Source organism: Podarcis erhardii, assembly GCF_964252035.2.
Source record: "Podarcis erhardii genome assembly, chromosome: 12".
NCBI lineage: Eukaryota > Metazoa > Chordata > Lepidosauria > Squamata > Lacertidae > Podarcis > Podarcis erhardii.
In genome coordinates this window covers 41,256,432-41,828,013 of record NC_138513.1, presented here as the reverse complement: position 1 = coordinate 41,828,013, position 571,582 = coordinate 41,256,432, and the positions used below count along the sequence as shown (strand labels likewise).

At 42.8% G+C, this 571,582-nt stretch overlaps 4 protein-coding genes and 4 long non-coding RNA genes across 28 annotated transcripts; 6 read left to right on the top strand and 2 right to left on the bottom strand.

Moving 5' to 3' along the window:
• Nucleotides 1–15,490: 15,490 nt before the first annotated feature.
• Nucleotides 15,491–18,668, top strand: LOC309325776. 2 transcript variants are annotated; one of them, XR_014149991.1, is made up of 3 exons: nt 15,491–16,401; nt 17,775–17,935; nt 18,511–18,668. It is a non-coding gene; the product is annotated as an uncharacterized lncRNA (long non-coding RNA). The 2 variants fall into 2 exon arrangements; XR_014149992.1 differs by having other exon boundaries at nt 15,492–16,401; nt 18,514–18,668.
• Nucleotides 18,669–44,689: 26,021 nt separating this feature from the next.
• Nucleotides 44,690–200,601, top strand: MYRIP (myosin VIIA and Rab interacting protein). Of its 7 annotated transcripts, none has more exons than XM_081882012.1 (18): nt 44,690–45,113; nt 66,615–66,765; nt 115,135–115,356; nt 150,864–151,000; nt 156,952–157,035; nt 157,811–157,908; nt 159,018–159,098; nt 161,559–161,711; nt 174,234–174,411; nt 176,941–177,587; nt 181,162–181,395; nt 183,475–183,537; nt 191,071–191,265; nt 192,995–193,156; nt 193,777–193,881; nt 194,212–194,272; nt 197,373–197,494; nt 198,878–200,601. In XM_081882012.1, the coding sequence occupies exons 2-18, from the start codon at nt 66,656–66,658 to the stop codon at nt 198,908–198,910; spliced, it is 2,685 nt and encodes an 894-aa protein (XP_081738138.1). In that variant the 5' UTR covers nt 44,690–45,113; nt 66,615–66,655; the 3' UTR covers nt 198,911–200,601. The 7 variants fall into 7 exon arrangements, with proteins under 7 accessions (XP_081738138.1, XP_081738143.1, XP_081738137.1 ...); XM_081882011.1 differs by lacking the exon at nt 44,690–45,113 and adding an exon at nt 48,905–49,075; XM_081882015.1 differs by lacking the exon at nt 44,690–45,113 and adding an exon at nt 48,973–48,993.
• Nucleotides 200,602–226,720: 26,119 nt separating this feature from the next.
• EIF1B (eukaryotic translation initiation factor 1B) lies at nt 226,721–233,245 on the top strand. The gene is made up of 4 exons (XM_081834921.1): nt 226,721–226,983; nt 230,871–231,034; nt 231,930–232,031; nt 232,872–233,245. The coding sequence occupies exons 1-4, from the start codon at nt 226,953–226,955 to the stop codon at nt 232,914–232,916; spliced, it is 342 nt and encodes a 113-aa protein (XP_081691047.1). The 5' UTR covers nt 226,721–226,952; the 3' UTR covers nt 232,917–233,245.
• Nucleotides 233,246–238,228: 4,983 nt separating this feature from the next.
• On the top strand, nt 238,229–262,916 carry LOC309325766. Of its 2 annotated transcripts, none has more exons than XR_014149977.1 (4): nt 238,229–238,346; nt 247,615–247,761; nt 253,854–253,930; nt 262,667–262,916. It is a non-coding gene; the product is annotated as an uncharacterized lncRNA (long non-coding RNA). The 2 variants fall into 2 exon arrangements; XR_014149978.1 differs by lacking the exon at nt 262,667–262,916 and adding an exon at nt 255,618–255,716.
• A 2,248-nt stretch (nt 262,917–265,164) lies between these two features.
• On the top strand, nt 265,165–527,786 carry LOC309325847. Its single transcript, XR_014150069.1, has 2 exons — nt 265,165–265,256; nt 527,589–527,786. It is a non-coding gene; the product is annotated as an uncharacterized lncRNA (long non-coding RNA).
• LOC309325761 lies at nt 375,276–377,462 on the bottom strand. 2 transcript variants are annotated; one of them, XR_014149971.1, is made up of 4 exons: nt 377,364–377,462; nt 376,819–377,285; nt 375,812–376,175; nt 375,276–375,452 (listed from the first exon to the last, which is right to left on the bottom strand). It is a non-coding gene; the product is annotated as an uncharacterized lncRNA (long non-coding RNA). The 2 variants fall into 2 exon arrangements; XR_014149972.1 differs by having other exon boundaries at nt 375,292–375,452; nt 376,819–376,937; nt 377,364–377,454.
• On the top strand, nt 393,069–404,694 carry CCK (cholecystokinin). Of its 2 annotated transcripts, none has more exons than XM_081834017.1 (3): nt 393,069–393,269; nt 399,236–399,484; nt 403,754–404,694. In XM_081834017.1, the coding sequence occupies exons 2-3, from the start codon at nt 399,238–399,240 to the stop codon at nt 403,882–403,884; spliced, it is 378 nt and encodes a 125-aa protein (XP_081690143.1). In that variant the 5' UTR covers nt 393,069–393,269; nt 399,236–399,237; the 3' UTR covers nt 403,885–404,694. The 2 variants fall into 2 exon arrangements, with proteins under 2 accessions (XP_081690143.1, XP_081690142.1); XM_081834016.1 differs by lacking the exon at nt 393,069–393,269 and adding an exon at nt 397,092–397,325.
• Nucleotides 421,199–565,452, bottom strand: TRAK1 (trafficking kinesin protein 1). Of its 11 annotated transcripts, XM_081881995.1 has the most exons (18): nt 565,277–565,452; nt 517,594–517,880; nt 506,902–507,096; nt 467,604–467,684; nt 465,401–465,513; nt 458,780–458,880; nt 457,168–457,276; nt 455,253–455,331; nt 454,663–454,793; nt 454,441–454,515; nt 452,701–452,838; nt 450,530–450,606; nt 448,250–448,486; nt 446,939–447,255; nt 439,491–439,706; nt 432,263–432,365; nt 429,754–429,841; nt 424,024–424,158 (listed from the first exon to the last, which is right to left on the bottom strand). In XM_081881995.1, the coding sequence occupies exons 4-17, from the start codon at nt 467,656–467,658 to the stop codon at nt 429,769–429,771; spliced, it is 1,824 nt and encodes a 607-aa protein (XP_081738121.1). In that variant the 5' UTR covers nt 467,659–467,684; nt 506,902–507,096; nt 517,594–517,880; nt 565,277–565,452; the 3' UTR covers nt 424,024–424,158; nt 429,754–429,768. The 11 variants fall into 11 exon arrangements, with proteins under 11 accessions (XP_081738123.1, XP_081738129.1, XP_081738124.1 ...); XM_081881997.1 differs by lacking the exon at nt 429,754–429,841 and having other exon boundaries at nt 421,199–424,158; nt 439,377–439,706; XM_081882003.1 differs by lacking the exon at nt 429,754–429,841 and having other exon boundaries at nt 421,199–424,158.
• Nucleotides 565,453–571,582: the final 6,130 nt, after the last annotated feature.

Sequence of the window (571,582 nt, the reverse complement as noted above, 5' to 3'; positions counted from 1 at the left end):
CTATTGTCCTTTGTTCTTTTTCTCTTTGCTGTCTGATGCTAGAGAGAGAGAGGGAGCCATGTTGCAGTGCTCCGTGTGTGTTTATATGTAAATAAAGTAGATTAGCCAAAATGCTGAGTTCTGTCACGCGAACTGCGCAGACTCCACAGATCCCTAAGTGTGCCGGTGTCTGTTGGCATCGGTTGCTGTGATGTTCGGGCTGAAGAAAGCTTTTGAAGCTCCAGAACAATTGACCGGGAGGGAGAGAACATGCCAGTTGGGCATGTGTCTCTGCCAGGGTCCTACTCAAGTGTAGGCTGAGCTCCTGACAGCTTCGCTCCCCCCCCCATCCATGGTTATTTGGGGGCACTGGGCGGATATTTGCACCCCGGCACCGCATCTGCCAAAGACGGCCCTGCACAGCTGCCTTGGGTAGTCTGCATCTGGGTGGGGTACCATTTTTGTCACCTTGGGCATCAACGTGTCATGGGCTGGCCCTGCTTCTCACTCAATATTGTTTTCAATCTCTTTTTCAAATAAAAGCCATTGGGGTGTTGGGGTAAGAATCTCCTTTGAATCATAATCCAGTGGAACTGCGATAAAGTTCAGAGAATTACAAGTATCTTTAGTTTTATCGCTGAGGATCAAATAAGTTATATCTCTGGGTATACAGAGAGAAATGAGAGCTCAATTTCAAACTCAAAAGATATTAAATCATATTGAGAAGGAAAAATATATATAAAAAGAAAAGATAATTTATTTGAGCAGAGACATTCTTTTTCCTTCAAATATGCCCTAGTGTAAAAGCTCTTTTTTTGAAGTAATTTAAAGTTAAAATTAGCAGTGACACACACCTTTGTCTTTAATCAGTGTTAAAACCTCAAAAATAAAAAGACAGCCAGATAGACAGGGGAAATAATTGTGTAACTGGAGAAAGACCCATTATCTGAAGTAATAATATGGTATTGGGATTTGACAAAGTTTGCATGACTTTAGGTAGGAATGATGTAAAAGTATTGCTGCTTTGCAGTCTGCCTGAATGATGGACATCTGGAGGGCTAATGGGCTGGAGGTTTTCCCTCCCATTCAAAAGGAGCAAGTAAATGTAAAAGTAAAGGACCCCTAGATGGTAAAGTCCAGTCAAAGGCGAGTGTGGAGTTGTGGCACTCATCTCACTTTCAGGCTAAGGGAGCCGGCGTTTGTCCGCAGACAGCTTTCCAGGTCATGTAGCCAGCATGACTAAACCTCTTCCGGCGCAACGGGACACCGTGACGGAATATACACATAGAGCACATGGAAACGCTGTTTACCTTCCTGCCACAGTGGTACCTATTTATCTACTTCCACTGGTGTTCTTTCGAACTGCTAGGTTGGCAGGAGCTGGGACAGAGCAATGGGATGCAGGTGGCGCTGTGGTCTCAAAAGGAGTGAACTCAAAAGGAACACAGTGATCAAGGAATCACAAATGCCTCAGGGTGTAATCCTGCACTCATCACCCACCAGCTGAGGGATGGAATCCCTCTCTCAGTGCCAGAAGAACATCAGGTACACTGCCACCATAACAGGTACACAGGTGGAACTAAGCGGTGGCCATTGTGGCACAGAGCTCCTCTCTGACAGCAACATCACTGCCGCTGTCAGGAGAGTAGTGGAATGGCAGGGCTCTACCACACTGGCTGCCTCATTCACACTATCAGAATGGCTGGAAAGGGGTGGACTTATGTCTGGGGCTTGGGCCACACAAGGAAGGAAAACACACTGTAACTCCTTCAAACAATGGCCAGACCCTAGTCAGTGGAGCAATTTCATTCAAGCTTCAGAACTGAGATTCGTTCAACCTTCAAATTCATTCAAGCTTTAGTGAAAGCATTTCCCTCCTCTTGACTTCTGTTTGTGTCTGTCCTTCTTCCTGCTTGCCTCAGCCGTGTAAAAAGGTAAAGGGACCCCTGACCATTAGGTCCAGTCGTGGCTGACTCTGGAGTTGCAGCGCTCATCTCGCTTTATTGGCCGAGGGAGCCGGCGTACAGCTTCCGGGTCTTGTGGCCAGCATGACTAAGCCGCTTCTGGTGAACCAGAGCAGCGCACAGAAATGCCGTTTACCTTCCCACCGGAGCGGTACCTATTTATCTACTTGCACTTTGATGTGCTTTCGAACTGCAAGGTTGGCAGGAGCAGGGACCGAGCAACGGGAGCTCACCCCGTCGCGGGGATTCGAACCGCCAACCTTCTGATCGGCAAGTCCTAGGCTCTGTGGTTTAACCCACAGTGCCACCCGCATCCCTCCTCAGCTGTGCATGACCCCTCAAAAAACTTTCCTAGTTTAGGATATACCCTGGGATTCAAATCAGGGACTTTTAGTCTAGCATGTAATATATAAGCTGCCCCTCCAGGCAAATGCTCCTTGTTTGCGGTTCATGTGCTTCTGGTGCCTAGGACTGGATTTTTGCAGTTGAAGGATGTTGCTTTGCTACATTCACAGCGGTGCAGCCCTGGAGCCCAAGGCATCTCTCCAAGCCAGTCTTCAGCCAGCCTGCCCAAGATGGATCTCTCCTTATTCTCCCCCCAAACCTATAACAGTTCTTTTACCCTCACTAATGATATCACCACCAGCCAGGGAAGGCCTGGTCCCTATAGACCACCTTCTAGATGTTAAGGATAATGGTTTAATTTCCTGAAATGGGAAAGTATGCTTATGCATGGGTTTTTCCTTTGGTAGTAGCTCTCTCATGTGATTGGCTGACTGTGAGTCACATGAGAAAGGCATTCCATTTTGTTGTGACTGTTATTCAAGCAACTGTCGTTTTTAACTACTTTCTGCTCATATGTGTGTGAGGGTGAGAGAGTGATTGAGAGAGAGAGAGAATGGCTACTGAGAGAGGTTTCTCTGGATGCCGCTGAGGCAGTGTGTGTTGGTGTGGTCAGTTTGGGGTGAAGCAGAGGGAGGAAGATCCCTAAATGTTAATAGGGAGAAACCTGTGCTCTCTATAACAAACAAAGTGAATAAGCATGAGATTGTAGATACCCTATGTTCTTCTCAGTTATGTTTTTATGAAAGTAAAGTTGTTTTGAATATAAAGAGTCTGGACACTGCATATCATCAAAATTTATTTTTTTTATATGTACACGACAATGGAAGCACCTCCAGCTAGTACCTTCTGTGTCAACTAGTCACTAGAACCTGCAAAGAGACAGTTAACAGACTTGCCTTGAGCTATTAACTTAGTAAAGAGACTGTGTTGACCACTTTAGCAGTCTCTTTTCATACAAAACCTGTATAAAAACACAGAGGCGTCACACCTGGGGAAAGCTAGCCTTTGGTCTAATGTTCATAGGTGCTGACTGACAATCTGAAGACTGCAAAACCGAGGACCCTTGGATTTTTCTGGTTGGACTCTATGTGCATACAGTTGTTGGTTATGAACGGACCTCCAGAATGAATTAAGTTTGTAACCAGAGGTACCACTGTATTCAGAAGCATCCGGGAAGAATCCGGGACCAGGAGAAAGAGACAGTGGAAGATGATTGGGAGAAATTTAAAGACTATCTTAACAAATACTGTAAAATTAATGAAGGCTAGAATGACATGGGTTTAAAAATTAGTGGTTCTCAGCGGTGTTTATTAAGGAAAAGGAAAAGAAAGATAAAAAACTATGGGAAATAAGGGAGAGGATTTGCTGAGTGGATATTGAAATTATAATACAGAAGGGGGAGGTATGAGGAGGTCGGGGAAATAAGGTTTAAGGGGGGGGGAAAGGATTGAAATTATACTTGTTTTTGTTTGTGTATGTGTGTATGTAATGTTGTTTGTGTTTATGTGTATTATTGGAAACTTTAATAAATATCATTTTAAAAAAATGTATTCAGAAGCATACTTCCTCCCACCATAGAGCAGAGTATAGCCATTGTAGCTAGTAGCCCCTGCTAGCCTTAACTTCCATAAATATGTGTTATATTCTTATAAAGCCATCACTTTAAGTTGCTGGTCATCATTGCCTTTTGTGGGAATGGATTCCATAGTTTAACTATGCACTCGGTGATGAAGAATTTTTTTCACACGGTGTTTGGCCCACACAAATTCCATTTACAAACTATGTAGGCAAAAATGCAAGTCTGTCTTTTATTTTTTGTTTAACAAGATGTCTGTACTGCTGAGTCTGTTCACTGAAGTCTCATTTTGATATAAAAGAATATCTACTAACCTCTCTTTGTAATGTTCTAATTAAGCCAAAGACCTTCATATTGATTGCTGATGGCAGATGAGAATGATTCGCCCCGTGTAGATTGATTTAACTGGATGGCGCTATTTTGAAACGTTTATTATTTAACTAACCACAGGCTCTGAAACCACTGGTTCAAATAATTAAATCAAATCCAACATAACAAAGACGATCTAGAGGGAGAATCATATGTTCCATTTATCCCAGTGGACAGATGGCAAGCCGTTCTTCTGTACTGATCCAATTTCTGTTCCTGAGCTCTTAAATACATTTAACCTTTTCTTATAAGCTCCTGGATTCCAGAATTAGCATTCAGAACTCAGCAGCTGCCACAATGGCTCCTCGCTAACCAGAAGCAGAATAAAATAAAAAAATTCCTTCCAGTAGCACCTTAAAGACCAACTAAGTTAGTTCTAGGTATGAGCTTTCGTGTGCATGCACACTTCTTCAGATGCATGCACACGAAAGTTCATACCTAGAACTAACTTAGTTGGTCTTTAAGGTGCTACTGGAAGGAATTTTTTAATTTTGTTTTGACTATGGCAGACCAACACGGCTACCTATCTGTAACCAGAAGCAGAATGTTTAGACTTGATCTTATAGCTAAAACAAAAATGTGCTTAATTTGTATTTACCCTTTACAGTTGACAGTCCATTGTTGTCTGTTTTTTGCATTCAGCTTCCCACTGTCATGGAACAGGGGTTCAAAATTGTTGGGTCTCAGTGCTTGGAGGATGCTCATCTACAAATGCCTAAAATGGACTCTTGTTCCAGGATAAATACTCAACCTTCTCCAACATTTCATGTATTTTAACTTGCAATATACATGGACAAACTGTTGAGGACCTTCTGGGTAAAGCAGCTTAATGAATAATGGACAAGTGGAACTCATAACAGGACAGTTTAGTGTGAAAATTTCATGCTCAGGATTTCAGACAGCCTTGAGTCTTGCTGGAAATGTCAGGGACTGGGCAAAGGAGGGATGATAGAGACCACCTCCCCACCCGGACCCTTCCAGGGAGGAGGAAGAGGAAGACAGTATAGATGTACAACAGGCGGTTAAGGGAGGTGGCAGCTCAGAGGCAGTTAAGGGGAAAAGTTGGGCAATCATGGGAGAGCCAGAGCAACACCTGGCTGACACGTTGTCATTCGAAAACATTCCAGACCCTCCATCTCCCAGAACCTGGCGAGCCTTGAAAGTAGGAGAGTAAAGAGCTCAAAGACAGAGGGCACATAGCAGCACCCATAGAAGTGACGGATGAGCTACAATGTGGAAAAGTGAAAAAGTTCCCTCAAGACAAGAGCGGGTCCAAAAAATTGATTGATTATGCTGAATTAGATAGCCTATCCGAAAAACTAAAGAACGAACCAAGGAAAGAATTCATTTCAAAATGGGAAATATTTAAAATATATTTGAAAATCAACAATAATGACTTAATATCCATAGCAGTATTTGAATAATTCCAGCAATATCGTTCACTAGTTATACGATTTAACAAATTTTGTAGTGATTTGAGATGAAAGTAATAACATGTATTGGCAGCAAAGAATGGTAATGTGATTTATGGGGTAGATGGGAAGTCGGGTTTAAAAAGAAGAGACCATTACAGTTTACGGATTATGAAATTCATATTAATTCTCTGTGTAACTGATGATATTCTCACTATGGTTTATTTTGTCCTTTTTGTTATGTGTTGAGCAATTTTAAAAAAAAGAAGAAAGGGGAGCAAAGAGCTCAAAGACAGAGGGCATGTAGCAGCACCCGTAGAGGAGATGAGGAGGAGGAGGAGGAGGAGGAATGAGGAAGTGGGAGATTCACTCGGGACAACGGTATTATCCAAGAGGCTGGGTTCTCTGTAAAAATTGAAATAAAAAAGGATGGTAATAAACTTTTCCTTGCCTTCATACTTTCCTGGGCAACCAGCCAGGAGCCACTGACAACATCCTGGCAGGAAAGAGCATTGGACAAGATGGAAGCCACAACTGGAAAAAAAAAAAAGACAAACCTTTGCCTGAGTTGCTCTAGGCAAGCTCCTTCAGTGGGATGTGAGAGACCAGCGTGATAGGAAATGGTGACAAGTTTTGCTTCATTTGGCCTTCCTTGCTCCATAGCTGGGAAGAAAGGAACATCCTCTTGCCCCCCCCCCCCCGACCTCTCCCCCTCCTGCCCTCCCTCTATGCAATAGCTGAAGAGTGGGCTGTAATAGACTTGGGTTCTTAGCTATCTAGCTGCTTTATTTCCAAATTAAAATAAAATGTAGCTCTCTGGAACAATCAGCACGCCATCTCTTTCGGTCAATGAGTCCTTAAGCTGTTATTTTCCCTTTGGTTAAGCAGATCAAAAGCTCCTTTGCTAAGTGGAATTAAGTGATATACAAGCCTGCAATATTCAGTGCTTTTTTAAAAAATTGACAGGATTACTCAGTTCCTTAAATCAGAAGTGGGGAAAAAATTTGATATCAAAGGCTGTGTTTCTGCGGGTGAAAGTGTTCAAGGATCACATGGGGGCGGGCAGTGCTGGCAGTGGCTGAGGCCAAAGCTAGCCCTCCTCCCTCGCTCTCAATTCATATATATTTGTAAAATCTAGCCCCCTCTCTGTGCTTGATAGGCCTTGCTGTACCTGCACATTTTTTATACTTATTTTGTAAACTGCAATTAAAAGGGCGTTTAGCAACTTGTGTGTTAAGTTGTGGGTTGACATAGCCGACGACCAGCAATTTCTCCAAATAGCTCTTTATTTCGTAAGCTGGAATAGAACTGACTGCAAACAGCTCAGCCGGCCTGCTTTTATAGGCAGCCGGCTGTCAACATTGTAACAACAACAGCCCAGAGTTCCCGCCTAAAATAACTGACGCGGACCTGAGGGAAAACTATCTACAGACCTGAGTGAAAACTATATACAGTATCCCCCTGCTGGCCCAGGGTGAAACTTCACTACATAACATTGTGTGTCTTTCTGTGGGAGTTCCCTGGGAATTTTGTCCTACCATGTTGGTTTGTACCCTTGGCCAGCACAGGACATTTAGCAAGTGATAGGTGGCAGTAAATTGCTTTGACTTCCTTATTAGTGGATTAGGTGAGAAATTGTTGGAGAAGGGGAAAGGAAGGTAAGGAGGGAGGGGAAGGAGTCTTCCTCTTTGTCTTCCTCTGCCCCCCTCCCCAATTAATTCCTTGGGGTTGAAATGTAAAAGATACTATGGAAAGAGCAGGCATTATTTGTGAGCCTATCTCCACCTGAATAATAAAATAAAATTCAGAATATATTGTCTTTACTGGTTTTTAATGCCATGTTAGAATGATTTTATGATGCTTGCATTGGCTTTGTGTGCATAGTTGCATTGATTTTATTGTTTTGATTTCTTTGTTTATATTTGATTTAAAAAATAAAACCACACAGCTGTGTACCACCCAGATGGCATGGTTAATGGGTGGACTATGAATGTCAAGTAAACAATGTTGTTGTTGTTGCTGAAATAAATGCATCTCCCTGTTATTATCAAAGAGATCTCCCCTTCGCATCTTTGAACTTTTCTCTCTCTCTCTCTCTCTCTCTCTCTCTCTCTCTCTTTCTCTCTCCCTCTTTCCTTCCAAGTCTGAGAGAAAAGTCAGTAAAGGTCACACATATAAAAATGTGACATTTATAAAATCAGACAAGTTGAAAAGGGATTTGCCATTTAAGCAAAGCCCAATTAGTATTGCCCCCTAGTCTGTGAGAGTTTATGGGCCTCATCGGAGCAGACAGAAAATAACTGAGCTTCCCTTTGACAGAAAACTTAACTATCATGTGCTCAGAGCTTTTAACAAATGGGGTGCCCACAGCCTACTGTGCCATTGCTTCTATATGCAACCTGTGGCCATTTAGCAGTTCCATTGTGCATGCACAACTCCACAGAACTTCCTTTTTCTGCTGTGGAGGCAAAGGAAGTCTTCTGATTTGAATGAGAACTAAACAACACAATACCAAGTACTGTAGCCCTACTGTCAAGGTATATTTTGTGTTCACATTCGCTCTTTGTACTATGTCCTTCGGAAAGGAAATAAAGAAAGGTTTGTTTTTAAAAAGTATTCTGCCTCATAGATGAAAAGCAGAAATCCCTGTTTGCCTCAAGCTGTGTTCAGTATGTTTAAGAGAGGCACTGGAATAACTTTACTTCCATTGACCTTTCTCCAGGCTGCGCACATGGTCAGGTGTGTGTTTTAGTGGTTCAGAGTGCTGGGCCAGGACAGAGGGGAAGCCCAGTTTTAAATCCCCACTCAGCCAAGAGACTTAACAGGTGCATTTGAGCCAGACAGTTGGGTTTTTTTAGACTAACCTACCTCACAGGGTTGTTGTGGAGATGAATTTTTTTTGGCGGGGGGTGGGTGGAGCATGATGTGTCTCACGTTGTTTCCTCGTTGGGGGGAAAAGTGGGGCGTCAGTGAAGCAAGTAAGAAGATGCATCCTTGCAAGTGGAAGAATATATTTTTTCCCAGCTGGAAGAAAAGGGTAGCAGTTTTTGGAAACCTGCCTTTGCCCAAACGCAACGTTTTCCTTCCCTCCAGAGAGAACAGACAAAAGGCGGCTTGCGAGCCTTTTTGAAATCAAAGGCAGGGATAAGTCTGTGATTCAGCTCGGTGTTTGGGGAAATGGGGAAAGGCGCATGGCTGACATTGGCAGCTGTCATATTGTTTGGAGATTGGGAAGAAGTGTGGCATATTTTCAGAACTGGCAGTGGCTAAAGCCACAAGCTGCCTGCGAAGAAGAGCTCTGGGGAGCCAGTCTCCGCAGCACACGAGCGCTCCAGACATTACTGCACTTTCTGCTGATTAGCTTGCCCTTGCTTGTTCTCTTACACGAATGCTGTGCCGGCACATTATCCCATTTGACAGTTCAGAGGAAGGCTGGGGGTCTGCGGCTGGGGAAGATTTATGCTTCTGGTAGCATCTAGGAACAGAGCACTTCATTAAATATTTACCAAATTGTCTGCTTCTGCACCTCGGTTTAAAATCCAAGGTCCTGCCTTGACATTGGGATGTTCTCTTGTGGAAGGTTGTTTTTCCTTTTCAGTTGTTCCCCATGGGGGTCCTACACTACGGTTTAGCAAGCATAAAACGACTCTTGCAGCTTTCTCCCATGTCTGCAGGTACACTCATAAAATCTTATTAGGAAGGTGTCAAACAGTGATGGCGGGACAGCTCAGTTGGTAGAGCATGCGACTCCTAATCTCAGGGTCATTGGGGCAAAAGATTCCTGCATTGCAGGGGGTTGGACTAGATGGCCCTTGTGGCCCCTTCCAACTCTATTATTCTATAATTATTCTTGCCCAGAAGAACTAAGCTGGATGTGATGGTGGTGGAGGAGGGTCTGTCCTGATGACATAGAAAGTGAGTTGTGGACAAAAGGGACTGTTTGAGAGAAAGGGTGTAAAGCTAGCTGGTCTCTTCCACTTTCCCCAGCTGTGCTTCATTGCTTCAAGCTACGGCCTCCCTCATTCCCAGTATTAGAAATGGGTTGGGTAAACCTTGTTTGAAGCAATATAGAATAAAGAAAGAGGATGCAGTCACTCCTCTTCCCTGCTCATTCTATTACAGCCAAACCCTGGTTCCCGAACGCCTCCGTTTTGGAATGTTTCAGCTCCTGAACACCGAAAACCCGGAAGTGACTGCTCTGGTTTTTGAACAATTTTCGGAAGCCGAACAGTCTTCCGGAACATATTAAGTTTGAAAACGCAGGTTCCACTGTACATGTAAAAACTTGACCCCTGCCCTACATTTTATGGTTTTTAAATGGTGAAGGTGTGTGAATATGTAACATGGCTGCCTTCTTGCATTTTGTTTGGCACAGACTCCACATGAATTACCAACCTTCGTATTATACTTAATACCTATGACAGTCATTTGATAAACAAAGAGAATCTTCTTCTTCTTCCAATTAATGTACAGTAGTTGGACTGTTTCTCTGGGTTCCTGACACAGTTGCCCCATCTGCTGAGCCACTGAACAGCCTTCTCAGCGAAGTCTTCTCAGTCAGCCATGGACTGACTCTGCCCACCCAGGTTAGCCATTGGCTTCTCCTAGTTAGGTAGAGGTATACCTGGACTTCATGTTCCAATGGAGCCTTGCTTGAGCAAAAACATCTTCCTTTTTACTGCTGAGTTCTGTATTCTTAGTTGTCTTTGGTCCACAGACTCCTGGCTAGCTCCTCAATCATGCCTCCTGCTTTGGTCTTTCGTCCTGACTGCAAGAATGCTTCTCAGCCCCTTACACATCAGACTCCTGCCAATGGCTGAGCCATTGGAAGATACCACCAGCTTATGGATCAAGGGTGGTATTCATCTACGACCATAATCTGAGACCCTTCGTCATGTTCCTCTTCCATGAAAGGTCTGGAGGGTGGCAACATGAGAATGGGCCTTTTCTGTGGTGGCTCCCTACCTGTGGAATGCTCTCCCCAGAGAGGCTCACCTGGCCCCTTCATTACATATCTTAGGCGCCAAGCAAAAAACATTCTTCTTCTCCCAGGCCTTTGGCTAATTAAACAATCTATGGTCTTTTAAACTGTGGGAGGGATGGTTATTATTTGTTTCTATGGCATTTATTTTTGTGTCTCTATATTGTAAACCACCCTGTGATCCTTAGGTGAAGAGAAGTATAGAAATAATAATTCAACAAAGTTTTACTTAGAGTAAGGTAAAGGGACCCCTGACCATTAGGTCCAGTCGTGGCCGACTCTGGGTTTCCGAGCTTCCGGGTCATGTGGCCAACATGACTAAGCCGCTTCTGGCGAACAGACCTATGCAAATCAAGAAAGAGGATATCATTAGGGCCATTAATTTCAATGAGTCTTCTCTGAGTAAAACTCAGTTGAATACCACCCCCTGTATTTACACTTGAGCCATGATCTTGCAAAAACTCTCGACAGACTTGCTTTTGACACCTGCCCACTTCACAGTTTGCAACTATTAAAGGTAGAAGGTAGAATATTTTGCATACCCCCCACCTCCACTCCGACAGTTTCCAGCTGAATGGAACAAGTTTGTTTTTGCATCATTAATGGACGTGTTTGGAAGGAAGAAGAGTGAGATGGTCCCATGTTGTCCCTCACTTAAGGCGAGGCAACTTAAGTGTGACAGATTGTTTGATGGGCGATGCACATTGATCACGAGGCGGTGCGCCCTAGCAGCAAATTGACAGCATGCGCAAATTCATTACTGGGAACCTTGCCAAAATGTCATTAGAAATGTTGGTCCAGGAAATTAAAGTTGATATACTGTGATGATGGGTGCAAAAATGAGCCAAAGTGTGGAAAACAAGCATTTAGGTTGCAAGATCTGAAGAGCCTAGTTATCCTGGAGGGTTATTGATTATTAAGTGTCAAGAACTGACATACCTAAATTGTGTCTGACGGTGGACTGTTTCATCTTATAGATGTGTGCATAGATTTGGCACCTGGGGACCAAAGATAGGCAAACCATTTGCAAGAAGGGCCTCATTTTCTCAGATGTGAAGATATCGCAACACACCCAAACACTAAGAGAGCTTTCACAGCTTAGTTGACTGGAGAGAAAATAGCAGAGCAAAGAAAACCTTCTCAGACCCAGAACTTGAAATCACTTGAAATCATGGGATGAACAGAAGTGTGGAAGGGCTCTTAGTTTATCTCCATACGATCCTGGTTTGCAGCAGTTCGGGGTTTTTGCTCTTGCTCCACTTTAGTTTGCTGTGGCTTCAGAAAGCTTCAGGTTGTTTTCATTTCATATCGTATCGTATTAAGGAGAAATAGGAATGCCTGTTCCGGTACAATTGTCTGCAATTACCCCTCTGCCCTTAGGGTTATTGCTTTGAATGCTTGTCTTGGTTAATGGAAGGGGGTGAGAATCTTCAAATTTGAAGACTATGAATAATTATGCTGCCCACAGAAGCCCTTCTGAATAAAATGGATGTGGCAGAATTTGGCTGATTTCATCTAGAACATTAATGTAGTCTCAACTTTTCCTCTTTCTTTCATTTTTTTTAAAAGCAAATCAGGTTAGCAATGTTGACTGGACTCCTGCTGCACTTCTTACATCATATAAATCAATTGAATTTACTTGTGAGTAGGCATACACAGCCTTGCACTGTTATAAATCTTTTTTTTATGAATGCTTGTTACTTAGTGTCACCAAAGCCATATTTATACTTTTGGGAATTATTTGACCTCCTGTCCCAGGTTATGAGCAGGGGGCAATGACAGAAGGGGTGTGTGTTTGTGTGTGTGTAAAGTTCAAGTAGAAGCACTGTGTTCTTTTCCTTCTACAGTGGTACCTCGGGTTAAGTACTTAATTCGTTCCGGAAGTCCGTACTTAACCTGAAACAGTTCTTAACCTGAAGCACCACTTTAGCTAATGGGGCCTCCTGCTGCTGCTGTGCTGCCAGAGCACGATTTCTGTTCTCAACCTGAAGCAAAGTTCTTAACCTGAAGCACTATTTCTGGGTTAGCGGAGTATGTAACCTGAAGTGTATGTACCTGAAGCATATGTAACCTGAGGTACCACTGTAGAAGTAAACTAGTGCTTATAACGCTTGATCCATCTGCACAGTAAGGAACTGTTCAGAGATATAGAAAGATACACAAAGCAGGAAAGATAGATGCTTTTCAGACTGATATGAAAGTAGCATAGCCCTTGTGGAAATAGCCACCAAGTACAACAGAGTCTTCAAAATCATCAACAGGAGAAAGAGGCTTGTGAAAGAGCAATTGATTAACTGCTCAAACATTTTTGGAGTCATCTCTTCTCACTGCTGCCCCAAGGCCCAAATTTATTGATTTTCTATGTTATTCTTGACTTTCTATATTCTCTGTCAGCCGTTCCTTGAAACCAGTTGTCAGGTCTGCCTCTAGATCCCAGCTCACAGAGGACCAACGCCCGGTGGATATAATATACAAAAGTCTTTATTGAAGTTTAGTTTCCATTTCTTTTTTTTTTTATTAATTTTTTAGAAAAGTTTTTCTTTTACAAAATTAAATAACACATACTTTCCAATATAATACATAAATTCTTTTAGACTTCCCCCAGCTCCCTCCACAATCCTCATAATTTTAAAATTAAATTCACATTTCCTTTATAATTGTATTGCTAGTTAGTAAATCTTTACAGCTCTTTCCCCTCTTACAACACCCTTTCTCCTCACAAAGCCTCTTTAAAACCGACTAGCGTTGTCTGTTCATCACATATATTTTCCAGATAAATCGTAAACTTTCTCCAGTCCTGTATGAACTTGTGATCCTTTTGGTATCTGATTTTTCCTGTCAGTTTATCTAATTCAACAAAGTCCATCAATTTCCGTCTCCATTCTTCCAATGTTGGTAAATCTTCTTGTTTCCATTTTTGAGCCATTAAAATTCTTGCCGCAGTCACTGCATATTGAAAAAGTTTATAATCACTTCTATTGATCTCGCTTCCTATAATTCCTAACAAAAAGGCTTCTGGTTTCTTCACAAACGTATATTTAAACATCTTTTTCAACTCATTATATATCATTTCCCAGAAGCCTTTTACTTTCTTACACTCCCACCACATATGGTAAAACGACCCTTCCTTCTCCTTACATTTCCAACATTTATTACATGTCTTATACATTTTTGCAAGTTTAACGGGAGTGATATACCATCTATATACCATTTTCATGATATTTTCCTTTATCGTCATACATGCAGTGAATTTCATATTTTCCTTCCATACCTTCTCCCAATCTGTCAGCTGTATATTATAACCAAAATCCTTGGCCCAATGTATCATAACCGATTTAACTTCTTCGTCTTTTGTTTGCCATTCCAATAGCATTTTATACATTTTTGACAAAACCTTATAATCATTATTTATTATCTCTTTCTGAAATCTAGACTCTCCTTCAATATATTTCCTCTCTTTACAATCCTTTTTAAACATTTCATTTGTTTGGAAGTAGTGCAACCAATCATATACATATTTTTTAACTTGTTCATATGTTTAGTTTCCATTTCAAAGCTCTGGGCGCGCAGACCCACGTCTCGACGCTAGACTGGCTAAGTCCCCTCTGACTCACTGCTCCTCCCACACCAGTTTAAGATCCTAGCCCGGCTCCACCTCCTACGCTGTTCTTTCCTTCGCTGGGTCCTTCTGCCCTCTGGGGTTTCCTCCTTCCTGGACTCCTCTGACACTGACCCCCCTTGGTCTTCCCCTTCCTTCCGGCGGGCTTTAGGACCTGGCTCCCTACCCGGGCTCCCTGCTGTGCCGCTCGCCTGTACATTTGAACTTGGCGCGCGCGCCCAGCCGGTAGCCTTCCTCCTGACCGTTTCCCCGCTTCCTGATGTGGGCGTGACCAAACATGACTCCTCTCCTCCCGCTGGTGGTGAGAGCACTGGTCCCGATTCCTGGGACTCCCCCTCCCCACTGCGCTCTGGTGGGGAAGCTGGTCCTGATTTCCAACTGCTGCTCAGGGACTCCCCGCTGGCCCCTTCCTCCTGGGGCTTCCCCCCTGGAACCCCCCTCGCTCTGGCCATCGGCGCTCCCTTCTGTGAGTCCTCCGATTCGCTGGAGAGGCTTGTGGAATAACTCTTTCCACTGTCACTGCCTGCGCCCCCCTCGGACTCCTCCTCCTCACTCTCCATTTGCTCCCCCTCCTGTGTCTCTCCTTCTGAACCCCTGACACCAGTCATAGCTTCCTTCTATGGTGTGCATTTCTTTTAAAAAGGTATGTCAGCCTTACTCAACCTGCCCCTCCTCCCATATTTTGGACTACAACTCCCATCAGTCTAGTCAGCATGGTCACTGGTGAGGGAGGCTGGGAATTGTAGTCAAAATATCCAGAGGGCACCAGGCTGGGAAGGCTAGGCTATATAATTTCATGTAGAGACAAGCAAGCTTTCTCAATAAAAAAGTGAGAGGTTTTTTTTTGTTGTTTTTTTAAATTGCTTTGTTAAGGTCCTGTGCCACAATCCATCAGAAAGTTTTTCCGAACAAGCCCCATTGAAATGATTGGTAGTTGTGTAAGAACATGGTGTTATTATTCAGTGGAGACTGCTCTGGATAACGTACCGTTTGCTTCTAGATGTGGAAGAGCCTTGGCCAAGCCACATTGTCTCATAGTTGAGGATTTCAATCTTTTCAAATTCCTAGATGAAACAACCTGATACTGGACCAATCTGTAGACTGGAACTTAGCTATCCCCCTGGTTTCGCACATCTCTCAATGTTTTTGGCAGTATAAGCATATCAAAGCATGCATTTAAACATTGCTTTTGAGAGAAATATAATACATTTTGAGAGGTGTGATTTTTTAAAAAAATAAAAATAAAAATACACCTATTAATGTGGAGAAAGAATGAGCAAAAATTTGTGAAGCTGTAAAGGATCACCGAAAGATAGATTTCCCTCAATTAACCTTGTGCTCAGTGTGGGCAGTATTTGATCTGCAACATAGGCATATGTTGCAGGCAATCACAATACAGATAGTAAATGAACTTGCAAATTGAAAGTATTTTATAAAGGATAAATAGAAGAAGCACCACTTTCACTTTATTCATTTAACGCATTGATGTCATTTGGAAGAATCTGGTTTTTCAAGACTGGTGATGTTTCATTATTGCTGTTTTTTCCTCCATCCCTCCCACCCTCACCCCAGTCCTCTGCTACTTCATATTAAATTGGTAGATTTATTGGCTCTGGGGAAGGACTGCTGTTCCAGTAACTCTGAATAACAGACTGATTCCCTCCCCACAGCCGCCTCTTCTCCCTTCTCCCCCTACACAAATGTACCCTGCATTGGGAAGAGGAAGGTTATGGGCAGTATTCACCATGAAGTTGTTACAGTCAGTGTCACACTTTCAACACCAACTACAACAAATGAGGTGCCTGTACTGCGTATCCTTGAGTACCCCCTGAAAAAAAGAGAACTGGTTATGATGAGCCTATCGGAAGCAATGCTACACTGCAGTCTCTGAAGATGCTTCTGCACTTTGGCTTCTGAATCCAAGCTCCCCAATACAACTGTGCATGGAGTTAGAGCCAGGAGATTTATACTTCAAGACAAAACGTGAAACAAAAACTCAGCATCAGCAAACTGTTGTGAGCCAGGCAGCAGCTATACCCCCACAGGGGTCTCTTGAAGAGAAACAATTTTCCATCTAAGCTACTGAAGAGCAAAGGCGAAAGGAAGCAAACAATTGGTTGAAGTTCTGGTGTCCAGCAGGGATTGCGATGTGAGCCGTAAGCTGACAAAAGTTGAAAGTATTTATTTTATTTTAATCATACCAATGGGCGATGTTCAACAGTATCATTTTATTTTATTTTACTACCAGTTCAAGAGATACTATAGTCAACATTTTTAAAAAATCTTACTGAAACCATTTTGAAGTCCATCTTCTGGGTATGTGCTGAATATACTCTGAATGGTGAATAATCATTTCTGCACCACGGAGCTCTAAATTCTGTGGAAATGGTACTGCAGGGATCACCAGACCACTTGCCTGTGCATGAGTGTGCACACTTTGTTTTTCAATTAAATTTGGTCCTCCTGAATTTGCATGATTTTACACAGGGTCCTTCCATACCCAGCCCACCCTCAAATACCATGAAATTAATGCTTGCTTTGGAAGACACAGTTAAAATTGTAAATCTGGTGCTTGCTAGCTCCACAAAAATATTGATCTAAGACATGGATCATCATGCAACTTCATGATTTGTACAGAAAATGACAACAAAACCACCAATATATCACAGAATGCACCTGATGTTTCGAAGGCATCCCTTGTGAAAATTATGAAGATCCATAAGGCTCTGTGTCTCAAATCTACGTTTTTGTATCACAACACCACTAGAAAGTGCCAGATCAATGATTTTTTACAGTTCAGTCAATGGAGACATATGTTATGTGTATTTTGATTGGGGGCAGGAGGAAACCTGTGAAAAAATACACAATTTCAAGAAGTACCATTTTACTGGAGCAATGTGCATGCACTTATCTCTCTTTCTTGCACATCATTCTCCACCTCTCCCCCTGACACCCACAGCTGTCCTTTGTCCACTGTCTTGTTCTCTATCTCTGCCCCCCAGTCTCCCAGATCACTCCTTTAAACTTCCGGTCTTCTCAGTTGCTCTGTTCAGCTATGCAGGTGCTTATCACAGCTTTGAAAAGCATACAGGGCTGCATACAGAGAAGGCACCATTTTTCCAACTTCCCCATTCAGCTCCCCTTTTCAAGAGAAGAAGAAGAAGGGTTTGGATTTGATATCCCGCTTTATCACTACAGAAGGAGTCTCAAAGCAGCTAACATTCTCCTTTCCCTTCCTCCCCCACAACAAACACTCTGTGAGGTGAGTGGGGCTGAGAGACTTTAAAGAAGTGTGACTAGCCCAAGGTCATCCAGCAGCTGCATGTGGAGGAGCAGAGTCGCAAATCTGGTTCACCAGATTACGAGTCTACTGCTCTTAACCACCCTCACTACTTCATGACAACGTAGACAGTAAATGAAAAGCTCCAGAGGCTTTTCAAGTGAAGTACTCAAGGACATTACAGCAACCACAGGCACCACTTGACAATCCCATATGTGATGTTTGCTTGGTTTGGTTTTTCTTTTCTAGCTTTAATGCCTGGCTTTTGCTGAAATAGAACAATTGCGCCATGATTGATATAGCAAGGAAGTTGTCCTGTCTTCTCCTGGATTGGAGTCCCAGTGGAGCCCAACTTGAAGCCAGGATACTCATTGGAGGTGTACCATCTGAAAGAGCAGGGAGAGGACAAGGCATGTCCAGTAGTGTAGTTGAATCTGGTGGTAACATCAAACCCATTCATTCGTTCTAGGTAGCTGCTGTCCTATGCAGGGCAGGGCAAAAGATAGCTTGTTCAGGACCCTGGAGAGCTCCCTAGGGCTAGTGTTGCCTTAGCAGCATGCTGGAGCCGTTTTATAGCTGGCTGGTCATATACTTGGGGGTCCACCCCCTGCAAGGAGCTGTCTGTTCATTTAAAAGGTCTGTTCTGCTCTGCAGCACTGGCTCCTAAGCAAGGAGGTAATGATGGGTGCATTGGAAGGCTATCCTCTAAAACAGAGGGGTGTGATTAGACCACATTTTTTGGCTTGGATGGTTTGAGAGAGGGGAGGGTTGATGACTCCACAGGTGGTGCCTCCTCTAACTCTGAGGATGCCTTTTAGCCTGATGGAGGATCACGACCAGAAAACATTCCAGAAGTGAGTAATGGTGACAGTCCAGTGCAATGGCAACAAGGCCATTAGATGAAAAGGGGCAGGGAGCTGTGCAGGGCGACCTTGATTACTCCTATTTCTTACTCCAGTGCATTCTTAATTTTCTGTGTTCTCAGCAGGCACATTCCAGCAAACTACCAAAGTACACCGATGCCAGAAACTAAAAGGAAGAGTCATGATTTTTCACCAGAATCTATACTGCATAGCGTAAAAACAGAGGACATCCAGTCACAAGTGGATTTTAACCCATTTAATTAAATGGGTAAAAACAGAAGCCAGATTCACGTGTCCTTCATTTCCTTGCTATTGTCAGCATGTACCCTTAACCCAAGCTATCTACAATTTGGATTTGTTTATTTGCCACAGGAATCTCTGGCTTCTTTTGGAGCTAGCCATCTTTAACCTTGTCTTTATTTTAAGGTATCCCTGCCCGTACGGGCCAGTCGTGTCCGACTCTAGGGTTGTGCGCCCATCTCACTTAAGAGGCCAGGGGCCAGCGCTGTCTGGAGACACTTCCGGGTCACGTGGCCAGCGTGACAAAGCTGCTCTGGCGAGCCAGCGCAGCACACGGAAACGCCGTTTACCTTCCCACTATAAAGCGGTACCTATTTATCTACTTGCACTTAAGGGTGCTTTCGAACTGCTAGGTGGGCAGGAGCTGGGACCGAAGATGGGAGCTCACCCCGCCGCGGGGATTTGAATCGCCGACCATACGATCGGCAAGTCCTAGGCACTGAGGTTTTAGCCACAGCGCCACCCGCCTCCTAACTGCCATCTGTATCCATGAGCTATGTAGGTGCAGAAATGGCAAGGCTCTGTTGAACTAGGACTCAAGCAAGGGTAGCCACGTGGTGCCCTCCAGATGTTGTTGAACTACGACTCCCATCTCCCCAACTGTTGACCAGGCTGACAAGGATTGATGGGACCTGGGAGTCCAACAACATCAGGAGGATACCATGCATTGGTGGACTCCAGTATTTTGTGCTTTGTCAAACTATATAAGGGGCTGGTTGGTCCTTGATGCATGGTGGCTGGGCACTGATGAGTGGGCACCAGGAGAAGTGGGGTTGGAGACTGACTTGGAAGAAGGGAACAGTGAAGTAGGGGAACCTATAACAGCCAAGAGACGAGAGTCAGAGGCTAAAGAAGCTGCAGGATTGGAAGGTGTCAGGCTTGGAGAATTCTCACCTTCCCCCTTAGCATCATGGTGCTGGAGGAGACTCTTGAGAGTCCCATGGACTGCAAGAAGATCAAACCTCTCCATTCTGAAGGAAATCAGCCCTGAGTGCTCACTGGAAGGACAGATCGTGAAGCTAAGGCTCCAGTACTTTGGCCACCTCATGAGAAGAGAAGACTCCCTGGAGAAGACCCTGATGTTGGGAAAGATGGAGGGCACAAGGAGAAGGGGGCGACAGAGGACGAGATGGTTGGATAGTGTTTTCGAGGTTACCAGCATGAGTCTGACCAAACTGTGGGAGGCAGTGGAGGACAGGAGTGCCTGGCGTTCTCTGGTCCATGGGGTCACGAAGAGTCGGACACGACTAAACGACTAAACAACAACAACAACAACCCTTAGCATCAAGGATCAAGGAAGAAACAAGAAAGTTCGTATTTATGGTTTTATTCAGTTCCTGTGTTGCAAGACAAAGAATCCATTCCTAACTCCACAGTGACATTGCTCACTCTGAGCTCCTCCCCTCCTTTCCCCAGCAATTGTCCTTGCCTCGGGAATCAATTGTCAATGCCCTTTGCTCTTGAATTCTAGTTGAGTGGGATGGTGGTGCTTCTATGCTTTCTTTGCTTTCCAAGGAGGTCTCTGCTGGCAGTTCTCCCCCTTCTTCTCCTAACAGCTCATAACTTGGCAGCTCTGCTTTCTGCTGTATTTCAATCCTGTTTCTCTCTTCTCCTGAAACTACTGGGGAAGGGGGGGCGATTCCCCCCATCCCCTCCTCCTCTGAGGGAAGCAGAGGAGAGGGAGGGGGCGTTCCCCAGCCCTGACAGAGGGTGAATAATAGGTGGAGAAAGGAGAGAGAGGTCAGGCGGGTGTAGAGTCATGGGTTTCCACCACTCCTCCTCCTGTCCTCACATCTCCTGGGACCAGGCAAGGATTGAAGTGGAAGGAGCAGGATCAGGTCATGCACAGACAAAGTCTTAGACTGTTTGCACGCAGCTTGGCTTGGGAAATTACATAAGCTGAGGTCAGAGCTTTATTGCAGCAACTGCCTCATCTGGTGCACACCTAGGAGTAGCTAAGAGACTTTGGTCTGGTGGAGAGGCCTTTCCCTAACTTTTAGGTTTACTTTTGACAATAAAGAATCAATTCCTCACTCTGGACATTCCGTGCCTGACAGTCCAGTGAAAAACCACCGGAGAATTCCTGTAACTCTGGTACCCTCGGCCTGGATAAGAAATAAACCTTGAACAAAGATGATGTTCCTGAAAGAAGACTACTGCTTCCATTAGTAAGCAGGGACAACAGCAGAGCTTAGCTCTAATGGAGATAAACTGTTGTTGTTGTTGTTTGTGCTTGACCTTTATTACTCCGTACAGCAACTCTTTATACAATAAGTGCATTTATTACTAGAAGAATGCAAACAGTTAGGACTGGATTTATGATTTGGTCTCTTCACACCATGTGGCTAACTTAGTTAAAACCTTGTACAATGGCAGTATATTGAAATGGGATAATGTGGACATGGTTACGGTAGCAAAGACGTCCTTGCGATTTTCTAATGAATTACTGTAGCATGTGATTTGGAAATCCTGCTAAGAATGTGTTCTTGGCAGCATTTGGTGAAACTTGTTTCGTTTCAGTTATAAATTACAATTTTTAACAGAAAAGGTTTTGTATTGGGTAGAGGGGATGATTTTTCATTCCATGAAGAGGTTAGTAGAGGGTGAAAGCGATCCTGAGACCTATGCTTTATCATATTTAATGCAGTCTTAAGGAAAACATTTTCTGAATAAGAGAATGTGAATATATTTCATTTAATTTCCTTTAATAGTAAAAAAAAATTGACGTCTTTGTTCCTATGCATTAATTATAGTTGAGGTTATATGTAAGAATACTGTTAGGATTCAATTTCTGTTATCAACTGTTTTCTTAAAACCTTTTTCTATTCCTCTACCCCTAGATTACCCAGATCTTTATGAAATGCTTATTTTGATTGTACATCTGTAAATTAGTGTTTTAAATACTTCAATCAACAGCTCTTGATAAAGAGAGTCGTTGCAGTGTATATAAATCCCAACACATGAAACTGACAGTACAATAATCTGTATCAAATATTCAGCAATCAAATAATTTCCTCATTAAATGAATATATGGACCTGTATGGCCTTTAAAAATCAAACAACCCCCCCAACCTGAAAAAACCCAAATAAGTCACTAATAGCAGATCCCCCAGCCTCAAAATTGTAGTAAATGAATGATTTATGACACTTTGCTAAAGTGGCATTTTTGGTAGGTAGGTCTCTGCTAATTTTTATTTAATTTGGCTTAGTAAAGGCCACTTACAACTTTGCAGTCTTTGTATAATATATTGTCCTATCTTGATCTGTGCTACACTTAGACAGATGGATCATAGTTCCTCTTGTCTTTGTCATTGTCCAAGTCCAGACTTCTACCACCACATCTTTCAGATCTTTCTCTCGCTCTCTCTCTGTGTTTCAGTGTGGTCCATCAGTTTTCACAAACATCATCTCTTTCTGTCTACCTATTATTCTTCAATATCACATGGCTGTCACTTTGAAGTCCCTCAAGGATAAAAATGCCATAGCTGTCACTACACAGAAAAATGCTGTCGTAATCTTGGTGTAGTGGAATGGCTAAAAACGAGGTGGCTGTGCACCTTGCTTTACAGAACAGAGTCCTCTATTTTGAAGGCATCTACTGTTTGAAGAGCTGTGCTGTCCAAGACTGGTACAAAAATAGCAAGGGCCTTGGAAGCTGCCCAACTCCAGTTAGCACCTAGACAGCCAGACTGAGCAGTCGCACAAATCACCTAGTCATTAGATAATGGTTTTGCGTGATCTTAGCAAAAGACCAAGAAGCGGCACAAATTCTCAAGGAAATTGGCATCGTTATTGGCCGTTTACCACTCCTAGGCTGCAAATTGTATATTCATTCTGTTTTCCCAGGAGTTAAGGCTGACTACCCTTTAAAGCCTTAGGTGATTTCCCTTTTAGTTGCAGCCAGACTGGTTGCAACACAGGGATGTTTCTGTTATTAATGTGGACTGTTGGTGTAACCCACCCCCCCAAACCCCCAAACTTTCTCAGAAAAATTAACCCATCATTTTCAGGTTTCAAAGGGAACTGCTAAAGCCAGGGGTCATCAACCTTTTTCAGCCGTGGGCCGGTCCACCATCCCTCAGACCATGTGGTGGGCCAGACTATATATGGGGGGGGGGGGATGAACGAAATCCTGTGCCCCACAAATATAATAAAAGCACACATTCTACCCATGTAAAAACACCAAGCAGGTCCCACAAATAACCCAGAGATGCATTTTAAATAAAAGGACACATTTTACTCATGTAAAAATACACTGATTCCTGGACTGGCTGTGGGCCGATTGAGAAGGTGATTGGGCTGGATCCGGCCCCTGGGCCTTAGGTTGCCTACCCCTGTGCTAAACCAATGGACTTTGCTGCCACTTGGAGGGCTTTTGTGATGCATGTGAACAAACACAGGAAGCTACTTATCCCTTTTTTAAAAAAAATATAAATCTTTATTAGTTTAAAATACAGTCATACAATAAAGTATAACAAAATTAAGCACAAAAAAGAAAAAGAGAGGGGGGAAAGGGATTCGTCACCTCAAAAAGGTCGGAAAAAGGTTTAAAAGTGACAAAAAAGAAAAAAAAGACAATTAAAAGAACCACATATTTATACAACATCATGTTATACTTACCTTTACTGTATGATTGTATTTTAAACTAATAAAGATTTATATTTAAAAATGAAAAAGGAAGCTACTTATCCCATTGAAGTATCTTTATTTGGCAATGCCTATGAAATACAACACTGTTTGACTGATTGGTCCAAATCTTGCCGCCTTCACCCCAGTCTGTTTAATAAGACAACATTCGTCCTCTTCATTTATTGCCTCCTTCTCTGTGTTGTACTAACCTTGGCTTTTCCAAAAAGCCATTCCAGTGACAGTTTTGTATTGCGTTTCTTTTTAAATTATAATTTCCAAATTACCAAAATTCCAAGTTATGCAATTTTTTTGCAAATCTGCACCCTTGTCTATCCTCTTCCATGGTGGTGCATTTCTTTTTCTTTTTCTTTTTGGTGATGACTAAGTGTCCTCCCTAGCTAAGAGTATGAAGTAGTATGAGCCAAAAGATCCCTGCTTTAAAACCTCCCAAATGTGGAAAAAATTCACAAGAAACAAAATCACTTTGGGCGCTTTTTGTTTCTTAATCCTGTGCCTTTTTTGTGTCATGGCTGATTTTGCTAGAAATAGTCTACCTGCCTCTAGTTTTTGTCTGAGTTCTCTCAATTCCATTCGACCTATATTAAGTAGTGTACTAATAATTCTGCCCATGTATACTATTATTGTGAGGATGTTTTTTTCTGGGGGGCGGCGGCGTAGATTATATGTCTGCATTTCTTCTATTTCCTGGGCCCAACAAGGATTCAATTGCTGGAAAAGCCAGACAAGTTTCTTGGTGGTGGCCCCCTAAGTATAGGTTATTAAAGTAACGAAGTGGCTGTATGGCAGAGAACAAATGGGAAGGCCCTGTGCCCTCAACTGTCTGGTAGAAAGACAAAAACCAGAGCTGAGGTGTGTGAGCTAGAAGCTAGAGGCTAGAAGCAGGATGGGCAGCTGAGAGACAGAGCCATGCCTGATTTCTGCTGGAATTCAAGGGTGTGGCTCTGGGAGAAACACAACCTTCTTGGGGTGTTAATGCTGTAAGCCCCTCTATCATAGACTCAGATTGTGTATACAGTTAGGGGGGGGAGTATTTGATTCCCTGCTAAATTTGCCCCTTTGCCCTCTGACGAAGAAATGAGCAGTCCATAATTTTAATGGTAGGTTTGCTGCAGCTGTGAGAGACAGAATAATAACAGGAAAACACCCAGAAGACAAATGTCAGAGATTGATGTGCATTATAATCAGTGAAAGAAGTATTTGATCCCTTTGCAAAAGATGACTTAGTTACGGTGACAAAACCCTTGTTGGCAATTACAGAGATCAGACGTTTCTTGTAGGTGGCCACCAGGTTTGCACACATCTCAGGGGGTTTTTTTTGTCCCACTCCTCTTTGCAGATCCTCTCCAAGTCAGTAAGATTTTGAGGCTGATGTGTAGCTCCTCAAACCTTCAGCTCCCTCCACAGATTTTCAATGGGATTAAGGTCTGGAGACTGGCTAAGCCACTCCAGGACCTTAATGCGCTTCTTCTTGAGCCACTCCTTTGTTGCCTTGGCCGTGTGTTTTGGGTCATTGTCATGCTGGAATACCCATCCTCGACCCATTTTCAATGCCCTGGCTGAGGGAAGGAGGTGCTCACCCAAAATTTGACGATACATGGTCCCATCCATCGTCCCTTCAATGCGATGAAGGTGTCCTATCCCCTTAGCAGAAAAACACCCCCAAAGCATAATATGTCCCCCTCCATGTTTGATCGTGGGGATGGTGCTCTTGGGGTCGTAGGCAGGATTCCTCCTCCTCTAAACACAGCAAGTTGAGCTGATGCCAAAGAGCTCAATTTTGGTCTCATCTGACCACAACACTTTCACCCTGTTCTCTTCTGGGTCATTCAGATGTGCATTGGCAAACTGCAGACCGGCATGTACATGTGCTCTCTTGAGCAAGGGGACCTTGCGGGCTCTGCAAGATCTCTGTCCTTCACGGCGTGGTATGTTTGTTGTGACGTGGGGTTTGTGATTTCAGCTCTCTTGACATAATATGCTGGAGACAGTTCTCTAGTAACACTTCTTTATTTAAGCAACAAGACTGAGACTTGAGGAGGGGAGAGCTACATTTATAGGGACAGGGAACTAGCTAGAAAGGATACATTTTGGAGGGAACAATATCAGGCAATCACAGTCCTGCCTTTTGGAGGCAACCAATAAGACAGAGGATCCAAATACAGCAGCTTAAATGAACCAATAGTAGCTGTACCCTCTGGAACCAAAAGACAGTTACTTTACCCTAATGCAAATACAGACAATAATAATACAGATATAAAATCCTTTGACTCAATAAACAACAATGTTACCAACTGTTTTCATGGTGGTTATGGTCCCATCTGCCCTGAGATCATTGACAAGTCCCCCCCCCCCCGTGTAATTCTGGGCTGCTTCGTAACCGTTCTCGTGATCATTGCAACTCCACAAGATGAGATCTTGCATGGAGCCCCAGACCGAGGGAGGTTGACAGTTATTTTGTGTTTCTTCCATTTGAAAATTATTGCACCAGCTGTTGTCACCTTCTCACCAAGCTGCTTGGCAATAGTCTTGTAGCCCAGTCCAGCCTTGTGCCGGTCTACAATCTTGTCCCTGACATCCTTGGACAGCTCTGTGGTCTTGGTCATGGTGGCTACTTTGGAATCTGCTGGATTGATTGTTTCTGTCGACAGGTGTCTTTTGTACAGGTACTGTAACAAGCTGGGATTAGAGGTAAGACCTCTCCCTTACAGCAGGTGCTTTTAATCTCAGCTTGTTATATACAGTGAAGATACCAGGTAGCCTGACATCTGGCTGGTTGGTCAAATACTTGCCCCCTTCATGGTATGTGTGTAAATAAAGCATAGATTTGTATTTATTTTATTTATCTGCTGTCCCTCATGCTGAGGAAAGCAAACTTTTGGTAAGCACCCAGAACCCCTGGAATCTCATACTGCTGGGAGATTGGCGTGGCATGGAACAATATTGATAGTATATACATAACTCAATGCAAATATTAACATAGAATATACTGTACAGTTTTGCAAAACTAGGACAATCCTTGGAGAATTCGAGTTCCTTAAAATGACAAGATTATTTTTTGCATTTGTCAGCAAATGCGATTCTTCATCAAGATAATGCTATTATTGAGTAGGAGGGTTTATTATTGTTATTATTACAGCGCAGTTGGTTAAACTGATTATACAAATGTGAAAAGGGAATTGGAGTGGTTTGTGGCATAAGCTCGCAGGGACAGGCAAAATGAATTCGCAAGTGTTTGCATAGTGCCTAGTACAATGGAGGACTGATTCTAATTAAAGCCTTTGGGAGTTGCTCCAGTAGACATTTCCAACAATATTGCCAGAAAACCTGAAGGCATCTCTCTCTCTCTCTCTCTCTCTCTCTCTCTCTCTCAACATGCTCTGTTATCTGAGCACTATTAAAAGATAAGCAAGAGCGAGAAGTCTTGCTGTGGAACAGTCACAACTGCTGCTGTTTCACCTGGAAGTTTTTCTCTCCACAGAAGCAAATAGATTTGATGAAGGATTTACTACTTGAGTGATTGTCTAGTGAAATCTAATGCTACCGAAAAAACACAGTGCAATTGCTTCCTTTTTGGTAACAAGCCATCAGATGCTTTCAAAAACCCTTTTAAGGGGGAGAATAGAAAAAATGACCTATTTGTGAATCGGTTGTATTTGTTACATGCACTTTCCTACCTCTCTCTTTAGTCTGAATTATGTTTGAGTGGCTTGCATCAGGCTAAAAACCCAATAAAAAACGATTAATATCTGCTTTTTTCATTTTATAAGCTCACTGCAGTGACTTTGCAATTGGTAGAATATATGTGCGTGTGTGTGTGTTTGCTTTCCCCCCTTAGCTTTGTTTTCAATTTAATAACGTTTCATTTCCACTAAGTTAGAAATGTAACAACTAAATATTTGTATCTTATCTATTTCTCTTCTCACAATTAATTTAAATTGGTAAGCTCTTCAAGCAAACATAACTTTTTCATAAGCTTACAGAGTTGAAGAAGAATCATTTGGTTTATCTGTTCTACTTTTCTGTTGCTTAAAGCTACACTGATTGCTATGAATGGCTTCCTTTCCCTCTAAATGTTGTCTATTTCCTGTGTTGTTGTTCTTTATTAAATTTCTATTGCACCTTTAATTTCAAGGACTGCTGGGTGGCCAAAAACAAAGAAAAGGAAAAACAAAACAAAAACATTTTAAAAATAGCTTCTGCAGCTAAAAAATTAAAGGTAGCCATCAAATGCCTAGGTCAGAGGTTATCAAACTTTTTGAGTCCATGGCTCCCTTGACCAACTACAGTGGTACCTCAGGTGAAGAACTTAATTCATTCTGGAGGTCCGTTCTTAACCTGAAACTGTTCTTTTTTAATTTTTAATTTATTAAAATAATTCAACATTAATACATACTTATTACGAATATACAAACATACATTTCATACAATCCTTAAAGATATTTATACATACCCACACTCAATCCCACACATACTTCCTTTTCCCACCACCATCCCTCACCCCTCACCCCACCCTTGTGTTAGACTTCCAATCTACTCAATTGCAATTTCTTTCCACTTCTATTACTTTCTTTCACACCCGTTTAAACCAACTTTCTACTTCTTTTTCTGTTACACATTGTTATCCATCTTATTTAGTACTTCAGTATTTATAACGGAACCTATTTATTTGAATAGGAGTTCTAATTTTTCAATATGATTTTGCAAATACGTTCTCAACCTGAAACTGTTCTTAACCTGAGGTACCACTTTAGCTAATGGGGCCTCCCACTGCCACCACGTGATTTCTGTTCTCATCCTGAAGCAAAGTTCTTAAACCGAGGTACTGTTTCTGGGTTAGCAGAGTCTGTAACCTGAAGCGTCTGTAACCTGAAGCGTATGTAACCCGAGGTATATGCTTTCTGCGGCAGCCCTGTGGGGCTCAGGAGTCCAGTTAGGCCATCCCTTGCCAGAGCTGCTGCTCCTGCCCCAAAGAGATGTGCCTCCTCATGTTGCCCCACAGGGGTCTGGGAAGCACCCCCTGGCCAGCCCCAGAGGCACCATTGCCTGGGGAGCTCATAGCCAGGACTGCTGCAACAAACAGCTGTGCAAGCCTTTGGGAGGCAGAGACGCGAGAGGGCATCAGAGGAGCGAGGGGAGGAAAAGGGGACAGAGGCCAGTGTTGCCCACAGCACCCCTGGCCATCATTCAAGGCACCCCAGGGTGTCACGGCACACTGCTTGAAAACCACTGGCCTATGTGCCAGTTACAGATAGGTAGCCGTGTTGGTCTGCCATAGTCAAAACAAAAAATTCCTTCCAGTAGCACCTTAAAGACCAACTAAGTTAGTTCTAGGTATGAGCTTTCGTGTGCATCTGGTATCTGAAGAAGTGTGCATTCACACGAAAGCTCATACCTAGAACTAACTTAGTTGGTCTTTAAGGTGCTACTGGAAGGAATTTTTTGTTTTGACTGGCCTATGTGAATAGGGATGTTTTAAAATTCAGTCTGAATGTTAATAATGAGACAGACAGAAGCACTTTACCTTCTTGTTTCCTTAAAAATGCAACCCTATACATGTGCAAGATGATTAATGCTTAGAATTCAATGGGATTTATTGCCAGGTAATGATGTATGTCTACTCTCTATACTCTCTACGCAGGAATGCATCCCTCTAAATTCAGTGCGGTTTACTTCCAGGTAAGAGGGGCTAGAATTGCAGCCTAATTTCTTCGCTACATTAGGTTAGAATGCTGCAGAAACTTACCTGGGAGTACACCCAGTTGAACTTAATGGACATTACTTCTGAGTAGACACAGATAGGATTGTACTGTTAGCTCCCCCCCTCCTTTTAGTTAAGGTCATTACTTCACATGTCTTCTGTTCATTTTAATATTTGTTCACAGAAATAATTTTCGCAATATTGGCAATTCATTTAAACATTTGCTGAGTGTGCACATACCCCATTTGTAACACAGACGTCTGCTTTCTAATAAGCAACACAAGACATAATTGATGTTTGTCATGATTACTGAGCAAAGCTATATGAACATTGCAACCAAATTGCAAAGTCTTATGTTCATTCTCCAGTGAAAATAAAATATGATTGTAGAGCATGTGCTTGAACCATGAAATTAACAAGTTGTTTTTAATTGACCTGCCACGTCTGCAAGCAAATAATCTGTTTACTAATCTGGCTTTTTAACTCTCATTTTGTTTGGTTCTTACAGATTAAAATGCACCACACATAGGTATTTATTTCAATAATGGCTTTTATAGAGTTGATATATGCACGGTGTTTTACACGGTTTTTGAAAACACTCTGCAAAAAGTAAAGATAGCCAACTTGCCCATAATGAAAATTCCAAAATCCCCACTAGGGCCAACCAAAATATCACAAAATAATGTGCATGTTTTCATGTTCTCCAGAACTCTTCCCTCGGGTGGAATAAAATTTTTGGCTTGTGGTGACAAGGCCGTGAGCTCATCCACACTTACATTTTGCCCCCCTCTTTCCAGACAGAGGCCCGTTCTTTAATGCTCCATGTCCCAAGTGTGTTTGGCTGGTTGTTTTCCCCCAAGCTTTCCTCGTGAAAATCTGCTCTTTAAAGCAGAATCAGAGTAAACATCTATTTGGGTTTTCTGTTGATTGACATTTGCTCCAATTGAGCTTTAAAGTGTGGGTTTTTGCGGGGAAAGCTCTGGAGCAAAGAAATAAAGAAATAAAGTTGGGTGTGCTCAGACACAGAGCTTTAAATTGGTTTATGCTTGGAAAGAGCAGAGGAAAAGTAAGTGTGGATAAGCCCCATTAGTATGCATCTGGTAAGAGCCTTAAGGCAAAGGTGACAGCAGACATTCAAATGAGGCTCTTAGGTGCTGTGCATAGACCCTCCAAATGTCTCTATTTTCCAGGGACAGTCCCAGACTTACAGAAGCTGTCCAGTTTCTGATTTGATCACAGAATGTCCTGCTTTTCCTTAGGATGTCCCTATTTTCATCAGATAAATGTTGAAAGGTATGGAGTTATGTGACCCCCAAGGACATAAGTAACTATGCAACCTTTAAAATACATCTGAAGGCAGCCCTGTATAGGGAAGTTTTACTTAATGTTTAATGTTTTATTAGGTTTTTCAATGTTTTGAGGCAACCCAGTCAGATAGATGGGGTATAAATAATAAAATCATCCTCATCTTCCTCCTCCTCCTCATTGAATAGGATGTCCCTATTTTCATCAGATAAATGTTGGAGGTAAATATAAGATAAATATCTGTTGGAGATAAATATCTGTGTTGTGTACAGATATCTGGTTGCACCAAGGACTACATAGGGAGGAACAAACATAACAAATGGCTATTTCTACGTCTTCTTTATTTAGCAAACGATGGAACCTATGAATGGCCTATTTCTCTTTGAGGTGTCCTTAGGACTATCTCCATCTGAACTACTAAAATTGGATTTAATTTCTGCCAAGAGAATTATAACTCACAAATTAGAGGAGTTGGATTTACAATTTAATATTGCGACAGGTGGTGGCACCTGTTCGCCGTTAAACCTTGGCTTAACACCGCCAACGAAACTTCCATCTTATTTAACTACCTTATCTGTGGTGATGCACAGGTATGCCTTTATAAAGGCTAGATTCAATGTTTTCCCATCAAATGTGTTGGGTAACAGACTCTCCAACGGACAGATCTCACTCCTCTGTGACTGTAAAAGTGGACCTATAGAATCGTTATATCATATAATCTTCTGTTGTCCATTACATTCGTCTTCACGGTCCAAGTTTCTGGCCCCATATTTATCGAGAATTGCTGACAGACCTCAGGAAGCCCAAATAATATACTTATTAAACGACGAAGACACAAGTAGATCCCTTGCAGTCGCTAGATACCTGATTAATGTCTTATTTCAAAAGAGGAGAAATGGATCACTGTATGACTCTGACAGCTTAGCTAAACTTAAGAACCATCAATAAGTGCCAGAACTAAGACACATATACCCCCAAATCTGAGGGATTTGAATTGCGGTTTACATAGAGGGAGCTTATTGTGTATAGTGTTTACTTAATTGAAGTAAAATTGGTTTTATATGGGTGTTTTAACTTGGAACTGTTTAAATTGTATTGTTTATGGATAAATTTTGATGTATTGTTTTAGCTATGGGCCAATAGCCGTAATAAATCAAACTAACTAACTCTTTGAGGTGGTAGATCTGTGTCTTGGCCACTTCTGATTGCAGGTGTGAAGTGATGCTGCCCAGATATATCTTTACTGCCTCTCTGAGAAATAAACCTATACAAATAAGATCCAATGTATATACTGAATCCACATAGACTCAAATAATTACTGAATGGCAGCGGCATGTTTCAAAATGTGGATTTTGTGATGGCATTTTTGTCTACATGTTCTAGCACAGGATAAGGCCAAAAAGGTAAAGGTAAAGGACCCCTGACAGTTAAGTCCAATCGCGAGCGACTCTGGGGTTGTGGCGCTCATCTCGCTTTACTGGCCGACAGTTTTTCCGGGTCATGTGGCCAGCATGACTGAGCTGCTTCTGGCGAAACCAGAGCAGTGCATGGAAATGCCATTTACCTTCCCGCCAGAGCAGTAGCTATTTATCTACTGGTATTTGCACTTTGACATGCTTTCGAACTGCTAGGTTGGCAGGAGCAGGGACCAAGCAACAACTCACTGAAATGGAAACTTTATGCCAGAAAACTGTAATGGGACTCAGACTGGAGTAATTCTTATCTACGTGTGGGATGCGATTTGTCATTCAGCAGCATCCTAGTACATCATTTAAAGATTCTGTAGACTCCCAGCGGATGTTTCAATGCTTTTCTTTATTTTGCTTTGCTTTGTTTTCATCATTTGCTTTGCTTCTCCCTTCCTTGTATTGAATGTGTTGCGTTGAATGACTGAAAATAGTTGCATGGTGAATACGAGTGATTGGATTTTGTATCAACATCTTTTAGTATATCTTGTATATAATAAAAATCATAATTTATTATTTATACCCCGCCCATCTGGCTGGGTTTCCCCAGCCACTCTAGGCAGCTTCCAACCGAATATTAAAAACAATACAGCATCAGACATTAAAAACTTCCCTAAACAGGGCCGCCTTCAGATGTCTTCTAAAAGTAAAATAGTTGTTTATTGCCTTGACATCTGCTGGGAGGGCGTTCCACAGGGCAGGCGCCACTACCGAGAAGACCTTCTGCCTGGTTCCCTGTAACCTCACTTCACGCAGTGAAGGAACCGCCAGAAGGCCCTTGGCGCTAGACCCCAGTGTCTGGGCTTGATGATGGGGGTGGAGACGCTCCTTCAGGTATACAGGACCGAGGCCGTTTAGGGCTTTAAAGGTCAGCACCAACACTTTGAAGTGTGCTCGGAAACGTACTGTATGTCCACATTATGCATTACACCAACTAGACATTCAATATAGCTGGTACCTTTGCAAGTGCATATTTAAGAACAACAACAACATATTATGTTATTATGTTATTATTTTGTTTTATTGTTTTATTTAGTTTCCCCAGCCACTCTGGGTGGCTTCCAGTGCAAATAAAAACATAATAACACGTCAAACATCAAAAACTCCCCAATACAGGGCAAGCTTCAGATGTCTTCTGAAGGTTGTATAGTTTTCTATTTCCTTGACATCTGAATGGTGTTCCACTGCCGAGAAGGCCCTCTTGCCTGGTTCCCTGTAACTGCAACTGCATTTGAAATCCTGAAAATTATACTAGGAATGAGACGTAGCACAATAGCATGTATCACTTTGTTCTATTTATGATTTCTTTGAGTGTCAAATAGTTCCCCCCAAAATCCTTTTTGATAGTCTCTGTCAGCCAGGTTCAATGGAAATGTGTTAAGATTCTTTTTATATATAATATTTATTGGTGTTTCAAAAAGTTACAAGAATAAAAAAGAAAGAAAAAGAAAAACAGAAAATACAAAATACAGAAAAAATAAAAAACAATTAAAAACAAATCCATCTTTCCATATCTTATCTATCATTTGCTTGTTTCCTTGACCTCCTCACACCTCCCTTTTTTGTATTCTAGTTCATTAGTTGTTTCAGCAAATCCTTTCCTTCTTTGTTTTTATCTTACTAATTTATCTTAATATATTGTAACTTTACATTCTGACCTGTTAACAATCCATTTTTACTTAATCCTTTATAACAATACTGCTAAAACCACATAGCTTCATTCAAGCATCCTTCTAACATTCCTTAATTTTACAATGTTTCTGTAGATAGACTTTAAATTTCTTCCAGTCTTCTTCTACCGACTCTTCTCCCTGGTCTCGGATTCTGCCAGTCATTTCCGCCAGTTCCATATAGTCCATCACCTTCATCTGCCATTCTTCCCGGGTGGGTAGATCTTGTGTCTTCAGGAAATGTATTAAGATTCTTCAGGCTTGGCTACTAATCGCAGGCAGTGTTGTCCTGGACAATCTCTTATTTTGAACTTTGACTTAGCATCTTTGACTGAGCATCTTGAGACTCTGTTCTATACTTAACACTTTGCTAAGCCAGAGCAGCTCTCTGAACATTGGTATGGATGGATCAATTATATTGCATCTTTTATACCTTAGCAGTGAAACAGAACAATGTTTATACCCCAGGCATGAGCAGAAAGCCCTTGTGTGATGCAGCTCTTTCAGATTTGCAATAATAATATGGCTGTATAGAGTTAGCTCTACTGCCCTTTATCCCTAATATCGTTCAGTTCTTATGAGATGTTTAATAGGTTCAAAAACTTATTTCTTCCTGAGCAAGAAGAACTAGCTAGAAGTACAAGTTCTTTTGATGGCTCTCTGGGAAAGAAACCCCACCCACCGCTTTCAAACAAATTTGAGGATTTTTAAAAAAACAAATGTTGTTCTAATAGAGGCAAATAATTGATTTTTATACTTTGCCTGCGTTGCAGGTTTTCCAGATTCATTTCCTACCGGGCCACGTTTTGTGTGAACAATGCTGCAATTGAGTATGACTAACCTTTTCCCTACGAAAATGAGAAAAACGAGATGTTTTACATTTTTGAAACAGGGCTACTAATGCATGAAAAATGCCTCCAGAGATTTTTCACAGAGACAATTTAAGAACAATTGTCTGTGTAGGTAAGGTGTTAGCATCCTGTATATGTAACTTCCATTATTCAAATTTATAAGAGGAAAGTTTGCTGTATAGCTTTGTGAATACCAGCTTGATGATACCAACTTGTTCAGGGGGGTAATATTCAAAGCAGACTGTAAAGAACACCAGAAGTCTTTCTTTGACCTAGGTGGACAGGTCTGTTGATGAGCATTGCCCAAATAGCTAAATGGAACCACCAGATTCAAAGGCAGTATATCTCAGAATATCATTTGCCAGCCACCGTGTAAAACAGGATGGTTTACAGATAGACTCTTGAATCTGATTCAGCAGGGCTCTTACGTTTTCAGGCCAACACGAAAAGGAAGTTACCCTTTTGCAGCAGATTCTGGCTAACGGTTGCATGCTTCGAATTTTGCATGACTCGGTGATAGCTGAAATTACTAACCACACCACAATTTCATTATCAGAGCATGGTGTTCTCAGCATATACATTACGGGAACTTTTGGCAATCTTTCCGAAAAGACTAATCACAATTTCCAATTACTGAATGATGTTTATCCACATGCGTACCAATATTATCGCCAGGAAAAAACCTGAGTAAGCTTTTGTTTGGGCCATGGAAGCTGGGTAATTAAGGCATTGGAAATTGTGCTTGTGTTTGGTCCTGGAACAAATGAGGATGACATCTCAATATAGTACTTTAAAAGCAAAATGCCTGCAGATGAGGATTAAGGAGTTAAGGGGGGGGGGAACCTACAAGGAAAAAATGATTATTGGCAAGGAATATGGAGGAAGAGAGTGAACTGGCATTGTGTAAAAGCTCTATAGTGTGCCAGGCATAGGAGGAAGCAAAGGAGATTAGGTGGAGTCATTTAAGAGAACAGAACCTAACAAAGAGATTAAGAGAGCAGCTTGTGACAAAAAGACAAAACTTTTAGATGAATGGTTGTCCCTTTGTACATTTAGTCAGGGATGCCCAGGATTTGGTTCATGGTGTGTTTTTTAATCACTTGGGACAGTTCTGTTAAATTCAATAAATATGAAAACTTGTCCAGAAAGTCTAACACAGTCATGATTTTTTTGAGGGGGCTCCATGTGTTTTAAGTGTGTACAGAACCTTAAACTACTATGATAGAAGCAGATTAATGTTTGCTTTGATTCAGCAGTAAATAATGGGTTTTCATGGGGAAAGCGCTGGGCAAAAACAACAACACTCCAACAGGTTCTAGCTGAGCTGTGCTGCGTTTGGTACTTCCAGGTTTGCTCTTCTGGTTTGCCCTCTTCTTCTGATTTCTGTTTGGTCTTCACCCACTCCAGACTTCAGCTCAGAGCACAGCCATGGCGAAAAGGTACAAACAAGCTGAAGAACAAACAAGGAAATGAGGAAAGGCAAAAAGCTTCTTGTAAATGGTGGAAGCTTTACCAAAATGAAAAAAAATATAAGAGGAGCACAACTCTGTAAAAAGCACAATAATTATAGGATTATATTGCTTAAAACAAACAGTGCACATTTCTTCAAATGCATTCGAATCAAGAAACTGGCCAGAGAGGCAATTCTAGTGCTAGATGACAAACCTGAGAAATAATGACTGGAAAATGATAGTGAATCTGCAGAAAAGCTAAATTAATTCCTTGCATCTGTCATCGCTGAAAGGGCCGCTGGAAAGACTATCATGATGGGCCAAGCAATTTTGTACTCCAGTTATGTTGGGTCTGAAGATGCACTACCACTGCTTGAGTGGAAAGGATGCCATATGCGATACACAGGCGGGAGGAGAGAGGAAACAAGTTGTTTGGGAAATCCGAAAATGGAAGAAAAACACTTACAATTGCCAACTGTGGTAGAGGTGATGATGATGCCGACCTATCACACACAGAAGGAACTAATCTGTGGAGATTGAGCTGGAGGCATGTCTGTCAGGTTGCAATGCTCCCTCAATGCAAGAGACAAAGAGAACCAGGCAGAGGCAGCAGCCACCATCAAGAGAACTCTATAATCTGTTTTGTCGAAGCCCCTAGGCGTTGGCTCCTATGTTTGGAAGAATCAGGGCACAGGGTAAGAAGTTAGAAAGGTGTCTTGAATTTTGTATTCTCTGTTCAGAATTTGGAGAGTTCTCCAGACCATTATTCTCACTGTGGTTTGAATAAAAACTGAATAATTTCCATGCACTGCTGTCTTCTTTTGGCCTGGAGAACCAGTTTGAACTAGCCACCCCCACCCCCCGTAAGGTAACAATACCACGCAGGTGGCACTGTGATCTAAACCACTGTGCCACTTATGCAAACCAGCCTGGCTGGCCGAGCGAAGAGCAAATCTGTTAATATGACAAAAGGGGTTGGTGGGCCATCAGAGAGGGATCCTTTGGCCTGGGGAGACAGATGGTGTCAGGGTAACTGGGTGTGAGGTGCCACAAAAAGGAGTCTATTAGCAAGGTGTTATGGGGAGAAGAAATACTAGAATCCATCTTGGGCAGGTTGGCTGCAGGCTGGCTGGGAGAGATGCCTTGAACTCTAGGGCTGCACTGCTGTGGCTTACAAGCCCCTCTTGAAAGGACCATGCTGTAAGATCTGGACTCCCTCCGTGAAGGCTGAAGGTGTAAATAGGTGAAAAAACCACATTTCTTAAAGCTATTACAATCTCTGTCGTGTCTCAGTTCTCCAAAGGAACACAGACCCTAGGTGAGTGCCTGGAACACTCTGGGGTCTTACTATCGCTTGGCAGAGAGTGGGGGTGGCACCCAGCTTTTGCAACAATACGCTCCTGGCACTGGCATGGAAGATTCGTGACAAAAGCAAAGGCCACAACTGGAGGAAGTAGATGAAGATCACAGTTACCAAGCAGAAGCAGCATTGCCAATGTTAAGAATCCTGCTCCCTAGGCTGGGAAGCCCAGAGGTGAAATGAGTATGCACTCTCTTCCTCAGCTTTTCAGAGGTGTCATTCTTACGTCTCTTGTGGAAACCCAGAACAAACACCTTCCTCCCCACTTTTGTATAACAGGCTTGACAGCCTTGGTCCTTGGCTGCAGTCCAAGAGCAATTTCCTTGTTTAAAACCACCTACTTGTACAGCAAGTGTTTTTCTTTGCTCTCTTTCAGTTCCTTTTTCATTTCTTGATCCCTGGGTGGGTGGCCTGCCTGGCTTGTTGTCCACACCTTCTGCAACTTGTGGAAGGCTTGTGCAGACGCGCAGCCCAAAGTTCAGGATGAAACTGTAGTCAAAGAGAAAAGGCAGAACCAAGAAGCATGCAAGAGGCAAAGCAAGTTGCAGAGTCAAGAAATGGCCTAACTGCAAAGGGAGTTACCAAGAACAACACCTCTGTCTAGGGAGCTTTACACCTTGTGAGGATTGGACTTCACACAATGGTGGCACCAGGTCCTGGAGGGGACAAGCAACTGAGGAGGGTGTTGGCTTTTGTGCCCAAATTGCGGACTTCCTGGAAGTTTTTGGGCTTTCCATCGTCTGCACCCTACTGTAGGCAGGATGCTGGATTCATCCTTGGCCTGATTCTGCATGGTGTCAGGAAGATGAATGCTACTGAAGAATCACATCCATCTATCCATCATGTGATTTACCATCCTAGTCCACATAGTGACCAGAAGCAGCTATTTACAGAAAAACTGAATTAAGTGGAAATTTGACTCTAGGCCTCAAGTGCATAATAAGTCTGTAAATAGCGTCTGTATTTTTAGGACTGCACATTAAATATTTTAAGCCCTTTAAATATTTATAGGCACGGCTGTTGTATTACTATGCGCCTAGTGATGCAGCAAATTAGTTTTGACCTTTGTTGTTTACAACACAGTGATGCCGATTGGTATTACCATTTGTTACAAACCTGTTTTAGAAATACACATAATAGCACTCCTTGGGTGATCAAAGATCAGGCTGAAGAACTCCCACTCCCAATGGTTGATCATATATCATGAGCGAACAATATTGCTAATGTTCACATTTCAAGAGGAATCTGCAGGTCACCACATGGACAAACGGGGGAAGAATTGTGAGGATGCTAAGTCCACTGGGAGGCAATTTATTTTGATAAGATAGGTCCAGTTAGGCCAAAGTAGAGGAAAGTTATGGGATTTATCATATACTTGAAATGAGGTCAAGAAGAAGAAGAATGGTCTTTCCTGCCTAATGAAACAAGAAGCAGTGCATTTTAGAATTAGGTTGAAATTTTGGATAAACTTTAATGGCTTTGAGTTGGATCCTAACTTTCCTTCCCTGAATGGCAATTCGTATTCATGGAACATGACCGTTCCACGTCATACTTACAGGCTCTGAAGCATCCTGTGCCATTAATAATCTTTAAGGAATAGTGTAAGGTTTAGTGGCTCCAGGTTGTAGTTTCAGAAAGCAAAATGCTAATAGGTACATAATCCTAGCAGCCACCTTGTCAGCTTATAGGGAGTGGCCCATTAGGCTCTCCTAGGCCTCTGCTACTGTCATGGAACAAAATACATTGCTCACCAGGCATAATAATAATAATAATAATAATTTATTTATACCCCGCCCATCTGACTGGCTTTCCCCAGCTACACTGGGCGGCTTCCAACCGAATATTAAAAACAATACAGCATCAAACTTACCTAATTCTACTGCTGCTCTTCCAACAGTCACCTCTATGACTGACTGAGGGCAGGAAAGAGAGAGCACATATCATTCTGATGGACATTTTGCTAGTTTTTAATAAAGCCGGTCTGATGGCAGTTGCTATTTGGGAAATATAGCCAATATTGAGGAATGAAAATAGAATGCTTCAGGTTGAAGATAGCATGCTTTCTTCATAAATCAATATCTTGGGTTCTTTTGCAATTACTACAATGAAGCTCCAGAGAATACTGTTCATTTTATCACTATGAGAGAGTTATGGCTGGACTGTTTGTTACAGCAAATGAAACATAAGTATAGGTCATAACATATGATCGGTCCAAATGCCATGGAAAACATGTAGCTGTGAGATTTTAAAATAGAACCTTCAACATCTTTAACCTCTTGGCTAGGATTTTCTTTTTTAGAGATATTTGTGGCTGACAGATGCAACCCCCCCCCCCAGTCTGAGGGATTTTCATGGATATTTGACCGATTTCCACCAGGACACTGCTGCAGACTGCAGTATTCCAGATATGTCTGGGAAATTCTGGACATACGCCAACCCAATTTTTTCCTTGGTCTTTCATTTCTCTTTTTATATCTAGTATTCATGGCACAATTTTCCAGTAGATTATTCAACATTTAAAATGTGGATCTTGAAATACACTACAGTATGCTTTCGCTTTAAAGAAAAATGGTTGTAAACCATGGGACCTTTGTAACTCCATCACACAGTGATGTTTTCCTCATCAGATGTTTCTGAAAAATGGTCAGATTATGAAGTGGACAATTCATGACAAATTTAGTAACAATAGGACAGATCTTCTTGATTTCATGATGAATAGAATTTTTACCACTGGCCAGAAGTTGCAACAAATAAGAAAGCCTATCAAGATTTTCTTTTTTCTAGGTCTTCTGCTGAGAAATATTACAGAACGTCCTGTCCTAAGGAGATATGTTCTCCTCCTGATTCTGTCCTTTTCCTTCTGTCAAGCACTTGACTTTCTCATAAATCTGCCAGGTGCTTTGTCTTGTTTCTGTTCTCCCTGCTTGCTCGCAATGCAAAGTACGGTAAACATAATAAAGGAGAAGAGAGCTTTGAGATATTAGGGCAGGAGTGCATACCTCAGTTGTAACTCCAGCTTGCTGTGCAAAGCATTCAGATGCAAGAGCTCCACAGCACAAAAGATGGATCTTCGCCTTCTGCTTGTAACCTAATTAGGTACTATCTGTCCAGCGAGGACTCATTATCCAAAGACACAACAGAGCTTTCAATCAGCTGAAGAAAGAAAATGGAAACTTGGGCTTTTAACTGCTTCCATGAACTTACTGAGTAGCTCAGTTGGTAGAGCATGAGACTTCTTAATCTCTGGGTTGTGGGTTTGAGCCCCACATTGGGCAAAATATTCCTGCATTGCAGGGGGTTGGACTAGATGACCCCCAGGGTCCCTTTGAACTCTACAATTCTATGATTCTAAATTTAAAGACATCTGCATATGAACGCACACAACATGAAGGAGCCTTTCTTAGGATCCTGAAGGAACTGAATTGTAACTGTTGGCATTCTATTTGTGTATCGTAACTTGATTAAATTTGATATGGTCCACTAAGGAGCCAGATAAAGCTGTTTGGAGGCCTAGAGGCAATCTGTGAGCTACTGTTCCTGACAACTGCTCAACTGAAATTTGAAACAGCAAACAAACAACACATCTTCAGACTAACCCGGCTACCAGCAATTATACTTTTATGTCCGAGACTTGCCACTTGAGCAGATGCGAATGCAGAAGGATGACCTACATAAAAAAAAAAAAAAACAACCCCAGGAATACTGCAATCTCCACAAAATATTTTCCCCACAGCAGGCTCTCAAGTTTGGCTAGAATCTACAACACAGCATAATGGTAAATCTAGCCTGCAGAAGAAGGGTGTTGAAGGTTGTCTTCCACTTTACAGTGATAGCAAGAAAGCCAGTGTGAGTCTAATGCACACAGAATGAAACTTAGGAATTACATTCCTATATACGCTTCCCTAGGAATACATCCTACTGAACTCAGCGGGGCAAACTTCTAGGTTAAGTGTGTATAGGACTGTATTCGAAACGATGTCCTATGAGGAGCAGTTGAAAGAGCTGGATGTGTTTAGCCTGGAGAACGAAAGAACGAAAGAATAAGGGAAGACATGATAATGCTCTAAAAATATTTGAAAGCTGTCATGCAGAAGATGGAACAGACTTGTTCTTTGTTTTTTTTCCAGAATTTTTCAATTTTTCAAAATTGTTTTTTTATTGCTAAGAACTCCCCCTTAGCTCGCATTAACTGTACAATAAACATCACCATATCCATCTTAATGTACACATACAAATGAATATGTGCCATTCAAATGTCTGAATAGGTATCTAAACAAAATCAATGTTTATAAACGTATGTTCTAATGTAGCAAGGGCATTGTCTTCATTGCACAATAGAGGGTGAACATTTATGCTTCCAGACTCAAAGTGTCTTAGCAACCATTAAGGCTCATAAAGTCCCTTTTTGTTGCCCTGTTTTTAATTGTCATATGACAGGGATATAATTCAAAAGTACATGGACAGCCTCAAATATCAAGGTTTTTGCCTATACAAAATTAATATGGACAACAAAAGGCGATATCACTGGAAAACCCACATCATGTGCCTCAATGAGCCACTTCCAGCATTACATCTCCAGAATCTATCTAAATTAAACAATGCCATCATAAAGAGATGTGGAATCCAGTACACCCAAAGCAACAATTTTTGCTCAATTTGCTAAATTTTAAATCTAGAAAAAAGTTTCATATGGATCCTTCAACCACTTCCCATTTTTTAAGGTTGATTAGTACATTCTAACTCCCTGTTCCACTCTTCCCTAAGGTGATCTGCTTCCCATAAACCTTTAGAAACAATAGTGATGGATTTAGTTTTCTGCAGGGATACAGTTATTCCAGCAATTCAGGGAACGCTGAAGCTCTCAGCTAAACCTCCTGCTGTAGTTGCAAGATTCCCGCACTGAACAGGGAGCTGGACTAGCTCCAGGGATCATCCCAACTCTAAAAGTATTAAATTATAATAAATACTTTAGAGTATTTGGTAGCCCACCCTTCAGCCAAAAATGTTCCAAGTGTGGTGGCCTACATATAGTTAGAACAAGATAGTCCCTGCCCGCAGGCTTACAATCTAAAAAACCACAACACACGAGGAAAATGGGACAGGGAGAGAAGGGGAGTGGAATTAAACTCAAGAACCAATTATTAAAAGTGATTCTACAGGATTTTTTAAAAGGAGTTTTATTATAATAATAAAAAGGGGATGGGGAAACACAATACAATGTGAAGAGAAAAAACTGGGGAAACCCTAGAGAGAATAGCATGTGATCCCCACACTTATGATTCTGTGATTGTACTGTTAATCTGAGAGCTAAGTATTCAAGACCCACTTCTACTACAGATTCATTTAAAAATAATAATAATAATTTCTATAAACATTTTACAAACTTTAAAACATCCAGTGACTTCCCCTCTTCTCTTTCCATGGTTCACTTTGCAATTCTTACATCCCTGCATATTTTACAATAACCACTCCAATCAGTTTTCCGCTATTACATCCATCAAAAATTATTTACTCTGTTGAATTTATCTTAATGCTTCCAGCATTTTCAGCCGTACAGTTATTTTCCATATATTCAATAAAGATTTTCCAATCTTCTTTAAATGTACATTCTTCTTGCTCTCTGATTCTGTATGTTAAATCTGCAAGTTGTGGCATAGTCTGTCAACTTAAGTTGCCAGTTCTCATTAGCTGGGACCTCACTCACTTTCCAAATTCTACAGATTCATTTTACAGTTTAGGCAACTGCTTTCTTCCTCGCTCTCTCTTCCCTCCATATTTTGGTATGAAAGCTACACAAAAGCAATGATGTGCTTTATAAACAAATCATAAGCAGTCCATCCAGCCATTGGCCCCTGGCAAAATATAGTGCCAGACTCTCCTATTTTTGGCCGCTGCAGTTTCATCTTCCTTGTCTTCAGCTGAGAATAAAACAAACTTTACAGCACACGATCCATGCCCTTCTTTTTAGCAATCCACAATTCGATTCTAAGCCTTTCAAGAATAAATGTTGCAGGCGCCACCTTCCCCTTTGCAAAGTGTCTCTTTTGCCAACTCTGGTGCTAGCAGTCGGCCCCTAGCCAGCTCCGCTGAATACTAACTTCTCCACAGTCTGCAGTATATTTCGCAAACACTGAAGGTTGAAGATGCAGAAATGATGCTTCCGGAATGATAACATAAGCCCTTTGAGTTCTAAAATACAAAAATCGACCACCACTTCCCACCTTTTCCTGCGTGGAACACACTGGTTTTACTAATGCTATTACTATATGGCATTTGTTTTGGCGTTTTAAAAAATACCTGTTCTTCATGCTGCACTTGAGCTGTGGGGAAAATAATAAACAATGCAATAAACTGACAAGCCACCTCTTCCCATGCATCATCTCAGAAAGGGAAAGATCCAGTGGCAGAGGCCTAGGCAGAGCCTTTGCCAAGGAAACCCTTTTCCTAGCAGAACGGGCAAAAATAACAGCAAACTCAAGAGAAACTAAGGGTGAGGTGCATTTTTCGGACTACTTAAATAAATATTAAGGCATGACAAACTCACACGCAGTATTTGAGCTACAAGAAACAGAAGTAATTAGATTATAATATTGGGGTTATGATTTACTAGGTAGAATAAGATAGGGTGTGGCAGAAGGGGAGAAACGACGACCCCATGGAAAACGGGGAGGCAAGTCGACAAAAATAAGAGAAAAGTCGAAATTGTGCTTGGATCGTGTATGTTAAAAAGGTAGAAATAATTGGCTTTAGCAGACTTGATTAAGTATAAAGTATAAATATAAATTTGAATTCTAAATTTTAAAGTTTATGGTTTGGAAAGTAAAGATAAAGTTAAAGATAATATTTTTAAATTGAGATAGATTGTTAAGATAAATTATCATTGACAAATATGGGAAGAATTTGCTGAAATAATGATTAAACTGAAATACAAAAAGGGAGGTATGAGGAGGTCTAAGACACAAGATAATGAAATGAAGTAATTTTGAATTTATATACTTTTTTCTCTTTGTTTATTTTGTTGATGTTTTTAAATGTTTTTGTATTTTTGAAAATTTGAATAAATATCATTTAAAATAAATAAATAAATAAAAAGGTAGAAACTTAATAAAATATAATTGGAAAGCTTTTCCCTGAACCCCCATGGGAGCTGTGTGCTCCCTGCGGTCCTCCAGTGCACTTTGCCCATGCTCAAGAGCCCTCTCCTCTATGCTATAGACATTCCAAGACTTTTTTTGGGGGGGGAGGGGGGTGTCCGCCTTGTGCTTTAACTTAAAAGCCCCTCCCTGGCTGCTGATTTCTCCTGAGGGGCAGCAGCCGCCTCCCTTCCCGCCGCTCCTTTGACGAAACTCCACCCCCCCCGCCCCAACTGCTGCAACGTGGGCGCGCGCGCCACGGCCGGGCATTCGCAGCGGGAAGCGGTGTGCGCGCGCGCGCGCGCCTTCCACCCCACCCCAACGGCGAGGCGAGAGCAGTTCGTTGGCGAGATCCGGAAAGCGCGAGCGCGGCGCGCGCTCCCTTAACCGCCCGCCTCAGCCTCTCCTCCTCCTCCTCCTCCTCCCCCCTCAGGAGCCGCCGCTTCCCTCTGATTGGCCGCCTGGCGTCCCGGCCAGGTGTCGGCGGCGGCGGGAGGCAGCGCAGCCGCCCGGAGAGGGCAACGAGGGCGGGAACGGCTCGGCCGCTGTCGCCGCCGTTACGACCCGACGCTTTGGCTCCGCCGCGGCCGCCCCGTCCGCTTTCTCTGAGGAGAAGGAGGAGCCCCTGTCGGGAGAGCGAGCCGGCGAAGGTGGAGAGCCGTCCCTCTCCCGCGACAGCCGCCGAGGAAGCAGCAGCAGCAGCGCCGCCGCTCTCTTTCTCGACGGACCGGTCTCCTCATGGGACGCCCGCCTCGCGCCCGGCAGACTCGCGCCTCATAGCTGGCCGACGCCGCCTCTGCGGGGCCGGGATATCGGGGAGCCGCAGCTGCCCAGCCTGAAGGTGGGCTTCCTTCCTTCCTTCCTTCTCCTTCTGGGCGCGAAAAAGAACCGGCGCCTCAAGGTGTCCCGCACCCTGACGACCTATGCAGGCGGGGCGGGGCGGGGTGGGGGGGGGGAGACGCGGTTTGAAGGACTTGTGGACCCGCCTTCGGCTCTGGGCAGTGGCGTAGCGTGGGTTGTCAGCACCCGGGGCAAGGCAAGTAATTTGCGCCCCCTAACCCGTGGATTTGCACCCCCTAACCCGTGAATTTGCGCCCCCTAACCCGTGAATTTGCGCCCCCTAACCTGTGAATTTGCGCCCCCTAACCTGTGAATTTGCGCCCCCTAACCTGTGAATTTGCGCCCCCTAACCCGTGAATTTGCGCCCCCTAACCCGTGAATTTGCGCCCCCTAACCCGTGAATTTGCACCCCTAACCCGTGAATTTGCACCCTAACCCGTGGATTTGCGCCCCCTAACCTGTGGATTTGCGCCCCCTAACCTGTGATTTTGCGCCCCCTAACCTGTGAATTTGCGCCCCCTAACCTGTGGATTTGCGCCCCCTAACCCGTGGATTTGCACCCCTAACCCGTGGATTTGCGCCCCCTAACCCGTGGATTTGCGCCCCCTAACCCGTGGATTTGCGCCCCCTAACCCTAACCCCTAGATGTTGTGCCCAGTGCGGCCGGCCCCCCCCCTGCACCCCCCACACTACGCCACTGGCTCTGGGGAATGTCATTTTTTGGGGGGGGGGTCCTGCCTGAGATGGGGGTGGGGGTCGGTAGGTGGGTGGGCAGAATCGAGGGGGGAAGTTGCCCTCCAGCTTCCATTTTGGTGCATCTCTCTCTCTCTGGCGTTCTGCGAGGACTGATAATTGTCCACCTCTTCTTTTTTTTGCTGGTTTCCTTTATCGCAGTGCCTGCTGCTGCAGCAGGGGAAGGGAGAATGTGTCTGGTGCTGCTGCTCTGGAGGCGATTGCTCGCTTGGACACACGCTGCTAATATATATGCCCACAATTTCCCAGCTGGGTCATGCGGGGAAGGCAGATCCCGGCTGACTTTGACGTTAGGAGAGCGCCAGGGTGGCTTAGAGGGAAAACAGGGCTGGGATTCCTTGGGATATATATATACTGTATTTTTTGCACCATAACACTCACTTTTTTCCTCCTAGAAAGTAAGGGGAAATGTCTGTGCGTGTTATGGAGCGAATGCCTGTGGGTGGCGGGGGGATCTGCTGCAGTCGTGAGCAGAGGATCCATGGTTCCCCTTCCTTCCCTCCTCCGTGGTTACAAAGCATGGATCCACATGGATCCTCAGGATTTTTGCATTGGGCTACTCCAAACTCACTGTCAGATCACATGTCTGTGGCCACAGCATGAACCACAAAAATCATACATCCACTGTTTTGTTTAGAATTTTTTTTTTCTTGTTTTCCTCCTCTAAAAACTACGTGCGTGTTATGGTCTGGTGCGTGTTATAGAGCGAAAAATACGGTATTCTTGAAGATCAGCTCTCTCTCTCTCTCTCCCTCCCTTGGCTGCCGGAGGTTGGGCTCCAGTGTGGCGTTTGTGCTGCCCCTTAACTGCCTTTGCAGGTAATTCCAACGCTAGGGGCCGAATGGCACACAACTGGCTTGGCATGAAGTGAAGAGACCGTGTTAAGGGAAAGGGGGCAGGCAGAGGAAGATGGAGCAAGCAGGGAGGATGAACGAAATGGGAAAGGCTGCTATTGCTTTAAATGATGTGAAGCCCCAAGATATGCATGTTTAGTGGGAAGTAAGTCCCATAGAGATCAACAGGGATTGCTCTCTAGGCTTGTACCCTTCAGCTGATCCCTCTCTGCTAGCCTAGAAGTCAATATGTTGGTACATTGCTTTGAATAAGTTATTGTGTTACTAGCTATTGTACGCGGGTTTGGGGTTTGTTTGAAAAATAATTTATGATGGCCTTTCTTCTATGCTGCTGAATCAACCAAAGGTGTCTGTGTATATGGGTGTGTATTACTTGCTCTGTGCCAAAGATAAACTTCTCTTGAGGGCGTAGTAAAAGTTGGTTTTATGTCTGTGTTTGACGTCACTAAAAAGGTGAATTTGCAACAGTCTGGAAATCACAGTTCCATCATACCTGAAATCATCTTTTTAAAAAAATATATATGAAAAAAGCCCCAAGCAGTGTCAACTGCTTGAAACCATTGTCCCTTTCTGCTCATTTCATTTATTTACATTAAAACACTAATCAGATTTATTTAGTTTGGATTGGTGGCCAGCTGCTCAAATAACTTGGCAGATTTATTAAAACATCATTATCTGATCACAAATAATTGCTCCTATTATTTCTTATTAGAAAGCAACACAATGTTTTGCTCTGCAGTAACTTCCAATAGATTTTGGAAACCGTAGTGCACAATATTATACACGCAATATTGTGACTGCATTATTTCTGCTAGTATATACAGCAGCACCTTTCAAAATCACAGGAAAGAGCATGTGTTACTATAACATTAACGTGAGGACAGCACATTGCAGTTATGCAAGAAAATGCCATCTGGTCAAAGTTAACTTGTCTTAAGCAAATTAGTTAAAATGATCAGTGCCGTTGTGCTGAGCTGTATTTTTAAATTAATGTAACCAAATTGGAACAAAAAATGAAGCAAAATGCTTTAAAATGTGGCTGTGCTGTTAAGTATATCCTAGGGAATACAACCATGCCTAAGGGAATTATATTGATGAAAATGCTGCATGTGCATTAAAAAGCTTACATATATTCCTTTTCCAAATTGGCTGTTGGAGCCAATAACTCTTGATTTCTACAGAAATAGGGGTGTAAGGCCAAAGCTGAGCCCCTTTAAGTCCATTAATTATGGGAGAGATTTCAGCATGTGCTTATCTTTAACTTAATTGCAAGGCTTAAAGATGCATAACCTGTCTTGTGTTGCTTTCCATCCTTACTCTTCCTTTGAAAATGCTCTTCCAGATATTGGGAAGAAATTTTGGTTTTTGCACCCAGGAAGATACCTGCTTCTATTAACTGCCAGGAAGTGACTTGTCTAATTATTCCATACTAGGGCCACAGTTCTGTCCATGAGTTCTGCCTGTTGAGGGGCTACAGGGTTTGTCAGGAACTGGTGGAATGAGGGAGATGCCATCACTGTGGTGGCTACACTGACACAACACTACAAATACGCTGGTAGAATGCCTAAAATGAACAGTGTCATGGGAGGGTTGGGGTGGCACAGATTTAGGCTGTAGCGCATGTCATTCTTTCACAGTGTCTCCCTTTGCCACAAGTAGGGGAACCATCTTACAACCAACTCTATGCATATCATGAGGCACAACCATTGACCAGCACTAGTGGCCAGGATACTTCCTACTCCTCCTTCTGCTCCCTGTAGGCAGGCTACTGTGCCCTGGCAAGCTCCATGGTAGTTATACAACACATGAAGGCATTTTTGATGTGGAGCTGGTGTCATACAGGACGCTACACCTCCCACCCTGCAAAGCACCTACTGGAGTGACTGGTTGGCAACCCCAGATGTGTGTCATTTCCTTTCGGGGTCTCCTTCATCCCAGAAGATATTCAATAAAATATTTCACACTGCTATATGCTTTGTTTTGCTGCTGTTTCTGGGACTTGGCTCCAGCTGACCCGATTGGGATGAAACTCCCGAGATAAGGCTGACTTTTCAGGATCCACAAGTGGGATGAGAGCTAATGCCAGGGTACATGAGGCAGTCATCTGACATGGTGTGGTGAGGGTAGAACAATGAGGTGTGATGTCATAATAAAGCACCGGTTGGCTCATGTAGGGAGCAGCCTACAGACCCGGTGGTGCCCTTCCTGATTGGTTTAAGTGGAAAGGTGTACAGTCCCACCTTTCCTAGTGTGGGGGCTGTATACTTCCTGAATGTAAGATCTGAGTTGCTCCACCTGGCAAGGGCTTCTGCAGTCTGGTGCTCCTGGTATAGATGACTTGGTGTGCAGATTGTGGGTAAGAGAAGAGGCAAATGCCCTGTGATGTATCTGTTTCCTGTGGCTGAGTGGTAGGGAACTGCCCTGTGTCGTTTACAGTGTGAGTTTGAGGCAGAGGGCCCTCTCAGTAGTGGCGCCCACTCTGTAAAATGCCCTCCAATCAGATGTCAAGGAAATAAACAATTATTGACTTTTAGAAGACATCTGAAGGCAACCCTGTATTGGGAAATTTTTAATGTCTAATGTTTTACTTTTTTTTATGTGCTGTAAGCCGCCCAGAGTGGCTGGGGAAACCCAGCCAGATGGGCGGGGTAAAAATTATTATTATTATTATTATTATTATTATTATTATTATTAGGAGTTTCCTGACAGTTGCCCCTCTCATGGTTTCTGCTGATGTTATTGTCAGGCTTGCTAAAAGTGAGTGGTGCCAAACTCTCACCTCCTGCTTCCTAACTTTGTCCCCTGTATACATTGCCACTGGAGGTTGTTGCTGTCACTTTCAGTCTCTGCCACTACCCTGTATTATGAATCCTGATCCTTCCCTTCCACTTTTTGAACCCTTGCCTTAGGCAGGGTTTTGGTATGCACTGCAAATATCCTGCTCCAAGGCTGGGGGGGAGGGCTGTGCTGTGTGAGCTGTCCTGGTGCATTGTGATGTAAAACAGCAGTTGTGAGCAGTATATGGGGATTTGAGTCCCTACCTGGAGAGGTGTTTGGGGACCAGCAGTAATGTGTTCCTGGCTCTGTCACTGCAGCTGTGCATGACTGCTGCTTAGGATTGCCCTGTAAGTGCTGTTGTCTATGTTATGCTTATGACCTTGGTATCAACATTTCTTGATAATTGAATAGGAACATATAATTATAACAGAGAAGAATTATGGAACACACACATTTTCCATTAAAAACAATTTAGAGTCCAAGAGTAGTTTTTGCTGTTATTGTATTGGGCTTTAGCAAACAGGGTCATTGACCCCTTCTAGGTTGCATGCGTAGAAGTACCTGAAATAATTAGATTTATAGAGGATTGTTACTGATGGTGAGCACATCTAAACATTAAGGAAATGTTTGGGGAGTTTTGTAGCCCTCTTCATATTTTTACTAGAAAGCAACTTCTATTGCATTAAAGTAGGCCTTGCTCCCAGGTAAATGTGCATAGGATTGCAATTTAGCAGAATACAGCATTAAACCTTGACCACCTTAGTATACCTAAAATGCTTTTTAAGGCAACAGTCTGGAGTTCTTGATACAGTGGCTTATGCTTCTTGCTGGGTTTCTCAGTTATATGGACAAAGCCATCCACTAGAACATCGCAGAAAGAAGATAAAGAAACAAAGCACTTCCCCCTTACTCGTAACCCATTGGCAAACTATTATTATTATTTTTACAAATGAGATTTGACTTTGACTTGCATTGACAATAACATGTTGAAAGATCCTGCTTTTGTACACACACAGCTAGGGAAGCAGTTTCCACACAGTAACAATATCTGAACAAATAAGGATGTTTAAGAAGGCTATGGGATTTGCAGTAGATGAAAAAGGACAGAACAGGCATTCATTACTGATGCTGAAGAAAAGTGTTATGCGCTCAATATATTTTCGTTCAAATAAATCATCATAGGGAAAACCTTGACTTCGAAAAGCACAATTGATGTATAAGTAAAATATAATCACAATCACATGAGTATGTATGCTGGTTATTCAAAGTTTGTAAACTACAAGTGTATTTTTTTCTGATGACTGGAAGAAAGAGAACGTTAGGGATCAAAATACAGAATTGGAGAATCAAAGGTATACAGATTACACTTAAATTAGGTAGCTAATAGAAATCAAATATATTTGTTATGTACTCTTGTTAATCAAATATATCATCTGCTTCTATTGACCAATATGGGATATTTTCTTACTATATTTGGGTATTCTCGGACCCAATTGTCATTGTCATTCAGAAGATTTATGAATAAATAATAGATGTCCATTTCTTTTATGTTTAATGTTACAGCAAGTTAAATTTGGCATTCCCCCCATTACACCATTCATTAAAATGGTCTGAAATAATCAATGGAATATTCAAAACAAAACAAATTCCTTCCAGTAGCACCTTAAAGACCAACTAAGTCAGTTCTTGGTATGAGCTTTCGTGTGCATGCACACTTCTTCAGATACACTGAAACAGAAGTTTCCAGACCCTTCTATATAGTGAGAAGGTGGGGAGGGGTATTACTCAGAAGGGTGGTGGGAATGGGTGATTGGCAGATAGCTGTGATGAGCCTGTTGACGACTCTTAACGACTGCAATAGGTCTTACAGGAAAAAGCAAGGGGTGAAAAGGTGAAAAATGGCTTTGTCATGTATAATGAGATAAGAATCCAAGGTCTTTGTTCAGACCAGGTTTCTCCATGGTTTTGAGTTTGGTGATAAGTTGTAATTCAGCAGCTTCTCTTTCCAGTCTATTTCTGAAATTCCTTTGTAGTAAAACAGCTACTTTGAGATCTTGTATAGAATGTCCTGGGAGATTGAAATGTTCTCCTACTGGTTTCTCTGTCTTGTGATTCCTGATGTCCGATGGAATGGAATGGAATATTATACAAGATAAGAAATTAATTTGAATTTTAAAGGTTTTTTTTCCATTCAAGCTGTATCAATGGAAATTCTGTTTAACAAGCAGAAGCAGCAGTGATTGAAACTTCTCAATGTGTTTTGAGTTTTTGTGTTTGTGTAAAGGTCAACTGTTAATGAAGTATATCTCATGCTACGAGTACCTGCAAACAAGAACTGCTTAGCATATTAGCAACTGTCATTCTAAATGCTGGTTTCAGGCACTCTTCGCCTGTCTTCCTTTCTTGGTGACTTCATCAAAAGCTTGTTAATTGTTCTGACAGCCCCCCTTTCCTATTTAATGTGTGTGCTGCTGTTGGGTGTGTTTTTTGCAGATTTATTTAGTGGTCTTTTGGCTGACTGTTTGCTTTACTATATTCAGGAATGGGAAATCATTGCTTTTTATTTACCTTGTAAAGTGAGCCTGCTCCTAAGCATTTGTGCTGGGTTAGCTGCAAGTGACTCTGATGTAACTTCACTGCAGTTCTGGGATAATATGATTTTTATTATGCATACTGTCAGGGGTTCAGGGAGAGAGGCGCAGATGAGGGAGGAGACAGAGAGCGAGGGGGAAGGATTCCAGGGTGACGAGGAAGAGGACGACAATGACCCAAGATTGTCCATGAGTCCGTCCAGTGAATCGGAGGACTCCCAAAAGGGAGCCCCTCTGGTCAAGCCAAGGGGAGCTAGAGGGGGAAGCAGTCAGGAGCAGGGAAACGAAGGGGGAACCCCCAGTGGGAGTTGGGGATCGGGACCGGCTGCTCCGCCGGAACGGAGTGAAGGGGGTGGAGTGACCAGTGTGTCAGAAGGAGCAGAACAGGAAGCAGAGAGGGGAAGGAGATCAGGGCAAGACGTCCTGCCGGAAGGGGAGGAAAGTAGTATCGAGAGCAGTGTAACTGTCGAAGGGAAGGTCAGGAGCAACGTACGCGCGCCAAGTTCAAAATGGGAGGCGCGCGGAAGTGAAGAGAGTCCTGGGGAGGAGCCTGGTCCCAAAGCCCGAAGGAGGGGGGAGGAGGCGCCAGAGGATTCAGCTTCTGGGGAGTCCCGAAGGGAGAGAACACAGGGGGGCAGAAAGACCCTGCGGAAAAGGAAAGAGAGGAAAAGGTGGACCAGTACAAGCCTCTTAAACTGGTGTAGAGGCGGGACTGACTCAGAGGGGACTTCAGCGGTCTAAGCGTAACAGACGTAGAGTCACGGAGCTCGGATGTGAAGCTAAGAATGTTCTTCAATAAAAGCTTTTGTACATAAGCCGGACTGGACTTTGGTCTCTTGTGAGCTGGGACCACGGGTGACTCTGACACATACACATTCCAAAGACACAAGCACCGATGCAGACAGTCTTTGGTTGGCATGTGAGAAATAAAAGTCAACATTATGAAGAAAGTTTGCCTACACTTTAAAGAGCCATGGCACACTCTTTTGATTTTGGGACATTCTGCTAATGTTAGCAACATAATAGTAATCTATTTGGCGTCACATCTATATTTGATGACAGCACGTTTTATGCCTTACTCTTTACTTGCTATTCTTTAAAAATAATGTTTGCAAACTTGATTAGCAAAAGCATTTTCTTTACTCAATTAGTTCTGCACATGCATTTCCAAGAAATTACAGTTTTAGTGCAACAAAGCAATTGTTCTGCAAGCATCCAGGACCTAGATTCTAGTTGGAGATAGGCTTTTTTATATTGAATTGAGAATTAGATATTCTAGAAGAGTCAGAGGAAAAGCTTTGTGATTTTGACGAAGGGTAAAAGCCATAGAAAAGTTGGTCTTTTACAGTTATCATAACTGATGTGGACAACTTCATGATACCAAAACATTATATTATTATGAAGAATATCCAGTTACAGTACTAAAGTGTGTATATGTGTTACACACACACACACACACACACACACTCTATATATAAATCTGTGATTTATTAATAAAACAGACTCTCTGAATTATTTCAAAGATATTGCTGGAGTTAAGTCCTACAGAACAGTATCTCAAAGGTCCAACTGCTTTAGCTGCAAGGTGGCATTAAATTAATTGATACTGGTAATCCAACAATTCAATAATTTTAAACCTATGTAACCTATTGGACTTGTTATTGGATTTTTTTGGGCAGGGCAATAGCGGTCGCTTTGCTTTAAGGCCATACCTGGCCAGAATCTGGGATTTGACATTCAACAGCTGTGAACATTTAAGTGATGTCTCCCAATGGCAGCTAATGGTTTGAAGTTTGCAAAGTAGTCCTACATCAAGAACTTAAAAAAAAAAAATAAAAAAAAATGGAGAAGGGGATATGTGGCTTACCTTCCCCCACACCCCAGCTAAGGGTGATGTAATCTATGTCTGTGTGTGAAAAGAAGAAATATATAAACTGCAGTTTTGAGACATGGAGTAAGAGACTAGGAGAGCTATAAGAGAGGGCTGAGCTCAGGCTGTGTAAACGTTTTAGGGTGCTTGCTGCCTTCCTCTGCATACCTGTTGTGGGTCAGTGGTGTTTGCTGTTGGAGTGTTTAAACTGCATGCTTTGCCATCTCAAATTGTTTATTTTAAATAATCTTAAAATATTACAATATGCCATAAGCCTCCAATTGCCTCATTTCAAAAGAAACCACATTCCACTAATATTGTTCCACCTGGAGAAATGGGGTGAGCATATCGATATATTTCCTTTATGACACCTGAACTTTTAATTTATTTATTTAGAAATATACAATTCTTGATTGTAAAAAACAACAACAACCCAAAGTGGTTTACAGTAGTATGGCAATTTGTCAGAGCTAGCAAAACAATACTGGTATGTGTCTCATGATCAAACGAGTGATTCAATATATTTTACTGCCCTGTGTTAGTTCCTTGAAAGCTTTTAAAAATGGATATAGCTTATTACCAAGGCAAGAGGCCAACTTTACCTTAATGTGTTTCCATAAAGAAATACACAAATAAGTTTGCCAGCTTTCCAGTGATGAAGCACAGCTGATTCAGTGGAAGCCAGTTTGGCACTAAATTAAAATAAGCTTGTAGTTGTTTCCTGCAATTAACTCTTAGTAATAAAATGATTTAGAGAAATCGGTGCAAAGAATTATGGCTATTGATGATGCTTCACTTGTAGGCCAGAAGGTCAGGGAGGGAGTGTTTTCTGGGTATATGATTTAAGTTTTGCTTTTAAACAAACAAACACAAACAAACAATCATTTTATGGGATACCAGGGCCTGCAAGGCCCCCCCCCCCCCGGCAAGGCAAAAGATTCAAAATGCTTCTTGAACTTGAGAAGTTTATGCAGAAGTATATGTCAAATTCATTTTGGCATCTTGTCTTTTTTAGGTCTGAGGCAGCATGCTTTGAATGAATAACAATTTATTTGCCTCTGAAGAATGTGGCACACCAAATCACACAAGCACATATTTTCTAATAAATTTATTTATTTTTGAGCATCATTTTGAGGTTTTTGGATTTTTGCTTGTAGTCCTTTTGGTGCTGCCCCTTCCTATTCCTACCACAAGCAAAGATCAGGTGATGAGTGGGTTGGGCTTGCATGCATGCTCTTTGGGCATGATCTCAAGTTGTTGCCATATTTTATTTTTGGAAGACACTCTTTCTCTAGATAAGATTAGGTAAATACCCTAGTCTGCTGTTGGGTAAGGTTTGGGTCAGGGATGCCAACTGGAATATTGAGGGAGGGATGTAAGCCCCACCCCAGATAATTGATCTCAAGACACAGTGCACGCACACCATTTGAATGGCAGTGCCCATCAACTTTGGGGAGGCCCCGGCCCCCTCATATAATTTATGGGGGGGGTGCGTGAAGCCCCCCCAAGCTCCTAAGTGTTGGCGCCTATGGACCAGGTAGTGAAGTAATAACCAATAGTAATCGTGGCTCCAAAATTAGGCAGATCTCTCTCCCGCAACCCCAAACTGTGAATGTCTTCCTTTTACAGTAAGGAAAATTGGTTTATTTCTTAGTTGCACTAGCAATTGAAATTTATTGCCTTATTTGCGTGCACTATCATGTTTAGCTGCTTTGGGATGCTGTTTCGAGGCTGCAGCTAGCAGAGCTGTCAGGAGGGAACAGATTATACTGTGTTCTATTGTTTGTGTATATTTTACAGAGTTTTGCTATATGCCACTCTGATTTACATGGGGGGGGAGTGAGAAATAATTTTACACATTAAAAATTGTGATATAGCTTAGGCCATGACTATATTCTTCAGTCATCTGGACCACTTGCCCTGCAGCTAGCTTCCCTAGCGTAGCTTTTCTCACCCTGTGCTGTTCTGTATCCTGGACTGCTGCATTTGATCAGATTGGATGGGTCTAGTGAATGGATAGCCTTGCTGTACTTGCAGGTAGCTAAGATAGATGGATTTCTGGAACTCTTTCAGCCCTAGGATGATTATTAGGTAGTGTTGGTAGTGTTTGTATTTTTGGCCTTTTTCCTTCTGCATTTTGGTTGCTACTTTCTCCTTCCCCTCATGCATCTTTATGTGCCAGTCCTGAACTGGAAGTGAGGGACTGGAGCCAATCTAATTTGCCATTGGTCCTTCACACTTTTGTATGAAAAGAAAAGAAAATGAGAGAAAGAAAGGAAAGAGGAAAAAGAAGCCTACAAAAGCCTGTACTTTCCTTAGCTGCTTCTGGCTGAGCACTCCTACATATAAATTCTGCTCATTTGCTATTGCAGACCTTGGCTACCTCCCAAGGTAACCTTTTCACCATAAAGCTACTCTGCATTGATCTCAGCTTATAAAAATTCTTGTTCCAGCCTGGTTGGTTCTTGACCATGCCTCTCTCTGTGCTGTCCTCACAGACCTCATTTGAATCTAACTCTTGATTGACTGTCGACTTCTCCTGAACAGTTAGCAGATCATGCTAGAACACTGTCTTGTTCAACCCCCTGCTAAATTAAAGCATGTTTTCTTTTAGACAGTTAAGTGAGAGAATGGATGGGATTGAGACTAATGTTGTGTTACTGCCAGCCTGGTGTTTGTTGCACATGCAGGCACTGCGATATTGAGCACCACTGTACACCCCACATTCCAAGTGGCATTGTTGCAGTCAATTTCAGGGCCAGCTCTAATATGCAAATCATGAAGAAATATTACCTTTGAATATCTGCGGAGGGATTCACTACTACTTGGAATTTGTTCTTTCCATGTGGGACTTTAAAATGGCCTTTCAAGTCCAGACTACTTCTCTACTCTGGGAACTGATTCCTTAGTACTAAACCATAGACCCACCTTCCATTTGTTGGCAAAAGAACTATCTTTAGTATTTGGGGAACTTCTGGAGCAAAGGCAAACACAACAATAAATGTATTAAATTGCTTCAGCAGAATAACTATTTTTAAAAAAGAATAAAAGATGTGAACCAGAGGAGCTAAAATAGTTTATTATGGACTCAGCTATACAGCTGCAAATAGAACATTTTAAATGTGCTGCACAGTGCAATATACAAATGTGACACTAGATGATGACAGTGAGCTATGCAAAATTCAATGTCTTTTTCCAAACACTTTTTAAAAAGCATTTTCATAGCGTTTTTTATATGTGTGTAGATTCCACCTATGTCTCAGATTTTATTATTCTTTGAAAATTTCAGCAACAAGAGTAATATTTAGTCTTCATTTGGCACTCTCTCAAGTGCTCAAAGCTTATAACAGCTGGTAAGCAATCTTTTTACTGCAGGCAGAAGGTGAAGCTGAGAGACAGCAACTTGTCCAAAGCTGCCCAGGGGTTTATAGCTGAAAACAGTATTATAAGAATAATTTATTATTGGGATATGCAGACAAGGGACTTCTGAGGGCATAGCTGCTGCTGCTCTTAGCTGCTGCATAGCATCACCTGTCTCTAATCCCTATTTTAAAAGAGACAAATCTGCGCTTATACTTAGGCTGCTGTCCTGTACACATTTACTTGGGCTAAGTATCAGTAAACCAGTGAGGTTTTGCTGCATAAGATCAGGTCACGATTCTTCACACAGTTGCCATCATGTGAGTCCTGTTAATGTAAACGGAGAATACAGATGGGTAATGAATAGTAAATGCCATTATTTAACAGGTGAGATGTAAACCAAGACACCCTATAATTAGCCATCAGGATAAATTTTGTTGACAGGGCTTGATCTACTGTCTCTTTTAAGAACGATTTTTTGCCTGTTCCTATGGCACCTGAAATACTGTGTTAGAAATATAAAGATGATTTCCCCAAAACCATGAGCAGTCCCAATAAAAATACAACCTGAAATGTGTTTTCTCCTTAGAAAGAAGCTCTGAAACAATTTTGAGAGTCTCTTTGTTCTGCTGATGTTAATTCTTCTGTGATTCCCCATACCTGAACAAAAGCATGCACCCTCCTGAGTTCCTCTAGAGATAAGTCAGAATAAATCCAGATTCCAAACTGGTTTGAGGACATGCTCAAAAGGACAAAGAAACATTGCTTAAACTAAGCAGGTCTAAGTCTGGTAAAGGCAAGCTATGAATGTCATGGTTCAACAAATAAAACTTGCTTGTGTTGACTCCACTTCCATGCCCATGGCCGACTCTTTGCTTGTGGTGAATGGGATGGCTGATTTATCATTGCCAAAAGCAGAAAGTGAAGTTTTGCAAGCTAACTCCAGGTTTCTGTGGTTTATGAACTGGATAACTGGTTTCCCTTGAGAAGGCAAATGCCATGAAAGCAGTTGTCATGTGTAAGGAACTTGTCTGAAATTGACACCGGTTCTAAACTGGTGGTTTTCCAGCATATCTTGAAATGCCAGTTCCATGCTGATTGGTTTGCTAAACAGCCTTTACTGTAGAACTCCTATTTGCTGCACGAGATCCTGGGCTGCACGTTAAGGTCAGGTAGGATCCTGCTGGTCTTACTAGTTCTCTGTTTGAGCTATGATTTAACCCTAGAACCCACCCATCCCTCTCCTGTGTCTCTAAACTGCTGGAGAAGGTCAGCAAAGTTGGAAAAAATGTGAAGTTTCAATCCAGGTTAATTCTCTGGGTCCAACTTTACATCAGGGATTTAAAGGGAAGGTACAAATAGTTTTTGATAGCGTCGGCATAATTTTGGAGGAATTCAAAATGCAACTGCTTTTGCAAGTTAAAAAAAGATCTTTGTGCAAATAATAGGTTTTTAGAACAGTTGTTTGATAACGTCCAACTGTTATAAAAAAAGTAGTATGGTATGGTTAGCTGATCTCTATAATAAAGAAAATGATGTTGTGTTGATAAGGAACAATATGATATTTGTTGCTCTCTTTCACAGGCAGTTCTCAGTGAAAGCGCTGTCTCGTGTTTATTTCATGTGACCATTTCAACAGGCAGTGTTTCATTCATGTGGCTGCTTAGTTAGATGCTGCACATTTTTTCTGTCTTGACTGCTAACACTATCAGCTTGTTTTCTTGGATAATTATACTCTTTTGAAAGTTCAGGTCTTAAGGAAAGAATTACGACATTTTCCTGAATTTTGCGTGCCACATTTTGCTGATAAAATAATGTGAAGCTATTTACCCAATAATTTTATTCATAGCACTTTCCTTAGGCTGCACATAAAGGTATGCAATCTTTGTAATAATAAAACTAAATGTTGCTTGCTTCTAGCCTCTAAAACAATCCCTGAAATTTGATCAATTGCTAAAATTACTTAGAACTGTTCCTGCCAATCCAGTGGTAGTAAATCTAAACAAAGAGTGGCATACATTTGGGGGGATGGGGAAGCAACAACTAGCATGGATTTCTCAGGACCATCAGTGCTTTTGTCACATAGTTCATATATCACCAGCAGTTACTTTGCTCGATTGTTTAGAATGAACAGAAATCGTTATCACCAAAGCTCCCACCCTATGTGAATTGCAGGTGTTGGATGCATCCAGTTGGATTCAATTTAGTACACATCGAATCAATGAATGTCAATTAAAAAAAAATACATATGAATGTGTATAAATATTTTGGGGCACTGAGCAGGTGCTCCAAGGATTGCCAACTCCCCCTGTGATTGTCAACTGTTTTTGCATTGTGGACATTATATCATTAGGTTCTGGGTTCCAATTCTAGTACAGTGGTACCTCGGGTTAAGAACTTTGCTTCAGGATGAGAACAGAAATTGCGCGCTGGCGGCACGGCGGCAGCAAGAGGCCCCATTAGCTAAAGTGGTACCTCAGGTTAAGAACAGTTTCAGGTTAAGAACGGACCTCTGGAACGAATTAAGTTCTTAACCCGAGGTACCACTGTACTGTGAAGCTCTAATTCAACCCTTCATAGATGTAAGGAACAATTACTTGGTATTTCTTAAAGGGCTTATTCATTTAAGGGCTGAACAGGAATGAGAGGAAGTGTGGGTGGCCTCATGGTCAACCTGGCAAGAGCTGATAACAGTACTTCCTTTACAAGATGTCTTAATCTTATTGAAAATACGTTGACTTCCTTCAATTATAAATTTGCTTAGACTGAAATTCAGTAGCAACTGTACTCATCATATTTATGGGGTGTTGCCTTAGCTCCAGTAGCTCAGACTTCTGTTCTGTGTCATAGCCATTAATGGCAATCCTGATGATCTGACTTTCCCCAAGTCCATGTATTGATCATCAACTCTTTACTGGCCAAATACTGCACCAGCAGCAGGTTGTTTTGGTAAAGCTTAATGACTATTTGCAGTTGCAAAGTTGTTCCGTGCTGTTCAGAAACCCCTGAGTCAATTACCTGTTTTTAATGTGTCTCTTCCAGTAAATTTGCCATTGCAAAACCTGGGAAACATTCTGCAGAATTAAGTCACAATGGTTTTGAAGCAGAATTAATACCTGTAAACTGTTTTGACATATTGGAATCAAAGGCTAGAAAAGTACATACACCTGTTGTTTTCTGCAAAACTACACTACATTTTATTATGTTGGCAGATCATGATCTTCTGCAGTGTTCCCCAACCTGATGCTCTCCAGATATTTTGGCCTGAGTCTGAAACATCTGGAGGGCACCAGATAGGGGAAGTCTTGCCTTGTGGGTGGAGTCCAATGTGAGTTATTCAAGTGCAGTAGCAATAGTAAAGTGGCAGTATTAAGGTAGGAACTGCCTGTTTTCTGTGTGATGCCATAATGGGCGTATTGGGACAAGTGATTTTTAACTTGGTCAGAAGTGATTCAGAGCTAAGGGTGAGCAGAGAAGATAGTCAGATTTGCAAATGACACTAAATCATTCAGGATAGTAAAAACTAAAAGGGATTGCAGAAAGCTCCAAAAGAATCTCTCTTGCCTGGGTGAATGAGCATTAACATTTACTTCAATGTAAGTATGTGCAAAGTCAGGGCATTCCACCCCCCCCAGCTGGAACTCGCTGGCACTCTGTTCTGGCACCTCTCAGGTGGGTGCCATTGCCATTATAAGAGAACAAGGGAGGTATTCATGGTGAGTTCTGGCACCTCTTTTTCTAGAAAAATAGCACTGTTAAAGTGATGCTTATTGGGGCAAACAATCACATATAGGATGATGAGGGCTGAACTAGTGGCTGACTGACCAGGAAATGGATCTTGTAGTCATAGTGGATCTCAATGAAAACAATAACCCAGTGTGCTGCAGCTGTGAAAAAGATAGATTCTTTTGGGGTTCAGAAATAAAACTGCCAGTAGCATAATGCCTTATGGTGCGGTCATACTTGGAATGCCATGTACAGTTCTGATTAGATTACTGCACCCCAATGAGAATATTGTGGAGCTGGAAAAGGTGCAGAAAAGGGCATGTCTAGATTAACGTTCTGGAGAGTGTTCCTTTAGAGCTTCACTTCAGGAACTGGAGTTGTAGGAGCAAAGCAGCCAGATTAAAAGATTTCAAGAGAATTTAAGGGGCAAAGCAGTTACCCAGATTCCATTTCCTTCAGTTACTGGCAGTTAGCAGTGTTTTATAATATTTGAGTTTATCTGCAAACAAACAATTATTTTACAAATAAATAGGTAGAGTGTAGGTGGTGGAGGCACAGCTTGGAAGAGCAGGCAGCTGAATCCAGTGTCTCACATCAGATCTCCAGAGAGAGGCAGCTCCCTATTAAAATCTTACTGTCCTCCAAATGCTGAGGTCCTGCTTCTGGGCTCCCAATAGGCATTTTGTTGGTCACTGTGAGAACAGGAAGCTGAATTAGGCATGCCTTTGTTCTGATCCAACTGGGCTCTTCGTATGTTTCCTTTTCAGTCTTTCCTCCCAAGCCATAATTGCCCTTAATTATTATTGACTCTTCCAGTGGCAGAGTTACCAAGGTACATATTTTGTTAGGGAAGCTACGCAGACCCTCCCAAGTGTCCCTATTTTCCAGGGACAGTCCTTAATTTAAAGAAGCTGTCCCAGTTTCTGATTTGATCCTTTTTCTTAGGACGTCCCTATTTTCATTGGAGGCGTAATGTGACACCACCCCCTCGAGCCAAGGAGATAAGTAACTATACAACCTTTAGAAGACATCCGAAGGCAGCCTTGTATGTTGTTGTTGTTTAGTCGTGTCCGACTCTTTGTGACCCCATGGACCAGAGCATGCCAGGCACTTCTGTCTTCCACTGCCTCCCGCAGTTTGGTCAAACTCATGCTGGTAGCTTCAAGAACACTGTCCAACCATCTCATCCTCTGTCGTCCCCTTCTCCAGTGCCCTCCATCTTTCCCAACATCAGGGTCTTTTCCAGGGAGTCTTCTCTTCTCATGAGGTGGCCAAAGTATTGGAGCCTCAGCTTCAGGATCTGTCCTTCCAGTGAGCACTCAGGGCTGATTTCCTTCAGAATGGCTAGGTTTGATCTTCTTGCAGTCAGTCCATGGGATTCTCAAGAGTCTCCTCCAGCACCATAATTCAAAAGCATCAATTCTTCGGTGATCAGCCTTCTTTATGGTCCAGCTCTCACTTCCATACATCACTACTGGGAAAACCATATACTTCCTGTATAGGGAAGTTTTTTAATGTTTAATGTTTTATTATATTTTTATATATGTTGGAAGCTGCTCAGTGTGGCTGGGGAAACTCAGTCAGATGGGTGGGGTATAAATACAGTACTACTACTACTACTACTACTACTACTACTGGAGTACAGGGTCAGATTTAAGGTGCTGCTTTTGACCTTTAAAGCCCTTCACGGCCTAGGACCCTCGTACCTATGGGACCGCCTCTCCCGGTATGCCCCACGGAGAGCCTCAAGGTCCATAAATAGCAACACCCTAGTGGTCCCAGGCCCTAAGGAAGTTAGATTGGCTTCAACCAGAGCCAGGGCCTTTTCAACTCTGGCTCCGGTCTGGTGGAACGCTCTGCCTCATGAGACCAGGGCCCTGCAGGATCTGATTTCTTTCCGCAGGGCCTGTAAGACAGAGTTGTTCCGCCTGGCCTTTGGCTTGGAGCCAATTTGATTCCCTCCCCCACCCTCTCTCTCTCTCTTTTTTTCTTTTCTTTTCCTTCTCCTCCTGCGACAAGGCTACATTTTAATATTTTAATGTTCCATTATTTTAATGTTGTATTTTATTTTTGTTTTTAAGTGGTAATCATTCTTCTTGTTTTTATTATTGTTTGTAAGCCGCTCTGAGCCCGGCCTTGGCTGGGGAGGGCGGGGTATAAATAAAAAATTATTATTCTTATTCTTATTATTACTGTTAAATAGGGTATGTGATACCACTGTGGTAGTTTTTGTTATGTGAATGGTGCCACAGACCCTCTGGGTGGGTTAAACAGACCCCCAATTGGGAACCACTGTCCTAGCCTATTAGCCATTTACCTCACATGATCAGCTCTGCATCTCATTATCTTCTGACCCATAAGCAACTGCATCAGTCCTGGTCTGGCCCTGCAAACATGAGCCGAAGCTGAATAATGTTCATGGAACTTAAATGATGATGGCTGGCAGAACTGTTGACCTAGGTGGACCAGATTATCTGGTCACTCCCATTTTCACCAGCTATAGTTAGTGTTTGCTTGATGTGTCTGTTCTTTTGTTTTCATGCTTTTTTGTGTGTAGATCTGATTCACAACAGTGGAGCACTGTATTGCCAGTAATATTGAAATCCACCCCCCCCCCCGCTAATTTCACTCATGGTGCCTTCTTCTGTTGGCTATGTACATAAATTAATAGCCAGTACTGTGGGGAAAATAAAAATGGGAACTGGGAATTTGGTTTGGTTTTTCCCCCAGAGTAATTAAACAACTCATGCTCATTTCCATTTGTGTGTGTCTGTGTGTGTGTATGTGTGTGTGTGCATTTTTACTGGAGTTGTGTGTGTTGTTCATTAGTTCTAGCTTTATGGACAGGCTTATTATTGGATTGCCTTGAGGATCAAAGGCCAAGGCAGCACTACTCAAAGTGCTTGAGCAGTCTCAGTTTCTTGTTCAGAATTAAGTAGCTTTGATTACTTCTGTCCTCCAAATCTTGCATGTAATAACTTGCATTTGGCATCTAGAATCTGATTGTAAGGAAATTTCAAAGCCACTTTCCAAATGTAGCATTTCCTGTTTACTAACAGTAAACTCATTCTTCGAGTGTGGATCTCTTCATAGTTGAAACAGGTCCGTCCACCTGCAAGGCGGAGGTCTCAGTAGGCTTGGAGGAACCCCCAAATTGTGCGTTTGTTACACTTTAAAACTGCCCTTCATCTCAAAGGATTCAAGGTGGCATACAAATATTTAATAAAATACAACATGCATAAGTATTTAAATCACATGTCCATAACTAAATAATAATTTCCAACAAAATATACAAGGTTTGCAGCTGGGTGGTTTTTTTTTAAAGGATCCCCCCCCCCCAACACAAAAATGAAGACTGAGCATGCTTAGTGAGTACAGAATGCTGATTGAGTTGGGCGGTAGTACAGCTCCTAGAAAGGAATACTATGATCACCAATAGTCAGCATGGATTTCTGAAAAATAAGTCATGTCAGACTAACCTGATCTCGTTTTTTGACAGAATTACAAGCCTGGTAGATGAAGGGAATGCAGTGGATGTAGCCTACCTTGATTTCAGCAAGGCATTTGACAAGGTGCCCCATGATATTCTTGTAAAGAAGCTGGTAAAATGCGGACTTGACTATGCTACCACTCAGTGGATTTGTAACTGGCTGACTGACCGAACCCAAAGGGTGCTCATCAATGGTTCCTCTTCATCCTGGAGAAGAGTGACTAGTGGGGTGCCACAGGGTTCTGTCTTGGGCCCGGTCTTATTCAACATCTTTATCAACGACTTGGATGATGGACTCAAGGGCATCCTGATCAAATTTGCAGATGACACCAAACTGGGAGGGGTGGCTAACACCCCAGAGGACAGGATCACACTCAAAATGACCTTGACAGATTAGAGAACTGGGCCAAAACAAACAAGATGAATTTTAACAGGTAGAAATGTAAAGTATTGCACTTGGGCAAAAAAAATGAGAGGCACAAATACAAGATGGGTGACACCTGGCTTGAGAGCAGTACATGTGAAAAGGATCTAGGAGTCTTGGTTGACCATAAACTTGACATGAGCCAGCAGTGCGATGCGGCAGCTAAAAAAGCCAATGCAATTCTGGGCTGCATCAATAGGAGTATTGCATCTAGATCAAGGGAAGTAATAGTGCCACTGTATTCTGCTCTGGTCAGACCTCACCTGGAGTACTGTGTCCAGTTCTGGGCACCACAGTTCAAGAAGGACACGGACAAACTAGAACGTGTCCAGAGGAGGGCAACCAAAATGGTCAAAGGCCTGGAAACAATGCCTTATGAAGAACGGCTAAGGGAGCTGGGCATGTTTAGCCTGGAGAAGAGGAGGTTAAGGGGTGATATGATAGCCATGTTCAAATATATAAAAGGATGTCACATAGAGGAGGGAGAAAGGTTGTTTTCTGCTGCTCCAGAGAAGCAGACACGGAGCAATGGTTCCAAACTACAAGAAAGAAGATTCCACCTAAACATTAGGAAGAACTTCCTGACAGTAAGAGCTGTTTGACAGTGGAATTTGCTGCCAAGGAGTGTGGTGGAGTCTCCTTCTTTGGAGGTCTTTAAGCAGAGGCTTGACAACCATATGTCAGGAGTGCTCTGATGGTGTTTCCTGCTTGGCAGGGGGTTGGACTCGATGGCCCTTGTGGTCTCTTCCAACTCTATGATTCTATGATTCTATAACAGAATATCTTGGGAAATGGTTTTCTATAATCCTGAACATAATCCTAACATACTAGTTTTTTATGTGAAGGTTTTTTGTTTTTGTTTTAGAGGGAGAGAGGAGCATTAGACATTTTGAAGTGTAACATTTCAGAAACAGATTCAGCAGGGCAGTTCTAGACTGTGCCAGAACTCGGTTTCACAGTTAAAGTGGATTGGGAGCTTTTGCACAGCAAACCCTTTAGGCGAAAAGATTGGACTTTTTAGGATAAGCAAAATGGCAGGAAAATGCACTGGAAAGTGTCGGATAACACTCAATGCAATGCCATCTAAGCTTTCCGCAAAAAAATCAAGATGAATGCTCAATAAACAGGTTGTGTGGAAGGGACCTTGGTGAGAACAAAAGAGGTTTTAAAAATATTGTCTTTGCCATACATTTTGCTCCCCACCCCCCATGCTGACACACACCTCAAACTACTTTTTGCTCTTGGTATGAAAAAGGACAGTTATCTGTACCTTTTTACCCCACACCATGGGGAGAAAAGCAGCTTGAAGGGGCAAGAAAACAAAACTGCAGAGAAAGAGATGAGCATCTGTCTGCCATTGCCATGCAAACATCTCTAAATTGCAGCTCCCTGAAACTGCTTTGAGGTAAATTTTGTTTTGTTGATCAATCTGGTGAATATTTTCCCTGAGCTGGAAGTTGACATGCAGTTTGACTCGTAAGAACTGTAGGCCTGAGATGTACATTGATTCTACATATATAAAAAAGATTCACCCTCTTGTGAATTATACCAGTTTTTAAAATGAGTATTCTTTTTTAATTTTTAGGAGCTCAGCTGGAGACCTGCAGTGAGTTTTTAGTTTTTACATTCTTTATTTTGTTTCCTTTTGTGGTTTAGGTTCCTTTCATTAATTGATTGCACTGAAGATAGAACTAACCATGGGGAGGAAGCTAGACTTGTCTGGCTTGACTGATGATGAAGCGGAGCATGTCTTGCAGGTGGTCCAGCGAGATTTCACCCTCCGCAAGAAAGAAGAAGATAGACTGAGGTAAGACCCGTGAAAGTGGAACATGTAAGCATTTAGATAAGAAAACTGTTGAGTGGTATACATTTTGCACCATCTGTAATCTGAATTCATTATATTTTGATGTGATTGAATTAAGAATCCAAAACTTCTGTTTTACAAAACTTAAGCAAATTTTTTAGTGGCAGGCGAGAATTCTACCACTGAACCACCAATGCAGTTTTTTAGTGGAAAGTGAGACTGACTTGGGGCACCTTGCTCTAGTTGGGGGAGGGAGGAGGGCAAGGTACTTGCTAGAGAAATCCCTCTGTAACTTGTTTGCATAATGTCTCATTAAGAGTATGGAGGTATATACTTGCTTGAGGACTGGCAGAGTCCGGGACCAAGGAGAAGAGTCGGTGGAAGAAGATTGGAAAAAAATTAAAGTTTATCTTCAAAAATATTGCAAAATTAAGGATTGTTAGAAAGATGTTGGGAAAAGAAAATTATGTGGTTTTAGTAGAAATGATATAAAGGATTAAGTAAAAATGAGTTGGTGAAAGAAAGAATGTAAAATTATAGTATATTAAGACAAATTATTAAGATAAAAATAAGGTTGGAAGGATTTGCTGAAATAACAAATTGAATTAGAATACAAAAATGGGAGGTGTGAGGAGGTCAAGGAAATAAGTGAATGTAAGCAAGTGATGTACAGGTTTGACTTGTTTTTTATCTTTTTTCTTCTGTTTTCTGGTTTTTGATTATTTTTTTTATATGTATTGTTTTTTCGTTTTTTCTTTGATTGTTGTTATTTTCTCTTTTTTTCTGTAATCTTTAAAATCTTAATAAAAATTTATTTTTTAAATATATATATATACTTGCTTGAGATGTGGCCAAGGCTGTGCATTCTGGTCAAGGTGTGGAAGATATTTGGTTGGCACCTGATACTTAGATTGGGCTATTCTGGAGTCCTCTGATTCCTTGTAATAGTACCGTGCTCATTGCCAGAGGCGGCGCTGTACCTCGTCATCCTGAGGACTATCAGACCCTGGTTCATTTGCTGAAGCCCCTGGTGACTGCACCTCTGGGCCATTTTCACCCTGGTCTTGCAGCTCAAGAGTGCCGGAGCATCCCAGGGGGGCGGCACACCGATGTCAGCCCCCCTCAGGGATGACACCCAGGGCGGATTGCACCCCCATTCCTCTGCCAGTGCTTATTGCTCAGAGCTGAGACAAAGGGCAAGAGTTCCAGAGAACCGAGGTTACAAATGCCCTGGCCTGTTATAACTATTTTGCTTCAGATAGTTATTTAAGCATAAAGTAATAAGTGAAATGATAGCCAATGAAGAAAAATAAGGCAGGAAACCATAAGTTAAGCGATCTTCTCTATTAGTGGCTGTTAATACTCCTCATTCACTGTAGATTTCTACCAACCACCTAGCCTACCATTCATGTTAACTGAAAATTAAATTATAGTTACTTACTCAGAATTCATCATTTTTTTGTCCAGATGTGGAAGTCCACCTGAGAGATGAGAGCACTAAAACCATACCACCTTAATCTAAAACTCATTAATTGCCATGCCATTGCTACATACTTTCAATTTATGCAAGACTATTGCAACACTATCCATCTCCGTGTTAGAGATTGGCAATGAGCAACATTTCATATATTTCATTTGGTTGGTGGTTTAGAGCTGTGTTGAAAGAGCAAAACGTACTGTTGCCGTAACTGAAATTCCTTTGGTTCTTTTCTGCCAGTAGCACATGAAAATGTAGCTAATAACTCGGTTGAACTCTGTGGTAGGGCAATATTTCTAAAGCTTGTTTCTGAAATATGTTGTAAGGTCAGCTTTGGAGTGTTTTGATGAGCTGTCAACAGATTTGGAATATATTAAAACATGTGTTATGTTAATTAATGCAACATTTGAGTTTGGAACTTTAGATGTCACCGATGACATGAATTACTCCCACATGCCTCCTATATAATACTAGTTTATATTCAACCTACAGTAAGAAGCTGAAAGTGTTTCCTTTAAGCACTCCTGCTAGAGAAGGGGTGGGAATATTCCCATGGCTCTGTGTTTACCAAGTGACTCATTTCTGTGTCCATACATAAGATGCTTAATAGACAGAGGTGAGCTTAAAGAGGCTAGGAAAAAATGGACCTGGAACTGTTGTTTTGTACTTCCATTTGATGATAACCTGAAACAACAAGTTAGAATGATGGGCACCTTAACAACTTCACATTGGATGGCAGGATGTGGCAGCTGCTGATTACAATTGAGAGCAATTGTAGTTTTCATCATAACTCAGTGCCTAATCGTATGCCAAAGGATAAGTGATGCACCTAGAAACAAGTCTGACATTATTTCATAGCAGTTCTGGCCCCACTTTTCATCACAACAGTAGTTCTTGGTTCTGGTTCTCACTGAATGGTGAGCTTGCGTCTGGCTTCTCCCACTTCAGACTGGGAAGGGGGAGCTCTCACAACTGAATTATAAAAAAAAAGTATGCTAGAAAATCGGCAAGCCAGGAAGAAGCATTCTTTGATTACAATTGAAAAATTTGAATAGGGTTTTCCAAGGTTGGCCTCTAGAGGTTATCAGATGAATCTGTTGGCGCTTTGAAGTTTATGGTAAGACTATTTCATTGCTGTTGTTTACTGCAATATAAAATATAAATATTGCAATACTGTTGTTCTCCATCTTGAATACTGTATCAGATGTCCATTAAATATTTCTGGAATTTCGATTTTATTTCCACTATGCTCAGCAGAATTCCAGGTATACTGTGGAAAGTTGATTTGTATTGATCATTCAGATTATAGAATCAAAGATAATTGTAGAGTTGTAAGAGACCCTGGGGGTCATCTAGTCCAACCCTCTCCCATGCAGGAATCCTACCCACTGCCATTTCTGGGTGGGCTCAAACCAGCAACCTTCTGGTTACCAGCTAGATGCACTGACCCACTGTGCCATCTGCTCCTGTATAGTATCTACATTATAATCTTATATCTGTGTTCCTGGTTCTTGAGAAAGGTGGGTTCCTGACTACAGGGGAAAATAGTTGAAAAACAGGAAAAAAGGTAAAGAACAGAAAAGGGGTGAATTGGAAGCAGGCAGTAGGTAGCGGGAGACTATTCTATTATTTCACTTATTGGAACATTGTGCATTCAGTACCAGTATAGTATTCTGTCAGAAGAAACAACAAAAAATCCCATAAAGGCTGAATCAAAACCACATGTTTCTACATGCCCAGAACATCAGGTTGTGTAAACTAATACAATGTTTGCACAAAACATTTTGAAGTTTGTTCTAAGATCTCTTGAGTTAACCTAGTTTAAGTTTGTAGGTCAACACCCTATCCGCTAGACAAATTAATAATTATTGCTTAGCTCACAGGATGTGGCATACTATGAGATAATGAGTAGCTGGAATGTAAAATCAATATTTAATTATGGATATCTTGTGTATTCAGAAGCTGGGCCTGATAGCCTTATAGGAGGAGTATTATTCACTTTCCTAGGCCAGTAACACAAATGAGATTATGTAAGATAAGTTTTCTTGACTTACGCATTGGAGACCTTTGATATAACATTTTGGAAATAGGATTCCGGGCCAGATGGACCAGGTTCCACTAAAGTCCCTATTCCATTTATTTCAATGGGACTTGTTTCCGAAAAACAAGGGAAGAATCATGCCTTGGATTGTAACCCCTCTCTCTAACATATGGATTTATTTCTGTGTTTTATGAAGGTCAGGGGTATTGTTTGGAGGAGTTTGCTGAGTGCGGTTGTTGCCTTTGTTCTTTTGTATCTTTATTTTAGATTTTGTTGTGATTTATGTGGAAATTTTTCGGTTTGGTTTATATACATATATATGTTTAATTTATTGCTTATGACCACTTTTGTTACGTTGTAGTGATGTATTTTTTCATGTTGCAAGCCGCCTTGCGTGTGCTTTGAACTGTGGAAAGGCAGCATACAAATAAGATTATGTATTCACATGCATCCTTTAAATAAATAAAATAAATGTTATGCATTAGAGGGCTACAAAGACTCTCCTCCCTGCAAGAGAGGGGAGTGGTTGTGGGCGGGAGCCCGAGCTCCACCCCTAGCAGGGGGCGTTAGCCCCCTGCCTTCACCTCACCTGGCTGGCGCCCACGCCCCTCAGCGGGCATCCAACCAGGTGCCTGAGGGGGGCGTGTTCAGCAGCCTTTTGCTGCGGCGGCAGCCTTCGCCCGGCCTCATTCTTCGTCCTCTCACCACGAGTCACCCACCCTCCACTCCCTTTTAGTTAGGGCTTGGTCACTGGCCTTGCTATGGACCTTAGGTTGGTCGCCCTGGTTGTCCAGGGGGCCTGGTAGGAGTTTTTCCATTTGGCATTAGGCCTTTTTGGTTTTTTCGCCTACCTCGTAGCAATCGTCACAACTTTTTGTGGTATTGGTGGGTAGGTTAGGCATTGGAATAATGTGTTGTGCTGTGTCGAAGAGCTAGGTGTGGCCATCGCCTATGCCTTCAATTTTTAGGGGTATTCCGTTAAAGGAATCTGGCGGTCGTGTATTCTGTCCGATGCCTGCTTGGCGGGAGGCCATGGCACGACCCTCGGTGACATTAGGGGTGAGCCTATAGTTGGATCGGCATCAACTGGCTCCACCTACTGGTGAATAAACCCACTTGTTCAAATCCAATGCCTAAGCCAATACCTTTTCACTGCTGTAATCAATAAAGTTGTGGCCTTTCCTTGCCCATTAACCTTATATCACGTGTCCGTGTGTATTCTTTCCACATTGCGGGGGTCGGGTCCTCGAACCACAACCAAAGGTTCGCATTGCCTTCTTTACCATCACAATTTTTTTTGCCTCCTCAGGCTTCTTCCTTCTGGTGGCCTTTCCCCAACTAATCATCCTGCCATAGCTCTCCCTTGGCTTTCTGCCTTTTAAGGCACAGGCCGCCTCCTCTCATAAACTGGGTTGCAATTTTTTTGTTGCCTACAAGATGTTCCAGATCAGGAAGGGTCAAACCAGATTAGCACAGGACTTAAATATTTTAAGGAAATGTAGGGCTGCATCAAGGGATTGTTTCTGTTTATTATGCACTTTGTGTTCCCATTTAGCATTTTTATGTTGTGAACCTCCCTGTGATCTTTGGATTAAGGGCAATATACAAATTTAATAAATAAGGAGACTGGAAGACGTGGCACCACAACCTTGTATTACATTTGTTTCTGGTGACTGATGAGAGCCGTCACCTTCCTAGTTTCTATAGCAATAAAGAGCTAATCTCAAAGAGGAAGGAAAACCTTTACGAACAAAAATTATGGAAATTCTCATTAATGCTTTTACAGAGCTTTTATTAACATCGCAATCTCTAGGCAGATCCGCATAGGGCAGCTGCAGCTAGGTCTAATTTTGTTTGGATGCTTGTTCTAGTCTATAGTGCTCAATAGCAGGTCTGAACGGAAAGGCTCCAGCAATGGTGCTCTGATTTTTGGAGCTCCAAATCCCACTATATCCTGTATTGATGCTTTACTTTTCCACTCTGGCAAACGCTCTTAGCAGGCCAAATTTGTGTCTTTGACACGATGCAGCTACATTTCCTTATGTACTGATGCCTATGCTAACTGGGGTCCACGGACCAGGTATCCAAACAGAAACACTCATCAAATCTGTAAACGAACTTCTGAATTGTTTACATTCTTTATCTTACGAAGAAGCAGAATTATTGAAGACCTATAGCAATCAGCTATATGACATACACTTTTCAGTGAGACAAGCTCCCAAAATTTAAAATGCTGTTTTCCCTTTTTAACTTCCCTCCGAGAATCCTCAGTGTAAAATGTTAAGTATTAGACACATTATTATTGACCCATTTTCTCTGAACCTCCCCTCCTACTGGGGATGCATGACAAGGAGGATCTTATGCAACAAAAATGTGTTCAGCCCATTTTTCACTCCTATACATTATTGATTGTTGTATAATAAAAAATGGACGTTCCACAAAACAGGATGAATATTTGAAGAAAACCAACAACCCAGCATAGTAGAAGACAGCACATCATCATCATCATCATCATCATATTTATTTTTAAAATACATTTTTTATTTCATGAGCTGGGCTGCTGGAACAAGGAAGGTGGAGAGGAGGAAAAACCAGGAGGGAGGATACTATAGGCTTGGCCCTTGAATAAACTGAGCTAGCAAGTGTTCAGAGGCAACCTGATCCTCTGTTCTAAGTGTAAGATGGAAGAACAGATTATGGGGTACTATCATCTATCTATCTATCTATCTATCTATCTATCTATCTATCTATCTGTCTGTCTGTCTGTCTGTCTGTCTGTCTATCATCTATCCTGTCTTGCACATGGCTTAAAGGCCCAGCGCCCTTTTCTCTTTAAATATGTTAAGCACTGATTGCATCTCTATTGTCAGAAAACAGCTACATTTTTAAAACATCCCCTCTGCTTTGCTTCTTACAATGGTTTACATCTGATTTTCGTATCCTCTTTCCTTCCAGAAAATTTTCCACAAATGGCTCGCGCCCCCGCGTTTTTTTGGTCTGTGTAATCTTCCTTCATCTTCCATGCTCTAATTTAGTTAGATACTTGTGCCAAGGATCACCAGAGTTCGAACCATGAGTCCATTTTCAAAAGCAGGATGGAATCCTGGGATGTATCACATAGTAGTGGGTACCTCTGGATATTTGTCTGGTTGAATTCAATAGGACTTACATGTGGGTCAATATGGTTAGGATTGTGCTGTGGGGCCATGAAGGGAGACAAATGGTATGCACAATGAACAAGAGCATATTTTCCATTTCTCTTCCACAGAGTCTATCAGAAATTGTAATCCTTTGTCTGACATCACAATCAAGTGTCCCTTTCTGATAAATGAAGAACTTGGTCTTCTTAATGCAGTTACTTTTGTTGGGGGAGCATTCTGCACATGCTTATAATGATTCTATTATTTATTTCTGTTTAAGAATTATTTTCCATAGATGCACTAATTGACCTTAGGCTAGCCGCTGATTGTAATGCCACAGTGCCCCCCCCCCCAGTTTTAAAATGGGACATATATCCTCAGAATGCATAAACTGGTTCACACATGATGTTATTCCAAACCATGGCTTAGTGGAAATGCATGAGTGTGAGGATTCCAAGGAAGGAGATTGTGGTTTGTGGCATGTGGTTTGCCTCACTCCAGACAAACCATGGATTGCAAACCCCCAACCAAACCTTGCTTACGGCTTGTACTCGCAGCTACAGTTGTGCTGGTAGAGATTCTTTGGGCTGTTTACTTTCGTAGAGGTTAAGTTCAGTAAAGCTTAAGTTGTGTAGAACTGATATTTCTCCTTTTCTGCAACAAGTTCCAGTATGAAAGATACATGAAACAGGTTTGAGACAATAGCTGCACCTAGATTTCTTTATACAAACTAAAAAAATTATTGTACTGCTGTTTCCTAAGATCCCATGATCAAAGAATTCCAGGGTGTTTCAGCTTCCATGATTTCTCTTTCCTGATCATAGATAATACCACTGCTGTTTATCCTGGGGTGAAATGAAATGAGTCAGGAATTTCTAATCTTGCCAAATAAGGTTGCTTCCCATCTCCTGTGAAAAGTACTTTATGTAAGATGTCTGAAACTGAGAAATAAGATCTCTAAGAGACCCTGCATATTCTGAGAAGAGAAGCTACGAAAACTGCCAATGGTGAACATATACAACTTCTGTGTGAACTTGATAATTTCATGAATGTTGTGCTTGGCTGCAATGACCTTTGCCCCATGTTTTAAATGCCTAGTTTTCAGTCTGCAAAGCGTTCTTGATCCGTTATAATTAGTTGTTTTCCCCCAAATCTTTCTTAAATCATAATACCCAAAGCATGAGATATTACTTAGTATAAGACCTAAAGAAACCAAGTGAATGAGTAGTTAGAACTAGAATGTTTTTGATTCCAAGAAAACAAAAATATTTCAGTCACTGTCTCTTGAGCCAAATATTATTACATTGCCCTCATATAAACAAACCTACCATTTTGCTCTTTCCTCTTCTGTAATTTTAAATTAGATTAAGCAACATTAGATGAAGAACAACACATTTTGCATGTGTGAAATTAATTTATTTTTGAGTTAGTGCTGTTAATCAGAATGTTATAAAACACTTAACAGAATAAAGCATTAAATTCTCTCTTCATTGACCATGTCTGGATATTGGTATCTCAGCTTAATATTTACATCCACCTCACTTGGGCAAATCAGTATTTCTCAGCCTATCCTAATTCACAGGGCTCTTATGAGGCAAAATCTGAAAATCATGGAAGAAGGGTAGGAATGGGATAACTTTCAAAGGAGTCTTGAGCAGCTGCTTCAGTACATAATGGGACAATATCTCCCCCACCCCACCCCAATTTCCTTCACCCATTGCTGAGCAGAATAGAGCAGAAATATTATCACTGCACAACAGCAAGTTGCAATGGGGGAGATTTATTTTTGTTTGTGAGAATGTCTCCCAAGTGATGAATTAAGTTAGCGGAGTCCCAAGGGGAATGTGTGATTGTCACAGACAGCAGCAGACTCATCAGAACGATGCTGTCAAGCCCCCTGGGTAATTTTAATGCAAGAGTTTGGCGAGATTTCGATCTGTGGACTGTGACTATTGGGAAGAAGAAGAAGAGTTTGGATTTGATATCCTGCTTTATCACTACCCGAAGGAGTCTCAAAGTGGCTAACATTGTCCTTTCCCTTTCTCCCCCACAACAAACACTTTGTGAGGTGAGTGGGGCTGAGAGACCTCAAAGAAGTGTGACTAGCCCAAGGTCACCCAGCAGCTGCATGTGGAGGAGCAGAGACACGAACCCGGTTCACCAGATTACAAGTCTACCACTCTTAAACACTAGACCACACTGGCTCTCAGGGAAAGAAGCAACTGGCAACAGCAACCAGAACGGAATCATACTATATATGCAGTGCACAACCTTGTTATTACCAACACACTCTTTCGACAAAATAAATAAATTAAAAATATAATGGAGGCACCCTCAGATGAACCACTGGCACCTCTTAAAGGTACAGGTAAAGGGACCCCTGACCATTAGGTCCAATCGCGGACGACTCTGGGGTTGCGGCGCTCATCTCGCTTTATTGGCCAAGGGAGCCAGTGTACAGCTTCCGGGTCATGTTGCCAGCATGGCGAACCAGAGCAGCACACGGAAACACCGTTTACCTTCCTGCTGGAGTGGTACCTATTTATCTACTTGCACTTCAACATGCTTTCGAACTGCTAGGCACCTCTTAGACTATGTAATTGTCCTAGCTGAAGATCGCCGTGATGTGCTCCTTACCAGAGCTATGACGAGTGCCAATGACTGCTGAACAGATCACCGATTAATATGTTCCACGATGGCTGTCAAGATTATACCTAAACACACGCTTCAAGGAAGGAAACCAAGGCACAAAATCAACACTCAAGCCCTTCAAGATCCTATTAAGCAGGATTGCTTCCAAACAACTCTTAAGGACCATCTGCTTTCGGAGTTCTCTGATAACATCAAGGAACACTGGACCAAGTTAAAAACATCCATTATTGTAGCCTGTGAATAAACTATTGGGTACCAAACCAAGAAACACCAGGACTGGTTTGATGAGAATGATAGTGAGATTGAACACATTATTGACAAGAAAAGGAAGGCCTTTCAGATCTGGCAAAGAGATAGAAACTGCACCACTAAGAAAAAAATGTATGCCAATGCCAAGGATAAGCTTAAAAGAAGAACCAGATAACTAAAAAATACCTAGTGGATAAAAAAGCTCGAGAGATCCAGCACTTAGCCAACACTCATGATGCAAATAACTTATTTAAAGTCACAAAGACCATCTATGGGCCAATAAATCATGGCATACGCGCCCCCAATGCCTAAACAGATGGTACCACACTTCTGAAACATAAAGAAGCTATTGCATTGTGCTGGAAAGAACATTACCAGCATCTCCTTAAGCACAACTCCCCCGTAGCTGCTGAGGTCCTCTCATAAATTCTGCAAAAACAAATTAGAAATGAGCTTGCAGTACCTCCAAATCCGGGACAGTTGTGTACAGGAACTTACAAGAACAAGCAATAAGAACATATAAGTAAAGAAGAAATGTATTATTATTGGAATTAGCCTCATAGGTTATACACCGTACATATGAATTGTATATGTTGTACATACTGGGCTAGACCTTTACGATAGGAAATAACCAGTAAAATTTTCACAGTTATTATTATTCAGCCTGTTGCGCTTTGTGTATGGTGTACTGAAAGAAGCATAGATCACCAGTGTCGAAGCAATGATTTTTCAACATCAACTTTGTTGGACTGGTCATGTTATTCAGATACCTGATTATCGTCTTCCAAAGCAATTAATCTATTCCAACCTTAAAAATGGAAAGTGTAATGCTGGTGGTCAACAAAAGAGGTTTAAAGACTCTCTCAAGGCTAAAAAAATGTAGTATAAACACTGACAGTTGGGAAACACTGGCCTGCAAGTGCTCCAGTTGGAGAACAGGCTTTACCAAAGGTGTCATGGGCTTTGAAGATGCTCGAACTGAGAACAAAAGGGAGAAACATGCTAAGAGGAAGGCATGTTTGGCAAACACCATGATCAACTCCTGTCCGGAAACCTATGTTCCCACTGTAGAAGGATGTGTGGATCCAGAATTGGCCTCCACGGTCACCTACAGACACACTGTTAAGACTGTGTTCATGGAAGACAAGCTTACTTGGCTACAAGTGATCGCCAAAGAAGAAGAAATCTTGAGAAGCAGCTTGAGGTTCTCTTAAAATCCCTGTTCTTTCCTTGCTTCAAACAAAACCAAATGTTTTCATCTCCTTTTGTTTTCAGAGGCCAAAGAAAATGATGAAAGCAGGATGAGTGGAGGCAAGGACAAGTGCAGGGCAGAGAAGGCAGTGCATTAATATGTGAAATAGGGCAGAAGAAATAAAAGAATAGAACTGTGGATGGCCCCTGAAAAGAAAAGGGAACAGCTGGACTATGACAGAAAGAAGGGATGGGGAAAACCAAGGGCAGTAAGGAATGCTGGTGATGTACAGATATAATTCTGGCCAGAAGCAGGTGCACTTATAACTTGAAATACATAGATATGGCACGACACCCTACACAGCACCTCCTGATTCAGATATAGCTGTGCGTCATTAACTTACTGATTATACCATGCCCCAAATCCCAGTGATTTCGTATAGCTGTAGGAAACAGAATGGACTTTTATAGGACCCCACAGTTCAAAAGCCATGGGATTGAGGAACAGCCCCCTAGTGCTGCTTTCTGGCAATGACCCTGTAGGTAGGAGCAGAGCATTATCTCCCTCCCACCCCAGAGTCCTTCCAGAAGGGCACTATGGCCAGTGCTTAGTGCAGTCAGATATAATTTCCACCTTGGGCCCTTCACCTTTGGCCTATATTTACCTGGACTGGCACTCTGAAACTTGCTTCTCCCGGCTGCACATCACTCCCTGGCTCCCATTCTCTGACTCCAGATTGGAGCCAAGCACAGCTTCATTGGCCTGGAAGATCTGGGCCTGTTAGCATAAATATTTTATCTGTTTATTCCAAGTCATTTGGCAAGACTGCAGCATTCAATTCCTAATATCAGCTGTTTAAAATTGTTTAATGGCAATCAGCAAAACACGCACATGCTGCTCTTCCAGGGGACAGGAGAAGGAAACAACTGTGCACAATTCTGTTTTATTTAGTTCTGTTCATAAACGAATGCAACTATTGGCCCGATCCAGCAGACTCTTATGTACTTTTCCATTGCCCTCTGAAGTGAGGCGCCTTCTGCACTCATTTGCCCCCACCTGTGTGATTTTGCACGAGTAGAAAGCCTGAGGTTGGGGTTTTAAAAATCGCTTACTTAACCTAATGTGTAATATGTATCAAGGACATCTGGCAAGACCCCTTTCCGTCTGTGTTACGTGAAAAGCTTTCAGCTTGAAATTCCAGAAGCAACCCATGTACCCCTTCCTACCTGTAGCACATCTGCTTCACCATTAAGCTATATCTTATTTGTAAAATAAGTCCAGGAACTCCTGGTATCCCTGAAACGTTTGAATGTTCTATGAGTCGGCTGGTTCCAGTACCCTGCGGTTTTTCCATGGTGTCTTCAGTGTTTCAAATAGTGGACAATATAAGTATAGGTATAAAGAAACCCTGTTCAGATCATTGGCATTATTTCGCTTTTCCCATACTTTTATGCAATAGAGGCGCTGTGGTCTAAACCACTGAGCCTAGGGCTTGCCAATCGGAATGTCGGTGTTTCGAATCCCCACGATGGGGTGAGCTCCTGTTCGGTCCCCTCCTGTTCGGTCCCCACTCCTGTTCGGTCCCCACTTCTCCCAACCTAGCAGTTTGAAAGCACGTCAAAGTGCAAGTAGATAAATAGGTACCGCTCCGTCAGGAAGGTAGACGGCGTTTCCGTGCGCTGCTCTGGTTCGCCAGAAGCGGCTTAGTCTTGCTGGCCACATGACCTGGAAGCTGTACGCCGGCTCCCTCGGCCTATAAAGGGAGATGAGCGCGCAACCCCAGAGTCGTCTGCAACTGAACCTAATGGTCAGGTGTACCTTTACCTTTACCTTTGGTTGTCCTTTTCAGTGTTTCCCTCTCAATTTATCTTTGTTTAGAACTATATTTTTCTTGGGCTGAAAGCATTAATCAGATTAATTTCTAGATTAATCGAACCAGTTTATATCAGATCAAAAATGTTGCTTTTAATTGGATTTTTAATTGGATTTAATGAGCATTGTTTCCCCATGGATGGATGTGTAGCAATGATGGAATTACTATAAATTATCTGTGACAGACACTCCTCCTCACCCCATGGTTAAACCAATTTGAACACCCCTTGGAAAGGGATTTGCATCCCCCCCCCATTTATTTTCAGGGTACAACCCCTGCCCCCCTACAACACTGCCTAGCTGTTTTAATGATACTTTTTATTGCTGTTTTAAAAGTTAGCGTCTGGTTATATAGCTCCATTTCTCACAGTCGGAGAGCAGATGTACCCTTTAAAAAGAAACAGGCTGAACATGTCAAGGTGATACCCACAGTGCAGCTATTGATCTACTGAAAAACTACACTCACATTTGTGCTGGCACAATATATTGTGAGCAGGAGTGAGAAGTGGGAAATTGATTTGCATTTTACTAAGTGATGTCATCAAGGCTCTTTGTTTGCAGGTCCTATGTTCTTTAACTAGGCAGATTGGCCTTCTTTAGTGCCTCCTATTAAATCTTAAAGTTTTGGAGGCATTTCCTCTGGAATCGCCCTCGGTATTTATAGCTTATCTGGAACTGAAATTAAACTTCTTGGGATATGACAGTATGGTATTGTTTGTCCCAGACGATAACCTCCTAAGATTCCAAGGTAAAGTTAACATTTCCATGGACAACTTCTATCCTCTAGTAGTAAATTAGGAAATGAGTACAAATGTACATTTTTATTTACCTGCAAGTGAAAAACAGTACTCTGACAAATTCAGTATGCATTATACAGATAGTGGGCATTTTAAAAATAGTTTGACAAGTGTCAAGCTGTCTGTTGGGATTAGGATCTGCTCCCCTCCCGCTTTGATGCAAGCTAGGAACATATTTTTTAAAATAAAGAAATAAACCCAACGGTTTTGGCGTCAGTCCCATGTTGCAAAGAAAACAAAGAGTAGACTGCATTTGATTCCTATATTCAATGAAGTTATAAACTGTTTTATATAGAGAGGCTCATCTTGTAAATTCCAGTTCTTTTCTCTGTCTTGAAGTTTAAATATTTTGTAATTTAAACAAACATAAAGAGAATTACTTGGCTGATGCTCATTGAACCTCAACAACCTCAAAATTCCTGTTAATTTTTAATCTCATTTTCTTTTAGGACAGTAACATTGTTGCCTGCTGTTGATGGTGGTACTTCTGGGTCTTTTGTTGTCGCTTGGGGCTCAGGGGTCTCAGTAGCGTGGAGTGCCTTCCATCAGCTTCCTTCCTTCCTTCCTTCCTTCCTTCTTTCCTTCCTTCCTTCCTTCCTCTAGCTTCTGTTGTCTGTGCTCTGGTAACCTCTAAGTTGGATTACTGCAATGCATTATACACAGGACTGCCTCTAAAGATGGTTCAGAAACTTCAGCTGGTGCAGAAATCAGTGGCCAGGTTGTTCATCAGGGCACGAAAGTTCAAGCATATTACACCGACCCAGGTCCGACTGCACTGCCTACAATTAGTTTCCGGGCCCAATTCAAAGTGCTGGTTTTGACCCATGAAGCCTTAAATAGCTCAGGACCGAAATGCCTCTCTCCATATGAACCTACCCGAATCCTGAAATCATCATCTGAGGCCTTTATTCATGTGCTTCTTTGTACTTTTGTCCTTCCGGGCTATGGTGCTTTTATGCTTTACATTTTTTATTCCTTATTTTACTTCTTTTTGTCACGTTTGCACTTTTTAACAAAATCAGTAAAATATTAAATGTTAAATATATGTTATCAGATATTATACTGGTTGATCTCCCATAATTCTTCTCTAGCTAGCTCACCTCCCTGAGCACCTCCGTAGGATCTTGGCCAAGTCCTGATTGGCACTGCTTTAAGTTGCCTCATTGAATATTTGCTTTGACTTTCTTAGAAGCCTGCTGTCACAATCAGCTGTTGCAACCTGTTTTTAAAGTTTTTGTATCTTTAACATACATAGATTTCAGCCGTGTCTTACGAACTTGACGCAAACAAAGCAAAACGAAACACCGGAGTGACATGCCCACAAACTGATTTTTTTTCAAGTAATGAAGTTCTTGCCCTGTTTTCAGTTCATAAATTCTTTTGTGACTTGGCAACACGTTCTGTCTGTGCCCAAAGGATTTCCTCTTTCCTGACTTGCAGCTCTAAAAGAAAAAGGGCCCTTCCATTGTTTTGTATTTGTTTGTTCTAAAACGTAGTAACCAGGCAAAAAAGCTTGCAAGAGTACATATACAGAACACGGATATAATTCAATGTGTGTGTATGTGTATGCTGTGGCGGATAGGCTGGGGGTGTCCAAATTATGGACCTGATCAAGTCTCCTTTCATCTGCCTTTCTCCCCTCTTGCAGCTTTCAATTCTCCTTTTTTTTTTTTTTTGTAGTTGCCTCAGGGATTTGAGATAGCCCTGGCCCCTTCTCCCTGTATCACTTTTGTCATTGGGAGATCAGTGCCATGGGTATTATTAGAGGACGTCCCAGAGTGACCATGGTCTTTTGCTCAGGCGCTTGTTCTTTTGCCTCTTCCCCATTGTATTTTTTGCAGGGTGGCTGGGCACACTATAATGCATAGTGCTGGTATCCCAAGTGGACTCTACACACATATTAAAAAATGCTGTGAAAATGCTTTATTTTAAAACGTTTTGAAAAAATACATTGACTTTTGCATAGCTCACTTTCGCCCTCTAATGTCACATTTGTATATTGCACTTTACAACACATGTAAAACATTTTATTTGTATCTGAGTCCCCAGTCACCCAGCATCTTAATTTGCTTTCCATTTTCAACACAGATAGTGCTGACTTGTGGTTGCTGGATATTGTGTGAGGATATCATTGACTGGTGACGGGAGTGATGCATGCAGTTGCTGGGTGAGGAAGATGGGTGAGAGAGATGGGGGTTACATTAGATGGTGGAGCAAGGCTTGTTTTAGTGTACATAAGCAGCATCTCTTGCCAAAAGATTATGGGTGGGGTGGAGGGACCAATCCACATATCCCGAACATCCTCTTGGCAAACCATAGCCCAGAATAAGTCTTAACAGTAAGAGCCAGCACTTGTTTTTCTCCTCTGAAAGTTGACCTAAATATGCATCATGATATATCAGTGCAGCACATGCAAATTTATGCCGTTGCCCTGTGCCCTAGTCCTTTAAGTACATACCTTTGGCCCTGGTGAGTGCCTTATGAGAATACGTGACAAGTGAGCCATTCTTTTCCATTAGTAATAACAGATATTTTCTAGTAAATAATCAAGCTGATTTAGCTATTGTACTAGTACAGAACCTGCAGTCTTCTAGATGATGTTGGACTACACCTCCTATCATTCCTGTATGGGGGTGATGGGAGTTGGAGTCCAACAACATCTGGAAGGCCACAATTTCCTCCTGGGGAAGGGCAAAAGGCAGGCAGGAGGGTCTTCCCCCAGAAACTCACTTCTGTTGTGCTAGCTTCAGCATTGGGGGTGGGGAGAAACAGAAGAAATTGTTTTTGTCTATATGAAAATGGAAATCTGAACCCAAGGTAGCGTTTTCCCTCTTCCCAAGCAGGTCTCTATTGCTACATTCACTTTTATTTCATCTCTCCTATGGCTTGATGTGCAGCTGAAACTGGTTCAACAGCTCCGTTGACAAAGCGAGCCAGGAAGTACAGTCGATTTGTCTGAGTGCGCTGTTTTTGCCAAACTGACAGAAGTGAATAAAAATCATATTTGTCATTAAGTTAGTAGCTATGAGTCTGAGTACACGTTCACATGGAGCTAAGCTACTATATAGGATTCTTCTTACAGACGCCCGATTTTTTTAACTGAAAAAGTGGTGCTTCCTGGATGTGTGACATCCTAATATATATTATTCATAAGGACTATATTGGTTTTCTTAAAAGATAATTGTCTTTAGACAGGAAAGTAAGACTCCTCCATTTATCACAGAAGCGTTTTAAGGATTTTGGAACCATCCTTCTTACTATAGACATGAATAAAATACTGTTGGTGGCATGACCTCTCAGTTGCTTCAATTATATATTTTCCCCTCTTTTGTGGCACATCATACTCTTGTATCCTGTCGTATGAAAAATGTATTTTGTATTGCAGAGACATAACTACATAAAAGTTCAAGGACAGCAGCCAAACTCAGGATAAAAAGGAGCAGATTAATTACTGTGGTGTGTGTTTGCAATGGCAACAGGTCTCAAAGTCAGATACAAAGTGATTTCGCCACTCTGGAGCCATTACTTGTAATGTCCATAAGCTGTTGTCAGGAACGCCATAAAGTGATGTGGAGCCTCTGCAGTATGTGGTGCTATATATTAAGATCCATGTGTAGAGTTCACAATACAGATTTTATTTGTAGTGGTCCTCTTGTGGAGGCCATTTTCTGTACAGGGGTCCATAGTGTTGAGTCAGTTCTTAGCCACCTCATTCTATCTTTAAAACTGCTTAGGTTAACAGTGGGTGCCTCCAGTCTGTATATATTTTGTGGAAGGGATTCAAGCACAGACTGTAAATTTAGGCTTGCTGGAATTGAAGTGGATTAAAGCACTAAGCTGCCCTAGCACAATGAATCCGCTTTTAAAAAGAAACAGACCTATTGTGTTTTGGAAAGTGCATTTAAAAACATGCTATGAACAAATGATTAATGAGAAGACATATACACCTCACCAGTAAGGCAGGATGAATGCTTATTATTGTATAACCACCCCACAAAAGAAATCAGAGCAGATGCTCAGTAAAGACAAGACATAGTCTAACCTCCATGTAAGCTTTGTGCAAGCAAATCAGGATGAATGCTCAATATAAACAGGACATCTGGAGAAGGCGGTGTTTTTCTCTTTGCTTTCCGATAGACATTCTTTTTCTCATTACCAAGTAGCTGGGTACCACAATTATGTGCCATCACATTCCACTGACATTATCTCTTAATTAACCTTGCTAGATCTTATTAATGAGTCTTATTTAATATCAAAAATTGGGGATGTATGCAAGGGTTGTTTTTCTTTTGCCAGTAATAGGTAAGGTCCCTTGACACTTAATTCAATCTCCTTTAATTAAAGTATTGATTTAGTTGTTTGAATTCTTTAAGGCACTTTGCAACCTTTAGATGACATTGAGCTGCATTTCTAATGAGTTTTATAAGAGAGCTGCTTGATAGTTTAACAATTCATCACACCATAGATGTACAGCCGTTGCCAGCTTGATTTAAAGCCCTGTTGGGATATATTCACACAATCAAAAGCTGAATCCTGTGCATAACTGAAGGTGCATGGCTTACCAGAAGCTGAATTGGCTAAGACCAAGAAGGTTTTTCCAGTATCTACCACCATAATCATTCTGTCCTCCCCTCCCAATAGATGCTTCATAACTGCACAAGGGTAAATTCGCAGTCTTCCTCTGAAAACAAAAAAATACTTCATATTTTGCAAGCGTTCTCAGAGAAGGTTCAGGAAAAGCCAGCAAAGTATGAGGAGAGTTGGGAAAATATAAAAGGTATGATATCCCCATGCTGTTAATTCTCAAATTCTTGTGATGATTTGCCTATCTAGTGAATCATTTTTCACGGTTATTAATGATTTCATCAACTTTATCTAATGTGTTTTAACAGAATGCATAACAATAACAATAACAATAATTTATTTATACCCCGCCCATCTAGCTGGGTTTCCCCAGCCACTCTGGGCAGCTCCCAACCAAGTATTAAAAACACAATACAGCATTAAACATTAAAAACTTCCCTAAACAGGGCTGCCTTCAGATGTATCTTGCAAAAGGAGTATCTTGCAATTTCTGGAGATTACATATCATAGTTTCTATAAAGATTATATACACTTCCTGAACTGAAGGGCAGAAATAAAATATTTGCTTAATTCAAATGGCGCTTGTTACAATAATTAATGGATTGTCTAATATTTAAACAGGTGGCCGACTTGTTTTACTTCTTTCTTGCATTCATTTTGACGAGCCTATCCTTTGAATTGTCAGAAGAGGACTGCCTAGCATGCTTATGTTTTGCTGAGAGCATGATAAGATATTATGTATGTATTGCCCTCTAATAGATCTCAGGTTATGCTTTACAACACTCCCCTCCCCCACCACATCTCTGGGTTTCTCCTTCTTTCCAGAGATTCACGTTTTCGGTATCGTACAGCCATCGTATGGGATTATATCTAAAAGACTTATGAGGTTGAAATCCTCTACACACTTTCCTGGAAGTAAGTTGTATTGAAGTCAGCAGGACTTACTTCTGAGTAGGCATGCCTAGGAAAGATGCTGCACTTATTCCCTTTGGCTACAATCCATGCACACAGGATGATAATAATAATAATAATAATAATAATAATAATAATAATAATAATAATAATAATAATAATTTATTATTTGTACCCCGCCCATCTGACTGGGTTTCCCACAGGATAGAAAACTGTGCACCCAGTAGAGGAACCATATGCACTTTGGCTTGCCGCCTTCTTTTTAAAAAACCTTTCTATGGAGTCACATAAATGCAAGGCAGCAAGTCGTAACCTTTCTGATTATTTTGAAGATGTTTAAAATATCTGGTATGGTCTTCTTCTTTGGCGATCACTTGTGGCCAAGTAAGATTGTCTTCCATGAACACGGTATCTGGTATGGTAGACTCTATTCAAGTATTTAGAAGGCCAAATGGAAATTCCCATAGAAAAGGTCATCAGAGAGGGGTGGGAGAAGAGACTTGGCAATTCTGAGTTGAACACATTTCCCACAGGAACAAAATGGCATGACAAAACCTGTGAGATTTCTTGCACATTCACGGTTCGTTTCTTGGGCATTTAATATGTTTACAGAACTGATCAGAAACAAAGCAGATGCTTTCTGGCTTCTCACAAAGAAGGCAACATATGACTATTTCCACACCTCTCAGTAACTGAATTTGAGATTGCAGTCATTATTAGTAATGGAAAACCCTACTAAAAGGGACATCAAGGAATGTTTGATGCAGGCTTTCTTACCATCACATTTTGTTAGCTCAAATGTAATTAAAAAGTAAAATTACTTAGAAATCCAGTTTTTCCGGTGATGATCCCCCCCACTTGACTTTTCTCTTAACTTAATTATAAACAGAATATGTTCCTAATATTATTAATTTATGGTGCTGTTCTTAATTTACAAAGTATCCAAAGTAGTGTAAATAAAACTGTGGAGAAATAATTAGCTTAGCATGTCCAAATCAGGGCTCATGGTTAAGCCCACCATGAACTGTAACCAAGAACAAACCAAGGGAAGAAATAGCTTAACCATGATTCAATGAGCTCTGGATCAAACAACTTAGCTCAGCATGGCATGGAAGCAGAAAGGACCAAGAAGAAGCAAAGCAACTGTAGGCTTGTCTCTGGGAGCTACATACTGTATGTCTTCACACAAAGCCAGGGTTTGACTTAGTGTGACATGCACACCAGGCCAATGGCTGATATACCTCCTTTATTAAATTCAGGTGTTAGCAATATCACTGATTTGTTTGTAAGGGTTATGTACATCTCTCTGGAGAGCTCCTAGGCTAGATGTTCTTTCCCACCTTTTGTATCTCGTCCCAAACATTTCAACAGTACTAACTCCCACAGTATTGAATGGGGCTTTCTTCCAGATAAATGTTTTTGGGATTTCAGCCTTACATTGTAAGAATTACATTGATTATTAGCTTTTATTTTAAACTGTGCCTTGGGCACTTTGCAAAAAAAGGCAAAATATAGATGTAGTAAGTAAACAAATGACAACAACATCAAATAAACATCCTGCTTTTCTTTTATTGTATATTCAGTTTTCATGTCAACCCCTTATATGTAAGAGATCACATTATGCTGCGGTCAAGCTACCGTAATTTCTTACTACTTCCTGAAATATGATATTAAGTAAAAGTGTTATATAGCAAGTCTGAATTGCTTCTGGCTAGTAGAGAATTCTGAGGAACATTCTGAATTCTCTTTCATAGTGAGTTCTCATTATCATCATATAAGCCCCAACTTCCTGTTTTCAGTAAAAAAACCCAACATGGTTTTTTTTCCTCTCTCTTCTGCTATTGTACCCTAAGAAAGTAACTGGTTTAGTAGCCATTCCATCTTGCCTGCAAACCTAGGGGTTTGTAATTCTGCGAGGCAGGATAGGAATAGTTGAAGGAATTTGTGACACCAGTGCCAAACTATAGTTTATCCAATTATTTGGGGGAAAGCATCATGGTTAAATGGTTATAAAAAGTACAGGATTATGGCAAAGATGCATGCTGTAATGGTGACATCTGCCAAACCTTGTATAGTCAATTCTGGTTTCAAATATTTTAATTTTTTCTTGTTGCTAAAGTCCACTTCAGACTTTTCATGGTGGCCCAGTTATATGAATAGATGCACAATGGGAAGGTAAACTTGGCAATGGCTCCCTGGACTTGGTCTCCTTTTCTTCACACTTTTTATGTTTCAGACACTACAGTACTTATGCTGCCATGTAAAGGGGGGGAAACCATTTTTCAAAAAATAAAATTGATAAACTGTATCTAAAAATCTGGTTATCATGAAAAATAGGGCTGCTTTTAGCTTTATATATCTAGGAATGCTTTCATTTTCTATGCTAGTAACCTGCCTTTTCTTTTTACAGTTGTTCTTTTTGTCTCTAGGCTGTATTTCACCTTCTGACATTTTCGAACCCTTTGACCTTCTTTTGAATGTGTTTTCTTGGCTTACTTCTTTTTGAAAACAACTTGTGATTACTATTCCCACCCCCACCCCCAATGCACTTCCTTCCTGCATTTCTAATACTGCATTGAAAACTGCAAATGGGAACTTAGGCCGTGCAGATAGCCATAACAACAGTTAGGCAGAATACACCATGAATGAGATTTAGAGTGGTTGGAGCCTATTGATGATTGTGGTGTCAAATGGTTGTGTGAATCTGACAGCATGTGTCACTGTAAACATTTAGTGCACTGACATCTAATATTGTACAACCTGATAGTTAACCTAGGAGTTGGGAACCTCTAGTCAACAGGGCCCATTCATTTGGCCCATCAGACCATTTTGAGGCAACCAAACCCACCTGCCCTACACCTGACATCATAAAAGGATTAGCATGAACCTGTTGTGAGAGAAGGTTACTGTGGGGGGTCTGAATGAAATGCTGGCTGGAGTGAGAGTAAGTGTCAGGCAGAAAGGAACAGAAAATGATGTGGGGGGAGGAGAATAGAGATATATTATACAGCCCCACTTGTAACCTTATTGATAAGGTGAGTTGGCTGAATAAAATTCTGCCATAATAATGAAAATTTCTAAGCAGTAGTAGGTTTTATAGGTTAAAACCTATTTTTTAGAAAAGCAGTGAAAAAAGCTAATTCTATTCTAGGCTTTATCGGCAGAAGTATAGTGTCTAGATCAAGGGAAGTAATAGTACCAATCTATACTGCCTTAGACAGACCACACTTGGAATACTGTGTCCAATTCTGGGTGCCACAATTTAAGAAGGATGCTGACAAGCTGGAACGTGCAGAGGGGGGCAACCAGGATGATCAAAGGTCTGGAAACCAAGGCTTATGAGGAATGCTTGAAGGAGCTGGGTATGTTTAGCTTGGAAAAGAGGAGACTGAGAGGAGACATGATAGCCATCTTCAAGTATCTTAAGGGCAGTCACATAGAGGGGGAGAGCATGCTTGTTTTCTCCTGCTCTGGAGGGTAGGACTCGAACCAATGGCTTCAAGTTGCAAGAGCTGTTCAGCAGTGGAACAGATTCCCGCGAGAGGTCTCTCCTTCCTTGGAGGTGTTTAAACAGAGTTTGGTTTTGGTTGGTCATCTGTCATGTATGCTTTAGCTGAGATTCCTATATTGCAGGGGGCTGGACTAGATGTCTTCCATCTCTAAGATTCTGTGATTCTATGATTCTATATAGCTGGGAAATGGCTCAGTGAATTGACTTGAAACTTGGTGGTGTAGAAGGTTTGAGAATGGTTCATGCTAAATGAGGGTAGAAAGGATTAAACAGATTACTTCAGGGACATTAAATGTTTTGACTGGAGGCTGGCATATTGACAAGGTATTGTGCATTTTTCTCCCCAAGTTTTTACTGTGGTGGTTTTTCTGGAAAGATTTTTCCATTTGTACTGCGTGTTTTGAGAAATGGGCTGTTGTTCTAGGTTAAGTGGAATGTCTAGTGTGTGCTTTTGCCCATGGGTTCTAAAACATGTTTATAGTCTTTATTTAAAATGCATTTTATTACCAATGTTAGCCAATGGACTAGACCTTCAGATGTTTTGAACTTCAAGTTCCATCAGCCATGAGTAGCTTGGCTGGGCTGATTGGGGCAGATGGAAGTTGCAGTCCAGAATAGCTCCTCAGAAAAAGGACCTCATTTGTATTCCGTTTCCATCAGTGGTACTATTTAAGTAGACAAATAAAAAACCTTCCTGCTCTCCCGGCACTCTTTAAGACCACCCAAGAAAAATACCCTGTGCATACAATTTGCTGGAGCCATGTGGCAAGAACATATAAAGAGATGTTCTTATTGGCTCTACAGAGTTTGTAGACTCACAAAAATGGAAGGCAAAAGATTCCTGCATTGCAGGGGGTTGGACTGGATAACACTTGTGCTCCCTTCCAACTCTGCAATTCTGTGATTCTATTTGTCCCTCAAAACACTGGAAAAATCACTGGGAAGTCTGCATAGACTTCAGCTGGCCTTGGTGAGTTGGTCTGAGTTGGGATTTAATGTGGTATTTTGATACTTCGTAGAGTCAAGTTGTTACAAATTTATTTTTGCAGCTCTAGTTCTTTAAATGCTGTAACCTTCACTGAGCCTTTTGTATGCTTATGAACAGTGTTCTAGTATATTTTTAGTGTTCAGTGCACCAGCACAGCTTTACGCCTATCCCTAGTTGCAAAGTAATGGAGAGCAAATACAGCTGGGAACATTTACATGCTATTAAGTTGATGTGCGATCAATTATGCTCTGGTGGTTATAAGTTCGATGCGTTCCTGTTTTATGATCACAAGACGCTGACAGCTATTGAGTATGCCTATGGATATTAATGCTTTTATGTATTATACTGTAGATTCTAAAAATACCAGTGTATGCTAAATTGAACCTAATTTAGAATCCTAGGTAGACGAAGAGATTCATTAGCCTGCTGCACGCTACCCCAATCTCTGAGCAGTGTGAGATTCCAGGAGTTTCTGGTGCTTTGTCCTTCTAACTGACTGCGAACTGGAGGAGGGGCATCACCTATTTGCTGTCTCACACAGAGCCCATTTCTTGGGTTTCCCTTAATGGCCCATTGCCCAGGCTTTCACCTCAACACAGGAAAATTCTATTTTAACCCTTGATGGAACCAGGAATTAGAAGGATCTTACACACAACTTACTTCCCCCCTCTCCCCCACCATAACAAGCCACACTAAGGATCATCAGCTGCTGCTGTTGCCTGTATTTTGTGAAATTGAGCATTAATAGGCATTTATAGAAATACTTGTTCATTAAGAATTAACGTCCTCTGGTTGCATAAATGCCCTCTTTGTCTTATTTATTACATATTTTATTTACTGAAACAATTTCTATTCTGCTTAACTACAATTGTCTCAAAGCAGTTTACGAAGATGCAATACGGAAAGTAAAAATGAGTTAAACCTATGAAATCAAACTTCAATTAAATGCCTGTTGGAATAAAAAAAAGTTTTCAATAGGCAGCAGAAATTCAGTAGGGAGATGACCTATATGAATTCAACTGGAAGGGGAGCGCCATAAAATTGGGCCCACAATATTAAATACACAACTCCTGGTAGATATGAGCTATGTATCCAAGCCATGGAGGACCACTAACAGTGACTCCTCCAAAGTCCAGTGTTCAGGCACAGATGCAAGAGATTAGGTGGTCCTTGGGGTATCATAGACACAAATTGTTAAGGGCCTTGTAAATGAATACAAAAACCTTGAATCTAACCCAGCAGTGTGTGGGCAGCCAGTTCAAGCTTTCGGTTATGTAGTGGTGGTGATCTGTCCCTATCAACAGTCTGTTCACTGCATTTTGCACCAGCAGAAACCCCCAGACTAGGCTCAAGAGTAGTCCCACACATTGCAGTAATCAGGTCTTGAGGTTACCAATGCATGGATCACCAGGACCAGACTTTCTTTAGCCACTGAGTCTACCCGAGCTTCCAGTGACAAAGTTGGATGCAGGAGCACATCCAAACTCTAAAGCTGTTCTTTCAGAGGGAGTGCAAACCCATCCAGAACAGGCAACTTATCTGTTCTCCCAGTGCATGTGAACCACCAACTCACAGTGCCTCTGCATTCCCAGGATTTGAGCCTGCATCTAGTTCACCACTGCACCCAGACCATGCATAGTCTTTTCATGCATAGCCTCCCCTGACTCAGATGTTATGGAGAAGTTGAGCTGTGTGTCATCAGTGTATTGATGACACTTTGCCTCAGAACTCATAATGACCAAACCCTGTGGCTTCATTTAGATGTTGAACAGTGTTAGGGGCAAGGTTGTACCTTGTGGGTACCCTGTACTTTCAAACCCAACAGAGCTGAAACATAGTCTCCCAAGGATACTCTCTTTCGATACAGCCCTCTAGGTAGGAGCAGAACCACTGTGAAACAGTGTCCCCCAATGTCCATCCCACAGATGAAGTTCAGCAGGATACAGTGGATATTGTGGATGGATCCAGAAGCCGCAGCAAAGTCTCACTTTTCCTGCTGTTGATACAGGTCATACATTGGGGCAGCTAAGACTGATTCAGTCCCAAAACTGTATTGGAACCCAAATCGAAATGGTGTCAAGTAATCTATATCCTCCAAGAATGTTGTGTGCTACCTAAAGGCACCTTTGAGCTGGTTTAGGTGTTATGATAAATCATTGTTTGTTGTGCTTGGAACAAGCCACAGTGTGGATCTCCAGTGTGACTCCGAGTAAGAGTTGGGAAGCATTTTTCTTCCATCTTTGATTAAATGCAGCTTATTGTTTATCCTGAATCCAGCCACCTGTGGCTTATTTGAAGTTGGCTTCTTTCAACAAATGTTAATTAAGATTAACCACAACTTTGTGTTAATGTCAGAACTAAATTGTGGTTAATCTAAAGTTGAAGTGGATGCCAGTGTGGTGTAGTGGTTAGGAGTGGTAGACTCGTAATCTGGTGAACCGGGTTTGCGTCCCCGCTCCTCCGCATGGAGCTGCTGGGTGACCTTGGGCTAGTCACACTTCTTTGAAGTCTCTCAGCCTCACTCACCTCACAGAGTGTTTGTTGTGGGGGAGGAAGGGAAAGGAGAATGTTAGCCGCTTTGAGACTCCTTTGGGTAGTGACAAAGCGAGATATCAAATCCAAACTACTACTACTCCTCCTCCTCTTCTTCTTCTTCTTCTTCTTCTCAGAAGAGGAAGCAAGGGCCAGGAGGCTGCACAAAGGCTTGTTGCAGCTTATTCCCACCATGATAAGCCATGGTTTAGTCCAGGGGTCTGCAACCTTTAAGACAAAAAGAGCCACTTGGACCCGTTTCCGAAGAAAAAAAACTGGGAGCCGCAAAACTCGTCATTATAAAAATAACTTTTTTGTCACTTTTTTATTATTTCTTTGTTTGACCCCTCAGAATTACTCCTCATAGAAATAAACGTTAAATTAACAAGTTACCTTTTTGTGTGTGTGTGTTCTTCACTCCCCTTCAAAACAGTGACCAGTGTACATGCCCCCTTTCAATGCAGTGACCAGCGTACATGCCCCTTACAATGTAGCAGGCGCGCAGGAAGGTGACGTCGGGACGGTGCATGACTAACGCATGCACCGCCCCCATGCGATGTCACAGCCAGTACAGCGCCCGCCGCAGTGGGGAGTGTCGGGGTGCACAATGCGCTTCCTCCCCTTTCTAGTATCCACCCCGGAGCCGCGGCAAAGGTGTAAAAGAGCCACATGCGGCTCCAGAACCGCGGGTTGCTGACCCCTGGCTTAGTGTGACAGATGGAGCTCACTGCTTAGTAAGTCTTATTTGGATTGCAGCCTAAATCATTTTGACTGGGAGTTGCCATTCCCTTGTAGTGGTTATACTGGGAAAGGCTTGCAAATTCCAAATCATGAGATCCATCCAGTTTGGCTTACTCAGGAAAATTCTGACTCTGCAGATTGATTCCCCCCTCCCAAAATAACAGGCCTTTTGTGTATATTGTACTGCACTTTGATATGAATCCACCCAATCAAGAGTCACAAATTTATATTAGACATGGTTTTTCTAGGCAGCCACTTACCATCACTTTCATCTTTATAAATAATGTTGGGGAAAACATAAAAAACATAGTAAGTTTAAAATTTGTGGGGGGGGGCGAAGGACTCTTAAACCTGATTCTGATCGTGTGTCTTCCTTTAGTTTTCAAACTATAATTGCTTGCAATATCATAAATAATGAATGGTGCATTTAGTACTTTTAGTATACATACAATGCTGCCCTCTGGTGGGTGTCGTTTTGGACATTTCTTTCAAGTGGTATTGCCATACATCGGGCTATTGCCTTTTCAAGTCTTGCTTACGTACTGGATATCAGCATCAAGCGTCCAGCTGTAAATATGATTCGTGCTAGCCTGAATTCTGATCTCATGGTGTCGTGGTCTTCCATAGAGCATGGAGAGTGAGTTGCTTTATGACTCTTTCTTAATATACCTAGCTAATAATACAAAAAAGTAGCTGTCGCCCTTTATTATACTAGATTTGTCATCTCATTTGAAAAATCTGTGTAATATGTTAATCCAACTATAGGAAAATAGCTCAATGCCAGTTTTTCATTTCACCTTTCTTTAAAGAAATGCCATAGCAGAGATTGTCTCCCTAAATGTCTTTCTCATCCTCTCAGTCTCCTTTGGCTCGTTCACGCAAAAATGAAAGCTGACAGTAGAACATTGTAGCTACTTTACCTGTATCAGTCCCTTTTATCTCTTTTCTGCACAGGTACTGCAGCTTCCCCGTAGCGTGGGAAAGCATGCATGGAACAAGAAAGCCACGCTCTTGTATTTTATGAAGCTGCAGGGTCTTCCTGCATCATTTGGTTGAGGGAGGAAATATAGATAGACTCAAGACGAATTTTCATATAAGTGGGTGGAAATTATGTTGGGGTGTTAGCACATGCACACCTCCCTGTCTACCTGTGTGTGTGTGTGTGTGTGTGTGTGTGTGTGTGCCTGCCTATTTACACAGGCATTCCCCTGATCTGTTGACCCGAGTCTCCTTTTTTAGTCACCATTTTAATCAGATAGTGTTATCACATATTTCAGTCATGGATGTTTATATTTTAATATTTAAATGAGATTGTTTTATTGCATATTTTAATTATGGTGTATTAAAAACACACACGGTGTTGTGCAGTTTTTGTATGTTGTGCAAACCACTTAGATGCCAGCTGCACATTAAGCAGTATATAAATGAATGAATAATATATTTTTTTCTGTGTGTGTGTGTGTGTGTGTGTGTGTGTTTGTCTGTGCATGCATACCTATGAATGCAAACTTTAGCCACAGTCATCACTGGCATGTGGCCCCCAGAGAGTTGGCCAGCAGCAAATGAGGCCCTTAGGACAAAAAAGTGGCTCAGCCACCTGCCTTATCCAGTAGCTGCTGCAAAGTGCATAAGAAATTTCTCACGAGCAAGGACTGCCTTACAGCTTCACTTCAGTGTCAGTTAGATATATCCCTCTGCAGAGGTGAAGCTGCAGTGGAAGTAAATAGGAAAGCCTTGGTCCCTTGTTTGGGTTGAACTTTCTAACTAAATTGTCTGGTGCACCCACAAACTATTTAATGCATGCCACAGCCAGGCCAGTGTAAGAATTAAGGAGGGCACACAAACATTTTCTCCACTATGTACTTTTTGAACAGTGTCCTTAGAGTGGATATTCATTTTCAATAAGGCCACACACCTTATCATTATTGGCCCAGAAGGCAGAAACAAAAACCTGTACCTATCTGAGGCTGACGGAGGAGTTTAGCAGCATCCAGACTGCTGTAGCTTTTTCCATTCCACTTATGCAGAATAATGGCAGCTATAAGGATTGGTGAGGTAATAGCTTTGACCCATTTTGAACACTGCTGCTGTGTCCATCTGCATTGGGAGAGGAGGAGGGTTGGATGCACAGAGACAAAAATATGTCATTAGAGGGCTAATTTACTACTGTTCTCTTTGTGTGCAACTGTTGCTACTGATCTGCGGCTTCTCTGAGTGAGACTTAATCGGATACAACCCAGTAAAGTTCTAAAAACAAAGCCATTTCTACATAATGTCTAAAGGCAACGTATAAGATGCAATAAAAACAGTTAAAAGATGGTGCAGGAAATAAGAGCAGATAAATTTAAAAGCAATATCATGGCAGAGATCTATTCATTCAGCTGAAAAACCTTGTCAGAAGAAAAACATGTTCAGTTGTTTCCAGAAAATGTAGATCAGGTATCCCCAACCTGTGGCCCTCCAGATGTTTTGGCCTACAACTCCCATGATCCCTAGCTAACAGGACCAGTGATTAGGGATGATGGGAATTGTAGTCCAAAACATCTGAAGGGCTGAAGGTTGGGGATGCCTGATGTAGATCATGGGTGCCTGTCGTGTCTTAGCAGGAATGCTCTTTCAGTTATTCCTAATATGACTGAGTTGCACCTCAAGGGTTGTGGGTTCAAGCCCCACATTGGGCACAAGATTCCTGCATCTTTTGGTTGGACTAAATGATCCCTGTGGTCCTTTCCAGCTCTACAACTCTATGATTCTGTAAACCTTGTAATGAGCCCATTGACAAAAAGAGGTTTCATGTGGTTTTCTATTGGAGGTGTCTGTTTTGCGGAAATCATGTCTGACATCTTGTGCTGACCTTTCCAGAGTTGTCAACTGTTTTTGTAGAAACTCACTACAAGCTGACTTAATGGTTAATACACTTTGTTTCTGGAGCCTGCGAGGGCAGTGACAAATGTCTCCAGCCAGGGCTCCCCTGTGAGTCACCTCTCCAGGAGCTGCCCTCCTGGGTGATAGCTTTTTCCCAAAGGGGCCATGCGACAGATATTTAGTTGATAATGCATATGTTTTATTATCTTAGTTGATAATGCATATGTTTCATTATCTGGGAGGCTTCTCATGCTGCTATGTATTGGGTGTATATCTATGTATCTATCTACAGTGGTACCTCAGTACTTAATTCGTTCCGGAGGTCCGTTCTTAACCTGAAACTGTTCTTAACCTGAAGCAGCACTTTAGCTAATGGGGCCTCCAGCTGCTGCCGCGCCACCGGAGCACGATTTCTGTTCTCATCCTGAAGCAAAGTTCTTAACCTGAAGCACTATTTCTGGGTTAGCGGAGTCTGTAACCTGAAGCGTATGTAACCTGAAGCATATGTAACCCTAAGTACCACTGTATATCTATTTATATCTCTATCTCTATCTCTATCTCTATCTCTATCTCTATCTCTATATCTATATATATCAGTGTTTCCCAACCTTTGTTTGGCCATGCCCCGCCTAAGCATCTCTAAAATCCTGATGCCCCCCCCGACATATAATTCTTAGTATTCAAAAAGTGAACTCCTATTCACTTGGAGGAAGCCTAAAAGGCCAATAACTTGGTCTAACTCATTCTTGAATTGCCTCCCTTAAAAATCAAATTGCCCCCTGTGGGGTGTGTGCCCCACGTTGGGAACCACGAATCTATATAGATATATCACAAATATACTTAGGGCATGCTATTGGGAATGGTGAATATCTGTAAAGATACTTATTTTTCTCTTTGAAATGTATGAATAGTGGTCAATACACTGGTCAACAACAAATTTGTTGTCTGCGTTTTTTCAGTTGATTTAGGACGAATCTGATGCGCTGAATCCCAAAATCACATTGGTTTTGCTCAGTCAGGTCAAGTTTTTGAGCTATGGCCACATGTCATTTTTTACGTTTTTGTTCACATGTACGCTTGTGTGGAGCATTTTAGAAGAAGTTGGTGGGGGTAAAATGTCATGTCAAATAATTGTTTTGATTGGAAATGATTATTTTAATGACAAGAAGTATTCAGGTCCGATGGTTCTGGGTGATTATGTTGAAAAGGGGTCAGTTTGAAGTCATAAAACCTCGAAATCTTCCATAAATTGGTGCGGCAAAGCATAAAGTTGGGGGATCAAAACTAAGTTAATGGGGCAGCCGCCCCATGAAGAATTGTCAAAGGACTCTGCCAAACTGTTGGCATCCAGATTGAAGGAAAAAAACCTCCTCTCTGACAGTGCTCGCATCAGCTTCTTCCACAACAGGCATCAAGAGTACCTCCGTTTTTTTCTCAGAAGAGAAGGACTTGGTGTACTGTGCAGATATTGCGCAGCTTCTGCTCAAGCTTGGAGTGCCACAGTACGAACCCAAAGATTGGAGACTGTTCATTGACAGCAGCAAGTGATCACTGAAATGTGTTCTGCTACACAACGGCAACCAGTTTGCCTCTATACCCCTGGCTCACTCGAGTACACTGAAGGAGAACTATGAAACGGTGAAGTATGTGCTGGAGAAAATTGGTTATGATCAGCATAAGTGGTTTATTTGTGTTGACCTGAAGATGGTGAACTTTTTGTTGGGACAACAGTCTGGCTTCACCAAGTACCCATGTTTTCTGTGCATGTGGAATAGTAGGGACCGTGCTCAGCATTGCACGAAGAAGGGCTGGCCTGTGTGGGAGGAATTGGTGCCTTGCAGAGAAAGGAACGTCATCAACGACCCTCTGGTGGACAGAGACAGAATACTCTTCCCACCAGCTGCACATCAAGCTTGGCTTAATCAAGCAGTTCACCAAGGCTCTGGACAAGGATGGTGACTGCTTCACTTACTTGTGCCAGGCTTTTCCAGGATTGACCATGGAGAAGTTGAAAGCTGGCATCTTTGACGGTTCTCAGATCCGTCAGCTCATCAGAAATCCAGAGTTCGGAAAGTCAATGAACGAAGTGGAACTGGAAGCGTGGAAGGCATTTGTTCTGGTAATGAAGAACTTTCTTGGCAACAATAAGGCCAGAAACTGCGCAGAACTTGTCAACAACATGCTGACTGCTTTCAGAAACCTGGGCTGTGACATGAGCGTCAAGATGCCCTACCTATTTTCACATATGGACCGGTTTCCTGAGAACCTGGGTTCAATGAGTGATGAGCAGGGGGAGAGATTCCATCAGGAGATGAAAGAGATGGAGACCAGGTATCAGGGTCGCTGGGACGCAGTCATGATGGCTGACTACTGTTGGACTCTGAAGAGAGACCTCCCTGCCGCTGAGCATTCCAGGAGTTCCAAGAAATGGAAGTTCAAGCCCTGAAGTTTGAAAAATGGTGAAGCAACATGCAATTTACGTGTACTTACTTTATCAATGCCCACCATTCAGTTTACAGTAATCGATGTTTCTATCAGGTAATCAATATATATTGTTGGAAAAACATTTTTTTCTCTTAAAAACATATTTAGGATGATATGTGTTGACAAAAATCAGCTGATAATGCCACAAAAATGTAATCGATTTTGTCACAAGATCTGATTTTTAAAAATCAACATAGCACAAAAACCTGACCTATGGAGAGAAACGGATGCCATTTCCTGATTCAGCAGTGCAAAAATACCCTAAATCAGTTGTAGAAATCTAGACAACATTCAAAAAGTAAAAAATTGTTGCCCAGTGTACCATCCTACTTAAATACTTTAAACAGGGGTTGGCAAGGTTTATCTTGCCTGGGCCAGTTCAGTCCAGCGGAGATCCTTTTGTGGGCCGGAGCGCGTGGCCACGATTTCCTGCATCTGCACGATTTCCAGTGTCTGAGCATGAACAGACGCGATTTCCGGCACCGCGGGAGCGATTCCTCACGTCACGCTGTGCCAGTTTAGTGCAGCGCGCAGGGACTCGCAGAGCGGGTGGCTTGGTACAGGGGCGGCTTGTGGGCCAGTTAAATGACCCCCGTGGGCTGCTTGTGGCCCATGGGTCTTAGGTTGCCTACTCCTGCTTTAAAGGAATATACCACAAGTTTTGTACATCCCCTTTTCTCAGCTGATATGTTGTGGTACAGATACTCTGGTATCTGTAAGTTTGGAAGATGACCCAGAAGAGTATTCAGAAAGGTTTTATTATGATTAATATCAATAATGTCACTTTGAAATGATAGTTTTTATTAAAATAGAGGAAATTCTGCCCAAGCATTCATTATTTTCACTATTTGGTCTGTATGAGATGCAGCTGATTATTTATAATGTGCATCAATAATGTGGCTGGTTCATTTTCAGTAGTATTGATATCACTTGACACTTGTAGAACAATTTCCTGACTGGATTAATGAATCATAAATTAGAGTCTGCTTAATAATTTGGATTCTATGAAATTAGAACACAGGTTTTTTAAAGCAGCTATTGGGGACAATGTTGGGAGCAGGTTAGAAGATTGAAGCAATGGTTATTTATTTACTGTGTTTGATGAAAAAGCAACAACCCCCTTTTGTAATTTTCTACATCAGATCCAGCTATTTAGTTATGATTGCAAATATTTTTAATTTTGTCATTTGAACCAGTGTTTAAAGGGCTCTAGCTTTCTAAATGTTGAAAATTGGAAGATTGAGTACTGCACATCTTGAGCTCAACCCACCACCAGTTACGAAATGAAATAAAAAATAAGCTACAGTTTAATGCTGCGTTAATCCACTCTAATTCATAAATCTTTCTCCCACCAAACAGATGATTGGTAGCATGAATTAGTTTTCCCTCTTGAAATGGGAGAAGCAAGCGGAGCTCCGCAAACATAGCAGTGGGGCATGGATATAGCCTTTGATTGTGCTTGGAAATCTAACTAGCAGCACAGGAGAGGGAAGAAATGTCTGGACTGTGTCAAGCAGAGGCAAAAGCAGACTTCCAAGAATGTAGCAGTGAGCACACTTTCTGCTGCTATGCTTGCAGATTGCTATTGTGTTCATAGATCTGCCCTCTTTCCAACTGAATGGGAACGCAGAGGAGTGCAGCTCCAGGGCGTTTTTCAGAGCAGGAGCAATCCCATCTTCTGTAACTACGAAACTGGGCCTGAATTTTCTGTTTTCTTCCTCCCTTCCTTTTCTTTTTGTGTCCCGTCTTTCAGAGTGTAAGCCTGATGGCTGTCTTATCCATGACCTTTATAAACCTCTTCAGGAGTCTTTTTTTTAAGTTCAAGAGCAGGATAAAAATGTGTTACATAAATAAAATAAAACTATTTGCCTTAGCACCAGGTTAATGGACAGAGCCTCCTGCCTCTCACAACTCAGTGAGGAGATCCTGAGGCTTTCAAGTTTGGTTGTGACGGATTAGCAAGGAGGAAGCCAGAGAATGGGGAAATAGTCTGGCAAAGGGTACAGAGTTTTTCTTTTCTTTGACCGGGTTCCTACTTCATACTGGTAACACTTCTTTACAAGAAATATATTTTGTTAAATGTCAAGTTGAACCTACGTGGTCTGAAGTAAGCATCACTAAGTAAGCACAACTGGAACTCACCCATAGCCAACTGTGCATAGAATCTCAGTCATGCTGCTCTTAATAAATTAGGCATGTACCATTGTGTACAGTATATGCACTGCCGGCACTTTTTATTCTCCTGCTAGAAGCTGTCCTGATGAGCACCAAACTTCAAATTTCCCCTCAGCTCCATTGCTTGCTTCTCACTGTTCAGCAGATAATAGGAAAGAAGAAAGGGGATACCTGATTTGCCCTCCATTGTGGGTGGGCAGAGCATGGAAGGAACCCATTAATGCAGCAGTAAACACCCAGCCTGTAAGGCACTTGCCAATTTCCAGATCAGTGTCCTCTTCATATGCAACCCTAGCCAGTGGAAGATTTCTCCAATCCCATGCAGCCAGAGTTCTGCACACTCGCTCAGGTTGTGAGATTATGGGAAGAGCTGAGAAATTGCTGCTTCAAAGAATATGTGAATAAGCTGTGTGACGTTGTGAAGACATAATATGCTGTCTAGGGCTTTGAATAGCAGTTTACGTCTATCACCGTACATGTACCTTGGAAAGCTGAGCAGTGAAAAAGTGTGATAATAAAAGGCTAAGTACTTTGGTACAGCACAGGTCTCAATTCTACTTTGGTTGCACAGAACATTTTCTAAAAGCAGTTGCATAATCTGATGAAGTTTCTTTGCTAAATTAATAGAAGATAGATAATTCTTGTAGATTACTCCTTTGCAACATTATTTCTGAGAGGTCTCTAAGTAACCTTGACAGAGTTAAGCACAGAATTAAAATGGAGCGGAAGAAGAACTATAGAAAGGTATGACTTGGAATGAAAATTCCAAGGCTACCTTAATGGTTTGCAGTGGGAAAAGAGCATGTGGGTGTTTCCTGAACACCATTAGCTTATCTGCAGCACTTACCGTACTGATTGCAAATGCCATGGTAATCTGTTTAGTTTTACAGCATTTACCAGCTGGGTAGAAAGCCACTGCCAGCAGTTCTTCTACCGGGGAATAACCTACAGATAGTCCCAAAATGGGCATTTTAGGGTAGCACTGGGGCTCCAGCAGCTTCAGATCTACGGGATCCTTTGGATCTTCAGCCAAAAGATGAAAACGACACTAAAGTCTATATGCTTAAACATAGCAATAATCTTTTGTGTAAAGGTCTCGAGTACAAAATGCCTTCCCGCCCCCCACAAAAGAAAACAAATGCTGAAGCTACTGAGTCAGTTGAGTTTTATGCATGTCTACTTGCAGGGGTGGACCTTGGTGACTCTCCCCAACCCTCATGGTGCCTTCCCAAAGCTGGTTAAGGGAGGGAAGAAGCCTGAGGTTCCCTATTCTTGATGCATGTGATGATCAACTTATCTGCACAGGAAGTCTCTGCCTGTGTGCACCACAGCTACCAGACGGAAGCTACCAGAATCCAGTCTGTGGAAAGGAGAAGTGGATTTCAGACGGCATCCCAAATGTTTGTTGGTATCTGGATGAAGGTTCCGCTGAGCCATTTCCATAATGGCACTGGATAAGCTCTGCACCTCTAGCTAATAAAAGTTAATAGAATTAATAATTGGAAGCAAATTAAAAAGTAACTTGGGCGGGCAACAGTAGCATCTGTGCTTAGAATGTGTGAAAGATCCATGAAAAGCTTCATTTAAATGGTTCTCCACAGAAGGAAGGTTAGCACATATATATTCAGTTTCATAATAGTGCTTGGATATTTATGCATTTATACTTTGGATACCTGCATTTCTAGAAGAAAATTTTGGGATCGCTCATAAGGGAATGGTGCTACAGAAACTGAGATAGTACCACAGATTAATTGCTCCACTGCATGGGATTGTAATCTCTTGACCCAATAGAATTGGCAATGGTTTTCAAGGGAGAAACCTTGACTTGCCTTAGTCAATTGTTTCTAATTAAGTATTACTCTTGCAAAAAAATTGCTTTGGTTCTTAATGCCTGTCACTGGCAATTCCATACTGATCATAGCATCCAGTGGAGTCCAAGAAGACAGAACTCAGTCCCTGTTTACCATAACAGTTGATGAAGACTCGTCTCCTTTGCACCCTCTGTGTGTATGTAAGGCATAGAGCATTTGGCAGAATGGCAGGTCTCTTCCCACCTTCCAAATCTCCACCCAGCACTTCCCTGCTGCCTGATGTAAGTTACTTTTGCTCCAGAGCAAAAACAACTTGTATCTAGACATACGTTATTATTTATTCTCCATTAAATTTTGCAGACATTTATTATCATTGATTACATTTGCAGATGTCTCCCACATAACTAATACCAGGGTAGTTTGCAGACAATATAGAATATACAAAGGATTAAAACAGAGCAATGACAAGACAGAAATCAAGTCATAGCCTATTAAAACCGCAACAGCCCACAGACTATCTAAAGTATCACTGATACAAAGACAACCAGTACCAAATGCCCATCAGAATCATACCATTACAGTATGTAGAACAGGTCACTTTCCTACCTTCAGTATTTTGAGTTTCTCTTGCTCTGAGGACTCTGAACTTCTCAGGACCCAGAAACTAAGAACTAGGACAGTGGTGGCGAACCTTTTCGAGACCGAGTGCCCAAACCGCAGCCAAAAACCCCTTTATTTATCACAATGTGCCCAGAGTTGTTGAACTTTTTTTGGGGGGGGGTGGATTGCCCGGATTTGCTGAGCTTTTTTTGGGTGGTGACTTCTTCTTGTAGGAGCAGCCACCGTTTGCTGCGTCCCCGCCAGTGAAGCTGAAGGCCCGCCCCAGCCGGGGACCCCGCTCCAAGCACGCTGCCCAAAGTTCTGCCACGTGGGCTGGCTGGGCTTTTGAGGTATCTTGCTTCCCAGGAGGAGGCCCAGGACCCTGTATAGGCTCCGCTGTTTCACTGCAGTGGCAAGACGTGGCTCAGGCTAGGGGCTGGGTGGTGCTCCGGTGGGGCCCCGGAACTTGGATGGGAGCCACGTCTTTGCAGCACCCCGAAGTACGGGTTGTGCTCCAGGCAGGTTCCCAGGCACGGCACAGCCCCACTCTCTGGCTTGCTGCCGCTCAGTAAAGATGGTGCACAGCGGTCAGTGACGCTTCTCAACTTGGCACGGCAGCTGGGGCTGGGGCCGCTGGAGACCAGCTGTGCGTGGCCTGCTTGGGGAGCTGCCCCATGAGCGCCCGGCTGGTGGAGGAGTGGCCGTGCCGGCGGCAAACAGTGGCGGAGGGGGCAGGGCTCTTCTTCGGCAGTGGCTGCCTCCACTCAGATGTGTCAGTAGTGCGTGTGCCACCAGAGAGGGCTCTGCGTGCCCACCCTGGCACATGTGCCATAGGTTCACCACCACTGAACTAGGATAATCAGGTTCCTTGGGCAAATAACTCCTGGCTAACTACCTTGCAGTGGAATTCTATACATGCCTTCTCAGAAGTAAGCCTCACTGGGGTTAGTGGGGCTAAGTGCCTGAATTGAATTGGCCCTATATTGATATGAATGGGATTGTGTTGTTAATAGTCTCTATATCACCATGGAGGTGTTCACTTGTTTAGAAATTCTTGACACCCCCCAGCACCTCTGCATAACTAAGCTGTTAGCATTTCCTGAGTTTCCTTCCTCTAAGCAGATGTTCAAAATATGAAACAACAGAAGGTACCTAAAAAGCACAGAGCCTTCTGGAAAATAAACTGCAATTAAGAAGCAGCTTTACCGTTTGTTTTGTTTTATGTTACTTGCTTGGGGCAGTAAAAGTGTGCAAATCAGTTGCTGTGCTGGTAGAACTCACTTGTGCTTGCACCCAGCTTTTTAAACAGCAGTGGTTTGCTTCCATATTAACTGGCAGTAAATCCACTGGTGACTTATGTGAAGCAATATTATTGTCACAGTCACCCCAATCTCTCAGCAGTGAGATTTCACAGGTTCCAGTGCATACCCAGAGTTCAATTTCCTTGGAATGAATGGCAGTGTAGACTGTGGTGTCTTTAGAATATGTGGTTTTATTTACACATATATACAACCTGAGCATTTTCTATTGTCACATTCCAAAGCACTTTAGATTCAACCAAAGGCTTACACATGCCAGTTAAATTGGGGGGTTTTTTATCGAACATCAGCCCCATCCTCTCTGTGCTGCATAGCAAACTTATTTTGAAACTTTAGGAAGACTTAAAAACAAAACAAAAAAACACATTTGTTATGCAGATTTTGATTTGAGAAATTAAAGTGTAAAGTACCTTTGGGCAAGAAACTAGCGCAATGTGATTATTTGCATCCTGGTCTACATCTTTTATTTATGTATTTATTTATTTCTTCACCCTTCAGATCATTTCCCGCAGCGACTTTTAATGCACTTCAGAGTGGAATTTACAGCAGTATCGATGGCAACTCTCATTATCCTGCCTTCTTAACTATGTCATTTATATAACTTTGTACTTCTATAATCTGGTGTAATTTATAAAGTCAAAAAGGGCTGAATATGGTGATGGTCACATATGCTCCAACTGTCCCTGTTAGACTACAGGTCATTCTATCCCATTATTGTCTACACTAACTTTAGAGAATATTTTAAGGTGTTGAGACCATGGCAATCTTGACATGTTTAAAGATACTGTTTTCTTTATAAATGTTGGCCAATCTTTGTTTGGGGAAGAGAGAGAAGTATTGTTGTTGTTTATTTTTTTATTAAAAAACCCACAATCCTACACATTAAAAAAGTCACCGACTGGCAGTGGCTCTGCAGAGAATATCGCCAGCCCTACTACCTACAGATGCTGTGGATTAAACGTAGCCAACTACATCAACGTAACTCCACTTGTTAATAAAATGTGGCGATAGTATTGCAGTTTATACAAAGCAGAGTGGGACATGTTTATGCAGCACAATGATAAGAGGTTTGCTGTGTCACTGAGCACCAACTATACTTAGCTGTTACTGTATCTTTTGCAGTATGGTCTGCCCCCATCACCTCTGCGAGAATAATAATTTGGTAGAGCAAGGTCTTTTTGGTTGTGGCTCTGACCTTGTGAAATGTACTTCCTAATGGAGCTCATGACTGCCTTTCCTGGAAGAATTTGGAAAGGCATTCTAGATGAGCAACCACTTCAGAACGTTTTACGGAGGAGTTCTGCTGCAATCCTGTTCTCATTTACTTGGGAGTGAGTTTCATGGTATTTGATGGGTCTTACTACTGGGTAGACATTGTTAAGCTTGCAGCCTTAATCTATTTTATTCCTTCTTGTTATTCAGTATGTTTCCAGTATACTAAATGTGTGAGCTGCTTTCAATGTGGAGAGAAGGCAGGGGTGATTTTTTTAAAGAGGTCATTATCATCACAACTGACCATTTAAATGTTGCTATTTTCCTGCATTCATTAAGTTCTGCATAATGCCCATTCTTTGTATGGTGATTTCTTTGGTGAGGATGACCACTGGTACCTGTCTTCTAGCCTTGCAAGTATGATGTATAATGTAACTTTCTTGGCATTTCTTGGATGACCTAATTTGTTCGGAGGCTGACCAAGCAGGAAAGCTGGGTTTTTACCTTATTTAGTTGTTATCATGTGCCTGTTAATCCCTTTCTGCAGTTCACTTTTTTGTTTTGTTTTGTAACAAGCCCAGCATTGAGTTTTGAAAGGAAAAATAATATTGTATACATTGTCATAATTCAGTGAAAAGTATTAGTCATTAATCCAGGCTTTATAGGCTAGTTACTTTGTCTTGCTCAAGTGGTGTTTTGTGTAAGGGGTCAAAATGGAAAACTATCCTATATGTTTAGTGGTTCTGCTGTTGGATTTTCAGCATCTAACAATGTATATCATTTATCCCCCAAAAACTGCTGAAACCTATCCTGCAATGTATTTTTGTTTGTTTCTGTGTCAAGGCACATCTTCAGCCATAAATTGCCAAAGGCCAGGTGAGATCTGAGCTGAAAGGCAGCTGAATGTAAACTGAAATGTCCACTCTTGCATTTGATTGTAGAAAAATCTCTAAGGCAATTGATGAAAAAGCTTAGCTGAGAATTCCCATAGAACATTTCCACCTCCCCTCAACATTAAGTCATTAGGGTTGCTCATATGTGAGTAGCAGTATGGAATCTGAGAGTGATCTCAGACTTTGATTCCTTGGTAATGTATCTTAGGAGGAAAAGGGTGTCTGCCCATGGTTCCCAAATTGCACCTAGCCCCCCTTCTCTCACTCTGCACTAATGGCAGTGGGGCTGCTAATAGAGAGGCGTAAAATTGTATTTCTCAAACAGTTATGACAATATTATCCAGTTTGAAACACCAGCGCAGGAAATACATCTAATCATTCACAGCAGAGATGAATATTCCATTATATACATCACCCTGAGAACTAGTTTGGCATCGCTCAAGCCATATGATTAATGTACAGATGTTATTTTCCTTAATTACTCTACAACCAGCTTTGTCTTAGAAGTAGAATATAAACTTTCCAATAAGGTTAGTATTAGAGGCCAGAATGTAGCACTCAGAAGAAGTAGATGGTTCTATTCTGGAGAGTGGAGTTGATTTCAAAAAGAAAACACTTGTTTTAGCAGGTATCTTTGCCTGGACTAACATTAATATCAGCTTGGCATATCCAAGCCCCTATAGAATGCATTTTGAACATTAGTGTTAGCATATTGGGTATCTGTGCTGCATGCCATATACCCTAGTTTCAAGGTTTCTAAGGAGCCGTTTGTGGATTAGCTATATACCTCACCAATGTTTCTGGATCAAATACCATAAACCTAGAAATGTCCACCCAAAAGTTGGGGACAGGTTTAAGTCGCCCTACCCTACTTCTCTACAGTTCTTATCAGTAGTAGAACTGTGATAAACACTGCAGAAGCCTGCAGCCACTGGGCATAATAGTGACCATTATAGGATCACCTACTTCTGGACTATTTGATTAAGCATTTATCAGGAAGGTATATAATGGTTGCACGAAACAAATAATAACTTGGCTTCTTGGAAATCAGTTCTGTGATGAACCTTGGGATTGTAAATCTTGCAGAGGCTCTGATTAGAAATAAGTTACTTGACTTCTGTGCATCAAGAAGAAACTGAATATTTCTATTCTCTTTTCTGGAGGCTGCATTAAAGTTTATCTCTCAAGGTTCTGAGCCATATGGAATCTGTAAGGCTTGGCACCTGCCCAGCCAATTTGCTGGTATATTGCACTCAGACTATCAGAGTAGCTCTAGAGATCTCTGTTCCTTTCTATTTGCAAGAAACATGCCAAACCCGAAAGCTATATTTGACAGTGGTTGCTCTCATGTTTCCCCTTCATTTATTTTCGGTTTTAAAGGATGCTTTAATCATTACTCAAATCATGAGATTCACATAATGTCTGTACATTACATAATAAATGCTTTTAGTCTACCACATCACTTGAAATGTTAAACCACTGCTGCAGGACAATTTTATGCTATGAAATGATATAAAAATTCTTGTGTGGCACATCCACTGTGACTCACTATTGTACCATTGCAAATTATTGGACAAACCTGAACAATTATTGCCCCACCAAATTCACTTATTAATATTTATAGAAATGAATACTTACATAATGCTGCTGGTGGTACTAAGTGTGGCAGCAACAAAACCTGGCTGCAACAGAGGGTGGATTCTTTTCAGATTTTGCACAAGTTGGAAGCCCGGGAAAGTTTTGAAAAGCAGTCTTCCCCATTTGCAATATTGGCTGTATTCGCCCAGAGCATTCAGCCTGATTAGTTTGCAGAAGCTTTGTTGGGAGATTATACGATGTCCATTGTCTACTGGGCATTCATTCTGATTTGTTTCTGAGGAGAGGTTGTACAACATCATGTCAAGTAATTGTTATTCCATACTTCCCAGTGCATTCCCAATCACTTTCCTTAATACAAATAGTCTGATTTTTTATTTTGGAAATAATAATAATAGCTGTTTTTAAACTTATTACAGTAGTCTACTTCCCCAGTGTGCTCCTTGTGGGTAACATGTTGGTGACTAAGACCCATGCAGCCACCAATATTGTACCCTCTGCTCATTAGCTGAAAGTCTTTAGCCCAAGCCTGGATCTATCCAAATCTGCCCAATTTGGTTCAGAAGTAAGGCTTTATCTGAATATGGTACACAACCCTATTAGATTACTGTCAAATTTGATTAAAATCAGCACAGTTTTGAAAGGTTCAGCCCACAATCTTGATTCAAAATGGCATCGAGTGCTATCTCAATCCTTCTCCATCTTTGGAAATTGGATTATTGGTGCTAAATTGGGTGACAATATCTTCAGAGATGTCCAAATTGTTAGAGTTTGGAACTGTTTGGTTCGTCATCTTGATTCAAAGTGGTCTCCAACCATTTCCACGTTTCCAAATGTAGACGAAAAATGGCTGCTCCACCTCTGGAACCCTTGTGACAGTTTGGATGGCAATATTGTGAAAGGCGTTTGAATATCTACATATGGGGAGGCAGATGGGTGGGAATATGGACCAACGGACAAACCCCTTTCCAAAACAGAGTAGATCATGCATTCAGCATAGAAAGGGAGAGGCCTAAGGGCTATCATACACCATTATTTCCTAACAATATCCTCTACTTCTATGGAAAAGCACCAGCCAAAGGAAAAAGGAAAAAATGATGGGGAAAGGAACCTTTTGCATATTGAATTCTTCATAGCCCTATCTATCATTGAACAAAGAGATCCTCAAATCAATATTTCAAACCATAAACTAGAAGTAAGGAGCAAAGAAAAGGGAGCAAAGGAGAAAGAGGAAAAGGAGACAAAGAGGAGGAAGAAATCAAAATTCTATAACTTTAATCCAATGATATGTTGGAGGCCACATAGCACAAATTAACTTCCCATGTGAACTGCACTCCTTCCACGAACCATGTAACGTTTGAGCAGCACACTTGGCTCCGTACATGATGACTGAAAAATCTCTTAACAGAATGAGAGCCGCAGTCTTGTGTGAGTTTGAGGCTAGTCTTTAGCCCAGGCATATTGTTGGACCATGAGATAGTTTAGCCATGGGCATTCAAATAAAACTATAAATCTAAATAAATACTTGTACTTGATTCCATACTAGATGCTCATGATAAATACCAACATTTTCTAGCAAATGAAGTTGCTGAAGATGTGCGGCTATGGCTTTATTACTTTTTTGAAACTTTTTATTGTATGATAGCAATTTCATTTTCAGCTTTGTATGCTGCCCCACTGCCAGAGGGTTCCACAAGGCAACGGAAAGCAAACACCAGTTTTGACAGTAAATCATAACGAAATGTTGAGGCTCAAGGGAAAATGCATTAAGAGCTATTTGCTTTTAAAATTGTACATCTAATGGGGCATTTTAAACCAGTTTCTGCCTCATATAAGAAATAGCCCAAAGATTAGATATATTTATTTTCTCTTGCATTTTGTCAGACTGTGTACTCTGTGCATACGTACAGTGCCAGCAAATACTACTATTAGGTTCTGTGTGTTAAGGTGAATTGAACCACCCTGTATTTTGCTAATTCCTAACTCTGGGTTCAAGCCCCACTTTGGGCAAACAATTCCTGCATTGCAGGGGGCTGAACTAGATGATCCTAGTGGTCCTAGACCTCATAGGCTATATGATTAGTTTTAACTCTTACTAGTTGCAAACCCTTTTAAATTTAGCCTATTGTAGCTTGTGAAGTCTGTGTTTATTGATCCCATGTTACATCTTTTAATAAGTATGGTATTTCCCTTTTGATATGATAAAATTACTTTTGATTTATCTTGGTTGTTACCCTTGAGGTGCCACATTCTGGAGGTTCAAGGTCAAAAGATCTAAAATTGGGTGTCAGGGTTGCATGTGTGAATTACCCACTTCACGAGAGCAGGAAATATTTCTCCTGGGAAAGCATTCAATCATGCAATTTCCCATCTCCCTTTGAAGTGGAGTCATCCAGGCACAGTTTTAACACCTCATCTGTTGTTTATGTGAACTAGACTTCAGTGTGAATTAATCTCACATGCCATCTCAACATGCAATAAATTACATTAATTTTTGCCCCGGTTGATTTTAAAGGTGAGCTTAATTTAGCAATGTGAAATTAAAAAGCAAACTTTGATCAGTTCATGAAACCAGATGAGACAAATATAAAATCAATATTCTTGGGGGTGGTGCATTTTTATTTGTGCAGTCTTTTTAAAACTGAGTAGCAGCAATCACAGTGCGTAATTTGAAATGTTTGTCCAATTTGCATAACTTACCACTTTCCTTGATGCATCTGTTATTCTTTGAACTTTAACAAATATACCCTCTGTTCTGCTGATTAAATAATAAATCTGGGGAGTTTTAGAAGTAGAGGAAATAAATATTTTATTATTTCAAATGTTGAAGACTTATCTTCTGTTTTATTCCTACAATTCCAACTCTGCACTGTCTAGGGATGTTTTCTAGAAAGTGAGTTTCCTCTGTTCATTATTCATTAGAATGCAAGTTGTATTCCTCTGTTAGAAAAAATCCAAATTATGAACAGTGTCATAATGTAACCATAAAACAGCATTGTTATTTCCTTACATTTATTTCCCACCTTTCTTCAGTAGGGAAACCCAAGCACCATACATGTGATTCCATGGCAGTAATCCAAACACAGAACAGAACTACTTAACCTCTGTTCAGGTGGTAGCTTCTCACTCAGGTGACTTCAGACTATGTTACCTGGGACCATGAATTCTATTGCTGCTATGCTCAGTGCATTACCAATGCCAGATTTCCTTCCATGTTTTTCTTAGTGCAATTAGTGCCAGAGACAGATGCAAATAACTTCCGGCTTTTATATTCTCAAAGGGTGCATTGTGTTTTTTTCTCAATTAGCTGGCAACGGAATTAGAACATGGGTTCCTCAGAGTATTTAATACACTGAATTAACAACTAGCAGTGCCCTTGCCAGTTGCCACGATATTTCTGTAAAGCCTACTCACAGAAAAGTTCTATTCAGTAAACGTTTCTGGCACGTTTAATTAAAGTGTATTTCTCTTAGTCTATTTATCCTAAAAGGTTTTTAAAGGTTTTTTTTAAGTGTAGTGCTTTCAGAATCAGCCAATTCCAAAATCCATATTGGAGCAATACTTTCATTAAGCCAACCAAAATGACACAAAATAATGTGCAAGCTTTTGAGTTATTCAGAACTCTTCATCGGGCTAGGTGGTAACCAAAGTGGTGGTAAGGTGGGAGCTGGCTGGACTCTGCATCTTGTAAAAGACTTAAGTAGGAATGTGGAAGGAGTTAGCAGACATTCAAATGAGACCATGTAGGTGTTATGCAGCTTCACGAAATCTGCTTGGGAAGAAGAAACAGAAAAATGGCTGATTCCCCATGTCTGGAAATACCAGCCGCAGCTGTTATGCTGGTTTGTATCCTTAGGCAAAAGACACAGGTTCCTTGGTGGGTGAGGAGGAAAAGGCTTGCTTAAGTCATGCAATCTAAGCTTGGAGCATTCATCTTAGACCTCCTTGCTGGTAAGGTTAACAAAGAACAAAGGCTTGATAACCCATCCACCCAAGGTGAGGGAGAGAGACATAACTATGCTGGGCACACCAACTTACTCTATGGTCTTAACCCCTTCATGCATTAATTAGAACTTAGCATGTTGGTTATATGCGGATGGTTTATCTCATATTGATTTGTTATCACCTCCTGTTTTATAGAATTGTTATGCATTTAAATGTGTTTGTATCATGGTCTGGGATCTGGCAAACTGTAGAAAGACAGATAGCACCACACTAGAAACTTTTAGGTAAAGATTTGGCAGGATAGCAGGTAGCATTCTCAGACTAGCGCTCTCCCGTTGTTTGTTGACCTAATGCAGCAAATGGTTGAAATGTTCTGAGAAGGAAAGAGCAGAGGTGTGAACAGATTCTGAGGCTATGAAGATGAAATCAATAATGTCATCAAGGTCATTAAAAAAGAGTGGCTGGGGAAACCCAGCCAGATGGGCGGGGTATAAATAATAAGTTATGATGATGATTACTACTACTACTGCAACTACATTAGAGAGACCAGTTGCTACTTTGTCCCCTTACTGCATTACGTTTCTCAGGGCTTCAGGATGCTTGCTTTGGCAGAGAAGACAGTCCTTTGTTAATCAGCAAGGAGGAAAGTGACTGCCATGTGTAACACAGACTGATAGTGTGGTTTATTAGGCTAGTACTGTGGGAAATATAAAATACAAGTTTCGGAAATTATAAAAGCAGGGGCCACTCAAATGGAAATGAAGGACACCACTCAACAGGTTCTAGAGAGCATTAAACAAAAGAGCAATAATATATGACATTATATAAACATTACATAAACTGGCATTAAACCTTTATAACTTCTTTAGAGAATGTAGTTAGGCTGTTTAAAGTTTAATGGCTCACTGCTCCTAGGGTTCTGGAATCTTCAAAGCACATTGCAGTAGACCTCATTTATCCCTCCTCAAGGCATGGGGTGGAGGAGTATTGACTAAAAATAACTATACCTCACAGATTTGTGATTCTAAAACAACATTCCAGTATAGTTTTTAAGAGTTTCTTATTAAATCTAATCCAGGAATAAGGGAGCAATTCAGTTCTGTTTACATTTTAATGCAAAGAAACCTAACTCACACTTCCCCAAGCGAGAAGTGAAGTGAAACACAGTTGTCCTTCAAAATTCACACTTCTCCAAATTTTTGCAATTCGGTACTCCAACCAAATAATGTGTAGAAAAATGAGTATATTGGGGGGGAAATGTACATAGAAAGGCATATGTTAGTGAAAATAGCATTCCAAGATGCATTGTACGTGTGTGTGCGTGTGTGTGCGCTATGCAAAAATCATGTTGCGGGGAAAGCCACAAATGCTTGCCTCGACTCCTGCAGCCCCTGTTAACTCTTTTGGCTCTGCCCTCCCTTGCCCCATGCATGGGGCAGAAAATCACAAGAGCAGGCGCTGGCAAAAATCACGATGCAGTGAAAACCATGAAGGCAGCCTCTTGCAATGCCTCCTTATTTCAGACATTGTGATATATCAGTATATTGTGATGTTTAGCTGGTGATATACCATGACGATGAAAACCTGATATTGCCCACCTACACAAAAAGCATGTGGGGTGGGTGGGAGGTGCCACAGGGTGTGGTTTTTTTAAGAGATCATCAGCACCAGCTGCCAATTTGAAAATGGATCTTAGAGGAAATGGGAAGGCAACAATGCTATGTAATCATATAGAGTAGTTCTCTTTGCACATCCTCTGGGTGCCATTTTCAGATGGGCAGCGGACAGCCAGCCTGTTGCCTAGATGGGTAAGCCAACAAGCTTGGGTTGATGAATACTTGGACTAGAACATTCAGGTGAGACAACAACAACAAGCCTGCGACAGGAAGGGTGATCCTGCCCTTGGGTGGATTGCAGTGCAGCGTAGGAGTGTGGGGCTGCCAAGCAAGCAAAGGAGCAGGCATGGCATTGGCAGGGTAGAGAACCTGGGAATGGCCACCAGGGCAGCATGAATTGGAGAGCCCCCCCCCCAATGAAAGCTTGCCCCAGGGGTCCCTTAAACCTGTAGTACTCACAGGGCCGTCTTAACCATAGGCACCAGGGGTGCCGGGCACTGGGCTTTCAGGGGTGCCAAGCCAAGAGTCCGGGGCCCGAGAGTTGGGAGTCCAGGGAAGAGCCCGCCCAATGGTCAAAGCGCTGCGTCAGGCTCTTCTGCTGCGGGCGGCTATGTGCTGTGAGTTCAGGGGTGAGCGAGCAAGCAAGCAAGGCGCTGAGGTGGCTGGCTGGCTCCGACCTCCTGCGCACCTGGGATTGGCGTAGGGCCATAGAGAGGCCCACCCAGCGCACGTTGCTTACACCATGAAGTGCCCGGCTTCGCTCAGCCACCAATGCTGATGCCTCAGGCTAGTTTGCTGTGCTGGGCTCCTTATGTTTCCTGTTTTCTTTTCCTGAGCAGAGATAAGCGTGGTGTCAGCTCTCTTAAAAAGGGTCGACGACTCTGGGCAACCTGGGGGAGCCTCGGGCGGATTTTTGCACCCCTGCAGTGCATATGCTTAACATGGCCCTGAGTACTCATGCCATACCCTCTGATGAAAATAGGGACATCCTAATGAAAAGCGGGACTTTCCGGGATCAAATCAGAAATCAGGATGGCTTCTGTTAATCTGAGGAAATAGGGACACTTGGAGGGTCTGTCCCTATGCTACTGAAGACTGGTCCGATTGCTGAATGGAAACGGCATTATTTTGATTCTCTCTCTTTCGTTTCTTTCTTCTGGGGTTCCAGTGAAATGAAGCAGAAGCTCGATGAAGAGGGTAACAAGTGCAGCATTCTCTCCAAGCAGCAGAGGTTTAACGAGCGCTGCTGCATGCGTTGCTGCTCCCCTTTTACGTTTCTCATCAATACCAAGCGGCAGTGCCAGGATTGCAAATACAACATCTGCAAGAACTGCAGCTCCTATCAAAGGAAGGAGAAAGGTTGGCTCTGCAGTGTTTGCCAGCAAGCTAGGTGAGTGCATTTTGTGATACTAATAAATAACAGGCTTGGTGCCTTCTTCTGACCTTTTTTATTTTTTATTTTAAATTGCAAGCCGTTGACACAGATGAGACAAAGAGAGACACACATTTTACTCCATTAAAACGACATTTTGCTGTGTGACTTGTTAGTCCATTGCTTCTCTGGAGATTCCTACTCATTCTTCTATTAATCTTGCTTCATTCATGAAACATATGGCTCATCTCCTTTCTTTTCTTTTTGCCAAGCTTTGTTTTCTAGTTGCTTTGACCAAATGTCAAATCAGCTTAACAGGGTTTTAGAGAAACATCTGAAATCTCTGTATTGGCAACTGTGATAAAACAATACTTAAAAAAATTCTTCCAGTAGCACTTTAGAGACCAACTAAGTTTGTTATTGGTATGAGCTTTCGTGTGCATGCACCTTCTTCAGATACTTCTTCATGCAAAGTCCCATACAAGTTCTACAAAGTGTGGTGCCCTATGTGCATAACGAACAGGTAGCATTATTTGAATACCTGAAGGAACCGCCTTGACCCATGCTAGCCTGCCTTTGCCATAAGATCTTTGGGAAAGGCCATGTTCCAACTACCCTCTTTAGCAGATGTTCACTATATGACTGCATCCGCAATCCAAATCACTGCTATTTCACTCTACCATTCAGGGAACTGGAAGCAGCAAACCACAAGGGTTTGGTATGTGAAGCAAGTTCATGGTTTGTTTCTCTCCAAGCAAACCATGCTCTGAAGCCAAACTTTGCTATTGGCTTCCTGATCATGGTTTAAGCGAATCAAACCATAAGTATTGTGATTCTCTTCTCCTGGCTCCAGGGTGAAGTGAAACAGGAGCAGTTCAGCAGTGTGTAATAGTATAGTGCTTGTTCACAGTAAAATGTGGTTTTCCAGCTCGCTGTGACATGTGAACTGGGCTTTTACTTTAACAAAGGAAAGAAGCTTTTCACTGTTGCTGCCGCAATTTTGGAATTCTCCCCCTAAGGAAGCATGCCTGATACCAACATTACAAGTTTTTTAGTACCAATTGAAATCCTTCCTGTTTGCCCAGACATTTTAATTGTATATTTTTTTAAAGGGAAATGGTATTATTTCCTGCTTTTAGCTTTGGATGTTTTGGGTGTTGGGTTTTATTTTTGTCCTCTTGTATTTTGTTAAGTATATTTGTTGGTTTTAAATTAGACTTCTGTGTGAATTTTACCTGTACTTTCGTATACCACCCTGAAATATTTTGATGAAGGGCATTTAAGAAATACTGTAAATACATTCAAATGAATACAATAATGCTATTTCCTCTTTTAGCGGCTTCACAGTGTCATTTTAAAGCATCCCCACAATCGTACGAATACTTGGATATAGGAGACCTGTGCTCTGTTAATAGTCACATCTTCCATCATTCCATTCTGACTTGACCTATCCCTTTTTAAGAGCTGATTCTCACAATCATTTAAAGCATTATTTCTGTGATGTGCTATGATTGAAGGGAGCCATGAGCGGGTCATTCTGCCATGGCATGCACAGAACACTGTATGTCTGTTATCCCTGCAGCACCCCTAACATTGTTGTTTGAAGGGTAGCGCTCTCCCTAAGGATGGGGGAAGAGAGAAAGATACAATTAAATGTAACTGCATCATTGTGCTTATTGATTTTGGTTATCCAAGCTAATCTTCAGTGCTAACTCAAATCGGCAGAGGCATTGGTGAGGTGAGACCGTCACTGATGCCTTGTTTCTCTTTGGAACGTAGGACTGAGCCACACCATTGGAAATAGTGGAAAGTGCTAAGGAGCTCAGGCCCATATTAAACTCCTACATTTGTGTGGCTGAAAGATATATTTTTTTCAGTTTTAGTGAAAGATGTAATTTGGGTTTATATGTTGATTTAAAAAAAAAAATTAAACCAGATTGCATGCAACTAGAAGCAACATTCCCTAATGTTTCAAAAACTTTGATGTATTTCTTGCTTTATTTGTCATGACAATGCATCCACATTCCCTTAAAATGCATGGATTCAATGGGAGGTGCTTTGACTGGAAGTCAAGCTTACCTTACTCTCTCACACGGGATGCCTTCCTTTTGTCCATACGTGTGTAGAGAGAATGGCTGATATTTCTCAGTGGGGCAAACCATCGCATGGTTAAAGTTACATTTGGTTTTGTAAGTGCTTTAAAAGCAGGGATGCAGCATGTGAAAGCAACCACTTCAGGTGCTGTTGGTGGGGAAATGGTCTCTCAGTGGTACAGGAAGACTTTTAAAAGCGCTTGACCCCTGCATTTGGGTGCTGCACCGGGCTGCAATGTGCCTTGGTGGGAAAGGGAGGCAGCCTCGCCTACTCAAAAGATGACGTGCTGCCGCTGGTGCAGAGGACTGTCTCTTTGCACAGCTGGCACTCAGCATAAAAATGGGTCTTAAACACTAAGTACCAGCCTCGGGCAAAACACTCTATTCAGTATACCTTCTCACAGCGCCAAGTGCGTTGTCATACGCAGGCATAAGTTTTTGTACAGTTGAGTCAAGATTTTTCTATGAAGGATCAACTCTTTGTTATTTTGTGATTTAAAAACAGTTAATTTTTATCTGTTTACTCAAGACAACCTAAACAGAACAAGATAATTTAAATTTCATGAATAAATTCAAGCAATTGTTCCCCTTACTGAATGTTCCATTGCTTCTGACATTTTAGCTGCTTCTTATTACACACAAACCAGAAGGAACCAAGTACTTTAAATACACTGTTCTTCAGACACTGGGCAGAATCTTGGGTAGATGCTTTCTCAGCTCCATCTCTTTTGTTATTTATTAATGTCTTTCTTGATTTGTTTTGCTTGTTCTTTTATAACTTCTCTCAATATTGGCTTAAATGGTGTGAACTGGCCTATCAAAAATGAGCAAAAGTTTACAGTGTATTAGAACTGAAACATGACAGCCACATTCAGTTCATGAATCTGAGAAGAAGCGATTAATCTCTAGACAAATGACATTTGGATGGGTGTTATTCCCACTCCCATTTTTTAAAAAAATATACTGGGATTAAGTCAGTTACAGTTTGCTGTAACAGAAGCTTCCAGTAAGAAGAGGCACTGCTATTTACTACTGGTTTATTTTGATATAAAACACAACTGAGACCTGGAGACAGTCAGCCTGCCTTATCAATAACACAAAGTCTATCAAAGTCTATCTGTGTATCTGAAGAAGTGTGCATGCACACGAAAGCTCATACCAAGAACTGACTTAGTTGGTCTTTAAGGTGCTACTGGAAGGAATTTGTTTTGTTTTGACAAAGTCTATCAGTTCTTTTTCCCAGGCTGCCTGTGGAAGGCTTTGTCTTCAGTTATTCACTCTTCGCTCTCCCAGGGACTGCTGTGCACTTAGCACAAAGTCGTATGGGGGAAAAAAACAATAGGAAAATGTTGGCCTCTTGGTGCTTTAGAAAACCTTGTAAATGTACTGCTTGCAGTATTCTCTGCTGAAACTGCACAGTCATTATCCACCTTTATTGTGTCTTGCAAAGTTCTGGAAAAAAATGTTTGAACATATGCAGAATCTGTGTTTAAATTATGCATGTTGCACTGTTATGGTCTTGCAATGGAAGATATATTCATAGACGTTTTGTGATAAGCAGATTGTTTTCTTTCAGATAAGATAATTGTTATTCTCCTTAGCTGCACTCAGTATGTTGTGATCCAGAGTGATTTTGTTTGCTTGTTTTTGCATTGGAGTTGTATCGATTAAGGACTTATCTATGTAAAATAGTTACCTTTCCTTGACTGCCTTTTTCAAATGTTATTTTAATTGCTTAATCCATTAGGTAATCATCTAGATTTGGCTTCAATAATGGAAATTTAAAATGCTTTTCTCTGCTTTCCTCTCAGGCCTTTTCTTCTGTATGCCATGGATGCTTTAGTTGAGATTGTAGAGTTGTAGTTGGGGTCCCTTGCAGCTATAAAATTCTATGATTCTATGATTCGGGGTCATGGCAAATGACCTTTTATTCAAGAGCACCCCTAACACTCTTCAATAAAAAAGAAACCCTGATTTACACTAAAACAGCATGTAAGATTGAAGTGGGAGAAGCAAAAAGAAGACATTAAAACCAATTTAAAACCAATTTAAAAGTTGGACTGAAGAAAGCTACTTTATTAGTTATGTATGTTGCAATGCAAGTCCACCGATGTCTACTTAGTTCAGAGAGACTTACTCTCAAGTTTTTGTGTTTAGGAATTGAAGTCTAAGTGGACTTAGTGTCCTCTTGGCTGCAATGTAATCTACTTCAAATCATCAATGTATTTGTATTATTAGTTCTGAAGCCCTGCTCCTGTGAAAATAGGAGCTCTTCAAAAATTAGCTGGGGAACTCACTTTGCCTGCTTTAAAAAGAATAAAAAATTAGGAGAAACACGCATTCCACTCCCGAAAAGGTGAAAGATTAGTCTCTGGGGATTAAGGCACAATTAAATGGTGACAGAATAAAGCATAAAGTCTACCTACTGACAGAGGGTTGTTGTTAGATATGGGGAGGGCAGGGAGAGAAGGTAGCAGAGGCGTATTTAGGGCAGTGCAACGAGTTCCCACCACACTGGACTCTGAGCCTCAGAGGTGCCGTAGGTTGTTGCAACTTTGACATAGTGAATTGAACAGAACGGAAAGCAGGCGGCAGGGGTGGTGGTGCCAATTTTTTGCCTCGTAAAGGGCAAGAAGAGTCCAAAGTCCGCCCTTGAAGGTAGCCTTTTTGTTACATAAATATTCTGGCACTTCAGGAGGACAGTAGGAGAATGTTCTGTGTGCCACTTAAAATAAAAGGTCAGAAATAGCACACATGGCTATCACTAATGGTTTCAGAAGTCACCAGTACAAAGTTGTGTCACTGTATCCTCTTGTACTTCAGTTTCTCTTCAGATGCTTAAATGATGTATGGAATGTCCTTACACGTAACATTTATAGACAATTGCACTGTATGTCTAAAAGCAGTAGATGAGAGTATGCCTTATATGGGATTTTTTTTAAGGTTCCTAGCAATACTTTGCTGCCCAACTGAATAAGCATATTCTCCATATGGCGAAACCATACACTTAAAACAATTAGTATCCCATTAGGTAGCAGGAAGCAAAATATTCGTAACTTCTTTAGACCAAATATTGAGGGCTCGTGTACACTGAATGGATGAAACGTTGAGACTGTGTTAAATTGCTTCCCATGGGGCCTGTGTCTACATGATGAGCTGTTTATGTGCAACAGCTCGCTAAGTAGATGGAGTGGCTTTTCTCCATGGCCCTGCCTTGAAGCAGCGTGGAGAAAATAGGCCATTCGATGTGATGCACAGCAGTTGCTGGTCACATGCAAAGAGCCGCCACGGGCAGAGTAATTTCAAACAGGGTTGGCGCATCCTTGTGCCCTGATACTGTGCGGTGTGCAGAGAATATTCTTCTGAAAATGGAAATCATGGGCAGGGAATATTGCAGTCTGATTTCAGAGGGAGCAGGTCAAAACCCACACCTTTTAATATACAAAGCTCTAGTAGTAGTAGAATGCAAAATTAAAATGGCAAAGGATGTTTAGCTTTTAAAATGCAGGTTTAAATGAGGTAGTTTAAAGTAACCTCTAAAGTAAGGGGGCTTATCGCTTCCCTCCCACTGCTCTCTCTGATATATCCCTCAAATAACTTCTCTGTGTGTTGCGGCAGTTAGAAATCCACATGGCTGTACTAATTGGCTTCCTGCCCGTGGTGATCTGGGCTTAATCAGGAGCTCCTATAAAGATAACTTGCCACAGAAAACTGAATACATAGGTTAGCACTTAGCAGTGATGTGCCAGAAATGTTATTCTGTCCCTTGGTTGTCGAGCAAACTTTGTAGTTCAGCTTTGTGGACACATGGAATGGCCTCTTGTTCCTCAACACACGGCCATCAGACCACAAAGGATGACTTATATCAAGTAGTTGCAAAAGACTGTACATTTCAGTAGGTATGTGGAGGAGGATATTCAAAGGTTTGTGCTTTTATTTTCATATTTTGTTATCTGTGGCTGAATGTTGGCATTATAAATATATCCTGGAGTTAAGGCTTGGTGAATTATGATCCAGACTAAGGGCTACTTTTACCAATCATAGATTTTTATCCAGCCCTTTCTCACAAAGGAGATTTTTTTAAAACTCTGTGTCTTCTAAGGTGGTGAATGAAAATGTTTTATTCTGCTCATTTTCTGCTTGTAAGCTTCCTATAAACTTCTGGTTGGCCACTGTGAGAACTGGATGCTACACCAGGTAGCTTTTGGTCTGTCCAACAGTCCCTTGTTGTGCTTTTACGTTTCCTTTCGTCCAAAACTATATTTATCCTTCTTTAGAAATAAACTGAAATGTTATGACTGGCATTGGTATCTTATTAATGGAGATAATTAACACTGGAAATTTTCCAGACTTGGAGACATTGCTGGCTGTGAATAACAACAGTAAATGAACACCTCCTTTGTTATTAATGTGCTTTAGCAATCAGGGGCAGCAACATCAATTAAAAACTCCTGGTTTTTTTCCACAGGAATCAAAAGGGGCATTTCATATTGTAATTTTGGAGAGTTTAACCACAAACCTTGCTATTTTCTTCCAAACCGTTCCTTATATTTCAGTATATAATGCAGCACAAATGGATTGTGTAACTTGGATGAAAAACAGTGAATCCATGATTGGTACTCTTGGCATGAAACTCTGCATAGGCTCTGGCTAAAATAGAAAATCATTCCCTTTTCCTCCAGCGTCAAGGAAACGAGATCCATGAAGCAACTCAGCTTGCCTTCCTGCCAAGCTTGGTTTTATTTCAGATGAAATAAACGGAGCATATCAGCATATATGTTTCTGTTGGCAGCTGTCTATCTCAGGAGACAATGGAGGAGTGTGCCTTTGGGGGTGAAGTCAAACAGAGAATTACAGAGCCTGCTGTGGCTGCAGAGACCAATATAGGAGAGACATGTTTTGTTGCCAGTGGAGCAGATTAAGGCATCCGGTTGTGTTGCTACAGGTGCACCATGGCGTTTCATCGCTCTGCAGTCCTCCTGGTGGTCATTCCTCCTCTGGTCACTGCTGTGGATACAAAATCTGTCTGTCTCCAGGCGCTGCAGTCGTCAGCAAGGGAATATTTAGTACATTTACACCAATTTACTTTCTTTTATAACTGAACATTGCAGAACATGGATGCAGTTTCTTGAAAAACCGGAGGGGGCGTATCTTGAGACAGCATCATGCAGTATTTATGAATTGTGTATATAACCAGGATTAGCTTTTGGTAAAAAAATAAATTATTAGAACAATGTTTCTTGAGTAAATGGGTACACAGGAGCAATGGTGCAAATTCTCCAATAACAAAATTAAGAAAAGATTCTAATAGGGGCCACTGCCCCTACTTGTTTCTCTTGCCACCCTTCCAAAGCCGCCACTCTTTGCCAAAGGACTTCACTTCTGCGCACCCCCGACCCTTACAGCTTTCCACCCCCATTCCCTTTATAGCTTACCAAAATCCTCCGGCTTAGACCAGGGGTTGGGAAACATTTATATCTGGAGGGCCAGCTCTTTATCTTTCTCCCACTCGAGGCAGGCCAAAGTTGACCTGACAATCACCAGATGCCATAGTGATGTTCTATAGGGTCTGCCTCCCCCCCCCCCCCCGCTTTGGACATAATGCCAAACTGCGGTCAACTGAAAATGGAAGCAAAAGCTTTCAATCCCCTGCTGTCAGAAATGTCAAAGTCCCAGAGCTCTTGCATAGCAGTGGCCATGTTTGATTGAATTTTAAATGGAATTTTAAGTAAAAACTAAATAAATGAAGCTCTGTTTATTTTTCAAATAATTCAAAATTATTTATGAGCGTTAATAGCACATAAATAATATCATGAGCTCCAAGATGAGGGGAGCGGAGAGGAGGGAAGGAAATCAAAAGAGTGAAGCTGCATAATGCAGCAGAAGAAGGTATACAGTGGTGCCCCGCAAGACGAACGCCTCGCAAGACGGAAAACCCGCCAGACGAAAGGGTTTTCCGTTTTGGAGGCGCTTCGCAAAACGAATTTCCCTATGGGCTTGCTTCGCAAGACGAAAATGTCTTGCGAGTTCCTGCAGGGTTTTCCCCCTTTTCTCCCCCTTTTCCTAAGCCCTAAGCCGCTTATCAGCTGATCCGCTGATAAGCCGCTTATCAGCTGATCCGCTAAAAGCCGCTAAACCGCTAATAGTGCTAATCCGCTAAGCTGTCAATGGGCTTGCTTCGCAAGACGAAAAAACTGCTATACGAAGAGCCTCACGGAACGGATTAATTTCGTCTTGCGAGGCACCACTGTAAATGGGGAAAAAGGCTGCTGACATTACTACTTTAAAGGTGCTGACCTTTAAAGCCCTAAACGGCCTTGGTCCTGTATACCTGAAGGAGACTCCACCCCCATCGTTCAGCCCGGACACTGAGATCCAGCGCCGAGGGCCTTCTGGCGGTTCCCTCATTGCGAGAAGTAAGGTTACAGGGAACCAGGCAGAGGGCCTTCTCGGTAGTGGCGCCTGCCCTGTGGAACACCCTCCCAGCAGATGTCAAAGCAATAAACAAGTATTTTACTTTTAAAAGACAACTGAAGGCAGCCCTCTTTAGGGAAGTTTTTAATGTTTGATGCTGTACTGTTTTTAATATTCAGTTGGAAGCCGCCCAGAGTGGCTGGGGAAACCCAGCCAGATGGGCGGGGTATAAATAATAAATTATTGTTATTATTATTATATTACATTCTTATATGCATTCTGTTATCACACATATTATTTGCTACTCTTTTTCTTCAGCAAGGTGCCCACACGTAAACCTCATTCTACTAGTATACAGTGGTGCCCCGCAAGACGAACGCCTCACAAGATGGAAAACCCGCTAGACGAAAGGGTTTTCCGTTTTGGAGGCGCTTCACAAAACGAATTTCCCTATGGGCTTGCTTCGCAAGACGAAAATGTCTTGCGAGTTCCTGCGGTTTTTTCCCCCTTCCCCCCTTTTCCTAAGCCGCTAAGCCACTTATCAGCTGATCCGCTGATAAGCCGCTTAACAGCTGATCGCTAAAAGCCGCTAAACCACTAATAGCGCTAATCCGCTAAGCTGTCAATGGGCTTGCTTCGCAAGACGAAAAAGCTGCTATATGAAGAGCCTCACGGAACGGATTAATTTCGTCTTGCGAGGCACCACTGTATTTCCTTTATTTCATTTAATGCACTGATATGATATATGCATGCTCTCTCACATGCACTCACTCACTCACACCCCCACAAAATTTGGTAGCGTTATAATAGAGAATGTCCAGTTGCATATACTGTACATTCTAATATGAACTTTTGTGAGAGATTTGACTGAAGAGAAACAGTTATACATTTATACTTCAACATTAATGAATTAATTCAGGCCTAATTCATTAATGCTGAAGTAAAAGCGACACCTTTGAATGCATGTTGAGGTATCACATGTTTTAACGTCTTCCCACATATTGAAAATCTTTTGCATGTGCAGTGTTATAAAATAATGCTCTAATAAACACAGGAAGAGTTTGATGTCAGGTTGCTTCCAAGCAAGCAATCTCACCTGTGCACCTCTGGAGCAGAGATGGCTCAAGGTATTTTGATGCCTGAGATGCAAAACCAAAATCATGTTCTCCCCCTGGTACAGTCGCACCTTGGACTCCGAACGCCTTGCAAGTCAAAAATTTTGGCTCCTGAATGCTGCAAACCCGGAAGTGATTGTTCCAGTTTGCGAACGTTCTTTGGAACCTGAACGTCTGACTTCCTGCAGCCAACCAGAAGGCGCGCTTTGGTTTCCAAACGTTTTGGAAGTCAAGCGGACTCCTGGAACGCATTCCGTTCGACTTCCAAGGTATGACTGTATAACCTAAATAATTGACAATTTTATGCTCTTTAATTGTATTTTACAATCTGGTGCCCCACCTAATGATGGAACCAGCCTTACGCTGAGGTGGCATCGTATGCCATGGCTTGCTGAACATTTGGATCAGTTCATTGTGAACATGTGCTTTGGGCTACATAAAATGTTTTCGTGGTTTCAGAAACATATTGTGCAATTCCCACCTACCTTTATGTCTAGTTTCATACGCAGAAGTTGACATATCCTTTCAAACATATTTAGCATAGAGATACCTTGGCCATGGGGAGTTAAGTTGTTGTGATATTCCTAACACCTACGTTTTGGTTGTAAAGTGTCAACGTAGGAACAAAGAAGCCTTGCACTGTAGAGAAGGTTGAATTTTAAGCATTCTTCATAAGAGATTTCCTATGATCTGACAGGTTTAATGTTTAGAGCATTCATAGCGGTAATTTTAGAGCATTCGTGGCAGTGAATAATAAAATATTTCAGATGTTTTTCCTAGATATACAGGACAGCTGCTTGGCATAAACATGGCATGTGAAAGCACCCCAGTGTCCCAGTTTGCCATTCAGTGATTAGACAAAAGGAGGAAAACACAGCTTACATTATATAAAATCTGCAGGGTTCATGCATGTTGAAATAATATACATTTTTCAGGGATCGTATTAGTAGCATCTCCTACACTTTGATTCTGTACCTTACTTGTAAGCACTCTCAAACAACGTGTTTTTCCCCTTTCCCCTTGATGTCCTTTCCATCCTTTACTCCAGAGAATGACATGCAATTGGGAATGTGCAAAGTTGCTCCTTTATTTCTGCAGCACTTTTACACAAAAAGCCTAAATATTCTTGCTTTTCAAACAACTTTTGTACAACTGGGTTCCCTCCGCCCCATTCTGAAGCAGTTGCACAAACTAATGTGTATTATATTTTGAACCAAGAGATGGCTGCTGACATTTTGCATTAGGGGTGGAGAAACCAATGGCCCTGGACTTACGGCTCCCCTCATACCTGAACACTGGTCATGCCAGCTGGGGCTAATGGGGCTTAAGGTCCAACACAGGTTCCTTATCTCTCCTTTACACTATCATATTCACTATCTTAATATGTACTATTACTGGTTGTGTTGCAATTCCCATTCCATTTTGCTGCCTGATAAACAAGTGCATGCACAATGTGAGAAAAGGAGGAAAGCAGAATTAGTTGCATACCCAGGTGCTGAGTCCCTGCCCCTGGGAGCCCAGCCAGCTAAGGGAAGGGAAGGACACAAGAACAATCTGGGATTTAAAATGGCCACAACCATTTTAGATAAGCCTTGGCATAGGCATTGGGCATGTATCTGTCTAAGCCCACTGCTGGGGGTCTGAGGCATGACAGGGTCAATCTTGGGTTCATCACAACATGCAGGTCTACGCAGATGGACCCCCCACCTCCAAGCAGGGGCAGAGGAAGGGGGTGCAGTAGGGCGGGTCGCCCCAGGTGTCATCACTGAGGGAGTGACATTCAGTCCACCGCCCACCCGAAACTCCCAAGCCTACCCTGAGCCATCGGGGGGAGGGGCAACGCTGTGCCGCCTTGCCAGTGGCCTTCCCCCTCCCCCCTTCATTTTGACAGCTTGGGGGAGGCTTGGGAGTCATGGGTGGGTGGTGTGCTGTTGCCCCCCCCCCACTCCCAGGCTGCTTCCTGGTGAGGGGGGTGAGGCTCCCCCGAGCTGCCAGAAGGAAGAGGGAAGGGAGGAAGGCTGCTGGCAAAGTGGCGCTGCTCCCTCCCCCACCACCCAGGAAGCAGCCTGCCATGGGTGGCTCATCCTGCCCCCCATGGGACGCTCACCCCGCCACACAGCATGTGCGCCACTCCAGGTGCCGGAGCAGCTAGCTTCGCCTCTGCCTCCCAGGTGCCAAGGGAAGCTCTATGGTCTGCTAGCCACATGCTTTGACTCTCTGGACAGAGACTTCCCTCCAGACCCCTCTAATGGAGTACCCTGTTATCACCTCTGCAAGAAGGGTTGTGTGAGAGAGTAACCACTTCACCCCCTGGTAGGTGTTAGACTAAAGGATTCTGTCCAAGGCCTAAAGTTGTGGTTAATGCTATGGGGAAGGCAAAACCTGCAGTGCAGGGGAAATTCCTTCCTGGCTCCGAATATGGCAACCATTATAAACCAAACCATAGCAATGCCTGCATAATCTGAAAAGGGAAAGGTTATGGCATCAAAAAACACAACCCTATAATATAGGGTGGGACGGGTGGGTGGCACTCCTGGGCTGACCGAGCTGCAGCATGCAGCGTTGACCGGCTTTTATGGCCAGGGAGTGGACCAGAATGAAGACTGCAGACTCCAGGTCTGCTCCTGATGCCCTCCCCCCACCCCCAGACCACTGCGGATTGGCTTAGAATTAAAAAACGGGTCTGGGGGTAACCCGTGATGCTCTGCAGCAGCTGGGGGAGAAGCAAATGGCCTCAAGCAACATAGTGGGGCTCTGGAGGGTGCCAGAATAGCTGTGCCGGCTCACAAAGGCTACTCACCCTTCGGACCAGGTAAGCAGCCATTTTGCTCGTGTTTCAATTTTCACACACTAAATAGGAGAATTAGGCTATGTAAGTGTGCATGTGTGTATATAAATGAGTGGAAAAGAAAACTGAGAAAACCCTTTTGAGGAGGAAAAAGCCTATTTTTTTTATGGGTGCCCTCTTGTGTATTGAAATTCCCAAAGGAATTTTAGGTTGAAATATGCACTATTTAAAGAGGTGCGCGCTCTCTCTCTCTCTCTTTTTTTTTTTTTTTTTAAATAATTTTTATTAAGGTTTTCCAAATTAAAACAAATTAAATCCAATTTATAAACTTTTTCCAATAACTAGGACTTCCCCTCCCCACCCCCTCATGTATTCCAAATCTTCCAAATAAACAATTAGGTTCAACAAATTCTTATCCCCAAATTGCAATCATCCTCCATTACCCAGTTTAGCGTAATTCCCATCCCCCTAAGCTCGATCTATTCCCTTCCACGAGTTTCCCCCTTTAATACAAATAAAAAACGACAACATAGAATTAAATAATAATTCTACAACCTTTGGATTCCAACTTTCCCTCCCCTTTTTCCCTGTTACGTTCCTCCTAGCCCTCCATCTCTAATATCTTCCTGGAGTTCCCACATTACATTAAACACACATCCCTCTGATTCTTTGCCAGTCTTATTAATTGCGAATGTCCAATCATTTAATTACGAATGTCCAATCCTAAAAAAAGTCTATCGAGAAGAGGGTCCATTTCTTCTATCCAGATTTTTATATCCAGGAGTAGAAACTCCAATTTTAATTCCATAAGCTTGTCAAATCTGGATATCCCAAATGTCCCCTTTCCCATTTCTGTCCAGTTCTTGTTGTTTCCTTATTCTTGTCGGCCATTCTCCTCCTTTTTGTTTCTCTGTTCTCCCACAGAAATGTTCTTTCTCCAAAAGTTTCTAATATCCCTGCAGAGGCTTGTTGTTCAGGAACAAAACATTACATCATGATCCTTTCATTTTCCAACAGATAGTTCCATTGTTTCCTATAGTGTGTAGACCTCTGTAGACAAAATAATGTTCCATTTCTGCAGTTTCCCAGGAGATTAAAAGTTCTATTCAACTGCACAAGTTTCCTGTCAAAAACACATGCAATATCCCTCAGCTCCTCTAGATGGATTCCCATAACAAAGTTCCCTTCCAAAGCCCATCCACCAGTCCAAATAGCTTGTTTATCCTTATTTAGACAATTTGAAACAATTTATACTCAACTTATATCAAATGTAACCGGCAAAGTCCATAACCAAGTCTCTGTTACATTCTTCCGTTTTGACAGCTCCTTGACGGCTGTCAAAACCTGTCAAAACCTCCGTTACTCTTCTCCAAGCATTTCCACGTGCTCTTCTCCAGGCATTTTCACGAATCGCTCCAGGGATTCCGGGGGGGGGGGTGTTGCTTTTTAATACAAATTCCACTTTTCTCCTCCGGCTCAATCTTATAAATTTCCCTCGCGAAGTTGCTAATTCGGTGAAATTAGGTTACTCTCGATCTTAGTTATCCATTCCTTTGTTTTGGCTCTTCTACAGTTTAGGGGGGGCTGACTTCCTTTTTTCCACCTCCCCCGTTCGCTCCAAATTTTAAAAATTTGTCCCCTTTTTTTAGTCCATATTCCAATTTACTCACGGGTTCTTCTTTTAGATCCGAATTTTCAATAGAAGAAGTCAGCGCTCTCCGCCGGATGGCATGCGGCTGCGCTCGGCAGGGATAGCAGAGAACTCAAGCACCACGCTTCTCCCCGGCACCCGATCCGGAGCCTTTAAAAAGGCTCCTTCACGAGTCGGGAGGGCGCTAACGGTGCCAGCCGAGTCTCCATGTCCACGGCCTCCTCTGGCCGTGGTTTTTAAGGGTCCCCGCATCGCCAGCCCCTGCCGAGCAGACTCCCTCCGGAGCTCGGAGGGAGTCCGCCATTCGGCGATGGCGCCAACCCGGAAGTCTCTCTCTCTCTCTCTCTGTGTTGCTCTTTAAAAAAACCCTCTTTCTACCTTAATAGCACTGTTTTAATATAACTACTCAAAGCATTTCAAAGGACTGAGCTGAAGTAGCTTTTGCAGTCTTTGCACCTACATTTCATGACCTCATTTATTTCGCCTATTCATTTTCAACACTGCATTGCCCCTTTAATTTGGTATTGACTCAGTCAGTTGAGGTGGTTTATTGAACAGTCCTCAGATGTAAAAAAGAGAGGCTTCAGCAGTCACTTTACTACCTCCCTTCAATGCTGCCACCTATTTTCTGATTAGCACCTCAGAAATCCTGCAGGATATTCTACAAAAGAGCATGGTCCTCTTCTAGTGTCTCTTCTAGTTACAATACTTTGCAGGATTGGGGTCATGAAGGAGCACAGTTCAGCCTTAGTGAGTAGCAGTGCAGTCTTAATCATTTCTGTTCAGAAATACAGTGGTGCCCCGCAAGACGAATGCCTCGCAAGACGAAAAACTCGCTAGACAAAAGGGTTTTCCGTTTTTCGAGGTGCTTCTCAAGACGAATTTCCCTATGGGCTTGCTTCGCAAGACGAAAACGTCTTGCGAGTTTGCTTTCTTTTTCATAAAACTGTTAATACCCGGGGAATCTGCGCTCCGCAAGATGAAAAAATTGCAAGACGAAGCAACTCGCGGAACAAATTATTTTCGTCTTGTGAGGCACCACTGTAAGTCCTATTGAATTCAAGGGAGCTTCCTCCCAGGTAAGAGGGATGAGGACTTCAGCCTTAATCAGTAGGACAATGTAAAGCAAACCTATACAGGGGCAGGTTGATTACAGATGTTAATTAATTTAATAATCCATGAGTGTTCAATTTAAACTTTAATATAATCATAACAATCTGCATTTTTGTTTGCATTTCACATTTCCCTCTCTGGCTCTTTTTCTTTCCATGTAAGCAAATATATGAGTGGTTAAGATGAGCATGCTATCTCTGTCCCCGTCACCACTGCAGGGTACTAAACAGTACTGGGAGCTTCCACAAGTATAGGAAACTCCCTACTTCACAAGCCTTCAAACATGTGGAGGTCAACAGATGGAACTGTACATTCATCTCCATGCTCCCACCCCATATATGCTTACTTACATGCAAAGAAGTGTTGGGGTGTGTGTGTACACACACAAAACACACACATGGCTTTTAGACCCTTTAAAATATGCCCTGAGTTCTAAAATTTCACTCTTCCTCCAGTGTAGTAAAAGTAACCACATGTTGGGTAAGTTAAAAAAAGAATGGTTTGCTTACAAACTCTTCAAAGGTCAGATTCATGTGCTTCAGAAAAGTTGCACAGCCAGTAAAACTTACTGTATTTTTCTGTGTATAAGACTAGGTTTTTCCCCTAAAAAATAATGTCCAACATTTAGGGGCATCTTATATATGGGGGCCATTTCCCCCCATTTTCTTAAATCGGAGTCCCCCAAAATAGGGGGTGTCTTATACATGGGGGCGTCTTATAGACGGAAAAATACGTCACTTCAGTGACTGTGGAGATAGAGTTCCCTTTAAGCAGGCTTCCTCAAACTCGCCCCTCCAGATGTTTTTGGCCTACAACTCCCATGATCCCTAGCTAGCAGGACCAGTGGTCAGGGATGATGGGAATTGTAGTCTCAAAACACCTGGAGGGCCGATTTTGAGGAAGCCTGCCTTTAAGGCTAGCTTGTGGGTTTGTGTGGGATTAAAGATTCTAGAATGATGAGCTCAAACGCAGATGTTCCTCATTAAGGTCTCAAGGCCAGCCTAGGGAAAACAATAGGCTTGATTACCTATTTCTTCCCAAGGTAAGGGAAGAAAGCTAAGAAAGTTAAGATAGCTAAGCCTTGCAGGACAGCTTACTCTATGGTATTAACCCCTTCATGCATTAATTAAACTTAAGCATATTGGTTATATGAGGCTAGTTGTCCCACTCCTTTGAAGAGATTGCAAATACTCTGCAACATTGCATCCGTTCACCTAATCTACACCAGATCATCTGCTTCCAGAGACACAGTACAGTATAGGCCAGCCTTTTAAGGCACTGAGAAACAGTATGGTGGACAGATTTCAAATATTTTCATTGCAGAACACCCAAAATCATCTTGCTGAATGCTATAGTGCTGCAAAATACAGATGTAATGTATTTCAGTGAACTGCAGAATTCATTGAATTTAATACAGCTAAATATATTCAATTTAGAAGATGTTTCCATGTGGACATTTTTGCACCAAATGGACATTTGCTTTATTTAAACAGAGAGTGTGAATGAAACGGAGAGGTTTCCAAGGCAATAATAATAGGCTTTAGATTGGGTTTTAAAGTTGTTGGTTTTGCTTTGTTTTTTGCATTTGATAAATTTTTAAAACCAAGCTTAAAACATTTTGGGACAGTATTGAACTCTCAAACAATACCATATTATGCTTTTAGTACCTGGAGCAATCCTGAAAACATGTGAAAACACAAAGCCTTCAGTTGCTATATCATTTTGCCTAATGAAATCTCCAAAGCAGGCATAAATGAACAAATAAATGAATGGCATTACTGGCTTTAGGACCAGTGTTTATTGTACTATTACTAGCAACAGCAATTACCGTGATCCATGGTGTCTGTTTCTACAGATGGTCTTCTCTTCATCTGCTGTAAGCATAGTTTAAACCATGGGCATACCAGGGGGGTGCAGCTGCCCCCCATCATGTAAATAAATAAAAATACTTACGGTAACTAACTGACCCATTGCATTGCAGATAACTCAGTTCTGCCCCTCCCCCCAATATAAAGCCTGCTCCACCAATAAATCCTGGCTATACTCATGGTGAAAAACCTATTACAGTGGTACCTCGGGTTACGTACTTAATTCGTTCCAGAGGTCCGTTCTTAACCTGAAACTGTTCTTAACCTGAAGCACCACTTTAGCTAATGGGGCCTCCTACTGCTGCCGTGCCGCCGGAGCACGATTTTTGTTCTCATCCTGAAGCAAAGTTCTTAACCTGAAGCACTATTTCTGGGTTAGCGGAGTCTGTAACCTGAATCATATGTAACCTGAAGCGTATGTAACCCGAGGTACCACTGTACTTCCTATTTTTGAATGTGACCTGTTTCCACAGTGTGGTGAATATTATGGCTAGGAGCCTGAGCAATAGCTATAAGATGGGGAATTAGTAATGAGAAGAGGACTGCCTTTTAATTGGCCTTTGAATAGCATCCCTTAGTGCCCCAGTGCCATTTTCTGTTCCTGTGCGTGGAGCTTGAATATCTGGTTTCTTATCTTCATTTGTTCTTTTTTTTAGTTTTCCACCAGGCAGCCACCTTTTGCTATTAATGAATTGAAAAATTTCAACCTCAAGAGATCAACAACAGGCGGGGAAGGAAAAAACTAAAATTGTCCATACATTGGATCCTGTAGCCTAGCTGCTGATCTTCCATAAAATGATATAGCCAAGTTCCTTTAAACTAGATTTTCCTAGCCTAAATAAATAAACCTAAAATAAACCTTACTCCTCCCCTCCCTGGCGAGATGTTTTGGACTCCAACGCTCATCACTCCCAGCCAGCATGACCAATGATCTGGAATGATGGGGTCTGTAGTCCAAAACCTAGTGATGGCCCCAGGTTGAGGAAGCCTGCTTTCAAAAAGTTGTGTTTTTCTATTTAATTTGTAAGACACACAGTTTAAAACTAACTATATACAACCATATAATTAAATGAAGACAACATAACAAGTATGTAATGCCGCAATCCTAATTACATGTAGATGAGGGTGAATTCCACCATACCTTCTGCTGGGTAGAGTAGACACATACATGCCTCAATTCTCAGAGGTAGTAGAGTCTGTGAGCAGGAGCATAGTCATCCTGTATCCCTTGCCTGCCTTCCCAGCACTTTTCTCTCCAGTAGACAAGAAACAAAGTAGAGGAGAATGAACATGTACAGTGGTGCCCCGCAAGACGAACGCCTTGCAAGACGGAAAACCCGCTAGACGAAAGGGTTTTCCGTTTTGGAGGCGCTTCGCAAGACGAATTTCCCTATGGGCTTGCTTCGCAAGACGAAATGTCTTGCGAGTTCCTGCGGGTTTTTTCCCCATTTCCCCCCCTTTTCCTAAGCCGCTAAGCCGCTTATCAGCTGATCCGCTGATAAGCTGTTTAACAGCTGATCCGCTAAAAGCCGCTAAACCGCTAATGGCGCTAATCCGATATGCTGTCAATGGGCTTGCTTCGCAAGACGAAAAAAACGCTATACGAAAAGCCTCACGGAACGGATTAATTTCGTCTTGCGAGGCACCACTGTACTGTACTTTTACTCCACACTGGAGCTATCAAATACTTTGTGTACTTCATTGTAACCAATCTTTTGGCAAGTACAAAGTAAGAGTTAGTAGAGGGGTGTGTGTTGAATAATAAGGACCATGCACACACACCCCTCTACTAACTCTTACTTTGAGTAATTAAAAAATGGCAAGTTTAGTGTAGCTGTATTTGCCCCCACCCCTACCTTGCCCAGCCGAAAGTATGACAAGGTTTTATAGCTGGGGGAATGTTTATTTCCACAATATGTACAAGTGCTTACCTAAGGATTATGTAATGTCTGAATATTTATTCTGCTGGAGGATAAGATCCATTACTGTCCACTTGATGGATTAATTTATATGAAATGTTGATAATCTTATGGATCTCTCCCAAGGCTGGGAGTGAACTTTTGCTTTTGACTAATGGCTTTTTGCAGTGATAAGCTCTAGTTAAGCACTTTGCAGCTGGTTTTCTCAACTACTCATATATAGAGCTTGAATGAATAATAACGGAGCATAGAATCAATGGTGTGCTGACAAAACATTAGCTATCAGATTTGAATTTAATGCTTTCTTTTTTCCTAGTGCAGGGAAGTAAAAGCAGAGGATAGCAACTTTTAACTTTCTTGGCTACAGAACCTCTTTATTTCTGATTTTCTTCCATTCCCGTTCATGGAACTCATACTCTAGTTTGTATAGTTTCTTTTCTGCTTGTCTTGTGATTTGTTTATGGTAAGCCACTTTGGCAAATATGGAACTGCCAAATACAGTTTTGGTTATATATTGCCAACCACAGCATTTGGGATGTTTGGGTTTTGAAATTCCCTCTCCCATGTTAGAGATTTTTTTAAAAAAGAATGGTGCGTAATGTAGTGTTACCTAAATTATTATATCATTTGGGGGAGGGGAGCAAGGGCTTGTAAAACCTCTTCTCTGCTTCAAAGAAGAAAAATCAGAAGCGCTATTCTTACATGTACCGTTCTTCAGTCTTGCATCTGAAGCATGGAGTAAGGGGCTGAGATGTGGAAGCAAATGACCACACAAAGGCTGCCATGATGTTAAATGGTCACGACTTTTATTGGTTACAGCTTACAGAGTGTGGCATGGCATATGGCAGGTACCCAGTCATTACGCAGCCTAGAGGTCAATGCCACCACCCCAGTCTTGAATGCTGGGATACCATGGACAGAAGTTGCATGAATCACAGGCCCACCCAAGTGCAAGTCAATTCCACAGGCCTATTGTGCAACCTGGGAGTGTGGTGGCTGTGTGCTAGTCTTACGGGCTGGCGCTAAGGCTCTGAGGAAATGCCGCGAAGTCCTCTTAAGGGAACCCTCCAGTGGGGAGCTGGGAATGGTCAGGCCTCCTATCTTTAGCCTAGAAAGGGGCACGGGTGGCGCTGTGGTCTAAACCATTGAGCCACTTGGGCTTACCGATCAGAAGGTTGGAGGTTCAAATCCCCACGATGGGGTGAGCTCCCGTTGCTCTGTCCTAGCTCCTGCCAATCTAGCAATTTGGAAGCACACCAGTGCAAGTAGATAAATAGGTACCGCTGTGACGGGAAGGTAAACAGTGTTTCCGTGCGCTCTGGCTTCCGTCACAGTGTTCCATTGTGCCAGAAGCAATTTAGTCATGCTGGCCACATGACCCAGAAAGCTTTCTGTGAACGAACGCTGGCTCCCTCAGTCTGAAAGTGAGATGAGCATCACAACCCCATAGTCACCTTTGATTGGACTTAACCATCCAAGGGTCCTTTACCTATGGCCTAGAAGCAGATCACAAGGAGAAGATCTGATCCCAGGCCCTGTCTCCAAGAACAATTGGCAGAGCTGTATGTTTCTTAGATGGGGCCTAGGTTACAGCATGGCCAAGAGGCCCCACAGGTAGTAAGTAAGCTGCCAATCTTGTACCCAGGCTTATGATATTTACTCCCTGCCCTTATCCCTCTCTCTAACATACACACAATGCAGCTGATTAAAATAGCACTTTTAGTAAGCAGATACCCAGGGCCTGTAAATCGAATTCCTGGTGTCTATGTTCACAACACTTACCCCTAGAATATTGAAAGTAATAATAAAGACTGAAAGAGATTTTCAGAATATGCAGAGTAGCTCATCTTTTATCACAGATGTCATGAAAACATGGTGCTCACAGGTGCACAGCATGCACTTACATAGTGGGATGCAGTTCGATACCCACAACAGTTTCTTGTGCCCGCAGGCCCCAAAAGGTTGCCAACCTCTTCCGTACTAAATAGCCACAGCCAGGCCAGACATCAAAGAGAAGAGATTGCAGATTGGAGACCATGGCGTGTGGGGCGATGTCAAGCCCACTGCCTCTTTCGTCAGGGAAATTCACCTCTGGAATGAAGTAGGACTTCATTTGCAAGTGACATTCTAAATTCCTCCCATGGTGCTTTGTAATCTGTCACATATGTAATAGTTTCCCCTTTCAGCAAAGGCAAAGTAACACCTTAGGAATATAAGTATCCATAAAGCATAGGAAAATGCAAGAAGCTGACACGGAGCAGAAATATTTGCCCAGGAGCACATTGCAAATATCAGAAACCCCTTCACATAAACTTTAAGCTGGACAGATGTTGAAAAATGGAAACTAAGAGGTGACAAAATCCACATTAAAACTTTAAATACGTTTGTAAATTGAACAAGTCTTCTTGTTTTATTGTCAACTCTAAACTCTACATTTACAGATTTGTGGAAGACTAGGACTGAAGTAAACCTATGTACATTAGTTTTGGTACTAGTCGTTCTGCTTATTGTACTGTGCATGAGACAAGGACACTTCAAAAGAGAGAATGTGGCTACTTACTAGGAATGCCCATTGATCACAGGTTTGGGATCAAAATCTGATCTGGTGCTTCACAAAGCAGCCGCCCCTGATCCAAGGCACTTCATAGTCTGCCCAATTTGGTCCAGTTCAGGCCATACCTGCTTTGTTCCTAACCACCCCACCCCTGCTAATTCAGTATTGAGAAACTTTAAAAGGCAATAACTAATTTCCTTTTGACAAAAATACAGTGGTACCTCTGGATACGCACACCTCTGGTTGCGTATCCTTCGGGTTACACACACGGCAAACCTGGAAGTATTTTTCCGGGTTTCGCCGCATGCGCAGAAGCACTCTACTGCGCCGCACGCATGTGCAGAACAGGCACCTCCGGTTGTGGATTCCTTGGGATCCGACCAGAGCTCCAGAACAGATCCCGTGCGCAACCAGAGGTACCACTGTAGATGAAATTTGTAGGCATTATAACTACACAATTGTTGCTACAGCCTGCCAGATTATAGGCAAATAGGTATAGGGGTTTTTGTGATGCGTGCCTTTAAAGTTTGATTATCTTTTTTCTTTTTCTTTTTTTAAGGAAACATTCATAACCTTTCATTTTGGGGCAGAATTTGATGAAGTTCATAGGGAAGGTGTTCCCTGCTGAGAGCATTAACCCTGCTCCATTTCAGAGTTGCAGTGGTTATGGAAAATTGGTTTGAAAATTTCAGACATGAGAGAGTACTCCTGAATAAGAAACCTACCAAATTGCACACAAATAGAATCAGGGGCTTTTATACTAGGCAGCTTTAAAGTTGAATTTTAGGGCAGGGAGGAGGAACTAAAAGAAATTAAACTAGCCTCCTGCCTTCAAACAAGACTTCAACAGTTAATCTGGCTCACTTGCGTATGTGGAATTGGGGTGCTTGTGCTTCCTCATCCTTTGCCTCAGGCAACAAATAACTTGAGCCAGCCCTGAGGAAAGCAGTTTGTGTTCTTGTCACAAAAGAAAACCAGAAGTTTGGAATACAATCCGTAGTATTTCCCCCACCCCCTGTAAGTGTCTCTTTGTAGAACACACAGAAAACACTGCACCCTCTCTGAGGGCCTTTGCAAGCCCATACACCCCATCATAAAAATAACACTTTGGTGCTCTAATATAAAACCTTCTCCCCACCTCACGTTAAGCAAGACTTCCTCTATGAATGTTGCTTTCTGTGCTTGCATTCCTTACTGCGTTTGAGCTGCAAGTTATCCCAGGCTTAGATGTGAATATTGCAGTTCTGTTTATAAACTCTGGGGTTTAAGCTAAAAGCTTCAAGCTGGTCACAAAACCTAGCCTTCATTGGCCACGTGAAGGTATTTTTGATCACATTAGCCAAAAGCATTTCTAAAAAAATAAAAATGCAGCCTTAGCAATAAGAGGACAAACAACAATCTGTGCAGCATCTGTGTGTTTCTGAAAAATAAAAAAAGGATAAAATCCTAGCTAGGGAACAAGCAGGTGTTGCCCAACAGCTCTTTATCTTTTCATAAAAGCAGCAGTCATTAAAAAAAAAATCAGCCACACTCCCATTGTTTTGGCTAGAAGAGTCTAGCTTTTGTACAAAAGGAAAAGATTGCATGAGTAATGTACAATGTTGTACTTGTGAACAGCTGGTGGTAGAGTAAGGATTTATTGTTTGCCCTACCACTGCTTCAGATGAATTCAATTTAGCTGAATTAATCGGAATAAATACTAAGTATACTTAATGCAGATTATCACTATATTATATCAAACAGTTCAGCTCTCCTCGTATAGTCAGCTATTTATTGCCTTTGTGCTTGCCTTCGTGGCTAACCAAAATGTGCAAAATCCTTGGATGCGAGTTGTTTACAAGCCCAAACAGATAGCATCTCGAATAGATGTATTGCCCAGACCAAGAGGATTCTAGTGTGATTAACAAGGAGAACCAAGAAACCTTTTATTTATTAAAGCTGTACCCCTACCCTTCCTCTTCAAGAGCTCCAATGTGAAAATGCTGATCTTCTAACAGAAATGTGTGGCTCTCCCGTAAGATTAGCTTCCTTATCTGAGGCTTCAAAAGGCATTTAACGCCATCAGTGGCTTCTTGTTATGATGTCTGTGTGTTACCACCAGTGTTGGGAGCAGTACACTTCTGTATATACCAGCTGCTGGGGCAACCCAGTCAGATGAATAACAAATTATTATTATTATTATCATCACTATTATCACAAGTGGGGAAAGTGCTGTAGCACTCAACTCTTGCTTGCAGGCTTCCCTTATGCATGCTGGTCACTGTGGATGCTTGACTAGATAGCCCTTTGGGCTGACCCAAGAGGACTTTTCCTAATGTTTTTTAATTTCTTACGTTAGATTTAAGTGGAGATTAAATATTGGCATAATAATTTACTCTGTTGCTTAATGTCACAGAATTGAACATTAGGGATGTGTTTCCTGCCCCCGGTCCCACTTTGGCATGACACACCAAAACGTAGCAGATGAAGCAGGGAAATAACAAGCATATAACAGAAGTATATGATACATGGGGCTTGTACCCCTGCTCGCTTTGCTCACCAACCCCCCTGCCCCCACCGACCTTGCTCAAAGCCCCCTTTCCCTTACTCTTTGCACAAGCCCCTTGCTCCTCCCCAGCTCACCTGTGCTGCTGCCCCTCCCCCTCACTTAAGTCATCCCACTGGTGCAAGCTCCGCATGCCCCCTTCGCCCCATGATCATGGTACTCTCACTCAACCTCCCCACCACCACCAGCCCAGTTTGCTTACCCAGTTCTCTTCCCACTTGTTCACATGCTCAACAACGGTCTGAGGTTTGATCATGGCTGATCTGAAATATCTATTTTGCCCATTCTTTTACTGACCTTTAAAGGTAAAGGGACCCCTGACCATTAGGTCCAGTCATGGCCGACTCTGGGGTTGTGGCACTCATCTCGCTTTATTGGCCAAGGGAGCCAGCGTACAGCTTCCGGTCATGTGGCCAGCATGACTAAGCCGCTTCTGGCGAACCAGAGCAGCGCACAGAAACACCGTTTACCTTCCCACTGGAGCAGTGCCTATTTATCTACTTGCAATTTGACGTACTTTCGAACTGCTAGGTTGGCAGGAACAGGGACCGAGCAATGGGAGCTCACTCCGTCGCGAGGATTCGAACTGCCAACCTTCTGATCGGCAAGCCCTAGGCTCTGTGGTTTAACCCACAGCGCTACCCACGTCCTTCCTACTGACCTTTAGGATCTGCTTAATTTAGGGGAGTGTGTTCTCAACTGAGTATTTGGCCCAGTTTATACGTATTGTATAAACTGTAAAAGCTTTGTGGTGTATCTGAAGCTGGCACTTTTTTGTGGTGTATCTGAAGCAGGCACTTTTTTTTTTTTGCAAGAATGCAGTGCCATCATTAGGCAAAGCAGCTCGTAATGTGATGAGCTTATTACGTGTGGGCTATTTGTTTAAATTTCCTTGCTGATGTTTTAACTTTGCCCTTTATTGTTTTATTGATTGATGATGGGTTGATATTGTATTTTAACGTTTGGCGCTGTTCTTCAGCAGCACACATGCACCTTAAATAAAGTCAGCACCTCTCAAAAACTGATGGCAGTAGGAAAGATTTGAGAGTCAGGAAGAGAGTAAAGGGCATGACAAGATGCCACCACACTTTTTTGTAAGCCGGTTGCTTCTTCTGCATTTTGCTGTGACCGTGTGAGGTCTCAGTGGACCTCACCCATAATTAAAACATAAAGGGATTTAACAGGTGGTGCAAGGGGAATTAGTTCTCTGAGGCAAGAAAAGGGTTTTAGCCAAACAGGGCTTTGGAATATTTGGTCTCATGAAGACTCGTATGGAAGTTTTTGTTGGTTTCACTTGGTGGCCAGCCTGGAAATTATGTGAAACATGCTAGATTTGACTGCCAGACCTATGCATTGAAACTGAATTATTGTCCATTTCCCATAAAAGTGTGTGTTGAGGACAAATTAAATTATTATCCAGGGAGGGTGCTGTCCACATTGCCCCCCTAAGTACTGCTTATCCCCTGTTGCTCTCACTATACTGATCTCTGAAAACAGCTGCTGGGAAGAACCTGGCTTGGTTGGTTTGCTTGTTCTTTGGGAGAGGAGAAGTGTGAATAGGGGAACAGTCTAGTACCCATCTCCTCCTCAGCCTTGCCACACTTTAAATGCTCTCCCTTTATAGCAGGGATGGGGAACACTCCTATTACTTGATGTCACAGTCCACTCAGGCAACCTATTTTCCTTTATCTGTGTGGTTTGAAATCAAACCACATGAGCAAAGACACAGGGCCTGCAATCCTTGCTTTCAGCAGGCAGCTGCATCCTTATATTACATCAGGTGCAGGAAAGATGGACGTGGCGTGGCTTGCCCAAAATGGCCTCCCAGGCCCAATGCCTGCATTCTGACACATGCCGAATGTCAAGTTTGCCCAAAATTTTCAAGGAAAAACAGTGTCATGGTCCGGTTTATAAGCGGTCAAAGTCCTGGCAGAGGACGTCGGGACCAGGGGCAAGACGGTGGGGTGGGAGCAGGAACGGGAGTCCGGAAGCCAAGGGTCTGAGGGTCAGGAAGCAAGGAGAGAAGAAGCCAAACGCAGCAAGGCAAGAAGCGTTCTGCTGTGGCAAAGAGCCAAAGGGAAATGCTGCCCTTATATCCCTTCCCGGCTCTTGCCACCAGGTGCTGTGAGTTACCAATCGGCCTCACCTGTGCCTTGCCTCTTCAGAACAAACTTAGGAAAGCCCCAGTCCTGCGAAGCCCTACCGGTCACAGGGCCTGGCTCCTGTACGCACTCCTGACAAACAGACTCAAAATTAATGCTGTGCCAGGTAGCTGATAGACACTTGTTTGCTTTACAATGTGGTCAGAAGAGCCAGGGAGTGAATTGCAAGTGGCAATGGAATAGGCTTTGTTTTTCCAAGTTCTCCAGTTTTTCAGATAAGTGCCTATGGGCATCCAAAACTCATTGGCATTTGTGCTCAGATTTCTAACCCCTTTTGGCTAGGTAAACTTGGATTAAAAATCTCATTTGTATAATGTGTAGATTCTGTTTTTAGAGCGGGGAGTGGTTTCTTCTAATCTCCTAAACTGGCCTCTACCTTTTGGTAGGCTGCTGGACAGCTGGCAAAATTAACATTTCTAGCATCTGGTTCCTGGCTGAACATACTGTATGAACACAGCAGCACTGCTGGAAAAAGATGTGCATTTAAATGCATCACTTTTCCAATTAGTGGCTCATAGGAGGGAAAATAAATAAAGAAGCAAAAGTAACTGTTCCCAGGTGGTTTCAAATCATATTCCGCTTGCAAAGTGCATAAAACATTGAAGGCATTACTTTGCTGTGTTTCCTGGGAGCAAAACCAGAATTACTCTGGCTGCACGGAATGCTTAGATGTTTATTTGCATATAAAATGCATACCATAAAAAGTATAGCAGAATATATAGGCCACATGCAGTAGGAACTCTCCTCCATTTAAACTACCGTTAGCATTCCCTGGAGAAAGTATGAGGAAACCCATGTTGCTTCTTTAACCAGCCAAGCAAGGCTAGAAGTGTCTTCTAGTGTGTTAAGCATGTCACATTTCTGCATCTGTGGCCGGCTCAGATGACCCTGGATAGTAACTGAGGTTTTCTGGGCTATGATAGTATATTATCATATTATACTATGCTATAGTACATTATATAGTACATATATAGTATAAAGTATACTTTCCCATATCCTGGGAATCTTGCCCCAACAAGGCACCTTAGGGGTACCCAAATTCTCTTAAGAACTGCAATGTAACTGAGGCCTGAGACTTGCATTTGTAGAGCTAGTTGTTTATCTGATACCTCCTCTGTCCACACGTATGCAGTATGCTGCCTTGAACAGTTTGCACATCTCCAAATATCCACAGCTTCTCCGAGTGGGAGGATGAAATATGACGTACATGCTTTCTATAAGCAGACTTCACATCTCTATTTTTTGCAAAGGCTAGACTTCCAGAGTGAAGGATTAACCATTTAGAGATAAAAGTTGAATCTGAGCAGATGCAGTATAAGAAATTCAAGGGGTGGGTGGGTAATAATGTGGTTTGTTAAGAGAGATTCAAATGAATTTCAATTGCTTTTTGTTGTTAATAGCGGTGAGTGCTTTCTTCCTCTCTGTAGCTGGGGTTTTCCAGCTGTTTGTTTGCAACGTGGTCTTGAAGTGAGGAGCAGATCTCGGATCAGGTTGTTGACTTTTTGCTGTTCGTATTGTAAATAAAAAGCTGTGCACATTTTTAATAATCAGGATTACAGAACTAATTTGCATGGTTTATCCTGTGCTATTTATTTTTTTAAATAGAGATGACCTTGTATCTCTTTTGCAAATATTTTTTATGCTTCAGCAACTGCAGATTTTTGTTCTGCTATTTTTCGAGAATCCTTGGACCGATGTGAAGCTTGCAGAAACAGAAACCTCCTCTTAGGTAATTTTAAATAACTAATTTATGATTTATACATTGCTTTGTTTGTTATCTGCTAGGTATCACAGAATGTTAGGTTTGTCTATTTAACTGGAATCTTCTGAATGGCATGCAAGTCATTCCAGTTTGACAAAGCAGGATAGAAACACACAGTAACCACATTTCCACATTTCATAACCTTATATTAGGTTTTGTGTACAGGTTATATTAGGACAAGTGGTATTTATCAATAATCTGCTTTGAAATGCAGCAGTGGGGGATGCCATTATTTAACGAAATATTTAATACTGCACAAGACAATTCATGTGCTATTGTACTGTCATTTTTAACAGAAAATTGTTGTCATTTAAAATGTCTCCTGAAACAGATCAATTCAAAAGTTATTATACAGAGAGTCTCTTGTGTTTCAGCTGCAGATTTCATATGCTGATACACTCATCAAAGGAACAGCTGCAGAAGTTTTACCTTATCTTGCTATTATGATTACAATATTTTTATTTGGAATGTAAATGAACACAAATGGCCAGAAATGCACTGTTTTGATACTTTAACTGCCTATAACTGGTTCTGAGATTGCTATGAGAACATGCTGCATTACTCACATCTCAAGAAACATTAAATGTGTCCCCAATGTCTCATACATAGCCAATGACGCTTGGAACATAACACATGTCCTGCCTACCTGTTGAGCTAACTGTAAAATTTCCCAACTCTAATAGAGATTCCTTTCCTGCCTCATTTGCAATTTAGTAATTAACAGAACACCTACAAGGGCCATGAACAAAACTAGCTTCCTGCTTGGCTGGTCCCAAACTTGCAAATCACAATTCTCGTTCCTGGTTGGCCAACAGTTGCAAAGCAAAAGTCTGTTTCCAAAAGTTTCCCTTTTGAAAAAAGAGAGAGAGAGAGAGAGAGAGAGAGGTTTTCCCTTTGGAATGTCAGTGTCATAAATCACCCATTCTAGGGAAACAACATGGTTTATGACAACATAAGAGTATGCTAAATCTTAGATAGTTGCTAAGCTAAATTTTAGAGCTAGTGAGTTATCAAACTTCCAAATAATGCATAGAATATGCATGAATAGATGCTAGAACATTTATCTTTTGGTTTCTTTTCTAAATAATAATAATGTTTTGCAAACAGGAATGTATTAAGTAGATCCTTAGACACTGGGGTTTGCCCGGGGTAAGCCTTCTGGGAGCTACCACTGAAAAAGTTCACATCTGTCAGAGGAGACACACAGAGAAGAACCTCTGGTAACAGACTCAGGCAGTCCCTGAGGTGCTGGGTTCTTGAGCTGCATAAGGCTTTATAGATCCAAACCAGCAATGTGAGTTGAGCCTGGAAACCCATCAGTAGTCAGTGGAGCCAGGCCAGAACTGGTGTGACACGGTCAGGCCTTTCCCAAAGAGTGGCGGCGGTGGCGGTGGCCTGATGCAGTGCCTCCCTCAGCCCGCCCCACTGCGCTGCGCCACGTTTTGACAGTGCCAGCACCCCCCTTGGCCACCGTAGAGGTTCACAAGTTCCTGCCAAACCCAGCAATTCAAATGGGCCAATCCGCAGCAGCCTGGGGGTGTGGCTTGGGGAACGGACCCAAAGGAAGCAGGCTTCACTCAGGTCCACCCACCGGCTATTTATCCCAGCCGACACTGCTGAGTGTCACCTACCCTGCCCCCTCCCTTCATTAATAGTTGCTTATTGCTTTAACTGTTTCCTTTTCAGCCAGGAGGGCTTTGCTGTGGTCTTTTGACGGTTGTTGTATTCGGGGCTGGGAAGGAATTTTCCTTGCGTTGTAGGTTTCACCTTCCCCATAGTCACAACTTTGGCAGTTTAGGCCTTGGGCAGAATCCTGTATTCTTTCATCCATTTGAGTGGAGGGTTTGAAGTGGTGACTCATTTCCCCCTTTTTCCCTGCGGTGGCAATAACAGGGTCCCCCGTTAGAGGGGTCTGGAGGGAAGTCTGTGTCCAAAGAGCCAGCTGTTTAGGGCTAGTGGGTCACAGAGCTTCTCTCAGCATTTGGGAGGCCATCTGCGTAAACCTGTGTTTTGTGATGGACCCATCTCCCAAATAGACCCTGTCATGCCTCAGATCCCCAGGAGGGGGCTGAGAGGGCTGCATGCCCAATGCCTTTGGCTTCCTACATCTGAAATCAACACAAGTTGTAGCCAGTTTAAATCCCAGACAGTTGTCATCTCCATTTGTTTGACCCCTTCCAGATCAGGCGCACCGGGGTGGGGGGCTCTGCGGCTGGGCATGCGACTGGCGTTACACGGTCAGACCTTCTGGTCCCAGTCAGCAGCCTGGCCACTGAATTCTGCACTGGCTGCAATTTCTGAACCATCTTCAAAGGCAGCCCCACATATCATGCATTGCAGTCATCTAACTTAGAGGCTACCATAGGATAGACAACAGAAGCTGGATTATCCCTGTCTGGATAGTGTCACTGCTGGGCCACCAGCTGAAGCTGATCTAAAGCATTCTGCCTTATTTCTCCAGTGAGAGCAGTGGAGCCAGATGTGTATCTGCTCCTTTAGGGTGTGTGCAATTCCATCCAGACAGGTTGAAGCCCACTTACCCTGTCTAGGGAACTACCCACTAATAGTGCCTCAGTCTTCTCTGTGTTGAGCTTGATTGTATTTGTTTATCCTTTTACTACTGTATGTTTACCAACAAATACACCCTTGGGTTTAATTGCTCTAAATGAGTGTTATTGAGCAAGATCAGAAATAACTCAGCCAGAAGGACAGGCCCTAGGTGAGATTCAAAAGACAGTTCATAAAAAGGTATGTTTGTGTGTTATAGACCTGTACCTAGGTTTTTACTCTTCTGTGTAGTCCCTGTTTTGGAAGTGGAATAGCCATAGATCAGACATGGCCAAACTTGGCCCTCCAGACGTTTTGGACTACAACTCCCATCATCCCTAGCTAACAGGACCAGTGGTCAGGGATGATATGATATGATATGATATCATATCATGATCATATCATCATATCATATGATATCATGATATCATATGATATCATGATATATGTGATATGATAGCCATGTTCAAATATATAAAAGGATGTCACATAGAGGAGGGAGAAAGGTTGTTTTCTGCTGCTCCAGAGAAGCGGACACGGAGCAATGGTTCCAAACTACAAGAAAAAAGATTCCACCTAAACATTAGGAAGAACTTCCTGACAGTAAGAGCTGTTCGACAGTGGAATTTGCTGCCAAGGAGTGTGGTGGAGTCTCCTTCTTTGGAGGTCTTTAAGCAGAGGCTTGACAACCATATGTCAGGAGTGCTCTGATGGTGTTTCCTGCTTGGCAGGGGGTTGGACTCAATGGCCCTTGTGGTCTCTTCCAACTCTATGATTCTATGATTCTATGATGGGAACTGTAGTTCCAAACATCTGGAGGGCCAAGTTTGACCATGCCTGCCATAGATGTCGAGTGGTAGCAAACTCAGGGCTTACCCACAACTTACCTTTTGCCCCACTCTTTCCAGGCACAGGTCATCACTTTAAAACTCCAGAGCTTTCCCTGCAGAAGCCCGCTCTCTAAAGTTGAACCGGAGCAAAATGCTATCTGGGTTTTCTGTGGACTGCCATTTGCTCCAATTCAGCGTTTTAGAGTGGGGTTTTTTGGGGGGGGGCGGGGAGCTCTGCAGCAAAAACAAAAGGAGGCACTCAGATGCAGAGCTTTAAAAAGCTGGCCATGCCTGGAAAGTGTGGAGGAAAGGTAGGTGTGGATAAGCCCTCCCTGCAGTAAATCCCAGGGCTGTTTTAGTTACAGTTCACAACACTCTGTGTAAAAGTCAGTAGTCAAAATTCTTCAGGTGAGTTGGTTTTAAGTCATACATATAACTGTAGCAATTGGGGGAGCTGCGTATTTTTAGTTTAAAGTGTTTGTGCTAACTAACTAAACAAATATGTGGAAACAGAGATCTGCTAATATTTAATAGTTATTGTGGACAGGTAACCTGAAAGCAGTGTTCTCCTTTATTTATTCATGTCTAGTTAATTTGTGGCTGGCGGGGGCGGGTCAAGCATGCAGAACATATGCCAGCTTGATGTTCCAAATAATCTGTCAGCTTCCAGATTTTAAATATAGCTGTTTTTCTGGTGTATACTTGCTACAAATATGTGCTACAAAGGTCCCTTAATCAACTGCCCTGCGCAGCAAAATAGAACATATGAGATAGGGCCAGTATATATTGTCTGCTCACTAAAGCACCATGATGGAGGGGGTGTCTAGTTTGTCGGGGGGAGGGAAATGTCTCCTGACTGTGTGACATCAAACATTGAAATGGGAATAGAAGAAAAGTCCTTGGGGGTGTACCCCAAGAGCATTGGGGACCATGGATTAAGTCAAGACGGCCTGATACGAATGATTATTGAGGAGCATTCTGAAAAAGTAGCTGGCAACATCAGTGAAGAGAGGTTTTCACAGGGTTTTATAAGCAAAACGAGGAAAAACTGAACTTGGGAGACTGAAAACCATATATATTTAATTTTCCATTTGAAACCCATTTACTCATTTTGTCTAGAAAGCTGTTCCTTCCCAGGTGAGAAAACCGTAATGGGCAGATGTGTCTATTTTATGAAACTAATGAAACTGAGGTCTTTTAGCCAAGGGGCCTGGTAGGAATTTTTCCACTTGGCAAATTGGCACCGGCCATTTGGTTTTTTCTCCTACCTCATAGCAAATCATCACAACTTTGTAAGGCTAGGCGGTTAGGCATTGGAGTATTCGGCCGAAGGTGAGGGGAGGTAGTGGCCATCACCTACCTTTCCTAATTCAAGGGTAGTCCGTTAAAGGAATCCGGGGGCGTGGTCTCCATCCGAAGCCCCAGACAGGGGGGCTAGGGCCATGGCACCACCCCAGCGGTGACCCTGGGGGAGTCCCTAGTTGATGTGCATCAGCAGGGCTCCCCTACTGGTGGTTAACCCTTCCAAGACTCCTGCAGATGGGCAGGAGTCAGATATAGTTGTGTGGTTTCCAATGCCTAATCCAATACCACTCACATTCTGCAGCCAATAAAGTTGTGGCCTTTTTCGCCCATTAACCTAAAATACTGTTTCATGTGTCCTTATTCCACTTCCCGGGAGGGTTTGGGACCTTACCATGCAATGAGCTGCTAGCATTGTCACTCTTCAGAGTTCCACTCCTTTCTCAGAATCTCTAGATATTACATTATTGATTGGGTGGCTGGATGGATGGATGGATGCATTAAATCTCTAACACACATGCATGCGTATTTGTACACTGAGGAATCACAGTCTGACATTTCAGATGCTGCAGATGCTGAGATCTGTTTTTGACTGCTGATATAGCCTGGTGTAGGACAAGTATGTGATGGTAGATTAAAAAAAAAAAAAATGCACTACTGCGTTGGGATTTTTCAGTGAGTGGAAAATAGTGGAAGATATCAAACGGCAAATGAATATAGCAGATGGAACAGAGCACTGAACAATGTCTGATGCAGGTGATAGTGCCTGAGCAGTGGTTTTTGAGGGGTGGGAAAGGTGCTATAAGCATATCATCTATTTTAATCTGTGAAATGTTAGAAGCTTGCAAGGAATGTTGCCAGTATCTTCAGATTCTCATGAATATCTTTGTCTGTGGAGGCTGGTCCACTAGGGCAGTTGGGGCACAGCGCTTCCAAGGAGAATGTCAAGCAACTATCACACACACACAAACAAACAAACACACACCGCAAATCTCAAAGCCACACATTCTTTCCTGTCCCACACACATATTTTACACTTCTTGCCTGGAATTGCCATCACTCACTTTTTAAGGAGAATCCAGACAATGTTATTGCCAACACACGTTGCACTCCAGTCTGCCTGTGCCATCCTATGGTCTTTTCCAGAGAAGATTCGGGGCCATTATTAAAATGCAACTGTGGCATCCATTGTGGTGCTGGCAAAGCGCTAAAAAGTCTTTTCAAGGTTTTCATACCTTAAATCAGTTGTTTCTTCATTGCAGCTTCTGCCTCTGTTACTGCTCAGTTTCAAGTGCATGGCTGATGAGTAGCTACATCAGCCTGTAGGGACCCAGCCTCATATAACCAGCGTGCATGAGTCTAATTCAAGCATGAAGGGGTTAATGCCATAAAGTAAGCTGTCCTGCCAGGCTTAGCCTATGTCACTTCCTCTCACCTTGGAGGGAAATGGGCACCAGGTTCAACACCGCTTCAATTTTGCACCAGGTCCTGGGCACCACTCAAGATTTAAGGCCATGCTTGCTACCTACTGTTCTCATTTCAGAATGAAGAGCTTGTGTGGAAGCAACTTTCTTTCTTTCTTTCTTTCTTTCTTTCTTTCTTTCTTTCTTTCTTCCCTTACTTTTCTTGCCTCTCCCTTTGTGTGATCTCATCAGTTCATGGTTTGTAGTAACACTTTTACATTGGGTTCGTTCATTGAACCAGTCAGTTTTTCAGTACTTGAATATGGGCTGAATCATCACATGACACATAATCCTGATACTCAGTCACAATATTGCTTCTGTGGATTTTTTTTTTAAACCACCTGTTAATAGGATTTGACTTTACATAACACAATCTATGGCCTTGGGATTTCAGGCTGCGAACAATTAATATGGCTGTCCTTGTAGCACGGAAACTAGAAGAAAATAGCTTTAGCCATTTTCCCCTTTAAAATGAGAGTGACAGTGTTCTTTAAATGAGCATTTGTATTTCATGGAGAGAATCGGCATACACTGCAGTATAGGTAAGTGAAAGAAAATGATTTCATATATAGATCTGGAGGTGGAGTTTATTCAGTTTTCTACATACATTGAAAGCCTGCATTTGCAGAACACGGTTACTTGAGGTTTCCAAAATGCAGGTCAACATTAAAAGATTCTGAAACAAGCAGACTGTGTCCTTATTTCTCTTTTGAATGGGCCCTTTATTGTAATACCTTCTAACAGGGATAGCTCCTTCCCCTCCAGATCCTTTCTATACAGTAGGAATCAGGAGGGACATTTGTGACTTAACGTAACGCTAAGAGGCTGAAAAGCTTTAGAAGATTCATCACAATCTGTTAGGGAATTCATGCAGAAAAGATACACAGATTTAGACTTCATGGTAGAAATTAATATATCGGACAAATGTCAGATTAAAAACTCACCAGAAGCATAGCAAAGGGAATTTCAAAATGGTTTCTGATCACCAGAGGAAGGGAGGAGGGGCAGAGGAAGATGTGATCAACATACCATGAATCCAATTTGTTTGGTGGGTTCCATTGTTATGAAATGATTGTTTTCTCAAAACCTCTGCGAAACAGAGAGAAAAGAAGATTCAAAGCACCTGAGCAATGACTATAATTATTTGCTTGTGCAAACCAAATCCATAATGTTCTCTGTTGTAAGAGCATCAAAATGTCTTCAGTTTGCAGATTAGACAAATTACAACAAACAGCATGATAGAGAGCTAGGCTAAAACCAGGGGTGGTGATTAGAGTTTATATATTTTACTTATTTTTACCCCAGCCCAGCCTTCCTGAAACTACTGAGAAATTGTTTTAAAAGAAACCCCAGCTTGGTTCTAAATTTTCTGAAATCTATCTTTCTTCCTTTCTTCCAGACTTTTACGAGCTCAGTCGCTGGAATGGTACTACAATAATGTGAAAAGCCGCTTCAAGCGTTTTGGAAGTGCTAAAGTCCTGAAGAATTTATACAGAAAACATCGGCTGGAGACCGGAGCTTGTTCTGATATACTAGGTATAGAGGCAATGTCTTGTGGCACCTTAAAGGCTAACAGATTTATTGTAGCATAAATGTTCATGGGCACAAGTCCACTTTATCACATCTGTGCATACATGGGTATGGAGGGCAGGAATGCAAAGCATAAATCTGTGAGAATTCTGTGTAAAGCTTATGAATATTTATTTTGCTTTTATTAACAGCAATAACCGGTGGCATTATCCTCGTTTTCTTACGCTAGTTGCTACCTGTAGTGGGATTGTAAACTATTGTCTGCATTCAAGATTAAAGCAAATAGAATAAAAGTTATTGATTAGGTCTGAGTTATAAATTTCAAACTGGTGTTTCTATTTGAAATTCCTCTGCTGGAGAATGACAACTTTCAGGTCAGCAATAGGGGTATTCCGGGAGACTGAAATGTTCTTCCGCTGTTGCAGTTTCTGATGTCAGATTTGTGTCCGTTTACAGGCAACTCTTAATTTGCGCTTGTTTGATGCATGCACAACCGTGTGTGCCATGTTTGACACCGGAAGAGGGTAGGACGAGGCAGGGTGGGCTTATGCACACGATGTCCCGGAACATAAACCCCACATAAATTGGGTGTCGGTGTGTTGCCTGTACTCACATGTGTAGAGACCAGCCTGCTCAGTCTATGCAGAAGAGCTTTGCTTGCAGGTGAGGGCATGTATCACATTGGAAGATGGATGGAAACCTGGTATTGTGGCTGACTTTAGAACTTGTAAATAGTGTTGCCTGAGTGTGTTCAGGGACAGAAAGATGCATCTAGGTTTGTTGTAGTATCTAGCCCAGGGGTTGGCAACGTTTTTTGAGGCTGGGCCGGTCCACTCCCTAGCTGACCTCTCAGTGGGCTGGAGTGTGCGCACCTGTGCGTGCGCTGAAGCTATTTCCGGCTCTCTTCTGGGTCAGAAGAGCACCAGAAATAGTGTGTGCACATGCGCACACCGGAAGTGTGCCGGAAATAGCATATACGCCGGAAGTCAGTCCCCGCAGCGGGAAAAAAAATGGCGCTGCGGGGAAAAAAGAAGCACAGAATCCCCACGCCGATTCACGGAACGGCTGTGGGCCTGTTCCAGGAAGTCATGGGCTGGAAGCAGCCCATGGGCCTTAGGTTGCTGACCTCTGATCTAGCCTCTGTGTTTATCTCTCTCTTATGTGTCCTGTTGCTGGTCATCAGCTGTTTTAACATTAAAAGGAAAGGGAGTTCATGATGGCTGGGAGTTTGTTAAGAGGGAGATAGTAAAAGCACAACTTCAGGCAATACCAATGAGACGGAAACATGGAAGGTGCCTAAAGAAGCCAGGGTGGCTATCTAAAGAACTTTTAACTGAGTTAAGATTAAAAAAGGATGTGTACAAAAAATGGAAAAGGGGGGAAACCACCAAAGAGGAATTCAAACAAATAGCCAGCACGTGTAGACACAAAGTCAGAAAAGCTAAAGCACAGAATGAACTCAGGCTTGCTAGAGAGGTTAAAAGCAACAAAAAAGGCTTTCATGGGTATGTTCGTAGCAAAAGGAAGAACAAAGAAACAGTGGGGTCACTCAGAGGAGAAGATGGTGTAATGCAAACAGGGGACACAGAAAGGGCTGAACTCCTCAATGCCTTCTTTGCCTCAGTCTTCTCCGATAAAGAAAACAATGCCCGACCTGAAGAATTTGGAGCAAATGATTCAGCAGAGGAAACACAGCCCAGAATAACTAAGGAGATAGTACAAGAATACTTGGCTAGTTTAGATGTATTCAAGTCTCCAGGGCCAGATGAGCTGCATCCAAGAGTATTAAAAGAACTGGCAGATGTGATCTCAGAACCACTGGCAGTCATCTTTGAGAATTCCTGGAGAACAGGCGGAGTCCCGGCAGACTGGAGGAGGGCAAATGTTGTCCCTATTTTCAAAAAGGGGAAAAGAGAGGACCCAAATAATTACCGCCCAGTCAGTCTGACATCAATACCAGGGAAGATTCTGGAGCAGATCATTAAGCAAACAGTCTGTGAACACCTAGAAAGGAATGCTGTGATCACCAATAGTCAACATGGATTTCTGAAAAATAAGTCATGTCAGACTAACCTGATCTCGTTTTTTGACAGAATTACAAGCCTGGTAGATGAAGGGAACGCAGTGGATGTAGCCTACCTTGATTTCAGCAAGGCATTTGACAAGGTGCCCCATGATATTCTTGTAAAGAAGCTGGTAAAATGCAGTCTTGACTATGCTACCACTCAGTAGATTTGTAACTGGCTGGCTGACCGAACCCAAAGGGTGCTCATCAATGGTTCCTCTTCATCCTGGAGAAGAGTGACTAGTGGGGTGCCACAGGGTTCTGTCTTGGGCCCGGTCTTATTCAACATCTTTATCAACGACTTGGATGATGGACTCAAGGGCATCCTGATCAAATTTGCAGATGACACCAAACTGGGAGGGGTGGCTAACACCCCAGAGGACAGGATCACACTTCAAAACGACCTTGACAGATTAGAGAACTGGGCCAAAACAAACAAGATGAATTTTAATAGGGAGAAATGTAAAGTATTGCACTTGGGCAAAAAAAATGAGAGGCACAAATACAAGATGGGTGACACCTTGCTTGAGAGCAGTACATGTGAAAAGGATCTAGGAGTCTTGGTTGACCACAAACTTGACATGAGCCAACAGTGTGACGCGGCAGCTAAAAAAGCCAATGCAATTCTGGGCTGCATCAATAGGAGTATTGCATCTAGATCAAGGGAAGTAATAGTGCCACTGTATTCTGCTCTGGTCAGACCTCACCTGGAGTACTGTGTCCAGTTCTGGGCACCACAGTTCAAGAAGGACACTGACAAACTGGAACGTGTCCAGAGGAGGGCAACCAAAATGGTCAAAGGCCTGGAAACGATGCCTTATGAAGAACGGCTAAGGGAGCTGGGCATGTTTAGCCTGGAGAAGAGGAGGTTAAGGGGTGATATGATAGCCATGTTCAAATATATAAAAGGATGTCACATAGAGGAGGGAGAAAGGTTGTTTTCTGCTGCTCCAGAGAAGCGGACACGGAGCAATGGTTCCAAACTACAAGAAAAAAGATTCCACCTAAACATTAGGAAGAACTTCCTGACAGTAAGAGCTGTTCGACAGTGGAATTTGCTGCCAAGGAGTGTGGTGGAGTCTCCTTCTTTGGAGGTCTTTAAGCAGAGGCTTGACAACCATATGTCAGGAGTGCTCTGATGGTGTTTCCTGCTTGGCAGGGGGGTGGACTCAATGGCCCTTGGGTCTCTTCCAACTCTATGATTCTATGATTCTATGAAATTAGTGGGCTATCTCTAGGCAAAGGTCGGTTTGCTATCCAAGTCCTGTGGGAGAAAAATGTTATTATCCAGGAAAATTGAAAATACATTGGAGTGATTTTAGCTGTGAGCAGTATGGGACATGATATAGTATCCTGTCACTTTCTCTTCTGGATCTGTCTTGTAGTAAGTTATTACTGGCTCTTGATCTGTAATGTCTCATGTATATCAAGGCATGAATCTGTGTCCTAACAAAGCTGGGAGAAATGCAGTTGTATCATAAGACTTGGCAATAAACAATAGGCTTTGTGGTGTTTTCTGGGTGGAAGCTAGAGTTGTGCAAATATGTGCCAGTGGTTTCTGGTCTAAGCAATGCTTATATATGTCCATTGTGTAGCTGCACAGTAGTGTCCAGAAGATGAATGTGCAGAATGAACTAGTTGGGGTGGAAACTTATAAAAGCCTCCTTGCAATTCCTCAAGGATTTTCTGCCCATGGGTGCTGATGATGATGATGATGATGAAGATGAAGATGTCATCAGTGTATTTCAGGAAGGGGAGAGGCATTTGAAAGCAGAGTTAAGAAAGAAGTGTGCATAATGTGAAGCCATGAGGTGGTACCCATGGCTGTGTCTTTGCCCCTAATTAGCACATACAGAAAAATTGCTATCAGTTCTTAAGGGTGCCTCTATTTTAGCTTTGTTCTAATCCAATTAAAATCCTTACATCTAATTTTTAACCGGCAATTATTATTATTTTTTGCTTTTTGCAAGTACCATTCTTTATATGTTAGGTCATCTTAGCGAACTTCTGCTGGAACATTTTCCTCCTTTTGTATTAATTCCCATCAGGGAATGTCTTTATGGAGATGGAAAACATTATGTTGGTTAAAAAAAACAAAAAAGCATGGAAAGATCTCTGAGCCGAAGGTGGCAGAAACCTTGCAGTAAGAGGCTACTCATCATCTGTGCTTTCATACTATAGATCGCCAACATAATGCAGCCCAGAGGTACCCTTGCTTCCAAGCAACTCCAAGCAGCAGAGAACAGATAGAAATCAGTCTTCCATCCATCATATTTATTAGTACAATTACAGCAAAAACAAGGACCTCAGTCTATTGTTTGTCTTTACATGAGCTTCCTCTGTAACCTAGGGGAAACCAACAGGGAGCCCTACAGAGGTTGTTGCAGTACAACTCCCATAACCCTTGATCGTCTGATCCCTGATCCAAAACTTATGGGTACCATGTTGGCTACCCCTGATGTAACCCAATTGGCTGCAGGGGGATCTTACAGGGTCCCAGAGCTTATAATCTCTAATATTCACGCCTGAAGCCTTGGCTGTTGGAAATGAGAACGCTAGCATGTCTAGAGGCCCCTTTTGCTGCTTCCAAAGCACATTCCAGAATCAGCCTAAGCTGTCATTGCTGAGGAAGTTCTGGCCTCTGACCGCACTGAACTGCCAAGTATCCTTTGTGTCTGGATAGAGCCCCTTCCAGGAAAGTGATGAACAGAAAAGGACTCAAAGAGAAATAAAACATGAAAGTTTGAAATGATTTGGGGTGGTGGATGAGTATTCTTCTTTGGTCAGAGTAATTCAGAAACATCTAAATTGTACCAGCCTTCCTGTGTCCCAGTCTCACCCACCCCTACCACCACCCCATCACCTCCCCAAAACTTCCTTTCAGTATCCTGCTCACAAATCACTCTGAAAAATCCATGTGGATTTCAATCTCTGTGCCGCAGTACCTGCGCTGTATTCCTCCATGGAACTTGTATATCAATAAACTACGGTTATTTCTCTCTCTTGAGTCTGCTGGCTGCCTAACCACTCCTGATTCAAGCCACTGCCTGCAACAACAGTTTAGGTAGGGAGCTGCAGTTTGGGAAGAAGGGCTTGCAGGGGAAGAGCTACCTTCTCAGCCCAGGAACCAAGCCTGAGAGAGGAGGGGGCTTGAGCCAAGAGCTGCGCAAGGCTGCTTCTTAACTGCTTAGCATACTCTCCTCCTCTCCCATCAGGCATGATGGAAACGTTGCTACTAATTCTATTATAATGTCCGTGGCAGAAAACTGGCTTATTAACCATGCTGATAAAACATCATTTTACCCCTCAGGGTTTGTGAGAGCTTATATCGGTTTCAGAGAAACAACTCCTCTCTTTCTCTATCACTGGCAACTTATGTTTGTCTCTTTCCACTGTGACTGTGAGAAGTCCTCTTGTTCCATTTGATACAGAAGCAGGATTAATTTTCCTTTTCTTATACGAAATGATGCCCTTTGGAATCTGTGATCTATTTCAAGTCCAAAATGTCACATTCAAAGCAAGTCCTCGGCACTGGCATTCTGTGTGCAATCTCTGCTTATTGTTAACTTCATAGTTCTCTCTCTTACTCCAGCAGCCATTGTCTGAATCCAGGGATTAGCCAGGTGTGATAAATTTTTCTCCTCTGGAAAGAAATATTTTTGAAAAACGAAGCACAATAACTTCTTTTTTAAAAGGATTTATTTTTCAGCCACATGTCTTTTGTGTTAAGGATATTTCACTTCCCCCCTCCCCTGCTTGCTTGTTTTTGTAACGGTGGTGCATTTAGAAATAACGGCCACATTCTAGAGGGAAGCCTTTTCTTCTGAAGTTATATATGGCATTAGTGAATGGCAGTGACGGTGACGATGACAATGATGTTCTTTTTGAGTAGAAGCAGGAAGCTTCTGTGAGGGAACGATAGAAAATGAAGGAAGCATTTGTGGCAGTGACTCTACTTTCTACAGACAGACAGAAGGTAATTACGTTCAAAAGTGCATGTGTTTTACTATAACTAAATTGTTGCAAATTGAGTTACTGGATGAAATGACCTGGACCATAGATGGATTTCCTCCATATGATAATAGTGCTGAAAGATGAAAAAACTCCACACATCCTGTCTATTGTGCATTCATCCTGATATGCTTTCAGAGTATTTATACATCTTCACACCAATCTGTTCATCCCCCACTTTTCACCCCTCACCTTTCCTCGTCACTTTCCTAACTTTGTGTATCTTTAAGTATACTTCTTGCACTAGGGCAGGTGTGGGGAACCTCTGGCCCTCCAGCTGTTGCTGACCTGCAGCTCACATCAGTCCCAGCAAACATCAGCAATGGCCAGGGATGATGGGAGTTTTAGCTCAACAACAGTGTCCTACTGGCATATTTGTGGTATTCTATCCTCATATCTGTCTGTCATGTCTGTAACAGGGGTTTTGCCATATCCAACAGCCCTGCAGCTGGAGTAGCTCAGACGTGGCATTGCTCTTGTTATATATCATATGTAAAGTATTTATTTGCCTTCCTTTGTAGTCAATTGGAGTTATTTGCCCTGCAAGTAAATTCTACCTGAAACACAGTGCAGTCTTATCTGCACAGACTGATAATTTTTGGAAGGGAAATGGTGAATGGATGTATTTTCCCTAGAAAGAGAGGGGTTCTGGAAAACAAGCATTTCTTGCCACCACCCTACTTCACTGCTGTCCTCCGTTCCATAAATGCTAAACATGCTTTAATGCATTCTTTGCTTAGGACACAGCATGATGGACACCCTTGCTGTGGCCTTGCGTGTTGCAGAAGAAGCAATAGAAGAAGCTATTTCTAAGGCAGAGATGTACGGAGACAGCTTGGTAAGAATACTGTAATTACATTCATTATTTTGATAATGATATTTCCACCCTCCCCCCCAAAAAAGATAGCTCCTGCTTAATTAGCAGGAGCAGTGTAGTCAGAGAAGACTCTGATCTTCACCATCATAGGATATTTTATTGCATTATTTAAAAGCTCTGCAGTGTAGTTATATCCTCATTATTGCACCAAGAAGGGGACACAAGTAGCATTGTGGTCTAAACCACTGAGCCTCTGAGACTTGCTAATTCGAAGGTTGGTGGTTCGAATCCCTGCAACAGGGTAAGCTGTTGCTCTGTCCCTTGAAAGCACACCAGTGCAAGTAGATAAATAGGTACCACTGTGATGGGAAGGTAATGGCGTTTCTGTGCACTCTGGCACTCGTCGTTGTCCTCTATGTGCCAGAAGCAGTTTAGTCATGCTGTTCACATGATCTGGAAAGCTGTCTGTGGACAAACGCCGGCTCCCTCGACCTGAAAAGCAAGATGAGCGACATACCCCATAGTCGCCTTTGACTGGATTTATCCGTCCAGGGGTTCTTTACCTTTACCTTTTCTTATACCAGGAATGATGATAATAACTTACTTTTAAGTCTACCCCCCAACCTGCCCCCCAAGCAACAAATTACCGTCTACTGACAACTCTCCCAGCCAACACACCTCTTCAAGTGCCACCATAGGCAGCTTGGCTTGGCATGCCTTAGGCTTGCCTGAGTTCAGGAGATGGCAAAGGTGCTGGAGACTTTCCGCTGGCAACATTTCCTATTGCTTCTTTGGAGGGTTTGTGACTGGTTTGCCAAGTGATAGCATCATCTTCGATCAAACCAAAGGCTGATCTAGTCCGTTGTCATCTTTCCTGCGACACCTAGCCAGAAACATTTGGGAAGACCAGAGTATGAAAGCGGTCGTTCCACTCCCTGTAACCTTTCCAGAGGCTATTAAAATTAGTCCTCCTAAGTTCTAACCACACATAAATTAATGAAAGGAGCAAAATAGAAGGGCCATGGTGTTTCTGAGCTTTGTGAACAGCTGTCAGTTTTTTCTTCATTGGCATTCTGTGCATTTTTAGAGTTGCTTTATGCAGTCCTTACCCGTGCATGCCTTTTGTGCAGGACAAACAGAACGAAGCTTGTTACTTACGGGACCATAAGGAGGAGCTGATAGAAGAGCTTGCTACCACCATTGTCCAGAAGGTATGACTCAAGACTTCGCTACTAGGTGATTTGACTACTAGGAATGATAACGTATAGAAACATTTGAACAGTTATCGGAATGTTTGTAGAATTTTCTAGCCCTCGTGCCAGCATTTATTTTTTTTAAATGTAATCCTAGGCATGGAAGGTGGAAGTTTTCATCAGGGCAACAATGCATGGGGAAGTGAGTTTGACACTTGCCTCTTTAGCCATGATCCCAACAAAAAAGCACCCCACCTGTCTAAAGTTAGCTTAGGGGGGCTCCCATTGGCCCTAACTCTAGCTTTGTGGCAACTTTCATTAGGATCACAGCTTCAGAAAGAATGGTTAAGCTACACTTCCCACACGCTGGTGTCCCAGTGAAAACTGCCCCCACCCAACAGGTTGGATTACGTTTCTAAAAACCCCTAACATGGCTCCTAGCCATGCAATTAATGTAACTCATAATTTGATCCACAGTGGCAGAATACTTGGGACAAGTCTGCCTGAACACAGGCTGGAGCCCACTTGAAGACCTACTCTGTGGCAGTGCAGGCAGCAAAAACAAAAAACCCAACATTTTTCTCTGCCTCCATTGCATCAGCAAGCACCCATCCAGCAGAGCTGTTTTGAGTGGTCAGGGGTCTTTTATACTCTGGATGAGAAATGTGACTACTCAACAGCCCACTCTGAACAATTTGCTCAGCAATTTGCTGACAAAATCGCTCGGATCCATTCCGACTTGGATGTGATATTTGACGCTGGTCAAGTGGATGTAACTTTGGCCCCTGCTTGTCCCATGATAATGGATGGGTCTTTTCCCCCAATTTGCACAGCCCAAGGATGTGGACCAGATCCCTGGAAATATGAGAACTACCAAAGGCATGCTAGATCTTTGTCCTTCCTGGCTCATTAAAAAGGCCAGTGGGGGACTGGCTGAGTGGGTTAAGGGGTGGTCCATGCCTCCTTACAGCAAGGTAAGGTTCCAGCAAGCCATATGGTGGTTCTAGGAGTTGCTTTCCCTGTTGTAAGCCCAACTACTTAAAGCTGCAGTAGTCAGAATAAATAGAATTCTGATGCAACTCCATAGCTCTCTCTCCTCTAATGGAAATCCCCTTTACATAGTAAACTGCAGTGTAAAGAATAGCTTTTGCTCAGAACTTTACATGACTCAGAAGGAGGGGGTATGTTGCATTATTTGTTGGGCAAACAAGGGTTTTCCCCACCTTACCCCATTATTCTGCCCAATGGTATGGTGGTGGTGCTTGTGGGTTGTTGTTGTTTTTTGCACGAGTTGGTGTATCTATTTGATTACTTTCACTCCTGTGTTCTGACAGTAAAAAAACTATTTCCCTCTCTTGTCGTTTACATTGGGGACAACCAGTTTATTTTCGTACTGTAGGATCCCTCTGTTCGCTAGAACGTATTATTAGTTCAGAGTGTATTTTTCTGTGTTTCCCTAACCTCTTCATGGGCTGTTTGGTTCTATATATGAAATCAGTGCTGCATTGCAGTAAGGGCTTATAGCTGTGTAGATCAACATGCACTTGGATTTAGTAAGGCAGCATAAATGAAACCCAGTGAGAAATGTATCACTCAGCAGAGGGCTATGTCTCTTCGTTGCATGTGAAAACAAGTCTTCTCTTAACATGAGAAAGCATGGGGAAAATACCAGTTTCTTAAACTGCTTCTTCGTTCTCTTTCCCCAGGTGGCACCATGATCTCTATTAAATTGAAGTGCTTACGTATGCTAAGTTAGGGCTAGAGAAAAGCACTGAACATGCTGTGCTAATAGCCCTCCCTTATTTAGATCATTCACATAACTTAAGTACCTTTAATACTTCTTTAAAATGCCTCTACTAGATCTGTTTTAGTTGCTAAGGACTTGTCCACACTTCTGCTTGTCCTTCTTCTTTCTCCCAGGGAAATCCCTCTCTTTCCGGCTGAATTGGAGCAAACGTTAATTGGGTTTCACATGGATTGACGTTTTCTCCAATTCAGCAGTAAAGAGCAGGTTTTCCTGGGGAAAGCGGTTGGGCAAACGGAACCCAGACTTTCTAGGAATGGGACAAGTGTGGACAAGCCCTAAGACTGCATAGACATTGCACATAATGAGCACCTAATGTCTTAGCCCACTTCCTAAGTTTTGCTAATTCTCTATATGCACCGTGAGGTTAATTTCTAGAAGGATAAGATTTTTCAATGCAAATAGAAGTACTCGTGTGTGCCTGTGTCTGTGTGTACACACACCTTGTTGTTATAATTCACTCTTGGGCTTTTTATAAGTACAGTGAATTCAGATAACAGAACTGCACACAACCTGCCCAAACATCAACCTTTCGGGAGCTAGAGAAAAAGAAGAAGCCATGTTAAGGCTTCTGTCTCAAATCCTGATGACTCAGTCCCAAGTCAGTTTGGTATGGCTCCCGTGGCAATACCCTGCACTGAACCCTTCCTTGTTTCCTTTTCGATGTGCTGCAGATCATAAGGAAGCAGAAAACCAAACGTGAGCAGGTGGAAGCTGGTTTTGAATGGCCGCAGTCCAGGAGCAGCAGCGGCCTCACATCTGCTACTGTCTCAGATCAGAGCATGCTGACTTTCCCGGGGAGTCGCAGGGGATCGTACACATTATGGGTGAGCTACCAGATCTGACCCATCACACTTTCTTCAGCTGCTTGAAAACTGATACATAGGAAAAAGGAAGGTACATGGATGCTGGGATGTCAAGTAATATAACTATAGGAAGCTGGCATCCGAACTTAAGAGCTGTTTCATACAAAGGGTAGTGAACTGGGTCCTGATTTTGCTCATAAACCAAGTCAAACCACTGGAAACAACAGAATTGGACAGGAGTACTTAATAGCAAGGAAAGTCGGGCAGCATTGGAAGCCTTTGTGTTCATAGCTGAGGATATAGATTTTTACTGGCATCAAGCCTCAATTTGGCTTTGAGAACAGTGAGGCTTAGTGTAAAGCACTTCCACTTTGCAAGCTGATGTGTTGTTGCAGTCCCTTTTCTCAGAACTTAAGGTGTCAGTTCAACATTCAATTTAAAATGCTGGCTTTTAAAATTGCTTCTTTGCTGTCTTTCCCCAGGTAAATTTAACAGCCACTTATATATCATGTTATATTTAAGACTGTTCCCACATCCCCTGGGTTCTTTTCTCAGCATAAAGCCTTTATAGCCTGCTAGACTGTTGCAGAAAATCTGACAAACAGCAGTAAAGTGTGATGTGATGCAGGACTGGCAAGGGAAAAGCAAAATAAAAGGAAGTCTTTTGTGGTGTATTTTACGTTGACAAAAAATAATAATAATGACTGAATACTTTCACGGTTCCTCATGTTTATTTATAAATGACAAAATGTATAACCCATGTTTCCTTCTCCAAACTGAGATTGCAGGCGACTCTTTCTTCAGCAGAGCACAAGTTTGTCTTATAAACTGGTTATACCACAGCAATGCCACAGAACATGGTGCCCTATGTGGACATTTCAGTTACGTTATTATCACTAGCAGATAATTGTATAGACTCCGTTGAACATAGCAGGACCAAATTACAGCTGTTCTGATAACTTCTGCCTCTTTCAGCCATTCATGGCAGAGAGGGGTGAAAAGGAATCTCTCCGCAGAACGGAGAGACTGGTGGAAGAATTTTGGTAAAATGTTCATAGGGTGGATCAGAGGGCATTGAAGGCTTATCTTAAGAATAAATGTTAGGGGTGTGGGTGTTCTTTCTTTTCACTTTTTATAAAACTAGCATAGTGTAATGGTTCTAGGGGTTGCTCGTGCGTAAATCGGCGCCACGCTTGGCTGAGTTACCTGGGTGAACCCTTTCTGTCCGGACAGCCACTCGCCCGTGGCTGTCTCAATCGCTGGCAGAATCCGTGAGTGGGCGTTTCTTGAACTTCTTCCAGCAAAGAAGCTCTTTGACGCCTAGTCTCCGCCTACTCTCCCTGCACGGAAGCCTTCTGCGCAGGGAGGGTGTGGGCAGCAGAGGACCCGTGCTCTCCCCGCTGGTCTCCTGCGAGGAGTCATGGAGCCACCTCGCCAATTCCCCCATTTGCCCCCCTTCTCCACTAGTGTTACGCTGATTTCCTTCCCCAGAAGATGGGCTGCTTCTCTCCCTTTCGGTACGCGCTCTCCGGAATCCCTCTGGAGCCCTCCCTCTCCCTCTGGCTCCAATGGCAGTTGACACATAGGAACATGAGAAGTGCTCTGCTGGCCCAAAGTCCATCTAGTCCAGTATCATGTTCTCACAGTGTCTAAGCAAGTGCTTGCGGGAAGCCCACAAACAGCATAGGGGTATGACAAAAGTCTCCCCACTTGTGATTTCAAGCAAAAGATCCTAAGCATATGGTTTTTCTCATGTAAATGGGACTTACTTCCACATAGTTCTACAGAACTTTGTTCCGTGCATGTGGATTTGCACGTTCGATGGAGACCGTTTATTCCTTCTGTCTAGAACCCTCTTGTTAAGTAGCCCATGGTATAAATGTTATGTGGGATAGCTCAGTTGGTTGGACATCTGGAGCTCAGGATTGAGGGTTTGAGCCCCACTTTGGGCAAAACAATCCCTGCATTGCAAGTCGTTGGACTAGATGACCACCATAGTCCCTGCCAGCTGTACAGTTCCATAAGGAGAGAAATAAAAAGAGCAAGTGTAATATCTGAATGCTGCAGCGAGGCTCCTCACGGGGTCTCTGCCGTGGGAGCATATTCACCCAGTGCTTTTCAAGCTGCACTGGCTCCCGGTGGAGTACAGGGTCAGATTTAAGGTGCTGCTTTTGACCTTTAAAGCCCTTCACGGCCTAGGACCCTCGTACCTACGGGACCGCCTCTCCCGGTATGCCCCACGGAGAGCCTCAAGGTTCATAAATAGCAACACCCTAGTGGTCCCAGGCCCTAAGGAAGTTAGATTGGCTTCAACCAGAGCCAGGGCCTTTTCAACTCTGGCTCCGGCCTGGTGGAACTCTCTGCCTCATGAGACCAGGGCCCTGCAGGATCTGATTTCTTTCCGCAGGGCCTGTAAGACAGAGTTGTTCCGCCTGGCCTTTGGCTTGGAGCCAATTTGATTCCCTCCCCCCCCCCTCTCTCTCTCTCTCTCTTTTTTTCTTTTCTTTTCCTTCTCCTCCTGCGACAAGGCTACATTTTAATATTTTAATGTTCCATTATTTTAATGTTGTATTTTATTTTTGTTTTTAAGTGGTAATCATTCTTCTTGTTTTTATTATTGTTTGTAAGCCGCTCTGAGCCCGGCCTTGGCTGGGGAGGGCGGGGTATAAATAAAAAATTATTATTATTATTATTATTATTATTATCATTTAGTGGTAAAATGGCAGACCTAGGACCTGAGAAATCAGGGTTTAAATCCCCACTCAGTCATGAAGTTCACTGGGTGACCTTGGGTTTGTCAGTGCCTCTCAGCATAACCTACCTTACAGCGCTGTTGTAGAGATTGAATTAAGAGTGAGTGAATGATGTATACCACCTTGAGGCCCCCCCCCCCTTTCCCTTTTTTGCTCCACTGCTTTCCTCAGGAAAACTCGCTCTGAATCGGAACAAATGGCAATTTGGATTTCCTGTGGATTGCTGTTTGCTCCGATTCAGCAGTATAGAACAGGTTTTCACAGGGAAAGTGTCGTGTGGGGTGGGGGAAAGTATGCATCTGTGTCTAGGAATGCGGCACAAAAGGAAGTCTGAATGAGCCCTTAAACCAGGGTTTCCCAAACTTGGGTCTCCAGTTGTTTTTGGACTACAACTCCCATCATCCCTGACCACTGGTCCTGCTAGCTAGGGATGATGGGAGTTGTAGTCCAAAAATAGCTGGAGACCCAAGTTTGAGAAACACTGCCTTAGACGCAACAGCGAATGGAAAGCCAGAAGGTTGTGAAATGGCAGGAACATGGCAGAGAAAAATCACTGATCTGCAGGGAAAGCCTTGATCTTCATAGGCCAAAAGAAGAAACAAGGCATGTTGTCAGTTTCTCCTACTCAAGCTTCAGTGTGTATTTATTTATTTCCGTGAAACAGCATGTTATCTCCACTCATTGTCAGAGATCTTAAAACTTTTAAGGCTTAATTAAAAATCTGTGATGACTGGAGCCTGCTGTACTGAAGTATTTAGCAAGGTATTTTTAGTTTGGTGCATTTGTGCGGTTGTTCACATAAAAGCATTTGTTATTTTTTAAAAAGGAAGCCTATAGGCTTTTTCTGTCAAAGAAGCAGGGAATATGCTCTGATTAGCTGTGATGGGTGCTGTTCTTAGTGCAACACATCAGCAAGACTGGAAAGTGAAGGACTTTTAAAAGCACAGCTGAGGACAGCAAGTGAGGCAACAAAAGCAAACCTAGTATTGTTAACAAGGGAAGTGCTGATTGGAAGGATGTGCCGAGCTGGTGTGTGATATCTACCATATTTTTTGCTCTATAAGACTCACTTTTTCCCTCCTAAAAAGTAAGGGGAAATGTATGTGCGTCTTATGGAGCGAATGCGGGCTGCGCAGCTATCCCAGAAGCCAGAACAGCAAGAGAGATTGCTGCTTTCACTGCACAGCGATCCCTCTTGCTGTTCTGGCTTCTGAGATTCAGATTTTTTTTTCTTGTTTTCCTCCTCCAAAAACTAGGTGCGTCTTGTGGTCTGGTGCGTCTTGTAGAGCGAAAAATACGGTAGTTTCACTGGAGCAATAGGTCAAGTTTTGGCCTGCTTATAAAGGTGGTACTCCAGTGAACACCTGGTGACAACTTCTTTCTGTGAAGATGGTATACTTTTATGACTGAGATCAAGTGATCTTAACATCTGTCTTGCCAACCGTGGAGCATCCAATTCTTCTGGATTCACTAGCTCAGTCATTATTCCAAATTTTAATTGCCCCATTTACCACTGCAAAATAATTTCAATAACACAATTCCTCGGTGTTTTGCAAAGCATAACTAATCATCATTAAGAAGCACTTAGCAGTCTTCTGTTGAGAGAGGTTATGTACATAGGTATAAAATGTTGCACACTATTCGCACTGAGAAGTCAGTCCTCTTCAAAACACTCTGCCAATTAAAGCGTCAAATGTGCTGTTCAGAAATGGAAAACTCCCCAATAAGCCTGCATTTAATTCTGCCCTTGCATCACAATCCACAAATGAGTTCAGCCGAACTACTTGGTTTTAAGCTGATTAATGTCAACAGAGAAGTAGGCTTAAACATCAGCTTAGTTTAATTGCAGGGTGCTCAGATACATTATAGTACATGGGTTTATTGGGGGGCAGGATTTAAAATTAAGCAAATAAGCATTTTCAGATTTGAGTTGTAATACCATATGCATGAGATATTATATTATGCAGAAGAACACCTGTCCACCTGCATTTAAAAGCAGAGACCAGACCTGAAGCAGACGCTTGTCCATAAACAATGTATTCGTTCCACACATTTATTTTCAATTGGGAACATACCATTAGATTTTTTTCATGAATAATTTTTAGCTTACAAATAAGTACATGCTGAGTTCATTACCAGAACTTTATTAGCATTTGATGTTCAAGCTATATTCATTAGCTGTGACTTCACACATAGGCTCCAGTGCTTCTAACCCTGACATCGCACACTTACTTAGCATGAAAAATTCTGTTGAGTAATAGGTTCATTTACATTAATGGCTATTTTAGTGCCATTGACTATGGAACAGAAACAAATATTCACAGCAAAGCCTGAATTCACAATGTGCATGCTGTGCATTCAGATGTGAATATTTGTAAATAGAAAGTGATATTTCAGTTATATATGCACATTTTAAAAGCATGATTAGTTTCAGCCTTGCTTGGTTTCCATGGAATTAGAATTTTAACGGATGAGATTAAAAGTGGATAAAATGCGGCAAATATGTTGCTATTAAAATGTATGAAAATAAAATGTTTATGCCACGTTGAGCTCCTTGGAGGAAACCTGCGATATAAATGCAATATTTTAGTACAGCATTCCAGGCTATTAATTTTTTAACTGATCTATTTACACTAATGCTAAACATTGCTGCCACAGAGTTTATAGTTATAGAAAAAGTTTTTTTTTAGAAAGAGTATTCTCTAGAAAGGAGGGCTAAACTGCTGCCTGGGAAATTGTTCTTCAGATCTCTTCTCTTCAATGGAGTCTTCTTCTATAACATTTTCTGTGTCAGAATAGAATGTATTTTGAAATACTTGAAATCAATATCATTTGGGCTGCAAAGACATAGATCATGAAGAAATGGAATGTATCGTCCGCCTCATCCATGCAGTGTGCATTTCATCATTGCCCCAACTCATGCTTTTATTAACAGGGAGATTCATGTGTCTGGGGGCGGAGCTAGTTTTTCCTAAACCACTGAGCCTCTTGGGCTTGCCAATCAGAAGGTTGGCAGTTTGAATACCCACAATGGAGTGAGCTCCCATTGCTCTGTCCCAGCTCCTGCCAACCTAGCAGTTTGAAAGCACGCCAGTGCATGTAGATAAATAGGTACCACTGCGGTGGGAAGGTAGCTGGTGTTTCTGTGCACTCTGGCACTCATCATGATCCTCCATGTGGCAGTAGCGGTTTAGTCATGCTGGTCACATGACCCAGAAAGCTGTCTGTGGACAGATGCCGGTTCCCTCGGCCTGAAAGCAAGATGAGCGCTGCATAGTCACCTCTGACTGGACTTAACCGTCCAGGGGTCCTTTACCTTTACCTTTTTACCTAGTCTCTCCTGCTTTCCTCATAGAAAAAGTGATGCATACATGGGGCTGGATTCAGAGTAAGTTGAGTTTAAGTCTCATCACAATCAAATAATTTGAAGTCCAATGTATTTCAGTGGAAGCTAAGTTGAACTATCAGTCTGTGCCAAAGTGTTTACTCAAAGCTAGGAGGGTTCTACGTTCTTGTATTTAAGAGGAATTGCTCATGTTTAACAGTAAAACAGGAAACATATTGCTAAATTTTACCAAAAGAAAAGTACTGATAATAATACATTAGATGTGCAAAACGAATTTCGCTCTAATAGCATCATGTTAAGCATGTGCCACTTTGTAATTATATGCATTTGGAGTATCTTGTACCTGTTTAATGAGCTAAAAATATATTGCCTGATTGCCTTGTTGGAAGTCAGATTCAAGTACTGAGATGAGAAACATTTATTGCAGAGGTAGCTAAAGTGATATCCTCAATATTTACTATCATTATTATTAAAGATGTTGTTAGACTGCAGCTGCCATCAGCCCCTGCCAGCTTTTAGGTACAATGATTCATATTAAAATATGCTACAAGTGCCTGGAAGTATCCTTCAACGTTCATTTTCAGTACCCATAATTTTTGCAGTCATTTAGACCTAGGGTAGTCCTTCTCTGTCTGAAGCCCTCAGTTCTCTTTAGGGGGCAGTGGTGCTATTGATGATTCTCTAATGGAGCTGTGTCATGGTCCAGGACAAAGTTCTAGCCACTTCTCAGTCACTAGAGCACGAGACTCTTAGTCTCAGGGTCGTGGGTTTGAGCCCCATGTTGGGCAAAAGAAGAGACTGGGCTGAATAACCCTCAGGTTCCCTTCCAAGGCTATGATTCTATGTACTAGTGTACTGATGAATTTTCAGGAGGACTGAATGCAAGATTGGAGAAATGAGAATGAGAGCGAAACCAGAATAGATAATCCATTCCTAAAAGGTAAAGGTAAAGGAAACCCTGACCATTAGGTCCATTCGTGACCGACTCTGGGGTTGCAGCGCTCATCTCGCTTTATTGGCCGAGGGAGCCGGCGTACAGCTTCCAGGTCATGTGGCCAGCATGACTAAGCTGCTTCTGGCGAACCAGAGCAGTGCATGGAAATGCCGTTTACCTTCCTGCTGCAGTGGTACCAATTTATCTACTTGCACTTTGACGTGTTTTCAAACTGCTAGATTGGCAGGAGCAGGGACTGAGCAACGGGAGCTCACTCTGTCACAGGGATTCGAACCGCTGGCCTTCCTATCAGCAAGCCCTAGGCTCTGTGGTTTAAACCACAGCGCCACCCGCGTCCCATTCCATTCCTAGCAGTAGTCAAATGCACAAATGGTTGCCTAATAATGTTTGTCTACTTGTTTCACCTTATTTTCGTCTAGCAATACTCAAAATATTTTTACTTTCTTTTTCTTTTTTGTCTTGGGCAGGTCCACTGTGACACGGCTGGCATAGATTATAAATAGCTTGCATGGCTGGGTGGGGAGGAAAGTAATTTATTTGCTTCTGCTGCCACCTGCTGAGGTAGCTTTTCACTGCAATGAACACTGAAATAAATGAATTGAGAGGAAATTGTTTGCAGAGTAGTTTGTGGGTAGATAATACCGTATTTTTTGCTCTATAACATGCACCCGACCATAACACGCACGTAGTTTTTAGAGGAGGAAAACAAGAAAAAAAATATTCTAAACGAAACAGTGGATGTATGTTTTTGTGGTTCATGCTGTGGCCACAGACATGTGATCTGACAGTGAGTTTGGAGTAGCCCAATGCAAAAATCCTGAGGATCCATGTAGATCCATGCTTTGTAACCACGTTTTTGCACCACTGCGGCCCCAGGCAACAGTGGGTGCATAATTTTTTTGGTGCAGGCTGTAGCCATGGATATGCTATGTGATCTGATGGTGAATTTGGGGTGACCCGGTGCAAAAATCCTGAGGATCCATGTGGATCCGTGCTTTGTAACCACGTTTTAAGTGGGGAGGGAAGGAAAAGCACTCAAGGGACAAGGAACACGCGTGGGGTGGAGAAGGATGCTGCTAATAATGCAGAAGAGGTGTATAAGGGGAGAAGGCTCCTCTCCCGCTTTGCTCCTTTAAAGAAGCAGGCTCTCTGTCCCTCTCTCCTCCCCACTCAGCGGCTCTTCTCCCGCTTTGCTGTTTCAAAGCGAGCCACGGAGGAGGGAAGGAAGGGGAACCATGGATCCTCTGCTCACGACTGCAGCAGATCCCCCCCGCCACCCGTAGGCATTCCCTCCATAACACGCACAGACATTTCCCCTTACTTTCTAGGAGGAAAAAAGTGAGTGTTATGGTGCAAAAAATACGGTACTTTAGTTTCCTTACAAATTTAGAAAATATTTTCTGCAGATATATAAGTAATCTACTTCCTGACTTTTAAAAAATATCTTAAATTGTAATTCTGCCAAGAATACTGCAGATATAGCAGTAGTTGTTTTTTTTTTTTTTTTTGGCTGAAACAGACAAACATACTGCATCTTACAGTTTGTTATATAAACTATAAAGAGGCTGTGGTTTAGACTGATCTTCAGATAATCTGTTTTTACTAGATCTTTATTGCACTATGTAGACTTTTATTTGCTTGAAACAATTTTCAAACAACAGGCAAGTAGAATAGGCAAGGAATGTGCCCCTCCCCTCTAGCAGCCTCCCATCACCCCCTTAAAGTCTGTTCCGAAAGGTTGAGGAATAACATGGCAGATAGTGCAGGAAGCTTGTTGGGAGGGGTTGAATTGGCAAAAATAGCCTCCCGCCCCATTCTACCTATGGGAGTCTCTGCTAGATCGTAGAGTCTTCGGCCAGCAGAGGGACACCATTGGATAAAATCCATGATATATACTCAAAACTGGTCAAAAATATTTTTGAAGAGAAGCAGGCACACTGGGACCTCAAAATAAATGCTTAATTGTTTTCCCCTGCTGCCAGCTGATGGAGGCCTAATTTTAGCATTAGCTTTTCAGCGCCAGCCATCCTAATACCTTATGTTTCAAGCTTAACATTGCCTGTGGGTTACGTATTCTGTGAGGGCACAGAAAATCCCATGCGGGTTTAGCTGGCTCAAGTTGCAACCTTCTCTGGAGGGCTGCAGAATGAGGTGCAGTGGAGATAATGTTAACTGGCATTTCCCAAATGCAGCATTTAATTGCGCAAGAGCAGCTTCAATTGGCCCGCGCTTTACATTAGGTCACCTGGAGGCAATTTGCTCATGATTGTGTGGCCTCTGGCTATCCAGTGTGTCAGAACTAATAGAAATGTATCTCGGTTACCCTCCAACAATCATTAACCTTTGTTTCTTTCAAGTTCATCTACTGTCACTATTCACCAACTGCATTTCTGCAGATGTCTTGTAGCTGCCCCAAGCAATCAGGTATCTCTGCAGGGGCCATAGCCACTGGGTGTGTGTGTGTGTGTGTGTGTGTGTGTGTGGTGTCATTGGAGAATCAGTCTCTCCCAATATTACCCTATGCTTCTTTCCAAAGTGTTCAATTTTAATTAAACAGTGTCTCTGTTCTTTTGGGATGCGGGTGGCGCTGTGGGTTAAACCACAGAGCCTAGGATTTGCTGATCAGAAGGTCGGCGGTTCGAATCCCCGCGACGGGGTGAGCTCCTGTTGCTCGGTCCCCACTCCTGCCAACCTAGCAGTTCGAAAGCAAGTCAAAGTGCAAGTAGATAAATAGGTACCGCTCTGGCGGGAAGGTAAACAGTGTTTCCGTGCAATGCTCTGGTTCGCCAGAAGCGGCTTAGTCATGCTGGCCACATGACCCGGAAGCTGTACACCAGCTCCCTCAGCCAGTAAGGCAAGATGAGTGCCACAACCCCAGAGTCGGTCACGACTGGACCTAATGGTCAGGGGTCCCTTTACCTTTTACCTGTTCTTTTACAGAGGCAGAGGCATTGTTAACGGGAAATGTTATTCAGTAGCTCAGCAAGAACTAACTTCAATGTCAAATGTAACTTTATGCTATCAAAATTGATTAACTTTATTACAGTGCTTTATTGGGTTTAGATATTATATTTATTACTGGTTGTTTTGTTGTTGTTGTTGACTTAACCAAAGCTCACCATTGCCACTACTACCAAAATGTAGCTTTATCACTTTCCCCGCCATTTTTCCGCAAACTTATCCTGTGATCCTGTACGTGGTTAAAGGTAAAGGTAAAGGTACCCCTGCCCGTACGGGCCAGTCGTGACCTACTCTAGGGTTGTGTGCTCATCTCGCTCAAGAGGCCAGGAGCCGGTGCCCTCCGAAGACACTTCCGGGTCACGTGGCCAGCGTGACAAAGCTGCAACTGGTGAGCCAGCACCAGTGCCGCACACGGAAACGCCATTTACCTTCCCGCTATAAAGCGGTACCTATTTATCTACTTGCACTTAGGGGGGCTTTCGAACTGCTAGGTGGGCAGCAGCTGGGACCGAACAACGGGAGCTCACCCCGCCGCGGGGATTCGAACTGCCAACCTTACGATCAGCATGTCCTAGGCACTGAGGTTTTACCCACAGCGCCACCCGCGTCCCGGGTCCCTGTGCATGGTTACTCAGAAGTAGTTGTCACTAAGTTCAATGAAACTTACTCCCAGCTGTGCACATATAAAATTTCAGGTATACTTAAGGGATAAGTTTGACCTACCACAAAATGTTGCAGTGGAGGGGTGTTCCCTGTTCAGAGTTCTAGCCACTCCAGTCCATTAATCCCCCCCGCCCGCCCCCTGTCGTCTGATAACAGAAAGCCTGCAACATACACAGGGGTTAAGTTTCAGGGAATCATGCTTAAAGCCAAAATTGTGTATGGTCAAAACCCACTTGGTTCAATGGCCGGTGGGATTGGCAACAACATTCCCCCACCGCCCAAGATAAAATTTGAAAATATGCGTAGGTTCCTCAATGAGCAAACCACCCATTGAATGAGAGCTTCAGATAGTCTTCTGGGCAGAATGAAAGTAATTAGCGGTTAACTGCCTCACACTAAATGATTGTCTGAATAACACTTCGAAATAACCGAACCCCCTGCGCTGACAGCAAAAGAGCACTCTCAGAAGTCAAATGTAGCTAAATGCCTACCTTTTAAGAGGTCTGAATGTCTCAAGCTATAATGCCTCTCTAGCAGATTCAGCCCTTTCCCCTCCTTCTATTTTCTTCCTACAGTATATTGAACATGATTGATTGCTTTCCTTTATGTCTACTGCTTTCTCACTTACTAGTGCTTGCACCAGTGATTCTGACTTTTAACAATTTCAATTACCCTGTGGGTTATCAGAATAAAACACAATCTGATTATCTAGCCTAAACCCCCAAGCAAAACTGACATCAGCAGTGAGAAATAGCCTTACAAGGGCTTTTTGAGGATGCAATCAGCACCATCTCGTCTAAATCTCTCCAGGAACATGGAGTAAATGGAACTGTGGAGAGATTGTGGCGGGGTGGAGGTGGGGAGCGATGTGGGTTGATTTGGCAGGAAAATAATATTCAGCTGCTTCTGACAATTTCTTTGCATTCAAATGCTGACATAATCATTTTGAGCATGACAAATATAATTGCTTTCCTTTCAGTTTTGTATGGCTTCCTTCTTTCTTTAAGAACTTTTACCTACCACAGGAGGGGAGAGTGCTCTTGTGCTCAAATCCAGACCCTCCAATTGTCCCTAGGGACAGTTTCAGATTTACAGAACCCATCCTGGTTTCTGATTTGATCCCAGAATGTCCCACTTTTCCTTAGGACATCCCTATTTTCATCGGGAAAATGTTGGAGGGTATGGAGTTATGTGACCCCCTCCCCCAAGCCATGGAGATAACTAACTCTACAACTTTTCGAAGACATCCGAAGGCTGCCCCATATACAGAATTTTTTTTAATACTTAATGTTTTATTATGTTTTAATATGTGTTGGAAGATTTCCAGAGTGGCTGGGGCAACCCAGTCAGATGGATGGGGTGTAAATAATAATATAGTTGTTGTTGTTATGGAATAGGAAGTCTCCATTTTACTCACCTTATGGGGATGAAAGGGAAGATAGGAAAAGGTTGTGTATGCTGATTATGATCAGAATGAACAACTACTTCATTAGAAAATACTGAAATAGAAAGCAGCAACACAGAGGCCATGTCAAGGGGAGGGATGTCTTCTATCTGTTTGGGAAAGCATAAAGCAGTACAGTCCTGAAATAAGTTTAGTTATCTTTTCAGTTTGTTTTCTGTTAATTACTATTCCATATATAATGACATGACTTTAGTAATTAACTCACATGCATTTCTGAAAAGGAATTAGCAATGGAAGGATTAAAGAGTTTACCTCTTGATATGGAAGTAACGAAATTCTGTTCTCTTTCCCTTCAGTGATTTGCACTTTTCTCAGTGCTGCTCTTGCAAGTAACTAACATTTAACATCTCCATAGCTGCCTTCTGCTAAATATATCGTTCTCCATATTTCCCCCTAACAGCGGTCTCAGTCTGCATTCTCTCTGACCAACGAAGACGCATCACGCAGAGACAGGGACCGTGCATCTTCTGTGCCAGAATCTCTCTGGCGACAACCCAAAGGCCCGAGCGGAAAGCAGAAAGAGGACAGGCTTTCTGCATTGCCCAGCTGGAAGAGCGCGGACCAACTAAATGAACCAAGTAAAGGACTGTGATGCCTGCATAACATTTCTGTGTTCTGTGTGAAAGTAGCTACTTCTCCCTAAGGTTTTAGGCTGAAACCAAAAAGAAGAACTTCTTAAAGGGGTACAATAAAGGAACAGTCACCCACAAATTGACTGAATAGGCTGTTGCTCTTGAAACTTCTGCTCATAATAACCACCTATCTTTGATTAGGAAGAAAAAATATAGTAATTTGGCTAAAGATTCTGACTCACTGGCCTATTTTGCATGACACAGGAAGCCAAACTTTGGCATAGCAAAGACTGTGCAAACATGCAACCACGTGCCAAGGCAAAACCTTAGCTTGGTGTAACAGTAAAAAGAGCTGTAAAAGATGTAAAAGAGTAAAAAGATGGCCGAGAGCTTTTCTCTGGGAACCTGCACATATACACAGCCTTACCAAGGCATAGCTTGCCTACCATGTTATATGAACCAATTTTGGACAATCAGAACAAGTAGCCTACATAATAAGAGGTATCTGATCTCTTGCCATAGACGCAAATATATGATTCTAATGTCAAATGGAAAGGAGACTTCCTCAAAACATATAATTATGTTAAATTGTTATAAAAGCTATGTCTTACATGGGTTAAAGCTAAACTGCTTACCAGTGCTCATTATTAGTCCCTGACATCTGGATTGTGGGTGGGTGTGTAATCACAACAATTATTTATTTATTGTTTGTTTGTTATTTGCAAAACAAAAACGAAACGCTAAAATCCATCAAGATTAAGAAAATAAAAATAAAAAATATGGTGGGGAATAGCATAACAAAAATAAAAATCAACAGTAAAATTACATTTCTAAGTACAAAATGTATCACAAATCAGTGGATCAGCTTTATACATAAACATAGATGGATCAGCCCTCAGCAAAAGACTGAGTGAAGAGATCAGTTTTAAATGCTAATATTATAGGCGCCTGCCTTATGTTTTACACACTTTGCTCCTTATCCAGCTAAGGATAAATCCATGAAAGGCAGTTTCCAAGCATGCATGACCCTGGTTGAATCAGGACAGCTGTAGCTAAATGGCTTTCTTAAATATCTACCTAATGCACTGGTGGCAGAAACCACCAGGCAGCTCTTCCAGAAACCCAAGAAGGTAATTTGTGCACACATTTTGTGTGAGGTCGCTTGAATAAGCACTAGCAGATGATGCTTATGTCAACTTCACTAGTCAAGCACTGAATACTTCAAAAGATTCAGTCTTGGGAAAGACCTTGACCTCTTTAGCATGAAGGAATTATCTCCCAAGGCATTTCACGGTGTCTTTGACATAAGCAGCAATTTGCAAGCATAAATAGGCTGTGGTAATTTAAATAAGAACCTGACAGTTCTGCTTATTCACATTTCGTGCTTTCCCTGATTTTAGCCGTGTTTTGCTCCAGCCTTCGCACAATCATTGTCGCTACTATATTGTAGATTTTATCTATTAATAATATATGCTGTGCTGAACAGATAATGCTGCAAGTGAAATTATCTCAAGTTTCAGGAACTTATTTATGGTCATTAAACTACTGGGAACCCATGCTTTCACCTACCAAAATATAAAATCGCTACATTTAGCTGAATATGCACATAATAAGGCTATTTAAGGCTTGGACAGATAAAGCTTCTAGCTTTAGTATTTTCAAGGCCATCTAATCTGTCCACTTTGAAAGTCATTTATGGCAATGTGAAACTGCAGCCCAGATGGTTGGTTCTTATAAAGTGACATTATACGACAGATTTTCTTACAGTGTGCTAGAAAGTGTATGTATATTCAGTGTGTTGCTTTTTGTACAATGATCTAGCAATGGTCCTCCATGCCTGAAATTAATTTTCTGCACACATAATGCAAATCAGTGGTGCATCCTTTTATGAATTGGCACCTTGCATAGAGTCAGCACTGTCAGCAGGAACAGCTGGGCAAAAAGAAGTGTGAGTGCCAATCACACACATTTGTGATACTTCACGCACACATTCCAGGAAGCCTTTTTTAAATCACAGATCCCAGCACATGTGCAGTGCTTATATGCACTGAAATTGCTGTCAGCACTAACATAACTTAAAACTTAAATATGCCACTAACTATATTGATAGATGGGATTTGATCTGCTTATGTCCCTTGCCCTCTAAACCAGGCAGCCCCAAACTCGGCCCTCCAGATGTTTTGGGACTACAATTTCCATCATCCCTGACCACTGGTCCTGTTAACTAGGGGTGATGGGAGTTGTAGTCCCAAAACACCTGGAGGGCTGCGTTTCGGGGTGCCTGCTCTAAACAATTTCTAACAAATTCAGATGCATTGGGTCAAACCCTGATTGGTCCACTCCTCATTATCTTATCATGAGACCTTGGATTCAAGCCTCTTGCAAGCGTCTATTATTCCCACCCAAGATCTGTGACATGAAATACTGTGCAAATCTTTTCTTGTGGTGACACAGCAGACCCAGGTATGGTAGAACGCTTTAGGGTAAGGCAACACAATAATGATGGAATTGTATCTTCCTCTTGTGTTTCCTTAGCTTTCCCCCCTGTCTTGGAAAGCACAGATGGAAACTGGGTGGCCCTGCAAAACGTCAACTTGCCTCGCCCGCGAATGCTTGCCAAACCAAAGAGCCAAGTGTTCAAAGCCTTGGAGAGTGAATCCAGCGTTGTATCTGCTTATGATGAGATGGGCTCTGATAGCGAAGACGACTATGACTGGAACGTGGCTTTAAACAAGCTGCGACAGAGACCCAAGCAGCTGTCAAATTACGCTGGCTCTCAGTGCAATGCCGAATGGGAGTGTGGCAATGAACTGTACCAGCCTGTGGCCTCCCCATCATCTGGGCTGTTTACCAACGCGGAGGCAGTGTACTCTGATTCTGAAACATCGTCAGTCAGTTCTTCAAGGGAGGCTAGGGAGCCTAGCTGTCTTCCTTGGATGCAGAGGAGAACTTGTAACAGTAAACCCAGAGAGGAAAAAGCACAATTCCAGGAGGAACTAGATGTGAACTTTAACCCACAAGCTACCAGTTTAGACTATTCAGATAGCAGTGAAAGCGAAGAAGCCTATCATGACTTGGAAAAGAGGTCCAGGAGGTGGAAAAAAGGCAAGACTCAATCAGAGGATTTATGCAAAGGCAAAAACCGCACAAAATCGCACATGAAGAAATTGAGCACAAGTCAGGTAATTAGGCTTCAATTAATGCAATGTATTGCCTGCAAGCATCAAATCTATATGTGTTGTTCAGAGTCACAAGAACACGGTATTAACCCTCATTGCTCACGTTTTATGTCATGGTCAGGATTGTGCCAAGGACAATTGCAGTAAATAAACTAAGTTAATCTGGTACTTTTCCGTACAGGAGGGTTTGGAACCATATGATACATAAACTTCAAGGATCGCCTCCCTAGTAATGAGTACAGTATTTGTAGTCATGCTACATACAATGAATACCGTATTTGCAGCCGTGCTGTGTAACAATGCCCATTTTGGCTTGCATACTTACAGTGATTCTGGCTTTCATTCTCATTCCCAAAATGGCACTCATAGGCTGTGGAAACTACTCTGAAAACAGGAGGCACCCCCTGGTTTTGGTAACCATGATCACAAAGATCATGTGTGTTTGTGGGTGACACTTATCAGAATAGCATCTAATAGGAGGGGGATTCAACCCTTTTGCCCCCTGCTGTGGTCCTGGGGAAAATCCCTGAATCTGGTATTAGCATCCCTACCTGCAGTTATCCTGATAATTTTCAGCCACTCCCACTGATGAAATGTGGAATTTAAAAACCTGCCCATTAAATTCAATGGCACGTTTAGTTCGGCCCTTTGTAGCCCCTTGAGGCTGAAAGAGACAGAGGGGAGAGCATTACCCATAGAGCCATTGTTGCTCTTGAGTGTTCGGCTGGGGGTAAGAACAAGGCTGCTTTAAGTTATTTAAATGTATACTGGTTTAAAATAATCTGCTGCTAACAGTGGAGCAGGGCCAACATATTCCAATGAGCCACCCAGCCACAGGCAAGCATAGTATGGAAAATGGATGTCATTAATACTTCACAATATTACACCCATTCTGCATTTTTTTTTTACTACAAAGCGCAGTTTCGGTCCATTCTACTATTATTCATAAAAGGCTTGTTATGTTTAAAGAGAGAGAGGAGGGAGCGGGCACACATATTTTAATAAAGCTTTTCCTTAGTAAGTAACAATATTGAGCTAATGGCCTCATCAGTTATTTTACACGTTAGACTATTAGCAAGATTGCTACAATTAGGACACTCAATTTTTTTATTCCCCGGCTTCCACTAGATGGTGCTTTTAGCTAATATACTGCGGGGAAATCAAATTTTAAACTGCAAGCCAATTCAGAGCTTTTTTCACTTTGTGCTTAGGATGTTGCTATGCTCAAGGCTAAGAGCTGCTCGCATCTCTTGCCCTATTGTTATCACATACAAGATGGTTGTTCATGCAGCATCTAACGGGCAAGAGCCATTTAGTAAATCAAATGTGTATTTTGTCAAAGTTCAGATTACATTTCAAGAGGTGGTTTTTTAAGGAAAAAAAATTAACTTTTCATGTGACGATAACTTTAGCTGGTCCAGCTGGGAACAGGTGTAACTTTTCACTTACTAGAGTTAAATGAAAGAGAGTGAAATTAGATGATGTACTTTTGAAAAGTTTTATATGTAGATAAAAACCTCACATTAATAGTCATAGGTACCATGAACGGATGCCATTATTGGGTGACTTGATTCTGTCTTGGGGTTTTCCTTTGTGCCCTTCACTACTCAGATCACGACTTTTTATTTCTCTGACTCGTTATTTTTCCTATGAAACTGCAACTCAGAAGGACTTGAAGCCATGCATGTGGGCCAAATTTTGTGGGATTTCCTTCCACTTGAGGTCAGATAGCCCCTCTCCCTATTGAACTTCCTTCCAGTGTTTGCTGAATATTTTTTTATTCCAACAGGCATTTTAATTTAATTCTGATTTTATAGTTTCAACTCATTTTTAGTCTTATTGTATTGGGTCTCCCATATTGGGTCTTAGAGATGGCTGTGATGTAAGCAGCATGCAATTTTAAAGAAATAATTAATTAGATATATTCCCGATGAGCTGAGGCAGGAAAAGAGGGGGATCCCTGGCCGTGCCAGTGTGATATCGCGCAAGCCACGCCCCCCCCCCCCCCCGGCCAGCCGATTGACTGCCCAGGGATCCCCTCAATCGCGCAGAGGCTGCGCACGTGGAGAGGGCATGAAGCCTGCAACTCCACCTCCTCTCTAGTTCGGAAGTGGTTTTGGGCAGTCAAGGAGAATAGATTGTTTTTAATGTTCATATCCCTTCAAACTCTACAATTCTATGATTCTATGAAATGCACCATTCTATCTCTGGAGGAAAGAAGTTCACAGTTTTACAAAGACAAAAATTGTTCGGGGTGTGTGTGTGTGTGTGTGTGTGTGTGTGTATGCGAAAGAGTTTTCTGAAAGAACCGAACATTCAAAACAGCACTGACACGGACAGGTGACATTCCTTGCACTGATGTCAAAAGGTGCTATATAAAAAGCATTTCTGACCCTAGCATAGCTACAGTCCACAGGACAATACTTTCCTTTTTCTGAGTAATTTGATTTAGTGCTTGAGCACAGACTTCCCTAGCAGTTCGAACAAAGCATGCCTTACCTCTGTCTGTGCCGTTAACTTGTCGAAAGCTGCTTTAAATTGGTGCGTGTGTGTAACATCACAATAAGGAAATGTTTCTCATCCTAAGCCCTGGATGTATCCAACAGATTACTTACTGTACAAAATGCACTACACACATCTTAGAGGAGTATACAACATATACACAAATAAAACAATAATGTTCCTGTTCTGTCATGAAAAAATTGATATGTAAGATACCACATCGAGCTTAAAAGCTGTGGTGCAAGATCAAACATGAAGCTGGGGCTTGTTTTCATCTAGAGAATGAATTTGTACTGAGCACATGCTGTTCAGAAATGAAAACCTATTTCTCTGTACAGTGGTACCTTGGTTCTCAAGCTTAATCTATTCTGGAAGTCTCTTCCAAAACCAAAGCGTTCCAAAACCAAGGCTTGCTTTCCCATAGAAAGTAATGCAAAATGGATTGATCTATTCTGGATTTTTAAAACAACCCCTAAAACAGCCATTTAACATGAATTTTACTATCTAATGAGACCATTGATCCATAAAATGAAAGCAATAATCAATGTACTGTACTATAAAATAAATAAGACAGTATTGTAGATGATAAAAATTACAATTATTTTTTTTCCTTACCTGCATTGATGATAGTCAGCCTTTATCCATTTCTGCAGTCACACAATCAATCAATCAATCAATCAATAGCTGAACTGGGTTCCACACAGTCACAAAAACAAATGAACTGAAAAAGCCTCAAAAATAAATGCAAAATAAATAGTGAAAACCAAGGCGCAGCTTCTGATTGGTGCAGGTGCCCCGGAAACAATAGCCGACAGCCACATCGGACATTCAGCTTCCGAAAAACGTTTGAAAACCGGAACACTTACGGGTTTTCAATGTCTGGGAACCAAGGCGTTTGAGAACCAAGGTACTGCTGTATGTACTTACGTTGCTGTCATCAGAGTGATACGCTTATAGATCTCCTATGGTATAAACAGCTTTGGTGAACAGCTTTTGTATATATATATAACTTTGATTTTCTTCTCTTTGAGATGCATTTGCTTTGTCCCTCTTTTTTTATTAAAAAAAATTTAAGGCATCTGATGATTTATCAGAAACTGACATAAGCAGCGAAGACCATCAAACCAAGGCAGACCCTATGGAAGAAAACCTGAAGTCAAGGTTATATGAACTGGCTGCAAAAATGAGTGACAATAGGGAAACCTCTTCAGAGGAACAGGTGTCAGAGCCAAGAACAGAATCTGAGAACCAGAAATCGTGCTTATCTTCAGAAGACAGTGGCAAATGCATTCAGGAGGAGCTAAAGAAGGTAGGTAGGGCCTGGTGGTTGAACGGTTTGCAAACACAGGTGAATATGCTACTGGGGCAGGAGACGCGCTGTGTGCCTAGAAGCAGCAGTTGCCACAAGTATCCTAGCCAATGTATATGCAGTCACCATGTGGCTGGCGGCATTACATTGTTAAGTCTCCACCTCATTTCCTTGTAGCTGCTATGAGTAGCATGTTATGACTGAGTGAGTGACTGCCAGTGTTTTGGGTGATGTTCCCATTTGATGGCAACATTATTCTTCAACTCAAGAAGGCGATTGGGAACATTTGTGTTCAGATTTGTGCTCTTTGTTCATTCTTTTGGATAGAAGCCTTTCCCAAAGATTTGTTTTTAATAGATAGATAGATAGATAGATAGATAGATAGATAGATAGATAGACAGACAGACAGACAGACAGACAGACAGACAGACAGACAGACAGATATAAACAAATACATTTCTGGTTCATTTCAACAATCTGGGCAGTACAGTGCTTCAAAGGTATATACAAAAGCACAAGAATCAAATAAGACATAGAACTCCCATTGGTATATTGTTCCAATCACCGTTCCTGCAGAACATAGAGATATTTTAAGTGGTAAATGGTGGTGGTTTTAGAAGTGGCAGCTTCATACAGTTAGATGACAGGAGTAAACTCTATGATCTGTAGAAATTCAAGCTTTGATAAATCATTTGGTGTGATTAAGCAAATAGCATTCAATTGGCTATTAAAGTTTAGTCACTAATTAGTTACCAAGACTGATGACAAGTAACAACTCTGGAATGGATGACTCATAAAGTTCCTGTCATCGTGCAGTCCGCACAGATGGATCTGTTTCCTCTTTCCTGCTCCAGAGTTTATGAAACATGAAAATTCTGTTTCTATTCCTGGCTTGTTTGCAAAACTAGCACATGGTTTGCCTTTCAGGTTGGAACGACTCTGGCTTTAAGATACTAATGCTAATCATTTAATTTTTATTATTAAAATGTGTAACCCACCTTGCTAGGCTAAATACCAACTCAATGTGACTTTAAATATCTATCTATCATCTATCTATCTAATCAAACAAAAAGGCAGCAATCAACAGAGGCGAAACGGAAAAGCAAAACCAAGGATTTATTTTTTTCTTGAAAATGCTTGCGAAAATAATAAGCTTGTTAGTGCCTGCTTAAAAGTGATCAATGAGGCACCAACCAAACCACTCTGGGGAGGTTGTTTCATAAACTGGGTGCCACAGTGGAAAATCCAGTTACCTCACCCAGCAACTGAAATTCTGACACGTTATAAAAAGGGTCTTAATGACAATAAGACAACTGAAGCAAGCAGTGCTCATTTGAAATCGTGATCTTTTAGGCCTAGTTGTGCTGCTACACTACTTAACCTTGAGCTTGTTTATTTGAAAAACCATTTTGGTGTGATGTTGTGATGGAAAGTACTTCACTTTATAAAATTTGATTAACTACAAAGTATTCAAGTTAGGTGTTTCATCCTCGCCATGAATGAGCTTTTGCCTATTACATTTTATGCTTAAGAGAGAAAGTCCTCTTTTGCTGTAGAAACTTCAAAAAACTGCCTTCATAGATATTGTTTTTTTAATCCAACATAGTCTAGTGATAAATTGTTCAGTTGGTTGAGAGCATTTCATCCACTATAAAAGTTGATTTGCTGTGTTAATGAGCGAACAAGTATTTCAAACAACAGCAGGCGAACCCTTTAAATGATCTTCCATTTTAATTACTTTTATTACTGTAATGGGGCAGCAAGTGACAATGTGGGGGGGGGGTAACAAGCAGATGGAGAAGACCCACAAAACTACTCTATTTCCTGCCCACGATATACCTGCAACTGTGTGGGATAGCTCCATGGTGGAACAGCTCCCATTTCCCTTGTGTGTGTGCAAACCATGTGCAGCTGAGGGCAGGATGGGAACCTTTAATGGTAGGTTCAAACTAGTACACATTTTTAAAATCTTTTTATTCTGTCTTCCCTTCACTCCATAGCTCTTGCCCAGTGAATTGTGTCTATCACTATCTAATTTCTCTCTCCTCTTCTTTTCTAAACTGCTTTCCAACTACCTAGGAAAAACAAAAGGCTTTTGATCTCCATCTTAAACTCCAGTTTTTAACCTCAGCACTTCAGCAGGTGAGACTGGACGATTTTATGTGTGCTAGTGAGCTTCATCTGAAATAATCGCTCTTCCATGCATTTACTCGTATTCTGAGGTTTGCAGGGTTTGGATATGTTAAAAAGCAATTCTAATAATGCATTTCTAAGTTGCTTCTTAACTGTTCTGCTCACCATTCAGATAAAACCTATTGTAGCAAAAGAAAACAATAACAAAGTAGTCAAACTTTTGCTTTGTACGCTGCTGATAGTCAACCTGTTCATTTTTCCTAATCATAAAACATGACCCAGACTTCTGGGCTTGAGGGCAGTCAGGGTCCTGTGTGAGTGTCTTGGGGTGGTTGGTGGATGGATGGTAGCAAACAGATTGAGGTTGAATCCTGACAAGACAGAAGTACTGTTTGGGGGGGAGGGACAGGGGGTGTGGGGGTTTCCCTGGTCCTGAATGAGGTAACCTTTCCCCTGAAAGACCAGGTGCGCAACCTGGGAGTCATTTTGGACTCACAGCTGTCCATGAAGGCGCAGGTCAATTATGTGTCCAGGGCAGCTGTCTACCAGCTCCATCTGGTATGCAGGCTGTGACCGTACCTGCCCACAGACTGTCTCACCAGAGAGGTGCATGCCCTAGTTATCTCCTGCTTGGACTACTGCAATGCACTCTACGTGGCACTACAACTAATCCAGAATCTGGCAGCTAGACTGGTGACTGGGAGTGGCTGCTGGGACCATATAACACCAGTCCTAAATAATCGTCACTGGCTCCCAGTATGTTTCTGAGCACAATTCAAAGTGTTGGTGCTGACCTTTAAAGCCCTAAATGGCCTCGGCCCAGTACACCTGAAGGAGCGTCTCCACCCCTATTGCTCAGCCCAGACACTGAGGTCCTCCCTTTGAGGGTCTTCTGCTGGTTCCCTCACTGCGAGAAGTGAAGTTACAGGGAACCAAGCAGAGAGCCTTCTCAGCAGTGGCACCCTCCCTGTGGAGCACCCTCCCTTTAGACGTTAAGGTGATAAAGAATTACACAACTTTAGAAAACATCTGAAGGCAGCCCTGTATTGGGAGGTTTTTAATCCTTGATGTTTTATGTTTTTAGATATGCTGTAAGCCACCCAGAGTGGCTGGGGAAGCCCAGCCAGGCGGGCAAGGTATAAATAATAGAATTACTATTATTGTTATTCTCCCCCTTCCCAAATATATTGGAATACCAACTTGTCCTTTGCTTGCAGCTGAATGTCTTAGGTCAGCCTGACTTCTGACCTAAGACAGTGACAGTGACAAGGTTGGATTCTTCTGGGGGCAGCTTATTCTTGCTCCTACATAGTAAAAATATTTTAATTTGGAAAAGGTGTGCCTTGCAGTCAGAAATTTGGAGAAAACTGCTTAGAAACACAATAATATAGATGTAGGAGGTTGCTTTATCCAAGGGCAGACTATTTGGGGTTCCTTAAAGCCTGTTGATGCCTCCTTGTTGTGTTTAGATGGTACAATTTTGGCAGTATAATCAGTGCTATTTTTCTAGAAAATACCTCCTTAAACACCACCTTTGTTCTCTTAGAATGGCAATGGCACCCACCTGAGAGGTGCCAGAACAGGGTTCTAGTGAGTTCCGGCTGAAAAAATGCCCCAGCGTATTGGGCTCAGCACTCAGAAAGTTTGCTATTAGTTCTAAGAAACTAGTTGGCACAGCCATTTTTACTGTGGGACTTAAAAGGAATGCAAATTGAAGGAATGAAAGAGAGTCAAAGGCATGGTATGAAGTACATTTCAATCCCCCCCCCCAATATTTTTGTGAAGTCTGAAGTGAATTGCGTAATTCCAACAATGATGAATCAATGTACAACCTGTTACCACCCCTTAGATGAAGACAACAGATATTGACTGAAGAACAGCCACACTGCTGTGAGCATGATAAAGCACCTCAATAATGGAGCTTGTAATGTGTGCATGGTGATTTAAGGATGTGGTCAATACTGCCAAGAACCATTAGAGATGGAAAAGATTTTTATGCACTCATTCTGTGTGCCTCATGTTGATTTGACGTTTCCTCAGAGATAGCGTAAGTCACTGCATAAATCACCGTTGAATTCAGAGTCCAAGGTTCCTACTATCGCACTTAGCTATGACCAAAACTTTAGGAGTAATGGCCCAGTCAGAGTTAAGCACTTTTCTGTCCAGTTTATTTAAATGGGTTAAATTTAAGCGCAAGTTTATTTCTCCCATTGAAATCAATCAGACTTAAAAGTGACAGCATCACTGACAGGTGCAAAGAAAACCAAAAGTCTGTCCTCAGTTTAAATTGGTTTAAGGAGGGGAGAGAGGCCATCAGTTTTCAGGAGGGTAGGGTGTTGAGGCCGCCATACTGGGGTACCCACTATATTGCCATGAGACCGTTGCTTAGCAGTGCAGTGTGTCTAGAGAGGGGGCATCCTGGATGTGAGTACAAAATAGTGCACATCTGAATGCAGATGCTGCTTACTCACATTGAATTGGTTTTCAATGAGAGTCACATAAAAATGCACAGCCCTACCCACATTCTGATACAACTGCATCTTAATTGGAGCTCAAGAACAGCAGCCCCACTGCTTTGGCAACAAAGATCCTCTTCCTCTTGTTCCCTTTTTGAGCCTCATCTAAAAACAAAACAAAACAAAAAAAAACCTGCTTAAAAGTGGGATATTTGGAGTGGAGCATGGAAATATTCATAGAGTTCAAATACCCTTTAAAATCAGGTTCCAGTGCAATAATGTATGATGGAACTTCAATATCAGGCATGCAAATACAATATACCAGTACCACAACCACTTAAATATTGGTAACTACATAAGTGAGGAAATTAACAAGAACTAATGTAGGTTTTTAGTACAGAAAGCAAAAGTGCTGGTTTTCCCTGAAACTACCTCTCATACTCTACTGCTGATCCCTTCTTTGCTGGATCTCCTCCTGAATTTACTGGTTGCCATTCATAAATGTTATCACCCCATAGTTTCAGTGGAACCAATTTTAAGGGATCTCAGGGTTCAAATTGGCACCATTAACCTTTCAGCTGGCAAGTAACAAGAACAGACTGGGGGAAAGGATTTATGGGAAAGATCTCAGCCTAATGCTATTTGCTACGCCTCTTTGTCATTAATGGAATTACCAGTAAGGTAAAGGTAAAGGTATCCCTGCCCGTACGGGCCAGTCTTGACAGACTCTGGGGTTGGTGTGCTCATCTCACTCAAGAGGCCGGGGGCCAGCGCTGTCCGGAGACACTTCCGGGTCACGTGGCCAGCGTGACAAAGCTGCATCTGGCGAGCCAGCGCAGCACACAGAACGCCGTTTACCTTCCCGCCAGTAAGCGGTCCCTATTTATCTACTTGCACCCGGAGGTGATTTTGAACTGCTAGGTTGGCAGGCGCTGGGACCGAGCAGCGGGAGCGCACCCCGCTGCGGGGATTCGAACCGCCGACCTTTCGATCGGCAAGCCCTAGGCGCTGAGGCTTTTACCCACAGCGCCACCCGCGTCCTGGAATTACCAGTAGGTAGGAACAAATGAATCGGTTTCTGCCTTCCCCAGGTCAGTTTCTCAATCATAGGGCCAGTCCCTTTTATGCATTAAAAAACCCATCATTTAAATTGTCTGTGATCAGCAAATTAGGTTAGTTCCCTTCAAAATGTCTCCTCCATCCCTACTGGCAGGTCATCAACAGTCGCTGAAGGTCTCTGAGTCAAAGCTAGTTCCAGAGGGGGAAGGCTCTAGCTCAATGGAAAAGAGAAGGTTACAGGTTCAATTCCTAACTTCTCCAGGAGGGGCTGGAAAATCCCCTGCCTGAAACCCTGGATAGCCTTCCAGTCGATGTTGACAATACGGAGCTAAATAGACCAATGACACAAAGACACATTCCCATGTTCCTATCTCTGCAATGACAGCCAGTTGCTAGGATGCCCTCTGCATGGGTTTTAGAAAGATACTTGCTGCCAACCAATCCCCCATCCTGCTTTCCACCGTGCTTGATGCTCACAGGGTGCCACAGCTGCCACTTGGATAGGTCGCCAAGCTATTGGCTCTTCGTTCCAGCCTATCAGTGGGCGAAGCCAAGAATACTTGCCTTGCCCTGGACACTGGCAACCTATGCTATGCTACTGCAGCTAAATTTTAGTAATTGCCATTTGCTTAAAGTTAATGCTGGCAGAGCTGATGCAGAAGCTTTAGCTAATATTTTGGATTTCGGTTCTCTTTAGCTCTGTAACTGCAACAGCACAGCTAGATTGCCTAAATGTCTGTCACTTCCCTAATAGTTGCTCAGCTGAGAAACAGAGTAGATGTGACAGCTGTCTTTGAGAATCGCCTATTGTAGGTAAGGATAAGTTTTCAGCAATATGAAGAGTCAGATACAGCAAATGCCAGTCAAAAGGGCTTTCCCCCCAGTACCAGTTGTCCACCTGTTTACTTGACCTTTCTCTGTACATTCTTATGACTATAATGGAACGCCTATTCCACCTAAACATTTCAACATTACTCTGATGGCTAGACCTACTTTATTTATAGTAGGAAAATCAGAGCCAGCCTCCTGATTCAGGGTTCTTCCATTACCTTCAAAAACCCACTTTCTCCTGGTGAGTCAAATCATCCAGGTGTTTGAAATTATAGACTGGGCAGTTAGAGGCTGAATATAGGCCATGATTTAAAACAGCAACTCAGAGATATGATAGCACAGAAATCTGTTTGTAAAAGTGCTACAGCTTGGAGAAATAGTGGTTTGTGGCTCTTGGTTCTCATGGCCATGTGCCCAATTCTTTCTCTTATGCCCTTTATCCCTGCTTTCTGCACAGGGGGTGGGGGGGAGGGGCAGAGAGAGAGTTTGTGTCACTGCTTCCAAAATAGGTCTATCAGATAGAGCTATTCTTCTGGATAACCCTCACTAATGAGTCTCTTCTAATCCACTTTAATGCAATGGATTCTTTTTACAGTAGTTCTAATACTTGCCGCAACTGGTGTTCTCATGATAGGAAGCAGTAGTAATTCATGGGAAATCAAATGTAATATTGCCGATTAAGGAATGAGAGCATCCATGCTGGTAGGTACCATTGAAGTTTTGCCACTGACCAATGATCCATTGTGGGATGCCCATGATAGTCATCTTTTTGCTTGAGTCAGGCACTGGTACAGTCGTACTTTGGTTTTTGAACAGCTTAGTTCACGAACAACTTGGAACTCAAACATCACAAACCCGGAAGTAGTTGTTCCAGTTTGCGAACTTTGCTTCAGAAGCCGAACATCTGGCGTGGCTTCCATGGTTTCTGATTGGCTGCAGGACGCTTCTGCAGCCAATTGGAAGCTGCACCTTGGTTTCTGAACGTTTCGGAAGTCGAACGGACTTCCGGAACGCATTCTGTTTGGAAACCAAGGTACGATTGTACATATTTTTGGAAGTGTTTACACAGTTAATAAAATAAAACCATCATCACTGCTGGTCTATGTAACAACTGGTGATATTTGGGTTGTGTGCATAAGCTCTGAGTGTTTCACATCATTTGTGACCTGTTTATAAAGGATTGCAGCAAGAGATAAAGATCTAAGACTTAATAAATATTTTTCAAGTGCTGTCTGGATTATGAAGAAGGAAGAACTCCAGGCACATTTCTTTGAAGACTGAAACATTTGTCAATATGTAGATACTTTGAAGAAAATGTAATAGCTCTGGAAGCTTTTTTTAAAAAAATAAAAAAATATAATTAATGGAATAATGGGGCATGGAAAAGAGGCCAGTGAAGGCAAAATACCTAAAATAACCCCTCCACAGCATTGATTTCTCCCTAAATATTATTGATTTCCTTCAAACTAATTGGCACCTGCAAAAGTAAATGGGAAACATGGAAACATCATGAGAGGTTGAGCAGCTCTTCATGATTCAAGTATCTCCCAGTCTGTGAAGACAGGAAACATTTGGCTGCTTTAATTATCACTGTTATTTTTGCCAGACAGGCCAAAGACCTGATTCTATCTAACCTGCTGCCTGAGTGCCTCTTTAATCATAGGGCTTCAACCATATGTTGGAAGATCAATGTATGAAGGCATGGAAAGAGCATTTATTCAGTAAACATCTTACTGACGAACTGGCATGTGAAGAATGTGAACGTACAAATCTGCCTTGCACTGAGTCCGATCACTGGCCTATCTTGCCAGGGCTAATTACTCTGAATGGCAGGAGCTGTCCAAGATATCGAACTGAGATCTTTTCTAGACCTGCTACCTACACATCTTCTGAGATGAAACCGGAAGCCCTCTGTCTACGCAGCAAATGCAGTACCACGGAATTATGTCTACTTCCCAAATATCTAATGTACAACACTGCTTGTTCTGTGCATAGGAAACCATAACCTGCTAGGAAAGCAATTACAGCATGGTCGGAGCCAGCAGAGCTTCCTCTTATCTGTACCCTGTTATAGTCTGCAAATAACCAAACTTCAAGCCGACTGTCTCAGGGGACATGACAAAACATTTACTTATTGTTGTCCTCAACAATAAGCAAACATTTTGTGATGTCAGTTCTCTTGCAGGAGAGCCAACTCGTTCCCTGTGCGGCTCAAAATACAATGGAACCTGATTTGTTGTAAAAGAATAAACCATTCTTGAAACTATTGGTTTTTATTATTATTTACATCAGATTTTTGTTTGTGAGTGCAGAATAACATTGCCAGTACAGTGGTGCCTCGGGTTACATACGCTTCAGGTTACATACGCTTCAGGTTACAGACTCCGTTAACCCAGAAATAGTGCTTCAGGTTAAGAACTTTGCTTCAGGATGAGAACAGAAATCGTGATCTGGCGGCGCAGCGGCAGCAGGAGGCCCCATTAGCTAAAGTGGTGCTTCAGGTTAAGAACAGTTTCAGGTTAAGTACAGACCTCTGGAACGAATTAAGTACTTAACCCGAGGTACCACTGTATAAACTATGAAGCTCATGCCTGAGTAGATAAGGAGAACGGCAACATGTTCAAAAGCGCATTGTAGACCATGGCCTGGATTTGGTGTTTTATAGCAACTGGACTGATGGGAGATGCAGATCACTGGTGAGAGTAGATTTCACCATGGCTTTGCCCATCTCCCTGTCTATTCTTCAAACCCCAATCAACTCCAAGACTAGGGAGATGGTGGGTATGATTCAGGATAGATGGATTATTCTATTTCACTCAATTTCACATGTGTTTGATTCATAAGCCTATTATCTTTAGTCGTAATCTGCTTTTTTAAAAATAGTCCACATGGAAAAATCTCTGCAACATTCAGCTTCGTTATATAGATGGAGGGTGACTTGAAAGAGCAAGAGACCCAAACAGTTTTTTGTTTAGCTAGGCAAAGGGCAGGATGAGAAATAATAATAATAATAATAATAATAATAATAATAATAATAATAATAATAATAATGGTTTCCGTGTTGTAAGCTGATTATGTGGCTAAACGGGAGCTTATCAAAAAAGGAAAGTGGGAGCCTTTGTGTATTCATGAAGCAAAACAATTTCACTACATTTGCCTCTTCCTTCTAACAAGAAACTTTCCTGTTTTACAACAGAAATATTCTGCAGTGTCTCTCTGCAACATATCTACTGAGGTCCTAAAAGTCATCAATGCAACAGAGGAGCTCATAGCAGAATCTACAGGTCCTTGTGATTTTGCAGCAGATGTGTCTGACAAAGGCAAAGGAGAGTTCCCCCTAGGGGCAGACCCTATCAGACTTGATGAGCAGCTCACAACACTGGAAGAAAATGTAAGAGTGGCAGAAGACTTCATGTTATATCTGTGTGTGCTGTGGGTAGTCCTGCTTAGATTACTCTTGTGGGAAAAGAGAGCCGCTGGTTTTGAATGGCAATTGTGTATACAAAAAACCCAAGCAAACTAAAAGACAAAAGCCCTGTTTAGGTATTCTGAATCAGAGCAAAGCCCCCCATTCTTATTGTTATCCCTGTGAGATTTAGAATCAGGGTTCTAAAATGCATCTGACAGCATAAGAATGGGATAGCAACAGACACAGAGCAACAGAGACAGAGCTGCAGGTATAGGGCAGAATAATAATAGTAGTAGTAGTAGTAATAGTAGTAGTAGTAGTAGTAGTAGTAGTAGTAGTAGTAGTAATATATCTGTCCCTCTGTGTGAATCACTTCTTTCATGTTTACTTATCTCTGATTCAGGAAAACACATTTATGCAGTAGTAGTAAAGTTGAAGCCAGGTTTGGATGAGCTTTTGGGGCATTTTCCATAGTCAGGGAGAGATGAATGAGGTCTCGAACCAAAGCATGGAACAAGTAGATTAGCGAAGAAAATCAAGCACACACGTACACTCTCTAAGGTTAACTTACAAACGGAGCACGTCTGTGAATTTTCACTAGTCCTCATTAATATTCCAAAATCAATCCAAGCATATTATTTGTTAAATCGGAATGTTCATCTTTTATTCATCCATTTCTGTCTTAAGCTCCTCTGGGGACAAAATGAATGTAAAATCACTGGGGGGGGGGCAAAGCATTTTTAAAAGGGCTGTATCCTTGCCAACCTCCTGCCAACCTAGCAGTTCGAAAGCACGTCAAAGTGCAAGTAGATAAATAGGTACTGCTCTGGCGGGAAGGTAAACAGCGTTTCCGTGCGCTACTCTGGTTCGCCAGAAGCGGCTTAGTCATGCTGGCCACATGACCCGGAAGCTGTACGCCGGCTCCCTCGGCCAATAAAGCAAGATGAGTGCCGCAACCCCAGTGCCACGACTGGACCTAATGGTCAGGGGTCCCTTTACCTTTACCTTTATCCTTTGAGCTGAGACTGGTCATGTTGAAGATAGCCTCATGATCACACACAGACTCACCACTGTAGTTACATGAATGTAAACCAATTTGGAGTCATTGGCTTGGATCCAAATATACCACTCTGGAAGTGAAGAGCACACCTGCTTCTTGGTGGGGACGGGACTCTCAACCCGCCCACATCAAAAGTCCTCTTTTATTTCCCTGAAATACTGGCTCTGGAACCACTTTTGGTAATGCAGGACCTGGGGCTGAAGAAGAGGAAAATCACTTCTCCCTTTTCCCACCTGCATGAGCAAAAGTGCCTCTTGCTTGTACACTATGATCTTTGGCCAAGGCAATGTTTTGCAGACACTGGCACCCCAAATTGCAATGTTTCTACTTACGCATTTGTCTCTAAAGCACCTCTGCCAGACTGTCAGTGTTTTGCAGAAGGGAGAAAATTTAGGTTTGATTAATTAAAGTGGCTTAAAGCATGCCCTAGCACAACAAGTCCACTTTAAACAAAAAGAAGAAAAGAAACTGCCTTTTGCACTTCCAAATGTGATGGGGAAACACATTAAAATGTGGAATGAATGAATGATTAATGCAGTGTTGGTCAGTACTGGTCAGTGGGGTGGCAGTAGGAACCTCAGGCCCTAGTCCTTGAAGAGGCCCCAAAGCTGTAGACTTACCTAACTAGATTCTGGCACATGTACTGCTTAGGTCTACCTAACAGCCGGCAGTGTGTATGGCTTGGAGAGTCAGCTGAATGACCTTGAGGATGCAGCACGCAGAATTAACAGCATTAGTTCAGAATCAGAGTTGGCTGACCTGGAAGACCAAGTGGCAACAGCAGCAGCACAGGTTCATCATGCAGAACTTCAGGTGAGATGAACAGCTAGCTCCCCTGTTTGTATCTGCCACATAATTTCGTATTCTTTCATTGTGTTAAACAACCACCCGTGAGATGGACTCAGCTACATTCATCACAATTCTGTATATAAAGCCCTTATCAACTTGCAAGCATTTTGCCTGCAAGATCTTCTTTCCCCATACAGTTACAGATAGGTAGCCGTGTTGGTCTGCCATAGTCAAAACAAAAAATTCCTTCCAGTAGCACCTTAAAGACCAACTAAGTTAGTTCTAGGTATGAGCTTTCGTGTGTATCTGAAGAAGTGTGCATGCACACGAAAGCTCATACCTAGAACTAACTTAGTTGGTCTTTAAGGGGCTACTGGAAGGAATTTTTTGTTTTTTCCCCCATACATTCCCGCTTGACCATTTCAGTTTGTGGAACTGGTATTGCTTCAAATGTTGCATAATACTCATTCCGTATTTGTAAGAAATCAATCCTTTAGTGTGGCAGCATGGAACTCACTGCTTTTTGACACCAGGCAGTCACCTTCCTACTAAAAACATTTATGTTTGAACAAGTCTACCCGGATATGTGTTTTCATCTGTTTTCATTGCTGATTTTAATTATTGTTTGCATGTTTCTTTTAAAGATTTCAGATATAGAGAGCAGAATTTCAGCGCTAACAGTGGCAGGCTTGAATGTAGCTCCGTGTGTTCATCTGACAAGGAAACGTGACCAACAGCAAACAAACCAGGTAAGAAAAATTAAACCAGCAGCCACCCCACCGATCCAACCAGACCTGTGTAGTGAAGCAGACACACATCTGTATGGCCAAAGCTGGTATAGATGCCCATTGAAATGTGTGTCAACGTCTGCAGCATAATGCTCACCTAGTCCTCGTTATGCTCACCATGTGTCTGTTAAGGCAGGTGGGGATGGATGTCCCTGGTCCACTGTGGTCCAGACTACTAGCCCTTGCATTTGACCAGCTGTACATAGCCAGAGTTGGACTGGAGCCAGTATTGGTTCCCTGTTATGTGCTAATTATATACTAATAAACTGTGGGGCGTTTTTCATCCCATAGATGCACACGATAGACACATCAAGACAGCAGAGACGAAAGCTTCCAGCTCCACCAGTGACAGGTACTGAAAAACAGTGGAAAATAACAGTATGCTTATCTTGATTCTGTAGTACATATTGACTTGCCCTGCACTCGAGCTCAGGCTTTGGCAGATTGGGCGGATAAGAGCAAGAATGGGTCCAAACGGTCAAGAAGGCGGTTTCTGTATATGCTGTTAGAGGGAAGTGAGGGGCAGATGGGGCCTGTCAACCTGGGAAGGTAGCCCATCGAGAGAAGGAAAACTCTGATCCTAAGCTTCTGCTGCCTTGTGGGGTATCCTCAGGAGAAGAAAAGGCGAAACCCTACACAAATCCAGAGTGGAGTCCCTAAGACGGTTGGATGGCACCTTTGTATGCCTCCTTCCAGCAACTCCTGCAGCCAAGCTGGTGCCAAACACATTGCTCTGCTTTCCTTTGGACCACATCAGTGAGGCTGAGACCTTGCCTGGGCAGCCCAGGACCTCCAGACACTCTGCCCAAGCTGGCGCCCCAGGAAGATCACGTTAGTGCTGCTAACACAGTGGTTTGACTTCACCCCCAGGGGTGCACTTCATTGTCTCTCAAGAAAGATGGGTGCCAACATCAGCAGCCAATATGACCAATTTAGGAACAATGGAAAATTATACTAGTGATGTTAAATTCTTGAGAATAATCTTTTGGAGAATATTCTCGAGAATATTCTCGATTAATATGAATATTAGAGAATTTTCATTTGAAATAGGAGAATATTCATTTTAATGCATTGAAAATGATATAATTTTAATGCATTGAAAATGATATAATTAGTTAATATACAGTGGTGCCCCGCAAGACGAACGCCTCGCAAGACGGAAAACCCGCTAGACGAAAGGGTTTTCCGTTTTGGAGGCGCTTCGCAAAACAAATTTCCCTATGGGCTTGCTTCGCAAGACGAAAATGTCTTGCGAGTTCCTGCGGGGTTTTTCCCCATTTTCTCCCCTTTCCCCCCTTTCCCTAAGCCGCTAAGCCGCTTATCAGCTGATCCGCTAAAAGCCGCTAAACCGCTAATAGCGCTAATCCGCTAAGCTGTCAATGGGCTTGCTTCGCAAGACGAAAAAACCGCAAGACGAAGAGCCTCACGGAACGGATTAATTTCGTCTTGCGAGGCACCACTGTACATATTTATTCATGGGTAAACTTGTTCAGATGGCAACCAAAAACTGTACAGATACTTTTATGCAATGGGTCAATGCAGTGAATTCACATTCGTTGATTTTTTGCACCAAACCATTCTAAGGTGATGGCACCAGTGATTGTCATGTTAAGCTTTGGTATAAGGAAACTCAGTAGTTAAATCATATTTTATTCTTCCATTAGAACACGTACATATAGGATAAGTCAAAATATACAATTGGCATGTTAAGGTTTGATACAAGTAAATTCAGTAATAGGCTATCTTGTGTTTCTTATAGTTCTAACACTTCATAACTGTTTTGGTGACTAAAACACAGCTTGATAAACAAGGCTATATATGCATATATATAATAAAAAAGCCATTAACATTAAATATATTATCATTATATGATAATATATTTCAGTATGTCAATTTCTGGTAAATGGCACTGCAAAAACCAGCAACTGGCACTAAATAAAAATATAGAAACGTCAGCTGTTTAAATCAAGGCCACCTCACATGCTGTTACACAGAATTGTATAGGCCTAGGTACTTTAAGTGTATAAAGCATTAAATGTGCTTTCGGGGGGGGGGATCACACTGGTCAAGGGTATAGAATTGCAAATAATAAGGTCACACCAAAATAGAAAAAGGCTATTACATATAGTTGAAATACATACGAATACAAATGTTCATCAAATTAAATGAATAGCATTTTTAAAACTAAAAATAAATAAAAATGTTTTCTATAGCTCACATTTCAGAACTGCCAATGGTGAATGACACAATGCCCATTAATATAACTGGTTCAAAAAATAATTATTCATTACTTACACTGGCAATATCATAACTTGACATATTATTTACTAGATTTTTTTAAAATGTGGGTTATGAAACTAGTTCTTACATTAGAATTTACAGTTTGTGAAGAATATTCTCCGGAGAATTCTCGAGAATATTCTCACCTCACGTCACTTAACTATGAGTTTATTATAACATGTTAAAATTTTGGATATTTCAAAGCCAGATTAAAAACAAACAACCATAACGTTATCATAAATAAAACTGCTGCCTTAAAATATTTTCTGTGTACACTTACCTGGGAGTGTCTCATGGAATTCACTGACCCTTCCATCTGAGAATATACAGCACTGCAAATGAATGGAAGTTAGCAGGAACAGTTTTATTTTAGAAAAGCATTTTAGAAACAATTTTGAGAGGGTGGGTTGCCAGCTACGTTCCCTACCCTAATCTTCGATTTTTTTCCGTTTCTGGGTGGAGCTGGGACAGGATTTTTTTCTGGGCTTTTTTGTCATTAAAGCTGAATGAAATTGATATTAACTATTTTTTGCCATTTCTTCTTGAGGGTCATATAACAAGCATGTCATTTGTATTAATTATTCGCATATGCACTGTAACTGTATAGCACATTCTAAGCATATCTGCCCCTCCTCTAATAATTCTGGGCACAGTACATTATCCCTTGCAGAGTTACAGTTCCTAGCAACCCGTAACAAACTACAGTGCTCAGAATTCTTCAAGGGAAAGAACCTGCTTTGAATGTGCTTCAGATGTACACAGCCTAAGAAATACTTGGTTGAAAGTCTCTTTCTATCACCGCCAAAATTTCCTACTTCAGAGGGAAGCCTGGGAAATTACGCGGTGCACTTTCAGCAAGAGATAACTCCACAGGAAAGAGGTAGTGTCATCTCACGGTTGGAAGACATACTGCAACCTTCACAAATGGCTGCATACCAGATATGATAGACTACAACTCCCACCATCCATCATCACTGACTACCACTTGATGGCGCTGATAGGCACTACAGTCATATAAACATCTGGAGGCCACCAGGTTGAGAATAGCTCATACTGCATCTGCCAGATTTGAGCCTTGCCCCCCTTCTTTTGTAGGAGCTTAGCTACACATGTTGCCTCCTCCATCATTCTCTTGAATTTATGCAGAACGCTGGTGACGACTCTTTTTTCAGGTGAAGACATGGACGCATCTCCGGTTACACCTGTTAGAACATTCAACAGGAATTTCATACTCCAAGGATCTCTTACGCAGAGAACCAAAAAGGAGAGGAAAAGCACTGCCAAGGATAAGAAGGTAAGCTTACAGAGCAACCCGAAGCATAGGAAGCCGGCACAAGTTGATGCTGGTTTAAGTTACCCCAGTTCCAAACTCTGTTCAGGAGTGAGGTTATTGCCAGCTGATCCAGAACGAGTTTGGCAGGAAGAAAACAAGCCTTTGAAATACAGTCTGACTTACACCACCCCGTTTGCCGGTATAACTTCTGCCGGGTTGCCAGGTCTTGTGACCGAGTGAAAAGAGGTTTGGAGTAGATGTAATACTCTACTCACCCTCCACAACACCCCTTTGGGGGCTTATGCCAACATAGATAGATAGATAATTTATTACAGTTGGAGACCAGCTTATAAAACACACTTGGGGGTACAGTCACAGAAGGAAAACAAACAATTAAAACAATGTACAACAATAAATTTAAAAACAATGTACAACAATAAACTACCGCAGGGAGCTGACCCAGAGTCACCCATAAAACCAAGTTTGGGGGTTTTCTTAACGAACTAGTTTGAGTTGGGAGATGGTCTGTGCCTATAGATCTGTACACAGAATCTGGCGACCATTCGGGTTGTCTTCTGATCTTTGCCTAACAGGAAAGGGTTGAATTTTTGCTTTTCCGGGAGGTCAGTGAGCCTCACCAGTAGGGGATCAAAGGCCTTACTACATGCCTCTTCATAAAAGGGACATCTAAAGAACAAGTGCTCTGGGCTTCCTATATCCCCCAATGAACAGGCGCAAAGTCTCTGAGCGTATGGGACTTATTTAAAGGCTCATTCCAGGACCGGCGAGGGCAGAGCCGAGCTTCCAACATAAGCTGCTCGAGGGGGGTCAGCGCAGACCTGAGATAGCCCAAGGTCCACCTCTCCCAAACTCACTCATCCCATTGGTTCCTGGGTTTTCTATTTCTCTCCCAAAACCCAGGTCTTAAGAGGAAAAACCCCCAAAACGTTCAAACTTCATTGCAAGTTTTGAATTCTAAAATTCGTTTACCAATGAAATGTATTGAATCAAGCAGGAACTTCATGCTGCAACTCAAAAAAACACGTGTGTATTTTTAACGCCATCATTTTTTGTGATACGTCATCCTGGTTATAAAATGACTTCAAAATCTCAGATTCTAAATTAAAAATTTTCGAACTTCAATGCCAAAATTGAGTTTTAGAAATGAGTAACACGTTAAGCCTAAATTACAATTTTTGTTCAGCTTTGGGAAGAACAGCGAGGTCTAACTGACCAAGAGACCTTTGGAATAACCCTTTCGCCATTGTGGACTTTGGATCATTGAGCCTGTAAATAGTCTGATCCCATGAGTTAAATAATTGCCTTTTAGAAGTTTTGCTGTATATTTATATTACTTCGTTATCAACTTTAATGTTTCTTTAATTCTGTATTTCCCCTTTTTAGGAACCAACAATAGGGTCTGCTGTAATGTACTAGAATTCTATAATTCTACTGCCATTAACACACTGCCTGAGGCTACACACTCGAGTGCCTTTATATAACAGCCATTGTATACATCCAATAAAAAAATGGACCCTCAAGAACCCACAATGCCTCCGTAATAGGGCTTTGCTTGGATACCTCACTGAGAAAGCTGTTCAAGTCTTCAGCATTGTGGTCTGCTGTTGGAAGCTCTGCCTTAAAGTTCTCATGAGACTCCAAAAAGGACGTCGAGTTTCATATAAGCAAGGCTCCATGTTTTAAGATGCACTCCCCCCCCTCCTCACATTGTTAACTGTTCTAAAAAACGTTGTCTTTAAAATACAGTATGTTTTGTATTCCTAATTCATCCGTTAACGTCAGCCAATATCCCACGTGTAGATCAAGGAAACACTCAAGCCATCCACCCCGTCGTCCAGATTTGCTGGGACCTTACTGTTCACACAGTCATGTATGTATTGTTGAGCAATAAGAGGAACTCCAAAAGTAACTGGGTAAATCATAAAGCAAATGCTGGAAAGGGATGGCCACTGGGGAGCTTTAATGGGAGGGGAGCATTTTTCCGTTTGTGATCTGTGCTTGCCTTCCATGAGTGTTGTAAGTGGAAGATATGGGTGCTTCCAGATACGAGCTTTATAAATCTAAAAGGTAGCTCAGATTCGGGTTCTTTATGTGCACACCATTGTCAAATTAGCTTCTGTTTCCCCCCAGTTATGGACATCTGTTGCTATTCAATTATTAGCCATGCACACAGCTTGAAATAATGTATCTGTGCTGAGCCTTTTATGTCCCTGCCATCAAACCCCCTCCCCCGCTACAGTTCCATTCTGAGCATATGTGCAGGTACTTTTGTGCATTCATTTTAAAAAAAATCACCAGAAGTGCTATTACCAGCCTTTATTTATCTTTGTACTTTGTACTTTGTACAAGGTTTGTACTTTCTTTTTCGGGGTGGGTGGGCTTGGGGGGCAGGAATCAATTTCTATTCATTTCTTTTTTCCGTAATGATAATAATAATAATAATATTGAGGTCTTTTGCAAGAGTGATACTTAGCTAAATCAATCCATGGTTTGATTTGGATGCAGCAGTATCCAAAACAATTAATACTGTAATACTTTGCAGACCCCTGTAACCATCAGCGGCATAAACAAACAGTCCCCCACCCAAAAGAACAGCAGCACATCAGCAACGAAGAACCGAAATGCTCATCCGAAGACCTCTGTATTAAAATTTCGTGTTGAGTCAGTAATTCCCTGCATGTACTGTTTGAGGATCTTGAGAGAGCAGCTTCTCCAAACTGGGCTGTTGAAATTCAGGCATGCCTTCAGCATGTGGCAATCTGCAGAAACAGGCACACTCGTATTGTTTGGGCCAAGGCCACCAGAAACGAAATGGCTAGGTTGTGCTCATGTGAGGAGCACACTCAGAGGTAGGAGTGTGGTGGTAGAGGCTGTTTACCAGCACACCAACTCACACCTAACAAACCACTGGGCTAAAGAACTTTCCCACCAGCAATGGCTGTGCATGTTCAATGAGGTATTTTACCTTCCATGTTAAGGAAATCGGGGTGCGTGTGTAGAAAAGGGTATGGACTGGCATTTTGATGACAACCGTGTCAGGCAGATGCTGGGCAAACCTTGTGTTCATGAGCAGTCCTGATTCCACAATAAATTCCTATCTCGAAGCACCCAATATTTGCTTGTTAAATGAACTTCCCCCTGGATGAATTATAAATCTCTCCCATTCTCAACAAAAGGCACATGCAGCTGAAATCAGTCCTAGTCTTTCCACTGCTAGAACTGGTCTCCGAGTCTGTAACTTCAGAGCCTTTCCTAGAATATAAGATTCAGATTAATGCACATTCGCTTCACCTTCAGTTACAAAAGTGAGCTAGCCATAAAGTGTAGGTGATCACCCTAATATGGGACTATATATATATATATATATATACATATATATATACATATATATATATATATATATATATATATATATATATATATATATGTACTTTTAGAAGTGTGTGTTTGCAGTTTAATGATCAGATTTTGATAGTCCCTCGATTGAGAGTCTATTATTGATTCCTTTGTTCCCACCAAAGTGTGCGGAAGGGGCTTTTGGAATCACTGGTCCTTTTTAGAAAGTCATAATTTCGATGGATGGTTATGTTTCAGGGCTCTCAACCCCCCACAATCTGGACAAGTGAGGTCCATCAATCAGTCTGTACTGCTTACTATGTGCTCATTATGGCTGACTGGTGCTGGGCCAGAATCATTTAGTGGCTTTAGCAGTTGATTTGGTTGAGTATGTGAGCTAAAATCCAGGCAGCAACACTGGGCACATTAGAATGCGTCTGAACAGCAAATAGGTTTGTTGCTGCAAGCCCCACTGTGGTCAGGACACTGTGTACAGGATTGCAGCCTCGTGCTCTTTCTCTGATAATCTTCGTACAACTAGCAACCCAGGTTCTATGCGACAAATGCTAACACATTAGAACCCCCACTTCACTCATAAGCATGCATTAAAAGGCTAGACTTAATGCCTTTACCACTCTTTAATTGTAAGAATAGAAGACTGGTTAAAACAGATTCTGGCTGCAATCCCAGGGAGTAAATCCTACTGAGCTTAATGTCACTTACTGCTGAGTAAACAGGCTTAGGATTGCACTACAATGGAATTGTGTACCTGCAACAATGTTAGTTTCATTACTTTCGTTTGGGTTTGTGTATTCCTAGGCCCATATCTAAAATCCCTATCCACATTCACTCCCTTTTTAAAAATGCTGCAGACAAAATGATGCTATTATATACATGCATGAAATTCTTACTAAGTTTTATAAAACTTGACTATTCAGATGGCAGGGTTTTTTTCTGCAGTATATAAAAAACATCCATATAGTATATGATCAAATAAACTAAGCTACTTAACTAAAGTAGGGGTCTAATACAATTGTGTCAGTTTCCATTCACACCACTCTTTCTGTACTTGTCTAAGATACATTCCTAGATTCTTGTTTCTGCAGGTCTGTGTGTGTTAACGAAATGTCAATAATGATGGCTGGTCTACATAATTGTCCAATGATATTATTAGCTACTATTGTGTATGTAATATTCAATCCAACATGACTAATTTTAATAGATAACTCTTTGACTTTTGTTCTGTTGGTGTGATATAAAACAAAACTGAGTTTGGAATAGAATGTTTTCCATAAGAGGCATGAGAAGCAACTACTGTGTTCAAATGTTAAACTATTCAGTCATCTTTGACAAAAATGTGTACTTGTAGACATTGCAAAAAAAAAAAGTCAAATCCCTGCCTGCTGTATGGCATTTCGATTTTTACAAAGGTTTACCTGTGCCAAATGTGCAAAGATTTAATTTACCGTTTTAAAGAAAACCATAAAATGTATATGTTATAGCACACAAATAATTATTTTGTCATCCAGTGAGTTCAATCCTTAGTGTCAATATTTATATTTAGATTTTTTTATATATATAAATGAAGAATATTTTAATGGTTAAGATAATATGATCCAGTCTGAGTGGAACTTAATGCTTGCCTTGTTGTTGTTATCTGCATTTTTTGCCAGGAATTATTGTGAAGAGAAATGATATGAGAGTAAAACAAATGATTTACGGAAAAATACGTGGTTTTTAGGGGCCCTGATTGATACAGAAAACATGTAATGTACTCAGTATGTTTGGATTTGTATATATAGATATATATATATATTGCTGACCGGATGTATGTATGGGATTTAAGGCCAGCTATTACAATACAGTATACGCTCTAGTAGTAGATGAACATTCCTATCGTATGTTGGAGGACTGCATTGACCTGAGAATGCTTCCAGCCATGCCCTAAGGAGACGTCCATCTCAAAGAGAACTAGGCCACAGCCCAGTACACTGAGAACTAGTAGAGACGTATACAACATGCCACCCATCCGCATATTTTTGTTATGTCCCCTCCATTAATCCCAGGCTATGGATCTGAGTTTGACAGAACCCCAAATCTCAAGTGTCTCTCCATATGGGTCATTCCATCAAGTGACCCAACTTTTTTTTTAACCTCATGTCATCCAATTTTCTTAACATTTTGTACACTTGTTGAATGACCGGCTCCAGTGCATGAGGTATTGCCTTGCTTTGCAGGTGCAGATGAGAGCTGCAGGCCACCAGGCTGCTGTATTGGTAACAGCCTAAAAGCAGACAAGAGTTCAGATTTCACATCTTTCATTCTTTTTAATAGTGACCATTACATAATGCTTTTATCAATGTTGTTTTCATTCATTATAACACACTGTGAAATAATGCAGGACAGCATGCAGCCGATAACTTTTTATACAACTTATTTCAAGCGCATATCTTTTTGGTCGAACTATCATAGAATTGTAGAGTTGGAGGGTCCAGTGCCCTGCAATGCAGGCATCTTTTGCCCAGTGTAATAGTAAAGTTATCCCATTTTAGCAAGAGTGACCACTGCGTCCAGTGCATACAAATGGGTACCCCATTGAGTAAAGTCCCCTTGCATCCAGTTTCTGGTAATGTGTGCATTATGGCACATGCTGTATGGACCATCATAAACAGCTCTCATGGTCAGCTCTGAGACTGTTGGTCTCCTGACTAAGGTAATGGGGTGGAAGATGGGACTGAATTTGTGCTCACTACACAAATTGGAGTGAATTGGATTCAAGATTTTGAATCTTAAATACTGTACATGCCATTTGCACACAAATTAAGTACAGGGCAGCAAATCTAGACCAGGCAAATGAACATGGGTGTGTAGAAAGGAGATGGCACTTAAAGTGGAAAAAAGAAAAGAAAGTTTGTTTCTGTTAAGTATAATGAGCAGAAAGCAAGTCACCAGCCATCATCATCTGCTTCTAGTGCTGCTGCTTTTTGTAAAGCAGTCAAGATAAGTTCCAAGTTTCTGCTTCTAGACCGCAGATTATTCCTACCGAACTTCAGCTGCCTTTTCCCAAACCGGCCAATGGGTCGAACTCCACGCCCCACATACCAAAATGGATCGATCTCAGGACCTGGAATTCAAAGCAATTGGTGAACATAGACCTATCGACCCATTTATCAGTTAGCAATGCTTGGCTTAGCAATGTAAATCCCCTGGTCTCTTACAAAACACTCAAAGGTTTGTCACTGTTGACAGGAGGTATATAAAACAAACCCAAGGGAAGAACATGCCTTTAATATTTTTTTTAACCAATAATGCATATCATAAAAGGGATTGTATCGACAAGCATGGCTGGAGTCAAAGGACAGGTGAGATATTCACTATGCAACTTGAAATGGAAATCAAGACTGCGCATCACCACCACAACCTCCGTTCAGTTTGGGGCCTCATGTGGCACTTTGGAATGGCTCCAACACAACCCGGGATGATCCGTGGCTGTCTGAGCCCAGATCTGGGCCCCAAACTGAATCAAGGTGTTGCACATTGTATAATTTATTTAATTTAATTAAGCCCTGCCCGTGTCTCCTCCCTGTGTCACCCAGTCTCCGCCCGCTTTGACAGCCCCAGATTACTCCAGGTGAACTCAGTGTGACTTGGGGCTGGCTCAACTCACTCCAGCCCAATCCTAAATCCACATTGGCCTAATTGGATTCAGGATCTGGAATTCAGCCAGAGTGGTTCCACAATCCTGTTGCTGATAAATGCATTGTGGTGAGGCTAAACAACTTACATCCCGGACAAGACCATTCTCTCACCTGATTCAATACAGTTTCCTTGCCCAGCCTACCTGCAGTGCCCATGAAATGTGTATATTAGTAGTAGTGGCTGAAACAGATCTTCGGTGGGGCAGAGAAGGAGGTGAAGAGTCCCACTGTCCTCCATAGGACTTTGCCCCTCCCTCTTACTTGCAAGATCAGAATAAGCGATGCACAAATTGCAAAGCAAATACAGAAAAAATGGTACAAAATGAGAGAGGAATTTGCCCAATTTGCAGCGCAACTACAAGTCAGCACTCAGCATTGCTTGAAGATGAAATACATATAGGTCTGGGTATTTTAGGGCTCCTGTATTTTCTTGTTCGTTTTGTTATTTAAGGGCTTTGTGTTTTGGGGGCCAATACAGAAGAATCTATAGCTACTTGCTTATTACTTTTTCTGTAAAATACCTAGGATTAGGGACAGATGAATCTATCTATTTTATGTCCATCTCTCTCACACAGACTTTACTTGTAAGTCAATTACATGTCCACGCTAATTTGCAATGTTTACCCCCCCCCAAAAAAAACCACCTTAATCAAATACTTATTTAAACTGCCAAGAACCAAATCACAATATTTGGAGAGTTGCAACATCGTAAGTCCCAATGCAGATATTCTGAAAAAGGCAGTTCAGGACATCTGATACAGACACTCGCAAAGATGGAATTTCTCGTGCATTTCAACCGCAAATTTCCATAACATTTAATGGAATGAGTCTTTATGCTCTGCAGAAGTTAGTTTTGTCCCTCATGATCTTCACCTTAATTGCCAGAAGACTCCCTGTTCCCCACAGACTGTTCATTGAGAACAAAATAACAACAACCCAAACTGGCTTAAGGTAGGCTTATTTCATGGTTCCAGAGTTTATATTTCACTCATTCAGTTTCTTGTTATCATTTCCTTCTATAATAACCAACTTTTCATTAGTAGCAAAACTGGGCTATCCAAAAGTAAATTTGTTTGGCTATTTTAAAACTCCTCAAAATGGCTCTGTGAGCTTCCAAAACATAAGGAATCTTGAGAGCAGTTGAGCCACAGACTGCTGAGAGCATTGGCTGAGGGAAGATGGGATGAAAAATGAGAAGGAGCTGTTGACCTGGCTCAAACCCTTTTAACAGCTTACGGTAAGTACCCTGGAGGTGGAATTATAGTTGAGCAAAATGCAAGACAGGAAGTTAAAAACTTCCTCTTCCTACACTCCTAATTTAGTCCTGCTAGCATCATTCTGACATTTCACACAGACCTAACATGACCTTTAAAAGGACGCAGGTGGCGCTGTGGGTTAAACCACAGAGCCTAGGATTTGCTGATCAGAAGGTTGGCGGTTCGAATCCCCATGACGGGGTGAGCTCCTGTTGCTCGGTCCCTGCTCCTGCCAACCTAGCAGTTCAAAAGCACATCAAAGTGCAAGTAGATAAATAGGTACCGCTCTGGCGGGAAGGTAAACAGCATTTCCATGCACTGCTCTGGTTCTCCAGAAGCAGCTTAGTCACGCTGGCCACATGACCCGGAAGCTGTATGCCGGCTCCCTCGGCCAATAAAGCGAGATGAGCGCTGCAACCCCAGAGTCGGTCACGACTGGACCTAATGGTCAGGGGTCCCTTTACCCTTTAACACGACCTTTGAAATTTGATTTTCTTGATTATTATTTTTTAAGTAAAAGCAAAAGAGTAAGAATATGAAAAGCAGAGAAGTTGCTACTCACTTCGGTTGTCAATCTGGTGTTTAAAGTAGCTTCTTTGGCCGGAAGTGAAACTGACTGATAGAATCAGCACCAAGATGTAGACTGTAATCAGTTTTGATGACTTGGGCCGAGGACAAAACTGATACGGAGGAAACCCCAAGGCAAGACCACACATGATGAGTCGTCTCTAGAAACCTGAGGCATAAACATGGAAAAGAAAGAATAAGGAGAAATATACCAGCTTTCAAGAAATTATAATGCATCATTGAGGAGGAGGAAAGTCACCAACTGGCAATTGAGAGCTGCACACAAAGCTTAAAAGGCTTAAACAGAACCAAATAGTCCATATTTGTGAACTAATTCACTCATCAATACATAACATTGTGTGGTACAAGATTATTAAGGGCCAGCCCCGCTCTCTCAATGGAGTCATTGCCAACTGTTATGGTCCTGTGTTAATGACACTTCTCCTTTCTTCATTGCTGGAACTACTATCCAGCTGAAGAATTTGACATACAAATGCCTTCTCCTTCAGTTTAATTGCCCTAATCCCACTCTCATCATGGTTTACTAGACCCTCTGGGTTCGACCACGCACAGGTCTAAGCAAGGTTTCTGCGCTTTCTAGGCATGGGTCTGAGTGGTTCTGCCATCCCCCACCACTTTCCCAAGGGAAATGCACTCTTTAGTGCTAAATTGGAACAAACGGCAACCTGCAAGAAACCCGATTGCCGTTTGTTCCGATTCAGCACTAAAGAGGAGGTATTCCCAGAGCAAAGCGGTGGAACAAATGACGGTGTGGCTAAGCCCATAGTAGCTGGTGGAATCCCTATGGACAACAAAAGATGTACCCAGTCAGTGCAATGGGGCCCAGAGGAGCGTTGCCATGTGGATTGATTTATTTATGCTGGTCACACCATACATTGAAAGTCCTCTTTTACATTGTAAAATTGTGGCTTTCCACAAAGAATCGCAGGAACTGGTTTGTTAAGGGTGCTGAGAATTGTGGTGCCGTGAGGAGTCTCCAAACAACTCCCAGCAGCCTTAGCAGACAGAAACACACACAGTTTGAAAGTTTCCATGTGGAATCCATTATTTGCTTTGTTTATGTCTCTGAGAAAAGCGGGGCGTGAAGAAATAAAAATGTTCACTTTTTAAAAGTTAAATCATGAATGTGTTATTTCTTTGACTGCTGGCTAAATAGAGATACTTCTTTTAAAAAAGAAAAACAATTCAGGGTTCATCTACTGCTGAATCAGACCAAGACTATCTAGGATGTCAAGAATTCTGTTTCCAAACAGTCAGATGCCTTCAAAAGCAGTGGATTTAAGGCAACCATTTCTGTTGCCTGAGGCAAAGGAGAAGACAACTCTTTCCCCTCCTTTCATCGTCAGAACACCTCATGCCCGCCAATATTTCTCTGATGAAAATAGGGACTTACTATTCCATAATAATAATAATTTTATTATTTATACCCCATCCATCTGACTGGGTTGCCCCAGCTACTCTGGGCAGCTTCCAACATATAAAACAAAAAATATTGAACATTTAAAAAACTTGCTCTATCCATATAACCTGTGCCTGCCAATCTCAGTTCATAAAATCATAGAGTTGGAAGTTACTGTGGGGTCACCTAGTCGAACCCCCTGTAATTGAGGAATCTCAACATACAGTTTACCATCCAATTTGAAACCATAACAGACCCTGCTTAGCATTGCAAATGTGCTGGCAGTTTTATTGCTGTGCAAGGCCTGAGGGGATGAACACCTGTTCTACATATGCTCAGAGGCACTCTCTTTATTTCCCCTCATTTCTAGTTGGGTTTTTGGTTGGGGGGGAAAGGGGGAAAGGAAAGAAAAAGGTATTCATATCTTGGTACAAGTGCCATGGGTGCCAGCATAAGATTTGCTGTGGACAGCAAATAAATAAACAAAAATGGTGGCAATTCTGTATAGTTGGTGAGTACCCTGGGGGAGGGGAAACCTCGCTGCTTATTACCATATTTCACACTTTCTCCTAATAAAACAGCTCTATGGCTGCCTTCAAGATGTCTTCTAAAGGTTGAAGAGTTACTTATCTCCTTGGCTCAGGGGTCACATAGTTCCATACACTCCAACATTTCTCTAATGAAAATAAGGACATCCTAAGGAAAAGCAGGACATTATGGGATCAAATCAGAAACCAGGACAGCTTCTGTAAATCTGGGGCTATACCTGGAAAATAGGGACACTTGAGGGTTCTGACACCTCATTCCTCTACGATATGCATTAGCTTCAGGACTCTGCATGCAAGCCTCCCCTCGGTCCCTTACCCCACAATCCTGTGCATGTTTACTCAGAAGTAATTCCTTGCTGCAAGAAATATCAACAACCTTGATGGCAGAAAGTGAGGAGGAATTAAAGAACCTTTAATTGAGGGTGAAAGAGGAGAGTGCAAAATATGATCTGAAGCTCAACTTCAAAAAAACGAAGATCATGGCCACTGGTCCCATCACCTCCTGGCAAACAGAAGGAGAAGAAATGGAGGCAGTGAGAGATTTTACTTTCTTGGGCTCCATGATCACTGCAGATGGTGACAGCAGCCATGAAATTAAAAGACGCCTGCTTCTTGGGAGGAGAGCAATGACAAACCTAGACAGCATCTTAAAAAGTAGAGATCACTTTGCCAACAAAGGTCCGTATAGTAAAAGCTATGTTTTTCCCAGTAGTGATGTATGGAAGTGAAAGCTGGACCATAAAGAAGGCTGATCGCCGAAGAATTGATGCTTTTGAATTATGGTGCTGGAGGAGACTCTTGAGAGTCCCATGGACTGCAAGAAGATCAAACCTCTCCATTCTTAAGGAAATCAGCCCTGAGTGCTCACTGGAAGGACAGATCCTGAAGCTGAGGCTCCAATACTTTGGCCACCTCATGAGAAGAGAAGACTCCCTGGAAAAGACCCTGATGTTGGGAAAGATGGAGGGCACAAGGAGAAGGGGACGACAGAGGACGAGATGGCTGGATAGTGTTCTCGAAGCTACCAGCATGAGTCTGACCAAACTGGGGGAGGCAGTGGAAGACAGAAGTGCCTGGCGTGCTCTGGTCCATGGGGTCACAAAGAGTTGTACACGACTAAATGACTAAACAACAATAACAACAATTCCTTGCTGCAACCAGTGGGTATTTACTCCTTAGTAAGTGTGCACAGCATTCCAGTTACTGAAGGACATCAGAAGGGCAATCCTCCATACTCAACGATTAGCCAGTGGAATGCAAATGTTCCCACTTCTCAAGTCCTTCCCGCTTATTTGAGGTGGTGAATTTGCTGGGACTGTTGCCAATAAGAGAACAGGGCGCTATCACAAGATCAGACTTTCTGGCTACAAGATTTACACCTGATTATTTTCAGCAAACTGGGCTGTGCATTTTACTCTGTCAGCTGTGAGGATTTTTAGTAGACGACTTTTTAAGCCTGCTGGGCAAACAGTGAGCAAGACTTGCTTTGGATATCAGGCCTCAACTATGAATACTGAACTTTTAAGGGGGGTGGGAATCTACTGCTACACATGATTACCATGAGGCACAGACAAATGCCACAGAAAATCAAGTGTGCAAAAATCACCTCCCTATTTCCAATGTGGGTAAGGTAAAGGACCCCTGGACGGTTAAGTCCAGTCAAAGGCGACTATGGGGTTGCAGCGCTCTTCTTGCTTTCAGGTCAAAGGAGCCGGCGTTTGTCCACAGACAGCTTTCCGGGTCATGTAGCCAGCAGGACTAAACTGCTTCTGGTACAACAGGACACTGTGACAGAAACCAGAGCACACGGAAATGCCGTTTACCTTCCTGCCGCAGCGGTACCTATTTATCTACTTGCACTGGCGTGCTTTCAAACTGCTAGGTTGGCAGGAGCAGGGACAGAGCAACAGGAGCTCACCCCAGCATGCAGATTCAAACCCCCGATCTCCTGATCGGCAAGCCCCAGAGGCTCAGTGGTTTAGACCACAGGGCCACCCGCTGTGGCTTTTTCCTTATCTGCAAAATTTAGGAATAAGCCATTCAGTGAGGAGGGATCACATTTTAGGGGTGGGATCCCATACACACTTACTCAAAAGTAAATGCTATTGAAGTAGCTGCCTGAAGAGCTTCGTTAAGATTGAACAGGTGGGGTAAAATGTTGAATAAGGCTGCTATCCTAAACACACTTATTAGCAAATAAAGTTCACTGCTTGCAGTGAGATGCATGGTACTGCACAGCACATAAACCTTATAGCTGCTTGGGCTATAAAAAATAATATACACTCACAAAATCAAATAACTGGGAAGCAGATCTTTGTTTATACAGGTAGACCTGCAGGAAAGGGAGATCACCACAAAAAGGAGGAAAGGAGTAAAATGAGAAAAAAGGTCTAACTTGGCTGCCTTCATACCTGCCCACAACAAATAACATGGTTTAGACTTCTTTCTTTCTATTCAGTCCGTCTCCAAGGAGAGAAGCCTTTCTGCTGCTTTTTCTCTCCCTCCCAGGAACCCAGAGAAGAGGAATGGGCAAAGCGAGAGCATCCCACTTACCTGCTTCCTCAGGGGCTGCTTAACAGGTGACCAATGCTTCAAGCCAACCATAGCTAGACTCTTTATAGATCTGGTGGTGGGGAGGGGAAGAGGGGAAATGGATGAGGACACGTCAGCTGCATCGATGAGCAACATTTAAATACAGGGGCATGCATTCTAGTAGTGCTGTTTTAAAAGCAGATAAAGAGGCTAGCTGGAAGTGGTGTTGACAAAGTACGTGTTGGGAGCACTTTATTAGCAAGGAACAGTCAACTTTGGCAAAGTCCTCAGCTACCGCCGCCCAGAAAGGGGCAGCAGGGTTCTAGAGGATGAGTTATCCTTCTGCTCCATTGATCTTTTTCAGAGCAAGAATGCTGTCCATTGCTCCCAGCTAATGTCCAGTAGTGTGGATTTATTTTTTTTTACATAGTTTATTTGTTCAAGAAAAGTATTAGCTACCTTTCAGCCAAAGCTCCTGGTTCAGAGCAGCTTGTTAAAACAAATATTTATATTTTCTTTAGGGTTACACTTCTATCTTCCAAGGAACTTGAGGTGGTGTGCATGGTTCTCCCCCTCCCCATTTCATTCTCCCAACAACCCTGTAAGGTAGGGTAGGCTGAGAGGCAAGATGCCAGGCAGAAGATACTCCCAGTTCTTCCTAGAGATGCCAAATGCTGAACCTGGAACCTTCTGCAGACAAAGCAGGTGTCCTGCCATTGATGTATTCCCCTTCCCTCTTTCTCAACCCACCTGTGACAACTGCTCACAGCTCACCCTTAGCAGTGGGGCAGCAACTGGCTATGTTCCACTTCCCTAACTTAAGAAAAGAATCATTCTCAAGTTGTGGAGTGTGTGCTTTAAGGAAGCCATCACCAAACACGGTGAAGTTGCCTAATTGATGAGCCATCATCTCCCTTCAAAGACTGAGAGTCACAATGCTGCTTTCTGAAGATGACCGGGTCAATAATGCATATCAGCCCCGTCTTCTCTATTTCTTACCTTCAGAACATTTTCTTTTGTACTTCAGGAACAAAAGAGTGAACATTTGCGACTCAATATTTAGACACAGCAGCCTTGCTAATTGCATACCCAGGCACACATGAAGGGAGAAGCTACGTATTGCTCAGCAACTGTCTAAAGTAGCTGCAAAGCTCCCCTCTCTCAGAAGAGGACAGTTTGCGTCAAAGAAGGAACTGCTTAAACCTGCCCTTCCTGGCACTGTCCCCCAAAGAGACTTTGTTACATAAAGTGCCTCCTGTACCACTCTCAAAAAAGTTTCAGTAAATATCCCCTCAAAAATCCACAGCAAAGTAAAGTGGGGATGTATAGACTCTTAGACCTTTAAAATGTGCCCTTGTGCATCCCAAAACTTCTCTCTTGCCCCAGCACAGGAAAAGACCCCATGTTTGGTAAGTTAAAATTAGGTTTACTTACTGTTATGTACTGAGTCGAATAGGATCCAAACTGCAGCAGTCTGATTGGTCCTAGAACAATAGGATCCAAAAGGCAGCAGTCTGATTGGTCCTAGAACAATAGGATTCAGAATGCAGCAGTCTGATTGGTCCTAGAACAATGCAGCAGTATGATTGGTTGGCAGGAACCACCCAATCATGCTCCAGACTGAAGTGAATCCACAACCTCATTGGTTTACAGTACAATTCCGGAATTAGCCAATCATGTGCAGCCCATTGTGTAAATAATGTATATAAGGCAGATACTTTGAGGGGACTTTCATTCATTCCTCCTCACCACTATGAGCTGAATAAAGAGCATGAAATCACTTTGCGACTCCGAGTATATTTCACTGGCGACGAAGGTGGGATCCCGCTGAGCTGACTGCCACACACAGCACCGCAGCACCGCCACCTGCCGCACCGCTGCCTCGCACCGTGTATCCAGGCTTCAGCTCCGGGACACAAGGAACTCAGAATGGCAACTGACAGCAACTTCTCGCCGTTCAACCCAGCATCTGGAGACTGGGAAGCGTACGCCTCCCGTTTCACCTTCCTCCTAGAAGCCAAAGGGGTCACCGATGATGAAGACGCCAAGAAGAGGGCAATATTCTTCAGCGTCTGCGGAGAGGAGACATTTGAAATCGCCCGGGCTCTCCTTGCGCCTGAAGACGTTGCTACTGTTCCATACAAAACAATAATGGAACAGCTGAAGGGGCACTTTTCGCCACAGCCCTCAGTGGTGGCTCGTCGAAATGCCTTCTACGCAAAGCGGCAAGCCCCTGGGGAAACCATAACTGGGTTTGTGACCTCTCTCCGCCAAGCCGCCCGGTTCTGCAACTTCTCAGAGCTGGAGAACATGCTTCGTGACCGCCTCGTCGGTGGCCTGAGGGATGAGAAGCTGCAACGACGCCTCTACGCTAAGAAGAACCTAACGTTCCAGGTCACTCTGGAGGAGGCCCTGGCAACGGAAGCTGCCGAGAGGTCGACACAAGAGGCACGGCCGAGCCAGCCGTCCCAACTGAGGGTCCACCATGAAGACCTCACCGACGACTCAGGATCTGACAGGGAGGAGGTGCACCGAGTACAGCAGCGCACTCAAGCAGCCCACATACCACAGCTGCCTCGACGAGAAGGAGGGAACTGCGCAAGCTGTGGAGAAAGTCATGAGAGGAGGACCTGCCGTTTCCGCAATGCAGAGTGCAGACAGTGCAGAAAATCGGGACACATCGCCCGGGTGTGTCGGGCTCGGCCCACCCGACACCAGGCATCAGACGACCAATCCAAGAACCCCAGGTCCCGGGGCCCAACGCACCAAGGCAACTCGACAGAGCTCACGGACTTCCAGGTATACCAGTTGCCCCACCCCAACATAGAGAAAATTTATGTAGAGGTACAGATAGAGGGGGCCCCATGCCGCATGGAGCTTGACACGGGTTCAACTCTATCCATAATCTCGGCAAGGACCTTAAGGAAACTGTGTCCTACTGGGGGTCCCAAACTCAGGCCGGCCCCATTCACCCTCCGGGACTTCCAGAAACGTAAGGTCCCCACAATGGGGGTGGGGACCTTCAGGGTGCAATACCGAGGGCGGACGCGGCAACTGGACTTGCTTGTGGTCAAGGGCCCCTACATTAGCTTACTGGGATTGGCATGGTTTGGACCACTGGGGCTAGCTGTCACCGGGGTGAACCACACTAGCTTACAAGTGGACGTGGACGCCATATGCAAGGAATTTCCGGGGGTTTTCGATGGGAAATTGGGACAGTATACGGGCCCCCCCATTGCTCTACAGCTTGACCCCGCAGTACGACCAGTCAGGCTCAAGGCCCGCCGGGTCCCGTTCGCTCTGAAACCCCGTATAGACGAGGAATTGGACCGGCTCGTGGAGCAAGGAGTGCTGGAACCGGTACCTAATGCCCCCTGGGAAACCCCAATCGTCACACCTGTCAAGCCTAATGGCTCAGTCCGCATCTGCGCAGACTACAAATGTACCATAAACAAGGCCCTCACGGCCCATGCATACCCAGTGCCAGTGGTCAGCCATGTCCTTGCCACCCTGGCTGGGTCGGAAATTTTTGGCAAGCTGGACTTGGCCCAAGCATATCAACAGCTGCCAGTAGATGAGGCAACAGCAGAGGCACAGACGATTGTGACGCACAGAGGAGCATTCAGGGTAAAGCGGCTGCAATTCGGTGTCAGCGTGGCACCAGGCATATTCCAGAATCTAATGGACTCTCTCCTTAAAGGGATTCCTGGCGTCACCCCCTTCTTCGATGATGTGTTGATTGCCGGGCCCACACCAGAGGAGTTTGAGGACCGCCTCCGCACCGTTCTGCACCGTTTCCAGACAGCGGGTCTCAAGGTAAAGCGGGAAAAATGTCTACTAGGAGTGCCCCAGGTGGACTTTCTGGGATTCATGGTGGACGCAGAAGGGGTCCACCCGACTGGGGACAAGGTACGGGCCATTTGTGATGCCCCAGCGCCCAGGAACAAGACTGAACTTCAGGCCTTCTTGGGACTATTGAACTTTTACCATTCCTTCCTTCCCCACAAGGCGGCGGTAGCGGAGCCCCTACACAGACTCCTGGACAAGCGGGCCCCTTGGGTGTGGGGCCATCGCCAGGAGGCCGCATTCCAGGCAGTCAAGGACTTGCTTGTCTCAAACTCGGTCTTGGCACACTTCGACGAGAGGCTGCCGGTGGTGCTAGCATGCGACGCCTCACCCTATGGCATTGGCGCTGTCCTGGGACACCAACTCCCAGATGGAAGAGAGGTACCGGTGGCATACTTTTCCCAGACACTCAACGCAACCGAGCGGAACTACTCACAAATCGACAAGGAGGGCCTGGCAATCGTGAAGGGAGTAAAAAAATTCCATGATTTCTTGTATGGGCGGCCCTTCACCGTGGTGACTGACCACAAACCGTTGCTTGGCTTGTTTGCCCCCGAAAAGCAGACCCCCCAAGTGCTGTCTCCTCGTGTCCTCAGGTGGTCAATTTTCCTTGCCAGCTACCAGTATGCACTGATTCACCGCCCTGGGAAGGCGATGGGCCATGCGGACGCCCTCAGCAGGCTACCACTACCAGAAACAGGCCCCGACCCGGCACCTGCACAAGAGGTTATGAGCCTGGAGCTGCTTCCCGACCGCCCCATTCAGGCACAAGAAGTTGCACACCATTCCAAGAAAGATAGGGTCATCTCCCGGGTCCTGGACTGGGTGTGGAGGGGATGGCCCAGCAGCAGCCCCGGGCCAGAATTCGCCAGCTACACAACCCGCAAACATGAACTGTCGGCCCACAAGGGGTGCCTGTTATGGGGAAGCAGGGTCGTTGTTCCCCAGCCCCTCCGCAAAAGGGTCCTCACAGCCCTACACGAGACACACCCAGGGGTAGTAAGAATGAAGGCCCTTGCCAGGAGTTATGTGTGGTGGCCGGGGATCGACGGAGAGATAGAGGCCTGGGTCAAACACTGCCAGGCCTGCCAAGAATCCCGCCCAGATCCCCCAAGGGCCCCAGTCCAGTCCTGGGAGTCTGCCCGAGCACCATGGTCACGCCTGCATGTGGACTTCGCTGGCCCCTTTCAGGGGAAAACATTCTTCATAGTGGTGGACTCCTACACCAAATGGCTGGAAGTCGCACTGGTACCATCCACTTCTACATCCGCAGCCATCCGGGTACTACGCAGGCTGTTTGCAACGCACGGGCTCCCTGACACTCTCGTCTCAGACAACGGGACTGCATTTACGTCAGGAGAATTCCAAACCTTCACAGCGCAGAACGCCATCCGCCACATCCGTTCGGCGCCATTCCACCCTGCCACCAATGGCCAAGCAGAACGCATGGTGCGGACCACCAAGGACACCCTTCGCCGCATGACGCAAGGGGATTGGGAGTACCGCCTTGCCACATTCCTTCTAGCACAGCACAGCACCCCCAGCTCAACGACTGGCCGGAGCCCCGCTGAACTACTAATGGGTCGGCGCCTTGCAATCAGATTGGACCGCCTTCACCCCGATAGAGCTCAGGATGAGGTAGGGGTGGGGGAAGGCAGGAACCCCCGGACCTTCGAGGCCCAGGACCCAGTGTACGCAAAGAATTTTGGGGCAGGCCCTGCATGGGTACCCGCCACAGTCACCAGGGTCACTGGCCCCGTGTCGTACGAGGTGCTAACGGATGGGGGGCAATGCTGGCGCCGCCACTGTGACCAGATACGGCGACGATTCCCGGGAGAAAACCAGGAGGAGGAGGACAGGTCAGAGGAGTCCCAGGGGAACAGTGGGGCAGTGAGGCCCATAGAGCAGCAGGGGCCAGCAGGAGAGGCAGAACCAGTAAATACAGAGAGGTCCCGGGAGGCCGAAAGGACACCGGAACCAGAACCACGACTGAGCGAGCCGGTTGCGCCAGACCAAACAGCCCCATCACAGCCAGCATCCTTGGAACATGAGCCAGAACCAGAACCCCGGACCAGGGAACACCCCAGGCCGCAACGCACACGTAGGCCGCCAGCGTACCTTGAGGACTATGAATGCGACCTCCCGGGCAGGACTGGAACTTAGAGGGGAGGGGTGTTATGTACTGAGTCGAATAGGATCCAAACTGCAGCAGTCTGATTGGTCCTAGAACAATAGGATCCAAAAGGCAGCAGTCTGATTGGTCCTAGAACAATAGGATTCAGAATGCAGCAGTCTGATTGGTCCTAGAACAATGCAGCAGTATGATTGGTTGGCAGGAACCACCCAATCATGCTCCAGACTGAAGTGAATCCACAACCTCATTGGTTTACAGTACAATTCCGGAATTAGCCAATCATGTGCAGCCCATTGTGTAAATAATGTATATAAGGCAGATACTTTGAGGGGACTTTCATTCATTCCTCCTCACCACTATGAGCTGAATAAAGAGCATGAAATCACTTTGCGACTCCGAGTATATTTCACTTACAAACTCTTCAAAGTCCAGGTTCATGTGCCTTTTCTTACATCAGTCAGAAAGGTGGCACAGGCAGTAAGTTCAGGCATAGGCAATGTCGGTCCTCCAGATGTTTTGAGACTACAATTCCCATCATCCCTGACCACTGGTCCTGTTAGCTATGGATCATGGGAGTTGGAGGCCCAAAACACCTGGAGGGCCAAGGTTGCCTATGCCTGGTTTAGTTCCAAAGTGTGAAAGTTCCTAAGTTATTGGTATAGGAATACAAGAATGGCTTGTGAGAGCCATGCGGCTGAGCTGGAGCAACCAGCTTAGCCTCTTCACATGCTGAGTTCATCAGGTAGACTGAAGGGAGCAAAGGCATGGTTACCTTCTTCCCAAGGTGAGCTAAGCCTGGCAGGACAACTTACTCCATGCTATTAACCCCTTCATGCATTAATTAGACTTCAGCATGTTAGTTATATGAGGATGGCTATCCCACAGATTGGGCACCCACCTCCCCTTCTGTACTGAACAGAGGAGAGGGGCCAAGTGCTTTTCTATTTGAGGAAGTGTGGCGTTAGCTGATACAGGAGCCTTTTCCCCCCATTGATGGGGCAGCCATTTTGTGGCAGGCACCAACAGCACTTTCTCAAAATCCCAAATGTGGTCACTGGCAACTCAATATTTGAGTTGATAATAATGTGTGGTTTGGGGCTGAGCAAAGTCTTTCACATTACTGGAAATGTTACATATATACTTTTAAAATAGGCTTCCTTGGCTCCAGCTCATCTTGCACCCATTCTGCCCCCCACCAAATTACTTGTGAACTTTCCTTACCAACTTATTTGTAGCCTATTCTTACTCCACCCCAATGAGCCCAGAGGAATCAGCTTTAGGAGAAAGTGAGAAAGCAGAGAACATAGGAGAAAGTTGGAAGCGGTGGCAAAGGGGAGGAAGAGAAGAAAAGATTCCTCAGTAGGAACTAGAGTCTAGTTACTAGACCCCAGAAACACCCCTTTGCTTATTCCAAGGAAGTAAAGCTGACACAGATACCTTGGTTTATTCATGTTCACATTTCCCTGCTGAATGCACTTCATTCAATGGGTACCATAAAAAACACAGGGCTAAAATAGGCAAGCTTTTTGTATCCATTGACGTACTGTGTTGTACTGAGACGCACAAAGTGGGATTTTTTTTCTAAAGCACTACTTCAGCTTGGAGGCTGTGACTTTTATAGCTTTCTCTTCGTGATTGGAATGCTAACACTGCGTTCTCATCACTGTCAGGCTGAACGGACAAAATGACTGACCTGATGTATGGGGGGGTGATGCAATCGATTACTATTTTTTTCCTAAAAGAGAGAAAGCAGACTGGTCTCCAGCAAGTTGCTGTTACTTGCTGGAGCTCTCAAAATTAGCAAACTTGCCCCCCCTCCAATTTTTTTTTATTGATTTTCCACATTTATAACAAATATAACATATAAAACACACAAAACAAAACACATTACAATACTAATAAATAAAAAAATAAAAACACATATTCCTTCTCATATTCATTTTAAATTCCATTCTTAAGTGACTTCCTCAAATCCCCCCTAACTGAATTTTGTTATATCACCTTGTAACAGTTCTCCCAAACATCTTTCTATATAATTAGTTCCTTCAATTGACTATATTCAACTCTTTTCTTATTGTCTTAAATCCATATTACTATACCACATTCTTATTGTAATCATTGGCCTGTTTAGTACTTTCAAGACAGAATTAGCAAACTTAATAACTGTTTAATAAAAAAAATTCCTTCCAGTAGCACCTTAAAGACCAACTAAGTTAGTTCTAGGTATGAGCTTTCGTGTGCATGCACACTTCTTCAGATACACATGCATGCACACGAAAGCTCATACCAAGAACTAACTTAGTTGGTCTTTAAGGTGCTACTGGAAGGAATTTTTTTATTTTGTTTTGACTATGGCAGACCAACACGGCTACCTATCTGTAACTATTAATAACTGTTTATAGCCTTTCCTAGGTTTCCCGCCAAAACTCCCAACCTCTTGCCAAGCTGGATGTTATGCATCTTTGGAAGAAATAGGGATGGTCCATTTGATAAAGCCAAATGGTAGTGTCTTCTTTGCACATACATGATATGAAATTCTTTAGATAATAACTCAACCAACCAACCAACCAACCAACCAACTCATCATTCATCGGCCTGATCATAGTACAGTGGTACCTCAGGTTACAGACACTTCAGGTTACATACGCTTCAGGTTACAGACTCCGCTAACCCAGAAATAGTGCTTCAGGTTAAGAACTTTGCTTCAGGATGAGAACAGAAATCGTGCTCCGGCGGCGCGGCAGCATCAGGAGGCCCCATTAGCTAAAGTGGTGCTTCAGGTTAAGAACAGTTTCAAGTTAAGTACAGACCTCCGGAACGAATTAAGTACTTAACCTGAGGTACCACTGTACTTAACAAAGCGCAAACAAAGGCCTACACTACAGTCTTCAGTTGTCCCCAAAAGATGAGTAAAATAAAATCATCCATAAAAGAACACACACAATGGGTGGTATTCATCTAAATTATTGCACAAGCAGAATGAGTTCCAATTGTGAAAGGGCACTTGCCCCCCCCCCAATCATGCTCCCCCATATTAGTTTCAGAGGGGGGGACCCAGAACAGTTTTAGGGGGCGTGGAGGAGGAGAGGAGAGACGGAAAAGTTGAATTATGCAGTCGTGCTGATGGAACGCTCCCCTTAGCACTACTTTGAATACAACCCAAAGAAACGGTCAGCTGTCTTTATAACAATGTCATATGTGTGCGTAAAGCAAAACCTACATAGTTTCTCCACCACAAAGTAATACCATTTCCCGCTGTAGTTACCCTACCAGCTGACCTCAAGGTTACAACACCCAACCTATTCTATTTTTTAAAACAAATTAAAAATTCCTCATCTCACCAATGCCTGCTTTTTGTATCATCTTGACCGATGAAGAGTTCTGGAGAACATGAAAGTTTGACAATTTTGTGACTCTCCAATAAATAAATATTCCTCTGCCAAATGCGAAGAACAAAGAGGAAAGCTACTCTTCCTCGGAGGAAAAGGAACTGTGTTGCTAAAGGAGGACAGCTGCATCTGCAGCAGATTCATAATCCAACAGTTGGTGGTTTGTAGTGCCCTTTCCCAAGAGACGCTTGTCTCATCATTTTATATATTCCGTTGCCTTACTTTTTACAACATTGTTTGCAAGACGTATTTTCACACTGGGAGCCGTAGAATCACAGAGGTGGAAAACATCTCAAAGATCATCTGGTCCAATTCCCTGCCAATGCAGAAAATTCACTACTGTGATGTCCCTTCCAAGCCTCTGCTTTAAAATTTGCTCATTCTACCATAATTTGCTGTTTAGAAAAGAAAGCAACTGCTTGGATTGTCAGCTAGTTTTGGGGAACAAAGCAGTAAATTATTCCTATTTACATTAAACTGCCCCCCAGTTTACTGTTTAGTTGTGAGGGATAGGCAAATCATCACATAAGTGTAGCAGAGCATAATTAACAGTTTTTTGTATGTGAATTGGGGGACTCAGACACACACAAACACAAATTCTCTGGGTTCAGAGGAAGCACATTTAAAGATTTTTAAAAATAATGTTTTTTTATAGATGAGCACCATCTAGTGTACAGACTCAGCAGTATAACCTTCAGAGCATTATCATGGACTGGGAGTCAAACATGTATAGAAGATAGCGAAAGTTCATACCCTCCAATATTTCTCCAATGAAAATAGGGATGGTCTGTTTAATAATAATAATAATTTTTACTATTTATACTCTGCCTATTAAACTTTGAAAAACTTTCCTATACAGGGCTGCTTCCAGATAGCTCGGGGGTCAGATAACTCCATACCCTCCAGCATTTCTCCAATGAAAATAGGAACGTCCTAAGGAAAAGCTGGAGGTTCCAGGATCCAACCAGAAACCAGACGGCTTCTCTAAATCCAGGACTGTCCCTGGAAAATAGGGATACTTGGAGGGTCTGAAAGATCAGTTGTTAATTCTCAAAGTAAAAACTGTTCTGTCCTCTCTTGAGATGGGCAGTTTCTCAGCTTTCCCAAGATGGGCTGCCAAAGTCAAGAAACAGAAGGAAATGTTTTGAGATTTGCATCATAACTTAGTTTCAATTTTATAAGCCACTGTGAAGCCCCAGTACCTTATTAAATCAGGGTTCTTGATCTTCAGAAAAGGCAAATAATTTAAGAGAGCATGTGCAGAGTGCCTGGTGCTCACAAATTGGGTCGCTTCAATCAAATCCCTGTTCCTCAGGGAATAATTAAAGGTTTCCAAGTCAAAACTCAAGATTTCCAGGAAGCTTTGAACTCCATCATCTGTACTCTCTTAGAAATGAAGCACTTCTTTTAAGAAATCAAGCCTGTTCTGGACCAATATAACCTTTCCCATGATTATCAGAGCATCTTGGACAAAGCAGGAAATGCCGGAAGCGAAGATCCTTGACTAATCATTGGAAGGAGGCGTACAGAATAGCAGTCTTAACGTCTTACGCCAGCCCCTTATTTGTGAAAATGGCAGTGTATTTTTCCTCAATGCCTTTCCAGTCCAGAAGACCCCAGGAAGGGTCTTTCATCTCTGGAGTAGCTCAAGACAGCTTCGTTTAGACTGCAAGGTTATTAAGACTGGGGCTGGGGGGAGCTACTCCATCTTACTGAATGATAGCAGCCTGTAGCTCTCTCGTTGACATAAGGTGCCTATGAGCACATAAGAATAGCAGCAGACACTGAGCTGTGGGCTGTTAAGGCTAATGGGCAGAAGAGTCTTCTTTCTTTCTTTGGTGATTGTTATGTATTGAAGTTCTCACCCTGGCCACCAGGAGTATTGTGTATGTAGTTTTCACTCAGGAGAAATCACTGTGTCGTCTGCTATGTCAACCCACTATTCAACACTGGCGACCAAGGTGGGATCGATGGACATCAGAGCACAGCCAGACGCGGCCACCCTCTGAGATGAGCTGAATCACGGAGCTGAAACACTGAGCGAAATCACGGAGCAGAAACACTGAGCGAAATCACGGAGCAGAACCAATTCAGAGCTGACCGTTCTGTACCATCCATCGCCTCCACTTCGGCATCGGAACCATGGCTTCACTCGTGCCTCTACCGCCGTTTGCCCCAGCCTCTGAATCCTGGGACTCCTACCTCGCTCGGTTTGACTGCTACCTCCAAGCAAATGAGCTGACAAGAGGGTCTGTAGAGCAGAAGTGGGGCCTCTCCTCAGCCTTTGTGGCCCCGAAGTGTTCAAGACGGCCCGAGCATTGGTTGCGCCTCTAGCAGTCCAGGCAGCACCTTGGAACACGATTCAAGAGAAGCTCCGCAACCACTACGCACCAAAGCCGTCCAAGATTGCTGCCCGCCATGCGTTCTATCACCGGAACCAGGCAGAGGGGGAGTCAGTCAACAACTACACCACCACCCTCCGACAGGCTGCAATGCACTGCAAGTTCCGAGACTTAGATGATGCCCTGATGGATCAAATCCATCCGTCTGCAATGGTGTCTCCTCGCTAAGCCAGACCTCACGCTGCAGAAAGCCACTGAGGAGGCCGTGGCCTCAGAAGCTGTTGAACTCTCCGCCCAGGAAATCCACAAGGCCAGTAGACCGTATTTAAAGGACTATGTTGTTGGACATGTAACACTGTTGGTCTAATGGAAGTATGTGAAATGTAACCGATATGCTTTGTGCCTAATTGAACCATTACGTGTAGTGCTGTATATAAGGAAACCATTACGATTGTAACTAACGCCTTATCTCGGTGGGGAGGGGTGTTATGTATTGAAGTTCTCACCCTGGCCACCAGGAGTATTGTGTATGTAGTTTTCACTCAGGTCCACATCAGTTATTTTAGGCGGGAAACCCTGGGTTGTTGTTGCTACAATGTTGACAGCCAGCTGCCTATAAAAGCAGGCCGGCTGAGCTGTTTGCTGTCAGTTCTATTCCAGCTTACAAAATAAAGAGCTGCTTTGGAGAAATTGCTGTGTCGTCTGCTATGTCAACCCACTATTCAACAGTGATCACTTGTAAGATTGTCTTTCATGAACACGGTCTTAACAGTGAGTCCGTGAGTGACTGTGAAGGCCAATTTTGGATCCATACGTCCTTCCACAGTGGGGACATAGGTTTCTGGGCGGGAGTTGATCACAGTGAGTGTTTGCCAAGCGTGCCTTCCTCTTAGCAAGTTTCTCCCTTTCGTCCTGCGTTTGAGCGTCTTCAAAGCCCATGGTACCTTTGGTAAAGGCTGTTCTCCAACTGGAGCTGGCCAGTGTTTCCCAGTTGTCAGTGTTTATACCACATTTTTAAAGATTTGCCTTGAGAGAGTCTTTAAACCTCTTTTGTTGACCACCAGCATTACACTTTTCATTTTTAAGTTCGGAATATAGTTGCTTTGGAAGACAATAATGAGGCATCCAAACATAACCAGTCCAACAAAGTTGAAGTTGAAGAATCATTGCTTCATCACTGGTGATCTTTGCTTCTTCTAGGACACTGGCATTAGTTCGCCTGTATTCCCAAATGATGTGACACACAGAACAGTAGACCAGATAGGGCCAGCTCAGCCATTAGCCAGAGTGACACAACAGCTGCTGCAGGCCCTCCAAGTGTCCCTATTTTCCAGGGACAGTCCCAGATTTACAGAAGCCGTCCCAGTTTCCAATTTGATCCTGGAATGTCCCGCTTTTCCTTAGGACATCCCTATTTTCATCAGAGAAATGTTGTTGGGTATAGGAGGATGTCCCAATTTTCATTAGAGAAATGTTGGAAGGTATGAAGTTATGTGAACCGCCCCCCCCGAGCCAAGGAGATAAGTAACTCTACATTAAACCTTTAGAAGACATCTGAAGGAAGTCATAGAGCTGTTTTATTAGCTGAAAGTGTGAAATACGGTAATAAGCAGTGGTCCCCCCCCCCCCCCGAGTGTACTCACAACTATACAGCATCGCCACAATTTTGTTTGTTTATTTTCCGTCCACAGCAGCCATCTTGTGCTGGCACCCACAGCGCTTGTACCAAGATATGAATACTGACACCTCTCTTCCCCCCCTTTTTTAAAAACCAAAAACCCAACTAGAAATGAGGGAGAATAAAGAGAGTGCCTCTGGGTATATGTAGCTAGAATGGGTTTTCATCCCCGCAGGCCTGGTGCAGCAGTAAAACTGCGAGCACATTTGCAAAGCTAAGCAGGGTCTGGTATGATTTCAAATGCGTTGAGATTCCTGCGTTGCAGGGGGTTGGACGAGATGACCCCCCCATGGTACCTTCCAACTCTTTATTTTATTTTATTTTATGAACTGAGATTGGCAGGCGCCAATATGGACTGAGCATGTTTTCCAGGCTTGGGATTCCTAGTTAGGCAAGGCAGCATCAGGAGGTTTAGACCTATTCCTGTTCTTTCCACAAGTTTGCTGGTCATCTACTGTGAGACACACACAAACAGAATGCCCAGGACAAAGTAATCTTTGACAATGCCTAGGACCCTGTATAGGGGACACGGGTAGTGCTGTGGTCTAAACCACAGACCCTCGAGCTTGCTGATCAGAAGGTTGGCAGTTCAAATCCCCGCAACGGGGTGACCTCCCATTGCTCAGTCCCTGCTCCTGGCAACCTAGCAGTTCAAAAGCACATCAAAAGCGCAAGTAGATAAATAGGTACTGCTCCGGCGGGAATGTAAACGGCGTTTCCGTGCGCTGCTCTGGTTTGCCAGAAGTGGCTTAGTCATGCTGGCCACATGATCCAAAAGCTGTCTGCGGACAAACGCCGGCTCCCTCGGCCTATAGAGCAGATGAGCACTGCAACCGCAGAGTCGTCCGCGACTGGACCTAATGGTCAGGTGTACCTTTACCTTTACCTTTACCTTTAGGACCCTGTATACCATTCACTTCGAAGTATCCCTGACTCTGTCCTGAGGGATCAGGATGGAGCAAGCACAAAGTAATGTGATGCTATTGCGAGGGGTGTGCCTGGCCTGTAATGTTTGCAAAACGAGGATTCGCTCACTGCCTTGTGCGCATCTTTCTGCCCATTAGTTTCCAGGCCCCATCACAAGTGCCAGTTTTGACCGATAAAGCCTTAACCTGCCCAATACCTCAAGGACTGTCTCTCCCTATATGAACCCAGCTGGACCCTACAATCCCTTCTTCGTGTGCCTCCTCCGTGAGAGGTCCAGAGGGTGGCGACACGGGAAAAGGCCCCTGTGTGTGGAATGTTCTCCCCAGGGAAGTTCACCTGGCGCCTTCACTATGTATTTTTAGGCTCTGGGTGAAAACATTCCTCTTTGACCAGGCCTGGGGCTGATTAACATCTTATACCCCTTATTAATGTGTTTGTGGGAGTGGGAGTATTGTGTTGTTTTTGTTTTTATTATGTATTTGGTGTTTCCATCTTGTGAACTGCCCCTGAGATGTACGGATGTTATTACTGTGTATGCCATCAAATGCCAACAGTGTCCTTCAGCTCTCTATATTGGACAAACAGGCCAAACCTTACGCCAAAGGATAAACGGACATAAATCTGACATCAGGAATCACAAGACAGAGAAACCAGTAGGAGAACACTTCAATCTCCCAGGACATTCTATACAAGATCTCAAAGTAGCTGTTCTATTACAAAGGAATTTCAGAAATAGACTGGAAAGAGAAGCTGCTGAATTGCAACTTATTACCAAACTTAAAACCATGGAGAGACCTGGTCTGAACAAAGACATTGGATTCTTATCTCATTATACATGACAAAGCCATTTTTCACCTTCTCACCCCTTGCTTTTTCCTGTAAGACCTATTGCAGTCGTTAAGAGTCGTCAACAGGCTCATCACAGCTATCTGCCAATCACCCATTCCCACCACCCTTCTGAGTAATACCTCTCCCCACCTTCTCACTATATAGAAGGGTCTGGAAACTTCTGTTTCAGTGTATCTGAAGAAGTGTGCATGCACACGAAAGCTCATACCAAGAACTGACTTAGTTGGTCTTTAAGGTGCTACTGGAAGGAATTTTTTTATTTTGTTTTGGATGTTGTTGTTGTTATTATTATTATTATTTCATAAATGAAAATATAATTTAAAAAATGTATATTTTATAAATATAATTTATAATATAATTTATATATAATATGTAATATATAACACATCAATTTATAATCATCATCATCCGTAACACGCGTTTGCACACGTCCTGACGTGACATTCGACGGCAAGCACACACAAAAAAAGGCGGTTGGGAGGAGGCGGAGAGCGCCAGAACAAAAACAAAACCCTTTCCCGCCATGCCCGCCGGGAGTTGTAGTCCCTCCTGCGAGCTCCCTCGCGCTCTCCTCTGGCGGAGAGGACTCCGTTTCCCGACATTCCGCGCGGGGCGGGGGGGGGACGACGAATCCCACTGCAATCACGTGCCCCGCGCTTGGGCGAAGGAGAGGCTCCGGGCGAGCGGGCGGCCATTTTGTGAGCGAACGTTGCCGTTAGATCAGCTGCTGCTGCTGCCGCTGCCTCTGCTTCTCCTCTGTCCCGCCGCGTCCGCTCTGCCTGCCTTCCTCGCCGGCTGCTTGCCTCCCTCCCTCCCTCTCTTCTCTCTCTCTCTCTTTCTCGGCCCCCGCTTCCTCTCGCTGCTGAACCTGAGGGAGCCCCGGGCCAACGCAGCCGCGGCCTTTTCCCCCCGAGCAGCGCCCAGCCACAGAATCGCATGTCCACTATCCAGAACCTCCAATCCTTCGGTAAGAAGCGGCGGCCCCCGCGCAGCTAGCGCAGGATCCGACGGGGACTGGCGCCTTAAAGGCCCGGCAGCGAAGACGCCCCACCTCCGCCCCGGGCTCCCTCGGTCTTGGTGGAGGGAAATGGGGCTCGCGGGGGCCCATCCCAGGTGTCCGTTACCCTGGCAGCAAACGGGGTGCGCATAAGGGGGGGGAGTCCTCTCTTGCCTCCGTGCCCCCTTGCCATCCTCTCCCCCCCCCCCCCGGCAAAGCCTTTGCATCCCTTTTGCGCAGCACCCAGGAGGTTGAGATAAATGGGTGCATGGATGCAACGCGCAAGATTTTTTTTTGGGGGGGGGGGTCCCAGCAGAGACACCTCTTTCCCTACGCTGCGCCCAGTCCATTTTGTTAAGCTGCAAGGGTTTGCTGCTGTTGGCACGGGTCTTGGCATCTTCCTTCACCCTCTCTCCTTTCACGCAGAGTTGATTCCTTGCTATGGGGCCGGGACACGTCTGCTTGACCCCTGCTGTCTAAAAATGTTGGGTGTTCAGTGGCTTAAAGGTGCCTTCCAGGAGGCCATGGTGTGTTTTGTGGATGGGAGGGCCAGAGTGCTTCCCACCAGATGTCAAAGAGGAAAACAACCACCGGACTTTTAGAAGACATCTGAAGGCAGCCCTGTTTAGGAAAGCTTTTAATGTTTGATAGACTCTTGTATTTTAATATTTGGTTGGAAGCTGCCCAGTGTGGCTGGGTATAAATAATAAAATATTTGTATTATTATTATTATTATTCATTATGGTATCTCTTTAACAGGCTTCTACTGTGTTCTGCTAGTTGGCGGCTGTTTTGCAAACTGGGACTTTCAGTGTAGCTTGTGGGTTTCCCCAAACTTGGGTCGCCAGCTGTTTTTGGACTACAGTTCCCATCATCCCCGACCACTGGACTTGCTAGCTAGGGATGATGGGAGTTGTAGTCCAGAAACAGCTGGAGACTCAGCTTTTGGAAACACTGGGCTAGGTTAAACCACTTTATTAACCTTGGTCCACATTGTATAGTCCGCTGTTAAGACTTCGTTTGCTGATGTCTTCACCAGTAAACTCCTGTTCCCATAACTGATATATTTTGTGACAAATCATTCAGTAAGATATCAATGCAACACCCTGTATATAGCGACTAACCTAGTGCACAAGACCCTACCCACTCACTCACCTGATCTAGCTATTTCCATTTGTTATTACTGCATTGACCAAATTTGGTTTGTAACCTACTGTAGACCCTTCGACATTAGTATTGCCAGTTGTTGATATAAAGCTGTACTAACAGCGTATTTAAGAATTGGGATAAAATGCAACCTCCTGGCCAGCAAGGGTGGGTTAGTGGAGTAGTAGCAAGTCTTGCATCCTCAGCCCTTCTGCTTGCCCTGCCAGGGTTGAAGCTAGGGCAGGGAACCCTTGTTGGTGATGGGAAGAGGCCCAAAGTGGGTCTGTTGCTGTCACATGATGGCAGAAGGGCCAGCTCTGGATCCAGTGGATTTTGTACCAGCAAGCTCTTCTCTTGTTGTTTTTTTTTCTTTTAGGGAGGTGTGTGTTCTGCTAGCTATGAACAGCAGGAATGTAACACCAGTGGTAGCTTCCACCGACTTGACTTGCTGTTTGAGTGACACATTAGGGTTCCCCTTGCTCGTGGTACTTCCTCACCTGCAGCAGAGTTTTGTTGCCAGCAGAAGGACTGGGCAGAGGGACCCCTTTGCCTCAAGGAGCCCCCTGCCCCCCCCCCAGCATTGCAGTTCAGGAATTTGGCTTGTTCTACCCATTTGACATCTTGCAAGCTGTCTGGGCAGCTCAGATCACCAGCCCTGCAGTTCATTCCTGCAGTTCTCAGTGCTATAATAACTGAGAAACTTTCCTTCTCCTTTCATTTGCTAACTTAATACTTGTATTTGGGGGAGGGCAGGCGGGGGGAGAGCTGCCTTGACGCATGTTCTTTCTTGAGGGGTCAATGACTCTGTGCCTATTTGACATTATTCTCCTGATGAGCATTTAGTCAAGTGATTCCCCCCCCCTCTCCAGTCTAGGCTTAGGGGGTGGGGAACCTGCCCCCCCCAGATGTTGATGGATTACAGCGCCCATCATCCCAGGTCATGCTGGACAAGCTAATGAGTGTCCAGCAACATCCCCCCCCCCCGGCCTAGGCAGATCTTTTATACCTCAGTCTCTCCCATTTTCCCCACCAGTCTTGAGGTGAATTTCTCCTCTATCCAGGGAATTTATCTGGGAATTTATTTTGTGAGATTCCTCTTTCTATGCAAAGAGCCTCCATTTTATCATCTTTGCCGTAGCCATCAGTTCTAAAATTGCACTCCTTGATTTGTATTGAACACAGATACATCCACCTTGCCACGAATAAACTTCCTGATCTGTTGAAAACAGCTTTTTGAAGACGTTTTTCATTCGTAGAGGTTTATGCCTGAATTGGATAGGACTTTAGAATTTGTCAATTGGTAAAGGAGGGAAAGGTGGAAAATTGATAATGGGTTTTCAGTGTGACTCCACTTTGACTCTGCTCTTTCAGATGGGGAGTGACAAGTAGCTATGAAGGAGTGCAGATTTTGTAGGCTTGGTCTCTGCAGCTAAGGGAGCAGTGGAAGATCCTTTAAGCTAAAGTTCTGCCGTATTCTCCCATAATCCACTTTCTGCTTCACAGAAAACAGCACCATTTTAAGGAGTTCATGGAGGTAGTCAACCTTTGTCTAAGCTCTGACTGCAGGGAGGGAGGTCATATGACTTGTTGCTCCTCATTCAGAATAAAAACACGAAAGACAATAAGGTGCTCCAGTCCTCCCTACAGCCAGAAGTGTGGCACAGGCTTGTAGCCTCTCAGAACTAGCCTTGGACATATTGGAGTCTGTGAACAAGTTGTTGTAACTTTTGCAGTGATGCAGAAGTAGCCTGATGGGAGCTGGAGCCAACAATGCTCATAGGGCCACAGTTTCCTCATTCATGCAATACAATTTGAATGCTAGGGCCATTTGGAATTCTCTGCCTTCCCTCATTGTACAGCTTGTACCCAGTGTTTATATTGGACTTTCCCTTGCCTCCCCTTGTTAACTTGCCAAAGCATTACCTCTAGGTTCATTGTGCAGCTGCAGGGGGGCTCCTATGTGTCAATGGGTAAGCCCAACAGGCCTCTCCAGTGCCTGGTGTGAACCGACAGTGTACCTTGGAAGTGGCCCCAGAATCTCCCCTCTACAATGCACAGGAGTTGCATGGCAGACTGCTGTGGAAGGAGTTCTTTGAAGGTAGATTGACCTTTTCCTCATCCGGGTAGCTGGTTGGCCTAAAAGCAGGGAACTGATCTTCCTCAGATTGAGCCTCAAACAAGGCATAGGTGGAAAAGAGCCTCCATTTTAGTAGCAGGCAAGCAGTGAAACGTTGTATGGAGGAATGGGTGGGTTTGGGAGCACTAGTGGACAAAGGCTAAAATAAAAACCTTTTCACTACCAGGGTGCCTAACGGGATATCAGACTACTTATGATTGCTGGTATGTTTTTCTCCCCACAGTTAGTAGTCTGTCCTGAATACATTTGTGTTAGAGTATTCCTGGTTAGTGTTTGAGGAAGTTCTCAAGGTGAGATGAAGACTGGGTTAGTCTGTAGCAGAGAATGAGAAAAAGGGCCCAGGGATGGGCCTTAGAGAGCAGACAACACCCACAGATACGCAGAAATTACCATATGTGACAATATATCACGATCATGTTTGTATTGACATGGTAAAGAATTGCTGCTGCCTGGATTAAGTAGTTTAGAATACTAAGAAGTATGTTTTATCTACCATTTGGAAAAGACATTCAAAATATGTAGGAACTTGAAGGTTTGCATCAGACTAATTCATGTGGACTTTTCACCCCTCCAGACCCCTTTGCTGATGCAACTAAGGGTGACGACTTACTCCCGGCAGGGACTGAAGACTACATTCATATAAGGATCCAGCAACGAAACGGCAGAAAGACACTAACTACTGTTCAGGGAATTGCAGATGACTATGACAAAAAGAAGCTTGTGAAAGCCTTCAAAAAGGTAGAGCTGTTCTTCTCTTAGGTCCTGAAGCTTTTGTGTTTGAAAGAGAAATGCATGTAAATTAAAAATTTCCAGTGGGAAAGGGAAAGATCAAATGCTGCGACAGGCGTGTTAAATGTTCTGGTTGAGACAGCTTTCCAGTATATGAACATTTCAGATGTTGAATGCACTGACAGGAGCAGCCAGTCTTAACTGAAAAAAAATTAATGTTTGAGCAGTGTGCTGGTCAATTTAGTTGCAATAACCAGCTTTCATGCTCTTTTCTACAATTGTCACTGTCTAGGAATGGATCCAGACCCTTTTAAATGACTTAAAAGCCACATAAGGAGATATATTGCTGCAAAAGGTAACCAGAAAGTTGTTCCTGGAACAAATAGCTCAGTACCGTGTTGCCTGTTTTTGACAATGCCAATTGTGTTGCGGAGGAGGAATTGATGTTTTTACATCGAGTTCTATTTTGAACATTCAGTTCTATATTTCTAGAACAGTAGTAAAAAAAAGTGGGGAGACAAGCCTGGAGCAAAGAGGAAAAAACCTGGGAGGTGATATGGGAAGATATCTGAGGTTGGGTGGGAATGGAGCAAAATCTACTCATCTAGTTTGTGGTGGTCAGGTTGTAGGGGAAAATGTGAAGTTGGGCCAGGACATTGATTTGACTCCTGCAGTTGATTTAGGCATTGCTGAGCTCTGCAATTCTAAGCTCCAAGCATCTAGGAACTTCTGCCAAAATCCATCACTAGAAAAGCATATATCTCATTTGCTAGCAAAACCTTTGGAGCATGTCTTCTGAAGGAAAAAAATAATAACCAAAATAATGGATTTTGGTTCTCTTCTGAAAGTGATCTAAGCATAATTTTCTACTGGGTTTTGAAAAGCATTAAACCTTTCTTTGTAGAAATTTGCCTGTAATGGTACTGTGATTGAGCATCCTGAGTACGGGGAAGTGATCCAGTTGCAAGGGGACCAGAGGAAGAACATTTGCCAATTCCTCCTAGAGGTCAGTCAGCTCAGGCTGCTTGCTCAAATGTTAAAATGCACTCGGAAGCCTATTTAAGCAAGACTCTTTTGACTCTGAATGTAACATAACATGGCAGGGTTGAGTGAGTCACTACCCCTAGCTGTGAGCCATATTGCTGCCTGGACTAAAAGGGTTGAGTCGAGTCATACTGGCGGCAAGGGGGGAGGAGTGCAACAGGCCTGACTTTGGCAGTCGGAGATATATATTTGAGCAGCTGGATTTTATCACAAGAAATTAACTTAATTAATTACATAAGGCACTGCTTGGCACTTCTCTGAATGTAACCTAAAAGAATGGCTGCTGTAGATCCTCTTGTACCATAGGGGGCACTGGTCCAGGGGGCAGATGTGTTCTTCCAGGCTTCTCTCTTCAGCCCTCGGACTCTCCCAAGGCCAAACTCACTCCCTGGGTCCATGCCCCGTACTAGGAGTTGCTCCACTCCCTCCCTGAGTGCTTTAGCCTGCCTGAAACGAGTCCTTGAACTGTAATAATTCTTCATTGGATAGAATGTGTGTGTATGATTTCCCCCCACCCATGGCTCTCATGTAGCCAACTATAACAGAGGTAAGAGTCACCTCCATTGGTCCACTCAGTTTTGCTTCTGGCTTGCAACCCATAGACAGTTGCACACCAGGAAGATGGCACACCTCAGACCAAAAAGAGTCTCTCCCCCTCCCGTTGTACATTGGTACAGTTTCATCTGTATGTTAACTCTTTCTCCATCTGCCTTGGGATTGACAAGTGTGTAACTTCATTTTTGTGTTGGACTTTCAGGTTCTAACTGCTGCCGGCTTACTGCCATCTCCTTCTCTTCTGCAGGTTGGCATTGTCAAGGAGGAGCAGCTGAAAGTTCATGGCTTCTAAAATGTGTGTGTTTACATGAAGAACTTCTGCAGGTTTTGTTCTTACCCAAGCTGGCTACTCTGTGAAAAATGATTCTTTGCAGTCGATGGACTTCCATTTCAAAATCTTATTTGCTTTTGCATGACTACAGAAAACATATGGAGTGTAGGCTAGAAACACATAAGAAAACTGCAGTAAGATGGTAACACGAGATCTTTGAGAATTTTAACACATTTCCAATGGAAATGTTCTACTGCTGATAGTTCGGTGTTTTACTTTTCACCTGATTTAAATGTTGTATTAAAACCATGTGTGTTGCAGCTTAAATAAAAACGTCTCTTATCTTAAAACTCCTGATTGCTTTGGATGCATTAAACAAGAGCCTTCAGTGAATCATAAGCATGTTAGTAGCTTCTTGACTACCTGGTAAACTAAGTAAAAACTGAGAAGAAAACAGCCAACACAAACACATTTAAATATACTTTGACTGTAAGCGTTGCCAAAGATTACATAACAGACTGTATTGGGTAAAAATGTAGTTTATCATCCTTAATCCTGGCCTCTGGCAGTGGAAATTCTGTTGAATGTTTTTGTAATAGTGTCAACTGCTGCTGCTTTATCAGGGAGATACTCCTTCCTAGCTTCAGGTTAGGAGAATCATATGTGTTATGAAGAATTTGGTGCTTGAATGCTGAGAATTAACAAGGATTCTTGGAGAGCCTACAGTATATTGTGGAATTCCAGATCATATCCAGATAGCTTCTGGAGAATTCAATCAACTGCTGATATCTCTCTAAACCTGTCATATAGGCCTTTCCTGAACTTGGAAGACACAAAACATAAGTTCTCATGAATGTATATGTTGGTAAGCTTGAATTCATGCTGAAGTAAGGGCTGGTGCTCTACCCACTTTTGCAAACTATAAATCTGGCAGGAGAAGTCGATGAAATTGGCTTGGAATTAGTATCAGCACAGTAAATCCTATTCCTCAAGGTCTGAAGGCACAAAGGGGTTTTGAAATTATTCCCAAATGCTATTAGCTATGGTGGGTGCCAATCTCAGCCTGATCAGAAAAATGTGGACGACCATGTGACCATTCTTGGTTTAGCTGACATTGCAAACTATTAGGCAACTGTCGGCATTTATACTACAACCTCTGCAAGAATACTGTCAATTTCTGCTCTCACAATGCCATTTCACAGCATGGCTCAGTTCATTCTCCAGGCTGCATGAAGCCCCTTTGTTATTTTCAGTCTGGGTTATTCACACATTTGTTGCCGTGAGCCGGAATGAAAATGAAGAAGTCTTGGAAGAACTGGCTTCAAGCTGAAGTAGATTGTAGGAGTTTATTAGTAGCTAGCTACTGTTAATTACTGTAGCTTCAGCTGTTGTCCATGACCACTACCAGATCATAACCTGACCTACGGTGGGGTGGGGGGTGACTAGCAGTAAAACCACCATAATTATATGCTAAAATGTAAAGAAACTGGTTGCACATGGGGTCTAAAAGTGGATGTACAGTTTAGAGCCTAATAGCATTCATTGCTTGAAGTGTCTTATAAACCTATGATATAGTTCTACCTGAATGAATGTACTAGCTGAAGATTGATAGGAACTACTGCATGTAAAAAAGTGGTATTAGGCTCTGCTGATTGCCGCATGACCTTGAAAGTGACTTACTTTGGAAGAAATTATGTGCATAATGTATCAGGGCTTTGATTATGCAACCTTTTACAAAAACAGCTATCGGATAGTAATCTGAAAGAGCAAGGGAAACAGACTTGTTTAAATTGTCGGAATAAATCCCACCTTGTAATGGAGAGGATCACTGCTATAGCATATTAACCAGATACTTCGAAAAAGCTGGGTAGTGACCTGTTTCTGACTGGGAAGGCTTTTGAGAGCTATTCTGTGAATGAATACATTCAGCAAATCAGTAAATCTCTTCAAAGGAACATTCTTTGGTTTTCTATAAAAAAAAATAACTACAATGACTTTGGCATTGAGTTTTCACTAAGAATACTAGACAAGCATATTTTGATTTGGTTTTTAGCTTCATTGGTTTTAGTTATTATTTTAAAATGTTTTAAATAGTTGCTTTTACCTACTGGTAAATTTATTGTTTTATTCTTTTTTAAAACCACTTTGAAGTTTTATGACATTCATTCAAGCTGCATATAAACCTTGTGAGATGAAATGATAACACACTCTGCAAAACTTCAGCTTGGTTTCTCTTGTTCCCCTGGCAAATGAACTCAGGAAATGTCACTGGTGTTACATCTTTATGAATATGATCGGGTTTGACCTCTTGTGGGTAAATGTGTTGTCATTTACATGTTAAATCTAGATGACTATCTGGTTGTGTCCCTTGGCTTCACTTCCAATAGCACAAGTAGATGTGTTTTGTGGACACTGGGAAGCGGAAAACACCCGTCTGTAAGGTTCATGCAAATGGTGCTTATGCTTGCTTTGAAGAGGAATCCATGCTTTCGCTGCTCCACATTAATCAAATACAATAGTCAATTGTTAATTAGATTGGTTTAGCACTGAATGTTGTGTTGATTGTACATCCTCCTAGCTATGGGAAGGAAAACCCCAATGGGCTATAACTGGTGAAGGACTTAGGTGCCTGCCAGCTTAAACTAAGCCCCAACAGCTGTGTAGCATTTCAACCAGGTCTCCAAGGTGAGATATCAATACTTCAAACTGGAAGCAATGTGTGTTTGCTTCCATTTACATCCAGTGTTTCCTCCTGGCCCAGAAACTGGTTGTGGATGCTGTCAATCCCCATTTCCCTGGCTGGCCAGAATATCGGCTATCATAACTGGTGGTTCCTGTGGCTTCAGAAAAAGGTGGCTGCCAATTGCCACCCAAAACCATATACTGTCTTGTCCCTCCCCCCTTTTGTCAAAAGAAGAAAAAGGAGAAGCTGGGAAACCGTCACATGCCTTCACTACTTCAAGATGACCACCCTAGACTGCTACAGAGGCTTCTAATACAGCCTGCTGCAACGTGCTGCTGCAAGCCAATAATAATAATAATTTATACCCCGCCCATCTTCCAACCAAATATTAAAATACAGTAATACATCAAACATTAAAAGCTTCCCTAAACAGGGCTGCCTTCAGATGTCTTCTAAAAGTCTGGTAGTTGTTGTTTTCTTTGACATCTGGTGGGAGGGCGTTCCACAGGGCGGGCGCCACCACCGACAAGGCCCTCTGCCTGGTTCCCTGTAACCTCACTTCTTGCAGGGAGGGAACCGCCAAAAGGCCCTTGGCGCTGGACCTCAGTGTCTGGGTAAAACGATGGGAGTGGAGATGCTCCTTCAGATATACTGGACCGAGGCCATTTAATAATAATTTGCTGCTTGCTTTTAATAGCAGGAGAGAAGCCTAGCAAAGGGAAAGTTTGTCTTCCTCCAGCCTCATGAGGAGCCTCTTCAGTGGGGCTGGTGAGTCTGGGCCTCACCCCCTAGGCCAGGTGGAAAGGGCCTTGCAGGAAGCGGCCTTCACACCCCACAGCCAGGTGATGTTCCTCTGGCCTAGTGAGGAGCCTCTGAATGCATTTCATTTTTTCTGACTCATGCCTCATGCGGGGGATTTGGGGATGGCACAAGTATTTGTCTTTAAAGAGGCATTTTTATTTTTAAAAATTGTTTTTGGTTGCTTGGTGCCGATTTTTAACCTTTCCTTTCTGTGTTTGCTCTGCTTGGTTGCTTCATGTCAGTCAGTCTGTAGGATTCGCAGCAGAAACCTATGCATGTTTACTCAGAAGTCAGTCACACTATGATCAGTTGGGCTTACTCACAAGTGAGTGTGCAAAGGATGGCAGACTTTGCTGCCTTCCCTGGGTCTTTGTAAAATTAATTTTAGGATTAATTAATGTGTGTCTTAATGTGTGTAGGCTGCAAGGCACCATGCAATGCAAAGGCTAGGATTTTGCATGCTAGGCTCAGATATTTTTTCCAACTCTAGAAATTAAAAAAATATTTCATTTATCTGTTGGAGATAAAGGTATTACACATTATCCCTTCCTTTGCACATTTTTCCCTCACAACGATCTGGTGAGGTGGGTTAGGCTGAGAGGTTGTAATTGGCTCAAAGTGACCATGTGAGCTTTACAAAGAAGCTGGAATTCGAACCCGACACCTGAGAGTGTTGGGCAGGCGGGGGTGGGAACAACACTGAGCTTGCACAAAACTTCCTTGGTACCAGAATTGGAATGCTAAAAGCAGGTAAACTCAAGTTCCAAAGGGCACAAAACACTACAACTTTCTTTTTGCGGGCTTCATTGTGTGGAGACTACGGTGTTGTGTTTAAAAGCCTGGGTTTGTACACTTTTCAAACGAAGCCAAATTTCTTACATAGCATCCCCTCCACGAATAGGGATGGGTGGGTGGTGCCAATTCATGGTTCACCTCAGCTGCCAAAATGTTTTGGGCCAGCCCTGTTCCAAAGCGTTGCTAATTCTGATTGTGAAGGCAAATATTGCAGCCATGGCTAGTAGCCATGATTTGCCTTCTCCTTCAGTCTGATCCTCCTTTAAAGCCATCCATGTTGTTAATGTACTGCAGTGCCCAGACTGGACTAGGACCCAGGTGTCCAGGGTTCAAATCTCTTGGCTATAAAGCTCCTTGGGTGACCTTGGACCAGGTTTTGGGCTCTTAGCCTAGCCTACCTCACAGGGTTATTGTGAAGATCATTTGGAGAGAGGAATTGCATCATATACCAAGTTCCTTAGATAAAAAAAATTTGAGTTTTCATGTAATAATGCAATAAAGCACCAAGAAAGGCCTCTAGGTGCACAAACATGTTTTTAAAAAGATGCCTAGAGGTGGCAAATGTGGGTGAGCACCCAGAGAGAGAAGGTGAATAAAGCCCTCATCTCATTTTTTAAAAAAGAACATTCACCCCCCTGGAACCTAGACTACACCGTGACCAAATTATGGCCTATTATCCAGCCACACCTGGGCAAACAGGTGAGTTTTAAAGAGGTGCCAGAAACTGGATCACAGTCATGGCCTGCCTTATTTCCTTCGATTCTCCAGAGGGGTGCAAAATTGGGAAGATTGGGGTTTCAGGGGTTTCAGCTGCCTGAGCCTTCCGCTTTGGGGGTAAATGCAGGGCGGGGCCAGACGCTTGGCAGCTGCCTGAAGTGTCCAGGTGACGGGTGTGGCAGAGGGAGCGGAGCATTCCTGGAGCCCAGAGCCCATTGGTATGGGTGTGGCAGAGTGTTCCTGGAGCCCAGAGCCCATTGGCTCCAGTCCTTGCCAGGCTCTGACCTCACAACCAGCTGTGGAATCCTGCAGAATGTTTTGTTTCCTAGGAGGCCAGGTGAGTTGTTCGAAAGGATCCCTGAGTCAGTTGAAAGCCCAGTCGGTTGAAGATCAGATCAGTTCTGTTCTGGATATTTTCAGACCTGTTGCATAATGTGCTGCTGGTTTCGCAGAAGGTAAAAGCATGGGAAAGGGGGGAGACACCATGAAGATTCATGCCCCCGCCACATACCTAGTTTTTAAAGAAGCTCCTTGGTTATTTGACCTTTCTTCCCCCCCCCTCCTTTTTTGGTATAATTTTTTATTAAGTTTTTCTGTTTTACATTTTAGAATATTCATTTAAACAACCTTAAAACATCAATGACTTCCCTTCTCTTTCCATGGTTCATTTTACATACCATAAATCCCTGCATATTTTGCTTAAACTAAACCATTCAGTATTCCATTGTTACATCCATGAAAACTGATTTACACTGTTGAATTTATCTTAATGCTGCCAACGTTTTCATATGTACACAATTTTCACCCATATATTCAATAAACATTTTCCAATCTTTTTTAAACATGTGTTCTTCTTGTTCTCTTTTTCTATATGTTAAGTCTGCAAGCTGCACATATTCCATCACTTTTAGTAGGGACTTTACTTGTCTTCCATTTTGGGGCTAACGAAACACAGGCCACAGTAGTAGCATACATAAATAACCTCCCGTACCCCAAACTGAAAGTGTTCCAGGACTTCCGGAGGCGGCGCGTCCGGCAATGGCTGCCCTTCTCTAACTGCGAGGAGGGAGCTCCACAGAAACGGGTCGCCGCAACGGCGCAGCGGAGACCCACATCGGAAAACCACAGGCAGCGTAAGCCTGTGGCCATGGGACTCGGCGGGCACCAGGAGCGCTCCCCGAAACGTAGAAGGGACCTCGTAAGAGGTCTCGGAACGTGGAAGGGGGTGCGGTGCTGTGAGTCAATCGCTCTTGCTGTGGAGTGAAGCCGCGAAGCTGCTGTCGGTGAGCGCTGTCCTCTTTTCCTGGAACCATTCGGCTGGAAATCAACAACTCGTGAGTAAGAAGGAAAGAAAGATTTGGATGCTAAATTTTTGTTAATTCGGCTAAAAACGAGAGACGAAACCAGGAAGTCCGTCTCTTGCCACTGCTTAAAGATATAAAGCAAAGACTTTGAAGCTTGGAGCCTTTGAAGAGGCGTTAAAAGGCAAGCAATTCTCACATCCTACATCCATTTAAGCTGCTTTAGGATTTAACTTGCTAAAAGTTTATTTTGGAATACAAACTGTTTGATACCTGTTCCGTTGGATTTACAAATTGATAAAGAATCCCTGGTAGTTGGACTGCCTGGACAATAGAGCTGTCAGATTGCAAGACTTTGATATTTTGTTGCTGAAGGTATTATTAACTGAGCTCTAGTGGAACTGTTATACTGAACTGTTACATTTTGCACTTACTGAGACACTGTTACTTTTGAGACCAACTCTGCTAAATACAACTAAACTGAAGGTCTTTTGGGAAACTAAAGGCTGTTTGGACTGTGCAAAAACCGGGGAAAACTTTAAAGATTTAAACAAGGAGATTTATAAATTTGATTTATCCCCGATTTTAAAGGTGGGCTCCCTCTAGAGGACTTTGGATTTACAACTACACTTGACTTTCCTTTTGGTTTCTTTTCCTCCTAAAAGTTTACTTTATGGGCTTGTGGATTCCCATGGGAATATACTCAATTTGACCTTGACTCGCAGATAAAATTGGAATGAGTGGCACTGCGAGACAAACAAGAGCGGCTAGAGGAAAAAAGCAAGCAACCTTGACTTTAGTTTCGCAGCCACGAAGATCATCTGCCCCCAATGTTTTGGAACTAGAGGGAGCTGAACAGCTGCCGGTAGAAGAAATGGCATCAGGGGGATCTGCTTCAGTATTAGACAAAATACTTGAAAAATTGGAAGGCCTAGATAAAAAAGTGGATGAACAAACGGCTAAGATTGATCAGACCAGAGATTCTGTCAACAAATTAACCGAGCAAGTTGCATCAAATGCACAAGCAATTGGCAAATTAACTGAATCCACTGCAGAAAACCGGAAATTGGCAGAGGAAGCTATCCAGAAAACTGAGGCACTGGAGCAGGAGGTAAGACCACTCCACAAGCAGGTCGGGGAACAGCAGGCCTACTTGTCTATGACTGAACTTCGGGCCCGGGAAAACAACCTGAGATTGAGGTGCGTGCCAGAACTTGAACCTGAACAAGGAAATTTAACTGACTTTCTGACAAAGGAATTTTCTAAGTGGTGGCCTTTGAAGGAAGAAGAGGACTTTAAAATTGTGACGGCCTTTAGACTTGGGAAATTGATAAGGAAGGACAAGCCCAGAGACTGTTTGATTACTTTGAGATCCAAGGAGGAAAGAGATAAGATATTAGGACTACACTACGGAAAGTCACTTGAAATTTTGGACAAAAGAGCAGAGATTTACAAGGATATTCCTAGACAACTTCTGGACCTTAGATCCACCTACCTTGAACTAACAAGGTTGCTGAGGAGCAACTCAATTATTTTTAGGTGGGAATTTCCACAAGGACTATCGTTTACGTTTAGAGGGAAGAAGGTGAAAATAAAAACAGCTGAAGACAGAGATAAATTCTTGAATATTTACAGAGAGGACCTTCAGAAAGGGATTGGAGAACCCTCAGGGGCTGGACCATCTTCTGCATCTATACCTACACCTTTGGGGCCTGAAGACCAGGACAAAAAGATACCACCACCAGAGTAATAACAGATTTATTCAGGATGTCTCTGCAACTTTTGAGTTGGAACATAAACGGCGCCAACATCCCGGAAAAAAGGAGAAGGATATTTCACATTTTGAAAAAAGAACAATTGGACATTATTTGTTTACAAGAAACACATGTGACTAGGCTTCATAGAAAAGTGCTAATAAATAAAAGATTAGGCCAAGAATTTATTTCTTCAGACCGAGTCAAGAAAAGAGGTGTGGTGATATATGCAAAAGAGAGACTGTCACCAAAATTTCTATTCAAAGATGAACAAGGAAGAATCTTGGCAATTGAGATTCAGAACCAAGGAGAAAAGTTTTTGATATTAGGAGTTTATGCGCCAAATGACGGAAAATCGGAATTCTACAAGAAGCTGCATGAGACAATACTGGACTATCTGAACTACGACAACATCATTATGATGGGAGATATGAACGGCGTGGTATCAACTAACATGGATAAGTCACACAGCCAAAACGTAACAAAAGAAGGCAGACTACCTAAAGCATTCTTTGAACTTACTGACAACATGGACTTGATCGATATTTGGAGAACAAAGAACCCCCTAGGAAGAGAGGGAACTTTTTTTTCTGAAGCCCAACTGACATGGACAAGAATCGACCAAATTTGGACAACTAGAGGCCTGGCACCTAAGATAAAAAAAGTGGAAATCTGCCCAAAGACCTGCTCCGACCATAGCGCTGTAAAGATGTTTATGAGACTAACTCCAACCGGCTCCTTCAGATGGAGGATGAATGACAACTTGTTTAGAGATCAGGAGATTATTAAAAAGGCCCAAAAAGCTTTGAAGGACTATTTTGAGATTAACCTGAACACTACGGTGGAAAAAAGAACTGTCTGGAATGCAAGCAAGGCGGTTATGAGGGGGTTTCTGATACAACAGAACACTATAAGGAAAAAAGCACAGAATGAGAAAAAAGATAAGATTTTGGAGAAAATTAAAGAAGGTGAGAAGAAATTAAGATCTAAACCGAAATCAAAGGAGATTCTAAGAGAAATTAAACTTTATCAAGCGCAATATTCCAAACTGATAAATCAGGAAGTGGAATGGAAAATCAAGTTAATGAAACAGAGATCCTTTGAATCAGCAAATAAATGTGGAAAGCTGCTAGCATGGCAGCTGAAAAAGAGACAAAAATTGAACACGGTAACAAATTTAGAAATTGAAGGAAGAAATATTCAGAACCCAGGGGAAATTAGAAAGTGCTTCCAGAGATACTTCAAGCAATTATATACACAAGGGCCGCAAGATGAATCGGAGATAGAACAATTTTTAAAGAAGAATGGTCTACCAAGGTTGTCTCTGCGAAATAGAACTATCCTGAATTACAAAATAACACAACAAGAGATTGAAGAAGCCATTCAGAACATGCAATTGGGCAAATCTCCAGGACCAGATGGTCTCACCTCCAAGTATTATAAGACATTGAAAGACTATTTGATGCACCCACTAATGGAGGTTTGCAATGAAATTATGGAAGGGAAGAAGGTACCAGAGTCGTGGAAAGAGGCCTTCATCACATTGATACCTAAACTAGAAACCGAAAAGACACAACTCAAGAATTACCGCCCCATCTCCCTCCTGAATGTGGATTACAAAATATTTGCAGACATTTTAGCAAGCAGATTTAAAAAAGTCTTAAATGAAGTGATCCATAAGGACCAAGCAGGCTTTCTCCCAGGTAGACATTTGTTTGCAAACACAAGAAACATTATTGATATCTTGGAACTCTTGCAGACAAATATCAACACAAAAGCAGTTTTGATATTTATAGATGCGGAGAAAGCCTTTGATAATATTTCTTGGAAGTTTATGAAGAAAAACTTGGAAGGAATGGGAGTGGGGCGGGGGTTTGAGAATGGGATAGAGGCAATTTATTCGGAGCAGAAGGCAAAACTGATAGTGAACAATGTGGTGACGGAAGAGTTTAATATTGAAAAAGGAACACGACAAGGTTGTCCTATCTCCCCTTTGTTATTTATATCGGTCCTGGAAGTGCTCTTAAATATGATCAGAGGAGACCGGTTGGTGGAGGGTATTCAGGTCGGAGCGAAACAATATAAACTTAAAGCATTTGCAGATGACCTAGTATTGACCTTACAGGAGCCAGAGCCCAGCACCAAAAGGGTACTGCAATTGATTTATGAGTTTGGTCGGGTGGCGGGATTTAAACTTAACAAGCAAAAAACCAAGGTTTTGGAAAAAAATATGACCTCTTCAGAATCAGAAAGGTTTCAGAAAGAGACAGAATTAAATGTGGTTAAAAAAGTAAAATACCTAGGGGTAAACATAACAGCGGAGAACATGAATTTATTTAAAGATAATTATGAAAAAATGTTGGTCTGAAATTAAAAGGGATCTAGATGTTTGGTCAAGACTGAAACTTTTTTTTTTTTTTAAATAATTTTTTATTAATTTTCCAATTTTTAACACTAAACAACAACAACACACAAACATCAACAAATACGAACACACACAAAAAATATCATTTCTTAACCTCATTTTCATACGCCTCGTTTCTCGGACTTCCCCATACCTCACCCTTTTTGCATCCTTATTTTACAGTTTTTCAACAACCCTTTTTGCCAATTAAATTTAAACTCATTGTCATTCTCAATTTCACCTTAAATCATCAAACAGTTTTAGCTGCAATTCTGCATCTTCCTTCCCCTTGACATTTTATCACTCCTCTATTTTACAACAGTTCTTAAGATATAGTTTAAACTTTTTCCAATCTTCCTCCACTGTCTCTTTCTCTTGGTCGCGGATTCTGCCGGTCATTTCTGCCAGTCCCATAAAGTCAATCACTTTCGTCTGCCATTCTTCCAGTGTGGGTAATTCTTGTGTCTTCCAATACTTTGCTAGAAGAATCCTTGCTGCTGTAGTGGCGTACATAAAGAAAATCTTATCCCCCTTTGAAACCAATTGGCCAACCATGCCCAGGAGAAATGCCTCCGGTTTCTTGTGAAAAGTACATTTAAGTACCTTCTTAATTTCATTATAAATCATTTCCCAAAAGGCCTTAATCCTTGGGCAAGTCCACCAAAGGTGAAAGAAGGTACCTTCGGCTTCATTACATTTCCAACATTTATTATTGGGCAAATGGTAAATCTTCGCGAGCTTGACTGGGGTCATGTACCACCTGTAAATCATTTTCATAATATTTTCTTTTAAGGCATTACATGCCGTAAATTTAGTCCATAACTGTTCCCAGTCCGCAAGCATAATGTCATGACCTATGTCCTGTGCCCATTTAATCATAGCTGACTTAACAGTTTCATCTATTGTATTCCACTTCAGCAATAGGTTATACATTCTTGATAAATTCTTAGTATTGGGTTCTAACAATTCTGTCTCTAGTTTCGATTTCTCCACCTGGAAACCAATTTTCCTGTCTTGTTTAAAATTCTCCATTATTTGGTAATAATGGAGCCAATCTCGTACTTTAGACTTTATTTTCTCATAGCTCTGTAGTTTAAATTTACCACTTTCTTGTTCTAAAATTTCAAAATATTTTGGCCATTTAGGTTCCATGTTAAGTTTCTTCACCTCCTTAGCTTCCATAGGTGATAGCCACCTAGGAGTTTTATTTTCCAGCAAATCCTTATATCGAATCCAAACGTTATATAATGCTTTTCTGACAATATGGTTTTTAAAACCCTTATGAACTTTAACCTTGTCATACCATATATATGCATGCCAACCAAACCTATTGTCAAATCCTTCCAAATCCAACGTGTCTGCATTCTCAAGAAGTAGCCAGTCTTTCAGCCAGCAGAAAGCTGCCGATTCATAGTACAGTCTTAAGTCCGGCAGGGCAAACCCCCCTCTTTCTTTTGCATCAGTAAGTATCTTAAATTTTATTCTGGGCTTTTTGCCCTGCCAGACAAATTTATATATATCTTCCTGCCACTTCTTGAAGCAATCTAGTTTATCCACAATTTGTAGTGTCTGAAACAAAAAATAACATTCTAGGCAATACATTCATTTTGATCACTGCAATTCGGCCTAACAAGGAAAGCTTCAAGTTCAACCATATTTCTAGATCTTTCTTTACCTCTGTCCAACATTTGTCATAGTTGTCTTTAAATAAATTCACGTTTTTGGATGTCATATTAATCCCCAAATATTTTACTTTCTTTCCTTGTCAGGACGCATTGCTGCTATTAAGATGAATGTATTGCCAAAAATGTTGTTTTTGTTTCAAACCTTGCAGATTGTGGATAAAATGGAGTGTTTTGGGAGGTGGCAAAGAGATATCTCAAAATTTGTCTGGCAGGGCAAAAAGCCCAGAATTAAGTTTAAGATACTAACTGATGCTAAAGAAAGAGGGGGCTTTGCCCTGCCAGACTTAAAGCTCTACTATGAATCAGCAGCTTTCTGCTGGTTGAAAGATTGGCTGCTTCTTGAAAACACTGATGTTTTAGATTTGGAAGGATTTAACAATGCTTTTGGTTGGCATGCATATCTGTGGTATGACAAGGTTAAAATACACAAGGCTTTTAAGAATCATGTTGTCAGAAAAGCAGTGTTCAATGTCTGGTCAAAATACAAGGACTTATTGGAAAACAAGACCCCGAGGTGGTTATCACCAATGGAGGCTAAGGCCCCGAAAAGACTCAATATGGAGGCCAAATGGCCGAAATATTGGGAAATAATAGAAAAAGATGGAGACAATTGGAGGTTGCAGAGTATGGAGAAACTAAAGGGGAAAGTGCAAGATTGGCTACATTATGCTCAGATTAAAGAAGCATTTAAGTCAGATAAAAAATTAGGATTCCAGGTGGAAAAATCAAAGTTAGAAACAGAATTGTTAGAACCCAGCTCTAAGACACTTTCGAGAATGTATAACTTGCTGCTAAAATGGAACACACAGGATGAAACGGTCAAATCAGCTATGATAAAATGGGCACAGGACATAGGGTACAACATTATGTTTGCTGACTGGGAAAAGTTATGGACCACCGGTATGAAGTTCACGGCATGTAATGCCTTGAAAGAAAACATTATGAAAATGATATATAGGTGGTACATGACTCCAGTCAAGCTCGCAAAGATATACCATCTGTCTGACAATAAATGTTGGAAGTGTAAAGAAGCTGAAGGAACATTCTTTCACCTCTGGTGGACTTGCCCTAGAGTGAAGGCTTTCTGGGAAATGATATACAATGAGCTGAAAAAGGTATTTAAGTATACCTTCCCTAAGAAACCAGAGGCCTTTCTTTTAGGCATTGTCGGCCAGAGTGTGCAAAAGAAGGATCGAACTTTTTTTATGTATGCCACAACAGCAGCAAGGATACTCATTGCTAAATGCTGGAAAACTCAAGATTTGCCCACGCTGGAAGAATGGCAGATGCAACTGATGGATTATATGGAACTGGCTGAGATGACTGGCAGAATCCGAGACCTGGGAGAGGAACTGGTGGAGGAGGACTGGAAGAAATTTAAGGATTATCTACAAAAACATTGTAAATTGTATGAATGCTAAGAAAGATGTAAGATTTGTAATAACACGGCTCCAACAAATTAGTAATAAGGAATATAAATTTGAATGTAATTGAAAGAAAAGACAAATTTTGGATAAACAATATTTCAAATTAAGATCTCAAAAGTTTGATTTAAATTCTAAAATTTGAGATTTAACACTGGATAATTATATGATATGAATGGAAACAAATAATTTGCTAGCAAAATTTGTGAGTTCAGAATGCAGGAACAAGAGATGTGAGGAAGTCCAAAGAGGAGAATGAAATGTGGAAATTTGAAAAGACTATGTTATTATGTATGTTTTTTGTTTATTGTTTAAAAAACTTTAATAAATATTATAAAACACAAACTGAAAGTGTTCCTCTATCAGTGATGTAACAAGGGAAATACATGTCTTCTTTCTTCCCCTGTTAAAATGCTGAACTCCAAGAGAGCCCCCAGATCAAGGGCTGGAGACCTATAGCACAGACTTGAGACCCCTGCTTCTCCCTTCCACAGAAGAGCCATAATCTCTTTCCTTCTCCCTCCCAAGGGTAGCCTGGAACTTTGGAGTTCTCGAAAATGGCCAGGAGAGAATTTTTCTCCAAACAAGACCCAGAATGCCAGTGGCGGACTTTGGGCTCTTAAATTCCAGTACCGCCCTGTGCAACTCCCCCCCCCCGCCGCCCCCAGCTGCTTCTTGTGCTCTGTTCCACAGCGTTGTTTGGGCACCCCCTGCAGAATGGCACCCAGTGCGGCCACACCAGTCATGCCACCCTAAAACCAGCAGAGCCATTGGGTGCTTCCTGGTATCTAGGCTGGCGAGTGGCCATAGCTCAGCAGTGGAGCAGTTGCCTTGCCTGCATGAACCCCAAGTGCAGTAGCATCTCCAGGAAGGCCTGGGAAGGAGAGACCCCTGTGTGAGGCATTGGAGAGCCACCTGCCGTGGAGGTCACTTTGGGTCAGGTGGACCAATGGTCTGACTGGACAAGGCAGCTCCTTGGCGCCCCACCAGTGGCCACTCTGGGCTTTGCTTCCAGTTCAGGAGGAGAGCAGGATCCATCTCTCCTTGTAAGGCAGAGCCCAAGTCTTTTTTGAAAGAACCCACTTTAGCTGCCTCTTTTCCAGACCCTGCTGGGATTCGGCCTCAACCTGATCTTCTTCTGCCCTCTTTGCACAGAGCTGTTTATGATGGAGGCCTCCCACCTACACTCGCTGCATAGTCTGGTGGTCCTGTTTTACCAATGGATGTATAAATAGAAACTCCTTTAACAGGAGGAGCTGGCCCTCATTTTCCCCAACCTACAAGAATTGCTCAAGATCCACCGTAAGTCTGCTTCCCCTCCAGACTGGTCCCCATTCTGTGGCTGGCCGAGGCCTCCGCTTCTTCCTGGGTGGGTCAGGAGAAAGGCCAGAAATCGGAGCACAGCATCCAAAGAGCTCTGCAGCAGGATCAGGCCCAAGGGACCCAGCCAGTCTTGCAGCCTGTTTTCAGGGGGGCAGGAGTGCAAGCACAATGCCCCCCAGGAATGGGGATTATACAGAGGATGGAGGTGGCAGCCAGTTGCTGCCTCTAAGTCTAACCTACCTCACAGGGTTGTTGTTGTAGGATGTGTTACATCAGTGCAGTCAGTTACAACATGCTTTACTTCCTAGAGTGGACAGAGCCGTGTGTGTGTGTGTGTGTGTGTGTGTGTGTGTGTGTGTAACTTCCTGTTCCTGCTGTAAGTTACTCACCAGATGAGTGTGACTATAAAAGCAGAGTCACACAGCCATTTTGGTTCAGTTCAGTTCCTGTTTGATTCAACTCTCAGTTAATGAAATATACTCAGAGTCGCAAAGTGATTTCATGCTCTTTATTCAGCTCATAGTGGTGAGAAGGAATGAATGAATGTCCCCTCAAAGTATCTGCTTTATATACATTATTTACACAATGGGCTGCACATGATTGGCTAGTTCTGGAATTCTACTGTAAGCCAATCAGGTTGCGGATTCACTTATATCTGGAGCATGATTGGGTGGTTCCTGCCAACCAATCATACTGCTGCATTGTTCTAGGACCAATCAGACTGCTGCAGTTTGGATCCTATTCAACTCAGTACATAACAGTTAAGTCTCATCCATTTTGTTGTCTGCTGGCTCTGAATGCCGCCGGCGCCGGCTGACCAAGTTTCTGGACTGCAAGATGTGGCGCCTGGCCTGTTACCCTCTGCTGCTGAATAATATCACCCAGCACACTCTTCCTCCTTCTCCATATATTTGTGTGGTGGGGAGGGTGTCCCAGGAGAGCTGTATCTCTCCATGATTCCATGCTGATATGCTTCCTAACTTTGGGAGGTTGTGAGCTGCATTGAGCCTGCCTTACTAGGGAAAGCCAGCGCCCAAGGAGGGTGATGGTGGGGGGAGAGATGATGTCCTGTGTTTATACAACCCCTGTCTGCTTGCATTAGTGCCCATAGGGCTGTGTCTGCAGGGAACAGGGTGTTGTTCAGCAGCCCACTTTCCTATCAGCAAGCAAGGATCCCTTTGCCTCATGCATCTGGGCTGCTGCTGCTCATCTGCCTTTCAGACCTGTTTGCTTTTCAATGTAGCCTTGTTCTTAGTTTGTGCTGGGATCTGCGTTGGGTTTCAAGCTAATAAAATGAAACCAACTTTGCAGGCAGCCTCTATGCCTCTCTCTCTCTCTTTCTGCAACTTTCTTGCTCAGAGTCAATCCGTGAGCACCAGTGCCTTTGCCTGGCACGCAAGGAGTTTAAGGAGTTTCATGAAGGAAGCAGCTCGCTGCCTACCAAATGCGCCTGGATGCCAGGTCACTGCGGAAGAACGGTCACTCACTGGCCAGGCAATTCCAGGTAGGGCCTCCCCTTTGCCCTCCCCTCCAATCCCTGAAATATACTCAGAGTCGAGTGTAGATTTCATGCTCTTTATTCAGCTCATAGTGGTGAAGAGGAATGGAAGTTCCCCCAAAATGTCTGCTTTATATACATTATTTACACAATGGGTGCCACATGACTGGCTAATTCCGGGATTCTCCTGTAGGCCAATCAAGTTGCGACTTCACTTCCACCTGGAGTTGGATTGGGTGGCTCCTGTGGACCAATCAGACTGCTGCATTCTGAAGCTTATTGTTCTAGGACCAATCAGACTGCTGCAATTTGGATCCTATTCAACTCAGTACAGTGGTGCCCCGCAAGACGAACGCCTCGCAAGACGGAAAACCCGCTAGACGAAAGGGTTTTCCGTTTTGGAGGCGCTTCGCAAGACGAATTTCCCTATGGGCTTGCTTCGCAAGACGACAGCCCATAGGGAAATCTCCGGGACAGTGGGGAAGCGCAGCTCGTCTTCCCTGCTGTCCTTGGACCTCCTCCGAAGCCTGGCGGCGGGGCGGGGACACCTCCTCCCGCCGCCGGGCTTCGGAAGGATGCCCCGATGCCGGGCGGCGAGGTGGGAACGCCTCCCCCCGCCGCCCGGCATCGGAACTATGTCCCGAAGCCGAGCGGCGGGGCGGGAAAGTCTCCCCCCGCCGCCCGGCATCGGAACGATGCCCCGAAGCCGAGCGGCGGGGCGGGAACGCCTCCCCCCGCCGCCCGGCTTCGGGGCATCGTCCCGATGCCGGGCGGCGGGGCAGGAACGCCTCCCCCCGCCGCCCGGCTTCGGGGCATCGTCCCGATGCCGGGCGGCGGGGCGAGAAAGCCTCCCCCCGCCGCCTGGCATCGGAACGATGTCCCGAAGCCGGGCGGCGGGGCCGCGAAGCCTGGGCGCGCTGGCAACTCTCCGCAAGGAGCGCTCCCGCTGCTTGCGGAGAGGTCCGCGAAGCCTGTCCTGGACCTCTTCTGAAGGCAGGCGGGGGGCAAAAGTCTTTGTCCCCCCTGCTTGCCTTCCCAGGGGCTTTTAAATTGCCCGGACAGCGGAGAAGTCCTCCGCTGTCCCGGGCGATTTTAAAATGCCACCCGCCAGAAGAGGTCGGGGGAAGGCGGTTTCCATAGGAACGCATTAATTGATTTTCAATGCATTCCTATGGAAAACTGTGCATCGCAAGACGAAAAACTCGCAAGACGAAGAGACTTGCGGAACGAATTAATTTCGTCTTGCGAGGCACCACTGTACATAACACCTGGCCTCATCCTGCTCTTCCCCTCCCTGAAATGCTGCCTTTTTCTGCCCCTGCTGTGCAGAACCTTGACCTGAGGGAGCACCAACGTATCCAGGAGGGGCCTCTGCATCTGTGCATCAGCAAGAAGAAGACTGTGGGCTCGCGAAAGAAATGACCTCTTCTGCCAAGACACACACACACACACACACACACACACACACACACACACACACGGCACAGGCCTCTCAGAGTGGAGGGGCATGCGCTCTTCCTCTGCAGTTGCCTTTGCCGCTTAGACCCGCCCCCTTTCTATTAAGATAGGAATCAAAAAGGGGAGGTGTTGTGGCTTTGTGACAGAAAGACTCTGGCGTCTAAAAGCCCCGGAGAGCCACTGCTGCCAGCGAGAGGAGACAGTTTGGTAATCAAAATTGTGACAATTCCTTCTCTGATGACTGATCATTTTCAGTAAAATTTAGTTTTAGTAAAAGGACGGTTTCTGGTCATGGCGGTGCCAGAGTCACTGGAGTAAAGTCTGCCAGACCTGGGCAAAGGAGCAACTGCATTCAAGATTTCAGAACAGTGGGACCTTGGGTTAAGTACAGGGCAGATTTGAGGGTAAACCATACACAGCACGGGTCTGTCCTTGTGGCTCGTTGGAAGTTGAAACTGCTTCACATGTACTATTACGTCGTCGTCTTTATGAGGATATACGTTTGACTTTTATTGCACCTGTTTTGCAAAAGTCCAGGAAAGAATCGGAATACCATAGTTTAAAACTACTGCTAGAGGACAAGAATCCCAAGACTACATTAAATGTAGCTAAATTCTGTGCGTCTGCAATTAATCGCAGCAAGCAAGTGGTAGCCCATAATGATCAAACCCCTAAATGTTAATTACAGGGGACACGCTAACAATTAATTTTAATTTTTATATTTAAAGCCTTGTTATATTCATATTGTCCCTTGTATTTCTGATATTTTTTATGATCTGTGATATTGTGTGTGTTGATGCTGGTCTGTGACCGTATTAATAAATTCATTCATTAAGTACTTAATTCGTTCCGGAGGTCCGTACTTAACCTGAAACTGTTCTTAACCTGAAGCACCACTTTAGCTAATGGGGCCTCCTGCTGCTGCCGCGCCACTGGAGCATGATTTCTGTTCTCATCCTGAAGCAAAGTTCTTAACCTGAAGCACTATTTCTGGGTTAGCGGAGTCTGCAACCTGAAGCATCTGTAACCTGAAGCGTATGTAACCAGAGGTACCACTGTATATATCTGGACAGTCAAAGAAGTTTCTATCAACGTACCCTCCTGAGTATAACCAGTCAGGAGTCCCAAGGTATGGATTGGTGCCCTGATAAAACCATCTTGTTCTCCATTCGGCTTCATCTTCTGACATTCCTTATGAGCAGCTCTCTGCTTCTCTTCTAGTCTCTCTTTCTCTTAGCTAGCCAGATCAATTTCTCCATTCTCCATGTGTCTGATGTCTGGCCTCAGTCGACAGTCAGTGGGAGCCAACACTTCTTCCATGCCTTTTTCTAGTTCCTTAAGACTGACGGCGAAATTGGTGAAATTGTACATCTGGGGTGAATTTGGTGGTCTAGCGAGAGGAGACAGGGCTGAGCTAGACCAAGCCAAGGTCGCCAGGCAGCTTTCGAAAAGATTAAGAGAACCAAGCAGTTTTAGAACACAATCCCTAAAACAAAGTAGAACCTTAGGTGTCGAAGCGTCCAACTTTCATGGGTAGCTAGAGCTCTCATACAACAAGCTGCAGATCACAACTTTCCCAGAGAGACCGTGTTTGGCTGGAAGAAGGGCCTTTGTAGCTCCAGGGCAGAACACCTGCTAGGCATGCAGAAGGTCCCAGCTTCAACGGCATCTCCAGATAGGGCTCAGGGGAAGACTCCCTGCCTGGGACCCTGGAGAACCATTTTGGCCAGGCAGAGCTAGATGGGCTCAAGGGCCTGATTTGGTCCAGCCTCCTTTGTCTCTGACTTGCTGGGCTTTTGGCCTGGTTCTGCAGCCTGGCACCTAGATGTTCTCCTCAGGATAAGTGGAGTGGGTGAGCAACAATCCCTCACTCTGTCTGTCTGTCTGTCTGTCTGTCTGTCTGTCTCTGTGTTAGGCCTGAACACCCTGCTTCTGAAAGATCTCATAGTGTTCCTGAAGCTGAAGGGTCGGCGGCTGCAGTTGAAATGCTTCTGAAAGAAGGCAGGGGTCTCCCTTTTAGGCCCCATTGTTCCCCTCTCCCCTTCATATTTCAGTTGTACCTTCAGCAAGTAGCACCCCTACACTGTCATAGCTGTCAACTGTCCCTTATTTGGCGGGAAACTCCCTTATCCGAGCACCGTTTCATGCTGCGGTCCCTTATTGATGATGTCCCGTAAATTTCCCAGGTTTCAAAGGAAGCAGCTCCTCCCAGGTTTCAAAGGAAGAGGCTCCAACTGTGTTGCTTGGCTGCATTGCTCACCCAATAAGGAGTCTAAGAACGACTGGGGGGTGGAGCTTGCATGCCTTGTGCCGATCAAATCGGCCGCGTTGCCTGGGGACTCGCCTTTGCTCAGTGCTTCCCAGCGCAGAGGTGACGGTGGTTTTCCTTGCTGCATCCCCTTTGCTGGGTTGCTGCGCTGTGGGAACCACCGCTTGAGGCTTCATTTGGCTGCTGGCTAGGCTTTCTGCCTTTCTGGCTCAGAGGGGCTCAGAAGTTGAACATACCTGTGCTCGGAATCAGATGGATACGTCGTCGACGGCCCACTCACCCTTGCCGGGGAAAAGGTCTGTCTGGAGCGGGGGCACATGGTGGGGGGAAAGGAAAGGAGCTGATTGAGTACAATGGCAGGCGGCGATCTCTTGGGGAGGGGCCTTTTGGATTTGTTTTGGAGGCTCCTTTGATTGACTGTTATGGGGAAAGGAAAGGAGCTGGTTGTCTAAAATCCCTTATTTTGGCTGCTGATCCCTTATTTTCGAGGCTGCTGGCCCCTTATTTTCAAATCTGTAAGTTGACAGCTATGCCCTACACTGTGCGCGCGCACACACAACACAAACACATGTGGATGTCCTGGTCCTGTCCTGGTTGCTCTGCTGTCATTGAGCCTCGAACTCTTCCATATCATCAGGGCTGATGTCTTCTATTTGGCAAAGCATACAACTTAAGTCTTCAACTGGCTTATAGGAACAACATTTAAAACTTAATCTACAAAGTTAGAATGAAATAAAGTGGTTAAAAGCATGCATATTCCATAAGAGGTCCCCCCTGGGCTTGGGGTGGTGAAGGGTTAGTCTCCCCCCCCCCCCACTGATGGATGTCTCTGTCCCTCATTTTTAGGCCACTGATCCAAGCTGATTCCATCGCCCCTCTGATGACCCTCAGGAGCAAGAGTCGAAGGAGGACAATGGCTTCTGGTGAGTTGCTGGTGTTGCTGCAGCATGGGGTATCTCCCATGATGGGGGGGGGCAGCCTCAGCCTCCAAGGTCTGGCAGGGCTGCAAGGCATTCTGGGAGTGTCTGCCCACCACCTTCCCTCCTCCTCCTGGTGAGAAGATCTGGTCACCAGCTGGGTGAAGGGCAGCTGTCCTCCTTCTCAGGGGTCCCTGACCGCTTCCCTCTGGGCTCCCTCTTTTATTAAATACATTTAATAATAATAACAATAACTTCCACCAGTTGTGTCTCTCTGCTTTGCCTCCTGATGTTTGATGGATGAGATGTTGACACGCCTTCTCCAGAGGTTTTGCAGATCCCAGGCTAGTACTACTTACATTGTTTTTCCAGTAGAGGCCACTGTTTCCTAAGCGGATTTGAAATTTAAATGGCAACTGGCATTTTTCTGTAGCGCTTTCTTTCAGGGTATGGTACTCTGTTTATCTATGTTTTTGGCCTTCGTGTGCTGAATATATTTGAGGAAGTGCTTTGTGCAAGGCTACTTACTTTGAGTAAAAGCCTTCTTTATCAGAAAGTATTTTGTGCATGCAGCTCAGTTCTTAAGTGCCACTAAAGGAGGTTGAAGAGGTTTGCAGATTCCCCAGACAGCATCCATATGTTTTTAACTGCACTGAAAGTGATCCTTAAGCTGGGCTTCTTCCACCCCACCAAGAAAAAGCTAAGGACATTGACTTTGATAGTGGGTAGTTAGGCAGATCCTTAAGACTGTAATCCAAAACCATACTAGAACACAGGTTTTTTTTCTGGAAAAAAGGGGAAACTCACCATGAAGTTAGTTAGTTTGTGTATTGTGGGTCCAGTTGCAGTGACACACACACACACACCCAGAGAGAGAGAGAGAGAGAGAGAGAGAGAGGGGGGGGGCTAAATGTAAGATGTGATTAATAAACTCAAGCAGACAACAATCTGGATTAGAAATGGCCACAACTTTATTGATTACAGATATAGGTGAATTTTTGGCTTAGGAATTGGGTGTATAACCATTCCAGTCCTCCCCAGACATCATCATCATCATCATCATCATCATCATCATCATCATCATCATAACAACTACTTTTAAAAAGGTAAGGGAACTTAGTTCCCCTGAGTTCCTGCTTAAAACAAACAAAAAAACCCTTGCCAGAACAGAAGCCCAACTGAACACATTGGGATTTGGTTGGCATCCTTCTGTCTTGGAAGACAACGGGAGGAATGCGCTTTGCAGAGAATTACAGAGCCTTCTGTAGCTGCAGGGACTGAAAGGGGAGAGACATGTTTCACTGCAGCTGGGGCAGATGAAGACATCCGGTTGTGCTAATGCTGGCTTCTAAGGTGATCTCAGGGGCCTGGGGGCTTCCACTCTATGTGAACGGGCCCAAGTCAGCCCTCATCCAAAAACTGAGCCATGAGCCAGAGGCATGTAGAGGTTACAGTGTTGGGCTAGGATTGAGGAGACTTAGGCTGAAATCGCCACGCAACCATGAAACTCACTATCTCTTGGCCTGATTGATCTCACAGGGCTGTTGTAAGGATAAAATGGAGGGTGGGCATTTTGATTGCTTTGACCTACATGGTGGAAAGTTGGGGGTGTAAGTGTAATAAAGACATCAATAAATGTAACCATTTACATAAATTCTTACCCTAGCCCCTGTCTTTCCTCCTCCTGTTTTAGCTTCTCCAAGCACAAACTTGGGACTATTGCCTATTTTACTGCAATGCTTCGCACTCCATTTCCCGGACTGCGACGACATTCCAAAAGGCGATCCTTTGTTATTTCGTCAGCTGGTGCATTTGAATACAAAGCTTATCATATATTTATGATCTGAGAAGTTCTTTTGTTTCTTTTTTTTAATAAATATTTATTAAGATTTTTAAATACAAATGTAAAAATAATAAACAATATAACATGTATCATAACATAGTTTCATAGCTTCTTTGGACTCCCTCACGTCTCCCGCTCCCACTTACATCATTGTAAATTTTTACCAGCAATTTATCATCTTGTTTGCATTCTTATGTCCCGCTCATTTAAATATAATCTAATAATTCTCCAAAAGATTTATATTTTCCTCAATCTCACTTATCATCCTAATTCCATCTAATTTAGTGGTGCTCAGTTATTTATGATCTAGCATCCTTCTTAACATTCAACCAAATTACAGTATTTTTGTAAGTAAATCTGGAATTTCTTCCAATCTTCTTCAACCTTCTCCTCTCCCAGGTCTCGGATTCTGCCGGTCATCTCAGCCAGTTCCATATAGTCTATCAGTTGCATCTGCCATTCTTCCAGTGTGGGTAGATCTTGAGTTTTCCAATACTTAGCGATGAGTATCCTTGCTGCCGTTGTTGCATACAGGAAAAAAGTTCTATCCTTCTTTATCACCCTCTGGCCGACAATACCCAGGAGGAAGGCCTCTGGTTTCTTAGGGAAGGTATACTTAAATACCTTTTTCAACTCATTATATATCATTTCCCAGAAAGCCTTCACTCTAGGGCACGTCCACCAGAGGTGAAAGAATGTTCCTTCATTTCCTTTACATTTCCAGCATTTGTTATCAGACAAATGGTATATTTTGGCAAGTTTAACTGGGGTCATGTACCATCTATATATCATTTTCATTACATTTTCCTTCAAAGCATTACATGCAGTGAAGTTCAACCAAGTGGTCCACAACCTTTCCCAGTCCTCAAACATGATATTATACCCAATATCCTGTGCCCACTTTATCATAACCGATTTAACCATTTCATCTTGTGTGTTCCATTTTAACAGCAAGTTATACATTCTTGAAAGTACCTTAGACTTAGGTTCTAACAGTTCCGTTTCCAATTTCGATTTCTCCACCTGGAACCCTAACTTTTTGTCATTTTTAAAAACTTCTTTAATCTGAGCGTAGTGTAACCAGTCTCGCACTTTATCCTTCATTTTCTCCAAACTCTGCAGTTCTTTTGTTTCATTCATCTGTGGCTTAAGGTTCTGCCATGTATAACAGCAAATTGCTTTTTTCATTCCTGTTTCTCGGGAGTAAGTAGAAACAGTCGGCTCCTACTGCCTTATGAATGCCAGAGCTTGCTTCAGCCACAAGATGGCAGGGCCAGCCCTGTTTTACGGCAACATCTGCAAGAGTCACTAAAGAGCGGGATGATATTAATCTTTCAATAACTTGCTCCCACCTCTGTATGTTGAAGCCTGGATATATGTGTGTGTGTTAAGGGACGCGGGTGGCGCTGTGGTCTAAACCACTGAGCCTAGGGCTTGCCGATTGGAAGGTCGGTGGTTCGAATCCCCACGGTGGGGTGAGCTCCCATTGCTTGGTCCCAGCTCCTGCCAACCTAGCAGTTCGAAAGCATGTCAAAGTGCAAGTAGATAAATGGGTACCGCTCTGGTGGGAAGGTAGACGGCGTTTCCGTGCACTGCTCTGGTTCGCCAGAAGCGGCTTAGTCATGCTGGCCACATGACTCGGAAAAACTGTCTGCGGACAAATGTCGGCTCCCTAGGCCAGTAAAGCGAGATGGGTGCTGCAACCCCAGAGTCGTTCGCGATTGGACTTAACTGTCAGGGGTCCTTTCCCTTTTTATATATACAGTGGTACCTCGGGTTAAGAACTTAATTCGTTCTGGAGGTCCGTTCTTAACCTGAAACTGTTCTTAACCTGAAGCACCATTTTAGCTAATGGGGCCTCCTGCTGCCGCCGCGCCGCCGGAGCATGATTTCTGTTCTTATCCTGAAGCAAAGTTCTTAATCCGAGGTACTATTTCTGGGTTAGTGGAGTCTGTAACTTGAAGCATCTGTAACCCGAGGTACCACTATATATATTTGTGTGTGTATGTGTGTGTCATTAGCCCATAACAGCTTTTGGTATACAGTCAGGGCCGGATTTAGGTTTGATGAGGCCCTAAGCTACTGAAGGTAATGGGGCCCTTTATATGTCCAGCTGTCCTTTGTCAACAACAAATTGTTGCTGTTTTTTGTGTTGAATATATGCTATGTGGTAATTTATGGACCTAATAGGTATCTAAAGCCATTTGCACATAACAAAATAAGTATTTTACTTACATCATAGGAGCCTACAGAAAACAAAACAAAACACTGTTGCTGTATGTAGGTTTTATTTTATTTTATTAGTTTTTTATCTTATATTTTGGAAATGTACATCCAGTTTTTTCCCCTTTAATTTTTTGGGAGGTCCCCAAGAGAGTGGGGCCCTAAGCTATAACTTGTTTAGCTTATACGTAAATCTGACACTGTGTACAGTGCATGTTTAAATATTTTGGATCATTACAGACCACAGATTTCATCTCTGCATAGCTGTCCCCCAAATCTCGTGAGAGCTCATATGTGCCATGAGATCTTGACGGAACCTATCCTCATTGCTTCATGGGTGCTGCTGCACAACCCAAGTAAGGGAGTCTTCGGCTGCAGGGCAGTGGTGGCAGGACACCACTTTCCTGTTTCGCCTCAGGCAGCAAAATAGGATGCGCCACCCCTGCTTTCTGCTGTCTATGATGATCAATAATCCTTATGAAAAGGTCCTTTGCTGTATATGGCGACAGTCTCTAGCCTATCAATGTTATTTCTCTCTCTTTGGGGGGCGGGCAGGGGAGCTGTTCATTATTTTAACCAGAAAAGGAGGGAGCTAATCAATTTACAAAAATAGCCATACATATAAACATATAAACATACATTTTTTCTGGGGTACGCAGGGGTACTCATACCCCTAAACATTTTGTGAATCTTTGTACTTTTGTCCATTTACTGTATTTATTTTTCCAAATTTGAACTATAAAATGGTGATTTTCTTGAGTCAAAATGAGAGTACCCCTAAACTTTTTTTAAGAAAAAAAGGACTGCATATAAACCTATCTTATTAAAACTTCTTGTTTAAACATCCTAAGTATCTTCAACAGTTTTTGTACATGTTTCATTGTGCTTTTAATATTTTGTTTAGAGTCACCCAGGACTCAGCTATATAGCTACCAATAAAACAGTTTAAGTGTGTTTTAAGTGCAATATACGTGACACTAGATGGCAGTGGTGAGCCTTGTGGAAAATTCAATGTATTTTTTAAAATGCTTTTACAGAATGGTTTTTTAAATGTGTGTAGATTCCACCCCAGAGTGGCTGGGGCAACCCAGACAGATGGATTGCATATAAATAAAATAAGAATAAGAAGTATTATTAAAGTACCCTAAAGATCTTAAACATCTAAAATATTTAAATATCTGTGCAAATTGGACTACTGGATTCCGTTTGCTTAAAAAGGGTGATAGCCAATCAAGTCAGAGAAGAGCATCTAAATTAATGTGAATTCCTTAAGTCCATTTATTTCAGTTGGTTTACTCTGAATATGAGCCAACTAAAAGTTATCCTATTTCTTTATATGCCATGTGTTTTCTTCACATCTACTCAGTGTTTCTTAGCTTGTTCCTACCACTTGCCACCTACTTTTATGTTGCCTGGTTTAGAATCTATCTTCCAATATTTAGCATAAAGATTCCTTTCAAAACAAATTGTACCATCTGCACCTGAATTTTCCTAGTGATCCAGTAACCTTTAGTAGAATTAAAAAGGCACAATAGTAGGTTAACAACTAAATTTATCAGTTTAAAAAATTGACTATAATTATAGCCATTCACATGGGACGCAAGTGGCACTGTGGGTTAAACCACAGAGCCTAGGACTTGCCGATCAGAAGATCGGCGGTTCAAATCCCCACAACGGGGTGTGCTCCCGTTGCTCGGTCCCTGCTCCTGCCAACCTAGCAGTTTGAAAGCATGTCAAAGTGCAAGTAGATAAATAGGTACCGCTCCAGCGGGAAGGTAAACACCGTTTCCATGCGCTGCTCTGGTTCGCCAGAAGCTGCTTAGTCATGCTGGGCACATGACCCGGAAGCTGTACGCCGGCTCCCTTGGCCAATAAAGCAAGATGAGCGCCGCAACCCCAGAGTCAGTCATGACTGGACCTAATGGTCAGGGGTCCCTTTACCCCTTTACCTTTTTATAGCCATTCACTAATATTTCCTTACTGTCTAGCATTCCAACCTTAAATGAAAAAACAACAACCACCCAACTCCTATTTTCTTCCTTTTGCTTATAGGGGCAGCATTTGACACCCCCTGTCTAGCTTGTCACTTTACTCTTCCATGGTATCCAGCGTAATTGTATTGACATTTTTAAAGCAGCGTTCCTTCTAAGTTTTCACCACTCAAAATGTTGAGCCTTTCCCAAATTAGAAAGAAAGCAAGAAAGATCACCTGGTGTCTCTTCCTTCATTCCACTTTAACATATGTTTATGCTTCCTAGTGCTGCGTTACTTCAGCAACAACTGATACACCTTTGAAAAAAGCCTTTATCTTATTTCCCCACCCCACCCCTGCTTAATTGTGACTAGGCACTAAATACTAGATATTTTCCGGATAAAAATGTGTTTATTAGGGAAATTGGCACAACAATGCAGATGGATTTCCATAAGGATTTTGTGCATGGTTTGTTCATTTGTTTTTACAAAAAAGGGGGGAAATTGCTGCAGAACTGTGGAGGACTGGATTTAAAATTGGAAGCATGACAGGTTGGGAGGAACCAAAATGGACAGATTCATCCATCTCTGCTTGCTGTCTTCCCCTTCCCTCCTTCCCTCCTTCCCTTCCTCCCTCTTTCCCAAAGGAAGGACCAGTCACTACTGCAGAGGTCTGAACTGGCTACTTGGAGAGGGCTCCCACTTTCTCCCTTCCACTGCTCCATCCATTTTGGCTTTCCCCCTCCCATTTCCCCCTTCCTTATCTTCTTCCAAGGCCCACAACTCCACCCATGAAATTAGGCTGAGAGTGACAGCTTGCCCACCACTGCTTAAATCACCCACACGATAAATTCACTTTGCAGGCACTGGTTCACAATGCACCTCTGCTGGGCTTGTTTGAAAACACTGAGGAATTAATTGTATTTTTTTTTAGTGGTGGGCTGGTGGGTGGAAGGCAAAACAGTCAGAGGCAGGGAAGAATGAATGGCCTCTTGACCTATTACCATTTGGCAGCTCTATATTCAAACAGATGGGGATAGAAAATCAGTGAAACAGCCTTGAAAGGAACTGTGCAATCCAAAAAAGTATTTTGCTGGGGAATGCCAAGTTAATATGAATAGTCTGCTTACAAATGGCAGGAAATGGCATTCAAAATTGCCTTTTTTCTTTGGGGTGCCTCCTGGTACTGCCGTGGCCCAAGTAGTGTGTTACTCAGCCTTTTTTGAATTGAATTGAGATCCCCAAGGACCAGATGTTTCAAGAGAAACAGAGTGGAGTGGTAGGGATCTTTTGACTGCTAGGTGAACATCCAGAGAAATTTCCAAATCACTAAGGAAAAAAACCAGAGCATTTCTCGCACCCAAAATCAAATTGTTCTGGGCCAAAAATGATCTGTTAATGCTACTGCCTAATTAGAAGTCATGCTGCCATTTAGCTCAGTAACAGTGGAGTTTGGTTCATTCTGACCTCTACTGTATGATAACTCTTTGGAAAGGCTAGTGGAACAGCCCAGACAGGTAAAAGGTAAAGGCAAAGGACCCCTGGATGGTTAAGTCCAGTCAAAGGCAGATATGGGGTTGCGGCGCTCACCTCACTTTTCAGGCCGAGGGAGCTTGTGTTTGTCCACAGGCAGCTTTGCGGGTCATGGGGCCAGCAGGACTAAACCGCTTCTGGCGCAGTGGAACACCGGGATGGAAGCCAGAGCTCACAGAAACGCCGTTTACCTTCCCGCTGCAGTGGTACCTATTTATCTACTTGCACTGGCGTGCTTTTGAACTGCTAGGTTGGCAGGAGCTAGGTCAGAGCAACGGGAGCTCACTCCGCCATGCAGATTCAAACCACCAATCTTCTGATCAGCAAGCCCAAGAGGCTCAGTGGTTTAGACCACAGCGCTACCCGCTTCCTAGTGCTACCAATGTCATGGGTTGCTGGATGGTATTTCCATGACATATTTCGATTGGCTGTCAGTTTGGCAGGCTCGCTGCAAGTAGGTCTTTGCCAAAGTTTGCTTTAAGTGCAGGCTCCATCGTATGGGGACCTAAGACCTTAATCGCTTCTGCACCAGTGAAAAAACAGTATCTTCCTCTGCAGCTCCAAACTGGTTGCGGGAGAGAGCGCCGAACTATGTGCAGTGAGCTCTCTCCTCTCCATTTTCCACAAAGGCTATGGCTTTGTTCTACCTTCACAACTGGAGGCACTCTGCCCAGTTGCACTCACACTCTCTGGTGGCTGGCTTCCCATAGGTATCTGTCTGGTCACTCTGAGAATAGGATGTTGGTCTGGGTGGACTACTGACCTGCTCCTCCAGGGTTCTTCTTATGAACAGTTGTGCTTCTGGTGTGTAAGGACAGAGTTTCCATGTCAAAGACACAAAGGCACAAAGACACATGAGCCCCAGGCCCTGAGTGTTTCCTGCTCCCCCTTAAAACTATCTGACATGACAACCAAACAGATCTACAGCCACAGATAAAATTAGTCACCAGCGAACTCTTGTATAGGGAGGGCCCATCAATTGTATGACATACAGTTGTCAAGTCTCTGGTAAATAAACAGAATGCCCTTAAGCTTCGGGTTTTCTAATTTGCCTCTCCCCACAATAACTAAAGTTGCATCAGTAGTTTTCCATTTCTAATTACTGTGGTGCTACGACATCTGCTGGTACCCATCGATTATCTCATATGGATTGGGCTGTTCTTATATTCTAGCTAATCTGGCCGTAAATATCACACACATTCCCTACAGAGATTTCAGACCATCTGCTGCAGAAGCAGAGAGGTTAAGCGCTCAGTGGAAGAACAGAGGCAATCGAGGCAGCAGCTGAACACTGTGGATGCTGCTGAACTAGAGCCAAGCTAACCAACTGGCAGATTCCAGCATGGGTGCCTTCAACAAACTCAAGTGTTTCTTCTTCCTCTTTGCAATAAAAAATGGCCACTTTTTTTGTTCCACAAATATTCAAGTTGGGGTTTTTTGAGGTTTTTTTGTCCACACAGGCAGCTTATCAGCTCCCTTTGGCTGTGTTGTGCTCAGGGAGGGAGATATAATAGTGGTCCGGTTCACATGCCTTGATAAGTCGCAGTATGGTTTACCACAACTGTGAGAGTGCTGGCTTTCAGCAAAAGGTTTGCAAGTGCTTTGTTCCTCCCCAGTCTTTTTAGCTGAGTGCAGAAAGGTAGCTAAACCATAGTTTGGCTTAGTGTGTCATCCAAACATGGGATCTTGATTTAAGGTCTTTGCTCCACAATCTATAACCATGGGAGAAACCTTGGCTGTAGATCGTGGAAGCAGATACCTTAACCACAATCCAAGGTTTGGGTGACATGCTAAGCTAAACCATGGCTTAGCTGCTACACTGACTTAAACAGCCTGGGGAGGAGATGGATAAAACACCTGCAGTCTCCTTCACAGGAATCAATACGTTCACACGTTTGAGCGAAGCCATTGTTTGGCTTATCACTATGTGAGAATGCAGCTTATGTGCGCATGAGTGTTGTCTGTATGCGTGCACACACTTTTTCCAGATGCATGTAGTCTGTTGGAAACAGGAGAAAACGAAGCAGAAACACGCCGACTTCAACTGACAACCGTGTGTGTGTGTGTGTGGTGATTTGGCAAGGTATCGCAATTCTTACAATTCTGGAGATAATAGCTTTCAAAATAGTTGGTTGTGTTTATAGAGAGGCCTCATTTTCCATTCTGTGCATGCACATTTCTTTTCATTCCCTGTTTTCTTTTGGGCAAACAAGTCTAGCAGGTTCTTTAAACACAATAAAAACCTGCAAAATGAGCTTATGGTGAAAGCAGGGGAAGCTATCATCTGCCCTGAACCTTGCTAAACCTATATTTTCCCTAAAGCTACAAAATCATTGATATCATAAGCTATGAGCTCACTGACACCAGCTGGGGATGAAATATTCAAGGAGAGCTTTTCGCTTGGCCTCAAAAAGCCTTCCTTTCCTTATCAAAGTAAGGTACGCTCTCTTTTTCAATAGAAAGAAGAAAAGGATGCGAAGTCTGTGCTAAGTTACAGCCACTGGAATAGTTTCACAGACCTCAGTGGAGTTAAGAATACAGCTGCCGGTTACACAATGTCAGTATGAGTCCTACTGATTTCTGTTCCTGAATGCAGGTAAACGCTCTCCATGTAAAAAGCAATTCAGCTGCATATGTTTAGTGAGAAACATTGATTTGCCTGCGCTCTCAATGGGATGATATATGAGCCAACATGAAAGTCAATAACAGAAGCCAAACGTATGAACTTGAGATAAGCAACAGAGGGAAAAGAAAATCAATCTTAACCAGGCTGCCATTGCAAAGAAATGTTCATATTAAGGAAGGATCGAAAAGTTACAAACGGCACTTCACTAGCGTAACTGAGACCAATTACGTCCCTGGACTATCATGGTACTGATATTGATAGGGTTCTATAGAAGATTTAGGATAATCATAGAGAGAGCATGAAAACAAAAGTCATATTGCATGTCAGAAACAATGACTGTGGTCCAACCAGATGGATTGTTTATAGAAGTATACTCACATTGCCCCCCACACCATCAGAGTGATTCCTACCCTTTTTGAAGAGTGAGACCGGGTTATGTTATGTGTTCTAATGGAACACCTGCTCCTTAAAATATTGCCCCCCAAAATATTGCCCTTCTCCATTTTGGTATTCAACCAGTAAATATCCGGCATGTTCACATGCATTTCAGGATTGGTACTCTGAAATTCGGAAACTATTCTGTCAGTAAAAATCTGACTTACGTGGGTGTAGGTTGTGTTTTTAACACTTTACCCTTGACATCCTGGAATTCTTTAGCTGTTGTGTGTGCAAAAATGTGATGTTTGCTGTCTCTCTGACGCCCCCAGCCACAGTTATAACCCAATCTTTTCTTTTTAATCACATGTCTTCAGTTTGATGTGATATATTTCCTTTTATGTTCAACCTGTATTGTGGGTTTCCTGATGGCCAACGAAATAGATACATTTAGTTACACAGAAGAACTGATAGCACAACTATTAGATACTTCCTCCTTTTCAACAGCATTATTTATTTATTTATTTATTTATACCCTCCCTTTTTCCCTGATAGGGATTCAATGTGTCTTACAGAAAAATAAAACATCTAAAAACATGGGGGGGGGGGGACAAGAAAAAAACACACAATTAAATATTGATAGAATTAAATATTACGTAAATATACGGTGAAGACGGGAGTGCCTGGCATGCTCTGGTCCATGGGGTCACGAAGAGTCGGACACGACTAAATGACTAAACAACAACAACAACAAATATACAGTATATGTATGTGTGTGTGTGTAAAATTGTGTAGTATCTGTCTGTCTAAGGAGACAGTGGAAGAGTGTGCCTTCAGGGGTGAAGTCAAACTTTTGTTTTTTCCCCAATTTTTTTTTATTGATTTTCTCAAAATTATAAACACACTAACAAAAAACAAAAACAAACATAAATCATAACCTTATTTAAACTAATATTATTAACATTGTTGAGTGACTTCCTCGTATCCCCCTAGTTGAATTTCAATGCATATCGTTTTAACAGTTTTCCAAATCAAAATTCTTATAAACTTAACTTATTCTCTTGACATCATTCTATCTTCCCAACTCATCATTAAACATGTTAACTCATCACATAACTTATTTAAATCCTAAGCCTAACTGGTAATTGCAAGCTTTTTCCAATTAATGTATTTAACTAAATAATGATTAAATTTCGTCCATTTTTCCTGGTACTCCTCCTCGTTCTGGTCACGGACTCTTCCGGTCAGGTCAGCTAGCTCCGAAAAATCCATCATCTTCACCTGCCATTCTCCCACAGTTGGTATTTCTTGCATTTTCCACTTTTTAGCTAGTAAAATTTGAGCAGCAGTTGTGGCATGCAAAAATAATTTAACATCTTTTTTGGGCAATTCCAAACCTGTTATTACAAGAAGAAAGGCCTCTGGTTTCTTAATAAATGTATATCTCAATATTTTTTTCAATTCATTATAAATCGTTTCCCAGAAGTCTTTCACCTTGGGGCAGGTCCACCACATGTGATAAAAAGTTCCTTCTTTTTCTTTACATCTCCAACATAAATTATCACAGTTATGATAAATCTTTGCTAGATTAACAGGAGTCAAATAGCATCTATACATCATTTTCATTATATTTTCCTTTAACATTGTGCATGCAGTGAACTTAACCCCTTTCTTCCACAATCTTTCCCAATCCTCAAACATTATGTTATGTCATACATCTCTTGCCCAATCTATCATCACTGATTTAACTTGTTCATCCTTTGTATGTCACTCCAACAGTAACTTATACATTTTAGACATATTTTTAACTTTAGTATCCAACAACTCCGTCTCCAACTTAGATTTTTCAGAAGCAAAACTGTTTTTCTTATCTAATTTATACAATTCATTAATTTGGTAATAATGTAACCAATTTAACTTATCTTTAACTTGATCAAATGGTTTTAGCTTGTATCCTTCTTTATCCTCCAATAATAAATCTGAATATCTGAACCATTTGGTATCCATATTTAACTTTTTCTGGGCCTTTGCCTCCACTGGTGAAAGCCATCTGGGCGTCTTCCTTTCTAAAAGATCTTTATATTTTATCCAAACATTGTACAACGATTTCCACATTACATTATTTTTAAATGCATTATGGGCCTTTACCTTATCATACCATAAATATGCATGCCATTCAAACACATTGTCGAATCCCTCCAAATCTAATACATCAGTATCTTCTAGTTGTATCCACTCTTTAATCCAGCAAAGCACTGCTACTTCAAAATAGATTTTCAAATCTGGCAGGGAAAGTCCCCTCTTTCTTTAGAATCCGTAAGTAATTTACATTTAATTCTGGGTTTTTCCCCCTGCCAGATAAATATAGATAAAGCTTTCTGCCATTCTTTAAAACATTTCACATTGTCTATAATTGGGAGGGCTTGAAACAAAAAAAGCATATTTGGCAACACATTCATCTTAACCTCTGAAATCCGGCTCATTAATGACAATTTTAAATTTGACCGTATCTCCAAATCTCTCTTGATTTCATTCCATAATTTCTCATAATTATCTTTGTACAAGTCCAGATTTTCCCCAGACAGATTCATGGGGTGAAGTCAAACTTTTGGAGACTTGTGGCTGTAGAGACTGATGCAGAAGTGACATGTTTTGTTGCAGCTGGGGCAGATGGAGGTGTCTGGCTATGCTGATGCATGCATACCATGACATCTCTTCTTTCTGCACTCCTCCCAGCAGTCATTCCTTGCCTGGTTCCTGCTGTGGATACGTGACCTGAAGAGAGAGAGAGAGAGAGAATCTCTATCAAAAACATACAGTGAATTACAATAAAAACAGCATGGCATCAGCCCATTCATTAAAAGCAGTCAGTTCCCCAAAGCCTGTTGGAAGAAGACCGTCTTCACTGGCAGAAGGACAGCAAGGAGGGAGCCAGTCTAGCCTTTCTAGGGAGGGAGTTTGAAAGTGTGGGAACAGCCACTGAGAAGGCCCTGTTCTGCATTCCCACCAAGCGTTCCCGTGAAGGTGCTGGGACTGAGAGAAAGGAGTTCCCCAAAGATCTCAAAACACAGGCAGGTTTGTTTGAGGGAATACGGTCTTTCAGGTAGCTTGGACCTAAGCCATGTTGGCCTTATAGGTCATAACCAGCACTTTGAATTGTGCCCCAAAGCAGACTGACAGCCAGAGAGGCTGCTGTGACAAGGGAGTCATATAAACAGTCCCAGTTAAGAATCTGGCTGCAGCTCTTTGAGCCGGTTGAAGTTTCTGAACACTTTTCAAAGGCAGCCCCCATTACATTGCAGTAATCCAAATGATCATACCTAATGCATCAGCTCTTTGAGATAAATACGAGCTCTTAAAAATGAAATATATGAAACCTAAAGCACAGTGGGATTCTTGCAAGAAGACTCTTATCCCAAGAGGTTTGAGTTTTCTAAAAGAACAAGGCATGTTTCCATTAAATGAGGAATTTAAAAATAAGTGGATGGCAATTTTCAACAAATGATTGGCCATCTGTCATGGATGCTTTAGTTGAGATTCCTGCATTCCAGGGGGTTGGACTAGATGACCCCCGGGTCCCCCAACTTTACAATTCTATAATCAGCTTAAAAAATATAAAGGGGACTAAAGAGATTAAGAAAGAACTTAAAAGAAAAATGGATAATATAATAGCAGATCTGATCAACCATGTGAGCTCATCAAGGAGTCATATAATAATTAACCAGAATGAAAGGCCTACAATTTAAAAAAATCCAGAGGGATATTAGAGATGATTAAGAGGGTAAAGTTTATAGCTGGAAGAAAAATAAATTAGAGACTCATAAGTTAGCAACTTTCAAAAAACAGTTGGAAACAAACCATGAGGTAGATACTGATAATAGTTTCCCCCTCTAATATTAGGGATGTTTCCACCTATGACTCATCTTGTCATAACAGAACAAAACAATAGAACACTGACATGCGAAAATCTTAAAAACCATTTCATTTTAATGTATAGTTGAACTACATGCATTACACTGGTCAACAACAAATTTGTTGTCTGCATTTTTTCAGCTGATTTAGGATGAATCTGATGCACTGTATCCAAAAATCACATTGGTTTTGCTCAATCAGGTCAAGTTTTTGAGCTATGGCCACATGTCTTTTTTTACGTTTTTGTTCACATGTACGCTTGTGTGGAGCATTTTAGAAGAAGTTGGTGGGGGTTAAATGCCTTGTCAAATAATTGTTTTGATTGGAAATGATTATTTTAATGACAAGAAGTATTCAGGTCTGACAAGAAGTATTCAGGTCTGATTATGTCGAAAAGGGATCAGTTTGAAGTCATAAAACCTTGAAATCTTGGTCCAGCAAAGCATAAAGTTGGGGGATCAAAACTAAGTTAATGGGGCAGCTGCCCCACAAAGTATCCTGATCTTCAAACAGCACGTTGTCCTGTAGCTCATTGTGATGAAATTCCAGTGCCTATCTTCGGAGAACTTCCTGACATTAGTGATGAAGATGCCTCCAGTGTTGAAGGACATGAAGAAGAAGTGGTTCTTGAAGATGATGCTCCACATCCATTTTCCCAAAAGGAGTTGAATGATCTAGTTCGCGACCTCAGCTAGTCAAAGAACTCTGCCGAACTGTTGGCATCCAGATTGAAGGAAAAAAACCTCCTCTCTGACAGTGCTCGCATCAGCTTCTTCCGCAACAGGCACCAAGAGTACCTCCGTTTTTTCTCGGAAGAGGAGGAGTTGGTGTACTGTGCAGATATTGCGCAACTTCTGCTCAAGCTTGGAGTGCCACAGTACGAACCCAAAGATTGGAGACTGTTCATTGACAGCAGCAAGCGATCACTGAAATGTGTTCTGCTACACAACGGCAACCAGTTTGCCTCTATACCCCTGGCTCACTCGACTACACTGAAGGAGAACTATGAAGCGGTGAAGTATGTGCTGGAGAAAATTGGTTATGATCAGCATAAGTGGTTTCTTTGTGTGGACCTGAAGATGGTGAACTTTTTGTTGGGACAACAGTCTGGCTTCGCCAAATACCCATGTTTTCTGTGCATGTGGGATAGTAGGGACCGTGCTCAGCATTACATGAAGAAGGACTGGACTGTGTGGGAGGAATTGGTTCCTTGCAGAGAAAGGAATGTCATCAATGACCCTCTGGTGGACAGAGACAGAATACTCTTCCCACTGCTGCACATCAAGCTCGGCTTAATCAAGCAGTTCACCAAGGCTCTGGACAAGGATGGTGACTGCTTCACTTACTTGTGCCAGGCTTTTCCAGGATTGACCATGGAGAAGTTGAAAGCTGGCATCTTTGACGGTCCTCAGATCCGTCAGCTCATCAGAGATCCAGAGTTCGGAAACTCAATGAACGAAGTGGAACTGCAAGCGTGGAAGGCATTTGTTCTGGTAGTGAAGAACTTTCTTGGCAACAATAAGGCCAGAAACTGTGCAGAACTTGTCAACAACATGCTGACTGCTTTCAGAAACCTGGGCTGCGACATGAGTGTCAAGATGCACTACCTATTTTCACATATGGACCAGTTTCCTGAGAACCTGGGTTCAATGAGTGATGAGCAGGGGGAGAGATTCCATCAGGACAGGAAAGAGATCGAGACCAGGTATTAGGGTCACTGGGATGCAGTCATGATGGCTGACTACTGTTGGACTCTGAAGAGAGACCTCCCTGCCGCTGAGCATTCCAGGAGTTCCAAGAAACAGAAGTTTAAGCCCTGAAGTTTGAAAAAACGGTGAAGCAACATGCAATTTACGTGTACTTACCTTTATCAATGCCCACCATTCAGTTTACAGAAAACCTGACCTGATGGAGAGAAACGGATGCCATTTCCTGATTCAGCAGTGCAAAAATACCCCAAATCAGTTGTAGAAATCTAGACAACATTCAAAAAGTAAAAAAGTGTTGCCCAGTGTTATTTAGGAAAGTGCAGAGATCCAGTTTTTCTCAAGGGTGCCAATGGACTGAGTTATACAGCTGCAAATAAAACAAATTGTGACACTAGACGGCCACAGTGAGCTACAGCAAATTTAAAACATTTTTCAAAAATTTTTTAAAAAGGATTTTCACAGTGTTTTTAACATGCGCGTAGATTCCACCAGTGTTGCAACTTTTTGATTCCTTTCTATTTTATCACCTTTGTAAATGTTTGAAAACCAACAAACCATTTATTTCTACTATGGAAAGGGGTGGGGTTGAATCCCACCAGCAAAACAGTGACAGTTTGAAAGCTTGCAAGGTTTTTAGCTGGGGCAATCAGAATAAGATCCACTATTTGACTCAAAACCCTAAAATGTATTTTATATAATTGACTTTTTACTTCTATTCTTTGTATATCATATTGCTGTTTTATTGTTATGGCCGATGGCTGACGCAAATAAAGATTCCTTCATTCAGTGACAGTCCGAAAGTGGCCCCTAAACATATTGGATATATTTATTGCCATCGGTTACACACAGTTATGGAATGTTGTTTATAATTTTTAATCTCGTCTCATGGCTTCTCTAAAGAAGAGCTCTATGCTTGTTGAAATGAGTCATGCTGGTTCTGAGTTTTACAACAATACGATTCGATTTTCGGGGGACGGGAAGTTTTGAACCTGTATTTTTGGAACAGAAGCAAGTGGAAACCTTTCTTTTTTAACTCGGATTTTAAATGTAGGAATGAAATGTTCTCTCGTGAAGAACTTCTGCAGCGCAGGCATACTATTTTCAGCCCCTTCGTGCTGCAGGAAGAATCTGTTCATTAATTCCATTTCTCCACCACTCAATAAGGTTTCATTGTGATGACTGGCTGAGGCCACAGGAGAATGCAGCCCCTCTCCTTGGGTCTTTGCTAAATGGGAGCAGGCACACAATGGAGTTTCAGGGACGTTGTTGTCGCAAAAGGGAGCTGGGAAATCAATATGTGGCAGTCGCTTCAAAATTGGCAGCCCCTCTGCGTTCCCCTCTAGCTTTTCCCAGTATCAGGACTGAAAGAGAGTCTGAGCCCAATTCAGGTACACCAGCATCACTTTCAAATCCAGGGCCAGTGTGACAAAATGGTTAGAGTGTTCTACCTGGAAAATCTGAGTTCAAATCCCCACCCAGCTATGAAGCTTACTGGGGGACCTTCAGCCTGAAGTTTTGAAGACCACCGTTTTTAAAAACATTCTGTTGGCAATCTTAGAAGCCAAAACCCAGGTTTAGGGCACTGACACTTTTGTGGGCGAACCACAGCAGAGATTTAAAACTGCAAAACATGGAGGAAATAAAGGCAGGCAAATATAGGCTGTGAAACCTTTAAAATGTGAATTCCAATGTCTCCTACTTTAATAGCTGTTGTGCTAGGTTGCCTAGCACAAAGGCAGACCACACATTTGCTAAGTTATAAAATGGTTTACTTACAAAACTCTTCAAAGGTTAGATTCATGTGCTTTTTCCATATGGCAGTCCCCCAAAATTGCACAGGCAGTAAAACGTTGCTTGGTTACAAAATGATAAAAGTTCCTAAACCATAGGAAAACATTAGTTTCAGACTCCGTTCTTATCTGGAACAAAAGCCCATGCAGCTGGAGGGAGCAGTTCAGAGCTTCTCAGACACTGAATTCACATGTAGACTGAGTACAACAGAAGACTTGGTTGCCCATTTTCTCCCAAGGTGAGGAAGTGACATCGGCTAAGTTTGGCAGGGCAGCTTACCAGTACTTTATGGCATTAACCCTTTCATGTATTAATTAGACTCAAGCATGCTGATTATATCAGGCTGGTTACTCTACACATTCTTTTCTTTTCTTTTTGTACATAATTTTATTAAGTTTTCTGTTTACAATTTAAAATACTCATTTTACATCCTTAAGATATCAATGCCTCCCCTTCTTCTCTTTCCATAGTTCATTTTGCATATCATAAATCCCTGCATATTTTACAAAAACATTCAGCATTCCATTATTGCATCCATCATAACTTGTTTACACGGTTGAATTTATCTTAACGCTGCCAGCATTTTCAGCTGTACACAGTTGTTCCCCATATATTCAATAGATGTTTTCCAATCTTCTTTAAAGGTATGTACTTGTTCTCTTATTCTATAGATTAAGTCTGCAAGTTGTGCACATTCTGTCAACTTAAGTTTTCCATTTTTGGGCTAACAAAACATGTGCTGCAGTACTAGCATACATAAATAACCTTGGGGAACACAGGTATAAGGCAAACTCCCAAAGCTCTAGGGTGTATTGGCTCCTCATCAGAGATATGCATATTTACTATATCCACCACATTTTAGTATAATTACATGCTCTGTGAAGAATTATGTTCTTTTGTCTGTTCTGGACATCAGTTCCACTGCCCATAAATAAAACACGTGAAGAAGACTGATTCAAAAGTTGGGGGTTGCCAACGCTTTTAGGTCTGTGGGGACATTTAATGAGTGTTCCTTACACTAGCCCTAGTTTTCAACATTAAAAGCCTTTGTTAACGAGATGAAATAATTATAAAATATATTGCCATCATGGTGTGTTCTTAGAAACATGAATTATTAGATTACAAGATGGGTGAGCAGTTCCTTCCCAATCATAACTTTCTATTCCCTTCCAGATTAGTCTTGACAGTTTAGATAATGAAAATGTCAAAATGTGGAAATCGGCTGCCTTTAGGTTAAGAAGGGACAGCTTGTGCATTGTCACCATTAATTGAAATTGCATTCAGCAAAGGGGGTCTTCATTTCATCGCGGCCAAATTACGGTAAGAATAACTGGGCTGGGGAGAAAGGTAGAGTGCCGAAACAATGGCATAGCTGACACAGAGCAGATTGATGAATCAGTAAAAATAGCATTTCAAAAGAATTGGATTAATATCTAGAAAATAGGTTGGTGGATGGAAGAGAAGCTATTCTAGTCAAAGACTCTGCTGTATTTGTATGGCATCTGATATTGGTTCCACATTTGCAAGGAATCAATATTTTAGCGTGACCACCTATTTTTTGGAACTCCCTGCCAATGGATATTAGGCAGGTGTTAAAAATATTCATACATACCCACACTCAATCCCACAGATACTTCAATCAATCAATCAAAATGTTTATTCGGCTTTACGCCCATCATGAAATGCAACACAACAAAACAAATCCAATAAAACAGCGGACTCGTACAAGCCACAAATAGTATAACACAGTTCACAACTCACAAGGACAAATATTAGCCATTCATAAGAAAAGTTTAAGATTAAGATTAAAATTTACACTACACTAAAATCAATATCTGATGTCGTTATAGAAAATTCTTATAGCTATCAGTAATCAGGCAACATTCCATTCCGTCTCTTGTACGAGAGGACGGCTGTTAGGAATTTAGCAACCTGTAGGGTAATATAAGGATCCACATCTTGAAGAACCCAGGCAAGCTGTAGGTCTACTGGTTTGTCAGCCATAGGCTGGATTATGGAGTTTAGTATACTAGCACGGGCTGAACTGTACAAAGGGCAGATAAACATAACATGATGTAGAGATTCAGATGTTTTCATTTCACAAGCACACATTGAAGGGACTTGGCCCTTAGTGAACACAGATACTTCCTTTTCCCACCACCATCCCTCACCCCTCACCCCACCCTTGTGTTAGACTTCCAATCTACTCAATTGCAATTTCTTTCCACTTCTATTCCTTTCTTTCACACACTTTTAAACCAATTTTCTACTTCTTTTTCTTTTTTTAAAGGATTGTATGAAATGTATGTTTGTATATTCATAACATGTATGTATTAATGTTGAATTATTTTAATAATAATAAATTGGTTTTTTTTTTAAAAAAAGGATATTAGGCAGGTGTTTCCATTGCACTATGTTCTCACTCCCAGGGGCAGAGGAAGGGGGTGCAGTGGGGGTGGTCCGCCCTGGGTGTCACCACTGAGGGGGTGACAAAATGCCAGGCAGCACTCACCACAGGGCCTGCAGCGCTCCTGAGCCATCCGTCTCTCCTGGGAGAGATGCTGTGGCTTGGGCGCGCGCAGGCTCCGTGGTGCCCAAATGGTCTGCCCACCGCCTCCCCCTCAGCTGTAGGACGGCTGAGGGGGAGAAGGCAGGCAGGCTCCTCAGAGGCCCCATGGAGCGTCCTGCTCCGGCTCGCCCCCGCGGGCGGCTGGCCCCACCCCTGGGCGCAGGGCATGCGTGCCACCCCAGGCGCCCAATCAGCTTGCTCCACCACTGATCAGTTGAAAGCATGTGGATTTGGGGGGGATTTCCCCTCAAAAACCTGCATGAACATGGAATGGACTTGCCTGTCTGCTCTTGTGCATAAGACGTGGGTTAAATACTGTTTCGTTCATCCAAAGCCTCGCGGCATCTCTTAGTAAGGCTGAGAGAGAAGCATGCCAAACCGAGAGTGATTTTTCTCCCTTCATGAGACTCATTTATACATCCTCACTCCACAGAGCCTGGGAAGAAAAACCAAAGGCTACTTACTCCCTTTCAAAATGGAGATTTGCAACCAAATTCCTTTGTCCCACGTTCAAAGGTAAATATTCAGCATCAGAGCAGAGAACATTCACAGTTCATTATCACCTAGTTAAAATCCAGTATGCAGCCATGGAAAAAACCTAGAGTTAGCAATGGCCATTTAATCATTCTTCATTTCGGTGACAATTAAACAATTATATTTAACATGGGCATCAAAAAAGTTTGCCCACCTAGTGTCACCTAACCAAGGAGCAGCTAAAAGGGAAACAGAGTGGAACATATAAGCAACCAAAACGTCAAGGCAAATAATATTAAACCAGCCTGAAACTGGGGCCAAGAAGTCACAATGTGCAGAAAGACAAAGGCATAAGCTTAAGTTTCCAGACATCGCAGAATGATAGAAAGCACTGGAGACCTTTTGGGAAATGATATGCAATGAATTGAAGAAAATGTTCCATCTAACATTAGTTAAAAAACCTGAAGCATTTTTGTTAGGGGTTGTAGGGAAAGACCTGCCAAGGAAATTGAAAAATATTTTCATGTATGTGACAACGGTGGCAAGAGTCTTAATAGCACAAGGATGGAAGAATGAGGAAATCCCAACTAAAGAACTATGGCAAGAAAAACTGATGGATTATGCAGAATTGGCAAAATTGACACACAAACCACGGGACAAAGATAACTGTGACTTTAAAGATGAATGGGAACCCTTTACAAAGTACAGTGGTGCCTCGCAAGACGAAATTAATCCGTTCCGTGAGGATCTTCGTATAGCGTTTTTTTCGTCTTGCGAAGCAAGCCCATTGACAGCTTAGCGGATTAGCGCTATTAGCGGTTTAGCGGCTTTTAGCGATCAGCTGTTAAGCGGCTTATCAGCGGAACAGCTGATAAGCGGCTTAGCGGCTTAGGAAAAGGGGGGGGAAAGGGGGAAAAACCCGCAGGAACTCGCAAGACATTTTGTCTTGCGAAGCAAGCCCATAGGGAAATTCGTTTTGCGAAGCGCCTCCAAAACGGAAAACCCTTTCGTCTAGCGGGTTTTCCGTCTTGCGAGGCGTTCGTCTTGTGGGGCACCACTGTACTTAAAGAAGCACATGGCAGGTTTTGAATAAACACTCACAAACCTTTTATTGATAACAGCTAGTTAGATAAATTAAGGATCTATATAATTTTGTAACATGCAGAGAATAACATTTGTTGATAAACCAGAGGGAGGAGCTGAGGGAAGTCCGGTGGGGGGAGGGGAGGGGGTTATTTTATGGGGGGGGTGAAATTAAGGATGATACGCTTTTTGATAAAATGTCTTGTTAAAATTCCTAATAAAAAATATTTTAAAAAAGAAAAGAAAGCAAGCACTAGAGACCACAGTCTTTCCAGAAATGTGGTAACGCTCCCTAGAGTGCCCAGTTAAGTGGGCCATCACAGCCTCATTCATTTAGGATGCCCCAAACAGAGACCCAATAGCTTACCATCTCATAGGGCAGGACCAGAGACTTCACAATATGCTGAGCAAAATGCAAAGCAGAAATGTGACAATGGAGCAACTGATCATTTTCCCTCATGGAAGGTGGTGGTGGTTCAACAACAATTCGCAGAGCAGATGTAGAAGGGCTACTTGATTAAATATCCTAGTTACAGGAGACCCCCAAGGCTCCAAACCCCACAACAGCACAAACCAAGAACAAATCCAAAGTTGTTGTTGTTTTTTTAAAAAAATCAAAATATATAAAGGTCAGTTCATAACAGGCCCATGTAGACATACAAGAATGAACCGTAACACAGAAAAAGCACATGCTAACTTTTTAATCACATTGAACACGCCATCAAATTTAGGCTCAGCTGCCTTCATAACTCCCATGCCATGTAACAAAATAAGATCATAACTCTTGAGACTGCCTACCAAAGAACTGAGTCCCAGGTGGATGAAAATTCATTCAGAGCACAAATCTGATTTCATTGCACTAGAATTAAGATATGTTTTGAGATGGAATACTGATCTTTCAATCTGTAGCGGAAATGGCTTATAACTGAAGGACATTCTTTTAAGCATTCTTCTGTGATATCTTTCTCTCTGCGGGATTCTGGTCCTCATTAACAGAAATTCATCCTTTCCTGCGAGGGCTGTTCTTTTTCAAAGCTGCCAGGGGTTTGCCCTTTGTTGCTTAGTCGTGTCCTTTAGAACAGTTTATGTGGAGTAGTCCGACGGAGTCTGAAGTTTCAGACATGAAATACTTGAAGCAACGTGGCGATTTTTAAAAGGGGGGGGGGCGAATTCTGTCTGGTTCATTTCTGCACAAAGAGTTGCACTTTCAATAGCGCTATTGCTTTAAACTAAAAAATTAAAAGCAGGCAAAATTCCCTGTCCACCTGTCAGTCACCTGGCTGTAGAAAGAATGTGCAACAAATGAGGAATGATAAAAAGCACTGAGAAAGCAGTGATAAAGTGCAACTTCAACAGAGGTGTAAAAATATGCAAAGATCATAATGTCTTGACAGCAGTTAACCAACAGTGATTAAATGACAGCTCATTATAAAGGTTTTTTATAAAGCTCATATTAAAATTGCACAGACCCTTAGGCCCCGTCATTCATTTAAAGCAGTATCACACCACTTTAAACAGTCATGGCTTCTTCCCCCAAGGTATGCTGGGAACTGTATTTTATTAAGACAGCTGAGAATTGTTAGGAGATGCTTATTCCCTCCACAGAGAGCTGCAATTCCCAGAATCCCTCGGGAAGAGGGATTGGTTGTTAAACCGCTCTGGGAATTATAGGGGAGGAGCAGAAAAATTGAGGCGACCTTGATGTTGACAGGACAACAGGTTCTGAAAAGGAGCAATCTGACGCATCACTTTGGATGTTGTGTGCTGGGGTGCACAATTGAGAGCCTTCCCCAATTAGAATGTATCTTCATTGCATGGGTCTTATTCTTTTTTAATATATATAAATAATTTTTATTAACAGGCCAATCAAATCACATTAATTCCAAATCACATTAGTTCCAAATTATACAGCCAATTTTTAAAAAATTTTATTGGGGGTACCCATACTTCGCGCTCCGAAAGGGAACCAAACATCGCTCTTGCTGCTGCTTTAATTTCACAGTTCTATCCAGTTCTGTCCAGATAGTATCCTTATTATTTTCCTCATCTTCTTGTTGTAATCATATATTACTTTCTTTGCGATCTCTGATAATCTTCACAAGGGTTGAAAACAAACATGTCCTGTGTGGATTTTACACTCTCCAGGAACCATATCACGTAAAGGACAGCCGCCATTTCCTTTTTTAAAAAAATAATATTTATTACTTTAAAAACTTACAAAAAAGAAGAAAAAGAAAAAAAAAGAAAAAGAAAAAGAAAGAAAAAACAATACATTGCAATATACAGAACGCAACATTAACACATTAAACTAAACAAAACAGAACAAAAACAGTTAAAAAAACATACATCATACCATTTCAATGTCTTATCCTGCATTCCCTTGTTTCCTCGACCTCCTCTCACCTCCCTTTTTGTATTCCCATTCTATTAATTGTTTCAGCATTTCCTTTCCATCTTTCTCTATTTTCTGTCTTATAATTATCTTAACTTATTTTAACCTTATTTTCCATTAATACTATAATACTTATTTATGCTTAACTCCTTATAACATTTCTACTAAAGCCATATAATTTCATTCCAACATTTTTCTAACACTCATTAATTTTACAATATTTCTATAAATAAACTTTAAACTTTTTCCAATCTTCTTCCACCGTCTCTTCTCCCTGGTCTCGGATTCTGCCAGTCATTTCCGTCAATTCCATATAGTCCATCAACCTGGTGATCTTCCGTCCGAGGCTCTTAACTCTTTTCCAAGTCCCTTCTTGGAACAGCCGCCATTTCCACACCTCCGTAAACAACATTCTTACAGTCTGTCCGTGATTTCCACCGGCCTGCGAAACTGTATCTCAGGGGGGCCCTGCCGGGTCAAATTGACATTCCATTCATTCCATACATTCACATTCCGATGACCACGGTCCTCCTCCCCCCGTCCTCCTGTAGGCAGGCCGTCTTGACGAGTCTATTTGAAACTGCATCACAAAACTTTCCTTCTGTTCCCGATTCTTGGGTCTTATTCTTGAGTGTCAGATGACTCTTGCTTTCCATGCATGACGTGGTTGGGTAGGAAAACAGAACCTCCACCCTTTCCTTTTGGTTAACTTTTTATCCCTTTTGTCAAGAAATCAAGAAGATTCCCCCCCCCCCCCGCCGCCGCCTTCTTTGCACTCTAGCCCAATTCTCAGAGATGTGAGGATCTCTCCAAATTGGCCTGGAATTTCACTTTATGATAAGTTCAGGGCAACCTGGCTGTCCTCCTCTCTCGCTGGAATCATTAATCATCCAAAGGCTGGAGGCAGTAGCAGTCCAAGCCATTTAGTGCTGGAGGTCCAAGCTGATCCTTCTGGGTAATAAGAGATCATCACAACCGATGAGGGAGGCCGGTTGCTGTGTATCAGGAGGACTGTTAAATTGAAACAGCTCTCTACCACAGCGATGAAAAGAGAGGCCGTATAATTGTGCCTCTCTTTTTAGCACAAAATGTAAGTAGGGTTAAATGATATGGAGGAGGGGAGACCATAGTGTCCTCATAGGAGAAAATCTTCCAGCAATGGTTGACATAACTAAAAGTATTATTTGACTGCCCTTGTAAAGTTAAGTTTAAACGTATTGTATAATGAAGGATGAAAGCAGTGCTTCACTTCAGAAAACCACAATATCATATAGCCAGAAGAAGGCTTCAGAACATCGTGAGTCAATACATTTTGAAATGATGTGTATCCAAAAATAGATCCGTGGCTCTTCTTACCCATCATTTCTTCTTTCTTCTTAAATTTGGCAGTTGGCTATTTCAGGATGGTTTTTAATTAAATTGTTTGGTGCTGTGTCATCGCTCCGCTTCTCCAGATTCCACAGTGGGCAGCCTTAAAATATTCTCTCATTGCATCAAACCAAGGACAAGAAGAGCAGCTGCGACACAAAAACATCACGGGGCAGATGGGAGAAACAGACAAACAGACCCTACTGAAAATTCTGGTATGAAACAGTTATATCCAACATATTAATGCCCCAATGATTTGAGCAGAAGCAAGCAAAGCATTATTTTTTTTTTACTAGCAAAATACCCATTAAGCTTGATAAATGGAAAAGGGATGGTGAATCATAATTAATTCCTTAATTCTATCACCCTATACCCCACAATCCTGACTAATGTCATTCCCTGAGGCAGAGCAAGGACTGATACCATGGATTTTTCTTCCCATGTCTGACACTTTCTTCTGTCCTCCTCGATTTAGGGCCAAACAAGACTTTAAATATGTGAATGCATTTGATACAATTGGGTTTTCCTTAACAGTTGCAGGGGTGTGTGTGGCCAGGATTTTGATGATGGCATAAAGAAAGGAGGGTTATCTTTTCCCTTTATGCCACAGTTGTGATCAGTACCATTCTCCTAATCCCTTTGTGACTGGGCACCAAAGTTAGGGCATGTTGAATTTGGCAACTTTCAAAAGTCCAAAACTGAGGGGTGCTAAACAGTTGTAGCATGACTTGGGTATTCAAAATATATTTTGGTTAAATTAATATCATTTAGTTTTGCTTGGTAGGTAAAATGTGTGTAAAATAGCAGAGAAATCATTAAAATAATTGCCCAGTACTTGCAGTTGTTTGTTTGTTTGTTTGTTTGTTTGTTTGTTTGTTTGTTGTTTAGCATTACCTGACATTTTCAGAAGGTGAAATTTAAATTCTTTGGTTTTCCGAAAGCAGTTTATGTGCTCCTTCATCAAACATGGACTGAACCAGGCTAAATATTTCTCTTCTTCCCATATCTATATAGCATAAATGAAGCTCACATTTTATTTGTAAAATGCTACATTTAGGTAGGCAGGAGGGGAAACACACCAAATATGTTTTGTGCGCATGGAAAATGTGCTTGAGACTTTCTAGTATCATCCTTAAGTTTAGCAGTTAAATCCATGTGATGATCAGTGTTCCCTCTTGATCCAATAACAAACATATCCATAGTGAAGTTAAAAGGAAAGAATAAAAGGTAGAGAGGACTCCTGACAGTTAAGTCCAGTTGCGAATGACTCTGGGGTTGCGACGCTCATCTCGCTTTACTGGCTGAGGGAGCTGACGTACAGCTTCCAGGTCATGTGGCCAGCATGACTAAGCCGCTTCTGGTGAAATCTAAGCAGCGCACGGAAACGCTGTTTACCTTCCCGCCAGAGCGGAACCTATTTATCTACTTGCACTTTGACATGCTTTCGAACTGCGAATAGTTGACATTTAACTAGCATCTCTCCTGTCAGAGAAGGGCAAAAAAGCTAAAGGTCAGGCAAATCAATCAGTAGGTCCTGTTATTGAGTTTAAATTTCTGGTATATTTCCACTTCTTTTTTTTTTTAAGAATGCATTTGTTATGTATTTTCAAAACTCACATAAATAACTCTTGCCATGCTGGTAATTTAACTTGAAGACGCATTGTGCAATGATCACTCATAGTATTATGAAGTTGTGCATAGCCTCTTTAATAGAACTACTTTTGAAGGGCTCGTTCCCAGCGTGGGGGCGGGAATCAGTCCTTAACTCTCCACCTGGGGCATCATTTTGTAAACCAGACAGAAAAATATCTCAATGACAAAGATGAATGCAATTACTGAGGATTGATGACCTCATGACAGCTATTGGGACAGATTCTTGGCTGTTGGAACAGCATAGTTTGTAGCTCACGGTCTTTATGTCAGTAACTAATAGGTAAGGAGTGGGTTTATTTAATCATAGCTAAAGAGGTGCTTTTTGTCATGAAATATTAAGACTGATATTTATTAATACTTGAAGAACGTTCTTTGGTACCCAGCCCTTGAATGTGTCTGCCTTAAACAAACCATTTAAGACGTAGGTTGAGGAAAAACCTGCAGGTATATAAATTCAATTAATAATAATAATAATAATAATAATAATAATAATAATAATAATGCACACTGAAAGCACTTCCCTTCAAAGAATCCTAGGAACTGTAGCTTATGTCTTAGAGAGCTACAATTCCCAACACCCTCAACAACCTCGATTTGCACCCTCTCATCACCAAGAAATTGATAATTTATCAATGCAGAGACAGCTTCCATATCTACCTACAGGACCAGCCCAAGACAATTTTTAGGGTTGCCATGTGTCCTCTTTTTCCAGGACACGTCCTCTTTTTCAGGGGTAAAATTTCTGTCAAGGTGGATTTTTAAAATTTGCCAAACTGTCTCTGACTATGCTTTCTGCCAACAAACACCTTGCCAACAAAGGTCCGTATAGTAAAAGATATGGTTTTCCCAGTAGTGATGTATGGAAGTGAGAGCTGGACCATAAAGAAGGCTGATCGCCGAAGAATTGATGCTTTTGAATTGTGGTGCTGGAGGAGACTCTTGAGAGTCCCATGGACTGCAAGAAGATCAACCCTATCCATTCTTAGGGAAATCAGCCCTGAGTGCTCACTGGAAGGACAGATCCTGAAGCTGAGGCTCCAATACTTTGGCCACCTCATGAGAAGAGAAGACTCCCTGGAGAAGACCCTGATGTTGGGAAAGATGGAGGGCACAAGGAGAAGGGGACGACAGAGGACGAGATGGTTGGATAGTGTTCTCGAAGCTACCAGCATGAGTTTGACCAAACTGCAGGAGGCAGTGGAAGACAGGAGTGCCTGGGGTGCTCAGGTCCATGGGGTCACGAAGAGTCGGACACGACTAAACGACTAAACAACATGCTTTCTGGATTAGACATAGACATAACTGGTGGCTGAATACTTTCCTCTTCTTTTCTCCTGCCTTCCTCAGCAATATACCACAGCTCCTATAGCCTACATCCAGTAGGGATATTTAAAATGAGAGTCATCATAGCGTCCTCTTTTTTGCTCTTCAAAATATGGCAACCCTAGCAAATAACATGATGTCCTGCCCATTCCATGAATGAACTAGTTGTTGTCTTTTCCTTCAACCCGGGCAATAGGAAAGCATTTTTCAGGGAATTTGGGGGCAGCGGGCTAGTTTAGCGGATGCATGACAGTCCTGTGGTTCACATAGCTTTGATGTCCAACCATTGTCTGGAGGCTAAGGAGATACTGGTTGGCGGTGGGACTCTGCCACTTGAGGCAGTTGCCTTACTCTGCCTAATGGTGGGGCCAGTCCTACTACTATGGTTTGGAAGAAAAAGGATGGGGAGTGGGATATTTCACTTAATGTCAGTAAGAGAAAACAGGATTTGTGAGGAACGTTCATTTCCTGTTCATTTCAATGTTGTGTCTGAAGACACTATAAGCCAAGAGTTGAAATAGGAAATAAAATTCTATTGAAATTTGAGAGGAATAAGGGTCTACTATCAATTCTCAGCACGCTTAACAAATGGACTACCCTTAACAAACCACAGAGCACTCTTTGCATCGAAACGAACTGACTAGACTAGATTTGAATTGGCCCTCAATAAAATTGGAGCTGTAGCAATTTGCCTTACAATGCTATTGTGAAGCTTGACCTATGTGGGATGTAACGTATTTTCTTTGTTTAAATTGCTATGTGATGATTTGTGGTTTTAGGTAATTTGACGATTCTGGTATTTATTGACTATTTTGAGAAGCAAATCCATTATACATTCTGTCCCATATTCTGAGGGTAGGGGCAGCAATGCCATGTGTCTACTGAATGGATTAATATCTGAATCTCCCATTCGCTCTGTTTGCTTGCTCTTATTTGGAATTCAAAACCTGCTGCACATCTCTGAAAGGCAATATGAGAAAACCTTCCAGTCAACTGCCCCCAGAAACCGTGTTTTTGGGGTCAGAATGCAAAAGCCATTGCTCGCCAATTTATAGAACACCCCACCATGACAAGAAGACATTGTGGTCGGATCTCGCAAGCAGCCACCTCGCTTTCGGGTTTAGATAGCTATGCTTGTTGACATAGCAGTTCAAATCTACCAAAATGTGTTGACAGTCTCTGGAGAGGTCACAGGTTGAAAGGCCTCATCAAAAATATACATGGAAGGGGGAAAGATCTGAAGGACTAGAGAAGAAAGAGGGAAGATCATGTTTACATTTGCATGAGGCAGCTGGGAATAATTTCAGCCTTTAAATATTTGGAAACGGAAGGCAGCCACAAATACTTCCTGGAAGTAAGTGCCACTGTATTCAATGGGGCTGACTCCTAGGTAAGCATGCCTAAGATTGCAACCTAATGGATGGATGAAACACGCATCAGTTTCTTGTGTGACCTCAAGACAGCCATTATTAAGTCAGCCTTCCATCTGCAGCATGGGGATAAAAGAATACTGACCTACCTTCCGGAGTTGTTGTAATGACAAGAGAGAGAGATTTATGTCAAGGGAGTTGAACATCTTAAAGTACTATTTTGAAAATGTTAAGGAGGAGGAGAAGCCTAGCAGGTAAAAAATAAATAAAGCAGCCTTTAATGAGCCCACAAAAATTACTAGTCTGCATTTTTTTTCTTTTTTCTTACCTTCTTACAGCAATAGTCTTCAACCTTTTCAGACCCAGGACCTACTTTTAACCCAAACATGGATCAGGATACACATTAGATCAGGCTGTGAAGTGCTAGTGGGTCCTGACCCACCCACAGAACACTAGCGGGTGGCGCTGTGGTCTAAACCACCGAGCCTCTTGGGCTTGCTGATCGGAAGGTCGTGATTCGAATCCCCACGACAGGGTGAGGTTCCACTGCTCGGTCCCTGCTCCTGCCAACCTAGCAGTTCGAAAGCACGTCAAAGTGCAAGTAGATAAATAGGTAAACAACATTTTTGTATGATCTGGTTTCCATCACAGCATCCCGTTGTGTCAAAAGCAGTTTGGTCCTGCTGGCCACATGACCTGGAAGCTATCTGTGGACAAACTCTGGCTCCCTCAGCCTCAAAGCGAGATGAACGCCACAACCCCATAGTCGCCTTTGACCGGACTTAACCATCCAGGGGTCCTTTGCCTTTTACCTTAGTAGCTTAGAGGAGAATAGCCTGCATTTCCATGCTGGCCACAGAGGAGGGGAAGACCCTGCTTTGCAGCTAGTATTAAAAAAACAGGTTTCTAGCTTCTCAGTAGGGTGTGTGCAGACACAATGCCCTCCAGATGTTGGGGACTACAACTCCCATCAGCTCAAAATAGCATGACCAGTGGTCAAATATGATGGGAGTGGTAGTCCAAAACATCTGGAGGATGCCATTTTCACTTTCGTTGACCTAGTGGGCTAGGGGATAAAGTGATTCTTCCTCCATCCCCATTTACTTCATCGCACCAAGCCATTCTGATGTATTTCCTGTTAGGAGCTTTTCCTACTCTCGAGTAGGACCCTGGCAGAGACACATGCCCAACTGGCATGTTCTCTCCCTCCTGGTCGTTCTTTCGGGAGCTTCAAAAGCTTTCTTCAGCCCAAACATCACAGTGACTGATGCCAACAGACACCGGCACACTTAGGGATCTGCAGAGTTTGCGCAGCAATCGCGTGACAGACTGCAGCAACTCAGCATTTTGGCTAATCTACTTTATTTACATATAAACACACAGAGAGCACTGCAACATGGCTCCCTCTCTCTCTAGCATCAGACAGCAAAGAGAAAAAGAACAAAGGACAATAGTCCCACTTCGCGGAACACAGTAACACAAACATCCTGTCTCCATCACTTCCCACTCTGTAGAGTCAAAGCACACTGTCATGTGGTAGACAAAAATCCCATGACTGCAGTCACGGAGTGGGAATTCTAACATTTCCATACTGGTTGTGGAGGAAGAGGCTCTTTTTTGTTCTACAGCTAGTGGATACAGCTGCTGGAGGAGAGATGTGTCTGCATGGGATTTCTGGTCACCTGTGGCGATCTGGTGAGCCACTAAATGAAAGGCTGCTCTAAAAGCCAGATTTCATGCTGCTTGTCCCATTCAAAACAGAGCATTGGAAATTAAACTAACCATATCAGAACACAGACAGAATAAGGGAGGAAACAAACAGAGCAGTCAGAATGGCTGCGCAATTGTCATTTGGCATGTAATGCCAGAGCTCTAACAATGGAATAGAAATAAAGAAGAGTTTGGATTTGATATCCCGCCTTTCACTCCCTTTAAGGAATCTCAAAGCGGCTAACATTCTCCTTTCCCTTCCTCCCCCACAACAAACACTCTGTGAGGTGAGTGGGGCTGAGAGACTTCAGAGAAGTGTGACTGGCCCAAGGTCACCCAGCAGCTGCATGTGGAGGAGCGGAGATACGAACCCGGTTCCCCAGATTACGAGACTACCGCTCTTAACCACTACACCATACCGGCTCTCCGGTCTAAACAGGTCTAAACAGAAGCATGGAAAGGAATGGAAGCATAGGAAAGGAGTAAATAAAGATATGGATTTTTTAAAATAATATTGCCACTGTGTTGCAACCATCTAACTTGTCATTAACGCTCCAGCATGTGTCATAGATCAGCTATGGGCCCCGGAGAGCTATAGGTTTGTCCAAATCTTTTTTTCATATATCTGGAAATGCGACGAAGCAGCCAAATTCTCAGGAAGTGTGGCGAGAAGAAGGCATCATCTAAGTGACACCCTCACAATGCACCTTGGATTGCACTAGAGCCTCTGATTTTCCTCCTTCTTGTGAATAAATCAGAATGGTAATTCTCTGTGCATCTCAAGGAGATGGCAGCTGAAACGAAATCTGCTAGTGTGCATTCGTTATAACAAGATAATTTATGTGAAGAGTCTTGAAATATGTGTTATATAAATGCTATTAGTAGACGGTGGGAAAATTTCTCCTGTGTCCTTTGCCCCTCCTCACCCTCTATTCCTTGGGGAAGGAGTTTTTCCATTTCTCCCCCCAATTATAACTCATTTTCAAGCAGATGCATTTAAAATTCAAAAGGGACTTAATAATGCTTGCAGTATTTATGCACCTATATCAAATAAAACAAATCGAAACTGTCTTTTTTGCTCAGCTTAACTGAGAACAGCTCCTTCTTACTGTATCAAGCACAGAAATAATTGCCTCTTGAAGTCAACTTCCTGATGTAGGTTGGGTGATACATTCACAGCGATATATCTGTGCCTTTAGGATATTGAGATCAATGATTCATTAAGTGATACTGTCAATTATTTATGTTGTTTGCCATAGGTATTTGGACCAGAGATCTGGGATCCAAATGCCCCCGTTGTTTCTCTCCTTCTGTATGTCACGCTAGCCACAACCTGGCATATGCTGTAGGTGGCTCTCTGCCAGCTTGTGGCTTTACTGAATAAAACTGTACCATATTGTCCAACTACCGTATTTTTCGCTCTATAACATGCACTTTTCCCCTCCTAAAAAGTAAGAGGAAATGTGTGTGCGTCTTATGGAGTGAATGCAGGTGGGAGGCTCTGCTCAGCGCTCCCTTTAAAGAGCCCCGTGGAGTGTGTGCGCGGCTCTTGGGGGCTTTTCCCCAAGGAGGAAGAAGGGCTGCCCTTCTCCCTCCTCAGGGAAAAGCCCCCAAGAACCACACACACACACTGCACGTTCTTTAAAGGGAGTGCGGCTCTTGGGGGAGCCTTCCTCCCGCTGCCCGGAAGAGGCTTCACATGGCTATCCCAGAAGCCAGAACAAGAGGCTATCTCAGAAGCCAGATCCCTCTTGCTGTTCTGGCTTCTGGGATTCAGAATATTTTTTTCTTGTTTTCCTCCTCCCAAAACTAGGTGCATCTTATAGTCTGGTGTGTCTTATGGAGCGAAAAATACAGCATATTTCTCCTTCTCCCACTCCATTCTTGTCTTTTCTTTTCACTTGCCATTCTCTCTCAGTTTTACAGCTGCACATGTCCCGAAAGGCTCTTACAGATACATTCGTTCATTTGTTTGCTTATTTGAAACAGCCTTTGCCAACCTGGTGCCCGCCAGATGTTTCTTGTAGTGCAACTCGCATCAGCCCCAACCGGCAAAGCCATGCTGGCTAAGGTTGATGGAAGCTGTAGTCCAAACATCCAGAAGCCACCAGTGTTTTAAAACATCTACATCCCAACTTTTATAAACTTGCCCCAGGCACCTCCAAATAATTTCATAAAAGACAATGCCAAAAAAAGCACAGGAAGAATGAAAACCAAAAGTGTCAGAATTGTATTATAATTGCATTATCCACTGAATATTTAGGCCCTTTAAGAAAAAACAACCATCTCCTGGGGAACTGAGTTAGAAGTGTGACTTGGTTGGAAAGGGTTGTTACTGCTCTGAGCAGGCTCCCAGGCCTCATTAAAAAAAATAAAAAATGAACCACTCACCCAGCTTGTTGACAGTTTCTGCCAGAAATCCAGTACAGTGGTACCTCAGTTTAAGTACTTAATTCATTCCGGAGGTCCGTACTTAACCTGAAACTGTTCTTAACCTGAAGCACCACTTTAGCTAATGGGGCCTCCTGCTGCTGCCGTGCCGCCGGAGCCCGATTTCTGTTCTCGTCCTGAAGCAAAGTTCTTAACCTGAAGCACTATTTATGGGTTAGCGGAGTCTGTAACCTGAAGTGTATGTAACCTGAAGCGTATGTGTCAGGGGCTCAGGAGCAGAAGCACAGGGAAGGGAGGAAAGGGAGAGCGAAGGGGAAGAATCGGAGGGCAGTGTAGGAGAAGATGACAGTGGCCCGAGAGATTCCATGAGCCTCTCCAGCGAATCGGAAGATTCACAGAAGGGGGCGCCGGTGGCCAGGGCAAGGGGGGTCCCAAGGGGGACACTCCAGAAGCAAGGGGCCAGCGGGGACTCCCAGAGCAGCAGTTGGAGATCAGGACCAGCTTCCCCACCAGAGCATAGTGGGGGGGAAGAGTCCCAGATATCGGGTCCAGCGTATCCCCCACCAGGGAGAGAAGATGAGTCAGGGCTGACCACGCCTCCATCGGAGAGTCAGGCAACGGAGGGGAGGTCAGGTCCAGCCAGCATCCCGGAAGAGGGAAGCAGTGATAGAAGCAGTGTAACAGTCAGGAGGAAGGTCACTGGGTTGGCGCGAGAGCCAAGTTCAAATGTACAGGCGAGCGGGACAGTAGAGAATGAGGACTGGGAACCAGGTCCTAAAGCCCGCCGGAGGCAGGGGGAGGAGTCAGGCGACTCAGCGTCAGAAGAGTCCAGAAAGGGGAATGCCTCAGTGGGCAGGAGGACCCAGCGGAGGAGAGAGCAGAGGAAGAGGTGGAGCAGGGCTAGAATCTTAAACTGGTGTCAGGGGGGAGGAGATTCAGACGGAACTTCGACGGTCTAGGGTTTAAGACGTAGAGCTGCGCGCTGCGGCTTTGAAATGGAAACTAAAGTTCAATAAAGACTTTTGTACATAACGACGACCTGGCGTTGGTCCTCTGTGAGCTGGGAGCTTGGGGCAGCTCTGACAGTATGTAACCTGAGGTACCACTGTACAGTTGTACCTCGGATCCCAAGCGCCTTGCAACTTGAACATTTTGGCCCCCAAACTCCGCAAACCCAGAAGTGAGTGTTCTGGTTTGCGAATGTTCTTTGGAATCTGATCATCCGGCGGGGCTTTTGTGGCTTCTGATTGGCTGTGGCAGCTTCCTGCAGCCAATCAGAAGCTGCGCTTTAGTTTCTGAACATTTGGCAAGTCGAACGGACTTCTGGAAGGGATTCCAATCGATTCCCAAGGTACATAACACAACTCCCTACACATTTCCTTGGAAGTAAGCCACCACTGCTGTCATGGGGCAGGACTTTGAGGCCCAGGTCCCATCCAGTGTCCCACGCAGCTGAATGAGCAGAAGGACCCCCCAAACTTAACAGAAATGATTTACCACTTTTCAAAAGTTAAGCACTTTCCAGGCTAATTGGAGGCCGGGGCTTATGGTGGAGTGTTCCCAGGTGATCACAAATACCTATTCAGCCCAGACAGAAAAATGAAGTCAAGCACATACAGTGGTACCTCTGGTTACGAACACTTCAGGTTACGCGCTCTGCTAACCTGGAAGTAGCTGCTCCTGGTTGCAAACTTTGCCCCAGGATGCAAACGGAAATCATGTGCTGGAGCCGCCTTGCACAGCAATAGACTCCATTAGCAAAAGAGCGCCTCAGGATGAGAACGGTTTCAGTGTTGGTGTTGACCTTTAAAGCCCTAAATGACCTCGGCCCAGTATACCTGAAGGAGCGTCTCCACCCCCATCGTTCTGCCTAGACACCGAGGTCCAGCTCCAAGGACCTTCCGACGGTTCCCTCTCTGTGAGAAGTGAGGTTACAGGGAACCAGGCAGAGGGCCTTCTCGGTAGTGGTGCCCGCCCTGTGGAACGCCCTCCCATCAGATGTCAAAGAGGTAAACAATTACCTGACATTTAGGAGACAGCCCTGTTCAGGGAAGTTTTTAATGTGTGATATTGTAATGTATTTTTAATCTTTGTTGGAAGCCTCCCTGAGTGGCTGGGGAAACCCAGCCAGATGGGCGGGGTACAAATAATAAATTATTATTATTATTATTATTATTATTATTATTATTATTATTATTATATTTAAGAATGGACCTCCGGAACGAATTAAGTTCGTAACTAGAGGTACCACTGTACTAAACATTGATGTATTTATTTCATTTTTAAATCACTTCCTATAAACCATCTCGATGTGATGTCACCATTAAAAACATGCATCAGACATTGCTGCATATAAGAGCAATTAGAGCAATGCTATCTATAAAGCAATGTAAAGCAAATATCTATCTATAGAGCAATGCTATCTATAAATGCACATGTGTCAGGGGCTCAGGAGCAGAGGCACAGGGAAGATGGGAGATGGAGAGCGAGGGGGAGGAATCCGAGGGCAGTGTAGGAGGAGACAGTGGTCCGAGGGATTCCATGAGCCTCTCCAGCGAATCGGAAGATTCACAGAAGGGAGCGCCAGTGGCCAGGGGTAGGGGGGTCCCAAGGGGAACGCCCCAGGAGCAAGGGGGGAGCAGGGACTCCCAGAGTAGTAGTTGGAGATCAGGACCAGCTTCCCCACCAGAGCAGATTGGGGGGGAAGGGTCCCAGGCATCGGGACCAGTACTTCCCCCACCAGGGAGAGAAGACGAGGCAGAGCTGACCACGCCTCCCTCGGAGAGTCGTACAACGGAGGGGAGGTCAGATCCGGCTAGTGTCCCGGAAGAGGGAAGCAGTGACAGAAGTAGTGTAACGGTTAGGAGAAAGGTCACTGGGTTGGCGCGAGAGGCAAGTTCAAATGTACAGGAGCGCGGGACAGCAGAGAGTGAGGATTGGGAACCGGGTCCTAAAGCCCGCCGGAGGCAAGGGGAGGAGCTAAGCGACTCAGCGTCGGAAGAGTCCAGGAAGGGCAATGCCCCAGAGGGCAGGAGGACCCAGAGGAGGAGAGAGCAGCGCAGAAGGTGGAGCAGGGCTAGGATGTTAAACTGGTGCGGAAGGGGAAGTGATTCAGATAGGACTTCGCCGATCTAGAGTCTAGACGTAGGGATGCACGCTCTGGCTTTAAAATGGAAATTATACTTCAATAAAGACTTTTGTACATAATATCAGCCTGGCGTTGGTCCTCTGTGAGCTGGGACCTAGAGGCAGCCCTGACAACATGTAAAACCAGGGTAAAAATTTCCAGTTAAAAGCCTTGTTGAAAAAGGAAGGTCTGGAACAGGTGCTGAAAAGACAATAGAGGTGGCATTTTTCCGAGATGTAACAGGAGGGAGTTCCCAAAGGTTTGACGCTGCCACACTGCAGGCTCAGTTTCTGCATCCTACAGACTGTCTCCTGAAGTGATGATCTCCACAGAAGGTCCTGTCCTGCAGAGTGCAGCAATCGAATGGGTATATTAGGAGTGAAACAAGCTTTTTAGGTATCATGGTCTATGAACCGCCCTGAGACCTCTGGGTCTAGGGCAGTTGTCAGGGACTGGGCAGAGGAGGAATGGTGGAGACCGCCTCCCCACCCGGACCCTTCCAGGGAGGAGGAAGAGGGAGACCGTATAGATTTACAAGAAGGGTTTGTGGGAGGTCACAGCTCAGAGGCAGATGAGGGGGGAAATTGGGATATAGTGGGGGGGGGAGGAGAACCGGAGCAGCAGCTGGCTGACATGGTGTTTTTAGAAAGCATTCCAGACCCTCCATCTCCCAGAACCCGGCGAGCCTTAAAAGTAGGAGAGCAAAGAGCTCGAAGACATAGGGAACATAGTAGCACCCGTAGAGGAGGTGATGTGAATTACGAATGAGGAAGTGGGAGAGACAGGGGGTGAGGATTCACTCGGGACAATGCCATTATCCAAGAGGCTGGGTTCTATAGCATCTCTCTGTAATATTAAAATAAAAAGAAGGCAAGAAACTTTTCCTTGTCTTTATACTTTCCTGGGCAACCAGCCGGGAGCTGCTGACAGCATCCCAACGGAGTATATTTATTAAATAAATAAATAAATAAATAACCCCAACATTTCTCCAAGGAAAACAGGGACGTCCTATGCCATAATAATAATTTTATTATTTACACCCCACCCATCAGACTGGGCTGCCCCAGCCACTCTTTAATAAAACATTAAGCATTAAGAATCTTTCCTATATAGGGCTGCCTTCAGATGTCTTCTAAAGGTTGTACAGTTATTTGTCTCCTTGGCTTGGGGATCGCATAACTCCATACCCTCTAACATTTTCCCAATGAAAATAGAGACATCCTAAGCAAAAGTGGGACATTCTGGGATCAAGTCAGAAACTGGGACGACTTCTGTAAATCTGGGACTGTCCTGGAAAATAGGGACACCTGGAAGGCCTGTGGTCCTATAAATGGGCCATTCTCAATTCGTGTACACATAGGCTAATGTCTCCATCTGTTTCATGAACCCTGAAATGGTATACAATTTAAACAGCATCAGCGTGCATTCTTGGCAAAAAGGAGAGCGTGTTGGGGAGATTTCAGAGGGACTGCTCGCCAGAGTTCAGTGAAAAGCTTTTAGCAAATCTGTTTTATGTGTCTGGATAACTCTAGGCAAACTGCGCTACCTTTGGGGAAACAAGATGGAAGTCTCTTGCAAATGGTACTGTGGAGGAGCCAGGTGCTTGATCTATGTTCTTCCTTTTAACCGCACATGAGAAAGACACACCACAACACTGTTCTGGCACACAACTCTGCAGAAAACTTGCTGAAAGATTTTCAAGCCAAGACCTCACTGCAGAGCAAACCCAAGATAGCTAGATAAAAAGTTCTAATAGGAAATTCTAGCTCTGGAAAATTTATTCTTTTTCATAGTACTGTCATGAGAGAGGTATGGGCCAAGTATCTCAAAGAAGCAGTACTGCTGGTAAAAAAAAAACCACAGCATTTTCTTTATTTTTTCTCTCCTTCTCTCGCTCTCCGTTTCTCTCTGAATCCAAGCAAGCCCATGAAATATTTACTAGCAAAATATAAAGGAAGATCACCTCCCATGCTCAATTATTTAGCGAGGTCTCAATGAGACTTTTAAAACATTAATTGATAAAAGCCGCTGGGCATGAAAGAGAGAAGGGGCAGACATCTAGCTGGCTTTGTCTACAAGAGATAGATGCGTAGCTTGTTGCTGTTCCTTTCTCCGAGTCCATGATTGCTCTCCTATCCTTTAAATCCAGCTTTTTCTGTTCTCTTTGTGCTCTTTGACAGTCGATGGGGTGAATTTAGTCTTTGCCATGTTTCCACCCCCCCAAAATGTGGGCATCAGCAAGGAACATGCTGAAAAGGGGCAGGCCAAATGATGAAGTGGGTGGAAAGGTTGCATAATTTGGGACTTTTCCATTTAGAGGAAAGACCAGTTAAAAGGTCACACTGTGGAAGTTTATAACATTATGCATTGTGCATAGCAGGGAGAAGTTTCCACAGAGGCAGTAAAGCTTCTGAACACCAGTTGCTGGAAAACACAGGAGGGGAGAGCTGCTCTTGAACTCAGAGCCCGCTTGCGGGTTCCCCACAGGCTCACGTGGTTAGCCAGTGTGAGAAAAGGAAGCCATTGACCTGATTCAGAAGGCTCTTTTATGTTCATATGACTCTAATTAACTGCGGGGGTCTGGTTGTTTTTCTATGTGTTTAATACAGTGGTAAGAGTGGCGCTGGGGGTTAAACCACAGAGCCTAGGACTTGCTGATCAGAAGGTTGGCGGTTCGAATCCCCGTGACGGGGTGAGCTCCCATTGCTTGGTCCCTGCTCCTGCCAACATAGCAGTTCAAAAGCACACAGTGCAAGTATATAAATAGGTACCACTCCGGCGGGAAGGTAAATGGTGTTTCCGTGTGCTGCTCTGGTTCGCCAGAAGCGGCTTAGTCATGCTTTCCACATGACCCGGAAGCTGTACGCCGGCTCCCTCAGCCAATAAAGCGAGATGAGCGCCGCAACCCCAGAGTCGGCCACGACTGGACCTAATGGTCAGGGGTGCCTTTACATTTACCTTGGTTCTCAAACTTAATCCGTACCGGAAGTGCATTCCTCAAACTTAATCCGTACCAGAAGTGCGTTCCAAAACCAAGGCTTGCTTTCCCATAGAAAGTAATGAAAAACAGATTAATCTGTTCCAACTTTTAAAAACAACCCCTAAAACAGCGATTTATCATGATTTATGCTTTCTAATGAGACCATTGACCCATAAAATGAAGGCAATAATCAATGTGCTGTACTATAAAATAAATAAGACAGTATTGTTGTTGATTAAAAAAAAAAAAATTCTTACCTGCACTGATGATCATCATTGTTTAGATGGGGGGCTTTTATCCATTTCTGCAGTCACACAATCAATCAATCAATCAATCAATCAATCAATCAGTAGCTGAACTGGGTTCCACACAGTCACAAAAACAAATTAACCAAAAAGCCTCAAAAAGAAAAACGCAAAATAAATAGCAAAAACAAAAGCACCAAAATTAATCCATTCCAGAAGTCCATTTGACTTCCGAAATGTTGGAAAACCAAGGCGCAGCTTCTGATTGGTGCAGGCGCCCCAGAAACAACAGCCGACAACTGCATCAGAGGTTCAGCTTCCGAGAAACATTTGAAAACTGGAACACTTAGTTCCGGGTTTTCGGTGTTTGGGAACCAAGGCATTTGAGAACCAAGGCATTTGAGAACCAAGGCGTTTGAGAACCAAGGTACCACTGTAGTTAAAATGTGTTTTTATTTTGTTGCCATTTGTACTGTCTTAACTTATTTGCGTTTGCTTCCCTGGGTGCCTTTGGGAGGAGAGGCAGGATATAAATTTAATGAACGAATAAATGAATAAATGAATGAAATATGCAGACTTCTCTTCATTTACCACCCCCACCCCACCTGCAAGTTTCTAGGAGATGTATTTCCGTGAACCAAAGAGATTTATGATAGATATTTATATGGGTATGTAACAGATGAGGAGGGGGAATTCACAGTGCTGATCAAGAAAGGTCCTCCTTTCAAGAACAGTGGGTTGTTTTGTTTTACATATTTGCAGATTTATAAAGCACAACCCAAAGTTAATGAAGCGGTGCACCAGAAAATAAAAATAAAAAGCAGTTATAAAATAACATTGTCATGAGGATGGTTGGTTAGAGGATGGCGCTGATAACACCAAGGTTGCAGGTTCGATTCTTGCAAGGGACAGCTGCATATTGAGTGGACAGGCGGAGTCCCCCGATCCCGCGCGGTCCCCCCCCCCGTCATGGGGAATAACGACTCTAGACAACGCGCTATGGGATTAAATTGGCCACAACTTTATTAAATTTCAAATGTGGGTAGACCTTGGCTCAGGCATTGGGCGTTCTCCCTCCCCAGTCCCCAGCCGGGGACCTAGGGAGCATCAGGGTTATCCAGTGGGGGGGGGATGGGCCGGCGTCCACGCAAAGGGTGCCCCCCGTTTTAGGCGGGGAGCGGTCATTCCTGCATTGCAGATGGTTGGACTAGATTATCCTCAGGGTCCCTTCCAACGCTACAATTCTGCGATTCTTCTGTCTGCAAATGTCACACGATTGAAGCAGTTTTGTGGATGTTTTCAGTAGTGTGGTTTCCCTTTTCCCAGACAGCTCCATTTTTCTTCTTTTTTTTGGTAGCTCGACAGTGATAAAATAACACAACTGGGTTAAGGCTGATTCAATGCAGATGGGAGGGACTTTTCTGGATTAAGATGTAAAAAGCCTCCAAGAAAACCTATAAGGACTTCACACTTCCAGTTTGTCCTGTAATGTTCCCTGCCCTGTTCTGTTCCCATGCACCGCATAAATGCCACGATCATTCTCCCCAAAATAGTTCAATGAAACATCACAGAAAACAGCAGCTATTCGAAGAATGGTTGTGTAAGTCAGGCCATCGTTTAATAAGATATTAACAGACAGATGCTCAATATACTATTGCATTGCACTGGCAAGCAATTATTCCAAATAGCATTATGAAACCAGGACAAATCATTCAACAGGTTTTTTAAAAAGCACATAATTGCCTGATGCTGTGCGAAAAGATACTGTACGGAGCACGCGATGAGTCTGGAAAACTATAGCTGCCCTCCATTCAAAGGAAACTACTGGACTTTCCAGGCCTCATTTGTCTCTCACTGTTTGAGCTTGACTTTAAAAGATACGAGTAATTTGGCGATGTGTCTGCACATCTGAGGCTGGCATTTGCGATTCCTTATGAATTTATTGCTAGCAACAGTTTCTCTAACATTGAACTCAGGTGGCTGAGTTCCTATCAGTTGGGAAGCAAACCAGGACTGTCCAAAAATAAGATAGTGGTTTCTGTATAATTAGGGGGTTCCCTGGCTATACAGAAGCATATGGCTGTAAATTAAGACATTTTAAACACCTCCTCCCCAATCTGACAGGACCTGTAAGCTTCTACAATAAGTGGAATTTAAAGGTGGTAGAAAAAATAGGAGGAGAGGGGAGGGAGGAATTAATTGATCTTCTCAGTCTCTTAATAAATTAAATTTGAAGGGGAAAGTCAGGGTTTGGGGCATATGTTGTTGTTGTTTAACTGGAACTTGCTGGAACTCAGTTCCGGCACCTCTCAGACAGGCAGTATTGTCATTATAAAAGAACAAGGGAGGCGTTCATGGTAAATTCTTTTTCTGGAAAAATAGCACTGATAGTGTAAAAAACAAAATAATAATAATAATAATAATAATAATAATAATAATAATAATAATTTATTTATACCCCGCCCATCTGGCTGGGCTTCCCCAGCCACTCTGGGCGGCTTCCAACAGAATATTAAAATACAATAGTCTATTAAACATTAAAAGCTTCCCTAAACAGGGCTGCCTTCAGTTGTCTTCTAAAAGTCTGGTAGTTCTTTTTCTCTTTGACATCTGGTGGGAGGGCGTTCCACAGGGTGGGTGCCACTACCAAGAAGGCCCTCTGCCTGGTTCCCTGTAGCGTGGCTTCTCACAGTGAGGGAACCGCCAGAAGGCCCTCAGCACTGGACCTCAGTGTCCGGGTAGAACGATGGGGGTGGAGACGTTCCTTCAGGTATGCCACTCTTCCTGCATTATAAAGAAGATGGAAGGAAATGGAAAAGGATGCTGCTTCCCTTTCCAGGGTGGGGCTAGCCCGTTTTGCCACCTGAGGTGAAATGGGAAGTTGCTGCCCTGTGCTCTCAGAACCCATCCCTGCCAAAGCCTCGCTTACTGGGGTAATGCGGCTGCAACTTCCGGCAGGATCTCTCAGAGTCCTCCTCACAATCTCATGGGGCTCAGGAGATCTCACCAGAACCTGGAAGCTGCTGCAGCCACCCCTTGGATTTTGCCACCTGAGGCAGCTGCTTCAGTCTGCCTCATGAACAGGAGGGCCCTGTCTTTTTCCCAGGAACCCCATCTATGAAGTTAGATAGTGTGATGGGATAATGAGCTGCTTGTGCGTAAAAGCTTGATCCCTCTGGGGTTTGGCTGGTCATCCAAACCGATGCACTAACGGAGCCCCCAAAGCATGACTCCGTCAGTCGCTGGTAGAATCTGACAGTGGGCGTCTACGGAATTTACGCCAACATAAAAGCTGTTTGACAGACATGCGCTTTCGTGACTCTCTGCGTGACAGTTTCCGGCGAGGGGTGGGAGTTCCCAAAGGGGGTCCCGTTACCTCTCCACTACTCTCACTGGAAGCATCCCAGAGCCTCCCCTCCGCTGTGACTCCTGCACTCCCCCTGCTGGTTCCCTCTTCTGCTGCAGATTCTCTCCTATTCTCCTGGAGCCTGTCCACCACCTGTCTCTCCGATGGCAGTTCCCTGACATCCACCTCCCCCCCAGGGCCCCCTTCACCCCCTCCCGCCTCCTCTCCCACTGGCGGTGAGGGCGGAAAGCCCCTGAAGGAACTCTCCTCGTCGTCCGAGGATTCTAACACTTCTAGCCACGGCGTACCGTCTCTCTCCCCGTCTTCCTCTTCTTCGTCGGAGTCGGCTTCTTCACCCACCCCTGACTCTGGGAACCCTTCAAACTCTCCTTCCTCATCGGTGGTCCCAAAGTGTTCCCTTCTAAATCGAGCCACGGGTTGCGGTTTTCTTGGGAAACACTGATGAAATGTTTCTATTAAAACCTCGTCATTGACTACCTCTGCTGGTACCCAAGTGTTTTCCGACTCTGCTTCCCCCTCCCATTCTACCAGATATTCCACCTGATTCCCCTTCCACCTGGAATCAATGATTCCTGCCACGTTCATGTCGCGCTCTCTCTCTTCTATCACGGGCGTTTGGGTGGCCTCTCTCTTACGCTCCCCCCACTCACGTCCCTCTCGGTACGGCGACAGTAATGACCTGTGAAATACTGGGTGTAATTTCATGTGACTGGGCAGCCTGAGTTTGAATGCCACTGGGTTGACCTGCTGTATGACCTCAAAGGGTCCCAATCTTTTGGGCCTCAATTTCTTGCTCCCGCCCTTGAACGGTAGCCCTTGGGTGGACAACCACACCCGGTCCCCCACCCTTATAGTTTCACCTTCCCTCCTATTTCTGTCTGCTTGCTTCTTATATTCTTCCTTGGCTTTCTCTAAGTTAAGTTGAAGCTGACGGTGGATCGCCTCCATCTCTTCAAAAAAATATTCCGCCGCCGGCACGCTCCACCTCTCCCCTCCCTCTCCTGGGAATGCCCGGGGGTGACACCCATAATTTGCCAGGAAGGGACTCATCCCTGTGGACACGTTCTCCGCGTTGTTGTAGGCAAATTCTGCTAGAGGTAACTTATCCACCCAATCATTTTCTCTGTCTTTTACATAACACCTCAGGTATTGTTGTAAAACCCCATTTGCCCTTTCCGCTTGCCCATTGGTTTCTGGGTGCCGGGCAGTTGAGAAATTGAGTTCTACGTGCAGTAAGCTCATAAGTTTCCTCCAGAACCTGGAAGTAAATTGTTTCCCTCTGTCGCTCAAAACCCTCAAGGGGGCGCCATGCAACTTGAAAATATGTTCTACAAACAACTTGGCGGTTTCCTCCGCTGTGACTGCATGTGAACAAGCTATAAAATGACACATCTTGGTTAATTGATCTACCACCACCATGACAGCTGTTTTGCCTTTGGATTTTGGCAGGTCCGTCATAAAATCTATGGATACTGCCTCCCATGGCCTTTCGGGCGTGGGTAAGGGTTGTAATAGTCCCGCTGGTGCCACCCTCTCTCCTTTCGCTCGCTGGCACCTGTCGCAACCCCTGACATATTCCCGTACGTCCTCCCTCACCTTGGGCCACCAAAACTCCCTGGTAACCAACCACATGGTTTTGTGCTGTCCAAAATGTCCCGCTGTGGGGCTGTCATGCAACTGCTTGAGTACTCTGCCCCTCAGTTCCCCGTCGGGTATGTACAGTGCCCCCTTGTAATACAACGCCCCGTTCTTTTCTTCGAACCCCCCTGTGTTCTCCTCTGTCCTCCGGAGCTCTCTGAGTTTCTCTTGGGCATATTCATCGTTCTCCGTACCCTCTATCAGTTCCCTCTGCCCCACCAATGCCGCCCCACACACCCAGCGGTCTTCAGGGATTACATGCCTTGCCTCAGGCGCTCCCTCCCCCTCTAAGTACTCAGGTTTCCTGGAAAGAGCGTCTGCCCTCACGTTCTCGGAGCCGGGCACGTAACGAATCTCAAAGTGGAATTTGGAGAACTCCTGGGCCCATCTCACTTGTCTCTGGTTCAGCACTCGGGCTGTTCTCCAGTATTCCAGATTTTTGTGGTCAGTTCGGACTTGAACCTTGTGCTGCGCCCCAATCAGCAAGTGCCGCCATTTCCGGAATGCTTCATGAATGGCGAGCAGTTCTCGGTCGTACACTGTGTAGTTCCTCTCTGATTTGTTCAACTTCCGCGAGAAGAATGCACACGGTCTCCATTCAGACGTATCTTTTCCCGGCTGGAGAAGAACGGCCCCCACCGCTCGGTCTGATGCGTCAGTCTCCACTCTCATTGGTTGTTGTAGATCCACGTGCAAAAGTTGCTCTTCCGACGCAAACGCCTGCTTTAAGCGTTCGAACGCTTGCTGCGCTTCTCCCGTCCAAACAAATTTCTTTTTGCTACTAAGACAATCCGTGATGGGCGCTGTTAAATGGGCAAAGTTTTTGATGAACTTCCTATAGAAGTTTCCGAAGCCCAGGAACCTTTGCACGTCCTTCTTGGTCTTTGGTGTTTTCCATTCCAGTACCGCTTGAACCTTGCTGGGATCCATGGCCAATCCCTTGTCAGACAACCGGTACCCCAGGAATTCCACCTCCTTGGTATGAAACTGACACTTCTCCAGTTTCACCCACAGCCGGTTTTCTCGCAGCTTGCTTAGTACCTCTCTTACATCTTGCACATGCTACTCCTCATTGTCTGAGTACACCAGGACGTCATCTAAGAACGCTACGCAGTTCTTGTAGAGCAGTGGCCCCAGGACGTGATTCATGAATGATTGAAAACAGGCGGAGCCCGCTTGTAATCCGAAAGGCATAACGGTGTACTCAAAGGCCCCCAAGGGGGTGAACATAGTGGTCTTCCACTCATCCCCCTTTCTCACACGTATCAAGTTATATGCCCCCCTAAGGTCCAGCTTGGTAAAAATTTTCCCTTTTCTCACCCGTGTTAGAATGTCATCAATTCTGGGCATAGGGAAAGTCACTGGTTCTGACACTGCATTTAGGGCCCTGAAATCACATACAAGCCTGGGCTTGCCCGTGTTTTTTTTGTCCACAAAGAACACTGGGCTGCCCCCCACCGCTCGTGACTCTCTGATGAAACCTCGCTTGAGATTCTTGTCAATGAACTCCCTTAACTCCTGCATCTCACTGTCTGACATTGCATACAGCTTGCCCACTGGCAATTGTGCTCCTGGGAGTAAGGTAATTTGACAATCAAAGGGTCTGTGCGGGGGCAGTTTATCTGCTTCTTTTTCGCTGAACACGTCAATCAAGTCAGCGTATTGTGGTGGCACCCTCCCCTTGTCCATCACTTCCATCCCTGCTAGAGTGGCCCTGGCGCCTGCCTGAGCCTCTCCCTCCTTGCAGTGTTCTAGGCAATGTGCTGATCCAAAGGAAACCACTCTCTGATGCCAGCCTACTAGCGGATCGTGTAGCGCCAGCCAGCTCATACCCAAGATAATAGGAGCTCCTCCCAAGGTGGCTACGTTAAACGCTATCAGTTCGGTGTGTCGTGCCACCCTCATTATCATTGGTACAGTCTGTTGGCTCACTTCTCCTCCCAACAGCTCCCTCCCATCAATCGTGGTAACCTGCAAAGGCTTACTCAATGGGATAGTCTGTATCTGGTGTGCAGCTGCAAACTCTTTGCTCATGAAATTACATGTGCTACCTGAATCCAATAGCGCTTTTATCTTCGGTGGGTGTCCGTTTGCCAGTTCCAGCAACACCTCTATCACAAGCGCTGGTCTTGGAGGTTCCGGCGTGGGCACATTCATTACTCCCTGGCCTGGCTGCTGTGCCCTGATGTTGGCAACCAGGCGTTGGCTTTTACTTGCTCCGTGATTTCTTCTTCCTCCTTCCCCCCAACAGTTCCCGCCATCCCTTGCCATTCCTTCCTTTGCGGACAGACTCTGGCAAAGTGACCTGGCTGTTGGCAGAGATAGCATCTCTTGCCGCTCTTTCCCTCCTTCTTCCGCCCTTCACTGGTGTTTGAAACTGCGCGCGCGCGCGCTGTTCCAAGTTCCATCGGCTCTGCTGGCGGGAAAGGCTGCTCCGGAATCTCTGGAATGCGGAAGTCCTTCCAACGTTCCCCCTTTCCTTCCCGCTTTTCCATAGCTCTAGCTTCCTGGCGTGCCCCAATGGACAGCGCTGATTTAGTCAGCTGATCCATAGACTCCGCCCTAGGCGCCCGGGAAAGTTCATCTTTCACTGCCGGAGACAGACCTTCTTCAAACAGCATTTGAATAGGTTCACTAGCCAGGTCCCACCCAAGTCTATGAATCAGCATGGTGAACTCAGTCCAGTACTCACGTACAGATCGGCTCCCCTGTTTACACGCCATTAACTGCCTGCGCACCACTCCCTGCTCGATCTCGCTGGAAAACATCAAGTCCATGGCGCGGAAAAACTTCATTGTGTCCTTTAAGATTTCATTATTGGCTGCCATCAGGGGCCGAACCCAGTCCCTCGCCCCTCCCTCTAGATGGCCAATCACGTACGCCACTCTAGAGTTCTCGTCGGGGAAGTCATCAAACAGTAGATAATAATAATAATAATAATAATTTATTATTTGTACCCCGCCCATCTGGCTGGGTTTCCCCAGCCACTCTGGGCGGCTTCCAACAGAGATAAAAAATACACTAAAATGTCACATATTAAAAACTTCCCTGAACAGGGCTGCCTTCAGATGTCTTCTGAATGTCAGGTAGTTGTCCATCGCCTTGACATCCGATGGGAGGGCATTCCACAGGGCGGGCGCCACCACCGAGAAGGCCCTCTGCCTGGTTCATATTGCATCTCTGTCCTAAAGGCTTGATAGTTCCGGGGATCCCCCCCAAATTTCTGCACCAGTCCAGGCACCCGTCTGGCAAGTGGGGTGGTCTTCCCCTTATCTGCATCTTGAGCCCTCCTCTCCTCGAGCCTCGCCGTTTGCAGTGCCAGCTGGACCTCCAACGCCCTGTACCTTTGTTCCAGGCTTGGACCTGCTCCAGCTCCAGCTCCTGCTCCTCCGGTTCCGCCTGGTTCACTCATGATGCCTTCTGCTTGCACAAGCTGCTTTCAAAGACTGTCAGATTGCTGTGATGGGATAATGAGCTGCTTGTGCGTAAAAGCTTGATCCCTCTGGGGTTTGGCTGGTCATCCAAACCGATGCACTAACGGAGCCCCCAAAGCATGACTCCGTCAGTCGCTGGTAGAATCTGACAGTGGGCGTCTACGGAATTTACGCCAACATAAAAGCTGTTTGACAGACATGCGCTTTCGTGACTCTCTGCGTGACAGTTTCCGGCGAAGGGTGGGAGTTCCCAAAGGGGGTCCCGTTACCTCTCCACTACTCTCACTGGAAGCATCCCAGAGCCTCCCCTCCGCTGTGACTCCTGCACTCCCCCTGCTGGTTCCCTCTTCTGCTGCAGATTCTCTCCTATTCTCCTGGAGCCTGTCCACCACCTGTCTCTCCGATGGCAGTTCCCTGACAGATAGCACAGCTGAGGATGACATCTACTGTTACCCCTTCCCCTTGACATCTACTGTTACCCCTTCCCTTCCCTTCCCTTCCCTTCCCTTCCCTTCCCTTCCCTTCCCTTCCCTTCCCTTCCCTTCCCTTCCCTTCCCTTCCCTTCTGAAACTCCACATTGCCAGGAGCACTATGGGGCTCCTGTTCCAGGTTGACTAGAGCCCACCTATAACATAACATACCCTCCAAACGTCCCTGTTTTCCAGGGACTTTCCCGATTTACAGAAGCCATCCTTGGTTTCTGATTTGGTCCCAGAATGTCCCGCTTTTCCTTAGGACGTCCCTATTTTCATTGGCGAAATGTTGGAGGGTATGGAGTTATGCAACCTGCAAGCCAAGGAGATAAGTCACTATGCAACCTTTAGAAGACATTTGAAGGCAGCCTTGTATAGGGAAGTTTTAAAATGTTTTGTTATGTTTTTATATATGTTAGAAGCCGTCCAGTGGCTGGGATAACCCAGTCAGATGGGTGGGGTAATAATAATAATAATAATAATAATAATAATAATAATAATAATAATAATGGAATAGGACGTCCCAATTTCTAATGCAGAAATATTTGACAGTACGCAGGTCTCATCAGAAACAATGTTTTTTAACCACTCACACAGCTTGTGAGTTACTACCTGAACATCTGAATAGAATATTTCGCTACAGGTCTCCCTTGTTATTACTGATCTTTTATCCTTCCTTCAAGAAGCCCCTGACAACTCTATTAGCCTGCTTAACTACTTTGGGGGGGGGGGCAAGCAAAGTTGTAATCCTCACAATGTCAACACAGAAGTAAGTCTTATTAAATTCAGTGGGACTTACTTCCAGGTAAGTGGGATTAGGATTGCAGCCTGAGTTATTATTAGCTTGTGGTATCAGCATTTAACCCCTTATTTATGTTAACAAAAAGCAGTAGAAACATTTTTGAAAGCTAACTTTTATGTTTTGTTTTAATCCAAAAGTTAAATGTCTTCATAATATGATGGTCCATTGCTTCATAATATTAGTCCATTTCCAGGCGTCTTGTGTACTTGGGGAAATCCAAACACAAGCTGGCTATGAATTTGTGATTATAGAACAAACTTTGTTACCCACACTGAAGCTCTTTTTTTTGATTAAAAAAACCCAAAACTAAGCCAGATCAAAGCTGCAAAAGGAAATCATCTTAGCCAAAGCAAAGTTGTTCTGAGCTGTGATTTCACTAGTCTAAATGAAAACAAGAACAGAAAATGTCAAACTGCCGCAACTGAATTATCCCAAGACCTCAACAAAGACAACAGAAAATTCTAATGTAAGCAGACAGATTGCATGACAAGAGCAAATGCTAAGAAACCCAGCAGATCAAAGGCATTATTATACGAGCAACCCAAGGCCACAGTGTGAATACGAATATATATTTTTAAGTCAGCATACTTAAACCCAGTGCTTTTCCCCCTAGGAAAATAGGTACCGGTACTCACCATGAAGTTGTTACAGTAAGTGCTAACACTTTTTAACAACAGCAAAAAAAGAGGTGCCAGTACTATGTACCCTTGAGTGCCCCCTGAAGAAGAAGAAAAGCACTGCTCAAACTCAATTTTAGACAAACTTTCCAGGAAATAGTGCAAAAAACAGCAAATTTGACTGAGGCTGCAATCCTATATGCTAAGAGTAAGCCCCATTGAATTCAATAAGATTTATGTCTCAGTAAGAATTGTGAGGTTTGTGCTGTAAGTCTGTTATGCTAATTTACAGAAGGGGATTAATTCATTGTGACTGTACATTAACAGTCTCATTTGTATTTAAGAGTCCATATTTAGTTCTACTCTCAGAGGCAATATACTTTGGAATACCAGTTACCAGAAATGACATATAGTTCCTTCCGATTCCCCTCTGACTCCCCAACTGTGGATTTTGATGTAATGATTTTCTTCTCTGCATCTCTGTCATAACTATATTTTTATAAATCCTTTGTCAATCCATAGTTCAAATTTTTACTACAAGTTTTCTGTCAATCCTACCAATGTATGTAGTTGTTTACAATAGCTTTTCAAAAAAATTATAAACTTTCCCCCATTCTTTATTAAAGACCTCCTCTTCCTGATTTCTAATTCTTCCTATAAGTTTTGCCATCTCGGCGTAGTTCATCCATTTTGTCTGCCACTCTTCCTTGGTCGGAGTTGTACCATCTTTCCATTTCTGGGCTAAGAGAATCCACGCAGCCGTGGTCATGTATATAAATAGTTTTGTCTGGTCCGTCAGGATCTCTGGTCCTATAATATCTAAAAGAAAAGCTTCTGGTTTCTTAGGAAAAGTTATTTTTGACATTTTTTTCCAGTTCATTATATATCATTTCCCAGAAGTCTTTTATCATCTTACATGACCGCCACATATGATAAAAAGTACCCTTTTTTTCTTTACATTTCCAGCACATTTTAGGCTTTGATTTAGAATGGTTTTCTTTCCTGACGGTGAAATCGCTTTTAGCATGAACTACAGTCCATACCTGGAACTGAGTGTCCCTCCCCCCCCTTTTTTGCAGCAGAAGGATCTGAGTGAACAGAGACCATTTGCACCATAATTTACTTACACAGGTTCTCATTCACTTAAAAGATTGTCTCGCTGTGAGTGTTCATGCTCTCAGGACCATCTTTGGTAAACGAGGTATGAGGACATGATTCCCTCAAACACAAAGAGGTTTTGTTCATTTATTTTATATCTCGCCAGCTCTTCAATGAGCTCAAGGTGCCACACGCATTTGCCCCTCTTCCCAGAGGTGTAACAGGGGCAGTGCGCAAGGGGCCTGTTGGAGGCAGGCTCTGTTCACCCTCCACATGGGCTCTGTGCATGCCGCCCATGCCTCCTCAACCCCAGCTGCACAGTCCACCAAGGGGCCACAATATTTGCCCTGCCCTGGGTGCCCGCAACCCACACTACACCACTGCCTCTTCCCATTTTATTCTTGCATCAACTCTATGGTGTAGGGTAGGCTGAGAATGCATTACTGAATGGCTTAATGGCTGAATGGGGATTTGAACATTCATTTCCCAGGTCCTAGTTTGACACTCTAACCCAGTAGTGAGAAACCTGTGGCCCTAGACTACAACTCTGATCATCCATGACTATTGGCCATTCTGGCAGGGGCTAATGGAAGTCCAAAAACATCTGCAGAGCTACAGGTTCCCCACGCCTGCTCAAGCTGCTGTATCTCATTGACTCCCTTAACATGGTTTATGGTTGTATATGGATTTGAGGTTAGCACTAGACCTGTAAGCTATGTCTTGGGAATATTGTATCTTAAGCCAATGAAAAGTTTGGCCAAAGATCAGAGCCATATGGAATGCAGTCTGCTTCTTTCTGCTGTGACCCTTCAGATAAGTTCTTCCTTCTACGAGTGCGGCAGGTGAACATTCTTAAATTCAGAAGCTGTCAAACAAAATTTAGTGTAATAGGATGAGACAGCAAATCTATTACTGAATATTTGTGTTTGTCAAGGCCATCAGGAGAGCGCTGAGGCCCCAGAGGATTGGTTCTGTTTTCCTACTGCTAAACTGTGCCACGCAGAATTTGTCATTTGATAGACAGGTATTATTGCCTTGCCATTTTAGACTTGCTCTGGTCCTGTTTATGGTTAAGAATGCAATCATTCTGGGGAGAAGTTCTTAGAATTCAGCCGGTCTTGCTATAGGCAATATATGAGAACAATAATACAAAAGGATTTATCCTTGCCAAGCACTTTATGTATATATGGCGGGGGGTTGTGTGTTATTCCTCGCTTTATTCTCTTTTTGGCTTTCTGTATTCCATAAATGTATGTATTAAAGAAAAAAGAGAAAAAAAGAAGGCAGCCAGGCATCAATCATGAAATCGAAGTCGTAAGTATTATCTCGATGCGGGCAGAGAAATCAGTAGGAAAACTTATGTTTTAGTCACTTTAGTCATTTGGATCCCAATCTTAAAAGGGAGATTTTCTACACTGAGCATAAGACAAGACCAGCTAGACGATAGTGATGGTGCTAGTGACAACAACAACAATTTATTTATTTATATCTTCTTCTTTCTTCTTTGGCGATCACTTGTAACCGAGTAAGATTGTCTTCCATGAACACGGTTTTAAAAGTGAGTCTGTAAGTGGCTGTGGAGGCCAATTCTGGATCCACACATCCTTCCACAGTGGGGACATCCGTTTCCGGGCAGGAGTTGATCACGGTGAGGGTTTGCTAAGCGTTCCTTCCTCTTAGCACGTTTTTCCCTTTTGTCCTGAGTTTGAGCATCTTCAAAGCCCATGACACCTTTGGTAAAGGCTGTTCTCCAATTGGAGCGCTCGCAGGCCAGTGTTTCCCAGTTGTCTGTGTTTATACTACATTTTTAAAGATTTGCCTTGAGAGAGTCTTTGAACCTCTTTTGTTGACCACCAGCATTACACTTTCCATTTTTCAGTTCAGAGTAGAGTAGTTGCTTTGAAAGATGATAATCAAGCAACCACACAACATGACCAGTCCACTGAAGTTGATGTTGATGTTGAAGAATCATTGTTTTGACCCTGGTGATCTTTTCTTCTTCCAGTACACTGGCATTAGTTCACCTGTTTTCCCAGGTGATATGTAAAATTTTCCAGAGAGACGGTTGATGGAATCTTTCGAGGAGTTGGAGATGGCGTTTATAAGTGGTCCATGTTTCACAAGCATACAATTTATTTATTTATATGCCACCCATCTAACTGACTTCAGCCGCTCTGGTGGGCCTCAAACAAATTAAAACACAGCAAGACATCAAACACTGAAAACTTCCCTATACGGGAAGTTCAGATGTCTTCTAAAAGCCAGATAGTTGTTTATTTCCTGGACATCTGATGGGAGGGTGTTCCACAGGGTGGGCACGACTACTGAGAAGGCCCTCTGCCTGGTTCCCTGTAACCTCACTTCTCACAGAGAGGGAACCACCGGAAGGTCCTTGGAGCTGAACCTCAGTGTCCAGGCTGGAGGATGGGAGTGGAGACGCTCCTTCAGGTGTTCACAGTGGCCTATAGAAGGCCTACAAGCAGGACATGAGTACAGCAGCTCCCTCCCCAGTTGTGATTCCCAGCAACTAGTATTCAGAGGTGTTCTGCCTCCAGCAGGAAGGTGGAACATAGCAATTGTGCTAGCATCCACCAATGGAACTATCCTTCAGGAACTCCTTGTCTGAACTCCTTTCAATGTCATCCAAACTAGTGACCAACAATACATCTTGTGGTCATGAATTGGAACTGGTGTTTGTCAGACCGCTCAAACTGCAGACATCAGTGATTGGAAGATGACACCATGTATTGTAAATTGTGATACTGTGGAATAAGAGCAGTCCTTGTTAAAACAGTAAAAAAGGGAAATTTGCCCAGTACTGCTCCTAAAGAGGAAACAGAAGTAGACCACATCGATTTTTACAGCAGAGTCCTACAGATTGCCAAAAGTAAATCCCACTGAGTTTAGTGGAGTTTATTCCCAGCTGCACAGGACTGCAGCTTTAGCCAAAAGAGACTCTTGGGGTGTGTTCACACCATACATTTAAAGCATTGTGATACCATGGCTTCCTCCAAAGAATTCTGGGAGCTGTGGTTTGTTAAGCATGCTGAGAGTTATTAGGAGAACCCCTGTTTACCTCCCTGCCCAAGCTACAGTTCCCAAAGTGTTTTAACAATCAATTTCACAAGGAACTCTGGGAATTGTAGCTCTGTGAGGACTCTAAAAAGGTAAAGGACCCCTGGACAGTTAAGTCCAGTCAAAGGCGACTATGGGGTTGTGGCACTCATCTCGCTTTCAGGCCAAGGGAGCTGGCATTTGTCCACAGACAGCTTTCCAGGTCATGTGGCCAGCAGGACTAAACTGCTTCTGGCACAACGGGACACCATGACAGAAATGCCATTTACCTTCCTGCCACAGTGGTACCTATTTATCTACTTGCACTGGAATGCTTTCAAACTGCTAGGTTGGCAGGAGCTGGGACAGAACAACAGGAGCTCACCCCGTTGCGGGGATTCGAACCGCCAACCTTGTGATCAGAAAGTGAGGAATCTACACCTCTGGCTTCCCAGTGCACTGCTTTCCTTCTAGCCAGGTTGAAGATACCATTAATTAATCTAATGTCACCATTAAAATGCTGGAGGATGTGGAATATGTGTTTATATACATATCCTACTCTCACGTGGAAAGGCCAATGGTGATCAATTCAGGCTGCTTAGCTTCAGAAACATTGTTCCCCAGGTACTGAGATTTCACAGACTACTTAAAGGAGCTGGTTTCTCTCTGTCTTGAGACAGAAGACTCCCTCCCTTCATGACATAGGGAACCTTCACTGAAGGTGTACAGTGGTACCTCCGGTTGCAAACGGGATCCATACTGGAGGCCCGTTCACAACCTGAAAAGAATGCAACCTGCAGCAGTGCGCCTGCGCACACGTGGGTTGCAATTCGCCGCATCTGCGCATGCGCTTGATGTCATTTTGCGTGTCTGCACATGCGCGAGCAGCAAAACCCAAAAGTAACCCTTTTCCGGTACTTCCGGGTCGCCGCGGGATGTAACCTGAGAGAACGTAACACGAAGCGGCTGTAACATGAGGTATAACTGTATGCTACTTTGGGCTCATTTCAGACGCTGCAATGTGGGAGATGCCTAGCCAGTGCTATTTTTCTAGAAGAAGAGGTGCCGGAACTCACCATGAATGCCTCCCTCGTTCCCTTAGAATGGCAATGGTGCCCACCTGAGAGGAGCCGGAACTGAATTCCGGAAAGTTCCAGCTGGAAAAAAAAGCCTGGGTTTAACTATCAATGCCTTTTCCAGGGAGCACTGAGAATTGTAGCTCTGTAAAGGGAACAGGGGTCTCCTAACAACTCTCAGCACTCATAACAAACTACAGTTCCCAGGATTATTATTTTTTTGAAAGTCACAACCACTTAAAGTGGTGTTATGCTGCTTTAAAAGTATAGTGCAAGTGAAACTGATTTCTACAGCTCTGTCAGGTAAAAATTATCACTTCAGAACAAAACTTTTACGTGCTTGTTATGTTCTTTCCCCTGTTCTTTATGTCTTTTTTGTTTCCCCTGATAGTAGTCGTTCCCTAGAATGTATCTTGTTCTGTAAACATGATGAAGGACGCATTTCTCTAAATTTGAAATATAGTTACAACTAAGGGGAAAACTAGCCGTGCTTTGATGTTTCCCATTTAAAGTAAACAGCGCTCTCTCTCTCTCTCTCTCTCTTTTTAATGCCTCCTTTTACTCTGCAAACTCTTTAAAATTTAATAAAGCTGTTTTGTTTCTGTTTTTTTAAAAAAGATAAGTAAGATAATAATTTGTAAGCAATAAAATGAAAACAAAATTGCAGGTAAAACACAATAGACAAGAGATGCTCAAATATTCAGAAATAGTTATGGTTAGATTTGCCATGCTAAACAAAGAGGAAATAATCCCCAACAGAGATTTGAGCCTATAAACTCTCTGTTATAGTACCATCTATGCTAGTCTAATGGTGCAATATTTTGGCCACTATGCCTCAAATGTTCTTCTGGTGCTGGTGGGTTCCACAGTGGTGAGGAAAGAGAAAGCAGCTCAACGTTGCCAATTTCAGGATTTATCATCAGGGAGGGGATGCAGCAACAGACTTGATCATTCCCAATTCTCCAGATTACTTGATTGTTCCCAGTTCTCCAGATTACTTAGGTATCCCCGCATGTAGCTGCTGAGCTACACTCCTGCTAAGCAGCCCCCATGTAAACATGGGTGCCCAAGGGAGGGCAACCAAATAAATCCTGCTGCTTATATTCTTCCATCCATTTCTTGCCTTCCTTTCTGCTGGTGATCAACCTCTTCACAGTGGGCATCATTCTGACCTCCAAAAGAATATTATTGTTAGAATTCCTGCTCCATGATTGCAGTCATGGGGTTTTTGTCTATCACATGACGACATATGCTTTGACTCCACAGAGTGGGAAGTGACGGAGGCAGGATGTTTTGTGTTACTGTGTTCCATGAAGTGGGACTATTGTCCTTTGTTCTTTTTTTCTTTGCTGTCTGATGCTAGAGAGGGAGGGAGCCATGTTGCAGTGCTCTGTGTGTGTTTATATGTAAATAAAGTAGATTAGCCAAAATGCTGAGTTGCTGAGGTCTGTTACGCAAGCTGCGAAGACTCTGTGGATCCCTAAGTATGCCGGTGTCTGTTGGCATTGGTTGCTGTGATGTTTGGGCAGAAGAAAGCTTTTGAAGTTTCCAAACGATCGACCAGGAGGGAGAAAACATGCCAGTCGGGCATGTGTCTTCGCCAGGGCCCTACTCGAGAGTAGGACAAGCTCCTGACAATTATGTGGGTGTGTCACAAAATTATGGAAGGAAATAATACAAATGATGTTCCTAACATGCCATTTTCCACATGGAGAAAGGGCTGCAGCTCCGTGATAAACCATCTCCTTTGCATGCAGGAGGTCTCAGATTCAATTCTGGCATCTCCAAACAGAGTTGAAACTATGGAGAGCTGCTGCCAGGCAGTGTAGATCGGGGGGAGGGGAACCACAGACCTGGGAGCCAAATGCAACCCTCGAAGCCCCTCTCTCTGGCCCTCAAAATTCTTTGTATAGCGGCGGGCTATACAAAGGTAAAATCTGATTTTGTTGCTTTCCTTGCTTTTTCCTCTGGTCCTGCCCACCCCTGGCAAATGGTCTTCAGAAGGTTGTGGTCTTCAAGGTGGAGAAAGTTCTCCACTGCGAGTGTAGACAGTAGTGAACTAGATGGACCAATGATCTCGATCAGTATTAGGCCTGGGCGATGTATTGATACGTTGCCCAGGACCGGCCTGACGGCCAGAGCACAATGGCACCTTCATCCAGTTGAATTTTGCGGGTGAAACTGCCATCACTTCTGAGTCCCTCCTTCACCAGAACCTGATGTGCAGAGGAAGGAACAAGCTGCATCAACCCTGGCCCCGTGAGCTGCCAGTGTGAAATTGCTGCTGCTCCTGCTGTGGGACCTATAGCAGGTTCACATCAGTGCCTTTCAGGGTCGATGCACCTTACACTGACTAAGACTAGGCAATATCTGCTTTTCAACATTGCAATGTATCACTATATTGTGATGTTGTTTGCCTTGTGATGCATCACAATGTTGAAAAGCTGATATTGCTCAGTCTTAGTCAGTGTAAGGCAGTTTCCTATGTTCTACACTGCAGGGAGGAGGGAGGAAATAATAATAATAATAATAATAATAATAATAATAATAATAATAATAATAATTTATTTATATCCCGCCCTCCCCAGCCAAAGCCGGGCTCAGAGCGGCTAAACAACAGTAAAAAATAACACAGTTTACATAAAATCACAATCAATTAATTGAAATACATTCTAAAATCAATTCCTTCTAAAATCAATTCAGAGTCAAATTAATGGCAACCATTGGGCCAGATTTCTATAGTGGAACAGCTCTGTTCATCTGCAGAAAGATGTCAAGTCCCACAGGGCCCTAGTCTCTTGTGACAGAGCATTCCACCAGATTGGGGCCACGGCCAAAAAAGCCCTGGCTCTGGTTGAGGCCAGCCTAACCTCCCTGTGGCCCTGGATCTCCAAGATGTTTTTATTTGAAGACCGTAAGATCTTCTGTGGGACATACCAGGAGAGGCGGTCCCGTACCTTAAACCTGATCCTGTACTCCACCAGGAGCCAGAGCAGCTGGTATAGCACCAGGTGAATGTGATCCCGCAGCGAGGACCCCGTAAGGAGTCTCGCCGCGGCATTCTGCACCCACTGGAGTTTCTGGGTCAGTCTTAAGGGCAGCCCCACATAGAGTGAGTTACTGGAGGTGACTGTCACGTGGATCACAGTGGCTAGACCAGGGTGAGAGAGGTAACTGCTTAGCTTGGAATCCATTTCCTCTTGAATTTGCTCAATCTTATCAAAAATTACAGGATCAGCTGATTTCCTTTTCCATGCCTTTGTCTATACTGTATGACTAAATATCGTTCTGACACTCTCAAATAGGGAGGTCCTGTTCTGTCTTCCTTGGATATGAAGTTGGTTGAGACACATAGCAGGGCATTCTCTGTAGTGGCTTCCTCTCCCTGGGAGAGGAATCCTTTTCATGCTTTTCTTCACTCCACGATAGTGTTTATACACACAAAGACTTCCTATGGGTACCAAAGTGGCGCCCGCTCTGTGGAACACCCTCCCATCAGCTGTCAAAGAAATAAACAACTTCTGACTTTTAGAAGACACCTGAAGGCAGTTCTGTCTAGGGAAGTTTTTAATGTTTAATGGTGTTTTTAATATTATGTTGGAAGCCGCCCAGCATGGCTGGGAAAACCCAGCCAGATGGGCGGGGTATAAATAAATTATGATGATGATGATGATGATGGGCGAATATTTGAATGGCTTTTGTGATTATGTTTAATTTTGCTGTTAATGTTGAATTATTTGGTGCACATTTAAAACTTCTTTCCATGTAAATGTGGCCTCTGTTTTTGCCACAGACCATGGTCAATGAACATTTTCAAATGTTATGAAATACTTACAAGTACAGTGGTACCTCGGGTTACAGACACTTCAGGTTACAGACGCTTCAGGTTACAGACTCTGCTAACCCAGAAATAGTACCTTGGGTTAATAACTTTGCTTCAGGATGAGAACAGAAATTGCATGGAGGCGGCGTGGTGGCAGCAGGAGGCCCCATTAGCTAAAGCAGTGCTTGAGGTTAAGAACAGTTTCAGGTTAAGAACGGACCTCCAGAATGAATTAAGATCTTAACCCAAGGTACCACTGTAGCATGTAATCTTATTTTGACTAGTTCCATGTAGAATGTTGGATAATATGGTTCTTTCGAGGTATATACTAAAGTGAATAACCAGAGTGATTAAAGTAAACCAGCCTCCCACCCTGAAAAAAAACAGTAAACCAGCCCATCTACTTGTGTAACTAAATTATCCCAACAATATTACTATAGAATATAGATGTCCTTTACTATTGAACTTTCCCATTCATCGTGTAGGACAATTGATCAAAGCAAGGAACAAACTAAGACCTGGATACTTTACCTTAGCTCTTTAATCCTGTGAACCATCATCCATCGTTTATGACAGTCCAATATCAATACATATCTCATGCTTGAGAACAATGCAAATGTTAGCATATTGATCACCATTATGCAAAGATACACAGATTGTCAAGTGTCCTGTCCAAGTTAGATCAGCTTAAAATTGTGTGCCCTCCCCCATCCAACACTGATTTTGTGATCCCATAGCTAAAACAGTCACAGCAAATATTAATTTACTAATTTTGAAACAAAATGATATTTTCCCTCACATGAATTAAAAAAACAAAACAAAACAAAACAAAGTCTGCATGAAAATTCAGCATCATTTTAGTGTGAATTTCTCCTAATATCTTTGTACGCATTTTGCCTAATATACACATTTTTGCAAAAAACGTAAATCCCCCTTATACAATTATTTTTATGGTTTGTTCACTAATTTTCACACTTTACCCTAGTATATGAATTTTTGTACGCATTACTTTTCAGGAGAACTGCACTGCAAAATTCAGAGAGGTGCAAATTTTGAAGGAAAGGCTGGGTTTTGTTTCGCGAATCGTTTCAGAAAGAGTGAATTAGGTAGATTCGCCCACCAGTGTGCACTGAATCAAATTTCTCCCCACCCCACAGCAATGTACCTAAATGAAACCCTGAGGCAAAAGATGGGATGAACTTGAAGAACACAACTTATCTGCATTGCTTTGATCTGAATGCAACTCGTCTAAGTTAGGGTTGAATGCATCTACATTGGATGAAACCCAATTTGAATACTGGCCAGATGGGCGAGGAAGGGCTGGTTCATTACATTCATATATATCCCTCTCTCTCCCTCCCACTTTCTGGTTCCATCTTCCCTCTCTCTTCCTTCTCTTTCCATCCCACCTGGATGAAATTGGGCAGAGGAGCAGCTGCTGCACTTTGGCTGTAGTTTCCTAACCCTGTTCTGAAGTGATATATATCTGGAAAGCAAACAAACATTGTTGTTTCTGTTTACACCCAGCAGGAATGCCTGTGTATTTAGCCGGCATGTAAGCTGAGACTTGAAAATCTATACCAAAAAGTCTTTAATATTAATGGAACAGTGTGCAGATTGGCATGTAGGCTGCTAGCAGCATCCACTCTGGGAATATCAGGTTTTGGTTTATGCATGCATTGCGTATTCTTTCAAGAAGCTAATGCACCGACTTCAAAAAAGGGGGAAGTATTTAATACATAGGAACTGTTTTATGCAATCACAAATTATATATTTTTCTTTTAAAACCCCTACTGTGTGTTTTATCACAGTTGCCTTGGAAAACAATGGAAACTACAAAAGGGAAGTTATTCTCAAAAGCTTAGAGTTGCGCTCTCTCTCTCTCTCTCTCTCTCTCTGTGTGTGTGTGTGTCTGTGTGTGAAATCTATTCACTCAGTTCAGCTCCACTTCAGAGCCCCTGGCAGTTTCAGAGCAGAAAAGGATAGGTTTTCTTTCCCGTTTTTTAAATAAATTTTTATTAATTTTGCAATACAATTGTACATTTTTATCCAAATTATAACAAAGCATTTCTTTTGGACTTCCTTCAGCTTCTCTGGCAATCATCCATATTTATCTCTTAATTACGCATTCCCTTTATACATATTGCCATTTGTCTTCCCTCTCCCTTCTATTTCTTTTTTGACAATATCTCTCAGTTTTTACAGCGCCTCTCGAAACCCCACTAGCGTTGTTTGCATATCGCATACGTTTTTCAGATACTCTACAAACTTTCCCCAGTCTTCGATGAACTTTTGGTCTCGGGCATATCTGATTTTCCCAGTTAGTTTATCTAATTCCACATAATCTGTCGATTTCGATCTCCATTCTTCTATTGTCGGTAATTCCTCTTGTTTCCATTTTTGAGCCAATAAAGTCCTTGCTGCTGTAATTGCATACAGAAAGAGTTTACAGTCTTTTCTTCTTATTTCTTTCCCTGTAATTCCTAAAAGAAAGGCTTCTGGTTTCTTCACAAAGGTAAATTTTAACACCTTTTTCAATTCATTATAAATCGCACCCCAGAAACCTTTCACCTTCTTACATTCCCACCACATATGTTCAAATGTTCCTTCTTTTTCTTTACATTTCCAACACTTATTACATGTCTTATACATTTTTGCTAATTTTACCGTCGTGATGTACCATCTGTAAAACATTTTCATAACATTTTCCTTCAACGCAGTACATACAGTAAATTTCAAATTTTCTTTCCACAATTTTCCCCAATCATCAAATTGTATATTATACCCAAAGTCTTTGGCCCATTGTATCATTACCGATTTAACCTCTTCATCTTTCATGTTCCATTCCAACAGTATTTTATACATTTTTGAAAGAATTTTACATTCATTGTTTATTAGGTTTTCTTTCCTTTTAGAAAAATAATAGCAACGTTTCTTTCTCTCCCTATATGTTTACTCAGAAGCCGAGCTAGGCAAATTTGTCCATTTCAGTTTCTCTCAGTTTCTCATTTTTCCAGTCTTAAAATCAGTTCTCTGCATTTCCACATCAGTTTACTATTGTTTGTTAAAATCCTCAAGAAAATTCACCACTTAACGATAGCATATGTATCTTTGTACACATTACTTAGCTGGAGCAAAATTCAAAGAAGTGGGGATTTCAAAGGATGGCTGTGTTTCAATTCATGTATTGTTTCAGCGAGTACGAATTAGATAGATTTGCTTTTAAATGGGAACTGAATCAAATTACTCAGAATTAAGTCCTATTGAGTCCAGTGGGACTTATTTCCCAGATAACTGTGCAAAGGGTTGCAGCCTTAAAAATACATTTTCTTTTGTCAGCACTGGAACTGAATTTGTTCTTTTTAACTGATAGCAGTATCTTAGGCATGCCTACTCAGAAGCAAGTCCAGTCGAATTTAATGGGATTTACTCCAAGGTGAATGTGCATGTGATTGTGGCCTAATACAGACAAGACTGAATTATATCTAGCTTATTGTATATGTAAAAAGGTTCATAATACAGGCTGTTTGAAACAAATTCCTTTCTCAGATCTTTGGGCTTCAGTAACCATTCAAGATGTCTCATTGCTCAGTTTCCATTTGCAATACTGCAGTATTTTTTTTCCTGCTGCAATGCAACACATGTGAAAGAGCAGAATGAACAGTGGCCACTTTGCTTCCTCCAACCAGAAAAAAACCCCTCTGCTATAATGAGTTCCCTAGGGAATAATGAATTCAACTATGAGCAACTCTAGGGATAAAATATAAGAGTGATAACTTGGTCACTGAAGTATCCTTGGGAAGCAATAAAAGATTTTGTTAAAAAGCAAAGAGAGGCAATCTGTCACCAAATGTCACACAGCTCATAAATCATCCTTTTCTTAAAAAGGGGGGAAAATATTGATAGCAGAATTTAAGCAACACTTCATTCACGGAGGTTCATTCTGCTGATTTGACTCAGATGTGGAGACCAGGAGTGGTTCCAGTGTCAGCAGAGGGGGAGGGCAGAGGGGCAAAGAGCAAAGGAAACAACAAAATATTTTGGGGAGAGTGCAAGTCTCATTCATACATTAACCTTTTCCAAAGAGATACCTCTCTAGTTCAAGTGAATCATCCAGGTCAAAACATACATGCTGGAGAGGAATGGCAAACCAAGCTGTTGGACAATGCCGAAATGGCAAAACCGACTGGAAAACTTAGGAATCAAGAAACAAAACTTCAAGAAAGAATGGGAAAAATTTGTAATTTATTTAGGAGAGCACTGTAAGCAGATGAAAACATTAGCAGGATTCTAATAACACTTGTAATGCAACAAATGTTATGGACAATATGGAGAGACATAAAATATGGTTTATGAAATAATATGCAGTTGAAAACGTTGACAAATGTTGACACGGAGAGGAGGGTGGTAAGTCTGGAGATTCAGAGAAATCTCTAAATATGGATATATGTTTAGTATTGTTATAACTCTACACTTGTAAAATCAAATAAAAATTATTTCAATAATAATAATAATAATTGTACCTTGCCCATCTGACTGGGTTGCCTCAGCCACTCTGGGTGGCTTCCAGCATATATAAAAACAAATTTTGTACCACCCTTCATCTGAAGATCCCAGGGTGGTTCACAACAGAAAAATACAAAAGGAGAATACAAAATACCTTAAAAAACCAAACAAACCCAAAACACCCCTGCCACAAACATGTTTAGAAGGCCATAGAATCAGCTGGACATCTGATTGAAGAGAAACATATTCACTTGGTGCTTAAAGATACGTAATAAAGGCACCAGTTGAGCTTCCCTGGGGAGCCACCTCAGAAAAGGTTTGATCTTGTCTTGCCGCCCTCTGGACCTCTTGTGGAGGAGGCACATGAAGAAGGGCCTCCGATGATGATCGCAAGGTCTGGATCAGTTCATATGGAGAGAAGTGGTCCTTGAGGTATTGTGGTTCTGAGTTGTTTAAGGTTTTATAGGTCAAAACCAGCGCTTTGATTTGGGCCCAGAAACAAATTGGCAGCCAGTGTAGTTGGACCAGGATCGGTGAAATAACACACAACGTGGTCGCCAAATTCTGCTCCAGCTGAAGTCTCCAAACTGTCTTCAGCATTTGGGATTTATTTTCATCAAAATATGCCAGACCTATTGAATATCTCCAAAGTAGCCTTTAAAGGCCCTTTGGATATTAACACGGAGATGAGGATGTTCATTCCTATAAGTTGTTCATGGACCACAGTATTCAGAGCCCTCTCAGAAGTTCATTAGCTACCATGGGCATCTGCTCAAAGTTGATAAACCTCTTTATGACATCAGAGCATATAAACCAATGGCATTCAGAGGTGGTTCTGTGACAAATCTGCATAACTAGGGTCACTGTGACATCAAAGCAGATCAATGATAAAGGCAAAGAAAAAGAGGTCGGAGGTAGAGATAGCTTAACACAAAAAAAAACAAGAACAAGTCCAGCAACATTCACAACTTCTGGTACTGATGGTCCTTTCTTAATCTTTCTCATAACAACAGGGCAAATGTATGCAAAGAAAGAGGAACCTATAGATGATACATACAGTGAGAAATTAAATGCAGAAATTTATATGCCCAATAATAAGTTCATCAGCTGTGACAGATCTAGGTTTGCATCCTGCTTTCATTTAGAAAAGCAGAGCTAAACGAAGATGACTATAATAGAATGTGTCATAACTGAATAAGCACATGCTATTGTCGGAGGAATCATAGCCATTAGATCTGCACTCTTATAAAATTGTGAAGAATTACATAAATCATCGATCATTTATAAAGTGGCAGGTTTCATTATAGCTACTATTTTATATACAGACTGGGAAAATTTTGTGATCATGATCATCAGCATTATCATTACAGCCAATTGCATTCTTTTATCCCAGTGCACAACCAGCCCCCAGCCCAACGCCCATGAATTGAATTTGGGAGCCAAATAAGAGCAAGAACTGTTTAGTCACAACCTTGGCACTCGCTCAGTGGGAAGGATTTGGGGCCACCTCCTCACCTCAGCCACAACAGGCAAGACCATTTCTCTTCTGCCTTTTACACCAGAGGACCAACTGTGATACAGATGTTGCCAGACATCCAAGCTCTCACCAGGGTATGTGATGGTGGCCAAAGGCAATTTTCCCATTAGTATCATCCGTAACTTTCATCGCATAATTCCAGTGCCATCAGCAACCTCTCTTGCTTTCACCTGACCTAGGGTTTTCCACAGGGTGGAGAGGGTCTTGCTACCCATATTTGCAGAAAATGAAATTCAGGTGGAATGTTGTACAGTGGTACCTTGGGATGCGAACGGGGTCCGTTCTGGAGCCCCTTTCGCATCCTGAACAGAACGTAAGACGCGTCTGCACGTGCGCTGGTCGTGTTTCGCCACTTCCGCACCTGCGTGTGATGTCATTTTGACCATCTGCATGAGCAGAGAAACCCGGAAGTAACGCACTCTGTTACTTCTGGGTCGCCGCAGAGTGCAACCCGAAAATACTTATCCTGAAACGTATTTATCCCAAGGTATGATTGTACAGTGGTACCTCTGTACACTTCAGGTTACACATGCTTCAGGTTACAGACTCCGTTAACCCAGAAATAGTACCTCGGGTTAAGAAGTTTGCTTCAGGATGAGAACAGAAATTGTGCAGCGGCGGTGCAGCGGCAGCAGGAGGCCCCATTAGCTAAAGTGGTGCTTCAGGTTAAGAACAGTTTCATGTTAAGAACAGACCTCCGGAACGAATTAAGTACGTAACCAGAGGTACCACTATATTTAAATGCACCATATTTGACTGAATCCTGAATCCTGATCCAAATTGAGCTGATTCAGGGAGAGCTAGGCTTGGGCCAAATTGGGCCAAGGCACTTCCAGATTGTCCTGGGTTAGACCAGGCCCCCGGTAGTGATCTAGGAAATCTGTCAGGAAATGGGTCATTGGGTGGGAAGGCTGCAGCGCTCTGCTTCACAACTGTGTTCCCTATATATTTAAACCCACCTAATTAAACACCCCTGCTGCCCCCAAATTGATTTGAGGCAACATGTAGGCAGAGACAGGTTACCCCCCAGATGTTAAAGAAATAAACAACTATCTGACTTTTAGAAGACACCTGAAAGCAGCCCTGCTTAGGGAAGTTTCAAATGTTTTTAGTATTCTGTTGGGAGCCGCTCAGAGTGGCTGGGGAAAACCAGTCAGATGGGTGGGGTATAAATAATGAATTATCATCATTATCATCTGGGCCCCCACAGCATAACTCAGACCTCCAGGACAGATATTAATATGCACTGATGCACTATGTCATTGAAACATAAGAAACAATAGGCCAGTTGTTAGACTTGTGAACACGAATAATACCCCCCCCCAACAGAGCTATACTAGAATGCACTAGCACTTTAAGTTCTTTAAAGCTTTTCCACCTAAGAAGTGATCTGCTACCATGTACAGTGGTGCCTCGGGTTACATACGCTTCAGGTTACAGACTCCACTAACCCAGAAATAGTACCTATTTCTGAGAACAGAAATCGAGCTCCAGCAGTGTGGCGGCAGCGGGAGGCCCCATTAGCTAAAGTGGTGCTTCAGGTTAAGAACAGTTTCAGGTTAAGAACAGACCTCCGGAACGAATTAAGTTCTTAACCCGAGGTACCACTGTATATATTTATATACAACAACCATGTGAAGTCGGCAAGCGAGTGAGAGAGTCTCTTGTCTACGTTACCTTTATGAACAAAGGTTTTAGCAACTGTCTCTTGCAACACACTAATTTTAGAGCTTGAGGGCAGGGGGATGCCATTGTGAGGGAACTAAATTGATTTTGGGCTCATTTTTGAGTGGAAATTAAGGATTGTGTTACGCCCAGAAAATCATTCTACTTAATTTGCAAACTAGTTCCTCACAACAGCTGTTCCCCTGAGCCTTGTTTTTTTGACCTTGCTTGCAAATGAGAGAGAAACTTTTACAGTGTTCAACTTGTTTTATATATATTTTTCCCCTTTTGCAGCTGTAACATATGGACTACTGTATAACCATCTGCTGGTGATGGCATTATGTTCTCGTAAATGTCTAAAACAAATATTCTCTTGGGCATAGAGAGCCTTAACTAGTGTTTGTTTACATAATGAGCAGAAAGAGACGTAATCTTTATTCATGTTTTGAAGCTCTAATTTTTGGCGAATATTGTAATAGATGACAAAAACAAGACAGAGGAATGCCATTAAGTCCTTATGGTGTAGACTGTTCTAGGCCAAAGTTTTTCATATTTCTGTCCGGAGGGAACTCTTTCCTTGACGACTTTTCTGTTTTGCAAATTCCGTGAAGTTACAGAATGCTCTAGAATACGCGTTCAGTTTGTGTGGGGCAGTTTGAATCAGGCCAGTTTGGCCTCATGGTCCCTGCACAGGAACCAAGAATGTGCTCAGAAGTCTAGCCAACTTTTTTCTGCAGCACCACATCACAAATAATTTGGGCCATGCCTTTCTTTGAGGGAAGTGCAGACACCCTTATTCATCTCATTCTCTTCCCTCAAATTAAAACCTAGGCTGTGAATTTTTGCTTGAAAATTTATACCACAGAGCCTAGGACTTGCCAATCAGAAGGTCAGCGGTTCGAATCCCTGCGACGTGGTGAGCTCCCATTGTTCAGACCCTGCTCCTGCCAACCTAGCAGTTCGAAAGCACGTCAAAGTGCAAGTAGATAAATAGGTGGGAAGGTAAATGGCGTTTCTGTGCGCTGCTCTGGTTCACCAGAAGCAGCTTAGTCATGCTGGCCAGATGACCCGGAAGCTGTATGCCAGCTCCCTCGGCCAATAAAGCGAGATGAACGCCACAACCCCAGAGTCGGTCACGACTGGACCTAATGGTCAGGTGTCCCTTTGCCTTAAGGGTCTTATAAATTTATTTGAATGCTGTCTGCAAAGGAGGGGCATCCCTTCTTCAACAGCCAGTGCAGAATTGTTGGCTCCTGCCTCTTAGCAGGCTAGTAAAAAATACTTGTCTTCAACCAACTAGGCTAGTGCCAGAGGCACAGAGCAATCCATTCCTTTCTGCTAGTTTCCACGTTGGTTGTAGAGGAAGAGACTTTCTTTTCACCAGAGTTAGAATGGAACCCGAGTAGAATTCGTGCAGAATTCTGTGCAACTAGATTCCAATTCTCACAGGAAGGAATAAATTTAGCTTCCTGAAAAGAGGTATAATTTGTTGGATATCATGGTTGCCACAATGTTTGGGAACTCCGCAAGTCATTGCTAGTGTATGTATGTATTTATTTTTTTAAAAGTATACACCGCTTGATTGAAAAAAGAAGAAAAAACACCTCCATGCAGTTTACAAAAAGTTAAAACAATAAACTGATGGAAATTCACAACCATACTTTAAAACATACAAAAGTTAAAATACTAAAACAGATAAAAGTATGGAGATCTTCCTACTAGGAATGAGTGAATCTGACAGTTTTGGTTTCTCCCAATTTCCCATTTCACTAGTCTTCAGTTCTTTCCATATACCGTATTTTTAGCCCCATAGGACGCACCTACTTTTGGGGGGGGGGAATAAAGGGAAAAAAATATTTTCCCCCCAGGTGCAGGGCTGGTGCGCTCCAAGCGCACCCCAAGCTTCTGGCTGGAGGCAAGCTCTCCGCTAGCCGTGGGAGAGCTGCATCTTCCACGGCTTGCGGATAGCTTCCTGAAGCCTGGAGAGCGAGAGGGGTCAGTGAGCCCCGACCCCTCTCGCTCTCCAGGCTTCAGTGAAAGCCTACATTCGCCCCATAGGACACACACACATTTCCCTTTCATTTTTGGAGGGGGAAAAGTGCATCCTATAGGGCGAAAAATATGGTAAGTTTGCATTTTTTTTAAAAAAAAAGGTTCTCATGAAAAATCACCAGTATTTTAGTGCAAGTTTTGCCTAATATATGCATAATATTCCTATTTTTGCAAAGCAATTGCCTCTAATATAATCTTGGTTTATTAATGCCATGAATCCCTCTATCGTAGGCTCAGTGTAAATAAATCATATATCATAAAGACACCACAGTCTCCACTGTGCCTCATTTCCTAAAAGAATCACAGACCCTGGGTAAGTGTGCCTAGAACACCTGGAAACTTGCACCACTCAGAGATTGGGGTGGCTTGCGACAATAAGTATTTTTGTACACATTGCTTTACCTGGAGAACAACACTGAAAAGTTGGAGGTGTGCAAATCTTAAAGGATAGGTGTGTTTTCAGTTGCATATTGTCTGAAAAGTGTGGATTAGGAAGGTTCTCCTTTCATTGTGTTCTGAATCAAATCCCCACCCCATATCTTCTTCCTATGGGCTCCAAGTTCAAACATTATCTCTGCTCTGGACCATTTAACAAACAGCAGACAACTCCCCCAATGGTCTTTAAATGCAATTGTTATAATAATAATAAAAAGATTAAAACCTGCAGTAAACTTTACTTTCTGAAGAGCTCATAATTTCAACAATCTACCAATTATTAACAAGGAAGCTGAGACCGTGTTTGGGACAATCAATAATCTTTCCTCGGGTTTATAATGTTTTTTGCTGAACCAATGCATATTTTACAGCAGAGTGACATTTTGCTATTTTTCACAAGTTATTTAACATTTTCAGGGAATTTATGAACTTGCCAAACATTTGACCAGCTTTTAGGATGTCTAAACTCATGTTTAACTCAGGTTTTATATGCAAACGTCCTCATAAACCGTTAGTTGTATACCATTTCTCTTTGATTTGAATTGGAGAAAAGTCTATTAAGAATTCAGGCTTTTTGTAGAAACTTATGTGTTTTTATATTTTATAAGCACATTGCTGCCATATAGTCTCTGTAGCACATAAGATGAGATGACTGTGGCACTCAATCCCATGGCTCGCACAGCATCTAAAGAACTCTGACTCTGTGCCAAAGAATGCCGACCATGTTAACGGTTCTTATAAATCTTTACAGTGGTACCGCAGGTTACAGACGCTTCGGGTTACAGACGCTTCGGGTTACAAACTCCGCTAACCAGGGAGTGGTTGCTCCAGGTTAAGAACTTTGCCCCGGGATAAGAACGGAAATCGCGCACCAGCAGTGCAGCTGCAGCAGGAGGCCCCATTAGCAAAAGCACGCCTCAGGTTAAGAACTGTTTCAGGTTAAGAATGGACCTCTGGAACGCATTAAGTTCTTAACCTGAGGTATTTTTAACCTGGACTCAGATGGGACAACCCTTCAAATCATAGGTGTCAAGTGGGAGGGGGCCAGGAGCCACAGTCCCTTCAATATTTCTCATGAAAGGGCCACCTCCCAAGTTCTGCAGCAGCTGCGAATGCACACCAAAGGTGTCGTGAATTCTTTGCGGCGCTTTAGCAGAAATGTTCGGAGTTCCAGGTTCTTCAGTGCAGTATATTTCTTGTGAGCTATATATACAAATATCTACAGGCAGTTCATACAGTCAAACAGAATACGGTACATTCTTTCACCTTTGGTGGACGTGCCCAAGTATCAAGGCTTTCTGGGAGATGATCTATAATGAAATGAAAAAGGTATTTAAATATACCTTTCTGAAGAAACCAGAGGTCTTTCTCCTGGGCATGGTCGGCCAATTGGTGCCAAAGAAGGATAGAACTTTCTTTATGTACGCTACAGCAGCAGCAAGAATACTCATTGCAAAGCATTGGAAGACACAAGACCTACCCACCTTGGAAGAATGGCAGATGCAAGTAATGGACTATATGGAAATGGCGGAAATGACTGGCAGAATCCGAGACCAGGGAGAAGAGTTGGTGGAAGAAGATTGGAAGAAATTTTAAATCTACTTACAGAAACATTGTAAAATTTTTGAATGTAGATGACGTTGAAATGAAATGAAGGGGTTCTAGTAATAAGGCAAAATAAGAATATGCAAGAATGGATTGATATTAGACAAAAATTTGAAGCTAAAATATATGAGAATAAATAATTAAGGATAAATTAAGAGGTATGAATTTGCTGAACCAATTTTTTAATGGAATACAAAAAAGGGAGGTGCGAGGAAGTCAGGAAAATAAGTAAATGAACGGTGAGAAATTAAAAAGAGGGAATTTCATTTTTTCTTTTTCTTTCTTTTTCTATGTTAAATTTTGGCTTTTTGTATTTTTCTTGTGTTCTTTGTTTACTGTTTTGTAACCTTTTTCTTGTTAAAAATTTAATAAAATATCATTTTTTAAAAAAAAAAAACATACAGTCAAACAGAATACCTGGCTGCACCTTAAGGCAAACAGGAAGACCTTTCCATCTCTCTCTGACCACACTCTTCTACACCACCACCTTACTGCTGGACAGGTTTCCCTTTTAAACCGATAACAGCCAATCAACTGACAGCACATTACTGCTGAGTCATTCTGACCCAGCACTTCCATAGAAAGTATTGCAGGCTGATTGCGCAAGCCTGCGGACTTACTATCTCACACAGCATTCTGTGAATCCCGACAGAGGGGCATCCACACGACACATCAGTATGCCCCGTGGTATGCGCAAGTAACATCAATACACTGTGGGGCATGGGCGCGCACCGCGAGTATGCCACAGGGCATGCTGACATCACTCACGCATGCCACGGGGTGTGCTGACGTCATGCGCACATGCCACGGGGTTTGAGAACATGACGTGCTGACGTCACATGGCTCTGGGCCCCCTCAATCACAGGGGCAAGGCAGTGCCATTGCTTCAAATGGAAGACTTGCTTCATAAAGGAGAACACAAGACCACCCTGTTTCTTTAGGATCAGGTTCTCCAATACTGGAATGCCTAAATAAATGCTTGGTGGTGCCTCCCTGGTTTTTGCTACAGCATTCTCACAACCTCTGGCATCTCCAGGTGCAAAAGGCCTCTCCTATTGTCCTCCGAGAGTCCCACAGAAAATTCCTCAGTGCACTTGAGGGCCAGTGAAACTGAAATTCTTTCCATTCTGTTGACACAGTCATAGCATATTAGCAAAGTCTTGCTCTTTTAAATTAACTTCACAGGGAATTGAGCATTAATGCACGCAGCATGGCTGGTGGAATTAAACTCCCAGAATGTTTCCATGGAGTTCACGTGGGGTATACTCATGTGGAATAATGGAGCGAGTTTCCTGTATGCCATTTATGGTCCTTTCCCTTTAAATCTGACACCAGGAAAGAAGCAAGAGTCAGTTGCCAGAGGAAGTTGAGGATAATCTGTGGAATACACCATCAGTATTCCCCCTTCCCACATGCACAAATTTTCGTTTTCACCGAAAGCAGCAGAATTTGACTTGGGGGCCCTCCAAGCTGGTGGGGTTTTCTGGCGGGTGTATTCTGCAACATGTCGTTGATGCAACAATAGTGTATAAGTGTTGACTTTCTATTCCATCATCTGCACATCATTCAGCTTTATATTAGTTGTTCTGCTATAATTCCCAGAGTTCCCTGGGAAGGGGGATTGACTGTTAAAGCGCCATGAGAACTGTAACTCCGTAAGGGGAATAACGGTCTCTATTTCTGTGTGCTGCTCTGGTTTCGCCAGAAGTGGCTTCGTCAATGTGGCCACATGACCAGGAAAAACCGTCTGCGGACAAATGCCGGCTCCCTCGGCCAGTAAATTGAGATGAGCACCGCAACCCCAGAACCGTTCATGACTGGACTTAACTGCCAGGGGTCCTTTACCCTTTTTAAAACTCTCAGTACCCTTCATAAACTACAATCCCCAGGCATGACTTTTTGAAGTGACATGATACTGCCTTAAATGTATATTGCGCAGACAGGGCTGGTGACACTCATCACTTTTCAATCCTCTCAACACACTTCTACAAGCTCCTCTCCTCTTAACATTTCTTCATTTCCTAATTGGTACAATTCTCCCACTTCTGCAGCCGCTCTCTATCGCTCACTAGATCTATGCTTATATTCTTTTGTTGGTGTTTCCCACTCCTGCTTCCTCAGCATGTGATCCCCCTCCCCATGCTCAAATCAGCCTGCCAGTCATGTATTGTGCCAAATACTTCATGCAGCTCTGCAGAATGTCCCCCTGCCCATTCCTGGTAAGCCACCATGGGCTTTGTTTGGCTTGTGTGACCACAGTTCTTCAGACCTAGCTTTTGGTCCTAAAAGGAAGGAAGGAAGGAAGGAAGGAAGGAAGGAAGGAAGGAAGGAAGGAAGGTAGGTAGGTATAGGCTTGCATAAAGTGTTCGTGTGTTGATTTATATAGAGAGATGCAAATTGAGAAATAATTACTGTAATTTCAATAGAAAGACAATACCTCTCCCCACAGGGGCGAAGACTGAGAACAGGGGACCTGTGTGCTTACTCAATCTGCTGTCAACAGGCAACATCCATCCCCTCCATCTCTCCCTTCTTATAGTTCCTTTATCTTTTAAACTGGACTTAAACCAGATAGGCCTTCAGATAGAAGACTCCTCCAAACAGGGGTCTGTTCCCTATAAATTAGGACACATGGTTGCCTCAATGTCAGCACAATCCTAGATGTGTCTCCTTAGAAGTAAGTTCCATTCTCAGGTAAGTATATACAGTGGTACCTCGGAAGTCGAACGGAATCTGTTCCGCAAGTCCGTTCAACTTCCAAAATGTTCGGAAACCAAGGCGCGGCTGCCAATTGGCTGCAGGAAGCTCCTGTAGCCAATCAGAAGCTGCAGAAGCCTCATCGGGTGTTTGGGTTCCAAATTACATTCGCAAAATGGAACACTCACTTCAGGGTTCACAGTGTTCAGGAGCCTGAATGTTCGACTCGCATGGCATTCGGGATTCAAGGTACAACTGTATAAGTTGACAGCCCAAATCACTCTTCCATTTTATAGCTTTTTATTTGGGACAGTTAAAAAAAATATCCTGCTTAACTTTCCTCATCCCAAACCTTGTCTGAGTGGATTTCATCAAATTCGGCAGTTGACACCTTACTTTTAATCATCTAATTGCTATCTTTCTCCAAACAAAAATGTTGTCACATTTTCCAGAAATTATTCTGCTTGATGTGTGTGGGGTTGTGTGTGTGACCAAGTGATACCACTCTCATATCTCCTTCAGGGAAGCATGAGTAACTGGAAAAACATAAAAGTAACATGCACCAAACCAGGCTGAATGCATAATTCTAAATAAAGTCCTCCTCTCAATAGTGTTACTAGCAAGCTAGTGACTCAGTGTTTGCATTAATTTCATATTCATGCTTCTGTCGACTTCAATTCTGTGGGTAAGAAATTAAGTGTAGGTGGGTTCCCACGACGCATTGGAGGCAAGACACTACGGACCACTGAATACATAACAAGAAAGATCTGAGAAGATCAGAATGTGCCATAGACTTCCCAAATCAGCACTAGTGTGGGAAAGACTCATAAGAACTCTGCTTAATCTTGTCCAGTTGCTTCGCGACTCTTTCTTTTGTATATAGCTACTGAGAAATGTAAATAATTATAGGATGGAATTCACCCAACGAGCCTTGTCGGCATATGAGGAGGAGACTGGAGATTGTTCTATCTGGCAAACTGAAATGCTTGAGGATGCTTTGTTTCATCCTCTTGTTTCCATTAATGTCCAGACCAATTATTCTGGGCACTATTTAACCCATAGGACCTGGTTTTCAAAGGCATACTGCTACGGACCCTGGAGGTTCTGTTTATCACCAATATGTAATTGATTAAATTCCCTGCCACCGTTTGCACTGCATTTCCTTTGCACCGAAATTAATGGGGTTGGAATAAAGTAATAACGTAATTTAAGTAATTTGTTACATAAATGGCGTCATTTCAACACAGTGGACAGCAAGGTGCATGATGTAGTTTTTGGCAGAAGATGAACTCCAGTGGAATGGAAGCAGTGGCGCATTCAACGGATACAGAGTGGAATGGAAAACAATGTCTTACATCCCTATTAGTAATGGAACTTCTCAACTTGGTTGAGCAAAGAAAGGAATAAGGTTGCACACTATGTGACAAGAGGTGGACACAATCAATTCCCCAAGGAAACAAATAAAAGAAACTTGAGAATAGCTTTCTATATCTGCCCAGAAGCCAAAAAAGAAAAATCATTCCTCTCCTGTGTGTGTACACAGCTAGATGTGCAATCTCCAACTTTCAGTCACTTTCATACCTTTTGAGTTTAAAAGACGATGAAGGAACAATCCTTAAAGGGTACTTTTGGTTTCAAGATACTGTGGGAAAATAGCAAATTGAGAAAGAAGAGACCTGTTGATGGCCAGAGAGAAAGGAAAGTAAACAAGAAAGAAGTAATTTCTACTTAAGACAGTCCTTGTGTCAAAGGATACAAGATTTATTCTCACCTCTGCTCCTTTTATGACAATGCACCTGAACATAAAAATAAATAAAATATGGGGAAATGTAAATCCATCACTTGTTTGCTATTTAGCACTGTTTGGTGAAGAAAATATTATTCCATTCTCCCCCAAGGGCCACAAAAATAAAAACAGAGGAAGCATGAAAATATGGCGTGGCTCTGTGAAGCAGAGACCACAATCTTTTGTGCCAGTAGGCACATTTAGAATGCTCATACAGGGTTGGGAGCTCTGATTACAAAATGGCTGACGCTGTGATATGGCATAACACAAAATGGCTGCCACCTCTGAAAGAGCAGGAAAAAAGACAGGGCCACAAAGTGGTGCAGGCATGCTCCATAAATGGGGGAAAGGGCACCTATATTGGCCTCCCCTGCTGCACTTGATCACAGTCAGAAGTTCTCTCAACCTGTTCAGAATGGAAGTGAGACATCCAATGAAATGTGGGCATGTTTAAGGTGGCATGTTCCACATTTAGCCAATTAACACTATATCTCCATTCCTTAGGTGATAGAATGGAACTTCCTGATAAGTTGCCATGATTCATGCTGGAGTCCCTCTTTGAAGGTCCTTTCTTCAGTAGTGGTCAATTTATCAGTAACCGGGTGATCTGGAGAGCTGGAAATGTCTGCCCACTGGTTTCAGAATGCTCCTGTTTCTGATGTCAGATTTGCATCCATTTATCTGTTTGCATGGAGAGTGGCCTGTATGTAGAAAGGTGTTAAATGTTCGGGAAAAGTCAGAAGCCCAGGGCAGTATAAGTTTATTCAACATTTGTCAGTGACAAAGCGTGTTCTCCTTCATGGAGACCACGTGTTGCGGTGGGGGCTGGCAAGACACCCCATAGTTCTTGGGCGGGCTAAGTAGTCATTGGCCACTATTGTGATTGGGCTTCCCTTGTTGTTGGGGAGAAGTTAATGTTGCCATTTTGTGATTGACAGCCAGAAATGTTAAAACTCCCTGCGCGCAGCGTTGAGCTTCCTCTTTTTGCTGCATGCATCGGATTGCCCACCCTCCCTCCCTATATTTAGAGCTGTTCGTGTTGACCTTGCTATGCCTGTCATGGGATTGTCTGCTCTTGGGGCAGGGGCCTGGTGGGAAATTTGTCCATTTGGCTGATTGGCTGGTGCCCATTTGGTTTTCTCCTACTGCGTAGCAAATCGTCACAACTTGTAAGGTTGCAGTTAGGGATTGGTTTTTGGTTTGGTTGGTCGAGGGGCATGGATTGGCTGTGCCTGCCCCTCTAATGCTGCTGCTGCAGCAAGGGATTCCGTTAAAGGAATACAGGGGCTCACCATTGCTTTTGTCCGAAACAGGTCAAGGAGCTAGGGCCACGCAAGAGCCCCTGGGTGCATTTGGGGAGGGCTAAGGGCAGGTTCTCTGCTCTGTCGCTATTCCCAAAATGTATTCCCCTTTCTGATTTTCGCGGGCGTGCAAAATGTCAGTCTGTCCCCACCGGGGTCAGATAGTCGCAACCAATGCTTAAGCAACCACTCACATTTTTTGTATTTTAATAAAGTTGTGGCTAAAATTATGCCAAAAACCTTAAACAAAATTCTGTGTGAAGTGTGTGTTTATTTGGGGTGGCTTGGGTACCTTGACACGCAACAGCTCACTCATAGGAACACAAGAACCAAACTGACTGGACAACACGATAATAATCCCAAGCATGAACTGACCGTTGACAGTTGACAGTTGAAAGAGCATGCACTTACTTGCCATTAGAACGTTTGTCTGCCAATGCTTCTACGATTGGTTAGAACGCTCCTTGTAACATAAAATGTGTTAAACCCAATACATAACAAAAGGCATGGCTGCTAATACATAGGACGTTGCCTCCAAAGAAATGTAAGTGATTTGTGCTTTCTTTCTCCCCACACCCCCAGGTTTCATGCGAGAGGCTGGCAAATGCAGACACCCCACAGTGAATGAACACTTGACCCCATTTCAAGAAAATGTACATCTTCCGATCTGAATCTCACGCTCCTAACATCTACCCCTCACCTGCAATATTGAACACTTTTTTCAGTAATTATGAGTTCTTTCTCTATACCCCCTTAGACATTCTGTAAGTTTTTGTGACTTTCATTCTTGCTTTGTCCAGAGTTCCTTTATAGTTTATCAATACAGGAGTGAATCTTGTCTCATTTCTTTCTCACCTGTGGGAACGAGTTCATTTTAGCCCATCCATTCGATCTTCTGAAGCTTGGTAATATTTTTGACTGTGACTCTGAGTTCCTTTAGCAAACTGTCATATTCATCTTTTCCCCTTGGGAAATCTACCACTGTTATTGGCGCTTGTTCATTCTCCTCCACTGAGAACAGTAAGCTATATAGAATTAATCTGCATTTGTAAAAGAAATACCTATCGCTTTTTTCCCTTCTGTGCCATAGGCATGCTTTTGTAAAATCATTGTATTCTTCCCCAATGTCTTTTCCCTGTCTTATGGGCCCACTTCCTAACCTCACTGCATGGGAAAATGCAAACTTTACTCAAGACACCGAAAATTGTACTAAGGCAACATTACATTATATCTTATATGATTTAACATTACAGAATCCCTTGAAATTCACTGCTGGTCACAGAACCAAAGTAGTATCTTGTTGCAAATTCTTTAAAAATCTATGACTGAGGCAAGGCAAATCCTCACATAAAAAAGCGGCTAAGATGCAGGCCTATAGCTGACCCATTGTGGGGCTACCTTTGAAGGTGACCCGGAAATTACAATTAATCCAGAATGCGGCAGCTAGACTGGTGACTGGGAGCGGCCGCCGAGACCATATAACACCGGTCTTGAAAGACCTACACTGGCTCCCAATACATTTCCAAGCACGATTCAAAGTGTTGGAGCTGACCTTTAAAGCCCTAAACGGCCTCGGTCCAGTATACCTGAAGGAGTGTCTCCACCTCCATTGTTCTGCCCGGACACTGAGGTCCAGCACCAAGGGCCTTCTGGCAGTTCCCTCGCTGCGAGAAGCCAAGTTACAGGGAACCAGGCAGAGGGCCTTCTCGGTAGTGGCGCCCTCCCTGTGGAATGCCCTCCCACCAGATGTCAAAGAGAAAAATAACCACCAGACTTTTGTGTTGTTGTTGTTTAGTCGTTTAGTCATGTCCCTGTGGACCAGAGCACGCCATGACCTTCATGACCCTATGGACCAGAGCATGCCAGGCACTCCTGTCTTCCACTGCCTCCCGCAGTTTGGTCAGACTCATGTTCGTAGCTTCGAGAACACTGTCCAGCCATCTCGTCCTCTGTCATCCCCTTCTCCTTGCGCCCTCCATCTTTCTTACATGGAATGTAAGAACCATGAACCAAACTTTTAGAAGACATCTAAAGGCAGCCCTGTTTAGGGAAGCTTTTAATGTTTAATAGGTTATTGTATTTTAGTGTTTTGTTGGAAGCTGCCCAGAGTGGCTGGGGGGACCCAGCCAGATGGGCGGGGTATAGATAATAAATTGTTGTTGTTGTTGTTGTTGTTGTAGTAGTAGTAGTAGTAGTTGTTGTTGTTATATAAGTATGGGGTAAGAAATTCATTGAGTTTGTCTAATTCATGTTTCCTGAACCAGTACGTCAACTGCTACCCCCCATTTAAAATTATCGTAAGATAATAGTATCAATGCAAGCTTCAAAAATCATTCGAAAATAGCATTAAACACCAACGAAAAACAAGGTGTGCCAAGGACTTGAATATACTGGGTGGTATTCAATACTAGTCATACTCAAGAGTAGACCCATAAAAATTAATGGACATAAATGACATAGTGTTTTAGAAAGTCTGACTTAGGAACATTCACCTTAAAAGTGAACAGTAACAAATTTCCACCCCATCCCTGTTTGCGAGTTACCTATGGCATGGGCATTTGGCAAAATGTTGGGCATCGGATAAGGGCTGTCCAAGATGAAACAGGAAATTTCCCCAATAAAGACAACTCTGTATATAGCATTAATGTCCCCAGTCACAGTGGCCTGCCTTGGTGCCTTATTAGTTTTAATGAACATTGTTGTTTTGTTTTCATCTTTTAACACACACACACGCTCTCATTTTATTCTGTAAACCTAATTAAGTCCAAAACTGCCTGCTCTGATCTCAAGATAGCTGTTGAGAAAACCTAAGTTTTAAAAAATTCATTTGTTTTCAAGCATTTACCTCCCCTGATACATGAGCTGGAGCACCATTCTCTCAGTCCTGCATTTTTGCTTTATAGCAAATAAAAATCCTGTCATAAAACATTCTCTTTACCAGCGATTGTGCCAAGATTTGCGGAAAGATTAAAGCAATATATACCAGAAGAAGAAGAAATACAACCAATATACATGGCGTCTTTTTGTTCAGTGCCATCCAAGATTCTATTGCCAAGACTCATTCGAAGGCTGCAATATTAGAGTATTACTACACACACTTCCTTGGAAAGAAGTCCCATGGAAATCAATAGGCCTTACTTCTGAGTCAACATTCATAGGGTTCTTCTGAATATTGTGCCTAGGCACTGCCATACATTTTGTGAACCTCCTCTAATAAATTGAATGTTTTGAAATAATTGACCCACAATGTCAATAGGCGTCCAAAATGGATGGCAAAGATTTCAACATCTCTCGGGGTCTGTGATTTTCTTTTCTTAAAAGGAAGAGCATCAGTCTCCAGTATTAAGCGCAGTTCTGTTGTGTAGACACACAGAGAAGCTATAGTGTTAAGAGTATCATTTGTTGCCTATTACAAATTTTGTTGCATTTTCCTACTGAAGTGCATGTGAACTCTACAACAGCCACTTAGAGGCAAAGGGGTAAATTTTGTCCAGTTTCTCTTCCCTCCGTGTTGTTAGTAGGGTTACGATATAAACCAGGGGTTGGCAAGGTTTACTGGCCATGGGCTGGATCAGTCTCATGGAGATCATCTGTGGGCCGGACTGGCGCAGCGCGATGCCAGAATTTGCTTTTGCGCATGCCCAGACTCCGAAAATTGCACCTGCGCAGAAGCGATTTTCGGCATCTGGCCATGTGCAGATGCGATTTCTGGTATCTGCGTGTGCGCAGACGCGATTTCCAGCGCCGCTCGGCGAGTCCCCGCGCAGCGTTGCACCAGTTTAGCGCAGCGTGTGGAGGGGACTCACCGAGCAGGTGACTTGGTTCAGGGGTGGCTCATGGGCCAGTAAAACGGTCTTCGTAGGCCGCATCCAGCCCATGGGCCACACGTTGCCGACCCTGATATAAACCCATGCATGCTTACTGTGAAGTGAGCCCTACTGGGTTCCGTTTTGCTTGATCACAGGAAAGTAAGATTTCCGTTGTCATTTCATCTAGGCAGGAGTGGGGAACTAGTCCTCCCAGGGATCCAACAAAGGTCTTCTTCTTCTTTGGCAATCACTCGCAGCCAAGTAAGATTGTCTTCCAAAACATGGTCTTAACAGTGAGTCCGTAAGTGACTGTGGAGGTCAATTCTGGATCCACACATCCTTCCACAGTGGGGACATTGGTTTCCGGGCGGGAGTTGATCATTTTCATTGCATAGGCCAACCTGATACCCTCCAGGTGTGCATTCAGCCTGAGATAACATGGAAAATTGACAGGGATGATGTGTTAGTCCAAAAAAACTGGAGGGTACAATTTTGGCTGCCTTCCTGCCTCTGCCTCCACATCTGGAAAAAGCCTCACTTACCGGGTCTGTTTGTTAAGGGTGGCTTGGAACTGTAAGTTGGAAGGGGTTAATTACAGTGCCCACAATTCCTTTAAGAATTTCTAGTGGGACCGCCTATGGGCTCAAAAATATTGTACCAGTTTAAATAGAGCAATTGCTAGAATAACTAGAATGGCAGCAAGCCTGGAACTATTGCTATTTTTTTATTGACTTAGGTGACAACATAAATAAATGCTATCATGCAGGTTATGCTCAGTATTGGAGGGTAAAAGCAATAACTATGGTACAAGAATGGGAGATTCAAATGCACAAATAAGCTGTTAACACTAAATTAACCGATGCATTTGGACCAAAGAAGGAAGGCAAAATATGGAATAGATTTAACAAAGGTGTATTTATAACTAGGAGTCCTGGCATTGCTTGCGAATAATAATAATAATTTATTATTTATACCCTGCCCATCTGGCTGGGTTTCCCCAGCCACTCTGGGCGGCTTCCAACAAAACACTAAAATACAATAACCTATTAAACATTAAAAGCTTCCCTAAACAGGGCTGCCTTCAGATGTCTTCTGAAAGTTTGGTAGTTCTTTTTCTCTTTGACATCTGGTGGGAGGGCGTTCCACAGGGTGGGTGCCACTACCAAGAAGGCCCTCTGCCTGGTTCCCTGTAACTTGGCTTCTCGCAATGAGGGAACCGCCAGAAGGCCCTCGGAGCTGAACCTCAGTGTCCCGGCAGAACGATGGAGGTGGAGACGCTCCTTCAGGTATACTGGACCGAGGCTGAATTCTGCGAATTCTGAGAAACCCCCCAAATAGTGCAGCTTTGAAATCAGTAGTTAAAATCACTGTGGATTTGAAAGGTTCTGTCTGCCATCTTGATTCAAAATGGCATCCAATCTGGACAGTTCTGCAAGTTTCCCCAGCTTAAACTGACTGCCGTTCCCTTCTTCGTTCTGTAACTGATGAACTCTTCCTTCCAACAATGATCCACAGCTATCACAGAATCACAGAATTGTAGAGTTGGAAGAGACCTTGTGGGTCATATAATCCAACCTGCTGAAATGCAGGGATTTTTTGTCCAGTGTAGGGCTGGAACCCATGACCCTCAGATTAAGAGCTATCCCAGCTATGCCTTGCCAGAGTAGCCAAGACACCTGAAACCTCTAGAAAGAGGGTAAATGATAAAGTAAACTTACGTTGTTTTCACCCAGACTTCCACCCCCAAGATCTGACTTCTTTTGTAACCACCTGAGCCACTGCAAAAAGAAATGGCTCTACAGTTTGCTCAGCTTATTATTGTTTCACAAGGGACTTTGTGACAGCCTAGTAAAGGAGCAGAATTATGGTGACAATAAAAGTAAATGTAAATGATGCCCAGAAGAAATGCCTTAACATTCCAATATCTCCAGTGCCGTTAAACTGCTTGATTGCAGCTTGTGGTATGACTATTCACAGAAATTAAAACATGCTTATGTTTCCTGCCCAGAAGCAAATGTTATCTGCCTGGTCTCCTCCACAGCTCAGTGGTGGAGCTGAAGGTTTGGCAGCAGAAAAGTCCTGGTCTCAGTCCCTGGCATTTCCAGGTTTAGGTCACGGCGATGACAAAGACCTCTACTGGAGAGCCAATACAAGCCAGTACAAGTGACTCCAATCAGAATAGATTTAATACTGTGCAGGTGAACAAATAAGGAAATCAGCCCTGAGTGCTCACTGGAAGGACAGATCCTGAAGCTGAGGCTCCAATACTTTGGCCACCTCATGAGAAGAGAAGACTCCCTGGAAAAGACCCTGATGTTGGGAAAGATGGAGGACACAAGGAGAAGGGGACGACAGAGGACAAGATGGTTGGACAGTGTTCTCGAAGCTACCAGCATGAGTTTGACCAAACTGCGGGAAGCAGTGGAAGACAGGAGTGCCTGGCATGCTGTGGTCCATGGGGTCACGAAGAGTTGGACATGACTAAACGACTAAACAACAACAATAGATGAACAAATAAACTGACCTGGCATTGCTCAAGATTCCCAGGCACTTAATATAGTTTTTTCTTAAACTTCTCCCCTCTTTTTATGGATTAGAGGCTCAGAGCTATCTTGCAGCAAAAAGAAAGCATTCTCTCCTACATCCATTGTGCTTGGTAGTCTACTTCATACAGGGCTGGCCCACCCATGAGGCGAAATGAGGCAGTCGCTTCGGGTGGCAGAATGCCAAAGGGCAGTGCCTCCATGTGTGCCCTGCCTGCCCCTGCCGCCACCCCTTGACAAATAAGAAGAAGCAACAGCAGAGGTTTCTGGTGAGATCTTGTGGAACTCTCACAAGATTTCATCACCGCCACTGCTTCTTCTCACTTCTCCAGAGCCGACGCCAGAAAGTGAGGCTTTGGCCAGGCGTGGGGGCAGGGGCAGGAAAGCAGCTTCTTCCCATCTTGCCTCAGGTGGCAAAATGGGATGGGCCACCCCTGACTTCATAGAAGATCCTAAGGCAGGATGCAGCTTTCTTACATTGCATATCTAAGGAGAAATGGAGAAGTCACTTTCAGTGCAATCCTATGCATGTCTACACAAAATTAAGTCCCATTGTGACTAACTTCCACAGTTATGTGTATATAGGACTGCAGCCTTAGAACATCTTTATTAAATCCTGGGGGGTGGCTGATCTTTAGCAACATCATGAAACAGAATCTGCAAGTACTAGTTATTCTCTCTCTCTCTCTCTCTCTCTCTCTCTCTCTCTCACACACACACACACACACACACACACACTCTCTCTCTCTCACTCTCTCTGGTCACCTACTAGCAGCATGTATGCATTTCCAGAGTGAAAAGGAGCGGTCAGAGAAAACAAAATGTTCTGCCTCCTCTTGACATTCATTTTGTTTACATCTCTGTATCAAGTAAGGAGGGAGAAGCCATATGGGACCTTCTGTTTCTTACCCTAGAAAGGAAGGCAGGTGTTCATCTGAGTCCTGAGAAAGGGTCAGGACATTCTTCCCCAACGTTATTTTTATATATATTATTGACTTGTGGTTCCTGGAACTGGAGAAATTGACGTACAAACTACGTGATAAGGACAACTGTGACTTTAAAGAAGAATGGGAACCTTTTACCAAGTACTTAAAGAAACAGCAAAATGTACTGGACTCCTTGGCAGGTTTTGAATAAACATACACAAATTTATTATTGATAACATACAGATAGATAAATTAAGGAGCTTTATAATTTTATAACATGCAGAGAATAACCAGAGGGAGGAGCTGAGGGAAGTCGGGGTGGAGGTGGGAGGGGGTTTTTTTCTTTTGGGGGGAGGGGGGAAAGGGGGGAAATGAGGATGATTTGTTTTTGATAAATTGTTATGTTGAAATTCCTAATAAAAAAATATTCCCAAAAAAAGAAGACTTGTGGTTCCTAGGCCAGTGGTGGAGGAAGGTGGTTGCAGTGGGGGCGGCCCATCACAGACGCCCCCCCCCCCAGGATGCTCACCGCTGGCAGCGGGTGGCTAGCCCCGCCCCCACAGGTGCACGGCATGTGTGCCGCTCTGGGTGCCAGAGCAGCTAGCTCCGCCTCTGTCCTAGGCAACCACCAATCTAGACTCTGACTTAGCTTCTGCAAGGCGATGGTCTCATGTGCTCTCAGACCTAGGAAGGTATAATTATGAGACCCCTTTTGGGTAAATATGAAGGCTGTTACTGAGGATCAATGGTTTCTTTTCTGGAGCTCCTAAGACCTAACCATGATGTTTTAATAGGAGCTCTGCTTCAATAGAAATCTAGGACATAATGTCAAGGGGCCTTCCATGTACTTCACTGCTCCCCTCCTCCAACCTGCAATTAAGTTTTTCTGAAGTTCAAATGCCATCCAAAATGAGCATGTTATTGTTGGATATCGTTTCTCAAGCAATCCCTCACAGATCCCCCGCCCCCCGCAGATAGTTTGTCCTTCCAAGATTCCTTCTCCCAATAGATCCCCTGCTTGCATTTGCCCTGAATAGTTTGTTCTCAAACACCCAACGCCCCACAAAAGGAAGAAACCTTACTTTTCTCACAGAGTCACTAATTCCATCTCTAAGCAAAACAGAAATGTAATATTTAAGGTAAGATGTTGAGCTGGGGAGCTGGTGCTCAAGCAGCAGGCAACTCGCCTTTGCCGCCTCAGTCACTCGCTCTCTTTTACCAGCCTCTGCCACAGCTAAAGCTGTGGTTCTTCTAGGAAATGGTAGACTCTGCAGTTAGGCTGGTTGACATAGTTTCTACATAGTGACTTCTCCATGCTTTCACCAGGAATGGCTACCTGGTGGCTCTCCATAAGTTGCTGAAGTAGAACTCTCCTTGGGTGTGATGGTGTCAGGGACCAGGCAGAGGAGGAATGGTCGAGATCACCTCCCCAGCCTGACCCTTCCAGAGAAGAAGAAGACAGTTCAGAATTACAACAGGGGTTTGAGGGAGGTCACAGCTCAGAGGAGGATGAGGGGGAAAGTTGGGAAATAATGGGAGAGGAGGAGGCAGTTATCATTAGAAAGCATTCCAGACCCACCATCTCTCAGAACCCGGCGAGCCTTAAAAGTAGGAGAGCAAAGAGCTTGAAGACAGATGGCCCTAAGTGGCAACCATAGGGATGGTGGTGCTGTTGACGAATGAGGAAGTGGGAGAAAAGGGAGGTGGAGATTTACTCGGGACGCCGCCGTTATTCCAAGAAGCTACATTCTCAAGTCTCTCTGTAAATACTGAATAAAAAGCAGATGGTCAGGACTTTTCTTGTCATATCTGTTCCTGGCAACCTGCGGCTGGGGTTGGTTCCTCTGCCGTCTGACAGATGTGTGGGTGAGACTTATGGGATTTGGAGGGCCACCGTTTCCCCATTCTTGCTCTACAAGTAAAGTGTGGTACGGATCACCCTGAAAATCTTCTGCATTGTCTAGATCCGGTAGTGGTGTGAAAGACACCCTCCAGTTGCGTTGGCAGTCCATGTGTAGAACTATGTGCCACAGCATGGAGTAAGTGCCAAGCATAAGCTAATTCTGAAGGCAGTTCTGTTTAGGGAAGCTTTTAATGTTTAATAGACTATTGTATTTTAATATTCTGTTGGAAGCCGCTCCGAGTGGCTGGGGAGGCCCAGCCAGATGGGCGGGGTATAAATAAATTATGATTATGATTATGATTATGATTATGATTATGATTATGATTATGATTATGATTATGATTATGATTATGATTATGATTATGATTACAGTTGCTCTCCATGTGGCTGGGGTTATACATTATGTACTTTTAGCAGGCCATGCTTAGGAGATCACACTTTTATTCCGATCAATGGCAACTTAACATATGCCTTACTTTAAATTGCATAGATAAATCTTGATAGGGTGCCACGGCAATTAGGTGTGACATGAGCTGGCTTTGCACCATTCGTTTAACACCTTCAAGTCAATGCTATTGATCAGCTGCTGAAAGAATTCGTTCCATTTTCTTTTCTTTCTATCAGGATCTTGTTAGCGGGTGGCCTTCAGTTCATAGGGCTTCCAGGGATGCCTATTGAACTCATGCCAAAATGGGAGAGTACACAAGGTCATATTTCTTCAATGTGTTTTGTTATGACAGACCACTCACACCAATTTCACTGGCTTTAATATGTCACTGTCTTACAAACTGAATTGCTTTCTGACTGATTTAAGTTAAGCGACAGATGAGTGGGTGCGAATCTGGCTTGAGTTCTTGTCTGGGCGATTTTCTTCAATGTTCTTTGCGTGCCAGTTCTTTGTGTATGTAGTAGGAATCATAACCATTTCTCCTAAACTCTAGTGGCCAACTGAATTGGAAGAACTCTTGCAGGCTGTAGCGCAATTTTATTGTGTAGAATGTATCAAATGCAATTAAAAGAATCAAATAATGACTACATTACATCATATTAACAACTCCCATGTATTCGTTTTGGGAGGGAAAAAGGCATAAAACCATTGACCAAAGACCAATCCTATGATAAGAAAAACACTTTCTTGTACTATGAAGAGTAATTGAAAGCAAAATTCATAATCCTACTATATTTGTCAATGGCTAGATGCTTTCCTTAGTCCAGTAGTATGCCAAACTATCCCTCCCCCCCCAAAAAAAAAACCAGCTAGTGGCATCAATGCTTGTACTAGATGGTTTTTTATTAACACTTCAGTACTTTAGGGACATGGGTGGTGCTGTGGTCTGAACCACTAAGCCTAGAGCTTGCCAATCAGAAGGTTGGCGGTTCGATTCCCTGCTCCTGCCCACCTAGCAGTTTGAAAGCACGTCAAAGTGCAAGTAGATAAATAGGTGCCGCTGCGGCGGGAAGGTAAACGGCATTTCCGTGCGCTGCTCTGGTTCACCAGAAGCAGCTTAGTCCTGCTGGCCACATGACCCGGAAGCTGCACACCGGCTCCCTCTGCCAATAAAGCAAGATGAGCGCTGCAACCCCAGAGTTGTTCGCAACTGGACCTAACGGTCAGGGGTACCTTTACCTTTGCTTCTATTTGGTTTTACCTTTGAAGAACAAAACAACTTTTAAGTACCCCCCCCAAAAAAAAATTGTATTATTTTCTCCTTGTTGGTGCAAAAAAACAAAAACAAAAAAAACACAGAAAGGAGAATTCCCTGGATGACAAAATTCAAGTTTGGGTCAACTATTCTTCGGTGAGAGGACTTCAGTAGAAACTTAAAATCACAACACATACCTTCTATGTTTCTTCCAAAGTTTCCCTCTTCCCCTGCCATAGAAAAATACCACACGGTTGTTAAGTTAAATAAGTTTGCAAACTCTCCAAAGGACAGATTCATGTGCTTTTCCATACAGCATTCAGAAAAAGTTGCACAGGCAATAAAAACTTGGCTAAAATACAAAGTGGTGAAAGTTCCTAAATTATTGGTACAATGGTGCCCCGCAGGACGAACGCCTCGCAAGGCGGAAAACCCGCTAGACGAAAGGGTTTTCCGTTTTGGAGGCGCTTCGCAAAACGAATTTCCCTATGGGCTTGCTTCGCAAGACGAAATGTCTTGCGAGTTTTTCCGACTTTTTTTCCCTCCCCCCCCCCTTTTTCTAAGCCGCTAAAAGCCGCTAAGCCGCTAATAGTGCTAATCCGCTAAGCCGTCAATGGGCTTGCTTCGCAAGACGAAAAAGCCGCTAGATGAAGAGAATCGCGGAACGGATTCTTTTCGTCTTGCGAGGCACCACTGTATAGGAACTCATGAGTGGCTTGTGAGAGCCATGAGGTCTGAGCTGGAACAACCAGCTCAAACCCCTTCACACGTTGACCTTCTCAGGTGAAGGACAGCAAAGACTTGATAACCTACTTTTTCTCAAGGTGAATGGAAGTGGACATAGCTAAGCCTGGCACGACAACTTACTCTATGTTATTAACCCCTTTGTGTGTTAATTAGACTTCAGCATGTTAGTTATATGATGCTGGTTATCCTAGGTGCATGTTGCTCTACTACTCCTTCTACACTAGTACCACCAAAATAGGGAGGATGAGTCCATTGGCCACTTCCTCTCCCACACACCCCATCCGCTGTTCTTGCAGTCTCCCATATGTTGGGGGCTGAACCTCTGGAATGTAGAGCTTGCTAAGGACTAGGAAAATCAGTCAATTTCAGCTTCTCTAGGTTTCCCATTTCCCCTATATTTAATTCAGTTCTATGCACTTCTTTATGAGTTTGTTATTTTTTAAAGGAAGTCCTCGTGACAATTCATAAATGTTTCAGTGTACGTTTTGTCCACAATGAACATTTTTATGTCATTTTGACTAACATACACATTTTTGCAAAACAATTGCCCCTAATATAATGAAACTTTATTTTCACTGAGATATGCACTTTACCCTAGCACGGGAGAAGTGGTAAGTGTGAATTTCAAAGGATGTCTGTGTATTTGGTTCAGATGGGGGGGGGAGGGATCTGGAAATTTTATTTTTAAATGCAAATTATTTCTAAGCACAAACACCACCCTCCCCACACCACCTTGTCACTTACTGCCCAACACACCTCAATGGTGTCCAGCAGGAAACACACACTTTGACACACACACACCCTGCATGCTTTCCCCCCTCAGCCCCATCTCTGCAGGGCGGGTGAGCAATCAATGCTCTGCCTCCGAGGGAGTTTCCTTTTGTGCAGACAAAGAAAAGATGGGTACCAGAAAAAGCAAAACTGAGGGGAGGAATGGAGGGAGGGAGACTTCAGGCAGGGAAGAGAAAGAGCTATGAAACACCGGAAGGCGGCAGGAAGAAACAAGGGACCCCTGGGAGAACATCCTTGAAAGACGCTGCTTTTGATGGGCTGGTGGGCAGAAGTCAAGGCAAACACAGAAGAGGCAGAGGAAGAGAGATGGGTTTTGGACCTTGCCAGGGCCGTCTTAACCATAGGTACCAGGGGTGCAAGGACAAGAGTCCAGTCCCAAGAGTTGGAGTCCGGGGAAGAACCATCAGTTGGAGCGCCACAACAGGCTCTTCTGCTGTGGGCTCTTCTGCACCATGAGTTTGGGGGCAAGCGAGCCAGTGAAATGCTGAGGCGGCTGACCGGCTCCGCCCTCCTGCACGCCTGGGATTGGCGTAGGGCCATGGAGAGGGCCATGTTTGTAGCACTGGGCTCCTTATGTTTCCTGTTTTCTTTTCCTGAGCAGAGATAAGCGTGGTGTCAGGTTCCCCCAAAAAGGTCGACAACTCTGGGCAACCTGGGGGGGCAGGCGTCGGGCAGATCTTTGCACCCTGGCACCGCATATGCTTAAGACAGCCCTGGACTTTGCCTCGGGTTTTGGCAACCCATGCTATGTCACTGCATCCTGTGATGTGGGGAGTGGGGAGAATGACTGAATAGGTCTATAGCAAAGGTGATTATTTCTGGCAGAGGGGTTCCAGTGTATGCATGAACACCAGTCATTTCCCCATTCACAAATGAGCTCATGAGCAGCCCTCTAAGCATCAAGAATTCTATTTCTGTTTAGCCAATGGATCACAGCTACTGCCCAAGAATTAGAAGTCTGCATACATGTGAATGGGCTGGTTTTTTCTTCAGGGCTCATCCCTTCCAAACTGCAACGAACACTATTCATATAATCGCCTGACCTTTAGCAACAGATGCTGCATCTAGCCATTGAGATAACTTTAAATGGTTCACATACCTTTCAATCAATGGAGGAAAAAGTTGTGAATGAAGCTCAAAGAGGCATTCTAGTTTATGTTACATGCAAGGGGGCTTCACTGAAACTAATTGGATTTTTATAGTATTAATTTGGTTTTGATACTGGTTTGCCCTCTAAAGTGCAGCCGTGCTTTGGGCTTCTTGGCGAAGCTCAGTGAGGGATTTTTCTAGAGTAGGGCAACAATTTAGAGAAACTGTTTCTCCAAGTGAAAGATGTAGCTTTAATTCAGGGACACTGGGCTTTTATTAAAGGCCAGAAACATGTTAGTATGCACAGCAAATCGGCTACAGACAATATTTTCAATCCCTCCTTATTTGCAAAAGAAATCCCAGTGGGACAATTAAGGGCTATGGGAAGAATGTGGTATTGACAACTCAAATTTATGTTCAGCCAAGGTCATGCAGTTTAATGAAAGCCAATTTTGTTATGTATAAAAATGAGAACACCCTTCCCTTGAGCTCTTTAGCAAAATAGTCTCCAGTTTGGACTTCTTTTAATTCAAGTAAACAATTGTAGGGTTACTGGGGAGCCTGATGCTGGAACTCAATAATTAAAAATAATTAAAAGAGCAATGTGGTAAATATTAATACCTGGAAGTCTCAGAGCAGTTCATTGCAATTGCAAAACAGTTAATGATGCTGTCCTCGACAAAGGTCATGGACTTTATGGGACTGGCAGAGATGACCGGCAGAATCCGCGACCAGGGGAAAGAGACAGTGGAAGAGGACTGGAAGAAATTCAAAATATATCTTAAAAATTGTTGTAAAATTGAGGAATGTTAAGATGTCAAGGGGTAAGAAGTAGAGAATTACAGCTGTAACTAACAAGCTTATGGAAACGTAATGAAAGGGAACTAATAGACAAACTGACTAAAGGGTTGCTAAAGAATTTCAAAATAAGGATGCAGCGAAAGGGAGGTATGGGGAAGTCGGAGGAAAGAAGGTGTATGAAAATAAGATTATGAAATTATACATGTTTAAATGTTTTGTATGTTTTTGTCTTCTGTTTTGTTTGTTTTTATTATGTGTTTGAAAAATGAATTTTTATTTTTTTTTTAAATGATGCTGTCCTCATCTAGTAAATTCAATAACTGAGCTTTGGGCAGTTTAATTTTATGATTCAATTGCACTACAGTATTTCTATTAGACATAGTGCTTTAATGAAATAAGCAATATTAGCAAATTTATTTACACATGTAGTTTTCATTCAGGCAAGTTCTCTCTCTCAGTGTTGCTGGAATTTAAATAGTGAGTGAACTGATTTGATTTTAAATTTTTAAAATGTATTTACTGCACTTCCAATCAAAAGTTCCCAGGACAAAGAATAACAATTAAAGCAATAAAAACTACAATTAATCAGAGTGGTACAGTGGTACCTTGGGTTACAGACGCTTAGGGTTATGCATTTTCAAGTTGCAGACCCGGAAGTACTGGAAAGGGTTACTTCCAGGTTTCACCACTTGCACATGCGCAGAAGTGCTAAATCACACTTCGCGCATGCGCAGAAGGCCAAATCGCGTCACATGCATGCGCCGACACGGTGCTGCAGGTTATGAATGCTGCAGGTTGTGGACATGCCTGCAACCTGAGGTTCCGCTGTAATAAAAGACAGATTCAGCAAAATTAAAATACTAACATCTTGTGTAGATATAGATACAGATACAGATATATAGTTTTAAAACTTTTACTTGACACTGAAAAGGTATCGGTGTAGGAACCAGATATGGCCAGAACTGATAACTTTGGTTTGTACAACCCATGAACATTCCAGGTACAAGTATATCTCAGGAGGCTGACATCAGGTTTTGTATTAAAAATGGATCTGGGGAGGAAAAATCATGTACAGTGGTACCTCAGGTTACATACACTTCAGGTTACATACGCTTCAGGTTACACACTCCACTAAGCCAGAAATAGTGCTTCAGGTTAAGAACTTTGCTTCAGGATAAGAACAGAAATTGGGCTCCGGCGGCGCGGCGGCAGCAGGAGGCCCCATTAGCTAAAGTGGTGCTTCAGTTAAGAACAGTTTCAGGTTAAGAACGGACCTCCAGAACGAATTAAGTACTTAACCCAAGGTACCACCTTATAGGGTAGGCAGGGCTTGACATAACCCCTTTCTTCTTTGCATGTTGTGTCATTAGGACACAAGATTAGTTTCTTGCTAAAGGATACATCTCCCCTTTGCAGTAGAAACAGAGATTCAGCCGCTTTGCTAGGGAAGAGTTAGTTACTGTAATTAAGGCTGGATCTACACACAGGAAGAAACCCACTATAAATAAGTCAGAAAGTAAATTGTTATAACAAAGGGGGGGAACCACTATGGAAAATCGCTTAGAATTTGTTTTTGCTCTCTGGCGCCATCTGATGTTGCATGTGTATAACACATTCAAAACGTTGTTTCTTGACTAATGTTGCTGAGTCCTAAGTCTGTGAGACTGGATCTGTGTGCCCAGCATATTTTTAAAGAACGTTTAAGGAACATTTCCCTCCCCCAAAGAATCATGGGAACTATTGTTTGTTAAGAGGGCTGTGGGTTATAGCTCTGTGATGGGTAAACTATGGTTCTTGAGCGTGTGCTTTAAATCTATGGTGCATATGCAACCAAAGAGAAAATCTTTATGTCATCCATGCCAGGGTGGGACTAGTAGCGCAAGAGATCCCATCACTCCAGAAAGAGATATGGAACACATGCTTCCTTTAACTTCCTCTCATCAGCCCTGAGCAGCCCAACTAGTACAGCTTTTCACCAGAACATTTTTGCTTCTCCCTTTGCTTCCACAGTATACATGTCAGGCTTTGGAGAATCAGCTTCCTCCCCCGTGGCCATAAATGAGCAGATCAAACGAAAGGGAATTCTTACCAGTTAGTTTCTTTAATAAACACAGCGAATGACAAAAGGAAGCGTCTAACCAGAATGGCGGTGCTCCCAATTAAGGCTCACTCCTCCTTCCATCCCTATTAATTTACATCACTCCTATGTCTTGTAATCTGAGCTTGTAGCCTCTGCGCTTTCTGTTCTGACACTTTCTGAGCTCTCTGTGACTTTGGGGAAGGGGGGATGAATACTATCCAAAGACTGAATCTGTTAACCCTCTCTCTCTCTTCCAGTGTTTCTTCAGTTAGCTGTTCCCCATCCAGTACTTCCCAGCTTCTGCCTTCTGAACTGTGCCCCTCTGCAAACCATTTCCCCAAATCTATACTGTCCTTCTGCTCCTGGGAAGATTCAGGATCCTGATCAGGATCAGGGGGAGGGGGAGAGGGAGGCCCCCACCATTCCTCCTCCGTGCAGCCCTCCCCAGCACAGTCCTTGACAATACCCTTGTAACTGCCGCGACGCTACTGGGTACAGCAGAAAATTGGATTGAGCTGCCATTATATGGCATGCACATGTACAATGCATGGGGAAGAAAGGCAATTTCATAAGACCTCTCGTTATATTTTAGGATACGTCCCTATTGAGCAGCTTGTTTCCCTGCAGTTCCCATGGCTACAATCATGCTTACCTCCATCAACCTCTTCTGCTAGGAGCCTGAAAACTGTGAGACACAGATGGTACTCCTTTGAGGAGGAGGGGCTATGTTGACTTGGTGGCCTCCTGTTGTGGATCTTGAGTAGGCCCGGGATCCACATTTGAGCTGGCAGATTTCAGCATCGTTTTTCCAGAATACATATGTTAGATCCAGCAGTCAGAAATTATGAATCTTTACTGAACGCTTGGCTACATATTTATTTTTTGTCATGGCATGACAAACTACAGCTCAGGGAGCTCAGCAGGGATAACAGGCTTTGGACTGTCCAAATATGACAGGGCAAAGTTATTTTTAAGTCCACCACTTTGTACTCGGCATGTAAATATGTTTGCAAACTCCGTTGGTGGTGACAGTTTCCTGTGAGAAAGCCTTACTCTCCGAGATACCAGGAAATATTCCTTTCATTGCATTAATAATAGTACAGGTCATGAAGACTGAAGTCAAGACCAGTACCAGAAATTATCCCAGATACAAATACTTAGTAACTGATAGAGATATCTAGAAACCAATTTGTCCACAAAGCAGTTGATATTAAAGAAGGAAAATCAGGTATCACCATAGCAATGTGCTGACTGCGCATCTATAATCAATCATTGTCAAATCCTAGGAGAGTGGTGGTAGAAGATAGAAATCCCATAAAATTCGATCAGGATCTTCATGCTTATTAACAGGGAATTTTTGATGGACAAAACCATCTCAAAGAACAGTAAGAAATGTTGCTCTTTGTAGGCCAGAAAGAAGGCATTAGAGGAGGGAAGGTTAATTTTCTGTTTGCTTAGGCCTTAGGGAAAAGAAAAGTCTACAGATCTTTCAGATGGTTAAACACGAAAGGAGGAAGAAAATTGCTCGTGTAAAGTGTCAAAATGTAGCACCAAAAATAGAAGAAATCAGTGAAGGAAATATTTTGAAAACCTCAGGGAAAGGCCAGAAAGATTTCAATGTGGAGGAAACCTTTTAAGACTTCAGTGTTATGAATTAAAAGGCATCCTTCAAGTTGCATATGGCAGCATCAGACTGGGAACTGGTTAGAAAACTGGAGTGAAAATCCATAGACTTAGTGATCTTTTACGGTCAATTCTTTTTACTTTCTAAGAGATGGACTTGACTCTCCTGACAAAATGATGCGGATGAACACTTTTCCAAATGGCAACCCAATTTCTTGTTATATGATGAAATACAGAATTAAATTCACAGCTTTGACTTGCTCAGGGGACGAGGGGAACAATGTAAACACAGACGGACTCTGTGGCACAGCTAACTCTTCCTGCAAACTGCTGACCTCTCCTGGGGACCCCAGTTTCCTAGATTCTACTGCTGGTCTCTTAAATGCTAGGAGCCAGTCCTGGCTTTGTAAAACCCAGGAAGGACAAGACATTGGCCAAAGCGCTAAAAGATTTCAGAATCTCCTGTTTCAAAGTCTTTTCTCCTGCGGGCAGCTGCCTGAATGACCGCTCCCCGCCTAAAATGGGGGGCGCCCTTTGCATGGACGCGTGCAGCCCCTAGATCTGGAGCGGCTCCAACAACATAGGCTTGGCTTGGCCTTCCCTCAGGTGGGATACCTGGAGGTCTCCGCCTACCTCAGTCAGTTGTCCAATCCCACCTGGGGGAAGTGTTGCCAAGGAGACCAGGCCAGGTAGGGGAGGGATTACCTGCCCACACAATAGAGGGAGGATCTTACCTAGGAATCCTCACTTGGCTCCAAAGCTAATAATGTATCCCAGTAGACTCTATGAGGATAACAGGATAAATAATGTATCCCAGTAGACTCTATGAGGATAACAGGAAACTCTTGCCATGTAACAGAACCAAATAAAATCAAGCCTATGCAATATGTGCTACCTGGCATCAGTAATTACAGTAAATAAGCAAACAGTCTTTCTCCTTCCATTAAACGAACAAGGCAATGAATCAAATGCATTTCTATTCGGCCTAATTGTAGCGCCTAAAAGAAACACACACACATAGCCTGTAAATGTTATATGCTCTGGTTTGGCCTGCCAAGATGTCAGAGCTAGTTACAGCAGAGGTTGCTCCAACTGGTTAAGAGGTGAGAGCACTTCAACAAGAGTGCTATTGTCTCCTTAATGTGGAAGACTGCTCCTAGTTATTCCAGAAAATCATAATTCTTTTGAAAAACAAATTGGACTAACTGCTCATTTGGACCAATAGTCTAATTTTAGTTGGTGCTTTTGTTTGCAAATCAAATGCATTCATAGCTGGAAACTTTGTTTCTGCATTCCTTTGCCTTACACTGTCTGGGAGATGCTGATTTTGCTTGCTTGGAGAAGGGCTTACCTGGACTGAATTACAAAACCCTGGGGGTGAGAGTATAACCAAAGATTTTGCACCAGTGTTGAATCATGACCCCATTGCCCACCAGTGAGCTGGAACAGCTACTAATGTTCCTGCTCCAGCAAATGCTATCTGACTTCAGCATCCAAATAACTGTACTGCACAAAGCAGTGGTGTCACTCAATTAAACATTTTAAGAGAAACTTCCTAATGGAACTAGTCGTCCTTCTCTGGAGGTGTTTGAGCAAAGGCTAGACTACTAGCTGTCAGAACCTGCACCAAGAAGTAGAAGAAGAAAAGGAATAGGAAGAGGAAGAGGAAGAGGAAGGAGGAGGAGGAAGAAGGAGGAGGAGGAGTTTGGATTTGATATCCCGCTTTATCACTACCCTAAGGGACGCAGGTGGCGCTGTGGTCTAAACCACAGAGCCTAGGGCTTGCCAATCGGAAGGTTGGTGGTTTGAATCCCCACAATGGGCTGAGCTCCCATTGTTTGGTCTCAGCTCCTGCCCACCTAGCAGTTTGAAAGGACATTGAAGTGCAAGTAGATAAATAGGTATACCACTCCAGCGGGAAGGTAAACGGCGTTTCCGTGCGCTGCTCTGATTCGCCAGAAGCGGCTTAGTCATGCTGGCCACATGACCCGGAAGCTGTACGCCGGCTCCCTTGGCCAATAAAGTGAGATGAGCGCCGCAACCCCAAAGTCAGTCACGACTGGACCTAATGGTCAGGGGTCCCTTTACCTTTACCTTTAAGGAGCCTCAAAGCGGCTAACATTCTCCTTTCCCTTCCTCCCCCACAACAAACACTCTGTGAGAGATTTCAGAGAAGTGTGACTAGCCCAAGGTCACCCAGCAGCTGCATGTGGAGTAGCAGGGAAGCGAACCTGGTTCACCGGATTATGAGACTACCGCTCTTAACCACTACACACACTGGCAGCAGCTGGAGGAGAAGATGTCCTAGTTACTTTCCTGCACTTTGCTTCTGTAGTGTGTGTGTGTGTGTGTAAAAAAAATTATTTTCCATTTAATAATATACACTCACATCATTATTATCCACTTTACCTCCCTCCTATCGACTTCCTTCCCTCCCGCCTCATGGCTTTCAAAATTCACTTTTATATCATTGCATTTTGTACGTTTTCCAATTCTAATTACACTCATTACAAAATAGCTCAAAATTCAAATAAATATAGAAAGGTAGAACATTTCTCATTACAAGTCTTCAGGCAACCCTGCTAGTGATGTTAATTGCTTGCAATAATCTTTCAGATATGGTATATATTTACTCCAGTCCTTTCGGAATACTTGATCACTCTGGTTTCGGGGTTTTCCTGTCAACTTCGCCAGTTCTGCAAAGTCCATCATCTTCATCTGCCACTCTTCTTTCGTTGCTGCTTCTTGTTGTTCCCATTTTGGGGCTAGGTGAATTCTTGCCGCAATTGTTGCATGCATAAACAGTATTTATCATCCCTTGGTATCTCTTTATCCACTATACCCAATAAAAGGGCTTCTTTTTTTTTTTAACAAAAGCGTTTTTAAACATTTTCTTTGACTCATTATATACAATTTCCCAGAAAGCCTGTAGTTTATGTATTCAATTAAGCACGATGAAGGACTGGAAATAAGTCAGTAGCTGTGTCTTAGCCTTCCATTGGATGCCATCCTACAGGGCCAACCTTTCATAGGCTAAGAACCAAAGGGTGGCAGGTTTGCCAAGAGGGGCAGAGCTGGATGATGAAATCATCACTTGAGCCACCGCAGTAAAAGGCTGGTTCACTGGATTAGGCTAGCCAAGTTATCTCTCTTTGTTGATGACACTTCTATCCCTTTGTTGCTTTCTTTGGAAACAAGATTATGCATTCCACTGGCATCTATGGCTCTAAGACAGAGTCCCTGCCCTGTCAAATGTATTTGTGTTAGGTCCACGAGGTTCTACTTATCTGGAAGTGTCAATTGAAAGGAGCTGGGGCGAGTTCCATGAAATGTCAGGGGTTTTTTCCTCCCTTCTTTCAGCTGCTAAAATTGCAATGAAATTTAATCAAAGAATTGGCTGTTATTAAAGCAGCTGCAGCAGATGGATTCACAGCTGAATGGCACATCACTCTCAATTCCCATTGTCCTGAACCTTTGATGCTGACCAGAGCCTCTGCCAAAAAAATACCCTCTAGTCACCAAAAACTAAGGAGGTTGGAATATTTCTCGCAGCCACCTTATCAGATATAGATGCCGCCCCTCATATTATATGCACTTTATGGGTATGTATGAGTTAATTATGCCAGAAAAGAAAGGAAAAGTCATAATGCTAAACCACGGTTTAGTGTGACATGAGCGAGTCTTGATCTCTCCTCTTTCCACTTTTGATTAACGACATTTGCCATGTCACCCAGACCCATGGTTAATCTCAACCATGATTAGTTCAAACAAAGCAACTTTAGTAACAATAGTTTGAAACTGGCTTGTATTTCTTCTTCTCCAGAATTCTTTATTGAAAGTTTAAAAGTACATAATTATATGCACACTGAACATGGTGAGACTTAAATAAAAGAGAAAAATTAAAGAGAAACAGAACCCGTGTAAAGGGGTGAGGGGGGAAAAACTCTAAAACTGTATACTTTACAAAGTTCTTATTGTACTTCACCACATCTTAACCTCTTACAGTATTTGTAAGAATGGATTCCAAATATAATTCAATTTGTCCATTGCAAATGCATATGCAAGTTGTTCATATGTTGCGAGTTTGTATAAGTCCAATCCTAGAAGAGAGCCCCATTTTTATTTTTCCAATTTATCACTATCAGTCTTTTTGCTGTGATCAGGGCATGGAAAATCCACTCATATTGTTCTTTTGTAAGGTTTCATGTGCTGGGTATATAATTCAAAAGGATATTTTGCTCTGTAAATGTAAGTTTGTTCCATACAGTTCTGTTGATAGTTTCAGTTACCTTCTGCCAAAAATCTTTCAATGGTCTTCAAAAACCATTGAAAAAAGAATGAAAAAAAATATGTTTTAGAGAAGCATTATCCCTATTGCATCTCCAACAGGTAGGATACCTTAGATAGCCTTTTAAAAAAACAAACATAATGGGGTCCAGTATATTCTAAATATTATTTCAGTATATTTAAAAAATAAAAATGAAACTGGCTTGTTAAAAATGAACCATAGTTATTGGCAACCACTGTTTGTCCAGCTGGACAACATGAGATAAGCAAAAGTGAAAAAAGGAGCTTCCAAACTCCTCCTCACAGCTGCACAAGAAGATAGGGGTTCCTTAGACTTGTTCTGACATGTTGCACTACATCAAGAATGGGGGACTTCTTATCTCCAGATGTTGTTGGACCCACCTTCCCTGGCCTTTGGTGATGCTGTCAGGGGCTGATATGAATTGGAATCCAACATCTGGAGGGCCACAGGTTTCCCGTGCCGACACTAAACTAGGGCTTAGTGCAAAGCTTTCCAAACTTTTCATGTTGGTGGCACACATTTTAGACATGCATCATTTTGCGACACAGGAATTCAGTTTTGCTAGCAAACTGAAGGTTAAACGAACCCCTTTCTAGTCCTGGGAGGAGCGTGGGGAGCATTTGTGTGAGTACGGTAAATGCCACTAAACACAGCATGACTTGCTTCTTGAGAAGACATGCATAGGATTGCACTCAACTGCAGCTAGGCTTTGGCCATTCTTTGAACACCAGACATGGTTACACAGATATGCTCTCTAATTCACAACTACTTCTCAATGAATGACTGTCTTGCGCAGCCAATTACAAGAGCATCGGCACTAGCTATTTAAGTGCTGCTGTGCTGAATATTTTATTAAGTATTCTCACTGTGCTTGTTAGAGGCACAGAATCAAAGATGCGCTTTTCAAAATTTCATGAAATGTACGCTTACGATTAAATGCGAACTCCCAAGTTAATGAGATGGCAGAGCCTTGTAGAACCTATATTCCCAAAAGGGCCGCGAAAGAACAACAGATTGTTTGGCTAAGACATTATAAACAAGTCTTTTGGGAGAAAGATCACAAAATTACTTAAAATTATTTAAAATGCCTTACTTTGTAGAGCGGCATATTTGATAAGCAGCTGACCATGCTGGAAGAACTGCAGTAGATTTTCTCAACCAGTTCTTCCAGCTCAAATCAAACATTTTATTAATGGACCATGTTGGTCCATTAATAGTCAGCCACACTGGCATCCTTTGTTCAAGAGACTATACTTTGCATTTAGAAAATCCCCCACCTCTTAGCTCCTAGTGCATGGCCTCAGGCCACAGCCACAGTGTGCTCAAGTGACTGTGTGTTGGGTGTGAAACATTGAATCTGTCCTAGAGTTCTCATGTGCAAACTTCCTTTAGCTTATTTGGGTCGTCGTCTTCTTCTTCTTCTTCTTCTTCTTCTTCTTCTTCTTCTTCTTCTTCTTCTTTTTCTTCTTCGGCAATCATTTGTAGCCGAGTAAGATTGTCTTTCATGAACACGGTCTTAACAGTGAGTCTGTAAGTGACTGTGGAGGCCAATTCTGGATCCACGCGTCCTTCCACAGTGGGGGCATTGGTTTCCGGGTGGGAGTTGATCATGGTGAGGTTTTACCAAGCGTGCCTTCCTCTTAGCATGTTTCTCCCTTTCATCTTGAGTTTGAGCGTCTTCAAAGCCCATGACACCTTTGGTAAAGGCTGTTCTCCAACTGGAGCACTCGCAGGCCAGTGTTTCCCAGTTGTCAGTGTTTATACTACATTTTTAAAGATTTGCCTTGAGAGAGTCTTTAAACCTCCTTTGTTGCCCACCAGCATTACACTTTCCATTTATAAATTCAGAATAGAGTAGTTGCTTTGGAAGACGATAATCAGGCATCCGAACAACATGACCAGTCCAATGAAGTTGAGGTTGAAGAATCATTGCTTTGACAATGGTGATCTTTGCTTCTTCCAGTACACTGGCATTATTTCACCTGTCTTTCCAAGTGATTTTTAAAAATTTTCAGAGACACCATTGATGGACTCTTTCCTTTAGCTTATTTGGGTCTCTTTAAGCTCCTAATGTCTCTGGCTGCCTAAATTGTACTTATAGTCAGCCACACTGGCATTCTATGTATGACTATTAATTATACACAAGCAATGTGATTATAGTGGAACCTCGGGTTGTGGATGTAATCCGTGACGGAGGCACGTCTGCAACCAGCAGCGTTCGCATCCTGAAGTGCTGCGTCTGCTCAGGCGCTGGCACGATTTGGCGCCTCTGCGCATGCGTCAGTGGCAAAACCCAGAAGTAACCCATTCTGGTACTTCCGGGTTTCCCACGGTCTGCAACCCGAAAACACGTAACCTGAAGTGGCCGTAACATGAGGTATGACTGTAATATCACTTTAGACACACTTCTCTGCCCTAGTATCCAATGTAGGTTAAGGATTCTTGATGCATTTGATCGTTTTGGAAATGACTGCAATTTTTTTAAAAAAATAATATTTATTACTTTTAAACCTTACAAACAAGAAGAAAAAGAAAAGAAGAAAAAAGAAGAAAAAACAGTACAATACAATATATAAACAATACACCACACAACATTAACGCATTACACTAAACAAAACAGAACAAAAACAATTTAAAAACATACATCATACCATTTCAATGCCTTATCTTTCATTCCCTTGTTTCATCGACTTCCTCTCACCTCCCTTTTTGTATTCCACTTCTATTAATTGTTTCAGCAAATCCTTTCCATCTTTCACTATTTTCTGTCATATAAATATCTTAACTTATTTTAACCTTATTTCCATTAATACTATAATACTTATTTATACTTAACTCCTTATAACACTTCTACTAAGGCCATATAATTTCATTCCAACATTTTTCTAACACTCATTAATTTTACCCTATTTCTATAAATAAACTTTAAACTTTTTCCAATCTTCTTCCACCGTCTCTTCTCCCTGGTCTCGGATTCTGCCAGTCATTTCTGTCAATTCCATACAGTCCATCAACCTGGTGATCTTCTGTCCGAGGCTCTTAACTTTTTTCCAGGTCCCTTCTGCAAATCTTCTTCGTATTTATACATACACTTTACTTTGTCTTCTGCTGATCTTGTTCTTAATTTCCTTTCTTTGATGCTGAAGAGTAGGTCTCGGGGGAGCTCCAACCTAACAATGTTTTTATTCCTTCTCGACATGTCATCCACATCTCCGTGGTTAAAACCCAACTTTCCTTCTCCAGTCCAAGCAGGGTTCCAATCTGACTTTCTCTGAATTCAATCATAGAGGGCAACAACTTGTAATCATCAAGTTGCCTCTGTAAGGCTGGGGCTCTCTCCCTCTCCACTTGTATTACTTTAGGTTCAACAACCACAACTTTCTCCCTCGCTTTCTCCACCATTTGGCATGTCAGAGTAGATTCCTGTATCGGTTCCTGAATAGTTTCTGTATAGATGTTCACTTTTTGTCCCAATTAGTCACTTTTTGTCCCAAAATATCAATTTTAATATTCATCACATCCGTCTTCTTGTGGAGCTGTTCCAATGACTCACTTATCTTGCATAGTGCAATCACTAAGGCTTCTTCTGTCGACATTCTCAAGCAATCCAAGGTCAGTCTCATGGTTTTCTCTTGCAGCTGGAGATTCCACCAGCCCAACTCTTGTAACAATTTCAAAGGCTCCCTCTAGAGGGAAACAATTTCTGTTTGTATCAATCCTTTTAAGCACAGTTCAAGCAGTAAAATTAGTTTCAATTTTCAGCTACTTTTACTCCTTTTTAAACGCAGAAGGAGGAAATGACTGCAATTTAAATACAATATGTGGATGCTGTGATCAGAAGCCAGACTGTTGATGGCTCCTGTCCTCCTTTCAAACAGAGGACTCCTTCAGACAGAGGACTTCCAATAGAAGATTGTCCTCTGCAAACAGGGCACATTGGCATCTGAACTGTAATTCCGTGAATACAGTTTGTAAGAACAGTGAAAGTCATAATAACTAAAGTTTCAGCTTAAGATCCTGGTGAGAATATTAGCTTTATGATGACTCAGTAAGCTAATGCAATCCCTCTCTTCTTTCATCTCATTCTTTCCCCAGAGAAGACTAATTGCTGATCTATGGCTGAGAAGTCTGCAAAGCATCAGACCCCATTTCCCAGAGCATTTACATATGAGCTCATTTCATTATGAAAAACAATCAGTGCAATCCTCCTCATCACAATGTGATAAAATGAACTCTTGAGCTAGAGAAGAGGACAACTGGAGGTCATAGTGCTGGACAACCAAATTGATAAAATGTTTTAATATGTGGCAAACAGTCAGGAATGCAAGGGATGAATTTATGAAGCACTAAACGTATTTTCCCCCAAACTGCATAATTTTTCCTGAGAAATAGAGTTAAACCAACAACATATATTTACCATCAGCTTTCAAAATAACCTCCTTCAATGGATGTATTTATGTTATTTGAGAAACTGGGATCCTGGATTAATGTCTAATGTCATTGTTTTGGGTCTAGCACAACTTAAAAACAAAACAAAACCCATGTCTCCAACTTCCAACAGCAGTAAAAACTCACCCCGACAGACAGACCACTTGGTCTATTGCTCTCTCTCCTAGGATGACATGGCATCCAAAGGAGGTTGGAAAAATCCCACCCATTTGTCTCTATGGTAACAAGGCCACCTCTTTGGACATATAAAGCATAGTACATAACTGGCCAGCTAAGGCCATCATCTTACAATGAAACTGGTCTGGACAGTTCGGCAGGTTTCCTCTTTATAAAATCTAACCTCACACATACAGGATCACAGGTTTGGGAAGGGAACTGTGTGTATTGTCCAGACTGACCCCCACAATCCTATAACAGTATTGAACCAGTCTGCCAATGTTTTTAGGCAATGGGTGGAGCTGTGACTGATAAGTGAATTGTTTGTGGATACCAGACAATAGGAATCTCTGGGGTTCTAAAGAGCTGTTGGTTCCCCCTCCACTCTAGTTCTCTTCCCCAGCTCCTCTCCTATTTTCTAGGTCCTTGGAATCTCTGAAATTTGCCCTTCCTTTTTTCCTGTCAACCAGGATACACCCTTCCTGTGGTGTGCTCATCTGAGATCAAATACTCTCTAGATGTTGTTTTCTGCACATGCTCCGGCACATTAAGGGGATGTGAAAGAATCCCTCTCTGCTCCACAAAGGAAAATGTGAAAACTTTGCAAAGAGGGTTAGCTATGTCTCCTGCTGTGCTGGAGCTAAAGATCCGGCACTCTTTAAAAAGTCACTGTCTGGTTAACTTACAGTGCAATGGTTTACATGTCTGCTCAGATGCCTCATTCAGTAGAAGGCATTTACCCTTTCAGCACCATCTATAGACAACAGTCATCTCCGGGAAATACAACTAGGCAGGCGGTCATTTATCTTCACAGTAAGTTTGTTACCAGAGCAATATATAAAGTTGTCTTTGAAATAAATTATCATGGGTTTCAGTGTGAGAAGGCTGGTGACAGGCGCAGACATCTTTCTCAAACCATTTTTATGAGAAGGACATGCCTATGCCCAACAATTAGGTCATCAATGAAAACTCATCTGTCAATAACAGAGAGATGTGCCGCTCCCGCCTCTTCACAGTTACTCATATGAAAGCCATGCTGAGCTCAATGGCCTTCCTTCTCCCAAGTGAGCAGTCACAGAGGTGCTGCCTTAAGCTACTCGTGTTGTTTTCTATCTGTGGAAGGCTTCGGATGAAGAAAGCCTCGGGTAAAACTAAGTCTCGCCATTACCATATCAGCAAGCTTCTTAGGACTGCAATGCATCACCGTTAGAATACAGCATTAAAGAACATGAGAGCATGCAAAGCCCAAAAGGATTCATTGCTTCCTAGTAGACAGGAGCCTGCAAGGGAGGCGTATTAACTGTCAGGAGAGAAGTCTGCTGTTATTAATTAATGTAGCCGATGTTCCCTTTTACTGAAATAGAATAATAAACTCCGGCATCTAAGCTACCCATAGAGAGAATGTTTCTGTGTAGCATTGTGAGAAGTGCCACAAGCACAAAGAACTAATCAGATCTCTTTCCATATTATTGTTTCTTAAAGTTAACTTAGGACCTCCATATGTACTGAGGTTATGCGTTTCTCCTAGCTAGAACCATTCCTTTCACAGTCAAATATGACGAGCATAATAAATCCAGCCTCTGGCAATGGTCCCCCAAAGATCAAGCAAAGAGCCTGGAGGGAAATATGTGAGAAATTAATTGAAAAAGAACACAGACAAGAAACAAAATGCAAGGAAAAAGCCTGATCGTTAAAGAAGGAATGTACAGAATACATGTCACTGAGCTTGCTAACTTTAGATTTTTTAATTATGAGTTGAGCTAGAGGGAGGAGCTTAGCAGACTTGGGGAGGTAAAAGAGTGGCGTGAAAGACTGGGGTGAAAGATCAGCTGGCCACTTAATGCATCACCCCAAATAAAATGAGGAAATGCTGTAAGAATTCCTGCTCCATGGTTGCAGTCATGGGATTGTTGTCTTTCACATGACAGTGTATGTTTTGGCTCCATAGGGTGGGAAGTGATGGAGACAGGATGTTTGTGTTACTGTGTTTCGTGAAGTGGGACTATTGTCCTTTATTCTTTTTCTCTTTGATGTCTGATGCTAGAAAGAGAGGGAGCCATGTTGCAGTGCTCCGTGTGTGTTTATATGTAAATAAAGTAGATTAGCCAAAATGCTGAGTTGCTGAGGTTTGTTACGCAAGCTGCGAAGACTCTGCGGATCCCTAAGTGTGCCGGTATCTATTGGCATTGGTTGCTGTGATGTTCAGGCAGAAGGAAGCTTTTGAAGCTCCCAAACAAAAGACCAGGGTCCTACTCGAGAGTAGGACGAGCTCCTGACAAATGCATCACCAAAAATATTAGGCAGAAGTGGGCACAGAGTCACATAAAGCTGCATATGCTATCTGATATGCGTAGATGCAAATTTCAAAATAATGAGTATAATTTAAATGTACTGCTACACCACAGCAGTGGTACATTTAAGTTATAAAGGGATGGTTTCAGAAGGATTCACAATCTTGCCTATGGGCAGCATGCATGAAAATAGCATGTCCCTAGATTTTACAAAGGCTTCCAACTCGCAGGCAAATAGGTCTGGGGGAGGGGGAATTGTGCTAGGCATCTTTAAAGTTGTTTGGGGGTTTTTTGTTGTTTTTTCGGGGGGGGGGAGAACTAAAAGAGATTTGCTTCCCCTCTCTGTGGTTTTGTGAGCAATGACTGTGTTATGAAAATGGCACATGTCTTGGGGGCACCCCTAGGAAAATAACTTGCAAAATTCCAGGAGGATGGGGAAAAGATGTCGTGCTGGGGAGTGTCCAGCTTCTATTCTGCTCAGTGGGCACCAAATATTGCAAAACTAAGTGCAAAGTTGATTTGACAGGTTGGGCATGTGGCACAGAGACAGAAGGATGTGAACACACAGCGTTTTCCGAGAAATCTCCAAAGAGTGCCAAACCCAAATGATTGCAAAAGGAGCACAGCAGAGGAAACACAGCCCAGAATAACTAAGGAGATAGTACAAGAATACTTGGCTAGTTTAGATGTATTCAAGTCTCCAGGGCCAGATGAGCTGCATCCAAGAGTATTAAAAGAAGAAGAAGAAGAAGAAGAAGAAGAAGAAGAAGAAGAAGAAGAGTAGTAGTAGTAGTAGTTTGGATTTGATATCCCGCCTTTCACTCCCCTTCAGGAGTCTCAAAGCGGCTAACATTCTCCTTTCCCTTCCTCCCCCACAACAAACACTCTGTGAGGTGAGTGGGGCTGAGAGACTTCAGAGAAGTGTGACTGGCCCAAGGTCACCCAGCAGCTGCATGTGGAGGAGCGGAGACACGAACCCGGTTCCCCAGATTATGTGACTACCGCTCTTAACCACTACACCACACTGGCACTACACACAGAACTGGCAGATGTGATCTCAGAACCACTGGCAGTCATCTTTGAGAATTCCTGGAGAACAGGCGAAGTCCCGGCAGACTGGAGGAGGGCAAATGTTGTCCCTATTTTCAAAAAGGGGAAAAGAGAGGACCCAAATAATTACCACCCAGTCAGTCTGACATCAATACCAGGGAAGATTCTGGAGCAGATCATTAAGCAAACAGTCTGTGAGCACCTAGAAAGGAATACTGTGATCACCAATAGTCAGCATGGATGTCTGAAAAATAAGTCATGTCAGACTAACCTGATCTCATTTTTTGACAGAATTACAAGCCTGGTAGATGAAGGGAACGCAGTGGATGTAGCCTACCTTGATTTCAGCAAGGCATTTGACAAGGTGCCCCATGATATTCTTGTAAAGAAACTGGTAAAATGCGGACTTGACTATGCTACCACTCGGTGGATTTGTAACTGGCTGACTGACCGAACCCAAAGGGTGCTCATCAATGGTTCCTCTTCATCCTGGAGAAGAGTGACTAGTGGGGTGCCACAGGGCTCTGTCTTGGGCCCGGTCTTATTCAACATCTTTATCAACGACTTGGATGATGGACTCAAGGGCATCTTGATCAAATTTGCAGATGACACCAAACTGGGAGGGGTGGCTAACACCCCAGAGGACAGGATCACACTTCAAAACGACCTTGACAGATTAGAGAACTGGGCCAAAACAAACAAGATGAATTTTAACAGGGAGAAATGTAAAGGATTGCACTTGGGCAAAAAAAAAAAGTGAGGCACAAATACAAGATGGGTGACACCTGGCTTGAGAGCAGTACATGTGAAAAGGATCTAGGAGTCTTGGTTGACCACAAACTTGACATGAGCCAACAGTGTGATGCGGCAGCTAAAAAAGCCAATGCAATTCTGGGCTGCATCAATAGGAGTATAGCATCTAGATCAAGGGAAGTAATAGTGCCACTGTATTCTGCTCTGGTCAGACCTCACCTGGAGTACTGTGTCCAGTTCTGGGCACCACAGTTCAAGAAGGACACTGACAAACTGGAACGTGTCCAGAGGAGGGCAACCAAAATGGTCAAAGGCCTGGAAACGATGCCTTATGAAGAACAGCTAAGGGAGCTGGGCATGTTTAGCCTGGAGAAGAGGAGGCTAAGGGGTGATATAATAGCCATGTTTAAATATATAAAAGGATGTCACATAGAGGAGGGAGAAAGGTTGTTTTCTGCTGCACCAGAGAAGCGGACACGGAGCAATGGATCCAAACTACAAGAAAGAAGATTCCACCTAAACATTAGGAAGAACTTCCTGACAGTAAGAGCTGTTCGACAGTGGAATTTGCTGCCAAGGAGTGTGGTGGAGTCTCCTTCTTTGGAGGTCTTTAAGCAGAGGCTTGACAACCGTATGTCAGGAGTGCTCTGATTGTGTTTCCTGCTTGGCAGGGGGTTGGACTCGATGGCCCTTGTGGTCTCTTCCAACTCTATGATTCTATGATTCTATGATTCAGTCCCACCACTTATGGATCATGGGGCCCCCTTCAGCATTTTGGAGATACAGTATGCTTAATTTGGAAAAGCGTAAGTGGAGTCCAGGGTCACTGGGCTCAGTCTGATCAGACTGATTTGCATGCCTGTTGCGTCTTCCACATGACAGCCCGCCAGAGTCCCCCAGAAAAATGTGCCTGGGGCTATTGCCCCAGCAGCCCCCCCCCACTATGCCCCTGCATGTGAGTGAGGGGTGGGAAAATATTTTAAACCCAGGGTCTACATTCCTTCATGGACAAGCTTTTGGGAACTTAAGTTCAGAAGCGGGTAGGGCCAGAGGCAAAAAATGAGTAGAACAACAGTTGCAACCTTTACCCTTTGAACAGTGTACAGTGGTACCTTGGTTCTGAAACTTAATCCTTTACGGAAGTCCGTTCCAAAACCAAAGCATTCCAAAACCAAGGCATGCTTTCCCATAGAAAGTAATGCAATCTGTTCCAGACTTTTAAAAACAACCCCTAAAACAGTTATTTAACATGAATTTTACTATCTAACGAGATCAATGATCCATAAAATTAAAGCAATAATCAATGAAAAGGTAAATTAGGGAATATTCGCCAACTGCAGACCCACTTTAGTCCAAATCTGAACATCGAATGGAAGCATTACAAGGTCTCATTCTTTGGGCTGGCCTCAATGTTTAGCTGGGGGGAAAGTTGGGGTTGGACATCTATTGAATGCTTGATGTTTGTTTTCATTAACCACCCTGTGCCTTTGTGATGAGGCAGGATTCACATATAAATGAATGAACGACTGCAATCGCTCTCATCGTTGAGTCATTTACATCCTTATTTAATGCAGTGGGATTTAGTCAGCAGCAACATGAGGTGTTGCGCTTCTGTTTGTTTCTACAAGTGTGGAGAATGAGGTGAAAATAATAGAAAAATCACACAAATTGACAGGCAGGTGAAGGAAGATAATTTATCATCCCAAGGAGGGGCTGTCATGATTTTAAATGACTTGACATCACCACTGAATAGAAACATGTTAGTCCAACAGCCTGACATTGCAAATCTTATTTTTGAAAAATGTCAACCTGTAGCGAAGCATTTAATTTTTGCTCAAGTCAACAGAAAGTTGTCAAGTTGATGTATACAAAGAAAACTAAAATAAATATCTTTGGTTAATCATTTTCTTTGGTTAATTGGAGGCAGGATAAATTCCTGTACACACTTATCAGAAGATAAGTTCCATTGTAAACTTAGTGTTTCCAAATAACCTTCATAGGATCAGGCAGCAAATTGTACAATGAAATTAAGATACTGTGTCTACTTTTGTTATTCAGAATATATGCATGTGTTTCATTGCTTTCATTCCTCACACATTTCATTGCTTAAAAGAAAAAAAAAATCTGATAAATGTTTCTGGAACCTCTCTGCCATTTTAAAGCACTTACAACTTGCTCTTCACAATATAGTGATAGATTGCTTCAGTAACCGACACAGGAGTATTATATTCAGGGGGTTCTTGTTGTCTTTGAATTATCACTTGCACCACTTTGTAAACCTATATCCAATGTCCTTGTTACTTGTCTCTCATACATGGCTGCTTTGGCAATCTTCCCTGTAAGTAAAACTGTCAAATTCACCTAAGGACAGAGTCAAATCCCAGTTCAACAAAAACAATCCGAAACCTGTCTCACAGAATAATACGAGAATTGACTTTTACTAACCAGCATTCTCAAGAATAGTTTTCAGAATGGAAATCTGTTTTCTCCACCTCTATATTTAATCTGGTTATTCCATTATTTTGCAGTGATGGGAGTGTACCGCATGGAAAGTAATTCTGTTTCCAAGCCGTTCCCTTTAAATTGTGGAAATTAAGGCTGCAGTCATATACACCAGGCAGAGGGCCCTCTCAGTAGTGGCCCCTACCCTGTGGAACGCCCTCCCAACTATCTGACTTTGAGAAGACATCTTAAGGCAGCCCTGTTTAGGGAAGTTTTTAATGTCTGGTGTTTCATTGTGCTTTTAATTCTGTTGGGAGCTGCCCAGGGTGGCTGGGGAAACCCAGTCAGATGGGCGGGGTATAAATAATATATTGTTGTTGTTGTTGTTGTTGTTGTTGTTGTTGTTGTTGTTATCAACATTTACTTGGAAATAACTTCCTGTGAGCATAGTTGGATGTCTGAGAAAACATGTACAGGATTGCACTTTTAGAATTAATTTCCACACTGCTTTCTTTTTCTTTTCGCACAGGTGTAGGTGACTAGAGAGGAAAATATGTTCTATGTTGACAATTTAATGGATGAAAACCTTATTGAGTGTCTATTTTGCCAAGCCTGGAAATCACTATACAGTGGTACCTCTGGATACGAACGGAATCCATTCCTGAGCCCTGTTCGCATCCTGAAGCGAACGCAACCTGCGTCCGCCGCTTCTGCGCATGCCCGTGACATCATTTTGACCGTCTGTGCATGCGCGAGCGGCGAAACACGGAAGTAACGCTCTCCGTTACTTCTGGGTCGCCGCAGAATGCAATCCGAAAGCGCTCAGTCTGAAGCAACTTCAGCCCGAGGTATGACTTTACATTGCAGCTCCCAAACACATACACATGCAACAAACTAGGCACAATTCTCACCTATGGCTTGGTATGAGAAAGGGCCACCATTCAGTGGCAGAACATCTGTGTTGAGTGCAGAAGGTCCTGGATCCCTAGGATCTCTATGCAGAGCTGAGAAGCTTTAAGATCAGTGCCCCCATTGGAGGATTAGTCGTGCCATGTTGCAATCCTGGATTTGCGTGAAGTCAGGGTGGGATAGGGGAGCAAATGAGAATACAGGTTGCTAATTGAATGGGAGTGAGGAGGAAAATGGCAGTTTAAACAAAAGCAGAGGTTTGAGTGAAGCAGGGATGGGGGAAACTGGCTTTTTAAAACAGTGACAGAGTTTGATTCTTTATATATCATTTCCCAGAATGCTTTTATCACCTTACAGGACCACCACATATGGTGAAGAAAAATGTTTAAAATAACCTTTATAAAGAAAAACCAGAAGCTTTTTTTATTGGGAATTGTAGGTACTGATATCCCAAAGGAGAAAAAAAGACTTTTTATGTATGCAACAACAGCCACGGGGATGTTACTAGCCCAGAGATGGAAAGAGGATGAAGTCCCTACCAGAGAGGAATGGCAAAGAATAGGCCGAAATGGCAAAATTGACTGGAAGGCTCAGGAACCAAGAAGACAAAAACTCCAATAAAGAATGGAGAAAATTTATAATTTATTTAGGAGACCACTGTAAGCAGATGAAAACATTGGCAGGATTTTAACAACACTTGTATAACGTAGCAAATATTATGGTTAATATGGAAAGATACAAAATAAGGATTATGAAATAATGTGCAGTTGAAAAGGTTAATAATAATGGTGGGAAGTCTGGCGATTCAGAGAAATCTCTAAATATGGGTATGTGTTTCATATTGTTATAATTCTACACTTGTAAAATAAAATAAAAATTATTTTTTTAAAAAAGAAGAAAAGAACATTGACAGAGTTTGAGTAGAATGTGCATGGTGGGAAGAGGGAACAAAGGGGTTAATCTGGAGCGGGTGGAGTCAGCAGGGGTACAGCCATTTTTGTGTGTGTGTATCCAAAGAAATTCAATGCCTGACCAAATTGTTAGTGACAACTGAAACTGTCCACAAATGCCACTTTTCATATTTCGTTTTAAATACATAGGGAAACAATCGAGATTGCCTGCCTCCTAGTAGTATTCCTCATGTCCTGGTGTTCCAATAATATTCCTAAAACTGGAGTATTGTGGGAAATGTCTTGCAATGACTACTGACTTCAGCATCTCACAATCTCCTTCAATTAGTGCCGATTATCGGTTTCTGATAGAACAGTCCCATTCAATTTGGCTTACGTTGACTATCTATTTTATTCTGAAAACCCCTCCCATAATACAATGGTACCTCGGGTTAAGAACTTAATTCGTTCTGGAGGTCCATTCTTAACCTGAAACTGTTCTTAACCCAAGGTACCACTTTAGCTAATGGGGCCTCCCACTGCCGCCGTGCGATTTCTGTTCTCATCCTGAGGTAAAGTTCTTAACCCGAGGTACTATTCCTGGGTTAGCGGAGTCTGTAACCTGAAGTGTCTATAACCCGAGGTACCACTGTATTAGACTATTAAATTGACGCAACATTGGGTGTTCTGTGACCTGAAAGGGTTTTATTTTTAATTTTTCATCTTTTTGCCATATTGCCTCAGGAACATATTTCAGCCGTCAAATACCTCAGACATTCACAAAGTCGCATCAAGCGGCTTCTGTGCGATGTCATTTTTACAAGGCATAAGTAAACATCTGGGGGGAACCTGTTCAACAGAGCTGGCAGGAAATGTGGTGACATATTTTGAAAAGAGCATTTAGGGCCTCATGGGAAACCTTCGATAACATTATTTCTGAAGAAATAAATACACATTTCAAGTTGCAACCTTTATCTTTATTTATTTTTTTAATACTGGGGCAAATTCTGTTTTAACAACATTATCCCTTAAGAGTGACTCTGTCATTGGTCTCTGATCATCTTTTGAAGCTGTGATCTCCTCCTCTCTTGGTCTTTTGTAACCCTTTAGCAGCCCCCAAGATGCATAAAGGTGTGAGGAAGAATGCCAAAAATGGAACATTTCAATGGGGAAGACCAAGGATAGGAAAGAAAATTCCAGAGCTTGTAGATTATAAGCCAAGGGGAGGCCAGTTACCCAGTCCCCCACCCAAAAAAACCCTCAGAGTGGGGTAAAAGCTTTAACATGCTGGAGACAAAAGCACAAAGCAAAAGTAATCCCATGTCTCAAAATATTTATGATAAGGTAAGGCTAGCACTCAGAAATGCTTGGTCTCAGGCTACTGCTGGTTATTTGAGTCCCCGTTGCTACCGTACCAAGTTAAGCAAAGTTTATCAAGTTAATTGTGAATTACTGTATCCAGCACCTTCATTTTAAATAAGAGCCTAGGACTTGCCGATCAGAAGGTCGGCGGTTCGAATCCCTGCGACGGGGTGAGCTCCCATTGCTCGGTCCCTGCTCCTGCCAACCCAGCAGTTCAAAAGCACATCAAAGTGCAAGTAGATAAATAGGTACTGCTCCGGTGGGAAGGTAAACGGCATTTCTGTGCGCTGCTCTGATTCGCCAGAAGCGACTTAGTCATGCTGGCCACATGACCCAGAAGCTGTACGCCGGCTCCCTCAGCCAGTAAAGCGAGATGAGCGCTGCAACCCCAGAGTCGGTCACGCCTGGACCAAATGGTCAGGGCTCCCTTTACCTTATATATATTCAAACTAAGTAGTGTTGATAGGATGGAGATGTAGGGATGATCCCTGGGTCTGGAGGACCCTCCTCACCCGCAGGCAGCCTCAGCCTGCCTGCACTCATGACTTTGTGGTGCGGGGCACACTCCCCCTCACAGACAAAGTCACAGCTGTCTGAACATCATGCCATCTGTCTAACCTTTTGCGGTCTCAGTAGTCTGCAGTGTCCTGTCTGTGACCCTTGTCTCTGAGACCTTTTGTCTCCTTCGTCATACACTGTGCAAGGGGGAAATGATGCGGTGGAAACAGGTGCCAAAATAACTTTGTACCACCCCACAATCTCGGGACTGGAAGATGTGTAAAGGTCACAGCCCAAAATGTAAATACCTGGGTTTGCATATTTGTGTCAATAAAAGGAGCCTCCACAGAGCTGGCCAGCAGCTTGCTTGCAGCTCACCTGTGCGCAGCTGACCTGCATTATCAACTCCTGCCTCATGTCCTCCACTTCATGGAGATACCAAGGTTAGAAGTCTTCAGGGAACTAGCTTCTAGGAGCTGAGCCCTTCGGGGGGGCCCTATATTTTTGATGTAGGAGCCACCCCCACCCCCATTGTCCTAAAAGTGCAGAGCCGAACATGGCATGCCTCCAGAGATTGGCTCCTCCTCCTGCTGCTGCAGCAGCGGAGGGGAAGGAGGGTCAAAGTAGCCTCCTTCTAGTGGCGGGACGAAAAGGAGGCGGAGAAGGAGCCACTGGCCATTGAGCTGTGCGGCCGCCATGTTCAACTCTGCGCCCAGCTCCTCCCAACAACATGTTGGGATTTCACCTATGTGCAGCTTCCCACGGAGGCAATTAAGAGTTGGCTGAAGGCCAAGAAGACTGAGCAGAGGGAGTTATTCTGCCTAGAGATATGGGGCCTTGGATACAGCTCTGCTATTGGTCGAGGTCTCCACATTGTTATGATGACTCATGACCTTCCTTGGTTGGTTGGATAGTTGCTTGGTCAGTGTGGTGTTCTGAGAGTCGTTTGGAGTTTGTTAAGAGAGAGAGTTTAAGATCTGTGTCTGTATCTTGTATATAGTAACTTGCTGTAAATAATAAACACCACTAAGTAATCAAGTTACTAGTAGCAGCGTCTTGTTCCTGCTTCATCCTACCTGCCTGCAACTGATTGCTTCTGGAAGTCTGCATATGCTCTGCTGTATTCAACTGGGTCTGGCTAAGATCCTGCACCAGGTGAAAGTTGCGAAACCTCAATACATCATGCATGTGATGTCACGACATTGCGATGTCACGCACACACCACCAGCCCCGCCAATCGCCCTCGCAAGCCAGCGCCTCTGGAAGACTGGCTAATGATGTTTGGCGCTATTGCATGAAAGGTCAAACTGACATTATCAAGGCAAGACAGACCAGGCATCATGACAACCGCTTTACTGGAAAGTGGAACCTCTTTATATAACTTTTACAGCCACCTTTCTTTTCTGAAAAAAAGTGTAACTACGATTTCCCATCACCCTCAAGCTTTTTCGTTCTACCATAAACTTACGTCTTGATTTGTCAATGAACTCAACTGGCAACCAATCAGAATGGGAGAGGGGTGGGGTCGTCATCCTGCCTTGTGGCTCATAGAGTAAGGCAATGAGAAAGTAGTTGCAACAAACCACAGTTGATTGGTGAAACTAGCAGCTAGCTGTTGGAGTTGTGTTGTCATTGGGACAGGAATGGGGAACCAGTGACCCTTCGTATATTGCGGCCTTCCATCATGCCCAAGGGTCAGGGATGATGGCAGTAGTAGTCAAACATGGTCTGGATGTTTCATTTCAGGTTTCATTTCCTGGAATAGACCAAAGATCTTGCAAACTAAAGGCCATCCAGGGTTGTTTTTTAAAAATAAATAAATTACGTTATAATCACATGGTCCTGAGGACTGCCACAAAATGTGATGGTTCTGTTGTATAAATAATGGGCCACCAGAAAAATAATCAGATTTGATGAAGATGAAGATGAAGTGAGCATTGAATTAAAATCTTTTGATTGGTGCCAAATTCATCAAAAAGTATCCTCCTCTTCTTCTCATTTGATCACCAGTTGCTTGCACAGCAATATAGAGATGCAGACAGACCAGTGAAACAGAAAACCCTGAACACTACTCAACCTGATGGTTATTGAAACTTCCAGGTGGGCATATTCCATTGATTTTAATAGGCTTGGGAACAGTCCATCAAGACAGAAAACTCTGTTTTGCTGCCCACCTGCCTATCTTTAATAGAAGAAGTGGGGGTTGAAAAATACAGCAGAATACTGCTTACAAAGAGAAAAATAATTACTGCTCTGTGTTAATCATGCCTAAGCATACTGTGCTTCAATTGCCTAGTATTATTCTTGCTCGAGTGTCTTTTATCTTCCTTAGCCCACTTGGGTACACTGTAACCCAAGTATGCTTAATATACAATAGAAATAATTACTCTTGGAGTGATTTGAAGAACCTGGCAGCACCCCACAAATTGAGATATCCAATCAATATTGTGTTCTGCTAAACTATTGTATTTGACGATGGTGAAGCAGATGGAAGCCAAAAGCACATCATTCAACTGGAACCATTGATTGCTGTTTGTGGGCCTCTGGACAAGGTCTTGCAAATAAATGCCGAATTTGTAATTCTGTTGGTGGCTCTTGTTTCCAGATGTGTGTCCCCCACGAACAGATTTCAAAAAAAGGAACAGCACCTACTCTGTGACTTTCCAGTTATTCAAGATAACTGCTGTTTTAGGACCTCTTAAAGGCCTTCTTAAGGGACGTGGGTGGCGCTGTGGGTTAAACCAGAGCCTAGGACTTGCCGATCAGAAGGTTGGCAGTTCGAATCCCTGCGATGAGGTGAGTTCCCATTGCTCGGTCCCTGCTCCTGCCAACCTAGCAGTTCGAAAACACCTCAAAGTGCAAGTAGATAAATAGGTACTACTCCGGCGGGAAGGTAAACGGCGTTTCTGTGCGCTGCTCTGGTTCGCCAGAAGCGGCTTAGTCATGCTGGCCACATGACCTGGAAACTGTATGCCGGCTCCCTCGGCCAATAAAGCGAGATGAGCGCCGCAACCCCAGAGTCGGCCACGACTGGACCTAATGGTAAGGGGTCCCTTTACCTTTACCTGAAGGCCTTTTTAGTAGTGGCACCAGTGCTTTTTTCTAGGGGTACGCAGGGGTACGCATACCCCCTAATTTTGGCCTCATTGAGGGCAGTATTTCAATATGAGTAGGAAAATAAGGGTACCACTGAACATTTTTTTAGAAAAAACCACTGAGTATCACCCACCCTGTGGAACGCCCTCCCATCAGATGTCAAGGAGATGAGTAACTATATAACCTTTAGAAGACTTCTGAAGGCAGCCCTGTGTAGGAAAACCTTTTGATGTGTAATTTATTATTATAATAAATGTTGTAATACATGTTGCCCAAAAATGGAAAGAAGAAGAAGAAGTCCCAGCAAAAGAAGAATGGATACAAAAAATTATGGAATATGCAGAAATGGCGGAACTTGCTGGAAAAATAAGAAATCAAGATAGCAAACTTTTTATAAAAGAATGGAAATTGTTCAGGGAATATTTACAAACAAATTGTAAACAGATAAGAACATTGGCAGGATTATTTTCTAATAACTTGCAGTTATATAAGAGTATATATTTAAAGTAGATGAGCAAATTAAGTTAATTAAGCAAATTAAGTTAATTTGGATATGCAGAAAATATTAAAAATAAATTTGAGGAACCACAGAAAGAGGGGGAAGGAAGTCAAGTTTTGAAATTTTAAAATGATTGTAAAAGTATTGAAATGTATAAAACAAAAAAATCATGAGAGAGAGAGAGAGAGAGAAATGAAAGATACATACACCATCATTTACAACAGGGTAGGCCAAAGGCATGATTTGGACCTCACCGACTCCCCTCTTTAATATGCTTATCATTCAAATATTCAAAAATGCAACCACCAAACCCAGCAGAGCTATCTAAAAGGCAGAAGACAAAGACAGCAAGGCGATAGGATCTATGCCGAAAAATTAAAGGTGAGAATGCATCTCCGCCCCAACCCCTGCTTTGCTTAAGACAACACTTTTCTGCCGAAAGCACTGACAGACATGCTGCTAGCATACCTCTAATAATGCATTGCTTTGTAAGTGCTTAAAAGTTTATGGCAGCGTGAGAAAATAATCTGAGACTGAATCGTTGCAAACAACAGAATTTTATAGTAAAATAATGTACAGTGGGTGGGACCATTATACCAGGCTGGGGGAGGGATCCTGTGGAGCAGACAAGGAGCTATCATCCTTTCAGTACAGTGGTACCTTGGTTCTCAAATGCCGTGGTACTCAAACAACTTGGAACCCAAACACTGCAAACCTGGAAGTAAGTGTTCCAGTTTGCGAACTTTTTTCGGAAACCTAACGTGCTCCGTTTTGAGTTTTACACTTTCGATTTGAGTGCCACACTTCCGTTTTGAGGTCTGTCTGTTTTTGCTATTTATTTTTGCGGCTTTTTTGTTTGGTTTTTGTGACTTACGCTCTACCAACTGAACTATCCCTCAGGTGTTTTGTGCCAAACATGATCAGAAAACCTATTATTGGGCCACCAGTTCAGACCAGGCCCATAGCACTGGAGAAAGGTGGGGGGGGGGTTAACCCTTTCTGCTGTGCTATTTCCCAATCCAAATTGCCTGGTCGGGTGTGGGGCTTCAGAGCCAACTCCTAGGGGCCGAGGTCCATTCGCCCTCCCCATGAAATATTTGAGGGGGCCGAGACACCCCAAAGTTGATGGCCATTCAAATGGTGTGTGTGCACCATGTTGTGTGACTGATGGGGTGACTGATGGGGTGAGCTCCCCCTGCTCTCTTCCAGCTCCTGCCAACTTAGCAGTTCAAAAGCACACCAGTGCGAGTAGATAAATAGGTAATACTGTGGCAGGAAGGTAAATGGCATTTCTGTGCGCTCTGGTTTCCGTAACGGTGTTCTGCTGCACCAGAAGCGGTTTAGTCATGCTGGCCACCTGACCTAGAAAGCTGTCGGTGGACAAACACCGGCTCCCTCGGCCTGAAAGCGAGATGAGTGCCACAACTCCATAATCGCCTTTGACTGGACTTAACCATCCAGGGGCCCTTTACCTTTTTACCTTTACTGATAACGGAGTATCTGGAGGAGTGGAACGTCAGCTTTCATCCTTTTTGGTGTATTCAAGCCAAATGGAATACATTACCAGGAATACTCTGAGTCTCCTTCTGTAGAATCACTTGAAATGCAAGCTCAGAAAGGGCCGACTATCCGACTCAATCTAACTTTCAGTAAAAGGAGGTGAGGTGGAAAAACACCAAACATTAAGAGGAACGGTGTTTTTTTTAAAAAAAAAAATAAAAGGAATAATTTAGAGTTCCATGCGGGTGTCTATTTTAAAGACAACAATAAGTTGTCATCACAGGCACTTAATGAAATGTGAACATTAATGGATTCCTTTTGTTATTTTCCAAGTCTGTGCCTCTTTTTTTTAAGAGGTTTGCGATGAAAGATATAAAATGGTGCCATGACAAATAAATGCTTACGGGTTATTCTTCTGGCTCTGAAACAATGCGAAAAGGATAGAATCGACACATTACTTTGGTTTAATTGTGTGACTCCTATTGTGAAAAAAATGAAAGAAAATTCTGGTTTAAACCAGGTGAGAGAGGGCTAGACAAAAGCATAAGCACGGCCTCACTCCAGTTAGAAACTTGACAGAAATTATAGTTGTGGGTTTCATGGATACCGTGAAAATTAGTTTGAAAAACTAATGAGAAGAGGTGGTTTGTGAGGGGAGGGCCCCTGTGCTCTACAGCAGCCATCAGGGCAGCATGGGTGAGTCTGTGGGGCTGACCTAGAGGGGACAGGAGAGGGACAAGGCAGCGGGCAGCTCAGCACAGTGGAGACACAGCAATGGGCACTAATTGGGTCTCCTGGCACTGTGCCCACACCATGTTAAGCAGCAGCAAGCAGGGTTGGGAAGCCAGGTCGGCAATGAAGCCCAGGGCGATCATTTCTCAAGTTGCGACATGCCATAGTTCTCATGAGGAACTAAAGGGTGCGGGGAATTTGACCACACCCAAGTCCTCGAAGGAAGGCAGGGAGTGATGCGATGCTCCTTGACATGTGGGCAGAAGTTGTAGGCAGCCGTCTCCTCGCATAGATGGGTGTCTCCTTCATTCCTAACTCATCTGCATCCATCCCAAGAGATGTGGCTTTCATAAAAAGAGAGCTCAGGGAGATGAAAGAAAAGGCAAGCGCAGGCAAAATTCATGAACTGAACAGGACACCCTATTAAGTCAATGACTTTGCTCTGACGCACTAATGTTGTACATGACAAAAAGTACCAATGTGACCACTTTCTTTTTTTCAGTGGCTTGACTGATGAGCACCAGCGACAGAAGGATATAAACCAGTATTTCAAACCTGGTATTTTCAGATTCCATAGGATTTCCTCCATTAAATGGCTAATGGTTTCTAACAATGTAAGTAACAGCAACTTAAATGGTGACTACACAGACACCAATAAACTAGACAGTGACTCTGGCAACCTTTTAGCTTCCTTCCTTCCTTCCTTCCTTCCTTCTCACATATCTGTCCCCATTCATGGACAAATCATGGGGAAATGGGTCTAATGTTTGATGTTTTATTGTGTTTTTAATATTCTGTTGGGAGCTACCCAGAGAGGCTGGGAAAACCCAGCCAGATGGGCAGGATATACATAAAAAATTATTACTATTATTATTATTATTATTACAAAGTTTAACAGCGGACAGGTAAGTGGACGAAGAATTTTTCCACCCCTTCCAGCTTGCCACCCTGAAGTCCATCTTACCAATTACTTTCTGCCCAGCTTGCAGAGTTGGAACCTGTCTGGGGATAAATTAAATAAAGGCAATGGACCTGCACACACTTTAAAATACGACATTACAACTCCCACCCCAGCATTTTCAGGGCAGTTGGGGACTATAAATGAGCAGAACAAGAGGTTGATGCAGCAATTAGTTTCACAGTTGACACTGAAATATCTGCTCTAAATCTTTCCAATGACATTCTATCCATAAGAACGTTCTGGAGAACTGTGGAGCACTGGTACATTGTTGGCCCAAATTAGATTCATGACTCTTGTGCCCAGAGCAGTCTTGAGGTATAGCTTTAATTTCTAAAGTCATCCACTAAAACAAACTCAATTAAGTAAGCAGGGCACTTGCATAATCATAAACTCAACTTACCTATTCATCTTTTGTTGCCTTCTCCTTAAAATACCATATCTAGTTCTCTAGAGATTCATATATTTTTTCCAATCTGGGCAGCATTCTGTACTTTTCTCTTGCGAAAGCAATGTCGTGCCAAAGAATGGTCCGGTGATTCAGAGATTGCATCTCAAACTTTCTGTTTGAGATATTGTTATTCAGTGTATTTATTGCTATCTTCGTGTATTACTACCTGTAGATAATAGAGATGCATCTTCTTGGCCCACTCAGATATATTCTGAAAACTCACAGCAAAGGGTCCATAAGAAGGTCAACTGAAGACTCTGTGACCCAACTGTTGCTTGACATTTTTTATTTAATAGGCTATTTCTGTAGACCTTTTCTATAACATTTTTGATAGAGAAGTCATGGTCAGACAATAGATAAATCTTCCCAGAAAACACAAAACAAGGTATACTGACATAATGCATTTTAAAATTGCTCATGTTCATAGTGATTGAAAAACCTATATTTATATTTTCATTTCAGATCCTTAGCACTCATTACTTTCTGCTTAACTGCTTTTGCGTCATTCTAGTGCCCAGTCCGCTAACCAGACCCACGCATTGTTCCCCCAAAATGCCTAATTTACCGTTTATACAGAAAACCTATGATAAAACTTAATGATATTTAGTCTCCTACCTATCTTAACCTGCACAAAATGATAGCATTGAATGTAAAACATTAACCAGAGTAAATTGAACTACAGTGGTATCTTGGTTCTCAAACCTAATCCATTCTGGAAGTCTGTTCCAAAACCAAAGCATTCCAAAACCAAGGCTTGTTTTCCCATAGAAGGTAATGCAAAATGGATTAATGCATTCCAGACTTTAAAAAAAACCCTAAAACAGCAGTTTAACATGAATTTTACTATCTAATGAGACCACTGATCCATAAAAATGAAAGCAATAATCAATGTACTGTACTATAAAATGACTAAGACAGTATGGAAGATGATAAAATTTAAAATTATTATTTTTTCTTACCTGCACTGATGATAGTCATTGTTTGGATGGGGGACTTCTATCCATTTCTGCAGTCACACAATCAATCAGTAGCTGAACTGGGTTCCACACAGTCACAAAAACAAATGAACCAAAAAAGCCTCAAAAACAAAAACACAAAATAAATAGTAAAAACAAAAGTGCCAAACTTAATCCATTCTGGAAGTCCATTGGACTTCCGAAATGTTCAAAAATCAAGGCACAGCTTCTGACTGGTGCAGGCGCCCTGGGAACAATGGACGACAACGGCATCAGACGTTTGGTTTCTGAAAAATGTTCGAAAACTGGAACACTTACTTCTGGGTTTTTGGCGTTTGAGAACCAAGGCGTTTTAGAACCAAGGTACCACTGTACAGTGATCTGCCATTTTGTGCAGATGCTAGTGATCCGTCAGTACAAAGCTTGCTGGACCCACACTCCAAGGTGGTGGTGGGTGATGGTATCTTTCCCTTGGAGAAAAAAGATACCCCATCCATGATAAGCCTAGTGATTTAGCTATCCTTCATCCATTAAAGCACCCCACCTACCTCTCACAATGTCCTCCTTCTTCCCCCATCCTCTTCCTCTGCTGCTGTAACCATCTTCTCCTGGATGACTCTACAAACATTAAGCACCAACACTGCCAACTGTAACCATCCAACTTCTGCTCTCTGTTGACCATTGTTAGGTCATAGATATACTTCTAGCCCAGCATCAGCCAATCATGCTGTTCAACGAGAATTCTAAACCCACATGCAGCAATTGAAACTGTCCAACCAACCGTTCTTTTGCATACTGAGAATTTTAACCCTTCCTCACAGCTTTTGGTTCAGACCCAAGTGACAGTTCAACTGACTTTCAGTGGACCAGGCAGAGAACTTCCTACATCAAAAACATTACAATGTACGCTACAATAGAGAGAAGACATGGCACAACGCCCATTAAAACCTGATTCAGATAAACAGGACTCCTTTGCAGTGTCCTGTGCGACTGAATTAAAATGATTCAACAGCATATCCCTCTCTTTTGGGAATGTAATTCTTTGAGCAGCGTAGGAAACCTTGACGGATAAAATGAGCTTTCATTGAGGAATGCACAGGAAAATGCAAAGGAATGTAAAGGAAGACACAAAAGACCAGCTGGACAGAGAATCCAAGTTCCCCAAAATGCATTTACTTACCATGTATACAGAAAACCTACGATAAAATACTACATTCTGAGTCAGATGTAGCATATTAGCATAGTTACCTATCTAACCTCTCCAAAAAAATGACTAAAACTTTGAACTAACTTACACTATACCTATAGAAATAAAACAAAAAATCAAATCCTACGTGTGAATGTGATTCACAGCAAAGCTAAATATAAACCTAAGTACAGTGGTACCTCGGGTTAAGAACTTAATTCGTTCTGGGGATCCGTTCCTACCTGAAATTGTTCTTAACCTGAAGCACCACTTTAGCTAATGGGGCCTTCCACTGCCACCTCGCCGCTGGAGCACAATTTCTGTTCTCATCCTGAGGTAAAGTTCTTAACCCAAGGTACTATTTCGGGGTTAGCAGAGTCTGTAACCTGAAACGTCTGTAACCTGAAGCATCTGTAACCCGAGGTATCACTGTAATTAACCAATTCAGATTAAGTGAACAGTGGACCTATTCCAAAGCCACAAAATATGTTCCTCAGCTATCAAGTGGCTGTTAGGAATGAATACCAAAGGAGCATCAACTGAGATGGCATCAGAGCATTGTTGAGCAACCATCATTGTGACCTCAGAGGTATTGTGCATGCATTTATTTAAGGGTATATAAGCCTACAACAGTCTGCTAGGCAGCTTGGGGACATCAAAAAATATCACTGCCATAGATCGTATTTTTGGTTGACTTGGCTTTGGTTGTCTCCAGAGCCAAGAGAGGCAGGGGTTAAGTTGCTCACCCCAACAGAGGTGGTCTGAAGAGGCAGGAGGTGGAATTTGCACTTAACAGGACAGCCCTAAAGGGGCCCCTCAATATGATCAAAGGCTGAGCTTCAAAACCCAAACTGAAACTGACTCCAAGTAATTGCAGCTGACCTAATTGCTGGGGAAGCCTCTAAAGAGCGATCAGTCAACAAGACAAGGGGTGAGAGGTGGTAGGAAGAGGCAGGATCTGCTTTGAAGCCAAGCTGTAAGCTAAGCGCATTCATTCTTGGCAACTCATTTGCACAGCTGCTGCTCATAGAGATCACTGGCTGTTGCCCAGACCCCATTTGGGTATGGCTGCTCGTTGTAGCCTTCAGACCCTTTCCATGCTTTTCATTTGCAACAACAATCTTTTCACCAGTTCAATCTCTTTCTTTTCTTTATATATATATATATATATGATTTTCAGTTTTATACATTTTACTAATTTTACAATCATTTTAACGTTTCCAAACTTGACTTCCTTCCCCTTCTTTTTTTTCTAGTAAAGCAGTTTAGTAGGAGAAAGTAGACCGAGAGAAACCCCGATGGTTGGCCACGTGTTTACACCTGAACCTCAGAATATTCTTCCTTAGACGCATGATGGACAAGTCTTTCCATTCCCTGTGGAGAAAATACTATGCATGTAGACACAGCCCATTTCAGACTGATGCTGATCACATGTCAGCCAGGAGGTGTGGCCAATATGCACATTGGGATCTAGTTGGTGTTGCTGGCCTTGCTAGATTAGGGAAGTTTTTAATGTTTGATGTTTTTTCCCCTGTTTTTAATCTGTTGGGAGCCACCCAGAGTGGCCGGGGAAACATAGCCAGATGGGCAGGGTATAAATAATAAAATTATTATTATTATTATTATTATTATTATTATTATTATTATTATTATTATAGTTCTTTCATGTATTCAGTGTTCTCATGTACCATATATCTGACTGGAGCTACTACTATTGCATCTTATGAATGTTTCCCTTCAACCCCCCCCCCCCCCGCTTGAATGCAGAGAAGATGGGTGACTAGCCAAGTTTTAAAATGCAACTACAGTGGTACCTCTAGTTACAAACTTAATTCGTTCTGTAGGTCCGTTCTTAACCTGAAACTGTTCTTAACTAGAGGCGTGCTTTCATTAATGGGGCCTCTTGCTGCTGCTGCTCTACCAGCACACGATTTCCGTTCTCATCCTGGGGCAAAGTTCTCAACTCGAGGTAACTCTTCCAGGTTAGCGGAGTTTGTAACCTGAAGTGTTTGTAACCTGAGGCACCACTGTATCTGGGTTTCGCAATGTGAAGACCTGCAGAAGACTTTGGTTACAAATTCACATACTGTTCAACTGCATGAAGTAACACAGTAAAATGTGTTACTTCATGCAGTTGAGACCCTATCTGCCTGCGGACTGCCTCGCCAGAGTGGTGCATGCTCTGGTTATCTCCCGCTTGGACTACTGCAATGCACTCTACGTGGGGCTACCTTTGAAGGTGACCCGGAAACTACAACTAATACAGAATGCGGCAGCTAGACTGGTGACTGGGAGCGGCCGCCGAGACCATATAACACCGGTCTTGAAAGACCTACATTGGCTCCCAGTACGTTTCCGAGCACAATTCAAAGTGTTGGTGCTGACCTTTAAAGCCCTAAATGGCCTCGGTCCAGTATATCTGAAGGAGCGTCTCCTCCCCCATCATTCTGCCCGGACACTGAGGTCCAGCTCCGAGGGCCTCCTGGCGGTTCCCTCACTGCGAGAGGCCAAGTTGCAGGGAACCAGGCAGAGGGCCTTCTCGGTGGTGGCGCCCGCCCTGTGGAATGCCCTCCCATCGGATGTCAAGGCGATGGACAACTACCTGACATTCAGAAGACATCTGAAGGCAGCCCTGTTCAGGGAAGTTTTTAATATGTGACATTTTAGTGTATTTTTTATCTCTGTTGGAAGCCGCCCAGAGTGGCTGGGGAAACCCAGCCAGATGGGCGGGGTACAAATAATAAATTATTATTATTATTATTATATAAATGAAGATGTCAGCTGTAAATAACTAAAACACAGGAACTGCCTTCTGGAGCTATATATTGAATAGCTGTGTCTTCATCTTCTCTTATCAAAGGGTTGGAATTATTATATGATAGGGGATGTTTAATGCAACCTCTAATCTTGTCAAAAAGTAAAGCTTCAAAGCAGCTTTCCTATGGAAAAAAAAGAAACCATATAAACCAATTTACTCTTTGCAAATTATATTTTCAAGCACCTGCACATAACTCCCACTCATAGCAGAACTAATAATTCATTTCTATTTTAAAACCACAAACTATGAAAACATCTTATACACAATAAGATGGTGAATTATCTCAGATTTCTGTTTCCCAGCTCCACCTGCAAGTTAACTGAGGACACATCTACATTGCCCTCTTGGATTAAGGGGAGTGAACTGGGTGCAATTAAAGATGCAAAGTTCAGAAAACCACACCACACCTGAGTTCAATTCACATTAATGCTTGCCTGTCTGCACTAGAGATAAGAAAATTGGGAGTGGAGCCCAATGATTGCAAAGCCTTTGCAGATGATCCAAATCTCACACAATCAATTAATAATACTTACATTTTCTTTCTTTACGTCAGGATCGAGATATGAAGTGCTTCTGTTGCAGGGATATTGCATTTCCCCAGCACTCAAACAGCAATAATTTCTGGCTTGGAAAACATAATTTCTCCCAGCAGACGCATTCACAACAGTCACAAGTCCCATGTAGAATGTGGCTGCATGAACGTAACAGAAAAAGAGGCAACTTGTCGCCAAGTGATCAACATGCATATACATTAAAAGTTCACATATTATGGAGTTCTTGTGAAGGATTGTCACCAAAGATTGACCTCAAAGGAACAATGTATTATTGTGCATGGATCTTTCCCCAATCATGTCTATGCCGTCCAAAAAATTAAAATTAAAAAGGACCTCTCTCTCTTGGAGTATTCTCTACAATTTTATATGATTACACAAAGAGAGGCAATAAATATGGGTTGCACATTCTGCTTCTTTCACAATAGTTCAGAAATGGGGCTCTCTTTTGTTTCATTGTGTTCTGCTTTTATCTAAAGATAGTATTGTTGTGAGAAGGGGGAGGAGACACTCAGAGACCAAAATAAATTGGCAATTCTGCAGCACGGGCTGTTGTGAAAGAGTAACAGCATCAAGCATGAATGGTGCTAGTTTCTGGGCTGGTTCCAGGTCCAGTTTTGTTTCTTGTTAAATGTGGTGTAAACAATAAGTGTTGATACAAAAGAGGCCTGATGGAGGGTTTGGGGGGAGCTGATTGCAATTACTGAGTTAAATAGATCTGAGAAAATTTATGGGGGGGGGGAGCGAAATAAGCTCATCAACGCTTGCCCATGAAAATGTCAGAAGAATAATGAACGGTATCATTTAAAAAGTTCTGAAAGCCCATCTATTAGGGGTTTGGTCCCACTACATAGACATTTTATAAAGTTATTCAGCTATCTGGTGCCAGAAATACACACAATGTCACTTGGTCTGTTTCCACGTGCCAGTTTTGAAGAACAGGATTGCACTAATTCCTGGTATCATTTGATTAGAATCCAATGGAGCTCTATTACTGACATAACCCAGCGTACTTTCCTAAAGTTGCAAGACATTCTGAAAATACCAACTCTATACATGATTAAGAATACTACACTGTAATGATATCGAATGGATTTGGCTGTTCTTCTTTGCACTCTGTTTGCCTTCGCTCTGCATGTCTGCCATCTGGTTGATTCTCTAAGGGCACCTCTCTCCCATATGCTCCCAATTGGCAATATATCAGCATATCAGCATATGAATAACTTCAGTAAGTGGGTGCCTACCTGAGCTCAGATGCTGGCACAAAGTGGGTTCATGCAATCACTCTTTTTGTGTAAAGCCAGAGGGAAGAGTTATAGTTAAGTGGTTCTGAAGAAATGGGTTTCTGTGCAGCCAGTTTGAAACGGGACCCAAAACCCCCCTTTTCTTCTTTCTCCAAGGGAGCATTTCTAAAATGCATTAACTTGAGCTGTTGAGCAAATGCATAACAAGAACACAGCTGTATAAACAAAGCTCTCTCCTTTATCAGTCACAGCAAAGGATGACCTTGGCTGTTCCAGTGGAGTAGGGATGGCACGTCTAGGTCTTATCTTACATTCTGAACACGCTCTAACGCACAGGGAACAGCGCCAGAGTGTGTTCTTGGAGTTGGTGACCTCTTGCTCCAAGATAAGAGTATAGGAACAGGAATACCCTTTTATGGTCAGAAGTATAGGAAGGAAAACCCTTTTATGGTTAAGAGTACCAAAGCAGGAACATCTGTGATGTCAACCTGTGTGTACAAGCTGACGTGACTGGATTCCTGGGGAAGGGGGGAGAGGGTGCCTGGAGGATATATATACTGCATGAAATTTCTCATTTCTTTGGACTTGCTGTGAGCTGACCACACAAGTGCCTTCTGCTATCTGGAGAGCAGAATAAACTCTTTCTCTGAACCAACCCTCGGTGTCATTTGACTTCCTTCCTCCCGTCCGGGAGCAATGCTCACCCTGCCAATTGGTAAAGTCCAATAAGGCTACAGTTCAGCATCTGCTTTGCATGCAGAAGGTCCAAGGTTCAAGTCCTGACCTCCACAGGTAGGGCTCCAGTTTCTTCTCAATCGGTGTGGTTAAAATTGACCACTGGTCTTGTTCAGCATAAGGCAGCTTCCTGGGTCCCTGTGCTGGGCACCAACATGGAAGTCAGTCTCAGGAAGAGGCTCAACATGCATCTATGTGCTTGTGATGGCAGAGCAGCTGAACATAATCCATCCACAAATCTGGATAAGAACATCGGCTATGGTAGGTTTGCTAAGATGTATAAGGCTGAATCAGAAAAGGCTGGAGATGCAAAGAGGTGGAGGGAACGTTCTTTCATATGTGGTGGACTTGTAAAAAGGTAAAAGAGTATTGGGAAATGATCCATACCGAATTGGAAAAAAATATTTAAAAGTACTCCCCCACCCCAAACCAGAGTCCTTTCTGTTGCGGGATAATGCAGACTGAAATTCCCAGGTGTCAAAAAAGGTTTTTCATGTATGCTACTACTGTGGTCTGTGTTTTGTTAGCCCAAAAATGGAAAACGAGTGAGGTCCCAACCAAAGAAGATTGGCAACTTAAGTTGACAGAATATGTGCAGCTTGCAGACTTATATTATAAGAGAACAAGAAGAACATACGTTTATAGACGATTGGAAAACGTTTATTGAGTACTTGGGAAGTAATTGTGTACAGCTGAAAACTCCGGCAGCATTAAGATAAGTTCAGCAGTGTAAACAAGCTTTGATGGATGCAATAATGGAATACTGAATGGTATAGTATTTGTAAAATATGCAGAGATTTATAATATATAAAACGAACCATGGAAAGAGAAGAAGGGAAGTCATTGATATCTTAAGGATGTAAAAATGAGTGTTTTAAATTGTAAAATGGAAAATTTAATAAAAATTATATACAAAAGAAAAAGAACACCGGCTATGACAAAGGCCCAGTTCACACAAGTTAAATTTGTGACATGGTTGTGGAAAGGCCTAGGACTCAGACAGCCCCCCCCCCCAATTAGCTGTGGAGAGATCTGAGGATACAGCTGTGTGGTGTTGAAGGAATGAGCTCCCAGAAGGCACCACCAGGGCTCAGGAAAGGGGAGCACAAGAACCAGCAAAAGTGTCACCTGCATGGTCCAAGCAGGTAGCGCTGCCTTCCATCTTTGACTCTGAAGACATCCTCAGGAATCTGCAGAGAGTTAGGAGTATTTAAGGCCCAGCTCCACATGTTGTTCTGCGTCAGACAGCAGTATCTACTGGGGAAAGAGATCTAGCTGGGCTTTGTTTCCTGGGGAGCAAAGATCAAGAACACATCCAGGGTCTGCTAAGCTCAATTTCCAGAAAGGCAGGTCTGTGATTGTGAACGGTCAGTGTTGTGAACAGTCACAAACAGAATGCATAGAGTGTAATGTTGCATAGATCAGTGCAGTGCTATAATATGGATTGCCACACAGGCCATTGGCTTTCCAAGGCATTTCCACTTAGGAAATGAAATATATCAAAAACCAAAGGGAGGAAATCAGAGGCCACTCTCTTCTTGTACTGGTGTGGGGAATCTTTGACATTTACTAATGGACATTGTTAGGCCACAACCGAACATTTAATTTCTTTTGTTATCGGATTGAACAGAAGTTTCTTCTTTGCTTCTCATTTGGACTTAATTTAGCCATTGTTGCTTTTGAGCCATGAAGGAATACAACTTCTCCATCGTGGTGGTGATCTCATTTGATACACTCATCGTATGAGAAGCAGTACTAAGTATTGGTTCTTAACAATAGACTTCTTTACTCGAAGCATATTCAGCTCCCTTCTTTTTGTTTTGACCTCATCCTCCATGACAAAGGCCGATGGATTTAAAAGAGCAACAGATGCGTTTGCTGAAACCAACTCCTTTGAAAATATTTCAACTGGCAAATGAAAACGGCGGTCTTTCTTATTATGGAGAAAACTTTAACTGTAAAAAAAAAAAAAAAAAAAAAAAATTCCCTGTGACCGAAATCGGAAAAAGCGATGACTTACAAAATCTAACCTTCCTGAAACTACTACTTTGTCCACAAGCCTGTCTCTCAAGTTTGCATCCTATTCATCAGTTGCCAGAGCACTTGGGGTTAAATGCACATAATTGGCAAGCTCTGCTGGAATTTTGGCCCTGTGACCAGCACTGAAATTCATATGTTTGCCAGCTTTCTCTCCCATATTCTTCAGTAATTAAAGATCAGAACTTCCTCTAGCACCACTGTGCAAATGTGTGGGTTCATCTAGCCTTGTCCACCCAAATGTGCCTGCCTGAACACTGAAATAAAACAAACTAATTCACAATAACTATTGAATAACTGAATTGTATTTATTTATTTAACAGAATTTTTATACTGCTTAATTGCAATTTTGTGGTTTACTTTTGTGGATCTTGTCACTTGTAATGACAAATATTGCCATTATTTGTTGCTGTTTAGTCATTTAGTCATGTCCGCCTTTTCATGACCCCATGGACCAGAGCACGGCAGGCACTCCTGTCTTCCACTGCCTCCCGCAGTTTGGTCAAACTCATGCTGGTAGCTTCAAGAACACTGTCCAGCCATCTCGTCCTCTGTCATCCCCTTCTCCTTGTGCCCTCCATCTTTCCCAACATCAGGGTCTTTTCCAGGGAGTCTTCTCTTCTCATGAGGTGGCCAAAGTATTGGAGCTGTCCTTCCAGTGAGCACTCAGGGCTGATTTCCCTAAGAATGGATCAGTTTTATCTTCTTGCAGTCCATGGGACTCTCAAGAGTCTCCTCCAGCACTATAATTCAAAAGCATCAACTATTCAGCGATCAGCCTTCTTTATGGTCCAGCTCTCACTTCCACACATCACTACTGAAAAAACCATAGCTTTAACTTTACGGTAATGTCTCTGCTTTTTAAGATGCTGCCTAGATTTGTCACTGCTTTTCTCCCAAGAAGCAGGCGTCTTTTAATTTTGTGACTGCTGTCACCATCTGCAGTGATCATGGAGCCAAAGAAAGTAAAATCTCTCACTGCTTTCATCAAATGGGTGGGGGGAGAAGAGAAAAGGTGAATGCAACATGCAAATGGATTCAGAAATAATACAGCCAGCATGGTACTCCAATATGTGCATATGACTGAAACATCCTCACATTAATGCACAGTAATGTTGGTTTGAGATCATACAGAATGAAGCTTGATCTGTTATGGAGCTTCACACATGCATACAAGTATATGCTTTCAAAATTAAACTGACACATAGTGTACTTGTTTGTGTTGCTTCTTTCCTGCCATAGAAAAATCCAGCCTTTCCCACCCCGGGGACCTCATTATTTTGAAAGGTCTCTTTACCAATATCTCTCTGTAGTTGTTTCTATATGCTTTCTATTAAAAATGTGCTTTGGCTGAGAACCTATTTTTTTCTCTTTCCAACCCAGTTATTGTTTGTCAACCCCCTGAACTTTTATTTGAAGTATCGTATTTTTAAACAGGTGTTATCACATCAGGCATTGGGGGAGGTGTAGCTTCATCGGCAAAGCATTTAGAGCGTCACCTTTCAATCTTTTTCTGAGCAACTGACTTTCTAACTCGCTGTTGCATTGGGTGCACCCAAATCATAGTTGTCAACTTTTCGCTTTTCTTGCGAGGAATCCTATTTGGAATAAGGGAATTTCCCTTTTGAAAAAGGGAAAACATTGACAGATATGACCCAAATGCTATTAAAATAATAATAATTACAGACCACAGTTCAGTGGGAGATCACACAGAAGGTCCCATTTTCAATCTTTGAAATCTCTATTTTCAATCTTTGAAATCTCCATACAGGACTGAGGAAGTCAGTTGTCTTGAGCCCTGGAAAGCCACTGCTAGTAGACAAAAAAAGTTCATATGCCATCAGAGAGCAATTGATGGAGGACATCTCTGCCTATGGCCATGGAGAATCATTGCCAAGCAAAGTAAACTGTACGGGGTTAGATAGGTTAGTCTGAACTACCATAAGATTGCATGCACACAGCACATTCAAAGCACTCTCACCCTCTTTGTAAAGCGTTGCTGGGAATTGTCACTCTGTGAAAGGTAAATGACACTGACCAAAATTCTTTGAGGGGGGAAATGTACTTTGAGTATGCTTTAAAAGTAAAGTATATACTGAGACAGCATTCATAGCATCATAGAATTGTTGGAAGAGACCCAAAGGATCATCTAGTAAAAAGGTAAAGCTCATGGACCCCTGGATGGTTAAGTCCAGTCAAAGGTGACTATAGCGTTGTGGCGCTCATCTCACTTAAGGCCAAGGGAGCCGGCATTTGTCCACAGACAGCTTTCCAGGTCATGTGGCCAGCATGACTAAACCACTTCTGGCACAATGGAACACCAGGACAGAAGCCAGAGTGCATAGAAACGCTGTTTACCTTCCTGCCACACTGGTATATCTTTATCTACTTGCACTGGTGTGCTTTCGAACTGCTAGGTTGGGAGGAGCTGGGACAGAGGAATGGGAACTCACCCCTTTGCGGGGATTCGAACCGCCAACCTTCTGAGCGGCAAGCCCAAGAGGCTCAGTGGTTTGAACGACAGCACCACCTGCGTCCAACACCTTGCAATGCAAGAAGCTCAACTAAAGTGTCACTCAGATTGAAAACTTCCAAGGAAGGAGAGTCTGCCATCTTCCAAGGGATTCTGTTCCACTGTGAAACAGCTCTTGTCCTCAGAAGTCCTTTCTGATGTTTAGTTGGAATCTCCTTCCTTGTACTATGAATCCATTGGTTTGTGGCCTGGCCTCCAGGAAATGAGAAAATACTTGTTCCAGTTTCCGTGTGAGAGCCTTTGAGATATTTGAAGATGGCTATCCTATCACTTAGGGACGCGGGTGGCACTGTGGTCTAAACCACTGAGCCTAGGGCTTGCCGATCGGAAGGTCAGTGGTTCAAATTCCCGCGACAGGGTGAGCTCCCATTGCTCGGTCCCAGCTCTTGCCATCCTAGCAGTTCGAAAGCACGTCAAAGTGCAAGTAGATCAATAGGTACCGCTCCGGCGGGAAGGTAAACGGCATTTCTGTGCGCTGCTCTGATTTCACCAGAAGCGGCTTAGTCATGCCGGCCACATGACCCAGAAAAACTGCCTGCAGACAAACGTCGGCTCCCTCGGTCAGTAAAGCAAGATGAGTGCCGCAACCCCAGAGTCCTTTGCAACTGGACTTAACTGTCAGCAATCTTGACAGTTCCAGAACATCTTCAGATCTTTAAAAATGCCGACCCTGTTATGAATTTAAAAAGTAAGAATAAGAATTGCCAAGGCAGAAAATCAAGAGTCTCCAAATAAGCTGTTCAAAGGAGATGTATAGTCAAACTGGATCTCGCCCTCTCGATCTCTTGTTCTGTGCTGTCCATAGTACTGAATATGGGAGGATTTTTTTTAACAGCCAGACAATTCAGAAGTAAAGCGAGAGAGAAGTATTATGCCAACCTGACTAAAGATGGAGGGGAAGCAGGAAGAAAGAACTCTTTTTTTATATCTGGCAGTCAGAAGTTTGTAGAAATGACTTACAACTAACTTACATCTCCCTGTTGTTTCAGTTGGCCAAGAAATCTATTGTCCTTGTTCTTTATCCCAGTAGCTCAGTGTCTCACTCCTGATCCAAGTTCTCAGGGCCATAACAACGCAACAATAAGAGCTGTCAAAAAGTTTTATTCACCACAAGCATTCATTGTCTATCATTTGCCTTTTCTTTTGCTACGACAATCTATAGTGCAGCCTGCTGAAAAGGGAGATACATTTGTGGAGACTCTAAAGCATATCCTCTTATGGGTTATAATGTCAGCAGGAAATAGAATTTTCCTACTTGAAAAGAACCTCATAGTACTTTATAGTATTCATGGATCCTTTTTGTGTGTGCCATTGTATAGACAACCTTACCAGATATATCTGACAGGCTGTGCTAAATACTGACATGTTTTAATCTCTCACAGGTTCATGTATAAGATTTATACTGCAATCCTATACCTTCGAGTAAGTCATACCAAATTCACTGGAACACGCATTTGAGTAGATATGCATTTGTTAAAGTCATTTTGTTAAATTTTTGTTGTTAAATTTCCACGCAGGATTTGCTTACAGATGTGATCTTATGGATGTAGCTATTTTTTATTGCTGTTAATTGTTTACTGAAGCAATCCTTTGCATTCTATTTGTTTATTAAACAGCCAGATAAGACTATATAAATTAACTGTATAAATTATTAAATTATAATAAAGACATGTTATTCATTTCATTTTGTCTCCCTTTGTTAGGTATTAAACCGATATAGCAATTCTTACACAGCAGCCTAGGGAATCTGGTGGCTATCCCTCATACATATTAAGAAATCAGGGATGATTTGATGTTTACTAATGATGAAAATTAACTCAATAGGTTTCCCTGGATCTTTTTATTAAGCATGAACATAGCAGAAAATGATAAAATATGTAAACTACAGGAATAAACTGCAAATTGGCCGCAAGCAATACAGTCCATCATCTGTGAAAACAGGACACTGGTTCTTTGATATTATGCCTTCAGAAGGAGGTGAATGCTTTAAAGCTTGAATATGTATGCCTTGGAGTTTACATTTATCCATATGGCAATATTATTTATTTATTACAATTGCATCCTGTTCTTCCTCAAAGGAGCTCATGCACAATTCTGCCCTTTTATTCTCATAGCATCACTCTAAAATAGGTTAAACTGGTTGATGGTAATTGACCCAAGGTCATCTGATGAACGTAATGGGCCTCCTCAATGCTACTCCAACATTTTAGATGCCTTGTTCTCCTCCAACCCACTCCCCAAGTGTAGCTCAATGAATACCGGAAACAATGCTAAAGTTAAAACAAATATCAGCTTCTACCACAGAAATTGGTTTCTACTATGTAGCAGGCCCTCCCATGCGCCAATGTTGTCCTAAAGAACTTGGTGCAAACTGTTCAAGATTGAGCTCGCAAAATGAATACTTAAACATGATGAACATAATTAATCACTTACACATATGTGAGGGACCAAAGCTTTCCAGAAGGTGGGGTCTCATTCTAGGTTGCATTTGAAGAGAGTGTGAAAGAAAATTCATGAACAGAAAAGTGGGCAGATTGCATGGAATTATTTAGAGTGGGTGACTGTGAACTTCAGGGCCTATGAACTTCAAGCCATAAATGAACTTAGAAGTTTCTACTACTGAATTTAAAAAACATAGGTTGTCTTTTGTCAAGTGATTGGCTCTGTCTTACCCATGGACAGAGGACATTCAATACCTTATCATTTGTGTACAGTGGTATCTTGGGTTAAGAACTTAATTCGTTCCAGAGGTCCATTCTTAACCTGAAACTGTTCTTAACCTGAGGTACCACTTTAGCTAATGGGGCCTCCCGCTGCTGCCGCACAGCCACCGCGCGATTTCTGTTCTCATCCTGAAGCAAAGTTCTTAACCCGAGGTACTATTTCTGGGTTAGCGGAGTCTGTAACCTGAAGCGTCTGTAACCTGAAGTGTCTGTAACCTGAGGTACCACTGTACCTATTTAATGCCATGTTCAACTTAATATGGAATGTTTCCTTATTTTTAAAAATATTTCTCATCACCATTTTGAAATGATTATATCCCAAGGACTCATTGTTTTTCTAGTAGTGAAACTGACTGCCCTTCTTCTGGGACCTCTCCTCAATTTTTGATTGGACAGTCAAAGCCAACATTAGTAACACAAAACAGTAGCAAGCTCTACAACTTGGGTTACACTCAACAAGGTGGTGCGGTGCCATAAAGAGACAAACACTGGCAAACCGATGGGTACTGGGAAAGGAATGGGAACCAGATCTGCTCTGCAAAGTCCCCCCCCCCCCGAATCCTATCCAGTTAACAGTATGCAAGTATGATCACAGTAGATTACCATATCCTATCTTCATTACAATGTCAGTTCCTGGACCTTCTGCCCACCATATATTGTTTTCCTACTGTAGATTTTGAACCTTCTAGGCTAGTGGTTCTTTACCTTTTTTGGGTCATAGACTGCTTCAAGAATCTGATAAAAGCTATGGAAATGCATAAACACCATTTATTTGATTGCAACATTTCTTTTGCACCTAGTTCACAGGCCACCTGAAGACCATCCATGGACCCTCGAGTTGTCCATAAACCACAGGTAAAAATCCCTGTTCTAGGCAGTGGTGTCTGGTGCCCGAAGGGGACTGATGAGGCAGAAGGCAGGGAGAGCACTAGTAGGTAGTGCTACAGCCAATGACAAGCTGTGCTACGCCTTCATTGGTTGTAAGTAAGCAGGCAGGCAGGTGGGGGCTCTCTGAAAGCAGACTGAGGTTTTGGGGGCAGTGGCCCCACCCACAACGGAACAGCCTACACTGCTTCTAGGCATACATCATGTTACCAGAATAGCTTTCCATCACCCACATCTAAGATGCTAAGATGCCAGTATGGTGTAGCAGTTAGACTGCTGGACTGGGACCTGGGAAACCTGGGTTCAAGTCCCCCCTCAGCCATGAAGTTCACTGGGTGTGACCTTGGGCCAGTCACTCACGCACCTCACAGGATTGTCATTGTAAGGATGGGGAGGAAGCAGGAGGAGAACACCACCCTGAGATCCTTAGAGGGAAGGCGGAATATAAATGTAATAAATAAACTGATAACTAAATCAGCAGTAGGGACGCGGGTGGCACTGTGGGTTAAACCACAGAGCCTAGGACTTGCCGATCAGAAGGTTGGCGGTTCAAATCCCCGTGACGGGGTGAGCTCCCATTGCTCGGTCCCTGCTCCTGCCAACCTAGCAGTTCAAAAGCACGTCAAAGTGCAAGTAGATAAATAGGTACCACTCTGGCAGGAAGGTAAACGGTGTTTCCATGTGCTGCTCTGGTTCACCAGAAGCGGCTTTGTCATGCTGGCCACATGACCCGGAAGCTGTCTGCGGACAAACGCCGGCTCCCTCGGCCAATAAAGTGAGATGAGTGCCGCAACCCCAGAGTCAGCCACAACTGGACCTAATGGTCAGGGGTCCCTTTACCTTAAATCAGCAGTGGCAGACTCTGGGCTTTAAAACTCCAGCAGCATCCTGCGCAGCGCCAAAATTCGGTAACACCTGCCTCTTCCCTTCCATTGTTTGTCATTGTTTGGCAGCTGCCCTTGGGGTGGGCAAATTGCTGGCACACTCATAAATTCACCTCTGAAATTAGTGCAGTGTAGCAGAAACAGATAAGATGGTGCAGTGGTTTGAGTGCTGGTCTAGGACCTGGGGGACCAGGACGCCAATCCCCATTGAGCCATGAAGATCACTGGGTGACCTTGGGCCAGCCATTGTCTCTCGGACTAACCTACCTCACGGGATTGTTGTGAAGATGAAACGGGGAGGGGAAGGGGCACCATGCGAGCCACCCTAGGAGCCAACTCATAGGGGCTGAGGTCCCTTCAGGGACCCCCGATAACATATTTGAGGGTTATTATGCGCCCCTCAAGTTGATGGGCATTTCCATTCAAATGATGTGCATGCGCCGCATCCTGTGATGGATTATGTGGGGTGGGGCTTACTCCCCCCCATATTTTATAGAAGTTGGCACACCTACCGGCCACCTAGAGCTCCTTGGCAGATACAAAAGTAATTAACTAATTAATTAATTAGTGGAAGGACTAGAAGAGGCCTCGCTGTCCGCCCCCCTCCCCAAGTTCTCCCTCACTCCGCAGCGTCTCGCCTCTACCCCCCAGCCCCCTCCCGCGTGGCGTCTCGGGAGGAAAGCGCAGCGTCTGCACTGGCAGCCAAAATCGCTCTGGAACTTCTGGGCACTGAGCGAGGGCAGCGGGCGAAGGAGCTTCGCCAAGCAACTTCCTGGGTAAAAGAAAAGTTCGAAACACAAAGGCACAACCGGGCGAGTTCAGCCAGACTCCCCACCCTATCCGGGGCAGAAGGAGAAGGTAAGCGGGTATTTTTTCTTGGAGAGGAGCAGAGGGAGGGGTTTTCTTTTCTGGAGATGTGAGTCCAGGGCACTCCGGAGTCTCCCTTTTTGCGGTGATGCGTTTCCAGGCTGCAGAACCGCTTCCCCCTTCGACCTCCCCTGACAGACGGACGGGAATCCAGCGCTGGGATCGATGCCTGGCTGCGAGATCCCTTGGTCCGGCGGCGGCGCCAGGGCGGATCAATGGACGGGCGCCCGGCCCGGGGACTGTTTGCTCGCTTCTTAGCGCCCTGGACCCGCCCGGGAAGGAGGCGAGGTTTCAGCAGCGCGGCTCTGTTTGCATTTCTCTCTTTTCTTTTTTAAAGCGACGGGTAAAAGCCCCGTCCAGGCACCTCGGGGCTCTAGCCAGCTTCCAAGCAGTCCTCATGGAGAAAAGAGCCCTAGCTCCGACGAAGGGGGTGTCTGGCCCCCGATCCCAGGTTTCACCCCCTTAGCCCCGGAAAAGCCGGGTCTGAAACCCTGGGGGCGAAGGGAAGCCACTCCCAATGCACCCCATAATCCCTCTCCCCTCCGACGTGGACCCCGAAAAGTTGCACGATCCGGACGGGGAAGCCTAAAAGCTGAAAGTGAGGACTTGGCTCGGGCTGGTTCAGCACCCTGGAGAGCTCCGCCGTGGGCAAAGTATGGCGACGAAGCGGCCAAGTTAATAATAATAATATATTATTAATAATAATAATATATTATTATTATTATTATTATTATTATTATTATTATTATTATTATTATTATTATTATTATTTATACGCCACCCATCTGGCTGGGTTTCGCCAGCCACTCTGGGCAGCTTCCAACAGAATATTAAAATACAATAATGTATTAAACATTAAAAGCTTCCCTAAACAGGGCTCCCTTCAGATGTCTTCTAAAAGTTTAGTAGTTGTTTTTCTCTTTGACATATTTATTACTACTACTACTACTACTGCACCTTGCCCTAGCCAAATATTATTGACGTTGTCCTCCTTGCTCATTTCTGCTTTCTGCTTATTATTATTGGTGGACTTCTATAGAATCATAGAATTGGGAGGGATCCCAAGGTTCATCTAGTCCAGCCCCCCCCCCCTGCAATGCAGGAATCTCAACTAGATCATACATGACAGGTGGCCACCCAACCTCTGCTTAAAAACCTCCGAGGAAGGAGAGCCCACAACCTCCGGAGGGAATCTGTTCCACTGTGAAACAGCTCTTACTGTCAGGGAGCTTTTCCTGATGTTTAGCTGGAATCTTCCTTCTTGTAACTTGAAGCCATTGGTTCGAGTCCTACCCTCCAGAGCAGGAGAAAACAAGCGTGTTCCCTCTTCCATGTGACAGCTCTTGAGATACTTGATGATAGCTATCATATCTCCTCTCAGTCTCCTCTTTTCTAGGCTAAACATACCCAGCTCATTCAACCATTCCTCATAAGGCTGGTAGTTTGCGCTCACCCAGGGATGGCTGTGGGCAGGATTCCTGCATTGCATTGGGTTGGAATAGATGATGCTCAGAGTGCATTTCAACTCTATAATTCTATGATGCTATGTCTTGCTTTGTCATCCTTTCTTTGCCCACCCACTTCTGAGATCCCTTCCTGCTCAGTGAAGAGTCTATTACTCACAGTTTCCCATACTTCACTGTCTGGAATTTTATTTTATTTTTTAAATAAAAAAGTAGAAAGGGTTTTTGAAAGGAATCAGGAAACAACCGATGCTCACCTGGAAGCGTTCCATTCTTTTTGTTAACCATTGATTGCATGGGCTTTCTTTCCACAACATTAAAATAAGGAAGACCACGTCTCAGTGGAAGATCTTGGAGCCTCAGATTTCAGCAGCATGCATCCTGTTTGATGCCAAAATTCAGCACCGCCTGCCTCTTATATTCCCGCTGCAACCAAACCAGTAGCTTGTCCCCTAAATCCACCTCTGCACATCTGTATACATTTTTAGGCTGCCAGAGGAGGAGAAGAAATGAATCAGTCCAGTTGGCATCAATACTTTCTTAGATAACTATTATTAAACTTCTCATGCAGCAGATACAATCAGAAACCATTTGTCTCCAGAGTAGTCGCTTACCATTGGATCCAGACTAAGTTTAATTTCCCCTGAATTCAATGTGGCTTGGATTAAATCATGGCTGTCTTACTCTGGATTCCAAACCATAGACTACTATGGATCAGTTCCACATATACTAGTAGGAGGGTGAGTGGCAGACAATACGTGTTAATATTCATTAGCTCAAACTGCCACACAGGTTACACATTAAACCCCAAATGGTGCTAGGCCATAAGGCATTTAATTTATATATTTAACATAAGGTATATATCACTTGGGTGGCACTGTGGTCTGAACCACAGACCCTAGGGCTTGCCGATCGGAAGGTTGGCGGTTCGAATCCCTGCAATGGGGTGAGCTCCTGTTGCTTGGTCCCAGCTCCTGCCAACCTAACAGTTTGAAAGCATGTCAAAGTGCAAGTAGATAAATAGGCAGGAAGGTAAACGGCGTTTCCGTATGCTGCTCTGGTTTTGCCAGAGGCGACTTAGTCATGCTGGCCACATGACCCAGAAAAACTGTGGACAAATGTCAGCTCCCTCAGCCAGTAAAGCGAGATGAGCACCGAAACCCCAGAGTCGTTCACGACTGGACTTAATTGTCAGGGGTCCTTTACCTTTACCTTTTTATATATCACTTGATTGTAAGAAAACCGCTGACCAGTTTACAAAAAAGGCGGAATGTTCAGCTTTACAAAGCACACATTGTGCAGAATAATGATGATAATAATTTATTATTTATACCCCGCTCATCTGGCTGGGTTTCTCCAGCCACTCTGGGCGGCTTCCAACAAAGATTAAAAATACTCAAAAAAGCCAAAAGAACAACCCACTCTATATTATTAGTTGTCACATTACTTTGGGAAGTTCCAATGAATTTGGTACAGCTTGCAGTAAGGGTAGCCAATATGGTCCCCTACAAATGTTGTTGAGTTACAACCTCTATCAGCCTCAGACATGTCCAATGGTCAGGGGTCAACAACATTGAGAGGACATCACATTGGTTATTCCTTGCTCTTATAGTTCAGCTGTAAGCAGCTCATTGGTCTTCTTAAGATCACAAGACAAGCCATCAGTAGTTGTTTCAAATGTGAGCACCTGCAGGATTCCATAGAGTAACAAGACTGCACCCCAGACCCCCAAATCATTTGTTTGGTTTTGATAGTCCAGGGGCTGTCAACAAAGTGACTTCCAGATGTTACAGATTACAGTTCCCATCATCCCTGACCACTGGCTATGCTGTCTGGGGCTGATGGGAATTGTAGTACCCTGGGAGGGAGCCATGTTACCTGTTCCAGTGTTAGACTGTGCACCCAAGTGAATCTGTTTAAGATTGCAGGCTGGTGAACATATTCAGGAGAGAGAGGTGGGAGGCACCATAGGATTTAAAGCAATAAAAATGCTAAAACTATCCCATTTAAACCTAATCTTAACCAAACCCTATGCATATTTGCTCAGAAGTAAGTTTCTCTGCTTCTTTTAGACTTATTCCCAAGTGAATGTACATAGGATCACAGCCATACAAAATTAAGGATTGTGCTCAGTTGCTTTGGCTGTGTACCTGTGAAAAGACTTGGATGCCTAATCAAGATAGCTTCATTAATTCTAGTTGCCGTCACCACAGCTCTGCATTAAAGTCACTCCAACGGTGCCCCTGAATTAACAACGTTCTCATTTCTTCTCTCAATACATAGTCAAAGTCCCTGCAACATTGCTAGGCAGAAGTATATGTCAGGGAAGCAAAGCCGTGCTTGCTGCAGAGGCAGAACTGAACCCTTTTGTTTGGCAACTTCTCCCACCCCCCAACCCTAATACAAGTGCCTTTCCTCCACCCATACATTTTAGTGTGTGGTGCTCCCATCCTTGCGTCAGAGCTGTGCAAACAGATGACACTGAACCAGCCTATTTAAGGGGCAGCATTGAAGGGCTCAGCTACAACCTCGAGCCTGCCTCTCTTCTCTCGTGCACAGCTGCAACCTGCACCTCATTTAGAAGGTAGGAGATGATTATTTCACTGAGAATCTGCCTTTAGAGTGTGGGGGGGAAGGAAAAAGCTAGTGGCTGGCTTCTTTGCTTCATTTTTTTTTGTACTTAAGGGTTTCTCAGACTGCACTGAGTTTTTCTTAGAAATTGTAAGAATGAAATCAGCGATGGTCTTCCAAACTGTTGCAGGCAGCTTCACAGGCACTTTGAGTTTAAAAACTCTTCCTCTCTGACTTTCTTAACCTTTTACTAAACATGTACAGGGTCGATTCACTGCATTTTGAGGAAGCATCTTGGGCAGTTTTCAGGCTGTTGCTGTTTTCAGTTCCAGCTCCTGCTGGGTGGTGTTGCCTGTGCTAGACCAAAAGGCAATGTTACAGTAACTTTTTATATGGAGCAGGCTGTAAAATCTCTTTGAAAACCCAAACCCAACATTTATCAGACAGAATTCAGGTGTCTTTTAAAAATCTGAATGACATTTCTACATGCAGTGAAATCCTATACATGCTTACTCTTCAGAAATAAGCCACATTTAATTCAATAAAACTTCCAGGTAAGTGTGTATAGGATTTTAGTGGCATATGTGTTATGGGTGTGGGGCTGGAAAGGTTGTATAATTTGAATTTTAGTCTCTACACCATAATATTACCAGCTGGGTTATTTAAGTAACACTTTTTCTTTATTTTCTTTTTTCAACTTACAATTTGTTACTTGCAGATTGGATGTTGGCATTGCTACCTTTTTAATCATGACTGCAGAACAGTCTCTGCTGAATGATTTTGGGGCTGTAATTTCTTTTTAAGTTTAAGGAGCTTGGTGATTTTAGCATGTAAGAGACATCTTGACACATTCCAGCCCAATGCAAGCATTTATGTTTTATTGCTGGGTTAAACTCAAGATGATACTAAAACAAATGCGACTTATTTTTAGGTGTACCATATTCTGATTTCTCAGATGTATGTGAAACAGGTGTTGTATTGAAACCTATAATGCATGTGAATTTAATAGATCTGTCAAGTTGTGGGCTCTGCACAAAATCAAATGTTCACTTTACATTTCGTACCCTCTCACAAAAAATATCTTCAGACATGTCTACTTCACTCCCTCAAAGCATCCTCACTCACACGCACAGCAAAAGCATTAGTTGTGTATGTCACACACATGTATTCTGAAGGGGCACATACCTAAGACTGCTTTAATGGCAACCAATACCTTTTATTCTGAAATCTTATGCATGTCTACTAAGAAACAGATCCTGATGAACTCAGTGAGACTTACATATGGGATTGTAGCCTCAGTTACTCTGTCCTATTCACAGCCAGAATGCTGAATAAAAGTTCTCTTTCTCATAGGTGAATTTAGCTTTTCTAGTTTTCTACTTACCAGAGTGCAAACCTGGAACTGGAACAGCAAGTATACATTTACTCCAGATAAATTAAGGCAGGGTACAGAAAGTGTGGTCTTGTGGTGTAGATCCATGCATTCACATTATCCAGGAAGGAAGTCAACACCTCTTTGTATTTTTTCCCTAGGATGTAGAGATGATATTTAGTGACTCAGAGCAACCAGAACCATGCTAATATAGTAAATATTTCATTGCCTTTCCAAAGCAGAACGTCTCGCTTTCAAAAGAGGGGCAAGTGCTTCCCCCTGCCAGCACTGCAAAAGGGAAAGCAATGAATGGTTTCAGATGGTCAAAGCAGTTGGTCCCCCATCCAATGATTAACTGGTTATCTTTGCTCAAGCTATAATCAACCAAGGGTATGGATCTCTATGGTCTTTAGTCCCCATAGGCAGTTAAATGCATCTCTTCCTTGTCTAATTGAGCTGCCAGAATATTTGTTGATTTGGAAGTAGACTATGGTGTGTGTGAAGGAGCCTTTTAGCATCCTTGACAATCTCTTCTTCCTTTTCTTCCCTAGCTATGAACAGTGGGGTCTGCATCTGCCTGCTCCTGGCTGTGCTGTCCACAAGCTCCTTGGGGCAGCAGAATTCAGGATCCCACAATGCTAATCCTGTGGCTACTGATCTTGAGAAGAGCTTGCTGGAAAACTACCGGCATATCCGTACTCCAGGCTCTGGGAAATCTATCCAGCAGCTGGACGGCAACGTTGACCCAAAGGCTAACCTGGGAGCTCTGCTGGCCAAATATCTCCAGCAAGCCCGAAGAGGTATCTTTTGAATCATTTTTCTACCCAAGTGTACTATGTCAAAGAAATACCCCTGTAAAATTCAACACATGAATAGCTTCAAATGGAAGGCAGGGTGACCTCTCTTATCATGATCCCCCCCCCCCCCGCAAAGCCCAGGCAGTGAGGTTGCATCTTGTTAGTCCAGCCAGTGGAAAGGGCTTTTGTTGATTAAACAGGTCAATTCTTCAATGCATACAAGAGTGGCTGGTGCCTTTAAAAGAGGGGTGTACAGGTTTCACCTACTCCGACAAGCCTTATCACACCCTTGCTCAGTTTCACCTGGAGAAAGTGTCAATCTGACTCTTCTCAGCTCTGCCAATGCAAGCCCTTCTGACCAGCAAAATAGAACCTCCTTGTGCAGTAGCAGTCTATCTCTAAAGATCAAACGCTAGAGAGAGGCAATAGGGCAGGGTTATTTCCCTTCATGCCAATGGAGTACAAAGCAGAGACATCATCTGAGTCCAGATGACTCTCTTGAAGTTTCATTTGCTGTTGCAACAATCAGCCTAACAAAGGCAAACTCGAATTCTAGTATTGTAGGAAGAGACCCTGAGGATCATCTACTCCAGCCCGCTGCAATGCAGGAATAGGCAGCTGTCCCACAAGGGGATCAAACCTGCAACCTTGGTGTTATCAACACCGTGCTCTAACCAACTGAGCTATCCGGCTGATAAGGCAGAGAACAAGCAGGCTGTTGTGTAAGCAGGGAACAGGGCCAGCCCAAGATATTTTTCCACCTGAGTTGAAGGACAAGATGGTGCCCTCTCCTCGTTCTGCATTCAGTAGCTGACTGGACTAGCAGTTGGAAATGGGCCGTGCAGCAAAAGCAGCTCTCTTCTCCAGCAAAGGGGAATGGTCAGAGAGCTTAGGAAGAACAGCTGTCCCTTCCCTCTAACTTTTGCCACCTGAGGCAGTCGCCCCACTTTGCCTAATGGTAGGACTGTCTCTGGCAGGAAGGAGAGAATATGGGAAGGGGATAATACGGTAGCTAAGAGGTAGCCCAGAGAAGGGTGGTTGGGGGTGATGAAAGGTCAGAGAAGACCTCTGTTTGGGCCTGAGGTGTCTACCCCTACCTTGTGGAGCAGATCAACTTGCTTTCCCCTTGTCCAGAAGGCTCTGTCCTTCCTTCTTCTTCAGATAACTCCCTCTGGAAACTACTGCCCGGCCGATGGTGCTTAAACTTCCTGGGAAATACCTCGGGGCTTTCCCCCGTCTCTGCGGTGCCATTAGGTAATTCTAGACTCAGGACTTAATGGCTGTGTGTGTATTAATTCACTTACTTGAAATGTGGCAAGCCAGCCCTGTGTTCAGGACAAGGCTCCAGGGCTTCACACAGTACGGAGCAGGAGGAGCCTTGACAACAGCGCAGCCCTGGACTTGAGCAGTTGTCTGGCTCTCATTGAGCAAGTGAGCCTCAGTCCTCAGAGCTATGCTGTTCCAGAGTGAGGCAACCAACCTCCCAGTGTAAAGAGGGCTTGGACCAGGCACACAGTTTAGGGGAAGCAACAGGCAACATCCAATGTCCAAGTGGGTTGGGCAGCCTGCGTCTTTCCCAGTCCTTTCTCCATGAAGAACAGTGGCAGTGCCAGGGCAGAGGTTTCACTTCCTCTCTGACGGTAGTCAGGGGTTGAACCCTGAAAGTATTATTATTATTATTAATAATAATAATAATAATAATAATAATAACATTTGTATACCACCCTTCACCCGCAGATCTCAGGGTGGTTTGCAGCATAAAAAGACAAGATAAAAATCAAATGCATAATAAAAGCAGAGCAAGCCACTAAACCATGGGGGGTCAGGGACATAGCTGTCAACGTTTCCCTTTTTTTTAAGGGAAATTCCCTTATTCCGAATAGGATTCCTCACAAGAAAAGGGAAAAGTTGACAGCTATGGTCAGGGATGGGTAGCAGTAAAACCAATGTGCATTGTGTTTCGGGTTGTTGTTGTTTTTTTATAGTTTTCCTGCTATTTTCCTTGCTCCTGCTTTTTAAGGCACTGTGCTAATGGAGCAGAGTCAAAAGACATCTGCATAGCTTAGGATTCAGGAGGGACCTCAAGGTTCCTCTAATTCCCCCTGCCTGAAACAGGAACAGAGGAATCACTGATGGATAGCTCAGTTGGTTAGACTTGGGGCGCAGTGTTGATAACACCAAGGTTGCCTATTCGATCTCCGTATGGGACAGCTGTCTGCTCCTGCCTTGCAGGGGGTTGGACTAGATGATCCTCAGGGTTCCTTCCAATGCTACACAGACTGTGGCTTTGTAGGGTTTCAGGAAGGGAATCTGTCCCAGCCCTACCTAGAGTTGTCAGTGGTTGATAACCTGGGGCTTTCTGCACACAACACAAATTAGATGCTCTACCATGGAACTCTCTCGACGCAAGAGTCCAGGTTAGACATCTATCCTTCGCTCTTTGGAGAGCCTTCAAAGGATTATCCATATCAAGGTTTCCCAAACTTGGGTCTCCAGCTGCTTTTGGACTCCAGCTGCTTTTATGAAGGCTGTCCAGGGAATTGCAGAGAATTCCATCTAAGTTTTTAGATGCCAAGGACCAAAATAATGTATATTCTACTTGGCAATATATACACAAAGGGCCAGCTATTATAATATAAGAGGCATTTAATAATATGTTAAACGTGCAGCTTAAAATAATTTGTTAAATTTACAGATGTTAATAATACATTAAATTTACAGGTGAAGATCCATTAACCCAAGCTGATTTTTCTAATTTTATAATGCTAGGCACACTTACTAGGGTAGAAACCTAATTAGATCCATTGGACTTACCACTGAGTAAACATGCATAGGGTTGTGTTGCATGTCTCCTGGACTGGTTTCTCTGTCGATGTTACCCTGTTGGATTATCTGCATATTTATAAGTTCTCTTGTAATGTCAGAGGGGAAAGCATAGAACACCCCAGTTGAGAACAACTTGATCCAGAAGTAAACTCAAATTTATTGCAGTAGAACTTGCTTATGAGCAAGAGCTCCAGCCCAGATCGCACAGTGATTTCTCCCAAGGCTTTCCTAGTCATTCCTTACATTATATTCACAAGAACCTATGAGAACTGAAGTGCGGAGAGGACAAAAAAGAAGCATTCTGACCGATTTCAGAAGGGCCTTTGTTACCGGAACAATCTGCCCCTAGCCCAAGATCACCCACCCTTTTGTGGCTTTAAGGTGGAAGTTTCCACAATAGCCACATTTGTATTGACTTGTCCAGTCGTCGTACAAACTAGTAGGCAATTTTTTTTTTTTAACAGGTGCCCCGTGCAGAAAGAGTAGCCTCTTATACTTTTTAATACATTTATCACATTCAAGGGGTTCAGGACAGCCCATCTTAAACTATCACATGTTTATTTTCACAACTACCTTGTAAAGTGACGCGGGTGGCGCTGTGGGTTAAACCACTGAGCCTAGGACTTGCTGATGAGAAGGTCGGTGGTTCGAATCCCCGTGACGGGGTGAGCTCCTGTTGCTCAGTCCCTGCTCCTGCCAACCCAGCAGTTCGAAAGCACGTCAAAGTGCAAGTAGACAAATAGGTACCGCTCCAGAGAGAAGGTAAACGGCGTTTCCGTGCGCTGCTCTGGTTCACCAGAAGCGGCTTAGTCATGCTGGCCACATGACCCGGAAACTGTACGCTGGCTCCCTCGGCCAATAAAGCGAGAAGAGCGCCGCAACCCCAGAGTTGGTCATGACTGGACCTAATGGTCAGGGGCCCCTTTACCTTTACCTTACCTTGTAAAGTAGGTTAGCTAAAAAATCAGTGACTTGCCCACAGTGAGCTTTGTGGCAGAACAGGGACTTATCCTTATTTTGCAAAACTGTTCTACATTCAGCGCAGAGATGCTTCTACAACACTGGCCCTAAATAAACTAAACTAAACTAAAGCTGCTCCTTCCTTCTTGACCAGAGAAGTGTATTGCCTGCATGGCTACAGATAGTAATTAGCAGTTTTGTATGTGTTTAAGGCATCACCCCATAGTTCCTGCATATACAGTGGAACCTCGGTTGTCGAACGTCATCCGTTCCGGAAGACCGTTCAACTTCCAAACATTTGACAACCGAGGCACAAAGGGCTGCCAGCAAGTTCAGTGGGGGAAATTGAGAAATGAGCCTTGGAAGCCATTAGACTTCTGAGGTCTGTTCGAAAACAGAAGCAATTACTTTTCGGGTTTTCTTCTATTATTTCGATGGTGAACATGTACTTCTATTTCACTCTTTATTTTCTTGTTTTCCCCCAAGGTGCTTCTGGAAAGGTCTCTGTGATGGGATTGCAGAGTTTTGACCCGACGCACAGAATAAGAGACAGAGACTACATGGGATGGATGGATTTTGGACGCCGGAGTGCCGAAGAATATGAGTACTCTTCTTAGAGAGTTTCAAACTATGCTTAAAAGAAATGAAAATCAAGTCCCATTTCTGTACAGGGTGGGGAGGAAATTATCATCCTTTTCGAATCAGTGTTTTAAAAGAAAACATATGTATTTGATGTAAATTTGTCTGTAAAACTATACAATGCAATATATATTATATAAACATATGCAGAATTTTCCAGAAAAAAATACTATCTTTCTCCTATTGTTTCTTACCACTCGGTTGTAGACATATTAAAAAGTATTTCATTCATCCCTCTGTTGTCTGATCGCCAGAATTGTTGATGTTTGTCACAATCACTGCAGAAGGAAAATACCCTCACATCTTTCATACACTGTTAATCTGAACAACTTCCAAAGGAGCCAAAATATACCCAAAAAATTGCTACAGGCGTTAAGAGGCAATCTGTCCAGATATCAACATGAAAAGCATTTTTCAATGGTTATGAGAATCCATTTCAAATTTAATTCTGACAAATCTCTGGTGAATAGAATGAGTGTCTCAGCAGCAGCTAAGCATTTTCACCTTTAGGTTCTATGCCCAATTTTCAATGCAAAGGTGATACTGATGTTAAATTTTGGTGTGGAAATCTTGGATTTTACGTATCTTACTAAAATTGCTGCTTTTTGCATATGGTTTCGGGGGAGGTTCAAAGTCTACCCCCATTTTATTTAATTAGAGCAACGTTGGACATGGAACTGATTTCTTATTTAACATATGTGAGGATGGTTCGGTTATTTTCTTTTGTGAAGTGAATGTGAACATTCTGCTACAGTGATTAATCCTGGAATAAACAAAACATTCCTTGCCTCGTGGTGACTTATACATTTGTTTCGAAATACGAAATGAAGATCCTGCACCTCCCACCCCAAATAGAGGGATTACGGTGAAGCTCATTCAGTAGTTTGCAGTGCAATCTTACTCAGAAGTAAGCCTCCTTACATTTAATGTGACTCACCCCCAGGTGTACAGGATTGCAGTCTTAAATATGAAAACCTTCTTGCACTGGGAGCAATCAAAATGGTTTTTAAAAACAAGAACAAACAAAAAACAGCTTTAATTGACTCCAAACATGAGCAAGGTATTATAGGCACACTTATTTATTTATTTTATCATTTATTTATTTTATGATTTCCCACAGGAAAAAATGAATTTAAGTAATGGACAGGGCAACCTACTGCCTCTCAAGAGATCAACAGTATCACAGAGAAGCATGACAAATTTAAGGAGGAGAATATATGTTTGGATTCCGGGGGACAACTCACTTGTGTTAGGGAAGAACCCATAATATTTTTCACTGGCATTCAAAGTATAAAACAGTTTCCAGTTGCTGCTGGAATTGCTGCATTGTGGAAACCTACCTGCTAGAAGGGCGTAACAACCCAAAGTTCTTCTTTTTGGAATCTCATTTGCATCAGATATAAATAAGCAAAGCACATATACAACTGAGTACTTTCGTGCTAGCGGGAAATTTCATAGCACTGAAGTGCCTCTGGCTTCAAAATCAAGGAGAACCCAGACGTGGTGACGGCAATTATTTCGCTAAAGAGATTTGTCTTGTCCATTACAGAGTAGAATTCAACAGAGGGCGATCTGCTATCGAACACCTGTGGGCAAACTCAGAATCTACTGGTAGATTTCTGAGAGACTTGAAGATCAACAAGGATTTCTGACTCCCCAAATGTCAAACACTGACAACAAAATGACTCCCCCTCCCTTAATGACATGCTGAAACGAAGAAAGCTGGGGGTGGACTGTATGACAAGGAGTGTGCAGATCGAATGTGAGTTGTGCTTAGTTCTGGTACTCCAAACAAATCCTCAGGCTCCAGGTCCTTTTATTCTAACTGTCTTTCTTTCACAACAGGCTCCATCTTGGTGGGCCTTGGTCCTAGCATAAAGCAAAATAGATCCTGTGAGCCTGGCATGAACCCATCCTTACAGTAGCAGAGGGGATTTTAAGAGACATCGCTTTTCCTACATGATATGCTATACCTACTGAAATTCCCACTTTTACATAATTACTAAAAGGGCGAGGGAGGCAGAAATCCAATTCCATACCCTCTAAGATTTCCCCAATGAAAATAGGGATGTCCCATTCCATAATAATAACTTTACTATTGATACCCCACTCATCTTACTGGGTTGCCCCAGCCATTTAGGCAGCTTCCAACATATATAAAACATAATAAAACATTAAACATTGGGTGGTGGGAACCTTCCCTATAAAAGGATAGCCTTCAGACGGCTCAGGGGTTGGATAACTCCATATCCTCCAACATTTCTCCAATTAAAATAGGGACATCCTAAGGAAAAGCGGGACAAATCAGAAACCGGGGTGGCTTCTCTAGATCAGGGAGTGTTATGTACTAACCTTGGATCCTAGAACAATAGGCAAGTAGGATCCTAGAATGCAACAACTGATTGGCTTGCAGGAGAAGACCAATCAGGCTCCAGGAAGAAGTTAATCAGCCTATTAGGCTGGTAGGATCGTAGAATGCAACAACTGATTGGCCTGCAGGAAAAGACCAATCGGGCTCCTGGAGGGAAGCAGAATCAGCTAATCAGACGGGACTCATTGTGTAAATAATGTATATAAAAGCCTGAGGTTTGGGGAGGGGCAATTCAATCACTGTTTTACAAGCTGCAATAAAGAGCATGAAATCACTACAGGACTCTGAGTATATTTCAGGGAGATCCCTGGAAAATAGGGACACTTGGAGGGTCAGGATCCGGGCTTTGGTGTACAGTCCTAGCATATTCCACAATACAGCACCAAGCACCATCCTTCCCCCATACATGAATGGGGCGTCAATGCATGAATCAGCTGCTCAAACATCATAGTCATGGTGGAAAGATATACACTGATGCTTGTCCTGCATACATTACGCTACATATACGCTTTGCTAAGTGGAGATGGTTTTCTGGTTAAATGGCAACAATGTTTGAAGCAATCGATGGGCCTCTACTACATATGGTGGTAGTAGACTCAAATAGCCTGTGATTTGGGCATGAAAATGAGGGGTGGGTGCTGAATTCTTCCCCAACTTGCCCCTTTGCCCTCATGCTGTTCTTTCCCCCAGCAAACTCAGAGGGGAAGTGAGCCCAACTGGCTGAAGAAATAGGGGAAGGTCTCTTTTCCCCTGAAATATACTCGTAGTCGAGTGTGGATTTCATGCTCTTTATTCAGCTCATAGTAGTGAGAAATGGAAGTTCCCCTGAACTGTCTGCTTTATATACATTATTTACACAATGGGCCCCACGTGATTGGCTAATTCCGGGATTCTCCTGTAGACCAATCAGGTTGCAGATTCACTTCCACCTGGAGTTGGATTGGGTGGCTCCTGCGGACCAACCAGACTGCTGCATTCCGAATCCTATTGTTCTAAGACCGATCAGATTGCTGCAATTTGGATCCTATTCAACTCCGTACATAACACCCCCTTTACATTTCATGCCGCTCCCCATTTCACACATGACTCGGGCAGAGTCGCTCAGCCGTTGCAACATTTGACCCAGAATGAAAGAAAGCAATTCCTGGGCAAAAAAAGCAAGCACATAACACAGAGAGCTTAGGAGAGAGGTTTATTTCCCAACACATCTTGATATATGCGGAACTCTGCCTCATAACCTTCGTATTTCATTGCTTTTAAAATTCTGCTGTTCATTCGCAGATATTCAAACACGATGCGAAAGCTGCTAAAATATCAACAGCTGGTTCTTCTAATTACAGTGGTACCTCGGTTACATACACTTCAGGTTACATACGCTTCAGGTTACAGACTCCGCTAACCCAGAAATAGTGTTTCAGGTTAAGAACTTTGTTTCAGGATGAGAACAGAAATCGTGCTCCGGCGGCACGGCAGCAGCAGAAGGCCCCATTAGCTAAAGTGGTGCTTCAGGTTAAGAACAGTTTCAGGTTAAGAACAGACCTCCGGAATGAATTAAGTACTTAACCAGAGGTACCAGTGTATTTCCAGACCTTTTGGTGCTTGGGTTTGTGCCAAAGTTTGCCTAGGGTTGATCAAAGCAGGCAAGCAGACTAGATAGGGCCATAAAGGGCTTTGCATTGACTCATCTAGAGCCAAAATGAAATTGGGAGAATATATTGAACTCATTAACTCGTTACTTATTAAAATATCTTTCAGAGGTCATGACAGAGCAGTATACAGCTAGTTCCCCCGGCTAATCAGCATGAATCTTTGCAGGGGAAGGGATGGTGTTATTTGTGATACCCAATGAAGGCGAGGGGCTAATCATCCGTTCTGCTGCACCAGAGAAGATTACCCTTTATTATTTCTGTTGAAGCAATAAAAACTCAGCACTCTAAATGCGAGATTCTCAAACCCTGGAATGTTAGCGGGTTCTTCAGTTGCGCCATTGACAGGCACGTGAGTATAATTTTTAAAGGCACAAAGGATTTTCAGCAATCCTTTGCAGTGAAAAGGAATTTATTAGCTCTCAGGTTATTGGAGAAGCAAATCATTCCCCATAACCATCGCTCCCACCTCTCCAGTCCCCTACACAATCTCTCAAATGTTTCACAGTTGGGTGTTAAGAGTTCATTACTGAAGAGAACTTTTGCAGCGGGGGGTATGACTGTTTTCTTCCTGTTGTTGTTGTTGTTTAGTCGTTTAGTCGTGTCCAACTCTTCGTGACCCCATGGACCAGAGCATGCCAGGTACTCCTGTCTTCCACTGCCTCCCGCAGTTTGGTCAGACTCATGTTTGTAGCTTCGAGAACACTGTCCAACCATCTCTTCCTCTGTCGTCCCCTTTTCCTTGTGCCCTCAATCTTTCCCAACATCAGGGTCTTTTCCAGGGAGTCTTCTCTTCTCATGAGGTGGCCAAAGTATTGGAGCCTCAGCTTCAGGATCTGTCCTTCCAATGAGCACTCAGGGCTGATTTCCTTAAGAATGGATACGTTTGATCTTCTTGCAGTCCATGGGACTCTCAAGAGTCTCCTCCAGCACCATAATTCAAAAGCATCAATTCTTTGGTGATCAGCCTTCTTTATGGTCCAGCTTTCACTTCCATACATCACTACTGGGAAAACCATAGCTTTAACTATACGGACCTTTGTTGGCAAGGTTTTCTTCCTAGGCTGTTTATATATCCTTATATTGCTTGGTCAAGCTTACTCAGATGTTGAGTAATCTAGACAGCAACGGGCAACAGATCCAATGGGGCAGGGGCTTGTAGCCTCAAAGCTGATCCCTGTCGCACAACTTCCCATGGACCCAGAAATATTGTCCCACTTCTAGCAGTGTCAGCACCCAACATAAAACCTGGAAAAGTTGGGGAGGGATTTTTTATATATATAAATGTTTTATTAGGTTTTTAACATATCATTTTCAACAGTAATTAAACATACTTTTACATCTTATTCAATTTTGTTGACTTCCATCAATCCTGTCTGAAAATTTTCCAATCTAATCTCTTAGTATGCATTTCTTATCTTCCCTGTTACATTTCAAACTCATAACCAGTATCTCTATCTTTTGCTACTTTCTAACACTTTGTATATTTCTCCTTACAAAACGTATTGCAGTCCTACTAGCGTAATTTGTTGATTACAGTTGCTCTTCAAGTAATCCATATACTTCTTCCAATCTTCTGTAAATCTCTGGTCCCGCAGGTTTCGAATCCTTCCTGTCATTTTGTCCAATTCTGCATAGTCCATTAATTTCGTCTGCCATTCTTCTTTCATCAGAATTTCTTCTTGTTTCCATTTCTGGGCTAACAATACTCTTGCCGCAGTTGTTGCATATAAAAACAATTTAACATCTTGCCTATTAATGTCCTGACCTATAATACCAAGTAAAAATGCTTCTGGTTTTTTTAAAAAAATGTATACTTCAACATCTTTTTCATCTCATTATATATCATTTCCCAAAAGTTCTTTACTTTTTTACATTGGATGCTCTTTTAAAATGTATTGGGGAGGGGGGGTAATTGGTTGTTCATGTTTTTTATATTATTATTATGTATTTTGTGATTTTATATTGTGATTTTATGTCGTGAACTGCCCTGAGACCTGTGGGTATAGGGCATTGTACAAATTTAATTAATCCATTAATTAAGTAATGATAAATGTGGTCATGGTGTAGAGAGCTATATTTAAGATCAGATCTATACTTTATATACTCTGTTTTCCTATATACTAAAGAAGACTATCAGCAACATAAATTAATGATGGGTTTCCCTCGAGTACGGAAACTGATTTATGCAAATAGGTTAGACAGGCAGCTCTGACCCAGATAAGGAATAATTTTGTTTTATCAGGCTTTACTTGACACATGCACCCCTCCCGCACAAAATTGTGGTTACACTTCACCATCCTGTCTCTGGCATGGTAGCTACAGATTGTAGCAGTGAGCCACGACTGATTAGGTGTACCCTTGCAAGGAGTCAGAAAGTTCAGCTAGATTTACTGACCATGAATACATGCAGAATTCATGCCATGATGTAGCCAACTTCACCCATGTCATTCAGTGGCTTCCAATGGCAATAGCATAAGCAGTGGCTGCTATTCTGCAGTGAGCCACCAAAAAAAAGAAGTCCAGAATCCTATAACTAAGCATTTATGATGGTGATGAGCAATGTTCTTGCACATTTCCTGATTGGCACTGCACATGTTTTTTTGGAATTAGCAGGCAAACAATTTATTTCTTGTTACATTTCTTTATTCCCAAAATGTAGGCTCTGAATCACCACCAAGTATGTCTAGACAGGTGGTCTAGAGAGGGTTGCATTCTTTACATTCAACACCTGGTGTTTCCTTTTCCTTTTAAAAAATGTTTAAAGTAAGGCAGACCTCCACAACTTGTGATGCTCCAAGATGCTGCACAGTCCACCCGCCATATATTGTGGTCTACCAGGTAATTTTCTTCATTGCATTTATGTTCCAAGGTAAAGGGTAAAGGTAAAGGACCCCTGCACGGTTAAGCCCAGTCAAAGGCCACTATGGGGTTGCAGCACTCATCTCGCTTTCAGGCCAAGGGAGCCTTTCCGAGTCATGTGGCCAGCAGGACTAAACTGCTTCTGGCACAACGGGACACCATGACAGAAACCAGAGTGCATGGAAACACTGTTTACTTTCCCGCCACAGCTGTATCTATTTATCTACTTGCACTGGTGTGCTTTCGAACTGCTAGATTGGCAGGAGCTGGGACAGAACAACAGGAGCTCACCCCGTCGTGGGGATTCGAACCGCCAACCTTCTGATCGGCAAGCCCAAGAGGCTCAGTGGTTTAGACCACAGTGCCACCCAGTGTTCCAAGAGCCAAAGGCGACACACGCACCCCTCCTTTGTTTTATCCTCACAATAAACCTGTGTGTTGGGTTAGGCTGAGAGCTGGCGATTGGCTCAAGGTCACCCTGTGAGTTACATGGCAAAGTGAGGATGCAGGAGTGGGTCTTCCACATCCCCACATCTAATGCATGAACTGCTGCATCATGCTGGCGGGCTGAAAAGAGGGGAGGTTATCAAAGTATCTGACAGGGAGTGAGCACAGGCGGTTGGCTGGTCAGGTATATTGTGGCTGCTGGGTCGTATGAAAAGAAAGATTAGGAGCAGCTTGCTTTCTACGAGAGAAAGCTCTGAAGTGATTCTGCTGTAGTTCTAGTCTTACACAGGTCGCGAAGCGCCCTCTTGTGGCAGAATGAAGGTGTGGCGGAATGGACCCAGCTAAAACATGTTACATCTAAAATGATTTAGAGATGATATTTAACTCTGAGCAGATTTGTAAGATGTATAAGACTGGAGATGTAATGAGGTGGAGAGTACTTTCTTTCATATGTGATGGACCTGTAAGAGGGTAAAAGAGCATTGGGAAATAATTTATAATGAACTGGGGGGAAATGTTTAATAGCACCTCCCCCCCCCCCGGGAAAAAAAAATCACACACACACAAAAACAACAGAGTCCTTTTGTTGGGGATAATTCTTTTTATTATTATTATTATTAATTTTTAAAAAAGATTTTTCTTTTACAAATTTATATAAACACATTCATATCCAATATAATACGAAATTCTTTTAGACTTCCCCCCGCTCCCTCCGCAATCCTCATAATTTTAAATTTAGTTCACATTTCCTTTATAGTTGTATTGCCAGTTTATAAATCTTTACAGCTCTTTTCCTTACAATACCCTTTCTCCTCACAAAGCCTCTTTAAATCCAACTAGCGTTGTCTGTTCATCACAAATGTTTTCCAGATAAATCGTAAACTTTCTCCAGTCCTGAGTGAACTTGTGATCTTTTTGATATCTGATTTTTCCTGTCAGTTTATCTAATTCTGCAAAGTCTATCAATTTCCATCTCCATTCTTCCAATGTTGGTAATTCTTCTTGTTTCCATTTTTGAGCCATTAAAATTCTTGCCGCAGTCACTGCATATTGAAAGAGTTTATGATCACTTCTGTTAATTTCTCTTCCTGTGATTCCTAACAAAAAGGCTTCTGGTTTCTTCACAAACGTATATTTAAACATCTTTTTCAGCTCATTATATATCATTTCCCAGAAGCCTTTTACTTTCTTACACTCCCACCACATATGGTAAAACGACCCTTCCCTTTCCTTACATTTCCAACATTTGTTACATGTCTTATACATTTTTGCTAGCTTAACTGGAGTGATGTACCATCTATATACCATTTTCATAATGTTTTCCTTTATCGTCATACATGCAGTGAATTTCATATTTTCCTTCCATACCTTCTCCCAATCTGCTAGCTGTATATTATAACCAAAGTCCCTGGCCCAATGTATCATAACCGATTTGACTTCTTCGTCTTTTGTTTGCCATTCCAATAGCATTTTATACATTTTTGACAATACCTTGTAGTCATTGTTTATTATCTCTTTCTGAAATCTAGACTCTCCTTCAATATATCTCCTCTCTTTACAGTCCTTTTTAAACATTTCATTTGTTTGGAAGTAGTGCAACCAATCATATACATATTTTTTAACTTGTTCATATGGCTTCAATTTCCATTTCCCCCCTTCTTTAATTACAATATCTCCATAAGTCATCCAGCCCTCTCTCATGTTTGTCTTTTTGACACTCATGACCTCCAGTGGGGATAACCAATGAGGTACATTTGGTTCCAAAATATTTTGGTACCTATCCCATATTTCTATTAGGGCACCTCTAAAAATATGATTGGCAAAACTTTTATGAGCTTTCTTCTTCCCCAACCATAAGTAGGCGTGCCAACCAAACCTGTTGTCAAACCCTTCCAAGTCCAATAACTTATTATTTTTTAGTGTTATCCAGTCCTTTATCCAACAGAGACAAGATGCTTCATAATAAAGTTTCAGGTCTGGCAGGGCGAAGCCACCTCTTTCTTTCGCATCAGTTAGTAACTTAAATTGTATTCGTGGCTTTTTGCCCTGCCAGATATATTTTGAAATCATTCTTTGCCACTCTCTGAAGATCTTTGTCCCCTTGATTATTGGAATCATTTGAAATAAAAACAACATCTTTGGAAGCACGCTCATCTTAATTGAAGAAATTCTGCCCCAAAAAGATAGTTTCATCCTACTCCACACTTCGAGGTCTCTCTTAATAGTGTTCCAAGTTGTCACATAATTGTTTTGAAATAAATCAATGTTTTGGGGGGTTAACCATATTCCTAAGTATTTTACCTTCTTCGCCACTTCCATCTCTGTTTCTCTTTGCACTTCTTCTATCAAACTTTGGTCCAAATTCTTCACCATAAGTTTAGTTTTCCTCTTATTTAATACAAATCCGGCCACTCTTCCAAATTGGTCAATTTCTTTTATAACTTCTTTTAGACTACTTGTCGGATCTTCCACCGTAATTACCAGATAATCGGCAAAGGCTTTAACTTTATATTGGTTTTGACCTACTGTTACCCCCTTTATTAGTTCATTTTGCCTAATTGAACTAAGCAGGACCTCCAGAACCGTAATGAATAACAGTGGTGAAAGAGGGCATCCCTGTCTTGTACCTTTCTTTATATTCACATCCTCTGTAATTACATTATTTACGATCAATTTTGCTCTCTGTTCTGAATATATTGCCTTTATGCCATTGTAAAAATCTTCTCCCACTTCCATCATTTCCAAATTTTTCAACATAAATTCCCATGAAACATTATCAAACGCTTTCTCTGCATCCACAAACATTAAAACGGCTTGTCCCTCATTACTGGCAGTCAAATATTCCAAAATATTTATTATGTTTCTTACATTGTCCTTCATATGTCTGCCAGGAAGGAAACCTGCCTGATCTTTATGGATATATTCTTGCAATATCTTCTTGAATCTTGTTGCCAAAATACCCGAGAAAATCTTATAATCTGTGTTTAGCAGAGATATCGGTCTGTAGTTCTTAACTTGTGTGAGATCAGAGTCTTGTTTTGGTATGAGTGTAATAAAGGCTTCTTTCCATGTTTCTGGTATATCCTGTTGTTTCAAAATATTATTCATAACTTCTTTAAGTGGTACCGTCAGGGAGTCCCTCATTTCTTTATAATAAGTTGCTGTAAATCCATCTGGTCCTGGTGCCTTCCCTTTTTTCATCTGTTTTATAATTTCTACTATCTCCTCATTCTCTATTGGGGCATTCAGTCTGTCTTTCTTTTCTGTTTCCTGCTTGGCAGGGGGTTGGACTCGATGGCCCTTGTGGTCTCTTCCAACTCTATGATTCTATGGTTCTATGATTCTATGATCTTTTGCACCTTTTTTTCTTTCAAAAATTTCTCTATCTTCTTTATATTGTTTTTCTCTCGTTTTGCATACAGATGCTTGTAGAAATCCAAAAATCCTTTCCTGATACCTTTTGGGTTTTCTATTTCTTCGCCATCCACAATAATTTTATTAATTGTGCTTTACTCTTTCCTTTTCTTAATTTGCCATGCAAGCCATTTTCCTGGTTTATTTGCGAATTCGAAATTCCTTTGTCTTAATCTTTTGATGTTCCATTCAACTTCTTTGTTTATGATCATGGCAAACTGTGTCTGCAGAACTTTAATATTTTGTTTTATTTTGGTATTATTTGGCTTTTTAATTAACTTTTGTTCATTGTCCATTATTTGTTTTAGGATTTCCTTCTTCCCTTTCTCTCTGTTCTTATTTTTGATCGCATTCTGTTGGATGAAAAATCCCCTCATTACCGCCTTGCTTGCATCCCACACTGTGCTGATCTTTGTGCCTTTATTCATATTCTCTACAAAGTATTCCGTCAATTTTTTACGGGCTTCTTGAATGATTCTTTCATCTTCCAAAAGGTAATCTTTCAATCTCCATCTGAATGTTCTTTCTTCATATACTTTTATCTCCATTTTTATCGGATTGTGATCCGAAATTACTCTGGGTTGGATTTCTATTTGTTGGATTCTGGTGGTTAGTTCATTCGAGATCCAAATTTGATCTATTCTTGACATGGACTGATTCGGTTCCGAATAAAATGTGAACTCTTTTTCTAATGGGTGTCTGAGTCTCCAAATGTCAATTAAATTAAAATTTTGCACCAATGCGAAAAAGGTCTTCGGTAGTTTTCCTTCTTTACTGTCACTTTTTTCTCTTAATCTGTTCATTTCCGTTGATACAACTCCGTTCATATCACCCATTATTATAATTTTTTGATCCATATATTCAAACAGCCTTTCTTCCAATTTCTTGTAGAAATCAGTCTTGTTTCCATTAGGTGCGTAGATCCCGACAATTATTAATTTTTCGCCCTGCCAATTGATCTGTATTGCGATTATTCTTCCTTCTTCATCTTTGAAGATCTGTTGAGCTTCTATGTTTTTCCTTACATAAAGGACTATGCCTCTCTTCTTTTCTTTATCTGAAGATATAAATTCATTTCCCAATCTATTATTAATCAGAATTTTTTTATGTTTCCTTGCCACATGTGTTTCTTGAAGACAGATGATGTCCAAATTTTTCCTTTTTAGATATTGTTCAATACTGTTTCTTTTCTTCTTATCATTCATTCCATTAATGTTCCAATTCCATAATTTCAATGCCATATTTTCTGGTGGTTAATTAAAAAATATAAAATTTTATTCTGAATTGTCTCTTTATAATTCCTCCTCTTTTTCTTCTTCCTCCTCTTCTTCTTCTTCTTCCTCTTCTTTCTCCTCCTCCTCTTCATCCGTCTCTCTATTTTTTTTGTACTTTCCTTTTAAAAGTTTTCCTCCCATCAGGTCAATTCCTCCTACCGTGCCTTCTTCCTCTTCCTCTTCTGCCGTCAATTCTTTGTAACGTCTCTGGAACTTACTTGTTTCTTCGGGACTTGTAAGTCTATGTCTCTTGGCTTTGTATACAAAAGAAATCCCCTGAGGGAATTCCCATTTAAATTCAATCTTGTTTTTCTTCAGAATTTGGACCAATGGTTTATATGGGTCTCTCCGTTTCAACAATCTGACCGGTATGTCTTTAAAAATAATTATGTAGCTCCCATCAATATTCAGTCGCTTCTCTCTGTTTTTTTGGAGTATTAAATTCCTCATGTCTTTGTCTTTAAAGGTGATCAAGCAATCTCCTGTAACCTTCCTTGTCTTAGTTGTCCTTACTCTCATCCTAAATGCATTTTGAACCCTCTTCTCCACATCTTCTTTTTGTAATTCCAACCATTGAGCAATTTCCGTTATTAATTTATCTTTGATGTCTTCTCCTTGAACCTCTGGAACTGCTCTCAGCCTTAGGTTCACCTCCCGTTGCCTCAATTCGTTCATGGAGATTGCATCCCATAACTCCTCCTGTGTTTTACTCATTTCTGAGATTCCTGCTTTCATCTTCTCCTCTTCTTTTTTGACTTCTTTTATCTCCACTTTTGTCCTTTTTAATCCTTCCTCAACAGATTGTGTTCTCTTGGTAACTTCTTTTATTTGGCCTTTCAATTCTTTTACTGTATTGTCAATTTTTTGGTCCATTTTGCCTATTTTGTTATCCACCTGCTCAATTCTAGTATCTACATGTTCCAATTTATCCTCCAAATTCTTTTCACTTTGTCTAATTTCTGCGAACATTTTTAAAATTTCAGCTTTGAAATCTGCCTCAGGTTTTGAACCTCTTCTTTCTCCCAGTGTTCCTCCTTCCCCAGCTTTCTTCTGTAAGTGAGACATTTTCTCCTTCTCCTTCTTTTCTAGCCCGTTCCCTTTTCTAGTGAATCAGTCCCACTACTTCCCTAGTTCAGTTGGATCCAAACCCCAATATATACTGTGTCCCTCCTCAAAACAATTCTTATATCAAACATATAAATGACACTTTTATCAAAATACAAATAACACTTTCATCCATTCATAATCCATCAAATCCAGTCCGAATCTCAATATAATCAAATATAATCAGATTAAATCCCAACAGTTAGAATTATCTGTAAATGTCTTCTTGCCACCAATTAGGCTAATCCATAGGTACAGGTATTTCTTGCCACCAATTAGGCTATCCATAGGTACAGGTATTTGTTTTAGATGTGACCCAACTCTTACAAATTGCTGAAGCCAGAGGGAACCCAAGGAAAAATTCTTCAAATGTTAATATCCAAATCAATCTTCTGCCACCGATTAGGCTAATCCTTAAATCAGTATGAATAGATATTTCTTCTGCCACCAATTAGGCTAATCCAAATTTGTGTAGATAAATAGTTCTTTTAATCCAAAGCCAAGAGTTGCTTATTAAAGAAAAAAATAAGGACCCGAAAAAAACAAGTTGTTATGTGTCTTCTGACCACTAGGGGCAAAGTCCCCTAACCGTTTTAAATTGCTCAAGTATTTAAATATTTCAGTAAAAAGAAACTGCCACAAAAAAGAAATAAGCCGTCAAAGGGTGTGCTGAATTATGTTTAATCCTAAAACGATAGTCCAGATCAATTTAAAAACCTTCTTTCCTCGGCAAACATCAGACAGTCTCGTAAAACTTTAACAATGGAGTCTGGAAATCCCCTTTTGTTACGCAGTTTTTATTTCAGCACAACACCAAAGTCTAGTTACGCCAAATCAAATTCACAAGCCCCAAAAAGGACTTAAATAGCTCCGTCCTGTTCCTCTGTCCCCCCTTTTCCTTTAGATCTTCCTTAATAAATTGTATCTTCCCCAAAAAGGATTATTCTTATTCAGTTAAAGGGGAGAAGAAACAGCAGCCGCGAGCGGTAACTTACTTTCACTTTTAATCGCTTTGTTGTTTCCATGCGTCTAAGCTGATTGCGGATAAAAAGCTGGTCTCGTAACTTCCAATTTTTTTCATCTGGTTTCTTTTCTTAATTTAAAATTCTTCTTTATATCCAATTAAGTCCGAATTTCTTCCAAATCGAGAATTGAGAGCTCTCCTTGCAAGCCCGGGGCTTCGTTTCTCGGAGGTAGCTATGGCCTCCCTGCAACCCGCTCTCCCCCCCGCCGTTCTCTTCACTCCTTTTAGGAGCTACCTGACGGCCGGGAGGTTCGCGTTTCGGCTGCCAGCGGGAACCTGGGTGTCAGAACACCCTCCTGACACTACTTCGAGGGGTCACTGCGCCCTGTGACACCCCCAATCCTCCGAAAAACCCGGGATTCCCCAAGAGGGAAAATCCCCGCTTGCGCTCGGATCGCTGTCAACCGGAAGTCGAGTCCTTTTGTTGGGGATAATTCAGATGGAAATTCCCAGGTGTCAAAAAAGGTTATTTATGTACACCACTACGGCAGCCCGTGTTCTGTTGGCCCAAAAATGGAAAATGAGTGAGGTCCCAACCAAAGAAGATTGGCAACTTAAACTGTTGGAAGATGTGCAGCTTGCAGACTTAACAAGAATAATAATAAGAGAATAAGAAGAACATACATTTAGAGAAGATTGGAAAATGTTTATTGAATATGTGGAGGGAGATTATGTAAACTTGAAAACGTGGGCAGCATTAAGATAAATTCATTAGTGTAAATAAGTTTTGATGGAAGTAACAATGGAATACTGGTTTAGTTTATATACGCTATGCAAAAGGAATCATGGAAAGAGAAGTGATTGCTATTTTAAGGTTGTCTAAATGAATATTCTAAATTGTAAAAGAATATATATTTGTGTGTGTGTGTAGAATTTTACATCTATACAAAAATGCAATGATACATTATGCATGTGGCCACTGGCAGATGGGATTGGCTGTAGCCCCCAATCACATGCGTACAATGTGAAATGTGTTTGCCTCTGCCCAAAGTACGTGAAGTAACTTACTTTAGGGGCATAAGTCATAGAATCATAGAGTTGGAGGGACCCTGAGGATCATCTAGTCTAACCCCCTGCAATGCAGAAATATGCAGCTGTCTCTTACGGGGATTGAACCTGCAACCTTGGCATCATCAGCACCACACTCTAACCAACTGAGCTATCCAGGCTGACCCTGTTTTCTTCAAAATTCCGCTGGTGTTAAAAACCACCCTTTTCCTCTCAGCGTCTCTCCATACCTGCTTTCCTTACCTTGGTTACTGTTTAAAACAGCCACTCCCCCTTTTTAACAATATTTTCCCACCTCTCTCTCCTCCCCCTACTTCCCACCACTATCTGCCTTATCACTTAAATATTCATTCCAGATTTCTTCATATTTATCCATTCTTAATTTGCGTCGACATGCAATTCGTTCACATGTAGCTAATCTGTCCATATTACCAATCCATGTGCTCAATGGAATCTTTTTGCAGCTCTTCCAATTCATCAAAACAAGTTGTTGTTTTTTTTGCTTCTAATATAGCATGGTACATCCATTTTTTCTGACCCCTTGAAATCTCCCATGTTTCCGGAATATAATTTAGAATTCAATTCCCCTAAATAACCATTTCTTTTTATTACTCTTGCTATAAATATCCTCACCTCACACCATTGTTAAAAAAGGTGTAGTCATAAGTATATCAATGTATTCAAATCTGAATTGTCAAATTGTGTTATTATTGTTATTACGGTTTTTGTTGTATGTGTTTTTTGTGGTTGTTGTTTGTATCGAAAAAATGATTAAATAATTATTATTATTTTAAAAAACCAGCCACTCCCCACCCCCTTTCACTCTCTCTCCCTTCAAACTCTACTCAGAACTTCTCTTCCATTCCTCAGCTGTCTCATGTTGAGAAAAAGGATGCAGAGCTCTCAAATATTCCATAATATGGAAGCTATCTTACACAAACTTCTGCCATTGGTCAAAACTCTCATTCTCTTCTCATTGCCTGCAATTCAGCTTTACTCAAAGTTCTGCCAATGCTACGACTTCCCTCCCTTTCTCCCTTTTGGCTCCCATGCCATGGTCTATAATGAAGCTGTTACTTCACATTGAGACACATTCTTTCTTCCCCTTTCCTGTGCTGGGTGATCAACTCTGCACAGCCAAATGCAATCAGCTCGACAATCGCCACCCATCTCCCGGGCTTAAGAAAAAAATCAAATCAAATTCCAGCAGGAGCTCCTTATGGAGGGCAGTGGACCCATTTGAACCTCAGTTCTTATTTTATTTCCTGCTTTCCCCCAAGGATTAAATCAGGACCCTCATAACTGCATTGAAAGTTATATAAGGTTTCAGCAGGATTATAAATGCCCTCTCCAGCAAATCAGGCGCGTTTGCAATCCGACTGTTGCTCTTCTGAGTTTGTTGTCCAGAGTTAGGTTAAAGCAGGAGAAAACACAGTAATTTTTCCCCTTTACCTGGCCAGCCTAGGAAAGCAGTGATGTATCTCTGTAAATTCATTGATCTGGGCTTATTCCAGTGAGAAGAGTGCTGGGAAAGTATTCCCAAATCATATTTTGCTGGCCTGAGAGGGGAAGGGGAGAAAGTCTCTCCAGAGCACTTCTGGGTCTTGCTTTTGTTGGGGGAAAATCTGGCCTTTTGTGTGTGCAGAGAAAAAACGGGTTAGTGGAAGGTGTGTGAATGTGTGACTCCGTGGAGGAGCAGGGCTGGGAAAAAACAGTCTTTCTGGGCTTCTTGTCTCTCCAAATGAAGGCAAGCTTCCCTCCACAGGTGACAAGTCACTGCATTCTGCCCTGCTTCCCAGACAAAAAATTATTTGGAATCTGGCATCCCATTTCACAACCGAAATAACAAGTATTGGAAGACAGAAACAGGGGGGAAATACAGGAAACACAAATCCAGAAAATAATCCACAATATAACCTTTATTGGTTTATTGATATTCAATTGTGAATAAAATAGAAATGTAATTCTTCAATGCCTTGTGACCCAATTTTCCAGTGGTTAGACACCTTTATTGGTTTGTTGATATTCAATTGTGAATAAAACAGAAGTGTAATTCTTCAATGTCTTGTGACCTGATTTTCCAGTAGTTAGAAACCTTCTTTTATTTAAAAAGAGTAAATAATAATACTTTCAACTTCATCATTGGGTTTTTACTATTTTATTCCACAAATGAGCTCATGGTCTCTTGGTACACGAAAAGGTCCTCATACATTCGTGATTTTTTTTTTCACCTATTCAAAATTGTTAATTTATTGGTTGTCTTAAGATACATTCAGATAAAAAGATTTAAGTTATGTTCTTGCAAATTGCAATTAAGTGCACACAGACAAACAGCAAGTAGAGGCAATGACAAAGTGCTAAAATGTCGGTAGAATAAATAGAAATCTAGAAGCCCATGCACTCGCTAATTATCCCCTCTCTTGCTGTCCTCTGACATTCTCAATATTCATAGCAGAATTGCAACTAGCTAATCCGTGAACAGATAACCGGGCTTATCTGTCGCTCATAAAAAACGACAACCGCACAGTTCCACTACTGCAAATATTTATCAGTGCTAATGATTTAGTAACAGTCTGGCACAACGGCAATGCACGGTATGTAGTGAGGTACTGGCAATAAATAAATAAAGTGGGTTTGGTTTTAAATCAAGTCAAGAACAAGCCACCCACAAAACTAGGCACACCAACTGCTTCAAAACATAAGCTCAAAAATAAACCTGACCTGGGACAGGAAGTTCTGTTGAATAAGACACCCCCCCCCCAAAAAAAAACCAATGGAAGTTGCACAAGAATGCTCTGGCCAAGCTGCCATCTTCTTGGCGGAAGAACTTAATGGTGCCTTGTGCTCCATGTTTGTTTTCAGTTCTTTCCGGGTGTTGTTTCAAGTTTCTACGTACTGGGTCATTTTGGACGCAATGCTACAGCGCTAAATTATGATTTAGCGTTACATGAATGAACCTTCGACACAGCCTCAAGGTCACAAACATCTGCTTCCACTTTCAAACTAACTAGAGCTCCCTGTGAAGTCCAAAGTTAGGGAAACTCATTAGTTTATCCTTATGGTTAGTGAACAAGCCAGGATCATAAACCAGTCTGATCCTGATTTGTGTGAACGAACCATTAAAAAAAATATGTAATACTAAATAATGAATTAGCCTTACAATTAGAAAAGTCTTTGGGGGAAGAAAAGTCCAAATACGGAAGATTTCCAAAAGGTATTAGGGCGGATGATGTAAAACCATTTGCTAGTAGCTCTATCACATGGATCAGATGGAAACAGATATGTATGAAAGACAATTATACAGTCACTTAAAATAGCAATGGTCTAACCCTGTTTATGAAGTGATCCACTGGGTCATTTTAAATACCTCAAAATCTGGAGGTAAAGAATAGATGGAAATATTTATCCTTCACTTGTACCACTCTTACTAAGCTATTTTTGAAATTATTCTCTTAAGGACACATCTTTTGGCAATACTGTACTACATTTGTTTAAATTTAGGCTTTTAAACATACCTACAATCAACTCTTTCAGTGACTTTGGCTCCTCATGAAAGAAAGATACAAGATTTCGTTTTGTTTCTGAGAGGTGTGTATTTTCAGTGTCTGCAACAAAACACTATTTAAAGCACTTTTCCTTCCACATTCCAGTGCAGCATTGAAAATAATATTAACACAGGACATGAAACAGCAGCAGTAGAGGTGTGTTTTCTTCCTGGCACCTAGCAGACTTAGCAGTCACTCTCAACACATTATTACTTCAAGTTTATTTTGTAAGAAAAAAGATCCTTTGACTATTCACCTTCTCATCCATAAAGGCAGAATAAGATGTTCAAGATGCTAATCTACTTGCTTTGATGAACTACAAAAATTTCTTGTGTTTATAGGAGTTACTATGTGTGCTGATATCCCACAGTTTGGAAAGAATAATCTGTAACCCTTGCTAGATGAGGCTAGTTCCAATATCAAGCTAGGCTGACTAATAATTCTTTATTTTTATTTTTTCTATCCAAGGATTGCTCTCTTTTTTTCAGTGCAAAGAAAAACAAAAAACACCCTTTCCAAAAGGTTAGCATGTTAAATTGTCAAAACAGTGTCATGATTCACTTTATAATACATCTGGTACATATTTACATCCTGTACAAAGTTTAGACTCTTCCCCCCCCCCCCATTAGGCACAAAGTTGATTTGTCAAACTCAATGGTAAATGGAAGAAGAAAAATCTGTTGTTGTTTTAAAAAAACTGTCTGAAGAAGGAGCGCTTTCGTTTTCTCCTTTACAAGTTCGGCCGCATCTTAAGCCATTCACCGTAAGCTGGTTTGCTTAGGAAGTTTTGCTCCCATCAATAGGCCAGGAGTAAAAGACGATGGTGCTTTCATCTGCATGCTGGAACCCACCATCGTTGGAAAACTTCGGTTTCTCCTAATGCCGCTGTTCAGATGAAGACCCCCAATGGCACTTGTCACAGAAGGAACGCCCAAGGCCAGGTCTTCTGGTACAAGGCTCCCGGGAGCAAAGGCCTTCATTGGCCTTTGTGCCCCGGGGAGAAGAGGTCCTTGCACGTTCGCCAACGCAGGGGCTTGCGGCTGCCCCGAGCTCACCGCTTTGGCAATCCCAAACTTTTTCACTTTGTCCACGAGGTTGAGGTTCGAGACGGACACGTCCGTTTGGCTCTCGCTGCTGCAGATGTTCTTTTTCTCCCGCACCTCCTTCAGAATGGAACTGGCCGGCTTGGAAGCCAAGAAGTTGTCGTACGGGGGGCTGGTGCATTTGAACTCAAAAGACGGCGGGGAGGAAGAAGGCGTCTGCATAGGCGAGTTGGGGGGAGTGGAAGGAATGACAGCCATTCTGGGAGCATAGGTGCTCAGGAGGGAACTCCTGCCGGCGCGGTCCCAGCTCTGCGGGTTATACACTGCTGCCGATATCCCACGCTCTTTGAGTAGCCACACAAGCCCCAAGGAAGTGCTCATGGTGGTTGTAGACTCCCGGAGGTTGGTGAAGGATTCAACCAAACTCAGGCGCCGAGGGGTGCACGGCGTGGCCACCGGGGTGCCTTTCAAATTGCCAACGCTGCTACAAGCTGGAGTAGGTGCTGCGTTAAGGCTGGCAGTGGGAAGAGAAACAGAAAAACAAGTCAAGGTCTCCATCGGGATACTGACTTTCAAACTGCCACCGCTTGATAAACCCACATATAAAAACATACTTGGTACCAATTCAATTGCCTCAGATTATTAAAGGTCAGCTAGAGAGACAATGTTTGTCTGAGGTAGCAGGAAAAATGAGTTCTCAACCACCATTCTCAGGAATGATTTGAGTATAGTCGTACCTTGGAAGACGAACAGAATCCGTTCCGGAAGTCCATTCGACTTCCAAAACGTTCGAAAACCAAAGCATGCCTTCTGATTGGCTGCAGGAAGCTCCTGCAGCCAATCGGAAACCGCGGAAGCCCCATTGGACATTCGGCTTCCAAAAATAGTTTGCAAACCGGAAAACTCACGTTTGGGCATCTGCGGCATTCGGGAGCCAAAACATTCGAGAAATAAGCTGTTCGAAAACCAAGGGATGACTGTACAGTGGTACCTCAGTTTTCGAACGTCTCCATTGACAAATGTTTCAGTTTTCGAATGCTGTAAACCCAGAAGTAAATGCTTCGGTTAACAATCTAATAATAGGATTGCAGCTGTTTGTAAGTGTACCAACAGAACTTAAGGGAGCTACACAGACAAAACATATTCCAAACAGTTATGCTTTATCACTAGCTGTGAAAAAGGAACGCTTGTCCTAAACTCCCTTCTTATGAAAATTTAATGTTTGTTTTATTTTTCGTAAACTACTTAGATGCTCCAATTACAAGCAAGAGGTACATTAGTTTTGTTAAATAATAAAAAAGAAGGTGGAAGGAATATAGTCACTATTTTATAGCAGATGTTATTAAATGCAAGCTTCCTGCAAACAGGCCACATACTCATGAGTCTAAAACAAGATTTCCCAAACTTGGCTCTCCAGCTGTTTTTGGACTACAACTCCCATCAGCCCTAGTTAGCAGGACCAGTGGTCAGGGATGATGGGAACTGTAGTCCAAAATGACCCAAGTTTGGAAAACCCTGGTCTAAACCCTAGTCTACTGTGCACCTTTACGGATGATATTAAATTTGAGAAATACAGAAGATTCTTATAAAACCAAATGCACATTCTAGATTATGCAAATTGGCCACATTATGGTTGAGGAAAGTGGGGGGGGGGACTCCAGACAATGTGATCATGTACAAATGCTACCTTAGTCTTGTGGCTTCTTGTTCTCTATGCTCAATGGGGCAGCAACATTATATCCATTTCTTTCATCAGCTTATTTCCATTTAACACACAGCAGAAAGGAAACCCCACAACTAAGCAAGTATGTGTACAGAGACCAATGCTTACATTTTTTTGCTCCTACCCACCTAAAAGAGGTCTGGTTATTATTAAGGGCAGTTGCGAGCTCACAGCTTCTCACACACACCATGCAATTGTTTGATCAACTGCTGATTAGTTGTTTTATTTTATTCTACCTTGTGATTCTACCAGGTAAACTCTGAACAACAGGTCAGAAAATAGCCATCAAACGCCATTCCCATGAAATGATGCAGAGCAGGCAATATGCACACTAAAAATGCATGCTTGGTCAATTTTTGCAAGTTACAATAGCTGGTTCTTCCTCTAACAAGGGCAGATTCAATGAGGTTTCTATTATCAAGACATTCTGATTACAGTGATGGCAAGAGAAACTGTGCAGAAGAGCATGAATTATGACGTTCACAAATCCCACTACATAAATCTCTGCCATGAATACTTGCTACAAAACCGCCACTGAAATCAACAGCTGTATTCCCGCTGACTGAGTTTCAGTTTGGAGCAAATATAAAATTGGGGAGGGGGGCCTTAAAAAAACAAAACCAGTACACTCTGTTGATACAAATATATTGGTGAGAATTCATTTTGGGAGCTATAAGACTACAGTAGTGCCCCGCAAGACGAATGCCTCGCAAGACGAAAAACTCGCTAGACGAAAGGGTTTTCCGTTTTTCGAGGTGCTTCGCAAGACAAATTTCCCTATAGGCTTGCTTCGCAAGACGAAAACGTCTTGCGAGTTTGCTTCCTTTTTTGTAAAACCGTTAATACCCGGGGAATCCGCGCTCCGCAAGACGAAAAAATCGCAAGACGAAGCAACGAATTAATTTCGTCTTGCGAGGCACCACTGTAGTGTGAGCAGATTGTCGTGGGGCTGACTCAAACAGCTGCTGTTTCGGCATGGGTTAAAGAGGGTCTTGTAAAAAAAAGTAGTAATTCTACCCTGCTATAATTCTGCCATTGAAAACTGGTGTGAGAGGCTTGTGAGGGAGCTAAAAGAACATTTATTTGAGGTGTAATCCCGTGCACCGGCTGCTATGGGGCCATTACTGAAATTATGGTGTAGTTAAAGCACACTTTATGAACATTCAGGGACACGTCCTTATCACTACATGTGATACATGGCAACATATCCCCAAAAGTCACGTTGATTGGGCTGTGTGTCGACCAACTCATGAAGCCAGTTCAACATATGCACCTATGTGTATTCTTCCCTCCCTAATAATAATAATATTAATAATAATAATATTGTCATGAGAAGCTGCCTTGGGAGAAGCCAAAGAGAGTACACAGAACTTGAGAGTACATAGAACTTAGTCACCACAGCAGCCTGCTTCCTGCTGCATAGCAAATATGTCCTCTTGTGGAGTGCAGCTGTAATTCCAGTTGTTTGATAACAGCCAACCAACTTGGTTAAGATAGCTAAGGGACAATTATCCACATGGCTTGTTTGACATGGCAGCTGGGGTGGAATGAACTCATGTCACCGCCATATCGTACACATACAGGGGAAAAGTGGCGGAAAATATTACATTTCCCCCTCAGGTGAACAGGAAACCAACATTCCTTTGTGCTAGGTCAGGCATAGGCAACCTTCGGCCCTCCAGATGTTTTGGCCTACAACTTGCATGATCCCTAGCTAACAGGATCAGTGGTCAAGGATGATGGGAATTGTAGTCTCAAAACATCTGGAGGGCCGAAGGTTGTGCTAGGTGCTCTCAACAAGTGAATGTCACTACAAGTCACTGCAAACTGCTGCAGCCCTGGGGAAATGTTTTGTCACATGTGAAAGCATTGCACATGAAAAATACAAACATGTGCGTGCAACAGTGAGTATGTGTGCGCACACAAATGTTTCTTTTTATAGACATTGCCTACGATCTTGCCCTAGGTTTAGCGACTTATAGGTCTTGTGGCTCTTGAATCGCTCCTTTGTGCAGAAGGAAAGTTTAACAAAATCTGCTCTAATGTGCTAATAGAGAAGCTTGTCCATTCTCACTCATTCCAGGCTTAAAATACTCCTTGATATTAGTCCTAGGCTAGGGTTGGTAGGTAGACTGGAGCAGTTCTGCAGCAGTTACTGGAAGGAAAACTTCCACATAATCCCACACTCGGAAGGAGCAGGCAGGGTTTTTTGCATATAGGAGGGAAGCAACAGAACCCAAGTGAGTCACTAAGGAGCCTGGAGATAACCATCCCATTCTATTTTCAAATAAGGAACTTGCAAAAACTCTTGGGCATGTGATGCTGTAAAAGATTCACAAAAGAGAGCTGACTGTGTTCTAGTATTCCAGGAAATCCTGATTTACTTTGTTTCATGAATAAACATAGACTAATTTACAAGGGAGTATCACATCAAATCTGGGATAAAAAAAGGTCCTTTTCTGTTTAGTATCTGTAAATGGCTGCAGCCTTTACCCTTGTCTTTTCTATCCCAAAATGGATTTATGGATTAGTCTTCCTGATCAAGCAATATACGTGCTAACTAGGTGCTGGGAATGGCTTGTAAAATAAACTTGGGAAAGAAGTTCATTTTGATACCTCCATAAGAGTTGCTGGGCCTCTGCACTGAATCTTAACCTCTGTAACCTTTGCCAAGAGTACCGTATTTTTCGCCCCATAGGGCGCACCGGCCCACAGGGCACACCTAGTTTTTTGGGGGGGAAATAAAGAATATTTTTTTTTGCCCCCCAGGCGCAGGGCTGGGGCGATTTAAGCCCGACCTTCCCTGACCCCAGCCCCCAGAACAGGCAGCTCTCCACAAGCCGTTGATTTTGGGGGGGGGGGATAAAGAAAAAATATTATTCCCCCCCCCCAGGCACGGGGCTGGGGCGGGGGAAGCGCAGCTCTCCCACGGCATGCGGATAGCTACCTGAAGCCTGGAGAGTGAGAGGGGTCGGTATGCACTGACCCCCCTCACTCTCCAGGCTTCAGCGAAAGCCTGCATTCGCCCCATAGGACGCACACACATTTCCCCTGCATTTTTGGAGGGGGGAAAGTGCGTCCTATAGGGCGAAAAATACAGTAGCTTGTTCTCAAAATCTTTAAGAATGCCTACTTAAGAGTAAGTTACTAAACTCAAACACTGTCCGTGCAAGGGGCATTTATGTCAGATTCACTAGCGCTCAAGTCCTGGAGCAGGAGCTACCAAACATATCAGATTTAGAAAGGCTTAATTTTAAGGCGGGTGCATAAACATTCCCTCCCAGTAAATATTTATATAGTCTTAACACATTTTTTCTTTCCTATACTTCCTTCAACTACCACACTCCCCGAGATAAATCACTAAGTACTTTCAACTGCAAACTCCTTGGGACCAGGCCCTGGAATGTCTACCTACATTCTTCTCCACATCATCAAATAAGCTGAGGTTGCTGCACAAACAACAAAAGGTACATTTCAGAGACCATATAACACTGGTCCTGAAAGACCTACATTGGCTCCCAGTACAATTCAAAGTGTTGGAGCTGACCTTTAAAGCCCTAAATAGCCTCGTCCCAGTATACCTGACCTGAATGAGCATCTCCGCCCCCGTCATTCAGCCCGGACATGGAGGTCCAGCTCTGAGGGCCTTCTGACAGTTCCCTCACTGCAAGAAGTGAAGCAACAAGGAACCAGGCAGAGGGCCTTCTTGGTGGTGGCACCCGCCTTGTTGAACACCCTCCCATCAGATGCCAAGGAAATAAACAACCATCTGACTTTTAGGAGACATCTGAAGGCAGCCATGTTTAGGGAAGTTTGTAATGTTTAATATTTTATTGCATTATTATTATTATTATTATTATTATTATTATTATTATTATTATTTTGGGAGTTGCCCAGAGTGGCTAGGGGAACCCAGCCAGATAGGTGGGAAATAAATAAATAAATAAATAAATAATAACTATTATTATTATTATTATTATTATTATTATTATTATTATTGCAACAAGCATCCCTATGCTAAAGTCGACCAACAAGGCAATGACAAGGGAGGGTGCCAGATGTTTCCTAAATTGGCAATTGTCCCCATGCTAACAAAAGCAGGGCCTTGTTAGAGGGAGGAAGGCAGGGTATTCAAAATGTGTCCTGAAAACAAAGACCCAAAAAAGAGAATAACTGTGCTTTCAAATCAGTGTTAAAACCAGCACTTCACTATATGGATCTTATAGTGTTTTGGTTAGAATGCCACCTTGTGTTAGGATGTTAGGTTAGAATGGAAAGAGGGAGGTGGGACTGAGCAGAAGTCTTTGAGTTAGCTGGTGCCATAAAACACTAACATTGCTTCTACAGGACTCTGCCAGCACGGAGGCTGCTGGCAGCGCTGCTCACCCCCTGCCACGCTGGTCATATTGTGTGCCCTACATCTCCTCTCAGCACAAGGTGACATAAAGCAGTCTCATCGTCTTCCTCACATGACCTGTGAAGAAGCATCAGAGTTTAAGGAGCTCCACTACTCCAACCCCTTGCCATTGGTAGCACTTTGGTTCTGAATCCACAGTGAATGTCAAAGTACCGTATTGGCCTGAATATAAGCCTCACTCCCCACTCCACCCCGGGACACGGGTGGCGCTGTGGGTTAAACCACAGGGCCTAGGGCGTGCCGATTAGAAGGTTGGCGGTTCGAATCCCCGCAACGGGGTGAGCTCCCGTTGTTCGGTCCCTGCTCCTGCCAACCTAGCAGTTCAAAAGAATGTCAAAGTGCAAGTAGATAAATAGGTACCACTCCAGCAGGAAGGTAAACGGCATTTCCGTGTGCTGCTCTGGTTCGCCAGAAGCGGCTTAGTCATGCTGGCCACATGACCCGGAAGCTGTACGCCGGCTCCCTTGGCCAGTAAAGCGAGATGAGCGCCGCAACCCCAGAGTCGGCCACGACTGGACCTAATGGTCAGGGGTCCCTTTACCTTTACCCCCCCCCAATTCCAACCGCGAAAAGTTAAAGTGCTGCCTAAATTCACAACCTTACAAAAATTGGCTTTTACGATACCACTGCTGAAACAGACCTACGGTAAAACGGAACGGGTGTGAGTGCCTGTGGAATTTTAAGGGAGCGGTTTATATTCCGGTATTGTCTCCCCCCTCCTTGAATTTTAAAGGTGCTGCTTATATTCGGGTGTGGCTTATATTCGGGCCAATACAGTAAATAAAAGAGGCAACCCCACCCCACCCTGGCCATCAGAGAGAGCAAAGTATAGATTTCAGGGTAAGCTAAGGGAAGTAGCAAGTGTGCTTTGCAATGAAATTAATGTCAGAATAAAAATTCACATCTTAAGCAATAGAGATTTCCACCAGAAGTTCAATAGGGAAGATGGAGAGGGAATTGCAGCTTTTCCCAGCATCTCACAGCATGAAATCAATGGCAAATTTTATGCAGGCTGGAGAAAGAAAAGGATGAGGGAGAGCAGGAATTCCAGAAACTGAAGACAGTTGATGTGAAGGAATTTACATCATATCCTTTGGCTTGTTAGGACAGGTGCCCCTCGTAAAGTGGGGCAGTGGCAGATCTCATCATTATGTGTGTTACTCTTTCTTCAACTCCTTTGTTAAGGCATTCAAAAGACTGGCCTTATTTTTACATGAAGCAAGGCTCAACAACATTTTGTAATGTGGAGCCAGCCAGTGATGATTTCTTTCCGGAGGCTCCATTCCATGTCTCCATGGGACTTTGGAGTAGAAAAATCTATCAATTTATTAACTCTTTAATTTTACCTTGTGTGTCACGGCGCCATTTAAACTGCTACAAAACAACTGTGTGGACAACTGTCTGTTGTTATTACATGAGCTTTTGATAACGATAACTCATTTCAAACCCTTGGACATATCTATTTTTAGGACCTTGAGGGACTTTTAGTATACAATTACATTTAACAGACAACTGTAGTACTTTTTTAAAAAACCCAACCCCCCCCCCCTTCATACCTGGCTAATTCTTACTGTTAGGAATCCCTCTCCTCAGATTCGTAGATGATGCCAATTTTGCCACACTAATCTACAGTGGTACCTCAGTTCCCGAACGCCTCCATTGTCATACGTTTTGGTTCTCAAACACCAAAAACCCAGAAGTAAATGCTTCCGTTTCCAAACATTTTTCGGAACCCGAAAGTGTGATGCGGCTTCCGCTGAGTGCAAGAAACCCTTGCAACCAATCAGAAGCTTTGCCTTGGTTTTTGAACGTTTCGGAAGCCGAACGGGCTTCCGGAACGGATTACGTTCAAGAACTGAGGTACCAGCATAGTTTCAATTACCATATTTTTCGCTCTATAAGACGCATCAGACTACAAGACATACCTAGTTTTTGGAGGAGGAAAACAAGAAAAAAATATTCTGAATCTCAGAAGCCAGAACAGCAAGAGGGATCGCTACGCAGTGAAAGCAGCAATCCCTCTTGCTGTTCTGGCTTCTGGGATAGCTGTGCAGCCTGCATTCGCTCCATAAGACGCACACACATTTCCCCTTACTTTTTCGGAGGGAAAAAGTGAGTCTTATAGAGCAAAAAATACGGTATTTGAAGACTTGACTACTGTTATCTTTCTTTGACTGTAAAGCCACTGGCTTTAATAATGACTCTGAGGCACAATCTCATTGTGTCATCCTTCCATGGAGATTGACATTATTACTCTCCACAGGAGCTGCAATCAACTTTGGGGACATGTTAGATTTCTTGGATGATTCTGGATCAATAAGCGCTGGGTATATTTAAGGCAAGCTGGTGATGTGATCTGATGGGAAGTTTAGAAGGTGCCAAACCTTGAAATATATGCATCTCTCCAAATCCCCTTGCCTTCTAGGCTAAGGCACTCCCCTGCCCCAGGGAGCACGACAGCTCTCTGGAAGCCCTTACCTTGGAGTGACTCGTGTGAGCTCATCGGAAGGGTGCAGAATGCGGCAGGTGGTGAAGGTGAAGGTGGAGTTGGTTTGTGACATGCACTTCCCAGGATGATGTACTACATCAAAAAGAATAGAACATTCTTTGCATTTATATATAAAAGGGGGGAGAAAAGAAAAGCTCTGTGCACTCAAACAGATGGACAAGCAATGCAATACTTCTCGTGGGATCGATGCAGGGAAGGTGAAATGCACCAGGCGTCGGATTTGATTCACTTTCTTTAACACATCCATCTCCAGGAGGAAAGTTCGTCATAGGAGCTAACACCTTTTCGGTTCTTGTATTTGTTAGGCTCTGGTGCCTTAAGGATTAGGAGCCCAGTCCACCTAGCAAGTTTAAGTAACTAATGTGCTCACAGGCCAGCTGAGTGGCATGGTGGCTCCTCCCTCGTGGTGGCTTATCATTAACCCAGCCAGGTGGGGAGGGTATAATTATAATTATAATTATAATTATAATTATAATTATAATTATTATTCCACTCTGGGAGGGAAATAGAACAGCAAGATCATTTGAGAGGGGCTAGTGATGTGGTTACTTAATATGCCACCATTTCCCCCAGTAATCACATTGTCAACTTTCCCCCACTGATTTAGTTGTTCTAACATTGCAGGCAGAGGAGCCACGGCAGGAGGGGTAACCATGCCGCGACTGTAACTTTAAGAATTGGTCTCAATATCCATTTCCACATTAGCTTTTTCTGAAAAGGCAATGCCGGTAGGAGATTTAAACAAGTCCAGCCAGTAGACAAGACCTGGCGTTGTGTGAAAGAAATCAGCAAAGCCCAGAATGATTACGCATTTCAGTTTCCCCCATATTGATCCAGGAAAAAGTATCCCATCATCTTTCGTTTCAGTAATGGATCCCAGTAGAGAGGCAGCAGTAAATATTATGTACATTAAAATATGTACATAACAGAACACACATGTGTTTCTTTTTGTGCCCGGAGACCAGTGTAACCATTTTGGAACCACTACTGTCCATCTGCGACATTTCCTTGCCTTTCCCCCTCCTCCCCGACCAAAGACAGAACCATCTGCAGCTGCACAAGATAGCAATTATGTCATATTCATTCATAAAAATATTGCCATATGTTAAGCAGAAAGGAAAATATATTTGCCGTAATTTTACAGTGCTGCAGCAAGACACAGTTGCCGGCACCCTAGATCATAGCAATATTTTTTATAGTTTATTTAACGCATCCTTAATTTGTGTTTAGAAATTGCTGTAGAGTGCATCTGTAGAACGCAAACTGGAACTAGCCATGAAGTATGTCACACTGCTTAAGATTCTCTTAACCCCTGTCCACATTTTAACACAATGCGTATTCTTACATACATTATAAAATAACACGCCTTTGTATTTTGTCAAGCCTAGAAAGATGTGTGAGAGAGCGAGGCAAGCACTGTGTAGTTCTCTACTATCCAATCTAAACAGATATTCTGCTGGATCCAGAGTTCCAGGAGTAAAGTTCCATGCAAGGAATGGGATATCCTGAGGTCAACAGATCCTGCAAAAAATCTTATCCAGAAGATCGGTAGAACCTTCAGTATGGGAAATGGTGTAGGGGGCTACAGAGGGAGCTGGAGAAAAAATCCCCCACCCCAATTTGTGGAAGCCTCTGGCGGGTCCAATTTTCTCTGTGAATGGAAGGAGCGCTTTTTGGGATTGATGCTCTACAACAGCCTTGCGCATAACGAATGCAATGTAGCCTTTTCTCAACTTGGGTCTCAAGGTGTGGCAGGACAAAACTCTCACCATCCCCACCAATGGTCAGGGAAGATAGGAGCTGCAGTTCCAACAAAATCCCAAAAAAACGCAGGTTGAAGAATGCTGATATAAAGAAAGCTGCAAGTCTTAAGGGCTCACCATGTGGAGTAGGAGTTTATATCATCTTCCAGGGGTCTATTTCCTACATTGCATGCCTCAGAATATAGGTTGGGGTGCCAGGTGTCAAATCCCCTGGACAAATACACCCTGGCCTCAGTAATTCATGCTCCCTGTAGATTAGACTAAAGCAGTGCATTTTTTTGTGGGGCTGCCTTTGAAGATGGCTAGGAAACTGCAATTAAATCCAAAATACAGGGCCAAGGCTATTAGCTGGACTGAGCATTACAGTTATGTCACCCCCTGTGACATATTGCTTTGAATCCAGGTTCAATCCAAAGAGCGCTTTTTGGCCTTTAAACAAAGCTGCGCATGAGTCGGGATCAGGACGCTCAAGGAACTGCTTGTCTCCACATGTGTCTGCCTATAAACCAAAATCCTCAATGAAGGGTCTTTTTGGGGGGTTCCCTGTCATCTGAGTGGTGGCTACTGGGCAGGACCTTCTTGGTGGTGGCATCTTAACTATGGAATGAATGCTCTCTCTCCCCAGGGAGTGTCATCCAACTCATCCAACACATACTTTGATGTAATTTCAAATTCAGGCAAAAACAAACAAACAAAAATCTCTATTTTCCCAGGACTTTGAATGTGTAATTTTAATTACTGGGAATGTGCTTAAGGGTGAGCGTCTAAAGTCCTGAAGAGAAAAAAAAATAACACACACCATGCTGTATAGGGCTATGTGCATGCCTGTGTGTGTCTTTATAGTATGCAGGACAAATGCAAGAAAAAAATGGGAATAGAATTTGAGACTAGGGAAGCAAATATGTATTCAACACAGCCACGTGAATAGAGATGGCAAACGAGAAAGGGGGATTAAGGCAATTTAGAATTTATATGTATGAGAGGAATGAGGAAAAGGAGAGTACTTGTTGGTAACTTGAAAGCATGGGCTGTGGCAGAGAAGCCGTAAGGGTGCCGCCACATTTTAACCAAGACCACTTCCACACCCCTAGTGTCCTAGGCTGCTGGAGCTGTGCTAATTCTCCCCCTTCTGCCACATGACATACTTTATGGTTAAGTCCCTTTGTTGCAAAGCAATTCAGAAATTCGAAGGACGTGCATCCAAAATGTTCCTTGAAGTACAACCCATTTCGTTACGACAGCAAAGATCTCATGATTGCATAGGTTCTGATTCAGTAAACAAGACTTAGTAAGTTAGTGGTGTTAAAACATGCACAAAAAAAACATGCCAGTGAGGTTTCCTGTGACTGTTGATCTTCCTCCTCCTCCTCTCAACATTTAACACGTCCCCAAACACATAGTTTAGGGTGAAAGGACATATACAATGGTTTGACACATGGTTTTGAACAGAGACATCACATCCACATGCCACTCCAGACTTCTAGAGAGGCTGAGAAAACGTACAAGGTCTTTTTCTCTTGTCACTACCGTTTGAGGCATGCACACACAACACAACTAAGAAGACTCATGTGTAGCTATGCAGGCCTTGGAGAAGGAGAGGGGAAACTTTGGCCTTCCAGATGTTTGGCTACAACTCCCACCAGCCTTTACTGTTAGCCATGGTGGCTGGGGTTGATGGGAAATGTAGTTCAGAAACACCTGGAGGGCCAGAGGTTCCCCGTCCCTGCCTGAGACAGGAATTGCCTGGATGAAAGTGAGACAGCCTGACAAGTGAAGGGGTCTACGCAGGTGAAAAGTGACTCAAGATTTGCCCCATCACACACAGTGTTATGAATTCTATTAATGGTTAACACATAGATCTCAGGACAATGTTTTTTAAATAAATCTCTACATCACCTCTAGAACTGATGCTGATGCTTCAGGGATTAGGGTAAGCAAAGTAAATTAGTTAATCTATAAGGGAGGGAGGGAGGGACTGGGCCTAGCAATCATGATTCTCTGTGTATCATGGAGAATAAGCAGAAGGTTAAAATATGCTGAAGAAAATCTCAAATAACCAAAATGGATAGGAAAAGTTATTTGGAGAAAAGTATCTGAACACTTGAGATGTAAATTAAAGTAAGACAGGAAGCGTAGCACTAGATGACAAATTAAAATAGACCAAAGCAATGCAAGTTTTAGATTAGGTGATTGTTCCAACTGTGAAATGCAGAGACTGTTGTCCCCGCAAGATCCACTTTATAAAAGACACCAATTTTGTTTTTGCGTAGAATTATATTAGAAGAATTCCAACTGCCCTGATAAAAATTAAATTAAAACTCATTGTTATGAATGAATAAGAAAGATAGGAAAAGGCTGCTAAAAGTAGCAATTGAGCCCAGTAAGAGGAGTGTGACATTGAGAACCAAAGGGAAATCAATTTCTAGAGCTCAAGGACGGATCCTGCAAATATACCACTAGGGAAACCTTGACAAACAGCATCCTCCAGCAGTCAACAGCGGAGCTTTTCACATGTCCGTAGCATTCTCTGTCCTTTGAACACAATAGGAAATAGTGAGCTTCCTGTAAATTAACAGTATTTCAAAAAGAAAAAAGGCAACCCAAAGGTTTCATCCTATGCAGTCCACAAAAAAACACACATCTTATTACAAGGTCAGAAACACAGCTGCTATAAAACAGGCAAGAAGAATCAGGTCTTGCCATTGTGATTTGAAAGACAAAGCACAATAAAGAGCTAAGCATTTGTCGAACGAACAATCACAATGCTGTTGCATAGAAGAGAACGAAACTCCTACTTTTGTAGTATTAAGATTCTGGACAGGCCTACACAGATACGCTAGCCAGGGAGAAACACCTCTAGCCCTCTGTGAGTCTCTGCCCTGGCTAGGATACTCAGAAGAACAGACACCCCGAGTTCTCCAGGAACCGCCGAGAACTCAAAAGGTCATCTTAAGTGCTACTCCAAAATCTGAAGCAGGTACAAACTTCTGTCTGATCTAAAAGTTCACAATGTCATGAGACACCCACTCTCAAGTCATCGGGCGCAGGGAGAGGATTTGGGGGAAGATCTGATGTGCTGAGATTTGCAGCGAACAGAATCAGTGCAAAACGACACCTGCTCCACCCGCTCAGTGCAACTGAATGAGCATACACAAGGGCCGATGAAAAGGACTGGGGACTTTCTATGATGTGTGCGAGGAAACTAAAAAGCAGCAGTCACACGTATTCGTCAACTGGCACAAACACTTTCTGATATACATTTCATATTTGGGCAAATAATGTTCATTCTGTGGAAGCAGCACTCGATTCTGAAGAGCTGTGCACTGAACTACACACTCACTCACCCACCCAATAATTTCATGGCTTAAGGCCACAACACGATTATGATTTCAGCTAATTATATATGCTCCAGACCTGAAGGGTTTCCCTGAGTAACAAGGTATATCAATATTCTCCTATTTAAAATGTATTTTGGTTTGTGAAATTAATAATAATAATAATAATAATAATAATAATAATAATAATAATAATAATATATTTATACCCCACCCATCTGGCTGGGCTTCCCCAGCCACTCTGGGCAGCGCAGCTTCCAACAAAATATTAAAATACAGTAATCCATCAAACATTAAAAGCTTCCCTAAACAGGGCTGCCTTCAGATGTCATCTAAAAGTCTGGTAGTTGTTGTTCTCTTTGACATCTGGTGGGAGGGCGTTGAGAGTACCGTTTTATTCCAGAACAGTTTAAACTATCAATTTTCTCAGACAGGACCAAAAGTTCGTGTTATAAGCATGGAGGCATGGCAGCACAGAAGTGAAAATTCAGTTGCCCAACACCAGTTCTCCTGCAAAGTGCCTTAAGGGAGCACCTTCTCTTGTTTTGGTCTGACAGGAAAGTGGTGAGAAACCCAGTCATGGCACTACAGAATTATTTCCTCTTCCAAACCCAGACTCCTTAAATATTGGCCCCGTCAAATACCAGCTGAGGGTGCTGCCAGGACAACTATGCTAGGAAAAGGTTTTTTGTAAAAAACTTTCCAACCCAGACTGAGGCCCCCACCAGTGTGCAAAAGCATTATATGTAGTTAGAATCAGAATTGCCAAGTTGGAAGGGACGACGAGAATCATCTAGTCCAACTCCCTGCAATGTAGGAATCTTTCATCCAATGTGGGGCTTGAACTCACAACCCTGAGATTTAAGAGTCTCATGCTCTACTGAGCTATCCCTCAGTTGAGTCCTAAAGAATAACTGACCTGAAGGGACCTAATCCTACATACCGTATTTTTCGCTCTATAGGACCATAGGAGGGGGAGAATAGGGGGAAAAAATTCTCCCTCTCTCTGCTCAGCGCCCCTTCAGCGAAGCGGCAGGAGAAACGGAGCCCCTTCCATTTCTCCTCCCGCTTTGCTGAAGGGGCGCTGCGCAGAGAGGGAAAACTGTGCAGTGCCTCTCCAGCAAAGCAAAGCCAGGAGAGCAAGAGGGATCGGTGTACACTGACCCCTCTCGCTCTCCAGGCTTCAGGCGGCTATCCGCAAGCCTTCGGAGCACAGCGGGAACTCCTGCTGCACTCCGAAGGCTTGGGGATAGCTGCCTGAAGCCCCCGGAGCGCAGTGGGAGTTCCTGGTGTGCTCCGGGGGTTTCAGGCAGCTTCAGCGAAAGCAACACGAGGCCAAGGAGCGCGGGGGGAGCTCTCCCTCTGCACTTTGGAGGCTTCGTGTTGCTATCGCTGAAGCCAAGGAGTCTGCATTCGCTCCATAAGACGCACACACATTTCCCCTTAATTTTTGAAGGGGGAAAAGTGTGTCTTTTAGAGCGAAAAATACGGTAAATAATGAGACTATGCTTGTGTTCAATCACTAGGTCCTGTTTGCTTCCTCTTGCAATGAACAGCACTTCAAGAGCAGCCTGGAGAAATAATATAGGGGGTGAAACCCAACTCCTGCTTAACAACAACAAAAAAGGATGTTTTTTTTAACACTGTAGCTTCCATATGGACACATGTATATGCAGACACACAACACCAACATCTCTTCTCTCGGGACCTTAATTGAATCACGTTCTTTTTAGCAGCCTTCTCTTATCCAAAAAGAAAACAAAAAATGAACCATGCACTTTTTTTTTTAAGTACAGCAAAATCAATGATTTGTTAGAAGCAATCATTTTGGAAACGGTCTCGTGTTAATCCCTGAGCACACGATTGTGCAGAAGCTACACATGAAGCAACACTACGGATGCTGCTCTGGAGAGACGTGAGAATGGCCCAATAATCGACATCCTGCAAACACGGCAGTTGTGCTGGACTTAATGAGGTTCCCTCACCAGACCCCTCATCATCGTCAGTCGCCGGTTCCTGCATCTCCTCTGGGGAAGCCTGAGAGTGACTTGGGGGATTCTCGCTGTCTGAAACAGTCCCTTGCGCTTGTGACCTCTCACCTGAGGTCTCGGTGTGATGCATCGACGGCGAGGTAGTTAGGCCCTTGTATGTAATGTCACCTGACTCGTCTTCTTCAAAATCGTTAAGGCAATATACTTCGTCCTGGTCGAGGTCAAGAGTCCGGAAGCCCTTAGTGACAACCCCGGGCCGTGGGTCGAGGATGCCCCCAAGGTGAGGCTGCGCAAGCTGTTGCCAGTGGTGCAAAGTGGCAGAACCTTACGGGGAAACAAAACAACAGCAGAAAGTCAGAACCTTTGGGGATTTCCCGTTGTGAACTAGGCTGCTTAAGGCTATCACCACATTAAATCTTCACTTGCTTCAAAGTCCCCAAACTCAAACTTGTTCTGTAAGGTAACTAACAATGGGAAAGCTGTTCTATTACAAAGGAATTTCAGAAATAGACTGGAAAGAGAAGCTGCTGAATTGCAACTTATTACCAAACTTAAAACCATGGAGAGACCTGGTGTGAACATTGGATTCTTATCTCATTATACATGACAAAGCCATTTTTCACCTTCTCACCCCTTGCTTTTTCCTGTAAGACCTATTGCAGTCGTTAAGAGTCGTCAGCAGGCTCATCACAGCTATCTGCCAATCACCCAATCCCACCACACTTCTGAGTAATACCCCTCCCCACCTTCTCACTATATAGAAGGTTCTGGGGACTTCTGTTTCAGTGTATCTGAAGAAGTGTGCATGCACATGAAAGCTCATACCAAGAACTAACTTAGTTGGTCTTTAAGGTGCTACTGGAAGGAATTTTTTTATTTTGTTTTAACAATGGGAAAGTGCATATTAAGGTATTGCTTATGTACTTACTAAAAGAAAATTAAAAAATAGTAGTGGGTGAAGAAATGGTTTTTGCTAAAACCCTTGCCAAAGGGAGAGACTGTTGTCATTCAGGTATTTTCAACAAGATTAACGCCAACTGTGTGTGTGCACCTATTTATGAAGGCCTGCAATCTTAAAGGAAAAAAAACCTCCAGGTGTAAGGAATAAGGTGCATTCCTAATCTGTCAAAAGTTTTAGGGAGCAAAACCTGTACAGGGGCATGTTTCTAGCAGTAACCCTCAGATTCAAGCAACACTATAGGACAGGAGTCACTATGAGATTACAGTAGACGCTCAGGTTGCGAACCTGATCTGGGCGGGAGACATGTTCACAACCCACAACATCCGCAACCCGCAGCGCTGCGTCTGCACTCACGCGGATTGCAAGTCGGCGCTTCTGCACATACGCAAAGCACAATTTAGTGTTTCTGCGCATGCGCAAGCACCAAAACCCAGAAGTAACCCGTTCCAGTACTTCCAGGTTATGGTGCGTCCATAACTGGAAAATGAGTGACCTGAAGCATCTGTAACCCGAGGTATAACTGTATTTTACAGTGTCTTGTGCTAGAAATGTGCCCCTGAGGAATTAATTTTTCCTGAAATGCATTGGGCCTGAAATAAATAAACATTTGTTCTTTTTTTGCTTTCTGGTTTGTTTGTTTGGTTGGTTGGTTGGTTGGTTGGTTTTAACCTTCAAAGCCCTATACAGCTTAGGACCCTCGTACCTACGGGACCGCCTCTCCTGGTATGCCCCACAGAGGAACTTACAGTCTTCAAATAAAAACATCTTGAAGGTCCCAGGCCACAGAGAGGTTAGGCTGGCCTCAACTAGAGCCAGGGCTTTTTCGGCTGCAGCTCCAACCTGGTGGAACGCTCTGTCACAAGAGACAAGGGCCCTGCAGGACTTGACATCTTTCCGCAGGGCCTGCAAGACAGAGCTGTTCCACCTGGCCTTTGGTCAGGGCGCAGCTTGACTCCCTCCTTTGGCAATCTTTACAAAACTTTAGTTTATGGTTGCCATCAATTTTGATTTTAATTAATTTTTATAATGTTTTTATAATGTTGTACTGTTTTAGTGTTGTTAGCCGCCCTGAGCCTGGCTTCGGCTGGGGAGGGCGGGATATAAATAAAATTTATTTTTTTTATTATTATTTTGCCACTTGTTTTTGTGGTTGGCTTTTTGCCTTTAACCTAAAAGCAGCAATAAATAAATAGTAATATAACCTAGCAAAATAAAAAATGGAACCAATATGAACCTTTGTGGGGAAATGGCATACTAAAACCCATACTGGGAAATAGTCAGAAAGTATGAACATCAAGTATTTCCGGACTAGTTTGTGAAGACTGAAGGGTTGTGAAAGAAGCCGAGCAGTGTGCTATGAGAGGGTTCTAGAATTTAGCTAAAAGGCTAATGCTAAACAGAGATGCTAAAAGCAGAACGGCTACATAGAATGGTGCAAACTACATCAACTCTACAAATATCTTTTAAAACTCCACACCATAATATCATTTTCTACTTGCAAGACTACCAAACAAACTTTTTTTTGCACAGAAAATATGTTCCACTATACCTGTAGATTTGTCCTTGGATTGGAAATATTTTGAGTGAGGGGGGGAAATGTGCAATATAAAGAATATCAGTATGAGTACTTTATTTTCTACTAAGATTATAATTTCTAGTGTGGGGCCAAAATTCTGGTTAAGGAAAATGGGAAGGTGACTGCTGTGTAGCCTCACATTAGGAAAAGGCTGAAACCCCTGTATTATATGAAACCCTGCAGATTCTACTAAAATTGGCCTCAGAAAAGATAATAAATTTGTTGATATTACTAGAAAAAATGAAAGGGCGGCCACATGAGCCAAATGCAGCTGTTTTGAGTCAGGATAACACTGAATACTTTAGACCAGGGGTGCAGTCTCCAGATGCTGTTGGACTACAACTCCCATCATTGCTAACCACTGGTCATGCTGGCTGGGACTGATGGGAGATGAAGTCCATTAACACTGGAGAGCCAGAGATTCCAAAGCCCTTCTTTAGATACATTCACAGTGCAATCTTACGCATGTTTGCTTGGAAGCAAGGCCAGCCAAGGTCAATGTGGCTTACTCCCAAGTAATCATGGTTGGGTTGCAGTCTCAGTTATTTCAATTTTTAAGAAGGAAGGGGAAAGATTGCTACTTTTTTGCATTTGTCCAGAATAAGGATGCCTATATACGTCTAAATAAATAAATAAACTCAGGTGTCTGTGTGCCCAAGGGGAAATTTGGGCGTTGCGTTTCAAATGTCTTTTGAAAGTTTCAAAAGCAGTGTGGGACATAGCATGCATAACTGCCATTCAAAAGACGGGGAACCTTAAGAATTTTACTGGGCTTCCTCAAGCCATTGGCCATGTAATATGAGACATTTACCCGCTCTTTAATACACAGATTTTGCTGCAGAAGGCAAAGAGATAAAAATTACCTTAGTATAAAACAAAACAAAACCCCAATGAGACAAGCCATACAATTCCAGTGTGCTCCTGCAACTTTGAAAACCGCCTAATCTCTACTGGCAATCAGTTTGATCCCTTAATCTATATACTTCTTATATGGTAAGACAGTTCTTCGCTGTTATTATTTCTCCCTAAAAAGGAACAAAACTCTTTCCTTTGAAATGAAAAACTGGAAATACAGAATGAAGGTTGCAATCCTATACACACTCACCTGGGAGCACGTCCCAATGAACTCGATGGGGCTTGCTCTGCAGTAGATGTGCATAGGATTGTAATGCTAGGTTTTTATTAATCAGCATCAGTTAGAGGGTTTGGCAATCATAGCAGGCAATCACAGCAGATCAATCCACTGGATAGGGACAGCAAAGCGCTGGATTGCATGTGAGGCTGCAGGTGCCATGAATGAAGTCCCCTGATCCTTATGCTCATCACCTGGGCAATTTGCTGCTCCTGCGATACATTATAAGGAAGTCAAATAAGGTCCTTTGGCAAGGAGCGACACACAGGAGGAAGGGAAGGCAGAACAGAATTCCTAACCGTCCTTGTGCTTCATTATTAAGATCTTCAAAGCAGGGCCCATCTTTCCAAGCACAAGAGATCACAGAAGATTCAGAAAGGGAAATGCTGTTTAGAACAGACTATGGTAGACAAAAGGGATGCGGGTGGCGCTGTGGGTTAAACTGCAGAGCCTAGGACTTGCCAATCAGAAGATCGGCGGTTCGAATCCCCGCGACAGGGTGAGCTCCCGTTGCTCGGTCCCCGCTCCTGCCAACCTAGCAGTTCGAAAGCACGTCAAAGTGCAAGTAGTTAAATAGGTACTGCTCCGACGGGAAGGTAAACGGCGTTTCCGTGCGCTGCTCTGGTTCGCCAGAAGCGGCTTAGTCATGGTGGCCACATGACCCAGAAGCTGTACGCCGGCTCCCTCGGCCAATAAAGCGAGGTGAGCGCCGCAACCCCAGAGTCGGCCACGACTGGACCTAATGGTCAGGGGTCCCTTTACCTTTTTATGGTAGACAAAATCCATCTGGATTCCTCATGTGTTTATTTGGCTAGGTATCTACTTGGGCCGGGGGGAAGATTAAAAAAAATTAACAAATCAACTAAGAGGGCATTGGAAAACCGCAATGGATATTTTATTATGTCTTTCATTCAAAGTTGCATGGGTAGCAACCTGACAGCAGATCTTTGGCTTTCAGGTGACCATCTCAATTTAGCCAAACGACCCAAGCGCATGATGACCCAAGCTTACATAATCCCATGTTCAAACATATACGTGAGTGACGGATACTTTCTATAATATGTTTCTAATGCTTTAATGGCAACTCTAGTTTTTTCAGCATTGCTTGTAAAGGACCAGGAGAGTCATCACAAAGATCACTAATGGCTATGGAACTTAAGCTATCATGGCACCAGCTGGCAAACATTGCTAAAGTAAGGGCAACATTATACAACATTATTCCCTTACTTTTGCAAGCATTGTTGTACAAACTTTTAAGATGGTATAATATGGGTTTCAGAGAGTTGGAGGGGCCCATAAACAGTTTCCCAAATTTTAAAGTGTCAGTCCAGTTTTTTGTTTTGAGACAGTGAGACAATGGTGGAGGAAAAAAATCAGAGTTGCATGCAGAACATTCACTTGAACAGGAATTGAACAAGGAGAAACTTGGTGTTTTCCCACGTATGGGGCTGTGGCGACTGAGAGCCTAATATTTATTCAATGTCTATAAATATAACAATCCAGTTTCATAATTTATAAATAAATATTTGGATAAGTATACAATGATCCCTGGACTGATAGGTATCTTTCTATTGACTTCATTATATAGTGCCTACAGTTAACTAACATTATAAAAAAACAATTATGCATGGCTTTTGGAGATGATGGTGGGAGGGAGGAAGCATGTTTAAAAGACAATATTTAAAATGTTAAAATAATGAAAACTTCTCTCATAGAATCATAGTTGGAAGAGACCCTTAGGATCATCTAGTCCAGTCCTCTACAATGCAGGAATATGCAGTGGTCCCTGACAGGGATTTTTACCTATAATAGAAATGGAACTAAATAATCCACTACCACTAATAAAAATTTTAAAAAAAACAAAACCACCCCTCACTGAATTTGTTTTTGTTTGCTGCTGTAAGTATTTCCTTAAGAAACTGACAAGAGTGAAAAGTAAGAAAATGAAACTCTGTGCAAAGTGCAATGAAATGCAGTTGGGTGAGAAAAGGTACGTGTTTGTTCCAAATTACTTTCTCCTCTTCTCTTGCAAATTTCAATATCATTTCCTCCCAAAATGAATGTTCTTTTAAAAATTATAAGGGCTCGATTCACTCCTCAACAATGAATGCATGGTAAATATTTTTAAATGTGAAAGATGGCCAGTAATATGAATGATCTATACAAGAAGAAGAAGAAGAAAAGGTTCAATACACAAAGGGAGGGGTGGAAATAAAGTGAAAAATCAAGAGAGACAGAGAAAATGGAGACTGAAAATTTATTGAAGAAGAAAGCAGAGAGATAAGTGGATGACAGAAACCTATTACAATGATAACCAGTAAAATGAAGATTGGCTGTCTGGAGAGATTTAAGAATTTTATGTGGGCATCTTTAAAAAGCTACAGAGGGTTTTCTTTCTTGATTTATTTGAGCTGGAAGCACATGCTACTTTTATGCGCACACACAAAAATTATTTTCTCACATAAAAACGAAACATAGTAACATGTTCTATGTTGTCAGACTGGTCAAAATAAGATTGATATTGCTATCAACCTGAAATAGCTTATGCATTAAAAAATGAAAACAAGTAATGAGCTGCTTTACCTAAGTTAGAAACCCCATGACTGTAATTCAAATACACAACTAAGCATTTCTGTGCGACCTTCATTTAAGTGGGACTTAAATTTATACCGGACTGCAATATAAACGTCTCTCAGTGCCTTGAATTGAAAGAATACTGACATCTTCAGCCTGACAAATGCTGTGAGGTTGGTTTGTAACAGCCAATCTGAAGGCAGCAAAACAACTCAGACAGTGGTACCTTGGTTCTCAAATGCCGAAAACCCGGAAGTGTTCCGGTTTTTGAACGTTTTTTGGAAGCTGAATATTCAATGCGGTTGTCAGCTATTGTTTCCAGGGCGCCTGCAGCAATCAGAGTTTTTTAACATTTCGGAAGTCAAATGGACTTCCTGAGCGGATTAAGTCTGGCGCTTTTCTTTTTGCTATTTATTTTGCATTTTTTAGGCTTTTTCGGTTCATTTGCTTTGTGACTGTGTGGAACCCAGTTCAGCTACTGATTGATTGATTGATTGATTGATTGATTGTGTGACTGCGGAAATGGATAAAAGCCTCCCATTCAAACAAGGACTATCATCAGTGCAAGTAAAGGAAAAAATTCATTTTAATTTTTATCTACAATACTGTCTTGCTTATTTTATAGTACAGTACATTGATTACTGCTGTCATTTTATGGATCAGTGGTCTTGTTAGATAGTAAAATTCATGTTAAACTGTTGTTTTAGGGGTTGTTTTTAAAATTCCGGAATGGCTTAATCTGTTTTGCATTACTTTCTATGGAAAAGCACGCCTTGGTTTTGGAATGCTTTGGTTTTGGAAGGGACTTCTGGAACAGATTAAGTTTGAGAACCAAGGTGCCACTGTGCAAGTGATTTGGAACTGTTGCCTAGACACCTACTGGTAGGACAACCGTAGCAAGTAATTGAGAAGCATGCACAGAATGTAAAGAAAAGAAATGGTCTTCTACAAGTTGCAGTTTAATGAATCACCACACGTCTCTACAGGTCTTCTCCATATCAGTGCTACTTTCCCCACTCTGCAGTGTTCTACAAATATGTGAATGAAACTAGGAATTCAAATGCCATTTACTGAACTATAAAAATATACCACTGAAATATGTTAGAGTGTACACAACACACTTGCTCCAGAGATTGCTTACTAAAAAGCAATGAAATCTTTTTCTCAGAAGAGTTTAAACAAGCAACGTGGATGGCTGTCTCTAAAGTAAAAGGAGTATGTGTTACACAGATTTCCCGCTTCCTGCTGATGGAGAAGAGACCATAGAAAGTCACTAAGGAGAACAGATAAAGGCCTAGGCGCTTTGTTATCACCTTCTAAGGGCTTCACAATCTGAAGCTTCTCTGGGAGGTAAGAGCGACTGCTGATGGACATTCCTGAATAGCCAGTAAATTCGGAAAACCTGGAGTGAGTTCCCAACGACATGATACTCTCCGTTGGAGTGATGGAGCCACTGTGGAGTTCGCCCTTCTCAGCCAGTTCCCGCAGCTTCCTTTCCTGCTCTTCTTCAAAGAACCTTCTCTCAGACAGGTAGTTCTCTCTCCGAAGAGACAGCCTTCGAAGTGCCGTTTCCAGGTCGCTAGAGCCAGGGGTTCCTGGGGTTCCAGGTTTTTTGTTCTTTTCTTCATTTCTAAAACAAGGACAAAACACACTTAAATTTACACTGCGTGTACAAGCAACAGGAAGGGGGGAGGGGGGGAGACACCCAAAATGTCAATATTTGAAATGCCAGCAAAACTGTTCCGAGCTCTCCGTAGCCAATTAACTGCTTCACCAGCAGACTATAGTAGTCTAGATTTGAAAATATAAATGGCAGGCCTAGGAACGTGCGAGGTTGACATCTTCATAGAGCCATGCGCTGTATTTAGCAATGTGTTTCTCAAATTCTTTTTAGCATCTCTTATTGTCTGCTGGCATTTTTTTTTTGTTCTCTAAAATTGTCATCAGAATTTCAATTTTGCAGCTATGTAAGCTAAAACACACACACACACACAATATGGATATAAATATAGATCTGCATGTATTAGAAAGGGAGGTCAGGCATTTCTTAGCATAGGAAATCATTTTGGGGATTGCACACATTTCAAAGTAACCAAATCAAGTTGTACTCGGGGCTCAATGTGGATGACGGACAGATAATTAGAAGAGAAAAGCCTCACAGTTACAAAAAAGTCAAGAATTACAAACCCCCAAAATGATTTAAACAATTCTCTTACTAGGAGGAGGATGTGTCAATAACAGAAACCAGTTAACAGTAATTCTTAAAGGAAATATAGTCATTAACACAAACATGATTTGCCTGAACCATACCACACTGGTGTTAAATTAGTGAACATTAGTTTGCAAATTTTATGGTGTCCAGTAATTTAAGACAACCCAATATAGTTCACTTGTCCAGTGTTAGGAGGCTGCAGCACAACAATATATGAAAATCAGGTTTCTTCTGAATATCTCACTCAGATATAGCAATATTGATCCTTCTTACAATGTTAGGCTATCAATATTGAGTATCCTCATAATGTACGGTTAGTATAGCATCCAACATATAGTCACTAAATAGAAGAAAAGAATTAGGAAGTTCTTGTTCTGGAGATACAGCTAAACTCTAAGTATACATTACTGACCCAGAGTCAGTAGAGTCAGTTTCTAGGATGATGCTATTAGTCTTGTTGTCTATCACAAAATTGGAAATGTCTCCTCCATAGAAGCTGGATCGTGGTGTGCTGACACAGCTAGAAATGACCGAGTTCATTGCTGAAGACTGGTTAGACCCAGGAATATTCATTGGAGAGGGAGTTAGAGATCTCTGCTTTACCACTTGGTTGATGTTTCGCACGGCATCAAAGACTCTCTTGTGATGGCTGACAAAAGACACAAGCAGTTAGTAACCAGCAAAATAAAACCCACAGCAGAGAAATTGTCTGCGGGGACATCATATTATATTAAGCTCAGCTTTTGTAAGAGAAAAACATGGTCTCAGAGATTAGCTTTGTGATTATGATCAAGAGAGAACAAAATCAGACAAATGGTTAAAAGTCATTCTATGGAAAGGGGAAGAGCTGTAAGATACTAAAGTTTCCTCAAACAATATTTCCCATTTTCCAGATCACTTACTAAATGACCCTGTTCTCTTGAAACTTGGCCAAGACTGTACGCCAGGATGAAACGGGGAATAATTATTGGGCTCAAATGCTTACATGCTCCCCACCAACTATCCTGAGAGAAAGCAATTAACTGAATCGGAAGATCCTGTATTGATCCTGGGATCCCTCTTACCCTGCAGCATAGCTCTGGTTAGAAAAGCAGGTTTCGAACAGCCAGGGAGATCCTCTATGGAAATAAAATTGTGGAATATCCTATACTTGTTGCATTCTCTCTGTAGCAATAGTAACATGCAGTAGTTGTTTGGGGTTTCTTGTTTGGTTTTTAAGATAAAAAATGCCCACAAAATGCGCTTGTGCATAAAACGCTACAGCAGCAGCAGCTTGGTCAACTATTGCCAGCAATGACAAAATCAAGCATTTTCTTGTGACTTCAGGATAAAGCAGATGTTGTAGTTGCCACATCATGATTTTAAATGGCTGGCGGCACATGTTGAGCATTTATATCAACTTCATATAACCAGCACCACGTGGTAAACTACTTGCATACTGCAGCTTTGCCACATGGATCAGGAAATTTCTTCTAAGCTATCATAGATATTTTAGGGACCATTTGCAGTGATCTGATCCTGTGGTCAAATACTACGGATACCACCACACAGCTGCCCCTGCGTGCCAGCCAAAGCATATGCAGTGGTCCTGAGCTACTTCAATGTTGTATGAATAAGCACATTTTTCATATCCCGCCTTCACTCCAGGGACCTCAAGGAAGTACACAATGGACTCCCAGCAGTTTCCCATCCAAATACTGATCTGACTTACACCTGTATAGCTTCAGCTATCCATCATGTCTCTTGAGATAATGCTACTATAAAGTTGTCTAGTGTGTCCACATATACAAGCTTAAGCACTCTGCAGCCCTGTTTCGCCATTTCTGAGTACCGCTTTCTTACTTGTGCAGAATAAACATAGAAAGTTTTTAATTATTTCCCCCTCGCTATTTAGCTTGAAGTTTGAATCTTCAACTGCGTTAAGAAGACGGATAACAAAAATAGTGATTTAACACTACTCAAGGTGCAAATAGCTTGTTTATTTTTCCAATTTCAACTATAATGCTGCTGAAAAACATTTTATTTAACTTCCCCCAAAGCCCCAAAATTCTTTAAAAATTGGCCTTTAAAATATCCTGGATGTCAGGGAACTGCCATCGGAGCCAGAGGCAGAGGGAAGTCTCCAGAGGGATGCCGGAGAGGGTCCCAGTAGGGAGAGAGGCAGCCCATCCGCTGGGGAAGGAAATCAGCGTAGCACCAGTAGAGGAGGGGGGCAGATGGGGGAATCGGAGAGAAGGCTCCAGGACTCTTCGCTGGAGACCAGCGGGGAGAGCACGGGTCCTCCGCTGCCCACACCCTCCCTGCGCAGAAGACTTCCGCGCAGGGAGAGTAGGAGGAGACTGGGCGTCAAAGAACTTATTTGCTGGAAGAAGTTCAAGAAACGCCCACTGACGGATTCTGCCAGCGATTGAGACAGCCACGGAGGGGTGGCTGTCCGGACAGAAAGGGTTCACCCAGGTAACCCAGCCAGGTGTGGCGCCAACTTACGCACGAGCAACCCCTAGAACCATTACTCTTAAGCTTTCTTCTCAATTGCTTTCCTCTCCAACAGAGAGAGGACCATTTATAAGTAATGAGTTCAGGTCTACCTTCCTTGCTAGAAAGAAATGAGATGGCATTCTTAATTTGGGATTGCATAAAAAGGTTTGATTTCTACTTTTCTTATTAAAATATCACAATGCATCGGTCATACGTTAAGTCAGGGCTGTCAGGATCATCCAGATGCAGTTCTTTTCGCATTGACCCTTCAATTTCTGCTGCCAAGGAATCCTGTGAAGACAATTTTAAATGGTGTCACAGCATGTCATTAACACGTATGTCTATTTTCGTAGTATGCAGTGATGCTGATATACTTAGGGCTTCTTTTACGGGAACAGAAAGGAACCATTTAGTTAGTCTTCCCCTATTCATAGCTCCAGCCACCGCTTGCATTTCACTATATCACCAATACTGCAATTATTTCAAAAGTGGGTTTAGTAGCACCCACAACCTCAGACCCTTCCTCTGTTTAAGGGAAGATTCAAGGCAACGATCCAGATTCTCCTCTCAATATTTACAGATGAAATATATGCGGATGATACCCAGCTCTACCTCTCTTTTAACTCAAAACCAGTGAAGGCGGTGAAGGTCCTGTGTGAGTGTCTGGAGGCAGTTGGAGGATGGATGGCGGCTGTCAGGGGTTCAGGAGCAGAGACACAGGAGAAGGAGCAAATGGAGAGTGAGGAGGAGGAATCCGAGGGGGGTGTAGGCAGTGACAGTGGTCAGAGAGATTCCACGAGTCTCTCCAGCGAATCGGAAGATTCACAGAGAGGAGCGCCGATGGCCAGGGCAAGGGGGGTGCCAAGGGGGAAACCCCAGAAGGAAGGGGCCAGCGGGGACTCCCTGAGCAGCAGTTGGAAATCAGGACCAGCGTCCCCACCAGAGCGTAGTGGAGGGGAGGAGTCCCAGGCATCGGGACCAGTCTTCTCACCACCAGAGGGAGGAGATGAGTCAGGATTGGCCACGCCTCCATCGGAGAGCGGGGAAACGGTCAAGAGGAAAGTCACCGGCTGCGCGCGCGCGCCAAGTTCAAATGTACAGGCGAGCGGCACAGCAGGTAGCCCGGATAGGGAGCCAGGTCCTAAAGCCCGCCGGAAGGAAGGGCAAGACTCAGGGGGGTCAGCGTCAGAAGAGTCCAGGAGGGAGGAAACCCCAGGGGGCAGAAGGACCCAGAGGAGGAAGGAACAGCGCAGGAGGTGGAGCCGGGCTAGGATCTTAAACTGGTGCGGAAGGGGTAGTGACTCAGAGGGGACTTCGCCGGTCTAGGGCCAAGACGTAGGGCTGCACGCTCTGGGGTTTGAAATGGAAACTAAACTTCAATAAAGACTTTTGTACATTACATCAACCGGGCGTTGGTCCTCTGTGAGCTGGGACCTAGAGGCAGCTCTGACAGCGGCTAACAGATTGAGGTTGAATCCTGACAAGACAGAAGTACTGTTTCTGGGGGACAGGAGGCGGGCAGGTGTGGAGGATTCCCTGGTCCTGAATGGGGTAACTGTGCCCCTGAAGGACCAGGTGCGCAGCCTGGGAGTCATTTTGGACTCACAGCTGTCCATGGAGGCACAGGTCAAATCTGTGTCCAGGGCAGCTGTTTACCAGCTCCATCTGGTACGCAGGCTGAGACCCTATCTGCCTGCGGACTGCCTCGCCAGAGTGGTGCATGCTCTGGTTATCTCCCGCTTGGACTACTGCAATGCGCTCTACGTGGGGCTACCTTTGAAGGTGACCTGGAAACTACAACTAATCCAGAATGCGGCAGCTAGACTGGTGACTGGGAGTGGCGCTGAGACCATATAACACTGGTCTTGAAAGACTTACATTGGCTCCCAGTACATTTCCGAGCACAATTCAAAGTATTGGTGCTGACCGTTAAAGCCCTAAACAGCCTCGGTCCAGTATATCTGAAGGAGCGTATCCACCCCCATCGTTCTGCCCAGACACTGAGGTCCAGCGCCGAGGGCCTTCTGGGGGTTCCCTCGCTGCAAGAAGCCAAGTTACATGGAACCAGGCAGAGGGCCTTCATGGTAGTGGCGCCCTCCCTGTGGAACGCCCTCCCACCAGATGTCAAAGAGAACAACAACTACCAGACTTTTAGAAGACATCTGAAGGCAGCCCTGTTTAGGGAAGCTTTTAATGTTTGATGTATTACAGTATTTTAATATTTTTTTTGGAAGCCGCCCAGAGTGGTTGGGGAAGCCCAGCCAGATTATAATAAATTATTATTATAAATTATTATTACTGGAATTAGTTTTGGGATCTATTTCCTAATGCTAATCAAACTTGCTGCACTGCTGGCATGAGATGTGACTTTATCAGGTTTATTACCATGGGGAAAAGGCCTAAGGAGTGGTATCGGCGTGATATGGCATTTGGCATCGTCTTGTTCCGAAGGTTCTTCAGCTCTTCCTGTGCCTCGTGAAGCATTTCCATGCACTCTGCATACTTGTCTTCCAGCTCTCGTAACTGCAATGCACACAGAATGGAAATTATTTCCAGGAACCTTGGGCTATCTAAAGGCTACAGAAAACTATTCAAATGAGGAGGAGGACACTTTTAAATAAATAATAAAAAGCTAAACATCTATGACTTCTACGTTCCACATGTACGTTTAGTTCTGTCTGTATCTATTTTAATGATGGTCCCAGCAATTTGCCATTGAAGAGACTGGGTTTCCGTTGGGCTCTACAAGCTGAATAACTGATGCAAATTGCATGGAATCATCGTCATCTTGCAAAACTTATTAGATAAAAAGCTCCACAAAGCCCAGAAGAGCCATCACTTGATCATGGAAACGGCACAGGTTTCTTTCAGCCTTGGAGACAAATTTTAAAGCTGTCTGCGTGGCAATGAAAGACTAGCGCCTTACTTTTAAATGAAAAAACAGAAAACGCAAGAAATCAGATTCTGTCCTTACATACACGAACTTGGTTTGGAACTTTCCTAGGGCCACATTTTCAAAGAGCAAAGTCCAAGGATTGAACAGTTAGAAAAATATACAGCTTGATGCTGCTCAAGGTTAATTGTACTGAAAGACCACTGACATCTCTGGGCTTAGGCATGCTCACCTCTGCACAGAATTGGGCTGCAAGCTATCCTCTTTTATCTACAATTCTTACAGCGAAGAATTACATACATATTTTTTTGGAAGTAAATCCCATTGTGTTCACTGCAATTTACTCCCATGTATATAGGATCACAAGGGACGTGGGTGGCGCTGTGGGTTAAACCACAGGCCTAGGACTTGCCAATCAGAAGGTCGGCGGTTCGAATCCCTGCAAAGGGGTGAGCTCCCGTTGCTTGGTCCCAGCTTCTGCCAACCTAGCAGTTCGAAAGCACGTCAAAGCGCAAGTAGATAAATAGGTACCGCTCCAGCGGGAAGGTAAACTGCATTTCCGTGCGCTGCTCTGGTTCGCCAGAAGCGGCTTAGTCATGCTGGCCACATGACCCGGAAGCTGTACGCTGGCTCCCTCAGCCAATAAAGCGAGATGAGTGCCACAACCCCAGAGTCAGTCATGACTGGACCTAATGGTCAGGGGTCCCTTTACCTTTTATATAGGATCACAGCCTTAGTGTTTCTTTTGTTTTGCAAATCCATTTATCCTGGAGATTATGATCTGTGATCCTTACTTAATTCACAGCACAGAAGGCTCAGAGTGTCTGAGGGTAGGCCTAATCTTAAAAGTTAAAGGCTTGCACCAAGGAAATAGTCCATTGCCAAGTCTACTTCTATGCTCAGTTTCTTATCCAAAATGCCATTAAGCTTCCCAAGGACAAAAAAAACCTCCCTGCATATATCAAAGAAGAGGTTTTTTTATTTCAGATGAATACTGTATTTAAGGTTTTAAGCAATTTCATTCCTATAGGTCTGAAAAGACACTGTGTGGACCCAAGGAAACTGAATTCAAAAGCTATCACAAATATGCTCATCTCCTATTCAAATTACGTATTCTTCTGCCATTATACCAAACGCAATGAGGCTACAGCATTTCAAGGCTACTGATACCAACTGAACTGAAAGCATCTCCCTTCTCCATAACAACATGACTATTAGAGAGGCACACTCACTTCTGCTGTGAGCTGCCTTTGGGCATCTTTAGCAGCTCCCAGATGTTGGACGAGTTCTTCATTTTCCACCGTACACTGAAAAAAGACAAACATCACAACAGATTAGCCACCCCATGTTTTCTCTTCCTTTAAAAATATTTTAACAGGTGTTGGAACAGAAGAGGCTCATCAGAAAGGTGGCACTACATTAGCTATTTTGCTTATTACTTTAATGAACCTTACAGCTTTTGCCTTTTTCTGCAAATCCACTATCTGAGAGAGAAGGTGAGTGATTTCCTCCTGCTGTCGGGCAGCGTCGTCAGTTTTCTTGGCCAACTCTTCAGAGATACTTGCAATCTGGATGTTTGCATCTCCTTAAATAATTAAGAAACAATTGTAAGAATGAGCTGGCATGGAAAAATATTTGGCATCGCAAAAAAAGGTACTACTATAAGCTATCGTTTAACAGAGAGGCAGAGAAAGAGAACATGCAATCTGGCATTAGGGAGGTTTTTCCAACTGCTGCAGAGCCACATAGAAAAAGCCATTGCCATAAATATTGTTGAAGTGTTACTGCAATTGCAGGGTGGGTTTTCTCAATATACAAGCAGTGTAAGGGAACAGGGACAAAACAGTTCTGTGTTGTAGGTGCATTAGTTCTCAACCCAAGTGCTGGGGCTGCTGATAACTTAAAGCAACACACATCAACTCCCTTGCATTGCACACAAAAATGGCACAAACTCCAAAAGAAATGGCACAAACTCCAAAAGAAAACCCTTGTATGAGAACATCCTGATTATTCTGTTAAAAAGCAAGGAAAGAAGAAAACGTACTGAGCTCCTTCACACAGTCGTTGACAAGCTGCTGTTCTTTCTCTTCAAAAGAAATGGTTTCGGTCTGCAGCTGGCAAGCCTGTTTTTTTTTTAAAAAAAAGAAGTCCAAAATTAGCATTGTGTTAACTTCTTGCTGGATCTAGCCTTGTAAAAAGGGGGGAAACTTTCAACAGCAAACCACAATTCCAGGACATCAGCAAACACAGCCTTTCTTAACCTTGGGTCCCTAAATGTAGCCAGCATGGCCAGTGGTCAGGGATGATGGGAATTGTAGTTCAAGAACGCCTGGAGATTGAGAAAGGCTGAGCAAGTAATTCATAGTCTCCCACATCCCTCTTGTGACTATGTGGAACAATGACAAGTCACGACCACTAGGTGTCATCATTGAGTTTTGATATATATATATATATATATATAGGCAAAGCTTAAAAGATTAACATCAAATTTAATGGCTGGAGAATATATTCAGGGGAAAAGTTAAATGTTCACTATTAAAAGCACACCCCAAACACAACACACACAAAAAGATTCAGTAGAAACACAAGTCTGCAACATACTTTGGTAAATAAAGCTCAAGGGAGGTTTGTACTTGTAACTTCCAGCCTGATAAATAGCTTCTTAACATTTATGGTGCTAATCTTGGGAGTAATGCTTAATTAAGAAGCTATCGCCATCTTGACTTTTTCAGCATGACTATCAAATGAGTGTCCCTGCTTATATCAGATGCTGTGCAGTACAACCAGCCTCTAAACACTATACTAATCCATAATGTTACAAAGTGCTCATTCCAGCTGGGAAAACTGTTTTCAAAACTTCGCATGAACAGGAAAACTCTTTCCTGGCCATGCAATGAACAGTAAGCATGATAAAGGGAATTCCAAAGGGGAGCAGGCTAGGTCCATAACGCACAATGAAATAGTATTAATTTCTGCTGGTGCAGGATCTATCTGCCTTATATCTTTAGGTTTATGGAAATGTAGGCCTTCAGACAGAGAGCGAATCACCCTTAAGCCACTGTACACAAACAGATGGGGCGGCAAAGCCATTTGTAGATTCAGTATGGGTGGCAAGTTTTTCGGGGGGGGGGGGGAGAAGGACCCTGTCAGGACAATATTTCTATTCTGTGCTCCTTCTTCTCCTCACTGGTCTCCGCTCCCCGACCCCCCAATTGCTCATAGTCAGTGGTAGTTATTGCTCATTCTTGCCATGATTGCTGCTGGGGTCACTTGTTCTCTCCCGAGTGATGATCGCAGCCAGGAAGAAAAGGAGCACCAGAACCAGCGGATAAGCCAGCAGATCCCTTCATCTCACCCTCATGGTTAGTTGTCCAGTGAGGGAGCAAGAGTGAGTGGAAGCAGCGCAGAAGATGAGCTACTCGCTTCTTTTGCCCTCTCCTTTTGGGTCCATTGAGGCAGAGAAAGAGAAGGTAGGTGCCAATAGCAGGAGCAAAAGAGTCAGTGGCCTTGACGGTGCCGACCCAAAGCCAGCACTGCTTGGACAGTAATGATTGCAAGGGGAGCTCCAAACATGTAACCATCACCACTATCTGTAGCCTACAGTCAAGGAACGATCTTACCACCTCACTTATTGTTGGTGTCAGGCTTCATAAACACTATACATGTAAAGCACACCCCACCCCCAGGAATCCTGGGAACTGAGCTATAATTCTCAACACCCTTAAACTACAGTTCCCATGACTCTTTGAAGGAACGTGCTTTAAATCTACACCTTAGACAAGGGTCAATACTGACATGCAATATTTGCAAACATTCATGAGGGAAGCAGGGTGGGGTGGAGAGAATAATCTATAGATTGCACAGAATTTGTGGAGTAAAAGTTTACTAATCAATCAGTCCTGATTCCCGTGGAAAAAGAAGCAAACTTATGGTAGGCAAAATACTGGGATATGTTTTACCTCTGATCTAAGCACAACGTTCTCCTCTTCAAGGTCCTTAAGTTTCTTTTGAAGGGAATCTAAATGAAAATAGTTCTGGACAGATGAAGACGACTCATTCCTCTTCAACCTGGTAAGAGGCCCATTAGACACGTTTATTTTTGCTCCCTTTTGTTTGCAGTGTTTGCAGCAGAGCTGCACAGCAAAAGTTCCAAGAACCAGAGCCAAATGAGATCTAGCATTTTCATAGGTTGTCAGAGAGTTAAAAGTAAAGAAAGAAATGAAGCCATTGTGTTTATTCCGCCCATTTCTAACGGAGAACCTTTAGCTACAAACTGTGTGTGGGGGGGGGGGGGACTTTAGCTCTCTGAACGAGATGGTTTGCAAAAAAGTAATTGTATGATTCCATGACTGCTACAACACATTAAATAATAAAAAGCTGCAGCAGTGGAGGCACACACACACACACAAAAGGAAAGTGGCAAGCAGGGGTTGTAATGTACAGTGGTGCCCCGCAAGACGAATGCCTCGCAAGACGGAAAACCCGCTAGACGAAAGGGTTTTCCGTTTTGGAGGTGCTTTGGAAAACGAATTTCCTATAGGCTTGCTTTGCAAGATGAAAATGTCTTGCAAGTTCCTGCGGGTTCCCCCCCCCTTTTTCTAAGCCGCTAAGCCGCTTATCTGCTTATCCGCTAAGCTGATAAGCCGTTAAAAGCCGCTAAGCCGCTAATAGCGCTAATCCGCTAAGCCGTCAATGGGCTTGCTTCGCAAGACGAAAAAACCGCTAGACGAAGAGAATCGCGGAACGGATTCTTTTCGTCTTGCGAGGCACCACTGTACTGTTAACTGCCTATGAAACAAGTCTTTGGCTTTTCGTTGCTCAAGAGCTGATTTGAACTGCTGAGCAGTCTTTGTTAACATGCTGTTGTGTTGCTGAATAAAATTCTTCAAAAGGACAGGATTTGGTTCAAAACATAGACCCTGTTGGATATAGCAAAAGTGACATATTACTGAACTAAGAAGAACTTCCCTGTCAGGGAGGTAGACTGGTTATCCCATTTCTTAACTGGCGAGGGCCTGCTATGAATATCAGGGTCTGAACTGGATCTTGTAGCTCAGCACTGAACTTCCATATTGCTGCATAGATCAGTTGGGTCCATAGCTGGCAACTTTCCCCTTTTCTTGTGAGGAATCCTATTCAGAATAAGGGAATTTCCCTTTAGAAAAGGGAAGCGTTGACAGCTATGGTTGGGTCTACTGCCAGTCAATGGAAGCCCAAAACTTCTAATGCTGGTAACCAAACTGTATGTATGCTGTATTTTTGCACTATTTACCGGAAAGGTCCAAATGGAGCCGCATGCTACAGAATGAAGCCAAAAGGAGACTAGTAAAACCACAGCTGAATACTGTTGGTAACACCTACTCATGATCAAGAGTACTCAAGAGATAATACAGACACGATTTGACCGTTTGGTCCTTTCATTGGGAGCTGAGGCTCACCTGCAGCCTGGATGCAAAACCCATGTGGTGATGCCAGATGAGGAATACAAAAATCATGTGGCTATGCCAGATGGGGCAGAAGGATGCAAAATGGAGAGTACAGCATGACCCATGTTTCCTGGCCCAAACTTACGGAGTTGAACAGATGGATTCTGGCTCGCTCTCTTCAGCAGCACTGGTGTAAAACTGAAGCAGCTCATCTTTCATGGACAGCTCATGACGTAACTGAGAAACCTGAACAAATGAAGGGGGGGAAATCTGTCATAAATTTGTTTTCAAGCTCATCTTGGATAGCAAAATTGAGTGTCGGGCTCTGTGTGGTTCTGCTAGCCAATGGATCTACTTCAAACAGGACATAGGAAGATTCCCTCTGTTGGAAGAAAAACACAGATCAAGAATTCCAGTGCCTGCTACGATTAAAGGAGGGTTACTTCTCCGTATCTTTTTCATTTCAAAAGTTGCAAATTCATCACTATTTTATTATAAGTGTTTTTTAATTAAATAGTAGGACACCAATGAAGAACTCAAAAACCTGGTAGTGAATCAAACAAGAGGACTTCAACCACTTCAAGCAAGATATAACAAAACGCCATTCCTAGCTAGACACAATCTAAGATTGTAAATTGGAATCCATCCCCATTTTTGGAAGGGAAATGAACTATAACAGCCATTGTCTTTATGGTTTCTCTCTGTGTCTCCATTGTTCTCCTCAAGTTCCTCTTTTTGTTTTGGAAGCATGAGTTCCATTTCCTGTGACCTGGTTCACATGCAACACTAAGCCAAGCCATGGTTTAGTGTGGATGCACAAGCTTAAAGCAAGGAGATTGTGGCTACATTATTCCTCCCTCAATCCTGTTGCTGCTGGTTTGGCTTAATGCGTCATCTGAACCTGGGCTTGTGGTTTTTCTTGCTCCAGAGAAACCACAAGCTGTAACCAAGGTTTGTTCTAAAGCAAGACAAACCACAAGCCCAGGTTCAGATGACACAATAAGCCAAACTGTGGCTTAGCTCACAGCAGAAGGACAAGAGAAGCAGTAAAACGACCATGATAGTCACTCAACAAGCACACACACTTGAACTTCTTAGCTTAATTTAAATTATTTTCCTGAGCTAACCCAAAACCTGAAATGCATTTAAAATTTAAAACCAGAAATAAATTTATCACTTAAAATGCACTCAGGTAGAAGACTCCTTGTTCACAAATTAAAACTGAACATCCAAGAAAAAGGATAATCCTAAAGAGTATATCTCCACATACTCTTGCCTGTTAAATAACTAGGCATGTCATCAACAAAATGCTTTTGTTCCAATTTAATAACACAATGACAAATCAGGAAGAAGACAGATCCTAAGCAGTTACGTACAGATATGAAAGCTGTGAACTAAATTTATATGAAAGCTGTGAACTAAATTTATTTCATGGTTAAAGGTAAAGGGTAAAGGGACCCCTGACCATTAGGTCCAGTTGCGGATGACTCTGGGGTTGCAGCGCTCATCTCGCTTTATTGGCTGAGGGAGCCGGCGTACAGCTTCCGGGTCATGTGGCCAGCCTGACTAAGCCCCTTCTGGCAAACCAGAGCAGCGCACGGAAATGCCGTTTACCTTCCCGCCGGAGTAGTACCTATTTATCTACTTTGCACTTTGATGTGCTTTTGAACTGCTAGGTTGGCAGGAGCAGGGACCAAGCAACGGGAGCTCACCCCGTCGCGGGGATTCGAACCTCCGACCTTCTGATTGGCAAGCCCTAGGCTCTGAGGTTTAACCCACAGCGCCACCCACTGGTGCTTGAACTGATAGTACTCAAAGATGGGCAGAATGCTTTTTTGTTTTGTTTTGTTATGTATTCACAAAAGGGTATTGCCGAGAATAGATGAAACTTTTAGCCATTAAAGTGAGACAACAGACATCAAAATCATATGGTCTCCTCTATACTAAACCAGAATGAGATTTTATTTAATAGAAGCTCCTAGATAATATTTCCAAAGGAGACAGGATCTGGTTACAAAGACTAATGATACCCCTCAGCTAGATACTTAAATACTGGAACATAGCAAAGACCAGCAGTATTTGCTAAGATGATACATTTGCTTTTGCTATTAGAATGAGCATTGCTTCTCACAAAGGCAATTTACAGACAAAAATAATCCATTGCAATCCACAACTCAGAGACTATGTCTGAAGCAGTGAAATGTTGACTCCAGTGCACTCACCTCGTTTTCTTTAGTGCCTTACAATGCGTCTGAGTATCTGTTTTCATAATTTAGTACTACTGGAAAGAGTTGCATAGGGTAGAAGTTAGTAGCAATTATTTGAAGTTGGGAAAGGGGAAAGGCTCTGTCCTTGAGACAGAAGGAAAATCAGATTTAAGTAGGTTGTAAGGGAACACAGAAAAGCATGATGCCACAGGATGAAAAGGAAAGTTGTGTTTTTAAAAACTGAGCAAAAGGAAGTAGAGGGAAAAGTTAGGTAACTGCACTTCTGGCAAAACACCTGCCCCATCAGATGCCTAGCCAAGGACATTTCCAGCCTTGAATTAGAAAATTCAGTCAAATTAGAAAATTCAGCAAGCTGAGCATGGGAGGCAACCTTTACTTATAAGTCCAGTTGATATACTACACTAAAGCATGATTGATTTATAAAAACATTTATACACACACACACACACGTATATATACTGCCGTTCAGCCTATATCAGCCAAAGGCAGTATAATAAAACACAATCTTCATACAGGAGTGAGGCGGGCAGAGAGGGAGAGAGGTAATAGTAAAACCACTGTAAAAACAAAAGTAAAAACCAGCTAGCAAAATTTAGGGTACAGCAGAACCCGTTACAAGCCTGGTGAAATACAAATTGTTGACTGCCCATCTAAAAGCCCTCCACAAGGAGTTTGCCAAAGGAAAAAATGTTCCACAGTCAAGGTGTTGCCAGTAAGAAGGCCTATGTGTATGCCTTGGGTACAAGCCTGAAAGAGCCAGAGTCAAGTGTTGGACTCGTGTGTTTTCCCTCCCAATCTTCCTCTCATACTGCCAAAAGGAGAACCGTACTGTACCGCTCAACCCCCCCCCCCCGATTTAAGTGGGACATCCTGGAATCATAGAAGCCATCCGGGCTTCTGCTTGGATCCCAGAACTTTCTGCCTTTAGGTCCTGTGCTCTGGCGCAAGCCAGCTGACACATGCCAGAGTGCTGGACCACAAGGTGCTCAAATTTGGTTGGGCACTGTGGGGGGAAATCAGCTGAGATATTTGAGATATTGAGAGTCTGGCTCATATTTAGATACCTGGAGCTCCAGTATCATCCTCATCAGTTTGTTTGTTTTTTAAATCCCATGGCAACTAGAAATCACCATTTTCAATTACTGAACTGAGTAAGTTGCTGTGAAGCAACATACAGTGGTGCCTCGCAAGACGAAAATAATCCGTTCCGCGAGTCTCTTCGTCTAGCGGTTTTTTCGTCTTGCGAAGCATCCCTATTAGCGGCTTAGCGGCTTAGCGGCTATTAGCGGCTTAGTGGCTAAGCAGCTATTAGCAGCTTAGCGGCTTAGAAAAAGGGGGGGGAAGGGAAAAAACTCACAAGACTCGCAAGACATTTTCGTCTTGCGAAGCAAGCCCATAGGGAAATTCGTCTTGCGAAGCCCCTCGAAAAACGGAAAACCCTTTCGTCTAGCGGGTTTTTCATCTTGCCAGGCATTCGTCTTGCGGGGCACCACTGTACTGTATGTCCTGTTAACTGAAGTGCCAACGGTACATAAAATGATCAATTGAGTTCACCATTACATTTACGGATTCACCTATTAAAATTCTCCCTCTTTCTCTCAGATTCTTTCTGTGTAATCACATGTGCAGATTCATTAATTATGTCTCCCTCACATGTTCTGAGACACATGATCCTAACACCACTCTTCACATTCTAAAAGAAAATGCTGTAAAATAGCAAAGTACAGTGGTACCTTGGGTTAAGAACTTTATTCATTCCGGAGGTCTGTTCTTAACCTGAAAGTGTTCTTAACCTGAAGCACCACTTTTGCTAATGGGGCCTCCCACTGCTGCTGCACCGCCAAAGCACGATTTCTGTTCTCATCCTGAAGTAAAGTTCTTAACCTGAGGTACTATTTCTGGGTTAGCGGAGTCTGTAACCTGAAGTGTATGTAACCTGAGGTACCACTGTAGACTTTTACAATTCCTAAAAGAGTGGCAGTAGTCTCTGGTATTCCATTTTGTTAGCACATATTTCCTTGCAGCATGTGGTCTACAATTCAATGCAAGTGTCAATCCCAAGGTGAATAGATGTAAACGATACTTCATTCTAAACTATTGCAACATCTTTTGGGCAAGCAATCACGCTGATAGCACAGGAATATATGATGCTACTGAGGCACACAAAGCCAGAACAGTAGGTTGTGTCAATCAGGAACAAAGAAAATTTGTGTGATTATGAAAAACCCATTCTTAATTAGGCCGTATGATGAAATATTTGGAGGCGCTTCGCAAAACGAATTTCCCTATGGGCTTGCTTCGCAAGACGAAATGTCTTGCGAGTTCCTGCGGAGTTTTTCCCCCTTTTCCCCCTTTTCCTAAGCCGCTAAGCCGCTTATCAGCTGATCTGCTAAAAGCCGCTAAACCGCTAATGGCACTAATCCGCTAAGCTGTCAATGGGCTTGCTTCGCAAGCCCATTTGTGGTATGACAAGGTTAAAATACATAAGGCCTTTAAGAATCATGTTGTCAGAAAAGCGGTGTTCAATGTCTGGATAAAATATAAAGACTTACTGGAAAACAAGACCCCAAGGTGGCTATCACCAATGGAGGCTAAGGCCCCCAAAAGACTCAATATGGAGGCCAAATGGCCGAAATATTGGGAAATAATAGAAAAAGATGGAGATAATTGGAGGTTGCAGAGTATGGAGAAAATAAAAGATAAAGTGCGAGATTGGTTACATTATGCTCAGATTAAAGAAGTTTTTAAGTCGGACAAAAAGATAGGATTCCAGGTGGAAAAATCAAAGTTAGAAACAGAACTGTTAGAACCCAGCTCTAAGATACTTTCAAGAATGTATAATTTGCTGCTAAAATGGAATACACAGGATGAAACGGTTAAAACAGCTATGATAAAATGGACACAGGACATAGGGTATAACATTATGTTTGCTGACTGGGAAAAGTTATGGACTACAGGTCTGAGATTTACCGCATGTAATGCTTTGAAAGAAAATATTATGAAAATGATATACAGGTGGTACATGACCCCAGTCAAGCTTGCAAAGATATACCATTTGCCTGATAATAAATGTTGGAAGTGTAAAGAAGCTGAAGGAACATTCTTTCACCTCTGGTGGTCCTGTCCTAGAGTGAAGGCTTTCTGGGAAATGATATATAATGAACTGAAAAAGGTATTTAAGTATACCTTCCCTAAGAAACCAGAGGCCTTCCTTTTGGACATTGTTGACCAGAGTGTGCAAAAGTAGGCCCGAACCTTTTTTATGTATGCCACAACAGCAGCAAGGATACTCATCGCTAAAAGCTGGAAAACTCAAGATTTGCCCACATTGGAAGAATGGCAAATGCAACTGATGGACTATATGGAACTGGCAGAGATGACTGGCAGAATCTGAGACCTGGGAGAAGAATTGGTGGAGGAGGATTGGAAGAAATTTAAGGACTATTTACAAAAATACTGTAAATTGTACGAATGTTAAGAAAGATGTAAGATCTGTAATAAGATGGCTCCAACAAATTAGTAACAAAGAATATAAATTTAAACGGGACTGAAAGAAAAGACAAATTTTGGATAAATAATATGGTAGAATTAAGTGCTTTAAAAAAAAAGAGTGATTTAAATTCTAAGATTTGAGATTAATACTGGACAATTCTATGATATAAACTGAATTAAGTAAATAATTTGCTAGAAAATCTATGTGTTCAGAAAGCAGGAACAAGAGATGTGAGGAAGTCCAAAGATGAGAATGAAATGTGGTTATTGAAAAAGATCATGTCGTTATGTATATTGATTATTGTTTAAAAATTTAATAAATATTATTATAAAAAAAAACAAATTAGGATGCAAAAGACAGGTGAAGAATAAGCCAAGGTTAGAATCGTCACAACAAATCTTGTCCGAGAGCAGCACATGAAGAGGATTTTGCTTTCCAGTTATACTTTAGTATACTTGCTTTTCCTGTTCGGTAGAACATGTGGATAATGAAGGAGGAAAAGGCCTGATACTACAGGAAATTGGGTTTACAGACTCCAAAGAACACAGGTAGGAATGGGGGAGCAGGTGATCAAGCAACAGTCAACATCCGTAAGGTGTCAGGGTACCTTGAGAGGCGAAGGGGTGGGGAAAGGAAAGAGGAACAAGGAGAGTGCTGGAGTCCTGGAAAAGTGTCACTGGTGAGGGAAGTGGCAGAAGTGTGGGGTGAAAGAAGGATCTAGAAGGCCAAGAAGCTCAGGGCTCTGCTTTAATATGCTGCCTAAGTTTGAAGCCCATATAGTGCAATAATAATAATAATAATAATAATAAATAAATAAATAAATAAATAATGATGATGATGATGATGATGATAATTTTATTTTTTGTACTCTACCCATCTGACTTGGCTTCCAATAAAAGCATAATAAAACATATGGAACTGACAAGGAAGAAATGGCAAGATACAAGGGCAAATAAAACCAAACAGGTTGGGCTTGGGGCAGCGGTGGGATGAAGTTTACTGAACTAGAAACATGTCAGTATTAGGCACATGTGAATGCCCTCACCTCTTCCCTGATGTGTTCTACTTGTTCTTCAAGGAGTTCATTTCTCTCAGTCAGAGTCTTATTCTTCTTTAACAAGGACTGGCCAATCCGAGCAGCTAATTCTAAATCCCGCTCTTTCTGTAAGAAAAAAAAGGGGGGGACAAAAAACCACAAAGGGTCTCAATTATTGGCTCATTTAGAAAATGACTACTTTCTGAAAGCACATGTACGTTCAATCAGTGTTCTAGGTAAGAAGAGAAAGTCTGCTTTTCAAAACGAAGAAACCCATAATTTGTGCTTATTTCCTTTTCTTTGTACTGCAGAGGAAACACCCACATCATCTGGGGAACCTGCTGTGTACAGTATTTCAACTATGCATAGCAAAGCACAGCCCAAAGTTCAAGTGTGAGAAAGTTAACAAAATCCAGATCTTACTCCTTTATTTGAAAGCTGTCAGCGAGGGTGCAAGTATAAGTGGCATACATTTTGCAAAGCGCTGCGCAGGGAACATGAGGATATTGCTACTTGATGCCTTTTAACAACGCTTAGTATTTATATACAAAAATAAAGGCAGCAAGAAAAATTCTAATTATGTTAACAAGCCTGATGAAGAGTTCTAGAGAACTCAAAAATTTGCACGGGATTTTGTAACATATACAGGTATTGCCCTAATATGAATGTTAGTATACAAGAGGCATTCTTTCTAAGTGGTCAGTGTGTGTCATCTACTCAGGGCAGGCACCCCCAAACTCGGTCCTCCAACTGTTTTGGGACTACAATTCCCATCATCCCTGACCACTGGTCCTGTTAGCTAGGGATGATGGGAGTTGTAGTCCGAAAACATCTGGAGGGCCGAGTTTAGGGATGCCTGACTCAGGGTTTCCCAAACTTGGGTCTCCAGCTGTTCCTGGACTACAACTCCCATCATCCCTGACCACTAGTCCGACTAGCTAGGGATGATGGGAGTTGTAGTCCAAAAAAGAGCTGGAGACGCAGTAATACTTACAAGTGCCCTGGGAAATAGGCTGGTAATCATCCCAGCACCATAGGTGTAGAAGAGATAATAAACAACACCTATCCAGTTAAATCCTGTGGGAGTGGAATACAATACAGTGGCTAAATGCAAGCAAGAAGAAAATGATCATGCCAAGGAGACTGAACGACCTGGAAGAACTGTGGTAAAATGGAAGGCCTGTCAGCATCAGGGGGTGGAGGCTCTGCAGCAATTACCATGTAAGAAGCCATATAACTGTTGTTGTGTTTTGCTATGTAAGATAAGCAGGGACACGGGTGGCGCTGTGGGTTAAACCACAGAGCCTAGGATTTGCTGATCAGAAGGTTGGCGATTCGAATCCCTGCGACAGGGTGAGCTCCCGTTGCTCGGTCCCTGCTCCTGCCAACCTAGCAGTTCAAAAGCACATCAAAGTGCAAGTAGATAAATAGGTACCACTCCGGCGGGAAGGTAAACGGCGTTTCCGTGTGCTGCTCTGGCTCGCCAGAAGTGGCTTAGTCATGCTGGCCACATGACCCAGAAGCTGTACGCCGGCTCCCTCAGCCAGTAAAGTGAGATGAGCGCCACAACCCCAGAGTTGGTCACGACTGGACCTAATGGCCAGGGTTCCCTTTACCTTTATGTAAGATAAGCAGCACTGTTGCTGGTCTGCCCTTCCTACAGCGCTTGTTCTTGCCACTGTTCCTTCACCTTGGACTTAAAGATGGGGGAGAAATCACTGGATGGAACCTTTGCATATTGTAACGGTGGGCTGTCATCCTGGCACAGACGACGATGTAAATAGTAATTCTCAAAATGCTACTCAATCAGCTTTATAGTCCCCTATTTCAACCCTAGATTGAAATATACTGAAATCTCCCATGGTTTCAATACTGATGGCAGCAGGGTATTACCAATTTCCATTAGGTCTCAGTGAAATAAATGCCACGTTTGCTGTTGCAAACATTCCACCTAGTTGCTTTACCTGGTGTTAATATACTCCCCTACCCAATTCACTCTAGCAGCACCCAATGCATGACACCATTGGTCATCATAGAGCAATCATAGCCAGCAAGGGTGCGATGAGCAGCAGAGTTCTGCTGTCCCCTACATATGTAAATGCAATGGGTGAAAAGGGCTCAATTAACAAGGCTGAAAGTAATAGTTTCTCAAGTTGACAGACATTCCTCAAGGCACATATTGCTATTATTATTCAATAATAAGATGGCATACTTGCCTCTTCAAGAAGACGTGTAACAGCATCAATGTCATTGTATGTTTTAGTCATCTGGCCCACTCTTTCAGCACATAAAACTGGAAGAAAAAAGAAAGGGGGGGAAATCACTTTTTGTCCACTGTATTAAAAAGCGGTGCTTGATATAAACATAAAAGACGGGGGGAATTTAATGATTCATCAAATAATCACTGTATCACATAGCATAAGTACCTGCAGCCTGATTCTACACATGCTCACTAAGTGTGTTCAGTAAGGACCGGTCGCAAGTGTGCATAGAATTGCTGTCATTTGCTTCCAAAAATATTTAAAGGGCTCTGAAATTAAGATAACAACTCCCTTCTATACAGTTGAACATAGTGCTTGCAATATAATTGAGGTCAACATGTGACTCCTTACAGAATTTTATATGTTTTCTAAAGTCTACAGCAGGGGTCAGCAAACTTTTTCAGCAGGGGGCCGGTCCACTGTCCCTCAGACCTTCAGCAGGGGGCCAGACTATATTTTTTTTGGGGGGGGGGGATGAACGAATTCCTATGCCCCACAAATAACCCAGAGATGCATTTTAAATAAAAGCATACATTCTACTCATGTAAAAACACCAGGCAGGCCCCACAAATAACCCAGAGATGCATTTTAAATAAAAGCACACATTCTACCCATGTAAAAACAAGCTGATTCCTGGACCGTCCACAGGCCAGATTTAGAAGGCGATTGGGCTGGATCCGGCCCCTGGGCCTTAGTTTGCCTACCCATGGTCTACAGCTTGGATCCTAAGATATGTTAACTCAAAGAGGTTCATGGAAGGAATACTGACAGGGGGCTGCTTGGGAGAGGAAAGTCACCCAAAATTTAGCATGTCATTTTTTTGTTTGTTTGGCTTCAGCAGCCCCCACCCTCCATCGAATATTGTTCAGGAGCCTCTCCCCCCCACTTTCTGGAGAAGCTTGGGGCGGGGAGGGGGACACAATGTTGCAGAATGAGGAGCAGATGGGAAGCTTTCCTTTCATAAGCTTCCTTAAATTAACATCTTAGGATCCAAGCCGGCAAGTTTAAGTATATAATGCTATAGATTTATAGGTGCCAGAATTTAATTAAGGTTTGGGGGCGTCAAAACTAATTTGCTTGGGGAAACAGCCAGACCTAAGTGTGTATTTAAGCTAGTAAGGGGAATGATGGACCCACTGCTAAGCCTCTGTTCTTAGAAGATGTAAAAGCTTCTGGGGCTGTGTATTGGACATTGTAATCCCAGCCAAATCAACAAGTGTTGATGAAATCAGACAAACTTCACTGTGAGGTGGCTGCCTGGGGACGGGATTAAACATTAGGAGTTCAAAGTGTCAAAGGAAATAAGTGTTAGAATGCAAATGAATGGAGTCCTCCCTTCCACTGTAGATAAAAGGGAAAGGGGTTGGAAGTGATGTACTGTATCCAGGAAGAAGAGAGGAACAGTTGAGCTGGGATGTGCCCTGCAGAGCAAGAGAAGGGGCAGAGAAAGGATGCTGCTGCTGCTACTATGGAGTAAGCTGGTGAATTTTGAGGTGCTGCTACTGTGAGATCCTTCATTGAAAAGCTTCAGGTTGTATATTTGTGTAAATAAACCATATATCATAAAGACACAATAGCCTCTGTTGTGCCTAATTCTCTAAAGGAAATACAAATCCTGGTTAAGTGCCGAGACCCCTGGATTCTCGTACACTGGTCGCTGGAGATTGGGGTGGCCTGTAACTGTATGTGGTCCAAAATGCAGTCCTGCGATTGTTCCATGTGGAAGTTCTCTTCCTTGTTTTTGCATCGTCAATAAAGCAAGATTTGAAGTGTGCTGATTTACTGGTGCCTTTCAGAAACTTTGGGAACAGCTCGTGCAGTGGCTCTCCAACGTACTGGCCCTGACTTATCAATGGGAGTCAAAGCTAAGAGCTTGTTTAGATTTCATTTCCACCAACAGAGTTTGTCGCCAAGTGCAAAGAGATCATGAAAATCAATAGAGAAGGAGTCTCAGTCAGTATACAGTAGATGAGCCACAGAACACGCCTTTCCTCACTTCTCCAGTTGTTGCCAAGCTGCATGACCTTCACTATTTATTGACATTTCATTTTATACATGAACGTCCTGGTGCCGTTTCTTCAGAACTCATTATGCAAACATGAAAAGGAACAGCAGCACATACCAAGGCTTATCCATTTTATCCCAGGCAAATGGCCTTGCGCTGCCCAAGGGAGTGTCACTTGTGTAGTCATTGTTTGAGTTGTGCCTATCAATGATTAAAGCATTGGCGTTTCTAATATAAAGAAGTCTAGCTGCCATGGCTGGACTGTGTCCTTGTTATTCAGTGAACCGCCCTAAGATCTTAGGGTGAAGGGTGGCACAGAAATTTAATAAATAAATAATAATACTTTAGTAGAAATTGCTGCTGATAATCCAAATATTATTATTTTTAGGTGTAATTGAATACTTGGGGGAAAGAATGGTGAGGGGAAAGAAGCACACTGAAACTAGGAAAGCAGTGTGGGAAACTTTTTTTTTTAAAGAAAAATAAGCATTTACATTCTTGGTATGCACTTTCTCAGAATACTTTGTGCAGATAGGCTTAACCAAGTACCAAAAAATGTCCAGCTTCCCACTTGTTCTCCATTTTACTTCAACTGCAATAGAATTTTCAGTATGTTAAGAAATTCCATGCATTCAATGTGAGCAATGGCCATGTCTGACAACTGGCATGGGGTTTAAAAAACCCCTTTTTTCAAACACTGAACTGTATGTCCATGTAGGAATTTTGACCATCTTTGAATGAAACAGCCCCTAGTTCAGTGGCAATGATTGGATTTCTAATATGGCTAGCCAAGCATTGTGAAGAGTTTAAAGTATTTTAAAATAAAAGCCACCCTGACATGAAAGGATAGAAGCTGCTTCTGGGCTGTGTCCAGGGCTTCCCAAATATCTGCTAAGAATGACTTGTGTGCACGATTCTCTTGCTCTGTACAGCTGGCAGTGAGACCCAGGTGGTCATTCTGTTCTCTGTATTTGTCTAAAAAAAGAAGATCAAAGGCTACAAATGTGTCAACAAAAATTAAAATCAATACAGGCAGTGCTTTCCTATACGGACATGCACTTTTGCCATTTTTAGCTTCGGAAAACAACTAAACGCCTTGGGACCCCATTTGTCAGCAGCTATAATGTGAGCATGCCACTGGCACTGAATTTCCTCCGTCAGTGAATCACCACTTAAAATATGGGTGGCTAACCTGCAGTAAGATGTGGGCAGCCTCCTAACTCCCAGAACCTCTAGCCAGCAGTTATAGGCCAATCACATCTGGCTGGGCACAGGTTGGCAGCTTCTGCCTGAAGACATTTCAAGTAGTCAGGGACCAGAGTGGGAGTAACAAACTACTAGATTGGTCATGAAAATGTTCTCTTAAGCCACAGTCCACACGTTTAACAATCCTTAGTGGAATAGCACTTCATAATAAATTACCATTTGCAAAGGATGAGAGTGGCTGGGGTATAAATAATGGCATTACTATCATTATTAATACCCCACACCAGATTAACAGGTGTTACCATATTATACATTCCTGCTAAGAAATACAGTGGTGCCTCGCAAGACGAAAATAATTCGTTCCGCGAGTCTCTTCGTCTTGCGGTTTTTTCGTCTTGCGAAGCATCCCTATTAGCGGCTTAGCGGCTATTAGCGGCTTAGAAAAGGGGGGGGGAGGGAAAAAACTCGCAAGACGTTTTCGTCTTGCGAAGCAAGCCCATAGGGAAATTCGTCTTGCGAAGCGCCTCCAAAACGGAAAACCCTTTCGTCTAGCGGGTTTTTTGTCTTGCAAGGCATTCGTCTTGCAGGGCACCACTGTAAGTTGAGGATAGCTCCCAAGTAAGTGGCTATAGGATTGCAGTCTAAATGAGAACACCTCCAGTGCTCTTTGGTCTTCTGGAGACATGTTACTAGAACCTCAATGTGTTAGGAAGACTGCAACTGAAATATTTCCTTTGCATCACCATTAGTTCTAGGCGATATATCAATATGTGGGCGCAAACCGCGATGACAGCTTCACTCAGCGGTGTATCACTGGTGAAACCATCACCGCTCTAGAGTCCTTCTGCCTCCAGCGTGCTGAGGGAGAAACAAACTCAGTGGAAACTGGAAGCAGAGGGACTGGCAATGGTTTCACCAGCGATATACTGCTGGTAAAACTGCCACTGCACTCTGCCCCGGCAGAGGGAGAATTAAGCTGAATTGGGGAGGTGCCGATACAGCTTGTTTCTTCCTCAGCTTCTTTAAACTGCTTGACTGAGGAGTGCGCAGCTGCCCTCGCCTCGGCCAAGTAGCTTTACAGAGCCCCTGACCCACCACCAGCTTGCGATGAGATGGGGGATCCGTTAAAGTGCTCCACCCCCCCAGCTGAGAGAGCCCCGATCCTGCCTGGCTGCCTTCTCTGGGAGCGTGTGCTGCGCCTTTCCTCCCAGAAATATGGAGCCCACCCTTCCGGTGGAAGGCAGCCAGGCATTGTAGTGGCTCTTTGATGCTACTGGCAGGCCCAGAACTTACCAGCAGCCCTGTAGCAGCCCCTCTCCATGAGGAGCGGATAGGGTGGGTTTGCACCCCGCGCCTTGTGGACTTCACCCAGGAGGGTGGCGGGCTGCATCATACCTCCTGGGGTGAACAACCCCCCACCAGAGGAAAAAGATGGTGCAGAGGCCATCAAACGCACAGAGCCTGACAGGTTCCGTGCACTTGGCTACTGCCGCTTGGTCCATCTTTGGGGAGCTGGGGGCAAGAGGGGAAGGACAGTTCGCTCACCCCCCCACGCCAGCCAAGGCAGAGGGAGCTTGGTCAAGGAGTCCCAAGGTCCTTGCTGCTCCAGCCCGAACATCAGGGGACACGGGGCTGGCTCTGCTGGGAGCAGGAGCTCTCCTGCCCCCAGCGGAGCCTGGCCAAGGGGCCTCATGTCTCGCTAAGCTGGGGGCAGCAGCCTTTCCACCACCCCCAGCTGAGCAGCAGGCTGGGGCCAACTGTATTGGCCACAGCCCGCAAGGCGCTGGGGTGAAAGCACCTCAGCTCACACGATGAGAGCTGTGGCAGTTTCACTTGGCATCTCGCTGGCTGGTTCCAATGCAGCTTTTTTCAACATCACGGTATATCACTAAACGGTGATGTTTGGCTGGCTGATGTTGAAAACCCAACATTGCCCAGTGCTAATCACCATTCTGCCCCCCCCCTTTATGAGTCTCAACTAATTTGAATTTAATTTGTATTTAATGCATTAAAGAGTATTAAAACAACATCATTGATCTTTGCTGTCTCACCCCAACATTAACTGAAACTCTGTAAAAGATAATTTCAGTGCAAACAACTGCTTGCTTTACAGCAGTCTTGGTGATCAGAAAACAATTTAATCAGCTACTGACCAATACAATTTACAATTCCACACATCCCTGAAAGGTGTTTGGCAACCATAAAATGCCAGAAATCTCTCCCAGGCAAATCTGTTTTGACTTGCTGTCTCTTATGTGCCAACAAATACTCTTCAGATACACAGAGTTGTTCCAGTGTTGCTAGCTCTGAAGTAAACATCAAGCCTTTAGAATACACCAAACTTCAGCAACTACCACCGCTGTCAGTTAAGGAAAACTTTACTATCAAGTGCTTTAAGTATAAGCTGATACAGTAACGGGAAATTAAGGGTACAATATTAAATTGCCAATGGAATAACAGCCACCCTAATTTCTGCAAAAAATATTAGAAAAACTGTCCTAAGAGTCAATAGGTTAGGTGCTTTCCTTCTCCCTCAATATTCAGCATCATCATCAGAAGTTTTTTAAAAAACAAAACAAAAACCTTCATGCTTAACACAAATTACACAGCTTGTAAAGGCTCGTTACAATAAAGAACAACTTTTTAAAAACACAGTAGTTGTTTTCATTTGATCTTAAAATAACGCTGCTACTGCAATTTCTGCTTCAATAGTTTGCATTTAGGGAGGCCCCAAGATTAGATATCATGCTTCATGATTGGTGATCTCAGTCTGCCAGAAAGAGGGGGGCTTGAAAACAATAAAAAGAATTGCATGAGTCGTGTGTGTGTGTGTGTGTGTGTGTGTGTGTGTGTGTGTTGGTGCCTTTAAGCAGGAACATTGTTATGGGGCTGTTCAGAGGACAGCCCACTTTTTTGCACTGGGCCCCAGATCTCCTGGCCCTTCCCTTAACAAAATGAAGGTGGCAGGTTGCTGGGGTCCCACCAGTGCTGTGCTTTGCAGCATAGCCACCTTGCAAGCAAAAGTAAGGAAAGATAAATATAAAGGAAGTCCTTCCCATTCATGCTTGCTATGCTATGGACACGTGGGAGCGGAGCGACCATAGATAGCAACTGTCCTGCTTTAAGTGAGACATCCCAGAATGGGGCGCTGTGTTTTCAGCAGGGGGTCCAAAAATGTGCAAGATCTTGACCTTGTACGAGATCACAAGAGCATTTTCTGGCTCCATGATCTTGTGCATATTGCCTCTAAATATGTGCTTCTGCTCCGTGATCTCATGTGGGTCACATGACCCACACAGGCATAGGGCTGGGAAGATTCGTGTCCCGGTTTCTGGCATTAACAGGTTGGAGGGTACCCTTGCAGCCTAAGCCACCTACCTCATCAGTATTGCTCTACAAAATTAACACATGCAAACCATGATCATTGCCCTGAACTCCTTGGGCAAATGGGCAAGATAAAAATGTCATAAATAAAACCCAGTAAGTTTACAAGTGGGACTTAAGAATAACAGCAGGCCCGTTGTTCGTTCCTACCATCTGGCATTCAGAAAGTGAGAAGGCTGTTTGTGTAAAAAAAAATCCCCCAGGCTTTTAAAAGAATATTTTTTACATTTCTCCGTTCTCAAACACAAGTGTTGAGTTTTCATCCGTAAAATAGGCAGATGGTTTCTGCAAAGACTTCCATGTACTTAATTCCTTTATGATGTAATACACACCAAGTGTGAGCTGACTAACTTTTTTGAGGTATCTAGTCAACATATAGTGCATTTTCTTGCTTTCCCATTGTTTTGTTCTGTGGTTGCCAGTTAACATGTGTTTAATGGGTACATGCAATAGTTGGATTTGCGGGAGTGAGAGAGAGGGAGATGTCAGATGTTGAACAAAACCGTTTTTACTTTGAATATGTATATAAAAGCAGCAGTCGTCCTGCCAACAGATTATATGTAGATTTGGCCTTCTACCCCACCTGCAATGTAGAAAGCCATGTTAGCACCTACAAACCTCAGTCGTAAGCCTTGCAGCAAAAAGCAACATTTGCCTGGAGTTTGGTTTAAATTTGAACATACGCATCTAACTAAGCATATACAAATGTACCCTGAGTTTTTAAAGTACCTAGCGATGTTCCTGCCTTTAAGTTGGTGGTTTAACTAAAAAAAGAAGTAATCAAACAGAATTTTAAAAGCCACAAAGCAAAACAGTGAGGTGCCAGCCAAGCATTGCTGTTCTAACTCTAGCATGGTTGCCAATAAATAATTACCCATCTCTGAATGGGCAGCTTGTTTATCAAATCTCCACAGACAAGGCTTAACAGAGAGATAAGAATTGCAAGAGAAATATTAGAACAAGCAATTCGGTCAGGAGATTTGCCCTTTGTACGATATAAAGTACAGCTCCCAACGTGCCACTTGACACGTACTAAGTTTACAGTTTGAAACTACAGGTCAAATTAAGTCAGAAAATGCATTTAAGTCAAGAAGGGAAATATATGAAATTCTTGAAGTATGCATTCAGTTCTTGGTCATACTATCATTCCCCCACTGCCACCACACACATTTAATATTTTACTGATTTTGTTAAAAAAAACAACAACCCACAAAGAAGAAAAAAATGTAAAATAAAAATGTAAACCATGAAGTGTCACAGACTGCAAGGGCAAAAGTACAAAGATACAGGGCAGCTCCAAAGAATAATAAAGAATTGACTCATACAAAGATTCCTTTTACAAATAACAAAGATATGTGCAAATAAAAGTATTCCCCACCTGTGAGTGCCATCATTATTCTGGATGAAGGTTCTAGAAAGTCTTAGATGAGCCAGACATTTGCATATATGAGCAAACTGCATAATAAATAAAATAATGCAGGACAGCAAAACAAAAGGACACTAGAGCTCTCCACTTCAGATTTTTTTTAATTTATGAGATATATTTTCAAGAAGGGCTATGTGCCAAACCCTGGAGTACCAGCAATCCAAATTGTTAAGACTGAAAGTCTTCCAGGATTTGACAATGAAGCCTCAGGCTGCTGTTAAGAGATGAGAAATAAGTTGTTTACTTTTCAAGTCCCGTTCTGTTTCCAAAAGCACCAGGTGTAAAGATCGAGCAATAGCTTGTTTAGTTATCAAAAAGAGCTCAATGAACACCTTACTGAAATTCTTTAAGAATAAATTAAGTTATTGGTGGTGGTATTATTATTATTCTTATTATTTTACTATATGATTTTACCCTATGGTTGTCACGCTTCCCCAGCACATCTGGAATATTGGCTTCCATCACTTGTGGCAGTTTTTGGAAGAATCTCTTCAAAAATAATGGTTTCTCCCCCACTGAAACAGATTGTGGGCTTAAGGCAAAAAGAAAAGTCACATTGACTGGCACATTGGTTGGCAGGTACCAAGAAGTGACAAGAAGGTGGGGCAGAGCAATGTTCACTTATGGAGTTCCTTAACATACAAATCAAAGGGAAGCTTGTGAAAAGAAAGCAGAAACAGAGTGCCCTGAGGACGACCCCCTCCTTCGGCAACTGAATGCGCCTTCCCAGGTTTGTTGTTGTTGTTTAGTCATTTAGTCATGTCCGACTCTTCGTGACCCCATGGACCAGAGCACGCCAGGTACTCCTGTCTTCCACTGCCTCCCGCAGTTTGGTCAAACTCATGCTGGTAGCTTCGAGAACACTGTCCATCCATCTTGTCCTCTGTCGTCCCCTTCTTCTTGTGCCCTCCATCTTTCCCAACATCAGGGTCTTTTCCAGGGAGTCTTCTCTTCTCATGAGGTGGCCAAAGTATTGGAGCCTCAGCTTCAGGATCTGTCCTTCCAGTGAGCTCTCAGGGCTGATTTCCTTAAGGATCTTCTTGCAGTCCATGGGACTCTCAAGAGTCTCCTCCAGCACCATAATTCAAAAGCATCAATTCTTCGGCGATCAGCCTTCTTTATGGTCCAGCTCTCACTTCCATACATCACTACTGGGAAAACCATAGCTTTTACTATACAGACCTTTGTTGTCTCTGCTTTTTAAGAAGTCCCCAGGAACCACAGAAAAGGCACAGTGATCTATTGGTACTAGGGAAAGTGTGATCATTTCTCTCCCACTTCCCTTGATCTCACCACACCCTAGTGCAGTTGTCCCTTTTGTTTTCCTATCCTACCGGAGATGTCATTGGATACTCACAAAGAAGCAGGCAAAAAGCAGCTGTTTCCAGTGTATTGCACCTCCTCAAAGGAAGGGCAGCATGCCAGAGAGAGAAGTCTTGAGTCAAGTGAGATCTTGTGTGAGGCTGGGTGGGACAGGGGGTACATGTGGCTGAACTCGGGCAGGCAGCAGAGTTTGTGGTGGGTGTCTCTGCATAAGGATTGCAAAAGAAAATGGGCTGAATACACAAGCTAATTGCTTGCCTGGAGGGCAGGGTAGGATGAGATGGATGGCAATATGCTTTTGCAGAGAACATATTTAATCTAAGGGGAAAGGGACAAAGAATGAAGGGGTAAGGAGATAAGGAATTAAAATAAGAAGCCCCAGAGAACCAAATATGAAGAAGAGAGCTAAAAAAACAAAACCCCAAAGGCCTGCTTTTGAAAGCAGAGGCATACTACTTCAACATACCTCTGAAATCCCCTCACTAATTTATATTCCCATTAGAACAAGCATAAATTAAACTCTGAACTGCATATTTTTAATGAGTTCAGTGAGCACTGGGCTTTTATGTTGAAAAGAATGAGGCCTTAAACTAGCTCCCTTCTCCAAAATCTCTGCACGAACTAGCATTTACACGTTTCTTCCCTATTATTCTTACTTGGCAAATTGGTGTTGTAAATTCTGTTGGCTTGGACTGGCTTGGTAGGGCGGTCTGTAGCAGTAGCTTCTGTGTGAAGCAGAATCAAGCTAGCAAGTGCCTTAGGTGAATTAAAGGAGTGGGGAACTCTTTTGGCACTGGGGACCAGATTTTTATCAGGGTAGGGCAAACTTTGCCAGGTGAGTGGGGCCATCCACCTATCACATGACACAACTATGACATCACATGACTGACAAATTGGTTACCTTGCCAAAATCCTTTGCAGTCCCAGTGATCAATCTAACCCCCCCCCTCTCTCTCTGTGTGTGTGTGTGTGTGTGTGTGTGTGCATGAGTGAAGGAGAGAGAGAAAGAGAATTTCTTCATCACTGTGTGATGGAACAGTCTGTCAGAGCTGATATGCAAAGCAGGCACCTGTGCTCTGGTGCACAGCATTGAAGAAAAGAACTACGCCTGCTTGGTTTTGTTGCACATGCAGCAACAGCAAGCAGACCTGGTTTTTCAGAAACCCAGACACATGCTGATCCTTTCTGGAGGTTAAAGGGATCATTGTGGAATGGGTTTTCCATGAAGGTCCTGCCTCATCAGCTGAGGCCAGCAGTACGTTGCCAGCCCTATCAGTATATAAATACATAAATAAATCCACCAGAGCAGCTATGAGATACCGAGAGAGCCCCAGGAGAGGGCAGTTCTGCCAGAACCAGTTTGGAATCTGAAGCAAGTACTTAGGAGAGAAGTTGTGTTCCCTCAGATATGCATTTGCCTGAAGATGCCTCCTGTCTTGCCAGTTTCTGTTGCATCTGGGGAACACACTTTTAGTAACCTTAAGATTATTAAGAACTACCTGCGGCCAGCAAACCATGCTATCATGCTTTCGCTGGAGAATGCAGTTGCAAAGCAAATAAATTATGCTGATGGAACTGATGACTTTGCATCTATGAATGCAAGAAATACATTCTTTGCTTAGACTTGCAATTCCTTTTGCACACACCTAAAGCAAGAGTACCAAACGTTGCTCTCATTTTGTTGTTTACTTCCTAACTTTTAATAAAAGTTTACCTCTCCGAGGTAAATTTTGCCAATTCATCCTTGGCATAGAACGTGATTATTCTACTGCAGCCCAATACATAACTTAAGAACAAAATAATACCCTCCAGCATGGTTTAAAAGATTGTTTAACTGGCCAAATGCCTGGGAGAAGAGGAATGTTTCTGACTGGCACCTAAAGAGATGTAACGAAGGCACCAGGCAAGCTTCCCTGAAAGAGCATTCCACTGTAGAAAAGGCCCGTTCTCACACTGTCGCCCTCTGAACATCTCACGGAGGAGACACGTGAAGGAGAACCTCAGCTTATGATTGCAGAGTCTGGGTTGGTTCATATGGGGAGAGGTGATCCTTGAGGTATTGTGGTCCTGAGCCATTGGAGGCTTTATAGGTCAAAACCAGCCCTTTGAATTGGGCCAGGAAAGTAATTTGCAGTCTGTGCTGTTGGGCCAGGGTCGGTGTTATGTGCTTAAACAGACTTGCCCCGGTGAGCCACCTGGCCGCTGAATTCTGCACCAGCTGAAGTTTTCAAACCACCTTCAGAGGCAGCCCTATGTATCACGTGTTGCAGTAATCTAACCTAGAGGTTACCAGAGCATAGACGACAGACGTTAGGCTTTCCCTGTCCAGATTGGGGCACAGCTGGGCCAACTAGCCACAGCTTATGGAAGGCACTGTGTGTTTACTGACACCACCTGAGCCTCTGGAGACAGCACGGGACCCAGATGTACCCCTAGGCTTTGTACCCACTCCTTTAGAGGGAGTGTACGCCCATCAAGACCAGAAAGCCTTCCAGCCAGCCAGCCAAGGGCACCACCCACTAACAGTGCTTCCGTCATATCTGGATTGAGCTTTGGTATTTAAATAACTATGAAAGATACAGGAGTCTTCCTTTTCAAATGTTGGCCGCCTCTGCCTCAGCACTTGTTAAAAGAATTCTAGCAGCTCATGATACTAGGTAGAAATTGTTCGTGGCCCTTTCCACCGAGAATATTTGTGTGTCTTCTTTTTAAGAGTCTGGGTAGTTCCCGACCATACTCTGCGTAGCCCCAGTGGAATCAATGGACTTAAGTCTGGCATGGTTAACTTAAGTCCATTTACTTTAATGGGCCTACTCTGACTCAGAAGGTAGAGGGGTGGTTTCCGAATATCTGCTTCTTAACAATGGATCTTTGTTAAAGAGGCTTTTGTGCTGTTTGATTTGCTCTTCCTTTCCCCCAGCTTTTCTGGAAGTGTTAGAGCCCTGGTAAACTTGTTTTTTTTTTAAGGCTGCATGCGTTTTTGCCCTTTGCATAGCAATGAGAATGGCTGGTAGTGGGCAAGGTCATTATTTAACACAGAGACACACAAAATTATTTTGCAGTGGAGCACTTGCATTCCTAAGATTATCACAATATTGCCATGCAACACAGCTACACACAACACTATATTGATTTGATTGGGGGGATTTTTACACCTTATAAGCAGAATGAATGCAAGACATTTTTTAATAGCTCTTCCTTATGGAAACAAGAAAGAAAGAGAAAAAGAAACCCTGATTTACCATGAGTGAGTAAGGCAGTAGCAGGGATTGAGATTCACCAAATGTTTACTGAAATGAGAATCACTGGCTTACAAACATTAGCAGCCTGTCTCGGGAGTAATCTATTCTTCCCATGCCATATGTTGCACTGCTCATAAGAAACCAATTTTTAGTGCTCCTTGTGTAATGAACTTTCAACCCCAGCTCCAAGGATGATCTTACTCTATCTTTCCTTTACAGCTGGGGAAAGAAACGCAGTCACAATGTATTGCCCAAAACACATTCTGTGTTAGGGCTACAAGGAACACAGAGACTTGTTCCTCGCTACTTCCGTTACCCATGTTATCTACAGTGGTGCCCCGCAAGACGAACGCCTCGCAAGACGGAAAACCCGCTAGACGAATGGGTTTTCCGTTTTGGAGGCGCTTCGCAAAACGAATTTCCCTATGGGCTTGCTTCGCAAGACAAAATGTCTTGCGAGTTCCTGCGGGTTTTTTCCCCTCCCCCCCCTTTTCCTAAGCCGCTAAGCCGCTTATCAGCTGATCCGCTAAAAGCCGCTAAACCGCTAATAGCGCTAATCCGCTAAGCTGTCAATGGGCTTGCTTCGCAAGATGAAAAAACCGCTATACGAAGAGCCTCACGGAACAGATTAATTTCGTCTTGCGAGGCACCACTGTATACTGCTCCAGAAAATGCAGGTAAGTAGCTGCCTCCTGCTACTGTCAGTTTATGAATCCCATTTCGTTGTTCACTCCCACAATCATTGGGTTGCACAGCGACATAAGAATCATTCTGAGAAGGGTTGTGTGTCCACTAACAATTTGAGCGTGTGCATGACATGTGCAAAGCTACAACTACAGCAGCATGTAGAGCTTGGCAGAAACATGTCAGATAACACCACATCCTGTCAGGCAACCCAAAATCATGCTCAAAACCAACTCATAAATGATACTCTAAGAAGAACGATGGTGGGATTCAGAAGGAGCATCTGCTCTTCCCTGCCCCTACAGAGCACATAGCTATTTTCTCTTGTCTCCTCTCTTACGCTCTTCCCTAACTCCAAGTACACAGGGGAGTGTCTGTCTGCTTAGGGACCACGGAACCCAAACACTAAGGAGCATGTGGTACACTCTCAATTTGTGCTGGAATTTGTCTCTTGCCAAAGATAACCTGCTCCTACACAGAAGCCACCCACTCCTATCTGATTATAAAAGACCAAAAAAAGGCACCTGGTCTTCACAGGCGCATGAGACAACCGAAGGGCTAAATATTCAGTCACATATTTCTACAACTTATTGGTACATATTCCGCTACACACACTCTCTCTCTTTCTCTCTCCTGGCCAAGGTATGTGTTTCACCATTCAGAGACAAATGATCCAATTGAAAGAAAAATATAATTGGCCCTTAGAATGTAGTCCACCTAGAGTGAACTACCAGAATTAAACTACAAGTAAACCACAAGGTACATGTAGCATCAAATCAGAGAATATTAATACTTTAATATTTCAAGGCAATAAAAGTTTCATTTTACAGGCTAAAACCACAATCTCCGACAAAAACGTCTGAATAAAATTGATTTGAAGAAGACTGAAAAGGTACTTTGCTTTACAATCCCAGTGCCAAAATAGTGTGGTTGGGATAAACATATTGAGACAGAAAACCAATTTCATGCATTAAAATGTAAGTAGCAGGTAAGTAGTACCTTCTTCCAAGATATCAAGGTTGTCGCAACATCTGTGCTTGCATTCAGTGACATGATCATCGTATTCAAAGCTTTCTTCTTCATTGATTGATTCGTTCAGTGACATGGCTAAAATCATCCTTGGGAAGGAGCCCTGGAGTCTAATGCCCTGAAAAGGGACAAGCCATCTTCACGGAGGCTACATCCACAGAGCAGTTCAATTAAGGTTTCCACAGAGCAGAAACCAACCTCCTTGCTCAACATACTCCAACTAGAATGGTGAGGTAAGTCTGCATACTATGATCACCATAACACAGCTGGAGAAAATAATACAGAAGGATGGGGGATGGAGAACCATCTGTCTAATTGTTACTAGGAATAATCCATGCACTGTTTACAAAACCAGATTAGACTCCAGTTACATTTCTTTGGATGCAACTGTTTCAACACAGCAAAATCAACTGCTAAGCAAATTCTCCCTTTAAAGCAGTATCTGCTTAAACCTGTCATATTTCCTCCCCATGCCAGACACAAATGGTAGTTTCCGACAAGTTTCATAGCAACCGTACCAGGAAATACACATAAATAAAAAGAATGTTACATGGCGTGGTGAAGGTAGGGAGGGCGGGGGAATTACCTTTGGAATACATTGCCTAACCTTCAAACGACAGATTTCTAAAGGGAGGAAACAGGAGCCATGTACAGGTGCAATTTGGGAGTTAATACGATGCAGGGTTTCAGAATACGCCAGACTGAAACTACTCAAAAAAGAATCTACCTTTACATTATCACTATGGTTTCAAACTATCATGGGAATAAGAAACGCCAGAATTTATGCTGTTTTCTACCACATCTTACATATATAAGTGGTCACACCCCTTTCTGTCATTTTCCCCTATTATATGGTTGTTTCAATTGGGAACTGGTATGTCAGAAACCTGGGTGTGGAGTAACAAATTCAAGGTTCAGGCTGCAATCCTAAAGGAGTTAATTAGGAAGTAAGACCAACTGAACTTACTGTTAAATAAAAATGGATCAAATAGAAATGGGAATTTAAGGGAATTTCAAAGCACTGAGCCACCAAAGAAAAACATTTATTATACCCTTTACATGTAGTTATGGGATACCTCTCTATTTTGGATGAAGTAATATATGGAATGCTTCTGTGATGACCACCACACAGATACTCATACGATATCTGAAAATGTATAAATCCAAATCAAATAAGTGTTGGAAATGTAAAGAGAAAGGTTCTTTTTACCATATGTGGTGGTCTTGTAGTAGGGTTAAAGCTTACTGGGAAATGATATATAATTAATTGAAAATGATGTTTAATATAACGTTTATAAAAAACACACACCCAGAAGCTTGGCTTTGGGAAATTATAGGGACGGAACTACTGAAACTGCATAGAAACTTATGCATGTATGCTACTAAAGCAGCAAGAATGTTACTTGCCAAAAACTGAAAGAAGCAGAAGTCCCAGCAAAGGAAGAATGGATACAAAAACTCATGGAATACGCAGAAATGGCAAAACTTACCAGGAGAATAAGAAATCAAGATAACAAACTTTTTAATAAGAGAATTGATTTTTTTTTTTTGGACCATTTACAGATAAATTGCAAACAGATAAGAACATTGGCAGGATTGTGGTAATACCCTGCAGTTTTATAAGAGTATATATTTAAAGTAGATGAATAAATGTGCAAATTAAGTTAATTTGGATATGCAGAAGATATCAAAAATAAATTTAAGGAAGTGCAGAGAGATGCGGAAGGAAGTCAAGTTTTGAAATCTTAAAATGATTGTAAAATTAGTGAAATGTATAAACCTGAAAAACATAAATAAAAATAAAAATGAAGCAAGTTTTCAAAATGAAAATGTAAAATGAAATAGTTAATTAAATGATGTTAATAAATAAAATAAATAACATTTATTTTATTATAAATAAATAAAATTTATAAATTTATAAATAAATAAAATAAATAAATAATAAATAAAATAAATGAAATGATGTTAATTAAGATTAAGAGTCACACTGCCAACCATCTTCACTCACGCTTAAGGCAAACTTGGGTTTACCATTTAGGAGGGAATCTGGCGGGAAATAAATAAGAGGGGTTGAGAGGATACAATCTCACAGACCACACCTAATCCCTCAAAACACAGCTAAAAGCTGAGTCACATCTCTTGAAGGCAGCATAGAGGTCTTAGGAAGAAAGGTGAGGGTTGATTCACAAATGTGTGCTTCATCTCAACACGTCTCACAGAGGAACAACATGCACGTTCCACCACTGAAAGATATTACCTTCAAGGCAATACACACTGCCTTACCTATGATACCCAATGTGTGAATGTTTATGGCATTTAAGGATGACTTGCAACTCAATTCAGACACACTCAAGGAGCGAGATAGTAACACACAGCACACTTTCAGAAAGCAAAGGTTCTGAACTTTCAAAGCGGAACAAAAAAGAAGTTGTCCCACAATGAAAGCTAGGATAACAACTTGACTGGGTGTTATAACGTCAACAATGTTTAGGCAACACAATGACCATATACATACGTAATAGACAATCTTTATAGAATTCCTTCAAACAATAACAAGTTCAAAATGAAATCTTAGACTCCAAGTCTCTGAAAGTCTTTAAATTAAGAGAGTTCCACACTTTGTACGATGAAAGATAAGCTGTCCAACACTGAACAGAGATTCTGGATACTGACTGCTGTTTTGCAGATCTTCGTCAGGATGGTGGGAGAATATAGAATTGTTTCATGAACCCATCTTATTTCGAATGAATATAGGGATGTCAATGGAAATATCAAATGCTGTGGAGCAGTGCTCATGTGATAATGCAAGTTTGTTTGGATACTGCGTGTTATAACAGGCAAGGAGTAAACATTTGGAACATGTGCATGGAAACAAAAGTGGGCAACTTGTAACAAACAAACATGATGTAAACCTTAAAGGTTATCATGTTATGCTTGATTAACATGTATACATCTGTAGTCTTTTTATCGAGCATCACAAAAGACCTTTCGTGACTAAAGGTATCGTTGATATGCAATGTTTGTATTTGCTAGTGCTAAGATAGCTGCAGAATATATTTTTCGCTAGCCTCAAAATGGTTTAGGGATGCGGGTGGCGCTGTGGGTTACACCACAGAGCCTAGGGCTTGCTGATCAGAAGGTCGGCGGTTTGAATCCGTGCAACAGGGTGAGCTCCTGTTGCTCGGTCCCTGCTCCTGCCAACCTAGCAGTTCGAAAGCACGTCAAAGTGCAAGTAGATAAATAGGTACCGCTCCAGCAGGAAGGTAAACGGCGTTTCTGTGCGCTGCTCTGGTTCACCAGAAGCGGCTTAGACATGCTGGCCACATGACCCGGAAGCTGTACGCCTGCTTCCTTGGCCCATAAAACGAGATGCGCGCTGCAACCCCAAAGTTGGCCACGACTGGACCTAATGGTCAGGGGTCCCTTTACCTTTACAAAATGGCTTAAACAAGGCTCTGATCCTATAACTTGGGAGTGGGGAACCTGTGGCCCTCCAGATGTTTTCAGGCCTCAGCCTTTGCCAGCATGGCCAATGGTAGGGAATCATGGAGATTGTAGTCCAATATCTGAATGGCCATTAGCTATTCCTGCTATGCTGTTTACCTAAGAGGTGGCTCCACTGAGCTCAATGGAACTTCCTATTTTTTCTCCTGGAAGTTATATTCAATTAAAGACTACGGTGCTTAAAATTATTATATGTAGCTGTCTTAACCTGGGCCACTTCTCCTGCAGAATGAGGAAACTCTTCCACAAATTATCCAGAAGGTAATTAACGTGATTGCTACAGGAGAACAAAATAAGCAAGTCTGCAGAATCAAAACTCATTTTTTGACATAGCTACAGGAAGAAATAATTATAAAGTCTTGGGTGCAAAGAACTACTTAGCTACTTTAGGCAAGCCCAAAGGCTTGGGCATGCACCGTGGGATTTCTGAAGTATTTGATTTAAATGGAAGACTCCTATGCTGTCACAATTTACTTTTGGAAGTCTTCTCAAGTGCAAAAATGGTTTGACATGCAGCACGGCTGGGCTTCTGTTTAAGACATGTGAATGCAAAATTGTCTGGAGTTGCCTGGTTCTTTGTATCTGGGTCTGAGTAAAGGCAATGTAACCATGCAGACTTTTTTTTACAGATTTTCAACAAGAGTTCTGGCATTTTGTTTTATATTCTGTTTTAAAAGCTTCTCTCTTACTTTTCATCTTCTAAGACACTCAAAACAACAAGCAGGATAGAAATACAAGAGAGATCCAAACACCACAGTAGCACTAGAATGATAAAATCAGCTGTCAGAACAGGTAAGAACAGTAAAAAGTAAAAATCCAGTTGCTCAGAAGTTTGGGAACCTATCTTTCGTCAAAAGGCAGTATATATTTTTATTAAATATAAAATATAAAGGCTTTGTGCAAGATTTCATTGTTTGTTTGATCCAAGCGCTGTCTGCAAAGCTCAACACAGCAGCAAGTGAAGCAACAAGGAAATTGGTCCATGACACCAGCAGAGGAAATTCAAATATATGCACTTAATAGACTGTTAACTTTCTGTAAAAAGAAATGTAGTAAGAAATGGAAATCTTTCCAAACAATTGCACTGCATTATGTAGCCCAGCTCTTCAAAGTATTTTGTGCAGCCACCCACGTCCTTCTGTTTAGCTCTTAAATAAGATAATGGGTGCTTGTTTCTTTGTTACTGACACACCTTCTTTTGGTATGCGTAGAGGATGTTGTTTGCTTAATGCTGTCCCCAGTGACGATTTGCAGCTTCATGTACCATGTAAATGTTTCATTATTTGAAAAGATAAGCAAAGATAAGCAATAAACATTCCACAGGTTCATACAGAAAGAGACGACATTCAAGAAGCTGGAAATAGCACATATGTCAATCATATGTATGTAGAATCACAGAATTGTAGAGTTGGAAGAGACCACAAGAATCATCTAGTCCAACCCCCTGCAATGCAAAAATCTTCTGCCCAGTGTGGGGTCAACTTGAACCCATGACCCTGAGATTAAAAGTCTCATCTCGCCCTTCTTTGTATTTTAGTGTATTGTATTGTGTTTTGTTGGAAGCTGCCCAGAGTGGCTGGGGGGACCCAGCCAGATGGGCGGGGTATAAATAATAAATTTATTATTATTATTATTATTATTATTATTATTATTATTATTATTATTATTATTATTACTTCTGAGGGAACTCTGCATATTTCAGGATATACAATTTTATTCTCACAGGAGTCTTTTGAGGAAGAGATAGCATGATTTTTCAAAAAAGGAAGCTTAAAAGAGCACACACATACAGCTTGTGAACTACAGTGGTACCTCGGTTACATACGCTTCAGGTTACATACGCTTCAGGTTAAAGACTCTGCTAACCCAGAAATATTACCTCAGGTTAAGAACTTTGCTTCAGGATGAGAACAGAAATTGTGCTCCAGCGGCGCGGCAGCAGCAGGAGACCCCATTAGCTAAAGTGGTGCTTCAGGTTAAGAACAGTTTCAGGTTAAGAACAGACCTCCGGAACGAATTAAGTTCTTAACCCAAGGTACCACTGTATTTCAAATTGACACTCAACACACACTGCAATGGGTGACATGAAGGCCTCACATCATTCCCTTGTCAGTTCCACAGCTCTGTAAGCAAAAGATTCAACTGCAAAGTTTACCATTTAAATGGTGGTTCCAAGATTCTGCACAGAACTGTCATTTCCTGCAATTTTCTCGAGGCAGATGACAGATATCTGAAACAGAGTCTTTCTGTGGTGGTACAGAGACTGTGGAATATATCCTTCCCAAGGACCCCTACTGGGCTCCTTCACTTCTGCCAAATTTTTGATGGTTGTTGAAGACTTCCATTTTGGACACTTTCTGTTTGTGATTGCGTCTTGCAATTTCCTGACTGAGGTTTTTACATCTGTGACTCATTCACATGCTCCACTGTTAATTTTCTTTTTGTAAGTAGTGCAATATTAATGTATTTGTTAATTTTTGAAACCACTTTGCGGTCTAGTATGACCAGGGGAAAAAAACCCAGCAACAACCTGGGATAAAAATAAATAGATCCCGGTGGGAAATGACAGTTGTAAGCATGGCTCAGAACCATCATTTCACGTTGTGGAGCGAGACAGCAACCTGACTTGCCTCCTTGGGAGTGAGCTGGACTCTTTTATACCCCCGTTTCTTTTCCTTGCAACCGTGTTTTCTGGAGTGAGAGTACCTAAAAAAAGCCCTTGAGGATTTTCAACCATTTGTAAGGAATGATCCAAAACCTCAGGTGGCTGTGAGTCAAAAGGTGGGGTGTTTTCCTATCTCTGTTGTGAGGAAGGGGAGACAGAGAATGAGTATGGCAGGCCTACCTTGGATACAATGTGAGGAAAGGCAAAATGCAGAGTTGACACAATGCAAGAATGAAATAAGGTAGGCCACCTAATGGGATTGAGAGGTCTGAACCTAAGTGTGCCTGCTCCAAGCCCAACACTCAAACACCACGAACAACAGTTTAATGTGCAAACTCAATAAGCATTATCTTTAGTAAGGTAAAAGTAAAGGTACCCCTGCCCGTACGGGCCAGTCTTGCCAGACTCTAGGGCTGTGCGCTCATCTCACTCTATAGGCCGGGAGCCAGCGCTGTCCGCAGACACTTCCGGGTCACGTGGCCAGCGTGACGAAGCTGCATCTGGCGAGCCAGCACAGAACACGGAACGCCGTTTACCTTCCCGCTGGTAAGCGGTCCCTCTTTATCTACTTGCACCCGGAGGTGCTTTCGAACTGCTAGGTTGGCAGGCGCTGGGACCGAGCGACGGGAGCGCACCCCGCCGCGGGGATTCGAACCACCGACCTTTCGATCGGCAAGTCCTAGGCGCTGAGGTTTTACCCACAGCGCCACCCACGTCCCTATTATCTTTAGTAGTGTGTTGGATATTTCTGGTGCAGATATGCTAAATATCCAAACTGCCCTGGAGAAAACACGAATGGGAGGATCCCTTTGAGGTATGTAGGAAAATCAGACAAACCTGGCTGGCTGGCTGCTTCCCTTCAATCTAGGTTCTATTGTATATTGTATTCAGAACACATATGCCCTCAGGTGGATTGGAGAGGAAGGGTAGACATAAATAACAATAATAATCCTCCCTCTTTGCCTCTACCTCTTCTTCAGGTACGGGACAAGGCCAAAAAAGGCACAAAATACAACAATCCCTAAACTTATTTTCTGAAGGCCTACACGTTAACATGATTTAAAATTTATTCATAAAACCTCATCAGGCAAGAGTTGCATTTTATCAACTGCCTCATGTACAATTCTGATAGAGATCTGTTTTAAACACTTTTAAATATTGTATATTTAAATTGTTGTCACTTACCTTAGGACCTCATGGTAAAGGACAAGAAATAAACAGAATAAATGACAGCAACAGTAATTTATGACACAACAAATATGAAAGTTTGCTTGTTGGCTTCCAGATGTCACATCAAAGAAATCTTTGCTAATATGTGGCAACTTGATATCAGATAGCTGTCTGGCTACAACAGTGAAGTTCTTCTTGTCTGAGTGCCATGAGACAGTTTTCCTTATATCTATAGATAAGATAGTAACTTGCTAGTAAGTGTGTGTCAAGCAAAGCATGCAAGAATTACCTAGATCCACTAGGCCTGAAAATGTCCCTGGGTCAAGTAAAATTTAGTAGGTTATCTCAGAGAGTTGAGCAAAATGATCTGAGCTACATGTCACATAGGAGGCAGCAAAAAATTCAAAAACAAAAGGAACTTTTTCAGCATCAGTAAGCATATGAACCTTGGGGAAAACAAAACCCATCTGCTCTGCCTAGAGAAATATATTTAAAATAGTTCTGGCTGCAGTAAGATGAAAGTGTTGAAGAGTGAACTTAAGATATAACTGAATTGAAATAATAAAAAGTAGAAGGGACCAGAAGGCCACCAACATAAATATTATCTTCCTGTTCTAGGGCACGGTCCTGTGCCAACCAGTCCTTTCCTAAATTTCACAACTAATTCAGAGTAAAGATTTGCACAGGATTAGCTCACCTTTCAAATTCCGACACATAATAATATATGAATGGGTGTATACAAATGTATGGGAAAAGGCTGGGCTGATGAGAACCACCAATATGGAGGTCCCTGCATATACAACTTGGTTTTCGCTAGATTTTCTAGGGAACTATGTATCTTACATTTAAGGATTTGACAGTGTTCCAGACCACAAAAGAGGGAGCAAACAAAATGTACACCTGTGTTAGAGAAGGCAGAACAAAACCAAGCAATGGTGCAAAGCCACAAGCCAAAGGAAAGGCAAAAGAAATGCTACAGTTGTGCACTCATCTTTCATTAAGACAGAACAAGGCCAGAAGATCATCTGTCAGCAGGAAGAACACAAAAGCTGGGACAACTGGGGAGCAGATTTTCCTGTTTCACTCCCCCTGGGCCTTACTCCCGTAATAACTACCATTGAAGGCAAAGTTGGCAGGAGAACCCATACCCACCGCTTGATTGCCATCAGTCAGCCTGAGAAGGCCAGAACGTGAGTGGCAGTTGCCCTGAACTGTCCGCTCTAGATGGGGTTGCATATCTGTAGCTTCTGAGTTTTCCTGAATTCACTGCTACCTTTGGAGGCACAGGTGGCCTCAGTAGTATGGAGTGCCTTCTACAAGCTATTTCCCTAACCAGACTGTGGAATCAGTAACCTATGCTCTAGCAACCTCCAGGTGAGATCACTATGTGCGGAGCTGCTTTTGGTACAGAACGTGTACAACAAGACTATGGCCACAGGACTTCTCAGGGGGTGAGCATTTAGCACTACTTCTGCACAGCTACCTTGATTTCCAAGGCCAATTCAAAGTGCTGGTTTTAACCCACAAAGTCCTATATGTCTCAGGCGGCCAATACTGAACAAAATGCCTCTCCCAAGTTGAACATGCCCAGACCATCATCTGAGCTCCTCTTCAATAGGCTGGGAGGATGGCAACAACAGGATCTTGCGGGGTGGCAGCCCACCTACATCCTTTTGTGCCAAGTTAAGACATGCCTCTTCTCTTAGGCTTCTGAGGAATTATGATAACCAATTGTACTGTTTTATTGTTAAACTTGGTGGTCGTTCTTAAAATTATGTACACATGATGCCTAGAAATGTTTTGTATTAGGCAATTAATAAAATCGAATGCCTATTACTACTAATTCTGAACACTGAAACCTGGAATAAGGAGTTTGGATCCACTAATGGCCCTACCTGCCAATTTGTCCCCAACACTGCCATTTTGAAGGTAATATACATTATATTGCATATGCTGAAAGGCAGAACGGGAGACTGCGAAAGTTAATTAGCATTCTTTACTGATTTATTCTCATATTCTCGCCTATAAAATTCAAGTGATCTTTATATCATTTTCACCAAGTCATGCCATATTTTGAGCACAAGTATTCTGGCGTATGTGTGCCACAGTGCTGCAAATCTGAATTAATGACGAAATCATTTAAATGGAAAACTGATGTTTCCTTGGACGTCCCTAACTAGATGCATTTCATCATGTCATTTGAAAATTACCGTATTTTTTTTGCACCATAACACTCACCTTTTTCCTCATAGAAAGTAAGGGGAAATGTCTGTGCGTGTTATGGAGGGAATGCCTACGGATGGCGGGGGGGGGGGATCTGCTGCAGTTGTGAGCAGAGAATCCATGGTTGCCCTTCCTTCCCTCCTCCGTGCTTCGCTTTGAAACAGCAAAGCGGGAGAAGAGCCGCTGAGTGGGGAGGAGAGAGGGACAGAGAGCCTGCTTCTTTAAAGGAGCAAAGCAGGAGAGGAGAGGAGCCTTCTCCCCTTATACCCCTCTTCTTCATTATTAGCAGCATCCTTCTCCACCCACCCCACACATGCTGCTTCTCCCCTTAAACCCCTCTTCTGCATTATTAGCAGCATCCTTCTCCACACACCCCACGCGTGCTCCTTTTCCCTTGAGTGCTTTTCCTTCTCTCCCCACTTAAAACGTGGTTACAAAGCACGGATCCACATGGATCCTCAGGATTTTTGCATTGGGCTACTCCAAACTCACTGTCAGATCACATGTCTGTGGCCACAGCATGAACCACAAAAATCATACATCCACTTTTTCGTTTAGAATATTTTTTTCCTTGTTTTACTCTTCTAAAAACTACGTGCGTGTTATGGTCGGGTGCGTGTTACAGAGCGAAAAATACAGTAGGTCAAACTCCTATTCTTCAGAGACAGTAGATACAATTCATGAAGCCAAACTTATTAAAAAGAGGAGTTTGTCCCTTTCTCTAATGCACAAGACTTTTGAAGTTATTAAGATTTTGGGGGGGATCCTGACCAAAATTTTGTTATCCATGGCACACTAGTAATATGTGCCATTTATAATGTCTGTATAAATTCCTTTACTAGATATGTACTGTGGTGCCCCGCAAGACGAATGTCTCACAAGACGGAAAACTCGCTAGACAAAGAGTTTTCTGTTTTGGAGGTGCTTCGCAAAACGAATTTCCTATGGGCTTGCTTCGCAAGACGAAAATGTCTTGCGAGTTCCTGCGGGGGTTCCCCCCCCCCCTTTTCTAAGCCGCTAAGCCGCTAATAGCGCTAATCCGCTAAGCCGTCAATGAGCTTGCTTCGCAAGATGAAAAAACCGCTAGACGAAGAGAATCGCGGAACGGATTCTTTTCGTCTTGCGAGGCACCACTGTATTTTGAATTGTTTAGTAAGCATTATGGAGGGTGGAAGAAAGACAATCTGTTCAAGAGACAAAACCATGACCCCTGGCTGGGCCAGTTTAAAACCAGCAAAGTGGCAATCCTACTAGTCCTCCACCCTGTAATTTATTACACCTATCGCACAGCATACTTTCAATTAACAAGTTCTACGTGGTCAGAAATTCTGAAAAACAGGACAGTGTAATTTTGACAACAAAATTGTTGTGGTGAGATTTAAAATAGGGAAGAGTTCACGGTTTTATTTCAACAGCATCAGCCATTTTACTTTTAGTTTATTTCACCTAAAATCTCTCAGAAAGTTTCTGAAAATCAGCTTAGCAATGTGAATGGCAGAGTAGTGAAAAGGAAAAGTGTAGCTGTTAGAGTATTAAGCATTCAAAACAAGGCCAGTAAACCATAATAAATTATATCAGTCAGATTAACTCTTCAAAGGACAAATTCATAGAGAAAACAAATGATATAACAAATATTTTCCCCTCACATATATGCATTCTAGGTATGGATCTTTTGCAAACATTGAATTTAATATATACATGAGGAGCTCATCAGTTTCTCAAGGCTTGTAGGCAGAAAGGTGTTTTTTGTGAAATTCAGGCTAGTACTCTTAATATTTTAGCTGTGTATTTGAAAGTTTGCTCTTATCCTAGACTACGCTAGATCTTTGCACTGAAATGTAATTCCTGGTTATTGCTACGCTCATCTCAGTCACCCCCTTGCCCTCGCTATAATCACGGTCCTTCTTTATTTATTAAAACTAATATCCAGGCCAACAGCACAGCAATACCTTTGTGGCCTCTGTATTTCCATCTTGGGCTCCCATTCAGTTCTGTGGCCAGAATGAAAAGATTTGACTTTCCCGCAAGGTGGGTGGTGCAGTTTCAGCCCCTCCTCCTCACACCCACCTTTATCACGAGACTCATGATCACATCCAGGGTGATGAAAAAGACACTGCCATCCTGGCAGAAAACAGAAAGTTCGAGAGGAGCTGACAAAGGAGACCTGATCCCGACGTTCAAACCTAACGATTTAGGCAGAAGCAGTTGCTCTAATCATTTCCCACAATGAAGATTTTATATGCGAAACTCAGCTGTCTCTGCCTGGCAGCCTTTAATATATGCCGTGCATCTTGCCACATCTCACACTAGGATATGTGCCTGTTATAACACAGGCTTCCCATTCCCACTCACCGTAGCAAATTGAGTGTGTATTTGAAGCTTCAGCTGTAGTAGCAGCAATCACAATAAGCATTTAGCAGTAATTTTCTTTTGCTGAAAAGATCTTCCAGTGCGTATGGACTGCTGCCACTCCCACTGGCAAAAAGCCCTACAGCAGTCTCCTGTACCATGCCTTCAATGTATGATAGGAAACGCCAAAAGCTGCCTACCTTAGCTGCACAGCCCCACAGCAGTTCTCCCAGTATAGAAGACAGAAAGACATATATTAGAAGGTAAAGCCCCTATTCACAGGCATGCCATAAAGAGCAGATAATTACCATCCGTACATTCCTCATAATACCAGTCCAGCTCATAGTAATCCGCTTCAATGAATTTCTGCATAGTCCGCTATCTCCTTGGGCAACGTAGGAGAGGAGATTTTATACAGATGCTACAGAGGTCAAGTGAAGCGCAGCCATGCCTCCCTGCCTTTGCAGAACTGCATTCTGCCAAGGAGCTCGGAGACTGCCGGCGAGAGGCTGGACATCTTCAGCCCGAAGCAGGAGCCGAAACGGAAAGGGGCAGACAATGAAAAGGAGAAAATAAAAACTTCAACAAATAAAAAAAGGGAGAGGTTTGTTGCAGCATCTGCAGCAGTCAGTGCCTGCTCTAATAAAGAAGGCTTTACACAGGAGCTGGGAATGGGAGTGAACAAAACCGTCCTATCAAAAGGCTCAGACTCTGACGCTGGAGACACACAGCACCACTTGGGGCTTCCTAACTCATTCCTTTCCCCGCTCCACTCCTCGCATCTCTTTCGGTCCAATATGTTGCCATGGAGACCAGTTGGCTCCGAAAGAGATGCAGCGATGGAGGGAGGAAATGCAATTCTGCTGTTTCTTACTACGCTGGCTAGGATGTGTCTCACCAGAAGACACAAAACAGAGAGAAATGCTTCCCACGGCTATGACACAAAGAGATCCAAGTTAAGCTCCAACTTGTTACATGGCAACATCAGGTTTTGATCACTTAACACATCACCGTATCTTAATATGTACACCTAACACAATGCTGTAACAAACTGGTGTGGGTTGTGTGTGTGTCCCACACCCAGAAATGTGGGTAACTAAAGCTCTTTCCTTTGAACCAGTGATCCATTTTATCAAGTGCCTAACTTCTGTGAGAGCACAAAAAGGATTACAGCCAACTACAGCCATTTTGTACAAACTGGAATACAGTAACCACCTCCTTCCTCTCCCTTCTCTCTCGAAATATTCCTAAAAATCTAAGCTTTCCATTAGTTTGCAGATGAAATTAGGAGCACGCATCTGTTCAGATATGCAAACTGATGATCTGTTGCAGGAGATTAAAATAGAACTTGGATAAGCAAATGAATAAACACATCCTGCTGGACAATATAGTGAAGTTCTTAACCTTTAATGTTGTTATATACACTCTGTGTTTATTTGGCTTTTGCTACAACACTCCGCCCCTCAGTAGTGTGTGTGTGTGTGTGTGTGTGTGTGTGTGTGTGTGTGTAGATTTCACAATCATCTGGAGCATTTGCTGGGCATGTTTAGCCTGGAGAAGAGGAGGTTAAGGGGTGATATGATAGCCATGTTCAAATATATAAAAGGATGTCACATAGAGGAGGGAGAAAGGTTGTTTTCTGCTGCTCCAGAGAAGTGGACACAGAGCAATGGATCCAAACTACAAGAAGGAAGATTCCACCTAAACATTAGGAAGAACTTCCTGACAGTAAGAGCTGTTCGACAGTGGAATTTGCTGCCAAGGAGTGTGGTGGAGTCTCCTTCTTTGGAGGTCTTTAAGCAGAGGCTTGACAACCATATGTCAGGAGTGCTCTGATGGTGTTTCCTGCTTGGCAGGGGTTTGGACTCGATGGCCCTTGTGGTCTCTTCCAACTCTATGATTCTATTCTATGATTCTCTGTTTAGATGGAGAAGCAAAGAAATCCAAACAGATCCTTTTTTGATATACACATAAAGAACAGGCAGCAGAGAAGAAACCAGAGAACCACCGTGGGAACAAAGGCGGAGGTAGAAGTGGCAAAAGGGAGAAAAGTAGTGGCAAAAATCAGACTAGACTTGGCAGAAGGATCAGGGTAGGGCTGCCTGGAGAAGGGCTCCGAAATTGGCTGGTTGGATACTCCTAATGGTGACCAGAAAAATGAAAAAGGTGACGTCTAAAGTGACACGGGAGCTGTGCAGTTTAATCCACTTTTCTCACATGAAACTTAAAAAGAGAGGGGAAGGAATTGGAACAGATAGGGGAATTCTAAAAGTGCAGGCAGAGTGGTTACTAGAGGAGCGAATGATGGGCTGTGGCTGACTGCATGTGACATGTTGTGAAAGGTGTGGCGAGCCACAGACCCCACACCCAATTGTTGATTTCCTGTGATGGGAGAAGCTTTGGTTAATGTGCATCCTCTTCTGGCACAGCCCCAAAGGATTTGGAAGGTTTAACGTTTGGTTTCTCTCTCTCATTATTATTAACCCCAGTTTACCTTATAGCCAACCCCTAAGTGATGGCTAACAAACCATAGTTACGATTAACGACAGATTGTCCGGTTCTGAAAACAACAGCAGGTGTGGTTAATAAAAACCGAAAATGAAAGTAGCTGTGCTGGAGGAGAGGGAGAAGCACGAGGCTCACTACAGCTTGCTCCTGCCATTAATGTGGATGTAAATTGTAGGGATGCGGGTGGCGCTGTGGGTTAAACCACAGAGCCTAGGACTTGTTGATCAGAAGGTCGGCAGTTTGAATCCCCATGACGGGGTGAGCTCCCATTGCTCGGTCCCAGCTCCTGCCAACCTAGCAGTTCGAAAGCATGTCAAACTGCAAGTAGATAAATATCCCGCTCCGGCGGGAAGGTAAACGGTGTTTCCATGCACTGCTCTGGTTTGCCAGAAGCGGCTTAGTCATGCTGGCCACATGAAATGGAAGCTGTACGCCAGCTCCCTCGGCCAATAAAGCAAGATGAGCGCCGCAACCCCAGAGTCGGCCACGACTGGTCCTAATGGTTAGGGGTCCCTTTACCTTTACTTTTAAATGTAGACTTTATACCATCTTAGTGTGATAAATAAATATAACTATGTGTTCAAAACATATTATGTGTCAAATGTCCTAAAACCTGTGTCACAGTCAGCTGCAATTCAATTAAGTATTCAGTGTAGCAAACCTACACATCGATTTCTAAAGAGCAACTAGTGCTCATCTGGCAAGGATAGGATCTCTATATGCCCTTTACACTTGCCCTTTTTCAAACAATGCAGCTGCCTCCAGGAATAAAAAAAAAGATAAAGCCTATGAAATAAATTGAGACGATAATAACACCCACTACAAATTATGAGCTGCAACAGTGTAGTGTTCTGATTCTTACTCCACCCCTCCTAAAAATTCAAGGGAGGATATACAATTATTTTAGGAAGACTTATTTGCTGATTGCTTGAGTATGCAAGTGAAAGCGTAATGTAAAATTCCTTCTGTTCTTCCTGCCCCTAGCCCCAAATTCTGGAATTAGATCATGATTTCCCAAACCTGGGTCTTCAGCTGTTTTTGGACTACAATTCCCATCATCCTTGATCCTGCTAGCTAGGGATTACTGATTGATTGATTGACTGACTGACTGACTGACTGACTGACTGACTGACTATATACCGCCCTATACTTGAAGGTCTCAGTGGGTTGTAGTCCAAAAACAGCAGGAGACCCATGTTTGGGAAACCCTGATTTAGATTATCAGACTTCTTCAGGTACAGATTTCTCTTTTTTCAGTTCTCTTTTAAGCCAGTGGGAGTAGCAGTAGCAGAAATAGTGCAGTACTTAAACCTACTAGCAACACACTTGCATTTGGTGCAGGTTAATATTATCACCCCGCCTTGCCAAGAAGGCAAGGGCAATGAGTCATTCGCATCAAATTCAATTATTTGGAAACCTATCTTGAAAAATGGCATGACTAATTTCTGGGATTCAAGCCTACCTGGATGTAAAACCCTCCCACCCTGAAGAGTTTGTTTCCTGTTGAGGCTGGTTTCGGTGCTAGATCCATTTATTTCCGGGTTAAGGCCTAGTTTTGGTGCACAAGCTGCCTTGGTCACCTTTGCGTGGTTACCGTTGGTCAGAGAGAGGCAGAAGGAGTGTGCCCCTGTTAATTCTCCTACCGATCAAGCACAAACCACACTGCTCCTAAAGGAACTGCCCTAGCTGTCTATAAGCTACTGAGCCAGGTTCAAGGTTTTAGTTTCAACCTTTCTCCTTACTCCCTCTTCAAGCACTGCAGCTGAGGAGAGTCTCTTGATTGTGCCATAATCTTCATTATTAGCAGCAACCAGTGGCAGGGCCTTCTCTCTAGTGGCCCCCATTTAATGGAACCATATATTTTCTGAGCAGTGACAAACACCAACAGTGTTCAAAACACACTCATGTACTCAGGTTTTCTGGAATTTTATCAATGGCAACCTTTGAGCTACTCACTGCATTTCATTTATTACATTATGGTGTACTTTTTTCTTTTCATTTTAATTTGTTTTATTACTTAGGTATATCATGAATTGTCATTGGCAGCTTATATGTATTTTTTGTAAACAAATTAAATATCCATAGAAGAAGAGCACCTACAAAAAGAGCTATTAAAGACTAACATTCCATACATCCCAACTGACTCTCAGTTGTTTTTACATTAGAAAACCAAAGTAGAGTGAATTGGGAAAAGACCACTTAGCAGTCTTTGGTTCCATCATGGTATTTATAGCATCTGAGGGTGTCACACTAACTTCCGTATTCCCAGCTCAGATTTTCTCACAACTGGGGGGGGGGGGAGCCAATTCAGATTGTGGAATGCAAAGGTTAAATGCTTGATGAGCTAGAATAAGTTGCTAAGCGATCACTGGACTTTGCTTCAGTTAGGAACAAAACAAGTGAAGAAGTTGGCTGCATTCTAAGAAGATTGTAAGCAAATGTTACTTTCTGAGGTCTAACGAGACTAACATTTCCTTTTGTGAGTGAATTAAATGCAGTACTAAAAGATCAAGTACCTCTTTCAAAAGGGCATATCAGCTGCCTGGGTTTAGCTTTTGTTAGCTCCAGTATAGGATGAATTTACTAAAATATCTTGTCATCTATTACAGGACACTGCTATTATACCAAAGCTTTCAGATGGGATGGATATTGAGTCAGATTCCCAAAGGTTCAGAGGTCCCTCTGTGTGAGCAGATGGCACATTTGCATGCACAGTAGGTGCATATCTCTCCAAATTCTGCAAATCATCTTCTCAGCTGCAGCCTCAGGCCCATATCCCATTCTGTTTCAGAGGGTCCTCCAGTTCTCAGAATTGGCTTTTCAGAGGGCACAAGAGGCTGCGGCAGTGATGGAAAAGTCCCACTGCATGATGAGAACTGTTATGTAGTGAAGTTTCACCCTGGGCCAGCAGGGGGATACTGTATATAGTTTTCACTCAGGTCTGTAGATAGTTTTCCCTCAGGTCCGCGTCAGTTATTTTAGGCGGGAACTCTGGGCTGTTGTTGCTACAATGTTGACAGCCGGCTGCCTATAAAAGCAGGCCGGCTGAGCTGTTTGCAGTCAGTTCTATTCCAGCTTACGAAATAAAGAGCTACTTGGAGAAATCGCTGTGTCGTCTGCTATGTCAACCCACAACACAACACTGGCGACGAGGATGGGATGGATGGACATCAGAGCACAGCCAGATGCGGCCAGCCTCTGAACTGAGCTGAATCACTGAGCTGAATCACAGAGCGAAATCACTGAGCGAAATCACTGGACAGAACCAATTCAGAGCTGACTGTTCTGGCTAGAGCACGGTGTTCCATCCATCGCCCTTCACGCCGGCATCGGAATCATGGCTTCACTTGTGCCTCTACCGCCGTTTGCGCCAGCCTCTGAATCATGGGATTCCTACCTCGCTCGGTTCGACTGCTACCTCCAAGCCAACGAGCTGACAGCAGTATCAAAGGATCGTAAGCGGGGCCTATTCCTCAGCCTCTGTGGGCCTGAGGTGTTTGAGACGGCCCGAGCATTGGTTGCGCCCGAAGCAGTCCAGGCAACACCATGGGACACGATCCAAGAGAAGCTCCGCAACCACTACGCACCAAAGCCGTCCAAGATTGCTGCCCGCCATGCGTTCTACCACCGGAACCAGGCAGAGGGGGAGTCAATCAACAACTACACCACCGCCCTGCGACAGGCTGCAATGCACTGTGAGTTCCGAGACTTAGACGATGCCCTGATGGATCGAATCGTCTGCGGGGTCTGGGACATCCATCAGCAACGGCGTCTCCTCGCCAAGCCAGACCTCACGCTGCAGAAAGCCATTGAGGAGGCTGTGGCCTCAGAAGCTGCTGAACGCTCCGCCCAGGAGATCCGCAAGTGCAGCAGCCCACGTCTTGCTAGGGAGCCAGTTCCGGTGCATCATGAAGAGGCCAGCAGTGATGAGGCATCCTCCAGTGAAGGCGATGACGTGCACCAGACAAAGCGGGAGCACAGGAAGTTCCAACAGAAGTCCAAGGGCCAACCGGAATGTGCCGGCTGCGGAGGCAACCATTCCCGTGCCAAGTGTCGATTCAGAGACGCCATCTGTAGGAAGTGTTCCAGAAGGGGCCACATCGCTAAGGTCTGCCGATCGGCTCCGTCTGACACCCCCCCTTCATCGACTCGCAAGTCCAAGCCTTCACTCCAGTCTGCCAAGGAAAGTTGTTTCGCTCTCACCAACTGCCGCTGCCCGTCTGGAACCACGATTGGCCAAACCGACTCGCCTACGCGACGCAAGCTGAACGTCACGGTGCTCATTGAAGGAGCTCCATGTGACATGGAGATCGACACCGGGTCTGCCCTGTCCATCGTGTCGTGGAGCACCATCAAAAGACTGGTACCCAGAGTGTCCAAAAGGCAACTCGACTCTCACCGCGTACACCTGAGAGACTACCAGGGAAACGACATTCCCGTGGTAGGCGTTGGCCGGTTCCGGATTGCCTTCAAGGATTTTTCGGGCCTGCTCCGGTTGGTGGTGGTCGAAGGTCAGCGGCCAAGCCTCCTAGGGCTAGACTGGTTTGATGCCCTCGGCCTGGAAGTCACCGGCATCAACTGCATCTCTAACGCAGAGACTGAGGGTCTGGTCAAAGACTTTGCCGAGGTTTTTGACGGCACCTTGGGGCAATATACAGGTACGCCCATCTCCTTTAGCCTTGATCCACAAGTCGCCCCCATCAAGCTAAAGCCACGCCGGGTTCCCTTTGCTCTCAAGGCTAAGGTGGACGAACAACTGGACAAACTGATCGCCCAAGGAGTTTTGGAGCCGGTTGACCACGCCAAGTGGGAAACCCCCATCGTCACGCCTGTCAAGCCAGATGGGTCGGTGAGAATCTGCGCTGACTACAAGTGCACGATCAACAAGGCACTTCAGCAGCACGCTTATCCGGTTCCTGTTGTCCAACACCTGCTGCATTCCCTGGGTGAGGGTAAGGTCTTCGCTAAGCTGGACCTTGCCCAAGCCTATCAACAACTGCCAGTCGATGATGCCACTGCTGAAGCCCAGACGATCGTCACCCACCGGGGGGCATTCCGTTGCCGCCGGTTGCAGTTCGGGGTGAGTGTGGCTCCTGGCATCTTCCAAAGCCTTATGGAGCGTCTCCTGCAAGGGCTTCCGGGCGTGGTACCATATTTTGATGACGTCTTGGTGTCTGCAGACTCACACCAGCAGCTGTTCGAGCGCCTCCGTGCCGTGCTGACCAGGTTCCAAGAGGCTGGGCTCAAGGTAAAGAGGGAGAAGTGCCAGATCGCCGTTCCACAGGTAGAGTTCCTGGGCTATCTTATCGATGCCTCCGGCCTTCACCCGACCACATCCAAGATCCGCGCTATCCAGCAGGCCCCCACCCCAAAGAACAAGACGGAGTTGCAGGCGTTCCTGGGGCTGCTGAACTTTTATAACATGTTCCTGCCCCACAAAGCCACAGTGGCTGAGCCTCTTCACCGACTCCTTAGTACAAAGACGCCTTGGGCCTGGGGTCATCGGGAGACGGCGGCCTTCAACGCGGTTAAGGCTCTCCTTTCATCAGACAGTGTGCTGGTACAGTACAGTGAATCCAGGCCGCTGGTCCTTGCCTGCGACGCCTCACCTTTTGGCATTGGTGCTGTCCTTAGTCACCGTTTTCCAGATGGAAGAGAAGCACCGCTCGCCTACTTTTCCAGGACACTATCTCTGACGGAACGGAATTACAGCCAGCTCGACAAGGAGGCATTGGCACTTGTGGCTGGAGTGAAGAGGTTCCATGAATACCTCTATGGCAGGACTTTTGACCTCATCACTGACCACAAGCCACTCCTGGGCCTCCTCGCCGGTGATCGTCCAACTCCACCGGTCCTCTCGCCACGCATGCTGCGATGGACTGTTTTCCTGGCTGCCTACCACTACCGGCTCATCCATCGCCCGGGGAAATCGATGGGCCATGCCGACGCCCTCAGCCGTTGCCCTCTTCCAGCATTTGTGGAAGACCCGGCTCCAGCTTCATCGCTCCTTCTGATTGAGGATCTTCCGGCAGCGCCTGTATCGGCTGCCACTGTGGCCTCCGCGTCTGCCCAGGATCGCACCATCAGCCGGGTGCTCAACTGGGTGTGGAGGGGGTGGCCACAAGGGCCTTTTGCATCAGAGTTCCAGCCCTTCGCAACCAGACAACATGAACTCTCAGCTCATCGCGGCTGTCTGCTGTGGGGAGACCGCGTCGTGATTCCCCAGGGACTCCGTCAGCGCGTCCTGAAGGCTCTGCACGTTGGCCACCCGGGAATTGTCAAAATGAAGGCGTTGGCTCGGTGTTACGTCTGGTGGCCTAATATGGACGATGCCATCACTGCCTGGGTGTGCGCCTGTCAAGCGTGCCAAGAGTCGAGGCCTGCACCACCGGCAGCTAAGGGACACACCTGGGAGACGCCAAAGACACCCTGGTCGAGGGTGCACATCGATCTGGCTGGCCCCTTTCACGGCCGGACCTTTATGGTAGTGGTGGACGCCTATTCCAAATGGCTGGAGGTCGCCCTGATGCCCTCCACCACTACCGAAGCTGTCATCCGGGTGCTGCGAGGCCTGTTTGCAACGCATGGGTGTCCTGATGTCCTTGTCTCTGACAACGGACCACAGTTCACGTCAGGCACGTTTGAGCGGTATCTTTTGGGACTGGGCATCCGCCATGCCCTAACGGCACCCTTTCATCCATCCAGCAACGGGCAAGCGGAAAGAATGGTGCGCTCGGCAAAAGAGGCACTGGCGCGCCTGGACCGGGGAGACTGGCATGAGCGGGTCGCCGAATACTTGTTCGTGCAACACATCACCCCTCATGCGGCCACAGGGAGGAGTCCTGCTGAACTGCTTATGGGCCGCCGCCTCAGGTCACCGCTCGACCGGCTACACCCGGACTTTGCCGTGGCTGAACCCCCAGGCTGTGCCAACGCGCCACGGTCATTTGTCCCAGGAAACCAGGTCTTTGCCCGGAACTATGTGGGGGACATTCCTTGGGTGCCAGCCACAGTAGTGGGAGTCACTGGACCTCGCTCGTACCAGGTGGCACTCGAAGACGGACGCTTGTGGCGACGGCACATAGACCAGCTTAGGCGCAGGGTTGGGAACTTGGACACTACCGAGGTGCCCCCAACTGCGCTTGCGGCTCCAGAAGAGACACGTACAGATGGCGAGGCCCCACCTACACCTCCCTCGCAAACTGCCAGCATGGAGCCGAACCAAGCCGCTTCAGAGGGTCTGCCAGACTTACCACAGACTCAGACCACTCCACTTGCGGAGGCTCCACCCACAGCAGCGGATCCAGGGGATTTGGTTCCAACGCCACCTAGGGTCGCACCACAGCCTCAGCAAGAACTGTGTGGCCCCCCGGATTTGGCTACCTGTCCCCGGCGGTCTGGCAGAGTTTCCAAGCGCCCAACTTATTTAAAGGACTATGTTGTTGGACATGTATCACTGTTGGTCTAAGTATGGGAAATGCAACCAATATGCTTTTGTGCCTAATTGAACCATTACGCGTAGTGCTGTATATAAGGAAACCATTACGATTGTAACTAACGCCTTATCTCGGTGGGGAGGGGTGTTATGTAGTGAAGTTTCACCCTGGGCCAGCAGGGGGATACTGTATATAGTTTTCACTCAGGTCTGTAGATAGTTTTCCCTCAGGTCCGCGTCAGTTATTTTAGGCGGGAACTCTGGGCTGTTGTTGCTACAATGTTGACAGCCGGCTGCCTATAAAAGCAGGCCGGCTGAGCTGTTTGCAGTCAGTTCTATTCCAGCTTACGAAATAAAGAGCTACTTGGAGAAATCGCTGTGTCGTCTGCTATGTCAACCCACAACACAACAAGAACTCTACTTGTTTCACTGGACAAACTCAAGAGGAAGAAAAACTAATATTTATACAGAAATTCTTAAAACTATTGCTAGGCATTGATCTATGCAATGCAATGACTTGCATCTTTCTGGGTTTTTTGTTCATTTTTAAATAGTGTCTGTTACGTAGTAATAAAAATGATATGTAAAGAACAAAAAAAAAAAAAATCACCAACAAATAATTTAAAAACAGTTGGAATTGCTTGGTAATTATATTCTAGCTTCACCCTCAAGTCATAAGGTGGCCCTAAAATGGCCTTTGCTAGAAATTACTTGGGCAGCAGTCACTATCTTTAGAGATGAAGGATCAGAGGTGAAACAACACACAATTCAGAGCATCACTACGGCTATATATACAGCGAAGTTAAGATACCAACTTTTAAACGAACCTTTAAAAATATTATCTAACACACAAGCTCCATGATAAAACTAAGCAGCAACAAATATATTTATGCAGATTTAGTCAAAATGATCAATATTTCCATAATTAAAAAGGAGAGAGGGAAGACCAGGTCCTACTTATTTGAAAAGTAAATCGTGCGGTGGCTGCGCGGCAGCAGCGGGAGGCCCCATTAGCTAAAGTGGTGTTTCAGGTCGAGAACAGTTTCCGGTTAAGAACGGGCCTCCAGAACAAATTAAGTACTTAACCCAAGGTAAATAATATTTGTTGTTAGCCACCCTGAGTCTGGTTTGTGAACTGGAAAGGGCAGGATATAAATAAAAATTTATTTGTTTGTTTGTTTGTTTGTTTGTTTGTTTGTTTGTTTATAATGCAGACTATTGGTAGCCCATTGGTAGCCCATTGGCTGTCGGTTACTACACAATCAAGGATTATATCCATCACACCCATAGTTTATTATTATTCAGCCAATCAAAAGATGTAAAACTGCATGGAAAACATCACCTTCCTCCCCAACCCCACCACAAAATGATGACATTTTAGGTGCTTGAAAAAACAACATTGCCATAACATTAAAAAATATAGCCTTGGGAAAAGATGTGTACCCAAAAGGCAAGCAAATGAACATTTATTTAGCAGGAGGAGTTAATTGTACAGGCCCACACTTCAAATCTAGGTTTAATCTCTTGGTACTTTTCTCTGAAAGTTTAACTGACCTACTTACAAAAGGATAAGACATTGTGTGTGTTTAAAAAACTGTGATGATATTTTAAGGGTATTTCTTAATGTCAGCTATAAAATGTGAGCTATAAAATATGGTACTATTTAGCCATAATCAGTCCATCTGAACACAAATTCAATGAGGAAAAAAACACTTTATTTAAGGCAGACCAACACGGTCTATGGCAGACCAACACGGCTACCTATCTGTAAGGTAGATAAGGACAAGATGAAATTATACAATTGAATATAAATATAGATGGGAAACAGCTATGTATTGTGAGTACTTATCTACTTTTAAAAATTTTCACCTATGATCTTTTTCTTTTACTTCTATATTTTTTTCTTTGTTCTTTTTTCTTTTTTTCTGATATCTTATCTTTCATTTCACTCCTTTATTGTCAATAGCATTTTATAGAGGTATAAATAACTGTAAATATGAAAAGAGACAAAATATTCTCTAATTTTTTTCCCTTGGTTATATGTATTTTCTTTTTCTTTTGTTGTAAATATGTATGTTTTGTAATTTGTACTTAATAAAAGAATTTAAAAAGAGAGAGATTTTTCAAGGCCACTCCAATTTTTGTTTTAATTGAAGTTTGACCCTATTCGCTTTTTGGTCACCAACTGGGTTGCGATGGCTTGTAGGTTAGCAACCTATGCTGCTGTTTTTCATTCCCACCAGACCCAACTAGAGTTAAGCAGCTTGCGTGTAGGACTGCAGCCTCAGCATCTTAGCTTGCCGCTGTATTACAAGCCAAAGGAAAGTCATGCACTCCAAGGAAACTGACATATGCAAGCTACATTCCAAATGCTTTTAGCTGGGTTTAAAATGTCACATACAGCCTACAACAGAAATGCTATTATGAGTGGTATATTTTTTCAACTGTGTTTTCCACCAGCTTTGCATATTGTAATGGTTGTGAGGGGGTTACTTGTGCGTAAATTGCCTTCGGTTTAGTTAGACTGCTTGCCCAACCATGCTTAGGCTCACAGCTCGCCCTCCGTGACCTGTTAGTCACTTGCAGAATCCGTCAGTGGGCGTTTCTTGAACCTCTTCCAGCATAAGAGCTGTTTGACGCCAAGTCTCCGCCTATGTTCCCTGCGTGGAAAGCGTCTGCGCAAGTAAGGGGAAGGCAGGGGCGTGCCAGCGCTCTCTCCACTAGTTTCGGGTGAAGGGTCTTGGAGCCCTGTCTCCAATTCCTCCATCTCCCTCTCTTCTCTATTGGTGTTACGCTGCATTCCTTCCCCCCTGCTGGTCCCCTCTCCGGCATCGCTCTGGAGCCCTGCCTCCACTTCTCGCTCTGATGTCAGTTCCCTGACACATATATTATACAGTGCTTCATGGAAGGAACAGATACAGACTCATGATTTCTATTGTACCAGTGACAGTTTTCAGTGTGATCCATCCCACATATTGCATTATTTATCCAAGAATAGCTGCTAAACTGAGGAAATTTGGGGTACATGGGGAGAAGGCAACTCATAAATTCTACAGGTAATTGCATTTGAGGACAAATGAATACGTTTGGACTTACGGAAGTATTTCAGTGTCTCTTCTATTTGCTCTGTTGTTAAATCAATATTAGCATCAGGAGAAAGGAGAGGTGTATGAAGCCAGTCGTCGTGGTCATAACCATAGATGGTATCTGCTCTTAGCTTGTAGTGTGGTAGCTGCTCTTCAAGCAGACTGATGATTTCAACTTCGGGAAGATTTGTACTATTGCACACATCTAAAGCGAGGGGAAAGACAAGCACAGAAACTGGGTTATACCGCTTTCAAAATAAAAATAGAAACACTTGTGATTTAATACAAGCCACATCAGCAAACTCCCATCCAACGCATTCCATCATCTCCAGAAAAATTCCATCTGAAAGAGGAGGGTGTTGCATTGCTTAGAAGCTCTGACTAAACATTTCGTAAGAAACCGAATAAGAAGCTTTTGTTTCAAAATGTGGGCATTTCGCTGCTTATGAGCTACAACTACAGAAACCAGAAACTATAGCATTAAGCATTTCTGTCAACAGGCTTTTCTTCCATGCAAGTTTGCCTACTGGAACGCTTGCCCAAGATGTAAAACTATTCCATGTGCTTTTTTTATATAATTAAATTTTCCATTTTAACAATCCATTCAAACCACACTAAATATTCCAAATTATACAAATTATCCAGTAATCAAACAATCCAAATATTATGCTAAATTATAATTTTTTGGGCGGACTTCCCATGCTCCGAGGTCGGGTGTTTTCTAATCATCTCATATTTCTGCTATTCCATGTGCTTTAGACAAGAAAAGATTGACCAGAGACTTTAAACTCTGATGCTATTATTAGTATGTACATATGGGCTACCTGTTACCAGCATTAGCTGTGAGCTTTTTGTTTCTGATAGAAGAAATGTATTGCAATACTCCTAAAGGTTTGCAGTCTATTTCATCCACAGCAACCACGCCACAAAAACCAGCACCACACAGCCTTGCTTTCCAGGAGCAAGACGACAAGAAGCTGTTAATATAAACTGCCTAGTAATTACGGTACTTTTTGCTCTATAAGACTCACTTTTTCCCTCCGAAAAAGTAAGGGGAAATGTGTGTGCGTCTTATGGAGCGAATGCAGGCTGCGCAGCTATCCCAGAAGCCAGAACAGCAAGAGGGATTGCTGCTTTCACTGCGCAGTGATCCCTCTTGCTGTTCTGGCTTCTGAGATTCAGAATATTTTTTTTCTTGTTTTCCTCCTCCAAAAACTAGATGCGTCTTGTGGTCTGGTGCATCTTATAGAGCGAAAAATACGGCACTTGCTATTTGTTCCTGTTTCATCTCTACTCCAGTTCAAGGCTTTTATGACTTCTACCCCAGCATTACTAGGGAAGAGGTCTCCCTCATCCTTTATGACAAAGCAGTGTTCCTGGACATCAGTGATCTCATCGCCATGTGACTCAAGGAAGCCTCAGAAGAAAAACGTTTTACGAAAAATAGCTCCCATGTGCTAAGACAGGGAATGAGAAAGATGCCAGGCATTATCTTCAGCTAAACCTCTTTACTCATTCTGTTGCATTTTTTTTTTTAATTCAAAAGCCTACATTTCAAAATAAAGCCATCCCACTGAATCCAGTTACATGTGCTTTTATGGAGCTACATTTTTTAAAAGCCTAAATGCATTGACTATAAATACATGCCAAGAGTTGACAGGATGTGTGTCATAATTATTTTAGCTCTCAGTGCACAAAACCTCTCCTCACTGTGCCTGGGTCTTTTATGAATGCCAAGAATACTGCACCAACGTGAATGAAAAATGGAACCATGCTTGTGCTGTGATTTTGGTTTCACTGTCAAATTAGATATGCTGGTACAGTGGTACCTCGCAAGACGAATGCCTCGCTAGACGAAAAACGCGCAAGACGAAAGGGTTTTTCGTTTCTTGAGTTGCTTCGCAAGACGATTTTCCCTATGGGCTTGCTTTGCAAGACAAAAACGTCTTGCGGGTTTGCTTCCTTTTTCTTAAAGCCGTTAATACCCAGGGAATCCGTGCTCCGCAAGACGAAAAAATCGCAAGACGAAGCAACTCGCGGAACGAATTAATTTCGTCTTGCGAGGCACCACTGTAGTGGACTAAGAGACAGAACTTGCCATCACTGATTTACTATGAACTGGGGAACAAAGTAAATTTAGTTTCATGATCACAAAAAATCCATTTAAAATATTACTACTACTAATAATGATAATGATGAAGATGATAGATCGTAGGTTTGTTTGTTTCCAAAATAACCAGCAATACCTGTACTTTCCCTTGGATTATTTAAAGCTTTCTCCCCCCCCCCCCCCCAGATGCTCGTTGCGGCATACATACTTCTCCAGCCATCCATTTCATTCTTACAACAACACTGTGAGGTAGGTTGGGTTGGGAGTTCATGACTGGCTCAAGGTCACCAGGTGACCTGGGATCTGAACCTGTCCTGAGTAAAACACTGAACTCTACACCATACTGACTCTCTCACCCAAGATGGAAGCACATTTTTCTAGGATATCTTACATCAGCAAGTAATTAAGTGGGATAAAATATATGAATGAAGCAGACATCAATGGCATTAAGGGTGCCTCAAGGGACAAATCTTCCTGGATTCTCCAAAGTCTGTGACGCAGTCACAGTATCTGCACCCTGGTCTCTTAACTATGCCTATTTGATAAAGAGTCCCGCTGCTTGTCCTTCCGTGAGCTCATTACACCTACCAAAAGCTTCTTACTTGACTTATTTTCAGCCCAAAGAGAACAGCCAATTATCTTAATAAGGAAAGAAGGAGCCACCGGATTTGTTGAACCGTGCAAAGATCAGTTCTGGTACTTGCTATCACATTCATCCTTCATCCCATTAATGCTTACTGAAGCTTTTACTAGTCAATTTAAAAAAATATTCTGCACAAGGGGCACAGATACAGCACATGGGTGCCAATTCTCAAGGAAAGCCACGGCCATGTTTTCTACTGCAAATAATACAGCCTTTAAAACAGCATAGTGGGGAGAGCTATTAACATTACCCAGTAACCGGAATCCTAAAGGGACTTAAAGCTTTTTGAAGTTTGAATTTGAAAGACTGTTTAGAGCCAGCAGGTTGCTTCTTGGGATTAAGGGGCAGGAGAGAGAAGAGATAACACTCCCTTTCCGAACCAAACAGCTTACCAGGGGAGCCAAAGTAAATGCTGGATGTTTTAAATGAACACCTTTCCCCCTCGTTGAACAGCTCATGTTATTGGTACTGTACTGCTGGGTTAGGAGGGTAAACTAGTGCCACCTGGTGCTCAGTAATCTCAATGACTCAGAATTCAGGCACAAAAATGGTCCTCTACAATAAAAGTTGCATCCCGGATCAGAAAGGCAGCAGAAAGGAGTAGGGAACAACACAGATCTGTACACCTGACAATTAATGGAAGCCCCACCTCTGCTTGAAGTAAGGGTAAAGGGACCCCTGACCATTAGGTCCAGTCGTGGCTGACTCTGGGGTTGCGGCACTCATCTCGCTTTATTGGCCGAGGGAGCCGGCGTACAGCTTCCGGGTCATGTGGCCAGCATGACCAAGCTGCTTCTGGCGAACCAGAGCAGTGTGCGGAAATGCCGTTTACCTTCCTGCTGGAGTGGTACCTATTTATCTACTTGCACTTTGACGTGCTTTCGAACTGCTAGGTTGGCAGGAGCAGGGACCGAGCAACGGGAGCTCACCCTGTTGAGGGGATTCAAGCTGCCAACCTTCTGATCGGCAAGTCCTAGGCTCTGTGGTTTAACCCACTGCGCCACCCGCTGGTGCTTGAACTGATAATACTCAAGGATGGGCAGAATGATTTTTTGTTTTGTTATGTATTCACAAAAGGGTATTGCTGAGAATAGATGAAACTTTTAGCCATTAAAACAAGACAACAGACATCAAAATCATATGGTCTCCTCTATACTAAACCAGAATGAGAATTTATTTAATAGAAGCTCCTAGATCATATTTCCAAAGGAGACAGGATCTGGGTCCATAGACTAATGATACATCTCAGCTAGATACTTAAATACTGGAACATTATATATGTACACACACACACACACGGTGCTCTGAGTTCCTGAGAAACGCAGTATCACATAAAGGTCAAAGGCTAAAACATGGCCCCACCAGCTTCTGGAGGATGTGGGCCCCAAGGTTGCAGGAATCTCCATCGTTATGCAGGACCCTCCTCCTAGCCTGTAACACTCTGTTCTAAGCCTAGGGAACCTTTGTTTGTTTGTTTGTTTGTTTGTTTGTTTGTTTGTTTGTTTGTTTTCTATACCACCCTATACCTGAAGGTCTCAGGGTGGTTCACATAAAATATCAAATACTCAAATACAAATAATCAAAACAAAACCAACAACTCAATAACCCTCACAAAGGGCATAGGATGAAGATCAAGTCATGCAAAGGCCTAGTTGAAAAGGAACATTTTTGCACCATGAAAGTGACATACAAGCATCACTTTTTCAATGACGCATCAGTTGCCACAATGCACTTCATGATATGCTCCACTTCTCTTACCCACTTAAGACAGTGTGCACTAATTTGCAGAGGATAGGGACCATTTGCAAAAAGTAATGGAAAAAGCACCTCAACAAGCTGGCACGCGAGGAGGAGATTTGTATTTGAATTAACATTTCCATTAAATCATTTTCAAAAGACAACTAAAAGGGCTTTTAAAGAGAAGTAGAAAGGTGAATCATAGAATTGTAGAGTTGGAAGGGACCATGAAGATCATCTAGTCCAAACCGCGCCCCCCCTTGCAATGCAGAAATATGCAGCTGTCCCATACGGGGATCAAACCTGCAACCTGGGCATCATCAGCACCATGCTCTAACCACCTGAATTCTTCAGCTAAAGAAAAACTACCCAAGATGGGCTACCCAAAGCAGACCTTGGTCGAGGATGGCCATGCGTCTTTCTTTCCAGAAAGCAATTCTGCATTTGAAGCACTTCCTGATTTAAGTGCAGTTTAAAGATAAAATAGTCATAAGGAGCGAGACTTGAAGCACTTGGCAGCAAACCAAGCAGGCTCACAAATCGTCTCACTACAATTTTCCACACTATGGTGAGATGTACTGTATTTCTAGTTAAATTATAGTAACAATTTCTAATTTTGTTTTGAGACTTGTATATTTGTTGTTGTTGTTGTTTAGTCGTTTAGTTGTGTCCAACTCTTCGTGACCCTATGGACCAGAGCACGCCAGGCACTCCTGTCTTCCACTGCCTCCCGCAGTTTGGTCAAACTCATGCTGGTAGCTTCGAGAACACTGTCCAGCCATCTCGTCCTCTGTCGTCCCCTTCTCCTTGGGCCCTCAGTCTTTTCCAAACATCAGGGTCTTCTCCAGGGAGTCTTCTCTTCTCATGAGGTGGCCAAAGTACTGGAGCCTCAGCTTCACGATCTGTCCTTCCAGTGAGCACTCAGGGCTGATTTCCTTCAGAATGGATAGGTTTGATCTTCTTGCAGTCCATGGGACTCTCAAAAGTCTCCTTCTTCATGGATCACTGCCTTGTTGTGGCGAAGGGGCTTGAATAACTCAGAGAAGCTATGAGCTTTGATGTGCAGGGCCACCCAAGATGGACAGATCATAGTGGAGAGTTTTGAAAAAATGTGATCCACCTGGAGCAGGAACTGGCAAGCCACTCCAGTATCCCTGCCAAGAAAACTCCATAGACAAAGACATGTATATTAGCATATGCTAAAAGGGTTTTTTTTTGGGGGGGGGGGTTAGGAGATGCATTTCCTATCTCTTTTTTTGGAAATGCCCATCCTACTCTGGGCAGCTACTTTGACATAAGGCAAGATGAAATTAGGATGGGGGTCTTCCTCTCCTAAGGGATCTCTGTATCACCAAAAGCTGCCTACTGTCATGGAAAGGGGGGGAAAGAAGTATGCCAATACATTGGAGGGGGGGAATGAGGCAGATTGGTCTTGCTATTAACTGATCAGTAACCTGACAAGTGAGAAAGGCCATCTGTTGACAAAACAAAGTGAGGATACATATGGACACCACCATTCTTACAACACTGGCTTTGTTACTAGAATCTGCTCTATATTGAACATCCTATTACAATAGGAACTGACCTTTTTATTTTTATTTTTTTTATATAAAAAAAACCTTCCAAGAAATATACCACACCTCAGTGCACTTGAGATAAAAGCTACTTTAAAATAATCTGGAAAAGACTGATGCACAATTTATTATAAAATCAAAAACATGTCAGAATAACATGCAGCTATACTCATTAGTGGGGTTTGTTTTCCACCAATATAGATTTTTACTCCAGTCAAAAGAAAATAGAAAAGTTAAACAGCAAACCCAGAAAGAAAAACAAATGGTGCTTTTTATCACAGTTCCTCTTCTGCAATAACAAGACATATTCACCAAAAAAAAATAAGATTGCACCACCAGAAAGAATAGAGGCTTTTGTTATCCCCTAATACTTCTACAACCTACACTGTCCAGACAGATGGAGGGAGATGCTGAAGAAGCAAGACGCTATTCATAAAAGCAAAGAACCATAACTGTTACAATGCACCTTTTGTTCATTTACCATTGTAATTCAGCATTTAAGCTGAACCACAATACAATTAAATATAAACTGTATTAAAAGATTAAAAACCCATCTTGGAAATCAAAAGTAAAAATGATTATGATTTTTTGTAATGCACCTAACAAATCAACAAATTCATTGTGGTTTATATCTTTTGATATTTTAGAAGTTCCACAAGAGTCTCTCTCTGTGTGTCTCTTGTTACAGATAGGTAGCCGTGTTGGTCTGCCATAGTCAAAACAAAAAATTCCTTCCAGTAGCACCTTAAAGACCAACTAAGTTAGTTCTAGGTATGAGCTTTCGTGTGCAGTGTATCTGAAGAAGTGTGCATGCACACGAAAGCTCATACCTAGAACTAACTTAGTTGGTCTTTAAGGTGCTACTGGAAGGAATTTTTTGTTTTGTCTCTGTGTCTCTGTCTTTCTGTGCATATGTGTGGTCCTCTGGAATCTGTCACGTGTCAAGGATGTCAAGGTAAACGTATACTATACTGAACCCTGCTTTGGAAAAAAAAAGGCTTGCACCTCCAGATTTGGGCTATTTGAACAAGTAGCCTACTTCATGGCCAGGGCATCCCTCCAACATTTCTCCTAGAAGTAGAAAATCACACTGAAGGCAAGAACACTAGATGGTGCTATAGCCTCATATCATCAACTTGTCACCTTCTAATGCAAGGGAGAATGCAAATGGAGCAACTTCCAAATAGAGACAAAGGAAGTAGCAAACAGGTTAGAAAAAGGTATATAAAAAGGTACAGTGACAAATATTAGTGGGAGGAGAGGACAAGGTTAGGACAAGCATTTAATGTGCTCCATTCATTAGTGCTCCTTAGCCATATCAAAATTATTCAGCATATCAATAGAGTTAAGCTTCATTCTACTTTCTCACTGAAAGTCTGATAGAAAATCCATACCTCTCTCACAGTGAGTGAAAACATTATGGACCAGCCAGCAGACTACTTTTTTTGCTGGAGATTATGGGTTCCCAATTACTCAGAAATGCGGAGTGCAGCTGAACCTGGACACTTAACTGTTTTGCGGTAAATAGTAAGCACATTAATAAAAACTATAATGTGAAACATTTAGGAGAAAATGTATTTGCAGCCATGCTCTGACATGGGGTGGGGGAATGGCTATTCAACAAGACTTCTAGGTGGAGACATTTATCCAGTTGGTATCTATACTGGATCTACATTTATTTCATATGTGAATTGTTGTTCAACATTGCCTTCATACATGCAAATGTCTTAGATGTTTTTACATATGAAATTCGTCTATGCATGGTTTTTACTGCATTGTAAATCACATAGATACACATCCCGAGAATAAATAAATGAAATTAAGCACAACGATAATTATTTATGCGTGCTATTTTTATAGAGAGATAGATCTACATTTTGAAATTGTGATGCAGCTCTAACGCAGCATCTCACGAGCTAAGTGCTTTCCATATACCTGGCTCATTCCAAGTTGCTGGGAAAAGAGAGCTTTTAGGGGCTTCCTGATACAAATTACATGACAGACTGTTCCCATCACCAATGAGACAGCCTAAATGAGAGTCAAGTTGCAACTGGAGCTCAGAGAAGGTGATGGTTCAAATAAGCTTTCCCAGTAGCGATGTATGGAAGTGAAAGCTGGACCATAAAGAAGGCTGATTGCCGAAGAATTGATGCTTTTGAATTATGGTGCTGGAGGAGACACTTGAGAGTCCCATGGACTGCAAGAAGATCAAACCTCTCCATTCTTAAGGAAATCAGCCCTGAGTGCTCACTGGAAGGACAGATCGTGAAGCTGAGACTCCAATACTTTGGCCACCTCATGAGAAGAGACGACTCCCTGGAAAAGACCCTGATGTTTGGAAAGATGGAGGGCACAAGGAGAAGGGGACGACAGAGGACGAGATGGTTGGATAGTGTTCTTGAAGCTACCAGCAGGAGTCTGATTTCCTTAAGAATGGAGAGATTTGATCTTCTTGCAGTCCATGCCTGGCGTGCTCTGGTCCATGCATGGCGTGCTCTGGTCCATGGGGTCACAAAGAGTCGGACACGACTAAACGACTAAACAACAACAACAAAGGAATGGAACTTGGGGAGATACCTGCAGAAGAAGCAAGTAACATGCAAAAAAATGAGGAATTTGATCTAGGCACACTGAAGAGGATGGTGGTAGCCACAGAGGTACCCCCTGAAGTCTGAAGTGGTACAATCCAGCAACAGACACAGCAGCCACCAATTTAGGGTGGGAGGGAGAGAGATTGAGAGTATTAGAATGAGAAGCTCAGTATTTTTTGAAGAGTGCCAGGAAGCTAGTCCAAAAACCAGAGAGAGAACTTTTAGTAGAAATACTGGAAAATAAGTGAAAAGAGGGAAATTCAGTAAGAGGCAGTGCAAATTCAATAGTGCAAAAATCATTGTGTATAACACTGCTTAAGTAAAAGAAGTTGGTTCTTGCAGATTTTGCAGAAGGAAGAAGCAATATAGATATGACAGTCACCTGGAATGTGGGGAAAGAATGAAAATCCCAAGAGAAGTGCAAACTGAGAAACAAAGAAATTGCTTAAAGAATGGTGGAGTTGGACAGAACGCCCAGGAGATTATTTAGCAAACCAATATAAATGTTAGCCCTAAGGAGGTCAGATTTCAGTTATTTAACAGCACGTTTATTATTTGGCTAAAAAGTTTCATGAAAACCTTGTGCTGAAGACCATCCCAAAAGATAGCCCAATGTAGGCTTACTATGTCTCCCCCATTTTGTACAATCTGTATCAGTCCCTGAATGAACCTCCATTCAAGGATTCCCTGCAGGATGTTATGAAAGAAGGAAGTGTATAAAATAACACTGTTTTTAGCTAATGAGAGAATCAAGAAACCTGCATTTCTGTTATATGGCACCTTATCAAGAGATAATCTGTGATCAGATGAGCTGCTCTGACACACAAACAGAAGGAAGACATTAAGTTAAATTCTTCCTGATCACAGAATACTTAGAAAGAGGAGTCATAAGCACGATTTTGTTGCAACATGCCCAGAGCACATGTTTCCTGTAAGAAATTCAGTTTCTTGATGCTGTTTACCTGCAATCTTTTTAAAGCAAAACAGAAATGCCTGAATCATCACAGGGCTGTTTGGGGTGCACATAACCCTAAATCCCTATGCTTGAACTGAATCCTGATGACATCCAATCAGGACCTGCAAAAAATACTGAATTGAATTCAAGAATTTTTATGGGAATATGCCTGCTACTTTTCAATGGCCTGAACAACCTTTAAGAATGAAAAGAAAGCAATTGCAGCCAAAGACAGTAACCACAAGCACCTATTTAAAATTCCAGACTTTTACAATTAATGGAGGCTGCATCACACTTGCAGAGAAACATTCTCCCCATCACTCTCAAGCATCCATGTGCCTTCCAACCCAGGGAGAACTTACCTTGTGAAGTCAAAAACAATTATTTCATCTCACCCAATCACAAAGTGAAGTGTGTGTGTGTGTGTGTGATAGGGGTGTACATGGTGTGGCGAAGGTGTGGCCTTAGGAAACAGTTCTGTGTATGCTCAGACTGCCCCTCTCAGCACCCCTACGAGGTCCACACTGAAGCTGCTGGTTCGCCTCATGACAACAGATGGAGCATAAGCCTTCATACTGGAGCTGACTTCTAGGCAGCCTGATCAGTCACTTGTTTTCTTCTACTTAGAGACATATGAGAGGGCCCTCTCTGCCCTAGCTATACTTTTGATTAGGACTGGCTGAGCACTCCAGATTGACAGTAACGTATATTGGACAGGAAAGAATTTGTGGCTTTGAAATCTTGGGGGATTATTTATTTATTTATTTGGTGATGGGTGGGGAATGAATGAATGAATGAATGAGTTGAAATATAACAACAACAACAACAACAACAACAACAACAACAACAACCAGTTTCATTGAGAATAGTAGAGTTCCTGTGCTTGTCTGCATGAGGCATGTTGCATAAGAGAATCTAGAGCTGTATCAGTAACCCTGCAAGAAGATGAATCTTTTCTGGAATCTAGTCAAGTATGCCTAATTTTAGCTCTGCAAGAAGCAATGTTGTTGGCTTCTGCAGAAGAGGCAGGTTATTACCTCCAAGGAGATGGACAGAATAGCCAAGTCAACAGCCAACTGGTCAACAACCTACCAGTAATGGTGCCAGCATCTCTGTACTCCCTGTAGTCTGATGGGTCATTTTCCACGGCTTCGCTTACATAGTGCTCTTCATGACAGGCTAGGACTGCATGGTCGCTTGTCTCAGGAAAGGGCACAGTGGCAGCCAAAGTGCAGTCGTTCAAAGCTGTGGCGTCCAGCTTGGCAGGTTTTACAGGGAAGTGCCAACTGCCATCAGGGGGGCCAGCACTGGAGACTGGGTCTGGCAGAGGTAGAAAATGCAACCTTCTTTCTTTGCAGTAGTTGGCTTCCTTGGGAGGTCTGTAAAACATACACCAGATAGAGAGAGAATGTGAGCAAGGTTTAATTCAGGCAATCACAATAGAGTTAATCAAAACAGAACTCTTAAGCTGTTTGCTCTTTTTCAGCAATTCTAAAGTACATGGCAGCTGTCAGCGTACAAACAGTCTCTATTTTATTCTTAAATAGATGCATTTGAAGATTAGAGCCTGGGGATAAAGTCAGAGGTTAAGGAAGTCCCCAATTTCCAGTTTCAAATATAAACAAACAGAAGAACCCATAAGGGTGCCTAAGACCGATGAATATGATGCAATAGCATCTTATCATTTGCCACATCAATGGGAGCCCAGGCTCAGCTGCCATAACAAGTACCACCTGTTGTCCAATATTTTATTTACTCACACATGAAAAAGGCCGGAACTGCCACCAATGAAAATGAAGATTAAAGCATGGCAATGGCTGGCAGGAAAAAACCAATTATGGTGTTCCAAAGCACAATCACTACATCAATTCCTGCCCTAGAGACATACCCATTTTCTAAAGTGACTATGGTAGTCAGTCAAAAGTCACATTTTCTTCCCCTGTTCAGCTATATATCAGGCACTCCATTTACTGCTGGGTACTTCTTGTATAGAGACGCGGGTGGCGCTGTGGGTTAAACCACAGAACCTAGGACTTGCCGATCAGAAGTTGGCAGTTTGAATCCCCGCAACAGGGTGAGCTCCCATTGCTCGGTTCCTGCTCTTGCCAACCTAGCAGTTTGAAACCATGTCAAAGTGCAAGTAGATAAATAGGTACCGCTCCGGTGGGAAGATAAACGGCATTTCCGTGCGCTGCTCTGGTTCGCCAGAAGCAGCTTAGTCATGCTGGCCACATGACCCGGAAGCTGTACGCTGGCTCCCTCGGCCAATAAAGCGAGATGAGCACCGCAACCCCAGAGTCGGTCAGGACTGGACCTAATGGTCAGGGGTCCCTTTACCTTTACTTACTTCTTGCATGGCAAGAAGCATACACTGATGTCCCTTAAAGCAGGCTGACTTTTATTGTGAGCAACAACCCACATGCTCAAAAATATCTCTCTGCCAGGTCATATCCTTAAATACACTCAATGCATCGAAGGGCATGTCTAAATGACTCCAACTCTTATCAGTCTTTCAATAACCACAGTCCAGACATTCTTCAACCCACAGTGGCTCCCAATAGTCCGTACCTCTGTGGTATACGAAGTTCTCATTATGAGAAAATGTTTTAGAGATAATGCACCCTCATCCTCATCGTGGAATACTTCCTTAACTCCCATGTATTTTTCTGTATGGAATCGGAAGCAAATGTTGTATGGATCTTTAATGCTGTGGAGTTCCAGCTTTATTCCATTATACAAAGTCATTGGAAAATGAGTCTAGCCCTCACCAAACACATGCCAGAAATCCTTTGACCAGATTAATTTGACTTCCTGATTGGTCCTGATCCACCACTTCGAAGCACAGGTTCTATAAGTAACCAACACAAAAGAAGGGGCATTTAGTCCTTCTACGTGAGGAATGGGCATACTTTAGGCCTGTTGGGTCTCCCATGTTTTTTTGTTTTTTTACCCTAAGCCTAAAGCATTGGGAGGAGCTCATGCTCTGAATCTTCCGCATGCCAAAATCAATACAGTTTTTAAAGCGCCATCACTGACTCAACAGCAGCATTGACTCTTCATGTTAAGCCAGTAGAATGGGAAACAGTGGTGCAAATGTTGCTCTCCCATTACTGGTTACCTAGCCTTAATCTTCTGCCCCAAGTGAAACCAAGCCTAAGCAAATACAGTGGTGCCTCGCAAGACGAAATTAATCCGTTCTGTGAGGCTCTTTGTATAGCGGTTTTTTCGTCTTGCAAAGCAAGCCCATTGACAGCTTAGCGGATTAGCGCTATTAGCGGTTTAGTGGCTTTTAGCGGATCAGCTGATAAGCGGCTTAGCGGCTTAGGAAAAGGGGGGGGAGGGGAAAAAACCCGCAGGAACCCGCAAGACATTTCGTCTTGCGAAGCAAGCCCATAGGGAAATTCGTTTTGCAAAGCGCCTCCAAAACGGAAAACCCTTTCGTCTAGCGGGTTTTCCGTCTTGCGAGGCGTTCGTCTTGCGGGGCACCACTGTACAGCTGGTTTTGCTAATATTTATCCACTGTAAACTGTTGTTCCCCTTCCTCTGTCACAACTTAGGCAACCACTGCACAAGCAAGGACATAATATCTGCACAGCCAGAGGCAATTTTGAAGGCCTGTATCACAGCCACTCCTGGTGCAATGAGCAAGCAGCTTCTCATTTCTTCATGTCTATTCAGAAATAAGTCTTACTGCATTCACCCCAAGGTGAATGGCGTCAGCAATGAGAGGCATTCCGCCTCCTCTTTTTGTGCTTTGGAAATGGGCTGCAACATGGTGTATTGTCTTGCACAGGTGCAGCATGTATAATCTGAGCGCGAGGTATTATGATCCATTGACATTTGCTGCCTGAGCAGGTCTGTATGTGTGCACATGTGCGTAACTGATTGAATGCAACCATCAACAAGGCATGTGTCCCGAGGTGAAAATTTTTGCTGCCTGCCCAGTGAGCTTTCCAGGTATATTCCAGTGCTGGTGCTCACTCCATCTGGAGTTCATCCAAATGGGAATCTGGAGTCAAAGAACCTCAAACAATTTGCTTACAAAGACTCATTCGCTGAACTAGAAAGTTGTTCTCTCCTTCATCCCTCCCACAGACACTACTGAGAGAAAAGCTAGTTGTGAAAGTACTGGCTTTAGGGACTTGATGCTTAACATGATTATCTTACACATTTCTTTTTATTGTGTATGTTTTCTTTCATAAGTATCCCTCATGGTTGAACTTCAAAAGTAAAGAGATCAGAATTTATTTTTTTTAAGTTTCACCTCTAAAGCTATAGAGAAACCAGATGTGGCACTGGAGAACTTACATAGGTGTTTGTTTTGTTTTAATTACTGCATAAAACTCATCACTTGTGAGTTCAGGGAGAGGAGGCCAGCAGTGCAGACTTTTGCCCTCTACGGAATAATTTGTACATCTGCCACTGGGTGCTGGTACTCATAACTTGATAGAAGTGCCATGGGTGCCATGACTGCAGCAAAAGAAAAAGAGGTGAGATCCATTATAAAATGAGATCCATTATAAAATAAACCCTGGAAGTATATAATAACTTACTAAATCTCAGTTGAATCATTTATGTACAAATTTGTCTGACAAAACCATACATTTAAAACATAGCTCTGCTCATACTTTTTCTCTCTTTAGTCACAATCCCTGCCAGGCAACAAGACAATTGTGGTCTAAAGAACAAATCGCATATTTAAAATGTCAACGTTCTAGACAATAATATCTACTGCATCCCTTCTGAACCCTCATTTTTAAGGTTATCTTTCTTGAACGGTAGGAAGCCACTGTTTGAAATTCTCATGTTCTTAGATTCCATATCTTTGTTTAAATTTCTTTCCTGTCCCACCCATAGGCAGGGGTATATCTTTTATTTGCTCAATTACTATAGTAACTCAGCCAGTCCTTCAACTCAAAATACATACATGAACAATAGAGGGCCTTGTGGTTGTCAGATATATTGTGGCACACAAAGTAGGTGTACACACACACACAAAGCAAGAGAGAACATTTTTACAAGAGGCCCAGCAACGCAAGACAGGGAGGTGTGCCACATTACTATGTACAGCAAAAACAAAAATGAGATTCAGTCAAGAGTGTATATACATCTAATGACCAAGACAACATATTATACTGTTAAAGGTGAAGGTAAAGGTACCCCTGCCCGTACGGGCCAGTCATGTCCAACTCTAGGGTTGTGCGCCCATCTCACTCTAGAGGCCGGGGGCCAGCGCTGTCCGGAGACACTTCCGGGTCACGTGGCCAGCGTGACGAAGCTGCTCTGGCGAGCCAGCACCAGCGCAGCACACGGAAATGCCGTTTACCTTCCCGCTATAAAGCGGTACCTATTTATCTACTTGCACTTAGGGGTGCTTTCGAACTGCTAAGTGGGCAGGAGCTGGGACCGAAAGACGGGAGCTCACCCCGCCGCGGGGATTCAAACCGCCGACCATGCGATCGGCAAGCCCTAGGTGCTGAGGTTTTACCCACAGCGCCACCCGCGTCCCATTATACTGTTACATATGGCTCAATATTTTATTGTCATTTGATTAAGAAAATAAAAATTTTAATTGGATTTAAAGGGATATAGTGCTACCCATTTCTAACTAGTTATGAGTTGGCAAGCTAAGAGGAATTCTGTACGTAAACATCTGTGGGAGGACAATTATCTTATCCTCTGGCTCTTATTCACCAGCAACAACCCAGGACTTTGCTTCTGCCACAAATCCTGGTGTCAACTTTGTCCTCATCTCTAATCAAGGGAAACTATCATTAACAACGTTTGCCATGCTATCAGGAGCTCATTAACTTGTACATCTTCCAAAACAGCATATGCTGCCATATGCCAGCAGTGCCCTTCTGCCATATATATATAGTCCAAATCAGACAAACCCTCTTTAGATGTTTATGTTCCCCATATCCGTGCCTGCTTACTATTTTACCACCAGTTGGGAGTGGGTCACACACAGTCTTGAATGAATCTTTTACTCTTTTGAGCTCTGCCCTGTAATCTTTGGTATTATTCAGCCTTAAATATCCCTACACCTCCTTCTCTCTATTTCCACCTATTTTTTCTCATTACCTAGCCATATCTATCTATAAAATAGTCTTGAGAAATACAATTAACAGCCATAAGCTTACTGATTACTTGTTTTTAATGTCTAATGTTTATGTGCCGTAAGCCACCCAGAGTGGCTGGGGAAACCCAGCCAGTTGTTGTTGTTGTTGTTGTTGTTGTTGTTGTTGTTGTTACCTCTTAACATCACCTTTTTTCTATGACCTGGTTCACATGTAATACTAAGACAAATAATGTCTGCTTAGGTGTGAACATGCAGGCATGCAGATACTCACAACAACAACAACAAATCATAGCAGCTTCATTCCTCCCCCTGTCTTGCTGTTGCTGTGCTATTTGGAGTTAAACTATGGTTTAACTTAGTGTTACATCTTAGTGTTTGTCTTGCTCCGAGAAACCATGAGTTTTAGCCAAAGTTTGTTCTTAGCTTACCACCAGTCATTTTCCTAGAGCGAGACAAAGCAGAGCTCAGGTTTGGATGAAAGGCTTAGCTCTGGATAGCATAACAGCAGGAAGTGATGCAGCCACAATTTTTGTTCCAAGTATGCATTTGTTCCATTAGCCATGGTTGGCTTAGCATTGTATGTGAACTGGGCCTCTATCTCTCATATACAACCATGTTGCAAATACAAACCTTTTTTTAAAAAAAGAACCATCAAAGAAAGGTGTTTGTAGGATTCGTATAGATGACTATTTAACAGCCGTTCTAATATTGCTTACAAACCACAGCTGCAAGCTAAGTCTCTGGGGGCGGTTTGATATCACTCCACCAAAGCGCTCAGCAGCATTTCCATGACATGCTCAGATGGAAAAAGAACCATCACCAGAACAGTTTGCATATATTAGAAAGGTCTGTGATATTCACTCCTGTAACTCCAAGCTGTTACCATGCATAGAAGCACTAAAAGGCTGCTTAGGAAGGTTTAGGCAACTAGTCTCACTAACCAAAATTGCTACCTAGATTATTCCCTGACCACTAGCTGCCTGGTCATGAACATGGTCTTTCAGTAACAACTGTGATTATATTTAAGTGTGTGTGTGTGTGTGTGTGTGTGTGTGCGCGCGCACGTGCAGAGACCCTACAAGATAAATTGTAGGGCTAAGCTAAAAAGGAAGTGTTTGATTAATCCTTGCATGAAGCAGCAATTTAAGTTTAAGTGCAAATACAAATGTAGCATAGACCATTCCTTAACCATAGCAAATTTCTTTCCTCAAGGAGGTCAGAGATGCATACATCTTCTGCCTACTTTAGTATCATAGCAACCCTTCCAAGTTTCATTAGGTTGAGAGATCATGACTGGCTCAAGAACTCTCAGCAAGTTGCACATCCATCAGGGATTTGAAGCTAGGTCTCTACATTTTAAGATGAAGGAACTGGAGTAGGTCAGATTGCATGCTCCCAATCAACCCTCTTGTTTTTCAAGTTCTCCTTGAACTTAACTATGGTTTGGTGCTATTGTTACACCAACTTGTTTTGAAGCTATTTACAATTCCTGGTTATGCATTAACCATGGTGAACAGTGTACAGAACCATGAACCATATTTCAGAGTTGGAAGAATTCATGCTTAAGTAGGAAGGCAGAGTGTGAGAACACATCATGTTCCTAAATTCTAAAAAATGCAGCTGCCATAAGAGGCAGCATGTTCACATCCAGCTGAAAGATCAAAGTCCAGGAAGAGCAACTAGAATTATATTCAGACCACCTCTGGATATGAAATTGGACTCAAGAGTTTCCTTTGCAAATAAAACAAGCTCAGTTTTCTGATTGGTGATGCCTCTGTGAAGGAAGTTCAGTTTAGGACACAAAGAGGGACAAGGAAAACAAATGATTAACAAAATCTGGAAACAGCTGTACCACTGAGAGTACGGAGGAAGTTGTGTGCCTAATGGATGTGCATACACAAGTGCACAAAGCAAGCTGACTTAAAAACAAATTAAATGAACAGCACTGTGTGAGAAACAGTGGAGGTTCTTTTTTTAGCCACCTACAGAGGAACTTGATGACCCTTCTTAAGCATAGAAATGTTGTCTGAAATGTAATCATATGATCAGAGCAACTGAGTAAAGTTACACAATTTTACATAAAAGATAGCACAAGTGAAAGTGAGACCATAACACCACAAAGGTTAGTGAAATTATCTGGGTGTGATGAAATATAGGTAACAGTAAAATTAATAAAAAAATTATTGAAGGGATTACAAGAATGCTTCCTTCCTTCTTGAAACCTAGAGATGCTATTTTGGAATCTGTTTAATTATTTCTTTCTTATTTTCATAGTGACTCATGGGAAAGGATGATTGTTGGTATAATCTGTAAATGTAAGCAGATCGACAGGGCTCATGGAGAGAATGAAAGTGGTTAAGAAGGATGACTCATGGAGTAATAAAATGGAGTAATAAAATGATAGCTATAAAAGTCATCTGCCGTGACAGAGGCAGAATCAAATCCAAGCAGCTTTAGTCTTTTGAGGTGCTTAAAAACAACATCACAACTCAAAGTGTTGGTGCTGACCTTTAAAGCCCTAAACAGCCTCGGCCCTGTATACCTGATGGAGCATCTCCACCCCCATCGTTCTGCCCGGACATTGAGGTCCAGCGCCGAGGGCCTTCTGGCAGTTCCCTCCCTGTGAGAAGTGAAGCTACGGGGAACCAGGCAGAGGGCCTTTTCAGTAGTGGCACCCACTCTGTGGAACACCCTCTCATCATATATCAATGAGATGAATAACAATGTAACCTTTAGAAGACATCTGAACGTGACTGGGCAACCCAGTCAGAGATGATGATGATGATATAGTTTTTCAACACTAGATCCAATCCAGTGTCAGAAATACAGTTTATGGCAATATGGTGCTCTATTGTGTGGAGACCATCTTAGAATCTGTAATATTTACTCATGAAGCATGGTGTTTGAGAGGCCTCACTGACCCCACTGGATATGGGTGCAAGGATAGAGAATGGATTTCCTTTACAGTGGTACCTCGGGTTACATATGCTTCAGGTTACATACGCTTCAGGTTACAGACTCCACTAACCCAGAAATAGTACCTCAGGTTAAGAACTTTGCTTCAGGATGAGAACAGAAATCATGCTCTGGTGGCGCAGCAACAGCGGGAGGCCCCATTAGCTAAAGTGGTGCTTCAGGTTAAGAACAGTTTCAGGTTAAGAACGGACCTCCGGAACGAATTAAGTACTTAACCCAAGGTACCACTGTACTTGAAACCCGGCATTTTGAATTCAAAAAATGAACTAGGAAATTGCATTTTAAAAAATCTATCCTAGAATGTGGGATCATCCAAGCTATATACAGAAGTGGTTTAAGAGTAACTGGATTATATCTGGAAGATTTGGGGAGAATCTCAGCTTCAAAGAGCAATATTATTGTAATATTGCTAGCAACATTCATTACTTTAGATGATGTACCTTCTTTTAAAAAAAAGTTAATTAAGCAGGTGACTCTCACAATGTGTGCAGAACATTGATGTAATGGACTGAAATCAATCCTGACCCTTCTTTCCTCCCAGAAGAAATCAATTACATGCTGGCAAAGTCTGCCACTCTAGTTTAAGCTTCCAATGGCTCTACCTCTAGTAAATTAATTACTCTAATTACAAGTTCATTTTGGGTACACAGGATGTGAAAGACAGACAGTCCACAATTTTATGTTGGGATAGTTAAAGCAATAGGCAGCCTTTACTATGAAAAGTACTTTCAGGTCAAAATTGCAATGTTCCAATATATTTTTCACAATTAGAAGCCCAGATATCCACACCACCACCCCAATTATGGAGAGGATGCAAGTGTTGAGTGCATATTAAAACAGAAGTGGCTGGCAACAAATTTTCAAATTGTTCTAACTTTCCTGCATTGCAACAATATGAAACTAAGGAAGAATTTGAATGTTTAAATAACAAAGCCATTTGTGATGTACAGATGGTATTTAACACAAACTAAATTAGCCAAAATGTATCAAATGAGAAATAAAAATTGTTGGAAATATAATGTTAAAGAAGGAGATTTTTACCATATGTGGTGGACTTGCAATAAAGTCAAAATATTCTGGGAAAATATATATAATGAGGTTTTTTTAATGTTCAGATATACTTTCCCTATAAAACCAGAGGCATTCCTGTTGGGGATGACCGGCATGGAAATATTAAAAGCTGACCAGAAACTGTTTATGTATGCCACTACTTCAGCCAGAACCTTATTAGCCCCAAAGTGGAAACAGCAAGAATTACCGGCAGTAGAGGAATGGCAGACGAAGATGATGGACTATGCAGAATTGGCAAAGCTGAGGGGGGAAATCCGAAACCAGAGTGACCAAGTGTTCCAGGGAGAAGGGAGTAAATTTATTGACTATACAGACAATTATTGTAAACATATAAAGACACTAGCTGGACTGCGGTAAAATTCGCAACGTTTAAAAGAAGAAACTTTCTACTTATGCTTTACGTTTTTAATAAGTTAAATGTAGAAGTTAGACGGTATAAATGTGTGGTTTTAAGATGTGTTTTATAAAAAACAGGTGATGGAATGGAGAGAAGTCAAAAGCTTGGTAGAGCTAAAAATTTGTAAAAGGTGATATGATGTTATAATATTGTTAATGGAAAATTAATAAAAACTATTATTAAATAAATAAATAAATAAATAAATAAATAAATAACAAAGCCATTTGCAGTACCATAGAATTCTAGAGCTGGAAGGAAACTTGAGGGTCATCTAACCCAATCCCCTGCTTTGCAAGAATCTCAACTAAAGCATCCATGGTAGATCGCCATGCAATCTCGGCTTAAAAACCTCAAGTGAATGAGAGTCCACAACCTCCTGACAGTCTGTTCTACTGTTGACCTGCTCTGTCTGTCACAAAGGTTTTCCTGATGTTTAGTCGGAATCTCCTTCTTGTAATTTGAAGCTATTAGTTCCAGCCCTACACTCCAGAGTAGGAGAAAACAAGCTTGCCCCATCTTTCATATAACAGCCCTTCAGATATTTGAAGGTGACTATCTTAGCTCCTCTCAGTTTCATCTTCTCCAGGTTAAACATACCCAGCTCCTTCAACCGTTCCTCATAAGGCTTGGTTTCCAGGCCCTTGATAATCTTGGTAGCCCTTCTCTGCACACATTCCAGCTTGTCAATATCCTTCTTAAACTGTGCTGCCCATAACTGGACACAGTATTCCAGGTATAGTCTGACCAAGGCAGAATAGTGTGGTACTATTACTTCCCTTGGTCTGTACACTATACTTCTGGTGATGCCTCTTAGAACAGCATTAACATTTTTGCTGCTGCATCACTGTTGACTTACGTTAAGCTTGTGGTCCACTAAGACCCCTAGATCCTTTTCATATGTAGTACTGGTAAGCTAACTGTCCCCCATCTTATATTTGTGCAGCTGGCTCTTCTTGCCTAAGTACACAGAAAAATCATACTTGTACCCTAACTTCTGCAATTTATTGTCAAGTCTGATGTCTCCCACTTCCTTTTCTCCATTGCAGTTTAATATTTGCTTCAAACAGCCACACAATTGTTTCTTTCCCTGATCTGGTGCCCTTCAGGCTACAACTGCCATTAGTCACAGCTTTCACAGTCAACGGTCATGATGGGAGCATCATCCGGACAGCACCAGACTGAAGAAGGCCGCCTGAGGGCCCTGGAACCTTCAATAATAGGGTTTGATACAGCACAGGAAGGAAAATCCAAAACTCCCTGTGCGTAAGCAGAGGTGCCAAGCCTTCCAAATAGTTTGGCAAGCACCTTCTATGTACTATCCAAATATATAAAGATGATAGATTCCCAAAAACAACTGGTGTGGTGCAAGCTGGTGTCATGAAGCAGCTGAGCAGAGAATCTAGAATTGTGGAACTCAAATCTTGAGTCAGTCTTGCTGCAACATGTGCCCAACCTCAGTATTATGGGGATACCATAGGAACCAACTCCCAGCCCGAGGTCCCTTTGCCACCTCTCTTCTCCCCCAAATAAAATATTTGAGGGGGCCAAGAACCTCCAAAGTTGATGGGCAGTGCCCATCAAATGCTATGCATGTGCCATGTCTTGCGATTGATTACGTGGGGCTCCCAATATTTTATTCAAGTTGGCACTTCTTGGGTAAAGGGGGGTAAAGGGGACCCCTGACCATTAGTTCCAGTCATGACCGACTCTGGGGTTGTGGCGCTCATCTCGCTTTATTGGCCAAGGGAGCCTGCGTACAGCTTCCGGGCCATGTGGCCAGCATGACTAAGCTACTTCTCGCAAACCAGAGCAGCGCATGGAAACACCGTTTACCTTCCCGCCGGAGTGGTACCTATTTATCTACTTACACTTTGATGTGCTTTTGAACTGCTAGGTTGGCAGGAGCTGGGACCAAACAACGGGAGCTCACCCCATCGCGGGGATTCGAACCACCGACCTTCTGATCGGCAAGTCCTAGGCTCTGTGGTTTAACCCACAGTGCCACCCGCGTCCCTTAAGGCAGAATAGAGTGGTACTATTACTTCCCTGCACACTATACTTCTCCACACTATACTTCTGGTGATGCCTCTTAGAATAGCATTAACTTTTTTGCTGCTGCATCATTGTTGACTTACGTTAAGCTTGTAGTCCACTAAGACCCCTAGATCCTTTTCACGTGTAGTACTGGTAAGCTAACTGTCCCCCATCTTATATTTGTGCAGCTGGCTCTTCTTGCCTAAGTACACAGAAAAATCATACTTGTACCCTAACTTCTGCAATTTATTGTCAAGTCTGATGTCTCCCACTTCCTTTTCTCCATTGCAGTTTCCTATTTGCTTCAAACAGCCACACAATTGTTTCTTTCCCTGATCTGGTGCCCTTCAGGCTACAACTGCCATTAGTCGCAGCTTTCACAGTCAACGGTCATGATGGGAGCATCATCCGGACAGCACCAGACTGAAGAAGGCCGCCTGAGGGCCCTGGAACCTTTAGTAATAGGGTTTGATACAGCACAGGAAGGAAAATCCAAAACTCCCTGTGCGTAAGCAGAGGTGCCAAGCCTTCCAAATAGTTTGGCAAGCACCTTCTATGTACTATCCAAATATATAAAGATGACAGATTCCCAAAAACAACTGGTGTGGTGCAAGCTGGTGTCATGAAGCAGCTGAGCAGAGAATCTAGAATTGTGGAACTCAAATCTTGAGTCAGTCTTGCTGCAACATGTGCTCAACCTCAGTATTATGGGGATCCCATAGGAACCAACTTCTCCCCCAAATAAAATATTTGAGGGGGCCAAGCACCTCCAAAGTTGATGTGCATTGCCATTCAAATGTTGTGCATGTGCCATGTCTTGTGATCGATTGTGTGGGGCCCCCAATATTTTATTCAAGTTGGCACTTCTGGGGTATACTAATACTAATCTACTACACTGTGAGCTGATTCAAAGAGTTTTATCCGTCTTATGTGAATTCACCCTGTGGCTATTGTAAGGCTTAAAAACACAATGTATAGTATTTTTGATTTACCTAGCAGTCTTATATACATGCAAAGCATTACTGAACTAAATGCAAAGTCATCCTTAAAGTGAGAGATTCAATCTTTAAATTAAACACATGCTGCTAAAATAATGTCATTCTGCTTCCCCTTCCCATGTGTTTCCTCATAAATCACCCGGGCAGTGAGCACAAACTATTTTTAAAAAAGACAATTGTGTAGTACTGTTTTGTTTTCAGTTGCTAGTCCACAGTTTGCAGCCACCAAGATTCTGCCTTCCCTGCAAGGCTGGAGCTGGTGGGGCAGGCAAGTTGAGCACATTAGTAATGCAGAGCCAAAGTAAAAGAAACCCCAAAGCATCTCAAACAGGTGCTAACTCCATAAACTTGTCCCACATCTCTGACTTGGAGCTTTGACCTTGTGCTTTCAAGGTACGCCAAGCACCTTGGAAGCATCCAGTCAAGTTGGCAGGCTTTGGTTCTCCTCTTGAGTTCCAATATTCAGAGTTCCAAAAGCCCAGGCCTTGTCAGAGGACAGCAGAACATTAATCAGAATGAGCATGAGCAAGAACAACATTGTGAGCCCCTTTTGATACGAAGTCCCATGTTGCTGACCACTGTTCGAAATTAGCCAGGCGCCAGGCGCATTTTGCACCTAGCATTTTGCACTAGTGACCAAGTGAAGATGCCTGGGTGCGTGGATGGCACATGACATCTCCACCATCTGGAGGTGCATGCCTGGGGCTCACTGGATCTTAACTGTTTTCACACGCTAATGCCCCATCCTGTAGAATTCTATCAGTTATATTTTATCTGTGCGATTGGAATGAATTTCAGGAACCAAAATGTTTTTTTTCTGTGCAGCCTGAGCAGGAGCAGTCACCATTAAGAAAGAGAGGTCAGAAAAGGTCAATATATATGTGGGCTGTCCCTGGATCAAGTGACTTTTCTTCTTTAAGTTCTCAAAGCTCTTAACCAGGGGTCAGCAAACTTTTTCAGCAGGGGGCCGGTCCACTGTCCCTCAGACCTTGTGGGAGGCTGGACTGTATTTTGAAAAAATATATATGAATGAATTCCTATGCCCCACAAATCACCCAGAGATGCATTTTAAATAAATGGACACATTCTACTCATGTAAAAACACACCGATTTCCGGACCGTCTGTGAGCTGGATTTAGAAGGTGATTGGGCCGGATCCGGTCCCTGGGCCTTAGTTTGCCTACCTATGCTCTTAACGTAGCTCAAGGTTGTCATCTGAACTAGCCAGATGTTTAACGGATATTCAATCACAGACAGTCCATCATTTGAAAAATAAGACTTTAGAGCTGTCTTACCCCAAAATGGCAACTAGACATTCCATTTTGGCGTGTGTAACCCTGGTTCCCTGGGGTGCGGGTGGCGCTGTGGTTTGAATCCCTGCAACGGGGTGAGCTCCTGTTGCTCGGTCCCTGCTCCTGCCAACCTAGCAGTTCGAAAACACCTCAAAGTGCAAGTAAATAAATAGGTACCACTCCGACGGGAAGGTAAACGGCGTTTCCGTGTGCTGTTCTGGTTCGCCAGAAGCGGCTTAGTCATGCTGGCCACATGACCCAGAAGCTGTACGCCGGCTCCCTTGGCCAATAAAGCGAGATGAGTGCCACAACCCCAGAGTCGGCCACAACTGGACCTAATGGTCAGGGGCCCCTTTACCTTAACCCTGGTTTAAGGAGCCATTTGGCTCTTAGTTTATATACCTGAGTTTCTAACACTGCTGCTGATATTATGACTGTTAACTTGAACACGAATGAACTTTGAAGACATCTGGCATGCAACTGATATGTGAAATAGTCCCCGGTTTTGCAACTAATCAATGCACTTAAGGGCAAGAACTGTCTGCCAGATGTGCATATTGGATTCAAATAACAGTGACCTTAAACACAAGACTATAAGGCAGCAGTAGAAGTGACCTTGGTGCAGTCCTAGCCCATCTGCCAAGTCCTTGAGTCATGTTTTGCAGAAGGTTAGTAAAATATGCCAACAGATGACAAGCAACTTTTCACGTGTGTGTATGCTTGGGCGTAGGGTGTGAGGCTCAAAGACAGGACAGAGCATGATACCATGCGTGAACACACTATTATATTTCTTTCTCCCAAAGATAAAATCTTCCGCATGACCTTCACTGGAGAAATAAAACCAACGAGAATATTCTCAATGGCTTTTTATGGAATATAGCACTGTCCCAGGCATTGTAGCTCCTCAGAGCAAATGCTAAGCAATGCTATAAATAGCTCTTCCCTCGTGTGAGGCTCATGTTCTATTAAGCAGGCCCTGTCAGCTACTTCCGTCTTTGGCGCTGTAGAAATTACTCCCAGTTTCAAAACCCCGGACACCTTCAGTGCTCAAGTCAAAGGGTTATCAAACATGGTTCAAGGAACTGGAAATATCAAGATCTTATTTATTTTTATTTTTGACAGAAATATTTATACATTATTATTCATAAAAAATCAGCAGTCTGCAACAATTCTATATAAAAAACCCCTCTCTCCCTCTATATATCATGATATAACTATCATTGAAAGATGTATTCTTAACTGCCTGCATAAGCATGACAGAATTTTTCTCAGCAGGCATTTAGAAGCTAAACGCAAGGTGCCTGCTGAATCTCTGCTGGCAGACTTATTCCAGAAGACTGGGCCGAAGACACTAAAGGCTTGGTTTCTTGTTGCTGTCAAATAAGCCTTGCCAACTAGGGGAATGGCCAACAAGGCTCCTGCAGATAAAATCATAGAATCTTAGGGTCATCTAGTCCAGCCCCCTGCAATGAGATGATCTCAATGACTTAGCTGGGATAAATCAGGGTTCAGTCAGTCACTAAGGTACCCTGGGCCTAAGATGTCCAGGGCTTTGTATATTAATACAAGGACCTTGAAGATGGCTCAGTAGTACGTAGATGGGCAGCCAGTGTAGATATTTTTTAAATGGTGTTGCATCACTTTGGCCACCGGATTCTTCACCAGTCGTAGCTTTCGAACCAGGCCCAAGGGTGCACTGCAGTAATTCAGTAATCCAGCCTCAAGGTTACCAACCTATGGACCACAGTGGTCCAGCTGAATCTTTACTGATTAAAATACACTCTACACATGCATTTCACTAATGCTGCATTATGGATGTGGATGTCAGAAATATTCTGCAAGCATACAGATGGAAGGGGGAAACGAAAGCTATGTAGAGAACACAATGAATGAGAGAGAAGGAAACTGGGTGGCGTGTGACCAGGGTCAGGGAAGGTAGAATCACAGGAGGACTTCACTCCTGGCACATCAGAACAACACTGGAGCAGGTGGCGCTGTGTTCTAAACCACTGAGCCTCTTGGGCTTGCTGACTGGAAGGTCGGCGGTTCAAATCCCCGTGACAGGGTGAGCTCCCGTTGCTCGGTCCCAGCTCCTGCCAACCTAGCAGTTCAAAAGCATGGCAGCGCAAGTAGATATATAAGTACCTCTGCTGCAGGAAAGTAAACAGTGTTTCCATGCGCTCTGGTTTCAGTCCTGGTGTTCCATTGCACCAGAAGTGGTTTGGTCCTGCTGGCCACATGACCCGGAAAGCTGTCTGTTGATAAACACCGGCCCCCTTGGCCTGAAAGCGAGATGAGCACCACAACCCCATAGTTGCCTTTGACTGGACTTAACTGCCTAGGGGTCCTTTACCTTTTTACCTTTTATCACTGCTGGCACCTCATAACAACACCAAGCTTCAATTGTACGTCTTCTGGGTGGCTTTATTTGTGACTATAAAACAATCAGATGGCTACAGATAGTCATGTATACCTGAAGGAGCATCTCCACCCCCATCATTCAACCCGGACACTGAGATCCAGCACCGAGGGCCTTCTGGCAGTTCCCTCATTGCGAGAAGTGAGGTTACAGGGAACCAGACAGAGGGCCTTCTTGGCAGTGGCGCCCACCCTGTGGAACGCCCTCCTTTCAGATGTGAAGGAAATAAGCAGCTATTTTCTTTTTAAAAGACATCTGAAGGCAGCCCTGTTTAGGGAAGTTTTTAATATTTAATGCTGTATTGTATTTAACACTTGATTGGAAGCCACCCAGAGTGGCTGGGGATTATTATTATTATTATTATTACTACTACTACTACTACTACTACAGCTGGAATCTTATCTAGTGATGAAGTTAAGTGTAAATGAAAGTGGGGTGCAGCTTGGATTGAGAGCAGCTGAATGCCAGTATGAAAGCTCTTTTAATTTTAAAAATGCCGCTGCCAAGTATTGTGCTTATGTTATTTTACTGAAGCGACTGTTTACAGAGCACCAGAGAGATTTGTTTTCACCCACATTTCTCAAGTTGAAATAACAGCATACACAGTATGTAGGCTTTGGTTCTTAGAAGTGTGTCATACCATGACTAATCAACCAGATGGATAAAATATCCTGGGCACAGATGTGCTCTAGGCTTTTATGTCATGAAGAGATCATGCACCATTGTGTACGTGTCACTGGACACTTAAAGATGAAATGATGGGTGCTTTCAAGGAAAAGCAGCGCTGTAATAATGAATTCCTACAGAAGGTCAAGTGACCCAATTTAGAGATGGTGCCTTCAGATTGTTAGTCCTGCTTTTTTAATATATATATTTTAAAACACCAGCTGTCAAATCCTGGCTTACCTTTACATCCATTCCAGGTCAGGATGAACTGTGACACACACACACACACACACACACACACACACGTTCTTGATACAGGAATTTGTACAGTAGGGAAAGGGTCACTTTTATTTAAAAATAATAATATCCAACATGTTGTTGTTTTTAGGGAGAAGATGATGGGTAGTTGGGTAACTGACTGAAAGTAGCTCAACTGCTTGCTCAGTGCAGTAAAAAAGAGAAGGAAAAACCCCACTAGTTTCCTATGAATGTGTGGGGTACAAATGGGGTGTCATATTGCTTCATGTTCAGTGGCACCCAGTGGTTTGGTTCAGAAGTTAGACTCTACAGATCATGGTTTGTCTTTCAAACATGCAGCCAAACCACTACTTGGGCATCTTCCCTCTTCCCGGACCTCTCTCAAGATGTCCCCAAATGATACCCCAAACAGTGACCCTGCCAGAGTAAAAATGGTTTCCTGGTTCAGATGTAATGCCAAACCTCACTTTAACTTGTGGTTTGGTGCTAAATCTGAATGCAGTAGTAATTGCTAAATGCTAACTTGAACAGGGTCAGCCCAATGCACTTTAATACTTGAGGTAATAGAAAAAAATGGTGCCTCGCCCCAGTTGCTGCCAATGTCTGAGGCACATCAAAGGTGGGGGGGGGGAGAGAGAGAGAAGAGGCCAGAGAGGAGCAGGTGGTGGCCCCACTCTTCCCAGATGGCACATGGGCAACAAGCACAAGTGGTGCGCTCCTGGGGCCCCCAGATCTGCTACCCTTTCCAGCTGTCCTCAGCCTGCTGCCCGAGGCAACTGCCTCACTGAGCCTAATGAGTGGGCTGACCCTGAACTTGAACCACCACAACAAATTGTTCCTATTTAATTTTAGCCCTACACAACAAAAGCACTCCTGCGCTTTTAAAAAACAATACAATTCAACATAGAACCTTATGCCCTACTATAAAGCATTCAGAATCCTGTCCTACAATTATCCTGAACCCATTACATTAGAATAAATATGAGAAATAGGACTAATAATGGAGATTAACTTCAGTTTTATGCAATAAAATGTTTACGGGCACTGAGAATATGAGGTAGTGCTTTATGGCCAGGTCAGCTTACAATATTGATACCCTGACCTGCCAGGCAGCTTCTGGGCTAATGCAGGAACCCCAAAACATGGGCAAAAGTCTCCGCCTTATATTATATGCAACCTTAATTTAGTGGTCCTGTTACACGTGCTGACAATGTGATCAACATGCAATTGTAGTAAAAAGTAATCCCAAGCACAACCAGCTAGGGTTTACATTCATTTTACACTTGTTCTCGGCACTAGTCTCTAATAGAAGCCCTAAACACACACTTACAGGGGCAAGAAAGTATTTGATTTTGGAAGTATGATGGGAGGACATTACATTACAGTTAAATTAGGCTGCCAAGAAAATAGAGTGGATTGTGGGGGGGATATAGGTTCTGAACGGCATTGGCCAGGGTTATTTCTTCTCTTTCCCTCCCCTTTCCAGATACTGCACATCTGATTGAGGGTTTAGCTTCACCATTTTTAGTCTCTCTCTCTCCCTCTCTCTCTTTAAGTGCTCATTATTGAGTTTAGTCTCTGCCCCTCCTTTCAATCCATTATTTTCATAGTCCCATCAAACCTTTCAAAAATAACTTCCTAGTAAAGCATGTGCATACACAATGAATCTCAAAAGGGAAGAATTTCAATTGCACTGCAACCTTAAATTAATAAGAGTTCCACAGGCCATAAACTTTCTGCCCAACCTGCATCCTTCAGACGGGCAGAAGTACTCTTAAGACGCCAGTGTCCTCTATTTGATGGGTTGACCAGTTTGAAAGGTAACAGAACCATAAGAAGGGAAAGCAGGAGGGGTCTTGTAGTTACCCAACAACAGTGAACACCTGAGTAGCAGATTGAGCAGGTGGAAGGTGGCAACAGGAAAACAGGGTTTTTTGTGGAATGCTCACAGGCAAAACGTTGCTCTTTACCAAGACTTCAGCCATTAAATAATCTGTGGCCTGTTAAAGCTGTGGGTGGGTGGAGACTGTTATTAGGATTATTTTATTATTATGCTATCTATTATTATGCTTTTAATATTGCGCTCCGTAAAATGTTTTCTTAATGTTGTACACTGCCCTTATATCTTCTGATAGAAGGCAGTATATAAATCGAACAAATTATAAAAATAAACAACCAAGACTAACAGCCTTATCATCCTTTAAAGTGTATAATCTGTACAAGAGCTGTTCTGGTTAGGGCCATCACTTGTACAGTGGTACCTCGGGTTAAGTACTTAATTCGTTCCGGAGGTCCGTTCTTAACCTGAAACTGTTCTTAACCTGAAGCACCACTTTAGCTAATGGGGCCTCCTGCTGCCGCTGCGCCACCAGAGCACGATTTCTGTTCTCATCCTGAAGCAAAGTTCTTAAACTGAAGCACTATTTCTGGGTTAGCGGAGTCTGTAACCTGAAGTGTATGTAACCTGAAGCATATGTAACCCAAGGTACCACTGTAGTAACAAATGCCATAGTTTAACTATGATCCTGTGTTAAAAATTAATCCTCTTGTCTGTCACCTAGGCTGGACATGCTCTGAGCTTACAGGGAACAAGATCAGGAACTAAGGGATTTCACCTTTAGTTATATCTGTGGTAAAAGATTTTTATATAGTAAGACACTCTCAGACCTACCCTTTCACACTATAGCTATGTAAGAAAACTTTGTTTTCAATTTGTTGTATTTATTTTAGCTGTTGCAATTTGATCTTCATAAATCTGCATATGAGAAAACTAATCATTCTAAAAGAAAAAGACATGCTATAATTTTTTTAAAATGGGACACATTTAGGTTGCAACAGTCATTTTGTTCAAAGAGACTCAAACAAGGAGACAATGCCTTCCGTGGAGTAATTGCAACCTGGATTTTTATTAACTACTTGCCCTATTTCCCCCCCTTTTTACATGTTTAAAAGATGCTGCTCAGTCATTTGGAAGTAGTTTTCAGTTCATTAAAGGTTTTCTAAATAATTGATCCAACTGATTAATATAGTAAACACTGCAGCCTTAAAAGCTAGACCATAAATGCAAAAATGAGTCATTGATGTAGTTCCTTCAATTCACCAGCTGATAATAGGTAAAGTAGCAATTGGAAAGGGTGGGGCTCCCCATTCTGAGGGCTCTCTTGCCACAGTCCAAATGCCTGCATCTAAACTGCTTGGAAATATGACTTCACTTTCACCAGTCTCTTTTGTTCCATCTCCACTGGCTTCCTACAGCCCCAATCTCTGCCAGGACTTTGTCAGTGACTTTAGGGAAGAAGTAGACGCCAGCCCTGCAAATGCTAAAAATAGTCCCTTTGCTAGAAAGGCATGAACATTATCAGCAAAAGACAGTCATGCTAACTTGGGAACAGCCCAGCAGGCCTAGATGAAAGCACTGTCCACGGGTTGAGGAAGGAGGACGAAAACTTTTCTCTAATGCCTGAAGAAACATGGAAGCATAATGAGGTGCTAGATCCCACAAAACAAAGAAAACAAGGGGGGAGGGAATTAAATAAATTATTAAACTAATCTCTTACAAAGCAGTATTTTTAAGCAGAGAAGTGGATTTTTGCTTAGCTTTTTAAGCCACCAGAAGCAGAAGCAAGGCTGTTACGCAAGGCTTCAGGGTGGGGGAAGGGGGACAGTGGCACCTTCCCATTTTGCCTCAGGCGGCAAAATGGGATGGGCCACCCCTGGTTTTAGGGACGTATTCCTGGCTCAGGCAGTCCTTCTCCCATCTCTCCAGCTGTCTCCTTGCACACATATTCTTTTTGGGAGGCAATAATGGTTGGCTTTTTTCGCATCTACACTTGCGTGAACATGATTTGCAAATCTCCTTTTCACCGTGGACGCAACTGTGGCCTGGACTACATATAGTTCATTAAAATGCCAACGTAGATGTAACACTATCCGTGATTTGCTTCAAAAAATGGCACAGAGACAGGAATTGCCATTGAGGAGAGAGGATGCAATTGGGAAGAATTTGCAGGGTACTCCCGATATAACTGGTCAGAAGAGTGAAGAAGACAGGGCAGATTTGGGGACAGAGGGAAAAGTGGAAAGGTGTTGTTTTTTAATAAAAAAAGACAGCTAATCTAGGGAAATTGTACTTTGTTCAAACTGTGCTTTGTTCAAAACGTTATCCCCACAATAGCTGAACATTCTTAATATATTTTGAAAGACAGGCAGCGTAGGGCTCAAAATTCATTTTTAAATGGGGTTAAGAGCATCCTTTCCCAACCTAGGGGCCTCCAGATGGAATACAACTCCCATTACCCATAGCCGGCATGACTTTCCTGGCAGTGGCTGATGGGAGTTGTAGTCCAACAATGGACTACAGATGTTGACATCTGAAAGGCACTAGATTAGGAGTGGTTGGATTAGAGAAGACATAGTAAGTGAATAATAATACTTTCTGCTCTACCACACAGAAAGACACTATGCCAGGAAACATTTATATATAGAACAAAATCAGACATGTCATCCCAGACTCAACAAATAAGGAAAAACATTGCCAGGTCACCAAAACAATACTGGTGAAATAAATATTTCTAATAGAATGAAGGGTGGAGTATGCATTTTCTTTTTTTCTGATCTTTATGTCAATAATCCTTTCTGAATGATCTCAATTTTTATACCCTTCAAACACTCTCTTAACTTAAAATACTGCTCTCACTAAAACGACCAATAATGAGGTTTGGGCCTGCTACTGTTGCTACTGTTAAATAAACCACTGAAAAATGTAACATTTTATGAATAAAAGGTTGCTGTGCTTGGAAAGATTGTTTTGTGTAACATTTATAATGTTACAGTCTGTTATTGGCAAATATTTACATCATCTTGAACTTTAAGAATCAACTGACCTCATCCTTAATATTAACTGCGTAATAAAAAGTTACTACAGAACTGCAAGTGAAAAAGGGATCTCTGTTCTTCCACATTAGATGCATTTTATCATTACCACCCCAGCAATTTTAAATCCAAGACAGATAATTTGAGAAAATGAAACACTTTAAAATTAATAAACTTAGAAATGCAATTTAAAATGTACGATATCATCCACTATCAAAAAATCAGAACAAATCACTACAATCCAAACCAAAATTTAGGAAAGGAGGGGGGAATGCTATTCAGAATATCCTGACGGTCTTCCAATTTATTTTTCCCATGACACTTTTGTTAGAGGGCAAGCTACAATTGAAACAAACTGAACTTTCCCCTGGCTAGATGCTAATGACAACTCCAGAAATAAATTGAAAATGCTTGAACTATGTTCACAATTACAGCACCACTCACCCAATGTACAGGATTTCAATTTTAGAGTGTGGGGAAAGATCAACTTGCTTCCTGCCTCTCTAAATGATTACATAGGACTGACTCATATATAATTATTATATATTCATTCATAGCCTGCCTTCCTCCATGACAGGAACTCAAGGCAACTTACACATAAAAACAAGAATCGATAAAAACTTTTTTCTTGACTTTACTGTTTATCTTTTGTAAATTGCTTTGAGGTTTTCTGCAATCAAAGAAGTATAAAATTTATGAAATAAATAAATGAATGAATTAAAAAAAATAGAAAAATCCATCATTAAAATACAAAAACTGATTTATACACACATATAAAATCTGTTTAAAACATACCAATAATTACAATAAAAACAGCACTGTGCCAGCCCTTTCACTAAAAGAGGTCAATTCCTAAAGGTCTGTTGGATAGAATCACAGAATTGTAGAGTTGGAAGGGACCCTAAGGATCATCTAGTCCAGTGTTTCCCAACCTTGGGCCTCCAGCAGTTTTTGAACTACAACTCCCATCATCCTTGACTAGCAAGACCAGTGGCAAGGGATGATGGGAATTGTAGTCCAAAAACAGCTGGAGGCCCAAGGTTGGGAAACACTGATCTAGTCCAACCCCCTGCAATGCAGGAATATGCAGCTGTCCCATACAGGAACTGAACCTGCAACCTTGGCATTATCAGCACCATGCTGTAACCAACTGAGCTATCCAGGCCCATATATAACAACTATAGTGCTCTCCGTGGACCAGTATATCAGGCAAATGCATTCAGTGATAGCAAGGTGCAACATGAAGACAGAACCAGCTGTGATAAATCTGCATTACCCTCCAGAGATCCAGTGCTCTCCTGGAGATTAGAGTACCAGATCTAGGGGTGTTCCTCACAATGACCCTTTAAATACCCATCTCAGCCTGGGAGGGAGGTGAACACTGCTAAGTAAGGACTGAACACACACATTCATTATTCCCAAATCCTTGTGAAAATGTAAATTACTAGAACTAGGCTGCTGCCATCCAGTTTCCCCAACCACACATCTGGCTAAATATCTAGTTTACAGATAGGGTTCTCTTGATATAGGAAGAACACAGAGCAGCTAGGGGGAAGTCGCATTTCTGCTTTGCCAGGGGTAGAAATAAACAGAGATTCCTTTATAATAATGATACATGTCTAAATTGGAATTTCCACATGATAACTAAGCTGTCTATATTAAGCTGATCCCACAACAACTAAATTAAGCTCCTGAGTGTCTTATAGTTCATCTGAGTTTTAGAGCTTGGGCAGACAGCTGACTGTTCTTGCTATATCTTCTGTATTGGAAACTTTTCTAACAGTTTCATTTTCCAGCTATTTTGTTCTATAACAGTCACCGCACCAAAGCAGAGGTGTGATAATTATTATATTCAGGCGCCAAAGTACAAAGATACCTCCCACCCTGTGAGATAATCCTAATAAAATTAAGCCTTGACCACAAGTTCAAAGTGGTGAGACCAGATATGTTTCCTTTCTGAAACTTGCCAGCTGAAAAGAGTTTCAGTCAACTATGAATCTGCTATTTTCCTAAAACAAAGACATGCTTCAGGAATGTTTTTAAAAGGCTTTGAAGTTACAGCATGAATGACAAGCACCACTAGAATTTGAAGTGTGGCTCTGCTTATTCTCCTTTTCCCTATTGGATTGTAAACTTTACAAATAATAAAATAAAAGAAGAGCTTTAAATTGTGTGCTTTATTTGGAATGTTTAGAAGTAGATACTGTAGCAAATATTAGAACTGAGATTTGATAATGGACAAAGCCCACGGGGCTCATTGCAGAGATAATACGGTTCAAATATATTATTAATTCCTTCCCACCCTCCATTCTTCATTTCTCACTCCCACCATGTTTGCAGTAACATTACTGGAGAGGAAAATGAGATGTTCCTATGTACTAAACCTTGTGTTAAAATAACCTAGAGCTGTCTACCTCACCGCTGGTATATGACTAAACCTTTCAAGTTTGCCTGTAGCTTCCCGTTCATTTCTGATTTCCTGCCAGGATGTACATGTCATCCTACTGGCTTTGATTTTACAGACTTTCCAACACTGGGTCTATTTGGTACACATGTTAACCATGTGCTGCCCTCCAACAGTATACAGATTCAAAGTATCTCAATGTCGACCACACACATGTATGCAACAAGGTGCTTATGCTTTGAATCAAGTGAAAAAACTGCTGCAAATTTCACTTCTGATATTATCCCCTAGCCTGGAGAGTAAGTACAAAACTGAAAAGTTTTCAAAACTTTGTATCCAGCAATGGTGAACTATACACTAAGTAGTGAGCATGAATATATTAAAAGCATTTTATGAATGGCCAGCCACAAGAATCTCAGAGATTTGCAAACATACCATAAAAACGGAAAATAGTTTTTTGTTTTTTTAACCCAGCTAAAGAGATTTTTAAAACAATCCAATCAAACACTATGGATGAGACCTTTTCACCCAGCTGGAAAATTTATCTATCCTTACGGATTGTACAGTTTTATAATAGTCAGCAATATCAGTAGGGAAACTGAAAGAGACACACGCTCTAACTTTTGTAACATATTAAACACAGTAATCACTGCTGTCACCTGCCACTTTAGAGTGGTACCTCGGGTTACATACGCTTCAGATTACATATGCTTCAGGTTACAGACTCCGCTAACCCAGAAATAGTACCTCGGGTTAAGAACTTTCCTTCAGGACGAGAACAGAAATTGTGCTCCAGCGGTGTGGCAGCAGCAGGAGGCCCCATTAGCTAAAGTGGTAGCTCAGGTTAAGAACAGTTTCAGGTTAAGAACGGACCACCGGAAGGAATTAAGTACTTAACCTGGGGTACCACAGTATTTAATAATTAGGCTCAAGTCTGGTTCAAGGGTTAAATGCAGGGTTTTTTTGCTCTTCACTCACTCCTGCCACACTTCCAGGAGCTAAGCTATGGTCTTGCTCAGCAATGAATCCAAACTTGGGCTCGTGCTTTGTCTCTCTCAAACAAACCACATGTTGTGACTAATAGTTGTTCTGGGCTTACCACTCATGGTAAAATAAACCCCAAGCCCAGGTTTGGATGCAACACTAAGCTGAATCAGGGCTTTGTTCTGGCAGCAGAGGTGAAGCTGCATGTTTGCCTTTAAACCATAGTTAAGTTTAAGTTTAACTATGGTTTAAAAAGTGGTGTACAAACACTGCCAATGTGTATCATTTCAATACCTAATGTTCCATTTTATCTGGCAGAGGTTATGTGCCAATATTTGTTGGCTCAAATGTATCAGCCAACACACAATGGCATTAGTGAAAAAGTGAAACATAGCCTCATTCACAGTTGTTATAACACTGTGATGTTCCATTTGCAAAATACCATATTCAGTGTTAATGAAGTGACCGTGTATATGCTAGGGTTGGGTAGGGAGTGAGGAAAGAGCCCTGTCATGTACCTACCGCTACAAATTATCTCATCATATTTTTTAAACTCCTTTCAGCATTACAATGACAGACTCCCTAGATTTTTACCCAGCAGGAGACAACGGTGGTGCTAGGCCACAAATACAAACATACAGTTCAACGGCTAATAGTTCAGTACTGAGTACTACAACAAAATTTCTTACCCACTCTGAGATTTGCATGATGATCCGTTTTTAGTCTACTGATGCAAAGCTTTTGTTTATGAACTATTCCTGTCTATTCCAGGCATTTGCACTTTCAATACGAAGTTATTCGTACATGTGCTTCCCCCATTCCAACTCAGCAACCTCTTCCTTCCCCCCACGAGCAGCACTATATTTTATTAAGGTCATTTCAATGTAACTGTACTTTGGCTCTCTGTCATGCCATTCATTCTGTGGCATTTGGCTCTTGGGAGAATATTTATACAGGCCAATAGCAACACTCAGTCTGCAGTGTTGCTGTTCTGTTGCCGTTTTGACATTTCGCTTCAGTTCATTCCTCCCACCATAAAAAGAATCTAAACCTAAATCATCACAGTGTTGGCTTCCTCAAAACGAAGTCAACAGAAGAAAATTAGAACAGCTAATTGTGAAAGATGTGCCAGAGAGGGCAGCTCTCATTTTAATCAAGACGCTAAATACAGTACACATTAGAATCAACTGGAGGTTTTGGGCTTGTTGTTGTTGTTTTTTCAAATGAAAGAACAACACAGAAATATAGAAATGACACCAGAACCAGAGAGAGGTAATTGATCTTAATAAACAAGGCTTATTGGCAGAAAATCAACAAAATGTGTATTTAAACACAAAATTTGAATTTGCAACGATATAAATGTTATCAAGTACAATTTTAGTCCACATTTATCACGTGATCTTAAGGTGTATTACAGCATGTGTAAAACATTAAGAATTCTAGGCAATTTAAAGTAGATAAAAACCGTGTTGAAAAGTTCTATCACAAAACACCCCAAAATGCAGCAGCAGTTAACAGCCCATAAATGCATGGACAAACTGATAGTATTCACTTGGCACTGAAACAAAGTATCAGTGCTGGTCAGATTTACAGCAGGAGGGCATTCCAGTCAGGATACCACCACAGAAAAGGACCCATGCTATGTCACCTGTGCTATGCCACAGGAATGGTTATTCCTGCGGGATAACCAGCGACATATAACCAACATGCTCAAGTCTAACTAATGCAAATAATAATAATAATAATAATAATAATAATAATAATAATAATAATAATAATATTGTCATGGGCTTTGATAGTGTCATGGGCTTTGAAAACACTCAAACTCAGGATGCAAGGGAGAAACATGCTAGGAGGAAGGCACGCTTGACAAATCCACACTGTGATCAACTTCCACCCAGAAACCAATGTCCCCACTGTGGAAGGATGTGTGGATCCAGAAATTGCCTCCACAGTCACTTACGGACTCATTGATAAAACCATGTCTATGGAAGACAATCTTACTCGGCTATGAGTGATTGCCAAAGAAGAAGAAATAATAATAATAATAATAATAATAATAATAATAATAATAATTAAAAAAAAAATTTATTTATACCCCGCCCTTCCTGGTTTAAAAAGCGGGCTCAGGGCAGCTAACAGCAAATATAAAACATAGATTAAAATGCAACTTAAAAACAGCATAAAATACAACATAATATACAGCATCAATATTAATAAAATTCAAAAAATTCAGGGGCCATGGGGGGGGGGACCCAGTCAGTAGACATCAAATGATTACCAGGGCTAACTGGCCAAGTTGGTCCAATGGGGCTAGCAAAGAGACCAGGGAAGAATTTAAATGTGGGGTCCCAGAAAGGGTTTCTTCATAGAAGAGGAAAGGGAAAAGGGGAATACAGTGGTACCTCAGGTTAAGTACTTAATTCATTTTGGAGGTCTGTTCTTAACCTGAAGCACCACTTTAGCTAACGGGGCCTCCTTCTGCTGCAGCGCCGCTGGAGCATGATTTCTGTTCTCATCCTGAAGCAAAGTTCTTAACCCGAGGTACTATTTCTGGGTTAGCAGAGTCTGTAACCTGAAGCGTATGTAACCTGAGGTACCACTGTAGAGGATCAGGCTAATTCAAATTGAAGGCCAGGTGGAATAGCTCTGAAGGAGTTCAAACCATCCAGTATGATGTTCTACCAGGTTTAGCTATGTCACTTCCCCTTCCCTGGGACGAAATAGGTAATCAAGCCTTTGTTCCCTTCCCCAGTCTACCTGAGAAACTTGGCATGTGAAGAGGTTTGAGATGGTTGCTCCAGCTCAGCCGCATGGCTCTCACCAGCCACTCTTGAGTTACCTAGGAACATCTTAACTAAGCTAAGTTTTACTGTCCATGCAACTTTTTTGACTGATGTACAGAAAAGCAAGAGTAGCCCCATGTAAAGTGCATTAAAGGAATCCAAATGGGAAGTTAACAGATTATGGGTCGCTGGGATTGGTTAACTTTGTCCAGGAACAGCCATGGTAGGCAAACCAGGCAGAGCTTGGCGAAGGCACTTCATACCTCTGAAGCTATATAGGTTTGGGTAATGTTTAGGAGGGTTTGCTGGTGGTGTGGTTGTTGCTGTTAATTTTTGTATCTTTTGTATCCTATGATTCATGTGGAACTTGTTTGATTTGGTTGTGTACTTTTTGAAGTTTTATTTATTGTTTATGACTACTTAGGTATTTTTTAAATATGTTGTAAAATGGCTTGAGCATGGTTTTAACCATACAAATAAAATGATTGCTTGGGCTTCTTGTGACAAAGCTGGATCAAGGAATACATGAGACTATGCACCTGAACTTTAAGGGAGAGTGCCACCCCATCCAGAACAAGGTGTTTAACCAATTCACTGACCCTAGAACTACCCACTTAGAAGTCCTTTGCCCAGTTAGGATTCAGTCTTAGTTTATGAACACCCAGTTAACCAATTCCTAACACAGGGAGTTCTCTCATAACTAATTTGTCTTTCAGCCAAATCCTATGCATGTTTCCTCAGAAACAAGTCCCACTGAGCTCAAATGCAACATACCTAAATATGTTTTAAGACTACAACCACACTTTCATTTATGTTTTCTCCTATAGGTTTTACCAAATTATCTCAGTCATGAAATACCTAAGTTTGACCTACATTCCGTAAGAAGAGATTGCTCAAATGCAATCCTCTCGAGTTCATGAAGCAAATATCCTCCCAATTCGAAGAACCACCAAGTCTAACTGGACACCAACCTAAAGAAAAATAGCTGAAGCAATATTACTTAGGGAAGTAAGATGGCTGCCAAATTAAATTCCAACTACCCTTTTGTGTAATGGTAAGTTACTAGAGCGTTGAAGATGAGCCTCAATAAAACCAACAGGATCCTGAAATAAAATTACTTACTCTGAGAAAGATTATCTGCGTTAATGCTGGCTAAACCACTCCATACTTATATAATATTCTCCAATTCATAACATGAAAAGACCACTTGTAAATCAATAGCAAATACCATACCATGGGAAGAACACAGTATTGGATTGATGTTATGTTGTGATCTGCTCTGAGATCTATGAGTGTAGGGTGGCATACAATTTTAAGAGTACCAACCAAGACCACATTTGTCACTTAATCAATTGAGATAAAATCCCTGCAAAAAAAAGTTTATATGAAAGTTCCATTTTCAATGTCAGAATCTTTAAAAAAAAGTATCCAAAGCAAACTATTCAGAGTGAAAATGGAGCTTTGTCAATGCTTAATACCTGCTAATGTGTTGCTAATGAATAAACTAATGAATTCCTAGCAATAGTGACTAGGACAGGTGATTTATAACACTTTAAGAAGCAGTAGGTCAACTCTACGTCGTATTTAAGCTCTCTCTGGATTAAAATGTAGAGAACTGAATGCATTAAAAGAGACCATGCCTCAAACTGCAAAACCACTAAGCATTTTAAGAATAATCGCAATACATGAGTGTATATCTAGATTGAGAAGTGTACCATATACATTTACAATTAGGGTTTACTTGCAATGTACAACTTCTTGATTCTAAAACAATTTTCCTATCTTTGGTAAATTAAATTATAACTGTACGCAACAAAAAGGCACCAGAATGACATGCATGCAACCCTAAATTTTCTAAACTGTAGAATGCTTTTTAAGAACTTATTTCCATGTTCATAGTCTAATTTTTAAAGTTACATATTCGGGTGCACCATTACTAAGCAAAAGCTTCTTTAAAAAGAAAAGGCGTTGGGACACAGCAAAGTATCTTTGAAATAAGAAGTAGGACATAGGGTGGGCAGGCAGGCTGGCTGTGTTCAATTATGCAGGTTTCTTACAGAATTGAACATGTATTTAGTGGATAATAAGGTCCAATAATTGAGCCTGCAGTGACTCCCTAGCCTCTAATAGCAACAGCTGTGGAAGGTAAAATTTTAGGCCTTCAGCCTAGAGAGAATCTGGCAGCTACAGATGGCATTCAGCTGCTAGAGCAGTCTCGGGACAGCTTTGTGGGTCAAACTAAACAAAGTACTAATCTTCGCCAAAATGTAAACTGAGTATAAGCTAACAACCTTAAGAAACATTACAATGGCTTTCATTGTTAGCGACATCTGAAATAATCTCCAAATGACAAGGAAATCAAAGGAGAATGACGTAGATGAATCCATCCATTTATGTTCATCATCATCTGTTGCCGTCAAGAAAGTTTGTTTTTATCTATAACTGCACAAGCTCAAAGACATTTTATATATAGAATCTTCACCTGTTCTTCCCATTCAGGAGGTGCAAAGTATAGCCTGATTATTTAACCTCTTTCAACAATTAACTGATCTAGGTGATGTGAACTTTCTGAGTACAGGAATCCCACACTTACACTCTGCACATACACATGAAATTGAATAAAGTGGTGAGGGTGCTGTTGAGAGAGGCTGCTGAAGCGGCCATCCTGCCCAACTTCCTCGTTGACCTGGGGGTCAGTGGGTGGGTGGCTGGGTCCCAGTGCCCAGCGCCACTGTGGGGCCTCTAGGCACTCTCCGTTTTAGTCTTGGAAGTTGATGGAGACTGTTTCTTTTTTATCTAGTTTCTGTTCCACCTCCAAGAAATAATATTGCTGCCTGTTTGTGGGAGAGGGCGATGGTGATTGGAGGGAAGGGGGATTCTTGGATGCTGCCCAAGGAACAAAACTGACATGAGTGAGCAAGCGAGGGAGGAAGGCAGGCAGGCAGGCAGGCAGGGGTAGGCATGGAGCATCCCCCAAACAACAACAACAAGTAGAATTAGAATTTATATGACTGCTGGCTAGGAAGCAAGTGAAGGAGAGTGAGGGGGGCCGAGATACTTAGAGATGCTGTGCAAGCTGTTTACTCCTGCTCTCCAGCTCTCTCCCACTTTGGTGCCATTTCCTGGTTCAAATCATTTTTTTTTAAATTTCACAGTGACACACACAAATATGGCTGTGCACAAGTGGAATGCACATAAGTGGAAGGGGGGCTCTCTGTCTGCGGGCAGCCTAAGTTTTCTTTCAACTCTGAAAGAAAGTAGAATTTTATCACACATGATTGTAATATACTACTGCCAGGACATCAGTAAAGGATTTGGGTAGAGAGCAATTGTGGCTAAGGGATGCAGGGTAGTGATTAAATAATTAAACTGAGGCAAAGCGGGTGGGTGGTCTCAGATAAAATTTGGTCTAGAGACACTTTTAAAATATTGCTGCTTTAAAATTCTCATTAAGACAAGATTTTTATCCTTTTTACTATTTTATGATTCAAAAGTCGCCGTGAGCTTTTCCGATGCCTTATTTGGCAAGCTTGGCACGAACCTGAATTCTAACAGCTTACCATAATAATGTGGCAGGCTGAGTGATATTATGCCAACTCTGACCATCCGCTCTCCACGAATATTATCTCGCCAATCAAAACACAGTGTTTAATTTCTGTCACAAAAACATTCTAATTATTAATCAGATCATCACTGGGGAAGAATGGAACAGTTAACGGCCCATTGCTCAGGAATGAACACAGTCTTGTTAGGCTTGAATACATTTACTGTACTGAGTAAGTCAGGAAGCAACAATTACCAGCAAATTATTAAAGAGAGCCTGGAATGCAGTAACTGCCTATGCAGGGCCTGAGGGGTAGCTTCTTCTGAAGATTGAGCAACACGATGATGCACACATGCACCTTGCCAGACAGTAAAGGTTCTGCAAAAATACACTAATCGCTCTGACAACTGTGTAACAAGGAGGGGGGGGGAATATTTGCAATGCACTCATTACAAACACAGGAAGCCGTCTTTTACTGAGTCAAACCAATTGATTCACATTGTTGGGTGTAGTCTAGGCTGAATGACAGAAACTCTCCCAAGAAGAGCAGATTAACATAAAAATACCTGCCATGCCCTATCAAACTTGTGCTGGTCACAACAGTAACTAAGTGCATGTGGGTGGTAGGGCTGGGCAATATGATGTATCACCAGCTAAACATCACAATAGAGTGATACATCACAGTGTTGAAAAGGAAGGAGCACTGGAAGTACTGGGGTGAAGCTGCCAGTGCCTGGCACAGGGAGGAAGGAGGCAGCCCACCTGCTCAGCCGGAGAAGGAAGTCAAGGTGCCAGCCGGCAGGCAATATACCGTATTTTTTGCTCTATAAGACTCACTTTTTTCCTCCTAAAAAGTAAGGGGAAATGTGTGTGCGTCTTATGGAGCAAATGCAGGCTGTGCAGCTATCCCAGAAGCCAGAACAGCAAGAGGGATTGCTGCTTTCACTGCGCAGCGATCCCTCTTGCTGTTCTGGCTTCTGAGCTTCAGAATATATTTTTTTCTTGTTTTCCTCCTCCAAAAACTAGGTATGTCTTGTGGTCTGGTGCGTCTTATAGAGCGAAAAATACGGTACCACCAGGTCAAAACACCATATACCACAATGTACCACTGGGTCAATATACCACTGTGGTCTTGCCCTCAATACAGTCCGGGACAATGTATTGATACATTGGGTATCTGATTATTATTATTTAATTGTCTTCCCATTCATTCCAATACAGGGAAATTAGTTACTCCAATCTCCAATATTTGGTCCTCTCTGAACAGAGCAGTGCTGGATTCAAGGCCATCTCTTAACCACCCGATAGCACTGATTTGGGGCCTACTGTCAACTCTACACCTGTGGAGCTATTTGAGGGGACTGCCTGGGCTTTTGCACAAGATATGTTCCTACACTCCTTCCTAATCTCCTCCACCCAGCGGATCTAGGCGTTATAATTGCAATTCCCATATGCAAAAAGAATGTTACGTTTCATGACATGTTCTTAAGTCTCCTTGAATATTAACAATGGAATAAAGGCAGCATACATTTTTAAAAAATAAATAAATCAAATGTCTCTGAAGTCAGATCACTCTTCCACAGGGGAAACTAAACTAGCTGAAAAAGAGAATGTGAAGCATTCTAAGGAACACCTTTTGAAGCTTCGGCTTCACTTCACTTCCTTGCCCCTGGGCAACCTGTCTCAACTAACTGTGTAAATGGGCTCAACGAGCTTTTCGGCAAACAAAGGCATTGTTTCACACCAGAGGTCTCAGCAGACCTTCTACACCATGGGTAGGCAAACAAAGGCCCGGCGGCTGGATCCAGCCCAATCGCCTTCTAAATCCAGCCTGCGGACGGTCCGGGAATCAGCGTGTTTTTACATAAGTAGAATGTGTGCTTTTATTTAAAATGCATCTCTGGGTTATTTGTGGGGCATAGGAATTCACTGTGGGGCATAGGAATACACTGTAATGGTATTTTCTTCTCCTTTCCATCTTGGTCCACTGCCCCCTCCCCCCAGCAGATAGATGGGGACTAAGAGAAGATTACAGTGGTACCTCGGGTTAAGTACTTAATTCGTTCCAGAGGTCAGTTCTTAACCTGAAACTGTTCTTAACCTGAAGCTCCACTTTAGCTAATGGGGCCTTCTGCTGCCGCCGCGCCGCCACCACATGATTTCTGTTCTTATCCTTAAGCAAAGTTCTTAACCTGAGGTACTATTTCTGGGTTAGCGGAGTTTGTAACCTGAAGCGTCTGTAACCTGAAGCGTATGTAACGCAAGGTACCACTGTACCTAACTTTTACATTCAGGATTCAAAAGAACAGCTATATTCCTAGCTGCTCCAAATGTTCTTCTGACGGCTGCAAACATTTTCATTCTAAACCATTTTATGCATAAATTGTTATTGTACTCGGTATTACAGAAGGCTCATTTCCCCTAGTTCAGCTGTTCCCAAGTGAAAAACAAGGAATTCCCACTTGCTCAAAACTTCACCTACTTCAGGGAGAAAGAGTAGCAGAGGCTTATAGAAAATGCAACATTTTTCACAGTTTTCCGGGAGAATATTATTCAGAAAGACTTTCCAGTTAAGCAGACAAGCTTAAGCCAATGCTCAGTGACTAATCCTTTTAAAACTTCCCTGGCTCCTGCATTTTAATAGCAATGGTGTGGGGCAAGAGGAGACATTGTTATTTTCAGAGGGACTCTAAAACAGCAAATGGCACATATTCTAATTCATAAACAGAAATTTTATGGATCACCCCTGTAAGAGTACCATTCAGCAAAGTTACCGTATTTTTTGCTCTATAAGACTCACTTTTTCCCTCCTAAAAAGTAAGGGGAAATGTGTGTGCATCTTATGGAGCGAATGCAGGCTGCGCAGCTATCCCAGAAGCTAGAACAGCAAGAGGGATTGCTGCTTTCACTGCGTAGCGATCCCTCTTGCTGTCCTGGCTTCTGAGATTCAGAATATTTTTTTTCTTGTTTTCCTCCTCCAAAAACTAGGTGCGTCTTATAGAGCGAAAAATACGGTATTTCCAACAGAATCGATAAGAGACCCCAAACGTTCATTGTTTTATAATCTTGTTTATACACCATTTCCTATGCTAGAGCATGCTACATGTATTTTAATAGCACCACAAACTAGATCAATCACCAAAAGGTTTGGTTTATTAGCCAATGGGGACAAATATTAAAAGAGGAGCTGGTATTGATTAAAGGACAGAGCTGTTTATTTGAGGCCATTCTGTTGCTGGGAAGATAGAATAGAAGACCACTTTTTCCTCCTAAAAATGCATGGTAAATTTATTTTACACTTCCTTGATTCACTTCAGAAGTACACATAATATATCACCTGGACTAAACAACTTGCAATCACTGGAGCAAAAATAACTGCATCCAAATATTCTCCGGCTATAGCTGTGGCACAGGTCTACACAGTTGCACTATTGGACTCATCAAACCACTTTAGGCATGGCAAGTAAGGCCACACAAAGCCACAACAGTTGTATTCTATGGAGGGGGAAAGAATCATGGAGCAAACTGGTTACTGGTGGCTACTAATCAGCTGTTCTCAGTGACCATGTCTGAACTATAGATCCTGTAGACTCACCAGCAACAGGAAATTGCAGACAATGATAGCTATAGGGAGATGCTTGTGAACTCATGGCTCATTGGAATTAGTTCTATTCAAATGTACAGCACTTATTTCCATTCATTTCTCTGTCTTATATCTAGGTTACAGACCAGCTTTGAAGCTTTGGGACTATACAATGGACTTGCCTTGAACTGCTCTTTTTTCCTTGTTTTTGTCACTCCCAGGATTTTCTCATTTAACACGGAAGGGTTTGAATTCTAACAAATAAAGAATACTCCCCTCCTCAAATGAGCGCAAGAGGAAAGGGAAGACAAGGGAAATCTGTTCCATGGAAAAGCTATTTGGCAGACATCTCTCATTTTCCACAGACTCCATTACACAATATGCAAGGAGTCTGGAAAAGAGCCCAAAAACATCCAAGACAGACATTTAAACTGCCTAGTAATAGGCCAGCTGGTGTTCCCTGCAGAGTGATCTCATCACCACACCATGCGAATATTCCTCCTTCAAAAATTCACCATGAGAAGGAAAAGGGACTGAAGAATCATCCATTCATTCTCATACAACTTTATTTTAAGTGCAAAAGAAGTTTTGTGCTGAGAGAAAATAAGTGCTGACATATATGGGCATGGTGGGAAATCTTTCTACCCTTTCTATCTTCAAAAAGGTGAGTTGTAACTAAGAGTTTATAATCACGTCGATCTCTACAGGTCTCAGTGTATCAGGCTGTAAGCAGAGGCAAGATTGTGTTACTTTCCAGTCTGTCACCCTGAACTCCAACCTCCAGGCAAAACTTTCCCAGAGTAACTGTTAAAATGACCTTCTCTGTTAGGAAAAGCAACTGATGCAGGAATTAGTACAATTTTCTTCATCCCAGAATGAATTATTGTCTGAAATTAGGAAGAGATAGCAGGAAAACTGCACAGAACACCCCACTCTTCTAAATACAACTATGTTGCTAACAGCTTAATGAAGGAGGGAATAAGCACTGGAGGCTGGTTGGCAGGAAAAGTGTGGGAATTTCTTTCTTTTTTTTAAAGTTAGCTTTGAGTTTAATCTCTTTTTCAGCTGGACATCAACCGTGACCCTTCAAGGGGAGTTTTCAGAATTTGAGGACTGAGGAGTCCCAATTAATAAAATATCTTATAGAAAAGAGAAGACAGCTTTTCTTTGGGGTTATAGTCCATGAGTAAAGCACAAAGAAGTTAGTGTTTGGCAGCCATGGTTTCCACAGTAACTTAGACGTACAGATCGTCTCCACTGGAACCCTCGGCACAAAGGAACATCGTACTTCTGATTCACTTAAATAGCTTGTTTTCGTTTCCCAGAGGTAAAAGAAGTAGCAGCTATGAACATGGAGAACAGAGGGAAATAAATAGAAATATTAATCTGCAGAAATTATATTCAACCATTTTCCTATTGTAGAAAATGCATTTCTTTGCATACATGTTACTGTGGCTTCCCCTTAAAACCTTGTCATACAATTATTTTAAAAACATGTGCACATTGAGTTAACGTAATTGTGCTGGAGAAGACAAACCACAGGATTTTTGCAACTGCCAATTTGGCCATTACATAAAATACAGTTTGTTGCGTAATGTGTATCAGGTTGAATGTACTTGTGTTATTACACAAGTTAAGCTGAACTCACCACTAACCTCCAATTCTGAAGGTGAGCTGCAAAGCAGTTTTTTTTTCCTTATGTGGTACCTTTTATTTTTTAACCTCTAACAAACAATTCAGCAATACATTTGTTTCCTGTCTACAGGTCACAAATTGGGCATTTCAGAGGGGAGGTAATGTTGATTTATTGTAGTAAAAGCAGTACAGAGTCTTGTAGTGCCCAAAAACCAACAAATCCATTGTGGTATAAATTTCCACTGACTAGAAACCACTTCCTCAGATGTACTATGTATCTTCAAGATAGCAGATTACCGACAGAGAATATCCCTAAATAGTGGGGATAAAAGGCCATACAAAGCCCCTCCAAAAAACAGTCATTCTGCCACACTTTTATGCCAAGCTAAAATTTATAGAAGATGGGAACGGTGACCCAGTCGCTGGAGTTAATAATCCTGTGTAATAAGCATTTAAATCAGCTCACTTCAAAGTGAAATTCATTAGCAGCTAGCAGCTAATGTATGCTTGCTCCAAAGAGGGTCTGAAAAGTACAGTACAGTAAATCTGAGACATGTGTGTTTAAATTGTTTGTGGCTCAGAGCCATAGTTGTCCAACAAAGGTTCCAATCCCTGGAGCACCTACAAGTGTTGATATTAGATCAAGACTGTTCACCTTTTGGAAACAACTCTTCAATGCTAGAAATTCCACAAACATGTCAGTAGATAAAAACTATCAACATGCTATTGGCAAACTTTATATCATGCCCATGACTGATAAGTAAATGGTTTCGTCTGCCAAAATGGTTGTGGACTGTGGCAATTTCACATGCACCTCATGTTGGTTGGTCATGTTGAGACACTAATCAGCTGCTCCATTTCCTCTTTTCTTCTACTTTAAGCCCACACGCCTGTCTACAATCCCTCCACAAATCAAATGCCACCCATAAATTGGTCGGTTTCTTGATTGAAAGAGGATTTCTTATGAATTCAGGAAATCCTATTTCAATAAATAAAGCGATCAATTTATGGGTGGCATAAATGAATTGGTGAAATTATCAAGTTTCCATCTGAGACAAAGAGCAACGAATCTCTCCACTTACAGATAGGTAGCCGTGTTGGTCTGCCATAGTCAAAACAAAATAAAAAAATTCCTTCCAGTAGCACCTTAAAGACCAACTAAGTTAGTTCTAGGTATGAGCTTTCGTGTGCATGCACACTTCTTCAGATACACTGAAACAGAAGTCACCAGACCCTTCTATATAGTGAGAAGGTGGGGAGGGGTATTACTCAGAAGGGTGGTGGGAATGGGTGATTGGCAGATAGCTGTGATGAGCCTGTTGACGACTCTTAACGACTGCAATAGGTCTTACAGGAAAAAGCAAGGGGTGAGAAGGTGAAAAATGGCTTTGTCATGTATAATGAGATAAGAATCCAATGTCTCTGTTCAGACCAGGTCTCTCCATGGTTTTAAGTTTGGTGATAAGCTGCAATTCAGCAGCTTCTCTTTCCAGTCTATTTCTGAAATTCCTTTGTAATAGAACAGCTACATTGAGATCTTGTATAGAATGTCCTGGGAGATTGAAGTGTTCTCCTACTGGTTTCTCTGTCTTGTGGTTCCTGATGTCGGATTTATGTCCATTTATTCTTTGGCGCAAGGTTTGGCCTGTTTGTCCAATATAGAGAGCTGAAGGACACTGTTGGCATTTGATGGCATACACAATGTTAGACGATGAGCAATTAAATAGTCCCGAGATGGTATGTGTGATGTTGTTGGGGCCAGTAATGGTGTTGTCCGGGTGTATCATCACAGCTATCTGCCAATCACCCATTCCCACCACCCTTCTGAGTAATACCCCTCCCCACCTTCTCACTATATAGAAAGGTCTGGTGACTTCTGTTTCAGTGTATCTGAAGAAGTGTGCATGCACACGAAAGCTCATACCTAGAACTAACTTAGTTGGTCTTTAAGGTGCTACTGGAAGGAATTTTTTTATTTTGTTTTGAATCTCTCCACATTATTTATGCCCTTCTACTTCAATCCCAATGATTCAACCACTAGCTTCCTCTCTGGCACACTTAAGCTTGCCTGGTGTAATGTGTGGTAAGTTGTAAAGAGAAGACGTTTTTAAAAGTAAACCAAGTCCATGGTTTTAGTCTCAAAACCAGTTTTTGAAAACGACCGCTAACTTTATATCACAAAGGTTCTTTGATTAGTCTCAACTCCAAGCTGTTTTAGAGACTTGATGCTAAATTTTAGAATGCTATATTATTTATTTATTTATTTATTTGTCCAACTAACTTACATCCCATTTTACTAATGGAGTTCGTCACCTTATAATAATGCAGATGTTGCTGGACTCCCATCAGCCCGTCACCTATTTATCTCCTTGCACTTTGACGTGCTTTTGAACTGCTAGGTGGGCAGGAGCTGGGACCGAACAACGGGAGCTAACCTCATCGCAGGGATTCGAACCGCCGACCTTCTGATTGGCAAGCCCTAGGCTCAGTGGTTTAGACTACAGCGCCACCCGCATCCCATTAGAACTGTATATCATCTTATTTCTGACATTCAGAGTTTCTAATGGGAAGTTTTGGAGTTTCTCTGCTTCTTGGGTTTGTTCAAGATGACAGTTTAAAGCAAGAGTCACTCCAATATTGATCAGTTACAAAAACAAGGCAGATAAGGCCAAGAAATGGATTGAGGTGCTCCTGCTCCTATTCACTCTTCGATTACTGTATTCTCACTGCAAAGACTTAAAATTTGGGTTTCAGTTTCATCACAGTCCCAATGCTGTCAGCATATGGTGGCTGTGTGTTTGTAGTGATCTAAATTCTATCATTTGTAAGAGAAATAAATATACAGAACATTCACTTCACCTGCTTCATAGGGATTATTGTGATCAGAGGACAGTATAAATATTTACAGCCCAGTCTTCAGCATGTTAACTTGGATGCAACTTTTACCAAACAATAGCACTTAGCTTTAAGTACATATTTCTAAGGATTGGACTGCAATTCAAACTAATGATGCAATCCTATGCATTGCTATTTGCAAGCAATTTCTGCAATCGAGTAAGACTACAGCCCAAGGGTACACACAGAATAGTAGTCTTAGGCTTGGGCCCATGAGCCCTAAAATTGAAACCTCATTTTAACTAAGGCCACCCATTATCATCTCTGATTCTCTCTGTATCATTTCTCCGACTTAAAAAATGTAACAACACACCTCAAATTGGGAGAATTAGTGAAATATATATATATATGGTCACTCCCCTCCCACCTTAGCAGCAGGTTGAGCTCCAGATCTAGTTCATTTTTAGTTCATTTCGTTCATTTGCTAAACGAAAGAGTTCATAATTTGAGGGGGAAAGTTATAAAAGAAAGACTGCCTTTCCCACAAATGAAACGTAAACTTTTAACTAAAGTGCTTGCCTTAGTTACAATGTTAATGAGAAAAACTTTGACTTACTCTATTACTTACACTTATCCAGTTAAGAGGCTTATTGTTACTACGTACAGAGATTAGCCATGAGATAATGCTTACAAGTTAATTATTTTGGCGGCTTAGGCTCTGTAGTAGAGATTACTTGCCTTGCTTTGCAACAACCTGGGAAAGTTTTCTGTCTTGAGATGCTTTAACCCAGAAGTGGCTAACCTGGGCCCCTCCAGATGTTACTGACTACAACTCTCATAATCCAGGACTATTTATTGGCTGGGGATAATGGAATCTGAAGTTGAACAACAGCTGGAGGACATAGCTTGCCAGCCCTGCTTTAGCTATAAGAAGCAGCAAGATACATTTAGCCTTATAGTAATGCAATGTGTTTTGATGGATAGGATAAAGGACTCTGCTTCTCTTGGTGGTATCATACCATAACTGTTGGGTGAGTCTCACTAAGATTAAAATGGTGCAGAATTTGTCCCTTTAAACAATACTGTTGCACTTCAGTATGAAACAGCATACTAACTTACTGATGGAAACAACTACTGTATAATGTTAAGTTTTTGCATACTACAGAATATCAACCAGTAACACTTCAGGACCTAAAGTTAAGGTTTTGGCAACAGATTCTGCACTAGACTTAGAGGCCAATGGTGTTTCTTAATTGACACAAACAATACAATTACAGTGTCAAATAACTACATCTTACAACTCCATTTCAGCATATACATTGTGCTGAAAATGTCCCTCAACAGCCTACAATGTCCAAACCATGTTGTCATTAAGGAAACAGATGAAAAGATATAAATCTTGTATAAAAAGCAGGCACACAATGTAACTTGCAAAGCAGCAGTTCAGCTTTCAAGGACACTCCAAAATGATCATTCCTAACAAAATTATTAATTTAAATTAATAATTTTCTTCCTTAAGGAGCATAAGGTGGCAGAAGAATTTATACAATGTTGATCTAGGACTACAGAGTCTTCTCCCATTTTAAAAACTGAGTGAACAATTTATCACTATAAGCTCCCTACATTCCTTAGTACTTGACCTACAGGTTATAAACACACTGCATTGTAATGCTTGTTGCCAACTATTCAAGTTTTTCATATGAAGAATCATGTAACCTATGAACGCTTGTGCTGTTACAAATTTGTCATCTCAAAGAGGTGCTACTGAATTGATATTTTAAATACTTTAACTGAAAACCAGAGCTGACATTAAATAAGATTTTTTTTTTTTGTATTTTCAAGAGAAGTCTTTAAAAATCAGCATGCCCCTCCACAAACACACTAAAGTCACATGGAACTGCTTGAATTTCTGTAATCCCACTAGCTAGATAGGTCTTATGTTTATAATGCTTGCATTTTGCTGTCACAAGAGCAGTGCCAGGTAAAGCTTATGAACAATGAAATTTCCTAGAGGAATTATGGGGATGATATATGAATACGTCTGCTGTGACTGTGTAATACAGACCAGGTTAATGAATGCATACATCCTGCGGGAAATTAGAACTTAATTCTAAGACAACAAATTAAGATTCCAGCTGCAGAATACATCATCTTGTAACATTGTAGGAAGTAATTCTCACATAGGAGGAAAGAACTTCCCAGTCGACCTGGGAGAGGAGACGGTGGAAGAAGATTGGAAGAAATTTAAGATTATTTACAAAAATATTGTAAATTGTATGAATGTTAAGAAAGATGCTAGAGTATAAATAACTTGGCACCATTGAGTTCAAGGAAGTGAATTATGAAGATAAGATAAATTTAAGAAATGATAAAAATTTTGGAATATGTTGGTTATATCTAAATTTTTTAAGATTTGAATAAAATGATAGTCAAAATTAGAGATATAACATTGGAAAATTAGATATGAAGATTCAAAATAAGGGGATAAATTTGCTGAATAAAATTATAACCAGGAACGCAGGAGCGGGAGATGCGAGGGAGTCCAAAGAAGTGAAAAGATCTATGTTAAGAGATGTGATATTGTATTGTTCTATTGGCATTGTGATTCAAACAAAAAATTGTTAATAAAAAATATTTTAAAAAAAACAACTTCCCAGTCAACATACTGACAAAGAAGCCAAACCAGACCACAATATCCAAAGAACAAAGAATGGGGTAATAACAAAGACTGCGACTACCTAAATATCTGGCGAGAAGAACTTTAGAAAAGTTAAAAACCACTACTAAAATGCGCTGTGTTTGGTCATGGAAATGCTCTCATACTACACAACAATATTTATAACCAGTGTTAAATAACTAGCATGCTTGGTGGTTTTTCTAGAGGGATAAACCTCACTAGTTATCTGCCACTAATACCTGTAAAATATGCATCTGTCGACACAAATATTTAACACAGAGAAGGGGGGAATTAAGAATGCCCCTCCCTACAGGTATCCCCCCTACTTATGCAGAGGTTATGGTCCAGCCCCCCCATTAGGGAAAGTTGTGTAAGTGGGGAGCACCCTCTAAGCAGTCTTTTAAACTCCCCCTCTGCCACTCTATTTCCAATCCAGACCAAAAATACTGTATCGAAAAATATCCAGAGCTAGGATTGAAGCTCTGGGACCAGGAGGAGGCTGGAGAACATGCAGGAAAGTGGTGGCTGCTGCTGCGATACCCCACACATCAGCTGTTAGGCGGGGAGGCTGAGTACTATAACCAAAGTCATGCTGCACCTCCAGTCTCTTTGGGACTTCCTCCACCCTCACTGACATCCTCTATGGGCTCCAAGGAGGGTCTCCTTATGAGCTGCGAGGACTCAGTCTCCAGCTCTTGCCTGCCATTTCCAGACTTGAATTCATTTATTTCCTGGTGCTGGTCATGTACACAGTTGTGCACAAGTCGCTTGTGTGCAAGTGTGGGGTTGCCTGCAGTTCTCTTCTACAATATGTGATGATAGTGAAAGGAAAAACAACCTGTTAAAACACATACATATCGGTGTAAATTGGGGTTCCAAACGGACTTCAAGTGTGCACTCTGATCAGATTTCAGAAGGAAATAAATACATATGTTTTGACTGTGCAGCCTTTCCAAAGGCCACCCAAATGGAACACACAGACCACCGTTTAAAAACCTCTGCCTTAGTCCCCAGTTAATACCATTTCCATTCCCACTCTGTGTGCATGTTTCTCCTTCTTGCATACTGGGACATGTGAATTGTTGCAAGAGCAAGCTACAGTCAAGCAACGCAGTTGAGATCATAAAATTGTAGCAATGGAAGGGATCCCGATGGTCATCTAGTCCAACCCCCTGGCAAACAGATCACACAACCTAGGTTTGTGCGGTGATTACAACCTAGGTTTAAGGTGCCATTTGGCACCTAGCTTATATACCTGAGTTTCTAACATTAATATGCACCAGGCTCTTATATTGCTTTTCAAGATCTTGGAGCGGGTTCAAAAAGAAAATGATTTAAAGCTGCCAGGAAGGCCTATATTCCTAACACCACAAAGCTTCTATAAATAAAATATGTAATAGAATTTAAGTTTAAAAATGCACCTAATTAAATTTAAGACCCTCTTTTTGATCCATTTCTGCACCTTCTGCAGAGACACTGAAGATGACCAACAATCCAGCCCCAACACTGTATGCATGGAGATAATCCATGCCTCACCTACTGCTGTTATTCAAATATTAATGACACAACACTTGAATTACTTTATTCCAGATGCAGAGCTGCAACTCCTGTGGAGCTCAATACACATTGAAAAAAACACTGACATTTTTACAGTCTACCTACACGAATGCCAATTGGCGCATCTTGTTTTGTCATAAATTTTTACATGTACAAGATGCATGGGCATCCAGTACTGAAATTAGAGCAGAAGGTAAACTTAAAATTGCAGCTTATCTCCTGATTTAAACATTTATTGATGTTAAGAGTCCTAGCAATAAGAGTTTTGTGCCAACAGAGCTCAAGCTGGCACAGAGAATGAAATGACAGAGAATCTCTACAAAACTTTGCTTAACTCACATTAGCCAAAGCCACATTTAGACACAAGCCCATTTCTGTGCGACAGTGGTCTCCAGCACTATTTTGCAAAAATAACCACAACTAAACTTAAGGCGATACAGCTTATGAAGGATTATTTATGAAACAAGCCATACGTCAACGCTTTAAGAATGAGGAAACATATGATATGGAGGAAGTGTTTAAAAGGTCTTAAAATTTGCCACAATTTATTGACAAACATAAAAACGTAGCTCAGTGGGTACAGCATGAGACTCTTAATCTCCAGGTCAGGGGCTTGAGACCCACATTGGGCAAAAAGATTCCAGCATTGCAGGGGCTGGACTAGATGACCCCCCGTGGTCCTTTCCAACTCTACAATTCTATAATTCTATAAGAAGAACCATCCTAGATCAAGCCAAAGGCCCAAACAATCCAACAGAATTTTCTTGCTTATGATGCTGCTTCTGCAGGAGTCTCCCCTCTCCTAGAGAAATATTTGTCTCCCTCCTTATTGAGCTTTATGCATGGAAGAATGAAGCATCTTCACAAGCACGCTTCTGGGCTAGAATGCTGCTGCTTGGTTTTCTCACTTAGATTTCCCACTGTGGCTTGGGATGATGGGGCAGTTTTAAATGGAATACAGTCATACCTCATGTTATGTTTGCTTCATGTTATATTCTTTCAGATTACATCCCATGGCAACCCGGAAGTACCAGAAAGGGTTACTTCCGGGTTTCGCCAATTGCGCTTTGCGCATGCGCACAAGCACCATATTGCACCACACACCTGTGCAGATATGGCGCTTCAGGTTGCGCTTTTTTCATGTTGCGAACGGGCCTCCGGAATGGATCACGTTCGCAACCAGAGGTATCACTGTATATATATTTTAAAAGAAACCTGATTCTTAGTTTAATATATTAATGTTTTAATTTGGTGGTGGGAAAACCTATTTTCAGCTTGAGGGCCGCATTCATTTGCAGTCAACCTGCCACGGTCACATGCAGGTGGTAGGTGGGTCTGACACAAAAGGGGATGGAGCTACTGAAGCAATTATTTTCTGTAAAATGGATTATGGATTACATTCTAGCCAAACATAACAAATCAGAGGTTTCTATATACACCTATACCCCTCTCTCTCCATCCAGATAAGGAGGCAGCATATAACATTTCAGGAAAAAGCATTCAAGACGGGTATGGAGTGGTGGGGGGGGGAGATTAAGGAGAGAGGCTTGGATAGAGTCCCAAGGGTCATACTGGGAAGCCTAATAGGCCATAATTGGTTCTCAGGTCTGAAGTTCCCTGCCCCCGATTTGTACTGATAGGTAGACCACTCTGGGATCTCTTTGATGGAGGCCAGTTTAGAAATTGCAGCATCAGATAAAATCAGTCAATTAATAATCTAGACCAGTACTGTATCTTGTTCTCACAGTGGCCAATGAAATGCCTATGAGAAGCCTGCAAGCAAGATATGAGAACAACAGCTCCATCCCCACTTGTTGTCCTGCCCCAGCAACTGGTATTCAGGGACATAATATCTCCAAAACTGGAAGTAGTACAGTCATCATGACCAGGAGCCATTGATACCCTTATCCTCAATGAATTTGCCTAATCCCCTTTTAAAGATGTCCAGTTTGGCAGCCATTACTGCATCCTGCAGACAGCCAATTCCATAGATTAACTATGTGTCATCAGAACGCCTCACATACCATCGGCAACTAATCAAAGGCAAAGGCATCTCCCAAAAAAGATACCTTTGAAATGATCTGGTCTCCCTTTTTCTCTTTTATTGAAGAACAGGATATTTCAATGCCATCATCACAGAGGTGTCTGTGGAGGGGATTATTATTATTTATTTATTTATTGAATTTATATACCGCCCTATACCTGGAGGGATATGTAGATTGAAAATGTATTGTAACTGTATTGTAACTTTTGAATAAATATTATTAAAACAAAAAGTATGTATTGTGCTTTAAGACCAATCTCTTACGGTTTATGAGTACATCAGATTTCAGATGACACACACACAAATCACCATCCCTCATGTTTTACCTTGAAAGCTTACACGCTCTTGCACCACCAGCAAGAGTTGGCCCAATAAATGGCATCACCTACAAACCTTGCATTTCTAATTCTGTAGGATCTTGGTTTTGGAAATTCCTTGCTTTTCTCAACTACAGCTAGAACCAACTCTCATAAGTTTCCAAAGCAAGCTGCAGACTTATTTGCCTATGCATTTGTGTGTTTTATCTTAACGTAGCCCACTCTGGGATTCCTTCAGCAATGAAGAGTGGGTAAGGAATCTTTTAAACAAACAAACAAGGCAAGGAACTGTACGGCGTATCATAATAAAGGTTAGCAAAAGCTGAGAGATTAGTAGGCTCTAGGGTTTCATTTATGGCAACCAAAAAAGGCATGGGCCTTAGGAGCCCCAGCAAGGCCTCGGCTGGAAACAATAAATCTAGCACAATGACCTTAAAAAACCTTACTTCTGGTTTAAAATTCTGCCTTTTATAAATAATTTTGTGAGACGTTTTTCAATTAACCCCATCAAAACACTTCCATTAGTTATAGTTTTGGAGGTCAGCTGCATGCTTAGGTCAAGTATGATTTCCAAGGACTGAAACAGCAATTGACTGGTTTTATGTACTGGTAAGTCTTTACATGACCATTTCTTCTCTGTACCGTTAAGGGCACATACACACTGAATAAAACCTTGCTTTCTTTCACAGTTACTAACCTATGCAAAATACATTAACAAATCAGGATTAAGAGCTGAAATGTTCTGGAATTGGGTAGTGACTGCTGCACAGAAGCCTTTCCCCCCTCTGCTGTAAATAATTCACAAGGTCTGCCTCTGCAAGCAAATTCTTGTGTAAACAGGCTGAACTGTTGTTTTTAAGAGGAAGCCAAAGAAACCAGGTAACGTGTAAAAACCAGGTGGAGTTCTGCCAATTTACAAGCAAGTCTCCTGAAGGTCATGTCCACTGTCATGCGGTGCATGCAGCGGTTCGCGGAAAAATTGGGACAAGCCGTAAGCACGCAGGGGCACATCCCACTTGCAAGCTAAATAAAGGCAATTCCTGCCAGCTTCCTGAACCTGAAGCAGCTCATCTGTTTGTCCAACGCCACATCTGCAATGGCAGCTTCCATTGGCCCTACCTGAGCGCAGGCAGGTCAGGAGAGGAGAGGAGAGGAGAGGAGAGGACGTCTCTCCGGTCTTCCCAGGCGTCCAGGGCTTACCCAAAACAAGCAGCGGAGAAGGAGACGCGAACGAGAAGGGCAGAAAACTGCGCCTGGTTTTCCTCCGGAGCGCGGGACTGTAGAAACAAGCTCGGGACTCCCGCTCCCCCAGCCACGACCAGCGCGCAAAGAGACGCCACTCACCCAGGCGCAGGCTCTCCAAAACGCGCGCAGGCTCTCCAAAACGCGCGCCGTTCCTTGGTGGCGCGTCCGTTCCCGGGAGCTCGCTTCGGCTTGTTTTCCGGGCTAGTGTAAACGGATCCCCCTCCGGGCGTGATGGATGGAGCGGCACATGAGCAGCAGGGCCGGCGATGGGGTTGTGACTACTTCCTACTTCCTCGCCCCGCCGCCACCGAATCGCCTTCAGGCTGAGCCAAGCGCGCGCGTGGAGACGGGCGATCCGGCCGCCAGGCGATCCAACACGGCACCTCCCCGGCTGGAAATGCCCCGCTTGGGCGGCATACAGCCAGCCGGCTCCACACGTGGGAGAGGCGAGAGAAGGAGAGAGAGGGGAAAAGGCCGGCTGCCGCTGCTGTCGCTGCTCCCTTTCCCAGCCGGCGCTGTGTTGCGGGGGGCGCTGCTGCTCCCGGGATCGCTGGCTGCTACGTGCCGGGATCCCACGCCCTGAGGCTGGCGGAAAAAGCCGGGATCTTCAGCGTGCACGTCCTCCGCTCCAGGGCCTCGCGAAGGCGCCTTTGCCCTTTTGGCTGCGGATCTCCGGCTGCTGCGAGCGGCGCACCTCGGCTTGGGAGAGGTGAGCGCGCTCAACGCTGGTTGCCTCCCGGGCTTTCTTGGCCGGCTGGGCGGGCCCTCGGCTGGGTTCCTGAAGCTCAGGCCCTCCTCCCCGCTCCTCTTCTCTCCGGCTACACAGGATTACCTCATCGCCCAAGCCCCGCTTGCTGGGGAGGCGGCAGCGCCCGGGTGCCTGAAGTTTCCAGGCAACGGGCTCGGGATAACAAGCCACGGCAGCTGATCCCACTCCCTGCATCAGGAGAACTCCGCCAAACTTAAAAATAAAACGGCGACCTTCAGAAGAGCGTCCTTTTTTTTTTTTTGCTAATTCCAGAAGTTAACTTTTGGAACCTTTTTAGATTTGGGCAAGCAAGTGTGGAAGGGTGGGCAAGTACAGTAAACAGGGGAAAAAGTAGTAATTAACATGTGTTAATTGGTGAATAAAAACTTTTTTAAAAGTGACAGTGCTCCCCTTGCATGTCACAGACAGCATTTTAAACTCATTCTGATTTGCATGCCCCTGCCCCAAGTGGCTAGGACACAAAGGCTGCAGTCCTAATGCACGTTTTGTTATTTATTTATTTATTCATTGCATTTATATATTGTTCTTTGTGCATTCTTCTGAAAGCAAGGCCCACATAATTTACTGGGACTTGCTTCTGAGTTAATATGCAGATGATTGGACTGTTTACCACTCACTCAGATACAAGGCTGAAGCTAACTTTGTCATTAAACAGAGCCCCCAGTATATCAGCAGAAGCAGTAATGTAGGTACCATGCATACTGCACAGACATACAAATTTAGGCCAGAGGTGATTTCAATTTCCTAGTTCAAAGGCAACTCATTAGGCAAAAGGACCAAGCTACAATCTCCAGCTCACTGGTTGCAAGCAGGAATTGACTTGTCCATTGAAGATTGCAATTCCATGCTTACCTGCAAGTAAGCTTAATGGAATGCTGGCACTTACATCTGAGTAACTAGAATCAAGCTGGAAGTAAGGTGGGTGTGCTCCCATCATCACTTAGGCTAAAGTATGGCATCCATGTGACTGTTAGTTTGCCCATGCACTGCATGTTCCAAATCACTGTGTTACACAAACATTCTCAAAGTAAGGCACTTTACCCTTGTGTAAGTGGCAATTTCCTAAAGAGGAAATTGATCCAAATAGGAAAAGTGCAAACTTCATGATCCAAATCAAAATCTGGAAAACTAATGTTTTCAGCAGTGTTACAGATGATATAAGAATAATAGGGTAAAATACTCTTAAGGCTGGAACAAGCCCAGAAAGACTCAGTGAGTTCAACTGAATTCTAAATCAGAACTGTTAAGATTCTGCTGCAAGCTTCTGTTTAACAAAACCAACCTACTTATTTTACTCGTCGTCCACATCTACTGTAAAGAAACTGCATGGATCAGCATTCCTAGGATGTTTGTTTTCTGAAAAACCACAGAAGTTTACAAAGTTTTTGTTGTTGTTTTGGTCACAGTTATTTCCCTACTGCTGAAAATTGTAAAATGGGTGGACGTCAATCAGGAAAAATGGGTAAGCAATACATTCTGAAGTATCCTGTGATACATTTTGTATAATTTGATCTGGGTAAGCTTATGTCACAAGAGCAGACATGGCAGAGAAGCATGGCTCATACATACACTGTCAGAAGGAAATTTCTGCAACTATAGACCATATGTGCAAAAAAAACCCCTCAAAACAATAAAAACATATCCCATTTGCTTTAAAGAGTATTATTTTGTAGCTTAGACAATACAAACACCACTCTGTACAATGTTACGGGTGTGGAACTAGATCATCCCCACGGTCCTTTCCAACTCTACAATTCTATGATTCTACAGGCGGTGTTGGTTACATATACTTGTATAATTGAACTAATCCTATTTGATTACAAGAGGAGTAAAACCAAGATCCTAAATTCAGTACAAAGACACACTCCAATTTGACAATGCCCTTCTTAAAACTTGGCACCCAGAAATAGGCCCAGCACTTCAGATGCAGTCTGACCAGAGCAGAATACAGCGGAGCTATTACCTCTTGTGACTTAGACACTATGCTTTGGTTAAAGCAACCTAAGAATGCATTAGCTTTCTCAGGCACTGCATTACACTGCTGCCTCATTCTGAGGTTCTAATCGACTAAGACACCTAGACCTTTCTCATAGGTGTGGCTGCCCTTCCTATCTTTGTGCCTCCAATTCTTCGTACCTAATTTCTCTGCTGAATTTTATTTTGTTGCTTTTGGTCTAGCATTCCAACCTCTCAAGATCATTTAGAATCTTTATTTGATCTTTTCGGGTGTCAGCTATCCTGCTCTGTGGCATCTGCAAATATGGTAAGCATCCCCTCTGCTCTTTCACCCAAATCATTCATAGAGATGTTGAACAGTACAGGGCCTATGACAAAGTTTTGTGGCACTCCTCAGTGATGACTAGGGCTGGAGGGGGCAGGGAAGTGGCATATATACAGTAATTCCCTACAAACGAAAGGAAACTCCATTCTTCAACTGCAAGCATTCAAGAGAAGTAGGGCTGCTGACTGGGAGGGAAACCTGGCCTGGTTGATGATGGTTTTTTCTCCCTCTGGGCTTTTTGCCAGAATTGCATGTGTTAAAGCTATAACTTCAGGAGTAAAGATAGATAAGTTATTAATTTTAGTCAGGGATGGGAAACCTGTGACTCTACAGTTGTTGGACTACAACTGCTATCAGCATCAGCAGCTTCATATAGATGTTGAAAAGCATAGGGGAGAGGACACAGCCCTGAGACACCCCACAAGTGAGTGCCCAGGGGTCCGAACACCCATCCCCCAGCACCACTTTATTGAAATGGCCCAAGAGAAATGAGCAGAGCCACTGCATGACAGTGGTCCCCAGCTTCCAAGCCCCCCAGACAGTCCAGAAGGATACCATGGTCAATGGTATCAAAAGCCACTGAGAGATCCAGCAGAACCAAGGAGCAGATTTCACCTCTGTTTCTAGCCCTAGCTTTAAAACCTCACTCTATGCTAACGCATGATGGTTAAGGTGGCATTGTTTTTCAAAGGCATACAAATGTATAAACACTCTGTCGCTGCCCCCCACCCCCGCAACAACTTTTCTAGGCAAGTGATGAGGTAATTGTCAAGCTGTGACTCTGAGGCCTACCTGAAAGCAGCCCAAGGTCCACTGGTGCATCCTGGACTCCTAGTCTACTGTCTGAGAACATTGGTCTATAGGACTGTAGCCACCTTCTCCCTGCAGTTTGTAGGAGTCATATATTTAATGCCTGCACACACAAACAAGTGGCCAAAGCAAAGGGATGAGGGGAGGGAATGTAAATTTGTTATGTCTTAAGGCAGTCTTAAAAGTAAACCAAATTTCTTCCAGTTTTTATCTCAGTCATCTCACACTTATAAATAGCTATCCACCTGGCTAATTTAACACTGTAATTGTTGATTATGCATCCTCATAACATTTTATATCAAGTGCATTATAGCTATCGATGTTTTGTCATTATAAATACGTAGCTAAAGACCAGTGTTAGAAACTGAGATATGAAAGCTAGGAGCCAAATGGGCCCTTAAACCTAGGTTATGAGCGCAACAATGTCTAGGCACACTTTTTGTAGCAAGAATACAAAGCTGAAAATGAACAAGCTGCAGCTAAAATATGTTCATTTTTCACATGGTTGAGTCCTTCCCCTGCCCACTCCCCTAATATTCTTAAGAGGGTCTTTTCTCCAGTCTTCAGAGAGTAGCTGGAAGTGGGGAGGCAGAAAAAGGTCCTCCTTTCCTTCCACTCTGCAGTTTTAATCTGAAATCTTAGGCACAGTACTGTGCCCAGAGCTCAAAAACTGCTTGCGCTAATGAAATTCTGTCACAAAATGCGCCTAGAACAGTGGGAGTTTTGAACACTTCTAAAGACATGATTCTTAGATGAGGATAAAGTGGCAGAGAAGGAAACCGATCCTGAGCAAGCAAAACTTTTGCTCCACCAGTCAAGCATGTGCCCTCTGGCAGAGGTTTCTATTGGTCCACATTAGATTTCTGAGATTCTTGCTTCCATGTGTCCCAAGCCACAGCTTTTTGTACTCAGCAGCATGCTGCATGCAGATAACTGCATGAAAGGATCTCTACATGTTCATCTGTGGCATATGGTAAATGGGGGAATTCAGTAGGTGAATATTATCCCATCCTTCCATGGGAGGAGAAACTTAAATTGTTAACCCCCACCCTTAGATGGTTGAAGATACACCATTCAAACAAAGACTTTAAAAGCATGGTAACCCTAGGACCATAACACTTATCATATCTCAATGCTACGCTAACCTGCTGCTCTCAAGTGTAAAGGAAGACACTGTGCTTTTACCAGCACTGGAGTAAGGTTCAATTACAGTTCAAATACAGTTTCTATTATGTGCCCTGGAATAGGGTCTGATAGGGTCTGATCTTGTGCTTTGCACCAAGCAGAAGATGATTATAGAGTCTGAACCCGATATGTCTTACACTGCATCACTTTCTCCTTCATAAGCCAGCATGGGTGGCTTGCAAAAAAAGAACGGTTTCTGACAGTTCGTAAATGACTACCTCAATTGTAGCTAATGGCTGCTATCTGAGACAATATGGCTCCACTTTGGTTCCTTTTGGTACCTGTCTCCTTCAACCTATTAAAATTAGGTTTGGAACAGTGGGGAGAAGAGGGGTGAGCAGACAGAAGGGGAGGAGTTGCTTGTCAATGAGTTTTCTGGGAAGAAGCAGGAATTGGGAGATAACTCAATGAAGAGCTAAAGAGCAGACACCATGAAGACTGCTTGGAGACAAGCTGGGGCAGAGGCACAGAGATGCTGCTTAGAAAGCATCTGAAGGATAAGCCCCTCTGGAGACACAGATGCTGTAAACTCTGTGCTCCCTCCATCTGCACCAGGTTGAAGTGGGACACAAGTGGTGCTGTGGCCTAAACCACTGAGCCTCTTGGGCTTGCTGATTGGAAGGTCGGCGATTCGAATCCCTGCGATGGGGTGAGCTCCCATTGCTCTGTCCTAGCTCCTGCCAACCTAGCAGTTTGAAAGCATGCCAGTGCAAGTAGATAAATAGGTAGCACTGTGGCGGGAAGGTAAACGGTGTTTCCATGCACTCTTGCCTCCATCCAGGTGTTCCGTTGCGCCAGAAGCGGTTTAGTCATGCTGGCCACATGACCTGGAAAACTGTCTGTGGACAAACGCCAGCTCCCTCAGCCTGAAAGCTAGATGAGCGCCAAAACCCCAGAGTCGTCTTTGACTGGGCTTAGCAATCCAGGGGTCTTTTACCTTTTTTTACCTTTTGCACCAGGTTGTAAATGTGCTAATAAGCCATATTTCTGAAAGACACAGCAGTCTTCGCTATGTCTTGAATGGAAGCACAAACTCCCTGGAATCTTGCTACCATTTGCAGAGACTGGGGGTGTGTGTGTGTGTGTGTGTGTGACTTTCGTCACCCTACTATGGCACCCAAAGAAGGAAAATCCCACATGCATCCCTGCTTCTCCCTTGCTAGAAAACGTCACCACAGTAACAATAGGTACCTATCTGCTGCAGTTTCATACAAAAAGCAAAAAGGTTTTCCGCAGCACTCGAAATCGTCTCCCTGAGGCTGCCGCCTCCTACTGCCTAATGGTAGGGCCGGCCACACAGAACGGATTCTGGCGGGTGTTTCAACAGAGCTTTGGCAAAGGGCTTTCGCTCCGAAACTGT

Bases quoted from the DNA above. Each gene is read 5' to 3' on its own strand.
- MYRIP (XM_081882012.1), top strand. From the start codon at position 66,656: ATGGGGAGGAAGCTAGACTTGTCTGGCTTGACTGATGATGAAGCGGAG. The intron at 181,396-183,474 runs GTAGGTAGGGCC...CCAACTACCTAG, and splicing joins TTCAGGAGGAGCTAAAGAAG to GAAAAACAAAAGGCTTTTGA. The intron at 193,882-194,211 runs GTAAGAAAAATT...TTCATCCCATAG, and splicing joins ACCAACAGCAAACAAACCAG to ATGCACACGATAGACACATC.
- EIF1B (XM_081834921.1), top strand. From the start codon at position 226,953: ATGTCCACTATCCAGAACCTCCAATCCTTCG. The intron at 226,984-230,870 runs GTAAGAAGCGGC...TCACCCCTCCAG, and splicing joins CCAGAACCTCCAATCCTTCG to ACCCCTTTGCTGATGCAACT. The intron at 231,035-231,929 runs GTAGAGCTGTTC...CTTTCTTTGTAG, and splicing joins TTGTGAAAGCCTTCAAAAAG to AAATTTGCCTGTAATGGTAC.
- CCK (XM_081834017.1), top strand. From the start codon at position 399,238: ATGAACAGTGGGGTCTGCATCTGCCTGCTCCTGGCTGTGCTGTCCACA. The intron at 399,485-403,753 runs GTATCTTTTGAA...TTTTCCCCCAAG, and splicing joins TCTCCAGCAAGCCCGAAGAG to GTGCTTCTGGAAAGGTCTCT.
- TRAK1 (XM_081881993.1), bottom strand. From the start codon at position 482,039: ATGATTTTAGCCATGTCACTGAACGAATCAATCAATGAAGAAGAAAGC. The intron at 467,685-481,921 runs GTACTACTTACC...TTTTTCTTCCAG, and splicing joins CCTTGATATCTTGGAAGAAG to TTTTATGTGCTGAAAGAGTG. The intron at 448,487-450,529 runs GTATGACCGATG...GTCTTTTGTCAG, and splicing joins CCTGACAGCCCTGACTTAAC to CCATCACAAGAGAGTCTTTG.